This window comes from Grus americana, chromosome 16 (genome assembly GCF_028858705.1).
Source record: "Grus americana isolate bGruAme1 chromosome 16, bGruAme1.mat, whole genome shotgun sequence".
Lineage (NCBI taxonomy): Eukaryota > Metazoa > Chordata > Aves > Gruiformes > Gruidae > Grus > Grus americana.
Genome location: NC_072867.1, coordinates 15,223,704 through 15,780,888, shown reverse-complemented (window position 1 = coordinate 15,780,888; position 557,185 = coordinate 15,223,704). Strand labels below are relative to the sequence as shown.

General features: G+C 48.9%; 20 protein-coding genes across 86 annotated transcripts; 9 read left to right on the top strand and 11 right to left on the bottom strand.

Moving 5' to 3' along the window:
• Positions 1–16,729: 16,729 nt before the first annotated feature.
• Positions 16,730–52,163, bottom strand: RPH3A (rabphilin 3A). 4 transcript variants are annotated; one of them, XM_054844918.1, is made up of 21 exons: positions 51,929–52,163; positions 42,711–42,945; positions 42,130–42,144; positions 41,174–41,317; positions 32,853–32,982; positions 32,487–32,573; positions 31,825–31,990; positions 31,342–31,383; positions 28,845–28,976; positions 27,342–27,434; positions 27,112–27,171; positions 26,820–27,041; positions 25,655–25,734; positions 25,233–25,307; positions 24,167–24,276; positions 23,426–23,552; positions 22,842–22,898; positions 22,510–22,661; positions 20,666–20,747; positions 20,019–20,115; positions 16,730–19,649 (listed from the first exon to the last, which is right to left on the bottom strand). In XM_054844918.1, exons 2-21 carry the CDS (start codon positions 42,785–42,787, stop codon positions 19,519–19,521), a joined length of 2,079 nt encoding a protein of 692 aa, XP_054700893.1. In that variant the 5' UTR covers positions 42,788–42,945; positions 51,929–52,163; the 3' UTR covers positions 16,730–19,518. The 4 variants fall into 4 exon arrangements, with proteins under 4 accessions (XP_054700893.1, XP_054700894.1, XP_054700895.1 ...); XM_054844919.1 differs by lacking the exon at positions 51,929–52,163 and adding an exon at positions 48,737–48,875; XM_054844920.1 differs by lacking the exon at positions 31,342–31,383 and having other exon boundaries at positions 51,929–52,162.
• Positions 52,164–85,659: 33,496 nt separating this feature from the next.
• PTPN11 (protein tyrosine phosphatase non-receptor type 11) lies at positions 85,660–114,963 on the bottom strand. 10 transcript variants are annotated; one of them, XM_054844038.1, is made up of 19 exons: positions 114,752–114,957; positions 109,962–110,084; positions 108,578–108,772; positions 107,229–107,421; positions 105,860–105,976; positions 105,221–105,334; positions 100,793–100,889; positions 100,106–100,185; positions 99,821–99,979; positions 96,516–96,647; positions 95,481–95,635; positions 94,727–94,794; positions 93,934–94,085; positions 93,033–93,137; positions 92,805–92,911; positions 90,576–90,688; positions 90,292–90,393; positions 89,814–90,152; positions 85,660–89,255 (listed from the first exon to the last, which is right to left on the bottom strand). In XM_054844038.1, the coding sequence occupies exons 1-17, from the start codon at positions 114,763–114,765 to the stop codon at positions 90,389–90,391; spliced, it is 1,929 nt and encodes a 642-aa protein (XP_054700013.1). In that variant the 5' UTR covers positions 114,766–114,957; the 3' UTR covers positions 85,660–89,255; positions 89,814–90,152; positions 90,292–90,388. The 10 variants fall into 10 exon arrangements, with proteins under 10 accessions (XP_054700013.1, XP_054700012.1, XP_054700014.1 ...); XM_054844037.1 differs by lacking the exon at positions 89,814–90,152; XM_054844039.1 differs by lacking the exon at positions 89,814–90,152 and having other exon boundaries at positions 90,296–90,393.
• Positions 114,964–115,416: 453 nt separating this feature from the next.
• On the top strand, positions 115,417–119,242 carry RPL6 (ribosomal protein L6). The gene is made up of 7 exons (XM_054844048.1): positions 115,417–115,440; positions 116,133–116,384; positions 116,475–116,573; positions 117,040–117,183; positions 117,980–118,028; positions 118,398–118,582; positions 119,029–119,242. Exons 2-7 carry the CDS (start codon positions 116,133–116,135, stop codon positions 119,179–119,181), a joined length of 882 nt encoding a protein of 293 aa, XP_054700023.1. The 5' UTR covers positions 115,417–115,440; the 3' UTR covers positions 119,182–119,242.
• A 17,630-nt stretch (positions 119,243–136,872) lies between these two features.
• Positions 136,873–213,274, top strand: HECTD4 (HECT domain E3 ubiquitin protein ligase 4). 5 transcript variants are annotated; one of them, XM_054844675.1, is made up of 76 exons: positions 136,873–137,318; positions 149,104–149,621; positions 152,204–152,293; positions 152,635–152,765; positions 155,012–155,120; positions 155,775–155,913; positions 156,877–157,047; positions 158,019–158,211; positions 159,552–159,713; positions 159,810–159,923; positions 160,674–160,814; positions 161,146–161,378; positions 161,541–161,686; positions 163,787–163,857; positions 164,529–164,634; positions 165,263–165,383; positions 166,267–166,389; positions 167,607–167,731; positions 168,787–168,940; positions 169,238–169,338; positions 170,401–170,599; positions 172,031–172,150; positions 173,342–173,446; positions 174,224–174,387; positions 174,744–174,977; positions 175,241–175,433; positions 175,600–175,704; positions 175,789–175,877; positions 176,476–176,651; positions 177,121–177,256; positions 177,416–177,557; positions 177,669–177,835; positions 178,411–178,557; positions 178,869–179,053; positions 179,641–179,794; positions 180,101–180,381; positions 180,690–180,879; positions 181,480–181,561; positions 182,220–182,422; positions 182,616–182,751; positions 183,428–183,610; positions 183,884–184,054; positions 184,446–184,615; positions 185,047–185,162; positions 185,693–185,796; positions 186,080–186,241; positions 186,378–186,526; positions 186,796–186,875; positions 186,998–187,161; positions 187,708–187,945; positions 188,383–188,519; positions 188,692–188,818; positions 189,425–189,562; positions 189,688–189,824; positions 189,994–190,154; positions 190,707–190,888; positions 192,312–192,517; positions 192,826–192,956; positions 193,182–193,387; positions 194,353–194,532; positions 194,845–196,148; positions 197,881–198,088; positions 198,918–199,141; positions 199,225–199,376; positions 199,582–199,688; positions 200,593–200,716; positions 201,517–201,707; positions 202,314–202,460; positions 203,609–203,728; positions 203,865–204,020; positions 205,904–206,007; positions 206,909–207,130; positions 207,582–207,748; positions 208,207–208,402; positions 209,143–209,365; positions 209,814–213,274. In XM_054844675.1, the coding sequence occupies exons 1-76, from the start codon at positions 137,148–137,150 to the stop codon at positions 209,948–209,950; spliced, it is 13,251 nt and encodes a 4,416-aa protein (XP_054700650.1). In that variant the 5' UTR covers positions 136,873–137,147; the 3' UTR covers positions 209,951–213,274. The 5 variants fall into 5 exon arrangements, with proteins under 5 accessions (XP_054700650.1, XP_054700648.1, XP_054700649.1 ...); XM_054844673.1 differs by having other exon boundaries at positions 172,004–172,150; XM_054844674.1 differs by having other exon boundaries at positions 166,267–166,395.
• A 177-nt stretch (positions 213,275–213,451) lies between these two features.
• TRAFD1 (TRAF-type zinc finger domain containing 1) lies at positions 213,452–223,222 on the bottom strand. Of its 2 annotated transcripts, none has more exons than XM_054844678.1 (11): positions 222,868–223,222; positions 221,341–221,476; positions 221,214–221,267; positions 219,808–220,075; positions 218,025–218,294; positions 217,227–217,300; positions 216,824–217,039; positions 215,350–215,467; positions 214,805–215,111; positions 214,182–214,248; positions 213,452–213,921 (listed from the first exon to the last, which is right to left on the bottom strand). In XM_054844678.1, exons 1-11 carry the CDS (start codon positions 222,915–222,917, stop codon positions 213,877–213,879), a joined length of 1,605 nt encoding a protein of 534 aa, XP_054700653.1. In that variant the 5' UTR covers positions 222,918–223,222; the 3' UTR covers positions 213,452–213,876. The 2 variants fall into 2 exon arrangements, with proteins under 2 accessions (XP_054700653.1, XP_054700654.1); XM_054844679.1 differs by having other exon boundaries at positions 216,824–216,913.
• A 7-nt stretch (positions 223,223–223,229) lies between these two features.
• On the top strand, positions 223,230–255,184 carry NAA25 (N-alpha-acetyltransferase 25, NatB auxiliary subunit). Its single transcript, XM_054844677.1, has 24 exons — positions 223,230–223,370; positions 226,807–226,892; positions 227,842–227,980; positions 229,612–229,730; positions 231,662–231,736; positions 232,589–232,696; positions 233,152–233,230; positions 233,742–233,853; positions 234,690–234,779; positions 235,139–235,308; positions 236,098–236,210; positions 238,849–239,056; positions 239,649–239,735; positions 240,789–240,969; positions 241,609–241,708; positions 246,084–246,235; positions 246,528–246,653; positions 246,965–247,208; positions 247,431–247,554; positions 247,914–247,979; positions 248,457–248,554; positions 248,773–248,883; positions 249,310–249,456; positions 251,830–255,184. Exons 1-24 carry the CDS (start codon positions 223,313–223,315, stop codon positions 251,950–251,952), a joined length of 2,916 nt encoding a protein of 971 aa, XP_054700652.1. The 5' UTR covers positions 223,230–223,312; the 3' UTR covers positions 251,953–255,184.
• An 804-nt stretch (positions 255,185–255,988) lies between these two features.
• Positions 255,989–261,201, top strand: ERP29 (endoplasmic reticulum protein 29). Its single transcript, XM_054844708.1, has 3 exons — positions 255,989–256,173; positions 258,046–258,184; positions 259,343–261,201. Exons 1-3 carry the CDS (start codon positions 256,054–256,056, stop codon positions 259,843–259,845), a joined length of 762 nt encoding a protein of 253 aa, XP_054700683.1. The 5' UTR covers positions 255,989–256,053; the 3' UTR covers positions 259,846–261,201.
• A 326-nt stretch (positions 261,202–261,527) lies between these two features.
• On the top strand, positions 261,528–275,231 carry TMEM116 (transmembrane protein 116). Of its 5 annotated transcripts, none has more exons than XM_054843932.1 (11): positions 261,528–261,658; positions 262,388–262,434; positions 262,578–262,641; positions 266,440–266,571; positions 270,525–270,629; positions 272,142–272,191; positions 272,627–272,710; positions 272,792–272,930; positions 273,423–273,567; positions 273,680–273,753; positions 274,284–275,231. In XM_054843932.1, exons 2-11 carry the CDS (start codon positions 262,421–262,423, stop codon positions 274,482–274,484), a joined length of 1,008 nt encoding a protein of 335 aa, XP_054699907.1. In that variant the 5' UTR covers positions 261,528–261,658; positions 262,388–262,420; the 3' UTR covers positions 274,485–275,231. The 5 variants fall into 5 exon arrangements, with proteins under 5 accessions (XP_054699907.1, XP_054699908.1, XP_054699909.1 ...); XM_054843933.1 differs by having other exon boundaries at positions 261,635–261,674; XM_054843934.1 differs by lacking the exon at positions 261,528–261,658 and adding an exon at positions 261,675–261,752.
• A 116-nt stretch (positions 275,232–275,347) lies between these two features.
• On the bottom strand, positions 275,348–278,239 carry LOC129213594 (disintegrin and metalloproteinase domain-containing protein 20-like). Its single transcript, XM_054843928.1, has one exon. It carries the CDS (start codon positions 278,189–278,191, stop codon positions 275,486–275,488), a length of 2,706 nt encoding a protein of 901 aa, XP_054699903.1. The 5' UTR covers positions 278,192–278,239; the 3' UTR covers positions 275,348–275,485.
• Positions 278,240–279,723: 1,484 nt separating this feature from the next.
• Positions 279,724–282,023, bottom strand: LOC129213595 (disintegrin and metalloproteinase domain-containing protein 9-like). Its single transcript, XM_054843929.1, has one exon. The coding sequence runs from the start codon at positions 282,011–282,013 to the stop codon at positions 279,728–279,730; it is 2,286 nt and encodes a 761-aa protein (XP_054699904.1). The 5' UTR covers positions 282,014–282,023; the 3' UTR covers positions 279,724–279,727.
• A 1,817-nt stretch (positions 282,024–283,840) lies between these two features.
• On the bottom strand, positions 283,841–310,254 carry MAPKAPK5 (MAPK activated protein kinase 5). 9 transcript variants are annotated; one of them, XM_054843920.1, is made up of 16 exons: positions 309,623–310,254; positions 305,156–305,229; positions 303,808–303,883; positions 302,520–302,617; positions 300,902–301,014; positions 298,165–298,250; positions 297,437–297,532; positions 296,078–296,158; positions 292,103–292,290; positions 289,686–289,806; positions 289,215–289,345; positions 288,443–288,564; positions 287,989–288,093; positions 287,291–287,342; positions 286,870–286,963; positions 283,841–286,374 (listed from the first exon to the last, which is right to left on the bottom strand). In XM_054843920.1, the coding sequence occupies exons 1-16, from the start codon at positions 309,656–309,658 to the stop codon at positions 286,177–286,179; spliced, it is 1,671 nt and encodes a 556-aa protein (XP_054699895.1). In that variant the 5' UTR covers positions 309,659–310,254; the 3' UTR covers positions 283,841–286,176. The 9 variants fall into 9 exon arrangements, 7 of the variants coding, with proteins under 7 accessions (XP_054699895.1, XP_054699899.1, XP_054699898.1 ...); XM_054843924.1 differs by having other exon boundaries at positions 283,841–285,214; XM_054843923.1 differs by having other exon boundaries at positions 283,841–284,967.
• Positions 310,255–310,859: 605 nt separating this feature from the next.
• Positions 310,860–320,786, bottom strand: ALDH2 (aldehyde dehydrogenase 2 family member). The gene is made up of 13 exons (XM_054844353.1): positions 320,602–320,786; positions 319,472–319,576; positions 318,223–318,363; positions 317,866–317,945; positions 317,214–317,325; positions 316,191–316,319; positions 315,579–315,692; positions 315,094–315,196; positions 314,213–314,397; positions 313,716–313,880; positions 313,255–313,412; positions 312,401–312,515; positions 310,860–311,413 (listed from the first exon to the last, which is right to left on the bottom strand). Exons 1-13 carry the CDS (start codon positions 320,728–320,730, stop codon positions 311,381–311,383), a joined length of 1,569 nt encoding a protein of 522 aa, XP_054700328.1. The 5' UTR covers positions 320,731–320,786; the 3' UTR covers positions 310,860–311,380.
• A 1,335-nt stretch (positions 320,787–322,121) lies between these two features.
• Positions 322,122–338,879, bottom strand: ACAD10 (acyl-CoA dehydrogenase family member 10). Of its 7 annotated transcripts, XR_008579501.1 has the most exons (16): positions 338,676–338,747; positions 337,030–337,260; positions 336,362–336,510; positions 335,349–335,543; positions 333,580–333,738; positions 332,654–332,813; positions 332,087–332,228; positions 331,251–331,319; positions 330,284–330,465; positions 329,563–329,713; positions 328,175–328,320; positions 327,208–327,381; positions 325,924–326,279; positions 323,740–323,808; positions 322,753–323,453; positions 322,122–322,145 (listed from the first exon to the last, which is right to left on the bottom strand). XR_008579501.1 is itself a non-coding variant. In XM_054844278.1 (15 exons), exons 2-15 carry the CDS (start codon positions 337,193–337,195, stop codon positions 323,376–323,378), a joined length of 2,196 nt encoding a protein of 731 aa, XP_054700253.1. In that variant the 5' UTR covers positions 337,196–337,260; positions 338,676–338,750; the 3' UTR covers positions 322,699–323,375. The 7 variants fall into 7 exon arrangements, 6 of the variants coding, with proteins under 6 accessions (XP_054700253.1, XP_054700249.1, XP_054700248.1 ...); XM_054844278.1 differs by lacking the exon at positions 322,122–322,145 and having other exon boundaries at positions 322,699–323,453; positions 338,676–338,750; XM_054844274.1 differs by lacking the exon at positions 322,122–322,145 and having other exon boundaries at positions 322,705–323,453; positions 328,217–328,320.
• On the top strand, positions 338,825–353,149 carry BRAP (BRCA1 associated protein). Of its 2 annotated transcripts, none has more exons than XM_054844280.1 (12): positions 338,825–338,959; positions 339,160–339,318; positions 340,083–340,284; positions 341,115–341,304; positions 342,792–342,905; positions 343,394–343,542; positions 345,743–345,818; positions 346,466–346,604; positions 347,101–347,210; positions 348,843–348,932; positions 350,830–350,933; positions 352,157–353,149. In XM_054844280.1, the coding sequence occupies exons 1-12, from the start codon at positions 338,878–338,880 to the stop codon at positions 352,515–352,517; spliced, it is 1,776 nt and encodes a 591-aa protein (XP_054700255.1). In that variant the 5' UTR covers positions 338,825–338,877; the 3' UTR covers positions 352,518–353,149. The 2 variants fall into 2 exon arrangements, with proteins under 2 accessions (XP_054700255.1, XP_054700254.1); XM_054844279.1 differs by having other exon boundaries at positions 339,160–339,333.
• An 11,442-nt stretch (positions 353,150–364,591) lies between these two features.
• On the top strand, positions 364,592–417,071 carry ATXN2 (ataxin 2). 15 transcript variants are annotated; one of them, XM_054843787.1, is made up of 25 exons: positions 364,593–364,874; positions 371,570–371,606; positions 373,266–373,325; positions 374,057–374,128; positions 374,361–374,511; positions 382,561–382,685; positions 383,975–384,066; positions 386,810–387,007; positions 387,534–387,712; positions 389,244–389,453; positions 391,546–391,728; positions 393,256–393,444; positions 394,111–394,218; positions 395,170–395,240; positions 395,954–396,261; positions 396,759–396,822; positions 396,938–397,090; positions 397,738–397,798; positions 399,652–399,836; positions 400,430–400,562; positions 404,846–404,899; positions 410,930–411,075; positions 411,967–412,194; positions 415,631–415,799; positions 416,720–417,071. In XM_054843787.1, the coding sequence occupies exons 1-25, from the start codon at positions 364,753–364,755 to the stop codon at positions 416,746–416,748; spliced, it is 3,327 nt and encodes a 1,108-aa protein (XP_054699762.1). In that variant the 5' UTR covers positions 364,593–364,752; the 3' UTR covers positions 416,749–417,071. The 15 variants fall into 15 exon arrangements, with proteins under 15 accessions (XP_054699771.1, XP_054699762.1, XP_054699760.1 ...); XM_054843785.1 differs by having other exon boundaries at positions 397,738–397,804; XM_054843794.1 differs by having other exon boundaries at positions 364,594–364,874; positions 391,546–391,605.
• A 1,667-nt stretch (positions 417,072–418,738) lies between these two features.
• SH2B3 (SH2B adaptor protein 3) lies at positions 418,739–448,376 on the bottom strand. Of its 10 annotated transcripts, none has more exons than XM_054844382.1 (9): positions 447,821–448,376; positions 445,945–447,002; positions 438,269–439,054; positions 425,722–425,823; positions 425,345–425,436; positions 425,136–425,227; positions 424,685–424,902; positions 424,166–424,337; positions 418,739–423,810 (listed from the first exon to the last, which is right to left on the bottom strand). In XM_054844382.1, exons 3-9 carry the CDS (start codon positions 439,025–439,027, stop codon positions 423,515–423,517), a joined length of 1,731 nt encoding a protein of 576 aa, XP_054700357.1. In that variant the 5' UTR covers positions 439,028–439,054; positions 445,945–447,002; positions 447,821–448,376; the 3' UTR covers positions 418,739–423,514. The 10 variants fall into 10 exon arrangements, with proteins under 10 accessions (XP_054700357.1, XP_054700360.1, XP_054700358.1 ...); XM_054844385.1 differs by having other exon boundaries at positions 424,685–424,899; positions 447,821–448,375; XM_054844383.1 differs by lacking the exon at positions 445,945–447,002.
• A 2,938-nt stretch (positions 448,377–451,314) lies between these two features.
• On the top strand, positions 451,315–454,404 carry PHETA1 (PH domain containing endocytic trafficking adaptor 1). The gene is made up of 3 exons (XM_054844957.1): positions 451,315–451,394; positions 451,754–451,941; positions 452,452–454,404. Exon 3 carries the CDS (start codon positions 452,463–452,465, stop codon positions 453,240–453,242), a length of 780 nt encoding a protein of 259 aa, XP_054700932.1. The 5' UTR covers positions 451,315–451,394; positions 451,754–451,941; positions 452,452–452,462; the 3' UTR covers positions 453,243–454,404.
• Positions 454,405–455,483: 1,079 nt separating this feature from the next.
• On the bottom strand, positions 455,484–523,478 carry CUX2 (cut like homeobox 2). 8 transcript variants are annotated; one of them, XM_054844459.1, is made up of 21 exons: positions 523,343–523,364; positions 474,142–474,220; positions 473,846–473,939; positions 469,115–469,252; positions 468,796–468,922; positions 467,893–467,969; positions 467,743–467,809; positions 467,451–467,499; positions 466,569–466,673; positions 465,837–466,028; positions 465,670–465,728; positions 465,493–465,541; positions 465,285–465,384; positions 464,401–465,036; positions 463,361–463,462; positions 461,700–462,475; positions 461,072–461,231; positions 460,255–460,524; positions 459,837–460,025; positions 459,454–459,727; positions 455,484–458,484 (listed from the first exon to the last, which is right to left on the bottom strand). In XM_054844459.1, exons 3-21 carry the CDS (start codon positions 473,925–473,927, stop codon positions 457,821–457,823), a joined length of 4,116 nt encoding a protein of 1,371 aa, XP_054700434.1. In that variant the 5' UTR covers positions 473,928–473,939; positions 474,142–474,220; positions 523,343–523,364; the 3' UTR covers positions 455,484–457,820. The 8 variants fall into 8 exon arrangements, with proteins under 8 accessions (XP_054700434.1, XP_054700433.1, XP_054700431.1 ...); XM_054844458.1 differs by lacking the exon at positions 523,343–523,364 and adding an exon at positions 522,474–522,894; XM_054844456.1 differs by lacking the exon at positions 473,846–473,939 and having other exon boundaries at positions 523,343–523,478.
• Positions 523,479–531,704: 8,226 nt separating this feature from the next.
• Positions 531,705–536,427, top strand: MYL2 (myosin light chain 2). The gene is made up of 7 exons (XM_054844452.1): positions 531,705–531,818; positions 532,776–532,865; positions 533,558–533,633; positions 534,534–534,638; positions 535,857–535,932; positions 536,015–536,063; positions 536,192–536,427. The coding sequence occupies exons 1-7, from the start codon at positions 531,705–531,707 to the stop codon at positions 536,288–536,290; spliced, it is 609 nt and encodes a 202-aa protein (XP_054700427.1). The 3' UTR covers positions 536,291–536,427.
• A 663-nt stretch (positions 536,428–537,090) lies between these two features.
• Positions 537,091–542,605, bottom strand: CCDC63 (coiled-coil domain containing 63). Its single transcript, XM_054844564.1, has 9 exons — positions 542,459–542,605; positions 541,237–541,356; positions 540,572–540,753; positions 539,862–540,043; positions 539,153–539,373; positions 538,613–538,687; positions 538,021–538,213; positions 537,406–537,603; positions 537,091–537,214 (listed from the first exon to the last, which is right to left on the bottom strand). The coding sequence occupies exons 1-9, from the start codon at positions 542,588–542,590 to the stop codon at positions 537,108–537,110; spliced, it is 1,410 nt and encodes a 469-aa protein (XP_054700539.1). The 5' UTR covers positions 542,591–542,605; the 3' UTR covers positions 537,091–537,107.
• Positions 542,606–557,185: the final 14,580 nt, after the last annotated feature.

The following is a 557,185-nucleotide window of genomic DNA, read 5'->3' as shown; positions in this document are numbered from 1 at the left end:
TGCCTGAGAGCCTTCTGCACATAATTCCCATCAATGTTAATGCACTGAAGGGAGAATAAAGCCCAGCAAGTCCAGGACTGTTTGTTCCTGTACAAAAGACAATGACTATTTCAGCCACTCCCCGGCATGACAAAGGCCAATGGTATATCACAAATTAACCGCCGGTAAAATGCCCGGTGCCGGTGGCTTTTGAGGGTGGTGGGTCTGGCAGCTCGGTGTGTGCTGGCGTTGAAGACCAGCACAGGGGCAGGACAGGGTGAGGGACAGCATGGGGTCCCCCCCATGTGTGCAGCACTGCTGCGGGGCCGCATCCTGCCCCGGGCCAGGCAGCCAGCCTGGCTCTGACGGAGCCACAATCTGCCCTCGATGGTGCTGTCCTGGCTCTGCTTCCATCCCCAAACCAGCGGTGCCCCAGCGCCGCTGCTGCAGAACCGGCACAGCCACAGCCCTGCTCCTGGTCCTGATCCCAGGCCTGGTCCTGGTCCTAGTCCCGTTCCTGGTCCCAATCCCGCAGGTCTCCCACCCCGGAGCCCACATGGGAAGTGGCCCTAGGCATTGCAGCTGGAAATTCCCATTGGAGATATGGAAAAAAAACCCCTCATCCCCATGGGAGCTGCAGCCCTGGGATGGGGACACGGCTAAAACGCTGCGGTTTGGGGGCTGGAAGGCTTTTCTCAGGCTGCTGCACGGCACAGCTCGGAGCTGCTCACCGCCCGGATTTTACACCAACCATCCTTCAGTGCCCATCACAGCCTGAGCTCCCCCCCCGCAGCATCCGCCCTTCTTATCCCTTTCTGGGCTTCACGTCTCCTCGTTGGTGTGTTGCACGCGAGCCGAGCGCACGCCATCGCCTGGGCGCGCTTCTCCCCTCCGGAAAGAGGGAATGAATTGCTGCTTTAAAAAAGAAAGGAAGAAGAAGAGAAAGGACTTCCCGGGCAAAGCAGCCCCCCCAGACTGGTGGGAACAGGGCTTGTAAGAGCGGGAAACACCTCGATGCAAGCACGTATCTATTCTATAGATACGTGTATATGGCGATGCGTGTGAGGGCCAGGAGCTCCGTGGTGATGGCACCCCAGCTCTACAAATGGGCCGAGGTCCGAGGGCCTCCCCGGGGGTGACCATCCCCTCCAGCCTCCCCTCGCCGTGGCGGAGCTGCCGGCGGTGCCGGATCCGGAGCCCGTGGGCACCCGGCGAATCCGCGCCCTCTGCTCCCTGGCCGGAGGGCTGCCGGCACGCAGCCTCCCCAGCCCCGGCTGATGGCAGGAGATTACTGTAGCTTTGGAGCAGACACGTGTAATAGCTGTGTCCTAGTTTTTGAGAGCAGAATCCAGCATAAAAAAAAAAAAGCCACAGTTATGGTGAGAGCAAATATAGTAACTTGCTCTCGCACCGGCTCTTCGGAGTGTTACTAGCTGTAAAGCCGCACCAGGGTCACATCCTCGCAGGCTGGCGTGTCCCCTAAGAAAATGGAAAATGGTTGCTTTGTCCCACACCTCCTCATCCTCCCCAGTGGAAAAGCATCTCCAGACACGTTTCTGGCTGTATCTGACACAGCCACACGGTTGTTTCACCTCTTTTGAGGTCAGCAGCCAAGTCATCTCCTTGGCAGCATCCCCGTCTCTGTCCCTGTGCCCCTTCCTGTCCTCATCCCTGTTCCTGTTCCTGTCCTTGTCCCTATTCCCATCCCCATTTGTTGTCCTGTCCTTGTCCCCATTCCATTCCAATTCCCCATCCCCATCCCATCGTATCCCATCCCATCCCACCATATCCCATTGTATCCCATCCCACCCCATCCCATCCCACCATATCCCATCCCATCATATTCCATCCCATCCCACCCCATCCCCACCCCACCCCATCCCATCCCATCCCCATCCCCATCCCACCACATCCCATCCCACCCCACACCACCCCATCCCATCCCACCCCATCCCCATCCCCATCCCATCCCCATCCCCATCCCATCCCACCCCATCCCCACCCCACCCCATCCCCATCCCACCCCATCCCATCCCGCCCCACACCACCCCATCCCATCCCATCCCACCCCATCCCCATCCCCATCCCATCCCCATCCCCATCCCATCCCACCCCATCCCCACCCCACCCCATCCCACCCCATCCCATCCCGCCCCACACCACCCCATCCCATCCCATCCCATCCCACCCCATCCCCATCCCCATCCCATCCCATCCCACCCCATCCCCATCCCCATCCCCATCCCATCCCACCCCATCCCATCCCGCCCCACACCACCCCATCCCATCCCATCCCATCCCACCCCATCCCCATCCCCATCCCCATCCCATCCCATCCCACCCCATCCCCATCCCCATCCCCATCCCCATCCCACCCCATCCCCACCCCACCCCATCCCATCCCACCCCATCCCATCCCGCCCCACACCACCCCATCCCATCCCATCCCACCCCATCCCATCCCATCCCACCCCATCCCATCCCACCCCATCCCATCCCACGCTATCCCCATCCCATCCCATCCCCATCCCCATCCCATCCCATCCCATCCCATCCCATCCCCATCCCCATCCCCACCCCATCCCATCCCATCCCCATCCCCATCCCCACCCCATCCCATCCCATCCCATCCCCATCCCCATCCCCACCCCACCCCATCCCATCCCATCCCCATCCCCATCCCCACCCCATCCCATCCCATCCCATCCCCATCCCCATCCCCACCCCATCCCACCCCATCCTACCCCATCCCACCCCATCCCACCCCATCCCTTCCTCATCCCATAAGGTTTCTGTTGAAAGGGAACTGTTAGTTCCACCACCCTCGCTAATTACTGATGACTAATGAAGAGTCCTGTCTGGAGCAGAGGCTCCCGGGAAGGCGCAGGCAGGCTGCGCTCCTGTTCTGGCACTTCTCACCTGAATCGCCCGCCCTGGCTGGAAGCATCAACCAAAAACGTACCGCAGCGGCTGAATCGAACGTCCTCATCTGCATACCCAAATTGAAAGATTCAATTAAAGCCACTTAATCACCAACCGGTGGCAAAAAGGAGCCGGAGCGGTGGGGAGCGGTGGGTGCTGTCGGGGTGCAGTCATCGTCCCCCCAGCATCACCCCCCCCGCCCCGGGATGCTGTAACTCAGCTGAATGTGGATTTACTGCCTCTGCTCCATTATCACCAATCAATACAACGGTTATTACTTAATGGGCTAAAATTGTCATTCTAATGTCCCAGATCTGCATGTTACAGCACGGCTAATTGGTACAGAACTGATTTGGGGGCTTAATGAAAATGTAAATTCAAGCACATTAATCAAACAATTATTTCGTAACCACGAGACAGACGGTGCTAAACCTAATTAAGAAATAAACAAAGTTAATCAGTGAGCTGAAAACATTTACTAATCATATAGATATGTTGCAAGAAAGAAATATTAGGCAATAATTTATTAAAGATTCCCAAACCTGCTCCTTTTCTTAATAACCCGGCGCTCCGGCTTCCAGGAAGCACCATCTCGATTTTATTAAAGCATTTGTTCTGCTTTAAGGTCTACTGGGCACCAGAGAACAAAAAATATATTACTCTGCAAGATGAATAATTGCATCAATTTAAAATAATAGGGCCGGGGACTGAACGGGGGTGTGTGGGTGACACCTAATGTTGAGACCGATGCATTTTGGGCTTAATTATCAGCAGTTAGTGCTTTTCCAGCTCAAAAGTTAATTCCGATTCAGACATAAAAACTGCAGAAAGACATAAAGATGAAAGCCGGTGGCATTTCTCTTTCCTCTGCCTGTTCATAGCTTCTCGTCAAAACCTGCGTGTCTGGCACAATTTCTGTACAGAAATGGGAATATTTCTGCCCAAACTCAGCCTGGTGCTGAGCCAGGGGAAGGAGCAGAGCCCCAGCGCCGGGTTTTGGGGCAATTCCGTCTTTCTGGGGCTGCCCCATCCCGGGCGCGCGCAAGCCTTGCTCTCAGGGCAAGGCGAAACCTGCCCAGGCAACCGCTCCGTTCTGCCACCACCACCTTCCACGTTGCCTTTGGCACAAAGTTTCCCCCAAACTCCAATATTTGCAGTCCCACCAAAGCTGCTTTTTAGTTTCCCTTTCAGCCTCGGAGCTGGCGGGGGGGCGATGGGATGTGGTCCCGGGGTTTTATCCATGAATCCCTCGGCCGGGCAGGATTGTGGTGCTCGTGCCCCATTCCTGCTCCTCCGGTCTCCGGGATGAAGGAGAGGGGCGGGAGGGGGCTGAGAGGCGCGGGGGGCGGGTAGCAGACCCCAGCACTGCCCTCGCTGCCTCCCCGAGCCCACCGCCGCTCCTTCCACTTTCTATTTTTGTGCCTCTCTCCAGAGCCATTATTAAGCCCGTTTTTCCCCACAGCCAGGCTAAGCTGTTTATCGCAAGCCTCCATCGTTAGGTTAATGATTCCCAGCAAATTATTTCGTACGCAGCCCGGTTCATCCAGAATATGGAGCAGTAATGTTGACAGCTCGACCAGCTGCAGATCTCCGTGCCGTGCAGGAGGGACGGCTGCCCGACCCGCGGGATGCTCGGCACCGTTACACCCCCGTTTGATACCCCACGACGTGCAACACACCCGGTGACGCTCAGGACCCCACTCCCAGCTCCATCAGCACGGCTCAGCCCCGCAGAAACAGACCCACAGAAGAGCAGGGATGGTTTCTGCCTCCCTCCACCCCAGCCTAGCACCGGCGCTTTACTCTGGCACGCGACTTATTCATCGGACTCGGAAGCATCCGGCTCTGTTTGACGCCGCAGGGATGGTGGGAGCTGACAGCAGGGGGTTTGTGAACCCCCCGCCCCTGCAGCTTCATAGAAGCATTGCAGCAGGGGGGGGGCACCCTGAAATGGGGGGCACGAAGCAGCTTTGCTTCAGCTGCAGCCTCTGTGCTCCTGCTTCCCAGGCTGGAGGCCAAGCCACCGGCTCTCCCACGGCCGCCGCCTCTCCGGAGGGATGTGACGCCTGCCTCTGCACCACGCGATGCCGGGAGCATCCTCCCAGCAGCGCCCCGGCACGGGAGGAGCCCTGGGAGAACGGGAGGGGGCAAAGGGCAGGGATGCTGCAAGGCTCTCCTCCGGCATCAGGAGCACCTCTTGGACCACAGTGACCAGGACCTGGGGACAAGGTCTATTTGCCCACCAGCCCCCTTGGTGCTCCATGTCCTGAAACCACCTCGTGTCATCGGTCACATCCCCCAGGACACGACAGGACTTGTATCTCACGGTAGGCAGCCAGGAGGAGATTTGCTGTGCTGGCACCACGTCCTGGACCATGCCACTTGGCTCCCAGGGCTCCCAAATGCAGTTTGGTTCTTCTGAGAAGGGGACATGCCATGGGACTCAGGGTGCCATTGGTTGTGGAGGTGGGGGGGGGATTCAGTTTTCAGCTTTCTGGGCCCAAATAGCGGCTGCTGTTGCTGCTCTGCAGCGCTGGCCTCGTTGGCATTCTCCGGCGGTGCTGTACGCCCGGCGGGACCGGCAGCCGCTGCAGAGCCTGAATTATTCAGCTCAAGCATGGCCCATTTGCTGATGGAGCAAGTGAGGACTCGGGAGCGGGACTCAGTGCTCGGCTGCGTTGGGAAGCTGTTCCCTGGGTGAGCTCCCGCGGCAGTGCCCTGCCTCCCTCCCCGTGCCGTGCCGTGCTGTGCCGTGCCGCGCGGGGCTGGCACACATCCCGGTCCCGGCCCCCGAGCTGGTCCATGGCACCGGCACCACATGGGAGAAAGCCCAGGTCCACTGGCTGGATGCTGCTGTCATGATCTCAGCAGCAACAGATCCAGGGCACCAGGCACACTTTGCCCTGATAAGTATCTGCCTAAAAATTGTAAATAAAAAACTGGGAGGAAAAAAAGATATAAATAAATTGCTATATTTAAAAATGCCCTTTTCCAAACTAGTGCTTAAAAAGTGCCCCCGGTGCAGATGTGTGCGTTCCTCCCTTTCACAAATCCATCAGCATTTAAGGAGGTGCAGATTTAGGTCACCACACTCCCAACCGGGCAAAGACTGACCTTCCCATGAGCTAAAGCAGAGCGATGGGTTTCCACCCCACCAAAGGTCCTGTCCCTCCAGGCAAGGAGCAGGGCTGTCACCAGTGATGTCAACAGCAGGAACCTCCTGGGAACAGCCCCATCACTGCCCTGCTCCGGGATTGCAGCATCCAGGGACTGCCCGGGTCCCCAGGAGATAGATGGAGCAGCAGCCACCACCAAACCCTACCCCAACCATCTTCACCCCAGCAGCCCAGACCTGCTGCTCCCCAGGGAAGAGGGACCGGCGCTGGCTCCCTGCCCCCACTGGGACATTTCAAGTGGCAACCATGAAGTTCAAGGTGGCCTTGGTGGCATCTTGGCACGTACCGGGCTGCCAAGCCCCAGCGCTGCTAGAAACGCTCTCAGCTCTTCCCTGGGGTTCATTGGGACGTGCCCATGATGGGTGGTACAAAAAGGCTGAAAATGGATCCGGGAGAGTATCTGCCTGAGCTGCTAATTCACCCAATTGCTTAAGTGCCGGGCGACCGTCACTGCGGCCCAATGGAGCTGGAAATGGTGCAGCTGGGAAGAGCGGCTTTAAAAACCATTTCTGTCAGCCTAATGCTATTAAATTGCCTGGGAAGGATGGCAGTGGCTGAGCCCAGCCCCGTCCACCTGCAGTCCCCATCAGGACACGTGTATCCCCAGCACCCTGGTTGGTCCTGAGTCCCTGGAGACAGTTGGTGAGCCCTGGCTTGCAGATGAAGACAGTTCCTCCGTGCTAGGACGTGTCCCCAAGCCTTTCCCGTTGTCCCCAGGAGAATCCCGTGGCAATGCTCCTGGCTCGCCTTCCTTTACTCTTTGGAATGTGGGTTGAACCCTCCCGGGTTTGCACTTGTGCAGGGTCCAGGGTTGTGGCTCAGCTGATGTCACCTTTGCTGTCACCCCGGGGATGCCACCCCCTGCCCTGGGGACAGTGCGCAGATGGGAACAACCGGCCAGGGCTGCTCCCCAAACCACAGGCGATGCCAGGGGAACTGCGCCTCCAAATAGCTGCCGAAAGCTGGGAGGCACCAAGTGCTCCCGGTGGTTTTAGTCCCCACCTTTGCTGTCCGGATGGGGCTGAGCAAGTGCAGGGAGGTCAGCGGGGAGCGGTAAAGGAACCGCTGGTTTCTGATTTATGCTGCAAGGCTTTTTCGAACAAGCATAATAAAACCACCGTGAATTGAACATCTCAGGGGCAAAAAAAAAAAAAAAAAAAAAAAGATGAAGTGGAGGGAGGGAGCGGCTTTTCAAGCACCAGTGGCAGCCAAGGTTAAAGAGAGCTGTCAGGTTGGGGGGTGTGAGTAGGGGTGATGGTGGGGTCCTACCTGCGCTGCTGGGGAAAAGCTGGAGGTGAGCAGTGGGGTAAGCAGAGATGGTGCAGGATGGACCGGCTCGGTTCGGTCAGGGGAAGGATGTGCGCCAGGCGGCCAAATGGCCAAGGTGACCCGCCGCGTCTCCTCTCCCCTGCCATTCGATGATTAAACCAACCTCCTGCCAGCAGCCTTCAAAGCCCCATCCTGCCGCGTGCCGAGAGGCGCTGGTCCTGGGCCAGCCCCGTGCTCCGGTGCGGGTGTGCAGCCGAGCCTGGCACACGTGCTGGCCCCCGGCACGCTCCGCCGAGGGGCCCCCCCCGCACTCCCAGGGCTGGAAACACGCGCAAGGCTTTTCATTAAGCTTTTGGCTTGGCCCGTACCACAACGCCTATGCCACCTCTCGCTCCCCCCATCCCCAGATGTCTTTCTGAAGGTAAGTCCTGGCCGGGGGTATCATAACCCCTGGGGTGAACGTCCCCCCCAAACCCCAGGGACAGACCAGCATCCCCCCACCCATGGCTCTCCCACGCTCTTGACTGCAGCTGGCTGGCTCCGGGGCAGTAATTTTTAACTCTATTTCAGCATAATTCCGTGTCTGAATTAAATGTCATTGCACTCCTCCTCCTCCTTCTGCACGCTGCCTTTCCCCGAGTTCCCCGTGTAGGATGTTGACAAGTGTTTCAAGCTGATTAGGAAAAAAAGACATGGGAGATAAACTGGGACGAATAAACATTGCGTCGCCATCACCGGCAGCTGTTCCTATGGATGGGTGGCCCCGACGGTGCCCCCACCTCCCTGCACCGTCCCCATCACGCTCTGCCCCAGGGACGGCAGCCAAAGCCCCATCTGCCAGCAGCCACTTCCACAAGCGCAGGAAACTTTGCAGCACCCTTGGTCGTCGCTGCAGGACCATGAGATGCTGGGCACTGGGAACGCACGGCATGGCCGACGCCGTCCCCCCCACGGCACACGGGCTCTGCGGTGCCGGCAGTGTCCCCCCCCCCCAGCACCGTGCAGGTCCCCAGCCTGTTGATCAGCATCTCCCCGGGCTGCTGGCAGCACCATCTGACAGGTATGCAGATTGCCAGGGCACAAACGCCTTCCCCGTGTCATTTTTCAAACGATTAAATATGAAAAGACCCAAGTGCAGCTCATATTTCAGTGTTAACGTTGCTGCCAAATATTATCACGTTGACGTTGCTTGTAAAACAAAAGCAATCGATAAGGTTCTATCTCCGGGAGAGCCGCTCCGGCACAAGATTAGCTTGATGCGCACTGAGACGTGTTACCTGCACCCGCTGGCTCAGCACCAGCGCTCCACTGTGCACCCCTGCACCGGGGACCACCTGCGTTTTGTTTTTGTTTTCCCTTTTGCTGGGTTTTTAACTCGGCAGACTGTTTACGCGCTTTGCTTCGCGCTTCTGCTTTCTAATGAGAGCAGCACCCAGCAGAGCTGCAGCCCAGAGCAGCCCATGGGTCAAGATGATTAATGATGGGTAGACCACTGGGTTTTTAGAAGTTTGCAGGTGTTTTTGTGGCCGGGGGGAAAGGTATTTCCCCAGGCACGGAGGAGGACCCGTCATTTGGGTGGTCCAGCCAACAGCAAGCAGAGGCGAGCCCACGCCGGGCGCTCGGGACCCGGGCAAGCCCCCGTCGCACCCTCTTGCTGCTTTGAGCAAACACAGCCATAAAAACCTGAACTGTTTGTCCGTTGCATACGAAAACTGAGCTCACGTCTCTGAATTATTCACGCTTGGCTCTGTTTTCACTAATATTAAAAAGCTGCTGTTGTGAGAAACGTTGTTCCTTTTATTACCAGACATTGTTCCAGATGGTTCTGCTCAAGCCCTTCACCGAAGAGCAAGCTGGGGCTCGGTATTTCTGTTCCCTGTGTCCAAGCAGCTCAGAGGGAGGGGAGAGGAAGAGGAGGTCTAAGGAAGGGGCCCAAGAGCATGGGGAGCTCTTTGTCCCTCTGCACGCAGGGCACGCACACGTGATGGACAGCACAGGTCGGCTGCATGGGAAGCGTGTCCTCTGCCACCATCGTCTCCATCACTGGTCTTTGTCCTGACCAGCACATCTTCTGTCCTGGTTGGCATGGGGGGAAGGTGAGGACCAGCCCAGGGTACACTGGAACCCCGTGGCACTGACCAACACAGCAGGTCCGGTGGGTAAGAGCATCGCCCTGCAAGCTCGGCTTTACAAAACCTGCCCTCCAGGCCAGCCTTAAAACGTGGGTGGGATCCACATCTTGTCATGCAAAATGGGGCAGGGGGCTGGAATGAGGCCCCCAAATCCTGGAATCATTTCAAGCCCATCTACAGGGGAAGTCTGGAGAGAAATCCTGGTCTTTGGGAAGACAGCAAGGCCAAGACTCCGGCTGCGGGGAGGTTTCCTGGCAAGGGAAAACACAATCTGGGGGTCCCAGCTTCTCCCCACCGTGAGAGCAGAGGACCTCTTCCTGAGACAAGCCGCTGCTCCCTCCACTGCCCACGCTTTGCTGAGCATCCCCCTGCATCACTCGGCACAGTATCTCCACCGAGGCGCGATGCGTTTGGGCAGCAGAGCCTCTGCAGCAGGGTGGCAGGATGTTCCCGAGCAGCTCGTGAGGACAGGATTACTTCGGGGTGATGCTGAGCCTCCTGCCCCGGGATGCAGCGGCTCGTACATGAAAACCACTGCGTGCATGCAAACAGGTGGAAAAAAGGCTGATGATTCCGGACTTGCTAGAAATTGCTGCGTGGAGCAGACTGGATTCGGGAGCCTCAGGTATCAATATATCTATATATTCAATATATACGGCATGTTTCGATCTACTCTTCTCTGGATTGTTGGAATAGCTGTCACTGAGGCAGGTTTTCCTGCCTAGCTGTCTCAGAAGGCTTGGTTCTCTGAAAACTTTCCAGCGGCTCGATCACAGCGAGTTTGCAAAGCCAGGCCATTAAACACACACAGAGAGCAGCAAACAGCTGGGGATGAAAGCGATGCCTGCGCACCGACTCCAGCAAGGTGAGCGCAGGGCTGGGGTTATTACCACCACCCCATCCTTGGGGACAGGCAGAGCTTTGGAGATAAGGCACATTGCTGGGGACGTGCTGAATTCGGCCCCTGGAGATCCCACTAGGAGTCATGCATATCTGAATAATTTGGATTTTCAAAGGAAAATACTCTTTGTTAGCGTGCTGAATAAAACCCTGATTTGCTGAGGCTCTTGAGATCTTGGCTGTGCCACTCAGGGTTTCCATGGCAGGGCTCTTATCAGGTAGATAACGATCAGCTATTCAGCTCTGCCTATCTGGCCCTTAATTAATAATGTTGACCCTCATCCTGGGAACAAAGAGGAGTGAGAGAGACACCCGTGAATTTCTTAGGCTCCTTCTCTCTCCAATTCAGCCCACCCTGTTTACAAATACCCTGAATGCTTCTCCTCAATGGCAATTCCCTTTGACCTAGCAGTAAATCTTTTTTTTTCTTTTTTTTTTTTTCCTTTTGCTTTTCATGTGCCAGCACTTCTATTTTCCAGTTTTGACCTGATCAAGATGACTCTTTTTTGCTTCGACAGTTTTTGGAAGGAGCTAGTTTGTTGAGATTTTTTTTTTTTCTTTTTTATTTCACAGCGCTGCCAGAAAACCTGAGAAGTCCGTTATCTCTGCAACCCTAATGGATTCAGAAAACCTGCTCAGCTCTCTAAAAGCAGATAACTGCAGTTTCCATCTTGACTCCAGCTACTTAATTCAGTTCCGAAGGCAGGCGTCGGGCTCCCGCTGCCTGATCTGCCCAGGGCAGCACCGCAGGCAGCCGGCTCTGCCCGTGACCTTAGGCGAGGGGCTTCGATTCATTGCCTGGCGTCATCCCCGAATCGTACCCGAGAGGTGCCCTCTGCGTGCTGCCTATATCGTGGGGTGAGGATGCAAAAACGGGTTTGCATCGCCCTCCTGGCAAAGCCTCCGCAACGTCCCGCTGCTTCCCAGCTCCCATCGCCTCTCCTGCCAGGCCCACGTTCTGCAATAAACTGTTCCCAGCTAATATTAACTCCACCTGGATTACAGTAAAATACAATTTTCCACTTGTGACTCAGTGCAGCAGCACGATGCAAGGGGCTGTATCAGCATGGCAGGGACCGGCGGGTGGGGGCGAGCCCCTTCCCACCCCCGTGGGGGCTGTGGGCCGCTCTGGTGCCACAGCATCAATTTTAATCTTGGAAAGGGTGCTCAGTCAGAATTTTCCCTTGTTTGCTTGCTTTCTGCCAAGCCAGGCCCACTTGCGACCATACGTTTTAATCCAAATCTGGTCCCAGTTTTGAGAGTCTTTTAAGATGAGCTGCAATATAATTTATTCCAGACTGATTAAACTAATGGTGGTGTCAGTGAGGCAAAGACCAAGTAAGGACAGACAGACACTTTTAGGAAAGATGAAGTGAAAGCAGTGGCTTCATTCCAAGCATCACCGCAGGGGCTGTCCCAGTCCAGTACTGGTACCCAGTACCCTACCTCCAACACCCAGCCGTCCCACTGGGCTGCATCCCGCCCGGAGCGCATCCATCCCAAACACCCCTGTGAGCGCACAGAAAATGCCGCTCGTTGGAAACACGGTCCCCAGGGAAAAGCTGTGGCTCCCAGTAGCTGAGATGAGCTCAGTGGGACAACCAAGCTTCGATCGAATGGTGTTGGTTGGAAACCAGCAAAGCCATGGAACTGAAGCCACGGGATAGCGGGAGCACAGCGAAGAAGGTCAGAACTACGTGTTTCTAATTAAACGCCGCTTCTCCCTCCCAGCTGGGTGACATTGGCCAGCGTGGGCAGGCGGGCTGAGCGTGCAATTAGCAGGTACACAGTTTTATTACGGTCGAGCCTGGCATCGATCCCGTTCCCACGTGCCGGGCTCCCCCATCCCAGACCAGCAGCAACACCGCAACTTCTAGTGCATTCGTTATTCCGACGCTGTCAGCCGGGGACAGATACACCTTCTGGGGCCTCTGCCTATACAAGAAAATCAGCATTATGCCCAGTTAACATTCAAGCTGTGATTAATCAAAATACTCCACTGCCTGTTCCAATTATGCTCGCTGTTTGCCCGTACATCCTTTACTTTTGTTTAAGTGCAAGCAGAGTCCATTGGAATTGGGGATTTACGGCAGCTGCCAACCACTCCGCTCTCCGACGGCAATAAGTTACGTTCCTATTATGCACCATGCAATAAAAAAGGCTGATATTTATTCTTTGGATTTTTCTTTCTCAAGAAAGTCGCCAAAACTCACACAACCACTAAAACGTGGCTCCGTATTTCACAGGCGATGTCACCACAGTCACCGGGGCGGCGGGGAAGTGGAGGTGGCTCCGTAAGGTGGTCGGGAGGAGGGGAGCATCACCCCGGCATCTTTGCTGGCCTCTTCTGCTCAGGACCTTGCAGAACCAAGACAACCTAAAACCTCAGCTTCCCCCAGGGCAAGGCTTTGTGGATGCTCCAGACCCCACCACAGACTTATCTCCAGCCCCAGGGCCACTTGTAAATGTTTCTGCACTGGGCCAGCAGCCCAGAGGAGATGCTAGCCCCAGCTCTGTGCATCTGAGTGAAAGAATAACAGTTTATTTTTAGGCTGAGCACTGTCAGGATGAAAGCCATTGATCTGAGCTCATAATTACATCGTTATCTGTGCCCTACGAGATAAAGAGATTTCTAGCTGCAGGCTTTTTGAAAAGCTGGGCTTGAAAGCGGATAGAAGAGGGATTTATTTAGTTGAGCTTCTCTATTTTTTAAGTGAAATGTTAAATAGTAAAGTTTGCTTTTATTTATTTTCTTTTTTTTCTGCAGAAGGTGGAAAGCTGTGGAAGGTTTCTCTCCTGCTCAGTGCAGCAAGAGAGCCTCAGTGCCCTCCTGACGCCCTGGGATCACGCAGAACATGTTATGAGAGCTCCATAACATGTTCTTTTTATGACTTACACCCCACGGAGAGAGGTTAGAAGAGAGAACTATAGGGTGCTGGCATGGGTTGGGTCACTGGGTGCTGCAGTGACCTTCTGAAGCAATGTGCATCTTGGAAAGCAGAGACGGAGGCAGTCCCTGCAGATCACCACCAGCTTTGTCGCTTCCCTTCTAGGGAAGGTCACCGGCTCCTCTCCAAAAAGCACCATGGCTCTAGCAAACCAACTGAGCCTTCTTCCCTGAGCATTGCAGGCTGCCGCTTGGCCATACGCTGTATTTCACATCTCCTGCTCCAGGAGAGGAGCAAGAGTCCAACACTTTGTCAACGTCTTCAGCCCTGTGCTCGTTCAGCAGGAGAGGTCTGCTCCGCTCGCCGGTCCTGTAGCTTTTCCTCTCTAATCGTACTGGCCGCTCTCCAAGACCAGCAAGGGACCTGCTTCCATGTCAACTGCTTAGCATGCCTGATGTCACCCGTGTTTTACAGCCCTCTCAATGAAGAGCAAATCTGTATTGATTTCGGAACAACTAGAGCTGTAAATTACTGGTCACGACTGGCTTGGCCAGTACCGAGATGAGAATCTATTGATTGCACCAAAGGTCTAAATCTAATTAGCACGCAAGGAAACTGGTTGGAACAGCAGAACGATTCAGATGTTCTGAGATGTAATTAAAACTGTAAAGCTACCTACAAAAGCAGAACATGCAAATAACGGTCCTGATCAAGCGCAATTTGCAATCCAAGGGCTTCCTTTTCAGAGAGGCTGAGAAGAAAATAGGAGCAGAAATATCAATCAGGGGGAACAAAGGACCCTCTCTTATCCCCATGGGTTCGCTCAAAATGCCTCTTTCTCTCTTTTGAAGCACTTTCCATTCAGGACTTCACAGCTGACCACAGCTGGCACTGCCTCACCCACAATTAATCAAGGCAGCATCTTAATTGCAGGGGATACAGGGGATGCTCGCTCTGGTGCTCGGCCGGAGCTGGGTGGCCGATCTGCTGGGACCTCTCGGCTGGGACCTCTGTGCTGGCAACTCGCCGCACCAATGCTGGGCAGCAGCAGAGAGGAAAAAAAAATCTATGGGAAGCTCTCATGCTGAAAACCACTAATAAGAGGAAGTTAAAGCTCAATTTTAAGGCTGCTAGACGTCTCTGGGAACTATTTTTTCAGAGGACAAAGACCCAACTATTTTTCTGCTACTAAAGGTTTGGAAGAGAACAAGCTTTAGCAGCAGAAACAGGGGGTTGCAATTGGCCCCGCTGTTTTCAGCGCACCCGGTAATTACGGGGATGGTGGTTTGCTCTTGCTTCCACCCACCCCACCTAAACTACCACCACTGGCAGTCACCGGGAGCGAGCACGCAAGCAGCTTCACCGTTTCTGGAAAATGACCCATTTTTCTCTTCTCAAGCCTCTTAGCATCCAGCATGACATAACCAAAGAGCTTTCTGCTCATTGTCCTCACAAACCACCCCTCTCCATTGTCCTCCGACGACAAGACAACGCATCCTGCAGCTCACTGGGAGCTAGCGTCATTTTCCCCCTTTTCCTTGGAGTTTGCCCCAAAGAGGCAATCACCTCAGACAGTTCAGTCACTGCATGTTAAACCTCTGGTTATTTTCCTGCCAGCACGTGTGAGAAAATGAAGCCTTCTCCTAACCGGTGGGAGGGTTCAAGGTCTTCATTAAGAGCAGTACATGCAGTTAGCACCATACGACAAGTTTAAGTATCTATCATCTCAGTGATTTTCCATACCAGTCGTTGCTACTGCTCTTATACGCATGACCTAATTACCACAAAATGGTATCCAACTTGCTGGTTTGACCTTTTTTCCTCCAAGATGAGTCCAGCTGACCAGCAGTGGCTCAGGGGAAGAAGGTGGACCCTGGCCTGCAGGGCTCTCCCTGGCAATTATTTCCAAGCCAACTGCAATGTGCTGTGGTGGCACCTCATCAGCATAGACGGCTCAGGAAGCTTTAACTGCCCACAGACCTCCCTTGAAGAACCACCACTGGCCTGGCCTTGGGGAAACTCTTCCAGAGTTAGGAAGAAGAATCTGGCTCAGTGACAGGACAAGGGCACAAACTGGAACACAGGAAGTTCCATCTCAATATGAGGAAAAACTTCTTCACTCTGAGGGTAACCGAGCACTGGGACAGGCTGCCCAGAGAGGTTGTGGAGTCTCCTTCTCTGGAGAGATTCAAAACCTGCCTGGACACGATCCTGTGCAACCTGATCGAGGTGGTCCTGCTTTAGCAGGGGGTTTGGAGTAGATGATGTCCAGAGGGCCCTTCCAACCCTGACCATCCTGTGATTCTGTGAAACCATGGGTTAAACCTGCAGTGTGTGGGAGCAGCCATGGGGATGGGGCAGCTCCACCAGCCCCCAAGGCTGTCATCCATCAAGACTCAGAAAGGTTGCATGGAGACTTCATTTGCAGGGGACCACCACCATAATGGGTGCTAGTGAAGGTGTGGGGGCTTCCACCACCAAGACGGGTGATACTGAGGGGGTCCCACTACCAGGATGGAGGGTGCTGAGGGGACACCAACCCTGGTCGTGGGCATCCTTCCAGCACCTCCTGCCTGTCCTTCCCGTGCCATACCTGGAGCATCACTGACATCTGCTGCTGCGTCTGAGCATCGGCACCGAACTCACCACGCAGCCACCCTGCACAGCTCGGATCCATCCCCACGGGCCCTCTCTGGGTACACAGAGGGTGTGGGTGTCCCCGGAGAGGTGAGGCCACCGCTCACATCCCCCTACCCAGGGCTGGGGCATGGCCCTGGTGGAACCACTTTCCCAGGAGGTCCTGTCATCTCAGCGTGCCCTTCCCCGCGGCCAGCACCTCAGGATCTGCTGGAGATTGAGCCTAAGAAAGCCAAAATAAAGATTTTACTTGGGTGGTGCAGTAGACAGGGAGGTGTGTTTTCCTGCAGCGGTGCAACAGGAGCTGCATCTACACGGGGGACGGGTTCCTTCTCCCCCAACTTGGGGAGAAGGGCTGGGGCCTGAAGAGGGCCACCAGGAGATTCATTTCTCATGGGGTGGGTTTGCTTTTCAAGTGGACACATAGAAACGCCAGAGCAAAGCAACCACCACCTCTGGACGCGCCGTGGTCTTCCCCAGTAGCACGTGCCCATCACGTTTGCGCTCGACGAGGCACGAAGCAAGCGGGAACCCACAGATGTCTTGTCTGAGCATGAAGGATTTTAACCCAGACTGTTCCCCAACACTCACGTCATCCCCGTTACCCCCCAGGGGTGCAGGACAGCCAAGCTGAGCTCTGCAGAGCTGGGAACCTCTCCCCACAGAGAAGGGGCTGCACCCCACCATTCCCAACGCCTTGCACCCAACGTAACTTTCCAGCGTTCCCATGAATTCCCACAAACAGGACATCTGCCCACCCCTACCAGCCCATCCCAGGGTTTGTATCGCCACAGAGAATGAAAGAAGCCAAAAAAAACCCACAAGATTTTTTTTTTTTCCTTTTCCAATAGTCTCACTTTATTAGATACCACATCAAGAGAGGATGTTGTGCTGCATGCAGCGGAAGACTGAAGTGTTTCTAGTTCCTGTGTAACATTTTCTTTTTCTCTTAACAGTTGTAAACTGATATTTTGCTGTAAAATCACTGCATGCAAGTTTGAATGCAAACAGAAGAGGCTTTTTTCTTTTTTTTTTCTTTTTTTTTTTTTTTGCACCATTCCCAATCCATATGTGCATGCTTTATTTACAACAAAAAGAAATCATTCAGGGCAGAAATTACTATCAGAAAAACTGAGAAGAGGGCGGCAGAGACAAGGACTGTGATTTGCACAATACCGAGAGGGGGATTGGCAAGTTGCACTTCATTTTTATGGGTGCAAAGAGACGATTTGAGTATCATTTGACTGAAGGGAAAGCAGGCTGGGCAGAGAATGTCAATACAGGACATGGGTAAAGGCAACCTTTAATTTAATCGTTTTGCACGCACAGAGGAGGCCAGGCTGCTGCAGGTTGGGATAAATTAAAGGTATCTGAGCAATTCTTTAAAGAAAAAAGGAAAAAAAAAAAAAGAACCACAGTAATTTCATCCTCCGCACAGCCCATGCCGAGGGCAGCGCAGCTCAGGCTCTCTGGGACGTTGCATTTACTGGCACAGAGTTGAGAACTGCACAAAAGGATGGGGAAAACTTTCAAAGCGTCCTCTCCCACTTACACTCTTCTGTGCATCGCGCCCCGAGCAGCTCCCATCGCGGTGGCCATGCCACAGGACAGACTCTGGGGTGATGGGTGAGCTGCCCCAGCTCAGCCCGAATGGAGCAGAGGATGCAGGTGCTGGTTTAAGGTTTGTGTTCCCCATCCGTGGTCCAAGGGTGGCTCCTGGTGGAGAGCTGGCTACCACGGGCAGGCAGCACCCACCCGGGGCTGGGGGGGGGGGAAGCAAAACCTCCGTGGGCGTGGGAGCCTGGAGCTGGGCTGGGGAAGGGCTGCTCTGCAGCAGCAGCATCGCTAGGCGGGCAGAGAGGTTAGCATCACACAGAGACACAGCCCCCGCCAGCTGCGGAAATCACAGCCCTGCAGAGATCTGGGTGCCAGTCAGCACTCAGAGCTAATTCTGCTGGGGGAAGGGTGGGGGGAAAAAATTTAAAAAAAAAAAAAAAAAAATCGAGACTAGGAAAATAAGTCATCCGATTAAAAAAACAAACCATAACACAGCTCTGCGGTACAGCTGAGTTGAGAACACACCACAGACTACAGCAGCAGGTTGCAAGGGAAGTCATGGGACGACAGCGTGAACCGAAGGGGCTGGGGGTCCGGTTTCGTACAACATGCACCGTGCATCGCTGACCGACAACATATCCCAGCAGCGCTGCTTGTGCTGCTGTCGGCATTGCTTGAGGCTGTCCAGAGACAGCGAGTGGTACCAAACCCGACCAGAATCAGTCTGAGAGCATCTTGACTCTCCTGCTATCCAGAACAAATCAAACGCCTCCAGACAATCATTAAAGCGCAGGTTGAAGACGATGGTTCTCACACAGATTTGGAAGAAAAAAAAAAACCCCAAAACCAAACACACAACCAAAAAACCCAACAACCCAACCAAAAAAAAAACCAAAACCAAACCCCAAAGTTTGGAAGACCTCTAACTGTTCCAGGTAATTTCAGTATTTGTGGTATTTTAAAGCAATAACCCTTGCACACATCAGCTAGTTGGTGGGAAGTATCTTCTCCCTCGGCTTCCCTTCTGCACGTGGTACAGCGAACGGTTGGCAGCAGCAGGGATGGTCTGCGGGGGGGGGGGGGCCCAGGGACTGCCCTCGGGGTTCGGCTACTCACTACTACGCAGCTGGGACGGGAAGAGGAGGTAGTCACAAGCTTGGAACACGGGTGGGCTCCTACAGCAACGGAGCGTGCGAGTTCCTCGGGTGAAAGGAACCACACGTGGTGGCTGGGAACGAGCACGAACCAACCCAAACCTCTGTGTCCCCGCGAGCACAGAGTGCCTCCTCCCTGTTTCTCATGATTGTTATTGTATTATTGGTGGATTTTGTCAGCAAAAGGATGTACCACGATATTGCTCAAGTGTACCAAATCAGAACTAAAGCTCAAGCAGGACTCGCAGGATTACATCGGTGACACAGGCTTTAGCCTAATCACGACAACACAGATACCAGGCTACGGTTATGACCCACACCAAAGCCAAACAGCTTTTTCATTATTGCAACTGAGGTATCGATATCACACAAGCGGAACAGGCCGATGCTCCGACACCGGTGCTCAACATCCCCTACGCCGGATGAGAGCACGGCCAGGCCGGTGGCCGCGCATCCCGCTGGGAGACGGAGGAGCCACGAGCCCGCGGTGATGGGACGAGCCACACGAGCGGAGGCTGGAGGAACACAGAGCATCACACACACACACACACACACCAGGAATGCTATCACGGCGTGCGTGAGACTAGTGAGAAAGAGGAACAGTCAGAGGGTAACTATTGCTTGACAAAATTGGACACCAGAATAATTCAATGACACACTCCCCCCCCCCCAAAAAAAAAAACCAACAAACCCAAAAGGAATTGAATACAAAAGATCTGGGTTAGTTTTCAGGAGGAGGTGAGGACAGGGCACAGAGGATGCTTGGAGGAGGCAGAAGAGCGTTGCTGCCCTGGGACCAGAGGCGTGTAGCACGGCATGACTGTGCTGGAAGACGGACATCAGAGATCTAAAGGGGCTGGGCAGAGGATGGGCCAATTTGGGGAGGTTCGGGCAGCAGCTCCCTTTAATCACTGGCAACGTGGTTTTCATTTTGGAGGGTGTGCCAGCGTTCAATCTTCTTGTCCTTGTTCTTCAAGCATTCATACCAGTGTTTCAAGCGCTCCCCCTTAGCCGTAATGCCGAGCTGACAGCCGCCTGGAAGGAAGGGAGAAGAGGAGACATCACGCTCAGATACGATGCTGATGTTCCAGTAAACCATTCCCATGGGGACAGACCCCACGTTTGGGACATTTCCCTCCACCTCCTGGATTTAAAATGTAGTGGAAACAACCAGAGCTGCTCTGCCCACACAGAAGCCCCCATGGGACGCTGGAGACGGGGCAGTAAAGTCAGTGTACTGTATTTGATGCCCTGATAGAAGTGCCCAACCAACCTGCACAGTCCCACCTCAAAACTCAGCCTGGGGTTCCTCACAGGGCAGGGGACCTACGCATCCCTCCCGTACAGCGAGCACGGTATCGGGCGTCAAAGCTGCACCCCAGAGCACAGAGACTTGCATCTCACCAATGTAATCATTCGATTTTCCAATGTCGTAATCCCAGACAGAAATGTCCAGCGACTTCTTAGCCAGATCGCTGTGTTTTATATCATAGAAGAACTCCTGCAGAAGAAGAACACCCACATCACCCCAAGCACCCCAGGAAAATACACCCAGAAAACTGTGGTTAAGGAATTGCAAATGATCTCTCTGTACAGCCCGAATTCAAAATCCAGCGAGAGGATATTTAAAATACACCAACGAAGAGCAAATGTCCCTTCCCTGCGGCACCTCTCCTCCCAGGGTCACAGCACGCTGCACAAACCCGTAAGCCGGGATCACCCCTTGTATCTAAACGAGCACTTTGCGGGCGTCCCACCAAGGCTGCACCGGCCGTGGGACCCCCCGGGGATGCTCGTCCCACCCGCACCCCTGGCCGGGGTGACACAGAGTCGGCAGCACGGAGGCTTCAGGGTGCAGTCAGCGCTGCCCGGCACTGACCTGGTGAGATCTCCCATGGCAAAGTCTTTCCTAAAATATTCCTGGGTGCAGAAGGGGGGAACAAGGAATCTGAGCAAGGAACCGAACCTCAGGGAGTTTGTCTTCCTCCTCCTCCACACAACAGTAATTGGCTAAGTTGATTTAATAATATAAAAATTACATCCGTCCTTACCTCGTTAAACTCAGGATTCAACGTTTTCTTCTTAATCTGTGTCTTGTGCTTGGCCTTTTTTCCCATGTCGGGTTTCAGCCAGCTGCAGGGAGAGGGGGGGATAGAAAACAGCTCAACACTCAAGTGCAAGAACAGTGTGAGTTTAAGCTAAAAAAAAAAAAAAGTGAGTTTTTGGGCTAGAAAAAAGCAATTGAAGATATTTAAGGCAAAGAAATGGATTAGCCTGTCTCCCTTCTCACCTTCTAAAATTATCTAAAATAACTATAAAGTGAGTTAAATCCTGAATACTCTTTTTTTTTTTTTTTTTAATTCCCCTGGATTACCAGACGAGACACAGGAAACCATAAAGACCTGCTCTGTGCAGAGCTCGGCAGAAGCCGTTCTGGGGGAGCATCTCTTGCTCAGAGCAGCCAGGTAACGTTCAGACCCCAGAAAGCAGCGAGCCTGCACGCGCACTCTTGATGTTCTTCCAAACCATACGTTGGTCCAAGGCTTTTTACCCCAAGCCACGCTAAAAGAAACAGTTGTAGGTGTTTTATGGAGCAAAAGCGGGTGAACTCTGCGTTTCGTTGGGGAGGAACCTGCTGAGGCCGACAGCGAGGAGCCGCTGAAATGGTCAGGGAATTTGGGAAACGAGCAGCCGTGCTGGTTGCCAGTAGATGAGGGCAATTGCATGGCCGGTCAACGAGCCTGGCCGCTGGAAAACCCAGCCAAGAACGCGCAAACGCATACAGAGATGGGGAGAAATATGAAGAAAAAAAGATAAAAGTAGCCCATTAGTGTTTAATACCACACAGACTAGTATACTCAGCCAAAGTGGGTTCATCTAGAGAAGGTGGGAAAAATTAGGGGCTCAGGCTTTGCAGCTTGGCTGTGGACCCAGAACTAAATTGTAGAGTTGGTATTAATTAGATCTCTGTTGGAACTTGATTTAAAAATGGAGAGCCACCATCTTCTGCGTGTGGGAATGGAAAATATAAAAAAATAAGAGAGGCTGAGAAGGAAAACTACTCAGTTCCACGCAGCTACAAAAAGATGTGCAAAATGTTCAACACGAGAGTTATTGAATGAGTTTTAGGCAGAACAGAGGTTTTTTCCTGAAGGCAAAGAGAAAACAGTGACAAAAAAAACGCAACCAGGAATGACTGCAGGGTCCTCTCCATGTTGCAGTTTATGAGGTTCGAGTTAAAATTATCTTATTCCCCCATGCTCGCAGGAGCCACTCGACAAGCGCTGCTCCCCCATCACCTGCCTCCACAGCTGAGAGCACCGACGGGTGCGCTGCTGCTCGAGGAGACCCGTTGCCAGCACGAACCACAGCAAACGCCGCTGTCTGGGTTAATTAAGCCGATTTGTTTGCAGCAGATGTGGCACGGGACAGGGACACGCATGGCAGGGTGATCCCTGGGCTCCCAGATACAACCAGCACGTGGGCTTATGGGACAGCAAGTGGGGCAATGCTCCTCGTCGTGCACGGAGGGACATCAGGACATCCCTGCCCTGCAGCCGTGGTGGGTCAGAGCCCGGGAGAAAGAAGTCTTGTCCTCCAGCTCTGCAGCTATGAGGTGGCTGTTGGGTCTGTGCAGTTGGGAACCTACGGGGAGCAGATGGACCTATGGTCTGGGTCAGTGTCACCCAGCTTCAGCCACGGGACGTTACCACCTTGCACAGGCATTGCCGGTGAGCAGCTCAGTGCTGCATGAGGTCTCAAGGTGCTTGGGAAACGCTCTCCTCTCTCCGGTGGTTTTGGAAGGAGCTCTCAGCCCACCAGCTCCTGCCCAAGGACAGCGGGTGGCTCCATGACCACGCTTGACCGCACTACGCCAGCCCCAGCTCTCACTTACAGTTTAACAAAAGGGTCTGAGTATCCGTTGGCATCCATAGCTGCTAAATGCACGCAGCGTACGATGCCGACAATCAAGCCGCCCTGCTGGGTGCTGTACATGAGGGACACGAGGATCTTCCCACGCTCTTCCACATCCCCACCACGATCTACCTGCAAGAAGAAGCGACCAGAGATGGGGACACGGGGACTAAGTTGAAGACGACTGTCAACTGCAGAGCAGATGAGACAAGATGGATACAAGGTTCCCTTGAGGGGGGGAAAAAGAGGCTTGTACATGAGAGATGATGGGTGAAACGTGCATGGAGCACATCATCCTCCAAGGACTCTTACCTCCTCTTCGTACAGTGCCATGCCACGGGATGAGCCGGTCGTTCCAGCACGCTTCATCTTGGATAAGGAAGGGAAAAAGAAAGACTGCCATGAGTGACCGCAGCTGGGAGAGGCATTGTCCTATGGCACAAACACCCCCAGGAGCCCAGCCCAGCTCTTCTGCTGGACTCGGGAGTGGAAAGGGGGGGTTAGGTGCATTCATCTGCTCCATCAGCCTCCACCTCAGCAGCCTCAACACCTCGTCTGTAGCACCGGGGAGCAGAGCTCAGGGACGGAACCACCTGTCCTCTCCTCCACAGCGGGACACATCAGCATAGGCTGGCACCACCAGCAGATCTGCAGCCACCGTGGAGGTTCCTCGACTAACTTCCCCTGGATTCCCATCACACTCTTATCTCCCAGCCTTGACGTGTCACGTCAGCCCAGACATGGGTGGGAATCCAACTCCTAAAGATGCCAATGAAGTCAGGCACCTACAGCTCTCAGCTGGTTCCAGCTCCAAGCTCACCACTAACTCCCTCACATGCCATTTGTTAGCAACCTCAACATTAATGGTAGCAGAACGAAATTTCACAGAAACTCACTGGTATTACTCTCTCCAAGCAGATGTTGAAGTTCTTTTTCTGATTGGCTTTGAGTTTTTTCAAGGAAACTCTAGTTTCTCCAATAAACTCATTGTGGCCAAATTTGTCTTCATCACACACTGAGATCCTGAAAGGAATGGGAAAGGTGAATATCAACCAGGCTGGAGCAGTTCCCGACTCCAGAGCACAAAACCACTTTTGCAGGGGCAATGCTCAGGAGGTGGACAAAGCAAAGCACCACCAAAGCCTCCATCCGTCTGGCTCTCCTCTGACCAAAAGCAGTCAGAAAACCAAACTTGAGTTTTGCCGGAAAAAATCAACATTTTTAATATACGCTCTGTGATGGGGCAAGAAATCGAAAGGTGAAAATTTCCCGTAGGAAGGAAACGCCAAAAATTTTTTAGAGACATCTAAATGTTTTGCTGGGACACTGTCAAATCATGCACAGATGTGCAACATATGAGTCTCTGTGCTGATAAGAATAGCAGCGATGCCAGTAATTTAGTATTAAATGACAGGGTCAAAATGCCTTTCTTTCTCTTTTTAAAAGCACCATCAAAATCAGCACGTTCACGTGAAGGATGTTGATTTTGACCAAAACCTCTGCATTTCAAGGTGCTGCATCAACACCTGCCCTTTGCTGCTGGTGCCCCCTCCTGAGGAAGGCTGGCTTGCGACACCGCGTGCGAGGAGACCCATGGTCCCCACCCCACCCCGGGATACCGCAGGTGCTCTGCTTGCCTGAGGGTTTTCCTCTGCATGTCCTCATCTGTGATGCCGTGGTACACCAGGGTCTCATTCCACACGGGGTTACGGGTGTTGCGCAGCGTCTTCGTCCTCAGCTTATTTGACTACGGCATCAAACCGAAACACGGCATCGTTACACTCCTGAACTCCTCCCCACCTAAATTTAGGCTCCTGGCAGAGCAGTGTAAATTAGACGCTCCATCACCAGTTTGACTGGGGTATGGAGGACTCTGCAGGACAGCATTGCTGCCTGCTGAGGCTGTTGCGCCAGCGAGCCATCAACTCCAGGTGGCCATCACCAATCCGACAAGATGGACCTTCATGCACGCACCGGGGACTCTGTTGCCGGCCAGGGCAGCCTTCTCCCCCCGGCTTTTTTCACTGTCTGGGGTCTACTGGGTCAAGGACACTTGTAGAAGAAAAGGTTGCCCAGGGGGCAACTGCTGTGTGGGGCTTGGGTAACGGCCGTCGTGGGCTAAAGGAGATGACAGCTTGGGAAACGAGGAGCTCTGTCGCTTGTTCACGTGTCTTTCACACACACACACACACGTGCAAAATAAAAAAATTAAAAGATAGATCCGCAAACAAGAGAGCAATAGAAATCCCCTTCCCCAAAGGTTTCTCCACCGAGATCAGCTTGGCTGGGAGTGAGATTTCCAGGGATTTTTTTGATGGAGAGAGGTCAGAGTTTACTCTTCACAGATTTAATGAGAACATGCTGTAGCTACAAAGCAAATGGATCGTTCAAACTCTGGTAACAATTAGATTTTGTGTCAGATGTTTTGCGATGCATTAACAGCGTCACCTCCTCCGGAGCTCCCCTCCATCCCTAAGCAGATCCCTGTCTGCAGGATGAGCTGTTCCTTGGGTGTGGGAGAGCATCTGCAAGCATCATCACTTTTCAGAGATACCTCCCGGGTAAAACAGCAGCAGTGAGCGACTGCACGGAGAAATCAAGGGGAGAAAGTCTGGCGCAAGGTAGGGAGGGACCTCAGGGGGCTTTGAGAAACCTCTGCTCCGTCCCCAGCCCAAAACACACCCAAACCAGGCAAAGCCTCACCTTGCTGGCTCCAGGCAAGAGGTGCAGTTTTACGTAGGGATCCGCCAAGCCGTTTGAGTCCATTGGTTTTAAGCCCTAAAAGACAATAAAGAAAACGTGGTGCACGAATCCTCCTTAAGCAGAACCAGGGAAGAGAAAAAGCTACCCATGAAGAACTCAATAAAGAGAAAACGTGTTCAGCAAGCTGAGAGTCTCGTTCTCTGCCCAAGCAGGCGTGGGTACCACGATGTGCTGAAAAATCAGACCCACTCGAGGAAAAGCCCCACAGACCTCTCCTCCCCAGCCAGGAGCATCAGCAGGGCTGGGCTGGGTCTCCCCAGGGAGCAGCAAGTGGCCACGCTGCTTCCATCCCATCATACCAGGGCAGCTGGGAGCCGGGCAGACTGAAAGCGGTGAAAGGAGGAGAAGAGAGGACCGCTTACTTTGGCCTTGATGAGGGTGCAGTGCAGGGAGCTGTTCTCCTGGTCGTAGAGCAAGCTGAACTCCAGCGCTCCCAGCGTAGCTGATGGAGGAGGAGACGGAAATAGGACCTCGTTAAAACCCCAGCCAATAACTATGTTTAATCAGCCCTGATTATCGCTAATTAGAAAGATCTGCGGTTCAAACGTAAAAGCCATTTAATGAACGCGAGACTGCGCTGGCACCGGCCAAACTGCCACGCTCAAATCCAGCCAGATCCATGAGCTCTGGTCAAAGCTTTACAAAGGTTGAACCAGGGAGGGCAGCTTGGGGCTTTTGAGCTGACTTTAATATTCGCCAGGCAAGGGAGGATGTAACGCTACAAACCCTTCTGCGGGCACAGCTCAGGGAGGCAATGCCACCCCAAGACCACTCCGAGAAGGTGCTTCAGCTCAGGTGGCCACCATCTCCTCCCAAGGCTTGGGGCTGAGCAGTTGGCCCCCAGTTTGACCTGTTTGGAAACCAGCTCGTGCTTGTCTTCACATGCTCACCAGGAAAAGATCACAGGGATGAAGAGTTAGCAGAGAACCTCAGCCAGGTCCATCTGCCCCTGCACAAGCATGATTTCTGCACCCGCTCCTGGCCCGGAGCAGCTCTTCCCATCCTGGGTGGGAACAGGCTGGACAGGTGAAACACAGCACTGCCCTGCCATGGACACTCGTCCTCACACAGCAAAATTCCCTTTTGGGGGAGTAAGTGACTGAACACTGAGATTTCACAGCATAAAGGTACTGAAACCACCAAGCCTTTCCTACAGACAGGTCCAGGTGCTTCTCACAGCGAAGGATGCTCCGATGGAAATGGGCAGCCGCCTCCAGGACTCGAACGTGGAAGCGGGAAGGTTGTGTGAGCAGAGCCTAAACCATCACGCGTCTGAGCTCAGTAATTTGGTGCAAAACAGAATGAAGATCCCACAAGCTGTGCTGAAATGACTGAGCAGGGACAGCCTACGAGACCCTGCCGTGGCTCTGAGCCCTGGGGGAAGCAGCATCCCCCAAAGACCCTCCCTGCCAGAGACCCACGACCTCACGGCACGAGTCATAGTCCTGCAGCTATCACCTCCTCAAAATCCCGGGTTTTCCAAAGAAACTGCTCCTTCTCCTCTGGCCAGGTGCCCCGGATACGTACTGCCTTCATCAGAGTCGTAGCTGTTGGCGTCCTCCTCCTCCTCCTCCTGCGGTGGCTGCCGCAGTGGGGCAACGGGCGCCGGTGGGATAGCGGGGGGCTGCGGGAAGGCGGGGGGCTGCCGGGCTGGCCTCTCCTCTCTGGTGGGGGGCACAGCGTAGCCCCCTCCTCGCTCCTCCCTGGCAGCGGCGCGGGCTGGCTCCGGGGGTCCCAGCGGAGGGCTCGCTGCAGGAGGGACCCCGTTAGCCCCTGGTGCACTCTGCCCCCCAGCCCCTCGCAGGGGGATGAATTTTACCTTGTCTCTCTGGGAACCGTCCAGCCACCCCAGGACCTGGTCTTCCCGCTGCCAGCGGCGCTGGGGACAGATGCAGCATTACTGGGGTGTTCACCTGGGCGATGCCCTTCACCCCTCTCCCACCCCAGCACCGGCACTGCCCCAAATGGGGGGGTCTGTGCCCATGGCAGGGCATCAGGGTGTCCCCGCCGGGCACCCAGCACCCTGGCTGCATCCCCATCGCATCCTACCTGGGGGTGCTGCTGGACCAGGACCAGGAGCGGGGCCGGCAGCAGCTGGCGGGGGCGGCCGTGGGGCTTGCAAGGAGTTGGTCCGCTTCACGCCTGCAAGGAGAGGGGAGGATCAGAAACGGCGTTTCGGGCTGCCAGGACTCTGCCTGCGTCACAGGGTTACAGCCGGAATCGGCTGGGGAAGGGCAGCGGAGAGGAGAGAGGTTTGGCCGATGGATGGAGGCGGCCAAGATAAGGGCTCAGTCCTGGGTGTTTTTGGGGAGCGGGTGCAGCCTGGGCTGGAGCAGGGAGCGTTTCACTAGGGGGACCCCGTGCTGCGCCGATCTGCCTGCAAAAGATGGAGACGCAGAAGAGGTGGAACAAGGAGGACGGATGCGGTTGCAGCCAGGCACTGGTCTGAGCTGAAAGGTGAACGAACCCGTGAGCATCGCTGCGATGCCCGTCACGTCCACGTCCCCCTGCACGCCCGACCGATGGCACGGCCCCAGGACCACCGCTGCGCAGCGTCCCCACGGGGTGCACGCGCATCCAGAGGCAGCGATGGGGCACGGGTGCGCCCTCAGGGGTTATCTGCCCAAACGCGAATTAAACCACCGGCTCCCCACGGCAGAAGCCCGGGCAGCCCCGAATGCCTCTCTCCAGCTATTACCCGACTATCCTGCCATTTCATGCCTTTATTTCCCAAGGAATTAGAGAGGACTTGGACATTTTCCAGCCTTTTTTAGCTTCACCTATTAAATTTGCAAGCTCAGCTCCTCGATGAAAAGTGGTCTCTGCAAGTGCCTTTCCCCTTCTGGAGCCTCCTGGGAAGGATTCATGCCCTGCCGAACGCTGTTGGCCACCCGTTTGTATCACAGCCGTTTACGATAGTTTAGAGCACATCAAATTTTCATGAAACAAGAAATGACATCCCCAGCCAGGCCCCCGCCAGCACAGCGCGGGCTCCTGCAAGCAGGGCTGGCCCACGCCTGCTCCTTCAGCAGCACCTTGCTGGGCACGTGCCCACCCCAGCAGCGATGGGGGGGGGGCATAGCAGCGGGAAAGATGCTTCTACCTAGGGTCCTGACTCAGTTGCGTTTCATCCCTGCTTAAAAATTAACCTGGGAAGCACTGAGCCTGCTCCTCTCTTCGCTTCCAGCTCTTGCATCGTGCAGGGGGCTCCTCAAATTCAGGTCCTGCCATGGGCCATAAGATGCCCCTTTGCAGGGAAAAGCAGGGCAGGATCCTGCCTCTCCTCCCTGCGCACAGGGGAAGGGGTGAGGACCCCCCTCCACATCTCCCCCCCAATCCCACCAACACCCTGGACCTCCCCGTCAGCAAACCCCACGGAGCCACCGCTCACGGCTCACATAAGGCACCAGGCGAGCGGCGCCTTACGTGAAATCCCTGAGCATCGCCGAGCGCTGCACGTCAAGCAGAGACAACCCTCGTACGGCTGCTGGCTTCACGCCCCCAGCCCTCTCCTTCCAAGCACGTACGAGCCCGCAGAAGCGCAGCTCTCACCAGGGCTCCTGCCGACCCCGCTCTCGGCGGCACGGTCGCGGCTGTCGGCGTCCCCACTGGCGTCACCACCTTCGGCCGGTTTGCGGCTGGGCGCTGCGTAGCTCCCCTGGGCAGCCGCTATCGCGTTGCTGCCTGCGGGGAGAGGGATAATGGCAGCAGTGAGGCTCGCACCCCGAGCACCCATCCGTCCCCAAAGGCGGCCCGGAGAGGAGCCGCTTGGGCGATGCCCAGCCTGGGTGCCAGCAGGAGGAGGAAGAGGATGGGTACGGCTGCTGCGGTATCTCCCCCAGAGCACTGGGGACCGCGAGCCATCCGGCACCTGCGGCACAGCAAGGAGGGCTCCGCACCATCAAACCCACGGTCGGGAAAGCCCAAAGGACACGGCAAGCCATGGGGACACCGGGACACACGAGAGCCTCGTGGGAAAGCAAGGCCAGAGGCGCCCGTCAGCCCGTCCTCAGCACCCATCAACCCCTAATGCCATGACAGCTCCACAGTCCCCAGGACGGGGGGGGGGGGTCATATTTTCTTTTTGCTGATCATCTGCTATTTATTAGCGAGACAATAGCGACAGCTGCCTTTGTCTCTCACTTCCATCCACCCAGCAGCATCCATCCCAGCGGATAAATCCCAGCCACACGCGCCAGGGTGACGAGACTGCTTCGTGGTGATAAATTGCAACCCACGGACGTGATGGAAAAGGTCTCGGCGCTCACCTGGCTTGTGCTGGAGACACCAGGTATAAATCTTTGCTGTGACATAAATGGGATGTTTATCCTTGGCTGGGCTCTCAGGGTCACCAGGCGCAAGGAGAAAGCAAAACGCAACAGATTGCAGGTGGGGGAAAGAGGGGGGCAAAAATGCTGCGATGCTGGGGAGGAGGGGAAATGAGCACCCACAAACCAGGAGCCCCGTGGTGCAGAAATAGCAATGCAATAAATTTTCCGAGGGAGCTTTAGGAAAATCGTGGGTGCATCGCAAGCATGCTGATCACCGGGAAGGACCTGCGGAGCTGGACAAACCCTCCCTGACTCACAGGCAAGCCAGAAGCTTAATAAAAGCAGCCTCTTGTCAGCCAGGAAGCTTAAACGGCACCAGCTACCATCGCGATTAAATAGTCTTAATTAAGTGGTTTCCCCAACTGCTGCTGCGTGGGAAGATGAAGTCCATCACTCGGCACGACCGGGCTGGGCACAGCCTGGCTCAGCCGGAGCCTCCCACTGGCACGGGGAGCTGAAGCAGGGGCTGCGGCTGAGCCTGGGTACCCCCCCCATGGGTACCCGCACCTGGGACCCGTCCTGGCACCACCACCCAGACACGCAGGATGCATCCCCCCAGCGAGCCGTGCCGCCACGGCAGCCATAGAGGGAGCACGGCTCAGCACGAGGCTGTGCCACCCACCCTGCCTGCTGAGATGCTGCCTGCCCGCAGCCCTGCCTGCAGCCCACCCAACACAGAGCCAAGCCCCAGGCGACTCGGAAATCAAACGCAGCCCCGGGAACCAGCTGTTAAATCCCGCGCACCGACGGCGTCTGCCAGCTGGGTGGTAGCTGTCACAACGGATCCGGGGCAAAAGGAAGGGTGGGACAGAGGGGACTGCTCCGGGGGGGCGGTTGTGTCCTCAGCCCCCCACTGCCACCTCCACGCAGCTGAGGAAGGGGAGAGGAAGAGGAGGGTTTGCAGCCATTGGGCTGCCCCCAGCCTAATCATTGCCTGGGGGGGGGGGTCAGGTCATCTCGTCACCCGGCGCTCCGATGCCGAACTGAAAACGGGGGCTATATTCACAATGAACTCCCGGTGGCACAGCCGGTCCAGGAGCAGCCCCAACCCCAGCTCCCGCCGGTGCCAGCACCCAGGGGATGCGGGTCCAGAGCAGCGCAGGGCGTACACCAGCTTAGAGAGATGAACCCCGGCGAGGAGCACGGCTTCACCCCTGGACATGGGGGGCACCGATTGCTGCCGCTCGGCCGACATCGCTATTAACACAGCTGTGAGTACTGGGGGGGGGCAAGATATAACCATAAAGACAGACTGCTGCATCCTCGCCTTGCTCTGGTACCCGAGCACGGGGCACCGGCACCCATGGGAGAAACCCAGTGCGGCCAGAGCAGAGCCTCTCGGCTGCTCCATCCCTCGCCAACACGCACGAGTCCCCCACGAGCCTCCCAAAGTTTCCACAGGAGGTTTCCTAAGGACTGCCATTAAATAACCAGAAAAACACCTGCCAATCAGCAGCAGGAAACACCACCCACAGAGGCAATTCTGCTCAGCGCTCAAATTGCGGCGTTTCAGCCCAGGCGCGGTGCAGTAGGTGGGGAAGCCCCAGAATAACTCTGTGCCCGCGCAAGGGGTGGCAGCGGCAAGGAGAGGTCCTGCCGCCGCCGCTGCAGCATCCCACGGGAAAACACCCCAGGGAAAGGCATCGGAAGGGGGGGGGGGGTCAGCACAGGCGGCACAGAGGCAGCGGCACAGGGGAGGGTGGAACGCCAGCGCTTACCATCAGAGTCCTGCTCGGCCAGGGGCCCCGCGTCCGCCTGGCCTTGGGGCACAAACAGAGTGAGAAGCGGTGAAGCTGCAGCCCACCTGCCCGCCCCCCCCAACGCCAACCCGGGCTGTGCTGCCACTCCTTCCCCAGGTTTCCTTTGTTATTCTTATATTTTCTAGGCTTCTCGCATCACCGTGTTCATACCCGGGCAGTGCTGGAACCCCCAGCCAGGCATCCCAGATCCCCACCCAGGGCTGCTTTGCTTGAGGACGCCCCTGCAAACCTGGCCACCCTGACGTGGACGGCCCCCGGCAGGCAGGGAGGGCAGCGGGGCCATTTCTGCGCCCTTTGGAAAAGGGGCAGCAGCTACACGGCGGCCCTGGATGCTATTTGCCAGGGCTTGTCCTCGCAAACGATGGGGAGGAGACCCAACGCCTCGCTAGCAGGACCCCTGCCCCTTGCAGAGGGAGGGGGTCAGCACCCGCTGTCACCTACCTCGGGTGGGCGTGCGGGAGGGGAGTTTCGGGTCCTGGGTGGGCGGCTCCAATGGGCTGGGCTCGCTCGGGGCTTGGGGTCCCTTATTCTTGCTGACGGGCATCGGCTGGGGCAGCACTTGCTTGGGCAAACCCTTGAAGAACCAGGCGCCGGAGCGCTTCCAAACCTGGGGGTGCAGGCAGCAGGGTGGCACCCGTGTCTCAGGGGATGCTGGGTGCAGCCTTCGTGCCCTGCATCACCGGGGTCTGCCTCCGGCAGGCAACACTGAGGGCGTGCACCCCCGTACCCCCCTGCCCCGCAGCAACCCACAGCCTGTCCTGCTAATTAATTAACTTCTCAGCTTTTGCACACTGTAGGCGGCAGGGAGTCGATCTCTGGCCACGGCAGCCTCTTCAACCCCAAGACTTTGTTTTAAAGGGGGGTTAAAAAAAAAAAAAGGCATTTTATATAGAAAACAAAGATCATCCTGTAAGAACCAGGCTCAAGTAGCTGGGCAAGGTTTAATGGTGCTGGGGGACAGGCTGAAGGTCCCTGGAGCCTCCCCCAGTCTGGAGCCGGTCCTGTCTCAGAGGTCTGGGGTGGGGACAGTGCGCAGGGCGAAACCAAGGGCAGGGACCGCGTCCCCGCTCCGGCGCGAGGAATGCCCGGGGCACCACGCTCACCTCCCGCTGCTCGCTGCAGATCTTGCAGAGCCAGATGGCGTGGGGCCGGCTGTTGGTGGTCTCCACCCCGCACTTGGTGCAGACGTTCTGCAGAGAAAGCAAAGAGCCGGGTGGCAGCGGGGACGCCGCGACCGCCAAAAAGTGCCACCGTACCAGCATCGGCCCCTTGGGAGCGTGAGGTTAATGAGAGACGGTTAACGAGAGCCCTCCCAGCATGAACATCGGTGATTGCAGAAACCCCCAGGGACGTCCCCTTGTGCCACGTGCGGGGGGATGCTGGGCAATCGAAACGCGCACCGAAAGACCAAGGTGCCCATTTTCGCACCGGGGGGATGCGCGGGAACGGGGTGCAGGGAGACGCCTCACCTTCTTGCAGTCCTCGCAGACGACGCAGGCGGATCCCCGCGGTCCCAGCTGTTCCCCGCAGAGGATGCAGCGGTTCACCCCGTCCCCCAGCACGCTCCGACGCATGTCCTCCAGCCGGGTCATGAGTCGCCTGGCAGGAGGAGGACAGGGGCTGTCAGGAAAGGCACGGCACGGCCGGGATGCGGGGGTCCCGCTCCCGAGGGGCGGCGGCTGCTGCCTTTGGTCCAGCTGCGGTTTCCAGCAGAGCTTCTCCTCTTCCAGCTATGGGAATGCAACCAGGGCCCAAGACACATCCCAGGGGACGTGTTACGGCGTTATATTCCCCTACAGCTTTCTATCGCGTGACTATTAACCTCTGCGGTCCCAGCTCCTGCATGCACCCACGGGCATGAATTCCATCCAAGTCAGCACCTTTGCCCAAAGCACAGTTTGACACCAGTGAAGCAGCTTTTCCCCCCGCAAATGGAAAACTTTCCGCCCAGTCCCAGTGACCGCCCACTGAAAAGCTGCAGGAGGAGATCTTGGAAGGGCTCTGGCAGGAGGACTGAATGGATTAGTTAGTTTTCTCAATTTCTAAGGAAAAAAATTGCATATAATTTACTTTATGGAAATTCTTAGCCCTTTGAGTGAAATGCAAAAAGCCCACCGGAGAACAGGCTAGAAAAACACATCTGTTTACTACAAAGGTAAAAAACCCAGTTAAGCAACTTCTGGGGAAAAAAAAACCACAAACAAAAAAAAACAAAACCAAAAAAACCACTGGCAAAAGCGGTTTGCAAAGCAGGAGCGGGAGAGCGCTGCCTGCCGAGCACCCAGGAGCTGGCGGCAAGTTGTACACTCAGTTAACCCAGAATCCTGGCCCTAAAAATAGCACCAGAAGGGAAAAAGGATGCATTATTTATGCCATTCAGCAAGGAAAGAGAAGGAACGAAGAAAGGGAGGAGGAGACCTAAGCCCACCGGAGACAGCAGCATCCCCCTCGCCCGCGGGGCTGCCATCCGCTCCCATGGCAGCCTGACCCAAATCTGACAAAGCCGCTAACGCGGCGTGCCGTAAAAAACACCCGACGTTTAAAAGACATTTTCCCACATGTCTGATGACAGCTTCAGATTTATGGCGGCTCGGCTGCCAGCACCTCTCGAATCGCTCGTGAACGGTACGGGAGCTCCCGTCTGCACAGGGTACCTCCGCGGTTGGTCTCCAGCCGCTCGCGGGACGGCCGGCAGCACGCGGGAGTGCAACGGCATTATTGCACGGGGGCGCTGGATAAAGGAATAGCAGCAAGAAAGGAAAAAAAAAATAAAGCATCGTGGAACACGCAGCCTATCACGGTTCGTAAAACGCCCCACTGGAAACTCGCTGCAGTGGACGGGAGCATCTCGAAGCATTTCATCAGGCACTGAGTCAAGCCCAAAGCAGGGATGCGGCTCCGCGACTCAGCGTACGTTCTCCGACCGAAGCCACGTTATTACAACATCTGGTTTAGGTGGAAGATACCGGCCGCGTTAAAACCCACCGGAGAATTTCCCTGCTTGCCCCACGCGGGGTCTGATCTCCCCGGGCTCGAGCGTGCTGCGGGCCAGGGCGGCTGCTGCTGTGGAGGTGCCTCCTGACGATTATTAACGAACCCGCAGCCCATCCCATCCCCAGCACAGAGACAGGGAAGCTGGGAAGCCGGGCTGGGGCCGGGCAGCCGGCGGAGCCAACGGTCGGGGGAAACGGCTGCGTGTGTTCACGGCTACGGTGTCACCAGACGGGCGAGCTCGCGCAGTCCCTTCGGTCTCCATCGCCTGAAGTTTCGGCGGCGACACGACCACGCTCTCTAAATACAGCAATTCTGGTCCTCAGCCTGAGATAGTTTGTTTCCTGAACAGAACAGTTTTTATTGAAAAAAATAACATCCTCGGACCGCAGCATCCTCTAACGCCTTTCCACTTTGCTCGTAACGGGGAAGCTACGTGCCAGCCTAACTCCCTGCTCTGGCTTTATTCCCGAGAGATACGTCTGTCTGTCCCTGCCCTTCGGCATCCGCTTACTGCTTGGCAGATGATCCGTAGGTGATTTCTTCCTACGGAATAAGGCAGCTGCTAGAGCCATCATCCCTCCTCGGTGCCTTCCCAAGCTCCGTGGCCGATACGCCCCGCTGCAAATGCAGAGGAGGTCCCAGTGATTTCGAGAGAGCTGCACCATCCCATAAACACCCGGCCAGCCGCGAGCATTATTCCAATTAAAACGCGGAAACTACCTGTTCCTAAACCACTTCTTATTTAAAATAAATGAACCCCAGCACGGTTGTTGCCAGCCCATGCCTCACCACGTGCAACGCAGAGCCCCCCCAAAGAGCCCCCAACAGCGAATAACCAACAACCTCCAGCTTCTGTCGCAGCACATCGCTCCCACCTCGACAGGGCAAACGTTTCTGGGGCAAAATCTTTCTTTTCCTAGCAGCAAAGCACATGCACAAGCCCGTATCTTCTGCAATTCCCCCGCCCCGCAACGCTGCAAGAGCTCTGCTCCAAAAGAAGCAGCTTCCAGTTGGAAATCTGCAAGCCCAAACAAACTTATTATAGAAACTAGAACAAATGGCACAATCAAAGCAGGGGGGGAAAAAAAAAAAAAGAAAAAAAAAAAAGAAAAAGCCTTTGCATTTCAAGAGATTCATTATTTAGCTACAAAAATCTCTCCCAGTCTCATTTACCAGAAGCGGCTCCTTGAGAGGTTGGTTTTAAGCAGTGGAAGAGCTTCAGCAGTCAGTACACACACACCTGTGGCACCGGTTTCAAATGGAGCACATTTGCCTAATTAAAACATCCATTCAAGCCAGAGAAATTGGGGAAATTGGGCTTCCCCCCCACCCTAACCCCGACTCAAACGCTGCCATGAGAGGACTGCGTAAAAATTGAAATTTTAAGTCCTGGCATGAACCTGGCAGAAAGAGGGCAGGACCTGGGAAAGGGGGTATTGCCCCGAGCCCCATGGGCTGCAAAGCTCCCGAGGAGGGCGATAACCGGGAGCAAAAAGCCCGGGTTTCCCCTCGACTCCATCCAGCACCACCCCACGCGCGTGCTGTTCCCCCGCCGCTGACCAGAGGGACGCCCTGCTCTTGCCCAGGTAGCAGCCAGGAACAAACCTTCTGCCTTTCCAAAAGCTTTTCTCTCCTTCTCCCCTAGATATCATTTGTTTCTCGTTTTTATTGCGCATAAACCAGCCGTCCGACTCATCACGCTCCCTTGCACAGCTCTACGACTACAGCAACATCTTCCTTATCGTTATACGCACTTCAAAGCGCCCGTCCCTCTAACCTCTGTAAGGCTAACTTCAAAGAGCAGGAAATACGCTTCAAATTGTTAAAATTTGGGGGGGAATAAAAAACCCCAAACCCTAAGAGAGGGATAATTGAAGCCAGTGGCAAGGAGCTGGCTAAGCCTGGCACCCAGAAGCATCGCCGCTCCCGGAGACAGCCCCGCGGAGATGGAGAGCATCCGTCATCCGCCAGAGAAATACGTATTAGTCACCGATGGGAGCGAGATAGAAGAACCGGGCAATATCCTATATCCGAAACGCTTAACGTGCACCTGAGATGATAACAGCAATAAACCAGTCCCCTGATAATATAATATCCGCCTGGGCACATCGATATGGTTTGGAAGAGAAAGGCGAGCAGCCCCCGGGGCAGCGAGGGCTGGTGGGAGACCTCCCCTGCCACCTCCTGCCCGCACCCAGGACCCCCGCGCAGGCAGGGGAAGGGCTCGCCATGGCGGGGAGACCTGCAAAAACATCTCCCGCGATTTCAGGCAGGCGGAGGGCCCAACCTTAGGCTGGGCTGCATCCTAGATAAGACAGAAACTCGGTATTTTGTCTTGCGCTAGGAGCGGAGCAATCCGGAGCGGGCCAGAGAGTCGCTGGCGTCAAGCGCTGATGATCTCGGGAAACAAGACGTAACGGCAGGCCAGGCACGCAAGAGTTTGTTGTGTTTAAATATTCATTGCCACTCTGCAGAAACGCACGGCTAAAGACGTGCTTAATGGGGTTTAAATCACGTCCGGGAGGATGCTGAACGCAGCAGACGATGAAGTGCTGCACGGGGGCAGGAGAAGGACCCGACCTGGGAGGAGGGACCTGGTGCTTGGGGCACCGTGATCTGGGTGGTCCCCAGCCCCACGCAGGGACAGGCTCAGCCACCACTTAGGTGGCAAAAAGAAATTCCAGTAAAACACAAAGGAGGTCACAAAGTGCCTCCAGAATTAAGCGCTGACTCGCCTCCGTGGGGAAATCATGTGCCTTAAAGGGCTGAATATTAAATTAAGGCTAATTTTAATGGGATAAAAGAGACAAGAAAAGAAGCCAAGCTACAGATTAAAGAAACCATAATTAAAATCAGGTTGAAAAATTAGAAGCAATTTTCTTCCCTTACAAGCGCACAGGTAACTAAAGGTAAAGCATCGTTTGGGCTTTTGCAGGTGAACTTTCACAGCTCCTCCTCTGCTGAGAGCCCTCGCCACGCAGGGCAGCTGCCCAAGGAGGCCGGGGGGATTCGTGCACTTCAGAGCGTCCTCTCTCATGCTAATGCATTGCTCCAGTGCTTGCTGCCTCCTGCCACGTGTTACAGGAGGGTTATTTTGCAGGTTCATCCCAGTCTCAGAAATAAGAGAAGAGGGTTTTGGTTTTTTGGGTTTTTTTTTTTTTTTAGGAAAAAAACAAACCCAAAACCCCACAAAAAATTCAAGCAGCACATGAGCTGTCTTTTGGCCATGAATTAACCTCATCTCCTCTAGAAACTGGCATCTCAGGAGACATTGCTGTCTGCCTCAACAAATACCCTGCCCTTCCCGGCCCCTATTTTTATTTTTGTGTTGTCTGAACATGAGGAAGAAAATATGAGACCGCGGTCCCCAGAGAGCATCTCTGCTGCTGGCCACTGAGGTTAATGACTTAATCCCCTGTGACTTCAGCCATCTGCTCCGGCGTTATGCATGTGTCATCCCAGCAATAAGCAGCCAAATTAAAATGCAATCCTGCTCGATAGCTGGTCCTCTCAGAGGAAAGGTGAGAGTCTGTGACCCACGAGGAGACAGTCAAACCATCGCGGTTTTGGGGGGGGGGACGGACCGGAGGGAAGGGAATAGCTGCACCCAGGCAGGGGCACGGCCAGATCCAGGAGCGATGCGTCACATCGTCCCTGGGAGAACCGGCTCTGTTGCCGCAAGGCGCTCTTCAGAAACAGGAGTTTCTAACTTTGGATGGTTCGAGATATTTTCTTCGATGCCAAGAGCACGATGGAGCTCATTAGGCAGCAGAGCAGACTCGGTAGGTTATTGATGGCACCCAATTATAGGTGCATAATGGAGCCAATTAGTGCCTGCAGGTGCTCCCACGTCAGCTGGGAGGAACGGGCTCCTCACCGACCGCAGCTGGAGCATCACCACCACAGCACGAGACAGCTCAGAGCCGCTGCAGGGACCCCCTGAGCACCAGCCCAAGCCAAGCAGAGAGGGAGAAGGGACAAGAACGGATCCATCCCGCCGCAGGTCCGCTTCGCCCCCCGAGCCCTTTCCCCGCCAGCTCTCAGCCCCCGAACTGGCCCAAAGGATTATCCTAATCCCGGGCAACCGTAAAGTCCTTCACCAACTCACACCCAACACAGCTGTATCGCTGTTCAAGACGACTGCAGCTCCTATTATCCTTCTCTGAGCTGCGAGACAATGACCCAGCCAAAAAAAAAACCCACTACGCACCAAAGTGTCCCTGTCCTACAATCCTCACCAGCATCCAGATCACGTATCCCGCGGGCCTCCAGCCACCCCCGTGCTAAAAATACTCTTCCTCTAGATTAATTTGAGCTGGGTTTGACATGAAGTCTGATTCCACAAACATCTTCTCAACAAACAGCATCGATTTGTTCCCACCCTGGCCGGCTGCGGGAAGGGGCTGGTGGGACAGGGGATGTGAGAGGGCAGGAGAAGATGGATGGACGCTAAATCAGAAGGGACTTCAAGGCACTGGGAGGTCCCTTTGCATCCAGCACCCAGCTGTAGCCTCCATGATTGCTCAGGTATTATCTGCGAAACTCAAATCCACCCCCTCAAACACATCCACTTATAAAGAAAACTCCGAGTATTTACCGCACGTTCCCCCTTTGGAAGGCGCACTCGCTTCACGTAAGCGATTCCTTATATTAACCCAAACCAGGTTTTTTATGGATCTTCCTTCCCCGTCCCTTACAGGAACAGAAAAATCCCCAAAACCTGCAGAAAAATCAGGTTTTCCAGGCACGCCTCCCTAGAGCAGCCTGTCCGACCGAGGGACACGGTCACAACCGCCGCATCCCTGCCAGAGGCCAGCCTGGCAAACCCGGATTATTTTGTAACATAAGGAGCTATTCTGGATAACGTCCGAGCAGCTCCCGAACGGGTGATGCTGTACGAGACCGATACAGACGCTGTCCCGTATTTCCGTAGCTGCACATCCTACAGCTCTTGTTGTGCAAGCCAACAAACACAAAGGAGTTGGCAAGGCTCCTGCTACGCCTACGCGCAGGAGGCAAATCAGCTGCGACTGCACATCCGCCAGCCTCCCCTTGCTCTACTCCCAGTACGGCACCAAGTCCTCCGCCCGGCTTTTTCATGAATGAGGATGAGAAAACCTCCTCTGACTCGGCTAACGGAGGTAAAAGGGAGAGTTTCTGCAGGTTTGCAAACAGCTGCAGCGATGCACAATGCAAAAAAAAAAAATTAAAAAAATCTCTCTCCCCCACTGCTAAAGTTGATTTAAGCAGAATCCAAAGAGCATCACATTGGAGAGTAATTCTTACCGGGCTGCAGACATGCAAAGCTGGGGAAACGCTGCTTGTAAGCACTTTTCCAGGATGAATCACCACCATTCATAGCTACTTTCACCTGGTTTCTACCGGAAAGCGTTGCACGTTGTAACGCGAGGCAACGCCAGGCGGGGAGCCACCCCGAGCCGGGGGGAGCAGCACATCCACGGGGCACGCGCCGAACCCCAGGCAGCGCAAGCAGCCGCTGTCGAGGCGATACCTGCCCAAGCTCTTCACAGACCCGCTCCTAACAAAGCGGTTCTAAAAACCAGTAAATAAATCCACCGCTTAGGAGGCAACGGGCTACGGCCACCGAGGAAGACTACGTGCTGCAGCGCCCTGTGCCTGCATAGCAAACGCACGCGATATTTACGGGTTATTTATTAAGTAGCCGGGGCAATGGATTAAAGCTCCGGCTGCGGCGCGAGGCTTTGCGAGCGCGGGCAGGTCCTCTCCGTGTTTCACTAAGCGGCTGCCCTGCGCCCGTTTGCTGAGCAAAGCTGACCCTTAGCTACGAGAGGGGCTTTGATGTTTCTCCCAGGCAGTGGAGAGCACGGTTCCTGCCTCGGCTTGAGTTATTTTCCCTGCAAGGAAGGGGAAAAAAAAAAAAAAGAAAAAAAAAGCAGTTGATGCTTAGGCTCAGCGAGAATAAAATGCTCCTCTGTAATGAAAAAAGGCATGACACCTGACAAATGGGATTATGGAGATCCCCTCCGGAAAACCAGCCCCAGCACAGCAAGTCGATACCTAATTATTAGCATTTTTCCGCCTGGCACCTTTGCCCAGGCAGGGCAGAGCTGCAGGAAAAGCAAACACGGGCACTTCTTGCCCTCCGCTCCACGCCAGGCGCATCGGGGATGCCCACAGCACCCACCAGTGACCGTGGGTACCCCACCACGGACATGCTGGGGCAGCGCCAGCACCCCCAGCCCCCCAGGAGCTGGTCCCAACACGTGGCGAGCCCCGAGGCTGGGCATCACTCAGACCTCCTCAGCTTCACAGACAGCTCATTTCTGGGTGACAGGAAGGATTAACTGCCAGGACACGTGGCTGGAGGGGGGTGATGGATCCAGACGCGTTCCCAAAACAAAACGCTTTCTGGTGAGCCGTGCCTTTACCCGCGCTCACGGGTGCTCGGGCTCAGCACTGGGCAAGCAGCAGCAGCTTCACTCCCCAAAATAAGATGTTATTAATGATCCCTTCTGGACCAAAAAAATAAAATTTTAAAAAAAAAAATCAATGCAACTATAAATTCTCGGTCCAGAGCACAGCTGAGCAGCTCCCTCCCTTGCTTCTCACAGGTTGCTCCTGGCCAAGGACCAACGCCGGCTCAAAGCGATCCCCGCAGGCTCCCTTTCAGGAGAAGCACTGCACTGCAGTAGCTGCCGGCCAGGAAAGCAGCCAAGCGAGCGCCTTCCCCACGGGCACCTGCACGGCTCGGGGTCCCTCCCGTCCCACCAGCGCGGTGCCGGTGCCACCGCCACCACCACCACCACCACCTTACCCGATGCGCTCCTGCTCCATCTCCTCCATCTTCTCGGCCCGGGCGATGACGCGGTTGATGATCTCCTTCTCCTCATCCGTCAGCTCCTCGCCCTTGCGCTGCCGGTCGGGCTGCCCGCCCCGTGCTGCCCAGCCGCTGGGGAGCCTGCGGGGACAGGGAAGGGGCAGCGGTGGGACAGGGCTTCATCCACAGATCACGTGTGTGCGTGCAATCACACGCACGTGTGGGCAACAGCCAGGCAGCGGTTCCCAAGCCCAGGGAGGAAGGGGTACGACACCACCCAATCCTCCAAGCTCTCTTCCAACGGGAAGCCGGCAAACAGCCCCCACCCACCAGGTGGAAGCTCTTAGTTCCATTTTGGCGGGGTTTCGTACGGAGACACTCGTTTCGTATGGAGAAAACCGATCTCCTCAAAAACACTCTCACGATTTCCACGTTAAGCATCAGCCGACACGGTTCGTTCCGCACCCCGCTCTGACGCGTAACGTCAGGTTCGCCCGCGAGCTGCGGCGCTGGGGCAACGGCTGCAGGAGCGGGTGGGTTTTTGGGTACGTTTCATCAAATATGGGAGTTTTTCCTCTCCTAACGTCGTTTCCAAAGCCCCTTCCGCACAGTGAGCGCAGCCTGGGCGTCAGGCAGGTGACACGGTGGCGTCTGCCACTCAGCCCTGCAAATTAGCAGGCAGCAGCTAACGAAGGAAGCGAAAAGGCAAATGCCCCTCCTCCCCTCACCCTTCTGCTCATCCAAAGACCTTTCCTGGGTCTTATCCCCCTGGGCTGAGCAAACCCACACCGTCTTAAACCTTAAAATTCATTAAAGCCCCACGCAACACTTCCCAAAATGAATTGGTTTTTTTCTCGCATCCAGGGCAAGGTTTTTGCTGTTCTCTCGAGATTATTAGAGTAGCAGGTAAAGAGCAATACGCCCCCCCCAAAAAAAAAAGGCAAGTTACTTACTGCTCCTTCTCGCTGCTGGGAGGCACAGGGAAAGAGAGGGAACAAGGATTTGGTGAGAGGGGGGACGAGGCCAGCTCAGCCAGCGCCGTGCCTGCTGCGGGGGTGACAGCCCCCGACAGCACGTCCCTCCCCACGGACCCCCGCTGCTCCCCCAAAGCAGCGCAGAGCGGCGAGCTCCAAACACAAGCTTCGCCCAGCCCCTACATCATCCGGGCACCCAAAACCAGCACCCACCCATGGGTGCTGCCACCACCCAGCCAGCCAGGACAGAGACCTGCCACGCGGCGGGACGCAGCATCACCCTGCACGGCGGCCGCGTTGGAGGGCGTCAGGACAGACGGACGGGGCTCCCCGTCGGCACAGGGGTGCGAGCGTGCCCGTGGGTCCCTCCCCACCACCTTTCTCGGGGGGTTTAGGAGGCAACATGGCAAAGTGTCCCCACCTAACCGGTGCAAACCCAATCCCCGATGTCCCCAGAGGAGGACCCGGGGCGGCTGCCCCCCCCATCACCTCCCACCCCCGGGGACTCTCCTCCCTCCCGCCCCAGCGGCACCCCCGTGACCCCGGCCCCCTCCTCTCACCTGGCCCGGAGAGACATGGTCCTGTCGCTGGGGCACATCCACCGGTCAGAGCTGCCGCCCACCACCGCGTCGGTCATCGCTGGCTGCCGAGGGGACACGGGGACACACGGGGACACCGGTGCTCCGCCAACGAGCGCCGACCCGGCACCCTGGGGAAGTCAATCACTTTGCTCGTCTGCCCGGGCTCTCCGATAGCAGCGATGCCGATGAAGGTAACCTGGTGCTCTCAGCCAGGCTGGAGAGAAAGAAAAAACAACCAAAAACCACAAAATCACGGTAGGCAGGGCTTTATTTTTGGCATTAAGGGGAGTGGGAGCAGGGAGAGGAACAGGAACGGCGCTTTAGTCACTGTCTCGATATCACACACGAGATGCGGGAGCCTACAACCGCCACCCTCCCAGGAGGGCAACGCAGCTGTGCTCAGTGCAGATATAATTAATGAGATACCCGACCTCACATTAATTATGAGGCTTCAGAGCTGGGAGGAAAGAGCATGTTTCCATTTCAGAGAAAAATCTACAAACTAGGAATCTTTCCCCCCAAAACCCAGCACATCTTCCCATCCTCCTCCAAACCACATTCCCTCTGGAACAAAACTCCTCCTTTTTCATTTTGGTTCAGTAAAGTTTCTGCAAAAAGAAACCTGGAGAGGCACTGGAGGAGGATGTGGCAGCAGGACCCGAACACGATAGTCTGTCTAATCATCTCCAAAAGATTCATCAGGAGAGGGACCTCTTCAAACCCTTCTTCTTTCAGCAAAACCAACAGCTTTCATTAAAAAACAAATTGATGTAAACCTCAGAGCCCGAGTGCTAATTTATTCCCATTTTCTGGGGGTGTTTCACCCCTCCACCCACCTCCCCTACTCAGTGCAAGGAAGACGGGGACCGGCTGGCAAAGCCCGAGCGGATGCCAACCAGCATCGCCCCCCGGCACGGGGATGAACCGATCCATCCCATCATCTCTTCTGGAGGAAAACCAGTGCTGTTACACAGGGTGAACACCGCGGGCAGAGGAGGGCAGGGCAGGATCCGCTCTCTGCCGTGGGGGTGCTGGGGGATGCTGCGAGGACACTGAGTCACCGTCACGTCTGGACCGCTCTCAGGATGGGCCCCAAGAGCAGAGGGTGCAGCTCACGGGTCCACGGACGGCATCGCCCGTGGGATATCGCCTGCAAAGGGAGAACCTCGGGTCGAGCCTCATTAAGGTGGAGGCGAAAGAGGAGAGGCAATCCATCCACGAAGGGGTTGGCTTTGCTGCAGCACCGATGAGAGCACAAGGCACCAAGGAGGACACGTATCACCCCTTCTTCAGGGCCCCCCACCAGCCGGGGAAGTTTTGGTGACCTCAACTATTTCCCACCCGTAGGTTTTTCCCCCCATCCACCTCCTCTGCGAAGCGCTGAAGCGGAGCCAGGGTGGGGTACCTGCCGGGATCCCCCCGCCGCCGCAGCCGCCTCACACCTGCACTGCTGGCAGCACCTGCCTCTGAATTGCTTTCTCCTGGCTGCAGCAGAACTAAACCAACCCCACCTAACCCCGAACCCCTCTGCAGAGCCCGGCCCACGGGCCATTCCCCCTCCCAAACCTGCTGCCCCGGGAAGATGCCACCCCCCCCCCAGCCTCCTCCCCGGCTGGACGGGGCCGCTCAGCCACCCACGTCCCCCCAGGTCCCCAAGCTGCCAGCGGGTCGCAGCAGGACCAGACCTCAGCCCAAACCCAGCAAATGCACCTTTCCAGGGCACAAAGCGACTCCAGCTCTCAGCAAAACTCCCCCAGAGGCACCGGGGAGGCTGTCCGAGGAAAGGCTGGAAGACAGGAGATTGCAAAACCGCCCCACTGAAATCACAAACTCCGAGCCACAGAAAAGATGCGCAACTTTCCCAGAAAGGGGGAAAAATAAAATCCCTATCCTCCACTTTCTGCTCTGCAATATTGCAGGGGTTTCTCCATCACTCCTTGAAGAGTCAGCAGAGATTTGAGGATCACCTTTGCTTCACTGATAACTTCCAAAAATACAGAGAGAGATATATATTTTTTAAAAAAAAAAAAAAAAAGAATGAAAGAAGTGAAGCACATGGGATAATTAGTGCTCCGCTGGTTTCATACAGTGACTGTTCCGGTGCCAAACCAGAAGGCTCTGATTGACAAGGTCAGTTAAATAAGCAAATTGTTCATTTACATCCCCACCGCCACGATCTGCACTGCAGCAGCAAACTCCTGCTCAGGACTCAGGGTCCCGCTGCGGTCGGGAGCAGGGGGGGGTCTCCCCGGGCTGGACACAGATTTAATGGGGCACGCCGGGAGGAGGGGCAGCGCCGTGTCATCGGCACCCATTTTTGGGGAAGCAGACAAGGAACTTGCCCAAGGTCATGCAGAGCAGGAGCGGCCACCCCGGCCCCACAAAGAACAGGGGAAAATCCCTGGGTTTCCCTAACCGCGAGGGTCGGACGATCAGCAGCACTCCAGCCAACGGGGAGGCAAACTCCTTCCCCCAGCTCGAACTTTCTGCTAATAACAGAGAGGCCACGGGTGTTTCGCTTTGCTGCAGATGGAGAAGAGCCCGGGGACGGCTCCTGAAGGAACACACGAGCCTTTCCCTCCGCCTATAAATAATAGATTTTGAAGATCTCCTTTGCATTACTTCCAGCAACTACTCTCGCTTGTCCTAATGCTTGGTTCTGCATTTTTAGCACACAGCAAAGAACAAAATAACAGCTTACGGTGGCTTTTTGCTCCCCACCAAATCCTTCCTCGCAAGCAAAAGGACGTGGCAATCCGAGTCGCGATCGATGGGATGCGGCAGCATTTAGTTAACGAAATGGAAATATCCCACCCTAGGAGGATGCCAAGACCTTCCAGGGTTTCGCTGTCCCCAAAGGGTCCCGGCACCCGCTCCCCCCCAGGTCTGCCGTCGGCGGGGAGCCGAGGAGCCCTCTCGTCCCCGCACAGCGCCGGCTGCTCGAGGTTCCCCGACTGCAAACGGAGGTCGGGAGGAGCGAGGCGGCAGCTCCCACCGGCACGAACGCGACACGTCCCGGGCAGAGCCAGGAATAGAAGCGAGGTCTTGATTTCTGGCCTTAAGGAAGAGCCACATGACTCTAATCACACCGCTCCATTACTTCTGTATGACGGAGCCCATGAATTTGATCGTGCCTTAATAAAAAGGGATTGAACGTCTTCCGTGAATCACTCTGCCTCTCCCCGAGCCTCCGGCGCTGTCGTCCCGCGCACAGACGCCGCTCGCTCCGAGCCAAGAGGTGCCGATTCCTGGGCCTGTCGCCAGCACCCGAAATCCAGCGGATGCAGCACCAGCACCCAGCCCTGTCCCGGCAGGTCCCCCCCTCGCCCTCCGGTAGCCCTGGGCGGGCAGGGAAAGGCAGCAGGAGCCCATCCTGCCCCAGGGGCACACGGGGCGGTGGGTACCCCGGGCAGGACCCGAAGCCACCGGAGACACTGCCACCACCGACTGGGCGTCTGCACCGAGAGCCCGTCACAGGGGCTCGAACACACTGGTGTAGCCATCTGGAAATAACGTACTGGGGTAGAAAACAGAAAATTCAGTATTTTAATGGCTCCCGGTGCAATAATCAGGTTTTTACGGTGAGCTCAACATTTCACACTTGGCGGTGCCTGCAGAGATCATCTCCACCAGCAAAGACACTGACACAGGCAACCTATTTCTCCAGCCTCCTCAGCTCTGCAATGCAGCTTTCTTAAATATTGAATAAGTCTGCTGCTCTACACCACCTGCCAGTGCCAATGATGAGGTAATTTTTGCATTGACAAAGCCTAATGCGATTAATCTGGTTTGAAAGAGCAGGTTTTAGAGCCCGTCCATTCACTCGGCGAAACACGCTCACAGACAGAGCGGCAGCAGCAGCTCGTTATTCACAGCCAGACCCCAAACGAATAACCCAAACTGCTGCTCGGATGGCAAGTGAGAGATTATTTCTGCGTGTCATCACCAAACAGGAGGTTTTTGAACTCGAACGGATCCAACCATTGTCGTCCGCCAGGCTGACGGGGATTTCGCAGCAGCCCCAAGGCCAGCCCGGGCGCAGGAGCTGGTTTGTGCTGCCCAGCTGGCTGGCGGGGCTGGGGACGGGGAGGGAAAACACAGGCTACGAGCGTGCCATTGCCTGAGGGGAGTCCCCAGCCCCATGCCCAGGGAGAAGGGGTGTGTGTTTTGGGGTGACAAGGACCCAGTAGGACCCCCCCCCCCCCCCAGGCTGAGCAGCGAGAAGAGCAAAGGCAGAAGCTGGGGTGCACCGGCAGCCCCGGGATGGGAACCGTGCCTCCCTGCCTCTCCGCAGGCACACGCGGCCCCAAACACCATTTTTAGCTGGAATTCGAAATCCGCCACCATCTCATGAGTCCGGATGCCGCCCTCCCCTCCAGGCCCCAGCACCGGGGCGGGTGCCCAGCACCCAGCAGAGCTGTGCAAGCCGCAGGGTGCCCAGGTCCCAACCAGAGACCTGGCACAGACGCTGCGCACCCCATGTATCTCGCAACACCCGGGCTCTTCCTTTCCTGGAAAAAAAAAAAGAGTCTGCCCAGTGCAGGAGTCCCACACATCCCACAGCATCCCCTACGGCATACGTGCGTGGCTACAGGGGCCAGAGAGCTGCCCAAGCAGACAGCGGGGTGCTCGTTCCCCTCCAGGGTCAGGCAGGTTTTGGTACTACTGGATTTACCTGCGGGGGGGGAAGGTGTAAATAGCCCCAAAACAGCTGCTGAAGCAGCTGTGAAGTGCTGCAAAGTGATCAGCAGAGCAGCTGGAAGGGCAGGAGGGCAGCCCAGCCCTGCAGGGTCCGGCATGCCGAAACTCCCTCGAATCCCAACATCCCCGGACAGGCAGCATCTGCACTTTGTCTCCTCTTGGATGCAAATCATTTCAGAAAGTCCGGGCAAAATTGGGCAAGCTGCTTTATGGATGGCATTTCAGGAAACAGCCCACGTTCAAGACTTTCCTTTAAAAAAAAAAAAAAAGGACAGAGGCAGACCTCAGCTGGCAGAAACGCGTGGAAGCAGCAAACTGAAGCCACTTGTCCTGGAGCCACCACGGACACCCGGACAGGTCCGGCATCAGGGCACGGGACAGCAGGACATCACCCTGTGACTCCAGGAAAAGCACCAAGCGACCCACAGCCGTGGGTCCCACAGGGACCCGTGCACCCCAACCGCCCGGCAACGCTGCTCCGGCGCGAGAGGGCACGAGGTGGGATCAGCCCGTGGGGCGCAGAGCCCTCCAACCGCACTGCGGCAGAGCGAGGGCCAGAGGTCCTGGAAATTCAGCTTTTGGGAAAGACCCAGAACCAGCGAGTCTTAAACTAAGGTCATTTCATCCTTTGTCCCCACGCCAGACCCTTACGGGGAGCCCAGGCCCTGCAACTTTCCAGGCCAGCTTGGCACTAGCTGGTTAATTAAGGTAAATGTGGCCCCGCAGGTAACTGGTGCCAATGGCCATGGTCCACAGGTGACAGCGATCCACGGGTTAGAGGCACTGAAAGCCTCGGCCCCCCCAGTGCCCCAGTCGCAGGGCTGCCCCCACGAGCCCAGCCTGCCTGCAGCACCCGTTCAGCCCGCTCCGGCCCCGCAGCACGCCGGCACAGGACCACCACAACCCGGCACGCTGCTGGACAGCACGGGGGTCTCACCCACGCGGGAGCCCACAGGGCTGCTCCTGCCTCCGCTGCCCTCCAGCTAAATCCACACCACAGCCCGGGTTTGGCCAATGCCTCTGCTGCCTTTAAAGTCATTTAAGGTGCTCAGAGATGCCTTTTTTTTCCCCTCCTCCTCAATTCCCAGCTCCCTGTCATCCTCCAGCCAAAGATCCATCCAAAGGCAGCTGAGCAGCAGCACACAGTCAATTTTATTTAAGCAGCACATTGACATTTCCTCCAGCAGCTCCTTTGCAAACCAAACACTGTTATGATGAGGATTTACTCCTGTTGATTAATTGCAGGAAAGACAGTGGCCAAAAAAAAATTAAAAAAAAATCACTTCTGGGTTTGTACGACTTACCTGTGGCTGCTGGAGCTGGGGGTCTCCGGCCAGGCGATGCTCGAGCTCACCCCGAGCCCACCCGGTGCTATTAAACACAGCGGCGGTGCTGCCATCGCTCCTCTCGCCGCGGCAGAGCTGCTCTGGAGGCTGCTTAGCAACAGATCGCTGCACCGCTCCGGCACACCGATCTGGTACGCTGCCCTTGATTCGGGCACCGCTGGGGACGAGGCGCGTGGCCACCAGGATGAACCGGCCCCATCGGGGATGCTGGTAACCACGGCAGCTGATGGAATTTTAGGGATGTGAAAAGGGTGGGAAGTACCCGTGAGGCCAGCTGGAGGTGGCAGGTCCTGCTCGCTGCCGGTTTCCCAAAGGCAGTGGCAGTCCCCACAAGATGCCCCAGCAGCACTCGAGGACCTCGGTGTCACGCTGTGCCAGAAGAGCGATAGCTGGGGGCGGGCGTGTGCCCCAGCCCCGGACCACAACCCTGGGCAGAGGATGCTCGGGGCTGTGAACCTGCCCTCCTTGGGGCGGCAGGGATGCCCAGCCAGGGCCAGGCTATGGCAGAGGAGCCACACAGAGCCAGGCGCCCCACAACAAACCTGTGCAGAGGGGGTGTCCCCCCAGCACCGCATCCCAACCCTCCCCAAGAGCCATGAGGAGCCCAGCCACTGGCAGAGAGGAGACGCAGCCACCCAGCTCAGCACCTGCACCACCCTGGGAGACGCTGGGCTCCCAACTTCCCCAGTCGCTAAATCCAGCTCCTTTCTCTCCCCACACCCCCTTGTTAAGCACCAGTTTCACCCAGCCAGACCTGCCCCCCATCACAGAGTTGCTGGACCCAAACGGAAGAGTCTGTACTCACCTCCCAGGGCTGGAGGAGAGAGATGCTGCTCAGACCTGGGCAGGCGCTGACAAGGACAGAGCCAGGGCATCCTCCAGCACATCAACCTTATAAACCATCACGGTCGTTAGCCCCAGCCACTCCCCAGTCTCCACCTTAATGAGGATAGGGGTATTAATCAGGCTGGCCCTGGGGGCACTGCCTTGGGGAGCAGAGCTCTCCTCCCTGCCCAGATTGTGAATGCTTGTCTAGGACCACCTGGAGTGATTCATTACCTATTATCACTAATTGGCAATGACTGCAGCGACGTGTTCTACAAGAGGAATACCTGTCTGTGGGCCGGAGGAGGGCCTCAGGCTGGGGACACCAGCAGCCCTGGTGAGCAGGCAGAGGATCTCTGCTGCCAGCACAGTCCCTGGGACTGGTGGAGGATCATCTTGTTTTCAGGTTCCAGAGAAAGTCCCTCAAAACTTAAGCACAAAAAAGAGACTCCGGAGCTGTGAGTCCCCTCGCCCTTCCTCACCAGTTTTCCTCCCCTTGCCCTTTCCGATACCGGGGAGGGACTGGAGCAGCGTTTAACGCCAGCACGCGCGTACCCACACAGCCACAAAAGCGCAGCAGAGTCCTGCAACGGGCTCCCGGGTTGTATCCTCACTGCAAAGGGTGCTTCCACAAAAAAACCCCCGTGCTTTTTCCACGTTCAGCATGCTTCTCGGCTTTTCTCGGGAGCCGGGGCAGTGCAGAAGCAAGACTGCGAAGGAGGGGAAGCAGAAGAGCAGGCTGGAGCCGGTGCCAAGCAGGGGATGGTACTTGCACCCCGGCGGGTTGCTCCTAATGGGGTTGGTGGGTTTGATGCAGGGGGGCTTTGCTGGAAGCCCACCCCACAGACCACGCACGCAGGTGATGGCAAACAGCTCCCACCGCACGGAGCCGGCACAGCTCTGCCGGAGGCGGCTGGCGCTCGCCCGGCTGCGGGGCTGCTGCGGACAAGCGTCACCCACCCAGCACTACTCTCCTGGGGGATGCCCAGCAAAGCGCCCACGGGATGCCACAGCAATCCCCAGCTCAACATGTGGGGCTCAGACCCACGGCCCCACGCACCCCAGGCTGATCCCCACGGAAGGGCTGAACGCAGATCTCCTGAGTCAGCCCCTACAGCAAAAGCGAGCAGCTCGCTAAATCCCTACCAGATGAATGATGCATCATCAAATAAAGCCCAGTATCACAACATTAACAATATTTATTTTCAGGCTAAGCTGCAGCCTGGGCTTTTGATACCAGTAATTAAAGCAAATGGTTCATCTGTTATCATCTCTGCATCCCTGGAGCCAACTGTCCACGTTTTGAAGCTCCATATTATCTTTTTTTTTTTTTTATTGCAGCCTCCTGAGAAGGGGGGGGGGGGGAAATCAGGCTGATCCACACACACTTTTTAGATCCCAGGAGCAGCGTAGCATGGACCAAGCCCAAAGCAGAGCCACGTTCAGGGCAGCCACCTTACTCAGAGCTTTTTAGCAGTGAAATGAAGAAGTATTAATTGCTCAAAGACAAACTGCTGCTCCAGTTTATACCTGAGATTAGAATTAATAGAAAGAAGGAAGATAAGGAGGTCCCCTCTCCGAAACAACCTGTCCCCGGGAACAGCAGCCTCAGCCTATTTTCCGGGGTGGCTGGTTTTGCCCCCAGGAGGTTTCAGGCTACGACTCCAAAGAGCTGGTAACGCCATTTGGCAACGCTTTTATCTGCCCTGGGAAAGCAGCAGAGAAGGCACCTTGGTAAAGCCACCCGGGAGCAGGGGACCCGAGGCGCCCCGGCAGCCCGCTTCCCGCTCCGGGGCGGGGGGGTCCTCGCATCCCCCGGTGCCAGACCCCCAGGGACGGGGCTCGGCTCCCGCTGCCATCGCGCTCCGGGAAAAGGGTCAAGAGACAATTTCAGGGGTTTAAACCCCACCCCCACCCCCCAAACGCCCAACGTGCTCAAAAGTTACCCGCACACGGCAAAGTCCAAAAGCAACGACCAGAGCAGCCCCCACCCGCGCCGAAGGGCCGGTGCCAGCTCCGCACGCGAACCGGGTGCCAGCTCCGGCCGCCGCCACCGGCCTCCCACGGAAGACGCGGCCGTGGGGAAGTCACCCACCGCCCGCACAGCTCCGGGACGCCGCAACTTTTCCCGGCCGGCTGCTCCCTGCAGGGGGGCGAGCAGGGTGCGAGGGGATTTGCCTTTGGCCGAGCATCCCCGGTCCTGCATCCCGACCCCTGCCCCTCCGGAGCGGGGACTCCCAGCGCCTCCCGGGGCTCCAGCCGCTGCCGCTCTCCCCGCTCCCACACCCGGCTCCGGCTCCGTGGGGGGCCCCGACCCCCCCTTACCTGCGCCGGGGTCCCGCCGGGCCGGGGGCCGCGGCACCGCCGCCCTCTCCCCCCGCGCAGGGCTGGGCACGGCTCGGCTCGGCTCGGCTCGGCTCGGCACGGCGCAGCGCGGCTCCACCGGCAGCACTGCGGAGCGGCTCGGGGGCGGCGCGGGGAGGGGACACGGCCGGGACCGGCCCCGCTCCGCTGCCCGCCCCGGGGAGCCGCCCCCGCCCAGGGGCGCAGCCCCTTTGCAAAGCGGGGCGGGTCCCCCCCGGCTCCCGCAGCGAGATGCGGGGGAGGGCTAGAGGCAGCGGCACCCCTCTCTGCTCATCCCTTCCCTGTCTCATCCCTCCTCCGCTCCCATTCTTCCTCCTCTCCCATCCCCTCTGCCATTCCATCCCTCCCCATCCTTGGAGGACACAGCAGTTTTTTGCGCACCCACCCCACCTGAGAGAGACTGGGTTTTGGGCATCTCCCCCCGCCCTGCCCGCAGCCCCCCCAGCTGCCTGCACCAGCATCTCCCCACCCGCCCGTGGGGACCCGAAGTGGGGCAGGCGCTTCCCCCACGCACTCCCTGCAGCATCAGCCAAAAGCTGCCTGGGCTGCTGCCCGTCCGGGTTCCCCATCGCTGGGGTTTCGGCCCTTGCACTCGGGTTTAAGCAGCACGGGGGATCCCACGACCTGGTAGTCCTTGCTCAGATTAACCCTAAAGACCAGCCTGGGCCCCATGCACAAGAAGGGAACGCGCTGCTTCTGTGATTTTAGCACTGCTCGGACCTTGAGGAGAGCACCGATCCTGCCTGCAGGGACAGTTACCGCAGGGAACTGGGAAAGCAGGTGATTTGGGGCACAGAGGGAACCCCGTTCCCAAGCTGAAGCACCCATGGCTTCATAAACTGAAAGGGGCAGCAGCCTGAACCCACCCCCAGGCACCACCTTGCACCCCCCGGCCAGAGATCTCTGACCGACCTCCCCCTGCAGCAGGGACCACACAGAGGGTGGGGGACAGCTGGGATGGAGCCCAGCTCACCAACATCCTTTCCTGCCAAAGTTCATCAGGTCCAGCAGCCCCGTTTTACCCGACCTCAATTTTTCAGCAGGGAAGCGTAACACCCTCGGGCTGTCATGACTTTCCAGAAGATCCCCTGCCAGTTGCTCCTGCCTCATCTCTCATCAGGTGAAGCAAGGTGGATGGATCATGTGCCGGCAGGAGGGGATGGAAATCAGAGCTGGCCTGACACCTCAGCACGAGCAGCCAAGGAGGGAAAGTTAATAAAAAAGTTTGCTTCAAAGTTAATAAAAAAGATGCTCCAAGATGAAGCCGAGGGGGTGAGACACGGCTCTGGGCTGCCTCTGTGAGCAGGAGGAGACCAACAGGCTTTGAGCAATGCTCAGCCACGGCCAAGGATGCGATGCCTGAGTCGGGGGGGGAAAGAAGGTTTCCCGTTCCTATAGCTGGGTTTCATCATTTCTATATAAAAGATTTTTAACTAGTTAAAAGTAAGCCTTTCAAGAAAATCCTACTTTTGGAGGGGATTTAAAAATAAATCCTTGAAGAGACAGAAATCCTTGAAGGATGGAGCATGTTCCTGCCTTCAGCAAGGAAAGTATTCCACCACTCAAGGTTGAATCTTGATTGGCATTCATCTAGATGCTTGATGGACATCTTCTTCTCTTCCAGACTCAACTATGTATTTTTATTTAGTGAAAGAATGCCTTGCTTATGCAAAGTAGTTGGAGAGATGAGCACAGTACTTTCAAGCTGATATGTCTTGACACCTTCCTTGGAGATTCACAAAAAGCAGCAGCATGTGCAGAAATTGGAAAATCAGATCTAAAACCCGCTTTCCAGAAAGGAAAAAAGCAACACCTGCAATTCTCTGTTCTGAATACCTGGCACTTTCGCTCCCCTTTTTTAACCTATCTTCTAAAAATAAAAGAGCCGTTTTGATTTTTGTTGAATTATAAATACATTTTGGCAGTCTGGCATCTCCTGCAGCGGATCAAAGCATGGGAGTTTTATTTATTTATTTCCTCTCAGGTTTATTTTTACGTCCGCAAGCCCTCTAATTCTCAAGAATTTGTTATATTTCCCCTTGTGATCAGGCTCAGCACGTAGCAAAACGCTCAGTTCAACCTCAGAGCCATCCTGCCCGGAGGCTTGCATGGAGCCCGTGGCACCACGCACCAGCAGCTCCTGCCCGCACGCTCAAGTTCAAGTTCAGAGGCAAAATTCCCAGAGGTTATTAGGGCAGCACAGTGTTTCCCTGCTCAAGGTCAGAGAAGTTCAGGCTGGATGCACCAGGGGCACGGCTGCATCGAGCGAGCCTCTATCCTGCATTACCTACGGTCTTGGCTTTATTACCATCGGCAACCCCGCTGATTTCTACGGGAACAACCGAGGAATAAAATCAAGTTCATGGCTACAGACAGCCCCAGGCATCAAATCAGCACCAGACCCGGATGGAGGGAGCGGGGCCGGGTGCTGCTTCACCTCCAGCCGTCTCGGGTCCTCGGCTGCAGGCAGTGCCGGGGATGGAGCCGGGGATGGCACCGGGGATGGAGCCGGGGATGGCACCGGGGATGGAGCACCTTCCCCCGGGGCCAGCACGGCCGCACAAGCACAGCCTGATGGCAGGGCACTGCAAACACGGCCGCACCAGCAAATTAAAGCATCCAAAGCACGGCACGTGCCATACCGCTGACTCAGCAATTGCCACCCTTGCGCTGCTGCTCAGATGCTCCAGGAAGAAATCTCTCCCCTTGTTTTACAGCCCAATTAGTTGCATCTAATTGAAGTGCTGGACAGGAGATAGGGAGCGGTGAGCTAGCGCCAAGCCGGGGTTATCACTCCGCTGTCTGCAGAGTCGGGTATTCCTGTCGAAAAAGGAATACGAGCTTTATAAAACATTATTTCTTCAATGTTTTTAATTAGGATTAAAAGCGTTCCAGTGGAAATCTATAAATTCTCAGAGCTTGAGTACACGAAAGCTCAGGGCTGAATAACAGCTGCCATCGCTGACTCCAATACCGGGAAAAATAAACCAGGAGCACGCCAAGCCCTCCCCTCGCAGCAGCAGCTCCAAGCACGGTTGCATGAGTTAAATTAAAATGATTGATGGCAGCTCGGTCACCCAAGAGAGCATTTTCCGCTTCTGTAAATCACTAAAAGCCGAGCTGCCCCCCGCCCTGCAAAGCCCGCCTGGCCACAGATCCCGACAGATGCCCCCAGGAGCTCCCCAGGATGCGACAGCAAGAAACACGTGCCACCCACATCGTAACTCACCGCCGACCGCCTTAGCTCGGGCTCTCCTCCACGCTCAGCCCAAGTGCTTTAGTGCTGACTTCATTATTTGACGTGCAAGAGAGATGGGAAAGGACCCACCTCCCGACACCCAAAATCCACAATCGGCTGCCCAGCGCGGCTGCTCACCGTTAAAATGTGCTTTGGGGAAAGAGGCGGAGGAGAAAAGAGGGAGAGGAGGATGGAGAAGGGGGTGATGGGCACCGGCCCGAGCTCTCTGAGCAGCAGGATGGACCCTGGCAGCTCAAACCGGGGAGGTTGTGCCCGGTGCTTTGGGGACCAGTGAATTTGCACCGATTTTTTTCAAGAGGACAAAACGCCACGCTAAGATTTGGGCCAGAACGGGAGAAAACCATCCCCCGGACTCTCCCCCGGGACCTGCGTGGGACGCAGCCGGATCCACGCTATTTAATTAATACCTTGTCCCCCACCAGCCCGAGCTACTGCCAGCTCAGAAAACCATGAGCAAAGCACAAGCCAGAGGAGACACCTACGATTAATCCCCTTGATTAAAGCGCCAGAATAAAAAAAAAAAAAAAAAAAGGAATGAAAAGCAAATTTTCCCCCTTGTCACTTGATTTGGGGGCTGGGGTGTCACAGCTCCAAGAGCTGGTGACGGGGGATTTTCTCTGCTGCAGAAGGATGTATTTAAGCATCCCCTGTGCCTCTCCGCAGCGTGTCAGCCCTCACCAGCCCCAGCCTGGCCCCATCCCTGCCAGAGACGCAGGAAAGAGTTTGCAGCGAGGGCGCTTCAGCATCCCCCCCTACTCCCACCCATCCCAGGTGCCGGCAACCCCAGGAGAAAATCCCCCTCCCCGAACCAGTTACCGCCTCACCCCAGAGCCATCGCGTCCCGAGGAAACCCCCGGGGACCCCAAATCCCTCACCAGCACCCTCGTCTCCCCTTCCCGCAGCCCCCACGGTGGCACGGGCAGGACCCGGACCCCCAGCCCAGCCCGGGACTCAGCCCGCGGTCCCAGCAGCGACGCACAGCCCCGAGCTCAGCAGGCCCAGCTCGATCATGTAGGCAGCTCATTACACTCTTCTAATAAGATATGTGCTAGTTTTACATTCATTTTTCATTTCTGATAACGTTCTGTCCTATATAACTGCGCTATTATCCTTGCTGAGGTGAGGGGAAGAATATATTTCCTAAAAGACTGCCTGCATTAATTTTTCAGTAAGTGCCATAAAAGATTTAATCTCCAGCTCCTCTTTTGTTAATGGGATTAGTATAACTTATTTACTGATTTAATTAATTGGTGTGCCTTCCGCTCAGCTGAATACAGCGTTTCAGAAACTTACTGGTTCGGGCTGAGAGTAACTAGGCTTCATTGCATTTTAGAGGCTGCAAAGAGCACGTGCCTGCAAACTTTATTTAAATTATTTCCGATAGGGCGCATTAAAAAGAGGGGAGGAAGGAGCTTTACCTCCCCTTCCACCCATGACCGCAGAGCATCGGCTGTATTACACCATTCCCAATATATATTCGATAACAACCATTGTCGCTGCTGGAAACACCCTCCAGCGCCGGGACGGACCCGCTCCATCCTGCAGGGACCTGCCTGCATCCCACCCGCTGCATCCCTGCACGCCTGGCTACGCCGCGCCCTCGCCAGCCGAGGCGTTTAATTCATTTACCCGTCTCCCGTCCCCTCTGCAGCCCAGGGCAGTGGCGCTCAGGGGCACGGGGTGCCCGCGGAAGGGTGCCAAACCGCAACCCCGGGGCTGGGGGACCGGCACCCCCCGACGCCTCTTCCATCACTTTATATAGGTCACCCTGTGCTCGGCAGCACGGCAGCCACACTTGTAGCGGGGGAGGTTGGACTTCACACTCTTGCTCTCCGAGCTGCTTTTCTAGGTCACCAACCCACAGCGGTGTATTAAAATAGAGTCTCTCCACTTCCCATTTCCCACAGCCGTAGGCTGAGATGCCTGGGCTGTCGCAGCTGCCAGCCGAAGGGGAAGGGGTGCGAGAGCGCGGCTGCAAACCGGGGCTCTGCGCGCGCCCCGTCCTCGCTCCTCCGAGCACCCGCAGCAACGCACGGAGCACGCTGGGGGATGCAACGCTGCACCCCCAAAATAAGCAACTCCAAGGGCATTGGGATGGGTGCAGCAAGATGTGCCCGTGCATGGGGACACCAGTAAGGGGGGGTTTGGGGAGCCTGAACAGGGACCGACAGGGACCTGGTGCTCAGCCCATCCCCGTGGCGCTGGGTCTCACCTCCGTGCCCCAGCTGGTGGCTGAGGACAACCGTCCCACGCCAGAATTTATATACAGACCTGACGGACACCAACCCCCAGCTCAGCCTGGGAGGTGCGGCCTCCAGCAGCGATTTCTGTTCGATCTGCAATAATTAACTCACGGCAAATAGCGATGTCCGGGCGGGCAGCCACATTCCCAGCCAGGCACGGAAACCTGGAAACACTCTCCCGCGGAGAGGTGGGCTGCTCCGCTTTGAAGCAGCAAAGCATCGCCCCGCTCTTATCTCACTCCCCAGCAGCTTCCAAATGGAAATTTTACACCGGGAAAGAAAAGCCCAGCTCGGCAGCAAGCAGCAGCCTGCAGGTGTACGCTCGCTCCCCAGCCCGACTCCAAGAATATCTTCCCGTTCTGACACAAAACGCCGGCAGAGCTCAGCTGGCGGCTCCCCCGTCCCTCCCCAGCCGGGGAATCGCACACAGACCCGCAGCGGGGAAGCAGAAAGGCTGCTCGGGCGGCAGGGATGGCCAGCACCCGGTCACCGCGGCACTTCTCACCGAGACACCGGAGACGCCACGGCTGTCCCTGACCCAGACCAATGGCATAAATAATTCCTTGGTCTTTTCAAGCAGTGGTGACCATGACCGCCGGTTGTTTCCCCTTCAAGGACTCCCTGGCAGGGTACCCTCTTGGGCTCATTTGTTATTATTTCTCTCCCCTTTGATGCGTGGAGCGCTCCTTTTCCTGCACCCTGGGTACGCTGCTCAGCCCCTTGCTTCAAGATGTCAACCCAGGCAGAAGGTTCCCTCTTTCAAGAAAGAAAAACTATAATATTAAAACCCCCAGGGAGCCTCGCGGAGGCATTTCCATAGTGCTCTAGGACGGAGCATCGTCCCCTGCACCCAGCCGTGCCCGGGGGGCTGAGGTCCCTTCCCAGCGCTGGCACGGGGGACGTGGCCGTGCGGGGCTGTAGGACAGCAGATTTTGTGGGGACCCATCTCCATGCCGTGCGTGTTCCCTTTTCCACACGAATGCACAGCAAAAGTCTTGACAAGTTTGCATGCCCCGCGATCTCTATTCTTCAGGTGGCAGCTAAGAGATTAAATCAGCACGCGTTGTACTCGCGCCGGGACGGAGCGGGAGGGGACCTTTTCCAGCAAGTGCAGCTTGTTTAACAAGCTTAGAAATCAATACCGTTGTCAAGCCCTAGCCAAACGACAGCACGAGCGACCTACGGCTGTGATGGGGTTTGGCTGTCAAGTCTTCCCGACCCGGAGCGATTTGCTAGGGCCAATCCCAGGAGCAAATCCCAGCCCGGACGGGGAGCTCCGGGGGAGGTGGAGGGTGCAGAGGCTGCGATTTGGGTCCCCGGGGGAACACCCGCTCAGCATCCCCTCGCACCCACGGGGCACGCTCAGCCCAAAGCCACCGGCAACCATCCTATGGAAGGGCTGGTTTCCAGCTTGTTTTATTTCCCAGCAAAGCCTGCAGGTATCGATCGCTGCTCAGGCTGCTGCCTCGAGGGTGATGCTTTGCTTTGAAAAATTAAAGCAGCAGCAGCAGCCGAGTTTCTCATGCGACACCGAGACGGGGCTGCAAACGGAAAGGTTGCTCGGCCGAAAACTGGCTGGTTGGAGCTCCCAGGACGTGCCGACGGTGTATTTACTGCTGCCCTCGCTACCCGCGTGCCCCGCTCTGGGAAGAAACCCAGCAGACATCCCTCATCCCGTGCACGAGCCAGGCAGCAAACTGTGCTAAGAGCAGCCTGCCGAGATGCTCCGCTTGCCCAGCGAGGACAAACAGCTCCTGGTAGCCGGCCTCCGAGCGAGCCGGAGCCTCTGCAAATCTCCCAGCGCCTGGGAAGGGTTAAACCTGGAGTATCGCTGCATGAATATTCTCGCCAACACCTGCATCTCATCCGCAGGGAAGGGAGAGGAGAGGTTTTGAGATATGCCAGAACTAGTCGCTTTGATCTTCGGTGCTGTGGCATCTTATTGCTGCTGCTTAAAGGGAAAACAACCTCCGAGGACTTTGATATTCTTGAACACACAAACACAGAGAAAACGGCAGGCTGAGAAACGCCCCCGACGTGTATGCGCTCTCGATTCTGTTAACCTGGATAAAGAGGGCCCTGGTGGAAAACCCCAGGTTCAACCTGAGCATCCTCCCAGGAGGGTGCTGGTACGGTTCTTCTTCCAGGAGAAATGTGCAGAAGGGCAGAGAAAGTCACCCAGATCAGACCAATAAATACAAGTTACCCATCGCTGGGCAAACTGCAGTCGCTTAGTTGAGATCTATAGCTCTGAGGTTTCCTACTGAAGATAAAACGCTGTATTGGACTCGTGACCCAAGAAAGGGGCGCAGCGTGGAAGCCGCATACTAAAACGTATTGCTGGGCCTTTGCCGGACGGACAGACCCACACGGCCAACGTCACACAACAGCTAGAGATTCGTTTCCGTGTTGCTGCCCAAGAACCAGCTCCCGTGTGGGGATTTCCAGCCTTCGCCCCGACTCCGGGCAGCTTCTCCTCAGCCGAGCGGCTGCTCCTGCTATAACGCTGCAAACGTGGATTTTCCTGGCTCCCCGGCAGCAGGGGCGATTGCAGGCCAGAGGTTTAAAGCTGGATGCAGATGGCTTGAGCGCAGCGCTTGGTTTGACAGATCTCATTCAATCCCACTCCCCAAAGGACGCTCCAGTATGATGCCACCGGCGCTGGGCTGTCCATCAGGCGCAGGGTTGTGCACAGCACCTTCCCCCCCCCAGGTTCCAACGGGACCACCGATGCACCTGCAAACCCCGACCTGAATTTCCATGCAAAACCTGATCACGATTTGCAATTCTTTCCCAGAGGATCAGATCTGGGTGTTTTAGTGAATTCGATCTTTGCTTCAGCAGGCGCAGCCAAGGTCAGAGATGGATGCTCCCCTCCGACTGTTGCACTGGGAAATTATAAGACATAATAAACACAAGACTGAGAGATAACTAAGGAAAAGCAAGTGACTTGGAAATAGCTACAGCCCACACCCAGCCACGGAGATTTGGCCGGAGGCAGCACAAGGTGCCGGGAGAAGGCACCCCGGTAGTGCCAGCGCCGCGCCGGCTGACGGATTAGCAGCGACGGCCCAGAGCCCCGCGGCTGTAAATCCCCGCACGGCCACAGAGACCAGCGGAGATTCGCGACCCAGTGCTTCCAGGTGAGAAGCCGGCCCCGTCTCTGCATCCCTGCTCGGGAAGCGGGAGATACGGCAGGAAGGAGGAAATTCAGCCGCGAGGAGTAGCTGCCTGGGGTTTAGCACGCAGCGCTTCCAGCGAGCACCAAAGGTTGGCACCACGGACAGGATGGCATGGATTGGCCTCGTTGCGCGAAAACCCAGCTGCCTCCACCCCGATTGTTTTCTCCCTACAGAAAGTTACTGCTGAGCACGGCCAGGTGCTGCCCAGGCTCGCGCGGAGCGGGATGGGGAAGGAACCTGCCGGCTGGGCACACCGGCACTGCCAAGAGCTCAGGAACCGGCGCAGGGGAGCTGGATGCAGCTGTGGGGCAGCCCCCAGGCCACCCCCCACGCCCCACCACCCCGGCAGCATCGCCACGGCCAGGAGGGATTGCCGAGGTGCCTCCCCGCTGGGGAAGGGGCAGTCAGGACCAGCCTCTCACTAAATCGGCCACGGCAAACGTGCACATTGCAACGTGCTCCATCAGCCGTCCCGTCCTCCCGCAAAGCACACCCAAAATACAGCCCATCAACATCTGGAGCTGCAGCTGCCTCTGGCGGTGGCCAGGAGCTGCCTCTGACTGCTCCGGACACCCCAACAGCTACTGATCCCAGAAACATCGGTTGAAGCTATTTTTCATCCAGGAACAGATTAAAGTGACCCAATTTCCAAAACTCCTCAGATGCACCTGCACAGGCGAAGTCGTCCATTGAAGGGACTTTGCTCGTTAATTATTTCCCGAGCTCCTCGTCCACACGGCTGCGGCCTGCACGGCCGCTGCTGGCCCCGTCCCCCTGCCCTGCAGCCCCCTCCTGTCCTCTGCTGGTCCCCACAGCCGCTCTGAAAGCCTTTGCAGAAGGAAGAGCGGGGTTCCTGGGTACGGCTGGGTGCGGCGATCACCAGAGCGAGAGCTGAGCAGCCTCTTCCCCACTTAGGAAGCAAAGGGAGTTACATGTCCTCCTCTTCAGCCAAAAGCCATAAATCTGTGGCCGTGCTGCAGCCCCGGCGTCCCAATGTCATCCCACGGACACCTCAGCCACAGCTCCGACACGCGGCGGACGGTGCATCCTGACGGGTGCCCTAAATCTCTCCCCATGTCCCCCTCCGGCTCCGGCACATCCCCGGCTGCGTGTGGGAGGTGACCCAGTTGGGGACACACGTGTCCCCCAGACCCTCAGGGCTTTGGCAAAAGCATCCCCGGTGCCAGGTCCTGCGCCCGTGCCTGGCTGCCCCCAGCTCCGGGTCAGGGTAAGGAGGGCGACCGTGACCGCACCGGCACATGCCACCGCACCGCCGGGCTCGCAGCTCTGGCACGGCACCGCGTCCGCATCCAGCCAGCGTCCCTCAGGCAGAGACCACGCACGAACAGAACCAGCCTGTCCCAGAGCCACCTCCGCTTAAGACAGCAGGAAAAAAAAAATACCTTAAAATAACCCCCGGACACCCCTCACCGCAGCCTGAGTCCGCAGGACTCTGCCCACAAATGCACCTGCTAAACCTGACCTGAATTTCCATGCAAAACCTGACCGTGATTTGCAATTCAGAGGATCGGATCTGGGTGTTTTGGCAAATTCCACCTTTGCTTTGACGGCATCGCTTCTATTCGTCCTCTCCTGCGGGCTCTGCAGGGCTGCACACCCTCACAGCATCCCGCGCCACCTCCCATCACCGTGTCCCAGCACCCCGGGGTGGCACCGGGGCCAGGCAGGACCGAGCGGTGCGACTGTGCTCGGCAGCTGCTGCCAGCGCCACCAGATCAATAACTTTTATCTGCATCATTATGTGCCTTTGCAGTGAAATAAAGTACACGTGCGGGACACCGATGGGCCGGTGTCGTCTTGTGCCGCGGGACAAACCACCTCCTCGTGCATCCCAACAGGTCGAGGTGCGACTCTAGAAGATGACACGTGCCCAGAACTGGGAGTCAACCCCGGTCCTGCACGGTCCTCTGCTTTTTTCTGGATTTCTTCACGTCCTTTGGTTTCTCTGACTTCTGGACCCACGTACGAAACGGGCCAGGGGACCTTTCCCCAGGGGGCAGATGGAGAAATCCCGTCCTGCTGCCGGCCGGGGGAAGGTTCTCCCCAGCCCGTCCTCGGACAGAGACTGAGGCACGAGAAAGCCACGGGGTGACCCGAGCTGTCGGAGATGGATGGGAAGCACCGGGCAGGTCCCCGCTCCGACCTGACAGCAGCCGCTCAAGGAGTCTAAAACCTACCCGCTGGAAAAAACCTGAAGGGAAGAGAAAGAAAAGAAGAGGAGGGAACAAAGAAGGAAAAAAAAAAATAAAAAGGGGAAGTAAGAAGGAAAAAAGAAAAGCGAATAAAGAAGGAACAAAGAAGGGAAAAGTGCACGACCGTGGGCAAAGAGCGGCTGCGGTGGCAGCAGTACCGTGTTTCTGTGCTTGCCCGGCTGCGAGCAGGGAGGTTTGCCCCGAGCAGCAGTGATATTTCGCGATACGTGGCATTAATTAAACAGGAGGTCGTTTTCCCGTTTCTGCGGAAGCGGGAGGAAAGGCAGGGGCTGGCGCTGAGGACTCGCTGCCTGCTTGCAACGACCTGCAAGGCGAGAGCTCGCCTTCCTCTTCACCCGTACTCTCGGAAAGAGCTCTATGGTTTCAGCCTCGATATTTTTGGCAAAAAGGTGCTCAACAGCTGAAAACCGAGGTCCTATCCCAGGAAACGCCAGGCAGCTCAAGCAACGAGCAGCACAACCGGCCCCGACCGCGAGAAAAATCGGACTCTGGGTGCGCTTCAAGGGCTGCTGAAGTCGGGCAGAAGCGGCGGCGATGCCTGAGCGGGATGCCCACAGCCGGCCGGGCAGCAGCGATGCTCCGGCCAGGATGTGAATCACCAAACCTGCAACCACAAACAGATTTTTTTTTTTTTTTTTTTTAACACATTCTTGCACCCATCCACTTTCCCAAACGTGGCTTTTTCTGAGCGTACAGCATCACAGAGCCCTGAGAAACACCCAGATCCCTTTCCAGGAGCCCCTGGTGCTGCAGGTAACCTGCAAACAGCTTCTCCTTCTCCCAAGATCTGCCCCGGGAGGGGAGCGGGGGGCCGGGCCAGCCCCTTCCCAGCCCCCCCGAGCAGGCTGCTGTAGCCTTTTCTTTTCTAGGGCTGTAAATCCCGACACAGAGCTTTTCGTCCTGCTTTTTACCGTTTGGCAGCTGTTCAGGTTGTATTTGTGTTTTGGCTGCCAGCAATGCAGCATTTACAAACCTGCCCTGGATTTATCTGCTGCAGCATCGGCCGCTCAATTAACAAATACAAAAGTTTGAGGCATTTTGGAAACAGCAATTTTATAACACCCGAGATGCGTGCCTCTCCCGCCCACGCCCCGCTTCTCCGTTCATTTCTCCTCACAGCATCGGCCGGCTTTAGTTTGCCCCAAAAATAGATTAAATAATACACTTTTTTTTTTTCCTTCCTCCCTCCCAGCTGGGTTTGCCCCATGCAACAGCTCCAGGAGCGCTTCCCTGCGGGTCAGGGCCCCCCAGCCCTCCTAACCTTGGGGTTCCCCCAAAGACCAGGTGGCACCGCAGGCTTCCCCCCCTCCATAGGTGATTTCTGTGGGTCCCAAGTAGATTCTCTAGTGTCTAATAAAGACTGAGCGCCTGCCCCAACATCTCTCCGGCAGACGCGGTTTTTTCCTCTGCCTCGCTGTTCAAGCACACCAACTGGTAGGAACTGAATTACCTCTGAAACCTGCAGTGCTTTATCAAGCGGTCTGACAGTTCATATCGTGCTGGAAGATGGGGACAAGGCGGCAGAGCCGTCAGGCGAGCCGGCGTTTTTGGGAAAAGCAGACTCAAGAAAGATGCTCCGTGGATGCCCAGGGCTGACACTCGAGAGGGTTAAGCATCCCGTAGCAATGCCACCCCAGGGCTGCCGACACCGATGGTTCAATTAACCAACCCCAGCCCTGCCAGACCACAGCGAATCCCAGACGGACACGCTTTGTTTTCAGGTATCAGCTCATCCCTGCTCGGTTTGGCTTGCAGGAGTGAAGCTGGAGACTGTTTGCAGCCAGCGAGGCCATGGCAAGCGGCGCTGGTTCCCCCCACGCCCCACCGTCCCGGGAGCATCCACCGTGATCCAGCTCTTTCCCTGGAGCCCAGTCCATTGCCCGCACATTTTGTCCATCCTTCCCCAAGAGCGCTCCCAACCCGCACGCCGAGGAGCGGACGGCGGCGATGCAAAGTTACCACCCACCCAATGCCAATAAGCAGCGGGTTTCAACCAAAAAAAAGAGGATTTTCTGGGCTTCTCAGAGTCTCATCACAAAGTCAAAACCCAGCCCTGCGCTTGTCAAATTGGGCACCCCAGGAAGACCCTTGCACACTTTGAGAGCGAAGGAAGAAGGCTCACACGAAGATCAAAGCTCCCCTCTTCTCCCTGCGTGCAGCGCGTTCCTCTATACCACGGACGCACATCGTGTTCCAGCCTCGGGATTCATGCTGGTTATTTAGACCTTCTGCTTTCCTCCCGGGTTTTTTTCCGTGGGATTTGATCTCTCTGCTCATTTCCCGGTGCTCTCCCCGGCCGATGCACGCACCGCGTGTCTCTTCCTCGCAGCATTTGGATTTTCGGAGAAACTTCACGGCAGACGGGGCGAGACGCAGCCCACGTCGCAGCAGGCTCCACGGTGAGCCAGGGTGCAGCAAGGCCCCGGGGATAAAGGCTTTATGGTGCTGGCACTTGCAGTCCCCGTCCGTGGGAGTCCACTGGAGAGGGTGGAAGGACCACACCAGGACATCTCCCCAGAGGACAGCTCTGAAGGGTGCTCGACCAGTCCACTTAGCAAACGGAAAGCCAAAAGCGTGATGCCACCCAGGGCAGGTGCTGCTGTGAAGTGCCAGAGCTGCTCCCAGGGGCTCTTCCCATGACGGAGACACTCAGCTCCATAAATCAAACCAGCAGAAAGCAGGGACAGTTTTGGAGATGTCACTCCTTCCCCTGGACACAGAAGGTTTGCATCAGCATCGTGCCCAGGTGATAACTCCTGCTCCACGCCTGCGCGCACGGAACAGATCCAAGAGGGATCCAGCGCTGAAGAAGGACCGAGAAACACAGCTGAACCAGGGGTGATCTTTGCATCATCCCATGATGGTCAGCAGCCCCAGGCTGCTGCCGGACCCACCACCAAGGCTGGGACCCTCCCCGCTGCCGGCTGAGCCGAGCCAAGAGGTGAAACGCAAACTCATCAGATTCAATCTCTCCCAGTGATTTAGTTCCGCATTATCAAAGCTGGCTTGTAAAATAAAGAGGTTTCCTTTCAAGAACTGTCAAAAATTTGTTATAAAGGTGACTGGCAACCCCCAAACCAGAGGTCTGCCGCGGTGCCGGGGGCAGAGCCTGCAAATGCTGGAGCCAACAGCGCTGGGCGTAGCTTTTGGCCAACCTGCACCTACATCGGCGTTTAGGGGGTTTAATTGCTGCATGAAAGAAAACAGCAAACGCCGGTAAACTTAACGGAGGGAAAATCAAGCTCAAATGAAAACAACGTGGAGGAGATAGGCCAGGACAAATATAGCATTAATAACGTCCATCGAGTTGGCAAGACGCAGGGTTCTTGCAAGGAAAATTGGTGGCTCCTCTTTTTTTAATCAGAGTTGATGGGGACGAGCCAGAGGAGACGGGGACTTTGCAGGGAAGATGAGGATTTGGTGCATCAGCCTGCAGGACGGAGACCCGGCCAGATCCGCTCCTCTTAGCTAGAGAGACTGGCGCAGCCTGAGGCGTCTGAAGACGAAGCAGCAAGACAAGCTGGAGAGCCCGAAGGTGCCAGCAAGGTCTGAGCAACGAAGGTCTGAGCAGACGACGGCTCTGCCCGTGCCCCAGAGCAGGATGATGCTGAGCATGCGACATCCTCGGCTTCCCCAGCCCAGGAGACCAGAGACCTCTTGCATCTCCAGCTCGTCTAGTTTTTAAATTCTCCTCTGAACTGCCAGCTCCTCGCTCTCCTCGCCTCCAGGGTTTAACTGTTCAGGGTCCCTCTGCGCAGCCATGACCCCGATGGTCAGAAGAAGAAGAAAACGGGTTTAAATCTTCCCCCACTGCTCAGCTGGGTCGTGATCTCTCGACATCGGCGTCAACCCAAGGCCACCGTTTACTTCCCTGGAGCTACTCCTCATTTACATCAGCATAATTGATATTCTGGCTCGTTAGGTTTTAATGCACAGCTTCGAGAACTTATTTAAAATTCATTGAAGCTTCCTCACTCAAAAGGATTTAAGACCCAAAAAAAAAAAAAAAAAAAAAAGGTGTTTGTGGAATTCTGCAAAGCCCCGAAGACAGAAGGACCAAACATCTCCATCTGCTCCGCAGTGCAGCGGGAGCAAGGCTGTAGTAAATCAAGACGGGGTGACGCAGCGATCCCTCCCGCAGACGGCTTCGGCAGCCACCGGTGCTCTTCTGCCAGCGCAGACGTTGTCCCGGGGTGGGAGAAACCCCGCCATGAGCTGAAAGAAACCCCTCGCGCTTCTTCCCGGTGTTCCACAAAGAAGGAGAGCCGCAGGTCCGGGCTGGCAGGGGTGGACGCTGCCCCGGTTAAAGGCAGGGAGATGGAGAGGACGGGTGGCCACTGGTCTGCTCGAGCATCCCTTGGGCAGAGCTAGGCTTCGAAGCGAAGCCGTGGGAGCGGCGACGACTCTGCGGGGCGGGATGGACCTTCCCCATCAGCCGGCCAAGCCGCTGCGCACGGAGCTGAGCTCAACGGGGGTGCTGCACCGCTGGGAGGGGGAGAGGGACACGGCAGCGAGGACACGCGCCTCGTCACAACGGGAACCGGCTGCCCCATGCCCTCGCCTGGCCGGGGCTGCTCGGAGGTGGGAGGGAGAGAGAAATAAATCCCGGTGCTTCGAGCGTTTATCCCTTCGCATTACCTCGTTGCGGTCAAACCCTTCCTGTCCCGCTCTCCGTCGGGGCTCATCGCAGGCGGGCGGTGAGGTGAGCAAAGTGCTCAGCTTTGACTCGCTGATCGAGAGCGAACGAGCACCTGCTGGAGCTGCACGTCGTCGGGTTAAAACACGTGGTGGGAGGAGAGATCCTGGGCATTTCTCCTCTTTTTTTCCCTAATTCCCACTGAGTCCAAAAACACGTTCCAGGAGACGCTGCTAAATATTCCAGAATTAAGAAAGACAAGACAACAAGCAAGAGGGGAAAGTGAAGTGGGTTCTAATGCCGTTTGATTTTTCTTTTTTTTTTTTTTATTAGCCTGCGCTACCACCCATCTTACCTCCCAGCACCCATCGACAAGCAGCACCCGCAAAGAAGCTGAACCCAGCTTCTTATTTATTGCCTCATCAACCTAAGGACAAGGAAAAAATATTCCTTGACTCTTAATGCCGGATAGAGCCAGCTCCCTTTGAACGGGATGTCACGGGGGACGGCTCGCCTTTGCCACCGAGCCGTGTCGGTGTTATTTTGGGGACACGCGTCGGGCACCGGCGCTTTGCAAACTAACGGGGCAGCTCGTCCCCAGGCACGGGGAGCAGAGGTCGCATCTCCCAGCGAGCCAGGACACCTCTCGTGCCGTACGGCCACCAAACAGGGACGTAAAGGTTGGAGCAGAGTTGGGGGAGAGAAAGGAAAAAGAAATTAAAAGGATGTTAAAAACCTAAAGGACTCTCACGGACTCTGCACTGTTCCCCTAGCTAAACCTCCCTGCGAGGCTGAAGCATTTCTTCCTCCTTTCTTCTTCCACCCAAAAAGGGAAGAAAAAACAAAAAAAAAAAAAAAAGAGGGGAACAAACCAAGCGCGGTATTTCAGAGTAAATCACTTTAAAAGCGCACTTTAAAACTCTCCCGGTGCCGTTTAAGAAACATAACGCATCCTCTCCAAGGGGATGGGTTTTTTCCCCTCCTAAAATGATCCACTAACGGCTTTCCAACCGCACCGCTGGAGAATTCTCTAAAGGCATAAAACCACTGCCGGAGGCAGATTCCGTAGGATCTGTTTGGCAACAGCTCCCTGCTGCGCCCGCACCCCCTGCACGGGGCGGGGTTCAGGGGTGGGGACGCGGCTGCGCCCCAAAACCTCCGGACATGAGGTTGGGTTCTTGTGCTGTTCTCCTTCCCAAAATCTGGAAAGCCATCAGCTTTCCAAGAGAGTCCAAAAGGGACCACGATGTCCGGCACCGCGAACCCCAGGTGCTTCCCCCGGGGCTGCTCCTGGCACAACCCCTAAATACCAAAAAAGATCCAAAAAAAAAAAAAAAGTTTTAAAAAAGCAGATGTAAAGCAAAGAGAGAATCAAGGAGCAGCAGAGAGGCGTCGTTTACTTTTTAAGACCAAGTTAAGCTAAGATTGCTCAGCAAATAAAGCAGCAGACAGGTACTCGGAGCCTTTCCGCAGCTCTCTGAAAGGATGCTGGTTTGTGCATCGGCTTTTCGAGTCGTACTTGGGCGTACAAAGTCTCCCCCACACACGCACCCCGCTTTAAAAGGGCTAATAACACCAAAGCTGGAGATGCTGGTGAGCCCAGTCAGCTAAGAGAAAGAATGTAGGGGGGGGGGGAGAAAAAAAAAGAAAAAAAAAAAAAAAAGAGAGAACTGGACACTGCTTATGGACAGTTAATTATTTAAAAAGTTGCAAAGAAAAAATTCATAAAAGCCTTGCTCAGAAGGCAAGCATAATCAGGCTTTAAAAGGATTTTGGGTTGTTTTGTTGGGTTTGTTTTTAATATAATGTATAGAACTAGATAGCAGCTAAATTAGAGAGCGAGCAAAAGCCAGGAGAGCATGCAGCGCTCGGCAGAAACCCACGGTCCGCCCTGTCGAGCCCGATCAGGTCAGGCACGGAGAAACCCAAGCAGAGGTGTCAGCCCCGTAATCAACAGATGGGGTGGAAGCGCTGAGGATAATGCAGAGAAATTGAGTTTCTTTAATATGGAAGAGATGATGAATTAGATGATGTATTCATGCCACAGTACGATGAGACATTTTGTATTGCAACACAAATTAAAATAAACTGATAAATAGAGATTATTAATGCCGAACTTTTCAAAAATCAGCACAATCTGGAGCAATTGAATCAAAGAGGTTTTAAAGAGCTGGCCAAGGAGTTATTTCTAGATTTTTTTTGCTTTGCTTTTTATGTCCTTTTTAAAAGGATACTTTAAATTACAGCAGTGTTATTTATTTCCTTGTACATTAAAACAATCCATGTCATCTTCCAAATCGTTGGTCTGACATTGAAGCCGGGCAAAACAAAGGAAGAGTTGAAATAGGACTCACTTAATGAAGACGTGAAATTTAATTAGTGCCAATCAGCATGCATTTATGAAAGGCAGATTTCATTAAACCAACCTGAGCTTTTTTTTATGACATTCCAAAATGAGTTTACCAACATGACAGGGCGTTTGAGTCGGCTGCGGGTGACATTTTGATGAAGAAGCCGGAACAATATAAAAATCAACACCAGAACCTGTTAAATCTCTGAACAGCTGGTTAAGACACAGCTGCCCAAATGTCAGGCGAAGGAAGGAATCGCCGCTGACAGGGATGCTCTGCCGGCTGACGAGTCACTAAGTAACGAGGGCTAATAACGGATGCAGAGAAAGCAGTTTTATAGCCGGGGTAATACCGGAGCTCAGGCTAAAAGATTCCTTCTGGCCTTAAAAGCCATTAATAGCGAGGGCTGGGGAAAGGGGAAACATCTGGTGAAAATAGCGTAGGGGTTTCTCTCTCCTCCCACCCAGCTGGATGCACACGCACGTCGCCGTGCTGCTGCGGCTTCAAGCAGGGCTCCATCCTCAGCGCAGCGAATATCCCCGCTGACGGTTATTTTCCATGCTGTATTTATGCTCCAGCTTTTATTCCTCTCCCGGGAAATCAGCAGCAAGCTCTGCAACAGGCAACAAAAAAAAAAAATCACTTACTAGGACAATCAGAATAGGAAAATGCTGGAATTCAGGCTGCCCACGTCATCTGAAAGCCAAACGCACGTGAGGCTTTGAGCGAGGGCAGCACAGACATGGGGCAGCAGCAGAGACGCTGCCAATGCCACCCGCCGTGGGAAACGCAGGTTAAACTGCGGCAAAGCAAGAGGCCGTCCACAGACCGGGGCTTTGGGGGGGGTTTTTTTTGGTAGTTGCCACGTGCTGGTTGGAAAACATGCGGGTTACCCCCCAACCCCGCGCTGGGAACGGGGCATTTCTCGCCCCGCGGCAGCAGGGCGGGACGTGGCAGAGCCGCGCCGCCCGCGTCTGGGCACCGCTGGGTTTGGCCCCGGATATTTTGGTCCTGCCACGTTTCCCCTCCCGCACAGGACACGGGGCTCGCCAAGCCCCACCGCCGCACCGGGGCCAGCTCGCCCTTCTTTTTTACCTAAACTACAGGTGTCAGGAAGTCTCGTCCCCAGGGCCACCAGACCCCGGGGGGCTTGGGGACATCACCCCCTGGAGATGCAATGGCCACGGTCCCGCCCGAGCTACGGACCCACCACAGCCCGAAGCGGTCGCTGCCATGCGTAGGAGACACCCTGGCTCAGGTCGCTCCTCATCGTTGCTAATTACCGCAAGGAGCCCGTTGCACGCGCGCACGCACGCTCCCCCTCCAACAGCATCGCCAAGGGAAGGACGTGCCGAAGCCCAGAGCCACCGCGCTGGCCGGCTGCCACCCCCATCTCCTTGCAAAGTCTCTTTGATGCTTTACAACCTTCACCGGGCGGGGAGAAAGCCACCGCTCTGCTCAGCACAGTCCATGCATGAAAAGCTCCGGCTGCCGCCCTCAGCCGCGGAGGGGGGAGGAGAGCGGCGGCTCTAGGGCTGGCTTGAGGACGGCTTTGGGGTGAAAACCAGCAGAATAGGGACAAAAGCACAGCCAGAGCCCCGAGAGCTGGGGGGGAGAAGCAGGAGGATTTGGCATCAGCCCCAGGGTAACAGCCACACAAGCCACGTGCGGGGGCTGCCAGGAGGACCGGGGTGGCGGTGGGGAGGGACACACAAAAAGGCCACTGTCCTGCCCGGCCTCACGGCGGCTGAAGGTGACAGGGAGGTTTGGGGGCAGCGGGAGGAAGGACGGGAGCAGGGAGCTGCGGGGAGCAGCCAGGCAGCGGCTGGGTATTAGTCCCGGAGTCCGTTTAAAATCTGGTGCCTTTGTACCAGGTTTTCTCCCAAAGGCACCGGCGTACTCGGGCAAACCAGCTCCTGCTCTGCGTTCGCCCCTGCAAACCTGCGAGCAGCATCGCAGGGAGCAAAAAACCAGGTTTGTGCTTCTGGGCATGCGGAGGCACCTTCCTCCCCAGGCTCAGCTCCTCTGCAAAACCTTCACGTCTCCGAGCAGGCGCAGGCGGAGAAGCAAACGTTCCTCCCGATGCTGATGAGCCCTTTTGTACCCAGCCCGCGCGCTCCTTTACCTTTGGGCAGGGATAATAGGACAGCCGGCTGCTGCAAATGTCACCTCTTCGGAGAGGAGGACAGGGGGTGGCCGCCGTGCTGCGGCTCATCAGCACTCTTGTCTGGAAGGAGAATGAGGGAAGAGGAATTAATCCTGGAAGCTCAGCTGGTACCTTTGATTTTGGGGCCCTGGAGCATCCACCACCCCCTGCGCTGTGCGAGGTCCTGGGAGCAGCGGGGACCCACCAGCACCCCCACGGCAATGCACCACCACCCCCCCCTCCGCGGGTCTGCCCAGACACCGATTCCTGTGCCAGAGACCTGTCACAAACTGGGATTGATTTCTGCACGTCAACAAGCCGGTTAGTGACAACCTGAGGCCGGTACCTCCTGATGGCTCAGGAGCACATCTCCTCCCCACTGTGCCCCAAAGCACCACGGCCACAGCCAGCCTGTTTGCAAAGCTCAAACGCTCTCATCCCTCCTCCTTGGAGAGTTTTTAAAACACGATCCTCGGGTTCATCTCCAGGCTGTGGCCATCAGTGGTCCTCCCCAGCTTCCCTGTCCTCCGGGCAAAAACAGGAGAGAGGAACACGAAGGACACGTGTCACATCAGCACCTGGTCCGATGCTCAGAGACACCGAGGCTCCAGAGCGAGGGTGCGAGAAGAACCGGGTCAGATGAGGCCTCCAGAGATGACTCCAACCCGAGGCAGGATGCTGAAGGACACACGTTACGGGTCTCCATCCAAGCGCTCTCGCTGCAACGACCCATAAATACGCTGTCCGCTCTGCCTCGAGCTCACTGCTGCATCTCCGTGCTCTGCTTTCACCGGAGGGATGCTCCTGAGGAGAAGTTGACCTGAACGCTGCAATACGGCCAGTCCAAGCAGAGGATGTGGCACTGGAGCAGGAAGCCACGTGAGACTGGCCAAAAACCAGCTCCTCCAGGGAACGGAGAGGCAGCACGCGGGATGAGCCCAGTGCCAGACACCCCCCCCAGAAGCGGAGGGATTCCCAACAGCAGGAGCATCCTTCCCGTTAGCCCTCATCCCTCTGGGTTTGGACCCAGCGGGACACAAAGCAGAGACCAGATGAGCCACATCTCCAGCCACTGATCCCTCCTGGGACCTTCCAGTGCTTCCCAGTGACCTCCCCTCTCTCCTGCTCGAGACGTATCACAGAACCCGAGCAACACACCCCCACCAGCAGCCCCCTCCAATGTAAATCACTCCAAGTCGTCTTCTATACATAAAGCCTCCTCCAGGACACTGTATTAATCTGTGCAATTAATTAGGCATTTGCCAATTAAATTTCAAACATCGTTTTAGTTTAGTTGGGGGGGGGAGAAGATTTCCTGTTAAAAAAAAAAAAAAAAAAAAAAGTGGAGAAGTGAAGCCCTAACGATGGGAATGATGAAAGGCAGGCTGGCAAACGGGCCCTTAGAAGACCGGGATCCGCAGTCAGCTCAGATCACACCTCTCTCATCTCTAACTAAAAAAATAATCATCGTCACAGCATCATTGCAAAGTCAATAACTCTAAGGCAGCCAAGAATTACTTTCATTTGCTTCATCATCACTTACCCCCACGGAAAGCAAGCTGAGAGTATTCTCTGGGTAAAGAAAAAGCATTTTGTCCTCATCTTTCCTTCGGGGGAGGAACCCGACGTGGCAGCGGGAGACCATAGCTATTCGGATGGATGGAGAGCAATTGTTTTCCCAACCAGATGAGTTCACGGGTAACCGTAACCGGTGAGACCTTTATTGCTGGGTGAAGCGCATTTTGCTCAGCACAAACCTTCTGGCTCTTCACGGACAAGCCCTGGCCGCGAGAGCCCCGTGGGAGCACAGAAATTGTCCCGTTTCCCCATCGCCAGCGGGACGCGAGGATGCAGGGTGCCAGGATGGGGCCGCCTTCCCTTTTCTGCTCCTCACGAGCTGCTAAATCCATGCAAAGAAGCAATTTTCATAAATACCGCGGGGATGGGCCACTGCCATGGTGGAACACTGAACCCGCTACGGAGGATAAAGCCGAGTATCTAAAGACGAGCCAGCGGCAGCCACGGATCAAACCCACGTCCCTTGTATTCACACTTCATCTCTCATCAAAAGCTCTCCAGGCCCTGCTGAAGGCAAATTAGATTCACCTTCCCAGAGAAGATCGGCACCTTTTGTTACTTTCCAAGAGCAGGGAAGGTAAAATAATCACAAAGCAGCATTGCTTTCACCCAAATTATTTTAAAAGGCGATTATGAAGGATAATCCTCCGGATTTCCATTAAACCTGTTCTTCATTCACCTGTTTGAGGGCCCGATGCTGCGGGGGAGGCGTGCGTCCCCGCAGCCAGCCAGGTCGGTGGGGTGCTGCTCTCCCCTCCCCGCGTGCCCAGCCCACGCCGTCGCAGCTGCTCCTTAGATTTTTCACTTTTCCTCCAATTTAAATTAGAAAATGGAGAAAGCACCAATTCAAAATCATAAAGCAAGCTGCGGTTTGTCTTGGCTTAGGCTGGCGTTTTCAAAGAACGTTACCCCGGTCTGTCGGAAATGAAGAGCAATGAAGCTCTGCAGCGGTCTCTATTCGACGCCTTTGAAAATCCCAGCCTTTCATCCAGGTTTGAGCTGGAAGCACGAGGAACACCAAGGGATGGTGTCATCCCCCGCTGTCAGGCTGCCGGCTCAAACAGGGCCACACACGCTGCCAGGGCAGCGTCCTGGCTTGTCCATCCCCTGCCATGGTTACAGCTCCCAGTTTGTGCCCAGGGGGAGAAAATTTATTAAAATGCAAACACCCACGGACAGGATGAAATATCACCCAGGTAGACCTGCTGGCCAGAGAGTCGGCTCTCCAGCCTGTGCTGCTCGGAGACGTCCCTCAGGCTTGGGAGAGGGAGCGGGTTTAGAGATACGGTCTAGAGTTGGGGTTAGAAAGCAGGTATTTCTGGAGAGAAAAAAAAAAGTTATTGATTCGTTACACTAAATACTTTGGATGTCTCGCTGCCAAATCCTGCTGCCAGCGATGGTTCTCCGTGAAAGCCCTCCAGATGTGCCACCATGCACACGCTCAGCCCTAGGCAACAATCCACAGCATGGTGCTCGACAGCATCTTTCCATCGTTCTCAGTAAAGACCATTCTCAACAGGGGAGCTCATAGAGACAATACTCCAGAAGCCATCAAGTTTCGGATGAGTTTGACCCACCCTGTGCATGAGAAGAACCCTCGCTCTTCCCTCCAGGGCAGTTATCCCAACAACCATGCGTGTGATGGAGGAGCGTTGGCTTGACGGGCTGCTCGGGGCAGGTACACACCCTGCACCTCGACCAGGAGAGCTGTTGCCCTAAAGTAAAACCTCATCGAGGGTCATTTCCAGAAGCAGACGATTTCTTTGCTCTGCGATGCAACTCCAGCAGCTTCGCAGAGATGGACTGGAGCAGCACACAGCTCTTGACAAACACAACTGGGGAACCTGCCCTACTCCCAGCTAGTCCTAACTTGGAGCCTGCCCTGCCTACGAGCTGCTGTTTGAGACAGATTTCGGAAGAGCCAAGCATTTTGCTGTATGGCCGATGGGCAAAGCTCAACGCTGCTCTCAGCAGCGTCTCCACACCGTGAGCTGGAGGCGAGCAAGATGAGACATGACCCAACACGGCTCCACTTACCCGGAGCTCCATGGCCAGCAGGGAAAAGTCAGCAACTAAATCTAAAACCTGGCCCCAGCCCTACAAGAGTTCAACCAGCATCACTGGAGAACATCACCCACCCAGAAAGGCTCAGGCAGCATGTTGGAAAGAGCAAACCTGCCTTTACGGATCCCATCATAAGGCAGACAGCAAGCCGTGCTGGAATGCCACGCTGACCTTTACAAACCTGATATTTTGCCCCCATCTCCTGCTCTCCGGTCCCGGCCGCAGCGGGACATTCATCAGGAAGGGAAATGGAAGGGCAGCGTGATTAGGCAGCTGTGTTTGGCACTCGTAGTCCCATCGCCACTGCCCATTTGTCATGGCAGAAATAATAAGAAAGCGAAGCCGGCTGTAACGATCCAGCCTCTTCCTAAAAATATACATCATCGGCAGCAGGTTTATTGCTGCCGGTTCAAAGGCAAGCCAGCGTGGCCTCTGCCTTCCTGAAGATACGTCAGATAAATGCATGGAGGGGATGCACTGCAGTGAGCCTCTACCCTAAAGCGTAGGGCCCGCGTCGGCACCCGCGGAGAGGGATCCCACCAGGATGCTCGCCACGGGCTGCTGAAGAGCGCAGCGATGAATATCTGCTCCTCCGAACGGGGGAGGTTAATTACTGTGATCAAAAATATCCAGAGGGAAAAATGTTACACCAGATATTAGCAATTAACCCAGAAATCTAAACATCACGATTGCTGCAATTAATAGGATCCTACACTTGCGCTAATTACCAGTCTGCGCAAGGGGCGGATGCGGCAGGAGGGAGGGAGTGCGCGGAGCCGTCGGAGCGGCAGATCCCAGCCCCAACTGGGGATGCTACGGGAGGGTCCCGTCTAGAGTCGTGCCAAAACGGAAGCGGCAAGGGCGACCGGAGGGCTCGAGGGGGGCTCCTGCCTTCAAAGCCATGCCAGGGTGCTCATTGCACAAAGTTCGTTAGACCTCCAGCAAGGCAAACCCGCTCGCGGTGCCATCGCTGCGTGTCCCCGGACCGGTGGGGAACGTGCTGTTCTGCAGCGCTGCAATTGCACAGGATTTAAAGCGGGAAAGGAGCCGATCCTGTCCCCAGGCTCACCCCCAGCACCGTCCTTCCCGGTTACGGGGGCGGGGGGTGCAGAGCACACCACAGCCGTGCCGAGGGTGTCACCGTGTGCCAGGAGCATCCCGGGGACAGCACAGTGCGTGGAGGACACCGCATCGGCTCCGCGTCTCCAGCGGCCAGCGGAGGAGAAGTGACCCCGTCTCCTTGCTTTAGGAGCGTGGAAAGCACAGAAATACTGAGTAAAGCTGGGACAATCAAACCCCCAACGCCTCTTCCTTCCTGCCCTATGAGCCCAGCTCAGACACAGCCCCGTCAGAGAGCAGGTTTAAGCAGGAGGGAGGATCCTGTTGCCTCACCGGCACTTTTGTACCGTTTTAGCTCGTTTAGGAAGGGGCTCCTCCGCACAGAGCAACGTTCCCACTAACAGCCGCTTTGCTCTGTAAGTAACCTGTTGGTCCTTACTCCCAGCATGCAAATTCAGCTATCGAGGGCAAGGCGATGCAATATAATGGATGTGATGTCAAAAAAAATTAAATCAAACGTCAGGATAAAATTCCAGGGGGGAACATACTTTTATGATTCATAATGCCAACCAATTATCCCCGTGACAGGCCGAATGGCAGTATTTTATCATGCCTAGCAGCCTGGAAAGGGAGTTGTGCAAATCGGCTCATAAAAAGATCCTTTAACAAACTCAGCGGACGCTGTAATGATCGCTAGCCCACACTTCATTTTTCAGCCCCAAGTGACAAAAAAAAAAAAAAAAAAAAGAACCCCCGGCACTCGGCGTGTGCCAGAGCTGATGTATTCCCAGGAAAAAGCAGCTCTGCCGGGGCAACGCTCCGGGTGCCCCATCTGCTCCAGTGCTCGAGATCTCTCCTTCCTCCCACCAGCACGGGCAGGGCTCAGCCACCCATCCTAAAACACTACGGATGTTTCCATTTTCAACAGCTGACATGCTTCAGCGCTACTTGCTTTGGGCACCGAGACGTAAAACCGAGGTTACATTTCCATCAGAAATACAAAGTCATTTAATATCTCACCCAGGTACGAAACACTGCCCTTGGTGATGACCGCCCCCAAAATTACATCAGCTGATGTGATACAGCGGGGGATCAGCCAGGCACTGCGGCCAGACGCAGCAGCAGATGAAGCGGCGCTAATACAGTCTATCGAGGGCGAATGTATTTTTGTTTATACACAATGTTTACTCCCGGTGTCTCGTCAGCCGGCGGAGCGGAGCGCGCTGGAAGGGCGGTTGGCTGTAGCTGTCAGCCCGACGGGAAGCCACCGTGCCGAGACCAACCCAGGAGATCGCAGCAGAAAGCCCACGCAGCCTCCAGGTCAGGCTGCAACGCAGGACACCTTCAAAAAAAACCCCTCTAAATACCACGGTTTGATGTACAAAACACAGCATTCAGCGCAAACCAGCGGGCAGGGCTAACGGGAGCCGAGCCATCAAAACCCAACAAAAATATCAGCATTATTTTTAATCCCTGGCACAACCACACCGTAAAGCAAAGGAAAACCTTCGGAATGAAAAAGCTTCCCGCACTGGAAGTATTTGTCTTGCGTGGAAATGTTTGAAAGATCACGGCTTGAAGTGTAATCACGTGAATTTGTGATTTTGTAGGACCTACAGAAAAGCACTTCATGCTTCAGTGTCCTAAAGTGCAGGGAGGAGGCAGTTGCATCTCTGCCAGCAAAGGTGGAGGCATTTGCGTGAGCAATTGCTACACAAACCAAGGCGAATTAGCAAACACCCAGCCCTGCATCCCAGCGCTGCTGCTGTCCAACAAAAGGAAAAGCCTGGGGTGAAAAACAGCAGAAATTTTCTGGCTCAGAAAAAGGGTATTTGGATCAGGACAGGGAAAGACAAATTCCACCTATTAAACCAAACCAGCTGCTAAGACTCAGACACTCTCACCAGCTGCTCTTCCCAAAATGGCTTTTTATTTTTTTTAATTCCCCCCCCCCAAAAAAAATAAAAAACCCAAAGGTGTGCTCGGGACCTCCCTCTGCACCGGGGCAGGGGGCCAGCGACCGGCCGGGGGCTCAGGACTCTGCCCGTGCCCAGGAGCCCTGCCCGGCCGGGGGAGACACGCCGGCAGACGGAGCCAGGGGGGGCCTTCGCCCAGCCCTTGTCTGCATTACATGGACCTTTTCCAAGCGAGCAGGTTAAATATTTGCATCCTGGAGGTAAAAAGGAAAAACCAAACCACCACCCGCCGGGTCCCCGAGGATGTTTCTGACGCTTTCCATCCCTGCTAATAAAATAGAATTCCTGGCTGGTCTGGGATCATTCTGGAGAGGTGTTTAATTGGCTTTTATTGCGGTAGCGCTCCAGCCCCCTGCCAGGACGGGACAGTTAATGAAACGGGCAGCAGCTGCTCCTGCTCCACTTGCAATAACAACGGGGTCGTAGGAGGCAGCGCCAAGCCACCGGCTCGTCGGCCATCGCCGCCTGCACACGCAGACGCCTACCCAGCTCCCCCACCGCTCCTCCACAGTCGCAGGGCTAATGGCGAAGGGATTTTTCCGCCTGTTTGTTCCCAGGCTGTGCCGAAGCACAGCAGTGCTTCCCTCGCTGAGCCTGCGGAGGATGGCAAAGCCGCGTCCCCGGGAGCCCACACTGTCTGCTCCCAGCCCGGAGCCTGCCGGAGCAGAAGCGGAGCCCAGATGGCAACAGGCTGCCCTTCCCGGCGCTGCTCCGCGTGACGGAGCCAGGAGCATCCCTGCCGCCTCGCAGGGTGACTTCCACCCAGACTGATCCTCTACGAGGAGCAAAAGCAAAGTCGCCGCAGCAAAGTACGGAGAGGACAGAGAGAGTTAACACGTCTCCGACAAACAGGGGAAGAGCGGTGGTGCTTACGGAGCCCTGCTCTGCAAGGACGGGCACCCCAATGGCGTAAGCCAGTTTGCTCAGCAGGTTTCAGCACTGTAGCCCAGCCTCTCAGCCACCCACAGACCTCCAGAGGTGCTCCCATCATCGCAACCCCAGAGGGATGGACCTGGGTATCCTTCGCACCCTCCCAAACACGCATCATCCCCCTTCCAGGGGCTGGCTGGGCTCGAGGGCCACCCGCAGCCCCCGCACCGTAGCCCCCGCGTTCCCCATCCGCGGCACGGCCGGGCGGCAAAGGAGCCCCGAGGACCCTGCGCAGGCAGGTTTGAAGGGGGCCGTCGTCACTGCCCCGCTGCCACATGACACAGCAGCCAAATGGCCTTAAAATAAACTTCCCCTCCTTTCTTATGCATGATTAAGCTTCCTCCCGAAAGCGCGTGTGCCTGTGCACGCACGTGTGCGTACACACACGCGCACTCCCCACCGCGCCGGCACCGTAGGCAGCAGCGCACTCATTATGTTTTAAATAAAGCATTTTTAAAATCTCTCAGAATTTAGCAACAATTGCCATGGATACCAATCACTGAAATCCCTCTGTTACTATGGCAACACCCTTCCCATCCTGCCTATTTATCCTGGAACTGACACACCATTTATCGTGAGTGATAGGAAGAGAATTTGAAAGCAACCTTCCCTAAGTGCACGGAAGCATAAAAATCCTCAGTGAGGAAATAACTATTAATAGAGATAAAACAGCTACAGTGCATATTAGCCCCAGACTGATGGTACAGGGGGAGCGTTTTGTGCCTGCGCGTCACGGCTAAACGCCGAGGACAACAGGCAAAACACAGCCTCCAGGAAAAGGGAAGGCAGGCAGGGTCAGTAAGGCTGAGTAATGGAAGACACAAATGCACACCATTTTTTTTTTTTTTTGCACGTTTAACATGCAAATAATTAACACGAGAGCCCGTTAGAGCGAGACGTTGTGCTGCAAAGAGTCTGGGGGCTGCTGCGGTTTAGCAAACGCCGCTGGCAGCCTCCTGGAAAGCCTGCGGGCGATGCTCAGGGCTCGCAACAAGCCGTGGCCGGGTCTGATGGCACCGGAGTGGGAAATTACCTCCCCGCTCCAGCAAAGGGGAGCGGAGTTGGCAATCCAGCCAGGTAAACCATACGTAAATGTCTCGTGCCAGGTACTTATGGTGCCTGCCGGGGTAATATTCGAGAGGCTCAAGATCTCCACGGTGTTTATTTTCGCAATACACCTGACAAGTCAGCAGAGTCTATTATTCCCCACATCTCCGAGGGTCTAACTCAGCAGAGCCAGAGCCTGGTGGTGAATTGTTTAACTCGACCCATTGCCCCAAAGCACAGAGGAGCTGAACGAGTAAAGCACAAAGAGAGTCCCGCAGTCGAGCTACAAGCACTCACATGCAAGAGCCTCCGGGCTCCTACGCACCCTTGCAATCAGCCCGTTTGCAGCACAGACTGGAACAAAACCTCTTTGATCCCGTGCCAGAGCCCCGAGCGCGCTGCGTGTCAGAAACGCTCGGCGACCAGCCAAAGAAAGGGGAACAAGCCTTGCAGAAGGAAGCCCACCACTGCCACGGCCCTTCTTCCTACACTCTTCATGAAAAAAGGGAGAAAAAGGCTCCAAGCCCCTGGGAAGGGGATCCTTGTACCCTCCAAACAACGGTTGTCCTGTCACCCTCCTATCCTACAGCTTAAGACACAGTGATGCTGACCGGGAGGAAGGACAGCAAACACGAGGCAAGCCCAGGTAGTGGCCAAGACAAGGGCTCCATCCCCAATTTCATTTCCCAAGCTGCATTACCATTAAGACTCTGTAATTCATCCTGAAGAGCTTCATTCTCAAAGGGCAAGATGTAGCTACAGGGAGTGGGACCCCAAGTGTTCCTCCGGGAAGGATGGAGCGCAGACTCACAGCTGACCACCCTGAGGACACACTTACTTGTTCTGTGGGGTGACAGCAACATCCTTTGGTTTTCATCAACGTTAGGCACCGAGTATTTGGGAGAGCACCTTCGTATTTTTCTCATGCCTCTGATAAAAGCATCGTGATCCAGACCGAGTCCATCCACTGACCCGTGCCTGGGAAGAACAACTGGAGTAACAGAGTCTACCGCTTTTCGACATTAAGCAGAAATGCATCTCTGCGACGGAAGTCACCACTCAAAGCCTTTTGATTGATTCAGCTGAATTTTAGGAGCAGATTGTCCAGACACTGATATTACTATGCAGATCTAGGCCTGGGAAATGGACCAAAGCTAATAGAAATTCAGTACAGTCACTGATGATTTGCACAATTATGAGCTGCGATGAATCAAAAGGTTAACTTTCAGACAGATCTTTCTGGGAGAACCCTTAGAGATTGATTTCAAATTTCATACAGTATTTAGTCAAATCTCTTTATTAGGGGAGAACAGCAGTCTGCGAATCACAGAAATGAGAGGGCTGAAGGCTACGCAGAGGTTAGCGCAGGACACCTGCGGGGACAGCAGCGTGAAGCAATCCAGCGTAGTGCTGCATCTCCCTGAGCTCACGAGCCACGAGGAATGTGAATTGACTGCAACGTGCAGAAAGGCCGTTAATTACAATAACGCGAGCCACTGCAAACATCTGTGATTAACAAGAGGACTCCAGGACACCGAAGGAAGGGGAGCAGATCGCACACCGACACAACACACCAACTGCCGCAGTTGAGATGGGCGAGCAGCGAAACTCGGGTCTCGACACTGTCGGGGGAAAGATGTGCAAAGCATGGAGCTTGCGTGGCCGAAAAGTCCCGGGGAGGTTTGCTGTTTGCACAAAAGCCTACACAAATCCCCCAATTAAAGCAGCTTTCTGCTACGCTAAATTAGGACAGTGCCACAAGTACGATCGGTGCTGTCAAAGGATGCCAGAAGCATCAGGAAAGCGGCAGGAGGATGCGTCCACGTGCAGGTCCGTATCCAACGGCTCCCAAGAGACGCCGTTTCCCACGGGAAGGTGGCCAAATCCATACAGACCGAGCCAGGATTGCTGCAGTCAGGCAGGAGCTGAGGTCAGACTTACCCGAAACAGTGAGCGCAATCAATTTTGACCAGCCAGCCTTTGACCTCTGCATACCCGCAGCCCAGCCACCAGGAAGGACAGAGCTGTCCCCTTCCTTCAGAAGGACGCTCACCCACTCTACAAACACGAAACCTTAAACACACAAGATAAAGTGAGATCAGGCAGTTTGAAAAAGCCACCACTTACATATTACTTCTCTCTCCTGTTTCTTACACAGCGCTTTATATCCCTTTAGCTATCATTCATAGTTGTAAATATACATGGGACTTTCACAGATCTATAAAGACTGCGGCCAGAAAAAACAACCATAAACTAAGCGCAGACACAGGACTATTAAATAAAGAGACCAGAAGGAATCACAGCATCTTCCAGCCTGATTTCCAGCACAAGAGAGACTAAGGAGTTCCTCCCCCTCCCATTTCACATCCAATGACACAAATAAGGAAATGAAGAAAAGCACCGGCACAAGAATCCAAAGATCTTCCCTCTATTAGGGGCAAACATGCACACAGTCAAGAAAAACAGCGAGGTGTCAGGATGGTGCACACTGAAAACGTGGCAGCCCCTCCAACACTCGGAGGCATTCGCTGCGAGACATGGGGTTTGTTTTTTTCCAAATCAAGTGTTTTGATCTATGAATTGTTATGCTGTCTTACTCCGTGGGGAAAACAACAAGCAATCAGCATATTAAGAATCCTTTGAAGGTATCTTTCCCCACCATTACAAAAGAAAAAGAGGGAAAAAAATATATAAAGTTTGAGCCTCAGGCCCCGGCTACAAGGCAAAGGAAGATCTCAGACAAGCACAAGCGCCATGCGACGGGCCAAGAGTGATCCCAAGCGAAGGGACTACACCACCTGAAGGCTTCCAAATCACAACCAGGCGCAACACAGAGGGACACGACATCAGAATTGCTACCCTGAAAACGGAATCTGATTTGTACCAGCTCTTTCAAGAGAGATGCGCTGAAAAAATATTTTCTTTGGAAACGGCAAGTAGGTTGGTTGAAGGACACCTTCCTTGTTCCTGACCTGTTCAGCTCGTTGCAGGAGCAGAAGAGCGGTACGATGCACACGTCCTGCCGTACAACGGGAGGCATGTTCCCAAATTCACCCAACCTAAACGCTAACCGCACTGGAGTTCGTCCTGAAGAAAAGTCAGCCAAAGTTTCAAGGTTTTATGGAGATAACAAACTTGTCCTTGGGTAATATCCAATCATCTAGGTTTGTGTAAACACCAAGAGTGCTGCGAGAATAAATTCTATTCAGACTTACCTACATGGGGCAAGCAAAAATGCAGCACAGCCACCTGGGAGAAAGCAGGAGGTGCTTTCAATCCTTGTCAAAGTTCTCAGACTGGACCAGTCCCCCTCCCTCCCCAACCCTGAGACAGATTATAAAACCATTGCTATACACGGAGATTGATGCAAACTGTTAGACGCATTCATTAAAAAAAAAAAAAAAAAAATCTTACTCCGCAGGATAATCGCCTTAAAACCAAGCTGCTCTACATAGCTACTGTCCTCATTTGAATTCAGCCTGAACGTGAATCTGCAGAGGCCACAACCACAGGGCTTTGCCTCCTTCCTGGCATTTCAGTAGATTATCTCTCCGCTTCGCCATCGCCTTGAGATTAAGCTTGTTTTACTACAAATACAGCCGGTATTTGCTCTGCGTTCTACGGGCGCTGCTCATGTTGTCCGTGTTACAACATACAGCATTTATTTCCTAAAAAGTTCCAGGATGGGTCAGCTGCATTTTTATCACTCAGCCCTGACAGCGGGATCGAGGAGGGAGCTAATGCCTTGTGGAAGCTCTCCTTGAATTCAAAACCCTTCCTATGTTAGCGAAGCCGCTCAGGCTGTCTGGTTTCTGGGAATCAGTAACAGCAATGACATGCCTGGTGGGAACATTCCCAACAGCTTTAAGAAAGAAAAAGCAGCATTAGTGAACCTAAAATTAGACAGATATGCAATACTTAGGGGCACATGTATGCTCTTCTGCTCCAGCCTAGAGAACAGGTAGGACATTACATTTTTGGAAGTGTCTAGCTCCAAGTGCTACAGAGAGTCAGAAATTTTAATAGCTTTTGAAGTATGGTAGCAGCAGCTGGCAGAAAGGAGCCCGGGGTGTAACACAGCTCCTTTTCAAAGCACCAGTCTCTCTTTTGAGTCACTGCATGGTGCTGGCATAAAATGATCTCAGGAAACAGCAGAGTCCCAAAGACAAATGGTGCAAGAGATGAAAGATCTGGAAGGAAGGAACAGCAGGAGCAACAGCAACAGCTTCTTTCTCCCTCACCCCAGAAGAGCTGCTTGCAGCTAAGTGTGATGGGGACAGAGAAAGAACAGGATTGTCCTTCCTTTCCCCAATTAAAAACAATTGATTGCACACTAATACTCAGGGGGAAAAAAAAAAAAAAAAAAGAAAAGAAAAGGCTAATCCTCATCTCAGTTTTGAGGAAGTTCCACACCAAGTTCAAAAAGCAGGAAAGAAACAGCAAGGGTCAGTTAGCTGAGGGTGCAAGCAGCAGGGACAGGACTCCCAGGACAGGGGCTGACCGGAGAGGCAGTACCTGGACAGCACGGAGAACCTCCCACGGGGCAGCCAGCTGGCAGCGGACACTCGGAACAAAGGTAAAAGCTCGTATTCATCATATTTAATAAGAGTTTTGCTCCACTGGCTCTCAGGAAGGACAGCTGCTCTCAGCAACAGCATCTCATCCCGCGGGGGCTCAGCAGTAGAACTCGGAAATGCTATGATCTAGACTTGAAGATTAGTGCCCGTACAACACCATCTCTTCTGACGGCAAGCTGAAGAACAGAGGAACTGACAAACCATCTTAAGAAAATGATTTTTATTTCCTTTTTTTTTTAAATTTCTTTTTTTTTTCATTTTTTTAAGTTCTGATGTTTACAGATATGCTTTTCTTTCTGATAGTATAGCTTCGCAGCAATTGAAAAAAAAATAATCACAATGCAGCTAGCAGAGCAGCTGAACTAAGACCCATAAATACCAGCACAGAAAACAATGGACAACCACCAATATTTCTATACATGAACTATTATTTTAATGTCACATTTTGACAATTGTAAATGGTCTACAGAATGTATGTGGGCAAAAGGCAATAAGTGAGTCTCTTGAAACACTAGATGTATAATAAACAGCGCATTATCAACATTTACATGGTTCACATCAAATTGATGACATCCTAAATGTATTCCTTTTAAAGGATAGAGATTTTTCAATAAAATATTACATTTCATTTAATACTCTGGTACAATACTTCATACATTGCAGGAAAAAAAAAAAATGCAAGGTCTACTCCACCTAATAAGAGGATCCTTTTTCATTAGTCTTTAGTACTGTAATAAAAAAAAAAAATCACAATAATGTCATAAATAAACAAACAGGCTTGAAATTATTAATTAGGTTTCACTATTTAAAAGGGAGAAATTAAAAATTAATTTGAAATAATGAAGTTATGGGTAGAAACTCAAAACCTGACAACACATCCTAGTACCAGCTGTGATTTTTCCCGTCCCTACAACAAAAAAGGAAACAGGTTTTAAAACTTCGTTAGCCATATCCTAGTTAATCGTGTTTCCAACACATATCTGAAGAGGAAATAGTAAAGTCTGGTCAGGATTAATAGGAGAACCAATCAGTCCTAACAACAGTTAGCTGAAATTAAAGTGTATGCTATAAAACATTCAGATGAAATCTGCAGCAAATTCATGCTGGCATAAATTATTGTGCCTTAGGAGTTGGGTTAAAGTTTCCCTTGTGGTATAAAGTCTTCTACAACAGAACAGAACTGCATCCCTTTTCCATTCCAATGATACAGCGAAAGCTTGGAAATCAATGCTTAAAATCTATTCTCTAAAAACTCACTAGAAATACATAAAACCAACATTCACTTATCTCCCCTGAACCAAAGGACATTTCTCTTTCTTGCTTCATCTGTCATAAACCCCAGCCATTGTTCAAAATAATTTAAAAAAAATCTGTTAAGAATCATCCCGCTCTTGCCGGTGCATGAAAGGCAGACAGATTTTATTTTGCAAGGTCTCCCCTTTGGTATTCAGCAGGGCCTAACACTCCAGTTGAGAGGAGTATTTATTCACAATCTTTCAGATTCTGTTCCCCCCTCATTGACATTCTTCCACCATAAGCTCCCTGGGATTAATACACATTCTGCAGTAAGGATTCCCTGGTTCCAAGAAAAAAAAAAAAAAATCCTACAGCGGCAGGTTCTAAACAGCTAAAATGAGGTCATAAGAGGCAACTTTACATTGGCCATGTAACTGATTGCTGCTTACACAGGTCAATCTTTTAAGACACATCATATTATTAACTGAGTTCCTAACAGTTCGGATTCATTCAGGATCCTTCTCTCATTTCTATTTACTTTTCCCCTGACTTTTCAGTTTGGTGCAGAACAGCTCCAAACCTGAGCATGCGTCCCACCTTGCTATAACGTATGAAGCGTAGAATTTGTCTAACTCCACACAAAGTTTTAGACAAATATTTAATTGCTGTCAATTGCTCTATACAAATACCAACACTTACAACCGATCCCCGTTCAGCAGGACGAAGCTGTGAATAGGGACAGGAGAGGAAGCAGGCGATGTAGAATACGTATCTCACTACCAAATGAATAGATTTCTCTCTCATCATTACTAGAAATTTTAGATCTAAAAAGGGCACAAGTATTTACGACTAGAGTATAAGGCTATGACATTAAAACACCTAATCTGGTATGCTGGTGACAGGAGTTCAAAAAAAAAAAAAACCAAAAACCCAACACAACCAAAACCCAACCAAACAAAAAAACCCCCCAAAAACCCCACCCCAAACCAAAAAACAAACCCCAAAACCTCAAAAGACAAAAAGGACAATAGGCAAAGTAACAAAATTCTGCTTAACATTAAAGAAGCACCTTCATTCAGTTCAAACAAAGTGTTCAAATATTTGATTTTGCAAAGCACTCTCAGGAAAAGGTAATGTAATCTCCCACTTAACCTTTCACAAAGCTGCATTAATTACATTCCAGGCTTTAGCATAATTTCATGAGTAAGACCAATAACACAATTCCACTGGCCCTGCACCCTTGCGTACAGCAATTTAATGCAGCATTCACCATCTGCACCTGCTGAAAACGGCAATAACTCCTCACCACCACTTAAGTCAGAGAACTTCCCTGGCAGCGTGGGGAAAGCCCTTGGTAAGACCCCACCGGTACCCCTGCCAGGAACGCGTGCGCAGCTGCTAATGGCTTCAAGGGGAGCTTCCGGTCCAGATAACTGGACAGAGCAAAGTGAAGAAACCCAATTAACCGGCAGCTTAACCACAGTTCTTCGTTCTACAGCCTCTAGAAGAGGACTTTGTCTCATTGACAACAATCAGAAGTGGTTTCAGATGGACGTGATTTTTTTTTTTTTTTTTTTTTATTAATCGAATAGGGACAGCAAATTCAATGCAGCTCTGAAAGGCACTTCAGGTAGAACGGTAACAAACTCCTGCCTGATGAAATGAAGCAGAACCAGCCTGCTGGCCTTGCTGCCTGTGCTGCCCCTTCCAGCTAAGGCAATTTCAGTGGATAGCTAGCTTCCATGCGTTGCTTTCCCCACACAACTTTAATTTAGCCACTTACGCTAGCATAAGGCCTTACTACAAAACCAGAAGGCTCAACAGCTTCCACCTCCCCAGCAGAAGGGGAAGAGGGTTACCTTACACCAAGGTAACAGCCTGCACGGTGGGTTACTTTTTTCCACTGCTTTTAGTATGCTGACTAGGTGTCGTCATGCAACTTTTTAAAATACCTTAACTCTACAAGTTCAGTCTCTTGCTTAATAGACGAACACAGACAAATTAACATAGACAGCGTCCTCACAAACCCCATGGCCACTGTGTCTTTTGAGAGATACAATAAATTTCTATTTTGGGTAGAGATCACGTAAAAGAAATTGTTTGATGTAAAGGCTACCTTGCATAATTACTCAAAAATAGCCCGCCCAGCCACTCAGCTAAGTCGTAATCAAAGCCATCAGTTATCACAAAAAGCACCTTCATATCAATAACCGCTCACTCCTATGAAACTCGGTCCGAGTTTGAAATGTATTAGGACTAATTTTATCATGTAGCTGATTCTATTCACGCTGGTGATCCACTGTTTTCAAACAATCAAGTATTGTTCCCATCAGTATTTTACATTAGTGTAACGGATTTATCTGCATCATTGCTCTCCCACCCCCCTACCCCACCCACTCCCCCCCAAAAAAAGATAAAATCCCACAACTGCTCAAATAAGAAAAAAACCCCAACTAATAGCCATACTGTGAAACAAAAACACTATTTAAAAAACAAATGGATGACAGTCCAACAGTTTGCAGGATTCAAAACTGACTCTACAATGTAGTTGTCTACATTGTAGAAAGGATTTCCTTTTATTTGGAAAATGAGCAATTGTAAATCAGGTATCGGAGAGAAGAGATATAAACAATCTTTAGATGGTCTTAAGTTTTGCCTACTGTTGAAGGATTAAAACCGTAAATAAAAAGGTACCAAGCCCTCAGAGTTCACCGTTCATGTGAAGCTTCTTCCACCTCTTTCTTGACCTTTTTAAAAACCATATTCATTTCTGGGAAAGGAAGGGAGAAGAAAATTAAAAATTATTTAGGAAAAAAACAGCAGTTATTTCTTATTCTGCCATTGTACAGAAATGCTTAATTTTGACTCAAGAAAGCCTTAAACTCAACCAAAAGTCTCAAACCTTGCTTATAAACTGTGTGGTACATTGGCAGTAGAAGATGAGATTGTGTATAAACTTGGAGAAGGTCCCTGGACTAAATGGATGAAATGCACTTACAGTTACCAAATGGAAAAGGGAAAATAGGATTTTGGAGGTCTCTGAAAACACAGGGGAAAGGTGATGAAAGGCTTTAGATTAGAATCCAAAAGAAGTTAATGACTAAAGACACCTAAAGGTATTCCTTTGCTGTATTCACAGCCCATTAACCTAAGTAGCAGATAAACTTATTAGCTAATAACCTATATATATATTCAGTTGTCTGAATATAAGAACCAAATTATAACAGCTATTTAAAACATAATGAAGAGAATCTACAGATTTTTCTCCCAGCAAAAGCAAGGATTTAATTTTTACTAGTACAACAACAATACTACACCAACTACTCACACCACACAGGCACAGCAGTAACTTTGCTCATCGCATCTTTTATGAAGCCGAGCATGAACTGAAGTGTTCTTTGAATCTCTGTAGATGCACACAAGTCCTTATCATCAACCAGGAGCAAAAATCACTTTTAAAAGACATGGAAAGCTCAGACTGTAGCTGCCACTCATCTGTCACTAGCACGCAGAATTTCAGTCTCCTGAATAAAGACTTCCAACTTCTGTCACCGGTGAGTCAGGGCATGAGAACAAAGGCCAAACTGCCACGCTAATATTCCACGTTGGTTTGAAAGGGTAGCCATAGATGCAACTCAACCAAAATTAGCTTCTGGAATTTAAATGCCTTAAGGGGAAGAGATTACATGCATTTGGGGCATTAAGAAGTCCTTCCCAGTTCTTCTCATAGTTTGGTTTCATGTACATTTTCTCCAAACCCCACAACTCCAGGCTGGATATGCACACTCACTCCTGACCACACATACCTGCCTCTGCATGGAAGTCTCTGTACATCTTCTCATCTGAAACTTTTCTGCTGTTGCATCAGCCCCACATTTTCATATACTCTAGCACTATCTTCTCTCATTCTGAAATGAAACAAATACTTACAGTCCAAAGAATCTAGTTTGAGAAAGTCACATTTGTACACACTATAATTCAGTGAAAATTTATTTTGCTCAAAAGCACAGGGCAACATCCTCATTCGAAGTCCCTGAAGATTAGTTAGTACAATTCAAAACTTACACACTGACAACACAAGTGAACTTACTCTGGACATGTTGGGGTTGGGGTACAGGGTGGAAGAGGGCTCTGATCCCCACTTGTCTGGTCCGATAAAGAATATTTAATGTTTGTGTATTCGTGACCTTTTCTCTTACTCTTCTGCGAAGCAAAACACAACAAAAAGCCAGGTTTTAAATTACTAACAGGAAGCAATTGTTGAAGTAGTGCAGAAATTACATGTAGAACTGACCACGTATGATTTTCCAAGAAAGGTTTGTCCATGAACAGAAGAGAGCTCAAATCTGTAGATAACACACACAACGTGAATAGGACCTAAAGGCTTGCATTAGCTATTTGTTACAAGACCTGAAAAGCCTCACTTTTCAATATTCCTCTTTCCACCACCATCCCCAGCAGAACCTACCAACCTCATGAACCAGCACTCATACACAATCTTCATCTTACTTGGCAGAAGAAACCACACTTCATTCTTTTATAGACAGCACCAGCCAGTGGGCTTCCCACTGACCTTATTTCCAGCTTGGAGATGTGGCCAAATGAGTAACAATGTTGTTTGCAAGATCTCTAATAAAATAACATCTTAGCCCATTAGGTTTGATATAAAAAGAACCCAAGCTGTTATTTGTATTCCGCAGCATATGTTACAAGCTGCAGCCAATTGTGCTGGCATTCATCTAAAGATACTGAAGGCTCCAGCAAGCAAAGCTACACTAGGAAAGAAAGGGGATATGGCTTGCTTCATTCTCAAGACAAACTACTTACTCCTGACAAAGCACTTTCAAATAGACAACCACCAGTCCACATCAATTACCTGGAAGGTTAACGCTAAAAAAGATTTAAATAAAATGCAAAGCTTCAAATTCTGCAGCATGCTACAGTGTTACAGGTACAAACCCCTCACCTGCCAATAATATTCTCAAGTCCAAAACTAGAGCTTAATTTCCACCCCCACCCTCAAAACTACATGATGAATGGCAGTTCAACTTACAGATGTACTGTACAGTAAAAGCAATTTAAAAAGAATTGTTAACTATTACTTAAGCTGACTGAAACAGATAAAGCAAGACAAGAAAAAGTAGATATCTGCCTTCTCCTCCTTCTGCTTAATTCACTGTAATTATCCTTTCAAATTCAGAATAACTTAAGTGTGGTAAGAACTACTTGTTTCCTAGATGTAAGAGAATATACACATTTGCACAGGGAAAAAAAAAGCAAAACAAAACCCCAAAATCCCCCCAAACAAACACAAACCCTAATCCAAACTCACTTTGCTTTTCTTCTACACTTGTAAGAAGACAGGCAATATTTAACACAACCCTTAACTCTACCTTGAGGGTCTCAGCATTGCAATGCCAGACGGAATGCTAGCAGAGCAGGGAAGTATTTTCCTCAATACAAACAAAAAGCAGGCACGTCTACATGAATGGATCCAGCTATACACATATTCACTTCTCCAGTCCAGCTGGTTGTAAGCCCTGCACGACAACAGGCTCGCAAACGTGACTGCCTAATTTCTCATCAGAGCTGGCTTGCGTTTACCCAGATTGGAAAGCAGACAGGGAGCGTGACCTCATATTGTTTCTGAGGAAGGTGCCCTAATTGACTTCACCATGTTTTTTCCAACTTTCACTGTTTGTAACTGCAATTAAAGCCAGCGTAGAGAAGAAGGTTCTGGAAGTTAAAATTTCTCAAGACACAGCGTTTCATTCCCAAACTATCTCACTGGGGTGAAACTCAAGCATTCTGCATAGTATTCTACTACTCCGCCAATTTTTTTTTCCTGCTCTATCGAAACACGCTTTGGAGCATTCCCGATTCACCGTGTTTTTTTCAGGACGTGAGTTCCCGTAGTCACCACAAAGCTTTGCTTTTGTCTGAGAAGTTCTATATTGTTTTATTCCTATAGCTGCCACTAGCCCTAGTTACAGGTCAAGACCTCCTGAGGTAAAGCAATGTTCTATTTTCAGTTTCTTAAACTTTTATACCTCTGCCTTCTGAGCTAGTAATGGAGCAGAGGATGCAACGCAACTAACCAAGCCTCATCAGTATAGGATGCTCCACTCAGTATCAAAATCCTATTCAAAACCCATTACAACAATCAAGAGAGAGTTACAGATCTACTTTGTAAACGGCAGCAGCAGAAAGAGACCATATTCAAAAAGCCGAGCATAGAAAGCTTGCATAATTACACACACAGAGATATGAGGCAGCTCTAAGGCGAAGTGAGACAACAAAGCCAGGAAAAAAAGTACACCTGAGGGATTTCTTGTTCTTCAGTTTGTGTGTAATCACCATCAGAGCACAGAACAGCTGTCCTGGGAAGAGGAATAAAGTCTCTATCCTCTCTGCTGAACAGTGCATCTACATCATGTAGGCAAACATAAAATAAGCTCCTCCACACTCCAAAGCAGCCAGAAGCCAGACAAGAGTGCCAAGCCCGGGCTGGCACACTCCATCTCTAACCAGGGATTAGAGCTCACACCTGGCACTGCGCTAACCATGCAGCTCCCACATCTGCCTCAGCTGTTGTCTGGGTTTGTCTCCTTCCGAGCTGGAAGCCAGCTGCAGAAGGAGAGATACTGAAATCCTGAAATAAAAAGATAAAAATCCCAGATGACCAGAGGTTAGGGTAGAGAAGGAAAGCAATAGTGAGTAAAATGTCTGTTCTTTTTTACAAAATGAGGCAACTTCTGTAAAAACTGTAGAATTTGAGTGCAATGAAGTACTTAAACAGGAAGAGTGAGGTGAAGGTATTGTGGTTGTCACCACATATTTCAAAACTTTTCTCATCACACCAAATCACTCCTCTAACTGCTTTTTGACAGACACTGTACATATCAGAGCTACTAGCATTTGAATTTGATTATCATACTTCAGAAATAGTTAACAGATTGGAAATCTCTTTAAAGCTCAATAGAGCACGAGGTTCTGTATTAATTAACAGAGCCTTGTCATTTATTCTTCTTGCACAGAAAACCAGATAATATGAAGGGAATTTGAGATCTGGGGCGCAGGGACTCGGGGACAGGATCCCATACATACAAGCATTTTTACGGAAGGTAAAGCAGCACTAGCTGCAGTCATAGGGAGAAGCCTCTCAGCCTGCTGATTTTCTTCCTCTGCCAGTGGCCAAACACAGTCTTTATTTTAGTTTTCTAATTCCACCTAATAGCTGAAGTAATTCTTAAGCACAACAAATTGAAATATATGCTAACTTCTCTGAACAGGGTTAACAGGTTACAGACCCAGCCTTTTCACGATGCATTGGTTATGCAGTCAGCAGTCATGCCCCCAAAAGTCACGGGCAGCAAACAAGCAACTCTGCTCCCTGTTCAAATGATACCGTGTTCCTATGTAACATTTTATACTTAGGATAAACATACCTGCTCTTCTTCAATTCTGCGCTGAAGCGTTTCAATGTAGTGCTGTACTGCCATGTAAATAAATCTGTACTGTGCTTCTGTCTGAACCATTCCTGACCGTTGTGATCTCACCATCTGAATGGTCTTTGGAACATCAATATCACAGTCCACACCTAGGAAGAATCATCATAAAGTTAAGAACAGTAAAATAAACTCTGTCTGAGATTGGTCTCATCTTCCAGCAGAACACAGCATAGCTGAATGATCTTGCAATAAGCAAGGTCGCGAACATTTAACACAGATGATTTGTCCTTGACTACCAATACACAGATCTGTAGAACTGTGGCATAATGTGAAAAGTTGTCCTGGGAGAGAAAACTTTCACGCTGTTCCAAGATGACTTTAAATGCAACTGCCGAGCCACTGTTTAAGGCAGTTTATACATAAATACAACACTGTTGTCTGAAAACAAGTGACTCAAATTCGGCATGCATGAGTACATTGACAGCCACACACTCACGAATGATTTTAGAAGAAAAACAGAACAATAAATAATAAAAATAATAAGAAGAAAAACATAATCAGACTCCTGGCTAATCCTCAGCTGAGAGTTTTCATTATGCTGAGCTGGAGCAGCGTTTCAGCACTTTGATTCCAGCTGTGTCAAGAGGAATGAGCGAGTCCCTTCTAAGCCAAACACACACACCTACTTTGTAGCATCACTAGAATCCCTCTATTCTATCACCACTCCTGTTATTTTACTGTGATGTATCTGTCAAAGTCCCACAGGAAACTGAAAGTGGGGGGAACCTACCTTTTTCTCTGATTATGTCAATAAGAATATCAATCACAATGAAAGTTCCTGTTCGTCCAATCCCAGCACTGTAAAAAGAAAAGGGGGAAGAAAGAGTTAATTGTTTTGCTCTTTCTGAACAGACACCAAAACACTAGTCCAAGTAAAAGTCTCACATTAAGAGACATCAGACTTCTGAATTATAGCCAGTCAAACCAAGCCACACAGCCAAACGTAACTAGAGACCTAATCAACTTCACATGGAAGAGACAGAAGTCATAACAGCACTTTCTGTACCTCAGCATTTATTAACATCCTTGAATCAGAGAAAACCTACAAGGTCAGATCTAACGTTTCCTTGCCTTATAAGAGTTATCTCATTTATAAGCCAACACTGAGTAGGGAGAACTCACAAGAGTTGGGATGGGATACTAGACTTTCCATGATCCTGCACCTGACACGTATCTAGCCAAGACTGGTACCACCTTCACATACATCAGAAATAATTATTCATACAGACACACACACTCTGAAAGACGGCCTGCTTTCAAAGGTGACACCTATCTAGAATATATCATTTTGCAAAACAGAATGCACATACACCTTGACAGATGAAAGTCTGAGTAGCTCTCAGGGAAAGATGTCTTCTTTTAAAGTTTTCAGCTCCTCCCACCAAAAAAAAAAAAAAAAGAGAGAAAGGGAAAAAAAGGATCCAATAGAACTCCACAGGCGTAGAGAGTAGTAGCAGCAGGACAGGCAGAGTACATCACCATACCTGCAGTGGACCACGACCGGTCCTGCATCAGAAATGCTCTCCTGCTTATGGTGCACCTCCTCAAGAAAGTCTAGAACACCACCAGGGTCACTTGGGACTCCATGATCAGGCCAAGTTCTGAAGTGATATTGCCAGACTGTTCTCTCTGTGTTCCCCTGGAAGCAAGATGCCAACACGTGAAAATAAAATCCTTCAGATCAAAATCTAGCTAAAAGCATTTAAGTGGCAAAGTTGAGTCAGATTGGAAAGCAGCATATCCAACCCTCTGCTCAGTATCCACGGCACCACAACTCTCAAAGGAGGGAACAAGCCAGAGTTCTTCCTGGCCTGACAAGTCAATCGCACCACCGGCTTCCTCAGCTCCCTCTTTCTCATGCAGTTGTTCCCAGGAACATTTCCATCTTCACCTTTAGAAGCCATGGCAAAGTTCTCTCTGAGGGTGACCACGAGTATGATTCATCATCATACTCATCATTCCTACCTAGTGGCATTTACCTCACGCATTTCTTCCCACTCAGTTCCATCCCATGGACATGCCAATCTAATACATCCTGCTTATTTGCTTCTTACACAACTAGTTTTACACCCTGATCCAAAATGCTCCTGAACAAGGAAGTGCTATTTCCACACTAGATCACTGTTTCCTTCCTTGTTCCTTTCCTTAAGCGTTCTTTCTACACACTGGACCCTCACAAAACTATTTTCTTCTAGCACAACCACCTCCATGAAAGGGAGCAAATGCCTAGCTAGACTTAAGTGCGATGACTTAAAAGCATCATCCCTCTTTCCAGATACCCTCAAAGCTCTGCAGCCATGCATCTTCTGCCAAGAAGTGCTTAGGCATAAGAACCTTCAAATATCCCAAGGACAATGAGAAAGATGTATGGAACTAAACCTGGAGCTTCAAAGAAGGAGACAGGGTTCAATTTATTAATCTCTTAGTGCTTTTATTGATTCCAAAGAAACAGTTTATTTCTGCTTTTTTTTTGTGATCTGCAATCTAAATTAAAAGGACAGAGTTACTAACGTACTTACTTGCCCAACTTTAGAAAGCTTAAGTTCTCTTAGTGTGTAATCATGTGCTGCACTCTCCTTAACGTTCCTAACGCGCATAACACCGTACTCCTTTAGGGAATACTCATCAGGCCAGTACTTGACACACTTACTCTGCAAGATTCAGAAAAAATAAAAATAAAAAAGAGTAATCAGCAAGAAGAAAGGCTGGTTCATAAACCGGTTAACAAACACATTTCTGAAGCTTTCATTTCTGAATACACAGAGGATGGTTACTAGCACCAACTGGAGAGCCAGCTGACAAGGCAAAGTACATTTTAGGGGGAAGTTTCTCTTCCCCATAACAAACACCGGCTGATTTCAGACAAACAGGTACAGGCAATCTCTCCTTTTAGCAGCTTTCATGATCATATTCATACCTGCTTGGCCTCGATAGTTTCAAAACCCAGACATTAAAATACTGTTACTTGTATTTCCACCCAACTATGGGTTTCCAAACACTGAGAATTTTCAGAGGAATGCTGTAGCCTTACAGGCTACTCTACAATCAAAACCAACAGGCTGCAAAATAAATACAAGTCAAAGGTAGACACCATATTTAGCAGAAATGAGACTTGGATGCTTGCTTTTTCATCACTTAAGAGCATAAAGGACTAATGTAGCTCTCCAATGCAATCACCAAAGGAACAAAGAATTGTTCCCTGTGGCAAGGGACTGAAGTCTCACGTGTCTGTAACTTTTGAAATTTAGAGCTTTTGGTTTGCTGCTTTTCTCTCATCTTTGGCCAGGGATATATTCCACCCACTGAAGAATGAGTTCTCCTATTGCTACTTCAATTTGGTTCCTGTGACAGTTCAGGAAGGAGCAACTCCTGTTAGCCTGTGAATGCAATATAATTCCAATTTGATACTGTGCGGACTTGTAGTGGATATATAGATGCAGCTTCCAGCAACAGAAAACACAGACCAAACACGAGTACTATGAAGAAAAATTTCCTATTTGCAGTTACTACTGCATATTTATGAGAAAACATGGCAACAAGTAAGTTCCTTCTGCCAACACAAGACGCAGTAAGAGATGACTGAACACATGCTTTCCAGCCTACTTAGGCAACAAGACGCTTTTTTGTTACTTTTGCCCTTCTTTCCCTACCTTCTCCAAAAGGGCACAAGCTAAATAAAGATGTTGATCTTAGCGTATGCCAACGTAACTTGTAGTTTCAATACAGAACTCTGAACACAAGAGCCGTTGGTATACCAAGTCTGAACAGTAACACCCAATGTTAAAATAAGCTTTAGTCTGGTAGAGGCGATGCATGTATTATCGGCTCAATGGACTGCCTCCAAAACACTGCTATTTTAATTTGTATTAGCTGCTCCTACAGTGCATTCTAAAGCATATTCAGAACTCTGTGCAGATCTGAGATGTTTCATAGTTCCTCACTTCCTTAGGCAACGTGCTCTTGAAGTCATCTCTGATGCAGAGGTTTCTCTCTTTTCTGCATATCTAAACGCATCTTGGCCTGAGATAAAAAAGCTTTTATATCAGGGCTGTTGTTTGCAATTCTTGAAGAAGTGAAATAGGCATCAAGGGAGGGGGGGGAAATTAAAAAATCAATGCATGCAGCACTGATTAAGTAATTGGACATTAGAATGTTTTATACGACCAGAGCACAGAAAAGAGTCTTAGCAAAATTTGGAAAGAATCATGGAGAAACTGCAGCGGAGCGCACAGGCCATTCAGTAGGTTATCAAAAAAAGTAGTGCGTGCCAGTCACCTCTTCCAAAGCAACCCCATAATTTATTTCTCTTCTTCCAAGAGAAAGATACAAGAGGAAGGTCACTGGAAGGGATTAGCTTCTCTCTCTTTCAATGCATTTTCAGGAAGGACATAAATCATGCCCCTTTATAAGGGTGATGAATGGACAGAAGTTTACAAAGCCCCTACAAAATTTCACAGAACAGAGTCTAATGGTTTCTACAGACACCACTAATGGCAGCTTTGATACCTAGATTAGGAAGAGAAGCCCATAAAGTCTACTGCTATTTGTCTTCAGTATATACACACAAAGGGTCTTGTTTTGTGGCAGTGGTAAGGAACCCCTGCAATTATTTGTCACCCACAGAAAAACATTAGCTACGCATTTACCTCAATTTTTTTTCAGAAGTGACGCTCATCTAACTATATAACAGCTTTCCATGCAGAAACAGACCATCAGGTTAGTGAAAAAGGTGGACAATCGTACGTGGAAAAAGCAGAGAAACTTTGAAACAAAGCAAAAAACCCAAGAGAAACTGTTTACCAAACAGAAAAAAAGATCAGAAGCAGCACATTCCAAAGATAAAACTATACTATACACAGGAAGCGGGATGTGACTGTTTCCAGAATATCCGTATTCAACTATTTCCTATTCTTTCCTGCCATATGCCATTAGAAGCCAGAAACAAAGTAATAGCCTCAGATTTGCCAGAAGACTGTGAATAAGATAAGATCTCTGTACTTTAAAGGTAAAATGGAAGTTCTTGGGATACACCATTGCAGGAAAATTTCCTCTTTCAGAGCATCTGAAATACTGCTCTGGCAGTATTTAAAGGGGCTGACCAGGCAGCTGTGCTCATGCAGAACAGGGCAGTGAAAGGCAAAGGACCTGTCTTTAGGAATAAAAGTGCTAAATCACGCCTGGCCGAGGGATTCCTAACCAGGTACAGTCTCATTCGTAATCACTAGCTCAGCACGTAATAAGAATGTTATCAAATTCAAGCATAGAAAGTAAAGCCAGAAGAGAGAACAGCATTCTAGTAAATGTGACTTGAACGAGGTGAATTCGGGGCAATAACTTTCACATTATATTGTAGCTTTTAGGTAAGAAGCAATATCATTGAAATTCCTTCTTCTGAAGTCCCACAATTCTGCTTTTCCAGTAAAGCCTATACAAGCTTAGTAAGCTAAAATAAATGACAATACTTTTGTTACAGGAACAGGGACTTTGCCTCTTCAAGTACACAGAATGCCTGTTTGGCTACATCTCGCATTCCAGTGCCTCATTCCCTGAATAATTTTAAAATACATAGATTTACATCCAGGAGCCAAAATTTAATCAGTCACCCCTTAAAAAAGGGAGGTCTGATGATGATAGGATAGGAGTGTACCCTCAATTCCCACAGGCATCAATAAAAAAAGGACACTCAGCACCTTCCAGGTCTCCAAAGACAGTGGTGGCACACCAGATTTCAGCACATAAATTGATATAAGCAAGTCAGTTTAGTCCTTACTTGCATTCAAACATCATGACCTTTCCCAAGGCCAGTTTGAGAGTCTGTTTTTACCTTTCCTCTTTCAACTTCTTTTGTTGTCATAACAATAACTCGAGAATTCTCCTGGAACACCATCCTCCAAAAATCATTCACTGTATTCTGGAGGCAACCTTGAGTAGCAATGTAGCTTTTTTTTGGCTTCGAGTTGTTGCACTTGGTTTCAAACTCAGGCTAGAGGAAAAAAAAACAATTTAACAAACAGTGACAAATGGTTACAAGACTAAGTTGGATTTAGGTATGTTAAAGAGTAGACAGGGGCTGTGCCAACAAGACTCCCATAGGTAGGAGTATACTTACCATAATAATATTAGCATTGATATAGTCTGAAACAGGTTCATTTGGATCACCGTCATGTAGAACAACTCTGGTATGATCAACTGGAAGAAGGTATAGGTATGTTAAGCGCTCGCATCCTACAGTTGTGAACACACAGCTATTTTTAAATATCCCACAGACAGGCACATTTCTTACTGCTACCAGAAGCTATTAAGTCATAAAACTCAGTAAATTAGTGGCTAGAATATTCAACCTTTCCTCTTTTGTCATTTCTTAAAACAAGTGGCCGATTCATAACAAGCTAGATCAAAACAAGCATTCATGCCCCCTAGTAACTCATGGGTACATGGACAGTCAAGGCAAACAGCCCCTGGATTTGCACCATGCAGTTTTGTACCACAAAATAATCCTCTTAAATTTAAGCATTCCAGTTTGCTGAATAACAGTTTAGGGATGTGACGCTTTGAAATGAAAGCTGAAGATAAAAAACAGTATTTGGGAATCGAATTATCAGTATCTACAAAGTGCAAACATTTGAACACAAATTGGAAATTGCATGGGCTAATACTGACAACATAAGAGGGAAAATTATCACTAAAGGGAAGAGAACACACAGCGGTGCTTAGTTAACCCTGTGCTTATGAGCTAAGAAAATAAAGCATAGAAAAGTAGCAGGCTTACACTATAATGTAATAAATCAATACTTACAGGGTAAAATGTTTTTGTATCTATTTTTGTTTTTGTTTTCTTGACGCTGACCTTCTTTACGACTATAGAGAAGTTTGCATTCTTGCTGCTGTAAAGTCTAAATGAAAACAGCACAAATAACTGGTGTTAACAAGAGCAGTATGGGCTGTTTCACCATTGTTATAGCGATCCTTTCTCACAAAAATGATGACATTGAATTATAATGCCAGCTAGAGAGAGAGATATACTGGATTTCTCCATTTAGACTCAGTAGAGTATTGCATCCAAGGTGTATAAGAAACACAGGAGCACGAGTGACAAGGCAAGCTATTTTCCACCTGATAAACACCTATGAATTCGAAGCTGCTTTAAACCACAAACTATAACCAGCAAGTCCTCATGATACTGTTCTCACCAAGCAGACACAAGTTGGTCCCTTAAAGCTTTTAGCTGTAAAACACTGTGCAAGGAAAACAGAAACCATAACTGGTTACAAGGGACCACAACAAAATTTTGTCTGTGGAAATCTGGGCATCTTAAAAGATAATAAACTAAACAACACTAAACACTAAATAAACCAAACAAGCAGCATTCTACAGAGCAGGTTCAAATAAACACATTTATCGCTAGGTCTTTCTCATCAAGCATAAAAGTTAGGAGTACTATCACATTTCTCCTTTTTGCTGAATCAGGCAGGAAAGGAGTTAAAAAATTTCCACTGAACTGGCATTAGCTTTAGTACCAATAAAGATCAGTAACTAATGCATTCAAAACATCGCCAGCCTGCAAAGGAGTAAGGCACTTTGTGATCCGGTGCTTCTCTACCTAAGCTGTACGGGACTCCTCTAGGTCCTACCAGCCGCCTTCTGCTCCTTGAGCTACAGCCAGTCTGTAGTAAAACTGCTGGAAAACCCCCAAACAAGTCCTGGAGTATACGAAGGCTGTGTTACATCAACACCCCAAGAGCAGATCCTTGCAAGCTGCAGCCAGACCAACTCTAGACAGCCAAAGAGGAGGAAGGAGCACACAGAAAACCCAGAGCAACGCATCAACACAAGCAACTGTATTCAAATATCAAGCACAGTGAAAAGTCCTTCAGCAGTTAGAAGCAGAATATTAGGATAGTGTTCTTGTCTCTTCCCCCCAAACAAAAGTCCACATGGGAATGCTACAGTATTTTCAAAGGTAAGGATGAGACAGGTAAAATGCTGTTGTACGACCCATCACCACAGCCACGTAACACTTTTTAAGTGCTCTAATTACTCTCTCCTACCAACACAAGGCCATTTCACTAAACCAGCACAAAATTTTGCACAGACTTTCTCACATTACCCTGTCGGGGGTACAGGATGGTAACTACAAGCAGGGTTATCCATAAATCATCCCAGTACAGAAATAATAAATCTGCATGGGGATTTCTCCTGTTGGCAAGGAGCTAATTTCTCAGTGCCCAGTTCATAATTAATATGACAAGGACAACAGCAATTCCACACTTCACAGCCATACTGCTTAGTAGCAAACCTCCCTACTTGCAATGAAGCTGGAAGGACCAGAATCTCCATGTCTTTGTTCCAAGTTTTAATCCCAAAAGCAGCACTGGCCTGACTAAAAGGAACACTCAGGCTTTGGAAGCCGCTCCCCTTGTTATTACCACCCTTAATATTCTTGCAGAGATTGCTTTTACTTTAAAGCTCAGGCACGTCAAGCACATTTGCTCACTTCTATTTCAGTCTCTGTTATTGTTAGTGCCTCACTTAGTGACCTTGAACAATTAGGCTCATCCTAAAGACAGGGAAACCAAAGAACAAAAGCAATACAAGAGAGCTGTGAGGTCTCATGGTTTTGAGGCAAAGACAGAAAACATATCCCCATAAAGCATTGCTTGCTAGTACTAGCGATGGGTGAAACCGCACTTTGCAGTAAGCTCACCTCTTGCCACACTGCAAGAGGCTTTGAGTGTCACTATCACAGAGCACCTTTATATAATATTAACACTTTTGAATCTCTGCCAAGTGAGACGCCAAGAAAAAGAACCAAAAGCTAAACTTTGCTAGCAGTTAAAAAATGGAAGCAATTAAGCGTGTGGAAACCATAGCTTCAAACACATCTTCACTTCATACAGTTAATTATTATTGCTTTGCACATCCCTGAGGAGAGATCCACAAGCAGCAGCGACTTCTAACAAGCCCATTAAGAGATGTACACAACGCAACAATAAATCTGAAACATAGTCCTCAATTTCACTACAACATCCAAGCATTAAGCTCACCAAACAGCCATTTTTCAGAAGCAGAAACATTACAAGGACTGTCAACATTTCTGTCTAGCGGTTCACGGGACAAGAGGTACATTCTTAAATATGCCTGAAGACAAGTAATTTATAACTACCATCTGGACTGCCAAATCATAAACAGAGATCCATGGGCAACCTGGAGTTTGCCCCCCCACCTCCTGCCACCAAAGCTGACAGCTATAGCCTACCTGAGGTGAATGAAAAAGCGTGACACAAACTGCTATGAGATTGCTTCAGTCCCAAAAACACAGTAGAAAAAAATAAGGTTGAGCGTTGACCTCACTAACAGCAGTGAAGGGGAAAGAGAAGTGGAATGTCTCACAGGTAAAATCTTTCATTTCTCACATTTACTTTTTCTGCAAGACTTCTGGCTTGCTAGCAAATACTCTTCTTCAGGAAAGTCACAAGACAGAAAAACACCTTGCTTTGAAGGACCAACTGATAAATCCATTACAAGACAATTTTATTCAACAAAGACTAGAAGTCAGAGAAGAAGTCGTGTCAGGTAATAGGTCAGCCATACTTTGACAAATCCACAATCCATTCCTAAATGCACTGCACAAGAGCGCTTCTATCAAGAAAACAAACAAACATTAATTCACATAGCACCAATTACAAGAAGGGCAAGCCAAGAGGGCACACTTTTGCCTTTTTATTCTGTCTGAATCAGAGTTATGGCGTGCTTAGAGTCTCCAGGGAAGCCAACAGACACCCTCTGCTTGGCTAACATGCAAATGTATGTTCAGGCTAAACCAGCAGTGATCACAGGCACAACCTACAGGACTCTCTCATGATGAGATAAAGCACGCCACTAATCAGGCTTTGGGAAAAGCAGTTAATTCCCACATGCAAGTTTTAGCCATTAGAGCAGGTGTGGCTAATTGTCCTGATCCTTCAGGCCCCATATCAAAGTTCACATGTTGAACTCTGCAAGAGCAGCAATTCACAGGTTGAGGCCAGTTTACCTCCAGGCAAGGTTCACAAACAATAGATGAGAACTGCTCCCCAGGGGATCCACCACTCTACTATCAGGGGAACATTAATTAATCCTCATTTTATGATTTCCCCACTGCCATGACCTCACCTTCTTATATTCCATCCACATTCATAGTGAAACGTGTTGCCTCTTTGGTAAGAGCCTTTTGCTTCTCATGGATTTATTTTTCTCCTCCTGACAATAATCTCAGAGCAGACTGGACAGTACGTTCAACTACTTAATATGTCTGATCAAAAAAGAGGTTCTTCAAGAATGGTTGCTTTGCAAATCCATCACTATTCAAGTTTCTCAAAATAGCATTACACAGCCCAGACCAGCCTCTTTCAGAGATGAGGACTTTCCAGTTTCCTGTTGCCATCTGCTGGTGGAGTTCCAGACTCCACTGTGGTTTTCTTAACGTGTGTGTGGCATAAACCAGTCCATTATATTTAAGACACTTCTAAGCTTTTGGCAGCTGTTAAGTGACTCCAATTGTCAGAAAAGGGTTAGGACCCAGGCTAGACTCAAGTAGTTTGGAATGCGCTACTTAACGCTCAAACTTAATTTGCTTTACTTCAGAAATTAACAGTTTCAGCTGTATTTTCTTTCAAAGTAGCCCCCTTTCCATTAGGACTTTAAAGAAGGGGAGAGCTGGGCCAGCACAGCTACATTACCCACACACCTCTTGTGTGTGTAAGACAGAAGGAAAAGGCAATGCTACTTTCTGGGAGGGAAATGGAATTTTGGCTGCAGGCAGAAATGAAACACCAAAACAAAACAAAAATACATCTCCAGGAGTCCAAGGAATACATATAATCAATGCTTCTTCATCTCAGAGCTTGCTACCACTACCGCTTTACAATAGTTTTACGATTCTCCCAAAAATGGCTATCAAAAAGCCACAAACTCAAGGGCATATTGACTGAGAAATCCCACTGAAGTTTCCGTAAAGCACTGGTACCCAACCTCCCAACCAGAGCAGCAGAGCGCACACCGAAACATCCTCTACACCGAGACAGGCAACAGAAAGCACAGTGTATGGGAGCAGGAGATGGGAGCAAAAACAGGGATCTGAAGTGGCAGAGGAGGAGATGAGAAAACGTCAGGAAGGCAGTAACAAACCTAACTTTTTAATAGTGTAAAGATTTAATACCATAACAATTGGAATGTAATGAAGTACCTCAAATTCCTCCCAGAAGCCCTGCTTGACTTTATCTGTGGTCTCTGCTAGCTTGCTTAGCTCTCGCACTCTGCTTTCAATCTCTGCAGCATTAATACGGGTAGTATTCAGTGGCTAAGAAAGATACAAATGTTAAACAAAGGTATAACAAATGACAACTGTAAGAAGACAGTTAAAACACAAATCCCCTACACTAAGTATATTTTATATAGGCAATTCCAGGATCCAGGTATCTATTTGGACTTCAAAACTTTACAATTCGTACAATGAAGGGCAGTGAGGGTAGAGAGGAAGGAGGCAGGGAACAATTGCTTTTAGATAAAGTCTCACGGTTGTTCTTCAATACATTCAGTTGCCTCATTTCTGGACTAGTCCTGCAATCCCGATGGACCATGATGAAACCGAGAGAAGATCTGTATGCATCAGAGACACAGGAGTCTATCCCTTCACAGGCATATAAAAAATTGCTCCCATTTAAATGACTGCCTGTGTCATTCAGTTGCATGAAGTTTAATTCTTCGATTTTTGCATTAGAGAAGAAAAAAAAATGATGTCTCGGAGAACATATGGAAAAGCCTGCGCTTCAACAGAGTACGCTGAAGGTAACAAAGCTTAGTGGTGCCTTCTCCATTCACTCACCTGCTTGAGTTGCAATACTGTGCCCAAAGTTTCTACCATAGGGTTCTTCTTGTAATGTTCCACTAGATCTGTCAGAGAGTCAAATTTCTCCCCTCCACCAACATCGTATTTTAGATCCTTGAAAGACAGATGCTCATCAAAATAAACGCACTCTGTACAATGAAGTCTACACTAATATCATCTTTAGGCTAAGCAACATGAGAGAAATTCTCTTTAAAACTGTATGTAGAAGAATCCAGAAAAATCCTTTTGCTAAGGGACGGTAGAACCTTAATAAAAAGAAACACACACTATGCAGGACATTATCCTTTTTGTCATCTAATTGAAAATCATTTTATTTGCCTTTTCAGGAAAGCCAATTCCTTCGGAAATGAGGTTCAGTCAGCTCAAGAAGGCTACCTGAGCTACACCATTAGAATCCAGGAGACAGCTTTGGAAATCAATTCAAACTCCTAAAAGAGGATCATTGGGTCCTGAAAGGCTGGTATTGACTGGTACCATCCCTATTTTAAGGAAGCAGTGCTAAGTTATTTTCCTCAATGTCGTAAATGCTACTAGTAGTTAACTGCAAATCAAAGAGGTTTTCTTGAAAAAAAAAAAAAAATTAAAAAAAAATCTGGTAATTTAGCTTTTACACTCTTGGTAGGCCATTTCTATCTCCAAACTATTTCTGTCATTGCATTTTAGGTTTTTTTAAAGAATTAAGTTGTTGCACTGTCTTCTAGGATAACAGAAGAAGAAGAAAAATTTAAAAATCTGTGGGTTTTTGGTTTAATTTTAATAGCAACCCATGGGCATATATGAAAATGTCAAAAGACTATAACTTAATAATACTTCAGTGAAGAACTACCCTATATTAGATTCGAGCTTTAGATTTGAAAGTGTTACTTGGATTCAATACTCAAAATTTTCAGAATGTTGATCATCTATCAGGTGCAACTTTATAAACTGACAGGAGAAACAGATATGCTCAGATGGATCTCTATTTGTCCAATCACTCATATTTTTATATAATTTATCCAGGAGACTGCAACTCGCTTAGGAAGATTCATGAACATGAAAGACTCAGCAGCAGATTTGAGACAGACTTCTGATGCAATCAAAAGCAAATCTATTAGAAGGTGCTTGACAGCATAGTATAGTATGACATGAGTCAGTCACACGAGCAGTCAAAAAAAAGCCTAATAAAATTCTGATGCTATCAAATTAGGCAATTTGATCAAATAGATGATATATAGCACATACAGTACCACAGGGAAAGGGGAAATGTATTCAGCGCTCTGTACTGAAGTGAGGATGGCCCTCCCGTTAGAATAAACCCACGGCCCATGGAAGCAGCCCTGTTAAAGCAGCTCGTGCTTCATCATACCTGGCAGTGAATCATGACATGTGTCACTTTAGATTTCCCATCATTACTCTCTCCTTTATCATCTCCTGTCCGGACAGAAAGAACAAAGTCCCCAGGGTGGCTTTGACTCTCACGCACAAGAAAGCTTCCATGTTTTCCTTTTTCTGTTAATAGTTTTTCTGCTTCTCTTCCAGAGAGATGCCCATGAAACCACCTTTAAATAAAGTAAGATATAGACAGGTACCCTACTTGTCATTCGAGCCATGGCTGAATCCACTTGTTCTGAATATATTATTATAAAGTAAAATGCTTATGTACACTGAACAACAATGTCCAGGTCCACAGAAAGCCTCACAGCATACAAAAATAAAAACCAAAATAAGCCTTGGAAGTGTACGTGTACATACACACGAGTGATTACAGGTACGCTTCAAAGCAAGCGCTTCCATAAGCACCAAAATTTGTGTTTCATGCAAGCTTCAAATGAAGCTTTGATTTGGAATCTTTACAACAACCCAAACGCATTCCCTGGTGTGCAATAAACACGAGCTTACATTGCAACCTTTTACACAGTTGAGGCATTTATACTTCTTTTATTTCCTTCATCAGGATGCCCGTTCTTGATAAACCTGTGGGAACTTAGCATCTTTGAGACCTTACCCTTCCATCACATTAGGAACTGGACAGGATCATCACATCAATCTCATTTCTTCAAGAAATATGGCCAAAAAGGCAATAATCCTCCCCACTACTGTTAAAAACAGGCCATTCTGAGGAGTGAGAGAACTTGTTTTAATATTTTTCCTTGTTTTTTCACTTCTGAGAATAAACCATTATCTACTGGCCACAGAGGTTTATTTCCAACATACATATACTGAGGAAGTATATGTCAGGTCTAAAGTCTCAGATTCTCCTTCTTAGCCATGCTCCTAAAAACACGAGTTTGAGCAATTTGAGGATTTGCACGTCATTCACTTTCTTACACATATGCCCACTGCTGGAAAAATTGTATAAAGTTATGCCCAGAAACATACCTGGGAGTTCTTTGCAGTAGTAGCAGCTTCAGGAAGCTTTAGACGAACTTCTACAATACAACATTCTCCCAAAGGGAACTATGCCCTCTTTTTTAGTATTGTATCACAGCAGAAAAATGCTGAAGAAAATAGGTTCTGGGGCTTAGATTGGTTTACCTTTAATCATGTCTATTAGTCTACTTTGGAAGTAATCTCACTGAAATCAGTGAGGCCACTTTTACTACAAGATGGTGGCTACCCTTTCATCAATGGAAGCTGGCTGTACTGTTAATAGGGATAAAACGTGTTTATTAAGAAACTCATGGACATCGAGGTTTTCACCACTATTTCTCTGACCTTTCAGACGTAGGATCAGCACAGTTCAGTGGATATTTCAACTCTATAACATCTCCATTCTTTTCCTTGAGCTGTCCATGATGTTCCATGTAATACTGGACTAACTCAGCCAAGGTAGCAAACTTCTCTCCTCCATAGAGGTCATAGTAGTCTCCTGTGTTCTGGATCTTGATGTGGGTGACAGCTCCAGTTCGTCTAATATTTGAAACAAAGGGGAAAAAACCAAAACCACACAAGTCAGCTGATTTCCAATCAGTTTTATATTTAGTGTTCTATTGTCCAAGTTAGAGAAATCCATACTTACGTTTGCATCACTTTCCAACTGAAATATTGCAGAATAGCTAAGCTAGTGCACCTCTCAAGTGTGCTTCAGCCACATTTCAGTGGCTTGCAAGAAGGGGAAGTGGCTGTCCAACAGTCAGGAAGAATAGGGAAAAAAAAATAAACTTAATTCTATAATGAAGGGAGCATTGAAGCCAGTGTAAGCTGGCCTCATGATCTCCAGCAGAAATCCCTCAGACCCCCAAGAATTGCACTCACAAGTCAAAGGGGTGGAGGGGTGAAGAGAGAATTCAGCATTCTCAAGACACGCGTCAGAGCTTGTTTGCTCCTTTCCCTAGAATTTCACACTAAGTGCTAAGATCTGTCCTTCAGTAAACAGTTGCCTTTGCCTGCTGTAAGTCACTTGCTCCCACAGTCTCTAAGGTGAACGAAGAACAGCTCTCTGTCTGACAGACTCCCCTTCTGTTCCACAGGGCCTGTTATCTCAAAGGTATCCAAGCAGCATTATTCTTATCACCAATCCCACTTTTCCCTCTTCCTTTATCTACTTCCTCTTGCCGTCCTTTCCCCACTCCTACCACTACAAGCACAGCGTCAGTGGACAAGTGTTACAAAAGGCCTATTTTGGAAGCCAAAAGAGCACCGCAGCTGCCCTTAAAAACTTGCTGACTTTTCCTGTAAGAAGACAGTCTGGAGAGCACTTCCTTGCATGTGCTTGATCAGTAATTTGTATCATCTCTGCTACTTTCAGATGGTTATCAAATAGATTTTTAAAGGGCTAAAAGGAATGCTAACGTTAACCTACTTCTTCTTACCCTTAACTGTTTCTCTCTGCAGAATCAGAATTCACCACCCCTTCAACCTACAGTGTCCCCAAGTTAAGTAAAAGTATTTGAGAACCTCTTCATGGAAAACGGGAGTAAAAAAAGAAAAAGAAAGAGAAAAAAGAGGGAAAAAAAGTGATCAACAGACCAAAAAGTGATCCATGCATTCTTTCATCTCTTACAAGTAGTTCATTTACAACTCTTTCCCCACAGGACAGCACCAAACACAGACTCTTAACAATTCGGGGAGAAGGATTAAAAAAAACATTTAAACTTACCTAACGGAGAGTGTGAAGTCTCCTGGGTTACTTTTGCTGGGTCGTGCCAAAAAACTGCCATCAACTCCTCTTGTTAACAGTAGGTTTTCTGCCTCCACCCCAGTAATATTTGGATGAAACCATCTATAAAAGGTTATTAAAGTGTTAATAAATAAATAGAAGATCTTATGGTTTTCAGAGTCAACTGACATGACAAGATTAAACAGAACCATTCAACAGTTTCAAAACCAGAAAGTACTGAATTTTGTTCCTAAATTAGTAAGAATATCTATCTCAGCAGAAAGTATAAATTGTTCATTTCATATTACATTGCAATTTTACATATTGGTAAGACATGCTTTGTATGTATATACCTATACATATTCAGACTGCTTGGATTGAAATTATATCAAAGAAAGGTCTATAATATAAACAGAGACCACAAGTCATGCAGTTTCCTTACTCCTGGAAGACAGACACACACAGAGACTGAAATACAACCAGAAAAAATACGTAAAAATAAACAAAAAAAAAAATCCAAAGTGACACTTGACAACACTTTACAGGTTAAAAATTGAACAAAACCTCATGCTTTAGGGCACAGGCTGACCACCAGCTGATAGGGGTCAGGAAGGAACTTCACTTATGGACAACCTATTCAGTTGCCCGGTCTTCTTCCACACTCCTCAAGAGACCGTGGTGCTGACCGCTGCCAGACACAAGAGCGCCGCTCTGCCTTCTACCACGGCTATTTCTCTGGTCTGAATATATCCCGCTTAAATACAAACACCGAGGAATCTCATATTGATGTTCACCACCCACAAACAGCCTTCTGAGTGACTAATGGAGTGCCCTGCCAAAGGAGAGCTGTATATGGTCTATATCGAAGAAGCTCAGTGCCCCACCTATGGCATTAACTTTTGAGAGACTTATTCTTAGCCATTCAGTTAACACATCTGCGTTTTCTCTTATCTGTAACTGAGGATTTTTATTGCACTCTTGCAGTGCTAAACTGTATCTGTGTGTTCTGGATGAAAAGACTTTTTAATGAGGCACAGGTTTAGAAGACAAACTTAAAAAACAAACCCCAAACCACCACACAGCCCAGGGATAGAGATGTGAACACAGCAACTACAAACTGTTTTAGTGGCTTTGTCAGACTTGTATTTGGCAATTAAAAGATCGCCTTTATTTTTCAGAGTTGCCATAAATCAGATGCTACGCAGGGCACAAGTGAAAATGCGCATCCGTATGTGCAGAAAGAACACAGGCTACTCCTCTTTGTACATGAGGTTCTTAGTTTCTCCAACGTAAAGCAAAACATTGAGGCAAAAGACTCTGCAATCAATCTCATTACAGATAGAAGAGTGCTATATCTAAGAAAAATTGCATAGCATTTCTGATCATTCCTCATACAGTCAGCATTTCACACTAAATTGTTAAAACAGCAAAATCTAGGAGTGCATGTCTAAATTTAGGGTTATTACTTCAATTGTTTCAGCAATTCCTTCTATACTGAAAAACTGACAATATTCCTACCAAGGCCTTATCCAGCCTATTCTCTTCAGGCACAGACTTGCATGGAAACATTCTGGAGAGTTTTAGAGAGTCTAGAATATCCAAATCTCTAGCAAGCCATCCAAATGGGAATTAGGATTACTTATGTACCAATTCCATTTCAGAAGTAAATGATTCTTCTTGTTACTCTTGCTTTTCTTCTAGTTAAGGATATTCTGCTTGCACCAAGAAAATCTAGTGACTACTACCCTATCTTTAAATGAACAACAAACGAAAAAATTCAAACTTATGCAGCACAGGTCATGAAAAGATATATTAAAAAATACTTCCAAGTTACTACAGCAAATGGGAATGAATTAATAAATAATACTACATTTATCTAATGACTACTCAAAGGTCAAGAGAAGTTCTGTTTTAATGCAGTCTCACAAAAGAAACTCCCCAAGCATCAGTACCTGGGATGAACTGAACATGAAATACTGTATTTCAGAATATGACAGGTTGGTCTGCAGAAGCTGATAATATATTTACCACACTCTCACCTCCAGAATTTTAGTTCCATTAGGAGGAAGCAAAAAACCAACCAACCAACCAAAAGTGCAGCAACATTTTGAACATTTTATAAGTTTTAAATACACACCGGATTCAAGAGATATCTTTGCAAGTTTTTGAGTTTACATCCAAAAAATGTGTAAACATACAAAGGAGAAATTATTTGAATCAGCCCCACAGATGTATTACATGGTGACATGCCATAAACTTTAATACAGTATCTTACCCTAAACCCTAATGCATCTGGAAGTAACCATACACGAGTTGTTACAATGATGTAAAATAACAGAAAAACAACAATTTAATGAACAGAAGGGAGTACAAATAGCTTGCACTTAAAAGAGAGGTGAAAAAGATGACAGATTGTTTAAAAACAAAAATCTCACCCCCACATATACACATACTCCTACTGAAGATGGCAAAAAGTAAGTAAATGTAGCAAAAGGCAAGCTGCATCTGGGAGACCGATGGAGTTTACTGCACTTTATGTAACTTTTGTTCTAATGGTAACTTGTACTCCTGCTCTCTCGTCTCTGTATTTTTGGCTTTGAGTAGGAAGATGCATTTGTCAGTCACCTCAAATAGAAAAATGGGGGTGTTAGTGATCTCTGTTAAATGGTTCCGGACCGGTGATCAAGATCGCTTCATTTGAAGTACTGCCATCGCATATGTGCTTTTGAACCTTGGCGGCTACATCCCTTCCAAAACGGGAGGAGAGAGCAAAGGGGACTGCAGACACAGGCACTGGTAACATAAGCCCTATAGAGGACTTTCTCTTACGCTTCCTTTTATAGGGATGGAATGCATTTTAGAGGGGTTTTTTTCTACTTTCCTTCTATTATGAGCAGGTGCAGAGGCTATCCCAAGCAAAGGACATCACAGCCACTAAGTACAATCAAGAAAGTAACACACGCACACATAAACCCACACTCTAATTAAACTAGCTGTCCTCACTATGCGTGGAATACTCCTTACAGCAATTCTGATTTGGGGGGGTTCAGCAGCATACCATTCCAAATCCCTTATTACTTTACAGTAAGATGAAGACATTGGCAGAAAAGTAACCGGTGAAATAGCGGGGGTCTCATTTATAAAATTAAGGGGATATCAGCTAAGCAGGAAACCTTCTGTTGAAAGCTAATACATGGTAGGAAGTACAGCCTTGCTACAATTCTTTTTTTTCCCTTTTGTTAGCAGGATCTGTGTTTTTTAAGTCATATGCTGCTAGCACATTTCTCTCTTATCAAACTGAAGAGAGAAAATAAAAAAATCAATACATTTTTCCATGCCATGATTAGGCTTTTCTGATCACCTTTTCAAGAGCAGGAGAGATTAAATGAGTTCTGAGTCTCAGCTGTCACAACCGTAGCATGCAGGGATGCAGCAACCGGTAGTTTAATTACTCCTATTTATAGGCTCATCAGTTTATATTTCTCATCTTTTTTTCAATCTTCCTCACAAGTTACGATTTAAACTTCCAAGCAGAAAAAGAGGATTACTCCTGTCAACGAGGAAGCTTGCAAGTGTTTTGAAAGGGTAACTTGTACACTTGTTGTGGTGTGTGAGTAGGGACACTCAGAACACTCAACGCACGGTAGATTCCTCCACACATTTCAGAAGACCCCAAATCCAAATTCAGCCAAAAATGGTCACAGACTGAAAACCAACCCAGCTAGTTTCACCTTCTTAAGCAGAACAAGAAAGAGGACAAGCCAATGTTCAAGAAGCTATACTTTAATAGATATTAGAGATGTATCAAATTTTAGAATAGGTACGTTAGATAAGAATATAAACATCTTTTTCCTTTTTATGACAGTAATTCCTCTCAAGCCTAACATTTACCTTAGCCTCGCAGCCCAAAAAGGTCTGCTAGAACAAGACAAACATCAAAGTACATTAAGGACAGCGAGAAGCTACAACAAAGAAAACAGATTCAACTGTTTATCATCCTGATTTTGCAACACCAGAAGGTTTTGAAATTAGACCAAATGCTGCTAATAAACTGGGAGCACAGACCAGGTCAGCTTACAAATGCTCATTTTAAAGTTGGCTCGTGTTTTAATTTCAGGAACGTCCCCAGTGCAGGACTACTGATAGCAGCAACACGACCCTCCCTGGCCTGGGAACGGAGTGGGTGGCCCCACGAATGAAATTCAACTCTCAGCTCCGGTTCAAACGCACCTGCGGGCGCGGGGAGACTCGCCTGAAACCCCCCACGAAGCCGATGTTACCGAGGCAGCTCTGGTCTCTGCATGGGGGTCGGCGGATCCCGAAGCCGGCCGGTCCCCTCGCCCCACCGGGTCCCCAGCCCCCCCCCCGGGCAGGGCGTCCCCCCGCGCCGGGCCGGGCCGGGCCGGGCCGGCCGGGTGAGGGTCCGCTCGCCGGGGAAAGCGAAGCGAGGCGCGGGGCGCAGAGCGAGCCAGGCCCCGACTCGAGCCGAGGCGGCGGCCGCAGCCCCACAACAGCGGGACCGGGGCCATCCCGCCCCAGAAACGGGCGGGGAGCAGGGCCGGGACGCGGCTGCAGGCAGCGGGGTGGGGGCTGCCCCTGTGCCGCAGCCACGGGGCCCGGGAGGCCCTACCCGGCCAGGCCGGCCGCGGGAAGGAGGTCCGGCCCTGCTGCTTCCCCCCCTCCCGGGATCGGGCGCTGAGGGGCCCCTGGCCCTGCGCACCCCGGGGGCAGGCGGCCCCCAGCCCGCCCCCCTCCCCGGCCGGGCTCGGCGCCGCTCGCTCCCGCCTCACCTCCGCGATGTCATTTTCTCCCGTGGCACTGGCGGGTCGCGGTGCGCCCGGCCGCCCCCCTCGACGGCCGCCTCTCACATGGGGCCCCCCCCGGCGCGGGCCGCGGCCTACGAGCGCCCCGAGGGGAACGTGAACAACGGCCGCCTCAGGCCCCGGAGGCGCACGGAGCGCGGCGCTGCCCGCCCTGCGTCACCCGCCCGCTGCGTCATCGGTCTGCGACACCGCCCCGCCCCCCGCCCCAAAAGGGAGCGCAGGGGCGGCTCGCGGGGGCAGCGGCCTGTCAGGGCGGGCACGGCGGGGCTGCCGGGTGTACGGGCTCGGTCCGCTCGAGCGGGTCCCGGTGGCAGCTGCCATGGGAGTAGCGGAGCCTCGTCCCGCGAAGCCGGGCGGGACCGGGGTCTGTGCGGAGCCTTACCTCGGCCGTGCCCCGAGCTGCAGGGAGGGTCAGGCAGCGGCAGGACCGCGAGCCCCGCTCCCAGAGCCGCTGGTCACCCCAGAGCCCCCCCCTCCGGGCGGCATGCCGGTGCCCGGTGTGCCCTCCGCGGGTGACCCGGGACTGCCCCGGAACGCGCCGGACCCGCCCGGACTACAAATCCCAGCGTGCTCCGCGGCCGGCGCGGTGACGTCAGACGCCGCGCTCTCTTTAGGCCACTCGTACCCGGATGTAGGTCCCTTTCCCTCCCCGGAAGGTAAGAATGGCGGAGCGGCGGCGGGCAGGGCCGACACCCGGCGGGCTTCATCCATCGCCATCTGCCCTCGGGTTGCGGCGCTGGGCTCACGGGCCCGGCCCGGTGCCCTCGGGGAGATGGCGATGAGGCCTGGGGAGCCGTATGGGAGCGGGCTGGGAGCGGGAGGCTAAGCCGTCTCCGGCCAGGCCAGGCCGCGGCTGACTGTGGGGGCTGGGCCGCGCTCTGACCCGCCGTGCCGGAGCCTCCCGGTTCGCTCCGACGCCCAGCTGAGAAGCGGGAGCTGGACTCGGCTGGGCCCGGAGCGGGAGGCCTCTGCGGGGCTGAGCGGTAGCCCGGGGAGGGCCGGCGTAGCCCTGCGGTGTGGCAGGGCCCAGCAGCTCCAGCGGGACCGGGGGCGGCTGCGGCCTCGGCGTCTGTTCGCGTTTGCTTGGGCTTCCCGGTGAGGAGGGCTGGGATGCGTTCGGTGAACTTGTTCTAACTAGCGTGGAGGAGCGTTTTGTGCGGTGGCCGAGCGTGCAGCACACAGAATGGCTTTTGGCTGCAGCACCTTCGCTTGCCACGGCTGTAAGAGGTGGCTCACGACTACTAGAATGATGTAAAGATCGACTTCCAATTCTTCTGTTTCTGCAATTTAGACACTTATTTGCACACTTTGTAATAAGATATAATTCCTGGTTTATGTGGATCCACAGATGGCGGGTGAGAAGGCGGCCGGCGAGAAAAAGCCAGGCGAGAAGAAGCCAGGCAAGAAAAAGCCGAGCGAGAAGAAGCCGGCTGAGCAGAAGACAAGCCAGAAGGAAGTAGGTGAGAAGAAAAAGAAGGTTAAGAAGCATCATGCCAGCCGTAACCCTGTCCTGGCCCGGGGCATCGGGAGGTATTCCCGGTCAGCCATGTATGCCAGAAAAGCACTGTACAAGCGCAAGTACACTGCTCCAGAAACAAAGGTAGGACAGGAACTCCTGTGCTTAAGTAATCGTGCTTTTTGCGGTGACTTGGTTTTGAAATGTCATGTTTTCGCTTTTCTTTGCCTACAGATAGAAAAGAAAAAGAAGGAAAAGCCACGTGCAACCATCACCAAGCCAGTTGGTGGAGATAAGAATGGAGGCAGCCGTGTGGTTAAAATCCGCAAAATGGTACGAAAAAGAACTCTGGCACCGGCAGTTTAAGGCTGTTATGCGTAACTTGTGTCTAGATTATGTGTCTCTTGGCTGGGGCGACGTAGCAGCTGGGCCCGTGCCGTGCTTTACTGAACCCTTGTCTCCTTGAGGTGCGGGCCCAGCGATTGTCATTCTCGGGGAGGTGCTCGTAATTTAGAGAACAGTTAGGGGGCAAAAGTGGGTTCTCCTCTGCTCTTTGTGTTGCTGGGCTGAACTGGAAGTGTCCGCAGAAATACAGAGCAGTCTCAACTTTTGCTGTTGCATAATCGTACAGAAAGTAGTCTGTGTTCCTGAAGTGCCAGTTGCAGCAGAAGAAAAGTGTTTTGGAAAGGCCTTCTTCAGGGAAATGGTGTCTCTTATGAAAGGAGGAATCTAAACTGTAGTGAAAGCTTTCTGTCTCCTGGAATACAGGGTGGTAAACATTTTTCTCCCCTTTTCCTAGCCCAGATACTATCCCACTGAAGATGTTCCTCGCAAGCTTTTGAGTCACGGCAAAAAGCCCTTTTGCCAGCACAAGAGGCGGCTGCGGGCCTCCATTACCCCGGGCACTGTTCTGATCCTTCTGACCGGTCGTCACAGAGGCAAGGTAATCGGGGACGACTTCTCTTGCCTCTTGCAGCGGCTCTGCAGCATTTCTGCGCTGAAGCCCTTTTGAGTGAGCAGGGGTACCCTGAACCGAGGCAGCCGAGCCACGAGATGTGAATCTGCAAATTCGCTTTTCTGCGAATTCTGTCTGGGTGCTTTCTCTTGTCCTGCCTTTAGGGGAAATGGTCTTTAAACTGATGCTCTTTTACACAGAGCTGGAAGTAAACTGGGCTAGTCTAGTCGCTTAGACAAAATAGCACTTGATTGTTATATTAAGCTGTGTTCTTTGTCTTAATGATGTTTACTAACAGGTATTAACTGACATCCTTTATTTTCTTGAATTCTTTTTAAAGAATTCTGTTCAGGGAAGGAAAACTTCACCAGAAGGAATAAAATGCACCTGGGCGACAGCTCTGACCACGTGATGTGTGATGGTGCCCTCCTGGGGTTTATCTAGTTCTTGCCTTTAACTTGCACAAAAAATTGGGGTGACAGGGCGGCTGTCTTGCCAGAATAGGCAAAGATTAAAACACACGCTAATTGGCTTGGCTCTGCCTGGAATGATGAAGCACGTGGAGAGTCACGGTCTCTAGTAGATGTGGTACCTCTGGCAAAGCCACACTCAGGACCATTGGTAGCTTGGCTCGGGTGGTGGTTACTTCTCGAGTCGCACAGTCGTGCCCGGATGCTTTGCCGATGCTCGTACCATAGTACAGGCCGAGTGCACTCCCTGTTTGGTTGCAGTAGGTCAGAATGCTGGGACCTGAGGACTAACGTCACATCTTGTCTCTTTTTAGCGCGTTGTCTTCTTGAAGCAGCTTGCGACTGGTCTTTTGCTTGTTACAGGTAAAAAACTTACTTAAGTGATGATTTTTGTTTTGTGGGTTTGGAGGGGGTTCAAGTTCAGGCTTGTCACTGGGGTCACTAGTGTTACAGATCTGCGTGCAGATAGTTTGGCGCATCACATGTTCGTGTAACTATGTGGAATCATGTTTCATGGTGTTCTGGGGAGGTGGAGGGGAGGTGATAAAGCTTCAGGACCTGACTACCTGGAAGAGATCAGGAAACGCTTTTGTAGAGGCTGCGGGGAAGGGCTGCTTGCTTTGTTCAGATTTTAGCTGTAGGCATCTACACTATAAAAATTCAACTTAAAAGCAGTGGTTGTTGCCAGGAAAGCTAACCTTGTTCTCTCTTCTGTCTTTCCTCTTCCTTTAGGACCCTTGGTTATCAATCGTGTCCCTCTGCGTAGGGCCCATCAGAAATTTGTTATTGCTACATCTACAAAGGTTGATATCTCTGGAGTGAAAATCCCCAAGCATCTCACTGATGCGTACTTTAAGAAGAAGAGGCTGCGTAAGCCCAAGCACCAGGAAGGCGAGATCTTTGACACTGAAAAAGAAGTAAGGAACACGATTGTTCACTCTTTCTGAATGCCCTTGTTACTTTTTAAGTGGTCCTCAATGAAGCAAGCTAATACCATTAAAATAAATCAATGCAGCAGCATTGAGATAGACCCCGTTTAAATTTGGGGATTCTTTTCTGCTTCTACCTTAGCAGAACAGCTGCAATGATTATTCCAATTAAATGTCTTTTTTGACCGAGAAACACCTTTACTGTTTGATACTGCCAAGAGCATGCTGCTGGCTCTGTATCTGCAACGTAAGCCAAACGGTGCTGCAGTTCTCTCTGCCACCTCCGGTCTCCTACCGTTCCCATATTTAGAACAAATGGAGAAAAGATTTCCTGAAAATGCCAGAACTCGGGGTTTGCCCTGAATTTTCTCAGCTCCGTAGAAGAGTCTGAAGTCACTCTGCAGGATTTTAACGTTATTCTTTGTACTTTTTAGAAATACGAGATAACGGAGCAACGCAAGTCAGACCAGAAGGCAGTGGATTCACAGATTCTTGCACGAATCAAGAAGGTGCCTCAGCTCCGTGGGTACCTGCGTTCTACGTTCTGTCTCTCAAATGGAGTCTATCCTCACAAATTGGTGTTCTAACTGTTCTGAAAGCACCACATTAAATTTGAAGGGAAAAAAATTAAGGATTTCTGGTGTCTTCATTGCAATCCATAATAGAACGTGTTGCACAAATCTTGCAATGCATGTTAGTTAAAGGATAGGGAAACTGCTTGTGGCATGAAAGTTGGAGGGACTGTACGTAGATTAGTAGAATTTTGAGTATGTCAGGGTTTGGGGGTTTGTTTAGTTGGGGATTTTTGAGTTTGGGTTTGTTTGGGGTTTTTTCCTATTTAGTATAACCAGAAAGGTATTAGCAATTGAATTTCAGCTTTCTTAGTTATGAATGAGTTGGGGGGAGGGGGGGAACCCAAACCGATTTCCTTTCGGGAGAAAGGATATACATACTGGATTGACTACCCATCAGGACACATTCCAGAATAAACGTCCAGCCCAGTGTCTGCACTGTTGTATTGCTTTGCACCCTTACTGCTGAAACCAATGCTTTGGGTTTCTTTTGTGAAGAACCAGGTTTTAGCAATGAACCATGCTAGGTAACTCATTAGCATTTTAAAGCTTATGTACGGCTTTCTTGAGATGGTATTTCTGACTAACAGCTTTGATCCATCAATCACCACATAAACCTCAGCAAATATAGCAACTTTTTAGAGGCATTTCAGGAGCTATGCCTTGCATTTTGAAGTGGAAACACTGGGAATCCTTGAGTTTTGCAGGGTATCATCATCCTGGGACCCATAACAAAATTTGGAATGTGTGTCCCTTCCCAAATCTTCCCCCCCGCCTCCTGTTCTTTGTTTATCCATGTGGGCTGTATGGCTTTTAGTTGGGAGGAAGAATACCTGCTTACATCAAAAAGCAAAAGCATGATTCTTAATTCTGTAGGCTCAGAAATAAGTTAAAAAGCAGAAACTGTTTCTGTGAAAGGCAAGTATTTTTCCATCCTGGGAGACTTCCAGAGTTTGAACAATTTTTCCTATCTCAAAAACTACCAGACAGTTTGTTGAAAAAGTTGGTCCTGTGTTTTCTTTCTCCGTTGAGGTCAGTTACCAGATATCTGGAAGAGGATGCTTGGGTAGTAATAGCTCTGCTCTTACAGAAACCGAGGATGTACGTATTAACAGATCTGGCACGCTTGAGCTCTTTCTTAGCCAGACACAGGCAGGAAATGAGGCTTATATAACTGCACCATCTGTCTTCCTATTAATTCTTCGCTGAAAGTAGCCAATGGGGTCAAACTTGACGGGGAGTAGAGATTTCATCAAATTCATACAAGCTTCATGAAACGGGAGTAATGCGACCCTCGCCGAGGCTGAAGCCTGCAATGTGTCCTTTAATGGAGAAATTGGGCTTTGAGTGCTCCAGAGCCAATGAAAAACACCTGCACAATACCTGGCTCAGTGGATTCTTGCACCAAGGGACTATGGTCGTCTTCACAGCTGATGTTGGCTGGTGTCAGAATATGGAAGCATATAGTGCTGGTTGCTCTTCCACCATCTTCCTCTTCATAATTAACATACTAAATATTAGTGTGGTTCAGCAGAGGGAGCCAGTGAGCAAGCTTTGTCCAAACGCTGAACTCCTGGCCTGCTGGCTATGTGCATGTCTCCTTGCTCCATGCTGTGTTCTGCCCTGTGGTGCTCTGGGAAGATGTTCTTTATTTTTCAGTGTCATTGGAACTTTGTGATGAATTACATCTTCTGTGGTATGTGGTTTGGTGGATAACGGGAATAGTCAGAGGTTTCTTAAGCTGATGTGAGATTTTTACTGCAGTGGTGGGACTGGCCTGTGTACATAAATCAGCTCTAAAAAGATACAGAAGCGTTGCACATGTCTTGCTGCTAGTACTAAGATAAGTTTACTGATATGACCAAAGAAAGATCTGAACCTAATATGCTTAGAAAGCTGAGTTAAAGGAAAAAAAATTATGTGGGATCACTTAAATGGGGAAAGTCCAAAACCAGCAAGTAGACTTCTTGACCAAAATGGTTTGTAGCAGCACATGGCATCGCAAAGTCTGCAAACCGAGATTCGGTCACACAGTTGCCATCTAAGAGAACACAAAAGAGGTACTAGTGCATCGGCCATTCCTTCTGCCTCTGGGATTGGGGAAGGCGTAGTAACAAAACAGCCCTATGGGCTAGTCTAAGACAAATAGGCATTTAGGTACAATGGTATTTTCTAGAATTGTTGATCTCCTGACGCATTCCTCATTTGTGTATCAGAAGACACGAAATGATACCTGGAACCATAACCTTGTGTACTGAATGGGGAGGCTTTGTCTCCGTGCGCTGTCAGGAAGTGATGTGGTCATACAGCGCAGGTGTCTCAATAGATCCTGGTGCAGAGACACGGTCTCACGTACTGCCGCTGCCTCCCTTGCCCCAGTCCTGTTGCGTGTCTGACTAGGTGGTGACCAACAACACAGCCCTGCAAGGTGGGGAGAGAGGGAGGAAAGAACATTTCCCTGCTGGTTTAGAGCCCTGAACTGAGTCACGCTGGGACCAGATGAGTGTTGGTGTTGGCACAAAGGGGCGTGGGAGCAGGCCTGCTTCTGGGGGCGCTAGCTGTTAAGTCAAATTTTAACATCAAATTGTGCCTTCACAGTACCAAGCAGCTCCTGCTCTGCTGCAGAAAATGGAGACAGCAAAAGCCTCATCTTTCATAAGGAAAGGCAGCTGGTGGACAGCTGTGATTTGTCTCTCTCTTAACCTCTAAAATATTTTCCTTGAGTTCTGTGAAAACTGGCTTGTTTCTGAAATGCTCTGGTGTGGGGGATGGAAAAGAGGAAAAACAAGGACTGTACAGATGACAAACACAGAAACAAAGTGAATATTCAGAAAGATTTTTCAATCTAGATAATACTGTCCACTACCTGAAAAATACTTCCACCACATAAAAGAGCTTTTGTGTGCGTTCTCGCTGTCCCGCAGCTTTTCTCATTCTGAGCATGTAAACAGTCCTGCAGTCCTGGCTAGCTGAGTCATTGCTTTGCACTGAGCATCCCCCACAGAAGAAGCTAGAGACATCCAAAGCCTCAGTCACCCAATCAAAAGTGCTGGAGATGTGCAGGTCCAAAAATAGTGACAGACTCAACCACAGCAGCACTTCATTAGCATCAAATGTGCTCTTTGCTTCAGCTGCCTAATAAAGTGATATGTAATTATAATAAAGCATCCTTTTGAGAGGAAAGATAGAGGGATGTTGGCTTTCTCAGGGAATTGGTAATAAGATGCAATACCTTATTATCTATGGGCACCTGTTTTTACCTATTAGCGGCCTCTGTGAAATGACCTGGTGGATTCAGCCCGGTCCAGAGAGGCTGTTTTCCAACTGCCGTGTTGGCCAGTGGTCTCAGGGAGGCAGACGCTAGCTTTGCTCTGGGACTAGGAGCCTTGGGAGAAACTGAGGTTTATTTGCAAGACAAAGTACTTTCCAGTGTCAGTTTTGAGGAGAATGTTACCTTTGGCATTTCAGGTGTGATGCACTTGGGTTTAACTTTAATTAAGAAAAGATGCTATGGCCAGAACATGAAAGTGCTTTTGCAGGACTGCCACACATACCATTTTGGCCAGGTGTTGAGGAAAATATGCCAGATGTACAGATGTCTGGACATCAGCTACTCAGTTTATCTATGCTATAGGATGCCTATAGGATGTGCCTTGTCACACAGGGGCAGCTGAACCTTTTTCCACCAGCATATTTCCACCTGATCCCTGTCCTTCTTCTCCTCATAGTTCACAGAACTGTTGCCACTGGTATACCCAGCCCCACTTCTGCAAAATGTCATTCTGGATTTCCCCACAAGCTCAATAAAGAACAAATAGAATTTGGGGACAGTTTCTTTGTCTTCACCACGTGGAAGAAGCTCTGCTTTAGCCTCACAGAAAATGTAGGCAAGATCAGCTGAGAAACCATTCATAGAGAAGAACTGGCCTAGGCAGCCTTCCTCTAGCCAGTGCAAGGTAACTCCTTCCACTCTTCTCCAAATGCTGATTCCCATCGCATTTTAAATGATTCAAGCATTAGAAACCCCATCCAAATGGATTTTCTTCTTTCAGTACATTGTTTCTTGTCCTTCAGTGAAGACGGTTTCCTGGTCTCTCCTTATTAAAATCAACTGGTTTTTAAGATCAGAACTATTTTTTACAGTTTTCCAACCAGCGCTTAAAACTCCAGGCAAGCAATTACCCTGCTCAGTTTGAAACTGGACAGCAGAGTTCTGCCCCAGCCCTGGCTCACTGTGAAGCCTGTGTTACTGAGGTCTCTTAAAGTTCCATCAGGATAAGAGATCACACCGTTTTCCTGTGCTGCCTAGGGGATTAAGCAGCATACCAATCTACAAATACCAGTGGCTCCTGCAATTTTATCAGCTATTACTCCATCACAAGATGGACACGTGGACAGCTTAGTCTAACAGATCTAGGACTACATAAGAGAGTCGTGTAAATTCAACCACACTTTCTTCTGTCATAATTGTCCTGAAGTAGCAGGTCACATAAATGACATGATCATATGGGTACAGGATTAAGAGTTCCTGCTCCTGTTCTGGTTTGGAGGCAGCATCTGAAGTTCCCAGTGGCTTGTGTGGGATGTGAGGATGCAGGAAAAGGGGAACTATTTACCTGTTAATTGGATGTCTCCAGTTCTTCTGCATTACAGTCTGCACTAGGCACTTGACAACTCATTATTTAAGCAATTAGAGCAATTAAATCCATATTTTTATAAGGATTTTATTCATAATAGTTCTTGCTGGTTTTTTTCCTCCTTGTTCAGGAAGCCACTAATTGAACAAAGCGAGCCAGTCCCACTGGCTGTAGTCAACATTCACACTGAGTCACGCGGGAGGGTTGGTCTGTGATGGCTGTATGTGGACTTGAACGTGCTTGCCAATAAGCAACCGTCACATTTCTCACTTACTTTAGTTGCTTTTTCACAGTTTGTTTGTTGCGTTTTTTTTAAGATCAGGCAAGTTTTTGACCCTCTCAGATATGAAGAGTCAAAAAACATTTTTGTCAGCCGACTGCCTTTTTTGGCTCATTTTATCCTGTTTTTTTCCCCATTATTTCAATGTTTATCTTTCTCAGTGGAAATGACTTTACATGATAGACTGTACACACAGCCAGCAACTTCCATGACCTAGCCATGGTTCACACTATATCAGACACAAATACTTAGTAGTAGTAATAATGGTAACGAGAGAGGAAGCATAGTAGTCAAAATATTACTTGAGATTAAAGAAATTCTTTTTTTTTTTCCCTCAGCTCTATTGATTTTCTGTGTGATCCTGAGCAAGTAACAATTTCAGTGAGGTCAGTGTTCACATACCTGCAGAACAGCAGTAATACTTCCTCATATCTGGTCTCAAGAAGTGTTTTAAACTTCTGCAGACATACAATTTATAACAATGCTCTAAGGTACATAAAAGAATAAAAAGTCTATGCTTGGATGATGCTGAGGAGCGAACCTGATCTGTTATTCTAATCTTCCCCTTCTGAGATCATACCAACATTTAATACTAAAAAATAAGAACATTGTGTGGTGTTGAAGACTGGCGCAGGTGGCATGAGGAATAAATGTTTTCATATTCCTATTTATCAGCTGTAATGTCATTTTTTGCAGAACTGAGTCCATTACATTTGTACAGGACAGTACAGCTAGAAGATTTGGTCTCTGGTGACATTCTGTGTTTCTGCATTTTGCCCAATTAGCAGTTCCTAGCACTTTGCCTGCAGAATTTTTTTAATGATCATAATAAACAACTTTCAGACTTTACATACACTGAGCACACGGGCCTTGCGATACCCAGCAGAGGTAAAAACTGCCATTATAACACCGAGAAACTGTACACAAAGGTAAAATTATTTATTCGGTCCATTGGAGCAAGTCAGCGGGATGTAGAGAACGACACCAAGTAGCACTAGGAAAGGCTTTAAACCTCATGAAGAAAATAGGAGACTAAACCAGAAGCAATTACATCTTCATCTATTTTGTCAGTCCAACTTGATCTAAGGGTTTTTCACTCGCTTGACAGATGCACTTAGAATGTAATTGTTTTTAAAATTAAGGCTTTCAGATACCACCATGTGCTATACATGGTATCCTATCATTCAAAATGCCCATTTTCACATGAGGAAATAAAATACAAAGATAAAATGTACAAAACTAGTCCTAGGCAGCAAGCTAATGTCCTTCATATATGAGGGAGGAAAGTTATTTTTCAGAACAAGGAAATATGAAGGCCCTAAAAAGAATGATGCACCCTCAAAATGTTTCACTGTCGATGTTCAGGTAAAATCAGTATTCAAATTACTGGTGTGAATGTCCTGCTAAGCTGAAATGAAGATCTGTTTCATGGAATTTCATAGAAATTGGTGAGTAACCATAACTGTTCCTTAAAATAAGCACAAAAAATAAACAAATGCCCCTCTAGAATCAGAGAACCGAAACAACAGCAACTATTACTCAAGTGACAGGCACATGGCAAAGCTTCTGTACATCACACAATTATCCGCATGGCTTCCCTCTGGACTGACACAGAAAGTACAAAAAGGGCATTTGAAATCTGGAGCTTTGTGTTTCTGTGAGAGGAAAAAACCAAACAAGCACATACTAGGGACACAGAGGGAGAAAAAGGAAAACTGCATTTTGAGACTGCTGATGCAAGAGAACTCTTTTTTTTTTCCCCTTTTTTTTCTTCAAAATACTGGTTTTGGTCAAAGCCCTGTGCACAAAAATCTGGGGTTTACTTAATCAAACACTCTAGGAAAGACTTTTTCATGGTCTATAAATAAAGAGGACTTTATCAAGGCAATGGGTAGCATCATCATGTAACTGTCTTCTAACACAGGCAACCCATTAATCTCCAAACTGGGTAACAGCTTGAATCAAAAAAAAATGAAAATAATACAAATAACATCACAAATTATGTGGCTTGGGCTTACTTGAAATAACAGCTGATTTCACAAGTACCTGAGAAGGATGTCCCAGCGTGAGCCAGTCAGTGCAGCTGTCTCCTGGGGATTTATAAGAATACTCATTAGAATTTCTATCATTCTTCCCACCCTGTCACCCCAAGCTGCAACTTTTCATGTTATTCAATTGCCATCGCACTGGGCCTGGGAAGACTGGATAATCAATCCTAAGAAATGGCTTTTTTATGTGTTTGTCATGCATAATCAACATCCATATGACAACAATCTGGAGGAACGGAGGAATGAGCACGATACACGTAATATAGTCACTGTATTGCATGTGAAAGGCTGGGCTGACGCTATTTGTGAAGCAATAACCTAATGAGGGCGGTGATGCTGGTAGAGTCCTCCAAATAGTCGGTTAGCTTTGGATGACTGACAGATAGTGCTGCTCTCAGTTCTTCCACTGATTGATTGCTCATGCAGTTATTTTAGCTGAATGGCAATTAACTGTACTTCATGGTTTATCTGTAGGCTACTTGTGATGTTGTTCCTTTTAAAGAAACACTGCTATATTGCTAAGCATAAAGCCAAGGGTTTATAAAACAATTCCAGAAAACACTGACTTTTACCTGTCAAGACCAGGATTTTATTAGCACTTGACATTTCACTGCAGCATTCACAAACTCAACTCTACAATATTACAAATGAAGAAACTGTCCTACCTGTAGCAGCATGAAAAGATTTCCAACATCCTGGCTTCATCTGGAGGCCAGTCCATCACAAGTCTGTGGAATGATGAATTACTTGGCCTTTACTGGTTTATGCCATCTGGCTGTAAGGAACAGAGGGACAAAACAGGTGAGTCATAGTGAGCACAGGAAGATTGCACCTCTCACAGCGACATCCCTTCAGTAACAAAACCACAGTAGACATCTATATCCTTTTTTGTTATGTCTCCCTCATATTTATATCACATAAAGTTGCTCACCCACTGTGACTTTATTGTATAATCATTCTTACTCTTCCTTTAAAAGTAGATTATTGGCTGGAAATTATAGGAAATAGATAGGAAAGAACAGGAGAAATGCTTCAGAAAAGAAAAGAAGGGGACATAGGCACTAAGGGAAGAGCACCTTTGGAGATGTGGGCACTCAGAGCTGCAAAACACCACCACACAGGGAGCAAAATTGTTCTGCCCAGAGGAAAAGGGATTCCAATTTGCGCTGCATGGCTTCAGTTCTCAATTAGTGGCTTTCAGTTTTAAGTTTGTTTTGAATGCCTGTCACCACTGAAGAGAAAATCAGTACAGACTATAGCATTTTCTCAGGCCAGGGATTCACTGACCTGGCTTCCTTTTCTTAGGAAAAAGGGTAGTTAGTGCTGCAATGCCTGTGAAAACCTGCTAATTAAGACTTCACAGGATCTTGGAACTGATTTGTGAATTTCAAGTAAAAGAAAAAGATAATAAAAGTTCAAAAGCCACCTCATTTAAAATTCTCATTTAAAACCCTGCTTTCACTCTTTTTGTTGGTGTCCTGTTGTTTCAGACTCTCTAGTTACTGTTGTCCCTTTCATAACACCTTTGCAGTTACCCTTGGAGATGTGCTTATGAAAAGCAAGTCATTTTTGGATGAATAATATGGAATGAGTTGTGGGATTTATTCCCAGTATTGCTAACTCAGCATGGGTGACTGAATAGATTTTTTTTTTGTCAGGATCAGCATACCTTGTTCTACAACTTCCATTTTTTGGAATGGGTAAAACTGGTCTTTACCCAGCTCTAGCCTTTTGTAGTAAACAGCTGCCTCAGGCCTTTCGTTCTGAATGACATCTACGTAACATGGCTGATGGAAGCAAGCTGGCAAAATTCTGCTTCTTGCCATCTTTGAGTAATTCCTCCATCATCCCCTCCATCACTACTTCTCTCTGTGGACAAGCTATTACATGACATTCCCAAAGCTGCTTTGGGTTTTTTTTTTTTTGTCTTTTTTCTTTCTGCAGGTCCTTCTGCTTTCTCCCTGCTGTAGGTATGGAAATTACTTTGAACAGAATACAGAAAATATCCAATGGCATACGAAAACCATCTAATTCTGCACCATGAGATCAGCTAAGTCCCCATCAGACCCAACAAATATTTGCCTCGTGCACTGCCAAAGCTTTCCATTAACAGAGACCCCACAACCTCAGAAGGCAATCCAGCCTCCCGCTGCATGTGCCATACCAATGGGCAATGTTTCCTGATGTCTGCCACGTATCTCCCCAGTGGCAGTTTAAGCCCATGACTTTGTGTCCTGTCAACAGCAGCTTACACCTTCTCTCTCTGCTTCAGCCTTTCACACATCCCTTACCATGTCTCCTCTCTGCCTTCTCTTCTCGAGACTGAACATACCAAATCCTTCAAGCTATCTTCACAGGCTGTGTTATCAAGACACCTGATTGCTCTCATCAAGACTTTCCCCAGCCCATCCACGGACTTCTTGAAACACGGTGATCAGTTCCAAATGCAGCTATTCAGGTGGTGCTTTGTGTTTAGATTTTAAGCAGTTCTGTTCTGTGTCTGTAAAACACATGTTTTTGAATGAAGCTTACGGCTGCTAAAGAATTATAGATAATAAGAAAAAAATAACTAGTATAGACAAATTCTTGCCAGTCATCCTGGCATCCCTGCTTTCCACCCACTTACCTATTCATACATTTCATTTTACTGTATTTATTATATGTATTTTAAACTCTCAATGTCAAAATACTCCTAACCTTACCACATGATGGATTTAGACTGAGATACATGAATGAAATTAAACTAGCCTAATATTTATAAATTTTCCTAGATAGTTTGACTTTCTGGTACTCTAAAAAACTTACGATTTATTTTACTCCTAAAGTGTTTCCTGTAACAAATCAAGACTTTTATCAACAAGAAATGAAACAGCCACAGTGCACTCATTTGAATTTGTTGATCAGTTCTGCTTTGTCACAGAGGAAAAGCATCCTTATTTGTAAAGAGTAGCTCCTGAATTGGAACAGTTTGAACTCTAGTTGGGGTAGGCTGATTATTACTGTAGCAGAAAAATCTGAAGCCTGATGAAAATATTTAGACATGAGACAGACATATTATGGGATATTCATGTAAGAAATATAAGTTACAGAATACCCATAGTAGTTACTTCCTGTGTTTCTTGACCTGACCTCTGCAGTTCATGGGAAATATATCTTTGTACTGGCATACAATAGATATGAGCACACTGGCCTACCTATCCCTTCTTCTGATTTTTCATTTACTTCCAGTTATCAGTTCAGTTCAGTGAGGCATTGTTGACAATGTTAAAGTTAAAAGAAAAAAAAAAAAAGACAGAACTGTCTATTGTTTGTCAGAATTAGGGAAATTCAGATTGGGTAGATACCTTCACAAGTCAACACAATCCTCCCCATATTCACGGCTTTGTGCCAGTGCAGACCATCCATCCCAAAGTGAGAATGAAAGAAAAATGCTGTACTGGGAAGCTTCTCCCAGCAATTTTTATTTATGGTTCTGATGGAATGACTGGGATGTAAAAAGGTACTAGAATACATGTAATATAATTAAAAAATCTCCTCTATTGCCATTAATTATATAAATAAGGATAAATAAATCATAAATAAAATATAAGCTCCTGTAGATGTTACAACGATATTTTTCTGCAACACTATACAGACTGTCCCTAAGCCAGTTTTAATGATATTTAAGATCTTAAGAAAATGTACAGCTGGCAGAAAATATGCACTAATTGAAATCAATTGATCCTGTAAATAAGTCATATTTAACAAAAATTCATTTAAAAAATGAAGTGCAATGTTAAAACAGATTTTTGGAGTTTTCATTTCAATATTCATTTTACTCAGCATAAAAATTACAAAGAAATTATGTGAAGTAAAAATAAACTAAACTGACATAACATATGGATCAAATAAAAATCTTACATAATATAAAGTAAAATTGAAATAAAACCCGAAATAAGTTAGTTGTTGTGAAATGTACTTTCTTCCCTGAAATATTACATTGCAAATGTCAAAACTTCAGCTTTTTATTCTGATTGGGATTAAACATTTTGATAAATATTCTGTTAAATTCTCCCCAGTTCTCAGACAAGTTTGATACAATGTCTGTGTAGGGCCATCCTGATGGGGAGAGAGAACTCATTTCTCCTAGGGATATAAGTTTTGTAAACTACAGATCTTGTTCATTACAGCTCTCGTTCAATATAAAGTAACAGGAACTTATCCTCCCCACCTGCAGCATGAAGTTTGCCAGCTAGTTAACCAGCTGGCTAGTTAACCAGGGGCAGATTTCCCACGGCAGAGTGTTGGTTGCTCTGCCACAAGGAGCTTTTTCCCTCCCCAGCACCTGCAAGTACAAGGTATGATGCTTCAGCTGCAATCCCCATGCTTCACATTTCCATCGGGCTTTGGTGATGTGAACATCCTTATCCTCCCCTGGGAAGTCTGATGGCAGGTTTGACAACATGCTTCAATCAGCACTGAATGAACATTTCAGGGAGTCTAATGAATCAGACATAAACCCCGGCAGATCACCGCACCCATCTCCTGGAGGAATTAACATCCTGTTTGCCTGTTCGTGCGCAGGGGCCCCGCGCTGGGACAGCAGCATGATCCAGAGGTTAATGTGTCTAATTTTCTGCACGATGTACTGAGGATGACTTTACATTGTAATTCCTCTTAAAAGACAAGCGTGAAGTGTTCATACTATTTAATGTAAAGGTGGAAAATATATTTAATTTAAAGATGAGAGGGCTTTAGCATGTTTAACTGATCCGTTCTCATTTTTTAACTATCAGAGATTTAAAATTATGATACAGGGCTATGACTTCAAGTGGAACTTAAACTAATTTTACTAAAATTAAGGCTGAGGTCTTTTAACACAAAATAACAAAAAAACCCAGACATTTAGATGTCTGCCTTGGAACAAAGGACATCTTTGAGTAACAAGGCGTTGCTCCTAGAAGAAAAAACAAAAGTCTATATGTTCTGTGTCAGTAACAGGAATTCTTTCTTGTTACCAATGAATAACAAACACAGAGATTGCAGGATTAGTATTTCAACCAATTTACTTGGGAAATTACAGAAAATTATTGAAATACAAATGTAGAAACAGAAACTCAAACTATTTTTTGATAGTCTAATAGAAAACCAGCTTATGATACTTTTTCTTTCCAAGAGTTTTAAATAAAACTTTATGTAAAATATGGGGTAAATAAGAAGCTATCGATAGTTCTGATGAAAGATATATTTTGTATTTGTGTCTAAGTATCAGCCCCACCTCTATGCTGACCACTTTCAACATCACAGTAGCATTGCCAAGCAGTCCTCCTCTCTTACAAGAGGATCTCACAGCACACATTGATCCAAAAAACTACCATTTTTGTAACTCATTCTCCAGAACTAATTTTAAAATCCTCAGGTCTCAGCCATGCTATTAGGGATTTTGTGAATTTAACATTACAAACATTGAGAAACACTTTATAAAGTGGACTTTGTAATAATTTGTAAGAATTATATAAATCCACCTTGTTACATTTCTATTTTTATAATATTGAGCAGAATATTGTAGCAGACTTTTTTTCATTTATTTTCTTCCTCATTTCACTGCACCAGTTTTCAGGGAGGTTGAATTTTAAAATAGTACCGAATAGCTGTATTTAAAACCTACCTATTTTTGGATATTAGTAATGAGTCTTCTGAGACATTAGAGATTCAGAAATTCAGGACAACTACTAAGGGATCTCTTCAGCTCCCAACCACTCTTCCTCACTGACGGGCAGCATTTAAATACTTCCCTCCATATAAGGCTACTTGCGTTAAATTCTTGAATAAGAAAATGAGAGATGAGATTACCAAGAGTAACGCTAAATGCCAGCTCTCTTTGTTTCTGTATGTGAAATACCACAAACAGAATTTAAGCGTAAGTTGTTATTTCATTTACAAGCCCAGTATGAGTCAACAATATGATACAGCTGCAGAGAAAGCCAAGACGATACTAAGACACTTAACAGGAGTATGGCATAGAAGACACAGGAATCTGTCCAAACCATTTCACACTGGTAAGGCTTCATCTAAAGTACCAGCAGGTCAAGAGAGATGTGGACAAGTTGGAGGAAATCCCAAAGAGCAGAAGAATGATCAGAATTCTACAGTACATGGCCTACAGTGAAAGTTTGAAAGGACAGGGATCATTTAGTGCAGAGACGGTGGAGAGGAATTGTGGTCACAGCCTTCACACATGAAAAAGACTGCACATAAGAGGAAGGAAATAAACTGTTCTCTGTGTCTACAGCAGCTGTTCTCTGTGCCTACAAAAGCTGAAAAAAATGAAAAGGCTTAAATTACAGTAACGCAAGTTCAATTAAGCATTAGGGAACTCCCTAACTGTAATGACAATTCAACAATGGAAGAGATTGCAGGTGGAGTCTCCATCACTCTAGATGAGACAAGTATGTGTCACAAGTAGTGTAGTTACAGCTCGGGTCACAACGCTGGATTAGATTGCCTCTAAGAAAACATTCCAGCATTTTTATTATGATTCTATAATTTACATTTGTTTTGTGTCCAATTTAACTAGGGCTATGTTTGCGAGGTAGGTGATTCATACTCATGTTTCCTATAATAAAATTGTCCTTATTAATTTTAATAAAAATCTCTTTTTATTTGTTCTTCCTCCCTCCAGCCTACCTTGCTATCAGTCAGAGCCTTCTTCAGACATTATTGCTAATATATTCAAAATGAGAAAAAAGTGAGTATTTTTCCTTTGCAATTAAAATACATTTCTGAAGTTTGAAATTATTTTCTTTCACTGTCTAGTCTGTTCTTTCTCCTCTGTCAAAATCCTGTTTTTTTCCACTTCAGTCCTTTCTAAGTTTTACTTGGAGAAAAATGAAGAAACTGTATTTTTTAATCATAGTGAGTGTGCCAGGAAATGCCAGTATTCTTTGCATAGTAATCTTATTAACGATGGCATTCGGGCTCTCTAAATAACATGTACTAGGCAGAGGAACCAGGATTCAGGGTATGGAAATCTGGTTATTGCAGACCACATAAAAATAGCAACTATTTCTTCTGTTTCACACATTTCTTAGTGCCACAATGGTCATTAAAACTGTAAGTGCCATTTCTAAATTAACAGAAAGATATACAGCAAGGCCTTAGGATGAAAAGAATTTCCACCATATGTTATAGCTGTTAATATAAAATTAAACTGGAAGGCGAGACAACGTTCCTTTACATTCCATTACATAATAGGCAAATGGTCAATTCGAAGCATGAATAGTGAATTTCCATTTTCAGCTCACAGGACTGAATTTTTGCCCACAGACCACGAGCATCTTCTGCTAAATCTCAGTAACCGTGACGCACAGAGAAGCACGGGGGCACATTCAGCTGCAGGACCGGGGACCAACGTACAAGGAAACTCGTTCCGGAATCCGGTCACCAGAGGCAGACGCCGCCAGAGCCACAGAGCAGACACCCAGCTGACCCATCTGCTCAAAAATAATTAAAGCAAAAGACTGGCTTTCTGTAAAAGCCCATTTACAGGTGAAGGGTTTTGTTTCTTTAGCTTGATGATTTGTGTCACAAAGTTATTCTAGGCTGTTTTTTAAGTCACACCATCTCCCATAATGTAGTACAAGACTTCTTTGTAGTTATTGCAGTACACCTCTGAATCCTATACTGAAGTTACAGTGACTGACATTTTCTGGTGACATGCAGAACAAAAATAATATTATTTCTTTTTCATTATATTATACAACATCTTCTGCAGCAGATGCCAGACAAACTGCATTATATTTGCTGAATTCATTACAGGGCCCTAATATTGAAATTTTCATGCAGAAAGCTATGTCAGCATTCCATGCTATGTAAGCTTACAGATTGTACAACAAACTCTTAATTCCCGAATGGCAGGCACCTAAAATAATTTATTAAATCTTACATTTACTAGTAATTATTTTATTTACCTGCACTGAGGCAGGACAGGACACACTTCTCAGTTTTATGGCTTTAGACTAATTCAATAACAGTTTTTTTACCTTTGAATTGTCAAATCAATACAATTCAGAAGAAATCCAAATAAGTAAATAAATAACTATAAAACGGTAAACATCCCCTCTGTTCAGCTTGGGGTGTCTTCACACAAATACAGCTAAAAGGGATTTCTAAAATGTCTGCACAATCTCCAGTTCACAGTTAAGTGGCCTGCATTTCACTCAGGGGCAGCTCAGGTTACTTACCACACGAAAACACATGTATCGGGATCCTCGCTGTGAGAAATTGTTCGTCAACCCCCAGTCAAATGACAAAGCACAGCCTCTGGCCAGTATACAATTTAGTTGTGCACCTCTTTCCATGCTTAGTCTGGTATGAATACATCCAGAGTTACACATACCTCTCTTCTAGCTCTGAGTCAGCTCCTTACTCAAAGACAAGGCCTTGGTTTGTATTTCAGAGCAATTAGTGGATTGAATCGACAGCTATATCCAACCCTGATTCTCCATCTGGGAGCTGCTGTGACAACCATATTCCTTTGGGATAAAGCAGTCCAGAAGGCCCTGGAAAGAGCACGTGAGAGCTGGAGACAAAGAATTTTCAGCCTGGGGTTACCCAGCATATGAAACAGTCCTTTGGAGAACAACAGATACATGCAAAACTCGGCCACCTCTAGAAAACACTGCAAATCTTTTCTGTTGACAAGCCTTCCTGGCATGAGTGTTGCTTGTGAAGTGAACATCCCATTTTACTCCTAGCTCTGCTATTTGTATCGATTTTGTGGAAGATATTCAACTAGTACCATGACAGTATTATGAAATCTAAAGACAGAATTTTTTTCAGTGTTACTCCCACTAAAATGTATACAGACTTTGCATTTCTCCTCCTCTATTCCTGTCTCATGTGAATGAACAAAAACAATGTAAAACTCCTACTCTGGTAACAAAACAATAAAACCAGTCACTATCTTGCAATGAAATATTGTGACTAATCTAACCTCAGCAGCCTTCCCACTGCTCCAAGGAGACCTTGTGAGCACAGCTTATCTCAACTGCCAGAACTCAGCTGCCACATCCCACCTGCCATAAAATCTTCAAATTTCAGCATTCTCTCTCGTATGAGTGCTAGCAGGGCTCCCGCGGGAGGATCAGGGTGGATTTCATATTTGTGGATATGTCCATCTGCAGCCGTTGTTCTCTGTGTCGTGTCTTGACCAAAAATAACAGATGCCCATGAATGGTCTCTCCCTTGCAAAAACCTCTGACAGCAACTCTCCCCTACTCTCCCTGTTCAAAAATGAGACTCTCTAGCACAGAGGAAAATAATATTTATTTCTATAATAAAACCAAGCCTGGAGACTCTTCTGCTCTCATGCATGAATGGCAGTGATATGCTACCAAATATAGTGTACTGATCTATCACACAGATCTGTAACCAACCACTTGTATGAACTTACCTGAACCCTACATTGTCTGAACTGGCCTCAAAGACAAACTACGCAATTGTGTGAATGCTTGTGCTGCTGAATCAGTGATACGAAGATGCTTCGTGTGGGTCGAAAGTTGAGTGGTCCTGTATTACATCGAAAAAAGTGCTACTTCCCAACCAGATTGAACAGGACATAAAGAATTGGCAGTAGATCTCATTTTACTACAGCTTTGAATACACTTTTCCTCCAATACCACAGCGCATTTGTTATAATGCACAAATATATTAATTAATTTAATCTGATCAAACAGGTAAATAATCTGTAGCGCTCCATCTCTCTTCAGTTGTGCACAGTCACTGTTTCATGAAAAGCAGCCACTTGCAATGGGAATCCCCACAGTAATTACACACTAAAAATATTTAAGTTATCATGTCTTTCTCATTAACATGATTTGTCTCACAAGCACATCATTTGCTGAACAGTCAGGTACAGCTGCCTGTGGCACTTTGTGCCTCTCTCCACAGACTCAGGTGGAGGTCTCGGGCAACCGAGTGTGAGATGAGACTGACGGAAAATGGGGAAGGTGACACGATGGTGCCCAAAAGAGAGGGACTGAGAGAGGGAAGGGTCAATTTTTCTTTGCATCTCCTTTCTTCTGCACATACTGCGGTGCCGCAAACCTTTTGCTTTGGACCCTCTGGCATCCTCATTACACAGATAAATCTGGAGGTGTGGATTTGAAGGGACATACCTGCTTGCTTGCAAGTCCTTTGGATAAAGGCTCCCTGAAAGGTGACAGGATTCCTTCGAGGAGGTGACAGGCAGACAAAAAAGGGGTGACCAGAGGTGCCAGGAGGGGAGAAACTACCCTGCGGGGAATGTGAGGCACCAAGAGGGATCAGTCCTAAAGGGAAATGGGTAGTTTCAGAGGGGCCCTGACTAGCCAAGAAGGTGAGGCTGACGAGGGAAACTGAGGGGAATGGCCTCACCCTCGGGGGAAGGCGCTGAGCGAGCATCTCTCAGGCGAGGGGCTGAGGAAAGCGGCCTTTTGGGTGAAGGCAGGTGAGGCGCTGAGGGGAGCGGCCATTGCGTGAGGGGGCCAGGCGCTGAGGGGGGCGGCGCTGAGGGGGGCGCCCACGGCGCGGGACGAAGCGCGGGAGGGCGGGAGCCGCCCTTGGGGGCGGAGCGTCAGGGGGGCGTGGTCCGACCCCGTGGGGCGGCACCGAGGGGCGCCGGGGGGCCGGGCCCGGCGGGGGAGGGGCGCGGCGGGGGGCGGGGCCCCGCGGGGCTGGGGGGGGGGAGGGTGTATTGTTCCTCGCGCGGTGCATGCCGGGCCCGCCTCAGCCCCCAACATGGCGTCGCGCTGTCACCTGTGTGTGTGAGGAGGGAGTGGGACGTGGTGGCCGCGGGCGGGCACGGCGGCTCCCGGAGGTCCCCGGTCCGCTGGCGCTGCGGTGGCAACGCGCCGGTCCTCGCTGCTGCTCACCGCGCTCCGGCTGTCCGGCACCCAGGCCGCTGGGGACCCCCCTGCCCCCGCCCTGCCCCCGCCATGGGGGGGTAGCGGGACCCGCCTCGCCTCAGCCCTGCGGAGCCCCCCCGCCGTCCGCACCATGGGGTCCCCGGCAGGCGCCTCGGCGGCGGCGGCCACCGACTCGGCCCAGTGGCTGTCGGTGAAGGAGGAGACCATCTTCCTGCACGACGGGCTGATCCGGGTCACCGACCTGGCCGAGCTGCCCAGCGAGATCATTGGGGTGGCCGAGCCCGGCGACACCGAGCTGGAGGTGAGCCGGGCCCGCGGCCCCCCGAGCTGAGGTCGAGGGGGTGGGGAGGAGGAGGAGGATGCTCTCGGGGGAGGAGGGACAGTGGCAGTGGGGGCCTGAGGAGAGGAGGAGGATGGTGTTATGGGGGGGGGGGGCGTTGGGAGAATGACTAGAGGAGGATGGGGGGGCCGGGATGGAGAATGGTGGATGCGGATGCAGGGGGACAGATTTGGGGTACGGAGCGAACGGGTATTGAGGCAGTCTACTTGTTTTAAGTCAATCTAATTTATTTCGAATAATGATGAGAGTGGAGCTGGGCAGGAGGGTGGTGAGGCACTGATGAAGATGGAGGGTGAAGGTGCTACCTCCTTGTTTTGAATCAGCAGGGTTAGGAAATCCAAACCATGCTCATGTATTTCAAGGTGGCCTTTGGCTCCTTTATTCTTATTTATGGTTTTGTATCTTTTGCTGTTACTTTTAGATGGTTTGCAATTAATCAGCCTTACAATAAGATGCTTAGGGTACTGGGGAGTCTGGGTGTTTTATTTAGGCTGTTGACAGTGATGATTATTAAAGAGCCAAGCAGGCAGCTGAGATTTTCATCCCAGCATTTTACTTCTCAAAACTGCTGGTGATTTTGGCTGCAGGCAGATGGTACAGCTGTTTTATCTTATGAGGAGACGGTGAAGGACTGAATGTCATGGATTGTAGGTTGCATCTATTTTGTAGACCGCATTTTTTTTTTTTCCCCTGTGTGCCTCCCTTCTCTTCTTTCACCCCGCCCTCTTCCCCAGCAATGTGGCTTGCAATGACACAGGGTCTTTGTCAGAGGAGCTGAGTGGTGTGAGCTGAGAGGGGATGGTTCAGCAGGAGCTTTATCTGTGTGCTGTGTTAGGTCACAAGCATTTAGGCCGCAAAACCCTTTCATGAAGCTTTGGCTACCAACTGGGGTGTCGCTAAGAAGAACCCATGAGCCAGGCTTGCAGTTCTGACAACATCATTGTTCGCCTTGTGACATGAAGTCTTTATGGTGTTTGTGAAAACTTTCCACAGCCTTATCTAAGGACGGATATTTTTTGCTGAATGTGCGTTTTCTTTTCTGTGTGATGTGACACTGGGGATTGGGATGGGAACGTTAGCTGCTCCCATGAAATGGATGTTGGCAAATATCGCATGAACAGGAAAGGAGAGACTTTTAAGGTGGATGACTTATCTCTGTGTATAAACATGGAATGATTCTCCCCTGTGATCAGAGTTCGTTCTGGCGTTCAATGCAGCTTGTATTCAAGAAAATATTTCAATTCCATTACATAGTTCTAGAAGCAGCATTGAGTTTAATAACTGTGTTAGAAAAATACATGCTCCCACAGCATTATTGGTATCGTATCATAATAAAGGAAGATATCCTTTAAAAACAAAACAAAAAACCCCAAACCAACACAAATCTTATTTTTCAGATCTTGTAAACTAGACCAGAAATATCTTCCAGCATGAAACTTGACACACAGCTTCACTTGAGAAACACTTTAGCTCTGGGGAATTTTTTGTTAGTCCTAGGAATGTCTATGAAACTATAATTGTTTGGGGGAGATAGGGATGGAATTAGTGTTACTGTGCCTTGTCCTTTTATCATGAGTGTTTCAGCAATCCAGTGCCACTGATTCACATAATTTTTCCTGTTCCAGAGAGATTTTTTTCTGTTGTGCATGTTTGCAGTGTCAAACTTTAAAATAAATAAATAAATAAGACTCTTTGCTATGGTACTTGTTTTGATCTGTAGTCTTAAGTTGCAGAATATTAAAGCATTTTATTTTCTTACACTGAAACAATTGATGACCAGAAGTCACTTATTTTTCAGATCTTATTTTTAAAATGGTTTATAGTTTTTGGTATTGAGGGCGGAGGTTAAAAAAAAAAGTGAAATTTCAAGTGGTGTAAATGTAAATTATTTAGCTCATAACTTTTCTCTATCTTTTTTTTTAAATGTTGTGTTAAATAAAGGGCTACCTTGGTAAACTGGAATGGCTTTGAGGAGCCATTTTGTGGAGATAGGTGCATGCATCTTATTGAAGTGTGGCCATGCCGTGGACTAATACACTGAATAGCTCATTTGCACTGTTTCTACTCCTACTTGCAATGTCATAAATATATTTGAAAATGGTCCAAATAGAGATCTCTTGAGATATGTTATAGGACAAGGGTAGGAGATGCTGCAGCTGCTGCTTTGATTAGTAAACTTCTTTAACACACTTCTTGTGCTTCATCAATGGTGGTCAGAACCCTGACTGAATTTCTGGTATGATGTGCTTAATTACAAAATGTACTATACTTAAAAGGAATTTTTTTGGGGGGGAGGGAGAAGTATCATTCTGGTCTGTTTTGTTTAAATATACCTTTAAAGAGCTTATTGGTGAATAATGTCAAAGTATTTGAATGTGTTACCTTTGTCCTTCTGTTCAAAGGTTTTGTCTATTTATAAAAAGAAAAGCAGAGGGAAAAATGTTATGGTACTGGTTTTGTGCCAAGAAAGGCTTATGAAAAATTATTATTTTGTTATTTTGACTCCCATACAACTTTTTAATATATTTTTTTTAATATAGTTGTGTGTATTTTTTTTTGCCTTAATGGTAGGTTATGAAAATGTTCCCATTCTCTTTCATGTGAAGGTAACTTGTTCTAGGAGTATCTCTAGGTTTAAAGAACATGTGGGGTTTTATTTTGGTCTTATTTTTATCTTTTTTGTGATATAAATGCTGTATGCTAACTTCATGGACTGTCTGTCAGCATATTTACAAAGAATATGTATTGCCAAAAAGAAAGGGGGTACTTTTTTTTTGGGGTGGGGTGGTAGAATTTTGTGATCATGTGCATATAAAAGCTGCTTCTGCTATGGGTTTCCCAATGAAATCTTCTAGTCAAAAGACAGCTAGATTAGTTAGCAATTACACAAGCCTTTGCACCCTTATTTTAAAGCCTTTCATGCAGCAAAATGACTTTCAAAGTGCAAAGTCTTCTGCTTCTTGGAGACAACTTTGTGGCTAACAACTGCAGATGTTGCTGTGACATTTTGTCCGGTCTCTGCCCTGGATGTCAGTGCCTGCACAGGAGGGACAGCTTAATGGAAGATGAGCTGGTCTTTAATGTGCCACAAGTGGAAACTGCAGCGCTTCCAGAATCCTCCCAATCAAACATCTTTCATAGAGCCAGTAACCCCTGGGAGCGGGGCAAGAGGTACATCTGAAGGTAGAGGTCCTGTAAACCATCTAGTTTTAATCTGCCGGTACGCAAGAGTCAATGCGCTGAGACTTACGAGACTGCCAGCAGTACAAATTGATGTGTTGACCTGTGGTACCTTAATGAGGAGAACACTACTGAACAGTGGTTGCTCACATAGACTGGGATGTAGCCATCTGGTGGCAAAAAAGCATTCACTTGTTTCTAGACAGTTTAGGTTGGTTGACATACATTACTGTTGTAATCCTTCCATTTGAGGAGGCCTTCTTTCTGATCTTCAAACTTGTGTCAGTGTTTTCATTAGTTTTAAATGTGCAGCGTCGACAATTTTTCAGCTAACTGGTGATAGGCTCAGTTATTTTTTTTTCCACAAGGAAGTAAGTGGGAAGAAAGGCAAATTTTCAGTATATAGTCACAGTATAAAGTAGAACAACCTTATGTGTCACTCCACTTAACTTGTAAGCACTCTATGTTTTACATAACAGCCTAACAGAGATAATAGTCATTTGGATATCTGTTCTTGCTGCTTCCCTGCATATCCTGGAAAAGTTAAAAATATCTGATTTTTTTTTTCTTTAATATATTTTTAATGTGAAGCTAGAAGTGTAGCTCCTACCGCAGTAGCTGTCTGGATCGTGCATATACCTGTCCTCATCTGATGTTTCAACTGTTGTCAAACTCTGTTATTGTAGGACAGAGTATGAGATGCCACTGGGCAGCTGTTGCTCTGCACTGCAGATATGTATTTTTAATCAAATATAAGTGTAAAAAATAAATTAAACCAAATTAAATTTAAAAAAAAAAGGTGGTGTCCTTTCCTCTTCCCCTCCAGTATGGTCTGGGCTAGCCCTCTAGGGAGAAGTTGAACGACTGAAGTCCAGTGCTATTTAACAGCACATGCCAATCCCGTGACTAACTTGTGTTTTCTGTCAAAATTATTTGGACCTGAAGGTATCTGCTAAACTTGAAACTTTCACCCATTTTCCTCACAGACTAGCAGAAACGTTTTGTCACTTTTCCCTGATTGCTGAAGGAGAGAGTAGTTCTCTGTAATTATCTAGGTCAGTGCTTCCCAAATCTTTCTGGTTGTGACCTTACTTCCATCTACAAGCATCACCTCTGTCAAGAGAAAAATCCCTAATGCCAGCATAAACAATTGACGTTTTCCTAAGTGGATGACCCCTTTTGGGGTTATGACCTTTAGCTTGGGAACTGCTGATCAAGGCATGTATGTCAGCCTGTGCATCTCCTTCCACTTCAGATACTCCAGTATTTGTCTTGGAGCTTTCAGAGTAACACCAAATGAAGCTCATTCTTCAAGTTAATTCTGCACAGAAAGATAACCTTATAAACGCATGAGCCCTGGCTGTTCCTTTTGCACAGGAGCTGATGGCGTTCTTTCAGGCATCGTTAATAAGTTTCTCCCTTGCCTTTCGAGAGGACTCTGAAATCTTGATTGCTTTCCTTTTAAGCTTACTTTCGTTAGGTAATTGTGTAAACCACCAATATTGTGTGATTTAATCTCCAGCAGAGTTGCTGCTGTTATCATCGATTGTCATAAAATGACCGGTTTGAATTTATTAAACTTCTGTAATATGGACTACCATGGCTCTTGGCTTTTTATTTTTAAAGTCATGTTTTCATTATCCTAGTAGAGGAATACTAGGAAGTTTCTTCTGAAGGATGATTTTGCGGATAGGTTTCCCAAATATAGTTCTTATTACCAATTGCAGCTGATTAGTTCAGTGATCTGCACTCTCAGATGTTTAAATGACAAAGAATTTTCATTACCTTTTGCAGACATTTTCATCTACTACTTAAGAGCCAAAGAAATACTTTAATAAATGAACAAATAAAGAAACAACACTTTCTTTTATGGCATTTTGTGTGTGTGTTTACAGCTTGCCTGTTCTCTGTAATTAATCTCAGATATCGAGGTTATTTGGTAAACTTGTACAGTTAAAAAAAATTGTTTGGTACAGTATTCCGTATGCAGTAAAAGATACGGGTTTCTTAGTGCTTATTCCTGAGCAAGTAATTAGGTTTCTAATGGTTTCACAAGGGAAAATAGTTCATGCTTTTAGCTGAGTTGTTAAAAAGCTGTGCTGCTATATACAGGATTATGAATCAGTAGAGGCTTTGAACAAGGTGATACGGTTAAAATTTCTTGGAGCAGAAAAAATCAGAACAATCTTGAAACTTGTAGTGTTCAACTGCCACACTAAAAGCATAATGTAAAGTATGTGGCAGCTGCTAAGAACCTATAAAATTTCAATATCTAAAACATCAGGATGAAAATGTTTGCACATATTTATATATTTTACAAACACTCAGGCGTATCAAACAAAGCCTTATTTTTTTTAGAAAAATGTTTTTAAAGAAATCAAGGCAGTGTTTGCACTAAGATAGCTTCCTACTGCGTGTCTTCAGAAATTGCCGTAAGCAGAAACGCTATTACCCAGCAACAGAAAGTGTAAGACTAGGAGTATGTATACAGTGTTGTTTATGGAAGCAGTTTAAATTTTGATGTGTATTCCAATTTTCAGAGTACCTTTAAGACTGTCAATTCTGGTATTTCTCTTAAAGAATAATCTATAAATCTTGTAATTCAGTCTTTTTTTACATGGTTTTATTTGTATTTCTAGAGACAAAAGAACCAAGTAAACAAGTGGTGCTCCTTGTACGTTAACTCTGTGGTACAAGAGGAATGACCGTATAGCTGTAACGTGGTGTTGAAAATAATGTAGTTAAATTTTTTCATGCCGCTGCTCAAGATACCTTATGATTTTGAGGTTGTTACTGTTTTTCCGTATGGTTTGTTCCTCCTGTGAGATAAGAATAATACTTATTTAATACTCAGGGGAGTATTAAGGATCTAGTTGATAATGGTAAATGTACCACCATCTTCCAGAAATTGTTCTCTTTACGTGTGAAGTTCAGCCGATTTAATTATGTAGAGAAAGAATTAAATGCTATTTTGGAGATTTAAAGGCTTTCACTTGCAATATGTAACTTCAGGGAAAAAATACACCTTTGAACAGCTTCATTGCTCATCAATTCCCTATGTAGTAGAATTAAAACTAACTGATGAAACCAGCGTATTCAGCCCAAGACTGTCATTTAAGCTAGTATGCTGGGAGAGCTGTTGCAAAAAGTCCTTGTTCACATCTGGTGTTGGCCATGTGTTGCTGTTCCACACCAGGGAACTGGTCTAAACCAAAAATCTAGCTTACAAACAAAAAAAAACCCCCAACCGTTCCCCCCAGGCACTACTGCCAGCACCAGGGAGAGGACAGGGGGCAGGAATTTTAGCCAGAGGAGAAAGCTGCCTTTTAGTGGCAGCTCACTTTTAAATTTACTTAATGTGGTCATAAAACCTCAGGCTAAAACTGTTCATGTAGATTAGTGTGTCTTAATTGTGGTACATGTGGTATTTACTATCAGCAGAGAAACACTTTATCCTAATAATAGTGAATGCCAGTGGCTACTTTCTGGAGCAATATTGGTAAAAAATACTGTTCGATGGGAAGAAGTATCTGGTTACGGTGGTGTAGTAGGATGAAACAGGACAAGAATTGGACACAGCGGGAAAGATTACACCCTCCCTATAGCTGATGATCTAAAATTAAATATCTTTCGTGCTCTCAGTGTAGAGGAAGATGTCAATGACCCATTAGAGTGATTAAACTTTGGATCAACCGTTTTCCAATGAAAATATTTATTAAAATGGTTTTAAAATATTAAGGAAATAATATTTAAGGACAAGATACAGCAAAATTAAAATAGTGACAATTCAACTCTTTACTAACACAGGTTTTAATTATCCGTAACTTCAGGCTGTTAAGCGTGAGACTTTAAAATCAAAACTTTTCAAAGGTAGTCTTTGCTCACTAGAAGCAAAGTTGGAAAATAGGTCATGATCACAGTCACAGTGTATGGACAGTAATTTCAGAGTGAGTGAAGAGTAGGCTTCTCATTTGCAAAAAGAGTCAATGTGATGTTTACCTTACTTAGAAAATCAGATATAGAAAAAGATCTTCTTAAAAAGTGTTGTTCGATTTCTTCTCCTAATTCTAGTGTCTTGGTTGCACTAGAATTTATACCAAAATTACTTGGTTACATTAGAATTACACTTTTTGTACTGACACTGCGTATTTGTTTTGTTCATTACAAGTTATTCTTTTAAACTCTACATTTGTATTATAAAGTGGGGTTTTTTGTTAATATTATTGATTGTTCCTAAGGGAAATGATGTTAACATGTCTTATCTAAAAGCAGAAAACGGACCGTTTTAACACTACCAGTATACGTAAGGTAGACGGACTTTAAATTTTCTCTAATTCTCTTTAAATATAATCTTTATAAAATGACTTATTTTAACTGCTACTGAGCATCTTAACTTTTTCACGTCTGTGTTTTTGTAGTATGTTCATCTGCATTATTTTTGCAGCTTGGCTAGTTATCTTTTCCTAATTCTGAATATAATCTATACATTCAGATTTCATTTAGTATTCTTCCTTTAAGCATATGTTTGTGTGTTTAGCTTGGTGGTGTTACTCTTTAGCTGGTATTTCTGTTAGAGATTGTCTTTTGAGTTGTACGTAGATACTTGGGTAACTTGTTTTATTGCAAAGCGATGTGATTGTTACATCCTTTTCATACTCTTCGATTCTGTTGAAGCCTTCTTAGTCAAAAATGATTGGTGTTGTGAAGTGATTGATTATTTACCATAACCATTGATTATGGTTCTGGCGACTGCTTGTGATGTGCTTAGCTTTTGTCTGCTGCTGAGATCTCCCCAGGAGTCCTACAGGTAAAACCTGAGGCAAGGTGCCCAAATACCACTTACCAAAAGGATGCCGGAAATCAGTCCTAAACTGGAGCTCAAACTCAAGTGTAAAGACTGAGGCATCAAGGAGGCAGAGGAAAAGGAATTTTACTTCTTGCTGAATGATGTGTAGTTGTTGGTTCCATGAACCATGGAGAGGACAGCTTGAGTAACCGACATGCGCATCTGCAGGGAAATGAATCTCTGCTTGTTTTAACAAAGAGAATGGGCAGGTCTTCTGGCTAGGAAGAGAAGAAACTAATTTGGGGCGAAGGATTAAATTTTGTTGGGGGACTTAAAAAGGGAGATTTGGCAGAGTACACCGGCTTTTATAGCCTGAAGAAACCCTGTTTGGTGGGTGCAGCCTCAGGCAAAAGGTGTTCAGTGTGGCAGCCTCCGACAGCCATGTGCCAGGGAGGGCTGCAGTGAATCAGCTGGGTAAAGGATGGGGAAGACCTTTCTGATTCAATCTTACTACAAGTCATTTTAGCATAGATTTTCTATTTCCTTTCTTCACCTGTGTCTTTTATAAACACTGGTAGTTGTCTATTTCAGAATTTGTGAATAAATGCGGTGGGGTTTTTTTCTTGGATTTTATTTTAACCTGCTTTGACTTCACATAGCTTCAAGATAACAAGCTTTGCCTGAAGATATGAGAAAACTGTAGTCAGCGTGCTGAGGAAACCTTGGCAAGGGCAGCGATTCCTTTGCGAAGCCTTTAGACTATCCAAAGGGAAGCAGTATATATAGCATGGACCAAGCGAAGCTCTGTTGTTAAAGAGGTGTTTAAATCAGAATGGTTCCCCGGGGTGTGGCGGGATCTTAGGAGCGTGTCTGAACCCTGAAAGCTCCGAAGTTGGTTGTCACAGCCAATCACTACAAAAATTTGGTCTTGAAGGTCCTTTTTGGAGGTAGCTCTGAGGCCTTACCTCTAGTCAGTAAAATGTCTTTTGAGGAAAACAGACTTTAACAAAATTTTCTAAAGACTTGTATAGTAGATGACCTTACACCTTTCTCCTAATATCCTGTTATTTTCTGGAAGTGCAAATACCTACTTAGACCCTCAGATGACATTGAATGGTTAAGTTGTTCAGTGGTTTCATAATCTGTGTATGAAAACTAGATGTTGTAAATTGCTTTATTTTCAAAAATCTGTAAGTCCCATTTTGGAACAGACTTCTAAATCTGTTGAATCTACTATACTTAGTATATTGTTGATGCAAATTAGTGCATGTTTCCTTTGTGAAAGACCAAAGCAAAACACTCTTTAACAGTTCCAGACAGACCATACTAAACTTACAAAGCAAATTATAAACTGTGAGATCAGAAAATAGGAAAAGGCTTTTCATCAGCATATCTGCAAATAGTTGACACTGACTTCTTGTCTTGATTTATACAAGACAGACTCAGAGATGTAGAACAATATCAGAGACAAACAATCCACCTTCCTGCTATACTGTGGGACCTGAGGAACAAGAGCGTGTAATGCAGCAGGACAAGTTTTTGTAAGCGTACCTGGGGTTGAACCCTAATGAGTGACAAAATTTGCAAGGTCAAATTATATCCAAAACGTATACCTCTCTGCGACCAGTTGATTACAGTGTTGTTGCTGAGAACCCACCCACTGTAGCACTGGTAACTTGAAGGAAACTGGAAAACACTCATCATTCACAACTGAACTTGGTCTTTGGTCGCGTTTGCGATTTGGCTGAAATAAAACACTTCTCATGTGTTGGAATATTTGAGTATTTAAACCTTCTCCTTGCTATTACATACTGGGTACAGATTTGATTCAAAGTCCACATGAGGTTGTCCAGAGTTTGTAAATTAACACAGTGGTGTAATTTAGGTGGGCGCAACTTTCTGAAATACTATCTGGCATGTATTGCAGGGTTCCTCTATGTTTGTGGGAAGGGGAGAAGATTCTAGGCAGCTCACCCCCCCATGGAAGTATAATCTAAAAGTGAAAACCAACTACGTATACCACAACTTGTCTTTTGTGGTGTCTTTGTTATTAGCATAGCCAAAGACCGCAGACATTTTCTTCAGCATTTAACTCTCAAGATGATAACATTTATTCTCGTTTTCCTCCATTTCTGCGGCTTGTTATCGCTTAGTTGAGGATTTGTCACGGATTTAGTTTAGTTCAGAAAAAGTCAAAAGCAAACTGTTTTAGACAGTGATTGCATCTATAATACGAAACAATTAAACTTACTTCTGAGACAATAGAACACACAAATTAACATGAGGTAGTTATTTTAAATGTATAATGTGTGGTTTGGGGATTAATATTCTTAATCTCTTTGAAGAAATTAATTAAAAGAGGTTCATAAGTTTTAATAAGCTCAATACTAACATCTATTCAAGTGTAATTATTATGTGAATTACTTTAGAGTCATGAAAAGTTCACTTTAATGATAAGTGTTCTACTGAAAAGCTGTTTCATTGTCTTTAGTAAGGGTGTTTGTAGAACTGGCAGATGTGATTTGTCCTGAAGTGTTCTGTCAAGCTGTTCAAAATTCTACAGTTAGACATAAACATCTATTTCATATTCTGGATGACTACTGCCTACAATTAAAAAAAACCCAAACCACCAACCACCAAAACAACATAAAACCCGAAGAAAAAACAAAAACCCAACCCCAAACCAACCCTGTATGAAACTGCCCACTGCATCTTTTAATCTCTCATATTCCCCGGCCCTTTTTTGTTTTGTTCTGTTTTTGTTAATTAAATGAGGGAAGGACAGCTTTACAGCATAAAGATGGGCCAGAGAGAGCGTGGTTGGGGGTGGATGAGACAAGGCAGTGTGGTATGCAGGCACTGGATCCAGTCTCAGAAAATGCTTGGCTCGCTGCTTTCCCTGAGATTGCTGTAGCTTAAGTGACTTTATGCTGTAGGGAGAAAAGTTGTCTGTAAATTACTTACAATTTTAAGTTCTTTCAAGTACTAGGCTGGCTACTAACCCATAAATATGTTTCTTTCTGTCAAGATTTACTTGTTTTCTGTTGTTCCAGCTTTGTCTCCAATTTTACTTAGAAGTGCCAAAGAGGCCTCTTTCTTCTGTCTGAAATGATGATGAGACTTTCAGGTTTTTAAACTATGGCAGCAACTGGCAGTATTTTGAGAAAGGTGTCACTAAGTGCAGTATGATAAAATTGAGGAGGGAAAAACCTGGGAGGGAGAGCATGTAACAAAACTCTTGGTTCATTTTAGAGCACTGGTTGGTTTGTTTGTTTGAAAAGCTGTAAAGCTGGAACGTGCACATTCTTATTGCAAAATATTGTTGACCTGAAAGGGCTCTAAACTCAGCCCCTGAGACCTTCTTCTCCCCCAGTCCTTTTGAAGTTCTTAGCAAAATTGCCTCGATTACAGAAAAAGTGCTGCAGGGGAGGCGAATCTTTATTTTCAAAGATACTATTTTGTATGTTATTTTTCTTTACAGTATTGTTGTTTTAGCATCATGATTGAAAGTTTAAAATTCTCTGTCAGCAGCCCCCAAGCCCAAGCTTCCGTGACAATGCTGACTCAACAATAACCAACTCCATACCACACGCATGCTCTTCGGCCTCTGATTTAACTTTATACATACTCAGAAATAAAAAAAAAAAAAAAATTAAAAAAAAGTCCCGCAATCTGTTGTAGAGGACAGCTGATCTAGAAATCATACTACAGGCATATGTTACTTTTTTTTTTCCCCTTAAGAAAACCTGTATAAATACCACCTTTTTTCCTTCCTTGCAGATCCTAACATTTGAGACCAAGAATCCGACGGAGCTGGCTGAACGCTTACGATCTGTGTGTGGAAACCAGAGCAATGCTTACGCTCGACTGCTGGAGTACCGACTAAATGCTTTGCGTGGACTCTGGAATGCACAGCGCCAGCTAGCCTTGGAGGAGCAGCATGACCGGGAGAGCTCGGGGGATGAGGAAGCGCTGGCCTTGCTCAAGCGTCAAGGCTTGTTACAGCAGCCTGAACAGGCACCGTTTACTTCACGAATGGGGCTTCTATTGGTCTTTCCCCTCATTCAGTCTCAAAGTAGAACAGACCCTTCTCTCTGTAACATAACTGCTGAGGTGCTATTGAATTGCCTTCGAGACTGCCAGCCTTTGAGTTTGACTAAGGAACCAGCTGACTGTCTCAATGGGATAGAGTCTTTACTCTGCTCCTGGCTGGAAGACACTTCTGCTTCAGGCCAACAGATTCCATATAAGCAAAAAGAAAATGCTGCTGCTGCCCTAGTTGCCTTGGCTTGCGCAAGGTAAGGAAACTGTACTGAAATGACATGTTGTGGTTCATATCAGTAGTAAGGGTTTATATTTAAACATAATCAAAAATTAGGTGACCACACTGTTGCTACTGATTTTTGGTTTACATTAGTCTTTTTCTTTCTTATATTTAAGTATTGGTTTGGAAAGGGTGAAACTGATAAGCTAAGCATTTATTTTTTGCATGTGTTTAGCATATGTAAAACCAGAAGGATCTAGGTTAGAAATGCCTCTTGTGCATATTGCTGCTTCTACTGCAGTGATCTGTTCTAGGAATGGTTCCAAATGATTTTATCATGGCCGAAAGTTGTCTCATTTTTCCATTTGTGCTGCCCCTTTAATCCTGTAGCTTATGCATCTTCATTTGGCTGTAGAAGGCATTACTGCCAAGTTTCAGGGCAATTTATTTCAGATTTCGGTGTTGCCTGTGAAACATCTGGAGGCATTTTTTCATTTTATTGCCAGTGAAGAGGTCAACCAGTATAGGCTGAACTATCCCGTGCCCTGCATGGGTTTAGCACAGCATCAGGTGATTGAGGATGAAACGGCCATAATAGCTTTTAATAAAAACTTACTCTTTTTAGGGAATGGGGCTTGGAGAGGGGAGGAGGAAGGAGTATACAAAACTCAGCTTCTGCAAAGCCATATGAACGTGGGTCTAAAGTCACTAGTTGCCTTTTGAAAATCTTGGCTTTAATGTTTCTCAGATTGCAGTCTTGTCTGTCAAGTTTAACTATGATTTAAGATGTTGAAGTTCTCGGGAGGTGTCATGATTTGCTTTAGAAAAAGCCTTATTCAAATGAAAAACACTTAATTTCTAGTGTACTTGTTCTAATGAAGTCAATGACAAACCTACTGTATGTAGCAAACTCTTTTGCACTGACAACTGCCTTATCTAAAAGGCAATGTACTTGAGCATAGCTTAGATAAATTGGATTTGATAAACACAATCTCATTTATTTTTTTTCCAGATGTCAATTTTCAGGAAGTATGGGATGTTCTTTTGCGGCTGAATTTGTAAAAGAGCTAAATTTCAAATACAGCTTTTGAAATGAAGGTTGATCTTATATTTTCTTTGCAAATCTGTCTTGCATTGCTTAGAGTTGCAATATCCTGACATGCTTTGTTCACCTATGAAAGCCATGCATTTTTCCTTTAAATATGTAAGTCAAGCGTTGGGTACCATTATGAAGAAAAAGCCTTCAAAATGAGACTATTATTGAGATTCCTAGTTGCAATCTTGGGTGCTTCATATTACTAAGAATAAAACAACAGGGTGAATATTGCTTTAAATAATTAATCGAGGTGCTTTCAAGTATTCAGTGTCGATTTTTCTCCAAGCTGAGGTTTATCGGTGAAAGCATACAGCTGAAAATGATGGAGAAAACCAGGGTTTGGGGTGTGGAGGAGGAATGCTGTTAGAAAGTTAAGAAGCTAAGCCTGGCCATGTGTGACAAAAGGCTATATTCAGTAGAGTGCATGGAAAGGATCTCTTCAATTGATCAGTCATGCTTCTGAAGAAATCAATTCATAACTAACTATTATCATGTCTAAGATGCAGTCAGGATCCTCGTATTTAACTAGGCTATTATGCCTGGAAACAAAGCCACCATGTCTTTCAGAAAATGATTTCTTCCTAATACCCTGACCTTTAAAACAGAAACTGTAAAATACATTGGGTTTTTTGTTTTTTTTTTTTTTAGACCTCTAGATCTCTTTATTTCTACAACAGGTGGTTTCCACTATGTTAGCATAGAGATTTCATAGATTCTCCAAAAAAGTATTCAACTTATGAATGAGCAAGTATTATAATTAGAGTTACAAACTCCATATGTTTGTAAATACCACAATAAAATTTTAAAGCAATTTTAAACACTTTCAGGCAAGATTAGAAACGACTTCTACTTCGGTTTAATTTTGTTTTCAGAAGTATCTAGTCCTTATATACATTTAAATGCATCCCTTCAGAAAGGGAAAAGCTTCCAAATTTGTGTTTGGAAGCAAAAGTAATCAGACTCTTGATAATAAATTAATTAGTTTGGTCTTTTCTATTTTAGTCAAGAAAGCCATCTCTAGCTATGTCTGCAGCAGCTCTTACTAATACTTTGGCTCAGCCCCAGGAAGACCTGCAGATTGTGTTTGAAGATCTGAATATAATTAATCAGCTACAAGGAATATTGAAAGTAGCTATCTGTAATAGATGTGAGCTTGAGGTATCTTATCATGTGTCTAGATTGCCTTTACTGTACGTGTTATTTATGACACAGCCCACGGTTGCTGATCTCCCTACCTGCACAGTGCTTCATCCTCTTCCAAAAAGGTAGCGTGATTCAGACCGGCAGTTCGCCAGCATTCTTCCTTTATGTTACCCTCTCTTCCTCTTTTCACTTCCTCCACAAAAGAATGAAAATCATCCAGAAAAGAAATGCAAATTAGAAAAGAAGCTTGATGACATATCTTGGATAGTCTCTCTTTATGGTACTGGATATTATATTCTACATAGCTGCTGTTTTCTGTGTGCATTCAGTCTTGGTTCAATAGACATCTTTAATTCATGTTTTTCTTATCCTTTTAGAGGGTCGCTGAAAACCTTTGTTCATACAGTGCATCTATTACAGAAACAGACTGATCTAGGATCCTTGCCTGTGGCTGATGTATTATACAGGTTTGTAGAGACTTTTCTTGTTGTAGCACTTTTACATAAGCTCTGAAAATACGTAAGTGCACGTGCAGATAAATGTCTTTAAATGTGATTAAAAGGTTGTAAGGTTATTGAAAGTTATTGAAAGCTCTGGAAAGATCGAAATTTCGTCAATTGCAGAAGGAAGAGATTAGAAAGTTAAATCCAAAAGGATCTACTAATTGTTTTTTGGGTGTTAAGTTTTTATTTTTTTTTAATATTGATGATTCCTTTAAGTGGCTTATGAACTCTGACAGAATAATTACTTAAAATATATATTCATCTTAACTTTTGATTTAGCATCTTATTTTATTTTCTTTTCAAAGGTTGTTGCTTTTGGAGGGAGGACCTGGATCACCCTCTTGTTTGCTCGGAGGAAAGCACATAGTGTCTTGGGGCTTTGAAGACATGTTACCTGCACCTGATGCCAACAGCAGTTCCAGCAGTGAAAATAAAGGTGAATTATTTCATGACTGTTATGCTAGCAGGGGAGGAGAAGATGCTTTTTGTGGTGGTAATTGTTTAAAAAATAATGTAAAGCTTTAGAGTTGGAAAAGATTTCTCCTTTTCTGTTGGAAGTAATGTAAAAGCAAGTTCAGTACATATCAAATAACTGAAAGGGTTTAGAAGGACCATCTGGAAACAGAGCTGGGCATCACAGGAGCATCTTGAAGCCTGATATCTAATGAGAGGCAGAGGGCAGCAACAGTCTGGGCACTTTGTTGTCTTACTCTGTACATTCAAAGCTGAAGTTTTGAAACCACAGACCTAATTTACAGGGGTACTATGATGTTTTAATTGTTTGGCTTGTTATACCTATTCTCATTAAGCTAATCTGACGAGATATGTACATGATTTGTTTGCTTTTTTGAAGTTGGTTTGGGGATCAGATAAAAAAAAGTATCCTGTTTTACATTAAAACTAAGAAGGTAAATCTGAAGTCTGGTGTGCTAATGATAGTATGGGATATCATTTTTTTAAAAAATGCAAGATAATGGAGTTCAGAGAAGTGTTATTTTTTGCTTGTTGAAGACCAGATGATAATTTAAATCATCTAGTAATCAGGCTGGAGGAAATCATCAAAAGCAGTAGATACAGGGACCCTCCCTGACTTCAGTGGGGAATTTTGCAGAGAGGTCAAACTAAGTTTGGATATTATCCACTCGTTAGTCTTTTCGTAAGCGTAATGGTTTTTTGTCCTGTGCAGTATCACAGTATTCAGTAACTATCACTGGCGGAGCATGTTTATTTTTAGAAGTACAAGTTCATTGTTGGGTTTTTTTGCTTTTTTTTCCCTTTTCCTATTGTGCTTTTGTTTCTGTCCAGTCTGGTTTGTATGGGGGGTTTTTTATGCGCTCTCTCGTATTTTTTTCCCCCTGAATTAATTGTCAGTGTTTATTGCTTTTGTTTGCTTACTATTTTTGCACTAAATGAGTTCACATTGCTTTAGAAATATTAGTTCAAGCTTTGACATCTCATTAAGTTTAATGCAAGCCATAGGAATTTACAAATCTGAGTTGTCATTTTAGGCTATCTGCAAGCTCAATGAAGACATCTATATTTTGAAGAGGCTTTCTTGCTATGAGAGTGACTAGATCCTTTTCCTTTCCCCAGCTGACTGTTCAGATTCTGTGAACTTAAATAGGTTGGCTGGACTGATTTATTGACATCCCTGTTACAAGGCTTTGCCTTGTGTGTCCCATCTTGATTGTTAATAATTACTATTTTGTGAGTGCCAAAGGTATGTTTGAAATACGTTTTGTCTTCATTTAACAGTGTTCAGAGGTAGAAGGGTCTGCTTTACTAGCTTTAGGAGAAGCACAGAGTTGTGCCAGAAATTAGATCAAGGCTCAATATTAGATTATTCCTTCCTCACAAACACTCTGTTATACCAACAGTCCTGAGCAGAAAGGCTTGCATAGTCATAAGCCTGGCTTGTTTTTTATCTTGCTGCCAGTTCTGAACAACATTACCTGTTGCAAAAGCGAAGAGAACGGTCTTCTGCTCCTTTGCGTCATTCTGAAGGCATTTAATAGCAAATACTCAAGTTGTTTTATATTGAAGTAAAGGAATTTTCCACTTGAAATGAGTTTGGTTGAATAGTACTGTGTTCCTAAGCATGGTTAGGTATGCTAGTCTAGTTCCTACTGTATTTATAGTTTTGAATAGTGTGCAGGAAAAAGCCAGTTCAAACTTACTGAGGTTTTTACAGCAGCTTGGGCTCTAATACCCAAAGACAGGTCTTTAGCACTGAAATGAGAACTATTAAAAAATGGATGATGTATATTTGAATCGTGAAAAAAAAAAAAGCACTAATGTCATTTATTGTCTCAAAAGAGAAGCTGAGTGACTGGTACCTAATTGCTGTTAAGTTTATTTGGCAACCGCAGGAGATTTAAATAGCCCAAGTATTTGTGTGAGTGAGGCGTAATCTGGGCACCTCTGTAAGGCTTGAAAGAAATGTAAAGAAACTACTGTAAAAAGAATGGACTCTGGCTATGTTACAGTAGCTCTTCGAACACTAAATAGGAAATTCAGTATTAAAAAAAAAAATGGTTCTGACCCATCGGTAATGACCTGTCATGAGCATCTGTTGGTTTTCAGTTGCTGTGGTAGCTACACAGCAGTGTAACGACCATGGAGAATCTCCAGTTTTGTATGTTACAGAGGAGGTCCCTGCTCTTTTCTTTCTTCCCGATTCAGATGCAGACTTAGGGCGCTGTCTTGCAGCAGATGGGCTCTATCTTTATACAACTAATTCAGTGGGCAGAGGAATAAGCAAATTAGGATCTGGATTGCATGGTACTTTGCGGTAAGTGACAGTTCAATATTTGCTATTTTGCAGATCTGTTTAAAAAAAAAAGAAAGTTATTGTTTTGGTGAACCTCTCTTAGATGTTAGGTGTAACAAGACTAGAGTATATTATGCATTTTCATTAAATGCTATTTTAATGTTTTGATTTGCTTATCTGAAATTCTTCTTGAGTATGTTTTCTCTAGAATTGTAAAATAATTTTGGTTGAAAGGGACCTCTGCAGGTCACCTAGTCCAACCTCCTGCAAAGACGTATACTAGCAGAACGGCTACTATTTCAGATTTTTTTTTTTAAAGTATAATAAGTTGTTTTATTCTTTGCTGAGAGACATATACTATAGACTAGTTTTGTGACCTTTTTATTTATAGTTGTACAAGTGCTGAATTTATAAGTATTTTTATTCTAATTATGTAGTCATTATATAAATAATTACTGCAGATATGACTTGCTGTACCTTGTTGCTTCTTTGTTGCTTGGAAGCCATGAGGCTCCTTATGCTTTAAGTCTTTTATAACAGAAATTGCTGCCTTATGCTGACTTGAAGTTAAGTTCAGTCAAAGTTCAAGAATGTGGTTGTGAGCTGTTCTTAGAAAAACAAAAAAAAAGTAGCACAGAGTTTTAAAGAGTTTTAATATACTGCTTTTTTTGGCAGAGGTTTTGTGTACTGCCGTAATGAGGAGCTGGAGGCTGGGTGGGTTGCTTTTGGCAACGGCAAACTTCTTCATCGGCCCGTCTCTTTTGATAATAAGCCTCACTCCCTTTTCCAGGTTGTGGATCAGCATACCCTTCAGGTAAGAGGAACAGCTAGGATGCTCACTGCAGAGTTATAGTAGAGTAAGAAAACGTTCTTAATTAATCACAATCATTTCTAGCTTTAATTAGTTTTGTCCTTGAAGTTTCTTCTTTGTGAAACTGCCTTTTTATAAACCCCTATTGAAAACATCGCATGATAGAACTTGTAAGTTATGGAAACAGAGTAGTATCTGTAACATCTGTTAGTGTGTGTGTGTATATTTATATGGGTGTATATGTATGTGTGTATATACACATATCTGTATATGCATATATAGACTTACCTGGTACTATGTTATGATAGTATTGTAAGAGCTAGACTATAGTATGGACACATTATAAAACAATCAAACAATAGCAAAATGGACTTTAACTTAAACTGAAAACATAATCTTCCTGAACAGCTCATTATTCTTTTACTGGAAGAAAATTCAGGTATTGTTTCTGATCTAATTGTGTTTTGTAGATAAACAACTGTCATCCTTTGTAAAAATGGATAGTTTGTTTACTTTGGGTTTTTTCCTGCCATCATTTTAAGGATGGATGTACACATTTATGTCCAGTGTGTTTCCTGAAACTGAGAATATCTGGATTGCCCTTTTCTTCTAAAGTTTCAAGTAATGTTTCAGAGAAGATACAGAAAGTAGATAACTGTTCAGCGTGTATATTTTCCTTATGGTACTGTGGGTATGCTATCAATCATTAGAGAGGAGATGATCCTTTTATTTTTAGATATGTTAACTGTTTAGATGTATAAGCTGTTTTGTATGCATTAGATCCATTTGGCAAACATAGAATAGCTCTTTGTAACAGATAAATGTAATAGTACTATTATGTCCAATAATAAGCCTCTTACGGACTAACTGCACTTAATCTTTATTTATTTATTTTTAAAGTACATGGTAATACTCATAAGAACAGACTTTAAAATAAGAACTGTTAAGATGCTCTCCTTCTCGTAGGTATGTCAAATAATCCCAATGCCAGTAAATCACTTCCCAGTCGGCAGTACTATGACTACCGTGCATCTTTCTTCAGACGGTACATATTTCTACTGGATTTGGTCTCCTGCAAGCCTCAATGAAAAAACACCAAAAGGCCACTCTGTCTTTATGGATATTTTTGAACTTATAGTAAGCAAATTATGTCTTCTGTGACTCTGGAATTGGTAGCATGACAACTGTTTAATTAAAAATCAGCATTTTCAGATCAACGTATTTGGTTTGAATATTGATAGGTGTAATCTGAATAGCTGTTTGTAATGTGCTTACGAAATAACTTGTAACAGAACAGAAGATGTATTGTTCAATTCTATCTTCAGAGGACCTATGACTATCATAGTCTAGCAGTATGAATTGTCTTATAGCATAAAATGTATTTTATTATAACTAGCAATTAAGTTTTATGCTGTGACAGTAATTCAGGGTATTAGGATTTAAAGCATTGTTTACTGTGGATGTGCTTCATTGTGTTAAAAGCCAATCAAGTCCCACAAGTTACAAGTACAATTGTTTTATCTATGCTGCGTTTTACAACCTAATATGTTTTTATGTTGCATGACAACCATTGTTTTTAATGTAAAACCAAATGCATTTCAAAATATTAACTCTAGAGAAATGTATCAGCAGCTTGAACTCTCTTTTCTCTCAGTATGTGAGATACATATGTATGTTTACATATGTATATGTATATATATGTGCATGCATATATTTTAATTTGACAATGAAGCATCTCAGTCTAAACATTTATTCATTTATATAGCAGAGCTTACAGCAATTCATAGACCTCTAGTATTGATAATTGAAATCGTACAAGGATTTAGCTTTGATGGAGTACTTTGGGCACGATGTCTGTATATCTGCTCAACGATTGCTGTACTTAGTGGGATAATGGGGCTAGAATTGGTAGGCGATAGTAGTATAACTTATGGAAAATACCTAATGAAGATAGGATCTGATTTACAGTATTAAGAGATGCATTCTTTAATAAAATGTCCCCTGAAGTTTGTATCCCTACCTGATATATTGTGTTGTTCAATTAGGGTAATCTGTCTCCTATGGATTTCAGTATCTAAAAGTATTTTTTTTTTCCTCTGTTTTAATAGATAGAAAATGGCGTATGTATAGCAAATCCTCTACAGGAACGAATTATATTAATGAGAAAAGAGGGTGAATCTGCCAAGAGTATAAATGAGATGCTTCTGAGTAGGCTGTCTAGGTATAGAGCCTCCCCATCAGCAACATTGGCTGCTCTCACTGGCTCTACCATCTCCAATACACTGAAAGAGGACCAAGCAGGTCAGAAGAGGTTTTACTGACTCTCAGTAATTTTTTTATGGTTCTCGTAACTACTAACCTCTTAGGACATGTAAAAAAAGTATGTGGGGTTTGTATTTTTTCTTTTATCCCCAAGATAAGTGTCTGAAATATATAAGCAATATTTGCTTAATGCTTGAATTACAAGTTTCTTTGCTAAATAAGGCATTGATTGTGAGAAAAGTTTAAGAATGAAACCCAGGAAGAATACCTGTGGCACCCTTTTTTCCCCATTTATTCAATTATAGGACTGGTTTATGCCACATTTGATCAAACTGATAATTGCATTTCTCTACTGGCAGTCCAACTGGGCTCCTAATCGTTATGTAAAAATAGTCTGCAGTTTAGAAAATGAAACTCTTTTTAGAAGCAAGTTGAATATTATAAATTGGAGGTAATCTTGCTTTTTTGAGGTAATTTGCAAAATGTTTGGATATTCTTTTATGAGCTTGCTGAAACTACCTGAGTTAATTAGGGAATCCTGAATGAACAGCATTGATGGCTTTCAGGGTGATCTGGAGCTTTGTGAGATTGGTCTTAAGATTTTATTCAGTTTATCCTGAATTACTTCTTGTCTTCCTTCACACATACGTGAGTTTTCTTTCTGCAAGTTTAAACAATTGAAGGTATTTCCATAAAAATAAATTATACAGGAAATAGATATGTTTACAGGGAAATTGACAGTTAGCTTGAAGAGCTATTTTAAAGACTGTGTTTTGCCAGTTAACAACTAGAGTGCTACAGAAGCAGAAGAAGTGGTTATTCTTGGATAATTCTTTAGTCAGTGCTCAGAAAAGTGTTGATCAGCAGTGGCAGGAGCTAGATCATGATGACTGTATACGTTTCATGTTGAGCAGGAGAACTTAAAATAGTAAATGCGTAGTGAATCTCAAATGATTTCTCTATGTTAAAAGATTATTTGACTCTAAGATACAGCTTTCAATATGTTTATCACCATACAATTGTTAAACCAGCTTTGTTTATACTTACATTTTAGGCTCCAAATTTCCCTGGTTTGGAAATTAAGAGATTGCTGTATTTATTTATTTATTTTTAAGTTGTTCTCTTTAGTTAAATAACCTGTGAAGCTGTTTGTATCCTTCTGGGGATTGATGCTGGATGTGTGGGATTATGAGGCCACCCCTATACATAACTTCTTAAAGCAACTTCTAAATGCTGTAAGATGTAGCTTAAATGAATTCCCATAGTGATTTATTTGAAGCCCTAAATAGAAACTGCCTTACTTGCTGTCTGTTATTATGAGGTTTTAATGTTATGAAGAAACACGTGTTTGTGTTACATTTTTCGGTTTAATATTTTAGCTGCAAACACTAGCTGTGGGCTGCCACTGAAGATGTTAAGGAAGACTCCAATATACACATGTGGAACGTACTTGGTGATGTTGGTCCCACCCCCGGGTGGATCAGGCAGTTCTGCAACACGCTCGCTCTTTGGAGGAACAAGTGCTTTGTCATCTTTAAAAAGTAAGTCGGATAGATTTGCGGCAGATTTTAAATCCTTGGTTTTCTGAAATACAATAAACGTCTCAGAAATTTATTGGAGACTTTTTTTCTATGTAGTCCTTGCTTCGAGCTTGGTGTTCAATATTTCGGATGGGCAGTTCACAAGCCGAGCAGATCTCATTGATGCTGCAGGAAGTTCACTTGGACGTGGTGCTCTAGTTCCAGGACTTGGTAAGAAGTAGATTTGTTTTCTGGGAATATTTCAGAGCTAGACATATCCAACCCTTCAATTCTAAATCTGTCTGGATTTCAATTTGCAGTTGGTGGGGTTTCATGTCTATGGTGAAATTTTGTAAATTTAACATTTTTAGGAAGTTCAGAAAGCAAGAAAAGTATCTTGCTTTTGCAGTTTCAGCTGCACATAAGCTCAAGAAAAGTCTTTTCTGTAGCAGAAAACAATCTTGAAAGAAGTCTGATTTTTTTTTTTATACCCTGCTTATGCTGTAAGGTGTGACAAAGTTCTTAGTATCTGATTTCTATATTTGAAAATACATAAATGCATCTTAGCTGGAAAGACGTTGTAGTATTTCTGATTTCCCTGTTGCTTTATGACTGAAACTTCATGAGTGTTTTCTTCAGGATGCTTGCAGCTTTTTTTTTTTTTTTTTTTTTAAACTGCTTGGTATAATAAAATAGTCTTTTGAACAGTGTACTATTTTCAAATGGAGTATTTGCCTGAAATGGATGCTGTTGTACATTTACTTAAAACATCAAAAGGGATGTATGTTCTCTTCATTCCTTTGTTAAGAAATCTCCTTTTAATGTTTTTCATTCCAATGCATTGTTATTAAATTGCTGTTACACGACAGAGAACTCTTAAAGCAAATAATTTGGCTTTATATGTGCTATAAAAATACTTTAGTCTGGTTTTCTAACAAATGTTCTAAAATTTTGACATGCAGAATGTTTTTTCTTTCTTAGGTGCCTGTTATGATACCATGAATAACATGATATGGACATGCTCTAATGATTATATTGATCAGTGGTGTAATCCCGGGAACCAGGCATTCCATTGTGTCTGTCAGAGACTGGGAGTGAGTCATGTCATTACAGAGCCCAAAGGTGAGGTAAACCACAGGGCAGCATTTTATACAAAATGGAAGTGAACTGTGTGATTTTCATAGAATAAATGTACAGAAACTACCTTCTGAAAGTTTCTGTTAAAAGCAGAGTTCACTTTTGATTTGAGGAAGGAAAAAGCAAAAAGCAAGACGTGTTTGGAGGTTTCCAGATTCTTGCTACCTTTAGCATGTTAAAAAAGTCTTGTTTTGTTTATCATGTGTGCGAGTGTCCTGAAGTTAGAGATGATGATGATATATTGCATCTTAGAAGCAAATGCTAATGCAATAATCTGTGTTTGCAGACACCATCTGAACTGCTTTTCTTCTTCTAGGGGATGCAACAACCACAAATGAGGTTATTAACCAGTTACTGCACCATGTTGGTGCCATGTGCATCCACCAACTCAACCTGCTTGCAGCCAGCAACAATCTTCCCATAACAAATTTTTTAGGCAAGCAACATCCAATCGAAGCACATCATCTCAGCAGTATTTGTGACATTATGGAGAAGGCGATGGTGAATGGAGATACGTGTATAATACGCTGCATCCTTGTTGTCTTTCAGGTACAAGAGCATCTTAAATGTACTTCACAATGAACGCTAAAAAAAACCCTCTAACTCTGAGATTTCTAGTGACCTAGACAAATAGTTTGAGAAACTGACTGCAGGAAATGAGTTAATGTGAACAATGTTTAAGTTTTTAATATTGTGTTTAATTTTTCTTAGGTGGTTTTTAAATTTTTCTTCAGCCCACAAACCGAAAGAAACAGAGAGATTGTTAGAAGGTCTGGCCTATTACTTTGGCAGTTACTGATGGCACCGAGGGACCAGATTTGCTCTGAAATTCAGAAGGAGGTTTGCCTAGCTATTAGGTAAATACCTATTTTGTCCAATTAAACTTAACTTAGATTATTTGGAAGTGTTGTAACAGATGAACATTCAAACAGTGTTCAGCTGTTTAATTTTAAATTAATATGATAAAATTTAGGTCAATATAGTATGATAAAATTATTATGATTTATATCTGTGGATGAAGGGAAATACAGTGTGTTTGTCTTGATGACAGTGAAGTAACAGATAGCAATTACTTTCCGTGCTTCTTTTCATTTGTTGCTTTTTATTGGCTCTCTTTAGAGGTTTTTTAATGCTTAATATAATACAGCTGCTAAATTGAAGCAGTTTTCCGCATTTCATTGATGGCTAGAATGACTTCCTCAGTTTATATAGTTTATCGGTGTTCTGGAATAGGCCAAGCTGATGTTCTCCGCTGTTATACCAGTGTTTCAAGCAACAAGGTTGAATTTCTGCTGAACAAAAGGAATGTAAAAGGAAGTAGAATGAATAATACTTGAGGAATTCTGGAAGATTTAAGGCCCAGGAAAAAACGCTGGCAGGGTAGTAAGACTGTGGGGAAAATGAGGTTTATGTTTAGAAAACAGAAATCTATTTTGGTAGAAGGGTGGGCATCATGTCTCTGGGCTGGGGCACCAGGTCAAACAGAACGGTTGCTTTAGCTCTACATCATATTAGCTACTGCATCTCTTGAACCTGATGCTGTGTAATTTCCTTTCTCCGGCTTGTCAAAATAGCAGAATGACTAAGTACAAAGCAGCGAGCAAAAAGTGCGATTGTGTATCACGAAAACGAGATAATGTAAATCTCAAGGACAAGGAATGCTGTCTCAAACATCCTAAGTACAAATATAATCTGCTTTCAAGTGGGAAGTGCTCCAAAGGTTGAGAACAAAATCTTCTGAAGATCAACCTGCATTTTTTTGGTGTGAATCACGACATTCCAAATTTCAGTGGCTTTATGCAACTCTGTAAGTGAGCTGAAGAAGAATAGCGTATCTTTAGTACGATTATCTAGCATTTTCAGGGTTTTGCTTTGACAGGGAAAAGTGTATCCTGTCAGCTGTATGGACAGCTGCTGCATTTTTCCCTTGTTTAACCCTGTATTCTCCAATGACTTGTAAAAAAAAAAAAAAAAAAAATCAGAAGTGGGGATTAGGTAATATCTCCTTCTTCCTGTTTTTTCACTGGGGGATTCTGATCCCAGTGGAAACCTCAAACTTAGCTTGCAATGTATGATAACTTTTCCTGATGTTTATATCGCAAGTTGGTCAGCGTGAGCCAGAGGGAGGGAAGCTGCAATAATCTCTGCTCTCAGTGTGAAGCTGAAAAACATACCAGTTTTGTTTTCTATGAGAGTGTTATTTAAAAAGAAAAGGGAAAAAGAAAAGAAGAAAAAGTCTGCATAATAGTTCCAACACTTCAGACAGTCACGAGGTACTCCTTTTAAGTTATTGTGATCCTCTATCTTGCTGTGGTAATTCATGTAGAAAGGACAAAGTTCATCACAAGTGAGAGGGGAAAAATATCTCCATGAGGAGTATTTATGCATAGCTGTGTTCTTTCTGAAATGCTAGTTCTAGAATCTTCTGCTTAGCTTAAACTAAGCCTTCTATAAGGAGCCAGTCTTTATAAAACTGTAACAGTCGTGACTTCTTGATTACTATCTCTTGCATTTTCCATTGCTCTTGTCACAGATAAGCTACAGCTCTTACCCCATCGCCACAGTTATTTGAGTTGTTCTCTAAGCCTTCATCTGTTTTCTCTAACATCTGTCTGTGTCTTGAAAAAATGATTGTGCTGTCATATATACAAGTGATTAATGTGGAGTTTCTCAGGGGGGAAGCAAATAGCACTTGAAGGAGCTTTGGGACCTAAACAATAAAATATAGTTGATTACAAGAGATTTGTGGAGAAAGCAGCTGTTTATTTTACGACTAATACAAATGTTAAAATATGGGGGATGGCTTTCTAAGTTGGAAGAAGCTATTACATAGTCATTCTAACTGTTACGTTGGATACTAAGCTGAGATTCTGTGATGCCATTTTTCACATGTCCATTGAAATTGTTTTGTTCGCTTTTAAATACGTTAAGTAATACATGATTTTTTTTTTCTTTAGCTCTGGTTTAAATATCCTGTATCCTGGAGAAGCAGAAATCAATAATTTATTGAAATTGGTCTTAACTGAAGGTGAGAATGTCTTATTGACATGTGAGAGAGTGTTTTTTCTAGTTGAAGGCAAAAAGTGAAAATACTTCTAAACCCCTGGAGGGAGAACAGTTCAGAATTCTGCTTTAAACCCATCCTATTCTAGGAAATTATGGAATGCTTTGAATTGTGAAGCTGCCTTCTGAGTGACTACATGGTCAAGCGTACGTTAGGTGTAGAAAAGGAAAATTTGTCTGAATCGGGCAACTGTTTGAAATCCAAAAGGATTAAAGTTCTCTTTTTGTCACAATTAGTAATGTTTCTTGACCAGGTTGTGTTTTAGAACACCTAGTTAGCAGTTAGTGTTACCCATGGCGATTACACAGTAACCAGAGGTAATTTTAGTCCTTAGTGAAAGAGTATTAATCTACTTGCGTTCACCATGAAATGGGAGTCTGGACTTAGAAGCAGCTGATGCACGGTAATTTGTTACTTCATAGGAACATGTTCGTGCGTCAAAGTCTTTGGAATTTAAAACAGCGCTGTGTGCAGAGTAAGTTTTAACGGTCTATAATATCAACAGGGAATCGGGTTACGCTGTTAATACAGTAATTTCTGAGAAGTAGCATATATTAAGCAAGATATCTGAGGAAATAAAACTATATTAATGCTGTAAAATGCTGCTTTGCTAAAGTTTTTGCATTTCATTTTAGGAGAGAGAAATAGTGGTCTCTCTCAACTTCGCGACGTTATCCTGACTAATTTAGCTGAGCAGCTTCAGAGCAACAGATTTGGAAGTGAAGATGATGATCATTATAGGTAAAATGCAACAATATGCTCCCCTTCTCCCCCAATTTGTAATGTATCTTTATGTTATTTGCTTTAGGTTAACTTGCATAAAATTCTGCTGAAATTGCTTGGTAACTTACTAGCGTCGTGACCTGAAATACTGTCTTTGTGTCTGTAGTGGGTAGGATTTTATTAGGACAAGGGGGAGAGAGAGATCTGACATTTTAGGGAAAACATTAGAGTCTTCTGTACACAGACTTAGTTTTGGATTCCCTGCTACCTACTGTGTATCTGGTAAATGTGGATGATAAGTCATTAACTACGATATTACGACATTGCTCTCCGTATCACTGTGTTAAGTGGCTTTTCAGCAGTAAAACTGTCAGTCTCGAGTTCAAGTTGGGAGGAGTCTTTTTAGGAGTCATTCAAAGTCATGGATTTATATCAGCACAGTTCAGGAAACCCCTGGTAATCCGTTGCACTGATGTTAAACGTTTCAGGCTTGGTTTCCTTTGTGTCTGGATCTCTGAAGTTGAACAGACATTTGTTTTGGTTTCACATAATTTGTGATATCATTTGGAGACTTTTGAGATGAGCAATACAAAATACACCATAATTAGACTATTAACACTTTACATCTTTCTTGCATTTTTTGAAGGCTGAATGATGAGCTGTTGCACTACATTCTCAAGATTGTTGTCCGAGAATCTTGTGTCTTAATCACCAAGTGCCAAACTGTATCTAAAGATGATTTTCAAAGACTTCTTTCAACTGTGCCTGTAAGTAAAACGTATTTTGATAAAAGTATTTTTGCCTTTGGCTTCTTTTCCTCCTTACACATATCATCTTCACTGTATATATAGAGGTGAAACTTTAATAGTTGTGTACCTTAACAAATACAGAAAAAGAATGTCTTTTGTTTATGCTGTGCAGGGAAGGAAGAAACAATTTCTTACAGCAAAGTAAATCGTACAGTAATGCTAAAACAAGTTTATATGTGGATATATTTTCCAATTGCTCTGGTAGCTGTTTCGATTTAATGGAAGTTTGTGTAGCTCAATCTTCAAAGGATTATAACAATTTAAAAAACAAACTCTTTCTAGAGTTGTGTGTAATGATTCAGGCAAACAGAAAGGTTTATCATTTACAGACAAAAATGAGTGAAGGTTGACAGTATTTAATGATAGAAGTCCGTATGCGTAGATGTTTTCAGCAGGGTCAGCTCCCTGATCTGGCTGATGGCAAAGGCAGGGGGGCTTGCATGCGAATACTGGGGAAGGGACGGGAAGTCATGGCCTGTGCTGCAGGAGGATGGGAAAGGAGAAGTAGCATGGAACCATCACCTTCAGGAATGTGAATTAAATTTAGCTCTATGGTGGTATTATCTTTTCAGAATTAATTAATGTTACGGTACTTGAATATTACTATAATGTTACATACTTGAATAAAATGGTACTGCTTCTATATGTTTCTTCTCTTAGATATGAATTAACAAGCTTGCACTAAATCAGCAAAAACCCCTTCTGTTCAAGGGAAATTATTTTTTGCTTATGTTCATCCTCTCCCTCTACTTTTTTCCTCTGTTTCAAAGTACAAGGATTGCCTGAATCAAGCTTGCTTAAAGGGTTTAGATAATGTAAAGTGTACTTATTTATGTTAAAGGCTGCATCTTCGTGTTTGCGGTATCTGATGGCTGTACAGAACCACCTCCTCAGTAACACTATTTTGATTAAACCTGATGAAAATGATGACAGTGACAGCTCCTTGCAGGGAGAGACATTGAAGGTACAGGTAAACACCAAGTTTTATTCCAGTATGGCTCTCTACAGTCAGTGTTCCTGTGACACCTCTTGTTTCTGCAATGCATTCTACTTTCGCTGCTTTGTTGGTTCTTTTCCTCTTGATATAGTTAAATTACTGTAGACAGTTTTTTTTCCTGTTCTCCAGCTAAAGTCTGCAATTGTTCTGTGTTCTGTATTCCAGCTTGGGTCCTATATTGTCAGTGAGAGCAGACGCTTCCCTTCCTAAACATATGTATAATGAAGTTTTAAATGTATTTTAATTAGTATGTGCTAGTAAGAAAATTCATGTGCCGGGAATCCTTTCTGGACACGTTACTCCCCCCACTTTCTCTTCTCCAAACCACTTAGATGGTCTTTGAAAAAATACTTTTTTCAGATTTAAATTGGAAGGGGTTTTCTCATTTGCCTTATCTGGCTTCTGCTTTTTTGCAGTTTTAACTTACAAAGCTTATGTAGAACCACCTACATCTGTTGTCTGAAATAGCGTGAATAATGTTTGTGGCAAGGAAACTGTTAGAGGACAAGGTTCACGGACAGCGGTTGTTTTGTTGGTATAAGGTTTATTAAAATGGTGTCATTTCATATTACTGCTGGAATAGTCTCGAATGAACCCGTAGCAGCCAGGTTTGTCCTAGCATGCAGGCTGTCTTGTCGTGGTAGTTCTTGTAACAGCAACAATTCTTCTATAGTGGTATTGATTTCTGAATTTCTGGTATTGTTTGTTAAGCTGGTTTTGTCTGCTGCTCTTTGAGACTTTGTGTGCTTGTAATCTGCTGCTGTTGAAAGTTATTTGTTCAGGCTCATTGAGTAAATGCTAAATATCATAGTACTTTTCTTGTCTCACTATTCACCCATGTTTTCATTGTTCAGTTTCTCTCTCTACAGTGGTCCTCATACCTGCTAGGACATTCTGTCACCAGTGCTGTACCTTGGCTGGCTAACAGCTCTCTCTCCTGTGCTGGACTTGGGGATTCCTTCCCTTTAGAAACTGGATGTGCATCCTGTAAAATATGCACCTAGTTTCTCCCAGCACTTTGGGGCTTAGCATTAATCAAATTTAAGTCTTGGATGAATCTACTGCTGCAGGCCTGCCAGGTCACATTATCATTATTTTAATTTGGAAATCCATCATTTTGTTCTGTTGTCCTTTTTTTGTATTCTCTGAGAATTTATGTATCCTATAACTCCTTTTGTACCCAGGAGCTAAAGACCAGCATTTTGTCTCTTGCCACGCAAATTCTGACAGGATGCGATGAAGTCTTAGAAATGCTGCAACAAGTCACTACAGCACTAATAAACAGTGACATTTCTGATAGAGAGCAAAGGTAAGACAAGGATGAGTCTGCTGACTTGAAAACAGTAAACTTGCTTTTTGTGGCTTATTGCACAAGCACAGTTAGCATTACTTATTCTTTATAACTCCATACTGGAGCTTTGAGTGTATAGGAACTGTTCCTTACTACAGCATTTGCTTAGCACTTATTTTTGAAGAATTTAGAATCAGACTCTCCATGTCAGTACTACTAGCTTGACAATCTATAGAAACTTCAAACTGATAAGGTCAGTTACGGTGGGATTTATGAGCAGGGTGACTGAAAACAAACTGTAGTTACTCATTTGGGAATATTCCTGTAAGCTAGGGCAATTTTTTTTGTTTTTAAATTCCTGACTATTACAACTCTAGTATCTGGACTAGATATTTTATCCATGACAAGTCTTGAATGTTGTTATGATATCCTGCATGTTTCATCAGATAGTGTCACCCCGCCCTTCCTTGTCTCCCCTCCACTTAAAAATATATGTTGGGAATGGGATGTAAACAAAAGCTATGAACCTTTTCTCTCATTGAACAAACACCTCCCTCTCCCTGTTGCATTTCAGGTTTCAGTTTCTGTGCTTTTCTGTGCCTGCAACATTAGTTCTGTTTATTGACAATACACAATTCCTTTGAGATATCTTCAGATGGGTTTCATGCTCAAATATATTTTTGTAGATACAGATTCTTTTAAAGTACTTTGAGCTATATGTGCTAGGAACCTGATATACATACTGAACAAATACATTTGTGTTTGATGTGAAATTTTTTCCCATGCCCATGGAAGCTTATTGTTTTCTAAGTAATTATTAATTTCTTGATTTACTGTCTGTCATTGTTTATTAAGAATTGACAGCAAAGACTAAGACGCTAACACTTTGGAGAAATTGTGATGTTTTCAAGATACTAACTTTTGGGTTTTTTTTTTAAATATAATGCCAATGTTCTCTGAATTTTAAATTGCCTACTTAGGCAGTCTGTTACAGGATTAAACAGATGACGAAAAATAGTAGTGATACCCTATGAAAATAGTTGTTACTATGTAAACGTTGACTCTCCTTACAGATTAAAAGGCCTGGAGCAAATTACGAAGGCTACTATGCTTGGTCATCTGCTTCCCGTCCTACTGACATCCCTGATGCATCCAAATTTGCAAACTCTAACTATGGCTGATGCCTTGATGCCTCAGCTGGTGCAGCTGGTTCTTTACACAAGTCAGGTATGGCCTTTGTGTCAGCAGTTGTCTACAAAGGGAAAAAGATGTGGCATGCATGTTCTAAAATGCTGTAGATCTAGGCCAACTTTCTGCAGTAAGTGATCCACAGATCATAGTTTAAGAATTGCTCGACAGCTACAAAAGCTGATAATACTAACTTCGACTTGGTGCAACAGCCACTAAATAATGGTTTATTGTCAATAACAGCATACAGTGTGATCGTTAATATTATTTCAGTGATGAGATCTTAAAATTATTTACTGTTTGCATGTGTCTAACACTATATATTTTGTGCCACAGACTGCACTGCTGCTTAAAACTCAGTCTCCAGTTTTCTCAGAACTGAACAGTTCCCCCAGTGGTGCATCAGAACAGAAAGGGAAGCTGTTACCTGATGAGAGGTGATTTTCTTTACATTTGGGTCTTTTCATGGGATAAAATATCTTAGCAGCAATATTCATTTGACCGTTGCTGTGGGATAAATCTTAAAGCAGCAATTTTTTTTTACTTTTTTTTTTTTTTAAAAGGCAAAGCTGTAATGGTTTGTAAGTCTGTCTTTGAGATAAATAAGCCGTTACAAAAGGCAATTCGTTCTAAATTTCTTTTGCATATTGACTTAAGTGTTTAATATCTTCAGGTTGTTTGCACAGGGTATGGTTTGGTTTGTGTTTTCCCTCACTTTGAGCATTAGGAATTAATTCAAAATGTTCCTCTTACAATAAATTTGTCTAAGGAAGACCATCACGAGAAAAGGTAAACTGCTCTGGCAGCATAAGATACAGTATTAAAACCATTGGAAAGATATTAAATGGTTTCATTTACATAGAGAAATATAACAATTTGAAGTCCTGCATTTAAATCCTGTGTCTCAGCTCAAAGTTATACAGCTTCTGCTTAGAAAGAGAAACACGCAGCTAAATTAAAGAAAAATGCTTATCATAGCTATTTGCAGTGTTGCAGAATTTGTAGTGTTAAACACCTTGTGATAAAGTGTAATGTACTGTGCGAAAACTCTGAAGACTTTCTTTTCAGTCCTCCTCCAAATTACAAGCTTCAGTGAAATATTAGGCATATTGTTTTATGATGGTATAACCAATTTTGGGTGCTGTCCCAGGAGGGAAGGTTTTTTTACGCTACCAGTCCGTGTGTTAGAAACCATATATAGTACCATTTACTTTTTTATGGTGCTGCTTAGCTTGTTTACCATACCTTGGAAATTGGAAAGCATAGAGGAAAGTTCAGATTTTACAGGTTAGAGATTGGCATAGTTATTCTAATGTACGGATTTCGTGCTATTTAAGTTCTGCATGTTCCCTCAATACAGTTATACCTAAAATGAGGAGTCAATACATACCAATACTGAGGGGTGATTTTAATTACTTTATCGTTTGATATAAAGTCCAAATATATAGTAGAAATCTGTGGTTTTGAATTTTAGGACTAATTTTTCATTCTAATTTCAGAATGCTGGAAGAGAAAGAAGAACCAGGTTTTCTTACGGGTTTGAAGATCCCTGCTCCTTGGGCTGCTGGGAAGACTGTAGAAACAGTTCATCCCGTCAGGGATAACTATAAATTTAAAGAAACTGTCCATATTCCAGGAGCCCGCTGTTTATATCTTAGATTTGACAACAGATGTTCTTCACAATATGATTACGATAAGGTAAGCAAGGGCCAATTCAGAAATTCTTTCTTTTGTATATATTTCCATCAGTAGCACTTCCCACTTTTATCTTTTCTGCCCGTCTTTCATGGCACCTTATATCAGGATAACGCAGGAGGTTTTTATTGATAGGAGCTTATTTGTGTACGCTGTAAAGTCACAGCCTACTTAATTCAAGGCTGTAAAGTACAGGGATGCAGAGAGGTTCTGTCTTGTGTGGCACAAGTGTAGAAGGACTTTTCAAAAGAATTCTTGAGTTTCATCTTAAAGCTAGACTTAGCTAAATGATAGAAAATGTACAAAGAGTTGTAGACATGAAAAGGCAGGGAGATAAAGATAAATGTTCATGTTTAATTTCTATTATTCTTGAAGAAACAATACAAAACAAATATATGCTTAATTCTTCTTATTGTTTCAGAACATAATATCCCATGATTGTTTCAACGTATAAACTCATTAGTTATGAGGATCTTTTGTTAAGAGTTAGGCTCTGTAATTAGGAAGTTTCCTCAAAAGATGTCAGAAGTAGTGGTAGTTATGAAATAGAAATATATTAGGCTGCAGAGATAGGGGGTTTAATTTGGGGTTTTTTTCCCCCCTCAGAAATTCATACCAGCTCTTCCATTTTTTTAAGTTCATTTCACGATGGCTAAGATTGTCAAAGTTTGACTTCCTTCTCACTTTTGCTGTTATTCAGTTACCTGACTTCTCAAATTTTAATCTAGCTGCCTACTTTGTAGATCAGCACAGTTTGTGTAAACTGGGCAGTACTGGAAAGATTACTTTTTCCTCCCTGCCGATGATAAATGGCGTGTTTACATGGATTAATATGAACAAGTATTTCCAATTTCAAGAACACAACTAATAGCACTTATTTGTATAATCAGAGAGCTACTTGTGCTGCTTACTAATTGTTCCCGTGTATTCTTCGACATAGGGGAAGTCCTGTGATACTCACTCCCATTAGTTATTTATAAGCATCTTTAATATTAATGTCACCCATTACTGGTGAAACTCCTCCAGAGAACTTTGGGCCTCATCATGTTCCCACTGAGGTCACTGACAAGATATTAACTTTGATGGGAGCAGGATCAATCCCTTTATTAGTAGAGAGGCAGTATGTTCTAGTTAGCTCGGCACGAGGACTGGAAGTTAGAATTTCTCCTGATTTCTGCTCCCAGTTCCGCTGCTGACTTGCTGTGTGACCTCGGGGGCAAGTCACTCAATTTCCTCTCTGCCTCAGTTTCCCCATCTGTAAAATGGGGATAATAATACTTGCCTACGCACCTCACAGGGCTGTTGTGAGGATTTGTTAATGTTGATAAAGCGCTTTGAAAATATAAAGCGCGGTGTAAGTGCTAAGTATTATTATTATTATTAGATTTTCTTGTTTTTCTCTTACAGTCTAACAGTGTATTTTATGTTTTGAAGTTGGTGATCTATGCTGGTCCTAACACAAACAGTAGGAAGGTTGCTGAGTATGGAGGCAATACACTGGGATATGGCAGCCGTAGTGTCTTAGGAACTGGTTGGCCGAAAGACTTAGTAAAGGTACAGTATTATAATCCAACAATATTTCATATAGAGAAATCCCCTTTGGAAACTGTGTCGAGTCCATTTTAACCCTTATAGCAATGAAGTCCAAGCTCTTAAGTGTACAGTTATCCATGATGAGATCACTGCTTAAGTGGGCTGTTACGTCCTTGGGGAATAACTTTAAACTCAACCAAATGTTATGTGTGATGCTTTTCTTTGAGCTTATCTTGTTTTGTTATGTCTGTCTGGAATTCATTATCAGTATGTATCAGTCCTGGAATCTCTAATGGTACTACTCAGAAGTGTTTCTTCCCGAGAGAAAGTCCTGCACAGTCTGAGGCTGTGCGTATTTTCTTAAGGGCCATGGGCATGACTGCTTTTTTCTAACAAGTAACCCACAAATCTAACAAGTACTAAATGTGGCAACTTTACAACCGTTTATGTTGGGTTTTAAAATTACATTGGAGGCTTGTGGCAATAAAGCTAAGACAGAAAAATCTCTCAAACTTCTTGAAATTTCAGTATTTCAAGAATTTTGCAGTATGTTCTCTCAGATTGTAAGCAGTACGAACTTTTTTTCTTGTGTTTGTGCTGCTACATTGTCCCACACTAAAACTGGGCTTATATACATAACAAATCATTTCAAAAAAAAAAAGAAAAACAAGAAATAATAAACTGGAAAGCAATTTCAGACAAGTACTCCATTGTTCACAATTAATGGAATTTCATTTATTTTTCAGACATAGATTTTTATACTGTCCTTTTAGCAAACTCTTCTATTAATGTGTTGACATTCTTCTTGAAGATCTTGTCTGTCTTCCTTCAGGAAGAGAACTGTTGATTATTGTATGGTTTCTTGCAGACCAATAATGCAAGCATTTTTGATTAAAATCAAGGCCAAGTAACACAGACTGATAAATTCTACTTTTGATTCTGCAACTACAATGTTGGGTTTTGTTTTGCTGTAGTTAGCCAGCAGCAAAATTAAAATCAAATTTTCCACAAAAAAATATCCTTACAAAAAGGGAAGAATATTGAATCAGAGTATGTAATTTGAGATAAAAATAATATTTAAATAACTGTCATTAAAAACATTAATCCATAAAATAAGCCACTTTTATGAAAAGCCTGTTTGCTTGCCTCAATTCTTAAATGTATCTTCTTTTTTCCCCCCCCCTCCCCCTTCCTCCCCATCAAAATGTTAAGGTGGAAGGAGATACAGTCACCTTCTCCTTTGAAATGCGGAGTGGTCGTGAGCACAACACTCCAGACAAAGCTATGTGGGGCTTTGCTTGCACTGTTCGAGCACAGGTACTCAAACATGATGGATTCCATGGGATAGGTTCAGCTTCAGTTTATCTTCTGTCTGTTACACACTTCAGATGAAATAGAATAGTTGGAAATGAACGTTTGAGATTTAAAACAGTAATAGCTTGCTTATTTTGGTGGTAAAAGAGATCAGCTTTTTACAATGTGAAGGACCTAAGTTTTAGGCGTTTGGCTTCCTTACCTAGAGGTACCCTGTGACATGGTCTAATGGGGATAGTTACTACCAAACGTGTCTTACCTATCTCTTGTCATTGGCACCCGACTTGGATGAAGTCACTTTAGTATCTCTTGCTGCTTGTAGATCAGGATTTCTTTGGAGAGATAGGTATCTTGTAACAACCTGGAAATCAGAGAGTTAATGAAGGAATAAGGATTCCAGCCTGTAAAGAAGAGAGGGGAGGGATGCTGGGATCAAACAAAAGGAAACTTGAAGCACACGACCGGGAAGCTAGGACTAGGCCTGGGAGATGACAGATTTGCAGGCCAAAGAATGACTGAACCAAAAATAGCTTTACCTTTTCTTTTCTTTCTTGGTTCAGGAAAATAACATTGAAATCCTTTGTTTCTTGTCTTGAGTTGTTCTTATATATTGCTTATTAAGCATTGTTTCAGTATACCTCTGTGTAAGAGACATATGCTTGATAGATATATATATCTTATATAGAAAGATTATATATTAAATTATAAAATCTGTCTTGAAATATTTTGGGGTAGGACTTTAAGGTTGATTAGTGCAACTTGTGACTCTTCCTACTACAGGAGTCTTCAGAGGATGTGTCGGGAGGCTTGCCATTCTTAGTTGACCTGGCACTTGGCCTTTCTGTGTTAGCTTGTTCTATGCTGCGAATATTATACAATGGACCAGAAATTACCAAAGATGAAGAAACCTGTCAAGAGCTCTTAAGATCTAAACTATTACAGAGGTAAAAAAATATTTTTGCTCAGAGTTCCCATGTGGGGTTTTTTTGGAGGGAAGGTGACTTTTGTAGTTGTGCTTAAGTTTTGTGTTTTAAGGTGATATTTTGATAATTTTTCCTGCAGAATTTGTTTGGCAGTTCAGCGTTGCCTAAAACTGAGGGAATATTGTCTAGAATAGAGGTTTTCTTTAGAGTAAGAAGTAGGAGGATTGGACTATGCTTGGTACAAGCTGCACTTGATGTCTTGATGTATAGTCTGTCTTTGTAATGTGTTGTTGACTAATGTGCCTTTCTGAATGAGGGAGAGAGTTAGGGGAGGAAAAAATAAAGTCCTTTTCATCTGTTTTTATTTCTTTTTCCAGGTGCCAGTGGCAGGTGGAAGCTAATGGTGTTATATCTCCAGCCCTTACACCAAGTCCTTCTCCGTTGCCTCTTACTATAGATGAAGACAGAGAATTTACATATCCTTCTGATGTTCTAGTGCCTCCCGTTGGACACTATTTCGATCTACCAAGGATTAGGCTGCCTCCAGGAATCATGATAAAGCTCAGGGAAATTTCTGGACGTGCTCGGCCTCAATTTAGACCTAGTATAAAGTAAGTAGTCATTCTTTTGCTTTTTTTTTTTTTTTTTTTTTCAAACTTGACTTTTATTGTTTGAAATGTTTAGTGCCAAAGTGCCAAAGTGAGCTAAAAAAGCAACAGTGAGGATGTGGTGTGCCTGTCATGTATGATGGTGTGCATTTAATATTCTGTAAATACTTGTTTTTGAATGCAGCATCTAGTGAACTGTAAATACAAATTGTCAAAGTTTGTCCGCAATTCTTGCTTAATCAGTTTGGCTTTACTTATAACCCTAGGGAAGTGATTCAGCCAGAAGTAATGGAGGAGATGGTAGTTTCATGTGTGATTAAACACTTGAATTTGGTTGATGCACTCCAGTCCCTGATAAATTTCCAGTATCAGGAAGAACATGCTGAAGAATATGATTTACTTTGTAAAATTATGGGAGAGACCTTTAAGAAGCTAAATGCCATGGAGAGACAATTGCAGGTAAAATTAAAATTACATAAAAAACCAGAAGACTTTTTTTGAGATTAAAGGTGTATTAACAGCATTTTAGAAACATAGAAAATGTACTCAGATTTCTTCTTCTAAGATCTCTTCTATTCCTTAAGACGAACAACTGCAATAAGTGTTATTTTTGTCTCTTTATTAGAGTGTGGCTGAGCTGGAGCAGAAATGGCAGAATGAGGTAGATGACGCCATGCATGGGAAGCTGGAGAACAATGTCCCGTTCTTTTATGATTATCACTTCAATGAGGTGAGCATAGTGGCTGCTGTGTGTGCTCATGCTTCGTGCTGCTCTCTCAATACATGTTCATCCTTTTTCCTTCACTTTGTTTAGAGCAAGATGAAAGAACTAGAGCTTCTGTGTTCAATGAAAGAAGTTTCTTTTGATGGAAGTGATCTTGAGAATGTGGTCCTGGCATTAAGGTTAGTAGCGGGCTGTGGAGCGTACCTTTTAGGCCAGGTACTTAAAAGATAGGCAGCTTTAAGCAGCCGTGGAATTTCAGTAAGTTCCCAAAGTAGTTCTGCAGGGTTAAAGTTGCACACATACATGAACGCTTATTGAAGTAGGTACTTGAATCTCGTTGTACCCTGTGACATTTAATGATGTGAAATAGAAGCTGGCACTAAATGTTTTGAAAACATTTTATGTCTAATTCCCTTAAAGGCTGGGAGGCCTATAGAAAGAAAACAATCTTTGGGAGCAGGAATATTCAGGTGAACTTCTAACCAGGGATGCAAATACTTTATAACTTAATTTTCCTGTATGCCTAGCAGTATCTGATTAAATTGTTAGAAACATTTGTGCTAAATAATATTAATATCAGTCCCTACAGCTACTCGTACTTAATGACAAATCACTTGTTTATTTCTTTAATTTTTTCTGCTTTCTACTTTGTTGCCATAAAATAAATCGATGCTATATGTCTTCTTTGAAATAACCTTTCTCACAGCAACATTTTATTTTGGAAGGCATTAAAACATAATTGAGTTGGCTGCTTTTATTTTTCTTTCATAATCTTAGGGAGAAGTTTTTTCAAGAGGTGAATTCACTGATACAGAAGACCTCTCATCCCCTAGCAAAAACAAAAACATTAGTTAAGAGCTTGATGAACAGAGCAGAGCTGTTATTACATGTCACTATTGCAGCACAGTCTGGTATCACAAGAAGTATATCTGGTACCCCTGCAGAGACTCCAGGTATATATCTCATTACCAGCATTGTATTTTCTTTTTTTCTTTTTCCTTTTTATTCCTTTTTCTCTTATTTTCCTTCTTTCACTTAAAATTAAACCTTTTTTTTTTTTTTTTACTTTTTCAAATTAAATAAATTCTTTTACAGTAAATGAAGTTGAGTCTTTGTTTTCTGATTGCCATAATGATGGTAAATTAAGGTCTGAGTAATAATATATGGAATTTAAATTTTAGTCTCCTGAATTATTGGGAAAAAAATGCTTAGCCTAATGAAAAAAAAAACAAACCAAAAACTTGAAACAATACCTGCAAACAGGAAAGTCCTCAGAACCGAGTTGCAAGTTCTTGCTTGGACTGTGTTTTCCCCACCCTATGTTATAGCTTTCACTAGAATGTCTGCAGTGATTGTAAAAACAGTTTGTAAATAACCTCCTACACCAGGAGTGACATTCTTTCATATTGTATAATATTTCAGCCTGCAAATCAGCATCTGAAACGAAAGTGATATCTCACGCAGTCCGCCAGCCCGTCTTCCTTCGCAGTATGTCGGCACCGTCTGACTTAGAAATGATTGGTAACGAAGATATCGAGTTTGCCAGATCAAGTCAAAGGTATACAAGGGTTTATTCCACTAAGCTGCTTTACAATGATGTGGTCTGTGTTGTTAAAATCATCATAAACTTTGCAAGCATAGCACATTGGGTTGTTGTTTTTTTTTTTTGTTGGATCAGCTTACTGCTGCCGGGGGTAATTCTCTGATATTCTCACAGGCGCCGGCATGTAACCAGCCACAGAAGTAGCTCTTTCACCCTTCTCCAGTCACTGACCATTGAGGATAGCAGAGATAAACCCACGTACAGTGTCTTACTGGGGCAACTGTTCGCTTTCATCGGAACAAATCCTGACCAAGCGGTATGCCATTTTAAATGTGCTAAATCATTATATTTTCAAATTCAAACTTTCACAAAGAAAGAGAGGTGTCTTGCTTGTGTCTCATTAACAAACCTGAACGATATCCCGTAGGTATCTAGCAGCAGTTTTCTGCTAGCTGCTCAGACAAGGTGGCGTCGCGGGAATACAAGGAAGCAAGCCCTAGTGCACATGAGAGAGTTGCTGACGGCAGCTGTTCGAGTTGGCGGTGTGACGCATCTTGTAGGCCCGGTGACCATGGTACTTCAGGGAGGACCGAGGTTTGTATATTTCTCTGAAAAGAATTAAATGTTTTCCTCTGTAGAAGATAGTAAATTGCTTTGCACTAAGAAAAATCATGAGAAGTGACTAGCTCTGAGGGCTCAAGTTTGCAGAACAAAGCTTGCAACAGCCACTGTGACCCTTATGGGGTAAAAAGGCAGAAACTTCTAAGAAAAGCTTTTATTTGGCAGTAGACGAATTTTCCTTTCGTACTGGGATGACATGTCCACAGATAGGTATATATAGGGTATCTTAGTCTCCTGACTCAATTCTAAATTCATCTTAATTAGGCATTAGTGGTAGATTTAGCTGGTACTAATGCCGTCATCAAGATTTGATAAATATTTTGAATTTTATTTGTAGTCAAATTTCAATCATGTCTGAGGTAAAACTACCATACTATCTTGTTTACATGTTTCATATTAAAACATTAAGTGACTTGCACTTTTGCTTCTCAATCTTGAGTAATTCTTAATATGTACTAATTTATTTTTTTTAAAAAGCTATATTTGGAAGTTTGTTCATTTCATTTAACCTAGAAAGCCTACCATTTTAAATATCTAACTATCAACAGAATTGAAGAGCTCACGTGTGGCGGGATGGTGGAACAAGTCCAGGAAGCTTTTGGAGAGACTATGACGTCTGTGGTCTCACTGTGTGCTCGCTACCCCATTGCTTGTGCAAATAGCATTGGCCTCTTATGCACTATACCTTACACAAGGTATGAAAGTATTTCCTTCAGAAAGGGAAGGAGGGCATCTACAGCTGTTCTTATTAGGTTTTGCCTTAAGGAGAAGCATTATATAGTACAAATATACTCCCTTTTTTCATAATGTTGAGTATCTGAGAATATCCTGTTAAATTTTCTCAGAATACAGAATTTCATCTGGGGAGGACAAGGGAGAGACAGAGCCATCTTTCTGCAAAGTGAAATAATTAATTGCTGAGTTAATGAAAATCCAGAACTTGCTGTTGTGTCTGTTGTGACTGAAAAGTTACTTAAGTAAAATCTGAATTTCTCTTCTCATACAGGAGCGAAGAGAAGTGTTTGGTACGTAGCGGCCTGGTACAGCTTATGGACCGGCTTTGCAGTTTAAGCAGTCAGACAGAATCCAGTTCAAATGAAAAACAGACTAAGAAACAGAAGGTGGCCACCATGGCTTGGGCCGCCTTCCAGGTGCTAGCCAATCGGTGTGTTGAATGGGAGAAAGAAGAAGGTAGGAACACGGCCAAATTAATTTCTACTGCGTGCTTTAGAATTACCCAAGTGCCTGAGAAGTGATGTATATGTATTTAAAATAGGGCATTCGCTCACTGTGACTTCAGTACTGCGTGAGTTCTTTAGAACACACAAGTGGATACAAAAATAAGTTTATTTTCTTGTTGTGGTGGGGTTGGTTTTTGGGTGGTTTTTTGTTGTTTTTTTTTTTTTCAATTTTAGCTTTTTTCCTCCTCAAGGGAGTGGTTATTTTGCAGATAATCTCAAGTCTGCCACTCAGGTCTGTCTAGACATAACCAGAGAAGCCGGAGACCCTGAGTGACCACTTACGCATTTATCCTGTGATAGGATTCACCAATAACATACATAAACTTAGAGACATGCGGCTGTTCACTAATGGCACATAGATGTTGTATCAGGTTGTTTTTTTTTTTTAAATTAAAAAGACGTTTTTATATAATAAAAGTTTTTTGCTATAGCAAAACAAAAATTTTTTACTGTTTTCAGTTTATGGGTAAGGAATTTGTAGCTGTGTACATCCATTTTTGTTAATTACAATTGTGAATTCTCAAATTACTTTTAAAGGTGGTTCAACAGAAGCTGTTCATTCTGGTCTGGCTCGTCAGGTCTCCAGCCTTCTTACCAACCACCTCGCACGAGCTACGGAGTGTTGCGGTAACCAAGCTGCAGGAAATGACGCGCTTCAAGATGTTCTCAGTCTTCTTAATGACCTGTCAAGGTACTAGCCCTTTGTCTCTGGAGTATTTTTTTTCTATGTATGCAAGCAGGTGGAGGTTCTTTTGGGGATTTCTTTACGGTAGTGAAGGTAAGATAACTTTCAAAACCATTCTAAAACTTGATTGTAGACTGACACTTACTCAATCTTAGTGTTTAATCAGTGCTATCAGGTTATGTAAGAATTGTTGCAGATAAGGTTTTGTCTGACATCTTGTAAATAATTCATTTGTTTTTAATTCCAAGAGCATCATCAAACAATTTTTTTTTTTTTCCAAACAGCAGTTACTGGTTTTTTTCCCCCTTTCAGGAGTCACATAGGTAAAGCAATCCTGAGCCAGCCAGCCTGTGTGTCCAAGCTTCTGTCACTTCTCTTGGATCAACGTCCTTCTCCAAAATTGGTCCTTATAATCCTCCAGTTGTGTCGTGCCGCACTGCCTCTCATGAGTGTTGAGGACTGTGGAAATGTAGAATTGCCTCCCTGGAGTTACTCGGTACCCTCTCTGAACAGTGAACAGGATGATCCCAGTGACCCAGCCTCCAAGATTGCCTCTCTGCTGTTGGCGAAGCTGGCGGATTATGTAGTACCAGGTACCAGCATCTTTTTGGTGTTGTGCTAAGTTGAGAAATTGCCAAGCAAGCCATGTTTCTGCAAGGAGCTTTTGTATTGACAGAAAGCTCAAGTAGGAAAAGATATACGATGTGTCAGTGTTGAATGATTTCTGTGAGTTTCCGTCTGCCTGTTAATTTAACTGTTCTCAGACTGAAGTGTGTTTTGCAGAGATGTTTTAGATGCATCTCAGCTATGTTAGCATTAGTTTCAAGGGCAGGAAAGTTTGTTGATGGAGCTCATGCCTGTGTGTTTTTCTTTGTTTTGGTTTTTCCCTTTCTAATTCAAGGATGCCAAACAGTTCTTTCTCCAACTGCCTCTGAGCCGGATACTACTTTGGCAAAAGCCAGCCCTAAAAATTCCATAAAAGGTGATAAAGATCCCGGAGAGGAAAGCGAGGCAGTGGATGGTAAACTTTCTATTTTTATTCATAAACGGGAAGACCAATCATCCCATGAAGTCCTTCAGCCATTACTAAGGTAATCTTAACTCGCTGGATTGGAATTAGCAACAATTTCACCAATTCCATTTGTCTTCTATTTTTAGTGCTACAGCTGTAGAAAAATGCATCCTAGACACAATAGTAAATGGGAAAGCAAAACAGCTTCCCAATTTGTTGTGTTTACTGGCCAGATAAGATGATAATACAAAAATGGTTTATAGGGCTGATGCTTAGCATACTGTTCCTTGGATAAAAACACATACCACTACACTGAATTTGTGATGAGGCAGCAGCAGAAAGAATCTAAATCCCAACATTTCATGGACTTGTCTGCTTTGTAGAAGACTATTGAGCAATGATGAGAGCAGCAGAGCTGGAACAGAGCACAGTATACAGATATAGAAAAGGAGGAGGGGGATATGAAATGTGGTGTTTTGCTTTTGGCTTGCTTATAAGCCATGTAAGCCACTGGCAAAGGAACATAAAGACATCAGCCTTAACTATCAAGTATTTCCATTACTGTTGAGCAATTCAGTCTCAAGGGTTGCTTTCAAATAATTTAAAAACATGCATAATATAGTAATTTTTTTTCCACCAATGAAAACAAAGCTAATGTGTTTTGGTTTCACTTTAATAGTAGCTCAGAAGGTCGTCCGTTCCGACTAGGAACTGGAGCCAATATGGAGAAAGTGGTGAAAATGGATCGAGACATGACAAAAGTAAGAAAAGGAATAACTAAAGAATTGCTCAATATTGTAAAAATCGGTGGCCAGTCAGAATTCTTTGTTTTTACTGATGTTAAATCCCCTTTGTTAAATGCTGTTTAATTTACAGAACTGTTCAGAAAGGTAACTTTACATTCAAAGTTAGAATTATATAGTTATTGATGTAAATACAGGGGTAAATGATGAAAAAGAATTTCAGCTAATGCTTCCTCCAACCGCTGTAAGTCATGTTTAAGCCCCTTTTGATATTGAAGTGTTTAATGAAATGTTCTTGAAGTGTTTAATGCACATCGATAGTACGAATTTTAAACCACATACTTAAATTTTCATGTATGTTTTTAGACATGTTCTTGACTATTTGCACCAGAAATACTCATGTGTGGCTTTTTGATCAGAGAAGAGATACTATCCTGTTAAGCTAAGAATGGAATATTAAAGGCAACGAATCCGCATTGATCTCTGATCTCTTTGTAGATGAGAAAAAGCAACAGAAAGAATCTGTTTTATGACTCTGACTAATACATACTCAGGAGGATGTTTTGATGCATTCTCAGTGCCTTTACATATGCAGAGGGAGGAGGGTTAAATGCATCATATAGTGTGGCCAAATAGAGCTATTAGTATTTGTCTTATATGGCAATTTTATTTTCAGAGTGGCTGCTGTGAAGTTATTACAGAAGAAGCTGCTGCAGCTCTTCGAAAGGCAACTAAGTGGGCACAGTCTGGTCTAATAGTTAGTGTTGGGCCACCCATAGAAACTGTCAATCCAGAAACTACTAGTGGATTGTCCACAGGGGACAAAAAGAAGACTGCACAAACGTCAATTTGCAGAGAGAGGAATTCTGAGCTTGCCAGGTAGGTCACTTCGATTCTATGCTTAAAGTCTAGATTCTGTTTTTCTGTATCCCAGTATTTGTAGTGCTCCAGAAAATAATCTGAGTGTTCATAAACTTTCCTTTTTTAATGTTGTATATTGTTCTTGATAACTGGAGCTTCTTTTCCTTCTCTTGTTTTGAAATTAATGGGCAAATTGCTTTCTCCTGTATAGGACGGATCCTGTGAGGCCATTCATTAGTGGTCATGTTGCAAACAGCATGGCAGCAGAGGTGATCGCTTTGCTACACAGCTTGTTGATGGCACCAGAATCAAATGCAGCTCAGATATGGACAACAACTGCTGAAAAAGTAAGCAAACGGAAGATTAATTATTAAACTCTACACCAAGCATGTATTATTTAAGAGAACTTAATTATTTGCAATTTCCTAAGCTACTCCTTTCCGGTTTACTACTTCTAACACTTCAAACCAGGATGTGTAACTGCACAGAAGCAGCCCTTTCTAGTAGATGGTATTTGCCTGATGTCTTAGGGTGGAATAAATAATCAAAAATTATCCAGTATTAGAGAATCTGTTTTTATTCTGTAATTCGCCTGTCATTCTTTTCAGTAATTAATAATGCCGTTTGTTTAGGGAGTTATCTTGCCTTTGCCAGGTAGTTGTTATACCTTTGCTGTTCAGTCCTCTTTGCCATGACCTCTGAAGGTCTGAAGTGTTGGCTGGAAAGGATAGCACACTGCTTTTATGTTCCTCTGAGTCCTGTAGCACCTAGTCTGTTGCTTAGGCTAAATCCTTGAGCTAAGATTATATATGTAACTGTGATTCTAAAAGTTACTACGGAATGGAACTGGCTTTGATAGTGTTGCACTTCAGAGAACTTAGAATATTCTGAGTTGCATAATTCCCTTCAAGAACAGAAATAATCCTTCTGAGATTTGTGTGTGAGCTGGAGGCTTGGGGCATTGGGGTTTGTTTGAATTGTGCTTTGAAGTCACTCTCTGGTATTTTTTGGTTCTGTCTTCAGGTTCTGTCTCGGGCTCTGATGTACATTCCACAACTTGGGAAATACGCAGAGAGTATTTTGGAGAACGGGAGTAGCAGTGGAAGGAAACTTGCTAAACTTCAAAGAATTGCTCGGCAGGCAGTAGCTGCCCTTTGTGCTCTGGGTGGCTTTAAGGAGACAATTAAAATAGGTTCTGAAGTTCAGGTAATTTGGCGCCGTTCATGTTTTATATCTTAAATGAGAATTGGTGCTTTTGCTGATGTTTTGCCTGCATTGGCATACTTGTGAAGCAGCGTGCAGATTGCCTGTGATCGTGAAGCAGTTGCAGTAACACTTGTGGAGACTGCTGTTGTGTGTTATTCCTGTTTCCTAAAATACCCAGCTCTACTCGTGTGTTGAGTTGGTGTGTGGTGTTAAACACTCAGTGTTTCTTGTTTGTAAAGCCCTAAATCTTATGCAGGCCTTCTTTGGTTGTAGGTTTTAGGTAAAGGAATAGCAGGAAGCATTGGAGTTGTGGCATCTATTAATGAACAAGAAGGTATAGCAACGGTCAAATTTCCACCTACCAGTATAGACAGTAGAAAGACCTCACAAGCATCAGACACACTAACTATTCCATTATCTAGGCTCTGTGTTCCAAGATCTGAGGTACGGTAGTTTTAAGAATCCAATATTAAGTGTAATATCAATTATCTTTTTTTTTTTTTTTTTTTTTGTGTCACAGCATACTGGCAATTAATCTACAGCATGTAAAAAGTGTGTTTCATCTTTGAGTAAAGATTATTTGTAAAGTTTGCCTCATTATTGTAAACATATCTTAACAATATCTATATTTAAGTTCTCATTCAAGTAACGTGGATATATTCATCTTTTGGTGCTTAAAGATGTTCCATTGCATATGTGTTTGGATTTTTGGTTTTGTTTGGTGCTGCTTTTGTGATAGTACAAAATGAGAATTAACTCCAGGTGATAAAACGCCCTCATTTCTTAGAAACTAACTACTTGAATTTAACTTTTTACCGTGCCCCCCCACCATCAGGCATTGCCTCTTCATAAACTGTCCATTACTGAGAAGGTAGTACAGGCAGTCCAGTCCATGTTGCTTCCTCAGGAGGGAAGTCTATCTATTCACACCTCACTTCCTGCAACAGGAGATGGCTCAACTCCAGTAATGGCAGTGGTCCGGCTTCTTGCTGAAATAAGAACCAGGTGAGTCTTTGGTTTTCGTGCAGCACCTCAGTTCATTTTGATACCGTACACAAATGTGCAAGAAAATTGCAGTTTCTTGTTTTCTTTGTCTGTGGGTATTGAGATGTGACAGTGGGGGACAATGCAAAAATTCTTGTTTGCTTCCTGAAGTACTTTAGTGTCTGGATGTTGTTAAAATAGGCATGAAAAGTAAAATACTCCCTGTAACACTGATCAGGCATTGAAGCAAGTGCTTCATATAAGTAAACGTTATGAAGCAGGGGAAAGCTGCCATTGTGGAAGTTCCAATGGATAGCTAAGCAACCAGACAAAGGAATAGATCAGTCGGCGTGCTGTCTTTTAAAATAGTCTTGAATTCAATACCTGTAAAGACAACTTTGAATTCAGCGTACGCTTTTGTAATGCTTTAAACATATGATTTTTCCATTAAGAGCATGCCTGGTGATGGCTCAGCTGTTAGAAGACAGCTCATTCTGTGAAGAATTCATTCAACAGTGTCCAGCTGCTGTAGAAGTTCTTAATTTGGTAGCGCAGGAGTGCAGCCCTGGTAGGTATTCAGCATGTTCTTGCAGCTTCATTGTCATATTCAGTTCAGAGACATACCGGCTTTTAAAATCATTTCAGTGTTTTGTCCTCCAGCTACTTAGAGTTTGATAGCTAGCACGGTACAGCATGTCTTGTCGTAGCTGCAGAGCTCTTACTTAAGAGTAGCTAATAATCAGACTAAACCATTTTAAAGATCAGGCATAAAGTTTAAGCCAGAACATGATTGTCCTGTGCATCACAGAAGATGCAAGTCCTGGGACTAGCTCTCTACTACTACACTTCTGAACCCTCTCCAGTTTTCTTGCTTCCAGTGTAACCTACTCTGTATTCCTATCATTTGTATGTTTTCTTTTGATGACCTTTTAGCTGTTTTTTTTCCAATGCTTTCTTATATTCCTTGTCATTGAACTCTTGATTTCCTTCCCTCTTATTTAAGCAGCAGTGGGCCCACTGTTATCAAGATTGCATTGTTGGACTCAAGTAACTAGATTTGCTTGGAACCTCATGACTTGGTTTGGTTTGTTGTTACAGGGGAGAGGCTCCTTGTTGTAGAAATGCAGTGTGAAAGGTTACGAATGTTGTATCGTGACTGTGCTCGACCACCTCCTCCTCCACTGCAAGCAGACAGAAGACAGGTGAGCACAGAAACGGTGCCAACTCTGCTGCCCCTTGCAAATGAAGCCAGCCACTGAGTGCAGGGGGCCCGTGTGTGGTGCTGGAGCCAAACTGGTTGGATTCTTATTTAAACATTTCATTTAATGTGAATTTCTGTACTGGGATGTGATTTGTTGTGATTGCAGTTGTGATAGTTCCATGTGTTGTATTAAATGTGCACATCGTAAAAGAGTGTGTCATTGAATTTCAGTAGATGACTTCAACTGTAACTGGTAGAATAAAATGCTCTTTTCATGTTTGTAGCCCAAAGAAATCACTTGGAGCCCATCAAGAGTGTTTCCCCCTGTGCGAGCATGCATGTTTTCATCGCATCTCACAGCTGTGACCTTTCTGGCTGATCCGAGTGCAGGTGGGGGACTGCCTCGGGGCACATTTATCTATGCCACTTCACCAGTTCCAGTACAGGTAGGAACTTACAACTGTACAACAGTTTGTGTCACTGAATATTCAATAGTGCATGAAAAGAACAAGAAAGAAGATTTTCTATTTTACCTATGTTTTGTAAATTTTTTTTTTAAATTATTATTATTTTTATTTCCAGGCACCATCATTCTACTGGGAAATTGAAATAGTTTCCTATGGAGATACAGATGATGACACGGGACCAATAGTTTCATTTGGATTTGCTACAGAAGCGGAAAAACGGGATGGTGCTTGGACAAACCCAGTGGGCACCTGTCTCTTTCACAAGTACGTTGGAGATGTGCATCAAAAATCATGGTCTTGTTCAGTACCATTTGTAAGCTCCTTAGGGAGCAGTATTGTGAGTGCATTGTAGTAGGCAACATGTACGTTTGAATTGAAATGTTAAAATGATGAACTAGACTATCACCTTATGAAAATAAGGGGAGTTGAGTTGCCTTCTGTCAGTATCACAGCTACCTAGACTTCAGCTGGTAGTGAGTTGTCATCCTTACTTGTTTCAGTGCTGTTCTTAATCTTCTTGTGTTCCTTCTCAGCAATGGGCGAGCAGTGCATTACAATGGCTCCAGCTTGCTACAGTGGAAGAGTGTTAGATTGGATGTGACTCTTTCTCCTGGTATGTAAGAGTACGGCTACCTTATCTGCTAAATCAGAAAATCCTCTAAATGGAAGGCAAACAGTAGATGAGAAAACAGATTAAATCCATGTTCTTCTTGTGATGATTATATTTTTCTACAGGTGATGTAGCAGGAATTGGATGGGAAAGAACAGAAGGAACTCCACCCCCTCCAGGGCAGCCAGCTAAAGGCAGAGTTTATTTTACCTATTGTGGGCAGCGACTCGGGCCATATCTAGAAGATGTCTCTGGTGGAATGTGGCCAGTTGTCCACATTCAGAAAAAGGCAAGTTTTCAAGGGAAATATGTTACTTGATATATATTCTTTCAGAAATATTAAAAAACCCCATTATATATAAAATATTGAGCCTGCTTACCTATCTACAAAAAAGTAGAGTGATAGTTTTTACCTTTACTGAGTTAGGTTGAGCTATTCCATTACCCTTCCCAGGTGCATGTATGTTTTATCATTATTCTGAACTTTCTCTGTCCATTAGGACACTAGTGTGCAGCTGGCTTGATGAAATGGTGTTATTCTGGGCTAGTAGCCCTTCTATTTAGTATTCCTTCCCAGCAGTGACCTTGCTTCAAAGTGTACTAGCTAAATATGCTGTATCTTGAAGCTAGAAAAAAGGCAAGTTCAAAGTTTGTGTTTAAAAGCTTAATACTTTCCCTGCTGCATCCAGTTTTATAGCTAGGGATGCTGGGAAAACCGTATGGCATGGAGATGTGATCGGCTTATCCCTTTGGCAGAGTTTTTTAAAAAGAGCAAAGAGAAGGATCAAAACAATCCACAGCTCATCTTAATGCTTTTATGTGCATCTTCTTTCAGAACACGAAAGTCCGTGCTAACTTTGGATCTCGCCAATTTGCCTATGCTGAAGGGCAGGCTCACAGGAATGCTGCTGATCTGTGTATTGACCTAGCCGAAGAAATAAGCGCCAACTTTGAAGCGTTGCCTTTTGCCATGGCTTCTGACAGCGATAACGATGCTGGCACCAGCATAGCTTCTGATCCTGGGACCCATGGACCTCCTTGTAGAATTGCCGCTGTTGCTACGGCTCAACAACGTAAAGTGATGATTAACATTTCTTTTAAACCTTTTTCAGCAGAAGTTGCAGTCAATTAAATTGGATTTAAGCACATCCTGGCTGCAGTCCTTAGGTACTGCCTGTTTAGGTAAAGCAGTACAACAAGCATCATCAAATACATGCTTATTTGATTTTAGACAAGGCAATTAAAAAAGTCTGGTCTTCTTTTATATGGATGTACAAATTATTCTCAGTTAATGCAACTACAATGAGAAATTATCTTATTAGGGTTTTGAATACAATAAGATGTTACAGTTGATTGAATCAAGCAATTGGTTATGCTGTGTCAAAATGCATTACATTTCCACAGGGTGATTGGAGACTGTGGAACGCAATATATCTCAAAAACTTCATGGAATATTTTTGCATGCTTTCTAGTGCGTTATGATCTTATTATTTCCATATGTGTTTTGCAGAATATGACAGTGACACGTCTTGCCACTATAAAATGGAACTAAGCTATGAGAACTTTATCACATCAGGCCCCGATCCTCATCCCCCTCCTATTGCAGATGATGAAAGTGACGATGACGACGACGATGATATTCCCCGGGTGAGGAATGTGGCAAGCTCTGCCTGCTGTAACTTGTAGTCTAAATACAGATCTCGTAATTCAGATTTTTAAGTTTTGCCATACAAGGGTTTTCCCTGCTTCCTTAAGGAAAGTATAGCTGCTGTTAACTTTTCTTTCTTCTTGGTGTTCTAAATAACTTTTGTCTTTGTAGGAGGATCACTATGCCCTGTTGGTTAAAGCCTGGGAAACTAAAGTTTTCCCTACAATTAGAAGAAGATTCCGTAATGAGGCTGAGAGGAAGTCTGGGTTGGATCAGATTAAAGGAGCTTTACAGTTAGGTATGCTGTGTTTATTTCCATGCTTGTTGTTTTAGATCATGTGCAATAAGTGATAACACCTGTGTTTCTTTTATGTTTTACCATATTCAGGGCTGGAAAATTTAAACTAAAGAAAAAAAACATTCACTTGCTGTTTTCATCAGTTTGGTTTGGGGGCATGATTTTTCTTTAACGCTTTTACTTAAGTTGTACTATTTAAATAGGGAAAATGGCTTTAGACATAGCGGCAGAGTGCGTTGTACTGTTGTGATGTGGATACATAAATACTTCAGAATAATAGTTTGGGAAGGAATTATATACGTGCATTTTCTGTCTATCAAGGCAAAACCTTTGAGGAACGCTTTAATAAGGGGGGATTTGTAAATGAATGCAGTTCTGGTGAGGCGACCTGTTTGTGGGAAAGTCAGAGTAAATGCAAAGAAAGAATTCTGAGCCCTAATAAGCAGCATACAATGTTTCTCTGGAAAGCTCCACTCCCTGTCTATCAGCCTGGCTGAAACAATATTTGAGTAATTAGACAGCTCATCTGCTTATGATGCTAATGAGAACAAGAACTTATTTCAAGTGGCTGGGGAAAATAACTAAGCACTCCCTTCTGTCTACCAGGAATGGTTGATATAGCACGACAAACTGTAGAATTCCTCTATGAGGAAAATGGTGGCATCCCAAGAGACCTCTACCTTCCTACTATCGAGGATATCAAAGATGAAGCAAACAAATTTACAATTGATAAAGTACGAAAAGGTAAGGTCAGCAAAAAGTATCTTGAGGGGAAAATATAAGCTAAGGTACTTGGGATCTACTGCATGAATTGTCAACCTGAGGAAAATGCTGTACCTTTAAAAATTGCGTTGTCCCTTTCTGACTAGGTCTCACAGTGGTGACTCGCTCTCCTGACAGTAACAACGTTACCAGTAGTGCTGTTGGAACAGCTTTACCCAAGTTTGCTATTCGTGGGATGCTGAAGACATTCGGTCTTCATGGGGTTGTTCTGGATGTTGATTCTGTGAGTAGAGATACATTGGGAGGACTTTTAATGCATCAGCATCACATGTCTGTGAGCAAATACGAATAAGTGTACTAAACTACTTAGAATGCTGATTTGGTGCCCTTTTTGAAGGGAAAAACTATTGTTATTACTGTGTTTATTGACAGCGTTGGTTTTGGTGTTCCAGGTAAATGAATTAGTACAAGTAGAGACGTATCTCAGAAGCGAAGGAGTTCTGGTAAGATACTGGTATCCCATTGACATGTTAGAAAGGCCGCCTGCTGGTTATAGGAGGACTGCAACAAATGGATTGGTTACCCTGGATAACACCAATATCCAAATTCACAGGTAAAAAAAGAAATGTAGTTAGAACTACATCCTATAGTACAATTACCTACTGCAGCCTTATTTTGAGCAGTAGGAAGCTTCTGAATCTTATTGTAGTTGTTGGATTAAAGCTGACAAAGATTCGTGAAATCTTTATGGTTTAATGGGTAGTGGGGTTTTGATTTTTTTTTTTTCGTAATAAAGGAAATTTATTCTAATTGTCTTGTTGGAAGGATTTCACTTAGTCACATGAAAGCGGTTTTGTACATGCTGGTCTAACCAGTACTTTCCCTGAAGCTTAGGTTTCCTGTACCATCAACCAGTTGTTATCTAAAAGCCCAAGAACTCCTGACTGACTTTGTGCAGAGTTGGCTTCAAATTCAGGTGCCTTAATTTGGTACCAGAATTAGATGGGCTGAGTGCTACCTGAAGTGAATAAGAAAGAGTTGGGTCTACCTGAACCTTTTAAATAAGAATAAATTAGGCATTTATGTTTGGATTCAGGGGCAGGTTGCTGGATATGGCTTTAAGTATGGTGAAGCAATTTTATGTTTTGATGTTTGTGTTTTCTAGAGAGCTTTTGCGAAGTGAAGCTTCTCTGGCCAAGCTGTACTGCCGCATGGCTCTCCTCAATATTTTTGCCCCTAAATCTCCGCATATGTTTACTCGCCTGTTTCACATTCCCGCTATCCGTGATATCACTCTGGAGCACCTGCAGTTGCTCTCCAACCAACTTCTTGCACCACCTCTTCCTGGTAAACACTAATTTTTATCACAGCTGTCTTTCATTTGGTACAATTGTTTTCTGGGGACAAAAAAAAAGAAATCTAATTAATTTGGCTCTTATTGAGTAATTAGTTATAATAATGGAATTGAAAAAATGTCTCAATGGACTCCTGACCTTAGTGATAGGGTACTAAACCAAAATTCTTTTGCTGATGATCTTATTAAAAGTGTTCAAGAGAGTTCAGGTGTCCTCCTAAGTCTCCATTCAGTGTGCTTCTGTCCCTTTGTCATCGATCATCTTCTGTTTGGGTGGGGGAAGTGTCCACATGGGATTCTTGTAAGGAATTGAGAAAGGTTTATAGTTTGAATCCAGGGTAGTAAAACTAAATGCCAGTTGGGGGTCTCAGTTTTCAAAATTCAACTCTTCTTCATTTCACAAAGTGGTTTGTCCTTTTCCTACTGGAATCACAGATCTGATTAGAGAATATATGTGCTGAATCATGGAAAAGAATCTTTGGCTAATTCAAGTGAGTGTTAACAAAGACAATTATCGTTGACAAAGCTATTCTGCATGCAAAGAAATGTGTGTAATGTGGCTGGAACATAAGGAGGAAGTAGGAAGTGCTAAATATAGGCTATTAATAACTGAAAGTAATTATTTAGCATTGGCAAAAGTCCTGTTCCCTCCTCCAGTTACTTAGAAACTTGGCTACCTCTAACAGATGCCGCATTGTAAAAGATCCTCTTGCAGAGTACAGCACTACTTTGCATGGCTTTAAGATAATTTTACAAGCTTTTATTTAGTTTTTCTTCGTTAAAATTTGTCTAATATAAGCCCTGCTAATACATAGTTTCCAATCTGACGTTCTGGTGAATTGTCCACTCCTTTGTGCACTGCACTTGGTCTTTCTTTGACTTCTCGCATTAGCTCCAGAATGACAGCCACAAAGATGTTGGGGCTTGTGACCCACTCGGGGCCACCCAAAAGCTATCTTGCCCATTCATGTATGGGGAAAGCTTGAGAACAGATAAAGCCGCTTTCACCTTGTCTAGAATGAGTGGGGAAGAGAGTGCTTCTGGTCACTCGTGCAGTAAATTGAAATATGCCTGCCTTCGTACATGGAACAAAATGAGGTGGCCGTGAACCCACAGCTCTGTGTCCATACGGCAGGGTTCCTTGAGGGTTGTTGGCTCAGGCAGGTGAAGAATACAGCTGGCATTTAGAGAGCCATCCCATCTGCAAGCAACCACATCAGTGGTGCAGGTCTGGTCTTGGGTGGATCATTTCTACTGCTGACCTTTGAGAGGAGGTGTGCGCTTGCTCAGGAGTGGAAGTAGAGGCTTGTAATCTTCTGAGTGTTTTAAAACTTCTCTTTCCACTGTCTGTTTCACAGGCTACATAAACATGTTGAAGCGATCTCCACATTTGTCTTATCTTACTTGTTATTACAGATGGAACAATCAGTTCAAGTTCTATTCTTTTGGCCCAGTCCCTGCAACACTGCATCCATTCCCAGAACTGTGCTGCCACAGACCTCTTCTACCAGGGCAATTCACAAGCCATCAGAGAGTGGCTTACTGTTGCCATTACTCGGACACTGCATCAAGGAGAGGAGAGTCTGTTAGACCTCGCTAAACAGATCTGCTCCTTTTTGCAGGTAAAATATTTAGTAATGTTTTATGAGCAGTGTTGTTTTTCTTTCTAAGGAGCCCTTGCTTTGTGTGTGATTCTAACTTCCATAATACCATCCCTCACACTGAATTGTTTCTCTGGATAGATTGTATTCCTATTCTGATCGTAGTGGGCACGCTGAAAACACAAGCAGTAGCAATACTCTGGATCATATTAAAATGAAATGGCCTCACACTGTGTCATTATTTACAATGCTATATTTTATTTGAAAAAAGAAGAGGGAGGTAGTTTGCTGCTGCTTGGGGGCTTTCAATATGAAATGTTGTGTTACAGACGGCACCAGAACAGTTTCCTGCTGAAGAATTCCCAATTTCAGAATCCAAAGTCAATATGGATGTTAATTTTCCTGGGGCTGCATTTGTAATTGTGTCCTGTAAGGAAAGTCAGTCTGGATTCCGCAAAGAGTAAGTAATTGAGGGGCTGAGAGTGGCAAAGATCAAAGATGTGCCGTGGAGGCCCTGTGAACCCTAAGTATGTAGGTGCTCATTTTTTTAGATTTTTCTCTTCTCAGAGACTCATCTTCTGGGTGGTGGGATAAATACTGCAGAGTGTTTAATTTTTCTGCGATTGGGTTGGGATTTTTAGTAGCTAGTTACAGTCTTACTGAACTGTCCTTGCTCTTTTCTTAGTTCATCCCTCTATAAAGCACCTTGGGCTAGAGTGCTTGTCTATGGGCTCGGGCATAAAGTTAAACGGAATGGTCAGTTAAACCTAATCGAAGCAGTGTGCTATCCTCGAGATGCCTCTCCAACCAACACAGGCCTAACACCTCCCCCAACAACCAACCAGTACCCTTCGGTGATCACCCCTACGGACAAGGTCCACATCAAACTAGGTAAAAAAAAAAAAAGTAAAAAAAACCCTTTTAAACTGTATTCTCAAAAGTGAGAGAAGCATCATCATTGCCTCCATCTTGAGCTTCCTACATTGTCACCAGTCCTACCATTGGTAGTGACAGTATTCTTATACAAGGTATTAAGAAATGTGTCCTGGCAGAAATCTGCAATTGTTCTTAACCAAGAAAACATGGTTTTATAAACGTTGGAAGCCATCTGACTCTGATTTTGTTAGTTCTGTTAAACCTGTCAGGATCTGCGGGGGTTTTTTTCTGATTTTTGTCTTCCATGAGTTCACAAAGAATGTTTTTTAATATTTCTGCAATGTTCACGTTGGTGCTATTGCTGTTTGAGTTGCTGCCTTTCAGATGGAGATTAACTTTTTTTTTTTGCTTTTGTAGGCGATTGTAGGGTCCTTTAATATGCAGAGTAATATATGTTCAGTATAGTAATACCTAGGTCTTCCCAGCTTCTCTGGCAAGAGCAGTCATTAATATTCTTTTTACCCTTCCAGCCTAAGGGAGAGACAGTGTGATTTATATTAGAGCAGTGAAGGTGACTGAGCTGCAGTAAGCTCTGAAAACTTTTGACTGGAGGTCCTTAAGTTCTTTTGCTGAACTGCCGTGTCGCTGATGTTTTTATTAATACTGATCACACGCGTCGCACTACAAAGGACTTTTACAAAACCATTTCTATATGTATTTAGATATGAAATTGAACTATTTTTAGCCTGTACGTATGTCATGTAAACAAAATGTTATTCTGTACTTTTACAATTATAGATTATATCAACATATCATTATAGATAAAAATTCCTGTTTGTTTATTACAAGGAACTTAATGGAGAAAATTCTCACTTAGTATAAATCAAGCCTCAAAAAAAATCCTGAAAAATATGATACTACTTTTACTTTACCATTGCCTAGAGTCATGATAAGTATTTTCTTTTGACCTTTTTGCTTAGGAGTGTCTCCTCCTCCCGGAGCTGTGTTGGTCTTGCATTCTCTTCCTCTTGAATTCCCCCTGGCAATGGCATTCACAGAACAGCTGTTAACTTGGAAATTGGAAGATGGGGATGGAAAATCAGAAGATGAACTGGATACTATTCCTGCTTCAGTTCTCTTGCAAGTAGTGGAATTTTTAGGTGAGAATGTAGTATTTACTTAATAATAAAAACCAACAATGTGCTGGCTCAGATGGAGAGTTTAGGAAAAAAAGAAAAATTACAGTCACAAAGTATTTCTGAGCTCTTGCATTATATCAAAATTTTCTTCAAACTCCAGAAATTTTCTGTCGATAGGTACTTCTTGGAATAGCCTTCCTGTCTCTCTTAACTAACAGCCATTGAAATGACCTTTTTTGTGCTTTTTTAAATGTTACTGTTGCAACTCATGTAATAATAAAGCTACTATGAGTGAAACGCTGCTGACTCCCATGTCTTGCCTTCCACACACAGGGAACTTTCTCTGGACAACTGACATGGCAGCGTGTGTGAAGGAATTAATATTTCATCTCCTGGCTGAGTTGCTTCGCAAAATTCACAACCTGGAGCAGAAAAAAAATCCAGCAGGATTGTCGTCTTCTATTGCCCTTCAGCTAAATCCCTGTCTAGCTATGCTTATGGCCCTACAGTCAGAACTTCACAAGTTGTACGATGAAGAAACACAAAACTGGGTGTCTGGAAATGCGTGCGGTGGTTCTGGTGTTGGAGGGGCTGACCAAGGAAGATTTTCAACATACTTTCATGCTCTGATGGAAGTCTGCCTTGCTGTAGCAGAAGTAACCTTACCTATAAATATGAGTGTAACAGCTAATGTGATGTCTTCAACTAGTGCCCCAAATCTTAGTGACTCTTCGTCCTCGTCTTCATCTTCTCCAGGACAGACACCACAGAGTCCAAGCTTGCTGTCAAAGAGGAAAAAAGTGAAAATGAAGCGGGAAAAGACATCATCCTCAGGCAAACGGTCTTCATCCAGAGCAGCTGAAACGGATGCTACAATCCTCAGTATAGGAGGAAGCAAGCCTGAGGATATGTTATGGTTTCATAGAGCACTGACTCTGCTTATAATTCTGAGACACCTGACTAGAAAGGATCCACAAGGGCTGGGTGTGACAAATGATGCTGTAGCAGACGCGTGCCAAGCACTAGTAGGTCCCACAGCTCATAGCCGCTTGCTTGTCATTTCTGGAATCCCAACTCACTTGGAGGAGAGTACTGTCAGAAGTGCCATCAGAAAGGCATGTAATGCACATGGTGGAGTCTTCAAAGATGAGATCTACATCCCTTTGCAGGAAGAGGATCCCAAAAAAATCAAGGACAAAGCAGAAGGAGGAGAATGCAGAACTGAACTGGAAAAGCCAACTGTTTCAAGTAGCGCAGACAGTCTGGATATCAGCAGCTCTAGCAGTGTCACACCTGCCATGAGCGTTAGTGCTTCAGCATCTACAAGCCAGGCTTCCCTGTGCAGCTCACAGGGTATATCTCGGACCGTTAGCGATATCTCGGTTGACCAGTTTCAAGCTGGACTGGAACTGGCCATCCCACCGGGATTACTAGAACCACATGTTGTTTCCAGCCAGGAGAGTTTGGATCTCTCACACTGCAGTACTGGAAGCCTCGGCAGCCTTGGCAGCCTCGGGGAACCACTTGACAATGTAGAAACAGCATCTGCGTCTGATGTCGGATCGATGTACACAGTCACATCTCTGGACAACCAGCCGCTTCTGTCACGGCCAATCAAAGGTTTTGCTGTAGTGGAGGTAATAGCCTTCAATCAGGAGAGGGTGCCTTTGGGGTCAGTTTTTTTTCTGAGAAAATGAGATCTGATTCTGATTTTTTTTAACCTCTGGCTTTGAGAAATACTGTACTCTTTGTGGTTTGTGTGTGACACCGTGATCTGACTGTTAAGGAAAAAGCGTGCTGTGTATTTTCTTCTGTAAAGATTCTTCTGCTTGACTGAGGCCGCAACTTGAATGATGGAGAGTGAAAAGTACTGTTAGCAAAGAGTAGCTCAGTATAGGTCATGAGTGCAGAATAAATGTATGTTGATGTGCATGCAGGACTAAAGAGACTAGGAGTTCTCAGCTTGGGCAGGATGGCTGAGGAACACAGAACTCTACTCTGCATTGGCTTTCTCTGTATCATTCACAATCTTAGGAGCATTCACTGTCTCTCAAAGGATAGAGGAGACCTAGTAGTGGAGTTATCGAGTAGCAATTTTACACCAGAAGGAAGCGCTCTCGCATGTTCCAAGTTGGAAAGCTTATTGCTGTGAGCTGTTGTAGAAGCCAAGAGTATAAATGAATTCATAAGGGATTAAGTCCATGGAGGATGTGCAAAGTGGTAACTCTTAAGCACAGCACTCAATGCAGCCTTCAACTTAAGAAATCTTTAAACCGTTGATTTCTGGAGGCTGAGAGAATATGTAAAGGAAAATAAATATCTGTTCATTACCTCTTTCATGTAACTTTCTTCAAAGACTTGCTACTGGCCACTGCTGGAGATTACTTTAGAGATAGGTGGCCCTTTGGTTTGACCCACAAGGCAATTATTTCATGTTTAATAACTACATTTTCACATATTTTAAACCATCTACAGATTCCTCTATAAAGTTACTTTAGAAGAGATGATAAATTTTGTCGATTTCTGGTTCCAAATTAATTTTTAAAAGCATTGTGAGTGGTCGTCACTGATCCCAGATCACTCCAGGTTTTCAGCCATGCACAAGAACCCTTCCTCTCTGTTGTTACACTGTGTGCTGCAGATATATCAGGAGCTTGCAAAAGCATAGCCATTTCTGGTGGCCTGTGAACGTAGAGAGATGTTTTTGCATAGTCTGGGATTGTATCAGTTTCCCTTTTTGAAGAAAATCGGCTTATTCAGATAGAGAATCTTCAGTTGCTGTTCTTAAGCAATTAATTGATGTGAAGACACCAGAGTTGAAATAAACCATAAAGTGTGTACAGAAAGCTGTCAGCATATTCACATTGAAACCTACTCCAAGTCTGTGGCTGCTCTCATAATGATGCATGGTGGTTATTCTCGGAATCAAAGGAAGTTATTGTTCCTGTTCCTGATTTGCGTAGCTCAGACTTCAAGGCCTGTGTTAATTTAGATATATTTTTCTAAACGGAGAATTGAAGCAAAGACAGCAGAGTTGCAAATAATGACAGGTTACCTATCTGAAACTTTCACTTTCTTACCTGATATTTCTAAGGGCTGTCTCCAGGCTAAGAAATGGAATAGCTGGTTCAGAGCTGTGCCTGATTAATTTGCAGCGTGGTGATTTCAGTGGCCAGATGTTCTTAGAAAGAATGTTTTGTAGGCTGAACCTGAATCCTGGTATCAAATTATTGACGTAGAAGAATGTTAGAAGAGATGCAATAGTGATTATTTACATGGGGAGGGGAAAAAACTTAAGACCCAAATTCATATAAATGGAAGTGAATGTTTTGTCAGAATTCCTGTTAACTAATTTCGTTATTTGTACAGATAAGGTCAAGAGCTAAAATAGAGAAAATCCGAGCCAGTCTATTTAATAGCAGTGATCTCATTGGTTTGTCAAGTCTGGATGGTGAAGATGAACTGATGGAAATGTCAACTGAAGAGATTTTAACTGTTTCTACTGTAAATCAGAGTTTATTTGACACACAAGGGAGCCCAGCACTAGAAGATTATTTCAATGATAAGTCAATAAAAGGTATGTGGGTTTCATATTGGCAAATATCTCACTTGTACGTCCCAAAAAAAAGCACAATACAAGGGTGAGACTCTTCTGTATGACTCGCTAATTGTTGAGTCACAACAAGGGGGATCCAGGGAGTAATTTCAAAGCAAATTTCTTCTGTCTCATCAGTTAGCAAGCAGCTATTTGCAATCTGAACATTGCTCAACTGTCCTCACAGCTAATCAAACAGTAAAAACACAAAACAAACCAACATCTAACAAACCAAACAAAAAAACCCCACAAAAAAACTCCCCAACAACCCAAAAAACTACTGAGTTTAGTGACTTTTTTTGAGAAAATAGCCACTGTAATAATTTACCACTGTTAGACACAGCATAATTTGAGTAGAAACCGTTCAAGTAGTACAGCTATTAATTTATATTCTCTAACAACGTGAAAGCTATACAGACCCTAATACACCTGGAACGGGCATCAGAGGACAGGGGAGGTTAATACTAGTTCAGTTGACTACTAGTTCGATTGATAGGTGTCGGTGTGTGCCTACACGATATAATTTTTATACTGGCATCATAAATAATCTACTTTTTTCCTTACCGCTACAGTCACTCAAATAATAATTACAGTATATGGCCAAAACGGGAGAAGGCATTCAATTCTCTGTCATAAATGGGGCATTAGAGTGCAGAAAGGTCAGGTCTGCTAGTAGAATTTTTTTGAAAGTAATTTTCTCTCTCAGAGCAAGTGGCAGGTGATACAATATTTTAGCTGAATGCAAAATGTTTTTTCACGTTTCAAATTCTAAACAGTTGTCATAGTATTTTGCACTCCTTTTTTTAATTAGGTGAGAAATTGGTCCCAGGTGCTCGGGAAGTCCTCACAGAAATATTTAAAAGCTGCATCCATTCTGAGCAAATGCTCAGCCTAACTCCAGCGAAACCCATTAAGGTTGCTGATATCTATCTTAGTAAAGAGCAGATAAATTCTCAGACTCCTGGAAACCTTCTTCATGTGTTCTTCACAAACGTCCGCCCTCCAAAGAAAGTGCTAGAGGACCAGCTTACTCAGGTAGTGCTTTGAAAACTATTTTCAGCATCTTTTTTTGTGTAACTTGAAAGCATTGGGTAATTATTCACTTTCTGTGTTGGAAGATTTTAAGGAAATACGGTGTGCCCAAGCCAAAATTTGACAAGAGCAAGTACAACAAGGCGGGCAAAGAGCAGCATCCAGTGAAAGTTGTGAGCACCAAGCGCCCAGTCACTAAACCACCTACAAAGGAAAAGTCAGTGCTCAATAGTGTCAGGTTGGTGTCTTCAGCCTTTTGGCAGCTGTGAAACATTTGATTTTTCTTTAGGAATCCAAAGTTTTATTCCCCCTCCCTCTGTATTTCCATGTACGGGTTGGAAGAGGGAAATGGAACTTTTGAGATTATAAAAGACCTTCAAGGAATGTTTTGGTTTGAACAGATGAAAGAAAACTTTCATCCTAACATTCGCTTTGTCCCTTAGCCGAACAGCCTTAAGTGAGAAGAAACCTACTGTAAAGCCAAAATCTCCTGAGAAGAGCAAACCTGAAGAGAAGGACCCTGAAAAGTCTCCCACAAAGAAACAGGAAGGTAGTAGCAGTACAGAATTTTTCTATCGTAGAAAAGAAATATGTTTTTTGTGTTGGCATGCTTATATGATGCCATGATAGATTTGGTTTGTCTTTGTTTTTAATGAGGCTAACTTAATTTTTTTTTTAAATAATGATTTAAAATGCTGCTTTTATGTGTATATCTGTAAATCTGGACTCATCTATGTAAGTGAGAGCAAACCATGCTCATGCAATTCATGTAACAGTGTGCGTAGGCCACGTGAATACGTTGGGTAGAGAACTGATCCCCTAAGAGGTATAGTTTCAAGGCTTTTTCTTACTTTTTTGAGGGGGGATTAGGAGATCATGGGGTTGAACTAGGGGGTTTTAAATTGTGGTTCTCAACTTACATAGCCAAATTATTAACTTACAAGAGGAAAATTGGATGAAAGAGAAGCTTCAGATGCCTCATAATTAGTCTATCCATGGAGGAGACAGCATAGCCATGCCATGACAAGGGTTAGTTCCAGGATCTTGCTTGACATTTCTTTCTCTGGTCAGGTGGAAGAGTGCATAGACATGAGCTTGGTCTCTGCTCTTCACTGTAGGAAATGCCAGGTTAGCTCAGAAGAAGGGAATTTCAGCATTCAGCCAAGTACGGATCCTTGATACCTGATTAGATACATCGGTGGAGCTATTCCAGAGGGCAGCTGGGGAATTTGTGTCCTTGAGAGGAAAGAATGAGCGCCGTTTATTGAAGGCCAGATTGACCTGGATAGCATGGTGCTTAGAACTACTCGAGAAATGAGCCATGGTGGGATGGGTAGAACCAGAGAAAGAGAAAGCTGGCAGGTAGCCACTTCATACACCAGCTGTTTTCCTGTGTGGTTTGTAGGCTTTATAATAAGTCATTAACCATTTCATGATCGTATCTTTGCTGTCAGTTCCTGAGGAGAAGTATTTGACACTGGATGGATTTCACAGATTTGTGGTTGACCGATCTAAACAGGATATCCGTAGTGTGTGGAGAGCTATTCTGTCCTGCGGATATGATCTACATTTTGAAAGGTAAATTTTGCAAATAGTTTTGTAAAGGTGATGCTGATTAATTTTGCTCACTTTTTAAAAAAAAAAAAAAAACACAAAAAACCCCCCAAAAAAGCCCCAACAAACTTGATCCCAAGTGTTCCTACTCCAAGTAGCTTTAACCAGTGTGTTAGTAACACGCAAACTTCTATCCACAGCTGCAAGACCCGTAGAGAAAACTGTTGGTTATTTTCTTAAAACATATTTTCAAAGAGTCACTATGCTGTCAAAATGCAGGTTCCTGACTTTCTTGTACACAACAGCTAACAGAATCATATGCCATACTGTCCTTTATAGCTTCCAAACTGTATAATAAATTGGCCTGATGAGAACTGTCGATCCATCTGGCTGTCTCTGGTTTCCTTCCACAACAGCTTTCTACTCTGGGCACTGGGTAGTTGTTTAAACTGTCAGTGTTGTTACTGGGTCAGTAGTAGCATGGAAGAGAGAACGGTTACTTTCTTGTTAATATTGCACAGGAAGAAAGTCCCTTAAATGAATCTCTCTTATCTCCCTGTGTCAAGCCACGAGCTAATTGCCACATCCCCTTCCCCTGTATCCGCTTCAGTAAGTAAGCGTAATAGGTAGTTCCTTTTTTTCTTATTATTAAGTAACAGTGAGGCATGGTGATAAATCTCAAACTGGAATTTTTGTAATGAAACAGCTCTGCTTAAGAAAAATGGAGAGAAGTAGAACAAGCTACTTGGTGTTGTGCTCGAGAGGCTCTTAGTAAGCAGTATTGCACTTAAGTTTCAACAGGTCTTATGTCTTTTACGTTTCAGGTGTGCCTGCATTGATGCAAGACATGCTCAAAAAGCGTCTCGGAAATGGACACTGGAAATGGATGTAGCCCTTGTCCAGTATATTAACAGGCTTTGTCGTCACCTTGCAATTACACCAGCACGGCTCCATCCCCATGAAGTTTATTTGGATCCAGCTGATGCAGCAGATCCTAGAATTTCTTGTCTGTTGAGTATGTATAGATTGTTTGCATAGAGGCTTTCTTCAATGGAAGAGCCAGGTAGTGCTCCTGAACAACCTGGCTGTCGCTCAGGTAGTTGGGACGTTCCTTTGGAGGTTGTGGGCCGAGGGGAACGCTGGGTCTAGGTCTTTTGTCTCCTTGGGCACCGCGGTGCCTTTGGTAGCATCGTTAGACATGCACTGCAACTCTTTGCTCTCTGAGCGTACCTCCTGGGTCAGGCTGGAGCAGGAAGGTATCTGGTGAGTTTAGCTTGCAGGGGGAAGGAAGGTTGGATTTCAGTTGTGGACCTAGGCAGATTTTAGTCACCTAAATCCTGTTCTAAGCACTAAGTTCCTTTAAGATGGTCTCCGGATAATGCAAATTCAGTGATGATGAAAGATACTGGTCTTGGACACCCAGAGACTCGAGATCCAGGAAGGATCATCACCGATCATGGCTGTTCTTGCATCATCAGCCCTCTTGTTGATGTGCAGGGATCAGGAGGGGCTGCTTTAGAAGGGAGCTTGTGTGGCTCCTGGACTGAATCTGCTGGGAAGATGGACTTTGCAGAAGGTGGGGAATCTCTTTATCTGTCTGACTGGATGTTTCCCACCTCAGATGTTCCTGTTGAAAGTCTACGCCTACGGTTTGCGCTGCTTCAGTCTCTCAATACAACGTTGGAGACATTCTTCTTGCCGCTGGTGGAGCTTCGGCAGACCGAGATGTACGCTAATAGTATTGCTGCGTTACTGCAAGAGGCCAAAGGTCTGTTTCTCAGGGAACGTGGTTGTTGCCTGAAAGAGTGCGCTATGCACCACATCGAATTTCTTAGTATACTTTGCAGAAGATTTTAATGGGTGTATACATGTGACAGAAAGGAGAGCATGGAGGGGAGAGGGAAAGCGAGATAGTGAGTGGTTTCAGCATGCTAACAAAGGCTTATTGGCTTCGTTCTCAACCCGATAAGCTGGCACGAGTCTGAGGTGAAAGCCAAAAACCGGCATTAACCCGAGGGCACTTCTCAATGTGGGAGTTTTTTCTTGGTTTTGTTTTTTTTTTTTTTTAAAGGCGAGGGGAATTGTTATTGCAAGTAGTTAATAGGCACTGTGCACCTTTTTTCACCATGGAGGGAGCTGGCCCATCTCTTGTCTGTTGGTGGCCTTCAAACATGCCTTTATCTTCTTGGGGGTATCTAGAAATTAAAACTCTTTGTTCATCAACAAGCAGCAGATCAGGTGACAGTCCCAGGACACATTGGCATCCTCGTTGTTATCGAAGTTGTAGAATTAGAGAGATCAAGAATATACTTACCATGCATCAGCATTTAAGGTAGTTTTTACAGGTTTTCATTAGACGACAAACAAAAACAAGATTTAGGTCCATTACATTTCCCAAACTTGTTTTCTTCTGAAGAAGGCGACGACGACACAGAATTCACCAAAGATGCCAGTGTGCATGAGTAGGCTTTTATGTGGCTCAGCTAGAAAAAACCCTTGTAAACCCAGTATGGGGAAGTGAGGGATGTTCAGAGATTGTCATCGTAGAGCCCGTATTTTTGGTGCAATGTGACAGCCCTATTTTTTATCGTGTTTTCTTGCCTCTATCATTACTGTCAAAACATGTCCTATTTCTGAAAGCTATTTGGCAAAGTGTTTCTGATTTACAGAGATTCTGGTGGAGTTGCTGGGATCTATTTATATACCATTAGAATTGTGTTCATCAGTGTTCTAACCCAATGCACTTCCAGTAAACAGTAACAAATACTTTGGCGGGGCGGGGGGGGAATAAAAATATGTGGATTAGCCATATCTTACCTACCTAATGGAGGTGAAATTATTATTCTAGTCCATTAGAGAATTTCAGAAAAAGATTGTAGAAGGATAGATTAACTGTACTGAAATGTGTTTATTTAGGTTTAATCTTTTATGACACAAAAGTGACTGTAATGAACAGAGTGCTGAATGCCACTGTCCAAAGAACTGCTGATCATGCAGCCCCAGAAATCACCCTGGATCCCTTGGAAATCGTTGGAGGTATGGGAAATGTTTATCCTTTTCAAAATCCATTTAAATCCATTGTAACAAGATCTGTTTTAACCAAGCTCAGATGCTTATTAATGCAAAATACTCTGAGTATGGGGATTTTATTTTTTCTTTTGTTTTTAAATAGGGGAGATCCGTTCTTCAGAAAATTCCTATTTCTGTCAGGCAGCAAGGCAGCTGGCCTGCGTGCCGTCCTCACAGCTCTGTGTTAAACTTGCCAGTGGTGGAGACCCTACGTACGCTTTCAACATTCGCTTCACAGGGGAGGAGGTTCATGGAACAAGTAAGTGAGGATCGCGGAGTTACCAGCGTGGGTGACGTCAGCACAGTCGTGAGAACTTACTCCAGGTGGAATCCGAGTTCTCACCAGAATGTGGCTCATGTTGACTTTAAGGAGCAGCGTTACCTTTGTGATGTTTGTAGTCCTGCAGATGGGAAAGAATGAAGCTTCCAAGAATTAAGTGAGCCAGATGGTAATTCTCGTATTTTTAGCTGATACAGCAGGCAGTGCCTGGGTGTGCGACTTTGCGAACTACAGCAAGTAAATAAAGTAATAATCAGTTGTTTGAAGCACGGGGAGAGCATTTGGTAAGAATGTCTCTTCAGGTTGTTTTGATGCGCAGCCATGGTAAACCCTGACTGTGCTGATAACAAAGATTTTTTTTTTTTTTTAAAGTACTTTCTTGTTAGCAATGAGCTGGGTATGCTACTGTGGGTTTTACTGTTAAAGTGACGTGAGATTGTATAGCCGATAGACTAAGATACCATTTGATAATGTATTCTATACTAGTATTTAACGTAGCTGTCAAGGAATATGCAAGCATTAACAATTAAAAACGGTCATGCCCAAGTGAGGTGGTTTTGAGAATTGTTTTCAACTTGATGCCAGAAATATGAACTTCAGCTTGTCCCCGCCAAGCTGAAGAGACGGTGAGTACGGTAAAGGGTTTGTTGCTTTAAAAACTGTCCTTAATTTTTGCAGTAAATAGTATTAAAACTGCATCTTCCTCATTTTTGTGAGGAGACGTACAGTATTTCTTGTAATCATTTTAATCATTTTCATGTGCCTGGTTAACAGAATGGACCTCATAAAGGAATGGACAATTAACTGCCCTAATTTCACCTAACCAGTACAGAGACTCCTCGTGACGTAGGAGTGCCGCTTTTTAACAGAAAGCGTGAGCAGTAACCTTCGTTAAACAAGATTATTATGCCTTCTCTTCTCTTGACGCTATATTTGAATCTGTGAGGATTGGGTTTGTAAGATCTCCTTTATGTAACTGCAGTCCAGCCCTCTTGGTCATCGACTTTCCCTTGGGTGCTACCTGGGCTGCACGTACTCCAGGAAGAGACTTGATTTAAACAAGAGCCGGGAGAATCTTGCTCTGCAGATCTGTTGAATAATTCATGGGGTATCGAGGCAAATATCAACTGTGTGTCAAAGAAGAAAATTGATGGTTGCCGTCTAAATTAATGTGGTTTCTGTGTACTGATTGTAATAGGCCCTTTTTGGTGGTTTGGGGGGGGTACATGGAGAAAAGCCCCAAACGCACTTCTCGCACTATCAACTAGTGTCATCTATCAAATTGTGTAAAGGAAAATTCCTGTAAGCCCGCGCCTATTAACTGAACAAGGGCTCCTTGATTCCTTCTCTCAAGGGGAATCCTTTTCTTCTCAAGGTCTGTGGTGTTACGGTATCTATAAAGAGATAAATTTTATGTCCACAGCTCAGCGTCTGTAATGATTTCTGGTGCGTTGCCTCACTGCTTTTAGCTGTGGAAATGCTCCATTGTTATGAAGACAGCACCGTTCATCTAATCAAGTAACAAATTCCATTTGCAGGCCAACTGGTGTAAGAAATGTTTGTGCTAGTCTTACACGTGGAGTGCTGGAAGACAAAGCAGCACTTAGGGATTCAGCAGGAAGCAATTCAATGAATATTTCTTTGCATGTAATTAGACTGTTTAAATGTGGACTTGTGAATAGAAAGCTGGCATGGCTGGCATCTACCCCTCCCTTGTTTAAGCCACGTGTCTGTGCAGTCGGAGAGGTTAAGTGTGTAATCTAAGACTCGAAACATGATTTCAAGGAGACCAGCAAATTCAGGATTACCAGTGGTGACAAGCCTCAGAGGGCATTTCGTTATTTTGCCCCTCTCTTTTTCAGGTGGATCTTTCCGTCACTTCCTTTGGCAAGTTTGTAAAGAGTTACAGAGCTCCTCGCTCTCCCTTCTCCTGTTGTGCCCAAGCTCTGCAGTCAATAAGAATAAGGTGTGATATTTCAATGCAAGAAATGAAGTTGCTTTTCTCTTTTTGAATGCATGTGTTTGAACAGGAGTAGAACACATTCAGTTAGCGACACAGAGAGAAGCTTCAGGCCGACAGCCCCTGTTAGCACATCTAACCAGATAGGTCTCACAGGCCCGATAGAACTGGAAATGGCTGTTGATGAATTCCCTGTTGTACTTCACGTGGAACTGCAGGTACTCAAAGAAGCAGCCAAGCAGTCAAAACTGCAAAATGTAGCAGAAATAAGACTCCTGGCTCAGAGTTCCTGTAGAGTGAATCTGGTTCAGTTGTCTGATTTGGAGGTTGTCAGTCCCAAACTAGTGAAGTCATTTTCTGCTGGCATTACTCCAGGAGCGTCACCCAGAAAGTCAGTCGCAGTGCTGTAGAATAAGATGCTTCATCCATGCCATTAATGCGTAGTTAGCGTCCTCCTGTTTTGTGCAGTAGATATATTCTAGAAACAAGACAAAGCTTATGGCCCACAGATTTTACAGCAGTTGAGGCAGACTTCCTTCCTAGGAGTATTCGCAAGGCAGGAAAACAGCTCATTTATTTCCCACAAGACCAACTACGCAGTGATCCTGGCTTTGCCTATCCAGACTGTATTTCAGAACCATCCCACAACTAAAAGACTTAGATATCGAACTGATAACAAATACAGAAAAGTCTTGTAAATGCTGATTAACAGAGCTTGTGAAAGCGGGGCTCTCAAGGAAACTATCTTAATGGTATTGCTTTTGATCCTTTTGTAGCCAACTAAACAGTATTCATCATGTTCCAATCAGTATTTTCACAAGCCTGTTACCTTGTGGACCTGCAGGGTCTGCATCAATCAATAATTACTGCTTTGTGTGCTCTGTTCTGCTTTGGTTTTTTTCCAAAGGGGAAGTACATTTTGACGCCTAGCCCGATAACCTACGCGGAGGAGCAGTTATTCCATTTCTTTGGGCAGCTCTTGGGTATTGCAATTCGAGCAGATGTTCCTCTGCCGCTTGACCTCCTGCCCTCCTTCTGGAAGACCCTGGTAGGAGAGCCACTGGATCCTGACATAGATCTCCAGGAAGCTGACATCCTCACCTACAACTATGTCAAAAAATTTGAAAACGTATGTCTTTTTTTTTTTTTTTTTCTTTTTCCCTCCTTTTTTCCAGAGTTCCCCCCCACAAGCACGTTGTTCTAGTCGCAGCTAACTTCCCTGCCTGCCCTAACTGGTAGTGGTTGGCTTCACAGCCAGCGGGTGGTTTTCATGTGAGCAGGGTCATGAAGTGTTTTGACTCATCTGGGGTGTAGGGTTTTACATCCTGATGGCTTGGAAAAGCTGCTCGGTCTCCTCTGCTGCCAGGCACAGTGGAATTAAGGCTTCTGCAATGTTTGTTGGAACTTGGCAGTGCCAAACCAGCAGAGAACCCACCAAAGCAATTATTGGCCTTTGCTGTCCATGATGTCCCCAGAGAACAAGTGTGCTTTGTACGCTGTGGTGATACCTTGAACAGGTCACAAGAATAACACCGTACGACGTGCTGGTCATCAGGTACTGTTCTTGTGTTTCGTGACAGATAAACGACGAGACCGAACTGGAAGCTCTGTGTGCAGAAATTGCCTCTCAGCATCTAGCAACAGAAAGCCCTGACTGCCCTAACAAGCCATGCTGCAAATTCACCTACCTGACCATGACAGGGGAGGAAGTGGAGCTTTGTCCCAGAGGCAGGCACATTCCGGTGGGGTGAGTAACAGCTTCCTTGGCAGGATGTTGCACTGGGTTACATGGGAAGAAGCATCTCTGGAATAATTTTCCAAGCACCAGGTTCTCCAGAGGTGCTTTTGTAACAAGCTGAAGGCTGGAACAATCTGGGAAAGCTTTAGGTTTGCTGGCAGGAACTTGGGATGTCCAGCGCTGCCTCTTGTTCTGTAAGAGACAGCTGAGGAGCACTGCTCATCCGCGCTCTGCTGGCTTCAGGCTACACCCACCTTTGCGAGAAATGGGCGAGCGTGAGAGAAGAGGAGGAAGCTGAGGAAAGTGGAATTAAATTGGGAAGCATCAGAACGCAAATAGCTTAATGCTCACTCTCAATTATTCAAAAGCGGAATCTTCCCATAAAACCCTTCTGTATGGAACGGTCTGGGGCAGGGCACGGGTTCTTACACACTCTCCTTTCTTGCCCTGAATCTCTGCCCTTGCAGGTGGGAGAACAAGGACGTGTATGCGACGGCGATCCGGAGCTTGAGGATGCGCGAGCTGCAGACTCCGGAGTGCATGACTGCAGTGCGTGCTGGTCTTGGGTCTATCATTCCCCTGCAGCTTCTGACTACGCTGACCCCTCTAGAGATGGAGCTGAGGACGTGTGGGCTTCCATACATCAACCTCGAGTTTCTCAAGGTGTGAAAAACTGCAGCTGCTTTGGCAAAGCTTACCTGACTGACAGGTAGAGGAGAGAACCCTCCCACATGGAGGGTGTCAGGGGAGAACCTCCTGCTTGTGATACAGCCAGCACGGTCCTTGTGCAGCACTGGCCTGTACTTGGGCACCCCCCTTTGCCCCCAAGGAAGTTTTTTAAGATTTCATTGGGTTCGGGAAATAAAAAGAGTGGGGCTTCTTCCAGAGAGGAATAAAGACTTTCCTTTTTAACATCAAATTTTAAATCTGTCTCCATCTTCTTGAGCTTTATTCAATATTTGCCCCTTATGCTGAGGGCTGAAAAAGCCATTGCCTTTATTTTGAATTGTGAATAGTTTCTGAAAATCTAAAATTAATCTGTAACACCCAACTTCTGGTCCTAAATACTTTCATTTCATTATCATAAGAATTACGCCATAAAAAAGAACCCTTCTCTTGTGTGAGAAGTTGTAGAATACGCTCAACCATGGGTGTTAGCACTGTTTTGTGTCTGCAGCAACACTGAACTGCCCCAGTCCTGCATGTTAAACAAAAGGCAGCGTGCGCTACCGGGGAGACAGACCACTCGGGCGCGGCTGGATTTCCTACTGCTTCTGAAAAGGCAGGAGAACTTTAGGGAGAGGTGTAGCTGCCCTCCCCTTCTGGCCTTTGACATGTACGTGGGGAAGATCGAGGAAGGGAGAAGCAGGCAGCAGTGGACATCTTGTTTTCTTTTCTCGTAGGCACACACCATGTACCAGGTGGGCTTGATGGAAACGGATCAGCACATCGAGTTTTTCTGGAGCGCGTTGGAGATGTTCACTCAGGAGGAGCTCTGCAAGTTCATCAAGTTTGCCTGTAACCAGGAACGAATCCCCTTCACCTGCCCGTGCAAAGACGGAGGCCCCGATACTGCCCACGTCCCGCCGTACCCCATGAAAATAGCCCCCCCGGACGGAGCTGCGGGTACGTGTCCCCTCTGTCTGCTAAGGCAAAGGAAATCGGTTACGCTCGCATCATGGTTCTGGCTTTCGTTTCCCCTTACTTGAATTTCAATGCACATTTAATGCGGAAAGAATGAGAAAAGAGAGGCAGGTAGTTATGGCTGTACATAAGAGAGAGAACTTGTTTTTACGCCATGTAAATATAAAATTTAAAATTAACTACTTAAAGCATTGCCCTCTAGAGACAGGAAGAGATTTTGTTTTGTGTGCTTTTAGAACAATTGGACTGTCAGAAAAATATCGGCCTCGGAACTGACTGAGAAGTGCAGAGGTATTTTGAGTCCGAGACACGCACTGTGGGCAGGAACTATATTATTTTGATAAGGGGCGTGGGCGGGGGGAGCGCTTTTGGAGATAGGTGGGAACCGGAGGGCGTGTTCAAACCCCTTCTGGCCCTTCTTCCCCCGCAGGTTCCCCGGACTCTCGGTACATCCGTGTGGAAACGTGCATGTTCATGATCAAACTTCCTCAGTACTCCTCGCTGGACATCATGCTGGAAAAGCTGCGATACGCCATCCACTACCGGGAGGATCCGCTCAGCGGCTGAGCGGGAGGTGGGGGTGCCTGGAGGTGACTGGGTTGTGTCATGACTCTGCTGACGTGGGGAAACCCTTCGGTTCGCATCAAAATACCTCCTGTGACACTGTGTGACGAGCTGGAGGTTAATTTATTTTCTGAACTTTTTTTGTTCCCGTTACAATAATTACTGGAAGACTTACATTTTGTATTTGTAGACTTTGTGGTGGACTGGTTATTTTGCTGCCTTGTTTGTGGAATATTTGTAGGATAGTTTAGTAAAGACCGGTTTGTGTATAATTTAATTTTGAAAAACCTTTAAACATGTACATTTCTAATTTTGTAATTTAGAATGATACGACCCATGCAAACACAACAAAAGTTGAGGGCGTTCTGAGTTCAGGAGCACTCGCAGGTGAAGGCTCGTGGATCGCTCTCCCCTGGAACGTTTCTGAGTACAAAAATGGAAAGAATCGGGTGCGGGGAGGGAATCGCTGCAGGGCGCCTGCAGGAACAGAGCACGGTACCTCTTCCATGGCAGGCAGAGAACGTGCAGAATTTCTAGCACTTGGTTGAGTTCTAGAGCAGAAAATATGCTGCCAAGCTGCATGTTTACGTTTCCACCATTTTCTCGTAACTTTTTAAACTGTAAGCAAGCACACGGGGAGCTGCCACGGTTAATTTGGGGGTTCAGCCAGACACTTTCGATTAGGGAGATTTATAATTGAAAGAACAGTGAAAGGGCTGTAATTCAGTCGGGTTCTTGCCCTCGATGTTCTTGAATGTCCGCTTTGCTTAGTGACAAAGTAATTTATTGTAATTAAAATGTTAGCAGAAACACAATGGCTTCTCTCTGTACGGTGTGAGATGCCACACTGATCATCTGTGACTTTATCCTATTTCCGAACAAGCTGTCAGAATAATGGGGGTGTGGTTAAACACCTGTAACTCATTTTTGTACTCAAAAACAACCTTTGAGCTAAGAGCAAATTACCTGAGAAACGTGATGGGGTGGGGGGAAGGCACAAAGTCCCCTGTTTGCAGAGAAAGCTTTTGTTTTCTGTGGAAAGGTAACAGCAGACTACGGAGAGAGAATGAGTCTGGAAGTGTGAAAGATGTTCTGGGGGGTTCCCCGCACCCCGTCGCCTCGTGTATCTTCCTTCGCTCCTCTCAGAGCGGCCGCCCTGCACTGGGTGTATTTACGAGTTCGGCGTCGCTTTGTCACCCCGTAGAGCCCAACACGGGTGAGAATTTCCTGCGTGCTGAAGAAGCCGAGGGAACACACTGAAATAAATCACTGCTGTGCTACTCGGCTCGGTACTACGTGTGAGTTAAGTGCCAGTACTGAGCTACAAGTTCGTTATTTTCTTGCCGATGCGCACGTCAGCCAGGCGAAAGGTCTACTGCGATGGTGTGTGTGTGTAACTGTACGTTAAGGTCGGTATTATATGTCTCTTTAGAAGACGGCGTACACTAATTTGGCTTGTCAGTGGTAATGGGAATTGAAAAAGCTGTATTTATTGTATATTATTGTGAATATTGGGAATTATGGGTGTGTGGTACTTGGAAGATAAAGTGTGAGTAAGAGAGAAAAGCCTGACCCAGTGTGTATATTCTTGTTCTTCTGTGAGTGAATGGGAAACGTGTGTGCACCAAACGGTCGTAGCAGTGGTTGTCGGCGTCTGGAGTCCCCCAGTCCTGCAGCTGGGAGAGCTGTTACCCTTCTGCTGCACGTTGCCCTCGCGATGGAACAGCCACGTGCAGGAGGAATAGTTACTCCAGGCTCGTCCGTTTCCTGGTAGAAGCGTTTATGTACCTGCGAAGCCACTCGGGGTAAGCGCAAACACATCTGGACTTGACAGAGACGCAGGGGAGAGCTACGCAGAAGGAATGGCCGGGGCTGGTTCGTTCCCATCGACGTCTGTCCCTCACGGGTGCCGCAGGGAAACGTCGGTTGAATCTCACGGCAGAGCTGTTGCTGCCGACAATGGTGCGTTTGGGGTTTCTTCCTGGTGACCGGATTCAGGGGTTTGTCTCGGGTTTAAATTGCCCGTTTCCAGCCCTTAACGCTCGGGCTGGACTCACCGCGCAAACCCCTCGGCGCGCCGGTGTTTTCCGGGGCTGTGAGTAAGGAACTGCTGCTCGTGTCTGTCCGCTCCATCCAGTGAGCGCATCTGAGTGGAACGTAGCTGTGCCTCGGCCCCGAGAAGTGTGCTGTAAAGTTACTTGATGCGTATTTATTACAATTAATTATTTATGGTTACAAATAACAAACTTTATTCGATGCTGTTTACACCTTGCTGTGTAAATGAAGCTTCTTATACAGGAAAAACGTCACCCCGATAAATAACCTTCATCGAGTTGTTTTTTTTTTTCCTGAAGAAGGGAATGAGCCCTGCAAGAGAGCACATGGTGGTGGGCTTTCTTTTGGCTTTTTTTTGGCTTTTTTTATGTTACTAGGAAGGAAGCGCTGCAGCGGTTTGACTGTAGCTCAAATGGCCTTTAATTAAAGCTTTTCTAATCATCATTACTTCCTTGTGCTTTAAATGAACTTGACATTGTCTGTAATAGGCTTGTTTGTCAAAAATTGGGTTGTGATTTATTTTTTAATATATATTCCTTCAGAATGTAAAATTATACTAACCACTGGGAAACTCTGGACCTGGGTATTAGTTCTAGCTTGGTGTGTGTCCATCTCGGTTCCGTGCACAGCATTAACCTGTTAAGTGCTCTTGGCCATACCGTGTACACTCGCATAAAGGAGATTCTTAACATCCCTCGAGATGTTCTGTGTCCTTATTTGGGGCTGGAAAGAATTAAAAGCCAAATCCCTCCACTGCGGAAGCTGCACTGAGGCAGAGGGTTAGAGCTGCTACACGTGAGGTTGCAGGTTAATCTGCTTTTAAATCCCGCTTTTATGGGCTCGCGCACTGTAATTTGTATTTACTGGGAACAGAAATGTAAATATTTTGTACAAAAGGGACAGGAAGCACAATGATTGCCAGTATTTCTCTTAACAGAGAAAAGTGCCGCGTTTCTCGTGTGTGGGGAGTAACGTGGACAAAGCCTCGCTGTCAGGGGGGCAGCCGGGTATTTTCCATACTCGCAGTTTCCGAACAAGGCACCACGTCCCCCTTTGCCCGGCAGAGCAAGCGTAGCCGCCCTTAGCTCACCGTAGCAGCTTTCCCCAGAAATGCCAGCGCAGGGGGGGGCCACCTCTTGTTAAATGCCTTTATTCTGCTTTTCTTGTATAAATAAACGCTTACAGTTGGTGGAAGCGTCCATAAAATGTCTTTATTCGACCCAAGATCACTTCAGGGGTGATTGTCTTCTGTGCTACAGGCTGTGGGACAGCACTGGCAGGGTAACACCCTCGTTAGCCTAATGAACTGGCATTAGCCGGGCTGATGCCCACCACTACCCCTTCCCAAAGCAGAAGGGATGCTACCAGCGCTCATCCAGCAAATTAACAAAAACTTAATGCAGGTAATAACAGTGGAGCAGGAAATAATGAAGCCTGCTGCCCATGATGTTTTGGGACATCATTAGATAACATTTATTAAGAGAAATTTAAAAAGCGAGGACTAATACAGCATTAAAAAGCGTTTTATGCAGCCTCCTCCATCGCTGCCAGGAGCCGGCGCTGAGCTGCGTGTCAGAGTGTCTCCTTCACCCGGTGACACAGAGGGTGACACAACCAGGTCGTTCCAGGGGGTAGAAGTGTATTTGCTGCCTTGGGATGTTGGTAGTAGAGATCACAGAGTAAAAATCTGTAGTATACTCTCACAAATTAAAAATACATGTATATATATAAAAAAAAAAGGATCACTGCCTATAAAATTTTAAATTCATAGCCTTCAGTGACAATATAGGAATTTACTTGCATTCGGATGAGTAAGTACTAGTGTGCACAGTAATAGTGCGTAGCGTGCTAAACATGGTTTCCTAAGTGGTGGCTCACTTTTCCTCTGGCTCCTCAGATGCTGGGCTCTGGGCTTTTGCCTAAAGGGAAGGGGAGGAAAACATAAAAATGCTGTTTTCAAAGAGTCCTGATAACAAGCAGTCGCTGAACCCCTCGCTGAAGCAGGAAGGGCTGTGAAATAAGCTCATAGACAAAATGGTCACAAGAGGAGGCAGCTGGGTGGTCACCGAGGCACCACCCTGCGGGGTGACAGCCAGGCGCTGTCCTCGCTGCAGTGTCTAGTCCGTGCCCACCGAGGCAGCGGAGCCCCGCTCCCCCCCTGCTGCACTGCCTGCCTTACCTTCGTGCTCCTGCGCCTGAAGCTGGCGGGACCGTCCGACAGCCCGAGGCTCCTTCCTCCTCCAGTGCTGTAGAAAAGAAGAGGGACGCTTTCAGAAGAAGCAAGCCTACTGATTTCAGGGCGGCTGCTGAAGAAACAGGGGTCCTTCACACCAGGGAGCCTTTGAAGGTGCAGGAAGAAGCCCTTCGCTCTTTGAAGCCTGACCCAGTTGTTTTTGTAGCAGACCCAAATCCTATCCAACTGCCTCTGGGCATTTCGATAATGCGGCATTATCCTACTTTGCCTCCCAGTGACCGTTTTGTCCATTCTGATATAAAAAGCTGCAGTTTGCTGTTTGAAACTCAGGTAAGCAGCAGCCAAATTAAGCAGAGCGGAACCCTTTGAGCCACAGGCAAATATGAGGAAATCCAGATTTGCGCCATAAGGAACCGAGGCAGAGGACTGGACTGATTCGTCGTCGCTGCTGCGGGTGGGCTGCTGCCATCTGAAGGTCAGAACGCGCCAGGCCAAAGGCTGCGCCCCCACTTTCAGCAAAGCAAAACCTGCTCCTGCAGCGCTGCTGAGCCCTCACCCGCTGGGACAGGCCCCAGGTGGCTGCTCGGAAGGGAAGAGAAAGGCATTACCTTTGTTGGGCGGGAGAAGTTCTCGAGAAGCTGGACATGAAGGCTTCCGAATCAAAGTTCTGAGTAGGTCTCGCACGTGGCGTTGTCCCACCTGCAGATTCACTTGCACCTTTGTTCTTTGATCTTCCCTCGCTGCCGGCCGTCCTCCTGGGCTTCCCCTTGGAGTCTGGAGCGTCACCAGCTCTCGACAAGGAGCACAATGGCATGTTCCTGACACTTGCCAAATTACTCAGTGACTTGGTCCCTCCTGCAGGATAGCTGAGCCTCTGCTGCTCAAAGCCGCCTGCGCGCCAAGGAGAAACATCTCCTGAGAGGACGAGAATACAGCACTTAATAGGAAGAGTAAACGCAACCAAGATCTTTGGGGATAAAAGGTTTCAGTGATTTAATCTTTCTTGTGTAAAACTAGACCAATGGTAGGGGAGTGACGCTTTTTAAATTTTGGAGCCCAAACAGGGTAACAACATTATTCAGCTTGGAACACACACTGCGTTCCTGCAAATGCAAAGGCTGAGAGCGCGCATGAGGCTGTGTTCTGCCCACACCTTGATGCCTGACACGTCTCCGAGCCAGCTCTGGCGATTCTCTCCTCTCCCTGGTGGCTTGAGGCGGCGGCACCTGCTGGCGTGGAAAGCTGGCGGCTGGGCGCAGGTCGCAACGGTGCTAAAGCAAAACACAGATGTGAGTGTTTAAATGACAGCTCATATGAACCAACTGCTGTAAAAACACTGCAGAGCATCACCCCTCAGAAAGATTCAGGGTAGTAGGGAATTGAGTTCAGGAAGAGGCAGCTATTGCTTGTCGACAGCCACGTTTTTCTCTTACAGAGCTCAGGAATAATCATGAGCTCTTGCAGGACCCAAGGGAAAAAAAATGAATCTGGCAGCGTGAGCCAGTCCTGCTGAACAGACCCGGCCTGTACCCAGGGCCTCACTGCCAGGCAGCCAGCAGCCATAAGGCCTCTTGTTCAGCCTTCTGCCTCCCGCGCCTAAAAACGACCCTGAAAGCCAGGCCAAGGGGAAAGCAGCCCTGAAGTACCATCACTGTACTTCTGATCCAGGTCCCAATATCAACCTGGTATTAGTGCCATCAAAAAAAGCAAATCCAAGGACAAAAAAAAAATCAAGTTAAAAGTGATTTCCAAGGCATGCTGCCCCCAGAAATGCCCCCGTTGGCTATCTATCCTTGTTATAAGGTCATGTTTTTCTGCAGTTTAATCACATCAAGGAACACCAAGACAGAAACCCACAGGACACAAAACAAAAACAAGAACTAGAAAGGAAAATGTTTGTTACCTTTGTTAGATAGCAGGAATGCTATGTGGAACACAAAACTTTAAATACAGGTTGTCCTTTCCATGGCTTGCAAACAAACTATATTGTTGCAACTCAGCTCCCGTCGCTAATCCTTAACAAGTCCTGATTCTTGCACACAAACTTCACCAAAAATATTAGAAGCTGGCAGATAAAACAGTCTTTGCATAGAAGTACAGAAGTCTCTGCATCATAGTGTAGAAGACTCGGAATCCCCTCATAAGCACTCTGCAGCACCCATCGCTTCTTCCACACACCGCTTCTCTCTTAGGGTGAGCTTCCAATCTATTCACACTCTTACCCTTTCTCTCTCTCTTTACACCCACCCTCTGAGACATTCCTCCTTCTCCTAGATTTGTAGTCCGAGTCGTCTACTCCCTCTCTTACCTACACAGGTCATTGATTTGTGTCCTTCTCCTACCTTAGCTGTGATTGCAACGTAACTTTTACATGTAAGTGAAACATTTGTGTCGTGCAATTTCAGGGCCTTTTGTTTAGCTTTTGTTATAAGGGCTTTCAAAAATAATTGTTATTTTTCAGTAAGAGCTTCAATGTACCACAACATTTTATATGGGACCCAAGAGGATTTGTTTAGGAAGACCTGACAGAGGGGACAGTTACTTGACTTCCTGAAAAGAGGCCGCAGGGCTTGGCATAGCTCTTGAACAACTAGATGTGATACAACAGATCAAGTTCTGTTTAGTACCTGATGATGAAAGAGCATCTCCTCTTCTAGTTGGATGCCACAAAATTCACAGGGAATGATGATGTTTCCTTCTGCCTGGACAGCTTGAGGCTGGGACAAAGAGAGAGATCTGCAGCTTTTGGACCCAATAGTACGCGGACCATCGTATTCTTGCGGATTTGGAGAAGAACTTCTTTTACTGAATGAAGCAAAGGCACTTGCTGGGTTACAACCTGTCTGTTACACAAGCAACATGGAAAAATTAGCTCTCCTGTTGAGCAGAGATGGACTTTAAAAACCATGCTTTGCAAAGACAAAATTGCTAGAGTTCTCACTGAGTGAAGACTGCGCCCTTGTTCAGTCAGGGTAGCAAAAAACCCTCTTTACTGCAAATCCCTAGATAGAATACAAGAAAATACTAAACCTGGTGAAGAATCAGATCTTCGGCAGGGTAGAGCTCCTCACAAAATTCACATGGCAACATGATGATCTCGTCATCTGCAAAGTAAGTAATGGTTATATCCTCTACCACAGAGGAGTCTGCTGCAGTTGGATCGACTTATCTTCAGAGCAACAGGCTCCTGCTCTGTGCCGCAGGACAGCAACCGGAGCAACCGCTGAGGAAATAGCTACTCCAGTCACACTTGCTGAGTTTCACATAAGCAAAATCACATCACCCGGAGTGAGAACAATGTTTTGGGGTCAAAGATATATTGAACGGTCTGGTAAAAAAGCCTATTACTGCCTTTAATAAATCCTTTAGTACCATTTTTCCTTTCAAAATAAGCTGGCACGTGTGGTATCCCCCAGATCCTCCCTTCCTATCATGTTTACTTCAACAAGAAAGTTGTCCCCTACACAGTTGCTATGAATCTCTTACTACATATCAAGGTCAGCTACAGCTTTTATTTCTTCTTCCCTTGCTGTCTTTGCTTTAGTAAATCCTCTTTGAAAGAAACTATTTTAAACACTAATATTGCCAAGTTTTGAGGGAGCAGAAGATAAAATTTAAGAAAGGAAGGAGGACTGGTACTCATGGAGAGTCTAATCTCCTGTGTACTATCTAAAAATGATTTAAAAGGAGTCTCAAAGAGACTCATTTTGACATTTTAAAATACCTAGATAATCTTTGACATTCCCAATCCAAGAACCCTCTTTTCCCTTGTCCCTTCCCTCAAACTTTAAGGAAAAAAACCACCACCAAAACAGCATTTATACTTACTTTTTATGTGGTTTGACGTGCTGAAAGACACTGAAGAGTCACAGGAAAAGATATCTGACTTGTCTGTTTCATTAAGACAGGCCGATGGTGCAGACTCTTTGGTGTAGTAGTCTTCCCAGAAGTCACTGGGAATTTCAGCTGCAGCATTGTTGTGAGGATTATTCTCATTTTGCAGGCTAAGAGCCAACACGTAGTCTAAATTGGTGTTCCACTCTTCATAAAGTGAAGAATGAGTGTTTTCATTTCTCTCCAACTGCTCCAGTTCATCCTCTTCAAAAGATAAACATCATAAATTTCAGAGAACGTTAAATCTGCAAGAAGCAGTTCACTTCTGTGCATCAGACTAGCTCAACCATGAGGGTTTCACACGTGCACGTGCGGACACTCATGGAGGTCAGTGTTTCCAAGCCCAGAAGGACACCTGTATCAAATTCAGAAGGAAGAAGGACAACAGTCATCCTATTTTTGTTTGTAACAAGTAAAAAAGGAGAAAAAGAAGAAAGTCATTCCTTTTACTCCAAAAGCTTGAACTTAAGCTTCTTGAGAGCTTCACGAAGTCACTGAGGAACCTTCCGTAACCTACACTATGAACAAGGTCCAATTAATATACTGTAGTCTCATCCCTTTGACGAGGCTGAAACACTTCTGCTTTGTTTTGTCAGTACATCGATGGGAAAACAAATTCCTTTTAATGATATTGCATTTGACAACAGTGGGAACTGTTCATGTACGGAAGAAAACATGAAATCTTTTCTGGTAGGAAAGCTACACTGAAAAGAATACCAGGGTTCCAGAACAGGGCCCAAGACTCCACTGATGATGCCTCAAGAAATGCTAAGTCCTCCGCCCCCGTGTTGGCCTGTTTCAAATCTCTCTGGTATTTCATTTGTAGTGATCACATGAGAATTTTAAACAAAGCTTACATGTGCATAAAAATACTACTTGTGAACACTCTTTGGAATTTAGTGTAAAAGTGGCCTACAAGTTACAGCTCTCCAGATTATTGAGTTTTATTAATTAAGCCTAGAAGTTATTTCTAGAAGCTGGGCAATCATCTACAGCAAAGACTGTCATTTAGTACTCTGCAGTGTTAAACCCTCTGAGTGTCCCACAGCATTAAGTAGAGCGTAGAATCAGCCAAGAGCTCATGGAAAGGGTATGTCTTAAGTGTGACATCACCCTCTGTACATGGAGGTAAGAGGTTAGAGGCTTAGGAAAGAGCAGAGGCATTGGTAACAGTCTCAGCTATGTCCAGACAGGATGTTACTGCAGAAATGCGCAGCGCTACATAGGTGAACCCACATCCAGATCTTACCTACACTTCTACTTAACTGAAGTAAAGAGGAGTGCAGCTGCTGAACAAAAATGGACAGAATTTGCAGTGAGCAAACAACTCCAATGTCATTTTTAAGCTAGATACTTCAAGACAAAAGAACAGGCAGTAGACTGGGCTTTCACACCGGGTACCTCAGCAGTCCGCTATTTAGTTGGCTTAGACACTTGCAGTTCTATTCCAGGGTAAAACAGTCCCATTTACAGTGCCTCTGGAGCTTTCATTACTCAGTATTTTCACAGAAAGCAATTGCAAAACCTTACACTTGGATCAGCTGCCAAATGTCAAATTAGAAGCCAATTATTACTCTTCTCTATACCTTACCTCACTTTTGCTTTCTTTGTGCTGCTGAAACATTCCTTCTGCTAATGTCCTTAAGGGTTTTGTCTCCTAAGCAGCTGCTATAAATCTGCTTTTCTAGGATTCCCCACAAAGGCCCAGCACAGTTACCTGATCTTAGCCAGTTTCCGATGTCTCGCATGGCACGCAAATCTGCATCCTCATAGCGAGGCACTGTTCTGCTTCCTCTGACTTGCTTCACCTCTTGCCCACAGACTCGAGGATGCTCTTTTAGATCTTGCACCATGATGTTACGACCGCACGCCCCACATGTCTCAGTCCTCGCGCCGCAGTAAATTTCATGGTCCTGGAGCTTGTTGAAAGTGAGCTGTATGTCGCAGTACTGGCAGACAGCAGGGCGCAGAGGGCACGCTGACGCCTGGAAAAAGAAAGAGGGATTATTCTTCACATATGGAAGACTGAGGCAAAGGTGCAGGGAGGTTCTCAGTTTCCTTAACAGTTGGGCACTCTGTTGTTTCTTTCAGATCCAACGCTACACTAAAGAATAGTCTGGAATAAGATACTATGTGAGAAACGTAAGAACAATGTGTTGTATAACCTGTGTAGTCATAACCATGCCAGCTGAAGCACCTCGAATACTCAGAACATTCTTTTTTAATCTGTAACACTTGGACAGCAGATGCATATGGTGCTTTTTGACAGCTTTTACATACAGTCTTGACATCCGATACTAATCACATTTCATTGAGTACTGCTAAAAAACACGTTAGTGTGTGCTATATTAGGGAACAGATTAACAGCACATTTACTACTCAACAAGAAATACTTGCATATGTTCTTTACCCTACACTGAATAACAGGTAAGTTGCCCTTCAAAAGGGGTTAAACATAGATGAAATACACGTTATAACTGCAGGTGCTGCAAAAGGTGCAGGATAAACTACTTCCAGTGGTTTGAACTGGACATTTCTTCAAAGCAAATCCTTTTTTCATCACCGATAAGCAGTGGCACTTCCAGAGCTGTCTTTAAATGAGCCCATAGGAAGGGAAGGTACTGACATTTGTCACAAGATTGCCTGAGACAGCAGCCAACTGGATTCAGAAATTCAGAAAATCCCACTGTGTCCTATTTTAGCTTATTTTACAAGCTAATTTTAAAGCCTGTTTGGACACAATGAGTTATTACAACTCACATAATGACTGCAGCAGAGTCAGAAACTTGCAATGTTAATGCAATGAAAAAAGTACAGTTAATCATATTCTGTACATTTGAATAAGTGTACCATTTTTCATCTTAATCACTAGTAAGGACAACATCACCGATAATCACAGATACCCCTTTAATATGAAGACTTAGGCAGGCTCCACCACTTTAAGGTAGTTTCCAACCACCTTCTCTCAGAGAATTTAGAGTGTGAATTTAGAAAGCATGGCTCAACAAAAAGGATAAATCACAGGTTGGAATCCAGGTCTTGGCTGAGAAAAGGCTCCAGAATCAGTGCTTGGAAATACCATAGTGCATCTTCCAAGCATCTAATAATATAACATCCACTAACCTCATGATCCTTCAAGAGACTTTTTTCTATCTTCATCTGACACTTGCAGGTAACCTACAATAAACAGACCTCGTTAGATGAATTGCCATAGAAGTCAGCAATTTTAGAGGAGAAACATGTTTCTCACCTGCACGTGTTCAGACTCAATATGGTTCTTCATTTCAGACTTTGGGACTGATTCACTGCAGAAGCAACATAGTTCGATATTTCTGCGACAGTGGATTTCATGCACGATGAAATTAGCAAGAGGAATATCCCTTTTGCTATGAGAAAGTCACAGAGGTTACTTTTTAGAAAATACACTGACAACAATTTCAAGTAGTTTTTCATAAAATAAAAAATCCTAAGACAGTTTTCTATGAATTCATAATTTAGAGAACTGAGTAACTAAAGAGAAAGGCAAGCCCAACCAGGCTTCCATGTTCCCTTATACTTGGGATATTCACATATATAGCATGCAAAGATCGCAGCTTTCATGCTGCATTAAGATAAAATCAAGGTGGATTTATTTCCTTATGTGAAAGACAAATTTTGCAGCATAAACAAGTTATCACCAGATTCAAGTTAATAAATTAACCTGCGAAGTTTTTTTCCTAACAATAACTTGGCTATGAGAGGTCAAACAGTGCTCTGCTTGGTAAAAATAAGTAACAGATCCTGTTAGGCCAGATCTGTTCAGGGAATGATAGCAATAATCATATTACTCTGTAGCCAAAATTCCCCAGCTCACCTCATTTCTAAGACACTTGCTTTCCTATCTTGAGGAGGATGCAAAAGGCTTGCAAACACAAAAGGTCCAAAAAGAACTGAGGCACGAGGAACTTAGCCCTTACTCCTGCCTCAAGCAGGTAGCATCATCTCTAGATGGAGGTATCATTTCCCCCCCTGCACACAAGAAGCCACCCTTCAAAACACCAAAATTAACTTTATAACCTATTGCTTAGTGCCTTCCCTGTCACAAAGGGAAATCTCTACAGATGTTCCGTTTTCTCCCCTGCCAGATCCCAAGCAGCCAACAGCCTGCCAAAGCAAAGTCCAACAGCAGTGTCTACACTGCCCACACTCACTGCTTGCAAACTAACTGCACCGATGTTGCAAGAAACTGTTTGGATTTCAATGTCTCTTTGAGGGAAAAAAAGTTAATTTCTTTAGTTGATTGTATTTAAGATCAAGCGTCTGAGATGACATCATTATCAGTAAATGTATTACCAACTCTGGAGCTTGTAAAGAAAGAGAACTGAAAAAGAAACCAATGCCAAAACAGTATGTGCCTATTGATTCTATTTTTACATCGCTGCTTCCAAGCCACACAGCTGCTGAAGAAAAACTTGGAATCATGTACTTCACATCTGCCTCACAGAAAACCAAGCTTTCGTTTTTATTTGAATACTTTCGTTTCTCTCTAGTTGCCTGTTAAGACAGAAACTGGAGTAATGGTTGGGAAAACTGCTTTATAAGACATTAAGGCAAACCCAAATCCTAAACATTTCTAAAAAAAAATAGCATGTTGGTTATTAACTTGCACCTTTTAGTACTGCATAGCATTTCAAAGGGAATATATGCTGCGTGCTCGTTTGATCGCTGAGCTTGCCGGCCCAAAGGCCAGGCACCGACACAGAGACTGCCCCGCCAAGGTTTCGGTTCCATCGCTTACCAGTTGCCACACAGCCGGGTTTCCGCCTCGGGAACTGCAGCTATGGCCATGGTTCTGTCCGGGGTGGAGAGAGAGGCCCCCCCCCTTTCCCTCAGCGGCTGGGGACACCCGCACCTCACCGGAGGGGAAGACAGCCCCGCTCCCTCAGCGCGGGGGCCCCGGGCACCGCCGGCGGGCGGCTGCTCCCTTCCCTCAGCGAGGGGAGAAGGCTGGGGGCGCCCGTACCTCAGGCGGACGGGAAGAGACACCCTCGGCCGCGCCGGGGAGTGGTTGCGGAGGGAATCGACCCAGCCCCGAGAAGGGGAAAACCACCGGAGCCGCTCCCCCGGCTCCTCGGGAACCCAACACCGGCCCGGCCCCGCCCCGCGCTTCCTACCGGCCCCTTCACCCCCGCCCCCAGGCCGGCCCGGCCGGCGGCTGCGCACTGCGGTTCTGCGCTCTCATCATGGCGGCGCGGGGCCATGTGCAGGACCCCAACGACCGGCGCCTGCGGCCCATCTACGGTACGGACCCCGCGGCTCCCTGACCCCGGTCCCTCGGCTCGGCGGGCCGCTCCGCCGCCGCGGCCTCGCTGGGTTGCCCCGACCCGCCCGGTGGCGCCCGGGGACGGCGCGGAGGGGCCCGCCGGGCGGCCCGGCCCGGCAAGCGCTGGCTGGCTCCTCTGGCGGGGCCCGCCGCCCGCCCGCCTCTCCCGCCCCATCCCCGGTGGCGGGGGAGTCCCCCGCTCCGCTCAGCGGACAGGCGCCGGGGCAGCCCGCTCCTGGGGCCAGGGGGAGCGTGGCCCCGGCCGCCGCGCTGGGGGAGGCTCTCGGCCTCCCGCCGTCCTGTCCTTCCTCCCGCGGGCGCCTCTTCTCCGGGCGCCGTTACGCGGTGAGCCCGCGGTGGCTCTGCGTGTGTGTGTGCGGGGAGCTGCCGCGGAGGCCGGCTCAGCCCGGCCCCGGCTCCCCCCTCCCGGGGCTGGAAACGGGAGTTTGGCCGGGCCGGGGGGGACACCCGGGCTCCGTCTCCGCCGCGCCTTTTCTTGCGGGCAGCGGCGCTTTCCCCTGGGCTCCCCCCGCCCGGGGGGGGCTCCCGTCTCGGAAACCCCCCACTCGCGTCCGGGAGGAGGGGTGGAGGGGCCGGCACAGGCGGCATCGCTCTCCAGCGGGCGGGGGGGGGGTGGTGGTGGTTCGTGTGCCTCCTCCTCTCGGTCGGGGTAACTTCGGTCGGCGTGTGTTTTCTGCTGCGGAGAAGTTAGGAATGGACTCATTCATAAAAGGAACGAGCAGTCCGGGAAACCTTGAGCTTGTGCTTTGAGGTGCTGTGGTGCAGACTAATTACGGTGTTAAGAAAATTAATTGGGAGACAAGAGTGAAGTAGTTAGGAGGCAGTCTTGTTAAGAAACCTTTTGCATTAAGCTGTCCCCAAATATTTCCAAGGGTATTACATCCAATGTGGATTGCTTAAGAAACTGTAGACAAGCTTGTCTATGCAAATACTGAGAGAAAAGAAAAACACTTCCCCAGGCTACGGTATCATTTCTTCCCTAAAACTAAAGAATGGACAGAGATTTTGGAAAATGTTCTCAACTTTTTCAACACCAGAAAAAAAAAAATCTCTCCCTACAAATATGTGGAGATGTGCCCTCATTTTGGGATGAACGTGCTTTGGGAATGTTCTCTGCTGCTCGAGCAGTGAGGGCGGTGCGGTGTAGACTTGTATCCATGATGGGTTCCAGTGAAATGGAGGGAGATAGTTCCATTTGACTAAAAGTGCAAACACACGTCTGTCTTAAAGCTCATTGTGTGATTGTGAGCGTAGCTGTGCAGTTTGTCTTTATGTAACGATTTTAAGGTTTTTTTCCTTAGTTTTCTGTACATGCTGTGATTGCCATTTTTATTAATGTGCAATTATTTGTGTTATAACCTCTGTAACATCTTAAATGTTCTTAAAAGCTTGGCAAATTCAACTGATATTAAAAGCAGATGATGGTGAGATGTATTTCACTGTATTAATTTCAGAGAGTATAGCTATTAGGGAGAGAGCTTTAAAATAGCTTTCTGCTAGTTCTAGAAAGGATCATCTGCAGCATAAGATTTGAATTCAGGCTTTGGTGCTGCAGAACCCAAAACAAAGTGTATGTCCTTAAAGAGGTAAATACACGACTTCACAAAAGTCGTAAACTGGAGACTGCATGAGGTCGGAGGTCTGGTTCTTTTACAGCACTGCTTTCCAGTTTGCGCCGTGTGCCTTGGTTACTCGAGGTTCCTTGACAGCTATGTTTATCTTTCATCTTGATTTGTTCTCCCTTCACCTGGAGGTTCATGCGTTGCATTTCCAGCCACTGAACATCTCCACCTACGGACTTGCAACTAACGTAGGCTTAAGTTTATTTCCCTTTAGCTTGAATTCCTTTGGAAGTTGCCAGCTACTTTGGCTTCCAACAAACTTACTTGTTGTTAGCAAAATACAATCTTTTTATTCTGCTGCAGTTTAGAGAGGTTTGTGGTTTATTTGATTTACTTTAGGAGACCTAAAGCAGAGATCTTATCGGCACAGTTGTTAAACAATCCAAGGCAGGCAGTGCAGCGTGGCAGATAATTTGTGTTTAAGTGAGCCATGCAACACAGATCTTACACCAGCAGAGACTTCTTGATTTATGAAGAGATCACCAGAGTGTTCTGTTCCACAGTTTTGAAACATCTTCACTGAGAAATGCCTCTTTAAGTTTTAATGTTAAAGATGATGCACAAGTTTTCATAAGTTAAAATAGCCATCTAACCCATGTAAAGACAACGTATTATAGTTTCAAACTATACTTTATACAGCAATGTTTTGGTTAGTGCGGGCAGGCTGCCTCGTTTGAGGTTTTGTCTGTATGGTCTCAGGAGTCCAATTAGCTCTCCTTTAAATCTGTAGCACTTGGTGATGGAATCAACAGCAGTTAAAGCTGCCAAATATAAATCTCATTAGTATAGATGCACACTTTGTACCATATACCAAGGAATTACTAAAGGTCACCTCCCTACTCAGTAAAAGAGTTCTCTCTCATAATGAGGACTAGAGTCTTGAGGAGAAAAAGACGTGTAATGTAATTTCAATTAACTGGCATTAGTTCTGTTCGCAGTTTGGTAGGGGAGAGGCTAGAACAGTGTGAGCGGACCCTTCCCTGTTGGCATGTCAGGTGCAGCTAAGCTTTTCTGCTAGGTTTTAGTAAGTATTAATTTTTGAGGGAGGGGAAGCATGTAGGGGTCATGTTCTAATCTAAAATTGCTTGTTTGTAATTGCTAATGACATGATGATGCATTGTAGGTGAAGCTGAAAATCTTAACACTGAGCTGAAAAAAGGAGAAAATGGTCTCGAGACAGGGGTTTTCTACAGCTGAAGTTTTACTAGATAGTGGGATATCCCCCTAGGAAATAGTGAAGCTCCCAGGGGGAGATTTGCTTTATTGTCTTTAAAAACCAGTCTGGTGAAAGCATAGTGAGACTCTGTTAGGGGACAGACTTGCTGTGCCTGAAGTATGGATCACATATTTAATGCTTTGATAGATTTTGAGTGCTTAGTTTCTAACCTACTGCCTGTTAAAAGTCATTGAAAGTCTCCCAAAGGCATACCAAATTAACTTCTACTGAAGCAAAGAGCCTAAGCTCCATTGCTAGCAAAGAGCTGTTGCTGCAGAACCCACTCTATTATATGTCTCTCTTGTTGCTGTAATGATCTGTGTGGAGTGATTACAAAAGCTTGTTTGTTTGAATGACTAAAACTAGTACAGCGAGATGAATACTTCATCTACAAATTGACACGTTTCGTGAATGTTTGGCTTAGTAGTGATTGTACAAGGAAAATGCGTGTTGCACTACTGGCCTAAGAGCACATACTCCACAGTAAAATTAGAGGTAGCTTTCCAGAATGGTCTTGTGTTCTGTTATAATACTATATATATTATTCTTATGCAGATTATCTCGATAATGGCAATAATAAAATGGCAATCCAGCAAGCGGATAAACTGCTCAAAAAACACAAGGATCTTCATTGTGCAAAGGTAAGTGTGACTGCAGTGCACTGACCTCGTTTGGTGAGCGTAGCTCTGAGACGTGGAGTGGTTCACTGCACCTTTTTGAGCAGTGTCCGTGGTCTTCCAGAGACCACGGTGTTTTCTGAACCCTCTGGAACATCTCAGGCTGTTCTAATTCACACAATACTGTGTTTGCCTGAAAACTCGTACGGATCCTCTTGGTGAGGTGGCTCTAACGACTAGAGTGTAATTGGTTACACCTTAGCTAATTGTCTAGCTCCCTGTCAGAGCCACTGCAAGCAACCTCGGCACGTGGGCTGTGCCTTAAAAATGCCACTTCTAGACCTTAGGTTGAGATACCTATCTGTAGTAGTTTGGACCAAAACATTTACTTGGGTGGTGTAGTCCTTAGTAAAACATAACAAAGTGATTTTGGAGGCGTTTGCTCTTCTGCCTCTTGTTCGCTGCCCTCCTTGCTGTGCCCCAGGTTGAAGGGAAAGGAGTTGTGTTCCTCAGTTTTCTGAACATATGACTATCTTTCTACTTTTCTCTTTTTCCCTGTGGGTTTTCCTCTACAGCTCATACCGCTTCTACATTTTGAAAGCTTCCCAAGCTGAAGTGCGTGTCATTGACCTGAATCTCATTTATGTCACTTCTCTCTGGCCAGTTACTGAAAGAAATAATGAAAATTGGCAGGACTGGTCAGTTTTCAGTCTGCAGGTAGGGAAAACCGAGTGGCAGCTGATGCCTTAGTGGCCTTCGTATTTGTTAAGAAATGCAGAGCCGCGCTGTTTGATGCAGCTTGTGTTTGGAAGAATTCCTGTACAGTCGTATGGATTAGAAGCTTAATAAAACCTGAAGTCCTGTAGAAGTAATGAGGTGGTTGGGCAAAGCCTCCCCTCATCAGGAATGAGAGGATTTTCACTGGTAACTGCCGACTGTGTTTCTAACAGCTGCCTCTGTGTTGTGTCAATAGGTTCTGAAGGCAATTGGCTTGCAGAGGACTGGCAAGCAAGATGAAGCGTATGCTCTGGCACAAGAAGTAGCAGCGCTTGAACCCACAGATGATAATTCCTTGCAAGCACTAACCATTCTCTACCGGGAAATGCATAGACGTAAGCTTTTTCCTTTGCCTCTTTTAAAAATCTTTATAATTCTTTTATGTTCTTCTGGAAGTATACGTGACCCACAGTTTCATGGGAACCGTGCGAAGTCCAGGGTTCATGTGTAGGTGTGTTATTACAAGACTTAGAGAATGTAAATGACACCTGTCACAAATGCCTCTAAGGCTTTAGCGATCATTGTAAAGCAAAGAAATTTGCTTAGGCTTCTGTTATTAACATTGTGTACACAGTTCCTAAATGAGTGGCATGCTAATATTCATCCATCATGATCAGGTTTTTTAATGAAAGCTACTGGGATTTGTTGTCAGTATTTGTGCTAGAGATGACAGATCACATGGTCCATGTTTTGGGGTGTGTTTAATGCTGTGAGACTGTAGTCGAGGGGTTCAGGCCTCAAGAATCTGTGTGACACACAGAAGGGAAATCCTGGCCATTAGCTCTTTCAGTACAGTTCCTTGTAGTGATACAGTATTTTAAAAATACTAAATCATGAATATTTGAGTGACAGAGTAGAACTGCGTGTGCTTTTCTGAAAGAAGCCAGACCTTACATACTGCTTATCTATGGCTGTAAACAGTTGTTTCTGTCAGCTTCTTGTGGTTCTTGCTGGTTGGAGCAACGTTTATTGTTGAATTGCTGGAGCAGTGACAATGGGGTGCAATAACTTTTGCAGAAATGGCTATTTGGCATCAGTCTGCAATATAGCAATTGCTTATGCTCTCCTAGTTTATTTCTTTCTATATGTGCATGTGTATGTGGAGTTAAAGCATCATTTCTTGAATAGCACAAAATTTTTGGGTGTATGTGTGACTTCAACATAAAAAAAAACTCGTGAAAATGTCAAAAGCCTCTGTGATTGTAAACAACTTGCATAAGCATTAAGCTCAGGTTTGTAACTTCTAGGTTTATAACTCAGAAAGGAAATAGTGGGTGTTAGGCACTTCCACTTTTGGTACTGAATTGTAATTAGATGTTTACATATCCTCGACGCATATACATAAAACTATGTGAAAGACAAATTACATTTAGTTTTCTAATACTACACTGAGATACGATTGTAAGGAAAAAAATCTGGAAAGGTGAAAATGTAAGAAAGTTTTGCATATTATATTATAAATATTTAGTTAGGCCTATTATTAAAAAGTATGGTGAGTTATCTTACTTTTTAAGAGTACTAAAAAGGCAATTGGGAAATAACAGGATATGACTAACATAAGTAAACCTGCGATAAGAGTAATTAATGTGATATTAGGCTCTGAAAATGTTCTGCGTTTTGATACATAATTCATGTGGAGCAGTCATTCTGCAAGGAGTAGAAATCTTCATTCAGCTTAATGCTCCAAAAGAGGTAAACTTTCTTAAGAGAAAAGGACTTAAGTGCTTCTGAGCAGTTCAGTTGTTGCTGTTAACTCTATTTTGAGGTTTGCTTGTTTTCTTTAAGCACTTTCCTCCTTTGCCTGATGTTTATAGTGCTTGGGGTCTTGGGGGAGAGAATACCATTTCTGTGGTTGATGAGTGCAGTTAGCTGCTTGTTCAGAGTATTACTGATGCTATCTTTAGGTAGTTGTGCTTTAAAATTATTCCCAAATTTGTCTTAACTCAAGCATCTGGTTTTGGTTTAGCGGAACTGGTAACTAAACTTTATGAGGCAGCTGTAAAGAAGGTTCCCAACAGTGAAGAGTATCACTCTCATCTCTTCATGGCCTATGCCAGGGTTGGAGAATACAAGAAGATGCAACAGGTACAATCAACAATTCCTGTTCCGGTCAGGTGTCTTTTTCTGTGTGTGTTAATGCCTTTTTGTATTATGTGTAGTCTTCTGGAAAGCTAAACTGGGTTAATGCAGAAGTTGCACTCTATGTTAGTTTTTACAGAAAGGTTTAAGAGCATTACTTAGAGGGTGGGTTATCTGAAGAGAAATGCTTTCTTTTCCTTACATGGGATAGGACAACTGTGTCTTTCCTGTGTGATCTGATCTGGTAGAATACATTTGTTATTTTGGGAGGTTTTTATCAGTCTATCTTGAACAGTACAGTGGTTATATATGAGGCAGTGTATTATAAAAGAATTCTGGAATAAATACAAGAAGATCTTGCAAGATCTCCCAATCCATGTTTTCAGACTTGATTTACTCCTTAGTTTGATGTTATCTTTAGGAAGAAAAGAGTAATCCTGCCCATGCTCTTGCCTCTGAAATCTAACATATAACTAGGTTTGTATTGGTTGTCATTCAGTGAAGAAAAACTAAAAAGCACTTCCTTTAAGTACATGTTACTTCCCAGTTGGCAGAACAGTGTCATGCTGGTTAGTTTTGTTTTCATCCCTTCCAAATTAGGTGCCTGGAGAATGCCTATAAATGGAAGATTCTTTTCAAAGCATGCGCCCTCACTCTTCAGTGTAAAAAAGCACGGAGAGCCATGTAAATGAGTCCTAAACTACCTCTTGTTCCCCTTGTGTTAAGGTGACTTGAATTTTTGTACAAGTTTGGTTTAAATAACTAAAATAACATATTGAGCAGAAGTGTTATCCTCCATTGTAGCTCAACTTGTATGCTGTTTTAAGTTTAAGCTGCAGATGGGCTAAGTTATTAATGTACATGAAATTACAAGCCTCATATGACAATCTAAACTTCAGAGACGTGACTGTATGTTAATTGTACTCCTGTCTACAAGCACAAGTGGAAAAATGCTGATCTTACACAGATAACGATATTTAATGTTTATCTGACCTTTTGTACGTTTTAAATGTCATACAAACATGTATCTAGTTAAGTTATCCAGACATTGTCAGAGAGTAGAGTGTTCCAGATTGGCCTGTGTGTTCAACCCAAGGACTTAGAGAAGCAAAGAGTACGTGGGTGCTAACTGATCGGAAAGCAAAAATAAACCTCAGTGTCCTGCGGTATTTCAGCTGAAATTACTAGAAAACGCAAACTGAGACAGCAATCAGGAAATCGGCACAAAAGTCCATCTGTGGTAGTAGGCTGTATTATATGTAGTTTTCTTAATTACAGACTTTGTATGGGTAAAAGTGTTGTCCTTCATTCTATACAAGCACTGGAAATATGGGAGAGAAATGTGTGAATAACTGATTCTGTGTTAGGCTAGAGAATCTTGAATACTTTGGCTCTGCTTTGATACAGCCAAACTTTCAACTTGACCTTTGCTCAACCACTGCTTTTCATGTATAGATGACCTCATGTTTCAGGTGTCCAAGTGTGTATGTATGAAATCAGTGTTTGAAGGGCACTTGCTTACATGAGGGAGGCACGTGCTTTGGTGTGTCTTTTAGCACTGACTGAGCATACTAGTGAAAAATAGCTCTGGAATTATCCCCCTCGCTCCTAGAGAATAAGTCTTCTGCTTCCTGATGTAGTCACCACTTCTAATTAAAGCTGTCATCTGTTTAGGCAATCATACATACACTTGCTAATTGCCGTTGCTTGTCAGACCTACCCAAAGTACTTGATCTTTGAAACATTTTCTCCCTCTGTTTTCTTCTTTAGCAATGTGTGTTAGGATGGAAGGGCTCATGGGCTGATAACAATCCTCCCATGTAGTTGCTAATTCTGTGTCGTCTGCTGCCGTCACTGCCGCTTAGCTTGCGTCTGTCATGAGAGCTTATAAACAGATATGTTTCAGGAATGATGAAATTTTGTCTTATATTTTTCAGGCTGGAATGGCACTTTATAAGATCGTACCCAAAAATCCTTACTATTTTTGGTCTGTGATGAGCCTGATTATGCAGGTGTGTACAGTGTTGAGCTTGACTTTTGCTACAGGTGTAGTGCAAATACAGACATGTTTTGAGTGAAAATATTATAGATGATTTCAAGTAAAATGTGCATTTGAACTGTTCCTGTGTGATGCTGGGAGAAGGACCGAGCCTTCCTTAAGCAGCATTAGTGATGTGATTCAAAACAAATGCTGTAGTGTTTTTATAATGCAGCTTAACTTTGTCTGCCCTACTACATCTATGCAACTTGAATTATTCTCTTATCTGGACTAGTACCCTACTGTCTGTCTAGTTAGAGTGCTAACGAATAAATCCTCAGATATCTGCAGCTCCTTAGGCAGAACTGTTCTCTGTAAGTAGGCTATAAAGGCTCTAGGAGGAAATAAGAGAGCTCTGGACTTAGCATGTCTTTAAGGCTGCAGAAAGCCTGCAGAAATAGCTCTGCTGCTGTTAGTTGAGATAGCAGATTCGGGCACTAATCAACCAACCTGACAGAGTGTTAGCCAAGCAAGAAAATAAGCATGGAGGCATTAATCATGTTCTCTAAAATACTGTGCCATGGAAAACACAAACGTGTTCTTGCTACATGTTGTTTGCCATGGGTATGGTGTGCCTAGATGCATGAGTCTCTGGATAATGTAATCAAGAGTGAGATTTTTAGTATATCACTGCTTTTATTGCTGCCTGTCTAACAGAGCAGTCGCTCCCTGCACGTGACAGGTGGCAGCTCTGAATGCGTGGTTTTGGGGGGATTGAAGCACCTGGGTTTTCTGGGTTTTTTTCCCCTCTTCTAATTAAAAAAAGCAGTGGATGGGACAACACAAAAAGCTGATGAGCTGTTACAATAATTCTTCTCTTCCTTAGTCTATTTCAGCACAGGATGAAAACCTCTCAAAGACGATGTTTTTGCCACTAGCTGAGAGAATGGTGGAAAAAATGGTGAAAGAGGATAAGATTGAAGCTGAGGCTGAAGTAAGGCTTGCAGATACTTTCAACTTGGTCTGAACATTATTCAGAGCAGGAATGCACTGCTAAAGGAAGTTGATTATTTTAACAATTCTCCAAGATAATAATTGGTAGTGTCTGGAAGTAAATGTGAAGGTAGTGGGACAGAAGGAAAACCAAGAGCAGAGGCTTGGGACGGATTTGGAATCGTGTGGCCAAGGAAATTTTTGGCATTTGATTTGACTGATGAAGTACTTGGGTTTGCTCCCTGGGAGGCCCCAAGAGAAGCTTCAGGACTGAGAATGGAAAAAAGACCTAAATTCTTGAATGCTCTACCCTCTGGGATGCTAAAGATAGCTTTGCAGTCCTGGCTATCTCCTATTTCTAATGACAGTTAACACAAGCTATGCTACTTTATTTCTTGTCACACCTGTATATTGTTTTCCTAGCAAATTTCATTGCAGTCTAATCTTTCTTTTAAGGTTGAACTGTACTACATGATTCTGGAACGTTTAGAGAAGTATAAGGAAGCCTTAGATGTCGTGAGAGGAAAACTAGGAGGTAACTTATTCTGTCAATTAATAATCACAGTAGGACACACAGTTCTCCTTTGCCTCAGACTTGTCCACTGATTCAAAAAAAAAAAAAAGGCTGTAAGAAGCCTGACTCTTAGCACCTGTTTCAAACATTGATGCAAACTCTGGAGATGCTCTCATGCAAGCTGGTTTTACCCACCTGTGTATGGTATTTAAGTGTTATTCAGTGATGAACTTTGCAGCAGTAGTATGTTGGTAGCATGTTAGTTTGTTGTAGCTGCCATCTTAAAAAAAAAAGTTCCTAATATCCTACATTTTTGAGGAGTCTTTCTGGCAATTAAAATGCACTTGCAGTTTTAAGGGCTTGGGATATGAAGGTTTCCATAGGAAATTTGTCCTTTCTATCCTTCAGGGGCCTCTCTCCTGTTCTCTTACACTTACATTTTACATTCTGGGCTATAATAAGAAGCTTTGTGCAGAATGTAGAGAAGGAAATGCATTGATTAAATAAACTTGCCCTTCTGTTTTTAATTTAGAGAAGCTGACAAGTGAGCTCCAAAGCCGTGAGAACAAGTGTATGGCGATGTACAAGAAGCTGTGTAGGTGGCCAGAGTGCAATGCGCTGTCAAGAAGGCTGCTGCTGAAAAAGTGAGATGATATTCCTGGCTGGTGGTGAATTGCCTTGGTTAGGGGCTTTTGTAAATGGTGGTTAAAATAGAAGAACATCAGAGGATCTCAGAGCGTTTCCAAACACTCCAAAGTCTGAGCAAAAGGGCAGCCTAATGGAGTGTTAAAGGGACATGGTAAAGGTCACAGGGAGAGTCGGTGTCAGGACTGTAGTGGCTTCGTTTTGAAGGCTGACTTTAGCGACACATTAATGCAATAAAATGTTGTTTATCTCCTTATTTCTAAAGGCTGTGCTGGTTGTCCAGCTCTAACTTCCATGGTGGGAGAGGAGGAGAACTGCATTTACATTTAATTTTTTGGAACTTCATTTTTCTCACTTGGCCAGGCTTCATACTGGAAACGCATGTAATGCTTTGAACAGATGCATCAGGAGAGAGTATGATCGAATCTGTCTCTTGGAACTGTCAAGAGAGATTTGTTGCTTGCTTTTTGTATTTAGCTGTGCCCTAATCTTAAATAGAAGTTAAACACAGAGGACAAACTTCTGCCTTAGTGTTTTGTGAGGATATTCTTGAGCTCTTGATTGGAATGTAAGTGTCAACAGGAGAGTTTGTAGCTTGCTTCAATTATCTATTGAAATTGTTTTCTTTAATATGTTTCAAGAAATTCAGGATGGTGGCATTCTTTTAAGATGTGAGACTTTTTCAAGGAGAAATTATTCTTATTACAGTTGTCTTTCTGTAATACGAACATGTGCTATTCTTTAAATTCAGCTTTTGCAAGGAATGCAGTTTTAGAAGTGAGTTACTGTTTTGGCAATTCCCTAAACTTTGTTCTGTGCCTGAATTTTGTTTCAGCTCAGATGATTGGCAGTTTTATATAACTTACTTTGATTCAGTGTTTCAACTCATCGATGAGTCCTGGACACCTCCACCAGAAGAAGAGCAGTAAGTTAACAGTTTTGCTGTGAATTTGTTTTTCCTTTGTGCTACAGCATATTGTTTGCATTCATATTTTCAGTATAGTGTTGTCTGTGTCTTTGGGTGACTTCTTGACTTCAGACCCCAAATTATGTGCTCTCCCTGCTTTGTTTTGGAGGCTGGCTATAGTTTCTTTGAAACAGCTGAGTAAATAGTGGTTTTTACACTACAGAACTCTTCCAGTTCATATTTTTCATGGTGATTGAGTTAGAGAATCCATCATGCCAGATTTCCTTAAGAGTATCCTGGGAGCATGCTGAGCATGTGTTATCAATGCCCTAGCAATGGGAAAAATCAAAGAACCTTTTGTCTCTTTAATTGCACAGCTCTTTGGAAGGAGAGGTACACTATTCTATAGAGCAAGCTGTGAAATTTATAGAAGAGAGGATAACAGAAGAATCTAAGAGCTCTCGGCCACTTCGGGGACCATATTTAGCTAAACTGGAGCTGATTAGACGTTTGCGATACAGAGGTTGTAATGATGAATATAAACTAGGTAAGAACCACTAACTGGATGATAAATTAATCTTTTGGAGAGAGAACACAAACTTGGAACCAGCTCTTTGCTAAGTCACCGAGTTAAATACGATGTCTGTTATGAAAATGTACGTGCTGTTGTCTGTATGTAAAGAATTTTGAAAGCATTAGGAGATGAGCCTGGAAGAAAGGCAGGTTGTTCCAGCCTACTCCAGGGCTTGTAAAGGCAAGCGGGGAGACTTTGGAAAGGACCTGTGGGATCTAGGAGCATACAGTCACTGACATCGTAATGAAAAGTGCATTCCCGATGCACTGCATTTCTAGAAAGTCTTGCTGTTAGGCTGTACACTCTGGGTGGTTTTTCATTTAAGTTTTTTTGGCAGTAGTACCAGGTTTTGCTTTTTAAAAACTTGCATTTAAAAATCGCATTTAGGGAATCAGTAAAGGAGAGAATGTGATTAGAGCAACATCTGTGCTACCTACTAGTTCCTTTTGTATTTCCATCCAAAAATAAGTTACTGTTAGATAAGCAGAGGCTGGGTATGCGTGCCTGTTACGCTGAGCTCTTATCTGCCAAAGAAGCTTGAATGAAGCTTTTAGGTTTTGGGGTTTTTTATGTGTCCTTGGTTACCAAAGACATTGAGCCTCTGTTAAAATCTGCAGTAGTGCTGCTATCCATTTTCTAAATTGCTATGGAATCTCAAAGGGGGGAAGAAAAAAAAAAGCATTACCAAAGATTTCTCATAGTGATTTTACAGATTCAGTTTTGATGGAGCATATTAAAAAGATGAACTGGCCTTTTCCCTAGGTGATCCAGAAGAATTAATGTTCCAATACTTCAAAAAATTTGGGGACAAACCCTGCTGTTTTACTGATCTCAAAGTATTTGTGGATCTTCTCCCATCCAGCCAATACACAAAGGTAAGGAAAGATAAAGCAGTGGTGACAAGAACTGCAGTTCTTGTTTGCACTCTGGTCCCTTGCTCTTAAAATACCTGTGGGTCATATTAAAAGACTGGAAACATCAAGTTTTTACCTTCTGTTTGAAATCCAGAAAACTGTTTGCACTGCAGAAAATACAATGAACATCTGAATACAATGAGCAATTGCATTCAGAGCATTTTTACCAGAGACAGTAAGAACTTAAGTTTGATCCTGCAGAGTCTCAGACCCAGACGCAGTATTCATTTGGCTTTTATTACCATTTCAAGGTGTCCGAGTGGTTTGAGATGGACTTGGTTGAATTTTCGTATTGAAAATTAAAGACTCGTAATGCTGATGAAAATTACAAGATATAAGCTTTTATCTTGTAATGAAAAGCTCCCTAGGAATTGTGGTTCAATTGATAAGCTACCCGATTAGCTCATTTTTAAATGAGTAATTTCTCATCACTTTTGTTTATAGATCACAGCTTACAAGATGGAGTAATGTGAAAACAGGAAAAAGAAAGACCACCCTGTTCATTCATTTGCGGTTCTCATTCCTGTGTACTGTAACTTTTGTTTTAAGACAAAAAGATGTCTTTAAGGCATCCTCCTCTTTCCCTTCCCACTCACCACTTTGTTTTTCCCATTAAAGTTACATGTTTAATGGAAAAAACCTGCTCCCTCATCTGATGTGGGTAGGGTGTCACATGGATATTTTTTGTTTGGCTCTGCTGCAGCACTAGAGAATGGACACGTTGATACTCATCAAGGGGTGACCGAGACACCTATGGCAACTTTTCCAGAATCTCTTTCTGAAACAAGCTCTCTTTAACTGAACAGACTCTTTGTGCAGAGTCATGAGCAGTTCGCAGAATGACTTCAGCAGCTGGGAATCCTGTCACTTACCCCATTGGTTTTTATGAGCCATTGTGTAAAATTATCAGAGCTGGGGAGGGCTAGACAGACAATCCTGCATCAGCCAGAGGCTGTTGATAAAATGTTTGTAAACAAAGCGTAGATAGTGATGATGTTTTATTACTTTATTAAAATATTTTTTGATTGCTAATGCAAGCTCTTCCCACAGCCTGACTACTAATGAGAATCGTGGCCCTGGCATGTATGGGCTGCTGCTGTTTTGTGTTAAAAGGTGGGGTTTTATCCCACTGACAAGAGATATGGTCAGAAGGATATTTAACTCGTAGTTCTGGAAATGGTGATACCATTGCAAGGGAGCCCTGAAGTACTGAACAGGTTTAATCCTAATTTTCCAGGAAACAAATTCTAAAGCCAGAGCAGAGGGTATGATATTTAATAGTAATAGTTTGGGCTACAGTTTTGTTGCAGTGTTTGTAAAACTGTGACTTTGAATAAATTCTCTAAAATATTTTGATTTGCCTTAAAACTGCTGCTGATTTAGTGAATATATATTGTATTGTGTCATACTGACATATTAGAAGGTCTTCCCGGTGTACAGCTGTCTTCTGGCTGTTGTCTCTGAAGCATGCATCTGCAGCAGTTTAACTCGGTCAAGGAGACATGTAGCTCAGGAGGGTTAGTGGTGCTGAAGTGCTGCTGAGTTTTTGAAATCTGAAAGTTTAAGTTACTTAAAATATTTATAGGTTTTCTTAGATTTATTCTTGTTTCACAGCAAAAGATGCTGAAGGTTGTTGTATCCTAGGTGAAGTAGCAGGATCACACTGAGGCTGTACGCACGAGAGATTCCAGAAATAATCCTCGCGACATCAATCTGTACTTCCTAGAGGCGTAAATTGGAGTGTGCAGCCTGGTGATTTGGTTGACCTTGCTCAGCTTGGCAAAATCAAACAGAAATGATTTGTCTCTTCATCAAAGTCTATGGGAAAACCGGAATTGGTGTGCCTGGTGCTCTTGGTTCCTCCCATCTAGCTGTCATGCTTTTTTCATCAGGCATGCATTTGATGCAGTTCTTGTCTTTCAAGACCAAATGCAGTAAAGCTGAATTAATTGGCTCTAACTCACTTTTAAGTTTGTGAACACTGTTGGATTTTAGGGGCAAGGAAGAACCACTGTCCAGCCCCGAGTGTGTGTTGGGAGAAGTCTGCTGTCTCCTATTAAAATTGTAAACAATGAGAGGCTGCTTTTCTTACAGCTTAATTCAAAAAATAAGTCATTAATCAAAGGTGATGACTTCACTGAGTACAGTGCATTACATCAGAGTCGAGTGAAAATCTAATAGCTAGTATAAAAACCAGTATTTCCTGGAAATGTACTGTGAAGCCTTTCAGTAACTCATTATTTTAATTGCATATGTTACTACTATGAGTCCTAACAGGTGCTTGAACTGCCTTGTGTGTCGATGTATTGGAAACTTGCCTGTGATTGATTTTTTTTTTTTTTTTTTGTCCTCCATCTGTTTGATGAAACTTACTAGAGCCATTGAGTGCAGAACTGTGTGCTCACCACCTTTCAAAAAAATAAAATAATAAAAAACCCAAACATTGAAGCCCCCCGTCTAACCACTGATTTCAGTGTGATGTCAGGGTTGATGCTGACATTTTCACCTTTTTTTGCTTGATTTGAGGGAGGAAATGATGTCTTCCATTCATGCAGTCCCAGATGCCCCACAGAATTTAACAACAGTGTTTCTCTTTCAGTTCATCAATCAATTGCTGGAAGTAATACCTCTGTCGGCAACGGTGGAGAGTGAAATCGCACTGCCAGCTGATATCAAAGCCCTGCAACAACACTTGTGTGTGGTGCAGCTCTCGAGATTGCTCGGTATCTACCACACCATGGATAAGAAGCAAAAGTTGACTGTGGTCCGGGAGTTAATGTTAAGATACCGCCATGGATTGGAGTTTGGTGAGAGAAATTTTGAAACTAATATTGCAGTTCACTCGCAGCTTTCATGAGCAAAATTTCAGAGCTTTTTCAGTGGGATGGAACAGCACAAACACTGATGGCACCCATCATGCTGCTAGATAATAATTTACTTTCTCCTCGATGATTATATCCTTGGGCGTGCCTGAATTACCTGTTTCCTTGTAAAGTTTTTCCTTTTCAGTTGTGTATCTCAGATGAGACACTCCCAGGTAATTCAGGTGGTACCTTTGTATGTTTGCAAAATTGCATGTGCCTTTAAGCAAAGCCAGGCTTTATCACTGGCGTACACCGGATAAATGCATGGGAAGGAATATTAATTGGTAAATCTTGCAGTTGTAGGAGAGGCTTTTCTTCTTCCAGCAGATGTCAACGTATGAAGGGGCCCAAAGTCCACTTGCATGATGAACAAATGCAGCATGTATACAGTTGTGTCAGTTTTTAAGACAACTCAGTTTTATAAATTAAGCTGTGGTTATCGTGTGCCAGATAGCTGTGTGTTTGATAATGCTGACAATGTGAGAAGCAGCTGACAGCACTGCAGTAATTCAAGGGTCATTTTTTTTCATTTTAGGGAAATCTTGTTTGAAAACTGAATTGCAGTTTTCAGATTATTACTGCCTGCTTGCAGTTCACCTGCTGCTCGATCTGTGGCTAGAAGGTATGTTCCTAAAATACTGTCTTGTTTAATACCACCCTGGATGGTTGTGGTAGGGAGACTATGTCCCTGTGGCCAGTGTGTACCTGGCATGGTTTGTTAGGCCTGTAGCTTTCTGGGGCGTTTTTCTCAATATGAGGCATTTCAGGAGTCCCCCAATTCAGTTGGTGTTTGATATGAACCTCACTGACCTCTGAAGGGATTTAATTTTTCTGATTAATTCCTGTAAGCCCTGGCAGAGCTTTGCTGGTAACTCTTGCAGCTCAATGCTGGCTGCCTTCAGAAGCTTGTTCTGAGTTTCCCATGTAGGTAATGCTTTTCTCTGTCTTTGCATGAGTTCTGCTGACAATTCCCTTTTGATATGAAAGATGTTTTGAGAGTATTTCTTTCCCTCCCTGGCATACTTTCTTTTGGACCCCCTGCTTCTAGACCTTATGCTGAGACCTCTTGTCTTGTTTTGTGTTCCTGTACTCCACATCTGCTCTTCCTCTTAGCCTCCTAATCCCACAGAGTCAGTCTGCCATGGTGGCTGTGGTGGGCACTGTTTATATTCCTGCCCTTTGGTGTAGTTGCCAGTTACACCTTTGTCTTTCCTGAGGAAGATTTAGTCTTTAAACTGAGTAAATCCATCGTCAGGTTCCTGGCAGGTCACTGGTGGAGCACGGGCTCTTGAATTCCTGGCTCTGTGCTGCTCTCTTGCATAACGTTTGGGAGTGCTCTATGTGTGTAAGCAAGAAATCCTGAACAGGCCAGGACTCATCAGGGAAGGTCACATCTGCAGTGAGCTGTGAGTGCGGAGCTCTGTACAAATGTCAGCCAGATATTCCCTGTGAAGAATTATTCCTCCGCTTTTCCCTCGGAGAGCAGCTATAGTGCTGGACTGGGCATTAGGTTTTCAGGGCAGCAACGTGGCTGTTGAATGCCATCTGCACATTTAAATGCATGGGACTGTTTTGAGAGGTGTGTGACGTAAGAAAGCTTCAGTGCCAAAGTGACCTGTGCTGTCAGTGCCTCTCTCTGATCACACCTGTCTGTGTGTTTTGGTTTTGTCACCAGGTGAAGAGACGGCTGTGTGGCAGTGCCTAACTCTCTTAGAAGAAGGGTTATCTCATAGTCCTTCTAATGCTCAGTTTAAATTGCTGCTCATTCGAATCTACTGCAGGCTTGGTGCATTCGAACCTGTTACAGAGCTCTATTCCAGCCTTGATGCGAAACACATACAACACGACACCATCGGGTGGGTAGTATATACTGAGAATAATTGGTGATGATGACCCTCCGGTAACCAGTCCTGGGATCTTCAGTGTCCTTTGCTACTGAAAGTTAGCAGATTATCAGATGTTCATACAGCGTTATGTAAAAGTGTTTTGGAATTACATGAGATACATCTACTGAAGTATACTCCCCTTCTCGTGGAATATCTTTCCTGTGTGATTTTGATTGGGTTGGGATTTTTGGAGTATTAGCTAAAGGGGATCTGAAAGAAAGTTGTGAAATGTCTATCTTGATACCAGTCATAGCTTGGTGTTCTGGCTTGTGTCGTTGCTCGGCAAAGCTTGGGAGCACTAGTTAAACATACCAAACAGCCGTGCCTTGATGAGACTGTTTGTGAGTGTATAAGTGAAGCTCTTGCACACTTAACAAGGTGGATGGAGGAACTCCAAGCCCCCACATACTGTTTTTTATAAAATTAGGAATTCCTTCCATTACTGTTAAAAGGTTAAATTTTAGATGAATGTTGTGATTGCTGTCTGTTAAATCTCCAGAGTTTTCATTAAAGCTGGACTGTGCTGCAGGTCCCTTAGAGCTGTGTTTGAACTTCAGGATTCCCCAGGGTTGTGTGCTGATATTTGACTTGTGCTGTGTTGCGTTGCAGCTATCTTCTGACGCGCTATGCAGAGTCACTGGGCCATTATGCTGCTGCATCCCAATCCTGCAATTTTGCACTCAGGTTTTTCCACTCCAACCAGAAAGATGTAAGTTGAAAGAGACCTCTGTGTCCTTGTAACAGAGCAGTTATGTCAAGATGCCTTACAGAACTCTGTGTTGTATGTAAGAGCTTACGGAAACGTAGCGGTTGATAACAGAGGAATAATACGTGCTCCTTGGTTTGTAGTAAAGGTTGCCTCAACCTGTGTTTCTCATTACAAGAACTTGTAATTTACTGTTACATGAGATTTTGCTTTAGTGTTCTATTTATAGAAGTTTTAATGGTCCTATAAAATGCTAGGTATGATTACTTTTAAATGAATGGATTGTGATTTTATGCAGTAATTTAAGTGAAATGTCATGTGGCAAATAAGTCCTGGTGTCGTGTAACTTCTAGCATTTTGGAAAGTCATGCAGCAGCCAGGGATGGTGGGTGAAGATGGTGATGGCATACTTACAAATCCTTTATATTACACTCACTGAGACAGCATATTTTAGTGATGGCTGTCCTGGGCACACGGGGATGGTGGGGAGGAAGAGCAGAAGGAACAAGGTGGGAGGATTTCAGAAGGGAAAAACTGACTTTTGAAGTCTCAGCTCCATTGAAGGCAGAGCAGAGCCCATGACTAACCCTATTATTTTGAAGTGATAGGATGAAATTGCAAAACCTGGTCTTTTTCTAATGGCAGCTACCTGGTTTATTTGGTTCACCCCTGAAAGTGATGTGAATGAAAAGAAAGTTGACTTGAATGAGAGTCTTGGGACTAGACTGGAGGAGATACGAGGGGAGAGTAGCTGAATTCAGAGATCAGATGCTTCCTGAAACGCACACCATGCCCTAGGCATCTAGCATGCTTGTAGCTTGCTAATTAGTAAGCGTACTTGGCAATAATCTTACTTGGAAAGTACACTCTGATGTATGTTCCGATACGTTCATAAGGAAAATACCAATTGTGTTTCAGAATTCCTATGGAATCATGAAAAAATGGGTAGGTAGGAGAGCAGTGGAATAACACATTTTTGAAGTGTTAGTGGAAATATATTGGGCAAATAGGAACAGAAATAGTCCAGAATTGTTGTAGGGAAGTATATGCATGTCAGTCCATCTCCCTAGAACTTGCAAGGCAGTTCCATTCTGAGGAGTGGCAATATCTCCTGTGTATTTATATTTTACAGTTTGATCACTGTTGAGAGGTAGGTGAAGAAATTTTACTTTACTTCGTAAGAAACAAAGGTGCGATCCAGTTGTAACTCTTTCAGTCAGCCACTGGCTAAGTTGGCTCCAAAGGCTCTGCAGTCACATAATTTGCTTTCTCCCTATCCCAGCAATAGATGAAAACACAGGGCTTGTCTGTACTGAATAGTAAAGATACTAAAGGTGCTCACACTGTCATCCCTCAGAAAAAGTACCCATGCTCCACTGGCAGCCCAGGCTATCCCTGTGTACAAGATACCTGTTGCCATTTATCTGTACCTGGAAGGTAGATGTTGCCGTGACCTGTGTCTGAGACAGAAATTTCACTGTAGGGAGCAGGATGCCCAGAGGTGTGTGTGGATCGTGTGATGGGAGCTCGCTCTCCTCTGCTTCCCTCATCTGCTCATTGTTTAAGCACTGATTCTACTTACTAAGTCTTTGAGTTCCTGGGTGCAATGTTTTGTGTTGGAGTGAAGCCATGGATCCAGGCATCTTTTTCCTACGTGTCTGTTGTTGGTAGTGGAGTAATTTGTTTAAAGTCTTGTTTAAAAGTCACTCGGTGGATGCTAATGAAAAGCATACCTGGAACCAACTGTCTGAATAAAATGTTTGACTGCTGGGTGCCAGGTGAAAAAAATGAACCAAAAAAACCCTATCAGATGTGATTTGTTTGCTTGGGAACACTGCATTGTAAAGCATCAAGAAATCATCTTTCCCTGAAAAACAATCTGAAGGAACTTCAGGTGTGGTTACCTCGGAAGAAGGTTATTCTCTTTGGCATGAATGATTAAAGTGCTTGCAGCAGAGAAGAGCTGATTGTCTCCAGTAGCTTAACATCTGTATGCAGATGAAGACAGCCACGTTCCAAGTACTGTTGCCAGGAAAATGCTACTCAACTCGTGTTCCAGAAATCCTGAAAAGGCAGTGCCTGAATGGTTCGACCTGCCTCACTACCGTGCCTTCAAAGGTTGAAGTTGTAAGAGGGGTGAAAGTCATGTGATCAACATTACATGATTCTTCATACTACAAGACAAGGATGTGACTATGGAACCCACTCGCACCATGTCTCATCTTGGAGACAGAGTATTGCGACCAAAGGACCATGAGCCCTTGTTGATCTTGGGTAGCCACATCTCTCATGTTCTGGAGACTTCCAGTGGTTATCACCTTAAGATTCTCTTAGTTGGGAAATGCATCAAAAGCTATACTAATTTGCAAATAGCAAGTGTCCTGTAAACCACCTGCAAGGTGCAAATTGCAGGAGGTGAAGGCTCAATTCAGGGTACTGTTTGCCTAGGATGATGGCGTGACAAGAGTGGAGATGAAAAAAGGGATTGCTTTACCATAAGACATGTCCCAGATATCACAAGGTCAGAATCTACCAGTTTCTGTGGTTCTGCTGGGCTTGCCCCTCATCCTCAGGGTCCTGCTACCAGCTTCCTATTCAAGTCCCGTAACAGCATCTAACTGCAATGTTAAAGGAGGACTATCCTTTAAAAGTTACCTTTTTACATGATTTCAGATACTGCCAGCTCCTCTCGAGGTTGATGTTTAAGATGGCTAGAATGTCTGCTACAGCACAGAGAATGTGTCCTGCAGCACACTGTGCGTGGGACTCTGCCTAGAACAGGAAGTGTGGGATATAAACGAAGTGGTCTGGCATAAAAATATAGCTACTGATTCAGCCTGATTACTTTGGATAAATGCATTTTCCTCCTGACTTGCCGAACTTAACAGCCTGAAGTGAATCCTGTTTAAGAGCAGGCCCCATGAGTAACAGCCATCTAGGATGCTGTGCAGTCCTGACATAATATTTCTGCTCTGGGAGAGGATGCCAAGGACAGGGAGGAGAGAGAAGGCAGTATTGCTATATTTGGCCAAAACTAAAAAGGCAACTTTATCCTTCTCAAGATAGTCCTCCTTTAAATATGCAGAATCACAAGTAATCTCTCTAATTTTCTTGTGTCCGTCCGTCTTTAATTTCTCCAGATACTGCAGGCAAACTGAACACCAACGTGTCCTATGGGGATTTAAAAACCACGTCGATGCAGTTGAATTAGCGCCCATAGCGCAATCCCGTAGCCTGACAATGAACTCTGCAAGGCTGTTTATCAGAGGGTATGTTGTTGAATATTTGGCATATTTTTTCATGCAGTGCAAATAACCAAATTTCTTAGGAAAAAAAGAGACAGAGGTACCTAGAGGACATTTCTTATTTTGAAAGGAAAAAAAAAAAAGGTGGCTTTCATCTGTGAGCACTGGCTTGTAGTCTCTCAGAGCCTTCTGGACAGGTTGAGTCTGTTAATACCGTATAAAGTTCATTTAACCAGGGGCCTTTTTGGTGCCTCTCATCTTTGGCGCATTTCATAATCTTGTTCAGAAGAAAATATTTGATTTGCCAGAATTTCTCACTTAGGGAGTGATTCTGATGTAAAAAAAAAATACAGCCATCTGTCTTGACTGGGAACATAAATTGCTCACTCTGTCTCTATAGTTAGAAATTTTCATTAAAATACAGTGCTTGTTTGGGGCTCCTTCGTCATATACATCTCCTTCTAGAGATTACTTGGACTGATGTGAAATATTAGTTGCGTGCCTTGTATTGCTGCATTTCATCAGAGGGGAAGCACACTATCCCACGGACCCTGCCAGTTTCCTTTGGTGTTTAGATTGTATTGTAATGTGTATACACTGCGTGATACTATCTTGTGATACTGTATTCAAAAAATCTAATAAAAAAGAGGAAAAAAAAAATGTGTGAGTAATTTTTTTAATACTTGTTGTGGTAATGTGATGCACATCCAAGTCAGTTCCAGAAAATCTGGTATATATTTATTTTGCCTGAAAGTACTTCATTGAAACAGTGACTTAATGATTTGAATAATGCATCTCAAAAAAAGCGTTCCAAAATCATCTCTCCCCTCTGAGTATTTTGTAGTCTCAGTGGCAACAGCAATGTGATGTTTCTTAGTGTTGGTTCAGTTACTAAATTGCACTGCCCATTGGAGCATCTGGGCGTTGTGAAATTAAAGTAGCAAAACTGCTGGGGTGGCTTGGACAAGCCAAAGTGCAAGCTTCTCCCAGGGATTGAGTATCTGCCAGATTCTGTACCTCTGGGTTAATGAAAACCACAGAAATGCAATTTCTTGGCAGTGACCTCGTTAAATTCTGGTTATTCTGAATTTATGGAAGTGATTAATACAGAGACGGTATGTATTTTCTTCCAGACCTCAGAATATATCATTCAAGCCTACAAGTACGGTGCATTTGAGAAGATCCCAGAATTCATTGCATTTAGAAATAGGCTGAATTCGTCCCTTCACTTTGCGCAAGTTCGCACGGAACGGATGTTGTTAGACCTCTTACTTGAAGCAAATATGTGAGTACAGCAGCAAAGTGCAGCACCTTGCACGAGAAAAAATTGGAGATTTTTGTGTAGGCAGAACAAGTGAGACCTTGGTGAGTTGCAGTTGCAGCTCTGGCAGAAACTTGTGAGCTATGTCGCTCTCATCTGCTGTCCCATTCAGCATCCTTGTCAGTACTGTGTATATGTAACACTTCTGACATCAGAAGGGTTGAACAGTGGGGAGAACGTGGTCTGTTAGTGAGCTGTGTTTTCTGTTTCCAGTGATCAAATGTTTGATTTAATGTTGCTTGTTCTTAATGTACAGATCAACCAGTTTAGAAGAAAGTATAAAATCCATGAGTCTGAGCCCAGAGGAAGATGACATTCCGTGGAAAGATTTGCGTGACAACAGAGACCTGACAGTCTTGTTTAACTGGGATCCAAAAGACAGGTGAGTAGAAATATCCTGAATGGTAGAGTCACACCTTTTACTTACAGCACACATGGCGAAGGAAATCCTTTCAGGGCAACTGCCACATTTAAATGTTCTCTAGGCTGGCTAACTGCAAACTTAACAAGCGTCATTCATCACTTCTAGCAGTGCTGCCTTTTTACATATTAATACAGTTTTCTGAATTTCTGACCACTTCTTCCTCTTCATATAGTATTCGATAACTTTGAGTAGGCTTTTGTACCTGAGTGAAGCTTGCTACTTTGCAAAATTGAAGCATTTGCCTGAAAACATTTGGTGCCTTTCTCTAGGGACATTTCTGAAGAACATAGGAAACTCTCACTGGAGGAAGAAACCATGTGGTTGCGAATCCGGTCTTTAACTTTAAGGCTAGTAAGCGGACTCCCAACTCTTAGTCACACTATTCAACCAAAGAACTCTGAAAAGACTGCAGAGAACGGCGTCTCATCCAAGATTGATACAATTCGTTCCCTGCTTCAGCAGCTGGAAGCGGCAGTGGATTCAGGGAAGAAGTTTCTAGAACAAAAAATTCAGGTACCCGTTAAGGAAAAAGCTATCCCCAAATAGTAAATGAACGTGAATGCAAGCAGAGAAACTGAATGCATCTTGTAACATCCAGCAGGCTGCAGAATGCACTTAACTGACCCTGAGTTTGTAGTGTATGAATCTGACTGAGAGATGTGCCAGAGACAAACACTGTGTTCTGGATAAGGAAAAGCTGCAACACCTTTATCTTTTTCTTTGCTTCTTGCCTAGTATCCTGTCCTTGGCCCTCCTCCTACCCGAATGGCTGGCTTCTTCAGTAATGGCAGCTGTCAATGCCAGACTAGCTTGTTTTATCTTGTTAGTGATATTTATGAACTAGATACCAATGGCTTAGGTAAGTGTTTGAGGGGCAGGGGCTTCACCAGATTGTCATGGTGCATGGGGGGAGGGAGCGAGATTTGTCTCCGTTTAGTTTGAAAACTACTAGGAATTGGATGATGCGGACCCAAACTGTTAGTTGTGTGTTAATTTTTTGAATGACACCAAGTTAGCTGGGAGACTATGCCTTTAACTTAATGTTTTATGCAAGTCTTTGGTTTTGTACAGTGTATGTTGATGTAATACCTCTCTGAAAGCAGTTGCATTTGCTTTTGACTGCTAATGCTAAATTACATTTAAATGCCTCTTGGTTTTCTGGAAGCAGAAAATACACAAACTTGATAACTGCTTCTTTTTTTTTTTTTTTTCTTTCAGAAGATTCAGCAGAAATCCAGGAGAGGATAGGGAATAGTTTCAAGTCTTTAGTAGAACGACTGACAGGTAAATGGTAACTCAAGAGCAAACACTGGTAGCTAAGGTGCTTCATGGTGCTCTGGCTGAGTGTGCCACAGCTATGGGGAAGTGTGTTAATGCATCTGCAGACCCCTTTGAAAGATTCTTGAGAACAGGCTGAAATTCCCCTTGGCTTGTCTGATCAGGAAGCTCTTGCATGCCACACAATGTCGTTATGTCCTATCATTTCGCTACCTTGCACCCTAATCTTAGCAACTGTTGTCTCCCTGGTACTCGGTCCAGGTGTGCTAATAAATGCTGTGGGGATACTCTTTGTAATGAAATACAATTAAGAGGAAACAAGAACTGGATTTTCTTGAGAGGCTTTGGCCAAATTTATCATGAACTGCTTAGTGGTCAGTCGCCCAACAGCTTTGCACTCTACACTCAGAAACGTACTGTACAGACAATACTCATTTAAGTTGATCTGGGTGTCCTGAATAAGGTTTTTCTTTTTCTTTTCAGACTTGTTCAATAAATGTAAAGGTGATTTGATTGAAGTCAGAGACGGCACCTTGAAAACTCATCCAAACCTGTTAGAAAACCTAGTCTTCTTTGTTGAGGTATTTTTGTCTTTGGCAACTAGAAATTTTGGAGTATTTTAAGGTGGAAACGTTGGAACTAAAACACAGTGAAAGTTCTTTGATCTTAGTCATGCATGAAATCAGAGGGTTTTGTTGCATATTCTAACTACTTTGAGTCTTTATCAGTAGGAGCACTAAAACGAGTTTAGAAGCCTCCTGTAAATGCAACTTGTAACATATTTGTACCTTTTTTCCAGACGATCTCCATTGCCTTGTGGGTATCGAGTTACTGTGACGGTGTCCTCCGACCTTTTAAATCCAACCTGCAAAAAAAGAAGAAGAAAAAAAAAGAAAGCAGTGTAGCTATGGTAGAGACTACACTCCTTTTTTCCCCCACCCCAATCCATATTTATAGTGAAAGAAAAATCAGGATAGATGACATGTTAATAAACTGTTTTTCATAAACTTTGCCTTGTAGAAGCTGATGTAGGTTAGAGATTACTCAGTACTAATTTTTAAAACTCATTTAAAATCAAATGGTGACATGCCACATCTCTGACATCATGTGACAGCTTTTTAATAGGAAACGGTTTAGAGTATCACAGGCCTTTCTGCCTTAAATGTACTACAGGAAACTAGTTAACTGGTAGTGTTCGTCTGGGTAGGTAGAGTATAGCTTAGCACTGGGGGGAAGGAATAGCATGATGGATGTAACAAAGTGAGTTGTCATATAGAACGGTCATTTGAATAGGCATTAATGTGTTTATAAATTAAAAATATGTCTTTTTTTATAGCCACCTGTATTTACACATTTTCTGGATTATGTCACTGAACTACAGACTTTAACTTCCAACGTAATAGATCACATCAAAGGGCTTGAAATAATTCTGACTGCACTAAAACTTGAAGAGCTGTCCCTCAAGGACACTCTGCTTTTACAGGTAAGAACTTGCATCATTATTTGCATACTCTATACATTTGTGTGTGACCGATAACAACCTGTATGTACATGCCTAGGGGATAACTTTTGTTGAAAGTTTCTTTTCCCCAAAACGTTTTACTGAAAGAGAAAAACAACCAACCAAACCAAAAACCTCACCTGTTATGATTGACTTCCTTGCCCTTAACCACAGGTGAGGGACCAGTCTACTAGAAAGCTTCATTTTAGAGTGGTCAGTTAGGGGTTTTTTTGATAGTGACAGTGACTTTGCCTCATCTGATCAGCTCTAACTCATGGCACAAAATAATCTCCAAAAAGAGATCTAAATATAGGAATTTGAAAATACTTGCATTTTGTATGGTATGTTAATGAAGGAAAAACTTACGGTTTTAATGTTATTTTGTTGTCTGTGCTATGACTTACTCTATTACCTGTACTTTAGCATGCCCATACTGGATGCAAAATGGTTATTCCAGGAAACATTTGAGGTTCACCTACTGCTGATTAGTCACTTCCTTGGAAACAATTACTTGATCTTTAAAGAAAGACAAGTGGCAACTCCTCCCCCCCAGCTATATAGGGAAAGCCAAAGGCAGGAGTAAGGACACTACACATGCCAAACCTCACGCGAAATTTAATCATGTGAAGCGTGGACCAAATGAGGAAGCTTGGCTTTTTAAGCCATGGCAATCAGATAAGAGTTAAACTTTGTGATAGAGAAGTTAATGTTACTGTTGTAAGAGATCTTCTAACAGTTCACTGCTTACTGTGAATATTTGTTTAAAACAGTGGTTGAGATCCTGAAAATAGTGTCAAGAGTCTAGCTAAAAAGCCTGGAGGTGACTGAAAGCATAGAACTGCAATTTCCTTTATGGTGCTCTTGAAACGCAGGTGGAGATAAAAGGTGCAACATAGCAAAGTGGTGGAATAGGTATCATCTTCTGATGCACAGGGGAGAGGGGCTGGGGGAGTGCTGAGCATTGGCATTCATGTTTGTCTAGGTGGGAGATCTGAAGGCTTTTGAATTGGGGAGGATTTAAGAGCTGCACCCATTTATTTTGGAATTGTACTTCTCCACCTAAGCTGCTGTTAGCCAGCTTGTATTTTTTTCAATTAGAAAATTTCCCTTTTGTTGCTGGATGAGGATAATGTAGGAGTATCTCAAATACATACTAAAACAAACAACAAACTGCAAAACCTGATAGAAAGCAAGGAAACCCCATAAACTGTATTTGATGCAAATTTGAATAAAAAAGTACATTTTCTTAATATCATCAAAGAATCTTTGCTTTAAAGGGATAAACCATTTTCTGATAATTGTTGATATTTGTAATTTCTCTGGTTCCTCACTGAGTCAGCAAATCCCTCCATCTTCCTTTTGATGCAAGGCATCAAATTACTACCCAAGGCAGATCTGCAAAACCCAACCGTTAGATTCACGTGGATTTGAGCATAAGCATCTGTGGGAGTCTGCAGCCTTTCCTCTGTGTGTTCACGACATTTGCTGTCCTGTTTGTTGTTTGACATTGTTGCACTAAATCCTGTGTAGCTGTACTGAGACCAGGAGCTGCAGTTGCAGCTCTCTGTGTTTAGAGCTAAAAGGTGCTTTTGAAAAAGTCCTGGTGTTCAGGTATTAGTGAAAATTCTGGTGCGAATGGAGTAATTTCTGCTGTTATCTGTATGACAGTCTGCAAAAGGCATCCTGATAGCAAGTCCCCTCTTGACAGAACAGTGGTTAGGGCTGCTGCTTTGGGCACCAGGATTTACTCTTTCTGCATACAGAAATACAGCATCATTCATGACAGGTCAGCACTAACCTCGCTGTACCTGCAGGAGCAATGCCAACAATGTTGCGTGATGGTGGTCCTTGTAAAAGTCTTTTAGCGTGGGCCTTTTAGAAAACTGCATGTGAAAGGGAAATCGAATCCCTTTGGGAAATCTAGGTACCAGTGTGCTGAATTAGTGACATCTGAACCTGTGCTAGGCACTGTGTTTTGCAATTTGGTGTAAGAGTCTCTTAGCCGGTTCATTTGCTATTTGACTTCACATTTCTCTAAGAAATTCTCTAATAAATGCTGACTACAATAAAATGCTACATGCGCTCTGTTTCAGCCACAAATATTTTGCACAAGGGTGTTTCCAGAAGTTTTGAAGAAATGTTAATATGTTACCAGCCCTGTCTGGGCAATATCGGTATCTGCAGGAATTACTGCTGCTGAGCAGGTGCTTATTCTGTGCTGATGACATTCCCTTTGTAAACTTACACTGTGGTGCTCATGAATTTCTTAGCAGTGTTTGAGGTGGTGGGGGAGTTTTAACGGGAGGATGTAAACAGTTGCTGTGGAGTGAATGATTTCTCTTTTGCATTTCACAGGAAGAAAAAAAGTTTACAAAGACTGTGCAAGGGAAGGTGCAGAGCAGTTACCATCACTCAGTTCAGGAAATTGGAGAGCTGCTGAAAAAGAGACTCGATACCATTAAAAAGCTAAAGATTTGAGAAATGCATCTTTGACAGACTCCACAGGGGAGTGACACCAGAGTCCCAGACAGAAGCAACATCCAACATACCATCACTTTAATCCAGAACTTCCTCATAATGCATGAAGGACTTAAAATCATAAACCAATTTTTTAGGTATTACAGATGTATTGAGCTGATTTAAATTATTGTACATAAATGAGAAGCAGGGACCCTTATCGGGGTTTGACCACTTTTTATACATGTTCATAAGCATATTGCAACAGGAGAAAACTACCTTTCTTCCCTTTTGATCTCTAGAAGCAACTGGAGATGGTCTTTAGAAGCAGCAATAGAAATCCAGTGTAAAGCATATATCTCAAAGGAGTTGTATTTTCATCACCATACAGTGTTTATAATTTTTGTATGGTCCTTGCCTTAGAAACACAGAACTTGTAGATGCCCACATTCAGCCGCCTCCAATGAAATAAGCCCGTTTTGGAGCTGCCTATTTTGTCTGCAGGCCACCTGGTCTGACTGAATGAATTTGGTGTGTGGGTCCAGCAGGGAGAGGCGAGGCTGCACTGGAGGAACGAACACCCTCTGCGTACAGCCTTCCAGTACAGCACAGCCCTCTGGTGCAGGGTGGGAGTGAGCCCTGCTTGGTGCCCAGGCGGGCTCCCTTAAGGAGAGAACTGCTGGAGGGAAGAGGTGGTGTCAGCATAACCACAGGTTGTTTTAATGTTCAGAAAAAAATGCAGACCTGATGAGGAGCAAACTTGGCCGTTAAGCTTGAGAAAGAGATGGGAATCAGTGTTTCAGCAAAAAAGACAAAACCAGAGACCTTGTACATAATAGCTGCAGTGAAGTCTGACGCTGCGGTCTGGTTTCATGTCAGTTAATGTAAAACAGCAATCATCATGACTTTTAAAAAGCGTATTTAGATTACTGAAACTTTAAGACAAATATTTTAATAGAAATTAAATCCTATTGGCTTTGGTTTTACATTGGCAGAGGTAACTTTTGCTTCCGCTGTGGTATGAGGCTGAGAATACTTTTTGTAACTGTATGCTTGCTCTTTGCCGTTGATCTTTGATTATTCAAGTACTGGCTCATTAGGCATTCTGTTAGAAAGTACAGTTGCATCATCTGCTCCCACTGAATCTGCATTTCTGCTGGGTTTTTTCATTTTAAAGGAGTAATGCAGCCTAAAATTGGTAGGGGGAAAAAAAAAATTACCTGTACTTGCAATACAAGGGACAGGTCAGACTTTACAGATTCCTCATCTTCTGATTTAAAGCAGCTAGTGTCTGAAGTCTATTTAAAGTTTTTAGAGAGCTGACAATCCTACCTTTTGTCATCTCTTCTGAATATGTTTTGTTAGTAATGCTAGAATGTTGATGAGAGTATTTTTTTAAAATAAATCCCCTGTATAAAAAAAAAAATTCACATTGCTGCTCTTACTGGATTTAGTTTTGCTTTGCCCCATCCTGAAAGGGAAAGAAGAATGTCTGCAGGTTGTCTAAATTGTAACGGATGTCCTGATGGTTTAATTGCAATGTCTGGTAAGTGCTCTGGGCTGGAGGAATACCAAAATGTGTTAAGTCTGTTTTATAGTAATACTTTTCCTGGAAAAAAGAAAAAAAAAAAAAAACCAAAAAACAAACCAAGAGAACTGTTAAATGTTGTATAGAAATACTTTTTTGAAAGAAGGGTGTGCTCCTTAAATTAAAGCAAAACTGATGACTGAAGTTGATGCTTTGATATGTGTAGGGTAAGTGAAAACAGTCCCATTGCTGAGATGATGCAGTTCATACAGAAGCACTGAGCCAGAAATCTGCACTGCCCCTTTTCATTCAAGGAGGCGAAGTGCCATTACTGAATTTCTGTCCCCTCTCTCCCCTATGGCAGTGCAAATGAGAGAGGGCTTTGCACAAACACCAGCATGGAATGCAAAGTTGACGCAGCACCCTCATCCAGAGGGGACAGTCCAGGGGCCGGTTTATACTGGAGTTTCCTTCCACTGCTGCTACAGCAGGTAGAATTCAACCAGTCGTATCAATAAGCAATGGCAAAAATGTAAGTGAAGTGTAAGATTGATATAACCAAGCTTTTAAAATCCTCCCATGTGCCTGAAAGCAGAACTTGCTTTTTAAAAAAAAAAAAAAAAAAGTTTTTCTGCATCAGCTCTCTTAAAAGCAGAATTGAAACTGCTGGGGGGGCGGGGGGGGGGCACGGAACCTGTGTCATCTGAAGCAAAGTGAGAAGAGATGGAACCATGGCTTGCTCTCGCTTCCCCTCACGGCATTTGGCGTGGCACAGGCCCAGTGTTGGCTGGTCACTCAAACCACCGCTGTGCCAGCACAGGGGGAATACTGACTGCTGCTTGGTGTTAGCTGCTGTCCTGTTTCCAGTTCCAGCCACTGGTGAATGATAAGCTTGTCAAATACATTTTTTTTGCTTACTCAGTGTTTTATAAAACCAGATGCCATCTCCTAACAAGCTGTAGTTTATCAGAGGAGACAGTGTACAAAAATGATTATGTACTGACTGTTTGGGGGCTTGGTTGAGGGAGAGGGAGAATTTCTCTCCCCCTATAAATTGTGTACAGTTAAATATATTATATATTTCTTACAAAAGAGCATTTCCCCTCCAGAATATGTCCCACAGGGACCTGATAAGAAATTCAAGCTATAACCCATTGCTGCTGTTTCCCCTTTCCCACTCTTAGGATTTGGTTTTGTTTGTTTTGGATTTTATTTTTTTTGGTGATGAATTGAAAAACATACCTAGAAGAAGCTACCAAGACTACTGTTTACAGACTGAAAAAATACTGCTTTTATACTACTGGGATCATGAGCCACGATCCTTTTACAGATTTCCTCGACTCTTTGCTTAAAATCGGTGTCTCCTGTAGATAAAGGCTCGAAGTCCTACCCTGCTTTGTCTACATACAGGAAAAAAATGTACAATGCCTGTTCGTGTTGCCCATCATTTTTGTACTTTTTAACTGTTCAAAAATTGCATTTCTATTTTGCAATCATTGATAATCATGACTTTATTTTAACCGCTAGTAATCTTGGAGGGTATTTTTTGTTGTATCTGCAGCCTTATCTGAACTTTCTCTTCCTTGGTTATTTGTTGTTAATTTATGACTGTAGAAGATATGTATGCCTCAGCCTTCTACGGACTTAAGTGACACAACTGCAAATGATCTGCTTTAAACTGGATGGGTTTATAATTTATATAAAAGTCAGTTTCGTTACAAATCAGTATTGCTGCCTCTTTCATTTTTCTGTCTGGATGGTCTGGAAGTGACTGAAGTGCTCGCCTACGCTGTCTAGCTTTGTCAGCCCCTTGGTGAAGCCAGAGTATCCTGGTGCAAGGCAAACAGAAAATCAAGTTACCTGCAAAGAGGGAGGATGGAAAGAGGGGGGAGCTGCTCATTGCTTTCCAGCTGCAGGCTGGGTTCAGAATGATGTCTGCTGGGGAGTGAAGGAGCTTGGATGTGTCTCTTCTTTGACATGATCATCTGTCAATCTGCTGTTAAGGCTTTCTGCATTGCTTGCCTGTACTTCATCCTGGCTTTCGGTGATAAGGAAAGTTAAGTGCTGGCAGTGCATGAGATATCTCTGGTAGCACAAAAAAAATCTAAAGTGCTTGAGAGGGCTGTGGCAATGCTACGGCAGCGGCCACCCTGCCTGGCTTGCTGCTGTATATTAATCTATTCTACACCACCGGCTGCTATCTCCTCTCCCTGCTAATCTCTGCGTGGCCGTAGCGCTGCAGGCTGTCCTGCCAGGCCAGATCCTGCACTCTGCCCTTTCGCCTGCCTTCATCGTCTGTGCATTTGCTGCTGGAAGCTGCCCGCTCGCATTTATTTTTCTGGCAGCAGCACCACGGCGTGCTGCCCCCCGAGGGAAGGGGCTGCCTGTGCACCCTACCCGTTCCACGCGTGGCGTGGAATCGGGACCGCGTTAGATCGGTGCTCGTGGTCCGAGGGTGCTGGGTCCAGCCCTGGAGCGCTGCCCCGGTCCCCCGGTTGGCCGCGAGGCGGGCGGGGCGGGGCGAGTCCCCGGCGGCGGCGGGCGCTCCGCGCGGTCACGTGGCCCCGGCAACCCCGCTCCCTCCGCGCTCCGCCATGGCTGCGGCGGCCGCCGCCGGCTCCCTGCTCCTCTGCCTGCTCGGCCTGGCGCTGCCCGGCAGCAGCGCGCTGCACACCAAGGGCTCCGTGCCCCTCGACGCCATCACCTTCTACAAGGTACGGCCCGCCCGGCGGGCGCTGCCGGGTCTGGCAGTGCGTTCGGGGCGGAGGTGGGGGGGGCGGACGGCCGCTCCGGGAGCGCGGCGGCCACGTGCACCGTCGCGAATGCCATAGCAACAGGCGGACAGCCGCGGAGGGCCGGGGAAGCGGTGTGGAGAACCGGGGGTGCGGAGCTGGCTGGGAGCGCGGGGCCGCCCCCCCCACCACCACCTCCACCGGCGCGGGGGAGCGCTCGGGGCTGGCGGAATGGCCGAGGCGGCGGGCCCGCCGCGGAACAGCCAATAGGAGCGCGGCAGGCGCGGCGGACAGCCAATCGGCGCGGTCCAAGTGGAGCCGGGCCGCCGGGGCAGCGCTGCGGCCGGGGGGGGGCCGGGCCGGTTCAGCCTGGCCCGGTTCGGCCGGCGGCACCGGCGGGGCGAGGTCCGGCTGCCCCCGCGGCTCCTCGGCCCAGCGCCGCGCCGGCTCCCTGCGTCCCCCCGGTCCGGGAGCAGAAGAGCCGCTGTCGGCTGGCTCCTGCTCTGCCCGTGCCGGTGACCCAGGGCAGGACCGCGCAGGGGAGCGAGTCGGGGCCGTGAGCGCTGTCTGCTTGGGTCAATTCTGTTTTGTCCGTGAAGGAAAAAGCAACAGGCTTCAGGCAGACTGAGGTCTTGCACAGGGTTTTTTCTCCATTAAATCACCTAGAGCATGGCAGGATTTTGATTTCAGTAGCAACTAGTGCTGTGACAGGTGTTGCAGGCCAGGCTCCAGGCAGATGGCGAGACGCCGATCGAAAGGGAATCATCGTATGGCAGGATTAAAGCGTCTGCTGTAGCGGTATGAGCTGCAGAGACAACAATCAGCTGAGCTGTTTGAAAAGTATCTGCCCTAAACAAACTGCTCAGGCACGAGCAAATACTTCTTGCCACATGCCAGCCCCCCGCTTGAATTTTCTGCTGTGACAAACCATTTAACAGTGCGGCACTCTACAACCCTTAGGAGCTTCCAGCTCTTCTGCAACAATAAGAATTGGAAGTAATTGGCAGAACGCTGCAAGAGGGACTTTAAAAGACCAGCAGAAATATCAAAGCGGTAACACGTGCTGTGCTCGCTTCTTGCCAGGACAGGAAATAAAGTCACCAGCAGCCCGGGCCTGCAGGCTGTTGTTACCTGTTGCAGCCAGCTGTCGTGTCAGTGCCTGACCAGTGCTTGCACTGCATGTTGTAGGTGGGGACCCGTGTTGCAATCTGACCCTGTTTGCTAGAAAAACGATTTTGCAAGGTCTTCTCCTGGAGGGAGGAAAAAAAAAAATCCCAAACCAGGCAGCAGATGCATTTCCAAGCTCATTTGAAAGGGCATCATCCGAGCAGAGCAAAATTCAAAAGCAATGGCACAAGAGAAGAGGAATCAATGAAAACATGAATTCTCCGTTTACTGAACCAGCACAACATACCTCCAGCATTTCCGCTCCCTCCCCGCACCTCCTCTAAGAGCTGCGGTTCTCATGCTGGGACACTTCAGAATGACATTAGATTTGGCCTCTATCCTCTTAATGTCCCACTGGAAATTGTTTAGCTGACTTCCTTCCAAGATGCTAATCAGCTTTACAATAAGCAAATCATGTATAATTAAAGACATGATCAAATCCCCCAAACCTACCACATACCATCTTTATCATCTGGTGTAGGACTATGTACACCCAAAGCTCAGTCTTTCCTCCACACTGCAGTGAGTCATTTTTGAAAGGCCATAATTATAAAATTTCCATTCTCCCTCTGCATCTCCTCATTGCACAGGAAAAGAAGAACAAGCTAAAGCAACCGTATAGATTACTCAAACCTGAAATGCTAAAGTTATGTCTTTTTTTTTTTTTTTCTCCCCTTCTTGTTTTAGGTAGTTCCAAAGCATAAGTTTGTCCTTGTGAAATTCGACACACAATATCCTTATGGTGAGAAACAGGATGAGTTTAAAAAGCTGGCAGAGAGCTCAGGCTCCAGCGAGGATCTTCTGGTGGCTGAAGTGGGGATATCAGGTGAGGAACTCTGGACAGATTAGTACCGTATGGGTTGGTGCGGAGGAAATAAAATTCCCTGCAATTTCTGATGAAAACAGGCTCTCAGGTAATTCTGATAGTGAGAAATGAGATGGGCCCGGCCCTGTCAGACTGAAGCACTTGCGCTGGCTGGGCGCTGAGCTCTGCCGTTGTGCCTTCCGCCGTGAGCGTAGGAGTGCTGCTTATCTCCTTTCGGCTGGCTAATGAAGCAAGTCAGTGCATGCTGCTAAACTGGATGCCACCCTCCGCATTCATAGCACTTTTTGTCTTTTTATTTTGTTTGGTTTCTTTTCCAAGAGAAACCTTTTCATCCATTTCCAGGGAACAGGCCTTACAAGAACTGTGCTTTAGCCACAAGCTTGGTCAAACAAAGCAAACGTGATGTGATTAATTCATTGTAGCAAACTCTCAATTTATTGCTGGTAAAGCACAGAAAGCGGTCATTGCAACGTGGCTGGTGTAACTTGATGTTCTTGTAATTGACTTTAAGAGAAAAGCAGTGAAGAATGGATCACTGTCACCTTACTTGCTCTGGCTTTGTAGGTAGAATTGACAATTCCTGTAAGCTTAAATTCTTAAACTGGGAAGTTTCACCCACACTGACAGCTCTAAACACACATGGATTTAGCTAAGTGGCATAGTTGAAATCTCTTTATGTTTTCTGTCCTCGGAAATAAATGCAATTTATGTAAGATGAGAAAACATCTTGCAGCTTGGCATGCTGTCAGAACTAAAATGTGTAATGTACACCTCAGGAAAAAAGTCTGTTAAACTGTAAAATCAAATAAAATCAATGCATAGAGCAAAACAAAGAAAAAATGGCTATTTATTTCCCATAAGGAGGACGGGGTTTGGATCTAGAGGTCCTGCCAATGCCTTACGCTATCACAGTCACAGCAACGCACCGTTAGAATCTTGTATTTTCCTTTGGAAAACCTAACAGTGGCTTGCCTTGCAGAAATTATTTTCTGGGGTGGTTTTATTTCAGGGTATGGCATTTCCTGGCAAAGAGCTTATTAGGATGTGTTGAAACTCTGGAGACAAATAGTTATCAGTTTGTGTAGGAGACAATCCTAAATTAATTTTGTCTTTTGATTAACATACTGTCCTTTTCTGTGTTTCATTTTCTCTTGACAGATTATGGTGATAAACTGAACACTGAGCTGGGAGACAAGTACAAGCTGGATAAGGAAAAGTTCCCTGTTTTTTACTTGTTCCAGGATGGTGACTTTGACAATCCCTTACCTTACAGCGGCCACATCAAGGCCGGGGCTATTCAGCGCTGGCTGAAGAGTAATGGCATCTACCTGGGGATGCCAGGCTGCCTGAAAGAGTACGACATGCTGGCCAGCAAGTTTGTGAGCACCACTGAGAAATCAGAACGCCAGTCCCTCCTGAAAAAGGGGCAAGAGAGTTTAGAAAAAACAAAAGAAACCGAGAAGAAGTCAGCTGAGCAATACTTGAAAATTATGAGCAAGATACTGGAGCAGGGAGAAGAGTTTGCTGCTAATGAAGTTGTCCGAATCACAAAACTGATCGAGAAGAACAAAATGAGTGATGGAAAAAAGGAGGAGCTCCAGAAAAGCCTCAATATCCTTGCTTCTTTCCTGAAGAAGAATAATGAAAAAGATGAGCTCTAATATGTTGGAGAACTTTGTACAAGCTGTGAAACACTGTCAAGAGTCCTAACCAGTTCTCCTTACGCAAGCAAACTTCCCGCTGACTTCAAGAGAGCAGCAGATTTCCTTCTGGTATTCTCAGTTTAGAAGATCAAGAGGAAGACATTCCTTAAAAACACAGTATTCTAAATGTTGGAAAAATCACCTTAAAGCAAGACGCCAGTATTGTGTAACACTATTCAATAACAGTGTTAAAGTAGACAAAAAAAAAAGCACTAGATTGGCCTGAAGCACATTCCTGGTGTTTTTTACAGCTGTTCCCTGGCAAACAAATTACAAAATTCAGTCTGACATTCCATCTTACATGTTGTAAATGGTACAAATCGGGTGCCCCTCGCATCCCCACCTTTCCCTCGTCTTAGTGTCCTTAGGTTTTATGGTCTCTAATCTACCCCTCCTCCTACCTTTTGTTTTCTCAATAGGGCTCCTTCTCCGAGTCTTGTTCTCCTTACCTGTTGTTGACTAAGAGACCCAGAGTTTCCTTTTTCTGCCTTCTCCTTCAGCGGCTCCTGTCTCTGTTTGGCTTGGGTATCAGCCAAATGCTGGCAGGCGTAGTGAAGACAGGTCCTCCACGTATCAGAACTTGCTCCTTGTCTTTTCGCTGGAGCAGCTGTTTCAGCAAACGTTCTCCCAAAATCTGTTGTGATACCCTGACAGAGCGAGTGATTTGAGCTCTGAGCAAGGGCAGAGTCTCCTTGAGGTGCTATTACACTTAGACTTGCCAGTTTCTGCAAAAACATTTTTTTTCAGAGGTGAATTTAAGTGAGTTTTCTTATGGCTGAAGAACAGGTGTGATGCCTGTGTGTTTTGCCTGTCCTTCCTGTCCAAGCTTCATTTCCCAGGTTCAAAATAAGGGGGTGTGAGACCAATAGGACATCTGAAAGTCTCAAGCCATGGTTAACATGAACACAGTATTTTCTCCAGCCTCATCTTCAGAAGGGATCGGACAGTCAAACTAAAGCTTCATCAGCATTTGGTAGTTTTTAAGTATTTGGAAATGAGGTCTTGCAACAAGAAGCGGGAGTGTTTGTGCCCCAGAAGCCCTGTCTATACAATTTCAACAGAGATGCCTGGCCCAGGGATCAGGTCAGTCCTCAAGATGTGATATGGCATGTGCTATTCATGCTGTGTGGAATTCAGATGGCCACTGGAAGATGCCGTACTCCTCATCAGGGTTAGAGTTGAGAAACACCTGTGCATCATACCTTCAGACTACACTTTAAGCAAAACTGATTTCTGTGGGAGCTCTGCTGCCTCTTGAATCCTGGGGTGGGTACAAGGAGCAGATATTGCTGCAAGATAAAATGTATTAATGATGCTATAATTAAAAAAAAAAGTTCCAATTAATCACTGCTTCTTAAACTGCTTTCTAGAGAAACTGCTGCTGATTTTGTGGTTAGAGGGGAAGGCAAAGGCTGATCAGGCAGATGATGCCACCTAGATGCGAAAGGAATGTCCCGGAGATGAAGGTTTACACGAAGCGATGGGAGGGTGCCCCTCGGGCCCGGCACCCTCTCTTCCAGAGGGGGGGGAGGAGGAGGAGGAGGAAGGACCCCCGGGCAGGGCGGGTCGAGGGGATGGTCCTTACGAGGCGCTTCCCGCCCGGTTCCTGAGGAGATGGCCGCTGTCCCGAGGAGCCCCGCGCGCCCCCTCACAGACAGCACCGCCCACCGCCCGCGCGCTCCTTAAAGTAGCTCCCCGCCCCCGGCCGCTCGTGACGCCATCGAGGGGCGGTGCCTTGGAGGAGCGATGGGGAGTCCGGTGCCAACTTACTGTGTGTGGGAAGCTAAGCAGGGTCGTGCCGGGTCGACTCCTGGAGGGGTGGCTGTGGGTGCAGTACGCCTGGGGTGTTTTGTGCGGGGTCCCCGGTGAGCCCTCCCGCCTGGGCTGGGTCGGGTTCCGCATCCCGGTGGGGATGCGCGGGTACCCGGTTCCCGAGACGCCAGCCTCGCTCTTTCCCCGGGTCTCCAAGCCCCACTCCCCGCCTCAACCCCTCTGTACGACCGGGCGCTGCCCGCAGCCGGTCCCGACGGCGGGGGCCGGTCCCGGGGCGCGGGGCGGGCCGGGCGCGGGGTGGCCCCGGGGCGGAGCGCAGGCGGTGCCCGCAGCCCCGGGAGCGCTGCGGTGGCGGCGGCGCGTACCCATGGCCCTCCCGGCGGAGGCGGCCCGGCTGGACGCGGGCTGGCAGGAGGTGAGCGAGCCCCGCCGGTACCGGCACCCCCCGGGCACACCGGCTGTCCCCTCACCCGGGGCCCTGCCCGTTCGCCCCCATCCCCTCCCCGCCTGCCCCGGCCGGCCCTTCCCCAGCCCTGCGGCGGCAGCAGCAGCCCTGCCCGCTCCTCTCCGGGGGCTGCGGGCTGAGACCTGCCCCCGGCACCCCCCCTCCCCGGGCCGCGGCTCTCCGGTCTGTGCCTGCCCGCGGGGCGGCTGGCGCGTCCGTGGGGCGCTCCCCGCCGTGCGTGGGGCCGTGCCGTGCTCAGCTCCCCCCCGTCCTTCCCCCCAGGTCTACTCGGCTCTCCAGTGGATACAGTTCACCATGGCCATGCTCAGGTACGACGCGCTGCTAAACCCGCGTCCCCGGGATGCCGGGCTGGAGTTACTATTGCAACGACGATTTTCTCCAGAAAAAGAGAAATCGCTTATCCCAGAGAGGCAGATGTGCTCCTGTTCCAACCCGTGCTTTGTTTTCTCAGCGTTATAGGTTCCAGTTCGATTATTGCTTACGCCGTCTTTCAAAATGCAGTGCGGTCCCCCGAGGTAAGGACTGCGCCTCCTTTCCCCCCCCTAAATCGAGGTGTTGGTACCTTGCAGATGGGTTGCAAAGACCCGGGTGGGTCAGGCGCTCTGCTAGGAGCAACAGCAGATCTCGGGTTTATGCGGTTAAACCTTGTTTAACAGCTGGGAGGGAAAGGCTTGCCAAGAGTTTGGCCTTTTGCCTGTGATACGAGTTGAAGGGAGTAACCTTGAGCTGTCCCCACGCAGGGAGAAGCAGGTTCCTTAGCCCCCCGCTTTCTGCCGCTCTGGGAACATCCTCCGGTTGTTCAGACACAGCCTGGGAACAGGGATTTGTTAGCGTGTTCTCCTCTGTGGGGCAAAATGCCCGGAGGGCTGAGGAGCTGTGTACAAAGCTGCTGAAGTGCAAATTGGAGATGCCCCTGTAGGAAATGGATTTACAGGTGTCTGTCTTCAGGCATTTCTGAGGAGTGTTTCCAGGCGTTTCCAGGCAGGTGCGCTACTAAAACTGATACAATTCAAAGATGCTGCAAAGTTCAGACAAAAAGAGACCAGGCTGAAAAGGAGTTTGTTGTGCTGGGCTCTGCAGTGAGGCTTTGGAAGACTCACCCCGGTCACGCACAGGAGCCACGAACATCTCCAATGCTGGAGCAGCGGGGCTCGGGTGCAGGCTTCGCTCGGGGGGGGGGGGGACACTGTCCGCACGTGCACTGCAGATCTGACATGGACGCAGTGCCGGGCGCATCCCGAGTGCATCACACGTACAGGTCATGTGCAGGGAACCCCGCGTGTCTGGGATGTATGGGGAGCCAGGCTTTTGCTGTGCACACGCGGTCCCTCTGTCCAGGCTTTACCCGAGGCAGCTCACAGAGCCCATCTGTGTGAAGCTGGGCTTCGTTGTCCAGGGTTTGCAGATGTGTGGCAGCCCGGTCTGTGGACCACATAGATAACAGGTTACTGCTGGGAGCCGTAGGGCAGTGTTGCTGGCAGCTATGTTGTAACAACACTGTATTTGTACCTCCCTTGTCTTCAGTGTTCTTTGTGCATGGTGGGTTTGATCTGCAGCCCAGAGAACAGGACTTCCAGGGAATGCAGTGAGCTATCCCCAGAGAAGGCAGGCATACAGTCAAGCTAACAACTGGCACGTCGTTGGATAAAGCAAGGTGGAGAGGAGAACATGAGAGCAGGTTCACAGGGCAAATTTGCACTGCTTACAGCACGCGGGGCAGTCTTGCTCCCAGGCAGCCAGCCTCCTGGAAATGCTCTGCCCAGCACATCGAGAATGAGCTGTGGAGATCTTCGTGCATTCCCGAGGAGGAAGGAAGGCTAGGACCTCACCTTAGCGCAGGGATGGAAAACCTGCCTGAGGTTGTGCTGCACAAGGCGCACATCAAAGGTCCCCTCTGTCACATCTGCTGCATCTGGAGACCTCCAGACATGGTTCTCCACTCTGGTATGATACGGAGCTGGGTTTGGCAGGTGTCCTGCTGTGACTCAGCAGCCTCAGCCCGTTTACTTCCACGGCTAGAAGTCTGCATTACTCAGGAGCCCTTGTGCCATTAGTCATATGATGTGGCTGTGGCTTGAGAGCTGCGCTCTAGCTGCTTGGGAGCCACACGTGGCTCCAGGTCACAGATGGACCGTTCCTGCTCGAGGGAGTCCAGATGTTTCTGCTCAGATTATTACTACAAATCCGGATAGGAGGGATGGATACCAACTGGAGTGACTTGTCTGCATCAGGCTTCCAGGCTCTTTTTCTGCTGCCAAAGGAGATCCGTTGTTGGTGTTTCAAAAGCGGCAAAATCTTCAGTAACTTCCCCATCGCCTTGTCCCCATGTTTCTGGTCTTAAGGGGAAATTTGTAAACAAAGGGGCTGGAAGAGATCCATATCAAAGCTTGCCACAAACAGCTTATTCCCTGAGTCATGAGGCTCCAGAGTAAAATGTTTAAAAATAAACAGCTCTGGAGGCTGGGAGGAGAATGATGTTATAAACACTTCCCCTCCTGCCCCCAGCCTAGGAAATCAAATATTGCATTCTTGAAGCTTGCTTTCTGTCTCTACGGGGTCAATAAAACTCTTCAGCCAGAGCTAAATCATTCAGATGATGGAAAGCAAGGAAGAAAGAATTTCCTCTGTCATGTCAACAGGTTCTGTGCAGGCAGATGTCCCTGGGCAATGGCTGGACAGAGCTAAATCAACATGGATGCTCCAGCCCAGCAGCTCATCTGAATCATTACGTCTTTACATTCCCTTCCTCTATTTTATAAATACCATTTTTTTTTTTCTTTTCCCTTCTGCAAGTAAGAGCCATGCTGCGTTTTACTTACCACTATGTCACCTACTTCTTTCTTTAGGTCTGTGCCAAAATAGCTCCTCAACCAAACAGCGGTGCCTTGCTCCGAGGACACTTCTTGCTAGAGAAAGGGGTCACCTGCTCGATTGCAAAAGTTGCTGCTTTGATTATTTCAGAGCTGCTTGGTTTTAACCTCCCGTGCTTGCAAACTGGACGGTGTCCCCAGCCTGTCGTGCCTATGACTGCCTGCCAGGGCTTCAGTTCTGCACCAACAAGGAAAAGCCTGGTTAAAAAAGACATTCGTAAATGCAATGACGTACAAATTAGCTCTGGATATGTAGTTAGCAACAGCAGTTTGATTTACTGTGTTGCTGGGTTGGAGGGTGCAAATACGGAGCTGGAGAGACAAGGATGTTTAGGAGCGACATCCTGCAGAAGGCAGAGGACCGGCCGTGCTGGTGCATGGCGGTGGGGAGCCCGGGAAGACACCAGGCAGATGTCCCTAAACCGATGTCATAAGGACAGATCTGGTTTGATCGGATCTAATTTACTGCTTATTGGTCTTACTAAGCTCTTTCTCGTTGCTCACGGGAACTAGACAAGTATAACACAACGCGATGGGTGGCAAACATTTACTTAAAGGACAATATTGAGGCAAATCTCACCAAAACCTCAGTTCCATTGAAAAAAAATCTTCTTAAAATCAAGGCCTTCTGAAATGTTTCCGTGCAGTGTTTAGCATTATAATTTCCTGCAGGGGGAAAAAAAAAAATACCATCATTTTCTCTCCAGGATGCTGAAAATTAGGTACCGAAGACTACAATTAAGAATCTAGATAATTAGGCTGCTTTTCCAGAGTGTCTGCTCTCCCACTAAAAATGAAAATGTTGGCCAGAATTTTGCACAAATGTTTTCCGACAGTGTTTACAGTCCTTTTGGCCAGTGCCTGCAAACTGGAAATGGGCTGGAAACTGCCATTAGAGGAGACGCGACTCTGTTCCAGCAAGATGCAGTGTGCAGCAGAAAGACAAGTGGCTCGCGGAGTGAAAATTAATCTGGCATGTAAAACAGATTCAGCCTTAGTCACCACCTGAAATGCCATGAAACACATAGGAAAAATGTCCGTTTCAAGTTATTTCAGACCTGAAGAAGGGTTAGTGTTTACCAAAAGTTTGATTTCTCTATCAGTTGATTTAAGAAATAACATTGCTTCTCCCTGCCATCCTGTCCCATTCTGCAGACTTGTAACATTCTGGACCTTTGAGATGTTTTCTGTAAGAGTTGATGCTGCTCTTGGATCCTGGGGCATCATTAGTGGCAGAAAGGGTGATTAGAGCAGGGCACCTGCATTGAAACAGCTCCTGAGAGCAAGGATCAGCGTGGGTTTTGTGTGCAAGGACAGCTGCCCTACCAGCAGAGCTGGGGGACGGAAGCCTATTTAGATGATGCGATAAAACTGCTGCTGTAGGTGGTCACGGGAGTGTTGACACCATCGCTCGGACCTGCTGACCAATTTCACTCTTCCCAGGTTCGTCCACTTTTCTACCTGAGCCTCTCCGACCTTTTTCTGGGCATGTGCTGGCTCGCCGGGGCGCTTCTCTATAGCACACCAACCTCCAAGCAGGATCTCATCTGCTATAACCTGCAAGCGACAGGACAAGTGAGTAGCCTCGGCATCACCGTTCGGGCTGTTACTTTGCGCCCGTTGCTTTAATTAGCCTCGCTGATGATCAGAGCGTGGCTGTGGGGGACTATTTCTCGACAGGCTTTGGCAGAGACTCCCTGCGTGAACTTGACTTAGCAGATCTCTTCGCCTTGTGTGTAAAACGGAGATAACGATGCTTGGGTTTAGGTACATCTGGTTTGTGAGAAGCAATGAGGAAGGCAAAGAGAGCATGGGATTTTGTGGTTGCCACATTTGGGTTGCTTGTGTAAAGTGAGTAGATGGATCTTAATCTATTTCCTGTTGGACCCGTGCCGACGATGATCTCTGTGCCTCTCGCACGGCAGCTTTTCTATTCCTCTTCGTGTTTCCTCCATCCTGGGCAGGAACAGACACATTCTGCGATTTGCTTCAGCTCGGACTTACAACATTACTCATATAAACAGCCCTGCTTTTGCTGACCTGGCCCTACGCTCTCCCAAACAATCCCAAGGATGCTCAGGGGCTGCTCTGCCGGCGCAAGCTCAGCCCCGCGCCCCAGCGATTCGGCTGCTTTCCAGCTGATTTCGTGTGCTGGAGACTAATTGGAGTGGAGAGAGTGAAATACCATTTTTCTGACAGTTTGCTTTTGTCTCACCGAGTTCCCATTTCAGCATTAGGCTTTGCAAATCACTGCTCTCAAAAAAACCTGCAGGATACGGCCAAGCTTGGGCCAGAGCGGTGGTTCACAGGCGGTGATTTCTGGGCTTAACAGTGTCCTTTTAAAGGACCCACAGAAACGTGGCTGGGAAGAGCAAGCGGCTGTCGGGAGCGTTGATGTGGTCTGGAGCAGCTCCCTGGGAACGTGATGGTACCCACGGATGGGAACAGAAACGTCCTGGCTGAAGCTGGAGAGGCTCTCCATCTACCTCGCAGAGGGCAGGGGAGTAGCTGCAGTATGGAAGTGTTCGCGCTGTTGGGTGTCTGGGGATGGGTGCCTGCAGCCCAGGGTTGTTTCAACAGCTGTTCTTGCGGGTAAAACCGTAATACTCATGATGGCGAGAGCAGCTGTTCCACTCCTGGCTTATCTCTGATTTCTCTAGCTCCCCCGTGCCGCTGCGGAAGCAGCGCAGTATGTTCACGTCGAGAGAGGAGGCAGTGGGGTGTTTGTAACTTGGCCACTTGGGAGTGATGCAGAATGAGATCAAAGATGGTTTTTCAGATGATGGTACAGGGAAAAAATGAGAAGAGCTTGGGAGAGGCTTTTCAGAGCTGGAAGGTGGAAGGAGCGCGTGGGGCTGAGGGTGTTTCTGAGCTGTTTCCCTTACAGCTTTGCCTGGGGGACAGTTCTTAATGCTGGTGTGATCTTTTTATGGCCTGGAGAAGACAGGTTGCATTGCTAGAGGAGAAGTAGGTTGGATATAGACAATACGCCATTATTTCTCAGCGGAGCCACTGAGGGCATGCTATGCTCCCATGCATTTCTGGCTCTTTTCTGCCCTTGCTTTTCCAGCCTGTGGCCGTGCTTCTCAGGGACACCGGCAAGGGGTGAGGAGCTTTACTTTCACACTGGGAAAGACAGCACGGGTAGGCAGAGCTGGCCTTGGGCGAGTCCTTGCAGGAGTTGCCTTTGCCTCAGCCCCATGGGGGCAGGCAGGGTGCTGTGGTGGGGCATGCAGGGTGCCTTGGCCACAGAATCGCTGGGCTCCTCTCCTGTGGGCCACCAGCAGATCACCCCCGGCGGGAGGACTGCCAGGGTGGCAGAGCCGGCTTGCGTCTGGCAAGAGCTGTCGCTGCTGTTTGCTCTGGAAGAAATTAAAACAAACGGAGCACTTGCCATAGCAACCGTGCCCGCATGGTGCACGTGACGCAGTGCAGGACACCTCCCTGCTAAACACCCCAGCAGTGCCCTTGGTGGTGGGAACACCTCGTGCGTAAGTAGGAGCCAGTAACAGGTTTAACCAGCAGCTTCTGCAGAGCATAAGTGATCTGTAACCGAATGAAATGAGTACGCGTCTCTTGGCCCTGTTCTGCCCGTACCGAGCAGCAAAGTCTTGCAAGGGGTGCGTTCCTGGGTGTCTCGTAAACACCCGCGCCTTCTTTGCACACAAACACCAAAAAGATGTACAGTGCATTGAACGACAAGGGTGGGGACAGGCTCAAGACTGCTCAGCACTGGTGTTGGCAGATGGCAGCCCTTGGAGAGACTCACGCTACAGTCCATGTGATGTGGTTCTCTCAAGGGATTGCCTTGGGAGCAGTACGATATTTTGGCTTATTCAGACTGTTTACCATTGCTTTATCACCAAGGGCTGCCGTTATGGCAGATGGAACTCCCCTAACATCCATACCGTGTCGTAAAGGAGGAGATTGCTTTGTTTCACTTTGTTTCTTGGACTTTCTGTTTTAGCCCCAGACTCTTGGTTGATGTTAAATGTAAATACTGCTCCATTTTGCTGTCCCTTGACTTTGTTCTCTCCTCCTCCCTGCCTTGCCTTTGCATTACAATAATAAAGTCCAGAACAGAGATGGTGGTTATAATTGCACAATTCCCCCACATTCTTCCAGTTCATTTCCAGTGGCCTAATAATGTCCTGGCAGGCTCCGCTCACGCTGGGGAGCACAATGGGGAGCCACAGAAGTGTTATAATGAGGGACTCTCACGTCCCCCAGCCCCTGCTGTATCTCCTCGTGGTGAGTGCTGCAGGGCTGTCCACAGCCCCAAAGCTGGGGCTCAGGAGAGCAGAAATCCCTTCGCTTTCTGCCAGCAACTTCACAAGTGGCTTTTGGGTTCCCTCTTCCAGAAAAGAAGGCAGTGCTGACATTTTATGAGTGTCTCCGAGGCATTTTGACGTGCGAGAAAATGACCTTTGTGGACTGTTTTGGTGACCTTCCCTGGAAGGAACTGAAGGGCAACAAACCCTCATTAAATCTTGTCTAATGAGCTGGAAAGTCACTCTAATGTTCCTGCTGCACTGTAGCAGCCCCTTGGACTCAGCCTCTTGAGTCAGCCAAGAGCATTTGCAACCTTGGAGAAGATGCCCGAGTTTGACTACTTTCCCAGACATAGATGACACTGGGGCAGCAAACCTGTGCTCCTTGCCCCTTTGGCAAAGGATAGCAAATCCATAGAAAAAAATCACTTGTCCAGCCCTTCCTCTTTGCCTTTGCCACCGAAGCACGTGTTTCCTGCAATAAACACAGCACACGCGTATATGTAGTGTGATTAGGCGGCGCTGTGTATACTTGACTGCCTGGAGCAACCATGGATTCAGGAACACAGGCAAGAAAGATTTGAGGTTTTTTACAGGAAATTTTAGATATTTGATCTCATCTCAAGGTGGAATCAAGGGCTGTGAAACTCTATGTGGGAAACAGTGTTCTGTATCTTTTCTTTCCTCCTTTTTTTTTTTTTTTTTACCATGGAGAGAAAAGGGCTCAGGCTTAGCGCAGATATCCTCCGCCTCGCTTTCCTCTTTAAATATACTATTGTTTTCCGTTTCCGCGAATTCACTGTGTAATGAGCTCATTATGTGCGAAGCAAATTTTAAGTGCCGTATCTGTGTTGTGTTTCCTAATGGAGGTAGGATAGAGAGGGTCCAACTACTTTTGAACGCTTTACTGCCAGGATTTGGGCTAAAAAATGAGCCAAGTCACAAAGATTTGTATTTTTAAGTCAGTGCTGCTGTCATTAGTTCTCCTGTCCCTGGTTTGAGGCCACAGTGAAGCTGCCTTTGTGCAGTCTAAGGTGGGAGCCCCTCCTCTCCCTGGTTCTTCCCAGTTGGGTGTCCCACTGCACCCCAGTAGACATGAGCGCAGGGGCTGTGCAGGGACCCTCACCTTTGGCGGGCCACTACGCCGTTTAGCATCCCGCCTCTGGCCCATGGGCTTCGGGTTCACCAGCGATGAACTAAAAGTGCTACAGGAACTATTGTTACAGGACTGAAATACTGTCTGTTTGTATTTCTCAGATATTCTACGTGGCCTCTTTTCTATACACTGTCAACTACACCTGGCATCTGTACATGGACCTAAAGATGAAATACAATCAGAACCTTTTCAGGATGCCCCCCCAGGTAAGTAGGACTGACGTGCAATGACTGTTGGGCACCAAGGTCTCACTGTGGGGTTGTGGTGGGGTTTCGGAGGTGCCTACATAACCGTGTATCTCACCACAAGGACTTTGAAGGCCCTTCTGCCCCAGGGCCATATGAACTGATGTATCTTGCCCACTGAGGTCAGCAGAGTTACTGCGGGGTCTGCTGTAGCATCTCGGTGGAAGATGAGGCTCGCAAGACTAAAGCAGACAAAGGCCAATGGCAGTGTACATCTCCGAGCAGAGAAAGCTCAGAGTGGCTATTGGTGAAGTTCTGCAGTTAGAATTAGCACCGGCTGAGTGGTTTGTTGCTGTCACTGCCTTCTGCCAGTGCACGGCAGAGGGGACAGGAAAGCCGGGGGTGCCAGGACAGCCTGGAACTGAGAACTGACAACTTCTGTCCTCCCCAGGTGTCATACAGCCTTCAAGAATGTCAGTCAGGTATTGTAAGAGTTTGAGATAAGGAGGTATGATGGAAGTGAGCTAGTGATAAAAGGACCAGTTGGCTCTGTGCACAGTGGCCAGTCCTCACTTCATCATCGCTGGCCTTTACAAAAGCCCTTTGGGAAGCCGGTGTAATCGCTGGGAACCGAGGAACAAGGACATAGTACTCAAAAAAAAAAAAAAAAAAAACCAAAACCTCTCTGCGTTGCAGGCTAAACAAACACTTCACGTACCGCGTGACCAAAATCTCTCCTTGCGGTTGTTTCATTCCTCACACCTGGCTAAACAGTGAGGCACTGTCATCACTGCAGCCGGTGTGTGGCTCCCGATGTATTGCTGCAAGACAACAGATTCCTTACGCAGCTCTTTCCATCGCACCCATCGGCCCCATTTCCTTTCTGTTCCCCAGAGATTTGCCGTGCACAGCAAACTTTGTATCCCAGATATTCCATGCGGTGGTTCGGGCAGATCAGTCTATATTTCAGTTGTTCTTGTCCGTAGGGTTTGGATCCACTTGTAGGGCTGGTTTCCTTCTTGCTGGAGCCCCGTTCATGTCACGGCACCTACCAGAAGTTCCCCACCACTACAGCTATGCCCACGTAGTATGATCATAGCTGATGTGGGGATGCCAGCTGCCAAAGTACAAGTCCTGGTGAGCGTAGAGCAGGACGCGCCTGCATTTCTTCATCAGAACATGAAGTTTCTGAGGAACAGGGCCAGGTTAAGTGAATGAGCAGTACGAAAAATGAGTAAGTTACGCCAGAGAGCTCATCAAGTGTCTGTCTCTTGTCCAGTTCCAAGTTCCCTTCTCAAATCCTGTAGGAGAACAAGCCAGTAAGCAGGTGGAAGCATCGGTTGTCTCTGTTGCAGATCAGCACAGACTGAACTGGGCCGTGTTGATTCAGTACAAAGTGGAAACAAACATTTGTTCTCGGTCTGGGGATTAATCAGCATCTGAAGAACCCTCAGCTGCTGAAGTGCTGGGAGCTGGTTCCTGTGAACGGCTGTACGGAAACGATCATTTAATTAAGCTCTTTGGACTTTGCAGGTTGTAGATTACGCGAGTTGCATTGGCCGAATAGCAACGATCTCGTCCAGGTAAGATTTAATTCTGGCAGAATTATGTGGTTTTGGTAAACTGCAGAGTGCTCGTCTCTGCTTCCTACTTATTCTGAAACAAGTTTTACTAAAACCTGTGTTTGCTAGGCAGCTCATCAGGAACAGCAGAGTGACCCAACAGACTCAGAGCAAGAGGCTCTGGATGCAAGGGCCTTTCTCCAACCAAGTTAATTATAACTCTATTAACTATGTGTAGCTTTTCAGAAAGCGCTCCCTTGGCCAATGTATTGCCCGCATGAATGAAAGTGCAGAAGTGAGTAAAGCTGGTAAAATACTCTTCCAGTGCAGTGTCGAGAAAAACAATTTTTAAGTCCTCTATAGTGACAGGAGAAAAACCAAGTAGCGTTTGGTTGGGGGGTGTGAGCAATGCAGTGCAATGACTAATAATTGTGCTGTTGTCCTTTCTCCTCTTAGCCTGATCCCTTTCCTTCTCATGGTGCCTGTGTTTTGCCTGGGCAACAGCAGTAATTGCTACCAGAACTTCAGCCAGAAGCACGGGTAAGCTTCGTGCAGCTCTGAAACAGCCCCGCTGCTGCTGAGTCACGGCGGGAGTTCAGGCTGTTCCCTTTCTCCCCACAGATGTCTCTTGATGCACACGGAAATAGCCGTGCCCACCAACGAGCCGCAAACCCTGAGCGGCTCTGTTTGCCGTGCGATGCATTTCTATGGCATCGGGGTCTTCCTCATTTCCTTTCTGATCAGCTTCGTAGCCATTCTGGTAAGAAACGTAGTCCTTGCAAACTAGCTGTTGCACCCAGATGATCAGCGTGAGAAGATTTTCCCCTTTTCATCTTTACATCTTTGCTTGGACGGTACCAGAGGCCAGGCAATGTCAGGGGAAGAACGGCGTGGTGCCCCTTCCCTTTTGGAAGGGGTGGTAGGGCAGAGAAAATATCATTGTGCCACTGTCTAAATCCATCTGGAGTCCTGCACTCTCTCAACCCATCCCGAAAAGGGTTTAGCAGGTAGAGAAGGCTCAGGGCATGGCAGCAGAGATCGCCTCCTGCATGGGTCAACAACAGCCCGAATCGTTTCAGAGTCTTCAGTTCAGAAAAGGTCACGTACAAAGCAACGGCTCTCCCCCGGGGAGCACACTGTTGCCTGAAAAGGTTTGAGAGATTGAAAGGGGATACTCTGTCCTAGATGAACAAGCCAGACCAGAGCACGTGCACAAAGTACAAACAACGATGTATGCTTGTTCTTTTTTTAGGTTATACTCAGTCAAGCCCGAGGTTTGTACAAAAGGTTTGTGAACTCCACGGGATTCCTGGGGGATCAGCAGTGGGCCATGATTAAGATGGTAGAACAACGAGTGGTTTTTTACCCCGTCGCATTCTTCTGCTGCTGGGCCCCAGGTTAGCAGAGAACTGGGTTATTCGCAATATTCCCCTAGGCCATAGTGCCTGGCAATGAAACGCAGAAGAGGTGGCGTTAAAGCGATACCCTCTTGTCCATCCCTTTTCACAGCTGTCCTCCTTGGAATACTGAAGCTGACAGTGTCAACAAACAGCAAAATCTACATGGCTCTTCTAATTCTACAGGTAAATGTCTTCCTCTGCAACCTCTGATGGTTTGCCTCCCCTGCTTGAACAGGAAAATGAGTGTTTGCTGCTTTTTAATCTCTGCTAGACAAAGCATGTTTGTAGCCACAAAGATCCTAAGTCTGACTGCTTTTGGTTGGCAAAGGTCTTTCTTAGTTGTTTTATGTTTTTCACAGGCTTGAAAAGGTCTCAGTAACCAAAATCACAGCACCATGGAAATTGTAGAAAATAGGACTAGAAGGGATCCCCAGAAATCAGTTAGTTTATTCCCTTTCCATGAAAGTCTGCAAATGCAATTCCTCCATGACACTTGTCCAGCTGCTTGACATGCCTGGAGGCAGCATTTAGCAAAGATTACGAAAATAACCGCGAGATCCCTACATCACGTGGCGATGCAGATAGATAAAATCATGCTGGGAGTGGGAGGCTTGGCGTAACACGCCAGGTTTGACAGCCTGGTAGGGAGCCGCGGAGTGCCGTGCGGTGCCGGCTGCCAGGCGAGCCCCGATCTCCCCTCTGGTCTCTCCCAGGCTCTGACAGCAGCTTCCCAGGGGCTTCTGAACTGCATCGTGTACGGCTGGACGCAGCACGTCTTCCTCTCCCTCAAACGCAACGCCTGCCGGGACGTTGACACTCAGACTCCTCTCTTGCGCTCGCAGAAGAAGTTCTACGCCAGCACGCTCCCCGCCAGCCCGCTGGACGCAGAGGGGTCCACGTCCACCCTGCTCTGATGAATCCCTGCATCCGAGGAGAACCAGCAGCATCCTAACGAGACCTCGTCGTGTTTTAGCAACGTCAGCCAGACCCGGTATCGGGCTGTCCGGGGCGAGCTGTCCTGCCAGCAGCAAAGTTAGCTGTAGTGCTGGAGGAGCCTGAGCAGAGCTATCGGAAACAGACACTTTCAGTGAAGATAGTTATTTATTTTACAGGTTTATATGGACTGTAAATGGATTCTTTAAACATGGTAAGTCTTTAGTACAGACTTTTTCCTTATGGAAATATCTCTAGAAATGCAGCAAATTCTGTGTAATAGCTCAGAGATCTGGTACAGCTCCTTTGAGGGTAGGTGGTCAAAGGATGTTTTACTTCTCCAAGTATTTGCCATTACAAGTTAACAGTAAAGCAAAGGTGAATATTTTTCAACCTCTGACTTTTAATTCACTATAAACATAAGAACATGTACCATACTAACAGCCAACTGCAAGGAATGAAAAATTACAAAGTAGTATTAAAAAAAAAAATCGATGCTCACATCCGTGCCCCGACTTTTTGCACGTTTCCCTTCTTTTCTTCATGCCAACTCCTGCTCAGCTACAGCATTCAGAAAAAATAAGCTGCTTCGACCCGGTGGAGCATTTCTCATGAACCAGGTGAGCAGGACTTGGCATGAATCTGTCTATATTCTTCCCAAGTGAATTATTTACTAAGGTCCCACCGTTCTATAGAAAATAAAACATTTTTAGCTGAATTGAAAACAACTAAGTTTTACACTCTTTATTTTCTAACAACTTTACTTTTTGGATCCAACCCAAATTTATTTACATAGTAGGTAATACAAGAAGAGGAAATACTCGAGTTTTGTGTAATTAACTTTCATAGAGTTTACACAGTTACGTTGTGTAAATCGCTTTGTGCAAAATCTCTTGCATCCAGCCTCAGGGGCGTTCTCACAGGGCCCACAGTCCTTTCCAAACCTCAGCTGGTGGGTTTCCCACTGCTTTTGTGGTTTTTTTTAAACATCATCTTCTTCTTCCATACTCTGCTCCTCATCTGCAGGAGTCTCGCTTCTCTCTCTGGCTAACCTTGTACTGAAAAACGCAGCTATTGCCTTTCTGTGTTTGGTTACAGCAGTGAGGAGAGCAATCAGAACAAGGGCAATGGGAACCGTGATCCCCATTACCATCCCAAACACTTTATTTTGGACAACCTCCGCCATGGACATCCTGAGCGGCGGTGGAGGGCCGCTGTCCACGCTCCCCCCCAGGCCATGGAAGCGGCAGTCAGGAGGGGCCCAGCCAGCTTCGCAGTGGCAGTGTTTGAGGTTATTGCAAATCCCTTTCCCCCCGCACAAAACCTTCCCATCGCACTTCATCCTGACCATGGCATCTGTGCACGTCTTGTTAATACAGATCTTTTTTGGCCCGCATCTGGTGCCATCGAGCCCTCCTCCAATATCAGGTGTATCAATGCTGGCGTGGTAGGCTGTGCCCCAGCACCAATCCTCGGGTCCTGGCATCTGAATGATGGTTTCAGAGCCCTCCAGAACGGGTATCCTCTTCACATTGACACACTGCAGCCTTCCACACAGAGTGTTTTGGGGTTCACATCTCACAAAAGCAACTCTGGTCCCATCGCCGCCACAGTTGCCAAATCGATCCCCTTTCACGTTCTGCTTTTTGAAACAACTTTCTGGAGCACCCCGAGCTTCCTTCCCAAAGACTTTTCTGCACAGGTTGTCGTAGGTCGCGCACTTCCCGTGGTAGCAGTAGCTGTTGTCGCTGCACGGCGTCCCATCGTGCACGTGCAAATCCTGCGGGCACCACTCGGAAGTCCCGTTGCAATATTCCGGCAAATCGCACTCGTCCGCCTCTGACCTGCACTTGTGTCCTGCGGCACGAAAGCGGCATTTCTGACAGCATTGCCCAACGGAGCAGACGGCCCCCGGCTTCAGCCTGCAGTTTTGGTGACAGCAGGGATTGCCTCGGCAGTCCTGCGGCCCCCCGCAGTCACACTGCTCTCCCTCATCGATCATCTTGTTGCCACAGTGTTTGAAACGGAAGAGTCTGTGGGGCTCTGGGATGTTGTACAAGCAGTCGCCATCCCCTCTGTTGATCAGGTCGATGTAGCTCTGCCTGCTGCAGTTGCTGAAAGCCTTGGCGCCGTCGAGCAAGTCTTCTGTCATGTAGCACTTGGTGGCTTCTCCGCACACACATTCCTTTTTATCGTGCTCCATCCCCAGGTTGTGACCCAGCTCATGAGTAAAAATAATTGAAAAGGTTATTAAATCTCTCCGTATATATGAGACGACACTCGATTGATAACCAGGGTGGCAGATGCTGCCTACATATGCCAGCCCAACAATTAGTCTGAAGTCCATGTAAGTAAATAAATGTGCAATGTCGTATTCCATCCTCTGAGAAAGATCTCTATTTCCCCAGTCGTTAAAATTTTTAAGAACAGCTTCTATATCCTGGCTGTACCTGATGAAGTTGCTGTGCGTCCAGATCTCCAGCCCGATCAGGCAGATGCGAATCTTCAGAGGATAGTAGTATGTTTCAGCTAAACTGATTGTATCTGTAACCAGAAGCATCACGGCGGTCTCATTGCTCCCTTGGAAAGAAAACAGATAGTGGTCCACCACGACAAATAGCTCCACGTACATGGTGTGCTTCAGTCTCTGAGACAAGTCATGCTTTCCTGAGGCTGTTGTAGCTCCCATCCCACCCAGTTGGTTTTGGATCATCTCATCCGTCAATCCACACAGCAAGGGCTTGTGCTGGGTCTTCTCTCGCCGATAGAGAAGGTGCTGGAAGGTGAGAGACCCCGGCACAGGTTCGATGCCATAGCTCAGATTCCCGATTTCCAGCTGCCCCCTCAGACCCGAGCAGATGCTCAGCATGACAAGGGAGCCGGGGCTGCCCTCCACGTAGCCCAGATAGTAGCACTCCTCGGGGACATGGGGCTGCTCCACCACCCTTGTGCCCCTGGGGCTATATGTGATCACCGGCAGGTTTTTCAACAGAAGTCCTCTCTTCTGTGTCAGGTGGATGACACGGTTCTTCCCTTCCACCGTGAGGGCATAGGACACTTCTCCCCCCACAGCTTTTCCCACCCTGGGGACCAGTTTCCTTGGCCGAACTAGCTCATGGACAGCATAGCCCGGCAGAGGACGATGGCTGCCCACCCTGGGGAGAAGAGTTGCCACCAACACTGCCCAGACCCCCAGCCTGAGGAGCAGGGCTTTCCCTCGACCGCCATGATGTGCCTGGCGCCATCTCATCGCCGACGCCTTCAAAATGGGGGTAAGATGTCTCGGGGAGGGTCCTGCCAACCCTTGCACAGACATCTTGGCCCTCTCTTCCTTGAGGCGCTCAGGCCGTGGCTGTGCTGGAGTTATCCCCTCAGGGCTGACACGGGACCCGACAAAGGTGCGTGCCGTCCTGCTGCCCCATGGGATGGCTGCCCCTTGAGAAGGTTCCGGAAGTGCCGTCGCCCCTCCCAGCCGCCATGCTGCCAGCCAGCTGTGACGCAAAGCCGGGGTGGAGCGAGGCTGTGGCACGGGGGCCATGGCTGCTCCTGTGAGGCAGCAGGGATGAAGGGCACCCATCCCCACTGTGCTTCCCTCACTGGGGCACCGTGGGGTGGCCACTGTGGCCAGGGAGCTGCGGTCGATCTTCAGAGCCACTCCTGGGCCGCCCAGAGCGATTTGGGAAGCCATGCGTCCTCTCCTCCTCCTCCTCCTCCCCAAGGTGGGGGTCCCTGCCCAAAGATTGCCTGTGGAGCTTGAATTCGAGAATTAACTGTAATAACACTCCTCACAGCAAATTAACTTTACAAATGTCGATGCCCCTTGACCATCGCCTCACCTCCTTTGGCAGTCTGTAAACCCATGGGCTCCAGACATTTTTCTTAATCACACGGCCCTATCAGTAAAAATTTTCTGAGCGTACACCCCCAATATATGTATCTTCGGTCATTTATGCATTATATGCCTGTACTACTGAAGTTTAGTATTTTCTTTGGAAACTGCTGCTGTAAACGCCACCCTCCAGGCATCCCTTGGTCGGCGGTTACCCCCGCACGCCTGGCCTGTGCCGGCTGGATGCCAGGCACCGCTTTTTATACGCAAACCCCCACATTTCGTAGCTGTATGTGAACACCGGCAGGCAGCAACGCCTGCAGCTCTGCATTTATCATTAGCCAGCTCTACCTGGAGGTGAACAATAGCTCATGCCAACGGGGTAAATTCCCTCTTCTAGCACGAAGCGTTCCTGCTCCCCAGCGTTCATCTGCTTCTTTGGGAAGTGCCGAAATGAATTTTTTTTTTTTTTTTTCACTGTCTCTGTTTTGCTTCAGTGCTGCTCCTGCGCCCGCTGCTCCCAGCTCGCACGGACGCCTCCGCAGCAGCCGGGCATTTTTTGTCAGCCCAGCCTGGCAGGGATCGGATGCTGCCGACAGTTTCTTTACCTGCTCAAAGCCTTCCTGCGAGCTCCTGTTCAAATGATCCCGCCAGCTTTGTACTTTTCACAGAGGCCACTGACGTGAGCACTGTGAATTCTTTTCCCCCTCTTCTTCTTTCCTTTCAGATACATTCCACATCTTTTTCTCCTGTAATCAAGCCTCAGAGCCCTTTCTTCCCTCCTCCTGTCTCCCGTTTAACACTGCCTGATGTTTTCAGCAGCTCGTGTTCGTTCCTGGGCTGCGGTGCCGCAGAGGAGGTGCTCAGGTATGCCCAGGGTGGGCTCGACAATGGACGCTCCGCCTGGGACCCCGGCTCCGGAGGAGGTGGCTATAGGGTGTGGAGACAGAGTCCTATGCAGCAACATGGAACCCTCTGAGCCGTAGTGGAGGGTCTGTGACCCAGAAGTTTCTTTGCTCAGAGGGAAGAGCGGGTCTCCTTTGGGGACTGCATGCTTAGGGGAGGGGGGGAACACCCCCATGCTCAGGGCTGCTGCCGTGCAAAAGGCTCTGCCTCAGCCTCCCCCGGGCTCCTCCTTGCTCAGCCTGTGTCTGTCGGTGTAAGCCAGCAGGCAGATTTTAAATTAACCGGAGTGCCCCTGTCATTTTTGTCAATGACTTTTTTTCTCCTACGGAGTGAGGTCAAGCGAAACAATTTCATTTTGCTATTCTACAGAATAAAAACTAGGTTCCCTAACTCTACGCTTACATCTAGAGCAATTTTAAAGGAGTCCACCGCAGCTGAAGTCTGAATCTGGTGACTGAGTCCAGCTTTCCACTGCTGCCACGTGAAGCCCTACACAGGGGAGTTTGGGCTCTCAGCTGGTTTTGAGCCATCTTCTTCCGCCTGGTCCTTCGCACCCCCCTCAGGAGCCCGTTCTCTAGCCCAAAAGCATCCGACGAGTCTGTTCAACACTTGGGTTACCCTGAGCTTTCTGACGTGCACAATGACAAGTGCTGCGAGCACCAGAACAGCAATAGTTATTACGGTAGTTCCGATGATGAACCTAAAAAGCCCCTCTTTAGTGACCGGTGCGGGCCCACTGTCAACGCTTCCTCCAAAGCCAATAAATTGGCAGTCGGGAGGTGCCCAGCCCTTGTCACAGTGGCAGTTTCCTCTAGTGTTGCAGACGCCTTTTCCTCTGCACGTTCTCTTGGCAGAACAGCTGGATGTCAAGTACTTCTCCTCAGGGACACACGTCTGATTAATGCAGATCTTCTTCTCACCACATTGCGTGCCATCCTTAATGACTCCAGCATCCAGAACGTCCACGCCCAAGTGGTAGTCTGTTCCCCAACACCAGGTATCGCCCACTGGGGTTTGGATGATGGTTGTGTGATCCTCCAGCCGAGGCAGGCGTCCAACGTTCGTACACTGCACCCTCCCGCACAGGACGTTTTCTAGCTTACACTTGTGAAAGTTGACATCTGCCCCATCTCCCCAGCAATTGCCAAACCGATCCCCTTTCACGTTCACCTCCTGGAAACACGGCAGTGGAGCAGACTTTGCTTCCTTGCCAAAGATGCTCATACACTGTAACGTGCGAGATCGGCATGTGCCTGAATAACAGTACCCATCCTCGGCGCACACAGTCCCATCTTGCTTGGCCACATCTTCTGGGCAATGCTCAGATGTCCCGTTGCAATACTCGGGCAAGTCACACGGACCAGCACTCTCCCTGCACACTTCTCCTTCTGGAAGAGGTTTGCAATTCTTACAGCAGCCTCCAGAAGTGCAAACGGCTCCTTCTTTTTTTGGACAGGTATTGTCACAACAAAGGTCCAATTTACACTGTGCTTCTGAGCCACAGTCGCACTCCTCCCCAACCTCCAGGACACCGTTCCCACAGCGCTGCACTGTAAATGTCATTACTGATTCTGGCGCGTTATTAAGGCAGAATCCTCGCCCTGATGCTATAAAATCAAAGTAGTGCTTTTTGCTGCAGTTGCTGAATTGATAGTTCACCGTGCCGTGTGCGCCCATGATGCATTTAGAGGCGTTGCCACACCTGCAGTATCTGCCATCGTGCTCCATGCCAAGGACATGCCCTAACGCATGAGCGACGTGGACAGCAGTGTCCATGTAAGGCCGTTTTGCAAACGACACAACAGCAGAGGCGCGTTTTCTATCACACGCACTGGCAAAGTTGGATTTGCTACCCACGTGCAATGCTCCCGCACCGTGATCGAAGTCCATTGAGGCAAAGAGACACCCCACGTCGTGCACGGTGTACGTAAGGCTTTGCTGCTTCCGCCAAAGATTAAAACGATGAAGGACCTTGGTTATATTTCTGGTAACACTGATAGGGTTCTTCTCCACCCAAACCTCCAGCACAGTTATCAAAACACGAAGGTGGAAAGAATAAAACAGCCCATCCACCAGATTAATTATTTCAATAACTTCCAGTGTCACATTAGTTATACTTCCACCAAAGGCGTCAAACCCTTCCTTGTCCACCACAACAAGGAGCTCCAAATACCGCGTGTGCCCCCGGGGCTGGAACTGCCCTGTTGCTGTCCCGGGACCTGGAAATCGTCCGCCTTCGCTGGGCATTTTGTACGTCACTGTTCCAGGAACCACCTCCTCCCTCTGCAACAGGAGATGCTCAGCCATGGTGGAAGCTGCCAGGGGCTCGATGCTGTAGCTCACGTTTCCAACCTGCAGCAGTCCTCTGAGCCCGGAGCAGGTACTCAGAGTCACCGCGGAGTCCAGGATGCCTTCAACGTAGCCGCGGTAATAGCAATCTGCTGGCACGGGGGGCTGTTCGGCCACGGTTTCCCCTCGGGAGTCGCGAGTGATTACAAGGAAGTTTCTTATGATGAAGTCTTTTTGCCTGAGGTGAATCGTGTAATTTACCCCCTGAATGCTGATGATATAGGACACTTTGTCCTGGCTGGCTTTCCCTGCCTTGGGGCCAAGTTTCCTTGGAATGACTATCTCGTAGGCTGTGTAGCCCCAAGAGGGCTGGGGGCTGCAGTCCGTGCAGGGCAACAGGAGCCCCAGGAGCAGGAAGGAGAGGCCCAGACCGAGGAGGAGAACCCCTCCTTGGGTGCACCCTAGCTGTGTCCGGCTTGGAGCCATGGTCACTGTCTCCTAGGCTGGAGGAAAGAGAGGAAAACATGGACAATGAGACATCAGAAAAGCTGCCTTTAACTCAGCAGCAAAGATCCCTTCTCACCATCAGGAAATCTTCCCTCAGGGTCTGTCCTCTTCCCCAGGTTCAAACCACCCATTCCTTTCATCCAACACGCCTTTCCTGGGCTCTTCCTCAGCTACCTGCTCACCAGGGAGGTGGGACACGCCGGGGGCCAGCCTGCCGAGAGCAAAGCAGCGCAGGGAAAGCCCTGGCACGGGGCGGGAAGCCAGGGCAGAGCTGCTCTCGGGGCTGGAAGGGGAGACCCCGAGGGGCGACCGTTTCTCCAGCCCCACTTCAAACACAAACATTCCATGGGGAGGATGGGAACCGTGCCCCGGCACAGCCCGGACACCGGCACAGGCTGGAGCAAGCCACGCACTAAATACACCCTATCTCATTGCCAAGAGCCTGCTGCACCCTGCTTGGGCTGGCCCCGTTTGCTGAGAGCGTGATGAGCCACTGCTGTTACAGCAATTTGTTTAAAAGGGGATTAAGCGTTGATAAGTGGAAAGCAATAGAAGATTACCGGGGAAACAATGATTGGGTTGCTAATGGGACCTTCGGCTGCAGCGTGAGAGCCTTCAATGTCTGTTGACAGATACCCTTGCAGGGCTCCTCACTCAGCTGAGCGTGTCACCGGGTGTTTTAACTATTTGTGGGGAGTTTTCTTGCTGAAAAGGCAGAGGCATTCTTTCAGCCACGCTTCCTTGCATGAGTGGGGGGAGAGTCTTTTCTTGTGCCACTTCTATAGAGCACTTGCAGGTGGTTTGGCTGCATTAAATACTCCCAGGATGCTTGGAAAGTGTTGTCTCACTTCCCTTCCCGATGCTATGGATGCTCTGACAGTCACTCCCTATCCAACGCACTGTGAACTCCTCAAAGGTACCAAGCAGCTGGATGTTAACTCTTACAAAGGGGGCCCAGGACACACGGGCACCCACAGCTGTCCCGCTGCCTCTTTTCCCTGCCATTTTGTTCCGAAATGCTCATGTGACAAGGGTCTATCTGGATAACGTCAACGAGCCCATCAAACCACGCTCGAGGATAATGAAACTATTTCCAGAGCCAGGAAGCGTGCAAGTGCCGTGCTTGACGGCACCAGTCTGTGTTCAGGAGGGCTGACCGCCGCAGAGGCAAGGAGAAGCACTCCAACCTGAACAAAGGCTGACCCGTTTCTCATCCACCGGTGCCTCCCAGGTTGCCAGTCGTGCCACAAGTCCCTGCAGCGCTCCCGCTTCAGCCACCTTCAGCAAAGCGCAGCACCCTGCAAAGATCGGCATCCTAAAGAAACTGGTTCCCAGCTCCTGCCCCCAAGAACACGCTTGGAAACGGAGGAGCCGTTCTGCCAGGGGAAGTGGCACCAAACACAGAACAACGCGTCCCTCTCTTCCCTGACTGCCCAAAGTCGTGGCTACAAGAAAACTCCTACAGACCCTGGGGTTAACGGGTAGCCTGGGCATGTACTGCTGCCATCTAACGGAATTGCAATGCTTAAAAGAAATTATTTCAGGTGCCAGGCAGAGCACACCCTTTTCTAGGGCTTTATCCAGCCTATCCTGTCAGTCGTTCTTTCATCTCAAAGCCTCACGGCACTCCTGCAAAATCTAAAGCAAAGTGCTTATTCCCATTTGTAAGGCAGGCGGGACGGCCGGACAGGTCTGGGGGTGGCAGGAGAAGCGAAGCGGGGTGCTGTTCCCTCCAGCCACAGCTCTCCTTCCCTCCTCCCTTCTCCACTACGGGCACTTGGGAACCAAGCAAAAGCAGCCAGTAACTTTTAAGTTTAGTAAAATCATTTATATACACGGATGCATAATATTTACAATATAATACTGATCCAAAATAAACATATTACAGATAACACTGAAAAGGAGACATGAAAACATTTTAATACAGAGAAGTTAAACATGACATATGAGGACAGACTCAGATTTCCCAAAGAAAAACCTGAAGTAATGTCAGCAAAACTTTGACATGTTGCTATTTCCAATTGGAAACTCTTTCGCCTAGTCAAATTCTTCTACCTTTTTCATACATATATAGCTTAAAATAATCAAGTCACAGGAGAAGTCAGATATACATAAAATTTTGAAAAGGTCAAATGATTTCAGAGATTTTTCTCTTAAATAAAATTCTAAAAAAACCCCTACAGAGCTTTCTCATATCCTTTTAGTGTTTGTACAAAGAATGTCTTCTTTGATCCCACACAACCCTTCCATCTCAAGATATTTACAATATTCACAGTCTGCTATAAAGAATCAGTAGATTTATTACCAAGTAAAACCTTATATAATCAAGACAAGGTATCTTGCATTTACAACAACTGAAAAATAAAAAACACAGGAAGGAGAAAGTAAAAAACTACTTTAAAATATGGAAATGCATCCATTAAAGTGTATTTAATTTTGAAATCTAGAACATAACTTTTTAAAGAGTAAAATAATCAACCTTCTCATAGAAATAAAACCATTTGACCTTGAATCTTCAAATTGTGTTTTCTTAATCTGTCCCTCCCCACCTCTGTTTTAGATCAGGCCATTCTTATTTATCGCACACAATAAAATCTCTAGTAAATCCATAAAAAATCCTTAGTCACAAAAGCCCTTAAGAAATTTGACTTCCCTCCAGACACCCAAACACTTCACGGCCAGTCACCGATGTCCCCACCTCAGCAACAGCTTGAAACGACCACGACGAAAGGAGGGACCCTCTAACGCAGAGTCAGATCCCACCTCCTCTCCTTATTTCTGAGCTGCCTTGGGTGTTGCTCTCCCACCCCAAGGTGCTCCCCGCTACACCGAACGCGCACCGGTACTGCAGAAACAGGCTGGAGCCATTTCCTAGCGACCGTTACACAACGGCATACGAGCCTCGCTACTGTCACCTTCAACACCGGAGCAATCTGCCGGAGAAAAATAAAAATAGGTCCCAGCGCGTGACACCCCGCGTTACTCACAGGGTGCTCGGATCCGTCAGGCTGTGGCGCAGCAGTAGTCTCCGCGGACTGCACCGTGTGTTGACCATGAGAGTAGCTACAATCTGATCCGTTTTTTTCTGCTATCAAGTTCTGGCACCAAGAAACCGCCCGAGTATTTTCCTCCTTGGAGGCCAGAGTTGCAAAGCGCTTTTGTGGGGAATTTTTTGCATTCCTGTTCAAACAAAGATGATCTCCTTGTTTATGTCTCTATTTGCTACACTTAAAATTTTCATTACAATGAGATTTCTCAGAAAAAAACATGGGATTTCAAGTTAAAAAGGAAATAATCCATTAAAGACTGTGTGGATGCTGACATGACCTAGAATTTTGGGCAAGGACAGAAACGCATATAATAGGGCCTGCAAACTTGCCGATACTACCAAGAAATTACAAATACTCTTGTCTCTTGCTAAATCTCTACAGTTGTCATCGATAACGTGTCAGTGCACAAATATTCCATGTAGTGTCAGAGGTACAACTCCGGCTTACAGAAAAACCTCCCTGTTCCCATCAGAGAAAGTGATGGTTAAGTAGGGACTGCGGTTCTTACTCTGCAATAAATCAGGCATTGGAAAACCATCAACAGGATGAAAAGAAAGCTGACAAGGTGCTGACGAAGAACGTGAAATGAAGTTATCTCCATGTAGAAAAACTAAGTCACTGTTTACAAAATTTTATAGAAAGAGTCAGACACTGGTTTGCCATCCAAGCTAAAGGTTACAAGGAAGTCTGGTATAGAAAAAAGACAAGAAAGAACAAGGCTGGACTGCTGTAAGAGTAAATTGGAGATTCATGGCTCAGGTTTGTAAATGTAAACCCAAAATTAATGAGCTATGAAATATAACAATAATGTTCAAGAGTCATTACTAATAGCCCTGAATTGGCACTTCAGTCTGCAGACCAAACTCATTCAACGTCTGCACAGGTTTAGTACCAAAATATGTCTATAAAAAGCCTTCGACCAGTCTCAAAAGAAAGAAAAGCATCAGAAGGTAGAAAACTAGAAATATGTACAGATTCTTTTCATTTGTTTCTTTAATTAAAATTAAAAAAAAAAAAAAAAGCAGCTTTTGGAGCCAATGTTCCAGACTAGTGTAAGAATCTGCCCTGGGCAGCCTCATGGTCCAGGCAGCGTTAAGGACGTGTGTCAAGGAGCAGCCCTGCGTCTGTCCCCAGGAGGAGCTCGAAGGCATCAAAGCGATAGGGAGCTTGGACTCCAGAGGGTGACACAAGAGAAGGATCACCGGTGGATTCACACAGCAGCACTACGACCCTTGCCAGGATGAGCTCTTCCAAACAAGAGGACAAGTCTGAAACCAGGTGTTGGATTTTCTAGAAAGGAAAGAATGGAGTACCTGGGTGGAACACACACAGCTGCTGATCTGGGGCCGAAGCAAATGAACCCCACACTCACTGTTGTCCGTAGAAGATCCCACCATGAAAATAAAAATAATAATTAGAACATTGTTCGACAGCAGAATAGAAGAATATGATAAAAAGAGGAGCCTTATGCTGAATGGCCAATTCAGCCTTAAAAAAAAGTCTGAGGAAGATGGGGAAGAAGAAAGAGGGCTAAGCCTTAAAGAAGGTCCAAGGAAGAAGAAATTAAAAAAAAAAAAAAAAAAAAAAAAAAGGAGGGCTGCTGATGAGAACTGAAACATACAGCAAGGATACGGACTCAGGTGCCCTTGGCAAGGCCAAGCGTGGCTCTCGGGTCATCTAGCGAAACAGAAGGCTATTTAGTCGCCTCTACATAAAGCCTCAGAATTTAGGTGCAAAGGGTAGCTACGAAGTTTGTGTTTCACAGCACTTGCTTCAAGTACTTACTGAGCAGGGTGTTGAGAAACTGTGGCTGTCTTGTTCACATACATAGTCATTGCAGCTGGCTGTATGTATAGCAGATGGAAGGCAGCTTCTGCAACTGGTTATTAAGAAAAAGAATGGTCTTTAACAATATAATTTGCCCCATCTGGGGGACTCATGATTAACAGTACATAAGTGATCATATATACCTCAAGGAACTGAGTTTTAAAAAAATATTACAGTACCAATGATTTTTTTTTTTGTATCTACAACTATACAGCATTTTCAAGCAGTATGGAAATTTAATGAAATAATTATGATTTATTAATTTACATAAAAATACTTTTTACAGTTAAAGAATAAATCTTAAATGGTACAAAAAATAAGATTAAGAAGCTCCAGCTATTGAGAGTCATGGGAGTTTGTCTGCTCTTCGATAACTTGCTTTACTATTTCTGCCAGTTTTAGTCGATCCACTTTATCTGTGAATCCTCTGCCTGAAAAAAAAAAAAAAAAAAAAAAAGAGAGAAGAAGAGGTAGTTAGCTGGTGCTGGGCACAGGGAGGAAAGCAATCACGGCCGGAGTCATACACTAAGGAAAAGGCACGGCCAAGCCCTTGTGAACCTGGCTGATGTCCCCGGTCCCCTTATATTCATCAGCATCTGCTCCTGGGGGCCGCCACCTCTGCCACCCTGTTCTGTCAAGGAGCCAGCCAAACAGCCTCAAGGCAGCTGGCCTAGTTTAATTCTGTTCCCTAACAAACTCAGCAGAAGAGATGTTGTGCTGACATAGATGAGGGCAGCAGGCTCCGGCAGAAAGAGCGTAATAAACAGCTGGAAGGAAACCAGCTCAGAACAGCTAAAGCTGTTTCTGAAGTGCTGATCCATCTGTGCTGTTACGTTTCTACGTGACTTGGCACCTTTGAAAACTCTACCCTGAACCTCAAATAGAAATTTTAAAGCAGAACTTTCAACCTTGTTTCTAGAACATCCATGCTGGCAGATGGGCTAAACCAGTGTCAAAACCTAAATCAGTGTGACACAAAGTCAAGAAATTTGGTTTTATTCCCATATAAGAAGGTCACTGCTTCCCCTTTCACCCAGCATTAGCACCATTTTCCATGGAAGAGAATGAGTTCCTCACCATTCCAGCTGAAGCTCTGAAGAGTGTCTCGCAGCAGCTTACACTCTCGATTATACTTCCATGCCTCCTGCATCACTTCATTCAGCTTCTCATCTTCATTCTCTCCTATTTAGAACAAAGATAAACAGGAGGTTTGTCATTCTGCCTCGCAGCAACATTCACAGCTTCAGTAAACAGTACGTGCGGTTATTCCTCCTCTCCTCACACAAACGAGGAAATTGGTTTGAAAGCAGACACTCTTGTTTGAAAGGTTTTTTAACAGCTCCACACGTCGCTGTTGACACTAATTTTAGGCATGCACCAAAGTTACAGTCCACAGACAATGCTTTCCACTTGAGACTGACTAGGACAACAGGAGTTTTGTTTATCCATCCTCACTACTGACACAGACCGATGACAGTAAAAAGTCAGTGTCTTGCATGTTTAGGAATGTAACTTTCGTAAAAGTGGCAACCTTTACCAGCCTGTGGTAGAATGCACTGAGCAATCACATCTCTCAGCTTTTCCAGAGCCACGTTGGAGTCGTTACTTCCATTCTCAGGGTCGTGGATATAAACACCATCCTTTGGCTTAGTGCTGCAAAAGAACAAGGAGGAAACAATTAAAATTTGAATGCAACTCAAGTCCGTTACGCGTTGCATAACTGCACCAGTATAAGACGCTCTTTCACTCTCTGGAAAGCTGGGACTGGGAGCTACATTCAGCATTACTTATAACAATGTTCTGCATTATGAGACCACTTTAAAAATAAAAAAGCCAACAACAAAACAAAACTATTCCTTTAAATTAATTCCAGTAAGGGTAATCGTAAAATGCATTATCCTATTTTTCAGGTAGGTAACTCCGACAAAGAGAGAGAGATTACCTGACTTTTTCAGTAAATAAACACAAGGATCAGAAAAAAATATTGGAGTTTTCTCCCAGTTTGCCCTCCCTTGCTCAACACGTGACCCATCTTCCCATAACAGCCCTGTTCCCCTACCTATGTCATACAATAACACTACCCAATCTCCTTCCTGCCCTCACTGGCATATCCTGGAAGGCTCAACATATTATTCAAGTATTACTTGACTCCAACTACCCACTTCAGCGTGAAGAGTGTCAGCCGAATCAGAAATTCAGGAGCACGGTTACAATTGAATGAACCTGTGACATGCTTAAAGTCATTCTCCCGGCATCACGGCTGCCTACGCTTTTGTCTTTCAGAAACAGCTTTCGAGAGTTACCCCAGTAATTTCCTTTTGCGCAGGATTGGGTTGTTGACGGAGTGAAGGGGTTTGAGGCTGACTTTGAGGTCTTGGATTCTCATGTTCGCGAGTTGTTCTGCGTGAGCCTGTTGTATCCCTGCAACCATTGCCTGGAATGAAAAGAGTTGTGCTTGATGTTTTAATTAGCTTCTTTGTGAATTAAAGAACAATATATGGACAATGTTAGCCACAGACAAAAAAAAAAAAAAAAAGCACCAAAATCCTGTAATCCTGTTTATTTCAGAGATGCACAACTAAAAATCAGGTTTGCATTATGCAAGACACGATTAGAACTACAGTCATTGACTGTGGGACAATATATCCCAACCTCACAGAGGCTGAATAGGACAAAGGATCATCTCTACCATGTGAAAGAAAACACTCAAACCATCCAAGCGCTATCCAGCTCTCCTAAGCAACGTTCTTGATGAAATAAAATGTTGTTTAGACCTTGTCCATCATCAGCTGGGCAGAGGGTAGGATGTTATCAAGTGCCTCAGTGGAATTGAGCCAGGGATGGTCCAGCACACCTTCAATGGTCAGCCGTTCCTCAGGTTTGACCTTCAGCAGCCTGGAAGAGGAATCAATCAGTCCATAAAGGGGTCTTTGTTGGTTTAGAATGGGATCAGAGCTCTTAGCAATCCCTAAGCATTAGAGGGACCAAAAAAGACACTCCTAACAACTAAAACGCTAAGCTGACCCAAAAGCAGTCTGACTTTCTATCAGCCTCACCGACCCTTGCTGCGGTGATATTTTAACGCTATCACAGCTCATTCAGTTATATTCAGCAACACAGCACAAAGAAAGGTGCTGAAGGCCATTTTAGTAATACTTGTGTTCTGCCGAACTCTACGTTCACATCCTCCCAGCTGGGAAATTATCTTCCAGATGAACTGGAAACGATCCAGACCAACACTCTCTGGAAATGCACATCTAGACCTCATCCACATAATACTCTATACTCATACCAAGGACTCTGGGCATGGTGAAGTAAGACAAAGTCTCAAAGTTGGAAAGCTGTTTGCTGAATAAACTGCTTTCACCACGGCAGCATTTTAGCTCTTCTCCCCCTGCAAAAGCCTCAAGTGATGGATGCTTTGGCAGGCTACAGCACCTCAAAATAAGAGAGAACTTTATTCTGACATCTCTGAGAACTCCATGGAATTACATTTTACTAGAATGAAACCCTGGAAAGAGATTTTGCAGATAAACTCATATGCTCATGATAATCTCAACTGTTTAATAAGAAAAGTAAAATTTCAGAGTGTCGACAAGTTATCTCAAGAGTCAAAATTAGAAACAGAATGACTTGATGAGTCTGTCACACTTTCTCAGACAATAGTCTAAATCAGCTTCGTGGCTGCAAAGCAGAATTGTTTAATGGACCGAGAAAGTGGAAAGAACTTTTACAAAATGTCAGCAGGACCACAGGCTAACTCATGAATTTTACTTGCAAGGCCAAGCTGCCAAACTGGTCGTAAGTTCAGTTTTGATACAAGACCCAAGATGCATGCATTCCTTTTCCGTAGGTTTTCAAAGCCCTAACCTATTATCAAGCACGCCAGCTCGTAAAGCTTGAGGTCAGAAATCAGCTCAACGTGCTTGAAAGGAAGCAGCTGCTTGAATGCAAGCTCTGACCTCCAGAAGCCAGACTCCATGTGAATAGCAGTCTACATAAATAAAACGTAAACTTATCCAGAATTATATAAAGTCTAAATGTGTTCCTGCACCATAAACACAGGTTCAGGCTCACTGGCTGGAAAAGACAAGCAGGAAAGGGAGTCCTGATACCCTCAGTGAGAGAATTAAGTGAACTGAATTCAAGTAACAACATTCTGTCAGCTGAGTTTCATCGCTGTTTTAAAAGACAATGAAACCTTTTGACTGTGGAGCTTCTGAGTGAGGCTAAAGAGTTGACCTTGGTATAAACGGACATTTCACCGCAACATAATCTGCAGTTTATTTGGTGAAATGCTGTGGGCTCTTCTGCACTGCTATAAACAGGTCCCGGTACCCTTTCCAAACAGTATTAAGTCCTTGGAGATTTTACAGCATGTCAGAAGAGATAGTGACATTTTAAAATTGTTTAATGGATTGCTTTTTTCCTATGTTGCTTTTATTCTTCCAGTTTCTCTGGTGATACAAGCAAAGGCAGTAAGTCTTTCACACATTTTAAAAAACAGTGAGGTCAAGACCTAGTCAGTGCCACATTCTTGCTTTCAAACAGGACCATGGGAGCACAGTCTGAAACATCTGCAATTGAGAGACGGGCATTGCATGAAAAACACTTTCCATTAGCATTTAGAATAAAATATTAATCCAAAACATTATCTCATATCTCTGACACGTTCTGACAGATCTTAATCTCCATTTCCAAGCCCCTCTCTTGACTCCTTTCAAACTGTGTATTATGTGCACAGGGTTTCAAGGGACAGATCTACCAGATCCTACTACACCACCTAAATGCCCCCTGATTTTAACAGGGGTTTCAACATTATCATAGAAGATACGTGCCTAGAGAGCACTTGCAGATGTGGCAGCCAGTTGTCAATACTGCTCTGAAGCAAGACAGCGTACCCGTTCCCCTTAAAGGCTAAACGCACAATGCACTCTAGCAACTTCAGAGACAGGAGACATCAAAAATTGAACACAACAGTTGGGAGGGGGGGGGAAGAGAGAGGGAAAGAAAAATATTTACCAGACTTCATTTGTGTGGAATATAACAGAAAATTTTTTGCTGTATGTGCTGCAGACAATTCCCCCCACCTTTGGAAAAATAAGTCCTTTGTGATAACGCACTTTCAAGTGATTTTCCAATTTCTTAATATAAGCAAAGAGCAATACAACATTTTCCTCAACTGACTCACTTTCGCACAATGTCTTTCGCCATTTCTGAGATCTGGCTCCACTCTTCCTCTGGAAATTCAAAACTTCCTGTCATGATCTTTTTCCGCATGTCCTTTGGAATTGTCCGACTATGGTGTTTGGAGTAAAACGGAGGGTATCCACACAGCATCACGTAAATAATGACACCCAGGGACCACAAGTCACAGCTCTGAAAGCAAGGAAACGATCACTTTGGGGCGCAATTTGCAGCAAGCAGTGGTGTAGCTATGTTAAATTTCTATGTGATTCCTAAGAAAACAGAAATACAGCTCAGCTCCTTGTAAAGGTCCATCTGAGGACCTTCGTGGATAAATACATAAGCACAAGATAACTCCATGCTGCCAAGCTAAACTACTCCTAGTACCCAAAAGTATCTTGTTTACAGAAAGCGCTTCTGTAACTCTGTGCTACGCGATGGTAAATCATACGGAAACAGCCACTGCGTCAGAGGTGTGAGCAAGCTGTGCATTTATTACATCTCTCAGGATACTTGAATCCTAACCTCTCAATATCAGAACGTAAAACAGAATACAGCGGGATGTTTTTAGGATGTGAGACTAAATAAAGAAACACCATCAAACAAAAACAAGCTAGCAGAAATACTTAGTCAGAGATATCTAATGAAAAACACACGTCCTAAAAGTCAGGGAGATGAAGCAGCTTCAGAAAGCCAGGAGCGCTATTTCACAGCTGCTTATGCTGAGCTCCCTCCTGCCCTCCCCCCCAGCCTGCAGCTCCCTCCCTGCCCTTGCACTAGTCTTACTGCTGAAGTGATACAGAACAAGTTCATCCAGGGAGCGGATCCAGCCAAAAACCAGCTCGGTAAAGGAGCTGAAGGCCAGATCTATTCCCCATTTGGATCACCGTGTGTTCGCATAACATAGACACTACTCAGGAAGAAGGGAAGAGGATCATAACAGCCTAGACTTCAGTTTAAGCTTCTGTGGGACCATATCCTTAAGGATGCAGCTCCGTTATCACTTGGCTATGGCACGGTGTAGGCTAGGGCTGGTAGAACCTGCTCTGATCCTGGCCATCCATTCCCAATGCTTCTTTTGTGCCAACGCTAGCATTCGTAAAGCTAATCATTTATTTTCCCTGGCTTGGTTTCCAGCCGTATCAGTCCTCCAGGGGACTCCCAAAGGTTTATGCCAGCACAAGGATGGTCAGGAACACACAGCCAAGTGTGAGCAGAAGCCTGAACTCCAGCCAGGTTCAGGTGACTGTTGAAAGACATGCAAGGGCAGATTTGGGGAACCGGGGAGGTTCTGCCATCGGTTTAGACAGACAGAAGTCAGCACGGCTGCCAGCTGAAGCAACCTCAGCACCACCCTGTCTGCCCCAGGCTGTATATTCTACCACCTACTCTGGGACAGCACCGGCATTCATGATGCTGCATGGACAAACTCCAAGAGAGAATCCTCGACCCCAGTAACTGGTTTTTGACTGGATCAACACTGACCCAAGGAAGGGGCCCCGCAAGGGTGAGGCTGTTTCCTGCTGGAGGGAATACACTTAGATCAGCTCACACTGATCATTAAATCATACCCTTGGCTCTTGGCTTCTACAAAACATGTGGATGTTGGTAACAAAAGAAACGCCAAGGATTTACCCCACATATGTATGCTTTTCAGCAAGCTGTTTAAGCCAATCTCGGATTGTTCTACAAGTCTAAATTCCTATTTAGGTACCTAAATTCTCATCATTTTTCCAGTGACTGGAGATAATTTCTAATGAAATGAAGGGGATTTTAGGCATGTAAGTAGGAAACAGGTCTCTCAATTCTTTGTGGATATGGTTCCCAGATTCTGCTTCTCAAGAGTCAATCCCATGTCCAGCCATGACATACACACTTATAGTTGACCCAATACACATGCAGCTTAATAAAAATACTCAAGGAATCAAAAATGTGGTTTCTTCCTCCAATTTCAATCTGTGGGATAGAGCTGCTGATCACAAAGGTGAATCACAAGCATTTCCATTCAGGCTCCAAAGTGCTGTGGAAGGACAGTATACCTGGGAGTTTATCACAGTCTATTTTGGGGAACTAGGCATATGCCAGATGCTGCTTTTGGCAAGGTAAGGATGAGGCTGCTTCTTCCAGCAGCCTTTCCAGCTACTGTCACCATGACTGAAAGCAGTTCAGAGTGACCGATCAGTTTTTTAAATGAAACATGAAAACACAATCGCTGTATCACACTGTAAATCCCAGAAGATCAAGGCAGCTGAACCTTGTCAGTATATGACTTAACTCCAGTTGGTATCTGTTTTCAAGGTTCTTCTGTTCTGCACAAGGGCCATATTTTGTGTCAGTTGCCGTGGCCAGGGCTCTTTGCTTCATGAAAAGAACAAACCAGCTGTCAAACAGTTACCAGCATGAACAACCGCTGAGCATTAGCAACCACTTCTAGGTGTCTCTGGAACTCCATCTACCCTCTTACAACAAAAGAGAGGGAAGTCTCACGGAGAGGGCTGGTACTGGAGAGTAAATCTGCTTCAATCCACAGAAGTGGAGTTCTTGAGCCTTGTGAGACTTTCAAAATTTATAAGAAACAACTTTTCCTGTGACTGGGGTTCATTCAAGAGAAGGCAGAAGAAAGTCTGTATTAAAAAGACTATTGGCACCTGAAAACTCTTTTTATAAGTGTCTGGCTTCAATCATCAAGCTGTTTCTCCAGAGTGGAGAAAGAGATAATCACAACCCTGAAGAAGGCAGATTCATGATCACAAAACCCATGCAGACTAATTCAGCGAAAGCTCTCTCTGCTCGTCTTTGCTTTAGCTCTCTAAGGCTACTAAAATATAACACTACATATCAAACTACCCCCTCTAGCATGTGGTGGGTTAAACAACCATCCTTGAAGCTGGAATCAGTGTAGATACTTAGCATTGCAATCAGAAACCAGCTAACTTTAATTAAAATTGACACTCTGAAAGAAAAACACTCAGTGGTTCAAACACTGCTAAGCCAGCAGGAGACAGTGATGCTGACGTGGAAGAAAATGTTTTGGAATGACCAAAAAGGAGTATAACCTTTCAGCACACTTTGTGTTGACACCCTGCAAGACTCCAACAGCAGTTGTTATTGCCCATGGCCTATTGCTACAGAAAACACAATACACTGTCGGTCATTGCAGAAGATCCCCGATACAGCCAAGGTACCACCACAGCTGCTTGAACAAGCCTAAAAAGTGCTTCGCATGTCCGAAAACTCTGGGCGACAGCAGAAGAGAGGATTCCTTTGAACCAGCCTCTTGTGGAGGCGAAAGAATTTCCCACATGGTCACGCTCTCTACTCACTCCAAAATCTTTTATTTAGTGCTCTTTTAATAATGTTTGTACATTTTTCCTCTAATTAGAGGATCATTAATTAGGCTTGGGCCAAGCGTGCATTTCCTTATTCACTCCATCAGAAAGAATGCAGAGCCAGCAGCACCTTTTAGCGCATCACTTCTAAACTGAGAAAGACAGCTACCTGCACAGATCATGATCATCTGATTTGCCAGTTCGACTGAATGAAAACTGCTCTGAACATAGTACATTTAAGGGGAGAAATACCACTGTATACCTGGTCATGCTGTCACAGCTTTTAGAAAAGCTGAAAGAACCCCACTTTTAAGAAACACAGCCCCAAAGATACTACCCCCTTACAGCTGAAAATACACATGTACGCAAAGTAGCAAGCAACGTGACATTTCCCTACTGCTTCCTGTAGATCCTGCTTTTTACTTGGTGTGAGATATCTGACTACTGGTTAGATATATTCCTGTCACAGAGATCAGAATGACTTTATTGCTTCTCGTCATAAGTGTGTAATTTCAGGGCAATAAAGTTTATTTCCTTAGGTGATAAACCGTGTCTATAGACTACTTCCACAGCAGATATATCAGGGGGTGGGGAGGGGGGAAGACACTGTGCTTTGAAGATATTGACTTGTGGACTGTTTCGTAGCTTACCTTGTTATAAGTGTAAGGTGTTGGAGAGGTGGGGATAATACCAGATTTTTCTTTCTGATGCCGTCTTTGTGCCTCCAATACCTGTCACCATGAGAGGAGGGGGAAAAAAAAAAAGAAAAAAAAGAAAAAAAAAGAAAAATACATCTCACTTAGAGGCACCACAAACCGCAATGCCTATGCCAAAGAAGCCTGATGTTTTTCCATTAGGTTAACTTATTCCAGCTACTGAAGACTCTGCCAAACTCAAACCGTTCTTCCTAAGGAAGGCTGGAACTTTCTACATGGGAAAATTTCAGCTAAAAATATTTTGCTGCTTTGGATGAAAATTCCAGTTTTGCCTGAATTAAAGCGATTGCTCACACCTCTTTTGTTCAAAAACTCTAACACATCCGTGCTTTGGAACTAGAACTTAAAATGTGTTTGGAGGGTAACCCTAGCTCCAGAGATGTCCCTTTTTGCCTCTCCCATGAACAAATCAAATCAAATTTGTCCCTCACTGCTCAAATCCATGTTTCTGTATTTCTAAAAAAATTAAAAAAAAAAATCTCAGTTTAAATATGCTCAGGAAAAGCTTTTCACAGGTTTGGCAGTTCAATTCTTTTAAAACCCCTGCCTGTAGTGCACATTGCCCTTCGCCAGCAGGCTCCAGCTGAGGAGGCATTTTCAGGGCATTGGACTGTGACATGGTATGAGCTCTGCAATTGCTGTTCCTAGTCTTTGAAGGCTGCCGACATGCCCGGTACTGCAATTAAATATCTTTCTGCAGTTTTCATTTTCTTCAGGACTCCAACACAAAGCACAGAAGAGGAGCAGCGCTACAAAACCAGCCTGTCTGTAATTATAGATTATGTCCTAATGCATACTGACAAGGGGGGCAAGCCAAGGTGAACGGGTAACCCTCTGGCACTGCCCTCTTTTTGAGCAATTGCCTTTACAGAACCTTTTTGTTTCAGCATAGTTCTTTTTAATGTAATCTCACATGAGCCTGAGCTGGAAGAAGGATTGCAAAGCAGGGACTTTTCCAAAACAACCTCTTTAATACAGTTAAATGCCAATTGTCAAAATCCTGGAGCAGTCTCACCAGTGGGAGTTGGGCCTGGGAGAGTCAGGAGGCATCAGCAATCAGCCAGTGCTAAGAGCCCAGTCTGGGAAATTTGCCTCACCATCTCCTGCTGTAATCAATAGGTCCCTGTGGCACTCCATCTTGAAAGGTGGCTACTATACAATTACTCAAGATTCCTGCGCCCAGAAACCCTTAACAGGGCAGCAAAGGCTTTTTTTTCAAGTGACGTGGTTATGGAGGCACAGGCAATAAAGATCATTATTCCCCTTTAGCCTAGAACTGTAATCGTTTGTTACCTGAGGTGCTACATAATACGGAGTGAACTGTGGTGTCATCAAGTCACCTTGGTCTACTTTGGCAAATCCAAAGTCACACAATTTAACAGGTGCATCCTAAAACAAGGAGGAGAGGTTTCATTACAAAATCTCATTGTATCAGCTTTTCTAATACATCCTGCTCGCCTTGTACTCATCTTACCTTTGGCATACATACTCCTCTTTTATATTCATACCCTTACCATTCCACAAAGCAGCTAAAAGGTCATAATGTGATCTTTGAAACAATCTGGTTTTGTTTCCCTGGGTGCTCTGGGTCAAAAGCAGCCCCCCCTCTCAGCTTTGGAAAGCACTAAGCACATTGTAGGGGGGGTCACCACACATGTAGAGTGGTTATGAGCAGGAGAAGAAAGAAACAGGCAAGTGCCTGCATACATCAAAGCATCTATAATTCACGTTAGAACATCCTGATGACACTTAGGGAGAAAATGCGGCAGAGCTGATCTTCTCCTCAGCAAAGCAGGAGTCTACGTTGAGGTGGAGAACCTGACCCATATTTAACAGCACCAGCATGGACAGCCTGTACCCAACACAGATTAGAGTATGGAAAAAGCATGAAGCCAAAAAAAGTCATTAATTTTGCCACCAAAACATTGCCTTAATGTCATTTTACAACTATTCTGAAAATCACCATCGAGCCATTTTACAGAATTCGGCAGTAAACAAAGAGTACCAAGTCTTCGTCTTACCAGAGAGTTATCCTTGAAGAGGAGATTCTCAGGCTTGAGGTCTCTATGTGCAATGTTTAATGAGTGGCAATGCTGCAAAGCCAAAGCTATCTGAAAAAGGGCACAATAAATCAACTACAATTACAGAATTCCTCCTTTAGCCTGGACAGTTATATTAGCTTTAAAAAGGACATTGCCAACACAGCTTAGACCCCGAACATTTTCACTCCACTTGGGTACAATTCTGAGTTTAGAAAAGCCTGGCCATACTGCTCAGTAGCGCAGCAAAGCGATGATCAAGAAATGAAACCCACCAAGCTATTCAGTTTGCATTTCACTCAAAGCAAACAGAAAATAAAAGCTAAGTTGTACTGGGCTTCCCAACCATTTTAGTTTGACTAAATTGGGGCATTATTACCCACACCCCACACCCCCCCAGAAGTGAAACGGATCATGACAGTGTCCTTTTATATGCTGTGCCTACTGGGTCACTAAACTTGCTTGCACGCTCTCCAGCAGTTACACTCTGTTTAACAGTCAACAGCGAGGTCTTGCTTCAATATTTCAGTGAATATTTTATTGCATTTGTTACTGACTGAAGAGTGAACATTCAGGCAGTTTTATTCCATAATTCTTGATGTTGCTACCTGCAATTTACTCACTTCATCTGTTATTACACAGAAATGCATTACTCGATTCTTTCAAAGACAGCTTCTTACACCGCTGTGGTTTAGAAACCTGTAACCCAGTCATGAAAACTCTACAGACTGTACATTTGAAAGTGCAATTCATTTTAAGAAAACCAAAGCATAAATACGTAAACAGCATTACTGAAACAAAAGGCAATGCCACACAACCCTTATTTGGGAATATTCCTATTGGCTTCTGTAAGATCCTGCCCAAACGCAGTACCCTGGGTGAAGCGCTGAGTCCTTAGGAGACTGCAAATTACTGTGACAAGAGAACTTCAGTGTTAACTTAGCTCAGAAACAAATACAAACCCATTCCAAAATAAAATGAGGCAGCCTTGTGACAAGGTTTTAACTATTGCTGGGTACAAGGAACTAATAAGGCCCATAGTTCAAGACAGTGATGAAGAACTGCTAGGTGAAAGAATAAGACTTTAGCATTGCTTTCAAATTTCTTATGTATAAACACTAAAGGAAAGGGTGACTTGGGACATGAATAACCCAAGTGTACACACAGTCAGAATTCAATTCAAAGTCTTGTCTTTTGGTATAGTTTCAAAATACTTTCCCAACATGTTAATCCTAGAGACTGCCTGGCATTGTCAAAATCAAACGGCCCAAAGGACATGAAAACAAACTGTCAAGAGTAATTCTGTACTTCCACCTAATTTCTTTGTTGGGTGAAGCCAAAAAAGTAACAGCACCATCACCATTTCGTTGGAAACAAGTCAAAGTACAAGACAGAAAAGTAAGATGAAATTATTTGGCCCTCTTTTTTGTCTCAGTACCAAACATTATCTCCCCAGCTTAGGGGGAAGCAAGCGACAAGGATATGGATATATTCATAAACTCACGACGATTTACATCAAATGCTGTAATATCTCATGTCATGTTTTCCTTCCTTCATTCACCACAGTGATCGCTGGTGTGGGAGCAGGACGCTTACTGCTTAGCGTCTCCAGCATAGCCTCTCACCTACAGTTCATAAATCTTTTGTTTGGAATGCCAATATAACCTCTGCAAGAAGCAAACGAAGGCAACTCTGGCCCTCAGCTTTGTGCCCGGGTGCCAATTCCCACACAGAATTGCTCAGCCATTTCAACAGCAAGATCCTTCTGCCTTGTGGCTCCTTAACAGGAACCTGCTGGTCCCATGTTGTGGCTCCCTAGAAAGGCTATCACAACATACAGCCATATTCTCTTTCTGCAACCTCCCCGTTAATCCAAGCTTCCTGACTGGGCACCACAAGTCATCCAACAGCTTGGAACTGAAAGGGAACAAGCTCACCCCAGAACCGAGAGGAACTGACTCTGGGGATCCCATGGAGACCCTTCCGCTTCGTCATCCTGCCTACTCTAGCAGGATATAAGCTAGTCACACCAGATGCACTGCTAAGCAACAAAGAGCCTGATGGACACCAAAACCTCTAGTAATAAATACCAGGGAGACTATAAACCACAACATTCAAGAGAGAGCTGCCTAGAGAAATGGGGAAGGAAAAATTACATCAGAACAAACAGTACAGAAAACATGCACTATAGTGGTTATCTTCCACAAAATCAAATCCAGGACCCAGCTTGAAAACCACTGGCCTAGAACACACATAAAGTTATTGTCTGCTACCCCATGTGAGAGGTGAGAGAAATGCCAAGTCTGTGTCACGGCCAAGAGCGATTCTCAAACTGGAGCTGAGGAGCCACGCGTGGCCTGGTGAGAGCCTGCGGACAGCTGGACGGAACACTTCTAGAACAACAGCGAGGGATACAGCAGGAAGATTGTGCAAGAACAGAGCGCGCTCTGGTGAAGTGTTCTGTAGACCAGGTTAGGAAAACCATTGCTAAGCACAGCAGAGACACCAGGGTCCCAACCCAGAAGAACTAGCCCACACCTTCAAATTCTTTGCTTCTATTAAAACTTTGGCATTGTCAGGTTATAACAAAGCAGGCAATGATCATCGGATCAGAACTGAGGATTATTTTAGCTTCCTTTTTTCCCACCCCCCCATCCCAAGAAATTGTTAAATACTTTCGCCTTATCAGTCATGGATTTGCTTATACATGGGTGTTAACTTGCCTGCTTTGTTACTTGGCTTGCTTGCTTCTCAGTAAAGTGCCGGTGCTGGCTGATTCTGTGAAATAGCTCTCCCCCTTCCATCATCTCCATTACAATTAGGAGCCGAGCCCTGTTCAAAAGCATTTCATTTTGTTATATTAAGAATAATCAAAAAATAACAGAATTGCTAAGCTAATAATGCATACTTCATATCTACTGACGCAGGCCAAAAGAGAGACATATACTTGCTTCTTCTACAGTTGTTCTAGCTATTTTGGTTCCATAATTTTGCCTTTAAGTGCGTAAGCTGCAGGATTTTCTGGCTCCCAGCACAAATTGACTCACTGATTGTCAGCCAGGAATCTACAGTTTGCTCTTCATGTTGGGCTCCCACATCCAGCTGGAACAAATACCATGGACATGTCTACATGGATGCACGCAGACAGATACATGCAAACTCCACCCACGCTTTCCACCAGCAAGCCAGTTTGGACCTGGAAGCCATTTCAACACGTCGATGTATAACTCTGCCCTCAATGATTAATACAGCAGGTAGAATCTTGCATTAAACAGGCTAAACAGCTTCCAGGCTGGAGCTGGCTTGGAGCACAGCATACACCTGTCTGCACCCATCCCTGCAGACACACCGATCTGCCTAGGCGCTAAAGATGTTCATGGGAAACTTAGAAGCAGAAGGTTGAGGAATTATCTTTAATGCTTTTGAGTCTGGATACTCTATTGTACCTCATTATCTTAATTTATGGTTTTATTGACGTAATTGTGAAGGACAACGAATAGGAAGCGTGAAGATCAGGACTGCTAGATCCTCAAGAAACCTCAAGAAACTGCTAGATCCTTCCAGAACTTCCTAGTTCTTCTCGCCACACAGCAAAATCAGATATATCAGAGACTAAGACAGGTCTCAGCTCTTTAATTCTCCCAGCTCTGAATTTTTTTCCAACTAATACCCAATTAGAAGACAACATTTTTATCCAAGTGATATTAACATATGAAAAATAGTCAGTCTGCTTCATGTTTTGCTGTGTTCATTTATGTACAATGTATTGAGAGTTTACAGGGCAGAACCTAGTATTTTTAGAAACAATTATCTGTTCCTCTTTTTTTTTTTTTTTAAATGAAGACTGGCACTCAGTTTCCCAGTGGCTCACAGGCATCACCATCATCTAAAAGGATCTCACTTAGGATTCTAGGTAGCAACAAAAATCGCAGCTCCAATCCTGCTTTAACAGTGCTTTGAAAGCAGGAGGAGGCTCAAAGGTTACAAATGAATTCAAGCTACCAAAGCAGTATCAAAGCAGGACAGAAGCTAGAAGCTAATATACCCTCTCCGACAATGCAGGTATCGGACTGAATCAATGAAAAACCTAAGAAATGAAGATGTATTCAAAACCAGTAGTGAAGGATGCAAATTCATTTAAATATGCAAAGGTCTGGGCAGTGACAGGGGAAAAAACAAGCATTGCTTAGTCTGAAGAATAGATATCGTATCTGGAACACCCTATAAATATTCATTTTGGTCACACTGCGATTAAAAAAAAAAAAGCAAACTCCACTATACCTTGGCCTAAACATGGAAAGCAAGCTGTGGGAATGAATCACCCTATGTAATCTTACCTTGGGCTGGATTCATGTGGGAACTGCACACTGTTAGCATAAACTTCAATAATTTGAACAATATTTGGATGTGTTGCACACATCATGTGCAGACGTACCTTGAAGAGAAGGGAAGAAACGTTACTGTACACGGTGACACGTACTTGACCAGTTCTGCTCCTCCCTCTGCCCCCAAGACTACGGCAGACACAAGCCTGTGTGTTGCCAGGTGTGCTCAGCACCAGTCACACCCAATTTAAAATGATTCAAAAAATAAAAGTGCCTACAAGTGTTTATATGAGTGACCAACAGCCATTACACTACTTGGACCAACTAGGACAAGAAGATCATACATTGCCAACCTATTGTTACAGACCATGGAATCAAACCCAGCAGAGCTCCAGAAAAAGCCCCATATTTTATTTCTTTGGGTTTTTTAAATAAATTTAAAGCTTGAACTGGTTTTAAAGTAGCAATAGAGATATGATTGAAACTGAAAATTTGTGAATAAAATTTGAAATTCCATAATCCGGCCCCTTCTATGGCCTCAAGGTCTAGCACTCCCAACACGTAAAACCTCACCTCCTGTTCTGACTTTCCAAAACAGAAACCTAAGGAATTTTCCCCCATTTAAAGCTACCTGGACTGCTAAATCAAGTCAAGGGGCTTGATTCTCTTTGGAAACAGATTATTTTTCCTTGGGAATTTTAAATGAGAATTTCCTCAGTAACAAGAAGTGGAAGTTGCCTAAACCTTGAGGACAATTAACGCTTCTTTCACTTTCATGACAACCTGAAATCATTTTCAATAAACTGACAGTTTGATACCTTGGCACGCTCCTGCCAGCCACAGAAAGTCACAAACAGTATCAGCGAGATTATTTACTTTCTGGTACACAGATAAACCCATACCATTTAGAGTGGAACTTGAAGCATTCCTGGCAATTCTTAGAGTAGTGACATCCAAGAGCGAGATGGATTTTGGAAACAAAATCAGTTCTGAACTGTTCATGTTACGTTACATGGGACGTAGGGAGAACGCTAGCTCTAAAATGACACTTGCACATAGACAGCTAACACCTACAGCAAACTCAGAGTTAGAAAGACCTTGTTCCACCCACCACCTCATCCTCTACTGAGGGAACTGAGCACAGCAAGGCTAGAGGATCAAACCCAAGGAATCTTGCATAGCAAGAGCTGCAGAACACTCTTTTTTTTACTATTTCTTTTTTAAACCATTGCAACGATTCGCCAAAAGGGCAAGATTTTGCGGTGTTTCAGAAGGCAGACAGTATAAACAGGAACTATACCTCATTTCTAGCTTTTGGACGATCAAGAAGAATTTTCAGTGCAAAGCGTTCTTGAGAGGATTTTTTCACGCAGACTCTGGTATTACAGCAATAAAATTATTCAGTCAGCAAGAATATTAAAGAGACACTTCAAGCAATCGATCTGTAGTTACGAGTTTGCTCTCTGCATGGGAATTAACAGGAATGCCCACAATCTGGAATATACAGGGCACTAGTCATCACGTCCCAGCTTGAAAGCCTCAGTTTTCAGCCTTCCACGTCAAGCTAATATGTTATACAGAAGCGCCTAACGCAAAGTTACATTTGCAGCAACGCAGAAAAAGCACTTCAGAGCAAAGGGTAACTGCAGACAAGCAGAATGCACTTTAGGCATTCAGCCTGAAGAGATACTTTTGAAGAAAAAACCCAAACCACACAGTGGCAGCCTGACTATCTCCAACAGAGGGTGTAGTTTGCAATAAATAAAGTGTTTCTGAATGAAAATCCTCGTTTTAGCAAGGCCACTGACTGCGTCGCACACATTTTTTTCCCTCTCTTTCCCCCATTTAACAATTGATCTGCGTCAGAGGGAAGGGCCCACATATTAACAGGCAGCTAAACGAATAAAAACCAAAGGGATATTTTAATAAAGACCAGAGGCAACACAGCAACAGAAAATGAATGAGGAGAAACCAATTGCCTGGACAGGAAGATAAACGGTGGCAAAAGACAATTGCCCTGTCAAGCGCCCAGAAACAGAGAGGCGCCGACGTTTGTTTTCCAGCACTTGTGCAAACTCCCGCTCCCCAAAAGGGAGAGTTCTGGATGAAAAGAGAACGTATGTTTGCTTTTCAAAAAGCGTCCAGTTCCTGCAGGGGTTAGAAATTCACGATGGGCAAGCGTGGTATGAGATGCAGAGCTCGTGGCACTATCTGCTTTGGCCTCACATGATGATGTGAAAAAAAAAATAGCTGGTAAAAATAGCTATCGGGCACGCAGTGCTGATGCCCCAAGTGATGATACCATAGACGGGAGCAGCGACCTTTGCACCACACTGACACCAGTATCAAAAGGACAAAGGTGTTTCAGCAGAATTTTCTGCCGCCACCGTTTTACAATCGATTCTTCCAGAATCGGAAAATGGCAGCGAGACAAGACTTTTTACTTCAAACATACCCCATAAAAGACAATACTTGGCTTACACATCAGCTGCGACCCACATGGAGTAGAGACATTTATTTGTTTATGAAGAGAGTCTTCCACATATCACAGCGCTCTGCTGTTAGCACATTGAAAATACGTACTCACTTCTCCACAGCTAACGAAACAGGCTGAGATTACATACAAATCCGCAGGTGTATTGTCTTACCTAACAGGACCACTGATCCCAGCTCCCAGCTTCTGAGTCCAGTTAATGTTGTACTCCTCTAAAATGGAGGTTTCCTATTCAACAAGGAGCAGGGGGAGGGGAAAGAGAGTTAAAAAAAAAAAAAAAAGATAAAATAATAAATTACTACATCACTTCCAAAAAAAACAGCTCAGCAGACCTGATTTGCAAGATACCTGAGCAGAGAAAGAGCCTGCTTTGGAGTTTTGCTTCACCTAGGAAAATTAAACACAAATGCTCACCTAATAATATATCTCAGTTTAAAATTATTTCCGCGCAGCTGAGGCTGCTCACTCCGGCATTTTGAAACAGGATTACTGAGAACAGTAAGCGGGATCTTGCGCCTTTAATACAGAAAGCGTATCAAGGGCACTTTTCCCCCCCAACTCTTAAATCCTGCTTCCTACCTATAAATGATCAATCACAATGGAACACAAAGGCCCGATTTCAGCATTATTATGCATTTTTTGGTCATGCAGTACAATGGAAAAATATTTTGCTGCTTTCTTAGGGTTTTCAGACGTTTGGATTCATTATACTGTAAATTGAACTCTGCATGACTAGTTTTAGCTTGTCTGATAATGAACCAGGCTCATGTTTATAATCCTTTGTCCAAATCCATATAAAAAGGGTTTGGTTTTGTTAGGACACAGCTTGGGCGCTATCACGCTTAAACATGTCACAAGGCGGGATGCAAACGTAGCTTCAGCGCGCAGCATTTTGATCAACGCCGCTGCCACGTGCTCTTACACAGATGGGAATCTAACAACAGAGCAGGGCTGAACGGCAGAAACGTGGTGTGCAAACTCAAGTCACTAAGGAATATACACCATAAAATTCCGCCTTTGTTCTTTTATGGTTCAGGAACACCTTTCAAAAAGCCATGCTTTCCAATAAATTGCAAGAAAAGGAGCTGGTAACAATAGCTTAGTACCGGAGAAGCTTAAGCAAACAGGTAAAATACTTCCCAAATGCACTCAAAACAAATGGAAGAGTCCACTGCTCGCAAAGCAACTTAATTCTCATCAGCTTTGCTGCTTCTGTGAATTTCCATTCAAAGCCTGGAGCGTTTCAGGATTCACTCGTGCTACAAACTACGAGAAAACGGACAACACTCGTGCTCTCAACTGAGGTACTGAAAACAGCAGTCCCTAACGCGGGATCGTGGATGAACACTACTGCCAGGCTGGAGCCAGACCTCAAACCACACAGATCGAAAACAAACCAAGAGAAAGCTGATATTTAAGACAAGATTTGAAGGGATTAGAGAGGGAAAAAGACAGATGTGAAAGGAAAAATTGCCTTTTAACACAGTGTATAGCAGGTATCACGTACATCGTGAATGACTACCATGAAAGGTGTAAAGGAAAAAGTTAACTTTAACTTTTAACTAGAGATTTTATGAAGAGTTTTAAAAGAAAGGGGAAGAAGAGCATAGTGGATCACACATGGTTTGTGGCTTTCAAATAGAAGCACAAGAAACTGTCTTTACCAATTTAACATAAATTTCACTCATGAAAAGCCTGTTAGGGAAAAGCTAATTTAATTTGCCTGAATATTCAGATACAGAGAACTGAAGGCATCACAGGTGGAATGAAAACACAATTTTAGAAGAGCATTAATGAGCAGAGAAGGGGTTTCTCTGAACTGGGGAGCACCTCCTCAGCACAGGCCTTCAAGATCACGCTTAGTGTTCCAGTTGTGAAGTCAAGCCACTAAAATGGAGAAGCAAACACCAAAGTGCTCTGGAGCAACAGCGTAATTAAGTGGTAACAATTTTTCGCTATTTTTTGCAGCGCTTTGAAGTCTGCTGCTCCTGTTCCAAATCCGAAGAAGGACCTACCTGCCCCAAAACTTACCTAACCCTTTTATCTACATAGGTTGGTCTGAAAAGATTCAAATCTTGGATTTGGATTCAAATCTTCCTTCAAAAGCAGCTTTACAACTTAGAAGTAAAAATGAATAATCTAGGCATGAAGAAACACTATTCACTGTTTATTTCCTACTGATAGGAAATACCATATTTGAGAACTCTGACGTCCATCAATGTACAGAATTGCTTACATCTCCCAGTTCAGAAACAGGAGCTCCAAATCTAGCACCGAGAATATGCAGCTGCAAATCAACATGAGTTCCTAACATTCAAACAGCGCGAAATATTTAAAAGGTACAGATATAAAACTGCCCTCTGAAAACATCAAAATCTATTTCAACTGGTAAGCCTAAATGCCTCGCCTCTTCATTTAGCTTAAATTACTGTGGATGCAGGCAGCAGAGGGTACGGTATCCTGTTCGTAGCTCCACATCTGGAGAATAACGTGCCTTACAGTAGCACTGCTGCACAGCACTGAACTCGTAGACAGGCTGACAGGTCAGCTGGAACTAATCTGCTGCGGCTGGGAACAGAGGAGGCAGAAGAGCGTCGGAGAGCGCGCTTCCAAAAAAATCTGCAGCGGTGCAATTTCTTACAGTAAACTTTTGTGCTCCTACTGTTAAAGGAACTTTAAACTTCTGATCACTCCTTACATTAATTTCCAGTAGGCAAAGAGAATAAACTAATTTGAAGTGTATTCAATTACAAAAAAAGTTTCACACAAACTTTAAGAGTTGAGCTCTCTCCCATAGCATGATTCCCTTTCAGCAAGCTCAGGGTACCTAAAACAATGGTTCGAGCACCCTCCCATGCAGAGTCAGCAGTCTGGGACGCTAACAGCCTGCAAAGGCAGGATTCTGAGATTTCTCCGAGCTCGATCTCCAGCAAGCTGCTTTCAGACAGGGTTAGGCATGCATCAGGATTGCTCGGGAAAAGCTCAGGCACCTCTCTGTTTCCCTGAATACCGATGGGAAAAGGTTTGAAATAAGGTGCTTTAAGAATAATGCATATTCACTACAATTAAAAGTATGCAGACTGCTGCTTGGACAAACTCCACACATTCAACAAGTGAAATGCCAACAAGCAGCGTAACTCCACCTCTGCTGCTCCAACACGCGGCCGTTCAACTTTGGCTGGTTTGCCTTAAACAGCGATCGCTATCTTGAATCACAGACCTTAAACCTGCAGATGCAGGTGAAAACCAATCAAACTTGAACAATAACCAAGTGTTTGAGAAGCAGAGAAAGCAGCATAAAAGTACTAAATCATGTTTTAGATCCAGACAATGCCTCTAACCCAAAAGATTTGCCCAGAATCTGTTCTCGGTCAGAACCCCTCCAAACTGAGAGGGGCGGGAGGCAGATTCAGGACCGTCCCTATACTTACACAACTGCATCAGCCTTTTTGTTTTGTTTTTAACTCCCCAGAGCTCTGATGTAAATATTTATACCTTCACATGAAATACCACAGAAATACTTGAAAAACCTTTTTGAAAGCCTTCCAGACAGCTACTTCACCCGCACTGTGCCAAGACCGGTAACGAAGCAGGAAGAGACAACATACAATTTCGATACTTGATCTCATAGTTTAATTACAATCTGGTTGCCTGAACACGGTGCTTCGGCATCCTTCTACTTCGGGCTTTTTTAATTCAAAAGGCAAGACCCACATATTTTAAACCAACCCAGATTTCAACAACACAAAACAGTGTTGCTACTTCGCTTGCATTGATTTTTGCCCCCAATGATCTTTGTAAAGACAAATCCCATCGTGGCAGATAGCAGGGCTACAGAAAGGTGGCAAATGCCAATATACAAGGTCTTTACACCCAGATCCTTCTGGAATTCATTCATCTTATTAAAACAAGCATTTATGAAGGCATACAGAATCCATGACAGCAAATGTTTTGCACAAGGTAAAGAGCCTGCAGAGAGTCTTTAAAGCATTGTTTTATCTCAAAAGGGTTTCCCCAACTTCTTCAGGAAATCCGCTCAGCCAGGTCACAGAAGGATTCACCGGGAAGCGCTAAGCTCACACACTGATTTTTGCTGTAAAAAAAGAAATCCTGAATCTGTTCGGCTCCTCTACCACCACTCCAAACACAAACATCCCACACGCCAGATTTGTTTTCATGACAGCATCCGAACAGGAACTCGGAGACGGACTGAGGTGACGGCGTTGCCTCTGCAGCTGGGGACTGCTGTGAGGCAGGGACCCCAGCTCCCGGCCACCCCGAGCAGCCCCGGTTCTGCTCCCCACGGTCTCAGTGTCTCAACACCGATCCCCCAAGGCCGGATCCCGTGGAAGCTGCCTGCCTGCCGCTCCTATTTCCCTGCCCGGTGTCTGGCGCTCCACACCGGAGCGGGGCGGGTGATGAGCCCCAGGGCAGCCGGGTCCCGGCGGGGGAGCAGCGAGGAGCAGAGGCGCAGCCATAAGAGAAGGGGGGACCGGGACCCGCCGGGACCCGCCGGGCCCCAGCCCCCCCCCGCCCCGGGCTGCCCATCTCCTTTCGCAAGGCAGGGGACGAGCGGGGGCCGGTGGCGGGGAGACCCCGAGCGCCGCTGCCTCCTGCCTACCTTGATCATCTTGTCCATCTCGTGATCCTCCGACATCCTCCCGCGGGGCCACGGGCGGCTGGCGGGGGCAGGAGCCGCCGGCCCGGCCCCAGCGAGGGACAGCGGGGCTGCGGGGGCCGACGGCCGGCGCGGCACAACACAGGGAGGGAGGCGGCGAGAGGGACCGGGGGCGGCGGCGGGGTTAGGCCGGGGACGCTGGGCCGCACTAAGCAACGGGCAGCCCCGGAGGAGCCTTTGTGCCACCGCCGCACCGCTTCATCCCCGGCCGGGCGGGCCGGGGGGGGCCGGGACTCCGCGCGGATGCGGGGTAGCGCCGCGGGAAGGGCGCGGGCGGGCCCAGAGCCGCCGCTCAGCCCGGGAGACGCCGCCGCCGAGGCGCCGCCGCCGCCGCCCGCGCCGCCCGGGAGCCAGGCATTGCCGGCACCCTGAGCCGGGCACACCCGCCGGGCGGCGCGCCCCGCTGCGGCGCTACAACCCCCGCCGCGACCCGCGCGGGAGACCGACCCGCACCCCCCGCTTCCTCCCCGCTCCCACCGGGGAATTTTAGGAGCCTCCACCACTGCGGTGGCGCAGTTTACAGGCGGCCGCCTCCACCCCTAAATGCGCGACATCACCGTCAAAGCCCCCGCGGGGCCTTCCAGCTACCCGGCGCCTTCTAATGACGTAACGATGGGGAAAGAATGCTCATCAGAGGGGCGGAGCCGGAGCGCGCGGCTTCGCTCCGCCCCGCGGGCGGCAGGCCCCGCCCCCACCAGAGAGTCGCGAGAGGGGGCGGGGCGGGGCGAAACCTCGCGAGATCCCAAGGCGCGAGCGGCCGCCCGCCGCCCTGAGGGGTAACGGTCGCGTCCTGCCGCTGAGGGGCCGGGCAGGGCCGGGGGCCGCCCGCAGCCTTGTACCCGCCGCTCGGGAAGGGGAGCGGCTCTCCCTCACAGCACACCTGCCTTCCAGCGCAGGACTTACTCCCGTGAGCCCACGATAACGGTGTCTCCCACTGCAGCCCGCCCCCCCCCCCCCGAGGTACAGATCACCTTCATCCCGCTTGTCGCTCTGGTACGGTCAGCTTTTCTGCTCGATTTGCAGATTTAGGAGTTCCTTTAACGTCAAGGCAATACGAGGAAAGCGGGTAGTGCAGAAAGTCAGCAAAAACCTTAAAAACCGCCTCGAGGTAGGGGGTAATTATGTGTGGAAGAAAATTCTGCTTAGCTCACTGACACAAACCTCTCCGACAAAGGTAGGGTTACCTTCACTAAGAGAAGAATGTTTATTGTGAGAAGATACAATGAGAGCAGGTGGGAGCAGCTGAGAACAAACTTCGACCTCGCAGAATCTCTCCCGCTGGATTACACAACTTAGTCTCCGTTCACTTTGCTTACAGAAGAGGGATGGAGGTGGTTAGTGTAGAGGACAAGGAGTATAGAGCTGCCTGTGTAAGCCAACAAAGAATTATTATAAAACCTACTGCAGGCTAGACAACCATTTAAATGATTTACGGAAAAAAGCACATTCATCAGATGCAGATCCAACAAGAGTATACCCATCTAATTCATTAGTACACAATTGACTGTATTTGGTATTTTTAAAAGATAAAGCCAAGTAACACTTTTTAACAAAAGCTCCTTCAGGTGCCTTCTAAAGAAGCATTTCTTAATGCAGAGTTATGTATTTTCCACCTAAGTTTTGTGTGCGTTAAGAAGTTTCCTTGCTTTGCATCTCACAAAGCTGCATAGGTGTTTCCAAACGCAGAGAGGCTGCTGGCCTTTACGAGTTTTTCTGTGGAATTTTGATTGTCACCTAGAAAAAAAAAAAGTCACAAGTTATTTTTCCTGGAGACAGTGTTCAGTTATATTCACTTGAAGGCCAAGAAGCAGCAGCATCCTGCAGAAGAGAACCAGAACAAGTGGCCAGTATATCCCAGTCAGTGACTGGGATCACCTTGGTTTGGAGACCTATCTGGGAAGGCTCAAAGAGAGAGGGAAGCTCGAATGGTCACAGCATCTCTCCAGAGCTGCCACTGCTCTTTGAGAGGTGGGAGCGGGCACGCTTGTTTGTTGGAGCTCCTGTACCAAATCAGCCCCCTGCCCGTCACAAGCCGGAGGCCCTCAACCATTACGCACTTTGCTGTATTGCGACTCCAGGGCCACGGGCTAACCACCTCTGCCCATGAGCTCCGTCACCCTTTAGCAGCATGACAGCCCTTCTGCCTTGTCTTTCAGGAAGTTACTTGGCCTGCGGTGATGGGATTGCCTAACACCAGGAACCTTGGTCTTGCACATGGACCCAAGGGCGTATCGACTCAAGAGAGCGGCATTAAGTACTGCTGGTCGCTGCCCTTGAGTGATGAGTGCCCAGTGTTCATCTGCCAGTTCGTACACTGCAGAAGCTCCCACCCATCAGGCACGCACTCCCAGCACATGCTCTTCCTGTTCTCCACAAAATAAACTCGGGGAGAAGTCCAAAACTTAGATTCTTTACAGTGAGAAACAGCTAACCAGCGCCAAGTGGTGCAGGCAACCAGTCATCTGTTAGGTCATGCAACCAGTCATCTATTAGGTCACATATCCTTGTTTTCCTCAGCAGTATAAAGCAAGGCTCACTTTCTGTTTTAAATACAGTTATGTGGAGGTGCGTTTGCGGTTACTTCAGAAGTGCAGCTCCAATTTTGTTTCAAGCATTAGAAGGAAGAACTGCAGCTTTCAGGCCAGCCTATACCACCAGGCACAAATACAATTTGGAGCTATGGTAGAAGGTTGGGAAACCCTTGGGTACAGGGATACTCACATTTTTCACCTCTATGTAGGCCTCCAGACCATATTCTCCCAGCTCTCGCCCATTCCCAGAAGCTTTGTAGCCGCCAAACGGAGCTTGGGCACCAAACACGTCATAGCAGTTTATCCTGAAATGGAGACCGAATGTTAAGCACCTGCAGTTTCAGAACTGCTTCATGGAAGAGCCCTTTCACAGCAAATGGACATCTCAGCCGTTTACAACAGAGGGATGGCTGAATTTCTAGGCAGGATGTCTGTATTTGTCAGTTCTCAGCCAACAGAATTAATACTGGAACCTCACCAACCAGGAAACAGAACCTCATGAAATCGATTCACATCTCATTATCACAGAACCACCCACACCTCCTTCAGAGGACAGGTATCTAAAGCACCTACCTGTTCACTCAGTATCATTAAAAAAAAGAAAAAAGTGAGATATGGATCTCCAAAATCTGTTGTGCCAGAACAGTAATCTGGTGTTGAAGTACTGACTTTGGCATCGTCTTTGGCACAGCCTCAGAACACAGAGGAACTCTGGCAGCCAGGACCACAGAGACATGCTCGGTGACCTAATCACTACTGGCAGTCAGAGCCCTGCAGCACTTGCTGTCATTGCCAGCTGCAGTGCAGGACTTCTTTTCCCCCCTGTCTCCTTCATTAATCCACAGTGGGAGCACAGAAGCTTAATATACCTAAATTTTACCAACAGTTAGCGTTACAGTTGAAGGTCTGACATTACGTTCAGTGAAGTGCACGTAAAATTGGATCCAAAGTAGAGAAAGGCTGTCAAAGAGCAAACTTCATGAGAAATGGCAGCACGCAAGGAAGCTTCCTGCAGTTTAGGGAGAAGGAAGCGTTGAGGCTCACCAAACTGTTCCAGCTCGCAAGCTCTGCGACACGTAGTTTGCTTTGTCAAGATCCTTTGTAAAGACTGCTGCTGCTAGGCCGTACTTGGAGTCGTTTGCTCTCTCAATGACTTCCTCAATTGTTTTGAATTTCAGAATCTGCATGACCGGCCCAAATATCTGCAAAATCCAAACAGAGCATGTGAAAATCGGTGTAAATTGATCATGAGGGAGGCTGTGGTTGATGCTGGAATTATTTGTGTGTGCTGGAAGTCATACAGGACATCAAATTCAAAGTATCACTTCTGTATTACGAAGTGCCCATGATGTAACTCAGAGGGAAGTTTAATGTGGTAACTTTCTAAGAAGCACCGAGTTTCACAGTTCACGAGTGCCCAGTGCTTGTAGACCAGGTTTTTTTGCATTAGAGGGGGCAAAATGACAAGTGAGAAGCTGACAGACCGAAAGAGCTGCAGGTCTCACCTCCTCTCTGGCAATCGTCATGTTGTCCTGCACATCACCAAAGACAGTTGGCTGGATGAAGTAGCCTCTGTCTGCAGCGGGGTTCCCACCACATAACAGTTTGGCTCCCTCGCGCTTCCCAGTACTAATGTAACCCAGGATCTTCTTAAACTGCTCTTCATCGACCTAAGAGCCAGGGGGAAAAAAGGATTCAGCTACAACCTGCTGTGCATGCGACTGTGCTCTAGCAATCCCTCATTTCAGCAGACTGCCAAGCCGGCTTCAAAGGGAGATGGTAATTGCTAAATGCCAGCATCAAGTGGAGGTTTTGGAATAATCAGAACGGTTAATTAACTTTGCCCTCCTGCACAAGCAAGGAGGTAATGGGCACAGTTCAAAGGGGATTAATCAAAAGACTGGGGGATACCTTTCATTCCAATCTACTGATGCACAATGACTCAAGATTGGGACTATTTCATGAGATAACAGTTCATGAGAGGGCAGTTTCCTGCTCTTACCTGAGGCCCCTGTTCCGTTTTAGAGTCAAACGGGTTTCCAACCACCCTGGACTTGGCCTTCTCAACACTCCTCTCCACAAACTCATGATATATGTCTTCCTGGACATATGTTCGGGATCCAGCACAGCAGCACTGCCCTTGGTTGAAGAAGAGGGCAAAATGGGCTTGATCCACAGCCCAGTCCACTAAGATTGGGGAGAGGAGAGAAACAAATAAGCAAACAAAACCGACCACAGTCAGTAAGTGACTTTTTCTGAACAATTCTCATGGAGACTGCTGGAGTATCAGTGATACAAAGTCCCTTCAGCTGACAGGCATTTTCCATGGGCAGAAGTTACAACCAGATTTAATTAATATGAGGTTCTATTAAAGCACCCCATACTAGAGAAAAAAAAAAATCTAATCTGAGGCAGATTACAGTTCTCATTTGAAATTATCAGGCATTAAGGACAAGTTATTTCAGATCAAGAAGAATTCCTTCCTTACTGCCAGATAAAAACATGTGTCTTGGCTCATCAAGACCAAAAATGAGCCTATATGCAAGAGAGGAGGCAACCAGAACTTCATGAGACTAGAAGAGAGCAGTACGCACTAAGAGAAAGAAATAGAAACAAAAATGGAACTAAGACTGAAGGAAGATACTGAAACAATTCTCATTTGTTGATAACTGAACTTCTTCACAGCACAGAGAGAAGTGGGAGTGAAGAAGTGTTGATATACAAATATGGCAGCTACAGCAGGAGGCACAGAGACTTTTCTGGGTGAGAACAGCCGGGTGGTGTCAGAGCTGGAGGCTCATACAGCACAGGAGAGGTTTCCTTTCCCCTCCAGCTCTGCTTGCAGAAAGGTACAGATCAAACATTATGCTAGCAGGTGCTTACTGTCTGCATCGGACATGATTATATTTGGACTCTTTCCTCCGAGCTCCAGTGTCACCCTTTTTAGGTTACTCTCCGCTGCAGCCTTCTGGATCAGATGCCCAACCTGCATCATGAGAAGAACGGGTATTAGGAATTAACTCCCACCTACAGCAACACCTGGCAGGGCAGCTGGATTTAGATCTCAGTCAACAGTTTAATAAAGCCCTGACAACAAGGGGTTATTAAGAGAACAAGTGAAGTCTGCCCAGAGTTTCACCTCTAGTAAGCAGCAGCTTGAAGGGAAACAATAGGAAGTATTCTAAAGAAGGCACCTAAAAAGAGTCTTATGTAAAGTAAAAATAAATGTCACACCCTGAAAGCAGCTCCATTTTTTTAAAAAGAAGCGTAGAAGGCAAGGCACCTCCAGTATTTTACACAGAAAAGCTATCACAGCAATGAGATACTCTCTATATCCCAAGGGCTTAAAGGTTAAGATATTCCCCTACCTCTGTGGAGCCGGTGAAGGCCACTTTATCTACATCCATGTGGGAAGAGATGGCAGCTCCTGCAGTGGGCCCATAGCCGGGGATGATGTTCACCACACCTGGTGGGAATCCAGCCTGCCGTTCACCGCAGGAAAGAGTGATGTTATTCCTTTTACAAATCAAGGATTTCACCTACCCTTATCTGTTAGTAAGGCTTCAGCAGGCCTCCCACAAAGAATGGAGCCTTTGCTACTTCAGTTTAATTTCGCAGATATTTAGTTTTCATGTTCAGTTTGCAACAACCAGGACAACTCCTCTCCCCACCCCACATCCTAAGCATAGTTTGGAGCTATATACGTTAGCTTTCTGATCAGCCTGAAGCTTGTTATTTAACTGAACCTCAAAGAGTCCTTCCCTAATCATGATTTATGTCCTCTGCATACGCATTTATAAGGACAAGGGCGTGTGTTTGTTTGCTAAATCCAATGCTAAGATACCCAAGACAATCCAGCCTTTCTTTGCATCAGACAGCCCTTCTCTGTTCCTGTCTCATGCTCACCGGGTTGGCTGTATCACACCGCACTCCAGCAGCAATAGCGAGGCAGCAGATGGAAACCCAGCCTTTTCACTCACCTCTTTGATCAGATTAGCTACGTAGAGAGCACTCAGAGGGGTTTGCTCTGCCACTTTCATCACAACCACGTTCCCAGTAGCCAGGGCAGGCCCCAGTTTCCACGCCTGCATCAACAGCGGGAAGTTCCACTGAAAAACAAGGAGGTGTTTGCTGGTTTGAACTTGAAAGTTTCTGATTAATCAGTAAGTAACCGGTGAGCTTCATTCAAATCAGCTGCAGCACCTATGGAAGCAGTCTTTTGATTCTTCCCTAGCTGCTCTTCAACGTTTGGCTCCTTTTCAAGCACTGCCTTCAGCTTGTCCAGGAAAACCGTACTCTGAAGTGTGAGGTCTCTCAGTACCATTGCAAAAACCCAACTTTTTTGGAATGAATCTTTACTGTCAGTTTAACCGTTAAACGCTCCTTTGAGGCACTTTGAGAGAAAGCCTGTTCGCAATGACAGAGCAGTGTGCACAGACCAGCGAGGCATTTACATTCAGTTCTGCCGCAATGCAAATATAAAAAACATGCAAATACAGTAAGCAACAATCTGAATCGGGCTATTCCCATAAAGAGGTAACACTATCCCCAGGTGGCTGTATAAATATGGCTTTGTTGGTGGCAAACCACCTTGCTATGCTTGCCACCAGCGACAGAAATACGATCGGCTTTATGTAGATGAATTTTGCACGCTAGTTCTCTATTTCCTCATCACACAGAATTTTGGTTTTGATGTTGGGTAGTAGTTTAAACTTAATTGCGGCTCTGAGCCAGGTGACTCCTACGAAGGGGTTTAAATTATTTTTTTTTTTTTTCCTAGTGGATACAAAGGAAATCTTAACTCAGAGCCTGTGAAATCAACAGGTAGTTCTGCACTGCCAGAGCAAAGGAACAGCCCTCCCAGCTGGTGTGAGCATAACTTTCTTTACTGCTGGAAGGAAGCAGTGGTTAGCAACAGATAATAACTTGCATTTTAAAACAACTCTTCATGCTGACACTCAATCCTTGAAATGCTGCAGAAACTACTGATACATTTTACTTACCGGGATTATCTGTCCACAAACTCCCACTGGCTCATGTCTTGTGTAACAGAAGAAGTCTCCATCTAACGGGATGGTTTTGCCATGGAATTTATCCGACCAACCTGCAAAGTATCTAACAACAATAAAGTTTGGGTCACCAAATGTAAAATAACAAGTCTCCTGTCAACAGAAAATAAGAGACTCCCTCCAGCTATTTGCTTTCCTCCCTTCTTCAGTCACTTCATAGAAAACATACCAATACAGATATTTCCCAAACAAGTGATTTTAAGAATGGACAGTAAATACAAACATTTGTCTCTCTGCATTTGCCAGCACTGTGCATAACATACATTCTGTCATTGCTGGGCTGTAACACAGATTACCTGCATTAGGCTGAGTCCTCTGTATAGCATGACAGAAACATATAGTAAAAATCCTTTGGAATTACAGCCTCATTCTTAACACAAAATAGAGGAAAACAGGGTGTCCGACACCCTGCTGTGGGCTGAACAAAACCAACAGGTCAGATCCAAAGAGATCCCTGTCACCCGCAGCACTTGAATCGGAGCCGCCTGGTGTCTGCACACGCAGAGGTTCAGCTACCACGGGCCAGCTGAGCACAAGCATGGCACGTGAGGAGTTACTGTGCTGTCGCTGCAGCCTCCACGCCTACCTGAGACATTTCACTACCATGTCCAAATCCACCAGGTAGGCGATGGAGTACGGTTTGCCATTATCCAGAGTCTCCAGCGCCTACAAAAGACAATGAGATTGCCTGAAGAGCGAGGAGGGGAAAGTCACACACATAGATTTAGAGTCGATTCTCAGTTTGCAATTCGGATCAGTTCTGCATCTTGGCCTTTTGGCTTTCAGTTTCCCAAAACTACTTTCCCATCCTGTGTAGCGCTCTCTTTTAGCTGTGCCTAAAATCCCCATCGCACCCAACGGGCACAAACCACCTGTCTCGGCCTCTCCCTCCCAGCAGTTAGGGATCGCGGCAGACAGCTCAGCCACAGAGCGTGATACACACCGCCAGGTAAGCCCGGTCCCTCTCGATCAGGTCTGCCAGACGATTCAGCAGCTTCCCGCGATGAGAAGCGTCCATCCTCCTCCAAGGCGAGCCCAGCTGGAAGGCTGCCTTGGCTGCCTTAACGGCCTTGTCCACATCTGCCTGCAGGGGAGTCCGGGCAAGAGGGTGAGAAAGGAGTAACCAGCCCCACTCGCGCTCTCAAAATACATCTTTCACGCAGCTTTCTCGCCCCTTCTGCCTCAGCGGGGAAGAGGGAGCAGAAGTGGCAGCAAAACAGATGGGTGAAACAGATGGGTGCAACAGCTGCGCAGCCACCACCTCCGCCTGCTCTTACACTCTCTGTTACTCCAGCTATGAGGAGCGCAAATATTGTTATTTCCGCAGTGTCACCTGCTGAGTTAATATTTGCATCCTAGAACGAGGCATGGAAAAACCTCGGGAAGTGTGTTTTTGACACTCTCTCAGGATTTGATTTCACTAGCACAGCCTAAAGGAGGTTTTTTCCTTGACCAGGTATCTCTAATCCATCATTTTGCCCTGCCAGGGCGTTAACTGGTTCTAGCTGGTCTCTGTTCTGGCTGGCTGCAATGGTCTCGCCAGGACAAGCAAACAACAAAGGGTTTCCCTCACTCGCCTCTCCCTTGGGGAATACAGACAAGTTTCCAGACTGTAGGAAAAACCCCAAATTGCTGGGAAACACCACCTCAGCTCTGCCACAGACTCCTAGGAGGGCCTTGCACAAGGCATCCCATGGTTACACAACTCCATTCTCCACCATCGCTCGCTCTTTTTTTAAATTTCCTGAGGCTGGAGTTGGTCTCCCACTGCACGTGTACAGCACAAAGGGCTGTTCAGGGGAATCCTGACCGTTTGTCTCCTCTGCCAGCGTGACTCGGGGTCATACCGCCAGCACAGCACCCATGGGACCACAAAGGCATCTGCCTTCATCCCTGCCTGCAACAGCAACCTCCACCCGTGACTGCTCCCCAGCCTCCCAACTCAGGCCTCACTGCACACCACATCTATCCCTCTCTGCCCTTGCCAGTCCCGGCTTGCCACTGGTAAGAGGCAAAGCCAGAGGGGTTTTGTTGAACGCAGGAGTCGAGGAGGAACACAAGCAGCACTCGAGGTGGTATCTGTGTACACAGAGGAGCTGCCTCGGGGAGAGGTGAGTTCGTGTCTTCCTCTGCAATCCCTGTGGTACCTGCTCACGTGGAAAACAACCCGATCTCATCAAGAGAACCCTTACCTTATCGCCCTCAGCAACCTGGCAAATAACTTCTCCTGTTGCGGGATTGATAGAAGGGAAGGTTTTCTTACTGACTGCATCGTGCCATTCATTATTTATGAAAATCTGCAGTGAGAAAAGCAAAGCAGTATTAAGCCTCAGAGGCAGACCCTGGTGAAATTGGTAAGAGCTTTAGTTGTTGATGACATCTTAGCAGGCTGTTTAATTAAGAGACTTAACTTGTGCAGGCTCCAAAACCACACCAATATGAAGGAGATATTTCAGCCTAAAAGTACACAACAACAGACACAGCCTCATGTTAACAAAAAGAAGCAGCTTTTGCAGCATTTCCCTGATTAGCTGATTTTAGGTTCCCCATATATCGTTCTGAAACCAAGCCAGGCACCACCACCAGCCGTTCACCAACTCTTCCATTCTCAGTAAGGCTGAATTAGTTTTTTCAGGTCCATGGCAAGAAAGCGCAAGGATCGTGGTGCTCGCCAAGAACTTGCCGAACACTCGGCCAAGCGCCAACAGCCTCGCCACGGCCGCTGGGAAGGTGTCGGGGGCTTGGGAGAGGAATGCTAGCCCTCCACCCGCACCGCCACGGGTGTTTTCCCCAGGGCTGCTGAACAAGGAGCAGGGGGTCTAATCTCTGCAGATAACCAGGATCAAGGCAGGCACCTTGCCCTCCCTTCGCAGGCCCTCTCGCATAGTTTTCTCCCGAGATTGTTTGCACCGACGGCAGCGGTTAGCTGCAACACCCGCGGGGATCGGGCTAACGCCGGACCGCAGCGGACACACGCCTTGTGCCTCCCATCGGCCGCTGCACCCGCAGTTCCTTTTTTCTAACAAGATTTCCAGCAACGCAAAGCTTTGGGCCCAAATGTCTGACCGCTCCGGGACCAGCCCGGCTCAGCGCTAAAAACCGGGCTGTCCCCAGCCCCGCACCGGGTTCGCACCCCGCCGGCCCCACCACACCGCACGACCCCTCCGGACCGCGGCCGAGCCGAGCCCCAGGCCCCCCGTCCCAACCCAACTCCCTCCGGGGAAGCCACCGCCGCCGCCGCACGCCGGGGCTGCCCGCAGGCAGCGGCCCGGGACGCACCCACCCGCCGCGGGGACGCGCCGGTCTCCGACCCCGGCCCTACCTTGTTGCAGAAGATGTCGGGGCGCGGGTTGGGCGCCGGGATGGAGGAGGCGGCGGCGGCCGAGAACGGCGCACCGAGCCGGGCCGGGCCGCGGCAGAGCCGGGCCGTGAACACCGCCGCCCGCAACATGCTGCGCTGCGCTGGGCCGGGCCGGGCAGCGGCCCCCGCTCCTCCGGGGCGGCCCCGCTCCGCCCCCGCTCCGCCCCGCCTGCCCCGGCACGGCTCGGCTCGGGTGGGCCAAGCTAGGCTCGGTCCGGCACGGCTGAGCTCGGTTCTGCCCTCATCAGCACGGCCCGAGTCGAACTGGCTTGGCACGGCTCGGTTCGGCTCGGACTGGCTCGGTTCAGCTCGGTTCGGGCAGTGCAGTTTGGCTCAGCTCGGCTCAGCTAGGTCCCGTTTGGATCAGCTTGGCATGGCTCAGCTGGGCACAGCTCAGTTTGGATCATATTGGCACGGCCCGGTTTGGTGCACCGGGGATGCACTGACTGTCCCTGTCCCTATCCATGCCCAGGTAACTTTGTGCAGGCAAAAAGAAGGAGAAAGGCAGAGGAAAACAGCTCTGTTGCGCTGGTTAGTTTTGTGGGGAAGGTGGCGTGACGAGGTGAACGGTTGGGGACCCCTGGTTACCTGGGCATGCCGCCGTTAGCGGCCACGCAGGAATCAAAAAAAAAGAAACTGCTGTGCACGGGGGAGGTGGAACAAAGCCAGCCAACAGCCCGCACAACAGGAACCTTGCTCGGTGCATGCAAATGAGAGGCTTTGTAAAATTGCTCCCAAAACCGGCTAAAGGCTTTTTCTGCTTGTTTGCTTGAGATGCCTTGTGCAACTTCAGCGTGCCTAAGTGCAGATTCACACACAGGGAACAGAGATGTTCTCAAGTTATCATTGCCATCGCTAAGGAAGCCACAGACTAAAAATACAAAGAGCTTTTAACCTCTGAAATAAACCTGTGGTGATTACCCTGTGTCTTTGGCTCCTTTAGTGAGGGGTCTGTGAACTGGGGGTGGATGGCTCTGGTTTATTAAAGGGGCCAGAAAAATTGTAGAATATGTCAATTCAAAAATCATTTAACCCACTGTCCTGGAAGACCCAAGTCACTGAAAGTCTTGGTGGTCGCACGGTGGTAGCTCCTGCACCTGCAGGTCTCCAGGCATTCCACTCAGGAGGGGAACATCAGCCCCGTTCTGCAGGGAGGAACCACAAAGCCCAGAGAGGCAAAGCAACTGCCCAAGGTTATCCACAGGACTCAGATTAGGCTGCGTGTTTCCTAGATCAGCTGAAAAGAAATCCTCTTGTGCTGGATCTCAGCCTCTCTCGTCCTTGGGCACCCGTATCCCCTGAGGGGTCACTGATTCCCCTTTGTGCCCAGACAGTGGGTCCTGGGCAGCCCTTTCGGAGGCAGCACTCATGAGGACGGCTCATTCCAACATGTTCTCCCTCCTGTCACAGACCTGCACGCATTAAACCACTTTTGGGAGATGCCAGAAAGACCTGTTTTACCCGTAGAGATGTGCCTGCGTGCACTGTGCGTCTTCTGCTGATACCTGGATGGATGACCGATGGCGTTGAGCAGTAGCCCTGTGCTAATGCTTCTGCTCCTCTTGAGCAGGACCCTTCCCTTCCCTGGGGCTTAGCAGACAAACCCAGCAGCACCAAACCCACACGCAATGGAGGAAACACCTTCGTGGCAGACCCAGCTCTCAGCCTCAACCTCTCAGCCCTGCAATAGCTGCCTGGGATTGAGCCTGCCTGAAAGATGAGATGATGGGAGGTGCAAAAGCCTGGTGCCTGCTAGGAAATCATCCCAACTGTGTGGGCTGGGCAGATACAGGCTCAAATACACGCTCCCTCCTCTTTCCACAGCAGAGCCAAGCACCTGGGGGAGAGAGAGAATTTTATCCTGGAACCTGTGAGAAACCGAAGCTCAGGTTACGAGGCTTCCCTACAGCCCTATGGCCACCCCAGGGCTCCTCCACAAAACGCCTTGTGCCCCTGAGAGCAGGGACGTGGTGGCCGCTGCGGGCAGATGGATGTGGCCTTGTGAAAGTGGGTGAGGCTGCGCCCGCGCTGGAGAAGCTGGAGAATTCAACGAAGTGTGCCCATTACTTTAATATTGAATACTAGACCACACATAAAGAGACCAGGAATTACCATGATTGTTCCCACAGTTCTCCCCTTCCTGCTGGTCTCTGTGAAGCACTGAAAGTCCCCGTTGATCCACTCTACATCTTTCCTGCTCCCAGAGAAACCCAGAGAGATCCACTGCAGCCATGGGAGCATGGAGTCCTCCCAGTTCCCCCAGCTCTAGGGGCCAGGCACTGCTTCAGCTCCGGAGTCTCCCCTGAAGCCAGGAGTCCTGAAGGACCTGATTCAGTTCCCCACACACACTGACTGGAGCCCTTCTAGACTCCGCAGGTAGCTGGAGGTGTTGTGCTGAAGGAGGAGAGACACCCTGCTCCATTCTCTTTATTCCCAAAATGGAGTTTTACACCCCTACCTGGTCCTTCCTGACCAGCTCTCCCTCTGCAGAGCTGGTATCTACTGTCTCGTGATCCAGGGATGGATTTTGCTCCATGCCTGTTGAGCCTGGCTATAAAGACGCCGAGCCCAGACAGGAGATAACAGCAAACACCACTGCAATTCAGAAGGTCCCAGGCTGCTGTTAGCACGAGCTCTCCCATGCCAGAGCGGCTGGTTTAGTCTCACGTCTGAGGGTCCCCAGCGCTGTGGCTAGTGGCTCAGCTCTGGTTCAGAGAGTGCTGTTCTGTGAACCTTCAGCCAGACATGGAGCTCAGGTCCGAGTGAAGCACCAGGCTGGGGTCTGCACTGCTGAGATGCTCTGCTCCAGAGACCTGAGTGAGATCAAAGCCCACGCAGGGCGATTAAGGGGCTGCAGGACCAGGGAAGGATGGCAGCAAACGCCCCAGCCCCTTCCAAATGCCCTGGGAAATGCAGTGCTGGGGAAATGTCCTCACCTGGGGTCCCACAACTGACAGGACAAATCACTCCTGGTGCTCATGGGCCCCAGACCACAATGCCTCGTCCCTGGTGTGGAGGAGGCCCCAGAAGGGAGGTGTCCCTGTGCTGCTTTATTTGGGCCAGAGAAGGGTCAAATGTTAGGTGCATGTCTGTCCTCACCTGGCTATCCTGATCCATGGCCTGGACAGCCATCGTCAGAGCCGTTGCTTTGGTCCTGGCACGCTCTGCCTGATGGAAGAGGATGAGAGACATTATATCCTCCTACATCCCCCTCCCCTGGTGCTGCCCCCCTCCGCTAGCCAGTCCTGGCTCCCTCCCAGGCTGGGAGCGCAGCTCGGTGCCCGTGCTTTGGCCAGACGCACTTATGCTCGCTCTGAGAGAGAAACTGAGCTTTTGCTCCGTAACCCTGGAGAGGATCCCTGGGGGAGCTGCGGGGACAGGCAGCCTTCGGGACCAGCGTGCAAAGTCTCCTGGCTCCCCGTGCGGGACGTGGCAGGATCAGCTGAAATGCTGCCCTGTTCAGCCTCAGCCAAGGGCGTCTTGCTGCCAAGCTCGCTGGGACGAACCTCCACCCCCGCAGCGCCAGCTGGCACAAGGCAGGTTTGCCCTTTCCCTTGGCCCGTGCTCAGCTTATGAGCGCCGTGACAGTCCCGGGCCAGGACTACTTGGCTGTTTAATGCTCCACTGCGTTATCTTTCTGCTGCGGGCAGCAAACTCCTCCCCTGGCTTTCACAACACACTTTCACAGCAAAGGCTGACAGTGCAGGGACGATGCAAATGGAAAGAACAGTGGGATGGACAGGGAGATGGCAGGGACGAAGGGGCGGTCTGCTCTGCTCTCCCAGACAAGCAGCAGCGTCTCTACCACAAGCCCAAGGCATGGAGTAGAGAGATCGTGGCAGTCCTGATGTGTGGAGTCTTGGTGACTCTCTCCCAGCTCTGAAGATGAGCATTTGGAAGAAGGGTGAGGAGATCTGCTCATCTCAGCACCTCCAAATTTCCCAGAGCTGCTGCTTCCCTTCCTTTTCCAGCTTCTCAGGGGACCAGCTGCTAAGCACCCTGAAATGCTGGGGTTTGGCGGTTTCTGCCAGAGCACAAGGAAATGCTTCTGAAGGGCTGAACAACACATGGGATTTATTTTTTTGGCAGCTAAAAGGCGGTTAAGTAACCCAGTAGAATTTGATAATGTCACTAGAATACATTAAGAATATAATCTCAGTAGCAACTCAAGGATAGGGATGTTTGCTTTCATGACACACTCTGTGAATGATTACTTACGACACCACTCCCAGCAAATCTGTTTGCAACACCAGCCAGCCCAGAGCCACGAGCACACTGAGCCGTGCCGTGGCCACCAGCAGCGCTGGGAAGTGGAAGCACAGAGACATCAGACAATTTGCAGAGCCCAGGCGGGGGACCCAGGTGTCCTGATACCTGTGCATTGGCCTGACCTGCCTTGCACCGGCAGAAGGAAGAGACGTGTAATTAAAACTCTGCAGTTTGAGACCTGATGCTACTCTCATCTCTGCCCCTGGCCCACCACATGACCATGGGCAAGTTGCTTTGGTAGCTGGTTTCTGCTTCCTCCCCGCCGTACCAGGAATGACCAACGTCTCTCCATTTTGAGGGTTCAGGGCTGCAGCAGCACCTGCTCTGTACAGGAGAGCCCAGGACGGTGGCAGGGCCAAAGTCCAAGCGGCACCCCAGAGCCTCCACTGCCGAGGGCCTGATCGCACTCCGCTTATCACTGGGCCGGCGGCTGTTTGCTGACGGGGACGTCCGCAGGGACAGTCCCTGCCAGGGAGAGCAGGGTGAGAGAACACAAGGAAGAAATGATGCTGTGGAGCTTGCAAGCCGCTCCCTGCCCTACCTGAGGGACCTCCCAAAAAGGCACCGAGAGGGACTTACAAAGAGAATTAACTTAGCCTTTCCCACACAGAGGCAGCAGCGAGGCTTCCCCCTGCCAGGGGGAGGGAATGAGCAAGTGCTGAACTGGCAGGTGTCGAAAAGCCCAAGCCCAGCCAAGCTCTGGGGACTCCATCAGCATTGGTGGCAGGACTTTGGTGGATTAGCATCAATGATTAGACCTGGGCTGGCGTTAATCTGCTCATCTTGGAAGGGAGTGCCGGCTTCTGAAATTGCTGTTTCCCAGAATTTGAACTCTGTTACTCGAATGTAGCCAGCAATGGGAATCTGGCCCCCTTTCTCCAAGCCATTGGACTCTAGGAGAGCCAAGCGTCTGACGCAATAAGAAAAGCAAGGGTGCTCAGAGACATGCTGTGATCCCCCACCCTGCTGTAGGTGCAGCGAGGCAAAGCTGCTTTAGAGAGGAAGATGCCTCACCTTCAGCTCTAGAAGAGGACGTGGACTCCATCTGAGCTGGGAAATCAGAAAACTCCATTGGACACCCATGATCTTTCCCAGCTTGCAGCAAAGACTGTGGGCTATCCCCAGCAGGTTGATGGGGGGAGTGACCAGGGGGACTTTGGGCACAGGAGCTGTCCCAGGACGTGGCCAGGTACCATACCCCCTGCTGAGGATCGGCCCTCGCCCGGCCCACGTGCTGTAACGTCGTGCAAGGGGCTTTGTGGCGGGGAGGCTGTCAAACACTCGGAATCCTTCTTTTATGGCAAAGTCCCAAGCCAGGTTGGCCACAAACTCTGCATCCTCTGGGCTGCTTTCACCTGGGGCTGGCCTCCCTGGGGACAAGAGAAGAACAGGACACCTTTATTTGAAAGACCCCCATGTTACATAGTCATGTCCCAAACAGCACGAGGTGACCTTGTCTGGGCCAGCCCAGCAGGACTCGAGGAGGAGACTCTTCTCTATGGAATACAAAAATAACATCTTGTTTTTCTCTGATAAAGACTCCCAGGCCAGAGCTGATGTCTGCAGATAAACAGAAGGGAAAGTTCACACCACCTCCCTGCTTTGAGTTTCTCGTCGAAGGTGGTGCTTAGTTTGAAAGTCTGAGAGCTCCACCTGTAGGACACGGTTCTGAGCTCTGAACTCTGGCCTCTGCTCAGTTCTCCCATGAAAGAAAAGTGATCACACAGCAACTTCCGATCAGCACAAACAGAACAGACCAGACCTTGCATCTAGCAAAACGCAGCCGCTGGGGAAATGCCCTGTGTGTGCTCCCCTTTGGCCCTTTTTTTTGTTTGCAGGACACATCCTGACTACACAACACAGCCTGCCTCAGGGGTTAGAGCAGCCTCGCACCCTCCAGCGCCTGTGCTGGAGCAGGGAGGGAGCTCTGTGCTTTCCAGGACACTCTATTCACATCCTCCTTGTCCTCATGCAGCAATAACTCGCTGCACAATTACTCCCAGGTCACTCGTCTCCAAACCCAGAGGTGAAACAAGACCAATCCTTTTGAGCCCTTATTTCCCACACGAACTCTATGCTGAAAGCACAAGACTGCCAGAAATGCCACGCTTTGCTTTGCCACCTGGAATTTCGGAGGTCTCAGGGTGCACAGCCAGAAGCGCCCAAACCCCGCAGCATGTGCTGCTGGTCCGACCTCCCCCGGTTCAGAGTGAGAGCTCTCCCCACGCCGATGCTCATGTGTCTGTGCTCTGGCTGGAGACCTGTGCCGAGCAGGGCTGGCGTGGTTGGGTTCCTCACCTGCCAGAGAGCATCTGTGGAGTCCCTGCAGCATTGCAGCCAGCCGGAAAAAGGCAAAGGCCATGTAGAAATTCCAGTTCTCGGGGCGCTCCACTCCCATGCGGTCACAGTACATCTGGGAGTACTCCTCTGCCGTGGGGACTCCCAGGTGCCCCAAATCACACTTCCTCAAGCCTGGAAGACATGAAGAGGCAACAGTGAAGCAGCAGACAGTGAGGAGCTCAGAGCTTTCTAGGGATGCCATGAGCCATGCAGCAGGAGACACCCACACCCATCCAACACCTGCACCGCTGCCATGCTGTTCCTGTACGTAACAATGGGGGTTTGGCACCAACCCACGTAGGTGAAATGCATACAAGGTGGTTTTCTTCATTGGGGTGAGACTGTGAAAGCAGTGACTGATGGATCTTCCTCCTAAATGCTCTTGTTTATCCCTATATTGTTCTTTTTAACAAGTGTATAACTTTGTGGACAAGCCCCTTCTGGGCTGACCTGGTTCACAGCTTTCCACCCAAAGAAGTTCCCCAGCTTTACAACTGAGGCGAGAGGGAAAATAATACAAACTAACTTTTCAATGCGGTTTTGCAAGCTGTGAAGCAGAGCCCTCCTCTCTGGGGCCATTCCTGACATGACCGCTAACAAAGATCCATGTGACAGTACCAACCAGGGCACGGAGCGCATCGCACAGCATCTGCCAAATGGGTGGCAGATACCAGACAAACTGGGGATGGGGCGGCTGTGGCACAGAGATCACTGCATCTGCAGAAAGATGTTTCCATCCTGGAGGGATGGAGGGCTCTTAAGGGAGAGGAGAAATGGCAAAGCGGGGAATATGGTGCGAGACCCACAGCCCTTTCCAGCTGCAATGAGCCCAACTGTCAGCTCAGCTCTCTGGGCAGGAGCTATTCTGCTTCTGAACTCTGGTTCCTCTCTCCACGTGTCAACGTGACTTTGCCCCTCTTTGTACCTCTCAGTGCATTAAAGTGAGGTGGCAGGAAGTAGACCATACAGTTATTCGCCAAATCAGAGATGGGATCTCCTAGAGTTGAAAACTTCCAGCCAAGGACAGCAAGGACTTCTGGCCTGTCTGGATGGAAGACCAGGTTGTCCATCCTGTATTGGAGGGAAAAAGAGATCAGGAAAGTCTCAAAAGGGGGGAAAAAAATCCCTGTGCTCAGCAGCAGTAGGTGCTTTCTGGTGCTCTTCACTCTGTACAAAAATTGCTGAGTCCGTTGGGAGGCTGCACAGGTGAAAGATTAATTTCTGCAAGCATAGGTCAGGGAGGCTGGAGATTACTCAATAGTGAACGCCCTGGTTAATGATGAACTGAACTGTGCTTTGAAGAATGAAACCAAGTTATTCAGGGCCTCAGATGATGAACAGATGTACAGGACAGGCTTGCCAAATGGTGAAGCAGCCAAGTCACTGTCCAGGGGGATCTTCTGGTCATTCCAAAGGCACACAATAACTCCAGGCCCTGCATTGTCCTGTGCTGTAGATGATGCATAGCACAGCCTTCAGCAGTTTGAGCCCCAGGAGAGGGCAGCAGCCTACTGAGGAGGAAACAGGGCAGCCATCCTGCCAGGGTGCACAGAGCTGAGCAGCTTCCAGTCACGCAGGAACTGTCTGCGCTAAACCTTGCGGGAAGGAGCCTTGGCCCAGAATTGGCACGCACCTGCGCTGCAGCCTCACGTCCCTGGCAGCAGGGTCTGACACCGCAGAAGAAGCGTTCGTTCAGCATCCCTCACCTCTGTCCCCGACCACCACGCTCCTGCACGACTTCACCTGTATCACTGGCAGGTTTCGCCATACACCCTGCAGCATCTCACCAGCCACCCAAACTCGTTAAGCACCAAATATCATTAGCAAGATGCACCAGGACTGATTTCTGAGTATTGCAGAAACAGCTGATGATCCTCCAGTGTTAGACCAGTGTTTGCAGTGGTTGTTGCAGGAAGAAACTCTGACACACCAATGAGGCAGCAAGGTTGGAATCGGACATCAGGAGTCCAGGCTTTTGGTTCTGCCTCCAGTTTCCCTGCTCTCGAATGGGCACTGCTTTTAAACTGCCACAGAGCAGTAGGCAGATAAACACTGGGGAAAAGATGAGAGCTCTGGGTGCAAGACAGCACCCATCAGAGCTCTTGGAATACGTTTCTCATGACAGATGTGAAGGGTTTGTGGCCCTCTAGGTCTCGTTACCTGGGGGATGCTGAGCATGACCCTGAGCCCTGCTTTCAGACTGCTCTGAAGCTGCTGCGCCAGCCCAACTCAGCACCTCCTTGGAGTCTGCATGTTCCTTTACGCTCTCTCTCCCTCTCTGCTGCCTGGGATGTGCTGTCAGCCGAGCAGTACCTGAAATCACCGTGCACGACTGTCGTCTTTTGAGATTCCGGAAAATGCAGAGGCAGCCACTCGATGAGTCTCTCCATGGCTGGGATAACATGAGTTTCCATAGCTCGATACTGCTTTGTCCAGGTCTCAACTTGCCGCTGAATGTAATTACCTGTACAGAGGGAAGGAAGGCTCTCAGGGAAAGGGACAGGCACAAAGAGGCTTCAAAAAAGATGCATAGAAGGTGCATGCAGAAAAAGTCAAACAGCCAAGCAGATCTCAGGCCAGCACCCTGAGATAAGCTCCAAGAGTTTAACCGTGATTTCCAGGGGTCTCAGGCACTGGATTTAATATTCTGGTGGAAATAATCCCGGACAAAAGATCAGATCCTGGACTTCTCCACCAAGTCTGAGAAGCTGAGATAGCCCTGCAGAGAGACTGGAGGGGCTGAGGAAGTTTGGTCAGAGGTGGCAGCAAACAAGTTACTCCTGCACCCACGCGTGCGGCTCCTGCTTGTGGCAGGAAGCTCTAGGGACTACTAACAGTAAACACAGACCTGGAGGATCTGAAGCAGCTCCCCACACCCTCCCACCACACCTGGGGATTCAGACACCCTGCTGCTCAGCTTCACTTTCCCAACTGCCCCCAAGTTTGGCCCAAGTCCTGTAACCAAGCCTGTCCCTTGAGATGCTGATACACAGGAGAAGAAACCAGCGATGGAGGATACATAGCCTTCTCTCACCATGCTCCCCAAGGTCCTCCAGCTTGGCTGCTCTGAGGTCTACGCTGTGGATCTTGGAGAGGACTTGATTCATGGCAGCATAAATAGCCCTGCGCTGGCTAGGCTGCAGCTCGGGGAGGGAGACGTCGCTGTAGACATGGCCAGCACGGTGCTCCATCAGGTAGAAAGGTGTGCCAAAGGTGCTGGGGAAGCAAGATGGAACCGGTGGGTCTGAGGTTAATCCTGCTACCTACCACCCCTCAGATCTCACCTGCACCTTGAACGCACGTTCACCTGCACAAGGTGAAGAGCAGCCTCAGCAGCACTGCTCTGTGAGTGCTCGTGCCCAGCTGTGGCCCGCGCTCAAGCCCAACTCAGGCTGCCGTGGCTGTGGCATGGTCAGTCCCGTTCCCTGCAGCCCCAGGAAGCTGAGCTTTGGGCCAGGCTAACAGCACCAACCGTCTCCCTGCGGTGAGCTCTGGAGCTGGGCTGTCAGGCTGCATGCAAACCCCATCAACGGTGGACACACATTTAACTGCAGTGCAGCCAGCAGAGATCGGAGCGTCGCTGTGCTGACTGCAGGCTAGACAGGGTGTCTTGGTCTCAGACTTGCAGCTATCGCGGCTGTAGATCTTGGGGCAAGTCTGAGGTCTGGCAGTTGGAAAAATCACCTCCTTATTGGAAACCTGAGCGTACTGAGTCAGCGGGAAGCCCTGCAACGTTGTTTTACAGTTGCTTTTCAAGGCAAGACAGCGTTTTGATTAATTGCTAAAATAGGACACACCTAAACCAAGCCAAATAAACGTGTTACTGTCCTTTGAACTTCTAGGGGCTCCTCTAGCCTGAGACTGGGCAAACACTAGAGCAGTGCACTTTGTGAGGTCTGGCTCCTTCTCCTTCTTCTTCTCCTCCTTCTCCGCTCCTCATCTTTGGGGGAATCTGGCTGAAGTTGTCAAGCACAGAGTGAAAGCTTGAGGGACAAGATTACCTTCTGTCCTCGCAGAGAGCAAGTACAGTAGGAACAGGAACACCCGCCTCAGAGAGTGCCTTCAGCAGCCTGCCAGGGCGAGTCAGAGAGCCGTGTCAGCACAGAAAGGCATTAGGGAATCTATACCAGAACTGCACTGTTGCTAGGCAGACACACAATATTAAAGAGAGTCCTGTGCTCAGTTTTAAACACACTAAAATAACGTGGCTGGGGGTAGGAGAAAGCAGCACGCCAAAACCTTTGTATGGCCCAGAGCGCCGAGACTAGCCCACTCTGAAAAACCAAGGGGAGATCACAGCAACTCGCCCCAAGCGTCCTGCCACTGCTTGCTGAGGCAGAGACCTCTGGCACAGCAAACTGGTTTGCAGCATGACCGCTCCGGCATGGGGGTAGCCCTTAGCTAGGCTCCTCGTTGCTCAGTTGCAGCGTTGTGCTGCAACCTCTCTCCCAGCCAAGGTGCCAGAGGCGACAGCGAGATCCTGCGTCTCCGACGTGCTGGGGGAACCGGCGTGCTCCCTGGATTGGAAGGATCGCCGTGCAGGAGCGGGGAGGGTGCTTTTCACAGGCACGGGGTCCCAACTGCACGCTCACCGCCAGCTGCAGGGCAGCAGCACGGCCTTGTCTCTCGATCCAGGACTGCCCACGCTAGCTGTAGCGAATGGACAGATCCCAGATTGGGATACGGAGCTGTGCAAAGCGCAGGGGAGGACAATGTGGGCGGCAGGTGTGTGACCTGTGCGTGTGATGGGGAGAGACAAGCCAAGGCTGGAGCGGAACACTGTCCCTGCAAGAGCCTTCCCCGGTCAGCTGGCAGCGGAGCAGAGCTGCCTTCTCACCTGTATTCCCCTCTGAGAGCAGGGCCTGAGGGATGCAGGCTGTCAGAGCGCTCCTTCTTCAGCACTAGCAAACGATCTCCAAACCTGACGAAATAGGTCTGGGTAGACTGTCCGCTGCCAAACTGCCGTAACACTAGCGGGCCTGAAGAGTTGAGAGCAGAGGGTCAGCAGGAGTTGGGATTATTTCTCACCACTTCTCCAGGTTTTACTTTCCCTTCCTGCACCTGGGTCTGAGATCTTCTTGCAGCAATCAGGAACCTACACTTTGCTCCTGACCCCCAAATCCCTGGGGAGCATGGCAATTGCTCACAGATGGCTCACAGATGCCAGGAATATTCCTGGCATCTCTTTGGCAACTTGTGCTCAACCCCTCCCAAATGAGGAAGCCCTAAAATGTTGTTTCCCATTTCTGGGAAACAGTGAAACCTGAGTGGCTGCAACATTTGCTTGGAGATTAGGAGCCTCTCATTAAGATGATTTTTCAATCCATATGTCATATGATGGAAAGAGCCAATGGCTCCAGAATATGCGGGCTTTCAGGCTGAAGAGCAAAAAGCACTGCGATACCTGTTGCCTGGTCACCGAGAATATTTTCAAGGTACTTTTGCAGATGATCTTTTGGGATTTCCACGCTTGGTCTCACTGAACGAGTATATGGAACAAACCCTTGCAAAGGAAAACCCAGATAGGTTTCCAGCTCTTTGAGTGCTACTTCTGGATCATCGACCTGAAAGCAGGAGGGAGGGAGAAACACTGGGTGATAGAAGATAAAATCGCCTGGGAAAGAAAGAGCTCTGCACAATTGTGATGCATTTATCTGCGAGTCCAACAACACCGATCCACTAAGACACCCAGGAATTCACTGCGCGGTCCCTGCCAGCACAGAGTGCCATTACCCATATTCGCTGAGCCTCCTGCCTTGGTCTCTGTCCTGGAGACGTACCAGTTACGGTGGGATAGGCACTGTGAGCTGGGCTAGGAGCTGGAATTCCCTGTGTGCAGCGTCCCGGGGAGCAGAGTTGACTCTTCCCACCAGTCCCACACTTGTCCTTCCCCCTCACCAAAGTAAAACCCCGGTGCTCACTATCTCCAAAGCCTGGGGGTTAACCAGTCAGTCCCCAGCTAACGGATCCATGAAGCCTCAGAGCTTCTAGAAATTTATTAAATATGTCTTATTTTCTCACATGGGATGGATGTGGTTGTCTCAACCGTATGGTTAGGGCTGTTTCTCTAATAGGGAACTGAGGTCCATAAAGGAGAGGTGACTTCTCCGAGGTTACACTGGCTGTGAATGAAACAGGCCAGTGCAGACCTTGCCAGCAATCCTCCCCTTTAACCCTGCCACATCCTTAGGAATAAGGACAGGCTGAAACAAAAGGCTTGGCAACACGAGTCTGCCACTGTGAGTGAAAATCCTGAGCCATTCAAGTCAAACACAGCTTCTGGGCTTAGAAACCATACCCACAGCTTGCCCTGGCCGCATCGCTTTGTACCTTCACCGTTTTAATGCCAAGCTGGGCTGCTGCTTTTAGGTTCTGGCTGTTGTTGTCGAGGAAGATGGATTCCTGGGGCTGAACGCCCAAACGCTCCAAGCACAGCTTGTAGATACGAGGATCTGGCTTGCGCATTCCGTCCCGATAAGATTCAACCGTCTACAGCAACGACAAACAGATTATGCATGAGCCTGCTGTGACCACAAACATCTGTGCAGTGTTGGAAATGGAGGACGGGAGGGTGGGAAAGAGCCTGACAGTCTAAGTAACATGTGAAATAAAGGACACGGGGAATGGAGGGCTGACAGAGCTGGATAGGATGTGATTCAAGTGACTGCGTGGGTGCCAATTGCCTTGGCTGTGGCTCTGTCAGCTCAAATAAGCTAAACAGGATCAGCCAGTCCTCGGATGGAAGATATCCAACGAGATGTCACGATGTGGGAGACTCACTGGATGTCCCAGACCATGCTGAACTGATTGCTCAATGCTGTCCAAGAAAGTCTTGGATTGCATCGCCTTCCAAATGACCTGGCAAAGAGGTATCCTGACCATCGCACCTATCAACCACCCCAAAGCAATCTTCACAGCAGCAGAGGTGTTGACCATAATCATCTGCCCAAATTTGGATCAAAAAAGTCTTGAATCAGTCTCTGAATACTCACATTACCCTCAAAACCATGAAAAATGCAAGTAGTACTTCACCCCTGCACTGACAGACACTCTAGGAATAGAAATGAATCTATTAGGTAGACATAAAAGCCAATCCTAATGGAAATCCACATTCAATTCAATTTTTTTCCCCCACTAATTACTGTGCAGTGCTGTTGCCTGCTGTTACAGAAGAGCCACACCACGAGTGATGATACCAGCGAGGCCATGGTTATTAAAGTGCTTTGAAACAGTCTGGGATGAAAGGTACCACAGAGCATCACAACAGAGCAGCACGCCACTAAGAGAGCTGTGGTGTCACTAGTATAACGCACAGAAAGCTGAGTCCATAATGACATAGTGTTGTCAAGATGACTTTAAACAGTCTTGGGTTTTAAATGTATCGATAAGACTCTTCTTTGCATATTTTGTTGCCTTAATCAAGACTATAGAGCAAACTTACATCATGGATAAACTCCTGGAATTCAAAGATGTGAGTTGGGACACACAAAAAAGCAAATTTTCTGTCATGCTGAGGCAAGTCCTCATAGCTGCCTGTTAAGGTGAAGCCACTCGAACCAGCCTCGAGGCTCACGGCTAATCTTCTGCTTCATCTTTGCAAAAGCGACGTGCGCTGGGAGAGGGGCCTCTGCCTGCTCATCAGCCCAGACAGATTGGCAGGTTGGGGTAGTGGCATTTTTTGCAGTATAGGGGATGCTTTGTAATTCTCTGGGATGAAACGAGCTTTAAACCAGTAAGGACTACATATAAAGCAGGCAGGGGCACTGGGTAATAACATTTATTTCTTGTATAGTGTGCCAGCTTCTGAGCCCTCTATCGACATCGCTACCTATGCCCGTTACGTGTATACTGGTGGTTGCATGGGCATTTTGCAATGAATTTTCAAATGCACCAGTACCCGCCACTCACTCAGACCATCTTCAAGGCCCAGTCACTGCAACAAATTATGCCAGGGAACATTTTCACAGACTGTTAGATTTATGTCTACTAACACGTGCTGCTGGTTGCAGTTCATTTGGTACCTGCATGTCAAGAATTTTAGTTGCTGCTTTCTACAGACCCAGCTACAGAACTGCATTTTGGAATCCATCCGGGCTTACCACATCAAAGTGCTTTCGGTCTAGGGGCAGAAAGCTCTCTCCGTTCAGCAGACAGAAGTTGTTGCTCAGAAGAGCTGTCTTAAGACCTTCTGCACGGATACACTGTACTGCTTCTGCCATTATGGGGAGCTGTTTTATCATCTCATTTCTGATTAAGTCCGAGAGAAAAGAGTCCACTGGAACACAGACATTTGCCTAAGAAACCAGAGAAACCCCAAGAATGATAATTAGCCATAAATGGGTTTTAAGCAGGGAGAAAAATAAGAGTGGTTGGGTAGGTATGTTGCCTGATCATCTTATCTTGCTGTCCTACTTCCTTTGGCAGCAGAAGGCAGTCTGTGACTCTCCCAGCTAAATTGCTTAGACCAAATAAACAAGAGTTCTCACATTACTAATTCGACAGAAGCAGCAGCAGAGATAAAGGGCTGATTTGGGGAAAAAGAAATGCACCAGACTGTGCCTGCTGTGGAATCAAGGCAGGATAGAGATAAATACTGCTTTATCATTCAGCAGGGAGGAATCTGCATTTTAGACTGAGCTGTTTCAAAAAGACTTTACTCAAATGAGGATTCTTGCACTGTGTTCCTGGAGCTGTGGTGGAGGGGCTTCTCCTGATCCTAAGGACCCTCCCTGGAGACCATGGTCTCCATCCATCGAGTGTGCCCATGTACAAACTAACAGCAAAAGCCTTTCACCTGGTCTCTGACTCTCTGCCTTCTCATCTCAGCTGATCCTAGAGGTGTCTTGAAATAAAAGAGTTACGAAATAGGCAGGAAGAGGCTGGTGGAAGCGAAGGCAAATTCAGCTGACCATCCTGCCTGGGTACCAGAATGATGATGGCAGTGCAAAATCTGCCCTGATCAGACAGCAATGCTTCCTAGATGGTAAATCCAGACCCTTCCATCAAAGGACTTCTTTTAAAAGCTCCTCTTTCCTCACGGAACCACCACATTGCCGGATCCCGTTTCCCTGCAGTCAGGAAGCACAAAGCGAGGAGGGGGGAGGTGGCTTACAATCTCAAAGCACTGCTGTCCCAACTCCTGCAAAAACTCCACAGCCGTCAGCTCTCCTCTTGTGTACTTCAGAGAAGGACTATTTTCCCCTCCGGAGAGTATAGCTTGCTGGATGGTGCCGGCTGGAATACAATTCCGGGCCTCCCAGTCTATATAGAGAAAAGTAAGAAAGCCAGGAGAGAGCACAAATGGCATCATCAGAACTGGGAAACTAGCTTGAAATCCCTCTGAGGTCTGATACATCGACGAGCACTAACGAGAACTGACATGCTGGACTGGTGTAATTTCCCCAGACATGGAGAGAAGAAGTTTTGGCATTCCCCCCACCGAAGCATCTCACCTCTGTTTTTGGTGTGGTACCCTTGGGGTGAAAACACTGAGTTCTTAAAGTGTCTTGAGGACAGTACCAGAGTTGGGTGGTATCAGCCGGTGTCACTAAAGGGCAGTTTCACTACCAGATGGGTTCAGACCCTGACCTGGAGCTGTCAACATGGTTGCCGGTTGCTGTCAGTTCTAGTACTTCTGATGGCACAACGGGGTACCATCATCGTCATCACAGGTTCTTGAATATCTTACCAGAATCCAGGGTGGCTGACAGGGACACCTGAAATTTATGTTCCCTCCATGCATAGAAACAACAGGAGCAAATGAGAAATGGGAATACACACCCGCCGCTGTCTTGTAAGGGGACCGGAGGAGCACTCCGCTCTCATCAAAGATCACGGCTTTGTAATGGCGCCATCCAGATTGCCTCCGCCAGATTAACCCCCGCGGGTGCTGCCGGATCCCGGCACAGAGCAGGTAAGGGGCGCGGGCAACGCTCCTCAGGTACATGCTGCGAACTGCGCGGGGGCTGTTAGGAACATCCACAACTGGCCCGTGCCGACCGAGAAGAGAGGCTAGGACATAAAGTATAGAATTACAAGGGTAACTATTTATTCATGTGCATGAAGCATCCTGGGCTGCATCCCCAGCAGCGTGACCAGCAGGTCGAGGGAGCGGATTCTACCCTTCTACTCTGCTCTGGTGAGACCCCCCTGCAGTGCTGCGTCCAGCTTGGGGGTCCCCAGCACAAGAAGGACATGGAGCTGTTGGAGCGAGTCCAGAGGAGGCCACGGAGATGATCAGAGGGTTGGAGCACCTCTGCTATGGAGACCTCAGGCTGAGAGAGTTGGGCTGGTTCAGCCTGGAGAAGAGAAGGCTCTGGGGAGACCTTAGAGCCCCTTCCAGTCCCTGAAGGGGCTCCAGGAAAGCTGGAGAGGGGCTGGTGACAAGGGCAGGGAGTGACAGGACAAGGGGGAATGGCCTCAGGCTGAAGGAGGACGGATTTAATGATCTGTGATCTAATGATCTGAAGAAGAAATTCTTCCCTGTGAGGCCCTGGCCCAGGTTGCCCAGAGAAGCTGTGGCTGCCCCTGGCTCCCTGGCAGTGTTCAAGGCCAGGTTGGATGGGGCTTTGGGCAACCTGGGCTAGTGGAGGGTGAGAATGGAGAACTGGATGGGCTATGAGGTCCCTTCCAACCCAGACCAGTCTGGGATTCCCTGGAGTGTCCCAGCCAAATTGGGGCTGAACGTGGTTTTACACAGGGTCCTTACACCCTTCAGACATTCAGGTACAACACGATTTGACTAATCACCAACACCCACACTACTGATTACTAATCATAGCAAAACTTCACAAAGTGACTACATTTTTGCGATGTTCTTGTTGCTTGTTTATTGATCCAGATTTCCATGAAGTCAGTCTTGCTCGAGTTACTTATCCATGATGCCAGATGATGCTGGGAAGGTTTTAAAGATGTGTTAGAGCGGCTATAGGATGCTGGTGTTATCTTGATTGTGCAGGAATATCCTTTATCTTTCACAGATAGCCCTAAGCCATGAAGCAAAGTCCTTTTTTCCAGGGCCAGGCTGTCCTTTAGTTTCTTTTACTTAAGCAGGAACAGTAACAAAGCCTGGCACAACCTTGAGCAGTAAAATACCAGCATGGTGGGTGTGAGGAGAAAGGAAGAAAAGGGATTTTTACTATTTCTCTTTTTTTTTGGGGGGGTGTGCTTCGGCCTAAGGAGATGGAGCCTGATCCCTCCAGCTTGCGTTGCCATGGTAACGGGGCCTGAGGCTCTAGTGCAGGCCTGCCCAGGCTGGACTGTGACACACACCCCCCCCAGCTTCCAGCTTCCACGAAGTCCCTTCCCGGCACCCCCCCTCCGTCCCCCGGCCCCCCCTAGGCCTAGTCTAGGCCAGGCCTTGCCAGGAAGAGGGCAAGCTTCACCTCGCCATTTGACCCCAGCCCCCAAGTCTCGCGAGAACACACCTGGAAATCTCGCGAGGAGCAACCGGGCGTCTCTCGTAGCCCCCCGCACCGTCCTCCGCCGTCGCTGCCGCGTCGTCGTCTTACGTCATCGCGTCGCCGACGTGACCCCGGCGGGGTCAGAGGGGAAAGGTGGAGGAGGCGGAAGCGGTGCTTTATCTCCGTTGGCCTCCTCAGAGCGCGGTGGCCCGCGGTGTCCGGGCTCATGAGCGTGTCTCTGGTGGTGATCCGGCTGGAGCTGGCCGAGCACTCGCCGCTACCCGCGGGCTTCGCTTATAGCGCGGCTGGTGAGTTTCTCCGGGCCGGTTCCCTCTCACCGGGGGGACTGGGCCCGGGTCGGCCTTGTCCGTCGTGGCGGGGGAGGGAGCTGGGCCCTGTCTGCGGCCCTCAGGTACCCGGGGACGGGGTCGGGGTCGCTGTCCCAGTGCTGTCGGCGGCTCCCGGTACCGAGACCACCTCGTCCCAGCGCCTCCTTTTTCCTGCGCAGCTCCGGAGATGGCTGCGGAGGGCACCGGGGGGGGCCCGGCTGCTGTGCCGTCCTGTTTGGAGGGGAAAGGCCCCGGGGAACGGGCCGCCATCCTCCACCAGCACCTTGGCCGCAGGGAGATGACCGACGTGATCATCGAGACCATCCAGCCGCGGCCAGGTACCGGCCTCGGGGGTGGGTAACGCTAATTTTGGGGTCTGCGGTTGTCGCCGACCCCACTTGCGCAGAGGCCCCTTCTCGTGGAAGGAAGCGCGGTGCGTCCCGGGCGTTGGCCCCACGGGTGACAAGGGTCTGTCGGTGTGGGGATGGTGGAGGTGCCCCTGGGTTTGCGGGTCTTGAGTCAGTCGTGGTTTAGAAAATGAGCAGAGAAATAAGGACTGTGTGTTGGGGTCCAGATAGGAGAGCTGGCTATTGCTGGCAGGCATCTCCTGTTCTGTGAAGGGTTAGTTGACTTTGGGCTGTGTCGCGAGCTGGTCTGTGTTTTGCTTGCCAGTGTTGCTGGCCAGGAGGAATGGGACGGTTCAGCTCTGCAGACATTTAAATTCCCTGATAGAGGGAAACTCCAAGTCACATGGAATGTCCGAGCTGCGATCCGAGCAGAGCAGCACGGGAGGAGCAGCTCGCTGCCGTGGGGCTCTCCTCACCCACATTTGGCAACCCAGCCTGGTTGCCTTTGCATTGATACCAGTGCCTGTTGGGATTTCACTGGGCACAGCACCGGGTCCTGCCGGGGGCTTGCACCGGGTATCTGGCAGCTCCGGAGTTTCCCCTGGAACAGCAAAGATGAGGGGTGTCTCGTTCTGCTTTCCAGGGTTGTAATTTGACTTCTCGGAGTGTCGTTGTGTACATGTGGGCTGTGCTTAGGGAACAGCAGGCATTTCTGATGCACCGTTAGTAATGTGGAAACTTTTGATTTGTAAAAGATGAAACAAAAGCTGGTGTGGAAGGAAGAAAATCTTCAGAGGCTTCATCTGCCGAGGACAAAAATAAACATGACGATCAAAGTAAAGAGCGTGAGGCTGCTCCAGACTCGCCTTCAAAACAGCTCCCTGACCAGATTTCCTTCTTCAGCGGGAATCCCTCAGTTGAAATCGTTCATGGCATTATGCATCTGTACAAAACAAAGTAAGAATGCTTGACTCGTAGTGGGAACAGTGCTCCTGAATAATGCTGCCACCCGGAAGGGTGAGTCAGTCACCCCAGGGCTGGGGCTCCTGAGCTGGGACAAACAGGAAGGGTGACTCGTCCCCAGGGAGGACGGAGGTGCCTTGTGTTAGTGCTGGAGCCTGAGGCCGGCCCCCATCTCCCGGCTGTGGGTGGTGCTGCTTCGGGTGGAGAGGGCCTGTGCCCTTACAGGGGCTGTGAGAACATCAGGCGAACGCTGGTTCCTAAAAAATGATGTTTGAAAGCAGCTTCTGGAGGGATCCCACAATTATATTGTGATCTCTGGGGCCTTGGCAGCAGGCCTGAGGAGCTGTCAGAAGCGGGAGGTTTCACCCCATGTTTCAGGGATTGCAATTCCACACCATTCCCCTATAATTGGGTGACAACTTCCATTTCAGGCCTTCCCAAAGGCTATCGGGAGACACAAAATGGGCATTTGAAATAGTAACAAACATTGCTGACTCGTTCTAGGAATAGTTCTGAGCATCTGTGGCTTGCCAACTTCAACTGTTTTTATAGAAAAACAGATGTCAAATTACTCCTGACAAAACCATTGTTTATTGGTGCTGCCCAGTTTAATCCTTTGCTAAAGAGTAATAGTTTCACGTGGGTATGTTGGACGCTTACCACAACCCCTCGCTTCTTTCTTAATATCTACAAATGTGCAAGAGAGGATTAAGATTGGCAACAAAGCTATTGTAGTAACTGTGGCTGTTGGAAGTCTGATGTATCCAGCTCTGCCTTTGTCCTCTCTGCAATGACACGAGGTTGTGTCGCTGTTGTCTTGTCAGCAAGATGACCTCTTTAAAAGAAGACGTAAGGCGCAGCGCCATGCTGTGTATCCTCACGGTCCCTGCTACGATGACCAGTCATGACCTGATGAAGTTTGTGGCTTCCTTCTATGAAGTAATTGAGCACATGAAAATCATCCGAGATTCCACTCCAAACCAGTACATGGTGCTGATAAAGTTTAGCTCGCAGGTAAGAGCTGGAAATCTCTTTGCCATAGAAATGCCTGCACTATCATATACAGGTGTTGTTTAGGAGCGCTGTCTGGCTTCACTGGCCAGCTGTCAGCCTTTACTGTCGGAGAAACAGAGAATTCCCAGGGCTGCTGACTGAGGTTAGTCCCACACCTTGACCTGGAGGCGAGTGTCTGCCATCTTCTAGCTATCCTATTTCTTGTTGACAGGACATTTTTTAAAAATAGTAAGGATATGTAGTTCTCTGCTATCTCAGAGCATATTCAAGAAGAGAGCAGTGCGTTGTACTATGCTGAACAGAAGGGACCCAGCCAGTGGGGCTGCGTTTGCGTTTTGGCAAAGATTTGTTCTGCTTTTCTGAGGAGCTGGGTGTTCTCCTAGTCGCTGCCAGTGCAGTGTGAAAAGGGCGGTCACCTCCAAAACTGAGAGCCTAGGCCATGAGTTGATAGCCAGGTAGCACAGTTTGCTGCTCACAGGTCTCCTTGAACTATGTAGCTTTAAGCATTCCCCCTGCCAATTCCTATTCCTCTCTCACTTGTGCCTTCTCTTCTCCCAACTGCAAATGGCTTATTTTGGAGCCGGGGGAGAGGTTTCCCCCAGCTGTGAACGCTGTGCGAGGTATATCCCGTGCCTGTTGTACAGATGCAGTATTTGGATGCATTTTCTGCTATTTGCAGTGGTTGCAAAGATGTGTTTTGTATATCGCCATGTCAAATTACATGGGCAAATACCTAGTGCTAAACAGCCTTACGCCAAATCCATAAACTTGTGCTCAATTCACCCTGAAATTCCTGTTTCTTAGGAAATTCCCTGAAGCCCTGTTCCCCAGTGACCCCTAACGGCTGCGTCTGCAGGTAGCAAAAGCAGATCTCACAAGTGACCAGGAGTACGAAAATATGGCATTCAGCTAATTTGCCTCAATCTGGTGTGATTGTTTGTGAGAGGAAGGCTTTGGGGAGGTTACCAAGTGAAACAGATGATGTATTTGACAGGTTTTATTTTGGTTCTGCCTCTTTGCCAGTGACTGTCGGGCACGGTTCAGAGCATGCTTGAATTGCGACCGGTGAAACGGATCCTTTCCCACAGTTAAATTTTTGTTCCTTTCCTTGACACAAGTATCAATGTCCTGCAATATGGCCCTCAAATTTTTGCAGAGATCAAATTTGCTTTGCAAATGCACTGAAATTGCTGACAAAGGGCAAAACAGATGCTGAAGGGAAATCCGTTACTCCTGCTGAATGCTCAAATATCAGAGTAGCTGTCACTGCTGTGAACTTCATTTCTGGTCTTCTAGTGGTAAAGCTAAACCCAGTGCCAAGATGCAACGCCTGCTGGCAGGAGCTGACTGTCTGATACATCCCCTCTGGTATTATACAGCTCGGTGGAGGGGAGAAGAGAGGATACAGCAGATTTCTCCTCCTCTTCCTCAGTTGTATCTGCTGCAAGTTTTCTCTTTTTAACTGGCTTCCTTTGTTTTGCGCATAGGCTGACGCAGATAGCTTTTATATGGCATGCAATGGCCGGCAGTTCAACTCTATAGAGGAGGATGTTTGCCAGCTGGTGTACGTGGAAAGGGCTGAAGTCTTCAAATCAGAAGATGTAAGTTTGTTTTGTTTTGTTTTTCCCTGCACTTCAGAGAATTTTAACAGGATTATTTGGACTGGGCAGAACACTGTAAGAGCTGCTTAACTGCATCAACCCAAACCCCATTTCCCCTTCTAGTGATACTTGGGAGAGTTTGTTTGGTGACTTCGTGGGCTTCGTGCCTTGCCATTGCAGCGTCTCTGCCCTAAACCTGCCGTGGGTGGTAGATCTAGTGAGTCTAGAACACAGAACGGGGCTGGCTGCAGCTGCACTGAGCCCATGCTGCGATGAGGATCCTGGCTGTGGTCTATTGAATGTTGTGCGTTGCTTTCTTTTTCAATAAATTTCTAACCACCACGTAGGCTCACAAGATTACTTGGTAGTGGCTTTGTACCCTACTGCCAGGAGTAACAAGAGAGAAGTTTGACTTTTTTGTATGCGGGTGCTTAACGTATGGTGATTGGAGGGTGCTGAGCAATTTGGCTCTGCTTGTTCTTTTGAAGGGGGCCAGCCTGCCTGTGATGGATCTGACAGAGCTCCCGAAGTGCACAGTGTGCCTGGAGAGGATGGATGAGTCCGTGAACGGGATCCTCACCACGCTGTGTAACCACAGCTTTCATAGCCAGTGTCTGCAGCGGTGGGAGGACACCACGTAAGAGGCTTTTCTTTATTTCCACATCTAAAACCCTGTTTTGAGTGTGGTGGTTACCTGCTGACGAGACTGGTTCTGCTCATCGTAGTGTGGGGGCAGGAATTACTGCAAGCTCTAATGCTCTTTTTTCCCATTAAGAGACTCCCAGAGAGAAATCTCCCCGCCAAAAGTAATTGAACAATGTTTCCCGTGGGCCTCACTGCTAAGGCAGGAAGGGAGTTGCAGAGTAATGCAGATTCTTTTAAGATATTGTAGGATAAAAATACTGAGGTAAACAGGGTTGCATGTACACGGAGCCCTGTTTCACTCAGTCTTCTGTCTCTGTTGGGTCATGCGTTTCTTCGGCGTAGCTGAGGCTGTGCTGTGGACAGAGCTGCACGGCTGGCTGGGGCTCAGGAGTCCTTTTGGGAGCCCTGCAGTCTTGCTGTCTTAGATACTGGGCGAGGATGAAGAAGAGCTGGGAAGAGCAGGTGTGCAGGGGGACAGGACTGGAAAGTGAGACAGAAGGGACAGGGACAAGATCACTCGGTAAATGGGGAAGGGGAGGCAGCTGCTCTGGACAGGCTGTATGATTCAAGGTGGGCATGGGCCAAGTGATGGCAGGTCATTTTCCTGGCATAACTCACCTGTGGCTGCCTCAGGGAGACCCTCCATGGCGCCGGGCAGTGCTGCGTCTGTCCTTAAAGCAGCTTTTCTTTTCGCTACTGCTGACCCTTGCCTGTTCTTGCTCTTGCCATCCTTCACAGCCCTGTAGATGGGGATTTCCCTGCGTCTGAGCTCCTGACTGCAGACCCCTGACTGGCACCCAGGGGCTGCTCTCAGCTGTGCACGTTTTGCATTCTTCTGGACACCGTTTGCTGCATGTCAGGCAGTCGTAGATACTGCAGCAGAAGGCTGCCAATCTTCCCTGTGTTTTCTTTGTCACTGGTACCACTGATTGCCTAGTTCTCTGATGGAGCGTGAGGAAAACTTTAGCCCTCTGAATATCATTTGTAAGCCAAAGTATCAGATCCTCGGTAAGATTAATCAGTTTTGTAGCTCTTCAAGTTTATGGGCTGCTTTGCTCCATAAATCAAAACCAGTTTAAATTTGAAGCAGTGGAGCTTGGCCAGTGTAGGATCAAGATCCAAAATAGCACTTAAATATCTAATATAGAATTTGAGCAGAACTTATGTTCCCAGTCTAGAACGATAAAAGAAAATCCCTGTCTGCTTTGCTTAGGCACCACGGAGGCTGTAAGTGCCTGAGTTTCTATAGAAAGCTGACTGTAATCCAACTGTCTCCTCCCTTGAATATTTCTGTAGCTTATCCAGCAGCTAATGAAAAATACATAAACAGTCCTGGCACAGGATGCACAGCCTCAGTTACCCCACTCCTTACCTGAGCTTCTAGTGCTTAGGGTCTGGCCAAAGGTTCCTTCTGGTCTCCGGTCTTCTGGCTTTCTGGCAGCACAGTGGTATAGTTTCAAAATAAATGATAGCGGGGTGCTTGCTCCTGATTGTTTTAGGGTACAGTTATGGGATGTTCTTCCTGGGAAAGGCTGAGACTGAATCCATTGGGTTGGGGGGAAAATGAGGTATCTCCTCATCTCCATAAGGTTGCTTTAGGTACTAAGGTGTGTTTGCAAAGCGTAGTTACCTCCCTCTGTTACTCAGCTGTCCTCAGTGGTGTGTAGTTAGAGCATCCTTCCACAACAGTGTGTAGCTGCTGCATAAAACCCTGCAGGTAATGAAGAACTGAAGATGTCACCTGGCAGCAGTCCGAGGAGCAACGTTTAGAGATGTGTAACACATCTATACAAGTGCTTCTTGCAATGTTTATGGCTGAGGCAGGGAAGTGTTTCTAGAGCTTGATCCTGGCTTTTTAGCTTACTGGCAGAGCCTGAGGTTGCTGACAGCCCCCACCGAGGCTTTTGGTTGCAGATGTTCTCTACACCTGGACTGCAGCAAAACCAGATCAAGCTGAGACTGTGAAATGGCTTCGGAAGAACCGTTCTTTGTTCTTCTGTCACCTACTGACTTTAAAAACAGCAGCCTTGTGTGGAATGGAGGCAAATTGCAGTGGGGTAGATGAAGGCTGCGACATAAGGAGTGTCTCACTGCATAAGACATTTACTTTGAGCTCTCTGGCTCTCTTTTTAATTACTGTAATATTAAGATGGAGCTCCTTGTGTCTAATCATGTTGCTTATTGCCCTCTAGGTGTCCTGTCTGCAGATACTGCCAGACGCCTGAGCCAGTGGAAGAGAATAAGTGTTTTGAGTGTGGAGTTCAAGAAGTAAGTAGGTGGGTGGATGGTGAGTGAGATCTAGACTAGATCTGACTGCACAGCTGCTCTAGTTGCTTTTGGGGTTAATTCTGTGGCTGCTCTTGGGCTGATTTTACCAGTCAGCGGTGTATCTGCTTTCCTTTTGAGTTGGAATTGGCACTGGGACTGCGAAGGCATCTTACCTCCCAGGTTTCCAGTTCTGACAAATCTTTCTGATTCTTAGAAAGAAGTATTAGCACATAAGCTGATCAGAGTGTACGTGATGAGTACGATAGCTAAACTAACACTGCACTTGGTGGTCCCTTCTAGTCTGTGTGCTTCAGAGCTTGCTTTTGTGCTCCTGCTGAGGTGCCTTGTTTGTTTGTTCATTAGTTGAGGCCATTCTTCCATCCATGCATGTGGCAGCCTGTCAACGTACCCAGTACCTGCAGGTTGTAATGGGTTGGAATGAGCAGGTACCTCCTTCTCTTTGGCCTTTCTGCTGAGCAAAGCTTCAAAGAAGGAGCAGTGAAAAGCAAATGCTCTTTGCTCCCCAAGGAAGTGACTGGATGTATGCAGCATCAGCAGGCTGTCCGTGTCAGATCACGCTTTCTCAAAGCACCGATGCCACCGCTTGACGGTGTTGTATGTACAGAGCTTTCTCATTCTGTTGACAGAACCTTTGGATCTGCTTAATATGTGGGCACATAGGCTGTGGCCGGTATGTGAGTCGACACGCTTACAAACACTTTGAGGAGACCCAGCACACCTACGCAATGCAGTTGACCAACCACAGAGTCTGGGACTATGCTGGAGGTAAGCGCTCTGTCTTCCCCTCTTGTAGGATGACCTTGTTTGTAAAACGGCTTTCAGGACCCCTTGGTAAGAGCATTTGTGATAAAGTTTGCTTGGAGATTAAGGGGTTTGCATCTGTACTAATACCTTGTCTTTTGGGAACATCCATCTCCTCTCTAATAGTAGTTTGTGGGCCCTGTAGCAGATGGAGGAGGGAGAACACAATTCTGTAATGAACCAGGGCAGTCCTGTAGTCTCTGCAGGATGTGTTTGTTCCTCCCTTTCCATCAGTTTGCCCTGAGGTATGGGAATGGGCTGTTGTAATAAATATTCTGTAAGGTGTCTGCGTGAAGTCTGCTAAATAACAAATACATCTGTTGTTGGCTTTCTGCCTTGCTAATATGCTGTTGCAGCAGTCTGCATGGTTAATTGTGCTGCATAAAGTATTTCCACCGGTGTCAACCTGGGTGTTCTTAAGTTAAAACCCCCCCCCATGGTTGAATTTTTCTCTCTTCAGATAACTACGTCCATCGACTGGTTGCAAGTAAAACCGATGGGAAAATAGTTCAGTATGAGTGCGAGGGAGATATGTGTCAGGAAGAGAAAATTGATGCCTTACAATTAGAGGTAAATATTTTGGCTTGTTGGACTCTGCATTGTGCTGCTGCGTGGAAGTGTTTCAAATCCAGATACAACTATAGGAAAATTACATCAGCTTATGCAGCAGACCTGCTCCCTGCATGTAGGCAATCATCTTCAGGCAGAAACAGGATGTTTTTACTGCTTTTTTTTTTTTTTTTTTTTTTTCCCCTCTCATCTTGGCTCTGCAGAGCCAATGCAGCTAAGTGTAAGCTGGCTGCAGTTTCATCCTGTGTTCACCGGGAGGTTGAAGATTAGCTGGTTACGCTGCTGCAAACACTCAGGTCATAGGAGAGAGAAATGGGTCCCAAAGCCCAAACTCACTCACCAGACCCTTCCTAGTGGATCCATGACTTGGCTTAAGAGCCAGGATATGTACGGAACTGTCAATTTGAGTAGTTTAGCTTGTAAACTGAACAAGAATGGAGGAATCCATAGCTGTGTGCTTACCTTGGCTATCAAATAAAGCCGACAGCCCTGTTCTGCTCCCTTCTCTTGAACAGATAATGGGTTTTTTTTTAAAAAATTTTTTTTTTGTACCTGTTGGCCAGCTTCTCCTATCCCAGCTAGAAGGGTAAAGGAGAGAAACTCAAAATTGCTGCTCCACTGAGCAGATATACTGCAGTGTGATTTCAGCTGCATTAGACACAAGGCTATCTGAGGAGGAACAGCCCATAGACACCAGACTTTGTAAGCTTATTGCTCACATAAATATTTGGTTGCTTTTCCGTGAATTTTCTGAGTAAGGCTTAGATGCTAAACCAGCTATTTTTAACCCTTTATTCTGGGAGGTTGTGCTTAAAGTATGAGACCTCTCTAGCTTACGAGATCTAAATATTTCTGGAGAGAATGAACTTGGCAGTGTATTTTGGTGCTCAGATATTACTGAGAGTGTTCAAGGCTCTTTGCACATGTTTAATTTTGTAGTGAATGCCTAATTTGGTGCTTATTAGCCTGATGATAAGAAACAATCACATTTTCCAACCTCCTCATAACTCATTTGCAGAACCAGAAGACAAAAGATGGGGTGTAAGGCATACATCCGTGTTCAGATGCCAAAGTAACATTGGAATGGGCCCTACATGTTGGAGAACAATAATTGTGAATAGTTGTACGCAGCTGAGGATGCTTTCCCAGAGATGTTCTTGTAGTGAAGCTAGATGTGTGCATTTGCCCTTCTGCCTTGGGGTTTGGGCTGTGAATTTGGGAACACAGCAACTCAGCTTCTCGTGACAGGGATGGCTGATGCTTCATTTTCCTGTGGAATGTAAAACTTGTAGGGATTTATTGCTACTACAATGAGAAATCTGTCTCCCCTTTAAAAAGTTCTTGGTGTGATACTGGGTACAGCTTGGCAGAACTTCTACTTCATCCTTGCTGTTGTGCTCTAAAGGCTTTTCTTGATTTCAGAAAAATAAACCCCACAAAATCAAGTGATTTGATTTTGAAATCAAACTGGTGAAACACATCTGCAGTTTGCACGTATGTTCAGAATGTCCTGTATGCTCAATTTCATCTGATTAAATTGATCTGCGTATTGGAGCCCTCTGGGCTTCTTAATCAGCATAGCCACCCTTACGGAAAAGCTGACTGTTCTGCGTGTATCTCTTGTGTTTATAGTACTCATATTTGCTAACAAGCCAGCTGGAATCGCAGCGAATCTATTGGGAAAACAAGATTGTCCGAATAGAAAAGGATACAGCTGAAGAGGTGAGCTCTGCTCTGGGCACGTGGGAAACTGCCGAAACAGGCCCCTGGACACTGTTAAGTTAAATGGGAGACAGAGCCGTTCAGTCTCTTGTACAGCCTGAATGTTGCGTGACGTGGCCTCGCATAGCCTGTTTCACTACCAGCTGAGAAAATTGGCTCCAAGACGTATCCCTTATCTCAAGGCTCAGATCTAGCAATTTGCTGCTCAGTGGTGCAGAAGTAGGTAGATTGCCACCTAGATTGAAGGTTGATTTAAATGTGCTGCTCAGGAAACTGCAGCAGTGGTGAAAACAAGTCCATGCTGCTGCAGGATCCCTGCTTGCTGATGCCATCCGTCTCACACTGACGTATATCTCTAGGGAAGGTTAGTGGAGCATAGACAATATGACTTTAATTTGCTCGGCTGCAGAAAGTGGTAGCAGTCTTTCTGCTCCAAATGCATATTGATTTGCCCTTTCTTTTTGATCCCCTATCTCTCCTCGTCACCCTTTGGGAAAAGTTCAGAGTCTCCTCCTATAAAGCATTCTGTAGGCAGGACTGCTTCAAAATGTCATGAGCAAAAATCCAGGGAGAATATTTTAATGCTTTTCACTCCACATAGATCCTTTCAACTAGGTTTGAAGTGAGTCAGGATTTAGGGTTGAGTCCTTAAATGAACTTTCTGCATGACTTCTAGTTAACCATTTCGTATCTGCAGGTACGTAGCATCAGAGGTGTAGACATTATGACTGTTGAAATAGTGGTCATTGACCTTGGTCTAAAGAACGGTCCCAGAAATCTTACGGAGGGCCCTATAAAAGGAAAAGATATAGTGAAAGTAGTCTTGCACGTGACCAGGAAACACGATCTGCAAAGCAACTGTAAAGTGAAACAAGTATGATATATGCCCCAAATGTGGTTTCATGTTTAAAGATCCTTACAATTTTATTCATGGCACTCGCTCTATGTAACTTGTCTGGATCGGTGCCACCATGCAGTGTATTGCATTATCGGTGCTCAGGCTACTTCCCCAAATTAACCATCAGCTGCATAAACATTCAGTGATTAAGGCCGGAAGGCTTAAAACCTGCTCTGCATTGACTCTGGCATCAGCGAAGGCACCGTGTGTGCCGACACTGACATTTATCCAGATTGCTCCTCCAGGAAAGCATTTTTCCTTTAAATTCCTGTCTCCACTACATGCAAGCATGTTTTTGACACTAATACAGGGGTAACAAGTTTTTTCTGTCTATAAGTCTCCTGCAAGTCTTGCTCTGTGCAGTGCCTGGAGAACGAGAGCTTGGTTTTCTTCAGCAGTAGCAGCCTCAAGTTGTGAAGTACAGGGGAAGAGGAAGCCAATGTACGTGTGTTTCTGTTTGCGTTTTGTATGAGTAAGATATTCGTGTCAGTAGGTCACTGCCTTATGACAGCAAGCTGCTGAGTCAGTGCTGAGCAAAGTAGCATGTTAATTCTCAGACTTTCACCATACTTATTTGAGGTTTAATTTAAAATGAGCAAAAGCCTGACACCGTAAAGCCTTAAGATGGAAATTTAAATTTGCTGACAGATACAAAAAAAGTCTGAGAGAATGGCTAAATGAATGCTTAACTGCAGTCAAAAAGAAGTTAAGGGTCTGATGCAGCTTTTGTTTGAACGGGGTCCCTGGCACAGATTTGCAGCCTGAGTTGCTGCTCTGTGTGAGCAGCTTCCACGGCAACGTGGTTCCTCGTTGGGGTACTGCACACCCTAAACACAGAGGGTCTTCATCAAAATTCAGCCTTTTCTTGACTCAAAGTTTTTGCTTACCTGTATGTAGTAATTGGTCAAAGTCTAGAAACCACTCTGGAAAAATGAATGTCATAATGAAAGTGTGCAGGACTTTGATCTCTTTGAAATGCCTGTGTGTTTGTTTTTACAGATTAACAACATGAAGACCAAATTTAAAGAGACCATTGAGAAGTGTGACAGTCTGGAACAGAGGCTGAATGACTTGCTCAAAGAAAAGCAGTCTGTCGAAAGGAAGTGGGTACCGCTGCCAGGTTTAGTTCCATGCAGCCATTAAAACTCCGCACACTGACATCCAAAAAGAAAAAAAAAAAAATCTTGCTATTCCTAGGCAATTTTGAGCTATTTAAACCGGTATACTGAGAACGCAGCTTATTTTATAAAAAGCTCTCATTTCTGTAGGTGTTCACAAATTGAAAGTGCCTGTTGAGTGGAACCCAGCTTTTGGGCTCTTGGCTCTCTTTACGTGGTCTGCGTATTTAGCATTCAGGAATCCTTCCTCTGCCTGCTCAGAAGTAGACGCCAGTCTGTTTCACAATTGGCGGATACATCCAGGGAGAAGAAAGGCAGCTCGGCAGAGGCATCTCGCCCAGCACAGAGGAAAATGTAGATTTTAGGAGGTGCTTAGATGAAGGATGTCGAGCACGGGGGCTGTACAGATCGGTGTGTTCCAGCTCCCTAGGCGGGACTGCGCGCTCGGTTCCTCCTAGCCCCTGGCGCTGCCGCCTCTCCAGCATCCCTGCTCGGAGCAGGGAACCGCGGCTCACCTTGATGAGTGGAAAGGAGTCTTTATGATGCCAGCAAACTTCCCAGGCAAAAGCACGGAGTTGTTAGTAGCGGGGAAGTGCTGTCAGTGAAACACGAGGCTACCGATATCCTTGTGGGAGCATCTTGCTTCCAAGTGAGGTGCTATCTTCAGGGTCTCGTGCTCCGAGTGTGGCGGGAGCCAGCGTCTGGGAGCCCCTGATTGTCCTTGGCTTGCTAAGGTCCCCATGTAATCTCTGCGCCCTTTTTGGCACCTGTTCCTTAAGTTGCAGATGCATGTCCAAGGTTACAGTCCCGTGCTCCCGCACACCCCCTGCCTGTTGCCCCTCTTGGCCTTTGGTGCAAGATGGAATTACCTAACTTGCCAGGGAAAGGATTCTCCTGGGTTATGCAGTTGGAGGGACAAAAGGAAGGGATTCTGCTTCACAGCATCCTATTCCATACGCAGGTAACCCCACACAGACAAGCAGGTGCTAGGGACCCTCAAGGTGGGTAGAAAATCCTGGGGAGATTTCAGAGTCCTCTCGTGTTGCTGCCCCTTGCCCATTTTTTGCCAGAAAAACAACCCCCAGGTGGTCTCAGTGGGGCTGGGGACAGCTGGGGTCAGTCGCCCTAAGGGACTGGAAATAAGGACACAGCGGTGTTTGATCTTGGTATAATGTGCTGCCTTCTTGACTTGTGCTTCTGTTTGTAAGGTGCTCTCAGCTGAATAACAAAGTTGCTAAGCTCTCCACCGAGCTGAAGGAGGAGCAAGAACTGAATAAGTGTTTGCGAGCGAATCAAGCCTTGCTTCAGAACAAACTAAAGGAGGAGGAGAGAGTGTTAAAGGAAACCTGCGAACAGAAGGACCTGCAGATCTCTGAGATCCAGGAGCAGTTGCGGGATGTCATGTTCTACTTAGAGACGCAACAGAAAATCAATCACCTCCCAGCTGAGACGCGACAGGAGATCCAGGAGGGACAGATCAACATTGCGGTGGCGTCTTCTGCCAGCTCCTCCACGGGTGGCACGGGCAAGCCCTCTTCCAGGAGAGGCCGTGGCAAGAGGGGCAAATGAAGATCAGAGCGCCCCGCTGCCATCCTGAAGCTGGCTGTGCTGGTGCTCGGCCAGGCTCGTCTCTCGGGACTCCAGCTGGGAACGCCCAGTTCACTAAAGCTCAGCTAGAAATTGTCTTCGGAGCTGCTCATAAAACTGGCTGCCAGTCAATGGAGCTGTCTGTGGTATTTAAAAGCATTTCACTGCACTATTTAGCTATTTTTAGGCAGATCTTAATGACCATTTTGCCTTCCTACCTTTTCCGAGCCCCCTCCTATCATGCATTTGACTTTCTTCTTGGAGAGTGTTCTGTTTTGGGGTGGGTGGGTGTGTACGTGTTAAACATCGCATTCCCTACGGGGGTGCTGTAGAGTAGGCTAGGCCCAGTGTGTAAGGCTTCTCCAGTTCTTCTTCTGGATTAAAAGTATTCTCCTTTACGAAGTGATTTTATTTAATAAACAGTGTAAATTAGATTATATACATCTCCTTTTAGTATGTGCAGTCCTAACATTGCAGAGCTGCTAGTGCAGGAGTAGAAGTGTAGTTTGGAAATAAAAAGGAGTGAGGTGTGGAAAATAAACCCTCTTAGCGGTGTAAGAAACGGAATGAGTCCTAAAGGTTTGTAATCTGAGATATTAAAGGCTTTAAGGGACTTTTGCTACTATCTGTTTCTTCATTTTAAAGATGGCCTTTGAAAGGCCAGTGCTTGCTGCCTTTGAGGCAGAAAGCATGAAAGCTTTTATATTCTGGAAACTACTTAATGTGGTTATTTTGCAGGCGCTTCTACAAATTAAATAGAGCGATCTTTGCGAAGGCAGGTACATGTTACGTATTAACACCCGCCGCAGCGTTCCCACCCTCCCAGCGCGGGGTGCGTACGCATTCCCTCTGAGAGCGGCACTTAGGGCTGCGTTGGCATAAGCTCCAGTGCTGCTGTCCTCAAGGCGAGGGGAGGAGAATGACCAACGCAGCGTTTTAAATGCTCTTCCTACCTGCCCGTTCCTATTCCTACCTGCCCGTTCCTAGCCCTTGCTGTGGCCACCAGCCCTGGGGCTGCTGTGCTGGGGGCTGAGCCCTGCGCCCGGACCCTCGCCACCCAGAGGCAGCTGCTGTATCGACGTAGCGCTGCCTGTTCTGCTCTGAAACCTGGCTCTGTCCAAAATCTGGGCTGGCAGAAAACTTCTGTGGTGTTTGCCCTGAAGGTATGTAGGTCCCATAAAGGAAATTTGAGGACAAACCTGGGGTTTTCTTGGTTGGTACCAGACTTGATGCTCTGGGGTGGGAAGAGTGTTACCCTGGCTGGAGAGGCGACTCCTCGTTGCTGTGTTGTGCTCAGCAATCCGAGTGTTTAAACACTAATCCTTTATTAAAAATGGCTGGGGGGGTCCCGCAGTTTTTGGACCATAGTATGAGCCTTTTCCTTGTTTGAACTGGAGGAACAGCGTTGATCTCAGCCTGTGACGCTGCAAATGCAGCTCTGACTTACCAGCTCCAAACTGGAACAAAGAAATAAGAGTCCTTTACTGCTAGAAGTTGTTCTTTTTGGCCAATTGAAAGGAACGAGTTACAATAAGTAGAATGACCCTTGGAAGGTGAGTCGTTACAATCTGCTTCCCGACTTCGTGGACTGGAAGTGTTGAACTTCCTCACTTTGAAATCCAGGGCGCTTGTTCATGCACTCATTGCACCCGCTGCTGGGTTCCATCTGGAACTTCCACCTTTTCTAACTTTGTAGCATGAATGTACACTAACGAACTCTTGCCTAGCGTGTGGATTGTACAACCAGGCCTCTGCCTTCTGTAAATTATTCTAAGGACCTAGAGATGTACAACACAGCTTGGTCTCCTACAGAAACTATTTTATTTAAGATATATTTTTACACCAGCTAAGATCCTCTGACCTTTTGCTGAAAGCTTGCTTTGTGTAGAACACTCAGATGCTGTACTGTACCTTGGAATTCATTTTCAAAAAACGTGATTGCAAATTAAACCAGCGTGCGGTACTTTTGCTTGTGTATTCAACTGGCAGGGAGAAGGACAAAACATGCAACTTATTCTTTTTTTGAAGTCTTCTGCTTTCTAACTTGAAGGCCAAGCTGTCCAAACAAGCTCTTTGTGGTGTTTGGGTTGGGGGGAAGTTCGGTCCAGCTGAGCTGATAGGAGCGGGTAAGGCAGGGTAATTATCTCTGGCTCTGAAGTGAGCAGCTCCTGCAGAAAAAGCAAGGTGTGATGAGTACGACATGTTAAACCCAGTTACCCCCAGCCCTTGACGTCCCCCCAGCTTCTCCTACAACCACCCTGGGTGGCAGGGCGCCCTGTGGCACCCGTCTGGCTGTTCGTTCGCTGCTGTAGATCAACCGGGCGGCCAAGGGCACCCTCCCTCGCCAGCCTTCCCTGCGGTGGGACCACGCTCTGCCCGGCTGCAGGGCAGAAGCAGCGCCGATGTGGCTGGAGCCCAGGCATGGCTTGTGGTGAAGGGAAAAGTCCCAGCGGAGGTCGGTCCGTGACTTCCTTACCCATCATCTGGACACCCGTGTGCCTGGAAAAAGCGGTGACGCTCAGACCTCTCCCGCCTGCAGTCAAGTTTTGACATCTGTAACTCGAACAACAGGTCAGCTTTGTGGCTGATGACTCAGTATCACCACACAGAAGGTTGCAACAGCAGCAAACTTCCCCCAAGCACTGGACAGCTGAGATTGGCCGAGTTCCTGCTCTGATTAAAAACCTTAAAATAGATATTTTCTTTTATTTTTTTTTATTTTAAAACCATGAAGGAAATCTCCCCCCTGCTGAACAGCAGAGGTCCCTGAACAGCAAGAGGTCCCTGATTCACAGGCTGGCAGAGAGGGAACGGGACAGCAAAACCACTCGTGATTCTGCATACGTGAGCTGGATGGTAACAGCAAGAACACCCAAGGGAGCCCAAGAGCCTCCGACGTCAGCTCTGCACCTCTGCGGGGAGAGCACCCACCTGCTCCTGCGAGGAGGTCAGTGGGGGCTGCAGGAATGGCTGCGGGATTTAACATGGCCATGGAGAAACACAGATGGAGCGGAGTGACAGCCAGAAGTCGCACAAAGCTTGGCAGAGTCCTCCGTGCTTTGAGGATGCTGAAATGATTCACTCCAGCAGCTGTTCCCGAGCGAGCGGAGGGGAGAGGCAGTTAGACGGGGTGACGGGTTGGCACAGCTTCTTGTCGGCTGGGAGAAGCAGCGCCCGCAGCAGAGGGAGGGCAGGGACAAAAAGGGCCATGTCCCCCTGCTTGGAAGGGAAATGCAGGGTGGCGCAGGGCGAGCTGGGGCCCAGGGCTCAGCTGGCACTGCTCCGCACCAGGGATGCTCCCCATGAGCAAACAGCAAAGTCCAGATTAGCAGGAGGCAAAAGCAGCGCTGCTCAGTGGGACCCAACTCGATGGCAGGGTGGATGTGCCACACACCACCTCCAGCACCCCCAGGGTATGTGCCCGAGCTCCAAGCAGGGTCTGCTGGGGTGGGAGAGGAATGCACCCCCGCTCTCCCTGCTGCTGGGGTTCCGTGAGCCCCTTCAGGGCCAGCGCGGCGGCAGCCCCCCTCCGTGCACTCCAGCTGGCCATGGGTACCGCAGTTTGAGGTGAGACATCTGGCTGACATCGCTCTGTTTCGCATGGTTCCAGGGGCTTATTAATTTTTCGGTGGGCTAATTTGCCCCTTGGAAGGATCCTATCCCTTAACACCAATTAATCCCCTCGGTGACACTGGTTCTGCTCTTTTAGGAGCTGAGGTCCCAGGTGAGGTGATGTCTCTGGTTTGTGCCCTAGAAAAACCTCACACGGTGCCACTAGCAGAGCGGACATGGAGTGACCCCGCAGGCGAAGGTCCACGTCCGTCTGTCCAAGCAGCGGGAGCGCCCTGTAGACACACCGTGCTCCCTGTGCTCACGCCGCAGCCAGCCTGGGCCCCTCCGAGGGGGCACGCTGCTGTCCCACCACCCGCTCTCTGCTCCATTTACCTCTTCGCTGGAGCCTGATTCCCTAAAGCCCCGCGGAAAATTCCTGCCTTGATCCGCACCAACCAACTTGTCCGTTCTCGTTTGAGCTCTGAGAAATTCACATCAATTCCTCCCAGGCCTTTTTCTCTCCCCCCGCCCCCCCAGGTCCTTTTACATAAATGGGCATTTTGCTCTAATAATTGTATTTTAAAGGCAGACACATCCAGCCAGTCCAGCTCTCCACAGCAGGTCCTACACCAGGACAGTCAGCAGTGTTTGGAGAGGAGTTTTGCAGCACGGGAGGGACATTTGCGTATCCATTCTCCAGCCCGAATTCCCGCGCACGTTTCCCAAGGCCAGAGCCAGCTCTGTGCGCCGGTTCACTTCAGCCGCCGAGGGGCAACAGCAAAATAGCGACAGGTTTGCTTGAAGCAGGAAGCAATTTGTGATATTTGCCTTCATTTCAAGGCCAAGTTAAAACCCCACACCTAACGCTTCCTGCTCCCACACCACCCTTGAGCAAACATTATTTATAGCAGCAAGCAGCATTTATAGCTTTGCCCCTTCTTGACCTGGAAGTAATTGGTTAATTGAGTTAGACAACAAACCTCAAGACACTCACATGGTTTCCTTCCACCTTCTCACCGGGAGCTGGAGAGTCAAAACTCCTTCTATCCCAAGCTGGTCAAAAACACCAAACACCTCCGTGAGAACAATGTTTACTTCCCCACCGGGAAATTGGTCCCTGCTGAACCTTTTTCGGGGCCAACAGCTCCCACATAGCTGCTGCCCTCGGGGGGTTGCTGCCTTGCTGGAGCTGGCTCTGGGATACATGGGGGCTCTTTGTGGAGGGTTTCCTGGGCTGCATGAGACTGGGAAGCGGTGGACAGCTTTGCTGCTCGCTGGTGGGAGCTGTGCTCTGAGCAGACATGCCTGAGCTCACGCAGAGACCGAGATTTGGGGCTTTTGTGCAGGTTTAATGCCACGATTTTGTGGTTGTACAGGTCATCTGGGTTTGTGGGCTTGAGGGCAGGGGGGTGAGGATGAGCTATCATCTTGCTTGTGCCGTGTTAAAGCGTGTGCCTTATTCCCAACCTGAGATCCCTGGGGCCGTGCTGGTCTCTGGTGCTGGGCCTGGCATGTTCCTCATTATCTGCAGGTGGCACTTCCGTGGTGACGCTTCTCTTCTGCACACTGCTGAAGTGGTTATGCTTTCAAAAGTACTCAAATTGAGCTGTGCAGCCCCTGTGTCTGCGCTCGGGGGTGTGCAGGGAGCTACAGGTGCTGGTGCAGGTTGCAAAAAATTCACCAAACCCACCTGGCTGCCCCAGACCAAGCAGTCAGGCTGCATTCACGCATTTAACCTAAAATAAAACCAGAGTAAATCTGTTTAGCATGTAAAACGTGACTAGATCTCCTAGAACAATTCCTCTACACTACTGGTAATCTTAGTCCAAGCAGAATTAATGTAGGTTGGAGAAGCTCCTAGTGCTGTTGGCTTGAATCCATGGTCTGTGTGGAGTCCCAGTTGGAAAACCTTCTGTGAGGGCTGGAGGAGCTGAGCAGGAGATGCAGCTGAGCGAGATGGGTGAGCTGGTGTTGTCCACAGGAGACGGGGATGCTGCTGCAGCCAGTGGCCCCGTGCCGATGGAGGGGGAGCCGGCCGGTCTCGTCCAAGCACGGCCGTGCCAAGAGTTTCCCTCTGCAACTGCAGAGGTTGCGTGAGAAGTAAAGAGGGCTTTTCCCAAGCAATTCTCCTTGGCAGCTTTCAAATGTGCTCCGGCTTCCCTGGAGCGAAGAAGAAATCCCAACAGGATCCTGCCTGCTGGGTGAAGGAACACCAAAAGCTGAGCTCAGCCCTGGGACCTGGGAGCTCCTGGCCTCCACCCCTTGCTAACATACCCCTGCAGCTTCTTCGCAAGGAGCCAAACACCTACTCCTCCTTCCAAGAAATCAACGGGGAGGAATGAACAATGGTGTAAAAGCCGGGGTTTAGAGGCAGCTGGGTGGGAATGCCGGCAGCGCGCTGATATCACGGCTTTTTCCTCTGCGGTGATCAGAGTCAAACTGCAGCAGCAGTTAAGAGGATTAGATATTTTTGATCATATTTGCAGCTGCGCTGGCTGTAACTGAGAGGAGAAATCCAAATGCTTCGTCTTGGGAAGTGACTCCGAGCCTGGGAGGGAGCGCTCCCTCGGGACCCCCATCTGGGTATGTGCTCAGGCCCGGCTGTTTTACAGAGCTGCGAGGAGCCGTCGTTCCTACAGCTGAAGTAGTGGCGCTTGGCTCTCTTGAAGACCCAGGCTTCTGTGGAAAACTCGCTGCGAGCCAGCCCGGATGCAGGGCTCTGAGCTGCAATAATGTCTCCAAAACGTCAACTCCCACGCAGAAGGTCTACGTCTCCCGAGTGCCACAGCCTAACCGAAGAACACGTTAGAAGCCCTGCCAGGTTTAGACCCAGATGTGAGAGGGGAGATCCCTCCCTGGACATCACTAAGAGGATTTCTTTCTTTAATAGTTGTCTTAGCGCTGCAGTGCTTTAGCAAGGAAAACTAATTTCACTCTATAGTTAAATTTCAGAGTCTAGTTCTCAAGCATTTAGTGCTGTTATTGTCCAAATAAAAATACCTGACCGTTCCCTCTGAAGCTCAGTCCTGTGGAGATGCTGGCGACGCGCTCCCCTGCTTTTCCCTAGGGACACAGCGGACCGGCCCTTGGCCCCCACCGCAGGCAGGATGGGCTGAGGGGGAGTATGGAATCCATTATGCTCTTTTTCCAACCTTAAATAAAAACGTGGCCTTGTAACTAAGGAAGAAGACATCACTCCTTGACACACATGGGTTTGCCGGAAGCGCTCGGCCCTGCTCGCAGAGGCTGCCGGGGGTTCCCGCGCGCAGGGGTGGCAGTTCTTTCTCCCTGGATGGACCCTCAGATGATGCTCCTGGCTGGGGCAGGCAGGTTCCTCCTGAAGCCAAAATCCCAGATCTGAGCCCCAGGTGTAACGTGTCAGAGAGGGGGAAAAAGCTCCACATCTCACTTCCAATTTGCCTGATGATTTTAGCACAGAGTCTTAGCGAACAGGAGAAAGAGTGCCAGAGGTAACAAATTCGGCCCTTTCCAAATGTGGTCATGTGGCAGTCATCTGCCAAAAACGTAAAACAAGATCATAATCCTAAATTTATCCTTTGAATGTACCTGTGCCTGTTCTGTAGTAGTTTCCTTCTAATCCCTGGGGATTAATACTGAAGTGCATTGAAACATCCGAGGTGAAGGGGCACAGTGGAAATTCCTTGCGGGCTGGTAATAATAACTGAAAGCTGCTCTGTGAAGCAAACCTGAGGCTGACTTGGTTTTTAATGGACATCTGTCTGTAGGGGGAAAAAAATGCCATGGCAACTGGCTTTCTTGTTGGCATGCCTGTCTCAGCGAAGGGATGGAGAGAGGATGGGTATTGGCAGGTCTGTGGAGCTGCGCTTGGGAAACGTGGAGGTACAGCTCGACGAGGCTGTGAAGCAAAGGTTGTTTATGCTCTGTGAGCACCAGATCTTGAGGGATTTAAGAGCTAAATCTTGGCATAACGATTGCTTTGTGTGCTGCTGCTGCTTAGCAGGAGCAAAGCTGTGTTCCCCCCCCCCCCCCTTTTGTAAAAATGTGAAATCTAAAAGCGTAAAGTGCTTGGTTGAAGATTGGCTGGCAGTCTGCTGGGCAGAGTTGGTGTCTCCCAGTTTGCAGCTCTGTCCTGAAACAATTGCTACAGAGCTACGGCATCGCTGTACAGGTCCTGGAGCTTTGCCGTCTGAGGAAGGAAATGCCCTTGTTTAGCATCTGTGGCCACTGGAAACGGAGAGCAAAGTTCACTAAAATGTTGGTTGTGGGTAAAACAAGCTCAGGCACTTCTGTACCTCTCTCCTGAGCTCCGTGGACATCAGCATTTCCCTTCATCTCCTGTTGGCTGCAGAAGCAGCTGGCAGGCACGGCTCGGCAGGCACGTCCGTCCTCCGCACCCTGTCTGAACTGAGCTGGAGGGGGATGCTGGTGGGCTGAGAGAAATTGGGAAGTAAGAGTTACAACAGTGCAAGTGCGGAGCAAAAACCGTATCTGATGGGAGCTGGTCTCTGCCTGGAACTGAGCTGTGAATTCGAGGGGGTGCAGGCAATGTGAAGACACTACGCAGGGTGGGAGGAAAGGCAGAGGTAGGCAGCAGTTGTCCTGCATGTTCGATTTGGAGCTTGGGCTTTGGTTTTGCTCATTGGGGTGTAGGTACCTCTTTCTGGTTCGGCCAGTAGTGTTCATCAGTTAAACTGATGGCAGCTTTGCTGACGAGCTAATATCGTACCTCTCTGGGAAGTGCTTCTCGTGTTAGAGTACCTGTTTTGTTTTCCTAATGTCTTCTGAAGTGTTTGGAGATCCCTGTGCCCATAGCACCCTTCACAAAGCTTTAGCCTCCAAGAACAGGGTTAGGGATAGTGGGAGTAAATAACAGAAGTCTTCAGGGAAGAGAAAAGGCATGTGTAGAAACGGTTGGTTCTGTGAGCTCCTCTAACAGCTGATTTTGCTTAAAATAAATGCTGAGTGCTCGTGTCGGTTGTCCCTCTGTAGGCACGCGTGTTTCGTCTTGTTGAATGCTGTTGAGGATCACCCTGGGTAGCTCAAGGAAGAGAAGACGACACCTAACAGCAGGTTAGATCAAGGAAATGTTACATCACGCAGCACTTCCTGGTAAGTAATGATATTATCAGACTCATTCATCTTCGTACGCAAATACAGCCTGCACACGTCGTCACCAACCTGAATGAAAAAGAGCAGCTCTAACCTGGAACGTGGATATAAAAGGCAAACCAGAATGTGATTCTCCATTAGGAATCACTGCTTTTCTTTCTTGACCATGGAGGAGGTAACTCTGAATCCTGAACATTTCTACAGCATCCACTGTGGTCTGGCCTTTGTCACAACCTCATTGGCAACCAAACTAATAGCTATAATGGTAGGGAATAGCCAAAAAAAGGGAGAAATTGATAGAGCCAAACCAGATGGTAATAAGTACAGACTATTGGGAATGGTGGGCTGTCAAAGAAGAGTATATGCAGGTAGAAGCAAAGGGAACGATGTGCCGTAATGGCAGTATCATCCCATTACGCTACAGGTTTGGGTAGTCTGCTGTAGGCGCGTGCTCACAGCAGAAAGGTGAGCAGCAGTGTCTGCGCCGGCGGTCACCGAAGAAGCTGGCTGCCGCTGGATTCAGAAACCGGCCTGCAGGTTCTCTGGTGGTGATTACTGACAGAGGTATTTTAAATTTGGTGCCTTCTATATTTACTTTTAATGTTTTTTTTTACAAAGATGCTCGACAGACAAAAAAAAGGAGGGCACAATGAAAGCCAAACAGAGCTTCACAAAACAAAGAATACATTGAAGGAGAAAACAAGTCGAACTGCAACTGCACTTGAGTCACTACTGCAGACGTGAACACGAGTCTTATTCATACGCTGCTTTCCAAGCACGTAGCGTTACCCTGAAATGTAGTTTAGTATGGTCATATCATGTCTTAGAAACCATCTCTGCCCATGGAACTTATTTCTGTATTTTTGACATCCTTGAATATCAAGGGCTTCATCTCCGCCAGCGGGACCCCACAGCATGGTTGCCACTTCAAAACGCTGCAGGCTCTTTAACAGTTCTTAACCTTTAGCCACATAAACAGTGACTAATTGCTGTGCACTGTAAACATTCTTAGCTGAAAAAGCATCGAAGCAATGTCAATTAAAACAAAAACCCCAACTATTAAGTGACCTGGATATGTTATACTCAGTCTCTTCTCAGACTTCCTTGTGCTTTTTCTTGGTAGCTTTCTCCTCAAATGGAAAGCACGCTGAGGAAACGCACCATCGAGTAAGTAATCCTTGTTAGCTGTAGCTTGCTCGAGTTGGTTTCAAGGTGTATTTTGGCTCTTCAAGTTCCTTTCCTGCAGCATTTCCCCTGTTGTGGTACCACTTGGAGGCCCTTTGCTTGAGGTCCAGTAGGACCATAAAATATAGAAGACCTTATAAACAGTACCCTAAAGAGTTTGGTTAAATGCATCAGTTTGTATGCTGGTGGATTTTACACATATATGTGTGTGTGTATGTATTGCATGTGTATATATATATATATATAAAATAAAAGGTCTTTCCTTAGCTTGTCTTAGATAGTGTTAGTTATCCTATCCTGTTCACTGAAACAGACTTCTGCTTTTACAGTAAATGGTCCTAAAGTTTGTGCCAGTGGTAGTTTGTCTTCAGCTCTGCAGGTGCTCGTGTTTCCTACAGAAACCCTTGGTTTGCAGAGATCCTCAATCTCCTCCTCTCTTGGTTCCATGGCTGTGAAATAGCAAAGTGTCTGGTGAGTTCGCTGAAGTGATTGAAAAATGTAGTTTCCTTAAAACCGCCGGCTCTGTTTAGGGTGAGTGTTTTCAAAGGAAAAATTCTTTGTGCTGAGCCCATTTTGGGTAATATCTGTCATCTAGCCAATGATGTGTTAACCACAAGGTTATTTGGGCCTGTAAGGTAAAACAAAACAAGCAGTTTTTTACAGTCAAAAGTGTAGTGAAAAACGCTAATTTAAGCAAGCTGTTAAATATTTGTTATCTTTTCACCATTGTGTGTTGCCACCCACAACTCTTCCAACCGCATGGGAAAGCTGTTGCTTTACCAGCAAGGTGTATAAATAATGCCTGCCTAGGAGCACAGCTCCTTTTTATTACATTTGAATCCTGTGGGATTTCTAGAGCATTTCTATGAATAGATTAAACTCTGAGCATTTTGAGTAACCATGGCTATAAATCAATTTAGCTCTTGGTTTTCAAGTTACATCTGCTCTTACTAATCCTGTACGTACATAGATTTTTAACAGGATGGACCAGGCTTTATTTTTATGTATTGGTACGAGTTGGCGAAACAACCGCTCTGCGTAAAGCTGGTACCACGATTTCTGCAGGAAGCCTGGCGATGGCAGCTAGGTAACCACGGAACGATGGGAAAACTGGCATCTTGGGCTCAAATATTCTGTTTCCAACAGTGCAATGCAAATTTTAATTGCTTTGGACTGCAGCAATTTTGGGGGGCGGGGGGGGGGGCACCCAAAGAGAAATCTGTAATACTGAGGGGTTGTCAGCATGGAATGCCGCGATCCCTTCAGCCCCATCTTGCTTTCCTGGAGCTGGCCCCAGGAGTAGGAGCCACGGGATGTGTTTCCTGGCGATACTTCGGTATCTCTGTGGTTAAAGGTAGGAACCGGTCTGCAGCTTTGCTAGCGAGCGCAGGGGGGCTGGGGTTCTCCATTTCGCCTTTCACAGCTAGTCGGCGGCTCGGCCATTTTTTTACTGAATTTTGGTGTCTCTCCACGTCCGGTTTCTTTTGAACGATGCGCTGCCGGGCCGAGCCCGCTGCCCTCCCGAGGCCGCCTTCACACTCCCGCCTGCCGGCGGCCCCGAGGGGGCGAGCGGGGCCGGGCGGGCAGAGGCGAAGCCGGGCGGGGCCAGCCCCGTCAGCCTCTGCCTCGGCCTGCGGGCCGGCCCGGAGAGGAGGCCGCAACCCAGCGCCCTGCGCCGCCGGGAAAGGGGGAACGCTCCCCTCGGGGGCCAGGGCCTGCGGGCCGCCCGCCCTCCCCGCCCGCAGCGGCCGCGCCGGGGGCGTTCGCCCGGCTGGCACCGGCTCGGGTTTGCCCTTGCGGCTACCGCGGGTGAGGGGTGAAGGCGCGGGCAGGCTGTGAAGGCGAGGGGACTGCGCCCGCGGGGTCCCACACGGCACCACCGGACCGAGCCGGGCCGGTCCCGTCCCCCCTCAGCGGGGCCGGGGCTGCGGCGGGAGCTGCCGCCGTCCCGCGCCGCCGCCTCACGTGTCCCCCTCCCCTCCCCGCCTCCCGCCTCCGCCCCTTCACCCGCCGAAGCACCGCCGCGGCGCCCTCCGACTTCCCGTAAAGAGTCCGCGTCCGCCGCCCGCTCCGACCCCGCCGCTTCGCTGCCCCTCACCCCGCCGCCACCCCGCTGCCACCGCGGGGGTGCCTGACAGGCGGCGGGGGCGACCGCCGCGCCCCTCTGCCCCGCCGTTCCCTTCTCCCGCCAGCCCGGTCCGGTCTTTCCCCCCCCCCCCCTCCCTCCGCGGATTCCTCCGCGCCGCGCTCCGCTCCCTCCGCCCCGCTCGCACTGTTTGGGAGCAACCGGCCGAGCCAGCGGCGCCCCGGCCCCGCCAGCGCAGCGAGGCCCCGCGGACCGGCCCTCGCCCAGCCCCGGCGCGCACCCCCGGCCCTCTCCCCTCTCGTCATGTCCCTCAAGCAAGCGGCGGCGGCGGCGCAGGCCGCCGGCAACAACCGCAAGCCCCCCGGCGGCGGCGGCGGCCCCGGCCTCCCGTCAGCCGCGGGCGGCGGGAGGCAGAACATGGGCAGGTAGGTGCGCGGCGGGCCCGGCCCCGGCCTTGGTCCCGCCGCGGAGAGCCCGGCGCGGGCGTCGCTCCCCCTCCCCCGCCGCCACCCTCCCCCCCCCCCGCACCGGCCTCCATGGGCGGCGGCGGCGCGGCCGGGAGGGGGAGCGGGGCCTGCTGCATGGCGGGGGACGCGGCCCGGCCCGGCGCGGGGGGCTCCGCCCGGCGGGGCGGGAGCCGGCATGGCGGCGGGCGGGGCGCACGCAGGCCCGCCGAGGGGCCCGCCGGTTCCGCAGTGCCGCCGGGGCGAGGCCGCGAGGCCAGGCCGCGGCCGGTGCCCTTCAGACGGCAGGGGACGGCGGAGGGCACGGCGGGACCTCCATTTTCCGCGACGGGGCGGCGGGCGAAGCCCCCCGCGGCCTGGCGGGGCCTGCGGCAGGGGCGAGGGGCGCCGCTTCCCCCGGGCCAACGTGACCCGCCTGCTGAGGAGGAGGAGGAGGAGGCGGCGGCGGGGGGGAGGCGGGGGCGAGGCGCCGTAGCCGGCGGCCGCACGTGCGCGGGGGGACGGCGGCGGTGGCGGGAAGGTGCCGGCCGCGATGGCGGCGGCCGGGGGGGCGGCGGGGCTGTCCCAGGCGGGGGAGGGGGGCAGCGTTCCTGCCTTGTGGAAGTCGGCGGAGGCCCGCCTGCGGTGGAGCGCCTTCAGCTTACTGGGGTTTATTTTTATTTGTTTTAATATATATATGCATATTATTTTTTTTTTAAATTTAAATCGCAATAAAATTCTCGCGGGAAGGGAGGCCGCAGGAGCGCTCCTTGGCCTCGCCTGTGGATGGTGGTTCCAAGCACGGCTTCACTTTTGCACAGATTTGGGGGGCGATGAATCGGGGCTTTGCAGCGGGCTCGGGTTCCCCTGCTCATCTCCCCCTCCCCGGCACGCTGCGGAGGCCCTGCTGTCTCATACTGCCTCTGGAAGATTGATCCCGCTCCTTATCTGAGAGCGTTAGCTATACAAATTCACACATATTTGAGGGAGAGGAAGGAAAAAAAAAATAAACTTTCTTGTGTTGTGAATTTTTCCAGTGCTGTGGGGGTCATAACAAACAATCAAAGCAGGATGAAACAGTTTTGAAGGTCATAGTCACTCAGAGCAGTTTCATTTCAAGTTTTATTCATCTTGCTCTTTAACTTGACTTTTATTCTTACTCAGTTTTGTGCATTGACAATAAACAGAATTTACAGTGGTCCCGTTGTTGGACATTACTGGAAATAGGGGTTTACTTTGTTACCAGTCTGTGCAACTGGAAGCAGAAGAGCTTTGGTAGGGTTGAAAAGGACAAAATAAATAATAACAATAATACCTCAGCACTTCATTGCAGTGAATTAATAGTTTTTATGTATGTTTGTCTAGATTGAACATGCTGTTTACTGTGCTTTGCTAAACAGTTATCCCTGCCAACACACAGTGGCACTGTAGAGGTTAATGTGAAGGGCAACAAAACATACAGCTTTTTTTTTTTTTTTTGCTTTTTTAAAAAAAAATTCAGTATGATGGTGAGCACTTGTCTCCATAGATTAGGGTTGCAAGCTTCAATTTCCCTCACAAGTTTTAAGATTAAAGCCACTGGGTTTCTCCCACCAGTGTTGCCTTTCTAGTTTTGGTGGAAAAATTTCACTTCAGAACTCCTTAGGAAGTTTCAGTGGGGCTGTTAAACAACTGACATGTTCCCTCAGAGGTGTTCACACTCTCTTTGTTAATCAATTTTTCAAGTTATTTCTAGAGTGGAGGGTCTGTAAGATCACAGTCCTTAGGCTGTGGGAGCCCTGTGGAACACCTTCAGAGAACTTCTATTGCTGTCCTAAAGAAAAGTCTTGTCTTTTTGGGAGGACAGATTCAAAGATGGTTCATGTTGCAAATCTGTTCATCTAAATGTAAAGCTAAGTGGCTTTTCTGTTTGAAAAATCAAATTGTTTTTTTAGCTGGCCTACATCTTGGTTTCAATTTGAAGCATTACATTATTTAATAGAAACTTAAACATCTCCAGTTTACGCCAAGCTTTCTTCCTAGCAGTTTTGCAGCTCATTTCCCTTCAGCACTAGCATTCTCTTTCTTATCTTCTTGAGATGCAAAAGGATGTTACTTTTCATGGCTGAGTTGCTCTTAAAAGCTTAGAGGGTAGAAAGCTCATTGATAGTTAACTGTCCTGGACCTAATTTTCTGCTGTGTGTTTATTACTGTAAGACTTAATTGGGCTGAGCACCTGGTCCTTCTACATCTGATAGCAAGTGGAGGGTCAGCTTTGCTCACTACGTTTGTTTCCATGGTTTCATAATGATGGATATATCTATTTCAGATTAGAAAAGGTAAAATATTGTGTGAACAAATAAGACATCCCGGTATTTGTTTTCATGATATTATTAATTTCTTTTACATAAGGGGAAAAAAATCACAAATGAAGGTATCTTTAAAGGTGTTCAAGAAAAGCAAATGAGAAGGATTAATACCTTTTCCATAAAGAGGCACTAAGTGAAATGCTACGTTTGTTTAACAGCAATTGCATGTGCAATATGGCAGATGGGAAATCAGGCTGTAGGGGGATGCCAATAGCACGTTGAACTGTAATTGGAGAAAACGTAGACCTCACACACAAACTGCTCTAGTCAAAACATTAATATCTACTTTTTGTGGTTTAGTTCAGTTTTGCCCTTATGCAAACACAGGAAGGTTAGCTGTCCTGTGATTGAAAGTTGCATCTGTCCCAGCAGTCCTTCAAGCACTGCATCCTTTTTTATTGTCAATTTTTCCCCATTGTTATTTTGTCTGAAGGCAAAACACCTCAGACTTGGTTTTGGATGGTTACGTGTCTAGTTACAATTGTGGCAGAAGGCCTTTTTTCTTTTTTTTTTTTTTTGTAACTTTCTTGCTTAACTCCACCTGGGAGTCCTTTAAGAAGACTCTATAGTTACTGCCTGTTATAAATGGATTTGCCTGTTAAAAAGTTAAAACTGAAATTATCCCATGTTGCGTAGCAGCTTTTGAGACTTAATGCTTCTTGCCTACTTTTATTTTCTTTTTCCTTGACATCCTTTTTTATTTTTGCCTAACAAAAGGGCAGAAGAGAGGTGTCTGTTCTGTTCAGACAGAAGTAATCAGGAATATTGAGTGGTGAGGCGCTCTGATATAATGGAAGTGACTGTTCTGGAGGTTCGATCACACGTGCCATTCAAAGTTTTTCTAGTTTGTTCTAACGTCTTTGTGTGTGTTGGTTTTAATGCAACCGTGCTAAACTGCTGAGCGAAACGAATGGGTAACCTGCAGGTCTCTTTCCTTATCCCTCTTCATGCACTTTAGTATGATATTATATACCCACTTTTGAGTAAGTTTTAATTTAGCAACTGATTTGTGGCAATGTATATGAAGAAGGTTCTTCAATGACAAAGTCCATGAACAGGCTATAGATGTGCATTGGGTCAGACTTGAGTCAGGTTATTTAGATATTCAGACACTACAGAAGTTGTCATCTTGTAAGACAGGAGTTGACTTCAGTCAGTATTGGGGGAAAACCTGCAGTAAACAGTGCTGCAGAACTTCTTGTGTAATCTTAATTTGACAGCTTTGATTCATTTGACTTATATAGAAAAATACTGCACTTAAATAAAACTTTGTACATCTGATTTCTCCCTTAGAAGAAAGCTTTACTAGCTTTCTGCACTTGTCATGAAAGTTCTTTCACATCCTGGCAAGATTTGTGTCCTTTGCATTAGTTTTCACTTGAGAAATATAAATGTGTGACCTTGTTTTGCTTATACAAACGCTCTACTCAGCATGTAAACATTAGGGTGGGAAGGGAGCAATGCTGAGGAATAGAATAGTAAATGCTCATAAAAATAGAAAAAAATTTGCAAGTTGCTGCTGGGGAAGAATGTTTATTGTGCAGCATTTGGGATTAAGCCCTTACGGAGACTTTCACTCTTATGGTGTAACTGCTGGCCTGCAATGAGTTGTCTTCTAAATTTAATTGCTTGGTCATTACTTTGGTGCACATTTTTCTGACTTTGTGACCTTGCCACCCCAAAGAAAAGGCTTTACAAATTGGATTTGCCAAGCTGCTATGCCTTCTCCCAGGCTTACCTTTAACCACAGTTCTGCAATACAAAATGTATTTTTATCTATTTATTTACCATACTTATTGTAGTCAAGATGTGGTTTTAGGTAGCAGTGCCAAATTGCTGCTGACCCTTACAGTTTCCCTCACCCTCGTTTCTTAGTGTTACTTTCATGTTTTAAATTGTGGTAAACTCCTGGCAAAGACCATCTACTTTCTGCTTTTGTAAAGCTCCTAATTTTTTTCATATGATGCATCAAAGGTGTGTCAAAGGGTAGTTGGAACTTGAGTCTTCGCCGGTTAGAATATAAACCTCAAGTTGATGGCCTTGGTTTTAGCAGAAGATACACGCAGTTTTGATTGAATTGTAGCATTGGAGAATTGGTGAATGTCTGTCTTTTTTCTAAGGGTTTGTGTTTAACAGTTGTAGCTGGAAGACAAGTGGTCAGGTGTGTAAAGAGATCTGTTAGGTCAGAATAGTATGTAGAACTTCTGCAATTAGCTTTACTCTTGCTCTGATCTAAAAGTTAGGACCTCTTGCCAATGTGGATACACACAATGAGATTGTTTCTTAAAGAAATGTGGGTAGGAACAGTAATTTTGGAAATGTGGTAGAGATGGAAAATCTAGCACACTTAGGCTGATGCTTGAAGGGAATACTCCAAACTTTCTGACCAGTCTCACAACCCAGTTATTTAAGTTCTAAGAATACTTGTCACTAAAAATGGGAGTGCTTTATATTTCAAAGACACTGAAATCTTGCTTTTGACCATTTCTATAGCTGATGTGAGAAGGAGTATCTTCTAAAATCTTTGAGACCAGCAGAAGGAACTGGTGAAATTGTTTGACTTTGGCCATGTTCTTTGAAAGACCACGGTGCTGACACTTTGATTGTAATAAAAGGAGAAATCAGAACTGGACTGAACCTCTCTCTTATTTGGGTGTTTCACATCTGGCGAAATGACTTTCAGAAAGAAGAGGATAGCTCATGTGAATATTATGCAAAAATTATGTTCCAGGTTCACGAAGAGCTCACTTCAGTACGGTGCTCTAGGTAGCCGTTTGACAAATGGCAGACCTAGTGAATGGTGAGACTTGCTTGTCTCCAGAGCAAGCCTGAAGTTGTGATGCTGCCTTATGGAAAGTTAAGGCTGATAGGTAATTAAATAAAGACTATTTGCATTAGGGTTTTTTCATGAGATCAGTCCTCTGCAAGTATTCTGAAAATGTCAGCTAGACGTCTGAAATCTGCAGTTATTACCAGTCAGCAAATGTCATCAGTGTGCGTGAGGCTGTATAAGACTACATTGCTGTTTCAGAAGCCCGTTTTCTTAAAACGGGTCAGGTGATGGTTTAGTGGGTTTTTTAATTTTTTTCTCATTAAGGCCTTTCATGGTTGTCTGATGGGCTTGCTTATTTCTGCAGAATTTATTGGAGGGATGCTTATGTTCACCGGGAGAAGTTCCTTATAATTTCTTGACTAACTTATGACCCCTATTTATAAGGGCATATTGTTTTGAGAGCAAGGTTGTATTCAACCACAGCATAGTGTTTTCAAAAGCAGTTGGATGCAGTTGACATTCAGTTGGATTTAGTTTCAATGTTTGGATATTTTGAAATGTAGACATGAATCTTTGGGTCTCTCTAATTAAATGGTTGTGCATCTGTAACCTGGATCTGTTTAAAAATTTATATTTTTTAATAGAACAGAAGACATCATTTTTGCCTCACGTTTCAGTGTGCGCTCCTGAAGTTGTCGTGATACAAATCTAAATTGCTATGAGAAATATTTGAAACTAGGACTTCTCAGTACAAGGAAGTAACTTTGAAATAAGGCACACCAGTGAAGTTGAAGAATTGTAGCTGTTGCGGACTTGCTAGCTGCAGGGATGCTGTTGGGCCTCAAACGTCTGAGGTGGAGGGCACAGACTGTTACAATTCAGTTTGCCAGATAAAGAGAGCATACAGGTTAATTTAAAGCTTTTTGAAGCGTCCCGAGTGCTACACATTGACAGATTTGCATTAAAAGTAGTTAGTGTTATTGAGGGGATGGGCAGACTTAATGAGTTTCATTTGCTGGGTTGTGATGGCAGTGATAAGCAAGCTCGGAAGGTAGGGCCTTCCAGTCAGGGCTCCTCTGTGGCTTGCAGCATGGGTCAGTTATTTGGGTGGCCCTTAGTCAGACAGTGACGATGTCCCAAGCCTCTAGTCTTAAAGAAGGGACTCTGTGCTGAGAGGGACTGAGTCCAAGAGTGGGTTTTGGTTTTCTGTGCCAGTAAGGTTTGGAATTTGTTTTAGTTTTTAGTTACAGGATTCTGCTTAAGAGAATTTTGGGATTTTTATAATGTCGTAGGCTTAGTATTTTCTTCATTTTGTCCTCTAATTTATTGTAGGTAACCCTCTTGCCTACTAACCAGTGTTACTTGCTTGTAGGTCAGTAGTTTGGAGAATAAATGCCGTGGGCCCTGTAGCTGTCAGATTCTGTTCTAGGGGAATGCTGGTTTTCTCTGATCCCATTCTCAACACTAAATTAAGATGGGGTTTTGAATTCTTGTTAAGAAATTAACCAGTTTTGGCAATTCTTTTAATCATATCCCATGTATGTATTTAATTTCAGAGGTCGCAGCAGTGGCAAAGGACCGCCTCAGCCTACAGTAAGTATATGTTTTTTCCTCATTGTACCACTTCTGGGTATGAGGAAACAACTTGGGTACAGTGAACCCAAGTATCAACGGAAGAATAGCGGATACTGGAATATTCTCAATTTTTTCCTTTGGATACCTTGAAGAATATTTTAGGCTGAGATATGCTTCTCTAAAGCTGTAGCACCTTGCATTCATTTAGGTCTCCTGGGAGGGCGAAGGGGGGAAGGGTCACTTAAGCTTTTGACTACACTAATATAAATCATTGCATTTTTTTGCAATTATAGTTGTAGATACGGATAACAGTTAACTTAAGGCAATGCTTTTGAGTTAGTTTCTCTCTGAAGGCTCTGACATTGGCTTCTCCCTTAAAGAGATGACAGGAAGATGGCATTTAGTTAAATAAAAATAGCAATTTTGTTTAGCTTTACTATGAAAAATAGCTAATCCAGTGTTATCAGTAACCCGAATGTGTAGCTTTAGTTATTGTTGAGGCTATATATTGTTGAAGTATGGGTGTGGCTTGACTTGTAGAACATAATTTTATCAAAGCTGAAGATGTGGATCTCAATTTAAAGAGTGGATCTTTGAACTGCACTCATCAAATATTTGCTAATTTGTTATTGGCCTGGTTTTCAAGGATGACTGATTTTGGGGAATGGGGCAGAAGTAGGAAGGTTTGAAAGGACTGCAGTTTACTTACATAAATGTTTATTGAAAATATGAAGACTCTTCAGTAAAAATAAAGAAGCTTTGAGGAAGAGCAGTGGAAAAGGTCATATGCAAACACCAGACATCATAAAAGTGTTAGTCTTTACGTCCTCCGTACCGAGTGTTGAGCATAGGACCGTCCTTAAACATGTCTTTTCAAACCAGAAAGGTGACTAACATGCAGGAGTAAGTGGATTGAGTAGCTGACAGTTTAAAAGATATGTTGTCAGTTAAAAAGCTCAGAATATGGTGAGGTCCTTGCATGCTTCAGCATCTCTTGTTTCACAAGCATGAAGTTGACAGGGAGGGATACCAGATGTTGCAGCAAAACACAGACGTCCTCACTGCTTCATGTATGCTTATGCGAGCGTGTCATCCAGCAACCTGGGCGATACTTGGTCAGCTCTCCTAGTGCAGGATCTCAGATTCTGATACCGCAGTGAATTCCTTTTGACTAATTTTATGATAGGTTTTGTAGCTCCTTGGCGCTCCACGATTTGATGACTTTAGCTTCTGCTAGTGCATGTAATCAGGTCTGTTGGATGAAAAGATGTAGTTCAGCAGGCCCTGAAAGCACCTTTTTGACAGCAGTTGAAGTACCTTACCCTGTTCTTAAACCAGAGAGGGATGTTAGCAGGGCTTTTTCAGTTGGGAGTGTACGAGCTTCACCCAACAAGCGAAGGAATTTCCTTATTGAGTGACATTAGGGGCGCTTTGTAATGTTTTATCTTGTTTGGAAGGGTGTTCAGATCTTTAATTGATCAGGGAAAAGGGGTAAGGGTCCTCTGGAAATCTCATGTGACTTAAGTTCTATGTATAATGACTGAGTAAGGTTTTGGACCTATGTTCCTAGGAACTAGTATGTACTGATGGAAGCTTGCATTATTTTTGGCGCACTGGGTTTTTGAGTTGTTACAAGTGTTCCTCATATATTCGTGACCTCTTCTTTTTATTTTTCAGATTTCTTTCGATGGCATCTATGCAAACATGAGAATGGTTCACATACTCACATCAGTTGTTGTAAGTCTTCATATTTGGAAGGAGGGTAAAGAGTTTCTGTAGTGACATAGAATTGTTAACTAGTCCACTAATTGTAATATAATGGAGTGAACATTAAACTTTAGCAGTAGGCATCTTTTGCCAAGATTGAACTTTAAAGAATCACAGTAATAGCTATTCTGTATTTTTGGCTTGGAAAGGCTCAAATACAATTTGCAGAGATATAGCAAATTTCTGAGGTGCACTGGTCATATTTTGAATTTTCTGTCTTTAGAGAGGTTACAGATAAATAAAATGAGTCTGTGTGCCAGGGGATGGAAGCCTTTCTCCCCGAATTTTAAGGGAAGTCTTGACATGCCAACATTAAGTAAGGCAGACTGTCCCACATCTGCTAGAGTCCAGGATAAGCCTTCATCCTTATTGGTACCCACACGTATGCACAGATTTTGGGTTTGCACAAAAACTTGTTTGTGTGCAGAACAGGTCAAGAGTCTTGTGAGTACCAAATACGCTTCTGTGAGTATCTTTAAATCCCTTTACAACAAATTTTGGTACGCACCCAGCTGTTTGCATCTGCAGAACACAGTGGCATATTTATAAATGGGCAAATGTTGAATGAGTAGATTTGACTAAAAGCAGAGCTGTATTTTTACACATTGTACTAATGTAAAAAATACATCTTCAAGAAAATCACCTAAATGTCATTTGTCAGGCTGATAGAAAGCTGTATTTTCATTTTTCTTGCATTCTAGGGATCCAAATGTGAAGTACAGGTGAAAAATGGTGGTATATATGAAGGAGTTTTTAAAACATACAGTCCTAAGGTAATTTTTTTTCATTTTGACTCTTCCCTACTTTAAAAGATCCTAATACTGAATAATCAATGTTTGGTTAAAATTTGAATATTTATTATGGATTATTTTGACTATGTCTAGGTTTACACAAGCGGATTAATTTTTGCAAACTATTGTAAATGTCTGGTTTTTGCAAGTATGTGAAGCTATCGAGTAGCTTATCGTGCATTAAGTTAGTGTATTCTTTTTATATCTCTAATAGTGTGATTTAGTGCTTGATGCTGCTCATCGGAAAACTGCAGAATCCAGTTTGGGGCCAAAACGTGAAGACATACTAGAGAGTATCTTGTTCAAGCCTTCGGATTTTGTTATGGTGCATTTTAAGGATATGGATACCAATTATGCGAGAAGAGGTATACTTGTTTTTAAAGTTGTCTATATCTTAGATCATAAGTCAAGATTTTCAAAGTAGATGCTCGAGGATCCAAAAACTAAAGTTCACATTTAGACTCTTAATGAGTGCAGAACATCCAACTATCCCATTAAAGTCAGTGGAAAGAGCGGATGCTCAGCACCTCCTGAAATCAGAAATTCATCAAAATGTAAAAAATAGATTGCAGAACCTTTGTGAGGGCGCACTGCTTTGAGCAGCTGTTTTAGGTGTCTGGAAAGCAAATGCTTAGTGGTGTTACAAAACATCATACCTATTTTGTGGGAGGTTGGGGATTCTTTTTGTAAATGTCTTTCTAAATTAGTCTATTAAATGTTACGTGAGAATCTGTGAATATACAAATTCTTTATAAAAAGATTATTGCTCAGAGTTGGTATATATATAAAGTCTATATTTAGTGAAGTAACTTTTGTCTCTAAACATGCATTCATATAAATATTCTAAAAATACTACTGGAAACGGAGCTAAAAATTCTTAGAAAATCCGCTATCCACTCTTTGTGTTTTTAATTTCTGCTTTACTACTTGTAGATCTGTAGGTAAGGCTCTCCAAAATAGAGAAGAACCTAGTGAGGTGGCAGGCAAGCGGTCTTAAAATCTTGAAGACATGGCGTGAAACTGTCAGAATTAAACAATTTTACAGGCAGTCAGGCAGTCTTCATGTTTTTTCTTTTAATGTCTGACCTCCAAGACCCTAATTATTTTTCTGGAACCTGAAGGGCTCATAAGTCAGACAACTCTAGTTCCTTTGCAGGTTTTTTTTAGGGGGATGGTAGCAAATCCCAAGGGGTTTTATGCTTTCGTTCCTGGTTTGCTGCGCTAAGGAATAAAAGCAAATACATAGCTTTCTGTGCCATGGAGTGAAATTGCACATGTGTACATTTTCAAGTTGATCAGCAAGTGTCACTGGGAGCTAAGTGGTTATTGTAACGCATGTGCTTTATTCCCATGTAGCGGTGACTTAGAGTATGTGTAGGGACTGGTGGACATTTAATGAGATCTTTCTCTTTTCACCTTGTGTTTGTACGTGCTTATGTTCTTGCCTGATTGGCAACGGTTGGACTTGATGATCTTAAAGGTCTTTTCCAACCTAAATGATTCTATGATTCTATAATTTAAAGCTGAAGAATGAGAGGCTTGTTGTTTCAAGGAATTTGCTTTTCCCAGAAGAAGATGCATAATGTTAGAGCAAATGTAGCATTGAAATGTAGATAAGTTCCAGGTTCTGGTTGGGACTTTGAATTTAAATTACGTGAGAGCTGTTTTATAATGGGTCTGCTATGAACATCACTTTAATGTAAATGCAAACTTGGCTCTCCATTACCCAGTCGTTACAGATTTGGAGCAGACAGAATGAAGAATATACTACTACTTCTAGAAATAATTACCCAATGGAGGTTTTCTAGAAGAAAATGACTGCTTCAGGTTTAACAGTTGCTCAGTTCACTTTATTAGGTGGAATGTCTTTGAATCTAAATCTCTTAAGTAGCTGGAGAGGAGAGCTGAAATAAAGCTGTAGAGACTTGGAGCAAGATAAACTAGAAGGCTGCAAAACTTGATAACTCGTAGTGGGTAAATTAATCTGCTTTCCATTTTGTCTCAAAAATGTATTATCTTGAAATGACACTTGAAAGTGTAAGTCAGTCTCTGATCACACCTGCAAATTAGACCAATGAAGGGCTTTCTGCTTCTTGGGAAATGAAATAAGCAAGGATTCAAAAGAATGGAAATGTATGAACATGCAGGCAGGAACTGCTGGCCTTTTGTTCTTATAAATAAACCCAAATCTTCATGGTACCGAGTCAGATGAGCCTGTATGATTCACAGTAAAAACTGAGTCTGAACTCCTAGGTGAGGAGATGGTGCTCCTTGCTGCGTTTGTGTTGGGAATGGTTACTATCTGGTGCCCAGAGAAGTTTGACAGTGTTGCACTTATCCAGGAGCAAATATTTTTAAACTGCCTAGCCCTTAATGTTTTTTTAGCTTTCACAGAGAAGTCAGTAGACAGTTTGGAGATACTTGGTTGGAAAGGCAGCTTGATCTTGCTTCTTTAAAAATGTAGTCAAACAAAAGGGCACTTGACAAGCACTCTGTTGCCATAGGAGAGGCTTACCTAGAGTAGGGTTTGTGGGCATCTGTGTATGTAGTTTCTCCTACCCCTTAGGAGACTACTAGACTTTTGAGGAGGCCTTGAAGTAAACTTAATTTCTGCAAAAGATACTGTCTTGGAAGTTTTAGTGCATCCTAGTTTCCTGCTTCAGTATAAGTATCAGGAGTTCTCTGGATTTTTATTCTGGTATTTGCTTCTCTGCTGAGCTTGGAGGAGTGTGGACAAACGGTGTTCCTCACTCTGTGGGTCTCGATCTTCTCACTTAATAACAGAGATAGAGTCCTCAGACTTGAATAGCAGAGATGTTAGCTGTGTTGTCTGCCTGTCTGACAAAGTCAAAAGAGCAGCAGGTGGGGAGAAAGGGAACGGGATGGATTCTCCTTTCAGAAGAGTGGAAAATACAGTTGTGTCTGAAAGAACCATCTGAAATAGTCTGCCACGCACCTTTCATTGCTATCGTACTTGTGCAGCTTTGGAGCAGCGAGCTGATAATTCACCCTGCAGCTACATCAGTAGTGCGAGTGCAGGGGAGGTAACGACAGTATAGGCTTGGGTGGGTGAAACCACCCCGTTTGGAAGCAGCAGTCTTAGATTTGCTTCTGCCAAGCATGACATTGCACCTTCAGACACACCAGTGGAGAAAGTGTGGTGTGGTGCCTGCCCAGATTGTAGAAATCGGAAGGGTTGGGAGAAAAAATAGCAGGTCTCCGTGGATAGGGGCGTTCTAACAGTTTCTGTTTAAAAACTAAATCTGTCTCTACTTCCTGGGCCCTTATTTGTAACTCTGTCAGTCTGCATAGACCTTCCTGCTGGTGGAGATTCCTGTTAGGCTTCAGAAGGAATGGAAAGGAGTCACCCGAGGGTCTCTCACTGTGGAATTAGGGCTTCCTGCAGTACAGGCAGGCTGATGAATGAAACATGCATTGGAAAACTCGGGTGAAATTGCATTATATCCATCATCCCCCTTTCAAACTATTCTATCTGCATTTAAAGAGGCACAGGCACTGTCTTCTGCATGTGGCGGTGGAAATGGACTGCTAAACCTGCTCTAATGTGCAAGTTAAAATCCTTGGCATGTATCATCTTTCTGCTTCACCTTCTGAGGGAAAGGTGCAGTGCCTAGGTCTCATAGTTGCTAGATTGCTTGGGGTGCATGATTGAAACAGGAGGGTATGTGTCTCCTGTGTTCTACAGAACGAGCTTCTAGCAGCGTTTCCTGTAGTCCTAAACACTTATCAGTCAACACTGCTGGCTTGCGTATGATTCAAATTCGAGTAAGGCTTCAGAATTGCCTTCTTGGTTTCTCTTTAAAGACAGGACAATTCAAAATTCAACATCATAACTACTGTTAAAGCAAAAGGCTTCTACAGTGTTTTCATTGGGTTTTTGGCACCGTTACCGCACTCTGAGAAAATATTGCAAATCCAATGAAAAGAGGCAGAAGAGAATTGGCTATTTAAGGTTTTCCTTGAATTAGCACTGAAAGTGGCATCCTTCCAGAGAAAGTGTCGCAAGGGGAATAGCAGTAGGCATATTATGAACAAAGGAAGGAAATGTTGGCTCTGCAAAGCTGGTGGTAACTGGTTTTAATGTTTCAAATCAGTAGTAAGTAGTAACAAAACAAAGGGGAGTTTACTGTTGAAACCTTTAAGATGAAACCTCAGTTTACTTTGGACCATGCTAAACTTGATCAAAGCTTGCAGTGTGCAGCATTGAACACCTTTGGCACATGATGCTGATTGGTTTAATAGCGTTTGAACTGCAGAGTTGCACTTAATCGCATATTTGTGCTCTTCACCGTTAGTAGCTCAAAACATGTTTGCGAAAACAAGCATGTTAAACACTGAATTTAATTAAACCTGCACTCTTAATTGCTCTATTCTGGCAATTTTTTCTTTAACTCATTTAATAGCACATAGTTGAAGAAGTTGTCCAAGCTGAGTTCTTCTCAGAATGTGTATATTTAATTTGCCTTTGCTTAATGTGAATTTCTGTTGCATAGAATTGTCCTTGGGATTTTTTTTCTGCTTAGCAGGCTTTAAAACAAGAAGCGAGGTCTTTGATATCAAACTGCTTTGCTTAGGAGATGTCACATTAAGCAGGTACAGAGGCAGTGGCGGCTAATTGAGTGTTACAGCTCAAGCTCTTTGTTTGACCAGTTTTCATTTGATCTTTAACTTGAGTTTTACCATGTAGAAAAGGAATTGATTAAAAATTTGGCCATGCCAAGGTGTCATGTGAATTGCTCATTCAACAGCTCGGAGATATAAGGCACCAGATAAGGGGGAGGCTGAGCCTGTGCAGTCAGTATCTTGTCTGTTATTACTCTGCCAGTCTGCACTTGTAGCAGCAGTTCAGGTTTTAGCTTCTACTTTACTAACAGTTTTAAGAGCAGTAGTTTTGTTTTGGAAACGATTAGTTGTAGACTTTATTTTTTACATACATTCTCAATGTTGTTGCTCGTTCAGTTTGGTAAAGTCTTGTTTGACTTGGCGCATTTTTAATCTTGGTGTCCCATGTGCCTGCCTAGCTGTTTGTTCCAGGAAAATAGCGATCCGTGCCGTGAAGTACCGTTCTGCTACGTTTAAACTTTACCTGGATGCTCATGAGACCGTATTGTCTAACTAGAAGTCTGCCTTTGTAGCTGGAATTTCTCCTAACACTGGATTCTCTTTGAGTTGTAGAAGTTAAACTGATGTTGAGGCCTCGCTTGTGACTTTCATTCTAAAGTGAGAGAGAGAGAAACGAAGAGCAGCAAAGCTTCCTGTGCCCCACAATATACTGGATTCTACTAGGAAACTCAGCATTGACTGTACACATCTTACTCAGATCTGTAGCATTCGTTAGATTGTGGAGTTTTTGTTTTGACTTGGGTTTTTTCCTCTGCCAGTTCCTCTGCATCGTTACAATTTTTAACAGCACTGTGCTGAATGTTTATGGGACTTCTTAAATAAGAAAATTAGTGGGTTGAGTAGATAACTCTTGTTAAGCTATTATTTTGTTCACAGTATCCAAAATGGCACAGTTGTGTATGGAGTTTGTCTGAAGTAATTTAATAGAAATTAAGGAAACACCCTTCTAAAATACAGAAAATTACCTCCATCGGGTGCTGTCATCAGTCCTCCTAACTCACATTTATCTAATCTCAGTGGAGAAGAGTTCCCTCTACTCCCAGTGAAGTAGCATAGAAGCAAGTTTCACAGTTTCCTAAGTGATGTAAGCAGCCTCCAACTTGCCTTTGATGTAAAATGTCCAATCTGAGAGATCAAACATGAAACATTGAGTTAATGATGTTCAGCACAGGAGCAACACCACTGTGGCTGGGTTATGGCAGCATTAGCTACGGGGTATTGATAAGGTAAACGTAGAGTTTCCAAATACAAGTAACTTACTTTTGCCTTCCTGTTAAATGTGCTCTTTAGTTACTACTTAACTGTGGATTGAGGTCGCACTGTGTTACTATGTTGTTTCAGATGACATTTAAACATATCTTCCGTTATAGTATATTTTAGAAGCTGTTTGTGTGAAGGGAAACTGAGCCACATTTTCCTTCAAGTTGGTATACCTTAGAAATCTGTAGGCTATTTGGAGAGGGGGTTTTGTGAAGCAAAATGGGGAAGTGCACAGGGCTGTTAATAGGTGGGAACACTGCTGAGGTTTTACTATGGAAATGATCTTTGCAAGGTGGGAGATGTATAACCAGTTTGAATATGTCTGTGACGGGGACTGAAAAAGTTTAGCTTTGCCTGAATTCAGCCGTATAATGTGAAAAAATCCACCTGTATTTATATCTGATGTCTTCCAATTTTTTCTCTCTCCGTATCTGTTGTAGTTCCTTCAGAAACAGGTAACTTTTTTAGCAGTCACTCTATGTCTCTGCATCTTGCCTTTCATAATGCTTTCGTTACCATAATATATAACGGAAACTTAGTATTTTTGCTCGCACATTTATGGCACTGTAAAACATGCATGCGTAACTTCACAGAATCATTTAGAGTATCTTGCAGTTAGTTGGTGACTTCTATTCTCACCCTTGATTTTTACCTATTCCGAACAGTTGAAAATGCAACAATTGAAATTTTGCATCAGCACATAGGTACTACAATGATACAATGACTCTGTTTCGGAACAGTTTACAAGCAATCCCAGAGCGTGCCTGCTAAAGGCATCGCATTTAGTGACGAGCTAAAATAAAATCTCACTTGAAAGTGTTAAACCTCCAGCTGCGTAGGTACCGTCACAGCTTTGGTTGGGTGACATCTCGCAAGGTGATTGATGCAGGTTTTTGCAATTTCACGTGAGCCCTAACAGCGGTGTGCCTGGTTAGGTGTCTTTCTTTCATTTGGCTTTCTTTTCTTCTTTTACTGATTCTTTTGTATTTGAAATGGATGTTTAGCTAATAAGCTCTTATTTTTTCATACATCTTCTATAACATTTTGTTTCATATGAGCTTATTAACAGTGCTTAATTGCTTACCCATAGTTCCTTTGATCTTTGTGTATGAGTTAAGCAAGCATTTCATGAGATAGTGCTGAATGTTGTTAAACAGACTGAGCACAGTTAACTTTTATGACAGATCATACCAATGTATGTGCATAACTTTACCGTGAAGTTGGGTAAAAACAGGAATAATAAGCTATGTCAGTAGTCTCTCTTTAAAAAAATCTTCAGCAATTGTTTAAAAACTGTGACATCAGTGACCAGCTTCATATATTGTGAATTCTTTTCGTGATGGCTTTAAAGTTCATTTTTCTTAGTAAAATTTCAGATCTTGCCAAAATTTAATTTAAACCACGTTCCTCCATATCTGGCACTGCCTGGTGGTTTGATCTCATCTTTTCTAAAGGTCTGAAATGTTTTCTCCTTATTTTATTAGTAGAATGATAATAGGAAATTCTGGATTGAAGGCTTATTATTTATTTATAAGCTTATAACTATCTTATTTTTTAAAGTTTATTCTGTTTAAGTAACTTACGAATTTGCAGGCAGCTCTCAGATTTAGTTGCTTACAAGTAAAAAAGGTTGGCTTCCTTGATGAATGGCTTTGTACGGTTTTTTTTATATAGCACTTTAATATTCTAGTATTATTTCTTCTTAAGTCCAACTTGAATGAAACATGAACAAGTGAAAATAAAAGCTCATGATCTTTATTTTTGTACATATGTTTTTATAATTTATGTAAACAACAGCAGACCCTTACTGCTTAGTGCACCTAATGGTATATTTATTTTCATATGTTGTTGAGAACAAGAGGTAGAGAATTTCTGAATCTTCCTGTGTGATTTGAGTGAGCTGCTTCTTGCAAAAGCTCTTGCAGGAAAGAGGATGTCTCTGTTCATGTCACAGTGAACAGGTGCACCCAGCTAATAGATAATTGAGTTACACTGCAAAGGGATAAAAGCGTGTGCGTGCATGCTGGTGTGTTGAGGAGTTGTGGAAACAGAGGAAACTCCGATATTTGAAGGGAAACTTGTATTTTGCCCATTTAGGGAGTGGGATTGGGTTGCATTTATGCTTTTTTGATGTTTGCATAATAGTCTGTGGTTGTGTGGGCTTTTTGGAAAAGCATATTATACATATTCTAGAGGAGCGGGGATTTTTTTTATTTTTTTATTTTTTTTTAGCAAAACTGTACATGTAGTTTGTGTAAAGTATTTTGAAATAACTGAAAGTGATTACTGCTATTCTTCGATATATTAGAAGTTAGTCTGTACAAGTATGGAGTAGGCACCTTTGTAATGTAATCGTATTGAATAGAGCAACTACAAGAGAAGGTGAACGATGTTTACCGTGCCTGTGATTCAGCTGTATTTGGTTGTTCCTCAGATAAACTTGTATGTGCAATGTCTTCCTGTACTGAACCAAATTGATTTCACCCCCATCCCTCCCCACTCCGTTGTAGATGCTTTTACTGATTCAGCCATCAGTGCTAAAGTAAATGGTGAACACAAGGAAAAGGATCTTGAACCGTGGGATGGAGGAGAGACCACCGCTACCGAGGAGCTTGAGGCATTAGAGACAGACGTTGTAAGTAATGCTTTTTTATCATCTATGACAGTCAGTAGAAAATAAGCTGTTTTTCTGGGCATGCCTTGCAACAATTCCGTAATTCCAATCTAGTAATGAATTCTTGACTAAAATTGCTGGCCTACATTGTATGGGTGTATGTTCAGTCTTTGCTAGCAGCTGCCACAGTACCTTTTTACAATTTGAATAAGAATAGCTGGATTTCAAATGCCACTTTTGGCAAATATTGACAAATGGCAGCTGCTGTGGTAAGGGCCATGTTTGACTCATGGACTGGCTGAAAGAGGAGCTTTTATTAAGGACTCCAAATTCAGCAATACACTGAAGTGATTTATGTTTAATCAGAGCATTCCTGTCTGACTATCATTGCATTTGGAAATTATGGCGAAATTGTGCTTAGCTAACTGTCTCTGAGCTAAGATGAGGGAAATTGATGGAAGTCTGACCCATGACTTAATAAGCACAGATACAATCTCAGTAGATTATGAATCGTTAGATGAAGAGTATGGTCTCAAATGACGTTTCTTTATATATCCTAGCAGTCAGCTTTTCATCAACCATGCATTCTTTTTAGTAAGGTATTCAAACTGTAATATGTTAAAGAAAGAAGATAATGTTACTGATTAGAGGAGAATCTAGTCACAATACTGTGGAGCATATTAACTTTGTCTGGGTAGAACAGTTATCCTGTCAATTTTAGTGTACATATTGTACAGCTGAGATTTATTAGAATACTTAATACTGTCAGAGCTTTTATAAAACATTCAAAACATTTATCGTTGTGCTTGAGTGCTGTAATAGCAATTTTGCTAAAGTGGGGAAGTTGTGCAGATCAACAGGGGTCTTCTGCCTGTGGTGTGTGTGTCTCAGGTAATTGCATTAGTAGTGCATTTGAAAAGGTTTGGCACTTGCCACAGCAAGGGATGCTTCTGATGTTCACAAGTGTCAATTTGCACTTTCTGGGAAAGGCATTCATGTATTTATTTCTTGCTAGCCAGTAATCTTCTAGTACAGGGTGGGTGTGGTACTTAAAAACACAAAACAAAAAAACCCCCCAACAACAAACCACCACAACAAACAAGCAAAAAAGGCTTTTGAAGGTAAAATCTGTGCATCTGATGAATAAAGTTCCCTGAAATAAGTTGTGGCTTTAGTAACTTTGTTATCTGGACAGTGAATTCATAGGCCCAGGAAAAAGGGCAAAAGGTTTAACTTCTGCCATCAGCCCTTAATTTTAAGGGAATGTGTTTCCAGTGTCATTTTGAAAAATGAGCATCGTTTTCTTCTAGTCTAATGGATGGGATCCCAATGACATGTTTCGTTACAATGAAGAAAATTATGGTGTAGTATCAACTTATGACAGCAGTTTATCTTCTTATACGTAAGTTCCAAAATATTTTGTTATTAGATTTGTATTTAATGTTCTCCCTGGTTTGACAAATTTTATATTCTGAAGATAATTTTACACACTTTCTAAAGTTGTGAAATCAAATAACTGAAAAAGCAATGAATGAATAGTGCTTAAGAAACCTTGCCAGTGTTCTGTGAATAGTTAGATGTAGTAGTTGTTATATATTCCCTTAAATGGGCACAGTTCATCCCATTGCAACATTTTCTGAATTTAGGCATGCAATAATGCTTATTTCTTACAAAAACTTTTGTGAATAGGATGGAAAATACCAAATAGTGAAACTATAATCTGTCTTTACGTAGCTGCTATACCTGTAGTTTGTGTTTAACCTAGCAGAACAGTTTGACTAAACCCTAATTTTATTGAGACAATAGATCTGGTTGATATTGGAATGTTGAAATGTTGCTGATATATAAGGGGGGCTCGTGTGCTGGGCATAACTTGTTTAGCAGACTTGTCCAGATCTAAACTAAATTTTCAGTTTACAATATAATAGTAACTTGAACGTAGTAGTATAAAGCCTGCTCTGGCTATTTTGGCAATATGGACCTGTTCCCAATAGTCTGCAGCTATAATGTTAACTGCAACTGCAAAACAAATCGATTGCAGATGTTCAACAGCCATTGTGAAATGTCTTTAATGTTTTCCCACTCTTTTAGCCCCCAAAGTGTAACCTTATTTTTGAATGTCCAGGAATCGCAGTGAATATTTTGATTTTTATGTAGCTTGTCTACAGGTCTCTGGTTCAACAATTTTATTTTTACTATTTTGTTAAAGTAGACCTGTAACACAGTGATAATCAAAGCATCTTAATCGGCTTACATTTGAATCCTGGGGAAGCTGTTCTTTCATATCCTTCACTGCTCTAAGTACTTTTTGTACTTTTGAACTTTAGTCTTCCATCTTTCTGCTTTATGGATATTAATGGAAACAGATTAACAACATGAAGGTGGCTTTAAATTGCCAGAGACAAATTCCACTGTTTCCTAGTCAAGCAACTTGCTTTGCATATCAGTCTGCTAAACTGGGAAACTTTTTCCTGATCCTCCAAGTATGGGATGAGCAGCAGCGGAGCTAAACACTTATATGTGCAACTGAAGGATTGTGAAAGATTTACTGTTTGATTGTTTTCCCTTCCTAGAGCTAAGCCTTAGCAGGTATAGTTTGTCAAACTGCATAAAGGTAGAAGTTTGTGTTCTAGCAAGTGTACTGCAGTAGTACGTTGATCAGCTGCTGTACGTGCTTCCCTCATCACCGGGTTTCTGAACAACATCATCTTGCCCATCCCCTTTGTTTCGTCTCTAATGGCCTTTTCCCTGTTAGAAAAAGTAAAATCATTCTTTTGCTTGTCTAGCATACACATCCCTTCTTTTTTTTTTTTTGTCACTTTAAATAAATGAGGATGTATTGGGTGTTCTCCTTTCTTGTCTGTATGCTTAATACAGGGTGAGCGAGGCCCGTGACTTCAGGTTTGTATGCATTGCGTTCATGCGTATATTATTTGAGCCAAAGCTTTACGCTGAAGGGTAAGGTTTTTATTTAATATTCTTGCAGTTACCATTGATAAGGCCAGTAGATGTCCTGACTGGCCAAAAATATGTGTGTGGGGAAAAACTTGTGATGCAGTAGCTGAATGCTGGCTTGGAATTTGGCAAAGCCACTTGTTTTCCTAGTTCTGCGACCAACACTTGAGTAATCTTGCATATATTATTTCATACTTGGCTTGTATCTCCACCTACTTTCTTTGTTCTTTTTTATATTATTTGAAATATGTGCAGTAGTGATTATATAATGCCCAGTGCAGCATGGTCCAAGCCTCAACTGTGTTCTGCATTTTTATGTAGCTTATTCTCAAGTAAAGTTGGATGAAACAACTTTCAGAACTCAAAATTAGAATCAGAGACGAAGCACAAAGTTGTTTTATAAAACCTGATACTTAAAAAAAATTAGGACAGGTGAAAAACAAACCCATGGGTGGACAGAAGGAAGTGCCAGGTATGATGTCCATCTCTAGTTATCTCTTTCAGTATTTCAGTGCTTGTGTATTGAGTGCTTGGTAGCTTTCCTAAGGGAGCTATGTACGCTTTTTGTAATATGCTATTACCTAATAAAGATACATGGGGTGAATGGTTTTGAGGTCCTAGGACATGGCAAATGAGTTGTGGGTTTCTGTTCCCGTGCTCTAATGTATTGCATTCATCTTTTCTGCAGTTGTTCGTAACAGGAAGAACTGAAATTCTATGGCTGGAATTATCAAAGGATTAAGCATGTAACTGTTTAATTTCAGTAGGATTGGGGACTCTTGTGTCTGTTGGGCATGTGTAAATAGCTAAAGAAATTCAAATTTGGTCCCCTCTGGTGGCTTCGTATCTAAACAACAGACTAAGGCTTTGTATTACTAATGTACTCAACCATGTTAAAAGTTGGAGGCTTTGCGTAGCTTTAGGGACTGGGGATTTTGCAAGTCATATGGAAAAGCTCTGCACCCTGACCTCAGCTCTCTGGGCAGGTAAATGACACTGAATTTGCACATAATGTCAAAGCAGTCCAGGAATATTGACATACTGAAAAAGACAGCAAGTCTACTGGCTTAAAAGCAAGGGGTTTTTTTTTTCACTCAGACTTGGTTAGAATTAACGCTATGTAATGTTTGTAGCTCCTTTGTGCTTTTGAATGCATTTCAGAGATTCTTTTCCTTTCCATTGTCTTTTAGGGTGCCATTAGAAAGAGATAATTCAGAAGAGTTTTTAAAACGGGAAGCCAGAGCAACTCAATTAGCAGAGGAAATTGAATCAAGTGCCCAATACAAAGCTCGGGTTGCCTTGGAAAATGATGAAAGGACAGAAGAAGAAAAATATACTGCTGTTCAGAGAAATGCTAATGAACGAGAAGGACATGGTGTGAACACTAGGTACTTGCATACACTGTGAATAGTATTTTTATTTAAATGATGTACGTATTTTGGTACAGTAGCAATTTACTCATTGAAACTGTGCTTTTTCAGCAGGGCTGATTAGGTTAGGAACCTTGGGTAAACAATCGTGTGCTGTTTTTGGCACTCCTGCTAACTTGTACACCTCTGCCTGGCCCTGTATTATCTCTGTAGTGGAACAGACTTCCCCATTCTGATATGTCACTGTGGTGAATTCATACCAAATTACAGGAAAGGGCAGTGGTTTCGGTATGTCATGGAGAATTTCAGGCATTAGTACTAAATCATTCAGTGTCTGTGGGCTCACAGAAAGTGGACTGTGTGGTCAGTATCAAAAGCCAATTCATGAGGTGAATGTTAGGTCAACATCTGTTAGTATTTTGAATTTTCCTTTAGCTTGATTTGAAAAAGATAGAAAGCATCAGCAGAGCACTTGAACAGGTACGGTACTTTTCATTGTCTTTCGGTCCTGTCTTAACACTTACAGAAATTTGCTGTGTTTCAGAGAAAATAAATACATTCCACCTGGACAGAGGAATAGAGATGTCCTGTCCTGGGGAAGTGGAAGACAAAACGCACCAAGGATGGGCCAGTCTGGATCAGGCCCACCAATTTCAAGGTCTGGATCCCACGCTTCAGAATTCAGTCCTAACTCTGGAGCAGATCAGAGAGTAGTTAACGGAGGCAAGTATCTGAAGTCTAAAATGAATGTGCCTTATAAAATTGAAGTCAATTATCTAATTATGTTGAAACTCCATATGGTGTGGTCTTAGGATAGGTGTTTCATAAGCTAGGTTAGCATTCATCATTTAACACAGAGGTTGTGACTTGGTTGTGATTTGGGTTTAACTTCCTCAAAATGGAATATCCATTTGACTGTGCTGTATGTAGCTTTGCGAAACAGAAATGTCACTTGTTTTCCTTCTCAAACACCTTTGTCTTAGATGATGGTGCAGTATGTGATTATGGAGATTAAAAATTGCTTTATGTATTACTCCAGCTAAGCTCTGTGTGGAGGAGTAGCAATGCTGACACCTAGTGAAAGGGAGGTGGTAGCCGAGGAAGCATCACTCTTCCTTTTTGGTGCAGGGATCAATTCTGTTTCCCATGAAAGAGAATAAAGGAACTCGCTGACTTTATGATGATGTGAGGGGAAAAAAAATCATTGTTGGGAAAGTAAAATATGTGTTAGGGGAAAAGGAATCAAAAGTCTTCTCTCCAAATAGCTATTTGAGTATTTTTTCCTATACACATGGGTAATATTTATAAACAGACATCACTAGGCACTGCATAGCAGGAATCAGTGTTTCATAAACCAAACACCATTTTTTGAGATGGATTACAGCAGTAGCCTATCCTTGAGGCATTATTTTTATAAGTTAAAAATGCTATTATGTGAGATTGCTGTGAATAAATGAAAAATGTATAATACTCAAGTGCCTCTATCTGGAGAGGAGGTCTGGGAACCATTGAAAGGTAAGTGAGACTTCCTTTTCAAATACAGAGTCAGCTGTATAAAGGATGTACACAACTGAGTCTTGCCCAAACAATGCTAACCTTGAAATTTGTTTGTAGTATTTGTGGTTTCTGTCATCTTGTTACTCTGCTGAATGAACATCACATACCTAAAACATTCAGAATGGCTTGTGAATTCAATTTCTTTGTTTTGGAAACAACGAACCCTATATCCTAGATTAAAATACGACATTAATACTTCAGACAAGTGATAAAGGCATAAATGTCAGGATTCAGACACTGAACAACGCTGTTTTTTGTAAAGATACAGTTCCTAGAATTGATATTGCTCGTCATTTGGTTTGAAAGTAGCAGTTTGTATAGTCAATACGGTATGTGAACCACTGTTTGAGAACCTCTGGTAGCTATTTAAGGACCTTGTCAAGAGTGATGCATACTGTAGAACATATATATGATAGGCTAACAGATCAAACTTTACTGTCTATTCCTTAGTAGTATTTGTAGATCCTAATTAACCCTTTGGGGAGTTTGTGACATTCAGATGTTAAATTTGACCTGAAGTGGAGGAAATAACCTTGCAGACACTATTTTATTGGTTGCAGAAATAAACTAATCTATCCCCAAAGGGTTAAACATGAAAAATCATTTTGTCATATTTTACTTTTTTTTTCTGTTGACCTTTTTCCCCATAATTTTTCTTTAGTTTTTATACTTTCCTTCATATCATTTGTTCTGTCAGGTGTTCCCTGGCCATCGCCTTGCCCATCTCCTTCCTCTCGCCCACCTTCTCGCTACCAGTCAGGTCCCAACTCTCTTCCACCTCGGGCAGCCACCCCTACACGGCCGCCCTCCAGGCCCCCCTCGCGGCCCTCCAGGCCCCCGTCTCACCCCTCTGCTCATGGTTCTCCAGCTCCTGTCTCTACTATGCCTAAACGCATGTCTTCAGAAGGTACAATACCACGATTTGTTCATGTTTTTGTTTGTCTTTGTTTAACTCCTTTGTGAGTTTAATTACAAAATTGTTTTTCCTCTTCATTACTTAACCTATAATTTGTGTTTAACTTTAGTTTATCAGACTATTTCTATTAACCTTTTTATTTGAAGAACTTTACAAAAACAAAATAAAGCTGTGAAATTTCCCAAGTTGGTATGAAATAAACTCAGCTTTGTAAACGCTGCTCAGTGTCTTAACTTAACCAACAGTAACATGCAGGACCTGATAACTTTGGAGGACATTTTTAGGAATAGAAATTTATATAAAATATCAAACATTTTAATACAGTTGTTCCACAAAAAGCAGATTCAAATTTAACTAAATCATTTAATTACCTTTTGTAAAAAAACCCATAATAATAATAACAATAATAATAATAATTTTTAAAATGCAGTATTCAGAGAAGTGCACTGTGGAATGGGATAGGATAGCTGCTTCAAAGGCAAATCTGTAGAAAACTTTAGATCTATTTGCGTTGAGGCAGAACAGTAAGTCAGCTCCATGGCAGTCAATAATATGCAGAGAAAGGCTAACCCGTGATTCTTTGGTAACTGTAAATTTATTTGTCCTCTAAGGGTACAGTAAGGAACACATTTTAAAATTTTTATTTTATTTAAGTGCACTTAAAAACTAGCCTGCACAACACAGTCTAGCAAGCCTGGAAAAATGCAAACCGGTTGTACTAAACTCCCTGGATATTTGCAGTCTCTGCTGTAGCTGGCTCCACTGGAGCCACAGGAGAGAGAACAGTCGTCCCACTAATTGAATCAGTAACACTGTTCTGCAGCTTGCCTGATAAATGCTCAAGATGGGCCATAACCAGAAAGTGGATGGTAGTAGGCATGTCTGTACAGCGCGCTACTGTCAGTTTCTCAATGTGAGCTTTTTTTATGTAGTAAGATACTGAGAATCCACATGCAAATTCAGTTATTTTTTAGCACTTGCGATTGATATGTCAGGCAGGCAGTGAACTGCTGCTTACTGCTCCGTTTAATTTCTGCTACTAGAAGAGGATTGCTGGAAAGTGTGTATTCTTTAAAATACTTGCCTGCATATAATTTGGATTGAAGTGTACTTTAGATTCGTGGTTAAAATAGAGGCTGACATTTAAAGATTTATGTAACCAGAAGAGGTACTTGATATTTTGGAACCTTATCTGAAACCAGAAAGCCATTATCTGAACTTCTCTCTATTATTGACCTACATTACCAATGAACTGTAACCAGCCAGATTGTCTTCTGTTCATACACAGTTTTTTCCTTTTGAAGTCTCAACATTTGAGTCTGATCTTGTAAAGAAAATGTTTGTTAGGATGTAGAAACTGTATTGCTGCTTAGACTTGAGCGTAACTGTTCTGTGGCAGCTGTATAAGCTGTTCAGAATTACTGTGTTCACTTATGACGTTAGCTTCTGGCGTTAAACATGCATGACTTGAACCTTGGGATAACAATAACTTGTTTAGTTGCAATTTTGCTGACTTGTAAATGTATTGTGACCTGCTGCAGGCAATTCAGCCTCAGTGCAGAATGCTCTGCTGAAATTCCCAAGAGCATTGGTCAGCCAGTGGTGACTACTCTGTAAATAAACATTTGGTATCACTGACCACCTGACAAAAACAATGGAAATTTTTTTCCTTTTCTGGAAAATGTTTGATAGCCTGGAACTGTGTTTATCCAGAGGGAGATGGGCCACTAACCTTTTTGGCTTGTCTTGCAGTAAGCAATGTTGGATACTTGGATTCAAATGTTTTAAATCCAGGACTTGCATACCTGTTTTGATTCTGATAAAGCTTCTAAATATCGAAGAACGTGAGCTGTCATAGCAAGGCGATGAGTGTGTTGGTAGTCTGGCTGGACCAATGGCTTGGCCTTTTTAGTCTTGTGGATCCCCGGTTCTAGTCAATGTCAGTGTAAATTACTTGACTGTATTACTGCATTATTGAGAGTTATTAGATTAAATCCATTTTTAAAAACAGATAGTGTGTTTGGATACTCTTAGTGATGGACGTTATGTTACTTATTGTGTGGGGTTGTCTTCTTTTTCTCAGGGCCTCCACGGATGTCTCCTAAGGCACAACGGCACCCTCGAGGTCACAGAGTCTCTACTGGTAGGGGTACAATTTCAAGTGGCTTAGAATTTGTATCTCATAATGCACCAGGGGAAGCATCTACTACTGCAGTGGCACGAGGCAGCCCTTCAGGTGGGACGTGGTCATCAGTTGTCAGTGGGGGTAGGTAAAGCTTGGCTTATTGCAGATGGCTTCCCAGGGGTACTTTAGAGTGTGAATGCTAAGCAGAACACTGCATTTCTAGGCAATTCAGGCTCTGAATAAACACTGGTCTGCTAACTTAGCTTGCTTAGATGAAGGGGGAGAAGGATGTTCCCAGGTAGCTTAGTAAAATAGTTGGTGAGTCAGTCCTTCAATATTGTCTTAACTGCAGAGAGGTTAAGTGAGATGCTGTATGAAGAAAAAGGAAAGAAAAATGTGGGAATTAGTTGTTGAAAGAAGTCATTTTCAGGAAAGTTATTGAAGGAGACAAGAAAAGTTACATACGTTCCATTGCATCGCTGAGTTTGGGTAATGGTAGTGTAACTGGGTTGTGGTTTACAAATGAAGGAGGTGTTTGAATAGAGGAAGGTTGGTGTTAAAAGAGAAGATGAAATGATATTCAAGTTAAGCTGGATGTATTTTTCCTTTAAAAATGATGCAGTTTTTAAGTGGTCATTTTGTGTTTGTCTAAGTACTGTAGTAGCAGATACAGTCAGTGTCTTGTCTTTTTTGAATCAGTTAACATCTTTTTTTAATATTTGACTTCAAATTTAAAGCTCAGTCTTGTGACACAGGCTCTAGTCTTGAGCTTTTGTAGTTGGGACCATGTTGTAGGGAGTTGTTGGCAGCTGTGCGCTTTCTTGAATCGAAGGGCAAGTGAGCAACGGTTTGGAGTCTGGTACTTTTTAGCAGTGCTAGAATTCTAGAGGAGTGCAGTGGGAATGCATTTTTCAGAAAGAAGGTATGAATTAGACCCCCATAGACCTGTTGCCTTGTGGAAAAGATTGAAACTCTTCTGTTCTGCCATTATCTCTGATTCATCTTCCCTCCTCACCTCCCACTTTTTTATATATTATTAACATGCAAGTTAAACAACTTAGCTCTCTTTCTCCTCACTCGGTTTATATATGACGTAAAGCAACTAACTAGCCACAGCGGGCTGAGCAGGAAGCAGGAGGTACAACTTATCGTTTAAAGAATACGCAACTTTCCTTGCTGCTTTAACACAGGGGCAAAAATATACATCAAATAATCTTCTTTCAATAGGATATGTTGTTTTTTTTCCAGCTGGCAAACCTCCAAAAGAGGACGCTGTAAATGGATGTGTTTTTTCAGCCCTTTTAAAAATGTTTTGCATCTGTTTGTATGGAGACCTGACCACCTTTTCTGTTCTGCCTGAAACTGTGTTAATGTGAGCTGTTGTAGTTGGACTGCTGGGGGGCTGGGGAGCATATTGCAGTTTGATGGTGGGACTCCAGGGCAGTGACATGTATTAGGGGACAATCTGCAGAAAAATCACTCCACTTATCTGAAATGCTGCATTGTAAAGAACTAGGAGATGTACCTGAAAGGTAAACAGGTTTTCAATTACTATATAATGTTCCACTAAGTATTTTAAAGCATGTTTTTAGTCATTTTAAAAATAAGCAAACTGCTGAGCATTTGAGGAAACTTATCCTATAACTATTTTTTCCTGTTTGTTTCTAGTTCCGAGATTATCCCCTAAAACACACAGGCCTAGGTCTCCAAGGCAGAGCAGCACTCCCACGGGACCAGCTCTGCCTTCTCCGCAGCCTGGTACTATTCCCACTGAATCTGTTGCCATGCCTGTTCCAGCTGCCTCTCCTACTCCTGCCAGCCCTGCATCCAACAGAGCAGTTACCCCTTCCAGCGAAGGTAAGTTACCCTCGCTAGCTTGCAAATGCTTCCTTTCACTAGTCCCTGACAAGGAATATGCCTATAGAAGAGCAAAGCTGCTTTCTAAATGATGGGAAAACTTTCGATGCATTTAATTTTACTGTGCAGCGAATTCCTCTTTTCTCATGATGGCAGCTTTAAACTAAGGTTGGAGAGAGGCTTTTTGATAAGTCTGCTTGCTTAATTTTTCTGTTATTGCACTGTTTTCTAATTGAAAGAAACATAGGCCACTGGTTTCAAAGGATATTTTTAGTGTAGTGAAAGGAAGGGGAAAAAAACCCCACATTCAAGAGCTCAGTCAAATGTCTAAGACCTCTCAAATCTTCGTAGCATTCTGTATGAAGAGCTTGGACTACTGAAAATAATTTGCTCTCAGTTTATAGTTTTTTCAGCCGAGTTATGGTTCTGTGTATGATGAGAGAGGTGTGTATGACTGGGACTGCTTCATTTGGCTTAAAGACAGTAAGTAGGGTAGGGAAGGGGGGAGGGTAACCCTCCAGGCCCTAACTTGTCAGCAGAAAATGTGTAACTTAGGGTTTTTCTTTTGTAAGCTAAACATGATTAAATCTCCTGTTTCTGTCTTGCCATCTCTGTCTGGTCAGTTTGAGTTCTGTATAAGAATAACTTTGGCAATTTCTTTTGTAGCTAAAGATACTAGGCTTCAGGACCAGAGGCAAAATTCTGCAACTGGAAACAAGGAGAATATAAAGCCAAGTGAGACTTCTCCTAGTTTTCCTAAACCTGAAAACAAAGGTTTGTATCAAAAGCTTTCACATATGCTTGAGTAATGTAGGAATTCCAAGCACTAAACCTGCTATATTGACTACTCTCGTTAGCATTTTAAGGAAGACTTGGAGGCAGGCTGGCTTGGGTGTTCTACAGTGAAAATTTGGTCATGCAGTTGTGAAGTGGCGGGCCTACAGTTTTAAATGTTATTCTTGACTCATTTCACCAACACAAAGTGTAGAGATGCTCATGTGGATGGTGTGATTTCTTTTCACTTTTTTTTTTTTGCTTTTTTCTTCTCTTTTTCTTCCCCTTTCTTTTTCCTCCCCCTTTCTTTTTCCTCCTCACAAAGCTGTGTTAGCTGTCTTAGGACTGAATGAGTGTTTCTACTTAGAGCTGTGCTCACAATACTTCTGAACATCATGGTCAGCATAGGTTTTTGTAACTGTACTTCTTCCTATTATGGCATAAATTTGGCTTTCTCTGCAGCATTGTTTGTTCATTCTGTTCTCAAAAAAAAAAAAAATTTCATGTTGTTGAGATTAGAATCATAGAATCATTTAGGTTGGAAAAGACCTTTAAGATCATCGAGTCCAACCATAAACCTAACCTTGATCGGTGTTTCACCTTTACTTGCTACGTCTTGAAGTGCTGGCGTGTTCCATTTTGAGGGTTTTGTTGCATGCTGCTTTGTGTTCAGCTGAGTTCTGCAGTCCCTGCACCTCGGGGCTTCTGTCTTGGTGTGGTGCATTAGAACTATAGATGTATCAGTTATGTAATGCCATGGTTCACAGAGTATTTTTGTGTGCTCATACATGTAGTTCATGGAATTATACCAAATTACAGATTAAATGATATCACTGTATTTCACTAGTAGATATGCAAACATTGCCTTTTTGCAAACTTAGTAATGTGTAGGGGTTGTCTATAAAACTTGTATTAGAAATGCTTGGACAATGTTGGTCTTATATTTGGCAGGTGTATCTCCAATTGTTTCAGAACATAGAAAACAGATTGATGATTTAAAGAAATTTAAGAATGACTTTAGGGTAAGTTTCTCTGTATGTTAACGTCACGGTATCGTAGTTCTCATGTGCATCCAGATTATGTTAATGAATTGAATGCATTGCATGTGTTAACAGGAAAACAGGTCCTTTCTCCTTGTGCTTAATTTATGAAAATATCTATAAGAATTCATGCTAGATATTATAAAATCAATGCTGACTCTTGCTAGTACAATTGCCTAATGCGTGTAAATGTGCATATTGACTGTGTACTGAAAATAGTACTTGAAACCTGTTTGATCATTAGGTACAAATAATTATCACAGTTCCACTCCATGTGGAAGAGTTGTTTCAAAATTAAATAAAGGATTTTGCTGAGGAAAATTGAAGATGAATTCATATTACTTATTTCCTGGTTATAATGGTTTATTAAATCAGGTTAGCTTTTCAAGTGTTACTGTTAAATCACACAGGGGGATGAGTCCAGAGGGTTGTCTTAAGCTTTCCTGTCACTTTCTAATCAACGTATAGGTCAGTTGAGTCGCTGCACGGCTTCTTTCACGGTGTAGGCTTAAAACATTGTCAATGTTCATAGATTTCTTCTCTAGTAGAAATGGAAATGTGTGTTTTAATAGGTCATTTCCAGATGATTGAGGCCTATGGGACTGTATTTTGCTCTGTGTCTGTGATAGCATTAGATTGCCTCTCCCGAGTTCTGTATATCAATTTACTGAATATATTCCTTGGGTTTTTTTCAGTTACAGTCAAGTTCCTCTTCAGATGCAGTGGATCAGCTGCTAAACAAAACCCGAGAAGGTGAAAAATCAAGAGATGTAGTTAAAGAAAAGACAGAATCAACCCCTAAAGAATCTATCATAGAAACTGGCAGTAATACTAACTCTAATGGTGGCAGTAGCAAACCTAATAGTCCAAGTATTTCTCCTTCAATAAGTAATAGTTCTGAGCAAAAGCGAGGGCCTGAGGTAACTTCACAAGGTGTACAGACATCTGGGCCTGGAAGTAAACAAGATAAAGAGGATAAAGAGGAGAAGAAAGATACTTCCGAGTGAGTAATTATGCCTTTTAGAATAAGCACATCTGTTACTAGCATTTAGCCATTTGTAGAAAAAGCTATTGTGAATGTGTAATACCTTACTGTTTATATGGCCGATGGAAGTTCTCTCTGTTATATAGAGAAGACAACAGGTGAAATGACTGTGCTGAAAGTCATCTCATGAGTCAGTGGCAGAGCTGCATATAGAGCTCTGGTGCTGTTGATGCCTAATCCATACCTAATGCTTATTTAAATGTTTTCCTGGCTCATGTGAGCTGTTGTATCAACAGCAGGAAAACTTTTTTATGGACAAGTATAGTAAGAGTACTGTCAGTAAGAGTGGCTTTGTGCATGTCATGTGTTGTTTGAGTGCTCAAAAATCTGACTCGCAGATGGAAATGAGCTGGTTTATCTCTTTAAATTTTGAATTGTTAGGGAGCTCTGCAGATAGGCTTGTAAAAGAATCACGCTGAACGTCTTTTTTTTTTTGTTTGTTTCTTTGTGTTTAGGCAAGTTAGAAAATCAACACTTAATCCTAACGCAAAGGAGTTCAACCCTCGTTCTTTTGCTCAAGTAAGTTACTTGATACTGTTTAACATTGGTTTTGAGTAGATCTTTATAAGCAAAGCTTTAACTTGGAGGATGATCAAGCTAATCTTGCATATGCGTTGCTGAACTCTCTTTGTAGCCGAAACCTTCTACTACACCAACCTCCCCTCGTCCGCAAGCTCAGCCTAGCCCCTCCATGGTGGGTCATCAGCAGCCAACCCCAGTGTACACTCAGCCTGTTTGTTTTGCACCAAATATGATGTACCCAGTTCCAGTGAGTCCAGGCGTGCAGGTAAAGTGCAGCATATGCTGCAAACTCATTAACACTTTTCAGATGTTTGTCAGCAAGTTGAGGAGATCGAAGTTAAAACAGTGAAATGATACAGCTTGTATTACTGTTGTAAATATGGGCACAATTACATTGTTGTTAAGTTTTAGCTATGTAAATACTAACTTTTCCCAGTGTTCCCTCAACTAGATGTTCTAATAGTCTCAAACGCTTGTAAATTCCAGCCACTCTTACTCACATTTATTGTTAATCTGTGCAGACTTCTTCCCCAGTCCTCCAAGTACAGTCTGACCCTCTTAAGTTTTAAGCAACTGTTTCTTCATCCTTAGCTTCCAGCTGTGTCCCACTAGTTTCTGGTCATTGTAGGGATTACTAGGAGTTGCAATCGGTTACGAAGCTGTCTGATTTAGTACATTGCTAGAAGTAGCAGTAGTTTCATTACTTGACTGGTTGTTGCAAACCATATGGTCTTAGTTGTTTGTACATGCAGACTTAATCACAGTCATCCAAGAAAATACCATAGGTTAGACAGAGTTCACTAAACCGTATAACGTAATAGAGTAAAACACATCAAAACTGAGTGGGGCCCCCACCCAGACACATACTCACTTTTTAAAGGAATATCATAGCTTCAACTCCTTCTGTTTCAGCCTTTGTATCCTATTCCCATGACGCCCATGCCAGTGAACCAAGCCAAGACATATAGAGCAGGTAAAGGTGAGAATAATACTGCCTGTTTGGTTCTTAGTCTGCATGCAGCATGAATAAATTACAAATGTTTGTGTATTTTCTAATCCATGTTAATTTGTTTTCGATTGATATTTTAAATGCTATTTTTAATAAAGAGAAGTGGAAATACTAATGCATTTCTAGAGAAACTAATTCAGCCAAAACATGATAAGTTTGAGTAATAGGGAGTTGCTCGGTTTGGAATCTGATTTGACAGATGCGAAAATGTCTCTGTTACTCCGAACTTTAGTGTAAGCTGATCGTCTCCTATATTTCATAAATGTTACGAGATTGTTTAAAGGGAACTTTCTGTATTGGTTTACAGCCGAGCCCTGAATGGTGCTTTAATAGAGGGGGGGTTTTGTCAACAAGCGAAATTGCTATTTCTTCAGAAAGAGTATGCTATGCTGCTCTTCTGGGAAGAACTTACTGCTGGTTCCAGTTTGTTCTTTTGCATTCCTTCTGCAGCAGTAATTGAACAGCTGGACTAACAATACCATGTTTTTAACAAGTGACACCTGTGGCTATGGAGACGAGAACATGTGTGGTGAGATGCACTCTTCTGGGGAGTGCGGCAAAGGAGCAGAAAAATGATGGTCTTGTTTTTATAGTCACGTTTCAGATAGTGCTCTAATTCTACACAGTGCATGCTTTCTTGCAATTTTATACAGTGGTTCACGATGATAGGTTCCAGTGCTGCAGCTCCAGTCACTGGAGGAGGAAATTGTTTAAAAGAGCAGTTCTGCTGTTTAGAAATAAACAAGTAGCATTTATGAATGTAGTGAAGACAAAAACCTGCAATGTATTTCTGTTTTAAAACACACTAACTTTACTGTGGCCTGACCCATACAATCTTTTGGTTGGTAACACTGATTGTTTTAATCAGAAATATATTGCTGTCTGAGGCCGTTCTCCTGTTCTGAATTACTTTTTAAAGTTTCATTATTTTCTGCATATCCATTCTGTGTGCAGCATAGTCCTGAAGGAGCTGCATGGCTTAACATTCGGTGCCTTTACGCTGTTCAAAGTTGCGTCCTGTAGCGTAGTTTTTAGTTGTAGTCTCACTGCAGCAAGCTGGAGCTCACCTTCAACTCTCATGCCCTGTTGCTTAGTAGGCTGAATTAGTTTGTTCCGAGTGCCTTGCTGCTGTGATTCGGTTGGTCGTCTTACCAGGATAGCTCAGGTAGTCCCACACTACAGCGTTCTGCTCTCTTAATCTTTCTTCCCTCTAATTATTCCTACTCCTCTTCGTCTTATAAGTTGACTTGTCCCCTTCAGTGTTGACTGTGACCTAAAAGTTGCTTTCTGCTATCCTGAGGGATAGCACAGAGCTTAAAATATATGAATAACTCAAATTGCAGCTGCGTGGAGACCTTTATTCTGCTCTCCTCAGCCATAAGCACAAGTAATTTTAATAGACTTCACTTTCCACTTGATGGAACAGTTGCTGAGTAGTTCCCACAGAGGGTGAATTAAGCCTTTTGAAGGGGACAGGATCAAATTTGATTAATGTAGGTATCCTGAGATAACCTTTCTCTTCCGTTACTGATTCTCATCAGTCTTTCTCTCCCTCCACCTTCCTTCCTTCCTTCACAAAAAAAGCAGGCCTGGGTCTGTGGCCATATACATGGCTCAAAGGCAGTGATGAAAATCAGGTGTTTCTTGGAGGAACTCCTTTTCATGCTGTTCCTTTTTGACAGAGCTCTAGTGTGTGGTTAAAGGTGAGGGGTGAGGATATTCCACTTGGTCACAGTGACATTGTAATGTAAAACCTTTCAGGAAGATTGTTATTCTTTGTCCTGTGTTTCTAACGTGAGGCACTCTTTGCTTTGTAGTACCAAATATGCCACAGCAACGGCAAGACCAACATCATCAGAGCACCATGATGCACCCTGCCTCAGCAGCAGGCCCTCCAATTGTAGCTACACCACCTGCTTATTCAACACAATATGTTGCGTATAGTCCCCAACAGTTTCCTAATCAGCCTCTTGTGCAGCATGTGCCACACTACCAGTCTCAGGTAAGGGTCCTTTTAGTGTATGTGGTAAGTCAAGATGGAAATAATTTAAAAAAAACCCATTGTCTCCAGTCGCTCTGAACAGTTTTGGTGTTCTGGAGCGTACTTGGTGGTGGTGTAATGTGCTTCAAAGCCCGTAACAAATGTTAAGGTCAGTTTAGAAGTTGGCATTTATTATTGATACTACTTTTTTAGCTCTTCGAAGAATTCCTTTCAGGTTATGGCCAGGACATCTCCTAGTTACGTGTTCTAAAAGTAAACTATTTGGTGTACTCTTCTTACTTCAAAGGCTTTTAAATATACATATGTAATTGGATAAATATATAATTACATACATAAGCTTACTACATCATCAGAGTGGCAAAAACATGATACGCCAATGGTTTGTGTCAGTTTCTAGCCCACTGCAGAAAGTGTCCTTATATTTTTTTAAAACCATTTTCATAATTGTTTTATGAAATCTTTCATTTGCTCTGCATTTTAGTAAGGCCAAGCTATTACTGTTTCTAAGTACCTAATTATTGTTTAGATGACACTAGTTTCTTTGTAATAGTCCTCCAATTAACTGTCTGTTTTCTTATTTCTGTTGAATGCAGCATCCTCATGTTTATAGCCCTGTAATACAGGGCAACGCTAGAATGATGGCACCACCAACACACGCACAGCCTGGTTTAGTATCTTCTTCTGCAACACAGTATGGTGCGCATGAACAGACGCATGCTATGTATGGTAGGAAACGTTTTGTGTTATATGTAACTTTTTAAGTTCTTATGTTGTGCAGGGATGTATTTAATCTCAAGCTTCAAACGTGGGTATCATTCAGATTACACCAGTAGATGTGGTTTATATTTCATAAGATGATGAGCAGAGCATTGAAAACTGAGCCACCTGGTTCAAATGAAAACTCAAGTATGCTGATTTCAGTAGGATGCCAGTGACCAAGATGAAATTTCAACCTGGGAGCTGCTAAAGAATATCTGCTGAAAGAAGTTTGTTCAAGTTCTCTTGATGCTCTTGACACAACATCCCTTGATTGTTTCTTGATTATAATTAGGACTTGTTTTATTGGAAGGCTGTGACCTCAGTTTCAAAACTTGACTTCAGTTCTGACAACTAGTGAAATGCTGTCTTTATGATACTACTAGCATTATTAACAGTATGAACACTGCTGTTTAAGCAAAATAAAACATGTGTTGCTTACCTTTCTTTTTTTGGTAAGTCAAGAATAAGTATATGAAACAGCTCATGTATTGCTCTGACTTTGACAATTAGTCTCCAGCACTCTCAGATGGGCATATTTCACTTACAGTGAAGTGCTGAAAATGTGGGTTACCTTGTTACAAAGTGAAATGTGAAAGAACTTCTGAAGCGTTATAAATGTATGATAAATCAATGCCCAGTTCAGAGGAGAAAAACTCACTGCAAAACATGCTATTGAAAGAGGTAGAATCAAGGTTACTAGAAGGCTTGGAAATTGTCGTAAAATGTCAAAACAGCAGATGGTCTCTTGAAAACATGGCATTTCAATACTTGTTATAGCATCTGAGGAAGACTTTTATTGGGTCACGTATATTATTGACTTAGATTCTAATAAAAGATTTTCTGTACCTTTAGACATCTTTGTATGTTTTCCGGTGCTTAGTTTTACACTGCTATTTAATGGAAGTCCATGATTGTGTCATGAAAACTTACAAGGCTAAGAATCTGAAGTTTAGTGTGATATTAATTCTGATTTTAAGAAGTCTGTGTCTTACCCATCTGAAAACATCCTGTCAGATCTCCGCAGTGGTGTGGTAACATAGCTAAGAAACAAAAATAATAAGAGAGAAACCTTTTTTGACACTTGGAGGAAGAACATTTTGGCTCATTTGTGCTGAAGCTGAAATGGAAGTTACTTGTAGAGATTAAGTCTTTCTCACAGGTCCTTGCTAATTGTATTACTTTGATCTTTTCAACTCTTGTGCTTGAGGTGTCCATGTAAACAGATCTTCTGTTTGCTTTTTCATTAGATTAAATAGAATTCCGATAAAGTGAATGATCAAAGGCTTTCAGACCTTTATTGGTGAAAACTCTCCTCTCAAATCCTAATTAAAATAAAACTAAACATGAGATAATCTGAGATTTGATTCAGAATGGTTGCATGTGACTTCCTAGTAATTGCCCATTGTGCACCATCCTTATCTTCTCTAACCAGTGGGTTCTACAGCATTGAAGTACAAGCCCGTTCCCGTGGTTGGCTTTGATCAGATGTCTGTATAGTTTTTTCACTGATATTCTAACTTACAACTGTTAGATCTCATTTTGTGTTGGTTTTGCAGCTTGTCTGTTGTAGGTATGTGACTACCTACCAATGCAAACAACTAAGTTGGGTCAAACCTGAGAATTCTGTGGTATTTCCCACCATATAATTAAATACTACTTTTCCAAGAGCACCTAATTTAACAGAAATTGCATGTCCTCCTGTGTTCTTTCAAGTAGCTACTTGGTGACTCTTCTAAATATTCTCCCACCTTCCCAGTAAATGATCAAGTGCTTGAAATTCTTGTTATTGAAACCATTCAACCCAGCTGGATCATGCACTCCATATGAGACACTTTTTCTTAAGGGTATGTTCTTGCCGCGTGCAGATCTGTTTATTGCCTAGTGAACATGAATTGGCTCAAACGTACCCTTAACCTACAAGGTTTATGGTTAGCTACACATGAAATGACTTCTGATGTAGTGCAGCACGGTCTCAGTTCAGATTTTTGCAAGTCTTCCATGTTCTGAGTACTTGAAGACCTTGCCTGGACGGATTGTTTTTCCTCGAAATGTGTCCATCTGTAACGTATTCACTTCAGCTTCCATTTATCGATATGTGAACGCTTGGCAAAAATGTAGAAACACCTAAGGTGATAAATATAAGCTGCTTATGGAGAACAACGTGCTGGAATCATTCACATCTGATTGAGTGACTATAAGAAAGTATCCGTAACTTATGTTCTGTATTTTGGGAATCTTAAGTTTACCCACAGTATCTTTGAACTAAATATACCGATGCACTTTGATTCTGGTCCTCTCTTAAAACTAATTTGAAAGTACAGAATAACAACTTCCTGAGAAACAGCCACCACTGCTGTTTTTGATTTCTGGAACACTTGCTCAAACAAGTTCTCAGATTTTGTCTCTTTAAAATTGCTATCTGGTTTTTGAAAAAAATACGTTATTATTTAGTTTTAAATCAATTTTTCCCCCCATTGATATCAGGATTCAGTGGGCTGTACTGCCCTTTTATCCTTCAAGGTACTAGTGCTTTCTTTGAGATAATTCTTGCAAAATTCACTCAATATTTTTCCTGCGTATGTGGTAGAGCAAAGATGTCTGCAAGGACAACCGCACCAAGACGTGGGGGTTGGGGGGGCACTGCTTATGAAGTATTCTCAAGGTGTGAAATGTTTTCTGGTGAGATCTGAAACTCCGTCTTCACTAATGGTTTGGGACAAGTTGAAAGTCTGTGGCAAGTAGTAACTGCCTGCCGGCGAAGAGAAATGCCTGTCGATCCATTAAGAGAACTGCCCTCACTGCCACAAGTTTGGTTTTTGTTTTCCTTCCTGTCTCGCGAAGAGATAGCTGAATCCAAAATACATACTGTGACCTACACTTGTTGATAAGCACTCTTCCATTTTAAAGAAAAGTATTTTTGTCTAATGCTGTTTAATGGGATGTTTCTGCGCTTCTGGGATTTCCTTGCCAGTCCTTACGGTGTCCTGCTTCTGTTTCCCAACACGCTGTTGCCGAGAGCTCAAGAGCAGCAGAGCAGCTGAGCTGTGTGGTCACCAGTAGACCCATCTAAACGTATGACGGAGGAGTGTTTAAATCATTGGTTTTTTCCCCTCAAAACACATTTGGGAAGGACAATGTTCAAGCAACTATCTTTCTTCCTGTCTACCAGCCAGACGATAAAAACGTCTATTACACACCTCAGCTCGTAACTTCTGGAGACGTGAGCCACTTAGATGTCCTTCTCAAGGAAAGTTTGAAATGCAGGCACTGCTGCAGCAGAGCAATACATGCACCTTTAACTGCCACACGCACGGCCCTGAACGCAGAGTTGTCGCTCTTACCCTGCTGAACCGCACCTTGGTTTCAGAACACGCCATCAGTCCTGGAAGTGTTGGCTCTGTGTGATCTCCCTCACACCAGTATCACGGGGCTGGTAGAGTTTGCTGGCCATGGTTTGCAGTGTGACCGCTTGGTCTGTGGTGCACAAAGACCTAAACTCGTCTTGTGCTGTTAGTAGACAATGAACCTGTGTTAGTTTTGCCATGTAGCTGAATTGTCTGTGTTTTCAGATAACTGGAGTCCTCTGAAAAACTTTACTTTTGTGTTTAAAAATGAACTTGTGTAAAACCAGACCTTGGTTTTATACAGATGCATTTCCTGTTTTTTGTGCTCTCATTCCTGTCCCCATTCTCCCTTCCCTTTTCCCCTTCTGCATATGTTTTACTGGTCTGGTGTTGTCTCTAACTTTATCTGGTTTCTGTCTCAGCAGTAGAGTAAATTCTATTACCCTGATAGTACAATGGTGGATATAATATAAACTTCAGAGGATTCTCCAGGGACTAAGAGGGAACCAGTCACCAAAGGTGTCTTGGAACTGTTAAGAATGACAGTGATATAGCTGAAAAAGCAAGGGGGCAATTTCTGTTTTAATGTAATTACGTTTTAACCTTCTTATTACAGTGGACTGTAATAGACCATTAATTGACATGAAGTTTATTTTTATGTTAATTAAGAACTGAAGACCTCAGTGTCACAGTTTAGAAGGAAGGCTTACCTGAGACTTGTGTTGTTTCATCTCCACTCATTTGTAAAACTAAATATCCAGCTCTAATAGCACCTAAGTAAATAAAAATATCTGCATGGTTCTACAATCTTAAAAAAAAACCAAACAAATGATGCTGACCTTTCCAGAAGACGGGAAGTATGCACGTGGCAAGAGGCTAATTTACCTTTCTATTTCCCAAATTCAGCATGTCCCAAAATACCATACAGCAAGGAGACAGGCCCTTCTTTCTACTTTGCCAGTGAGTTGGGTTTTTTGTACTAATTTTGATTGTACAGAAAAGCACTTTCTAAAGAACAGATGTTAAAGGAATGGGACGTGTTGAGGGAACAAGTTTCCTTGCACCAAACCAGTATGTGGAAAACGCAGGAAGGTTCCTTTCCATGGATAGGGGAGTGAAGCTGTTGAACAGATTTATATGATCACAGGAAGCTGATTTGTCACTTTTAAAATGTATTTTGCATGCCGAATGATCTCTTAACTTTACTACCCAGTCTTTTCTTCTGCAGCCAGGAGTGAGTGCTGCATGTGGATAGCCTCTGCTCAAAACCTAGGTGAAGTGCCTCACTCCGTTTCTTTCGTGGCCCAAATGAGATTTTAAAACTTGGCAAGTTATTCTGCTTCCTAAGAGAAGTATCTTGTGCCTCATCTCTTTAAAAAGCTGTGGCTCAAGTCCTGAGCCCCTGGGAGGAAATAACTTGAGTTGCAGCTGAGGTAAAGGAAGCTTTCTGTAGTTACTTCGGCGTCACTGAAGGATTGCTGTTGTCATTATTATAGGGTGACTAGACGAGGGCTCTTTGCTGGTGTGTAGCATCGTGTGCTTCCTCCTTGGCAGATGAACATTATCAGTTCTGTTACCTGGCTCTGGTGCTCCTGTGTGGTGTTGCCTGAGCTGGTGACCTACATCAGTGTAGGGGATGGGAGAGGGACTGATGTTCTCCCTACTCTCAGTATGCAACAGTTAACACAGCCTTTTGTTGAGTGTGTGTACAGAGAAAGGCGGTATTGTGGTTTAACCTGTCAGGCAGCTAAAACAACCCCACAGCCGTTCGCTCACTCCCCTCCTACAGTGGGATTCGGAAGCAGAGAATTGGCAGAAAAAAAGTAAAAGTCATGGGTTTAGAAAAAGTTTAATGTGACAGAAAAGGAAGAGAATAATAATAATAACGATTATAAAAGAGTATATAAAACAAGTGATGCACAGCATACTTGCTCACCACCCACAGACCACCGATGCCCAGCTAGTTCCCAAGCCATGGTCCAGCCTGCAGCCAGCTTCCACCGGTTACATACTGAGCATGACGTCATACAGTGTGGAACATCCCTTGGCCAGTCTGGGTCAGCTGTCCTGGCCGTGTGTCCCCCCCGCCAGCCCCTCGCTGACAGGCAGGGTGCGAAGCTGAAAAGTCCTTGGCTTGGTGTAAACGTTGCTGAGCAACAACCAAAACAGCAGTGTGTTATCAACGGTATTCTCATCCTAAGTCCACATCAAAGCACTATACCAGCTACCAGAAAGAAAATTAACTCTATCCTAGCCGAAAGCAGGACAGGCGGATAACTAAAAAATACTGCCTTGTGTGGTAGTGTTCATTGCACTTTGAGGAAGCCGTTTTGGGGGAGAGGTGGAGTGTTTGCAGGATGAACTGTAGTTGTCACCCAAGACATGGGAAAGGAGGATTGCAGTTTCAGGGTATTTTTGAACATGTTCCTGTCCTGCAGTGAGACTTGCTGTGTCTGTCTGTAAGGCCATGCAGCCTATGCCAGGCTCTTCCAGGGATTTTTGAGTTACTTATTGCTAGAGGGCTGTGAGAAATACCACTTGTTCTCCAAAAATCTCTTCAGGAGCAGACTTCCTGTGTTTCTTGTACAGAAATGGTTCTGTGTGAACTAATGTTGTAGGATGCTGACCTGTCCTGTTTTCATGCATCTTGGTTTGGTGCACTGAAATAACTTTAATAAGCTCGTTCCTTTCGTGGATAATCTTTTAAGTGAAGTCCACTCTACCTGTGTAAAATAACTTCTTTAAATGTTTGTATTACGAAAGAAACATTTGCTATTTCTTTGCTTCCTACCATTCAGGTCTTTTAAATGTAGTTATCCTCACCATCTTACTGGGTCTGGCAATAGTTTTGAAGTTTGTTCACTGGTCAGTTCTTGAAAATAGGCTCTTCAGTGCATCTTTGGACGGTGACCAACGATGACCACCATTGGCAGCATTGAAATTCCTACCAGGGAAAATCTGAAATTACATTACGTGGTTTTTGCATATACCCTTGTAGCTGGGAGTTCTGCTTTATTTCTGCTACTCTCACCTCTTTTGATTCCAGCTCCTTGTGTGGGTTTGGTGGCTGACCACTACTTGTTTGCCTCTCAGAAAAACGGGTTGCACCTTTGTAGAGTTGAATTCAGTAATTCAATCCATCTGATATTTTTGCTCGCTTCATTACTTATCTTCACTTTGTATCCCTGCAAGGTTAGTGCGGTTAAATATTCCACATAAGGGAACAACCTGATGAAAAAGATGCTGAAGTGAAGCAGGTTAGCCCAGGGAGTATTTCTCGGGGAGAGGAACGTAAGGCACAAAGCGTGAGGAAAAACTGTATTTCTGCTGGAATGAGCTGAAGTTACTTGCAGCCAGGAGATAGGCAGAGCTGTTTTGTCCTTTCCTAGAGCTTTCTCGGATACTTATCCACTTTCTTGAGTACTAGATGGCCATTTGGAAAATCTCCAAAGTACTGACAATGGGGGTAAATGTTGGATAATTGGCTATTTTAATCCCCCCCCCCGCCTCCTGTCTTGTCTTGTTTGCTATTTGATCCGTGTAGTGAGGTAGTGAGCTGTTTTGATGAAGAGGCAAAAAGTCTTGAAAAAAGTCCCAGTGAAAGTGCTTTAGTTATGGCTAAGCAGGTGAATTTCTCATGACTGTTTTGCAAGACTTCTTTCACGGGCTTGCTGGTCTCTGAGATTTCATTGGTTTGTCAGGAACTATTAATTGCACTAGCTAAACATGGAAAACCTTTTATGTTTCTAGAGTTGAAGTTTGAACTCTGGGTTTGAACTAACAAAGAGCTGTGCACGTATTTCAGGCTTGCTGCCACTTGTCCTGAACTGTTCTTGATTTGTATGCAGTATCTGTACGGGATTTAGATAAGTGTCCACATTTTTGTAAAGACACTTTTAATATTACTATTAAAACATAATTTGCAGCAGCATCTGAAGTCGTTTTAACCAAACGTGTAGAGCTTATTAGGGTAATTTGTTAAAGGGAAAATGGGGGAGAGGAGAAGCTAAGCAAATAAAAATTCTTCAATATAAAAAATTTGGTACTTTAAATGCAAAGCTATGGATGAAAGATGTTAGAAGGTTATGGAAGAGCTGTTACTATGACAAAAACTTGATCCTTCCTCCCCCCCCCCATATGGTTTCTTTAGGGTACTATTCCTCTGTTTAACTGCTTTCTTAAGAGAGAAATTCTTCATAGTGAAGTTTTATTGTATAATGTATCTGCTTCAGAATAACTTAGTTTATTATTCTCTCAGCTATAAAGAAATGAAAGATGAATTGCACAAATGGTTTAAGGGAGTACCACATTATTTTGGGGGCTCTTAACAAGTGATGTGGCAGGATGTGGGAAGCCTTGAATATCTTACAACTTGGAATTAATTTTCATATAGATTTTAAAACCTCTTGAATGGAGTTGAAGTTCATTTGTAGTTGGGCGTGCCAGCTCTGTGGCTGAGGCAGTGGGATGAAAGCTGAGGAAGATTTCTGGTAGCATGCCCTTTGGCAAACAAGTCGATCCCTCTATGCATTTATTTCTGTTTCTTTGACAGAGGTAGTAATTCTGGCCTTCTTCAGAGTGTTGTATAATAACGAGGTTGAGAAATTTTCCTACTGTAGGAAATGGTAAACTTCATACTATAAAAACGATCGGTGTTTCCATTGATAATTTTCACGTAGTCCTCGTGAGAAGGAGCGGCAGTTGAAAGTCAAATAGAAGCATGGTTGAGATGCTGCTGCAAAATAAATTTTAGTAGTGATATGCAAAATTTAAAAAATGCTTTTCTTGCATTTGAAAGCGTAGCAAAGCACTATGGCAGAAGATACTGGTAGTTTTGCCAGTGTGCATAGAAAATATTGAGGTGTTTTCAAAACCCCTCTCAACTGGTAATGCTTATAGTGTATGAGTATGCTTGTACACTTGTGCTTAAGTACACGTATGTGCTTGTGCATAAGTATGTTAGGATCAACTCAAATGGCAAGAATTCAGGGTTGCAAATCTATATGAAGTTCATCTGCATTAATAGCCTGAAACTGTAGTGCACATCACTGTTGGACCATTTGCTCAGTGAAGATTTAATAGAACTTTCAAGAAAGCAGGACAGGATTACATTAAATGTGGTAGGCGGTTATTTTATAAAGGAGACACCTTCACAGTGGCCTGTGCAGGGGAGAAAAATCTCAATTAGGCAAGAAGATACTGTTTATATGTATTCTAGTGAGTTTGAGTATTTTAGAACTAGCATTTGCAAGCTTTGTAGCAAAACAACTGGAGAAGAACAAGTACTCGCACAGGGTAGTAGAGTGTCAGGGCTGGTTAATGGAGCACAGTGGGGTTGCTGTTCTTTTGAGATTTGTTTTTGCTGAATAGTATTGTGCTTTTTTCAGATGCGGCTACATTTTTGTCCGTTTTCTCCACCCATCTTGTCTTTCATCCTTTATATCCACTCAAGCAGTTGTGTGTGTTCATGAGCTTAGAGCCCAGCACAGTGAAACTCTTCAGAAGCTGCAGCAGACAGTGAGATAACGCACCTCACTAGCCATGAATGCACGGGGCAGGTGGTTGTAGCCTAACAGATGCACTCCAAGTTTCTCCCTGTGCCCTGCTTTCCAGGTTTGTTTGCTAGGTCAGGAAACCACGACCACAAAACCCATCACTTCTAAAGGTATGCCACAGACAGGCGCTTTATTGGCCATCAAGTTCTCATGTAATACAAACCCCATTAAAAAAAAAGCTGTAACCTGATAGATAGTAAGCAGCAATTAACTTTGTTCAGAACAAAAAGGTACCAGAACAAATAAGGAACAGTTGCAGAGAAGAGTCAGGAGCAGGTTGATAGTTTGCTTGGACTGTTTGTCTTTTAGCGCTATTGTCAGCAAAACTAGCCTCGGTTTTGGCAAGCTGTGATATTGGAGATGGTAGTGCACGTTGTCGCATCCGGAAGTGTTGTTGCAAACTTTGGACTGGTTGTTGCACAAGATCTAAAAGCAGTAGAGGGGAACAGGCAAAGCATCTTCATTTTCTTAGGGTCTTGCTTTCCAGTTGCATGCCTTGTGTTTAAAGGAAGACTTGCTATCATTATGGCTTTTCATACCCTCAGAAGTAAAAAAAAAAAATAAAAAATTGCGTGGCCTGTTTTGAAGCAGAACAGAGTAGGGCTTCCCAAGAAGGGACTTGGTCTTTGTTTGTTTGTTGACTGGTATGGCTGTAGCAACAGATGTGGTTTCACTGGTGTGAAAGTTTTATGTTGTTTTTTCCTCTTTTGGAATTTTTTACCTTATTTGCTACTGTTTCAAGGAATTAAGAATTTCATGGCAATGTTGAGAAGGTCACAGAATAGTGGTGATCCAGAACAGATTCCTTAATTGGCCTTGAGGGGAGAGGGAAGATATGTTATTTTAGTACAAGATACTGGCTTCAGCAAAAATTTGGTGCTCAAGCAGCCTCAGTTTCCTCAGCTGTTACATATATACTGTGTGTCCCTATAGCTCTTAAGCATACATGCCGTGTGTATACTTTACACTGACTGTACTGTGAGCAATTTCCAGAAGAGTAGCATGGTGAGGTTAGCCAGGTATAAGGCCAAAGAATTTTTTTGGATGGTGGAAATAAAAATGGCTTGTAACACCTTTGAAAAGTATATTTCAGGAAAAACTAAATTGTGTGAAAATTATAAATTTGATATTTTAAACTGGTCTGTCTGACAAAACAAAAGAAATACTGCTTTTTTCTATGTAGTATCTGTTACGTTGTCAAACTAGGGAAGATGAACTGTCTAATTATGGTTATTTATAGACTTTCCTGCAAAACCAAACTACACAAAAGCAAGGTAAGATATTCAGCTATTTGCAAGATAAATAATTTTTTAGAAGGGGGAGGGAATATGTTTACGGTATGTTTGAGATATAGCGAAATCTTCAAGTGCACATGGTGACTTGATGAGATGCATATTCTGTATCTTTTATTAAATATTCTTCTTTTTCATCCTAGTTTCCACTGGCTCACTTGCTCAGCAGTATGCCCACCCTAATGCTACCCTGCATCCGCATCCTCCGCATCCTCAGCCTTCTGCCACACCAACTGGCCAGCAGCAAAGCCAACATGCTGGAAGCCACCCTGCTCCTAGCCCCGTGCAGGTAACAGAACTCAAGGCAGTGAATGTCTTTAAATTCTATTTAAGATGCTCTGCTGGAAGATATTGCATCTATCTGATGCTTGATGTCGATAGATTAGTTTCTTTGAGAGGAAAAATGGTAGGATGGAGCAGTTGCCCAAAGGAACTGCATGTGACAGATCTCATGCAGGAGTTGTCTAGATTCCCCTCTGTTTTGTGGAAGGAAGTAAATAGAGCTATATAATTTAATTTTTCTCTGCTTGCAATGGCTAGGACTCAAAGGTAGCAGGCTCATGACGTAGTTTGTTAGATAAGGTATCAGGGAAACTTGCGGCAGTCCCTTTTCTTTATTGGTCCTGTGACCAATATCAGAGTCCAACCACTCATTTCTCTCTCTTCACAGGGGATGAGGTATAGCTTGTTTCCATGTTACGGTTAAGGAAGAATCATAATTTTGTCAGAGCTTTAACATGAGTGGAGTTACAGCTGGAAATAGCAGATAAATGCTGAGAAGCATTTGATTGTATTTTGTTAAAGACAAGGAGCTGAAAACAAAATAGGCCTTGTGATAGTGCTGCATGCCTTAGTTACCTCCTGGTAGTAATTTTGGGCTGTTAAGTGTATGTCAAGCCCCATGGTTGCAGGTTCTCCTTGGTTTTACCTGGCAGTCTAGGTTCTATTTTCCATGCTCCTACTCGCATGACTTTCTAGTGCAAGGAGAAAATGAGCCTGGTGGAATTGAAATGTTTCCTCATGACCATAGGTGTCATGATCCTTAGATTTACCACTGAAAAGATTCACAATCAAGAGCAGTTTTGCAAACCTTTCTTACACTAGTTTATAAAATAAACATGTCTCGCTTCTAGACCATAACCTAAATATTACTGATCTTCTACCTTTTGGTTTTTTGCAGCATCATCAGCACCAGGCTGCTCAGGCACTCCACCTGGCAAACCCACAACAGCAGTCGGCAATTTACCACGCAGGTCTAGCTCCAACCCCACCTTCCATGACGCCAGGCTCCAATACGCAGTCTCCACAAAATAGTTTTCCTACAGCACAACAAACAGTCTTCACCATTCATCCCTCCCATGTTCAACCTGCATATACCAATCCGCCACACATGGCCCATGTCCCCCAGGTAAACACAGTTTAACAACCTTCAAGACTAAATGTCTTAATGCCACAAAGTTAGGACAGTCGGGCCTGCTGAAGTGATTTCCATTCTGTCACCTCTCAGCACAGACTACCTGTTTTGTTATTTAGGTTTCTGTCTGTACATTGCCTTTATTTAGAATTTTACAAGATTTTTGGACCTCAGCTTCCAACACCCAGTGCATCTGCAACTATAGTTTAATGAAGACATCTTAAGCTGGCACTGCTACTGAAAGAAATTGAGCTCTCTTCCCAGTTCCCGGCTCCCATTCTTGTCGTGCCCCACCATTCTGCTCACAGAACTGTTTGGCCATGCAGCAAACCAGACTGGGGACGTGATTCAGCTGAAGTGTGCCTCCCCTACCCCTGTTTTAGGCTATGTCTCAGTCAAATCAGTTCACTGCTCGGGTTCACTGCATGATCACAGGGAGAGCTGGCATACAGAAAGGTTGGAGGTGAGAGCTGTGTGGAGGAAGGCTGAATTGCTGCTTTTGGTGGCAGTTTTAGGGTCTGCATTGTAGTCAAATTTATACAAGTACATCCAGTAAAGGATATTACACAGGGTTACTAGGGACTAGCAAGGCACTGCAGTGGGAGATAGGTGAGATTCAGTTCAGATGACTGCAAGACAATCCTGGCTGAAAGAGAAAGCTCCATGTGTGTGTATGTGTCTGTGTATGGTTCTAAACGAACTGCTTATGCAGAAGATCCCCGGTGATTGTTGGGCAACTTAACAACAGTCCTTCCCTCAGGATCAGAAACCCACTTCTCTTAACTGCTCTTTTGTGGTCAGCTCACTGAAAAAAAGGATTTGGGGAAGGGAAGCACATGATTGATTAATCAAGAGCTCTGCGTAAAGCAGTGTTAGAAATGTTTACTAAATCTCACGGATTTAGTGTGCTTTGTGAAGGAACAGACAATCGGTAATTTCCCTGCACAATTTCTTCTTCAAACCAAGGACTTCGTGTCTGGCTTATGCCATCTCATCCAGGTTAACAATAGTTTGGGATATCATGACTAACTGTAATTAGGGAGGTTAGTCTAATAGGTGTCCACTCCCTTGCAGAGTTCTGATAAAATCTTTGCTTTGGTCCCTGGGACAGTCAGTTAAGCCACTGAATTAATAGTTATTTAGGAATTGTTTTACTGATGTTGAGTTTTTGGCTTTTTAATTCCGTTAGGCTTGTAATTTCTCTGCTTTTGTACTGTGGGAGGATAAGGAGAGGATGTCCAAACTTGACGACTGCTGTGGCGTCTTGCCATGTCCTCCCCAAGCTCTGGTTTCTGCCAGAATCGAGATCCTTGCTCCGCTCTGGTGTGATGGCACTGGTGTGAATGCCTAGTTTGTAGAGCTTCTTGGGGTTCCTCGCAGACAGCCCTTCAGAAGGGTCTTGCTTGGAAGCTCCTGGGTTAGCGGCATGTTCGGTGCCGTGCCTTGAAACACGAAACGTGTTTGTCTCAAGGTCAGTTTAAAGGTAAAACCATACGTGAACTGTGCTGTGCACGTCATGGCCAGGCCCGTGCCTGAGCTGTAGGATGCGACCATTGCCTTCCTTTCTGTGTGCCAAGCACTTCGTAAGCAAACCTCGCTAAAGCAAATCAGATGCAACTTTGAGTCAGAACTGACTGCTCAGTCAGGATTTTTTAGCAATTGCAGGCAAAGTCTGCCTTACCCTTGATTTTTGACTTACGCAGTGTCTTCTGCTGTAATTATTTTAGGATGAAAACTACAATCCATAATCCATGGTATTTATACCAAACTAACTGACTTTTCAAAATGAAGTAGTTCCCTCAAAAATCTCTAATGAAGGAATAACTACAGTTCTGTAAGAAAAATTAAATGCATGTAATTATTCCATTGTGGGGAAACTAATCACTAGATTTAATAGTTTCTTAGCAGCCTCATTTCCAACTTCTGAACGCAGTTCTGAAATACCGTGTAGTAGGAATTTCAGTTAGGCTAACACAGCGGATCAGTTGAATTTCCCTTTAGGTTATCAGATGAATCTCGAGCTTTTAGATATCTCACTTGAGAAACAGTACTTGAAAATTCATTACAGAGTACTGTCAGCTGCCAATTTGCAAAGCATTTGAGCCACAGCAGAAATTTTTATCCAATGTGTGTATGGAGTACAGCTGCTATATGAATAGCTGCTTTATAATTATGGCTGCTATAATAGCATGTTTGTCAAAGTAAAAATGGTGCTGATCCTGAAAGGTATTTCTGTTTCACAGCCTTATCTTCTAAGCCTTTTTTAGAGCAAGAGTGAGATTTGAATTGCAGTTCCTGCCTTTAAAGGCTTCTTGAGTGCTACTAATACAGTGCAAGTCTGATAAAGACTTTGAGGAATGTCTGTGATGAGTCGAGTAACCCTTTTTTGTCTTTAAGAAATAAAATTGGAGCCACTATCTGCTATTTGTCTTTACTGGCATGTGAAACTTGTGGGGCTGCAATTATTGCACCGTAGTGCTCTGTTAATGGGATATGGTAGAAGGACAAAACAAATCTTAGATACAAATGCCTTTTTTTTTTTTTTTCCAAGAGAAACCCACCGAGAGCTCTGAGAGTTCCTTAATGTTTTGTGTTTTTAAGAAACTAGTGTTTACTAGCTTTTTAAACCAAAAAATTGATGACCTCTGGAGTCATGAACCGCTCTGAGCTGAAGAAACCAACTGACAAGTTACTGAACTTGTTTGCCAGAAGGTGATCAGCCATCGTAAAGATTAATCTCCTTTTTCCGCTGAGACTTAACTATAATTACTTAGATCACACAAGGACCTTAACTGTGATGAGCTTAACTGAAAACAGAACAAAGCTGACCTAACAGAATAAAGGGATGAAATCACTCATCTTAGAATGACTGTGTAGATGAAGGATAATGTGGGCACAGGTCACCGGAGAGAGTGGTTTCTAGGGCAGGGAGCCACGAAAGAATGTGGAGTTGTGTAATGAGCAGCCGAAGATGGGAAAGGGATGCCAGGCTCTCGGCACGCCTGGAGTTCCTATCTGTACGCAGTGCATTCTCCGCATAGGAAGTGCTTTGATCTAGGTTACTAACAGTCGTGTTTTGAAGATTTGTTGCTGAGGTGGTGTTTTTTTGGTTGGTGTTGGTTTTTTTTTTTTTTTTTAAATATCCCACTGTTTAATGCTGGCAGTTTCTCCCAGCGCTCACTGTCCAAATGGCTAAAATTGAGAATGTGACTCAGAGCCAGCAGTAAGGATTTGAGCCCTTTTTTTCTTTATTTTTTCTTTTTGTGTTATTATTTTTGTGTTGAGATCTCTGACTTAATCCCTATAGCTAATCTAGTTAAAAGGGAGTAAATCTCTGGATTTACTGGTACAGCTGGAGAAAACTTGCCAGTCATGTGGCCAGGAGTGATGCCTCCTTGTGACCATTATACTAAAGAGCTCTTTGTTTCAGGCTCATGTACAGTCAGGAATGGTTCCTTCTCACCCAACTGCCCATGCTCCAATGATGCTAATGACGACACAGCCACCTGGTGGTCCCCAAGCCGCCATCGCTCAAAGTGCACTACAGCCCATTCCAGTCTCGACAACAACACATTTCCCCTATATGACGCACCCTTCAGGTGAGGAGTGTGTGCCCGGGAGACCTGCACCTTAACTGAGCCAGGTCGTAGTAGTGAGGAGAACTGTTATGAACCAGATTTGGGGAAAAAGAATTAAAAAACAAAACAAAACAAAAAACCGAAAACAAACCTTAAGATGTCCTCGTAGAGTGGCAGGCTGCTGAAGGCAGACTGTTTCTGCGTTTCGCATTTATGCTTTGCCAGCCCGAATGCGAGCCTAGATAAGTGTAGGAGATGTAGCTAATTTAGCAAAGACTTTGCTTCTCTAGCTCAAGTAGAGAAACGGATAACCGTGCAGGCACTGGCACTGTGGGACTCTGTTCTTCCAGGTTTTGCCGTGGTTTTGCCGTGGGGGATGGACTGTGTAGCCTGTTTATAATGATCTGGGGGTTTATTAAATTTAAAGCGATCGGTCTTGAGGATAGGAGTGAAAATGTTGCTTGGGGGGTAGGGCTGTTAGACTTCTAATGACTGAAGTAAAGTGACAGCTGAAGTCTAATCTTTAATTCAGAGTAACATTCTGCAGCTTTACTTTTGGGGAAAAGTAGGTGCTGTATGACTTCTTTCTGCTTTAAATTTAACCTTATCTAGGTTTCTTTGTTATTCGTTTCCAAACAGCCTCTAAACTTTCGTAGCGAACTAGATACCTGATTTTGTTTCTTGGGGAATGTGTGAGCAGAACAAGGCTGCTTGCTGAGGGTTTAGGTAGGGAAAAAAACATCCAAAGGACATCTTGATATGCAGGGTTTTGTTTTGTTCATTAAAAAAAAAAAGAAAAAAAAAAAAAAGGAAAGAAAGAGAAAAAGAAAAAAAAAAAAAAAGAAAAAGTTCAGCTCGGTAGTTGTCCTGTGACCACTTTACTAGCAAACTGTTGTGTGGCTTGCCAATTTATTATTTACATTTGAACTTTTTTTTTACAGTACAAGCCCACCACCAACAGCAGTTGTAAGGCTCATCTGGAATAACTGAAAGGCTGGATACCTTTTGTAGGCCAAATACCCTCCTTCTACTGCTTCTGCCAACTGGAAGCACAGAAAACTAGAATTTCATTTTATTTTGTTTAAAAAAAAAAAATTGATTTCTTGTAACATCCACTAGGAATGCTAACAGTTCATCTTGCAGTGGGAGAGATTCGGACTGAGTAGAGGCATTTAGGAACTTGTGGGCTATTCCATAATTCCATGCACTGTATCTGAGTCCTGCAAGTGCCCCAACTCTGCTTGCTGAAAACTGGAAGTTATTTATTTTTTAATGACCCTTCAAAGTTATGAACTCATCAGCTAGCAAAAGAAGTAACAAGAGTGATTCTTGCTGCTATTATCACTAAAAATCAAGACTTGGAGATCCCTTTTACTTCTAACTAAACTTGAAACAGGTTCAGTAAAAAAAAAAAATTCTAATCGTCAAACTGATGAATTATTATTTATAAATCACGTTTGATGAGATAATCACTATCGTGAGACAGTGATGTAACTTTTAAGTTAAGAAAACTTTTACTTTGTAGATAATATAAAATAAAAACTTAAAAAAAAATTAAAAAATAAAAAAAGTTTTAAAAACTGACCTACTTAGTGTTTGTGTCTTGTGTTACCAGTATCTTACTTTAAGGTCTTCTCCAGCTTTCCATCCAAACTGGAGTGAACATTTTCTCTCACACCACGTAAGCTGTGCGGTGCGTCTCTTGTCTGCTGCTGCTGTGCTGTGTGTGTGTGCCCCCCGCCGCGAAACCAAATCGATCCTGTTTGACTTGCAAAAGTAAGTGAAAGGTTTCAAGATAACAGAAGTTCGATACAGGTTTTAAACAATTTCTTGTGTTCAGATCTATTCCCTAACGCCAGCCTTACGCTGTTCTGGCTGGCGTCACAGGTGTCGCCTCTGGGCCTTGAGGCTTAAGATGATAAAACTACACAAGTCCGCGACCAGCAGCGTGCCCTCGTGGCCAAGGCGGCCAGTGGTACCTGGGGGGCATGAAGAAGAGCGTGGCCAGCAGGTCGAGGGAGGTTCTCCCGCTCTGCTCTGCTCTGCCCTGGTGAGGCCACATCTGGAGTGCCGTGTCCAGGTCTGGGCTCCCCAGTTCAAGACAGACGGGGAACTACTGGAGAGAGTCCAGCCGAGGATGATGAGGGGACTGGGCTTATAAATATCTAAAGGGTGGTGTCTAGAGGATGAGGCCAGACTTTTTTCAGTTGTGCCCAGTGACAGGACAAGGGGCAATGGGCACAAACTGGAACATAGGAAGTTCCATCTGAATATGAGGAAAAACTTCACTCTGAGGGTGACCGAGCACTGGGACAGGCTGCCCAGAGACGTTGTGGAGTCTCCTTCTCTGGAGATACTCAAAACCCGCCTGGACGCGATCCTGCGCAACCTGCTCTGGGTGGTCCTGCTTTGGCAGGGGGGTTGGACTAGATGATCTCTAGAGGTCCCTTCCAACCCCGACCAGCCTGGGATTCTGTGAAGTTGGCAGTGCTGGAGGAGGGAAGGAGGAGATCAGGGTGAGCATTCCCTAGCAAAATGACCGCTAAAAAGATGAGAAAAGGACAGGAGAACCCTGCACTTGAGTATCGCCTCCTTCAGTGTGTGGAAGTTGTGTGCACAAGCTTTCACGGACAGCAGTGACGTCGGATTGCGGCTTGGTGAAAACCATTCGGGGGAATACGCTGCAGTAGGTTCTGACATCATCCTTCCAGGTCAGCGGTGCAGGAACACGCAATGAGCTCACGCTGGGGTGGGCAGCAGGGGGCACGAGGCCGTCGCTTGGGGCAGGACTCCCTGGAGGAGCGTGCTGAGAAGGGGCAGCTTGTCACGGGACCTCGGCGTGGCTTTTCATTTCTAAGGGAGGGTTTCTGTCGTTTTAGCAGCTGTAAATTCAGGATCTGTTAAAACAGTATCCAGGCACCTAGAGGGAATCGGACTAAAGACTAAAAGTGAGAAACGAGTTCTAAAAACAGTTTATTAAGAGCAGATTTTTTTATATTATGGTAAAATTGCATTATTCGAGAATAAGTTACTTGTACAGTACATACAGAAACAATATATAGAAAAACCTACTATACAAGAATAACTTCTGTGCAGGTGAAAAGTAGAATTTTCAGATCAATACGCTTTTCATCCAACAAACTGTTGGCTTTAATCATCCTGCTAAAGGCTGAGTTAGAGAGTGCACGGTCGCCTCCCCACCTCTGGTAGTTGCTGGCGAAGGTTAGGCTCTGTTCAGATCGAACAAGCTTAAATTAAAATTTGGAATATTGTACTCGAACCTGTTAGTCAAGATTTTAAGGCTTTATATGCTTGTTAGACTAAAACTGCATTGTTTGGATGAGAGCAGTGTTCTGTGGGCTGGAGACTAAGAAATAAGCTTTGGCCTCACCCCGGACCTGGACCTCTTCCTAGAAGATTTGCTCCAAAATAGTTTTGCTGCAACTCCCCCCGCTCCCCGCCACGGGTGAGGCCAGGGGGGTGTCAGTGTTGGGTAACCTGCTCTGGATCCCCGGTGCCGTTCCTCAGGGCTGGGGTGCAGGAGGAGGGGGTGGATGAAGAGGTTCAATAATGCTTCGCTTCATGATCTTCTTCAGAACCTGTCACCCACGAGGATGCGCAAAAGCCACCGGTAGGGTCTGCCGGCAAAGAGCAAGTGGTTTCCTAAGCGGGAGGTGGAGATGAGGGGGAGAAGTTCTGGCCGGACCGGGGTCCCAGCTGTCAAAGCAAGCGAAGGCACTGACTGGTTTGCATCTTTATTGCCAAACCCGCCTGTCCCCAGCAGCTGGTTGGAACCGGGATCCCCTCCCTGCCAGCCCTCTCCTGGCGGCGGGCAAAGGCTCCGGCCTTTCACGGAGAAGTCGCTGCCGCTCGCGTCGTGGCTTTGGCGCGACGGATCTGAACTCGTGTTGCACGCGCCCGGCCCCCCAGGCCAAGGGACAAGCCGAGACCTGCGTGATCACGTCTGACGCTGCTTCGGCTCCAGGAAACGCTCTTTCTGCTCCGCGGGAGCCCGGGAGGCGGCTGTACCTGCAGCACGCGGCCGTGGGGGCTCTTCCCTTGGCTTCCCCTCTCCCCAAACCTCAGACTACCTCATCAACACCAACGTGGGCCGGGGAACTAAACCTGCTGAGTCCTGGGGGGCCCTTTTCCCAAATTTAGAAGAATATAGAAAGTCCTTCAAATTGCTTCTATTCCGTATAATGGAATGGCTTAATGCTCTTCGCCCGCTGCCGTAATAAAGAGGAGTACCTTACGGGCTGGATTAACGTGTGCTGGCAGGGCCGCGCGTCAGGCTCTGACCTGTGTCGCAAGCCAGATGCTTTCTAGGAGAAACGGGATTTCAAACTCAGCCCTTCAGGAACTGGGGAAATAGCCTCCCCCCCCCCCCAAAAAAAAAAAAAGCCCCAACCCCCCTCCTTGCGTCCCGGTGCAGCTGGAGTCGGGACCGCAGCGGGTGCGAGCTGTGGCAGAGCAGAGCACTGAGGTGGGGAGATGGTGGGCGGCCCCTGGCCACCTTGGTGAGGTTTGAGATGGAAATAACCCGAGCGACTTTCCCACCGCTCGCTAGCGGGGAGAACGGGAGTTCGCACCCACCGGAGTTTGTTTGGCCGACGGGGCGATAATGAACTCAACGTATATTTTGCTAACCAAGCACAATGATTTCCATTTAAACTATGGAGAAACCCCTTGCAATTAAACTGCAGGTTAAAAATACCACATGCGCGTGCATGTTTAGTCGTTGGCGCTCGAACAATACACCCCGGCGTGCCAAAATAACCCATCCCAGCAGCAGCAGCATCTGATTTATCTGGCAAGGGCTGCGTGGGCTGTGAATAGCGATCCCTTTTTCCCAGCCCGTTCTTTGCTGCAGATGCTCTGAGCGCAGGGTGATTCGGGTGAGACCACCTCGTCTTTTTTTTGGGGAAAGACTCCTTTGAACGCGGCTGCGGGCAGCTCGGCGGGACTTAAAAAAAAAAAAAAAAAAAAAAAAAAAAAAATCAGCTCTTTGAACCTTAGCAAGATTTTGCACGTGCAAGTGTTTTCCAAGGTGTGCGTGCTCCAGGAACCATGCACCAAGCAAGGAAAGGAGCTGACAAGTTTGCGCTATGCTTCCTCCCCTTCCCTTCTCCATCCCTCTAAAAGCAAGACCGTGGGGAATTATTTATCAGCGATGAAGGGAGCCGACTTGCCCGGCACAAACCAGCCCCGGCTATACACGCTCCTGCCATTCGCTGCAGCCTTCGTGCTGATCCGGGGAGAAAAACGGGATGCGGATACGGCCGAGAAGCTCCAGCCGAGGACAGGGCTGGCTTTGTTTTTCCAGCAGCCTCGCGGGGTCTGGCAGCACTGGAGGTGCGACCGGCCAGCGCGATTTGCTCTTAATGCTCCGCTTTCAAGAGGGAATGTGCAACGGCATGCGCTGAGCGCCGGGAAACGCTGGTCCCCACCGAAATACGGGCTTCCTCCCCGTGCACCCATTTTTCAAGTCGTTTTAAACAGAAAAGCGGGGGGGGGAACTTTGCCTGCTCTGAATGCAAAAAGACAGCCTGGGAGAGAGCTGGGCCAAGAGATGGGGGGGCACAAAAACGCAAATCCTAAACGGTTTCTCGCGTCGATGGTATCCCGTTTCTCCCAGTCCTCCTCTTTCGACTACTACTTAAGTAAAAATACTTATAAAAGCAGATTTGCTCTCACGGCCGCTCCCTGGGCTGCGTTTGGCCCCAGATATTATGGCTCTGCCCGGTCCCGGTTCCTGCCTTTGCTACCTCTGCCCTTCCTGGCTCAGCCCAGCACAACGCTGCCGTCATCTCGCCCTTCGGTTCCTGACCTTGAGCAGAGCTTGGCTCCGTGGGCTTTGCCTGCCAACCGGGCTCACCACGCGCTGGCTGAATGGCAAAGCCCTGCCTAGAAGCTGGATTTTTTTTTTTTTTTTTTTTTGCAAAACTCCCTAACTGGGCCCCAGGAGGCCTTTTTTGCTTGCTCGATTTCATATTAATTCCTAAATGGTAATGCTCCTGAGGGCTCCCACCTGGGGGGGGGGGAATTTAAGGTAAAAAAGTTTTCCTGTAAGGCAATTTCAAGGCAAGTTTTGCATCCGAAATCCCGGGGAGCGCCGTGCGGGCTGCGCTGAGAAATCTGGAAGTTGAACGCTGCGAACATCCCCTCCTGCATGTCGCAACAGCTCTGGCCCCTTCCTTATTCTTAAAATAACGTCAGCTTCTAAGAAACGGTTCCTCTCTTGGCACGGCCGCGCCGGCTGCCCCAGGTAAAGCGACACCCCGGGCTTGGCGGCACCGACGGCCGCGGAGCCAGAAAATGGCAGCGGAGGTTGTGGCACGGCCGCGCTCCCGGGCTCCGGCATCTTGCACGGGTGCCTTCACCGGGGACGGGGACACGGAACCCCGGGGATCCGCAGGACGCGCGGTGCTTCCCACGGGAGCTCCGTCTTGCTCGGCACACGCCTCGCCGTGCACGCAAGCGGCGCTCCTGGGGCGAGACGCGGGCAGGCGAAGGGGTGAAAGTGCCTGCGGGACGTGTAATTGCAGCCCTGGAGATGCCACCGGGCTCCTCCACCTAAGGCACGTCGGGGGGTGCAGCCCCTCTGTGGGTTTGGGGGGGGGGGGGGGGGGCTGGGAGAGGCTTTTCCTGCAGGCGGGGAGGCGTACGCCGATGGCACACACCCCACGCACACCCCTGCGAGAGGCCGCTGCATAGCTTGAAATACCACCAACCTCTTGGTTACACAGTGTTTGGGGGGGGGGGGAGAAAAAGAAAAAAAAGAAAAAGAAGAAAAAAGAAAAAAAAAAGAAAAGAAAAAAAAGGCAAGTGAGAACGGGCTGGGCAGCTGCCTGCGCTGGCGAGGTAAAAAAGTGTTTTAGGGAAAAAAAAAAAAACCCTCACTTTAGATTTGTGCCTAAAATGCTTCAATTACCAGGAAAAAGCGCTTCCATCACCGGGAAGAGTTATTGACTGTCAGTCTCTGCGCTAGTTCTCAACTAGTGCCATTATTAACGATGGGGCAGTTAGTGTTCACGTCTTCATTCGCAAGGCTGACGGCGTAAGTATGGCTGGTGCAGGGAGTGACTGCAACTGTGTTTAAAAAGAAGAGCAAGAAAAGCCAGTTTTTGCCTTAGCTAAAAAAATAAAGCCCAAATTTTGATCGTGATCGTCATCTGCGCCCGCTGCGGGAGCTCAGCTCCGGCAGGTCGGGGTTTGCTGGAGGGTTTGGCAGCGGCAGCACGTGCTGGGGCGGGAGGATGGGGCTGCACACAGCCCGGAGCAGCAACTGTTCGATGACTTTATAATTCACTTTTTTCTTTTTTCTGTTTTTTTTCTTTTCTTTTTTTTTTTTTTTTTCCCCTTTCTCCAATCATACGGGTATAACGCAAGACCCCGGTTCCTTCACTGGGCGCTGTCGTGTCAGGGACAGGCGGGAGACCAAGCCCGATGCCGTGATGCTCGGCACGCATGGACGCAGGCAGGAGCGGCGTGTGTAAACAGTAACGAGAAAGCTTTGATAATAACAACTAAAAATAATAAAAGGCCCTTTAACAGGCCGAAGAGAGGGAGCACACCCGTACTGGAGTGAAAAATTACCCCCTTCCTTGCAAAAATATAATAATCATCCCTAACCAGAAGGAAGAAACTAGGTACATTCTTTCTCTTGATGGGATACTCAAAGTCTCTAGGGTTTCTCCACCCGAAAGTGCATCCCGGTGCCGGTGCGGTGCCTGTCAGAGCGGCGTGTACTGGTTGTCGATGGCGCGGCCGTGGCCCCGGCCCGGCGCCTCCGCCTCGTAGTCCGAATCGCGGTGCCGGGGGCCAGGGGCCACGGCCGCCCCGCTCGGGCGCAGGCTCTGTGCCAGCTCGGCCGGCGGCGGCACCAGGTGGAAGATCTGCTCCGGTGGGGGACCCGGGGGGGTCTCGTCAGGGCCGCGGGGGCAGGAGGAGCCGGCGGGGGCGAGGCTGAATTCGGGGCTCCAGCTGGGAACGGGCATGGGAAGATGGACCGTGCTGCCAGAGCCGGGAGCTGCGGGCAGAGGGAGAGACGGCCGGTCGGGGGGATGCTCCTGCCCCAGCACCCCTGCTGTGGGTATCGGGGTCGGGGTGCGGGGCGCATCCCGTGCCCTCCCTGGCTGCAGCAGGGAGCGGCCGGCGGTTTGGGGCAGCTTCTCCTTTCTCAAAAGAGGAAGCTGGGAGCTCGGGAGTCACCTTTTGTGCTGCTGCCTGGACGCTTCCGCTTCCCCCCACCCCACGTGCGGCCAGAGGGCCCAGCTCTGCCCGGCCCCGGGGCACCCGCGTCTGCCCCCAGACCCTCCTGCCGGGACGGGAACCCCCATCTCCGCACCCCATGGGAACATCCCCATCCCTCCGTGCCCCTGTACCTTGCGGCTGGGGCAGGACGACAACGTAGCTGGACAGACGGACGTCGCAGGCTGTCCCGCACTCCAGCGGGATGGGGTAGCGATGGAAGTGGTGCAGCATCTCCACGATGGAGGAGAAGCGGAGGTGTTGGACGCGGCACTGGCCCCGCTCCGTCAGCGCCAGCCGCAGGTGCTGCGGGGAGGAGCACAGACCTGTTACCCTTCCACCGGCTCCCTTGCTGGAGGAGATGATGGGGGGGCATGGGGATATTTGGGAGGGGACACAAACGGCCTTAGCACGACGTGCTGCAGCCCCAGCCCGCGGTGCACTGCTCGCTGCAGGGGGTTTCGCCTCCCCCCCCCAGGAGCAGGGACGGGGCTGCCAGCCCGCTGCAAGCACTGGGGCAGAGACCAGGCAGGGAGAGCATCTCCCTGGGGCGGGATGCGATGGGACGGGGACCGCGCCACGGCGGGGGGGCTGCCCGAGGGGCTCCTGTGAGCTTTCCCCCACCACCACCCCAGCCCCTCTCCCGCCTGTACCTTTGCTCTGCCCTGGAAGTTGAAGGTGAGCACGTACTCGCCGCGGCGCGTCTCGCTCTGCCGCACCAGGAAGACGCCGTGGCCCTCCAGCCCCCCCAGCTGCACCAGCTGAGCCGCCTTCACGCGGGAGATGGGCCCGTGGAACCAGGGGCAGGAGGAGAGGAACTGCTCCATCTTCGGCCCCGCTGCCTCCCCCGGGCCCCCCGGCGTCGCCCCTGCTAGGGCACAGGGATGAGTGCCCCGGGATGCGGGGACCCCTGCCCGTCACCCCTGTTCCCCTCCCCTCTGGCTCTGCTCCCCGGCCATGCCATTTGGGGATGCCCGATCAGCCTGGCCACCCATGGCGGGGACCGCACCCCCCCCCCCCCCCCCCCCCCCCCCCCCCCAGCGAGGGATGCCCCCAGCATCTCTGCCCTGTCCCCAGGGTCCCCCGGGCATCCCCATCGCTCACCTTGGCTGACGGTGTCGGTGCTGTCGGTGGGGCTGGCGGCCATGGGGTCGGGGTGCCGGCACGCCAGGAGCTCGGGGTCGCCCACGTCAGACCTGCCGGGGACGGGAGACGCCAGGCTGAGTGCCGGTGGCGGGGGACGGGAACGGTGCAGGGGGACATGGAGTGGCTGTCCCCATCCCCAGGCTCGGGGATGCTCGCCGGGCGCTTACCCTCTGCGCACGCACTCCCGGATCTCAGCCGTCCAGGAGCTGAGCTGCTGCTCGTCCCCCGCCTCAAACAGGACATCGGTGGCGTTGGTGACCTGGGGGACATCGGAGAGGGACGAGGGGGCTTCAGAGAGAGAGAGAGAGAGAGAGGTGCATCCCCCTCCCACCCACCCGCACTTGGGGACTGACCCTGACCCCAGCTGGGGCAGAGCATCCCCCGCCCTGAATGCCGCATTCCCCCCCCCTCCTCCCCGTGCACCCCCCTCCCCAGCTAGGAAGAGGAACCGAAATTTGGCACGGGAGCTTTTGGCAGCCACGTGCACCCTGGAGGGTGGGAAAGGCCTCGGGGCTGGCAGCGGACCCCCTCGGGCGGGCCCTACCTTGAGGACGAAGGTGTGGAGGTTGTCGGGCATCTCGAGGCGCGTGCACCTCCGCACCTCCTGGACGGCAGAGCAGGCGGCGTGCAGCTTCGGCTTGGAGCCCTGCGGAAGGGAGTGCAGCGGCTGAGCTGAGCCCCTACAGCCCCACACACACCCACCCCCCCCCCCCCCCCGAAACATCGCCCCCACATCCCGCTGCTCTGCTGGGACGGGGTCAAGTCTGCCGGGAGCCACCCGAGGCACGGCAGCCGGCAAGGAAATACCCTGCTCTGCAGGGAAATACCCCACCGGCACGGAAATACCCCATGTGGCAAGGAAATACCCCGCATGGCACTGCCGGGGCGCACTGGGGGGGCCGAGCAGCGCCTGGAGTGGGGACCCATCTCGGTGGCCCCCAAGGACCCGGCGGGAGAGGGACGGGTGGAGGAGAGGAGGGCGAAGGGCGTTCCCAGCATGGCAGCATGTGCCGGGGAGACCGTGTGCACTGATGGGGAAATCGGGGTGCAGGCAGGGAGCGCCCCGGTTATGGAGGGGTGGGGGGGTCGGCAGCGCGCTTGGTGGTAGCGTGCCAAGAGCTCCCGCGGCCGCCCGGCCGGTTTGGTGCTGACGCAGGCACATGACAAAATGCTGAGCAAACACTTCCAGAAAGGCTAATAATACCCCTCCCGGCAGCTTTTGGTTCCTCTGCCGCCCAGCACGCCCCGTGCACCGGCAAGCGAGCCGCTGACTGCCGTGAGGCTGCGGCACGTGGTGCCCACCCAGCCACCCCCTGGGACCGGGCTGCATCACGGGTGCTGGGGACCCTTCTGGGTGCAAAACACCCCAGGGACCCCACTGCTCCGGTGCTGGGCAATGGAGCAGCCCCCTCCCTCCGTGCTCACCGCCGTGGCCGGATCTGAGCGAGCGAGCTGCACCGTGCAACCCGGCAACACCCAACCAGCACCGGTGTGTGCCGGGCACGCTCGTCGCCCTGCACCGGGCTTGGTGCCAGCACAGCGTGACAAAATTTTGGCTGGCATATCCCCAACCACCTGCACAACCCCAAGAGGGTCCCCACAAGGTGATGGGGGACATGGCACGCTCACTAAACCACATTTAGTTGGGTTTTTGGGGTTTGGTTTTTTTTTTTTTGTTGTTGTTTTTCCATCCCCCCCCGCCCCCTTCCTCCCTCCCTCGACACTCTCGACCGAAGACTCGGTGTACTTTGGGGCCGGAAACGCAGCATGAGAGGGATCAGCCCTTATCAGCGCCGAGCTGTGCCGAAAAGAAAGTTCTTAGAAGTCGCTCGCCGAAAGGCATCGTGCAACGGGGTTGGTGCTACCGCGGCGGCTCGCGGCACCACCCCCCCGGCCCCGTCGGCGACAGTGATTGCAGCTGCAGCTGCAATCACTGTCGCCGACGGAGGCGGGGTGCCACGAGCCGCCGCGGTGGCACCGGTGCTTTATCCCGAAGGAGATTTATTTTTTAACCACCCTTGGAAGATAACCGCGTCCTGTGCAAAGTCCTGCAGGGATAAAGCAAATGGGTTGCCCGGCCTGGCTGTTTTCCCGCATGTGGGTTGTGACGCCCGGCACGTCCCTGAATTTGTCGGCGCGGCGGGCGTTATCGGCATGCATCCCGATCATGGCGTTGGGGGTCGGCCTCCCGCCTTCCTAGAAAGCGGGAAATTCCAGGAAAAGGGAGTTCGGCGAAGCCCCGGGGAGAGCATAGACGGGGGAGCACAAAGGGACAAGGAAATGATGCAGCAGAGAGATACGGCGCCCGAAAAACCAGTCGGGCTTCGCAGAAGTGCCTACCACAGGGACGGTGCCCCCACCCCCCCGAACCGCCACACCTGACCGCAAGATGCCCTACTCGATGGCGGCTGGTACCGAGAAAGGGATTTCTTGGTAACCAAAACTGCACACTCAACACGCCGCGTGGTCGCCCAGCACCCACGGGCTCCTTCTCGGCAAGAGAAATGCCACGGCAGCATCGTGGGGCTGGGTACCCCCCGCTGCCGCCTGGGCTTGGGATGCTCAGGATGCTCAGGATGCTCAGGATGGGATGGGATGCTCAGGATGCTCAGGATGTTGCCCCAGCTCAGCCCCCCCAGCCCAACCGGCATCAGCTCCCTCCCTGGACACTTCACCCCACCGCTCCCCAAAGGATCCTGTGCGTATAGAGGAAATCCCAGCACAAGATTGAGCACCCCAAAAAATCACCCAGGGCCACGATGCCGTGTAAAGGTGCACACCCAAGCGCCCAGGACACAGCTGGCACCGTGCCGCCGCTGCGGCACCCCCAGTCCTGACACCCGACACACAAAATTGGCCGTCCTGGGGTGTGACATGGGGGAGGTCCGGCTGCTGACGGCAGCAGGATCCAGCCCGGCTCCCCCAAATTCCCACTCCCTGTCAGGGGCTGAGGGTGGCCGGGCACTGCTGGGGACGTCAGGACACCGATGGGGACGACGGTCCTGTCAGCTGGGGACGGAGGAGCCACGCCGGCTCTCGGCAACCTACTTAAATTTAGTGCTTGAGAGCGGCGTCCTCCCACCTGTGATCTGCTGACCCCCAGCATTTGCAGGTTTTTCTTTGCAGGAGATTTTTCTAGAGTTTAAAAATATGAAGCTTTAGCCAGGCCAGAGCTGTCCCCAGTGTCAGGGGACACGGGACAAACCAGAAGACGGAGGAAAATGCCCCCCCAGGATGAAACTCCCTCCTGCTCCCTGCCCAGAGCATCCCACTGGAGCCCAAGGCTCAACCCATGGCGGGGGAACACCCCACGGCACCCCCCGCCCCGTCCTGTGTCCCTGGCATCCCCAGCCCCGGGGGGGGTCCCTGTGGGGTGTCACCGCGAGCACCGGTGCGGCACGAGGAGATGCAGCACGGCCCGGGGAGCTGCCGGCACGGCCCCCCCACACCCAGCGCGCACCTGGGGAGCGCAGGGCGGCCGGGAGAAAGTGGGGTTTGCCGGTATCTGTCACATATAGGAAGGAGACTGACGCCAGCTCGGCGCTGTGGTCATGCCGGGAGTGCGAGCTGAAGGTCAGGCCAAGGTCACAGCTGCGCTTGGGCGTTGCACACGTGGAGAGGAGCTGCTACGTTTCCGCCTTGCAAAGCCCCGGTAACAGCTCTCACCGCTGCTCCTTCGCCCACCGCTTCGCTTTCTTTACTACCTGCGTATACGCAAGGCCAGGGCGCGGGTGGCCGCGGTGCCGGTGGGCTGCCCGTGCCAACGAGCGCCGCCGGCTCCCTTCGCGGTGATTCTCTCTCCGGCAGCCTTCACAGCACACCTTGCCGCTTGCCTTTCGTGCGTTCACGTGCAAGCAAGCGGTGGGGAAATCACCGCCGGGGAGAGCTGGCTCGGCACGGCAGGTCCCCCCACACCTCTCCAACAAGGATATTTTGGATTTAGATTTTTTTCGCGGGGGGGGGGGGGAAGGGAAGCAAAACTCCTCCCAGCCCACCCACACGTGCCGGGAAAGCTCTGGCTGTGATGCTCTGAGCCGCTGCTGTAAGGAGCGCGACCTGCGTGGATGCGCAGGGGACACTGCAGACGCCGGGAGAGCTTTTTTCCGAGGAAGGCAGCCAGCTTTCCAAGAACGAGAGCAGGAGAGCCGCGGGTGCCTCCAGGCTTCACCGGCACCGCCCATGCATCGGCAGGGTGCTGGCACCCACCACGCACCCAGACACCCCCCTCCCCGCCCCAGGCTCAGCTGATTTCCCAAAACCGCCCCCACCCAGACCGCTGGTTTGCACAGGAGGGAGCCGGAGCCGCCACCCCCCCGCTTCCCAGCGGATTTGGCCAGTGGTCAGCTCCCTGCCGGCAAAGGTGGCAGTGGCAAGGGGATGACAGCAGTGGCACGGCAATGGCAGCGGTGGTGAGGGGATGACGGCGGTGGCACGGCAATGGCGGCAGTGGTGAGGGGATGACGGCGGTGGCACGGCAATGACGGCGGTGACACGGCGATGACGGAGGTGGCACGGCTGTGGCAGCGGGGCCGGCAGGCTGAGGCTGCACGGAGCAAAGAATAAATCCTTCGAGAGCGGCGGGTGCTGCCGCCGGCCCCTCCACGCGCCGGGGATTCCCCCACGCCGGTTCTTTCGCTTCCACTCTGAGTCACGCCGCGGGAGGCGGGGAAGTGCCACGAGCCCTTGTGCAAGGACCCTGACGGGTACGGGCGAGATTCGTCACTTCTTGTAAATCATGGTGTACCCCTTACACAAGGAACAAACCTCCGCCGGTGCTGCAGCGTGCCCGGGCACGACTCAGCCCCGCCGGGCTGCCAGCGGATGGACAGACGGACGGACAGCCACCGAGAGCTGCAGCGATGCGAGCGCCCGGTTACGCCGGCGTAAAACCACATCCCGCGCCCACGGCCCTGGGGAGTTTTGTGAAATTTCCCAGGAGCACGGAGGCACGCAGGCCCATGCCAGGGGGGGGATGCCGGGCAAACTGGAGGGGAAACACGTCCCATTGCCCCGGCGCAGGGCGGCGGGGCGGCAACGGAGGTCCCGCGGGGATGGGGGGGGGTCGTGCCGGAGGGTGCAAGGTGTCTGCTGCACCGGCACTCATCCTTGGGGGTTTGCAGCACGGGGAATCCCAGCGTTCATCCTTGGGGATTTTTGCATCACAGATAATCCCAGTGTTTGTCCTTGGGAGTTTTCACCGTGGTTAAACCCCACGGTCATCCTCAAGGACTCTGTACCAGTGATAAGCCCAGCACGGGTCCTGGGGTGTTTGCACCACAGCTAATCCCGGCATTCATCCTCAGGGATTTGCACCACGGCTAATCCCAGCGCTCAGCCTCGCAGGTTCGCAGCACGGCTAATCCAGAAGTTCCTCCTTGGGCGTTTGCACCATGGCTGATCCCCAGGGGACAGGTCCACCCCGGGCAGCCCCAACGCGGGTGCTGGTGACAGGGTCTGGGATCCCACTGACTCGGGTCATTTCCCTGCGCACCCCCGGCCTCTCACGTGCCTCCTGCTGCAGGACCCCCCCCCAGCCCAGCTCAGCCCCTCACGGGTTGCTCAGGAGGACCCTAGGGTGGCACACTCTGGCCTCTCTGCCTGCACGCAGAGGCTGTTCACTCTGAAACCTACTGAGAGCAGCAGTGAGTGCCATCATGGGGTTCTCTGTTCCAGGCTTGGGGCACTGGGCGTAGGAGGTTTCCTGCCTCTCTTAAGCAGAGAAATGGGAGAGGTGATCCCCACCGTGGGCTGCTGTGTGAGCTCAAGCCCCCCAGACCCTGGCCGTCACCTCCCCAAAAACCCCTCTCTGCCCTCCCCAAACCCCAGCCAGCATCCTCAACCCACCAACACCAGCGGGACAAAAGAGTTTCCAAGACGCCCCGTCTCTGAGCATCCCCGAAGCTTGTGGCAGGGGACAGAGCCATCCCTGAGGGAACCAGGCTCAGCGGTGACAAGAGGCACTGTTGTGCCGGCCTGAAGCGCTGGCTCGGGGGTGGCCGGGGCACAAAGCTCCTTCTGTTCCCATCCCGAGCGGCTGCCGAGTGCCGGCGAACGGCGACGCGAGAAAACACAGCCTGGGCCCCCATTTCTTATTAAACTAAACCCGAGGTGCGGCGAAACGCAACCCCAAGAGCCGCCAGGTAAATCCATACCCACGGGGAGGGGTTTGGGGGGGGTCTGGCTAGAAACCCCCACCCCGTCCTCAGGGCTGACTGCCCCTCTTTGTGCATCGATAAATCTCAGCCGCCACCAAATCCACGTGAATGAGTTGATGCTCCCTCCCCAAAACCCTGCAAATCACCCCAAAACCAGGGAGCCCAGTGGCTCACGTTCACAGGGGGGTTTGGGAAGACGGGGGCTATAAACAGGATCTGTAAACAGGCGGTGTTCGCCAGCCTCTTTTTTTTTTTTTCTTTTTTCATTTTAAGCCAAATTCGTTTCCAGCGTGGGCTGCTTTAATAATTTCCTGGAATAAATAACAAGCACGGAAAGTAAACAAGGTGGCTGCGTGCGAGGGGGAGCCGGCTGCAGCCGGGAACTGAGTCACCCCAAAGGCTGGTCCCCGAGGCTGGGGGGATGCGGGGTGTCCAGCACAGACCCCGTAGGGTCCCCAGGATGTCCCGGGGTTTTGCATCACCCAGGACGATGCAAGAGCTTCAAGAGCCCAAGCAGGAGCATTCCCCCCTGCCGCCCCGGGTGGGTATTTCAGTCCCAAAGCAGGACCTGCCCCTTGCCCGGTGCTGCGCCCTGCCTGGCTGAAGGAAGCAGATCTTGCCCAAAATGCTTCATTTTTAACATCATCTCAAGACGACGTTGAAGATCGCGATGCCCGTCACAGGCATCGGTCAGAGCTGGGAAGGGCTGCCGGGCAGGGAGGAGCGGGGTCTGCCCCGGCCGAGCCCCCGCCGCCGGGATGAATCCTTCCAGACCCTGCGCTGCCTGTACAGGCTCATAAATATTTACCTTTGAGAGAAGCAGCGCTCAGCCTCGAAACAACCACATCCTGGGCCGTAAAAAAAAGAAAAAAAAAAAGAAAGAGAGACAGCCACCCAAAAAACAGCACCGGGCATCTCACACTGGCTGCTGGGGCTGAGCGGGACCCAGCACCCTTCCGCACCCACTGGCACCCCGCAGCCCCTCGCACCCCCAGCTGCGGGAGGCTCGAGGGGAAGCGGCGCAGTCCTTGAGTGCTTTCCCAGTCCCTTTTCCTGTGATTCTCTTAACATCTCCATTTTTCGCTCACTTCGCAGCTCGCACGCGGTGCTTTCCTACCCGAGCAGCTCTGCAGCATCCGTGCGAGGGACACGGCCCCAGCCGCGATGAGCCACGTGCCAGCAGGCAGCGAAGCATCGCCGCCGTGAGCAGAGGGGTCACGGCGATGGGGCAACCCCCCCGCCAACACCGGCAGGGTGGATTTTAAAGGATGGGGTTAAAAAGAAAGGAAACCCTCCGAGCCCTTCTGCAAACCCCAACGAGCCCAGCAGCCGGGGAAGCGGCACGTCGGGGCTCCGTCCCGCACCCTTCCCCTCGCAACCCAAATCGAGACCTCGCGAGCTCCATCCCAGCAACACAGTTTCCAAAATAAGAAACTCTGCTCTTCAGCAATTAACGCCGGGGCTGTGGTTACTCTGCTAAAAGTGTTTTTTCCGTGCATGACCAAGGATGGAAAAAGTTGTGGTTAATAAATGACAAATAACCTTTTGTCTCGTTGCCCTCCCCCCCCGTGCACCCTCCCCCTACGATACCAAAAAAAAAAAATGTGGGGAAAAAAAAATATAGAAAAAGTCACCACCAAAATCTCAAAAAGCCGAAAGGACGCCCAGCCCCGTGCGCCTTCGAAGAACAGCGAGCAGCGCAGCGCCGAAAGCAAAGCGGCAAGGGGACGCGCTGCCCCCCCCCCGCTCGGCGGTGAAAGTCTGTGGGCAGGATTTGGGCACCTTTGGGTGTAGTTTCACCTCTTCCAAGGGAATGACGGTACATCCAAACCCCTTCGGCTCTTACCCCGCGGCAGGTTTCCCAGCTCCTGGCCTGGGGAGGCCACGAGAAGGATGCGGTCCCTGGGGGTGCTGGGAGAGGGATGCCAGGAGAAGGGTGCCAGGAGAAGGATGCGGTCCCTGGGGGTGCTGAGAGAGGGATGTGGTCCCTGGGGATGCCAGGAGAAGGATGCCAGGAGAGGGATCGGTCCCTGGGGATACAGGGAGAGGGATGTAGCCCCAGGTGGTGCCAGGAGAGGGATGCAGCTCTCCGGCCACATGCTGTCCAGCCACCAAGGGACGATGCAACAGGGTCACTCTTGGCTGGAGGATCAAGGCAGCAACCCCCACCAGCCCAGGATTGTTTAACATTCTTATTGCAAAAAAAAAGAAAGGAAAAAAAAAAAAAAATGCGGCGCGAGCCATGGGGACCAGGGCCGGAGCGCACGTGGTCCAGCCTGCTCCGGCTCGCAGGATGGAGGACACCAAATGGGATCCAGATTGACACAAACGTGCCTTTCCCCGGGCCAGGGCGATGACGGGACATTGAGATACTTCCCATCATCGGCAAACCCCTTCTTGTGGGGCAACCCCTGCCCGCGGGCTCCGGCAAACCCCAGGGGTTTGCCGGAGCCCGCGAGCAGAGGGTGCCCTGCTCATGGCGGCCCTGGGAGGAAAAGGCCATTTTGCAGCTTTTTTTTGGGTTTTTCTTTTTTTGGCAGGACTAGAGGAACAAAGGAGCTCACGGGGCTGCAGCGGTGAGAAGGGCATTCATGCATCCAACCTGGCGCGTGCAGTTTTAAGCATACTTACAGGTCACTGAGAAGAGGAACCGCGCTTTGGATTTGAAGCAAAGCATCGTGCTGCAAAAAGAGGGGGGGTGCTCAAGTCCCGGCCTGGGATAGGGATGCAAACACAGCTGCTGCTGGGGTCAAGGCTTCCCAAAACGTGGCCTCTCCATCCCTGCAGGCAGGAACCAGCAGCAGCTCACCCTTTGCCACTCCACATATCCTCGGCTGAGTCACCCAAGGCCACGTTTGAGCAGCCCCAATTGCTCCTGGAAGTACAAAGCTGCTCCAGGAGGAGCCGGGATGGGGACGGGGACCACAACGCCAGGATGTGCCCCCAACCCCATGCCTGGCTGGCTGCCGTGCAGAGCCCCGGGTGCTGACGATCGGAGGGCAGTGCCGTAGGACCTGCTGGCTCAGGAGGTGGCAGTTCTCAGAAACCAGCTTCAGGTGAAAGGAAGGGGAAAAAGAAAGAAGAAAAAAAAAAAAAAAGAAAAAAAAAGGAAGTCAAAGCAGTCTCACGCTGAGCAGAGATAAAAATACTGCTCCTCCTGTGGCCACAGCTGAAGACGTACGAGCCACGACAGAGGCACCATGGGTTTTCACCGGAAGGAATCTTCCCGGCTTGTCTCGGCATGCCATCAATTTACGGGATGCACTGGATTTCATTAAAACGCTATAAAGAAACCAGCGCAAATGCAAATCCCATTTCCCTTCCCCTTCCTGGAAAAACATCTGGTCAGCAGAAATGGCTCAGGACATTTCCGTTGCAAATCAGAGTTTTCATGGAGCTTAGGACTTGGCCATACAAAAGGCGTTTGGGGCTGGGGCTCAGCTGACGGACAGGGCAGCCCCAAAACCCCACAGGACTGCCCTAAAACATGCAAACCTATTTTGTCAGCTTTAGCTTAAATTTATGAAAGGAGAGAGGCCCCAGAGCTACTCGATCCTACAAGTTCCATGAGCATAAATGGCGTGGCAGAAGAGAAAGCCCTCAGTGCCTCCACAGAAAGCAGGGAGGACTGGCGAGCACTGCCCTCGTACTAGACATCAGAGAATCCACGTGGGCTGCACCCCTAGAACCATACCCAGGGTTTCACTGGTTCTCCTGTGCCCATCCATTTATACACCCATACGTACAAGCGTTATAGATATCCCGATATCCCCCTGCTCCGGGCGCTCAGAATGGAGCCACAGAGCATCATCACCTCACCCTGACAGCGCTCAGCGGCACGGCATCCTCGCACCCCTCCTCTCCCCGGCACACCGGCACCCTCCGGCGTGTCCCCAGGGTGGGGGTCCGGGTGCCCCCCGCCCCGTACCAGGTGCCCTGTGCCCACCCGGTGCCCTGCAGCCAGGCTGCGACCCGTTCCCGGTAGAGCTCCGGATCCCATCGCCTCCAAATCCCTCCTCGGCACCATCGTTTTCCCGGGGCTGGCGGGAGGAAGGAGCAACGCCAAAACCAACCCAGCAGCAGCTGCGAGCGCGGGAAACCCCATCTCACCCGCCTGAAGCTCCCACAAGACCGGCACATCCCCGGGGAACGGGATGCCCACGCCGGGCAGCGCCGCAGGGACCGCCGGCAGCTCCGGCACGACTCACCGGCACTCATCCCTCGGACCAGCGCAGCGCTGGCCGCAGCCGCCCAAGCGGTAAATGGGATTAGGGCTTTTCAAAGCGCCCTGCTCCCTTTGATGCCGGGCACGTTACGGGATTAGGCTGAGAGGCGGGGGGGGGAATAAGATAAAAGCTGCCAAAAGCAGAGTGAGGGAGCAGCGGGCGAGCCGTGGTGGGGCACGTGTGGGGCCACCCCCCCCCCCTTTCCCCACGGACCCCACACTTCCAAGGTCACTGCAAGGTGTTGAGTATCTGGGAACTTGGCTCGATGCTGTAAAGCTGGGGGGCTGAGCTGAAGTTGGATTGACATCGTATTATTGAAAGGGTAGAAAGGGAGAAGAGGAGGGCGCTTCTGAGAAGACCTTGAGGATGACCCAAGTGTCCAGAGACCGGATGAGGATGAAAGCCCGCAAGGACCATTTTTTTACAGTGACTTGTTTAAAAACATTAATTTTTCATGATGATCAACGGCATCTTTAAATCAGGAACAGATCCACGACACGGGGGGAAAAGGCAGCGGCAAAACCCTGTGAGCGTCCCAGAGCCGGATGATGGAGGGGAGGGAGCTCCCCACAGCCCTCCCCGGGGACTTACTGGTTATTATTTAGTTATTTTAAAGAAAAAACAAACCACCAACAAGCTGTTCTGTTCCCACTGCTCTGAGGTTTGCTCCCTTGCTGGGTTTGGGGAGTGGGACCCACCAACTCTATGAGGGACTTTCCACCACCCCCAGAATTCAACCGCAGTTACTGGGAAAGGGGCTGGATTGATTCTGCTGTAAAGGAGACAGGATCTGGCCCCGGCCCAGTTAATTAGAAAGGAAGGACCCGCCCTGAGTACATTTGCACAGGAAGCAATTTACTCCGGAGACTCACAAAATCCAGCGAGGAACATCCCCCCTCCTTCCGCAGACCTGGCCGAGAAACCCCCCAGCCCGAGGCCCCGGGGGACCGCAGGGTCCCCAGCCCCGCCGTGACGGGGACTCACCGGGAAATCTCCGTGGGACGGAGATTTATTGCAAACCGCAGGGAATAATGGGGCAGAGCGCTGGGTGAACTTGCTGAATGTCTTGTTTGAAATGCCTCCCCCCTCCCCGCCGTGGGTCAAAGCCGGTCAGGGGCTGCGGGGAGAGGAAGAACGTGCCCACGCCCGGGAGGGCATCCCTTCACTTCGCCTTTATTTTTGGCTTTTGCAAAGCCCCGAGGGCAGGTCTGGGCAACAGCCACCGAGGATGCAGAGGAGCAAAGCCAGCAGCCGATTTGGCAGCGACGCCCAAAATAGCACCAGCCCGATGCCTCCTCCTCCCCACCGGCCGGGCCGTTCCCTGGCGAGGGGTCCGACATGCCCAGTGCCGTCCGAGCGAGCCGGGGCTGGACCATGCCAGCACCCAGCAGTGCTGCCCGGCTGCTGGGAGCACCCTCCGAGAGCCCCAGAGGGGTGCTGTGCAGAGCCAGACCTCCCCGTGCCCCGGGATGGGGACACATGCTCCCACAGGGACGAATAACCGCAATCCCCTTTTTTTTTTTTTTTTTTTTTTTGGACCAATGGAGCAAAACTGGCTTTTACTTTCAGATTTCACAATTTTGGTGTTCTTTTTTCTTTCTTTTTTTTTTTTTTAAACTATGTAATATTGGAGTCGGTTGACAGAAATAGCAGGAATTCAGCTGGCTGCTCCCTGGCCCCACTGCAGCAGTGAGCAGCAACCACAGCCCAAACGCAGGGACAAGGCTCCGGCTCTACCAGAGTCCTCCTCCTTCCAAAGCACAAGTTAATCATCAAAGTCAAACAAACACACCAAAAAAAAAAAAAAAAAAAAAAAAAAAAAAAGGAAAAAGAGAAAACCCAGCCCATCACGCCTGCGTAAGATCTGCCATGTGGAGGAACTGTCTTTTTAAAGATTAAACACCACGGCTCCCCCCGCATCGCTCCCCGTTCACTCACATCCTGCATCATCTCCGCTCCAGCCAGCGTCTAAGCACCAGGGGAGCTCCCCGGGGTAGTCGGGATCTGAATTTCTAGCCACAAAAGTACTTACAAACATAAAATTAAACTCCCTTGCAGGTCCCACAGGGAGCAGAGGAAGGCACAGAGCCTAATTTCTATTTCCCTTTTCCTTTCCCAATTTGCCCAGGCAAGCAGCTGCCCTGGCTGCTGAAGCCACGGCACCGCGGGGACAGGGTGAATTTGGGGGTCGCCAGACCCAGTGACCCCCTGCCTTGCTGGGACGGGTCCACGGGGCTGGGAACAAGCGGTGCGGAGGCCACCGGCCCTTAACCTCAGCTCTGCATCCGAGGGCAGAGCAGGCGCTCTGCTTCTAGCCAGAAAAGCCGGGCTTGGGGTCCCAGCGGGGAGAAATGCAATTGCGTCTTGGGCGACTGCAACAGTCGGCGTTTGCGTCACCCCTGGCACGTGGTCACAGCATCTCTCGCCCCCGAAACGTGAGCCCACGGCGGTGGCTGGGCTCTCCTTCCCAGAGGTCTCAAACAAACAGGGTGCAGCCTCCGCGGCCAGAGCAGATGGAAAGCAGCGGCAGCGCCGGATCCCGGGCTCGTGCCCAGACATTGCCCACGGGGAGAGACCCTTGCGACCAGGGACGCACCACGGCCCCGTTCCTCCCCCTGGGACGTGCCAGCACCCCGGCATCGTCCCCAACCCGCCGCCAATACCCACAGCGTCGCCCGGCCGAAACGGGCAAAAGCCGGCAGGTCCTTACCTTGGGCGGGTCGAAGAGCTCCAACACGTACTCCTCGCCGTCGGGCGTCCCGGCTCGCCGCAGCACCAGGCGGCAGCGCTGCCACCGCGTCCCGCTGTCCAGGGAGGTCTCGTCCAGCAGCCCGTACTTGAGGAGCCCCTCCTTGCGCACCTCGGGGGGCTGCTCCCGCGACAGCCCCCACGGCAGGATGCGCTTGCCCAGTCCCGGCTTGAGAGCCGCCTCCGCCGCCGCCTCCCCGTCCCCATCCCCGGGGAGGGCGTCTGAGGAACGGCGTCGGAAGAGGCTGCGCCAGCTCCTGCGCAGCTGGCTGAGCGAGAAGGGCCGCCGTGCCGGCCCCGCCAGCTCCTCCGAGCTCCGGGACTTGCGCAGTCCCGTCGGGGTGGCCTCGGGGGCTCGGACGGGCTGCTCGGGCCGGGCGCCCAGCTCCACCTCAGCTTTGGTGGCCACCGTGCCCAGGGAGGCGTCTGTGTGCCGCCGGTGCGTCTCCCGGTAATCCCGCGCCGGGCCGGCGGGCAGGATGCGGAGCTGGTTCATAGCAAAGCCCTCCTTCACCTCATGGTAGAAGTACTGCTGGAAGAGGTCGGTGAAATGCACCGAGAAGTTCTCAGCGGCCAGGAGGTCATGGTGCGGGTGCTCGGTGGCGAAGCGCAGGTAGTGCCGCGCCAGCTCCTTGGCGGTGCTGATGGCGTGCAGCTCGCAGAACTCATGCCAGCCCCGGGGATGTGCTGGCGTGCCGGCCGGCAGAGCGTGCCCATTCATTGCCGTGGCTCCAGCGAGGCGGCCGCGCTGCAAGACAGAGCACACCGGCGGCGTTAGAGCAGCCCCCACGCCCTGACATCTCCTCCCTGCCCCGGCAGCCCCCGGTTGGCACAGCCGCGCGCCGCTCTGGATGCATACCCGCGGGGCGAGCGGCCCAGGGTGCGCTGTGGTTAGCTTGGCCCCCGTCAAAGCCGCTTCGTTAACCGGGGCAGAGCGTGGGGACACGCGTCGCAGCCGGCCCAGGGGCAGCCGGCTCCCCGGTGAGCGGCACGGCCGCGTGAGCAACCGCTACGGCTCGTGACCCGCCGTCTGGCACGGGCAGCGGCAATGCAAGACGCCGAGCGCTCAGCCCCACCGCAGCGCCTCACATCCCCATCCCTACCTCGCAGGGCCGTGCCTCAGTTTCCCCACCTGCAAGGTGGGGTGCAGGCAGGTCCCGGCGCAGGGCGTCTGCGTGGCTTCCTGCCGACACAGCTGCCTGCAGCTGCCCGCCGTCCCACGGGGACGCCCGGCCGGGCCGCATCCGCTCGCCTCCTGCCAAGGCTTCGCAGCGCCAATGGGTTTCCCTCCAGGGACCTGATTCAACGGAGCTGATAAAGCTGGAGTGGGGGCACGAGGGGGAGGAAACAACATGAAAAGCTGCAGCCATCCAGGGTCGGAGCTGCCTCGCCTGCCAGATCCGCCCAGCCCCACCGGCCAGGGATGAGCACATCTCCCGGGGGGATGCTCCGAAGCCTGCGGGACACAGGGGCCGTTGGGCTCCGGCACCCCACGCCGTATCTCTGCCCCGAGCAGATTTTGCTGCGAGGCCAATCTGATGGCGCCCGTGGCCGGCGTGCAATCGCCCCAGCGTGCCCGGCTGAGCCCGGCAGCGGCGTTGCCTACGGCTGGCCTGGCTGCGCCGCGCTGCTTACCGCCGAACCTCGTGCTCGCCCACGGCACTTATCGGGGCCGTGCACTCTGCTCAGGCAGGAAACATTGGCCAACCCACCCGGATCCTGCTGCACCAGCACGGGCACCGCCGCCTCCTCCTCAAAACTCCGGCCGCTCGGCAGCAGCGCCCCGGCTGCTGGGAGGGGAGGAAAAGTGATTGCATTTGTCAGGGGGGGGGAGGAAAAATTTAACAAAAAACAAAAAAAAAAAAGGGGGGTGGCAAAAAATGAGGGGCTGGGAGGAAGCAAGCAGGGCGATGCGGCACAGCGGATCTTGTTTGCAGCCGGGGAGGCGATAACGCCGGGAAGTGGACCTCTATCTCTGCCCACCCGTCACCCTTCCTAGTACCTCCTACCAAGTTTCTAGGCGAGGGGAGATGTTATCTGCCCCCCACCAGCCTCGCCGGGGCCCAGCTTCTCAGAAGAGCCGCCCGAGGCTCGGGGCCGGCCGGCGTTGCGGCGGTGCCGGGCGTGCTCCCGCCTGTGGCCCGGCCGAACCCCCCGGCGGGGCCCCCGCGCGCGGCCGTCTATCAGCTCCGCCAGCCTGCAGATGACTCAGCATCCTCCCGCTGTGCTCCCACTTCCTCCCGGCACCCGGGAATCACCACCGCAGCCGGCGGCACTGCCGGCACGCTCGGCGGGATGCTCCCCGAAAATGCAGAGGGAAGTGGGGCACCGGTGCGGATGGCTCCTGAGGTGGGCGGGAGATTCCTAGAACTGGGAATGCGCTTTCCAAGTTTCCAAGCTCGCTCCATGCCGGCTTCAGGAGAGGTTTGCAGCGCGGGAAAAGCTGAGCTTCGACTGTACCACGCGACGGGAAGCAGCCGAAGGCCGTCTCCGGTAGCAACGTGCTTTTTTCAACCAGCGTAACGATGGGAAATACATCCCCAGCGCTTCCTCCTGCCGGCACCGGCACACACCACGATGCCGTCCTCCCTGCTCCTGCCTGGCACGCTTCTCACGTGGAAATGGCTAACCCGGCTGAATCCACGCTTGAGCTACCGCAGCAGCATCCCGCTCCTCCGCCTGGCGCCAGGTTTCGGCAGGGACACGCCGCAGGGATGCGAGTGCCCGCTGCCGGGTGGGCTTCTCCCTGCTCCAGCCCGTCGTGCTCCATGATGCCGGAATTCAGCAGCCGGTGGCTTCAAGGCGGGCTTTACATCCGCATCCCTTATACCCCACACGTTCCTAAAGGGGCTCCCAGCTGTCCTGCAGGTCACCACGGAGCCGAAGAACTCGTTGCAACTGCTCACAGCTTTAATTTGCGCTGACTGGCGAATGCAGCCCGTGGGCTGGTTGGGATGGGGGGCTAACGTGCCCCCCCGGCCGCTGGAAGAGCTGTACGTCGCCCAGCCCGCCCCACCGCGGGGCTGGTTTTGGGTGCCGCGGTTGTTTTGGGGTGCTGGGCCAGGACCTCGAGGAAGAGCGAGATGGGATGGACCGGCCGTGGGCTGGCTTTGATGCAGGCTGGGGCTGCGAGCCCTGGCTTGCGCAGGATCCAGCCCCACAGCCGAGCCGCCCCCGGGAGATCTCATTAAACTCTTGCCCAACCTGGCAAGCGTTGCTGCGGCAGCGGGTGCCAGCACCGGCCAGGACGGTAACCCCGAGGCCACGGCTTGGATCCGGCAATGGGTTATTTGTGCCTTTGTGGTGGCAAAAATCCCAGTAAATGCATTTGCTGTTTAATTGCACCCAGAGGAGCCGGCAGCACCGAGCAGCGCTGGGGCGATGCTGGGAGCCAACGCCGCAGCTCTGCCACCCGCTCCCGGAGGATGAGTGGATCGGAGCCAGCTGGCCAGCCGTGCCACGGAGGGGCTGCAGGATCTGGCCCGCTGCCTTCCCACCACAGAACAGCCACGCAGGGGGCTGCGGCTGCACGGGAAGGGCACCCTCCAGCACCCAGCGCTGCAAATCTGGCCTCAAAGGAAAAGGTTACGGAGCAGAGACTGCGTTGCCTTGCCGTGCCCCGCGCTGAGCGAGCCGTGCTCGCACACGCGCGTGCACAGGCAGACCCGGAGCATGTGCAGCGCAGCCAGCGCACCGCGATCCGAAAATGAAACTGGCCACGACTCCTCACCGGTACTCTCCACGCCAGGAAAATGCACGCCAGCAATGTAAATAGGAAATTTGATTTATGTGCTGTCTCTCCCAGAAACAACTGTTCCCCAACTGGATGAAAAGTGGCCGGCGGCGTTTCCAGCTCCCTTTTATAGGCTATTCAAAATTCACCCTAAGGACTATTTTCAGAAGGGAGCGAAGCGAGGGGCTGGGAGACGCCCTCATCGGCCCCGCAGCTCCCAGAGTGGCAGAAATACAAAGTTCCCACAATCCCAAGAGCAGGAACATTGTTCCTTCCCAGGATGTCCTCCATGAAAAGAGCTATTCTGAGCCGGCAGCAGCCTTTCTTGGCACGGCCCCGCAGCCCTCTCGCGAGGCGGCTATAAAAGGCTGGGTTACAATGAACAGCACTTTTCAATGGGAGAGCATCCGGTGCGGGAGGCTCGGGGGGATGCGGGTCCCGGGGGGGGTCAGGGGGATGCGGGTCCCCGGGGGGGGCCAGCCGGACAGGGATAGGCTCACAAGGGTTGGGTTTTGGGGAGCATTCCCCTGAGATGGTGCCGGTGCAGCCCCTCTCTGCATCCCGATCCCCCGGGTGGTGGATGCTGGAGGACCAGCTGGATGCGACCCTGGGTTGAGAGTGTGGGGTGGTGCGGCCGTTTGGGGATGGTCACGGAGACGCCGCTGCTCAGTGAGGCAGGAGAGGGGCTGGTGCGGGGGGGAGAGGTGGGAAAAGGGGGTGGCTGCAGCCTCCTGATGTGGGTAAAGAGGGGGGTGGGGGGGAGCACCCCAATTTCAGTCTCCTCCAAGCTGGGTCACAACACGACGTGTTTACGGCACAGCCCCTGGCCTGGGCACGCTCGCTGCAGCGCGAGCACGGCCATGGAAAGCAGCCCCCACTCCGTGCTCCCAGAAAGTCCCATGAAGTTCTATTGCTGCCCTTCAGCTGAGCCTCTTCTCCCTTCCAGCAGCCCACTTTCACCAGTGGGGTAAACATTGCTGATTTACCCCAAGCAGAACAGAAAGCCCCAGCCCACGCACCCAGGGCAGCAGAGGGACTCCATGGGAGGGAAGGAGGGCGACGGGGCCCCTATGACCCCCCACGAAAGAGCACCCACATATGGACAGCATTGCTAGAGAACAGCTGAGGTTATTTGTGTGTCAGGCCGGCACACAACCCGCAGCAGAAACTGCTCAGCACCATCCTGCTCTTCTCTCTGGGAGCAGCCCACCGCGGTGGTGTGGATTCTCTGGGGTCTCGTAAGGGTGATGGCACAGCACCATCGCTCCCTGCGACCCACCGGCTGTTTCCACACAAGCTGGAGGGCCCCAGGGTGTCTCAGGACCTTCCCTCTCTCTCCTCTGGCTGAACTGAACCAAAAAATTAAAAAGCAACAGAGAAGCAGGTTGGAGAGATCCTCCACACCGCACGCCCACACAGGCTGTGTTTTCTTAGGAAATCGGGTTAAAAGCCGGGAGGTTTGGGGAGGCTGATTTTGCTCCCCTGTCCCCACTTTCTCACAGTGACACCCCCCCCCCCATCTGACCGCCTAGCACTACACAACTCGCTAAATTAAAGGGCAAAGCTGGCCTTAATCTGCAGCTCTGCGTGGGCTGAGCAGCGCTGCAGACCTCTGGGGATGTGACTGATGTTACGGCACTTTAAATCCAGGGGAAATCCACCCGTTTGGCTTCCCCTGATCGCTCCACCGGGAGAGACGGATGGAGACAGCCCACCCCAAACCCACCTCGGGCCAAATGCAAGCTCCAGGCTTACCTGACCCATAGGAGCTCACCAGGATGAGCCGCTGTGACCAGCCCAGCTTCCCAGACACCCTCTGCCTGCTTCCGTTCACCCGAGCGCCCATCACTGTGGCATCTGGCACCCTGCAGCCTGTTTTACACCATCACGCTCTCCTACACACATTGCCTGTGGGGAAAAGCCCGGCAGCGGGGTGGCCTCTTTTGACAGCGTTTGTTTTGTTGCATGAAATGAATCGCTGCGGTGTAGGCGTGGGAGAAACCGGGCGCAGGGAGCGCTCCCAGGGGAGCGGCCGGATGGGGGACCCCGGCTTCACCCACGGGGACAGGGGAGCGGCCGGCAGCTCAGTCCCCTGCCAACCTAGCTCTCCCTCCCCGCCGCAGCGGTCCCCCGCTGCATTTGGCCCTTCCACCTCGCCGAGCAACAGCAGCGCTGGCTGTACCACAAACCTCACCAGCGCCAAGCTCTTCCACTTTCACTTCGTCTTACCCACTGGGATTTGTCCCGACGCCTTCGCAGTGCCAGGGTCAGCCCCAGCAGCCCCACGCATGCCTGGGTGGGTGGGGAGGGTTTGCTCTGGGTGAGGAGGAGGTAAGACCCCTCAAAAGCCACCGGCACTTGCACCCAAATCTCTCCGGTGTGACACACAGCGCTGGCAGAGCCGCTGCCCCGCGGGCTCTGGTGAAACCAAAACAATCTTCTCAGAGGCAATAAATGCATAAAGGCAAAGGAGAAAATAAAAGCAGTATCGGGGTCAGGGGGAATGTACAGGGACAAGGCGCTCCTGCACCTAAAGCAAGTTAAAAAGAAATCTGAGGCGAGTCAAAGTGAAACCTGCCAGTAATTTCACGGGCCTTTAAACTCCAGTCCCGTAACCTGCCAGCAAAGCCCGATGGCAGACAGGGATGCACGAGAGCAGGGAGCGCCAGGTCGCTGCACCGGCCGCCTCTTTCTCTGGCTGCTTTTCCTACCTAAGCACAGCAACCCAAAAAGTCCCTGGGACATCAGCCCACAACTCCAGCACATCTTGAATCCATTTGCAACAACAATATCGAAATCGCAGCTCGACAACTCATCCCGGTTTCCTTGACAGTAAATCCCAGCCCGGGCAGCAATGACCGTGTTATTGCCGCTTTCGGAGCCAGCGGGTCCAGGCTCTCTGCGGGTGAACCCGCTGGGGCTTGGCACAAACAGCACTGGGCATGCCAGCAGGGCATGGGGAGGCCACCGAGATGCTGTGTGCCGGTGCATCGGCCTCGTGCTCCGAGCACCAGTGCCTGCCAAGGCAGGCAGTGCCTGCGAGCCAACGAAGTCCGCAGGGAGCAGAAAGCCAGAGGAGTCTGGCTCCAGCTGGCACCTCCGCTTGACACTCGCAGCAGGCACGGGGGCAGAGGACAAGGGGGCAGCAGGGCAGGCAGGCAGGGCACAGCCCCCATGGGCAGGGCAGCACCCTACAACAGTGGCTGGGACAGGTGGGCATCACCCCATGGGGTCCTGCACCCTCCGAGAGGGGCCACCCCCATGCCAGGGGCTGCAGGGGGCAGGCGAAGGAGAGGGGCAGGGCTGGCTCCATGCCTGCTGCACCCCCGGATCAGGGGTCTCCAGGACAGGGGTGCTGGGAAATGCAGGACCTTGAGGGGGACAGGGATCACAGAAGAAGGGGTGCTCTGGGGTAAAGGGGTGCTGGAAAGATGAGGGTCCCCAGGATTGGGGGGCACCCACAGGAGAACAGCGCCACTGGGATAAGGACTGCCAACAGGGGAAATGGGTGCTGGGAGGATGGGGGTCCCCGAGGGTGACCATGGCCCCTGGACGGAGGGAACCGGAGGAAGAGGCCCGGGATAAGAGCGTCCCCCCGCAGAAAAGGCGTGCGGGGGTGTGGGGAGCAGTCCGAGGGCTGGGGGCTGGCAGAGGAGGGGGATCACGCTCCCGGAGCGGGGGTGCTGGGGCTCCGCGGGGGCAGAGGGTCCGCGCCCGCAGCTGCCGGGGAAGCTCCCGGGGCTGCGGCAGGAGAAGCGGGCGCCGCGCTGCCTCCCCCCGCCCGGCCGGACCCCGCCGCCGCCACTTTCGCTTTACAGCGGCCGCTTCCCGGGGCCGCCTGTCCCGGCACAGCCCGGCTCGGCACAGCCCGGCTCGGTTCGGTCCCGCTGCGCGCCCGCGGTTACCTGCAGGAGAAGGCGTCCGGCTGCTGCTCGCCCATGGTGGAGCGCGGCGGAGCGCCCGGGGACGGGACGGGGCGGACGGGACAGGACGGGACGGGACGGGACGGGGCGCACGGCTCGGTACGGCTCGGTACGGCTCAGGCAGGAAACCGGAGCAGGCGACTCCGCATTTCCGCCGAGCCGAGCCGCGGCAGCGCGGGGCGCGGACCCCGGCCCCGGGCGGGTTATGTAAAGCGGAGCGGCGCGGCCGAGGGCGGAGGCTGCGCGGGGGCGGAGCGGATCGGTGCGGTGCGGAGGGGCCGCGCCGTCTGTCCGTCCGTCCGTCCGTCGGTCGGTCGTTCCGTTCAGGCCCCGCCGGCAGCTCCGCGGGTGCGCAACGCTCCGCGCCGCCCCTCCCCTCCGGTGTCTTTATCTTATCGCATCCGCGCCCGCGGAGGCAGCGGCAAAAACAGCCCGGCTGCGCTCGTGGGGGTTGGCTTTATTTTTTAAAAAGTTTTTATGACTTGTACAATTTTTTTCTCTGTGGGTTTGGGGGTGTTCGGGCACTGCACACGCACACACCCCCGGCCCCAGCCTGGTCCCTACCCCCTGGACGTCGGGAGGGAGCCCGAGCGTGGGGTCGTTTGGGGGCTCGGGAGGGGTGTGTGCAGGAAAACACCCCGCTTTCCTGTTCCTGCCTGACCGCGTCCTCCCACGGCTCCGCGGGCTGGGACCCAAGGGACCTCTGCGGTGGCAGCAGTGGGCGAGATGCCGTCTCAAACCCCGTTTCTCATCATGTTCCTCTGCCTTTTGGTCGAGGAAATTGTCTTGCTGCAAAAGGCACCACGGGGCACTGCCCACGCCCGACGGGAGCAAATCAGGCCACAGGGCCCGCAGTTGTCTCGCACAGTGGGTGAGGGATTCAGCCGTGACAGAGCAGTTGCAAGTGTCCCTCTGGTCCCAAGCAAGGCTGGGGACGGGGGTGGGTGCATACAGGGCAGGCTCGGCCATCCTGGTGTCATCCTGGTGCCATCCTGTCCCAGGGGAACAGGAGTGGCGTGGCAGAGCTGCAGCTGCCCACCCTGCGAGCCATGGGAAAAGGGAGGACAATAAACCTTTCACTGCACTTTTTTCCAGGAAAGGGCTGGTTTGTGGTCTGTACCATCACGTCTGGCCCATCAACATCTCCCACCCGTGTCACCGGCTGTCCCAAGAGCTCCTCGGGGGCCTTGTCCTCCCTGAGCAGCAGCAGTGCTGGGGACGGAGGGGCTCTCCTTGCCCCACAGACCCCCACGCAGGCACCACTCACACCAAGTGTGCAAGAGCCGCGGTGGAGCAGCCCTTCCCCAGGGGCTGGCGCTCACCCAGCATGCCAAGCCAGGGAAACCCAGGGAAGTGGCAGCTGGGATTTTACAGACAGCGTGCAATCAATTTGTGGGTGTTGGGAAGGTGGAAGCTGTGGGATTTTGCCCTTGGAGAGTGGGCTGAGGCATGCTGAGCTGGTTGCAGACAAGCATCTGTGTGCCACCACCAGCGGGCTCCATCCTCAGCGATGCTTTAAAATACACCCCAGTCACTCGCCCCCTCCATTCCCAATCGATCCCCATCCGACAGAGAAAAGATGGAAATGGGACCCCCCCCGCCGCTGGTGCTGTGCCCTGGGGCTGGCCAGCCCCAGACCATGGCCCTGGGCTGCTGCTGGTGCGGACGCAGCCCCACTGCCCCCCTCCAGCCCCACCGACCCCCCCAGACAAGAGAAGAGCTTTCCCGCAGGGCTCTAACCCCACGCTCCCCTTGGGCATCGCCTGCTCCAGGGGTCCAGGTGACTCTGCAATCAACCAGCCCTCCCCAAACCCAACAGGGAAGTGGCTGGGATCAGCTGACGTGATAAAAATCTTACCTTAAAAGCTGCTTTTTAATTCCTCCCGCCGTTGCTTCATGCATAATTGCACCTTCTGGCTTTTTTTTCTGAGCATGGACAAGAGGTCGGCGGAGCCCAGTGCCGGCCCTCCTTCCCACGGGCGCCTGTCCCAGCTCGCAGCTATTGCACACTTTTCTTCACGAGCTTCATCTATTTCAAAAGCGCCCTCTCAGCGTCCTCAGCCCCCGTGGCCTGAGATTTCTCTTTTGTTTTGCTTCCTGTATGGATTTTCTACAGTCCCTAACTGCTAATTCACTACCACCGACTTCTGCTTTTTCTGTTTGTTTATGCAGAGCTGCGCAGATGCCCTTGTACACGAACACACACACACACACACGCTGCCGCTTCCCTTCCGCTCTGCATCGGGTTCAGCTTTTAACCATTGCTGTTTGCTTCTCCTCTAAAAGCCTTAACCAGTTTCCAACGGTCCTTCCCACTTCTCTCTTTAACTCCCGTGCTCCGGCCTGCTTCGTGTTCAGGATGCGTGGGGTGGTTTGGAAGTGGCACGTCGGCCTTTCCCGGAGTGGGATGTGATCGGCTGCGGGTGAGATGGGAGTCCCCCCTCTCTGCCCGGAGAGGGTCTAGGGGTGACATCTGGAAATGTTTGGCTATGGGGGTCTGCGCTGAGCTGGCAATGCCCCCCCGCCCCCCCCAAAACCTCAGCCTGGCTTTTATGCGCTCCTTCAGAGGGCAGGGTGGTGATGGGCAGGGTGGCGATGGAGGGGGTGCCCCCGGGCTGGCTGCCTCCCCCCAGCCCCGCCGAGCCCGGAGCGCCCCGCAGCCGTGGCTGGGCTCCAGCCGCCCTCTCCCGGGCAGCCGCCGCAGTGCACGCCGCCTCCAGCCCTTCCCAGCCCGGCTTCGCCTGCCCCGACGGCGGCGGGGTGGCGGGCGCGGGAGGCCGATGGCAGCGCGGCACCCGCCCGGTAGCCGACCCCCGGGCTGCCAGGCTGGAGACCTGCGTGGAACGGTGAAACTCGCGTGGGCCAGGAGCGGGGCAGGGGTGCCCGCACCCCAAAAACGCACCATGGAGAGTTATACCAGCCCCACACTGGGGATTCTGTGGTGGTCACAACTCGTTCGCCTTGAACTCCAGGGCAGAACTTCTGCATCCATTTGGGATCCCTGGGGACCATGCGCTGCTGGTCACGACAGAGACCCGCACCCCTTCTCCTCCATGTGCCGGCTGGGGACATGCACAGCACCGGGCATCAAGCAGCCCCTCGGTAACCCCCAACGCCCCCAGATTTCCAGGAGCAGCCCCCACTGAGCTGGTGCTGGCAGTGATTCAGAGCTCACCTCCCTGAGCTGTTGAGCACCCGCCGCTGCGTAACCGTGCCACTAAGTCACCAGTCATGGGAGCAGCAGGAAGCAAAGGCCAAGGGCAGCCCACGTCCTGAGCAGTGCTCAGCAGCCCCTCACCTCCTTTCAGACCCTTTTCCTCTCCCTTTTCTCTGCTGTCAGGCAAGCTCAGCATAGGAATTTATTTTCTCATCTTTCCCAGCAAGACCTGGCAAGGGAAACTGAGGCACGGGCACTGGGGTCCTCGCCGGGGGGGGGGGGCACTGGGAGAAACAGCAAGGAAAATACCTTCGGGCCGCTCAGAAGGGGAAGTGCTGGAGCCTGTGCAGCAACATGTGACCATCCCAAGGGAGATCCAACGGGAAGCAAAAACCCCTGGGGGAATTTTGCTGGTGTTTTTTGAGGAATTGGGGTAATTCTCCAAAGCAGCTTCTGATGGTCTCCCCAGGAAGCAGCCGCAGTGGAGGAACAATCCCTGCTAAAGGAGCCGATGGGGCTGCAAGGAGCAGCCGGAGTTTTGGAGGCCCAGCAAAGGAAGGCAGAGCCAGGAGCACGGCCACCTTTTTTCAATTACCCCAGCTGGTCTAATAAAGACACTGCTTCTCCCCACGGTCCTTCCCTCTCCTAATCTGGCTGTGTGAAAGGGCACCTCTCAGCAAGGCAGGGAGATAAGCAGCGCAGAGAAACCCGAGACTTCCCACCAGCGGCCTTGAACAGAGCCACTCCGCTCAGGAGGGAAGATAAAGCCCGGATGGTTTTAGTGCTGGTTTAAATCCCTTTTTAGAGTCTGAAAGAGAAAGTCTGCAGGTGATGGGAAAACCCTTGGTGAAATGAAAAGCACTGCCATGAGCAGAAGATTGCAAAGTCCCAAGCAGCCATGTAGGGCGGTGGGGGCATCTACAGGAGGGAGCGGTGAAGACCACAACCTGTGGGCAGTGGCGGTTGTGGCAGAGGTCACCGATGGCAGGATTTCTTATTTGGGGGCCTGCAAAATGAGAGCCAACGCCTCGTTTGCTAAAATATACACAGTGCCATGCAGCCAAGCAGGGGAACGAAGAAACTGGAGGAAAGGGACAGCGATAAGGAGAGCAAATCCTTGACGCTGGTATTTACTGGGACACGATGAGGACAGCAGGGCTGCTGAGGTAGTCCTCGGGCTGGTGACACTTTCAGCGTGGAGGGCCAACCAGGAGCAGAAGTCAGCCTGGAAGCTTCTCCCAGCCAAAGGTTTATGGTTGCCCTGGGACGTGGATACCGGCAGTGCGAAATCCAGTCCCAGCCCCTGTGCTCAGCACCGCTGGGCCCGCTCACCCCTGGCCTGGATGGGGCAAGTGCTGGCCACTCAGCCAAGAGCGCATCAGTGGCTCGAGTGCCATGCGTCTTCCGCGGTCAGGAAGCAGTGAGGTGGCCACGCTTTCTGCCCAGACGGTTGCACAATGCCCGTCAGCTCCAGCGCCTGGCTAATGGCTCGTCACCCCCTGCTTTCTAGCTCCTTGTACCAGTCGTCACCTTCCCCCGGATGCCCATCCAGGCCACTCGGCTCCTGCCTCAGCTCCTTCTTTCCCTCTGCACTAAGGCAGAGACGTCCCTCTCCAGCCGCTTTGGCCCAGCCTCTCCCAAGGATGTGGCCGAAAGCTCGGGAGAGCAGCCAGGACTTGCAGCCTGGTCCCTTGCAGCATCTCCCACCCATGCAGGACCAACCTCTGCCATGCCACCTTCATCTCCAGCCCTCCCTGCTGGGCTTGTATCGTCCACGCCATCCACCGACCTCTGCCCGTTCCCTGCCAGACGCTCTTGGGCACCCGCCCTCTGCCCCAAAAACCTGACTCAAAAATTCAATGTCGCGCAACCACTTTCAGCGCTACGCTCCCAGGTTTCCCACCCACGCGTGCATCCACATGTACGTCCACACGTACATCCCTGTGTACATCCCTATGGACATCCATGGACGTGCATATCCCTTCGCACCCCTCGGATCCGTGCTCCCCGGTGCTGCGTGGAGCTCAGCCCCGGCCCCCAGAGGTTTGACCTGCCCAGGGCTTGGGCCGAGCCAGGACTCCCAGCACGGGGCCGAGCTCCGGAGCAGTTTCTCAGCCGGGCAAAGACACCCCCCCCCGCCCCCGCTCCGCCCGCCGGGCCGCCCCGAGCCGCGGTGAGGGGCGGTGGCGGCGGAGGAGGAGCCGGGCGGGAGCAGCGCTCCGCCTGCCGGGGCCGTGCCGAGCCGAGCCGGGGCGGCGGGGAGCCGAGGACAAAGGTGGCCATGCGGGACCCGGAGCGGGGCCGGGAGCGGGGCCGGGAGCGGGGGTCGGGACCCGGAGCGGGGGGGGGGGGGGGGGGGCCGGGGCAGGATCGGAGCGGAGTGGGGCTGAGCGGGCGAGAGCCGACCCGGAGCGGGGCTGCCCGGTGCCCGGGGAGGGCGACTCGCCCTCCCCCCAGAACGTCCGCAAGAATTTGGGGACCCCAAATTGGTCCCCGAGTTGCCTGGGGGGAAAGGGGTCCCCGCTGCCGCCCCGACGCTGGGCACCCCCAGAGCCCCCGACTCATCTTGAACCCTGCGATGTGGCTTAATAGGAAAATAATAATCCTGGCGCACGACCGCCTTGTGCTCCGCAGGCTGGGGTGACGTGCAAAACCCGCAGGCGTTTCGGTGCCGGAGACAGCAGCCGGAGCGGCGACAGCGGGGTGCTGGCCCCCACGGCCCCCTTACACCAGCCGACCCCGCGCTCCCACGGCTGCCACGGCCGCCCGCACGTCGCTGATGCTGGTGGCTGCCGGAGACCGGAGCTAGAGGCAGAGTCCAGGTAGGCACAAAGCCTGGCACGGTGAGGACACCAGTGGTTAGGGGACAAGGGGAGAGGTGGCTTTGCCCGGGTGACACGGTCCGTGGCCACAGCTCTCCAGAGCAGTGGCCGAATCTGCGGCGTGGGCCGTAAACCCTCCTTGCGTGTCGCGGGGAGGAGCACCGTGACGCAGGGCAAACACGGCGCCGGTGGTAAGGTCACCTGCGCCGGGTGATGTGGGGCACCGGGACGAGCCCTGTTCGGGGCTCCTCAGTGGGAAAATGTTCATGTGGGGGGAAACCCCCTCCCCGGGGAGCGTTGACCCAGCCGGCACCTGCCAGACGCAGCGCTTTGGCTGGGAATGGGTTATGGCAGCTGCGATCACGGGGCTGTTTATTCACTGGCTCCATTTCCTGGATGCCAGGGCCAATGCCACTGGGAAGAAAAAGCTGACGGGCTTATTACCGTGCAATTAAGGCTCATCCATCCTCCACGTGCCAGCGGGCAGCTGAGTACCCTCTGTCCCTGCAGGGCGCGGAGCCATGAAGCTGAACGAGCGGAGCCTGGCCTTTTATGCCACCTGCGACTCCCCAGCCGACAACGCCGGCTTCCTTTACAAGCGCGGTGAGCGGCATACGGCATACCATCGTCGCTGGTTCGTGCTGAAGGGCAACATGCTCTTCTACTTCGAGGAACGGGAGAGCCGGGAGCCAGTGGGCGTCATCGTGCTGGAGGGTTGCACCGTGGAGCTCTGCGATTCGGCCGAGGAATTCGCCTTCGCCATCCGCTTCGGCGGTGCCAAGTCTCGCACCTACATGCTGGCGGCCGAGAGCCAGGCTGCCATGGAGTCGTGGGTGAAGTCGCTCTCGCGGGCCAGCTTCGACTACATGCGCCTGGTGGTGCGGGAGCTGGAGAAGCAGCTGGAGGAGATGCGCTGGGGGCCGGCCGGTGGATGCGGGGGCTGCCGGGGGTCACCCAGCTCCTGGAAGCTGAAGCCCTCAGGGCTGGAGCGGTCCCCAGAGCGGCTACCGGCTCTGCCCGCCGTCCTGCCAAAGGAGAATGGCTGCGCGGTGTGGAATAACGTGCCGGGAGCGGACCAGCCGGCCGACACCTCCGGCTGCGGTGGGCACGATAGCGAGGGGAACCCGCGGCCGCCGCCGCTGCCACCGCGCAGACGGGCGTCAAGCAGTGAGGCAGGCAGCGCTGGTGTGGCTGCGGCAGAGAGCCCGTCTACCTTCAACCGGCTCCACGAGCAGTACGGCCGGGAGGTGGCCCGGCTGCGGCAGGACTGGCTGGAGAGGCAGCGTGGCCCCCGGCCCTGAGAAGCAGCCGAGCCCTGGGGACCCGCCAGGACTCGTGGCAGGGAGGAGGGGCTCATCCTTGGTGCCACCTCGGTCCCCTCCTCACCTGGGATGTGCAGGCCTGTCCGTGGCGGTGATGGACACCTGCTGACGGTGCCACCGAGGGCCCAGCACCAAGGGACGCCAGTGCTGCTCCGTGATGGTGCAACGCCAGCCCGGCACCGATGGCAGCTGGGCTTAGCGTGCCACCAGCCAGGCATGAGACCTCCAGGCTCTCAGTGCTGCCAAGCTCTCGGGCATCTCCTGCCAGGCAGCGGGTGCTCCCCGCAGGGGTGCACCCCTTCAGCTGCGCCTTGGCATGGGTGCAGGGTGGTCCGCCCGGCGCAAGCAAGCTATGAACCACTTGTTGGCTGATGCCTCCCGGGAATCGACCGCTGCACTGGGTGTGATGCTCTTGCAGCGGGGTCGTGCACCGACAATGCTTTTCTGGAGGAGGATTTTGATGGGCTCTCACCCGCCTGAGCCCCTGTGGGGGTGTTTCACAGCCAGGGAGCCGGCTACTGCCTTCCCCTCCCTGCCCGCCACAAACGACTGGCTGAGGTCGGCTGAGCTCCGCCATATCCCTCTGCTCCAGCAGGATGTGGTTTGAAAATGAAAATATCAGTGAGCGCAGCCCTTCCTTAATGGCAGCAGCACCGCACTCCCCGGCTGTCCAGGAAGCTGGTGACACTCGGTCACGGGCGTTTCGCGTGGGGCGAGTGCTGCTTGCAGCCCACCCGGTGAACCCACGGTGGGGAGGGAAGCAGACCTGAGTGGAACATGACAGCTGTGGGCACCATCCTGCCGGGTGGATGTTTCAGGGCAGGGCATCACCCCTGGGCCAGCTCGCTAAGGGGAAGCATCGCTTGCGGTGGCGAATGGGAACGTGTGTGTCAGCAGCGGAGGGTGGCGAATGATTCATGTGCCAAACCAGAGCAAAGCTGGTGTTCCGTGCCGGTGTTTCTCTTATTTCCCCAACGGTTTGTATCGACACTAAAGCTGTTGGCACGGAGGTGGGGTGACCCACCCTGGGTCTGGGGGGAGCAGTCAGGGTGCCTCAGGTTTGGGCTGGGTGGCTCTGGCTCCCTTTGCCCCCTTGGGACAGACACAAGATTTTGCTACAATAAAAGTTGTTTCAGAAATTCCCTCCTGGCCCCGTTTCTCCTTTGTGCCTTTCAGCCCCTGCAGGGGAGGGCCCAGGTGGGAATCAAGCCTCCACTTTAATCCCTCTCCTGTCCCCACCGTGTCCGTGGGACCAGGCAGGGACTGCGTTGCCCAAGTGGGACATGGACCACCCCAGGGTCTCGCAGTGCCCTGGAGCCCAATGTGCCTGCAGGGATGGGGTGGGATGGGGTGGGGTGGTGGCACCTTGGGGACACGCAGCGCCAGGGTGGTCCCACGGCAGGGACAGCATGGTTCAGCTTGGACAGCCAGGCACAGGTGACTGACAAGGGGGTTTGGGCATTGGAAAAGAGCTGGGAGACTGATTGGGAGCACAACGCTCCCCCGGTTTCACCGGTGGAAACGGCACTGGGTGCCCCAGCATGACTTGCCAGTGCGTGACAGGCCTGATGGGGTGTTTCAACCATCCCTCCAAACCTCAGGTTACAAGCAGCACTGCATGATGCCATCCTCCTTGGGGTGTCCCTAGTTGGGTGGCCCTGCGCCCTCGGTGGGACATCCCCAGCTCTCTGCCAAGAGGTCTTAGCCAGGGACAAAATCTCGGTCCCCTTGCAGGGGCCGGTGTCAGAGCTAAGCAGGGCCCAGGGATGCTGCCCTTGAACATGACCCCATGTCCCTTCCTGTGACATCCCACCTGCTTGAACCTCTCCAACTTCTTGCTAACACGGGGTCTTGCAGCAGGTTGGGAGGGGGATGCCTCTTGGGGAAACTGAGGCACGAAGCCAGACAGGGTCACTGACTCGCCGAGAGCACTGCAGAGCGTGGAGCCCTGCTCCTGGCCGGGCACGGCACCCCGCTACGTGTTTCGGCGTTTGGAGAAGTGCCGCCGAGGGCAGCCGGGGCACAGCTACCCCCGCAGCATCCAGACGGTTAACGTGGCCCCATCAGTCGGCTGCAGAGGAAGATTCTGGTTTCCATGGCAGCGGGCCCAGCTTCTCCAGACATTCAGATATTCATTAAAAATAAATCCTTCCCAACATGTTAGCCGACAAACAAGCTTAAACAGATACGCAACATATGGATTTATTAATTCATCAAACGCAAACACCCCCGCCTCATGTCGGAAGCCGCAAACCCGCCCGGCGATGGCCGGCTCTGAAGAAGAGCCGTGCCGGGGTGCAGCACCATCGGGCAACGCCGAGCCGAACCTCACACCGGAGGATGCCGAGTTACCCCGGGGGCAGGAGCACACCCCCACCGGGGATGAGCGCAGGACTTTCACGCGGCAGGATCGCACCCTGCGCTAGACTAACCCCATTTGACACCCTCTTTTTTCCCCCCGATCACCGGGAGATGTCTCCGGCAGTGAGAGCTCTTGCCACAAACCCAGCGCAAGGCTGTGACTTCCAAGGGAGCCAACATCCACCCAGGCACTGGGCGAAGGCGAGAGGAGCTCCCATCCCGGCCGGCTCCGGACAAAACACACCCCAAGGCCAGAGTCGTATCCAACTTCTGTATTTAGTGGCTCTTTACAGAACTTGTTCCTTCCAAAACTGTTAAACAAAGTTCATCGATCCCATAGAAACTTTTGAAGTACAGTACATGAGCCTAACAAAAACGTGACCGGTATGTCCCGCTAGCTTTAATACAACAGGATTGCCATGTTCAAGACTATCCTAAGTGCTTCCTCGAATCCCGTTCCACTAAAGCTCCCGCTAGCACACGACGGAGAAGAGCAGTCAATGGTCGCGCCTCAACCTTCTGCAGCACGGTGGCAGGGAAAAGAGCAGCCGTGGGCAAGCTGGGGCTCGCTGGGGCAAGGAGAGCCGTGCCTTCGCAGAGCCGCTTTTAGCATGGCTCATCGACTACCACCCAAATATAAAAATACCTTCTATTCTGAATAAAAATGTATACAGTGGAAAATGAGTCAATGCATAGCCTCGGAGCCTGACGGGGAGCCCTCCCGACGGCAGCGGCCTCGGTGGGTGATGGCTGGTGCCGTGTGGGCAGGGGACAGGGCAGAGCAGCCCAGCACGGGCCACCCCGCGTCGTTTAAAGGCATTTTGTTAGCAGAGGCCGGCTGGTGGCGGTGGGTCGGGGGGGTGGCGGGGAGCACGCCGGGATGGTGCCACGGCCGAGCTCCTGCGCCTTTGCACGGCGTCAGCCCCGGCAAGCCAAAGCCTGATGGTGCTTTGCCCAGTTCAGGTTTGAGTTTGCCCAGTTCAGGCAGGAGCCTGGCGCGACACCCCGGGGCTCATCCCAGCTCCACCGGCAGCCACCGCCTGGAGACGTGGCTGAGGCGAGGGGACGCTCCTCCTGCCCGGGGTGCTCTCCCTAAAAAAAAAAGTGCTTCAGCCGCAGGAGCTGGCTGTGATGCCGGGAGCAGCCCCGAGCAGGGCTCGCGATTTGTGGGTGCTCACCCCCAAGCACTGCTGCCCCAGGGGCAAAGCTCGGAGGCTCCATCTCTTTTTCCTTCCCAAACGGATGATGGCAGAGCACGGGGAACCGGGATCCCGTGGACGCCCATCCCCAAGCAAACCAGAGCCGTCCCCGAGCATCACACCCGGCTACCTCTTCCCGCTCGCTCCCGCAGCGGCAGCCGCAGGTTGCTTCCTTTGCCTTTGCATTCCTTTCTCTCTCCCTTCGGGAGCTGGCAGGAGCCACGCCGCGCCGTATCGGGGCTGCCACCGGTTGCCGGCTGGAGGAAGCGCGAGGGACGGCGTTTGGACCATGCTACATCTTGTTCCAGAAGGCTATTGCAGACATTTCTACAACATATACAACCGCACGGGACATTCTGTGTTACAAAGGTTTCAAAAAACATAAACCACCAGAACTAAATACATACTCGATGGCATCAAGGTTTTCACTTTAGAGTCTTCAGGGACTATGACGCAGTCTCTGGCTGGGGCAGAAGCGATGCAGTGTCTTACAGACAGAGGTGGAAACCGCTCGGCAAAAGTTTATTAAATTTGGTCAGTCTCATAGTGCTTCTTGATGGCTTTCTCAATAAGTCTTTTCTGTGGGGGGGTTTTTTTTGTTTGTTTGTTTGTTTTAATCTCATCCAGTGGCAAACTACAAGACTTCAGTGTACATTTAATGACACGACTGCTACATCATCTTGATTTTATAGCTATCTTTAATATCAAAGCAGCTTAAGCTGTTAATAAATTCCAAAGTATCCTTTTATTAAAATATCTAAAAGAGGTCTATAAATATTTTTTTTTTCTTTTCTTTTCTAAAATTGTTCCCAGTTTTTCACATTTTAAAACAAAGCCAGGGGCGGGGGGGCGGCTTCGTAGAGGGGCCCCCCCTTTCCACAGGCGCTCCCCTCCGTCGCGCCGGCCGCCTGTCGCCTCTCGGTGCGTGCTGCATTTAACAAAATATATATATATATATGTGGGTGCGTATATATATATTTAGGGCGGCGGGGGGTGCTCAGAACTCCCACTCGAGGGCCTCCTCGCGGTTGGCAGCCCGCTCCAGGCGGTGGATGATGTTGTTGAGGTTGGCCATCTTCTCGTGGCGCCGCTGGACGCTGGTGCTGAGCCGGGGGCCGGGAGCCGGCGGCAGCGCCGGTGAGACCGGCCCAGCGGAGGACGGCCCCGGTGAGGCCGAGCCGGCGAGGCCGGGCGAGGAGGCTGCCGAGGGCGACGTCGGGGAGACCTCCAAGCTGCAACGGGACGACCCCGTGGAGGACTGGGAGCTGTCGGGGTGCGGCGGCGGCGGCGGCGGGGGTCCCCCGGCGGTGGCACCGGCGCGGCCCCCCCGCCGCGGGAGGCTGCCGGCGCTGGGGGCGGCGGCGTGGGGGGCTGCCCCCCGCTCCTCCTGGGGAGGTCCGGTCCCCTCGGCCGCCCCGGCCGGGCTGCGCGAGTCCCGCCGGCGGCCCCAGCCGCCCGCCTCCCCTTGCTCCTCCTTCACCTTCACAGGCACTGCGGCGCAGGGATGCTCGCCCTTCCCCAACACGGGTTTACGGTCCTCGGCATCCGAATCAGGGCTGTGGGGGGCCCGGCGCCCGGGGACGGCCACCCCGCCGCTCTGCTCCGGGTCCGTGTCGTTGTCCTGCGTGCCTTCCACCAGCATCTCCCGGCGCATCCGCGACCTGCCGGGACACAACCGCGGAGGGTCGGCGACCACCACCCATCGCCCCGTGTGGTGGGCACCGGGTGTCTGGAAAAAGCATCTCCAGCCAGAACAATGCAATGACATCGCTCGAGATGTAAAATCCCACCTCGTCGGCTTTTAAAACATTCTTTTGGGGGAAGGTGACTACCGCTTGAACGTGAGGAACGGATTTTGCAACGCTTGAGGCTGTTTCCAACCAAACTGACCCAGTTTTCTAAGTGTTTTCCACTACATTTATTTTGGTTTGGTTTGGTTTTTAACACGTAACACTGTTTTCAAAGGTTTATTTTAGGGCAGTGGTGTTTACTGAGAGCAGGAGGGGCTTTCCTGGAACCACGCGAGGGGAAAGGTCGCGAGTTTAGTCAATGTTTCACCAAAAAGCCTGATTCTCCAAGTTCTCCCCCGCGCTCCCCAGGTGACGGAGTGTGAGAAACCTCAGGTGGCTCCCCTAAATATTGCCCATCTACTTTGGGCGCAGGGGAGGGGGCACAGCCCATCACCTAGGCCGCTGACACAGGGCGTGGGTCTGGGGAGGATTCAGGAGCCACGTGTCCACCTGCAATACTGGCCAAGGATGAAGCCCGTGCTGCTCCCCAGGGCCAGGATGCTGTGGGGACGGGACGGATCCTGTGCTCCAGGAGCTTCCATAAGGCTTTCCCTCACCCATCGTGGAGCTCCTGCCCGGTGGCATGTGGTGTGAGCACGGTAACCTCTTTAGATGATCAACGTGACTTGGTCAAGGTGGTTGACACCTCTTGACCACCCACCAGCCAGGGCACACACAGCGTTTCAGCTGCAATCCTGCACCTGGGGACCTCCAGCGACCACACGTGGGTCTGCACCTCCCCGTCTAGGCAAGAGGGACTGGGAGGGCTGGAAAAGGAACAGGGACATCACCTTGGTGGCACAGCACCATCAGACGTCCGAAGCCCAGGAGCACCCATACCTGTAGTTGTGGAACCAGTTGATGACGGTGTTGGTCTTGAGGTTGAGCTGGAAGGAGAGCAGCTCGATGGTCTGCTGGGAGGGGTAGGGCTCCAGCTGGTAGGCTTTCTTCAGGGCTTCCTTCTCCTCCGGGGCCAGCACCACCCGTGGCTTCTTGATCTGGAGGAGGCTGAGGTCCTGGGACTGCAGGCTGGGGCTGGCGCACTCGGAGCGGGCGCTGGGGGACTCGCTGTCTGAGCCGGCGCTCATCAGCCCATACCGACGTTTCAGGTACGCTGCAGGAGAGGAGACCCAGCTGCGTGCCGCTCACCCCCCAGCCCGGGGAGCCCCCCGTTCGGCCAGCACCCCGGACCCGTGAGGGGGCTGCATCACCCCAACCCTCACCTTTCTTCTCCAGCTTCTTCATGTCACGCAGCTTCTCCACGTTGTGGGGGTCGTTGAGCCAGAGCTGCATGCGGACGAAGGGCTCCCTCCCCTTCAGGCTCAGCTTGTGCCACGGCTTGGGCCTGGAGAGGAGATCGGACACCGAGCCCTGCGTCAGGCCCAGGATGCTCTCCCCAAACAGCCGCTGGCCTGGCGGAGGAGAAGCAGAGGTGGTTAGAGTGGGGCAGAGCAGCGGGGTGGGCGCTACAGTCCCCCCACAGAGCGGGTGCACCCCGTTTCCCGGCCAGCATCCTCCCCTGGGATCCCCCCGAGCACCCGCAGTGAGCGGGGTGGATCTGCGGCTATGGGAATTGGGGCGATGCCTCCATGCAGCCTCACCAGCAGCTCCCGAAAACCCGGGCGGGGAGAGGATCCGCACCTAAATTGTTGTCCGTCAAGACCTCCTTGACCTTCTTGGTGATGGAGTAGGTGTCCAGCTCGGGGGACATGGCGACGATCTCCTGGATGCCCACAGGTCCCTGGCTGTTGGGGTACGTCTTCCCACCCAGTGCAGGCGTCGACCGGCTCTCAGGCTGCTGGTTTTCTTTGCTGCTCTCCAAGGCCAGGGTGAGGGGCTCCTGGCAGCCCTTCTCGTGCTCGGCGGGGCTGGGGGGCGGCGAGGGGGACGGCTGGGGCTCCGCCGGGCTGGCTGCGTGACACCGGGGGACAGGGGTCAGCGGGGATGGCGGGGGGGGAGAGCGGCGCGGACCTGGTGGGAGTGGGAAGGTTATTTTGGGGGTGCCCGTGGCTCTGCCCTCCGGAGAGGGGGGATGCCAGCCGAGTTTTTCCGGCAGTTACGGCAAAGTGGGAGGAGGCGGTGGAATAGTCAGAGAGAAACCACCGCTAGTATAAAAAACCCCAGTTACTTCTTCATGCCAGGCACACAGCCAAGGATTTTTATTGTGGTTCTCCTTTTTTTTACCTAGATGACTTTCGACCCCCCTTTCTGGCAAAATAACATTTGAGGATCTGTAGAACAGCCTTCAATTGTCTACGTGACTAATTAAGGGCGTTCAAATGAGTTGGACGCATCAGAAGAGAGGGCGATGAAAGGGGCTTCCCAGGGTGCGGGTGGGGGTGCTGGGGGCAGCTCTCCCCAGCGCTGGGACGGGAGTAGGATGCGTGGGGCAGATGCAGAAGTGCCGGGGACACCGGTGGCACGTGGGGACCACGGGGACGACGGCGGCGGCACTTACCCTGGGAGGGGGTCGGCTGCTGGCTGATGCCTTGGCCCAGCTGGTCGGTCAGCCAGAGCTGCATGCGGATGAAGGGCTCCCGACCCTTCTGCGTCAGCTTGCTCCACGGCTTGGGCCGCGACAGCATGTCACTCACGCTGCCCTGGGACAGCCCCAGCACCTAGGCACCACGCAGGCGTCACCCGCCGGGGCCGGGGCGCGCTCACCCCGACGCCGGGCTCCCGCCTGCCCTCTGTCCCCACGTCGAGGGAGGGGAAGCAGGCTGCCGCCCCACGGCTGCTGCGCTCACGGCCCCACGGCGCATCCGGACCCCTTGGCCCCAGCCGCGGGTGCTGGGACCGCGGTGGGTCCCCCCGGGGTACCCAGCAGGCTGGGAGGATGGTCCCTGCAGGGCTCTGCGCGGGGGACAGGGCATTGCTGGTGGGAAGTGCCACCAACCAGTTGGTGGTGGCCACTGGGAGACCGCTTGGGGCTGGGTCAGACCCTGAGGACTCAGCATCCTCCAAGGGGAAACCCACCGGGGAGAGCGGGGACCCTGGAGGGAGCTGGCAGAGGCCACCGATGAACCCTGGGGCTCTGGGTCGCGGAGCAGAGGGGACACCGGACCCCCCCTTTTCCAGGCTGGTACCTTCTCCCCGAAGATCCGCTGGCAGATGCCGTTCTTGGCCAACTTCTCCTTGACCTGCCGGGTCAGCTCCAGCGTGTCCACCTCCCGGTACATGTACATCTCGTACTGCTCCGGCGTCAGCGGCGGCACGGTGGGCTTCAGGGTCCGCGGCACGTAGGCGGGGTAGTAGGAGAGACGACCGCTGGCCGCTGATTCCGCGCCGGCTCCCTCCGCCTTCATCTCCGTCAGCCGGTGGGGCTCGTCGTCCGCCGGCAGCAGCTCGTCCTCGTTGGTGCCGCCCTCGCTGGGCTCGCCCCGCGGCCAGCCCCGGCCGTTGGCCATGCTGGAGTAGCTCGAGGAGGAGGAGGAGAGCGAAGGCGAGACGGAGGTGTAGGGCCGGCTGAGCAGGCTCCGCTCCGATGCCCAGTGCTGGTCGAAGTAGGAGCCGGCGTCGCCGATCTCCGACTTCACCTTCCGGATGATGCTCTGGACGAAGGCGGCGGGCGAGAGGACGGCCAGGGGCGTCTGCGGGGGGCCGGGGCTGGCCCTGCTCCCCTCCTCCTGCTTAACGTAGGTCGGGACGATGTTCTGGTTGACGGCGGCCAGCGTGGAGCGCTCGGCGGGCGGTGTGTCCCCGGGGCGCCCGCTGCCCCCCGCCTCCATCTCCAGCAGCGCCTGCTGCTGCGCCTGCATCTCCCGCCGCGCCTGCTCCAGGATGCTCTTGATGGCGTCCTCCGAGCTGCTGCCGCCCGCCCCGTTGGCCACTGCCTGCGACGCCAACGGCGTTTTGGGCTCGCCTGCAAAAAAAAAGGGGTGAGGGGAGCCCCGAGGCACAGCACGCATCGTTTTACCACGTGGCTATAATTCAAAAAAAAGGGATTTTGGCCCAATCTGGTTCAGAGCTCTCCGTCAAGCGGATGCCCCACGCGAGCGCAGATCAGAAGAAGGACCGGCAGCGCCCGCAAAGCAAAAGCTGCGACACCCCAGCTCTAAACAAGCTTTTCTTTTTGACGACTGCAAAATAAATTCCATTACCAACGACAGCAATAGACAAACATGTTTGTTTTCCCTGTCTGTTTTTCCACCGTTCCTGTCTAATTTAATTCTCTGGGATTCTGCTTTCTCAGCAGACTACCTGTTTTAATGTATTTCATTTCTTGTAATTGACTGCGAGCGCAGCTGCTTTAATGATTCCTCGTGCCAGATGGATCGTGCATCCTCATTTAATCATCTGCTTTGGGGCAGGGAGGGGAGGCAAGGGTAGATCCAAAGTTTCTGAAAGCCCAGGTACAAACATCGCCGCATGGACAGTCTTCCATCCCTAACAGGACTTACCAGCATTTCCTCCCACCGTGCCCCAAATCCCTACGGATGTCAGCAGGAGAAATGCCAAATAAAGCCTGTTTTGGCCCTGCCAGGGCTGGTCCGTCCCCGGCCAGGCGCAGGGTTAGCCCAGGACCACCCTGCCCAGCACCGTGCCGCGAGCGCCGGGCTTGGCAGGGGCCAGCTAACGTTTCCCAGGGGGGGCAGAGACCCCTGCACCGGACGCCGTGGGTTTTGGGGGTGCCATGGGACCCGCAGCCACATGGCACCCAGCCACTGGCACCCCTATGGGTGCTGCTCCCACGGGGGCAGAGCAGGGGCTCGGCCACCCCCGAGGCCACCCATGTGCCGGCACCCACCTCCCTTCTGTGACTCGATCTCCTTCTTCGCCTGCTCCAGGATGCTTTTGATGGCGTCGTCAGAGCCAGTCTCCGGCGTCCTGATCCTCGGCGTGATGCTACCTGATCAAAGAGGCAGGGTAACAGCTTTGTCACCGGCGCTGGTTTTACAAGCTCCGCTTGTACGTCAGGAAGCGTTTACTGCTCCTCGTGTTCAGTTATTTTTAGGGACGCTGGTTTTAAGACAAATGTCGCTCCCTATTAGTCGCTAGCCGGAGCGCAGGGAGCCCCGGTAGAGCCCCGGGGAGCTCTCGCCTCCAGCACGGCATCTCCCGAGCACCTTGCTCGCCCAAGGGGACCCGCTCCCCACCGGCAGGCAGGGTGCTGAGCGGAGACACGGGGACCGCGACTCCCATCCCTGGCGCCGTGCCCTCCCGCAGGCAACGGGTTACTGCTGGATCGGATCCAGGGGATAAATCAGAGCCCTCTGGGTTGAAACGCCAGCAGATGCACGGACCAGCGTCACCCCGTCCCCGTGCCACCGCGGGGACCCGAGTGACCAGCCGCCACTGCTGCCACCGCTGAGACGGGGCCAGGAGCCGCTGTCCCTGGAGCCGGGTGCACAGGCGGCGGGGCGTTACCACCGAGGTCCCACAGCACTAAGACTTCATTATTTTAACGAAATATTCCCAGGCACATTGATTCATACGCCACGAAACAGCCTAATGAATAATTAAATGGCATTTGTCAGAATAAATGAATAAAGCACGTCCGGGGATGCAGCGTCCACGATGGGTTGTTGCTAATTGCTACCATTTGCTGGGGCTCCATCCCACCCCGCGGCGAGTCGGGGGACCGCCGGGGACAATCCCCGAATGCCACCGGTGACTCCGTGCGGCATCGCTGCCCATCTTGCCGGCGCATCGCGGGCCGGCGGGCATCCCCGCCGTGGCTCAGGGCACCCCGAGGTGCTGCCGGGATGCTTTGGGAGGGGATCCCACGGCACCGCTTGCAGCATCCCGGGGCAGGACCCGTCGGCCGGGGCCACCCCAACCACTCACCTCTCTGGCGCACCTGGATAGTCCTCAGGGCCAGCACGTTCTGCTCGTCGGAGAGGAACTGCTTCATCTTGATGAACGGCTCCTTGCCCTTCACCGTCAGCTTGCGCCAGGGCTTGGGCCGGGCCAGGATCTCGCTGACGGAGCCCTGCGACAGCCCCAGCACGTAGTGCCCGAAGACCCTCTGCCCGATGTTGTGCTTCAGCAGCTGCTCCTTCACCTGGAAGGCGATTTCGGCCGTGTCCAGCTGCTCCTCCTCGGCAGAGCTGCCGGCGCTGCCCTCGGGCGGCTCGCCGGGCGGGCTGGCGGCGCTGGTGGCTGGCACGGTGCCGGGGGCCACGCTGCTGCTTTTGGCCCCGAAGAAGGCGGAGGGGAAGGGCGGCCCCCCGCTGGTGCTCTCGCTCTTGTAGGCAGGCGGCGGGAGGTGGGTGGTCTTGGGGTCCCCCGAAAGCCGCTCGCTCCCCGGGAAGGGGGACAGCGAGAACGTCCGGGAGCCGTCGGGAGCCAGGCCGGGGCCGGGCAGAGGCGGGAGGGGAGTGGGGGAGGCGGGTTCGTCCGCTGGGGCGTGCGGGGGGGACGGGTACGGCTGCTCCATGCCCAGCGAATCCTTCCCCGACTCGTCTTCGGAGTGATCCTCCTCTAGAGATGAATGAGACAGAGGGAGACGCACTAGAGTCCCCCCGGCCGGCGGCCCCAGCGTGGTCTCGCAGCGAAGCATCTCCTGCCTCAGTTTCCCCAGGTAGCATCCCACCCCTTGTCCATCCCCCTGCCCCGCTGCTGGCTCCGGGCTCCTTCCCACAGCCGGGGCAGGATCCGGCCCTGCCGCCCACATTCCCAGGGATGCTCCCAGCGGGACCGGGGATTGCCGCGGGACCCGGGGACCCTACCAGTGCTGGCCAGCAGGCTGGGCTTCTCCAGCAGGTACTTCTGTGAGGGGTAGAAAGCCTCCTTCCCCAGCAGCAGGGCCTCCTCTGCCTTCGATATGCTCTGCAAGGAGCCAAGCCGAGATGGGAAAGGGCGGCGGAGCCGGCGGCGGCAGGGCTGGCACGCGCACCCCAGCCCGGCGAGCGTGTCGGCACGCGCCGCGGCACTTGCCTGGGGAAGGCTGCAGCTGGCGGAGGCCACCTTCATCGCCTTCAGGATGCTGGGAGGGAGACAAGGGGGGGTGACTCGGTGGGCACGGCTTTTCGCTGCCGTCAAGCCGCCGAGCGTTACAGCTGCTCGGCAGTGTGCCGCGGGTGCCGGTGGCCACGCATGCCAGTCGAGCCGTACCTCAGCTCTGTTTTGATCTCCTCGTAGTCCGCCTGTGCCTGCAGCTTCTCCTCCAGCTTCTGCGGAGCAGAGGAGGGGAGTCCTCGCAGCCGGCTCCTGGCACACCCCCGGCATGGCCGAACCCGCGCACCCCCTCCCTGGCAAGCCCCCAGCCCCCATGGGCGCACCTCGATGGCTTCGTTCTTGGCGGCCAGCTGCCCCTCCAGCTCGGCGATCTGGTTGGCGGAGGACTCCTCCAGCTCCTGCAGCGAGCTCTGGAGGTGCTGGACGTCCTTCAGGAGCCGCAGGATCTCCCGGTCCTTGGCAGCCAGCGCCGCCTCCAGCCTCGACCCTGAGCACATGGAATAGCTCACTTTGTCCTGCCGGGAGAGGGGACACTTGTCAGCTCCTGGCTGCCCAACGCGGGGACAAGGGCCACCCTCCCTGTCAGACGCGTCCCCAGGGAGAGCAGGCGAGCCCAGGACTCAGCCCTGCGTGACGGGGACCCGGGGTGATGGAGCCGTGGGCCGTGACAGACCTTTCCTCCGCCCTTACAGCTCTCCCAGGTACGTCTGCTCGGTGCTATGGGGGTGCCTGTCCCCCCTCCCCGTAGGAGGCTGGGGCTGCAGGTAGGGCACGGCCAACGTGACCACCCCATGGTGGAAAAACGCCTCGGTCACGGGCATTTCAGGCTTGCTCCTAAACGTGGTGGGCGCTCCCAAACGCAAAAGGGCGCTCCCAAAAACGATGGGATGCTCCTGAGCGCAACGGGATGCTCCTGAACGTGCTAGGGTGCTCCTGGCTGCCCTGGGGTGCTTCTAGCTATGACGGGGTGCTCCCAAGTGCAACGGGATGCTCCTGGCTCTGACAGATGCTCCTGGCCATAACGGGGTGCTGCTGTCCCCCAGGGGTGCCCTCACCCCAGCAGCGCCCGGCGGGGAGCAGCAGGCCAGGCGGAGGGAGGTGTTCACGGCTGCCAGTTGCTCCCGCAGGCTCTCCACCTCCCTCTGCGCCGCCTCCGCTCGCTGCAAGAGAGCAGAAAGCGCGTCAGGCCGGGCACCCGCGGCTCGTCCCACCCCACACGGGGCAGAGCAAGGCTCCAGGATCGGCACCCACCCGCGCCTCTCCTGAGCATCCCGCTCCCACCACCGACACCGCCAGCCCCCGCCGTGTATTTCGGCTCCCCGCATCCCAGCGCGGTTCCCAGTCCCCATCCCTGGGCACCAGCAGCCCACCTCCAGGACACTGCCTTTTTCCACCCAAAAGGCCGTATTTACATGCAAATTGCTCGTTAAATCTCTTCTATTATCTATGGACATTCATTTGTACCTACATTTTCAGAATTAAATAAAACTATTGAATAGGAATAGATAAGACCAGGAGCAATTACACCAGGAACCAACACCAGGCTGGTGTGGGTCATATCCTGAAACACCTGGGAGAGGCTGGAGGTGACAAACACCGGCTCCAGCAGCCAAAGCGGAGCCCGGTGGGAGCCCAAACACACCAGTGACCCCCGCCATAGGACAGGGGGTCCCACCGGGCTGGTTCGGAGGAGCTGCCATGCGAAGGAAACCAGAGCTCCCCTTTACAGGGCTTCCCAGTCCCGGAGCCTGGCCACCCCATACCGTTTTCAGGGACAGACATCCAGGCCACGCAGGTGCTTGGGGTGCCGCGGTGGGTGCAGCACCCAGGCTCTGTGGGGTGAAGCCCATCAGCCCCGGGGGGCTGCGGCTGAGTGTGGCGCAGGGGGAAGCGGGGTACGTGCCCTGCCTTGGCTGGCAAGTCACCTCCCAGCTCACCTGGTTGGCTTTTTCGAGGTTCGTCATGATCATGGCTACTTCGTCTGCCCTGCGACGAGAAAGCAAGAGGCGTCAGCCGGCGCGGAAGGAAGGGACACAGCCCTCTGCAGCCGGCGAGAGCTCCTGCCTTAGGTTTTGGGAGCCCCTGGGACTTGGGACGCTGCTGCGGTCGCTTAAAGCATCTCAGCTCCTCAAGTCATTGAGCAGCACCGCGGAGACGTCCCGGCGCTGCTCGGCTCAGCCTCGGGCACGCCAGCCCTCCGGGCAGGACTGGGCATCACCGGCGACTTACTTGGACGCAGCTTCCTCGTCGTATTTACACCGCAGCTCCAACAGCTCTGTCTGCGTGGCCTTCAGCGCTGGGAAGAGGAAGAGGAGGGTGAGCCGCGGGGTGGGGGCTCGGCCCCCCACGGCCGACAACCCCTGCCCCGGCCCCCCCTACCTGCGTGGAGCACTTTGATCTTCTCCTCTGCCTCCCCCAGCCGAGCGGCCAAAGTGACCTGTGCTTCCTGCAGTCCCCTGCGAGACACGGACATCAGCCACGTGCCGACCCCGCGGTCCCCCCCGGGGCACACGGAGACCCCCTCGCTGCGTCCCCATCGCTCAGCGACGCCGGGGCAGAGACCCGCCGGTGGGTGCCGGGATGCGTTCAAGCCGTGTTACCCCCCCTGACATTAAGGGGTTTATTGCCCCCCCCGGGTGTAAAAAATTCACTTTGGGCTGAAAATAATCCTGATCGCTGTGGGTGAAACCCCTCCGACGGGGGGGATGGCAGCCCACCCCCGCCTGCAGTTAATTGGAGGGGGGGAAGCAATCAGGGAAAAGTTATTCTGCATTATTTATAGCCTGCACTTGCCAGGAACTTACTCGCAGAGATCTGCAATTTAGGGTTTAAAGATTCCTCATTTGTTTCCCGGTGCAGCGTGCTAAGGAATAACAATGAAGGCACCGGGAAAGCCGGGAGCCTCCAAATTAAAAGGCCTTTTAATGAGGTTCATCCGCTGACCTGGACTTAACCCATTTGTCCGAGCAAAGCCACGTGCCAGGGAGATGGCGCGAGGGGCAGGAGGGATCTGCCCCGGCTCTGCCTGCACCCGTCGCTGCCCAAAAACCGCCTGGGAGAGGGGACGGATGGACAGACGGATGCTCGGAGTGCCCGAGACTCTGCAGCAGGTTTCCAGGCTGGATGCAGCCATTCTCAAACCCAGACAGCAAAGGGAAGGAGGAGAGGGACGGACCGACAGACACCCCCGTGCAGGAGCAGGGACGGGGCCACATGTCCCTCGAGCACCCCAAAACAACCCCGGCTGCAGAGCGCGCAGCCCTGTCCCCGGTACTCACGTACTTTTGCTTTTCTGCCTCATTTCTCTGCTGCAAGGTTTCTGCGCACAGTGCTTTGCCGTCGACGCCCGAGAGCGGGGGCTCGGCCGCTGCCGTGAGCCCGGCCGCCGGCGACGTCCCCTCTCTGCGCTCTGCGGGGGGACACGTTTCACACAGCCGCGCTGGGTACGGCACCGGTGGCCGCTGGGGACCACGGGCCAGGGGACAGGATCTGGCCCCGAGACCCCTCGCGCCCCGGGGATGCTCAGAGGCACGTGGGGGGACCCAGCCGGGGACCGCTGCTGCCGCCCTCGTCCGCCGGGGCGGCCGGCGCCGGGGGGTACCTTTGGTGCTGCCAAGCTCCGGGTGCTTCTTCCAGGGGCGGCTGAGGTCCTTCAGGGGGGTGGTTTCAGGCTCGAGGCGCTGGAGCTGCTGCAGCCGGTCCTCCAGGCTCCGGGCAGCCTCCAGCACAGGAGCGGGGTCTGCGGGACACGGGATGCGGCGGTGAGCGGCCGGGATGCCCAGCGCTGGCCCTCTCCCACCTCCCTGGGGACCCACCGCTCGCCCTCCTCACCACCCACCCCGGGACGGCCGCCTTCCGCACCCTGCTTAAAACCAGAGCGGGTGCCCTCCCAGCCCCGGGCCACCCCATGGGGTGCTGGGAGCCGTGGGGACACCCCTCGGTCCCGCGCTTTCCATCGCCAGCCCCGAGGGATCGGCGGGGCTGCATGGGGACATCGCCTCCCCGAGCGAGCCGGTGGCTCCCGCAGCACCGGTGGCCCCGGTGCCGCCAGCGCCGGCCCGTTTGGGCGCAGACAATGGCGGTTTGTGCCGAGGTAAGCAGGTGCATTCAGCGCCGTCCGTCTTCCCTCTGTCAGCATTACACCATCATTAGCTAGTGTCTGCTCAGCAGGGTGTGCCATTATGTCTCCCAGGGCTGATGTAATTATACATTGACATAATTAACCCAGCAAGCCCATTAAGCAGGCCAGCTAAAAATTCATCTATAATTATTTGTTGTGTGCATGCTAATGAGTCCATCTGCACTGCCATTGTACAACATGAACAAATTAATTTACAAGTCTGGATTTTTTAATAAGTTCAAGAAAATGCCTCCTATTGAGCCAGGTTAATATAGGTTTGGTTGGTTGTTTTTTTTTTTTAAGAAAAGAAGAGGAAAGAAAATAGATTTAAATTCTCCAGGGGCAGAAAGTTAGACAAACAAGGAAGTGGGATGGAGCTGGGCGAGCTACTGTACGGCATGGATGCGTGGCACGCATCTGAGGGTAGAAAATAATAATGGTGATGGAAAAAAATCAAACAACTGGCTGCCTCTGCTCCAAACGGGACGCAGAGCAGGTCTTCTGCTCAGCAATTCCCCGGCTGAGATGGCAGCGGGGCAGGATGAAGGGGGCCTGGCACTACCGTGACCGTGCCGCGGGATTCGGGGTGGTCTGGGGCTGCGCCGGCACAGCCCGACTGTGGCACCGGGCATCTTTGGGGTGAATCTGCCCCAAAGACGCAGGATTTGGCCTGTGATCCTCGCTGCAAATGTCCAGCATGGATGCTCCTCGCAAATGAGCGAAGCTAAGACACATGCCCCCCCCCAGGATGGGGTTTGGGGGTCCCCCCGACCCGCCGCTGTCCTTCCATCCCCCAGCATCGCTGCCGTGGGGTGCAGAGCCCCACTGCAGCACCCGCCACACGGCTCCCCGGCAGCACCAGCGACTGCCGGACCCCGCGTGCTAACGCAGAAAGCCCCCGGAGCATCCTTCTCCGCAGGGAACGACCCCCCTGCTTTCCGCTGGACATCAGCAGACCCCGCGCCCGGGCTGGGAGAAAAGGTTTGTGCCCAGAGCTCGGCCAGGGGGTCCCAGCCAGAGGCGGGTGCTGAGCCCCGCTGGCACGCTGCCGGCTTTGGCACTGAATCGATGACTCTGCTCTGGCCGGAACCCTCCCGGGCCGTTCCCTTCGGCTCGGCATCATTCGGCTCACGGCACGCCAGGGCTCAGCACCCTTCGGGCTGGTTCCCCGCCCAGGGATGCGGGAGCGCGCCATTGAAGGGGGTCGCAGCAACGCGGCGTGATCCCGAACCGGACTGGATGCTCTCACAGCCATTAATAACACCCGTAAGTACACCAGCTGAGATAACGATACGGCTAATTAAACCCCGCGCTCCAGGGCTCCGGCTCACAGGCTGCGGGGGCCGGGCATCCCCCCCACGCTCCCCCGGCCCTGGGGGCATTGGCGGGATGCTCCGTGCCAGCCTGCGAGCCGCCTCCGCAGGGATAAACGCCGGGACAGGCCCCGTCCGATCCACGCCAGCAACTCCTCTGACCTCCGTGATGAGAAATAATACGGGAGGAATTCTCCTGAGCAACAGAGCTCCGGGGATTTTCCTCAAGCCAGCGTTTCCCCTCTTGTGAGCTGCAGCCCCGCTGCTGAAATACAGCCAGGGCGATTCCTCAGCGCCTTGCTCTCCATTTGGAGCCGACATCCCGGGATGAAGTGGTCGGGAGCGGAGCTTTTAGAAGGGAAAAGAGCGACCGGCGCTCCGACTCCGCTTCCTACGTCAGCCGGGGCAGTGCTGATGCAAAACGCCCGGCTGGACTAATTACACGGTGTTAATACCACGCTGTCCAGTCACCGGGATAGTGCCGTCGTCGGCTGCGGGGCCGGCTCCGCCACCGCGCGCGAGGTGTTCGGATGCACCAAGGGGTTGCCGGGACCGGGCCCCAAGCTCACGCCGTGCTCGTGCCGTGCTCGTGCCGCTGGTGAACAAACCCTCCCGCTGCAAGGCTGGCGAGAGGACACACCCAAAACCGAGCACATCGCCTGCTCGCACCAAGGCACCACGGGTGCCACGTGCAGTCGCACCCCGAGCCGCACGGGAGGGTTCAGGATACGGCCCACGGCACGGGGGACGGTGCCCCCCCGCGTGGGTCGTGGCCCCCATCGGGACAGGTTAGAGGAGACGGTGCTGACGCTGCAGCCGAGCGGCAGAGCAGCTGCGGGCCCCGCCGTGGCGGTGACTCACCGGCGGCACAGCTGGGTGACGGGTGATGCGAGAGAGGCGCGTGCCAAAATAAGACCTCGGGGTGCCACACGCTCCGGCGCCGTGGCCGCCCGCGGCAGCTCTCACACGCCCCAGGGGCCGCGGCGCGGCATCGCCCACCAACGGCACAGCCGGCTCACGCTGACCCCTGTGCCGGCAAGTCCCTGCCGCAAAGCACAACCTGCTGCCCAGGCGCGCTTATCCATCGCTCCATGCGCTCGCCCACCATCGATACACAGATATTTTTTTATACATATATATATTTTCTATATATAATAAGTGCTGCCACTAGCTGGCGTTATTGGCTGTCCTTTAGTGGCAGCGGCAGTGCTGCGGCAGGGACGGGGCAGCGGGCAGGGTCCCTCCTGGTGTCCCCAGCCCCGGCACGGGGGAGCGGGGCCGGGGGCCCTTTCCCGTGCCGGAAGGGGTCCGGGCCGTCGGCAGCCCCGCTCCCGGACACCCCCACCGCAGCACTGCGCAGCTGCTGCACGGCCACCGGAGCAGCTCGAGGCACCCGCGCGATGGCAGGATGGGGCAGGATGTGTCCCGGGTGCTCATCACCTTCTCCTGAGCGTGCACGGCTCCAGGGAGCACCCGTGTCCCTGGGGACCAGCAGCTCATCCCTGGGCCGGCGCCCGGCCGCTTGACCCAGCCTTCGGCGAAGGTCTCCGTGCCGGGGGCTGAAGGGTGACGTCTGCTCCGTGCTGCTGCCTGGCTCCGAGAGGAGCACGGGGCACCCACGGTACACCCAGGGTACACCCAGGGTACACCCAGGGTACACCCACAGCACATCCGTGGTGCGTCCACGTGCACACACGGTGCATCCACGGCCCCTCCATGGCACATCCGCGGTGCCGTCGCCTCTCCCACCGGGGCGGCATCTCCTCCGCCACCCCATCCCAACCTGCTCAAACATCTCCACCAGCGCCCTACAAATCCCTCCGCGAGTCAAAGTCAGCCTTAAATCAAATCATCCCCAACAACAATGACATTAATTATGCTTTTACCACATTTTACTGCTTCCCCCCCTTCCCTTCACGCCACATCTGTGTGAACAATATCCAAAAGATTTACGGTTTTCTCCCGTAATTACAGACACACAGCCAGCTCACTTATCAAAATACTTGCTGAGCAATCAGGCTCCGTTACAGTCTCTGCCAGAGATTTGTGTTGACAGCAGCCATTCAAAGCAAAAAATGTCGAATCAGGACTTATGTGGCGCTTGTAAAGTATTCCACAAAGAGTTCGCCTGTCGAGAGACACACGGACACGTAACAGACGGGGAGAAAACGACGGGCGGGAGGATTTGGGGAGCAGGAGGGGAGAGGGGAGCGAGGGATGGACGCTGGCAGAGGGCAGAGAGAGGGGAGGAGGAGAAGGGACGCGGAGAGCACAGGGGAGCGGTTTTGGGGCGCGCACACGCGTGTATCCGTGCGCACGCATGTGCACGAGCGTGCAAGCAGGAGAAGCACAGTGGGTGAGCGCGGGGAGGGGGGGGCAGAAAGATAACTGGGTTCTGGAAACCGAGCTGACATTTGGTTCTTGTAGCACAGGAGAAAATTTAATGAGGACAAAAATACGTCTCCCTAATTCCCCTAAGAAATCATTAAAACATTTTGTTATTCCTAAATGTCTGGAAAATGAATTAGCGGCCCTGCAGGAGCCCTTCTGCGCATCTTCAGCCATTTGCAGCTCTCCGTCCTCGCCGTGCCGGGGGATGCTCCGTGTCACTGCGCGCAGCCGACACCCCCGGCGCAGAGCGTGGCAGAGCCGGCGGCGGGGAGCGGAGAGCGGCGGGGAGGGGGGTCCCAGCCCCTCACCCGGCCCTAGCACCGACTCTGCCAACACAAGCCTCGGGGCTGCCCCGTGCCTCAGTTTCCCCCTCCCAAGACTTCAAGCGGCGCCCCGGACTGGGGGTACACCCCGGCACGGCGGTGAAACAGGGCAAGCTGTCCCTGAGCCGTGGCCGGTGCCGGGAGCTGCGCTGCGAGCCGGCGCTCGGTCGTTTCGGTTAACTTACCGTCAAAAAGACAACTGGGGATAGCCGCAGTGTTATTACAAGGGCTGAGCAAATGTATTCCTTTCCTAATGTCAAGATGCATTTGGCTCAGGGGCTGAAACACAGCGATGGCAAAAGCTGTTTCCACTCCTCTCTTCGGCTGGTATTTCCAGAGCACCATGCGCGAGCGGAGGTCGGCGATGCCAGCCGTGCCGGGGACGGGGCCGGCAGCGCTGCCGCGGTCCTCGCTGGCTCCTCTCGGCACCGGCGCCGGCACGCAACTCGTTAGGCAGCCAGGTCGCCACCGCGTTGCTTACCTGGAGCTTCAATTAATTGCTTGTAAATGCTCAGGAAAGCCGTCTCAGCCTCCTTGCTTCTCTTACTAAGTGCAATCACCTGCGGGGAGATGGAAAAAGGGGGTGAGAGATGGGCTTTTGGGGGAGGGATCCGGCTCTGCGGGGCAGGAGCGAGCGCTGCCGGACCGCCGGCACCGGTGCCACCCATGACCGGCACATGGGTGGCCCCCCACCCCGGCACGGCTCTGTGCCCGCTCCGTGCCCCGCGCAGCCGCTCGCTGCCTTTGGCTAAACTCCTCGTGCCGCTGCCGCGTCACGTCGCCCTAAATCATTGATGCGCTCTGAGTAAATGAAAATTATAATTTAATGTCAGCGCTTAAATAAGAAATAAAGAAGCCTGCCTGTTGTTGTGCTTGCCGGGCTGGATCCGGCACACGGCCCTCCCCAGCACGGCACGGCTGGGGCGATGCCGCGGGCGGGAGCGATGCTCGTGCCGGCCCCGTGCACCAGGACCAGGACCCCACGCCCCCGTCCCCCTCGGCTGCCGGGGTGGCAGGGTGCCGGTGACACTCATGGCGGCCGGGCAGCGGGGAGACGGCACGCTGCATCGCTAGCAACCCAACAACGTATTCATCTGCCGCGCGCTCCCATCCAACATTTATGAGCGCGAATCATTTACTTCCCTTAATTTTTCAAGGAGCCGCAGCGCCTCGGGGCGGGGGAGGCTGCTGCCCGCCGGGCTCCGGTCCACTGTGGTTGCCGAGGGTCCCCTTCCCACCCAGCCCCACCTGCAGCGGATGGGATGGGGTTGCCGGTGGGACACACGGACCTCTGTGTCCCTGCTGCCCCGGGCGCAGGAGCCAGGGATGGAGGTGACCCATTCCCAGCTGGAAAATACCCAGTTTGATCCAAACTGGGTGACCTGTGCCAACTGCTGCTGGGGGAAGTCGCCCACCCAGCACTCGGTGCCGGCACAAACACTATTACCAACAGCGGACTAGTCAATTAAACCACCTCCAAGCCACCGACGGGCTACTTAGCAAACAAAGCCTGAACTTCGCACCCACGACGGAGCATCTTTTCCCTCCGTGCCGGCGGAGCTCCCGGCTCACCCCGCCAGCCTGGATTGCGATCGCTTGTCATTCAAACCCAAAGCAAACCGCTCATTTGTAATCCAGCAGCCACCTGAGCAAACCGCCTTCTCCTTCCAAGCTCGCAGGCACTGGAGCACAAAGATCATTTTTCTATTGTTAAAATTGTATAAGCCGGGCTTTTTATAGCGTCTCGTACACAAACCTACTTTCTCGGTGCCGCGTTTCCAGCAGAGGAGGAATTTGGGGGCTTTTCGTCAGCGTTCTGCAAAAATGCTTGGCTTCAGGGTGCTTTAAAATAATAATAATAAAGCGGGGAGGAGAGGGGGGAGGCAGCGAGCAGACGGTGAGCAGCACCGCCCGCGTATCGCAGCAGGACAGCATCGCGCCTGCCGAATTTCCCGGCGGGGTGGCACGGGGAGCCCTGCCAGGGAGGTCCGAAGGGATGCAGAGACGCGGTGGTGCTGGGGTGCTCCACGGTGTCAGCCCTGCGTGACCGCCCCCCACACACACCCCCACACCCCCCCCACTTCCCACATCCTCCGGACTTTGAGCAGGGGAGGAGCGGGCGCGGACGCGGCCCATCGGCACGGCTCTGCCGCGGGGCGACGGGGACGCCTGGACCCGCTCGAGCTGCTCTGAAGAGCTTCAGCTCCCCTGGGATAAGGGTGTGGAGCAACGAGCCAGCCCAAACGCGTTCTCCACCACCTCTCCGTCCCCTGTGCTCGCCCCCCGCGCATCCCCAACCTGCGCTAGTGGGAAAGAGCCGCTGAATCGGGCTGTTTCTGCTGAATTTTATTCCTGAAGTCACATCATAGAGACAAAATGCTTTCTAAGGGGAAACTTTGACGCCTTTCCCTCTCCTCATCCATCCCGACGGTGATCCGAGCATCCCCGCACCGGGAACGTTGTGGCTCCGGGGCGGACGGGAGCCTGCAGCATCCTCACGCTGTGGTCCCGTGGACCTCACCTCTCTGCAGCCGGCGGCTCACCGGGGACGGATCCGGGTTTCCTCCTGGTTCGTGCCGGGGTGGACCCGCCACTCAGCCCACCTCCAGCCCCATCCCAGGAGACGGAGCCGCAGGACCCGCAGTTTGCATTTGGGGGTCATTTCATCAAATGAGGAATTTGGGGGTCCTTTCACCAGCCCCGGCTCGGGGCCAGCACATTTCAGCCCGTGTGGGTGTCGGGGCAGGACGGTGAGCCAGGCACGCGCTCTGCTCTTTCCGAGTCCCACTAAACTTCAAGGAAACGTCAGTGAAAAAAAGAGATTTAACATTTTTAGCGACCTTTTGCGGACGGGGAGAATTCACCAAAATGCCAAGGGAGATTCCTGCCGGAGCAGCTCTGCGTCTCGCACGGGGACAGCTCATCCCAACCCTGAAACCGCTGTTACTCCCCACAGAGAGCTGAATAAACACCTGGAAAAAGCCCATATCAGCCCTAAAATCAAGGTTTTGTAGAAAAAAACCCCCCTAAATGTCTGCTCCCTCAGGGCAGAAGCTGAGCCAAACCCTTTGTCCCCATCTGAGAGGGTGATGTCACCCGCGTGGCGAGGAGAAAATTGCTAAAAACGGGGGAACTGAACGTCCCCCCAAGCAGCCCCAGCTCGACGGGGTCGGGACGGCGTCATCCCCGCTCCCCTCATGGCGACGATGCCCGCTGGCGACCGCTCTCCCTCCGCCTGCAAAGCCCTCGGCAGCGAGCTCTGCCTCTGCGTTATACATCGACGGGCCATTAATTTCGATTTCCACCCCCCCTCCCCATGCCCCCCCCCCCCCGTCTCCCTCCGCAGCATCCCCGGGCTCAAGGTGAGGCACGGCAGCAGCGCGGGATCGCCGCCGCGTGATGAATTACATTTACGCGCCGAGTCCTTTTCATGGCTGGTGACTTTCCAGCAAAGCAATTATCACTGTAGAATGCGTAATAGCCTAATTAATTACTATTGTCAGGCTGGCCTCTGTGCCATGATTATACCTTCCGAAGCCAACTTTTTAAACATTTGGAAGCAGAAATATTATTATAATTGACTGACAAAATGGTAAAACTCCCCCGGCGCAGCCGGTCCTCCTCCCGGCATGGCGGCAAGGACCGACTGTCTGAGCATCCCCTCTCCACCGGCGCGGGATTTGCATCGCACCGGCGGTGAGTTTATTCTTATATCCATGAGATCAAGTGCAGGATAAGTAGCGGGTTATTTCCATCTAAATACTGGTGGCAGTAAACCACAAATGAGCTCTTTTTCAGCGGAAAGGAACAGCTGTCAGGGGAGAAAGCGGCAGCAGAGACCCCAAATGTTGAAGAAAACTGATGAAAAAATTCATTCAAGCCTTCGCTATTTTCCTCGCTTTTTTTGCTGATGTGTAAAGAAGTCGGGGAGGGCTGCGGGTGGGGGGGGTGAGGGCGGGGGGGAGCCTGGGAGGGAGCCGCTGTCCCAGGGGAGAGCTCTGGGTGATGGGGGGGACCCCCCACGTGTGCCGGGGAGCCCCTGCCTCGTGCCGGGGTCCTTTGCTGCCTTCCCGGTGACCGACTCCTGAAACCCAGCACACTTGTGCACAAATCCACCGCGCCTCCACAGCCCCATCGCACACGCACGGCCCCATTGCACGTGGACAAGCCTGTTGCACACGCACAGATCCATCGCGCACGTGCGCAGCCCCATTGCAGATGCCCACAAAGCCGTTGCACGCACACACAGCCCCATTGCACGCACAGCCCCATTGCACACACGCACAGCCCCACTGCACACACACACAGCCCCATTGCATGCACCCACAGCCCGATTGCACACATCCACAGCCCCATTGCACACACAGCCCCATTGCACACACAGCCCCATTGCACACACGCACAGCCCCATTACACACACACAGAGCCCCATTGCACACACACAGCCCCACTGCACGCACGCACAGACCCCTTGTGTACCCCCAAACCCACCGCGCGTGCACACGGACCCATCACACACCCCTGCAAACCCATCGTGCATACACCCACAGACCCATCGCACACCCGCGAACCCACTGTGTGCACACACAGACCCATCGCACGCGCACAAACGCAGCGCGCACACTCACAGACGCATCGTACGCACCCACAAACCCATCGTACCCCCCCTCAAATCCATGGTGCGCACCCCCGAACCCGCCGCGCGCGCACAGACCAATCACACGCAGACCCGTCGCACACGTGCACAGCCCCATCGCACACCCGCAAACCCATCGCACGCCCACGTAAACCTATTGCACCCCCGAACCCATCGCGGACACCCACAAACCCGTCGCACGCAGGCACAGCCCCATTGCACGCCCGCAGCCCCATCGCACGCCCGCACCCCCCTTCGCACTCCTTCCACACCCCCCAGCCCGTTCCTCCGAAGGCAGAAGCGGCTCGCAACGTTTTCACGAGGCCAAAAAGCAATTCATGTCAAAAAGATCAATAATATAAAAATAAAGCCTGAGAATTCTAGTTAAAGGGAACGTCATAGAAATATGTTGTTCACGTTCATGATTTGGAGATTAAAAAAAAAAAAAGAAAAGAAAAAAAAAGAATCAATATAAGTTCTTCAGATGATGTTATTTCTAATGAGAAATATACCGAGACTGCTGCAAATAACTGCTTAATGGAGAAAAAAACCACACCACATTAATAATTTACTTTATAAAGCATAGGATCCCGAACGCAAGAAAATTGCTGCTGGTTCTTAATTTTGTTGTAATACTTCCTGACAAGTTCAGTGACGCTTTGGCAAAGTTCCTGAGAGCAGAGTCAGAGGACGTTCGGCTCATTAGGTTATTTTTTCCCCCCCTCCCACCTTTTCCCGCAGCATCCCAGCCCGGCCGGCTCAGGGAGAAGGATCCCGAGCTCTTCCCTTCCTCCGCGCCGCAGGATTTATTGGGTTGAGCCCCCGAATCGGCGCCGGCCCTGCCAGCCCCTGCCTGCTGCCGGGCAGGAGCATCCTCCTGCCTCCTCCGGACGCCCGTCCCCAGGTGAGCCGCAGCCTCCAGCCACGCCACAGCAAGCGGGGAAAATATCGCAAGCTTATTTCACCATCCCCACCAACATAATTTAATACACTTTCTGTTCACTGGCTGGTTTAGTTGTTTTGGGGTTTTTTTTTTTCCTTAATTTTTTTTTCCCCTTTTTTTTTTTTCCTTAATTTATTTTTTTAGTGCATTTGCTGACAGTTGGCAACTCCAAACCATCTGCTACCGACATGCGCCGAAACGAAAGGCTTCAGCGTCGAACCCAACGCGGCTCAAAGGAGCAGGCTGATTTCCGACCGTCGACGTGAGAAGGTGCCGCTTGGACAAGTTAATTCCCAGCCGGGCCGGATTTCTTGGGAACCCACAAAATTATTTTCCTGCAAAATTATCTTCCTGCAAAATTATCTTCCTGCAAAATTATTTTCCGGCAAAAATATTTTCTGGCAAAAAAATTTTCTTCCTGCAAAAATATTTTCCTGCAAAATTCTTTTCCTGCAAAAATATGCCAAATTCCCCGGGGGCAGCTGGCAGCAGCGGTCCAGGTCGGCGGAGGAGACGGGCAGGGATGCACAGGGCTCTGCATCCCTGGCACAGATTCAGCGGGGTGATGAGGAGGTTCCCACTGGTTCCCGGGTTGGGGACGGAGCCGGGACGGAGCCGGGACGGAGCCGGGACGGAGCCGGGATGGAGCCGGGCTGGCCCCAGCACACAGGCGCACCCCAAGCATCGTAAAGTTTCACCTCCCATTTAGCAGAACAAAACTTTTAATTTAGATGTTTTCATCTATCTATCAGAGTAAAAAAAAATAAGTTTAAAATAATGACTGTAATAAATGAAGGTAATTAATTGTAGTTTGTTCCTTTACTGTCTAGTCAGCTTAATTTTACCTTTTCATCTAATAATGAGAAAATAATTTTTGTGCTCTGAGGGTTAATGATATGTAACTGCAAGAGCTGCTAATTGCATGTTGCAAACTATTCATCAAAATCCCCATCTGCGCTACTTGATTATGTTTGCTAAATTATTGCTTTGAATTATCTTTCATAAAGCAACTTTTGTAATTAGCAGGGCTTTCGCTTTGCTCTTTTCTCCGTCGCAAGGATATTCAAACTTTGTCCGTCTCAAGCTGTTGCCATTAAACCGCCGTCGCGGGCAGCTTTTGGTGAGAGAAAGAAACTGCCCTTTCGCTAATCAAGGAGAAAAAATAAAAGCCGGGTTTATTCTCCACGGGTACAATTTATTCTCCCAGCCCCGCTCCTCCTTCCTCGAGGAAAAAATGATATAGGAAGGATATAGGAGCCTAAATGTATATGAAAGGTATTTAGGAACGGCAGAGAGAAACAGCCCCAAAAGCCCATCCGCCCCCACCCCGGTTAATATTTCAAAATGATTTTTTTTTTTTTTAAATTTTTTTCCCTTCCCATTTACAAGGAGGAGCGGAGGGGGAAGGCTCGCCATTCATCACCGCGCTTTTATGGGCTCCTTCCCGTGACGCAGATGATGTAGCGCTCTGCTCTCCCTGGTTAATATTCATGGGGAGCGGGCTGAAAAGTGTGCGTTGGGAAGGTGATATTAAAGAAGTATTTTAAGAATTTTAAAAAGAGGGGAAAAAAAAAAAAGAGGGAAAAAGAGGGGGGGGAAGAGGGGAGGGAAAAGGGAGGAAAAAAGAGGGGGGATGGGGGGAAAAAAGAGTAAAAAAAGGATAAAAGAGGAAAAAAGGAAAAAAGAGGAAAAGGAAAAAAGGGAAAAAAGAAAAAAGATTTTAAAAGAGGAAAAAAGAGGAGAAAAAAGAAGGTGAAAAAAGAGGGAAAAGAGTGTCCCAAGCCCCCAGGAGCTTCACCCCAGGAGAAGCAGCGGCGCTCTGGTCCATCCCGCACCGCCTGGTGCAGAAGCAGCCAAGAAACCTCAGGGGAACAGAATCCACCTTTTGGGATAAAATCCCCCAAAACCTCCTGGGGAAAAAACCCACCCTGGGGGGAGGAAAGCGGCAGAGCCGGGGAAGCAGCTGCTGCCGAGCCGGGGATCGCATCCTGCTCTCCCTTACACCCCCATAAATCCAGAGCCACTTGGGCGGAGGGACCGGCCGGGGCTCCCCAAAGGACATAGCTCATATTCTCGTAGCGGATCTAATGAAGACTATCGGAAAAAAATGCAGTATTTAAAAGACTGAAAATGTATTCCTATTGTTATCACTCTCTTTTATGTGTTTATGCATAGTGCATCGGAATGAATCAATACCGGATTGCCCTATAAATAAATGAGCATATCAGTAAACCCAGTAATAAAATGAAGTGATGAAAAATATGGAAATCAGTCGCATTTGTGTAAATCCACTTATTGTTTACTTTAATATTTTCTTATGCAGTTCCGTAGCTCCAAAGAGACAGATTTAAAATCAGGTAATGCTCAGCAGATGACAGATCCTAATGTGTCGCTGCTGGCAAGCTCAGAGTACCGGCGGCTCTCCAGGGGTTTCCATCGCAGCACATTAGAGGAGCAGAGAAAGCGGCCCCCGAAGAGAAAGCATTAAAAAGCCGGGGAGAAGAAGAGGTATCCTGAAGTGCAACGCATCTCTCGATGGCATCAGGGACCAACGCCAAGGCATCCACGGAGGCTCTGGGGACGGGGCAGGGGCACGGGGCTGGGGAGCACCTGGGTCAGGCTGGAGGATGAAGTGAGATGCTTTCTGCGGCAATGCGGTGGGCTGGGACCACGTCGTCCCACCGCCGGCGCTTGGCGAGTCCTCAGATCGCCCACTGCAACCTCACCTGGTGCATCCCGGCCGGACCACGGCATCTCCCGGCCACGTCACGGCATCTCCCGGCCACGTCACGGCATCTCCTGGCCACATCACGGCATCTCCCGGCCACGTCACGGCATCTCCCGGCCACGTCGCAGCATCTCCTGGCCACATCATGGCATCTCCTGGCCACGTCACGGCATCTCCTGGCCACGTCACGGCATCTCCCGGCCACGTCACAGCATCTCCTGGCCACGTCACAGCATCTCCCGGCCACGTCACGGCATCTCCTGGCCACGTCATGGCATCTCCCGGCCACGTTGCAGCATCTCCTGGCCACGTCACGGCATCTCCCGGCCATGTCATGGCATCTCCCAGCCATGCCACGGCACCTCCTGGCCACATCATGGCATGTCCGGCCATGCCACGGCACCTCCCATCCGTGATGGCTCCTTCCCCGCCTGGAAGCTCTCCAGGACAGGGCCACCACCCCTGCAGGGGACATCGGGGAGCTCGCCAGCAGCAGGGCCCTGCCCGCCCTGCCCGTACCCCTGCCCACACGTGGCACAAGGACCATCCAGCACCGGCCAGGGAGGCAAAGCAGAAGGACGCTATCGGCTGCAGAAACCCCGCAGAGGTCACAGATGGTGACCTCATGCCTTGGCCACACCAAGCCGGGTCCGGTCCGTCCCTCCTGGGGCTCTCCCCTCCCCGTTTCAACCCCCCCGACAGGGTGGGGAGGGGCTGGGATCATGGCTGGGACCACGGGGGGTGAGGGCAGGTCCTGCCCGCTCCCCTGCCCACCTCTCCTCTCAGCATCTCCCTGTAACGCTGCCAGCTTTTCCTCCCACCCAGGCAGGCAGAAAACACCCCTCCCCACACGGCCTCCGAGGAAAGCTATTTTAGAGTTGCTCTTTTTTTTTTTTTTTTAAATCCCCCTTCTCGTCTTTTTTTTTTTTTTCTTTTTTTAAAAAACAACACGTCTCCCCCCATCTGGGCTGCGAGCTGGGTGCCAGCATCTCGGCACCGAATACTCGACGCTTGCTTTTTATAAACGCCTCGAAACCCAAAGTTGCCTCCCGCGCTGCCGGGATGCATCCAAGGAGGATGCCGCATCCCCCCTCGAAGCCCCCGTCGTCCCCCCAGGATCCAGCTCTGCCCATCCAAAGGAGCTACCGGAGGCAGCGAGGGCAAAAAATCCCCGTACCCCAATGTCAGGGGCTATAATTTGTCTTTGCGGTTAATTAGCTTCCCTTCTTGTTAGTCACTTACATCTACAGTCCTCAAAAATCTAGTTGTCGGGGAGGGAAATCCGCCGTCCTGCCGAGTTAATTCTCTAACAGCAAATCTCCTGTACCTCAGGTACATTTCTCTTAAATTCCCGGCTGAGTTCAATTAAATGTTTATGAGACTGCGCGCTTTCCCCCCGCTGCGCCGCCAGCGCCGAAGCAACAGAATTGAGCTCCTTCTGGAACAAAACAAAAACAAAAGGGGCGGGGGAAGAAAAAAAAAAAAAAACCAGAGGAAAAAAATAAAATAAAGGTGGTTTAGGAGCGTTGAGTTTTAAGACTGCAGGAATATGATTCCCCCGGACTGATTTTGTTCTGCGTTACGCAGCCACGGTGCGATGGCAATATCGACAAGGGGGTTTATATGAATAATTGAAGAAATTCTGTATTCCCCGCAAAAGAAAAGGCAAGCCGAGAGGGTTGTTGAGATAATCAGGAGCTCGCTAATCAATATTCTCAGCCCCAGCCTCCTCCTCGCTTCTCCAAAAGGAGCAGTGCCATAAGCTCATCAGTAACTGTAAAAAAAACATCGCACTCCGAGTGTCAAAATAGTCAAGCACAGCATATTGTATTGCCAGATTTCCCTCCCGGTCCACCCCGGTGCCAGATTACATCCATCAGCAGGGAGGGAAGCCGTCCAACGATGACTTACTTACGCTTAAGTGTTCATAAATAAGGCTTTTAAGATATATATGGCTTTTTAATTTTGGGCAAATGTGGAAAAAAAACCCCCACCACCAGACCCAAAAGCGATGGGGTTGAAGTGATGCGAAGCGACCTCTCGGGTGCTCCCCGGTAAATCCTGCAGTCCGGCCGTGCCGAGGGACGTCCCGCTCCCTATGCGACTCGCGCTGCGGTGAAACCAGCCACAAAAAATTTACGTCGGCACCATAAACCGTGGCAAAGCCTTTGTCTGACGGGGAGATACGGCGAGAGACCATATCCCTGCCATGAAAACCTCATTAGACAGACTCTAATTACTGCCCTGCAGTCGGCGGGAAGAGACAGAAACTGTAAAACCTGAGCGGGGAGGGGGGAGGCTATTAATTGCTTTTTGATGAATTGGGGCGCTGGTGGCGGAGGTCGGGAGGTGCCTGCGTGGGGCTCCGCTGCGCCCCGAGCTCCGGGTGCCGGCGGTGCACGTCCCATCCCCAACTCGCCTGCCTCCAGCACCCCTGCCCGGCCGATGGGTACCCAAAATCGGCACTTTTGGGGCAAATTGGATTTGCAACGGAAAGAGCCGCCACCGCCACGACCAGCAGCTGGTCCCAGCCGCAGGACCTGCAGTTTGCTCCATCACCTGCAGTTTGCTCCGTCCCCACGTCCCACCAAAACCGTGACCACCACGCTCAGCGTGGAGCCAGCCTCGCACCCTGGCGCTGCAGAGATTTAAGCCACGACTGCCCAATTGTGGGAGACTGAGCCCTTCCTCCCTGGCGTCACCAAAAACCCGCCCGGCCGTGCTGCGGCGGGACAGGAGAAGACACGTCGCGGGGCGGTCGCCGCCATCCCCTGCTAGATGGGCCGTGGGGCAGGCGGGGTGACCCCGGCCATCGATCACCCCCCTACGCCTTATGTAAATCCGCAGCGCTAAAGATGTATGGAGCCAATTACCAGGGGTCACCGCTGGGTGCAAAATTCAGACAACGAAGCTGCCGGTCTCAAATGAATTTGCACGAGATTGCAAGCTTACTGCCTTTTATTGGACAATATAAATATTTCACTGTTATATAAAAAAATATTGGCGAGAAAGCAGATAAACCCGAGTCCTGTGTGTATACAGAGAAGCAGGGAGTGAAAAACAGCCGTCAGCATCTTTTTAACGGCCTTTGGTGCGGTACGGGAACACGGTTTGTAAAAGGGGGTTTGACGACGGCGGCGGCACGGCGAGACTGGGGGACCCCGGGGACCCCCAGCCCGGCCCCACCGGGGCTACGCTGGGAACGGGGGCGATGCCGTCGGCGCAGCCCAGACACGCGGACGGCAGCCTGGTCCAAGGGGTTGCGTCTCGATCCGGCTGCAGCGAAGAGCAATACGTGGGGGACAGAAGCGGACGTGGAAACCTCGGAGGTTCGGCACCGTTCCCAAGAAGCGGGTGCTGCCCCCGAACACGGGGCAGAGCCTGCACCCACCGCAGAGGATGCCCGGGAGGGGAGGGCTGGGAACGGCCTCGCCGTACGGATCTACCCCAAATGCATTTGCCAAACGGTTTTCCTCACCGCGTCCCTCTGGGATCGTACCTGTCCTCATCTGCAGACCCCCATGCCAGCACGGGGCATCCTTATTTCACGCTCACCAACATATCAACCCTTCCCCGCGACAATAAAAGCGGGAGAAAAGAAAAAATAAAAAGCCTATAGGAATCAATACCTCTTTCTCTCTCTCTCCCCCTATATTTTATTAAAAACTTTAGCATCAATATTAATGTTTAAATCCTCACCAAGCTGAGTTTAATTACCTGTAAACTGCATCCACAGCTACGTGGACTTTGCTCCTTGCCACAGTAAATACAAGCGAGGAGGAGCAGTGCCAACACCTCTGAGCATCGCCTTCCCGTCCCCGCAGGAGCGGCCGTACCCAGCCCCCCCGTCCCCCAGCAGCATCGCCGGCCACGCGGGGAGGGGACGGCAGGAGATGGAGACGGAGCCTTGGCGTGACCAGACCAGGGATGGAGCCGAAAGGAGAAGGGGGAGACGAGAGAAGGGGAAAATTGGTATCCTGGGGAGAAAATGATGCGTGAATATAAAATATCTGGGGCTCTTGCTGCCAAAAGGAATCCGCTTTCAGCGATGTGAATCATAACGTTGGGGAGGGAGAACGAGGGAGAAGTATTTGAATGGCGTCCATTAGTGGCTGAGGACACTGAATAACTCACAGGCGGCAGGAACCGCTCCTGAGCCGCTGGCGAGGTCACGGACGGCTGCCACGACGCGCCGGGAGCTGCCGCAGAAACCAACCGGGGCCGGGACCGGACCTTAACCCACCCAGCAGCCGGCTCCTCCCTTTGCCCGCTGTGACGGGAAGGAGAAATACCAGCTTGGCGTGCTTTCCCGGCCGCTTTGGCCGTGCCACGCTTGCACGCGCGCGGCCGCATCCTTTAACCGCCGGCGCAGGTGGGTGCAGAGCAAGCGGGCACGGTGGCCAGGAGGGAGCGGGGATCGGCCCGCCACTCGCACTGGTCGCCCCAGTGGTCCGCGGTCCCGCAGCACAGATGCTGAGCCGCGAGGTCTCGGCATCTAAAATGGAATCGGGGTTTACAGCGCGTTATCGAGAGCGCCGTAATGGGATCTCGCAGAGGGCAGAGATTTGAGACGCGCGTCACATTTCCGTTCCTGGGGAGACGGGAAAAGGCCGTGTGCTTTAAAACCCCCGTACATCAAGGGACGCTATCTCACGCGTTGCAGCGGCGGCTGCTCGCGGGCAGCTCCGCTGCCTCGGGGTTTTGCCGTCCTGCTCCTTACCGGAGGCCAAAGAGGGGCCGATGGAGGGGGCCAGCCTGGTCCTGCCCCCCTGCATCCCTGCAACCCCCCCGCCGCGCTTCTCCTGCGTCCCGCAGCCTCAGCTCCTCCCGGCCGGCTTCGTTAAGGCCCCTTCCTTATTACACCTATTACAGCCGCTTCCCGAGGCCAGGGCTGGGACAGCGCCGGTAGCATTCGAGGGCTACACTTCCAGAATAATATTCATTACCATATTCATTCAGTGTTTATCTCGCAGATGTACGGATCCGTTACAATGGAGAAAAAAGAGAACTCAGAATTTGTTCTCAAAAGATATTCAAATTAGTTAATCAAGAGTCCTTTTATTACGTGTCTCATGTACCAGCAGCAACTATCCATCGAGATAAATGATCAGCTGCTAATAACTGATTACATTGCAGCAAGTGTTTTCTTATCCTTATTACCACCATGTTTAAAGACATTTTATAAATTTCTAATTATTGTAAATTGTTTCTGCTTTTGAAAACATCTTCCCATAGTCATCAGCTGTCAATTTTCCCTGAAAATCTCTCTCTGAAATGAGCTCATAGCAAGATGCTCGGGAAGCAGAGAAAACCCTTCCAGGCTCCCAGCCGGCGGGATGCAGCCTGGGGCGGTGGGGGACCAGGATGCTCCTCCGGCCCTTTTCTAAGTAGACTGGAGTTGAAAGAAAAATAAAAGCATCCGTAAGTTGGATCAATCCTGGACGGCGCTGTCCTCACCCGCCGCACGATGCCAAGGTGCCGTACGGTGGAACGGACCATGCCCCCGGCTGGATTCGCTCTCCAGCGAACCACGAATTGATAAATAAGCCAGCAGTATATAACAGAGCTCCCGACAAGCGCAAGGCACCCGCTCCCACCGACACTGGCATCCGAGGGCAGATCTGGGCTCGGGAGAGCCCTAAATAAGATCCCATTTGCTTTCTACGTATTTTACAGATGAAAGCTGAAATAGTTGAGAGGGTTTGAAGCCAACCAGGACTTTAAATCCAGCGGCCGGCCTCGAGCCGCCGCTCCAGCCAATTTCTGGGCTCCATTCATTATGGCAATCAATCAGCTTAAAAAAAAAAAAAAAACAAACCCAACAGCAAACCCAACAATAAAGCACCCTCTAAACTCTCTCAGACACTTTAATGGCAAAGGTATCTCTTTCCATCTTCCCCGGCCATGACCGCAGGGCTGGAGCAGCAATCCACGCACCATGGGCCAGGCTGCAGCCGGGAGGGTCCGTACCACGCCGGGGACCGCGACGGCACAGGCAGAGCATCCATGCGCTCCCGGAAGGGACCTAGGATCCAAGCAGGGGGGCAACGAGCCCCCCTTCCTGGCACGGTGCCAGTCTGTCACCACTGGTGTCACCGCCTCTGGTGATGGTGGCTCTGCTGGTGACGTTCACTGCCCAGGAATGGGGGTGACCAGGACATGCCCCACGGCGTAGCTGGACACTGGAGATATCTGCCAGGGTTTGGGCAAGTGTCTCCACGCTGGAGCCAAAGCCACCGGTGGCAGCTGTACCGTGGAGGCACGGGATGGGAGGAGGAGGAGAAGGAAGAGGAGGAGGAGGAGGAAGGCTGCCCAGGACAACCCCCCTGCAGAGGACCAGGGTGTCTGGCCAAGCACATTCGCCGGGCAGAGCAGGGCTCGTGGCTGCCAGGAAAGGGAGGAGCAGCCGGCGGGACGCAGAGCCTGGCACAGAGCAGCCGAGGTCCTTCCCGGCTCCAGGGGGGCTCAGACCAGGGGAGGAGACGCCGCAGGCACCAGCCATGCCATTATACGCTTTATTGATGCTGTTCTGAAGAAAGCTAATCAATACATTAGATTTCCCAAAGAAAGAAAACACCAGCTGCCAGCAGCACATAACTCCTCCGCCGCGGTGCATTTTTCCATCAAGCCCCGGAGCCGCGCGTGTCTGCGCAAGATGAGGTCACGTTCAAGAGGTGACCTCCCGCTTCCCCCAGCGGCCAGGTCAGGGCCAGGGCCACGGCCACTGCTTCGCCGTGCCGCAAAGCCCACGTGTCCCCCGCCCCTGCCTTGGGTCGAAATAAAAACTTGAATTTCCCCAAATATCTCGCACCAGCATCACCGTGGGCTGCAAAAGAACCAGCCCAGCCGGGTCCAATGGGGCTCCCAAGGGACCCCCCCCCCAGTCCCGATGCCTCTGCATCCCTGCATGGACCCACAGTCGCCAGCGTGGGTTTAAGCTTCGAGGAGGGTTCCCAAAGAGCTCTTCCCCCTTGGGAAAAACCAACTCAGAAGGTGCCCTTTGCCAGCCGCGTTCCCCTGGCAGAGCTATTCCCGCGGCACCCACCAGTCCCAAAGGCGGCCGCTCGGCCGCGCACCGGCACTGGAGAGAAAGGCGAAAGCGTCGAACCGACGGATGCACTTGGCAATAGAGGGAGCCCGGCACACGGAACCCCGGCAAACCAAACCACGGCACCCAGCGTGCCGTGCTCCCCGCTGTTGCTCCAGGTTATTCGTGCCTTAAACCGTTAAAGCCGATGCAACGGCAGCTCCAAAAGCCGTTTAAAAAGGACGGGATAAATCCACGTCGGACCTAACGCTCGGCACCGGCAGGAAAGCAGGCTGACGTCACGGGGAATTGATTAGTGTTTTAATAGAATTAGATCATTGGGAGGGTTGCAGCCCTGTTTCAGAAACCCAAATGTTATGCAGATTCGCGTTCAAAACCCTAAAGCAGGGCGCATTTAACCAAGGCAGAGTAAATGTCCCACATTTCCCCAGGATTATCTGAACCATATCAGATATAATCCAATGATCTGTAAAGTGATTATACCCAACTGAATATAAGAGATCTCTTCTGGTAATGCAATATTTCATCCAGCTGCAGACATTAGGAGGAGGCAAACAAAGGAGGAGATTTAATAAGTGGAAATAAAACTATAGGCAGAGATAGTTTTAAATTTTTTTTTTTTTGTATCGCATCTAATTGCAATCAACAACAGACATCTGACACAGTGACAGCATCAGCAAAATTGCTGCTGAGAGCACAGAATCTTTGTCTAAAAATAATCAGACATTCAGCGCGCCACTGTTTGTTATAATGGTAATCGATGCTGGAGGCTTTGAATTCCATCAATTTATAGATCTGCTCTGTTCTGCCTGGTGATTGTGTTCTGCACACATCCACTCCCGCTCGGCGCAGGCAGCGCCGGGGCACTGTGTGATTAAGATAAGCTCAGATTCCTTTCATACATTCCTTATCAGCTCTAATTCTCCACCAGGCAGAGATGTTCACAGCAGTTAAAGATTAGTTCAGCTTCTCAGACGCCAAATTTGAGGGTATTGATCAATAAATCAAATCACGGGCAATCAATCGCCCGATCCGAAGAGTCTAGCCAATGCATTATTACTGGCGCCTTCGAAGCTGAGGCTTTTTCATGGGTTTCATCAAAACGCGGCTTCCCTGGCTCCCCGCCAGCTCCCGGGCTGCCTAATAGACTCCGCAGCAGAGGAGCTCCAGCCCAGCAGAAGAGCAATAAATTTCTCATCAAACAGCCGATAGAGAAACAAGATGAACATCTGTTTTGCTGCAATGAAACTCCTGTGTTCTTCAGAAGCTGCAAACCAGGTCTGACAGACCACCCCAAAGGCAGCTTTTGCCTTCAACAAAGCAGCAAAGCAGAATATTTGCCGGTTATTTCAATCAGGTAATTTAAGAAGACTTTGCATTCTCCTCTCTGCAGCTGCCGGAGCTTTACAGACAGGATTCCTGCTCAGTCGATAATAAAAGCCATCCTGGGACCCTGTACTATGAAGGCAATTTTATGATACCCATTATGTGGCAATGTAACTTCATTAAAAGCTGTTTATTCCCTCTAAGCATTTTAAGCACTTTCCCTCACCCATAAAGAAGAGCCTCTCGGTGCACCGGAAAGGTTATTTGTGCCGGGAGCCGCTTTCGGGTATTTCTTGCTGGGGACGAGGGTCGTGCCGGTAGCGGGGTCCCCGGCAAAGGGGCTTCTGCTCCCGGCCGGCAGCGAGACGGGAGCTGCTGAGAGGCAGCCGTATATTATTTTTATTATACGCTCAAGATGAGCTACGTTTACTGGAGCTCTGTTTAGGTGACGTTTATTATGCCAGCTTCTTTTATAAATTAATACGGACAAGTGCCCCGAAGATTCGCCTCTGCTGCAGAGAGGGGTTGGCTCCTCTGCACGCCCATTTTGCTCTTCCATTCGGGAGAATTTGGGGTGTCTCAGCTCTGCGAGTTTAATTTTCCGACCCCGTGTTACAATTCAGCATCCAGAGATGGAGCCGCAATCACGGCAAAGCGGGAGCCAGACCCCATCCTGCAGCCAGCTGCATCCCTGCAGCAGGCACGAGTCGCCTTGCTCCAAAGGAGGGACAAAATTAAATCCTTAAAAACAACCAACCAACCGCTAAATCTCAAATTTCATGCTCCTTACTCCTGCTGGTGACTTCCCACATTAGCAAAAAAAAAAAAAAAAAAAAAAATCAAGCCCCTGATAGTTCGGTCCCATCCCGGTGCTCAGCAAAATATTAATTTAACGAGTTCATTCTTCGTAAGCGCGGCCGACGGGCCGGGGGGGGTCGGGGACGTTTCTCCCACACAAAGTCACTCCCGTGGGTCACTCTGCTGCCAAAACAAATCCCGTGCGGATCTAAAGAGTTAACCCACCGCGGGGAGGACGTTTGCCTCCGTACGGGATTCGGTAGCCCATTCACCTCTCCGGGCTGCCAGAGCAGGTAGGTCTTTATTTGAGATATCCATCGTTAAATGGCTATTCCTGCTCTGCTGATACTCAAGAGCCCGTGAAACCACCAAGCAGCCACCTCCCCGTCTAACGACGCGTCCTCGATTAGCCAGGGGACTGGGAGAAATTATCCATAAGGCAGGGCGAACCGGCCCACGTTTCTAAATTCTCCTTAAAATAACGAGAATTCAAGAAGAGAAAAGGTGGAGAATGAGAAGAGATAGGGGATGGCTCACAGCAAGGGTCTGAATCCCCAATTTTTTGCTTCTGGTAAATTTTCTCCTCTGGCCACCGAGGTTTTTCTCGCTGCGGAGAAGCCGCGATGTCTTTAGGGAATGGACCTAAAGGTCCGTTTACTGCTGGACCAGGGCACGCTCGGACATCACTCTCGCATCCTCTCAATCCAACGCTACCCAAACCCTACCTCCGGGAAGGCACTCAAAGGACGCAGCTACATCTTTAGCGATTAATAATCAGGACAACCATCGGAACGAATATCCACGTTTCCAGGAGAAGGAGATTCCCTCCTTATTACCTTCAAAAAAATCCGCGTCTTTCTCCAAAGGCTTGCGGGAAGCGAGCGGGGCACGGCATGCTCCCGCGCTCCTCACCGAGCACCAAACTCGACGGCAACGGTTCGATGTTCTCCCGTAAACGCACACGCAAACATACACAAAATACCGTTAATGGCTCAGTATTTCTTTAAACAGAGTCGCCAAGGAAAAATAGAATTACTAGAATACATTTTAATTGATTTACAACAGCACTTAGTAACAGTGATAAAAGAAAAACTTGTTTTATTGGACCTCCTGCTAATTAGCTCGACTGACTCCGGGTTAGAAAAGTGTATCCCTCGCAACCCAGCACAACCCCGACCGGCACCCGACACGAAACAGCTTTTATATATGGAAAATCCTCTATAATAATCAGAGGAAAACCGCTGCCAAACAGTTATTGCCAAGAGACGGCGGAGGAAAGGGCTGCTCCGAGGAAGGAGCCGCCGAATGGGATAAACCAGCCTCTCCGGCGGATTCGAGCATCCCCCTTCCATCCGCGTACGCGCCTTTATCGTGACTTTGATATATCCTTCCCTTAACGACTTTTAAGGGCAGCGGATAAAGTCGAAAGAAGCGCCCAAGCAACCAGCAAATGTTTAATATTCAATAAATGTGTCGATTTTACATACGGAGGCAAATGGGGCTTTATTGAAGAATTGGTAAACTTCCTCAGAGGAAAGTAAGTGCGTTTTAGCCTTCAAGGGGTCCCTGATGAATAGAAATGGAATGTGATTTGTGATAAAACTCAGCTGCTCTATAAAAGACGTTAAATAAATGTTGCTGTTTCACTAGGGATATACAGAATTGATTGCATTATAGACCGATTTGAAGATGCACGCTCCCCGCAAGCTATCCGCCCGCTCTGGCGCGCTGCGCAGCCCGTTCCCATCGTTTCTACGTCGGCCTCTTAATACCTGCGCAGAATTTTCTGGAAATGCTTTAAAACCACCCTTCCCCGTGGTTTTGCCTGCCACCGTATCCCGAGCAGCGGCTGCAGCGGCGCAGGGCTGGATCCGTCCCAACTTCGGGAAAACGCCGGACCCTCCGGCGCAGGGCGAGTGTCACCCCGGGCAGCTCGATTCCTCCCAAAACACAATATTCCCCCTATTATTTATATCGCTGCGGTTGATAGCGTGGAATCTGAAATCACCATGAAATGCAAAAACAACGGGGCGGGGGGGGGCGAGAAGCAATTAGAAACATTTTCACCACCGAGACCAAGCCGAGTCCCCGTCCGCCCCGAGCATCCTCCGCCTGCGCCGGGGGACCCGACCCATCGGAGCGGCGAGCGGCACCCAGGAAGGGCAAAGCAAACAAACCAATCTCCGACAGACAAATGAGAGGCCAACGGTACCACCGCGGCGAGCGCAAACTGTGATATAATTGCGCTGCCGCTACATCATCTTTAATCAATAACATCCAGGGCTGCCACCGCGCGTACAGCCCAAATCCCAGCCTCCGCCAAGAAACAGCGTGTTGTTAAAAAGCCCAATAGCTTTTTCCCCGCTAATAGGTGGCTCGTTCCCTCAAACCCTGCTGATTTTTTAAATAAACCTAAATTCCAATAATTGTTTAATGTTTATTTTTATTTAGCTCTGGTTCACCTACCCTGGCTCTCTATGTCAGAAATTGATATTTTGCTCCGGTGGCTGGGGAAAAAAAAAAAATAAAATAAAATTAGGAAACCGTTGGTTACGTCTCGTCGGAGTTAGACCGTGCCATAACCACAGCTCAGGGCGGCCTCCAGCCCGCCGGAGGAACAGCTCTACCCCCCCCTAAATCCAGATTTGCTCCAGTTTTCCAGGGATCAGTTTGTCCCAGGACCCTCAGGATGGGCTCCCGGAACACAAGGGCTTTCCAATAAACATGGGATTTTTTTTTTTTTCCCCCTCCCCCTGCCCAACGAAAGCCTGGATTTAAGCCCAAAAGAGATGCTCTCGCTTTCCAGGTGGATTCATCCCTTTAAAACCCACCAGCGCCGCGCGTCACTGCCACTGCCTTCCCGGCTGCCCCCGAGAAGGTTGTAGGTGGTTCTGGAAAAGTACAGGAAAGCTGCGACCAATTCCTTTAGGAGATCCATCACGTCGGATTAGCAACTTAGTTTCTTATTAGCTATTTTCCATCCTATCATATTAATATTTGTTTTCACTAATACAATGCAGGAGTCTTATCATATTAGCAACTTTCACATCACATTAGTGAAAACAAATACTAATACAATACAATACTAATATGACATGATCTGATGGGAAATTGCTAATACAATAAGACTCTCCTACCACATTAGTACAGAAACATCGTGTCCCCCAGCTACGGCTCTCTTTGAATGGGGTAAAAACCCAGCATTTCCAAAACCGGCCATGTCCATCGTGTCCGAACGTGCACGCCTGGGACAGGGGGACGTGCGGGCTCGGGCACTGAGGACCCCACTCTGCCCCCCGCGGTGCAGGTGACCCGCAGCAGATGCACTCAATTGCAATGAAAATTCCTTGTTCAGAAGTAAACGAGTGAAATTTGGGATCCCCACCGCCCCGTACTGTGCAATCGGTTCACTGGGACCCAGTGGGTGGAGAGCCAAACCAGCCACCACCACCCAGGGTCACCACCCGGCTCCGGGAAACATCACGGCCTGAAATAATAACAATAATCATTTGAAAGAGAAAGCCAATTAAAGCAAAGAGCCTGTCGCATAGTTTCGGCATTAGCAGCTGCCCCTCGCCAAGCCCCCGACGCTCCCCGAGCAGCCGCAGCGTCCCGAGGAGCGGGAGGCCGCTTCGCAGCAGCAGCGGGTGCGGGGAGCAGGTCCGAGATGCCGCGGAGATGGGGGGGGAACATCCCCAGGCAGAAATGCCACGAGGAGGAGGAGGAGGAGGAAACCCAGAGCTCATGCTGAGGAGGAAGGAGGGAAGCCCCAGTCAGTGTCATGGTCCCCAAGACAGGGATGCTCCCCTGCACCTCGGGGAGTTCAAGTTCAGCACCAGGAATGAGACACGATGCGTGCATTAGAAAAAACACCTTAAACCACCGGCTCCCCCAGGCAGCCCCCTCCGGCTGGGGCAGCGGCTCACCCTCCCGCACCAGCTTCCTTTCCCCCTCGCCTCCAGCACCCGGAGCCATTTTCCTGCTCTTCCGCTTCGGTTCTCCCGCAGGTCCCACCTAACGTCTCCCGACCCCCGGCTGCCAGCTTCGGGCTCACAAGCAAAGGGGGGGTTGTTTCTCGCCCCAGCTCCTCGGCAAAGCCGTCTCCGGAGCCGCTCCCCGGTTCGGCATCGGCACGCGCCCAGGGATGCTCCGCGCTGCCCTGGCCAACCGTGCCACCAACCGCTGCAGAAAATAGCTCCCGCACGGCGAGAGGCAGCCAGCACAGCTCCTTCGAGCAATGCCCAGCTTCGGCACGCTCAGCAATTTTCTATTCTCTCAGCAATTTTCTGTTCTACTGAATTAGTAGTTTGTATTGAATTAGTATTCATTTTCCCTAATATGATATATAAGCATAATCACGTTAGTGACTTTGATATCGCATTAGGCTCTACTGCCGGCATGCATCCCGGCCCCAGCAGCGCCGGGCGGGGAGCACCGCGGCCAAGGAGGAGCCTTCAGCGGGAATACTCCAAATGTGGGGTCGGATCCTGCTCTCACCGACCTCCCCCAGAACTTCCCCGGCCCCACGGTGCTGAGCCGAGATCCTCGCCAAGGGCACGGGAATCTCACGACGGCGAGGCGCAAACCAAAATCAAGGGCGCTGCATCCCGAACGAGTAACTTGTTCACCTAAAATTAAAGATTTCCAAAAGGCAAAAGCTGCAGCCGCACAGCAGCACCCGCCACCCCCCTGGGGGCCGTGTGCCCGGCGGCACGGGGTGCTCCTCTCCTCGCACAGCCACGGCAATTTGGGGTCCTTAATTAGCTGATGAAGTTGCACCGAGCACAAGCGGCGAGAGGGAGGAAAGGGCACGAGGGCAAGCACGGGGCCACCGGCGGGCACAGACCGGGGGCTCCGGAGCCGATCCTGCACGGCTCAGCGCGCTTGGCAGCGGGACAGGAATGGGCTTTATGTCAGGATGAGCGGCTCCGGAGCTGCATCGCCAGCGCACATCTCCCCACTGCTGGCATAGAGCGGCCGGGTAACAGCTAGCGATCTGCCGCATCCCTAATTAGCTCTTTTATGGACTCAAATAAATTGTCTTCACGTTAACATGAAAGCATGTTTCTTTTAATCCGCTGCCCACGAGGCTCCGATAGCACCAGCCCTGCGCCTCCGACCGAGATGCCATTGCCCGCTGCGGGCGTGAGCGGCACCGGGGCCGGAGCAGAGCTGCCCCTCGCACGTCGGGCAAGACCAGAGCAGGTACGTTGTGAGATCGGCACGTTATATACGTATTTATTTGTATTTTGACATATGCGCGTGTACAGAAACCCCGACCTGCTGGTGCCCACGCAGACGTCCCAGGAGAGCCGGCAGCTCTCGCCGCCGAGCGCCCAACCCGGAGCCCAGCGGTTACCCCAAGCAAAGAGCTCCCGGCCACGCACAGATGCGTACACACGCGTGCAAACGCACACAGAGACGCATATTTTAAAATCCTAAGAAAATCCTGAGTCTTCACTGTCAGTGCTGTATATCACTTTGAGATATATACCATATTAGCAAAAAGAACTGAATTATATTGCATTCATGATGCAATTAAACACTTCACTAGGAATCAATGTAAAACTGATGAGGCCTGAAAGTAGTGCATATGGCTTAGAACATTATAAAACATTACCTTCACTCAAATCCTTTTCAGTAGCAATTTAAATCTTCTTACAGTTACTGCTGCCAATGGTAAACCATCTACTGATTCATAACAGTGCATGGGAACGAATGAATTTTTTTAAAAATTTATTCAACTACTAAATTACCCATGAAACCGGAATAGCTGACAGGAGTAATCTGAATTATTATTAGCTCTGCAAGTATTCTGCATTAGCCAATTTAAAACCACGGCTCACAGGCAGAAACCAGTTAGTACAGGCAGGGTGTTAAATGACTGCCATAGTTCTTCATTTTACTGCTGCTTACGTTTAAAGGTCAAGAGATAAAAATTACATATGACTGCAAACACAGAAAGGGTGTTTATCTTTTTTCCCCCTACGAATCAGGTCAACCAGAAACTTTAAAAACATTTGGAGATATGAGCGTATAAACCAAGATGCCTCTGAACTACCCCAGGATTTGAGGAGGGGGGGTTCTTCCTCCTCCTCCTCCTCCTCCCTGTTGCTTTTTGTGCCAGCAAGATGGGAGAAGACAGGGATGAGATGGTCCCGTTGGGGTCCCGCTCTGGCCACCTCCTCCGAAACACCGGCGCAGCATCACGACCCAACGCCCGGCCGAGCCGCGGGGATGACGCACCGGGTCACCCCGCAGTGATGGAGGGTCCCGCCGGCGAGGTCCGGCGGCAGCTGGAGGAGCTCTCCGACCCCTCTCCATCACGGCCTCAGCGCCGGGACCCGCTGCTCGCAGGAGGATGAACGATAAAGCCCCCCTCAAGGTGAGAGCAGCCCCCTCGGATGCCAAACGCGCGGCAGCCCTCGTTTACCTCTCACGAGGCAATTAAAGTCTGTGCAAGGCGGGGGGGAGGGACGGGCTCGACCCCTTGGCACCGACACCCTTGGGGTCCCCAGCTCCCCACCCGCCCGTTTCGGGGGCAAGGATGGTGTCCGGCCCCCCCCCCGCCCCCCAACAAAGGCAGATCCAGCACCACAGCGACGGGCAAAGCGATGCCAAGAGCCGCCGCGGCCGCGCAGGCGTCCCGTGAAGCTCTCGCCGCTCGCTTCGCCCGCTTCCCGTGGCTGCAGAGGGCAGGACGGGGCAGGGTTCCAGGCAGAAGCCCCCGGTGCCGGCGCGGAGGCGGTGTCTCTTTAACCGACCATAACACTGCATCATCCTTTCTCTTCCTATTTTCAGTTTTATTAGCAAAGCAGCACAATGTTTATACTAGTGGGTATTACATTTGCCAGAACAATTACGGTATGACAAATGGCACATCAATGTAATCCATCAACTCAGCCCAGACAGGAATCCTTTATCCCGGGCTGCCATTAATTCCCAGCCGGGTCTCTGGGGTCCCATGCATCAGTAACCATGACAACCCAAGGGACGCCAGGTGACGATGGCATCTCGCCGGGAGAGACGGGCACCCCAGTGGGGCGCTGGGATTTCACCTTTGGCGCCAGCACGTCAGCCTTGGGATGGAACACGGGGGGCGTTCGCATGGCCAGATCCCTCCGTTGCAGCATCTGGATCGCGCGGGAACCCAAAGCCTGCGTGGGGACACCGGGAGAAGCTGTGGAGGGTGGTGGCACTGGAGGACGGTGGCATGGGAGGATGGTGGCACAGCCCAGGCTACGGCAGACAGCACCCATGTGGATTCTCCAGCGTCTCATACGATGACTGTGCTCGCACCCCCACTCTCCATGGACGACAATCGTTGAAGGTGTTTTTCTCCCGCAGCCTAACAGCCCATTTTCATGAAAGTTATGGGAGTATCTCTTAAAACGCTTGCATTTCCAGTAATCAGGTTAAAATCAATGGAAGGAAGCCAACGTTACTGAGGCGGATGGACACTGAGGACAAGCCTCAGCCCTGCAGGAAGCCAGGCACGGGGGGAGTGGGCTCCCTGCCTGACAGCACGTGGCGTGGGCTGGTGAGGCTGAAGGTCACGGAGCTTGCCGGTGGTGCTCTGACAGCCGGGGGGTTGGCAGCACATCCCGCTCCGCACAAGCGCCAGTCAGGAGGGATGGCTGGAGGGCTCCTGCCCAACCAACTGCTTGGGGCCACCTCCCAGTCAGCTCTAAAGACCACCAAGGGCGGAGGTCCCAGCATCTCTCTGCTCCAAGGCTGCACCTCTCCTTCTGGATGAGCTTTTTCCTTCCATCTGCATCCTCCAGGATAGAGGCCGCGGCCCAGCACCGTGACCTGTGGGAGCGTACATCTTCAGCGTGAGGACTCGTGCGTTTAGAGAAGTGCACGCTTGGCACGAGCCGAGGGATTTGGGGCCTGAACAGCCAATACAGAGCCCTCCTCTGCTTCCCTCTGACTGTCTCTGGGAGGGGACTGCAGCTCCCCTGAGTTTCCACAGCCCGTGGTGGCTTTGAAGCCATCGGTGGCATCTGCTGCGCGAGCCAGGATCACGTCCGCTCCCTGAGTGCCGAGTTTGGAAGCGACCGCGCGTCTCAGGTCCCACCAGGGCGAAACCCCGCCTGCCCCAAAGTTAGTTCTGAGGCGAGATATGGCTGCGCTGCCCCCCCTGCCCCCCCCCGGCAGACACAGCCCACCGCCGGGCTCCCCAAACCCCACGCTGGGAGACGTCCCCAGACGCTCCCTTCCCACCCATGAACGCACAGCTTGGCCGCTTCTTTCCCCAAAAATGAAGAGAAATTAGACAAATTCCAGCAGGCAAGAATTCCCAGGGGCCGGCACACACACCCCCACCCCCAGATAACAAAAGGAGCCAACTGCTGCTATTCGGAAGCCAAAACCAAGAGGAAAAAATCAAACCCTCCCCATGGCCACGCTCTCCAGAGCGCCGAGGGGTTTCCTCCTCCTCTGCCAAATCAATCTGGCCCCGACCCAAAGACGTACACAGACAGCCTCAACGACCTCCCCTGTTTTATTAAGCCATTACCAGAATCATCTTATCCCCATTTATAACGTTCAATACGTGGTCTGAAGACTTCTCTAATCCAGTAATTACAGGCAACACTTGGATGAAATCGGGAGGGTATTTTACACAATTACACTGCATTTTCTAAGGGTCTGCCCCAATTTTTAACCGCCCCTTCCCCGAGCGGTTGGCTGTCACCTGCATCCCGTGCCCAGAAAGGGCTTGGCTCGCTTTTCTGGCTAGCGGATGGGTTTGTGGGGTAACACCGCTGCCCCAAACCCCCTTTGCCTCCATTGGGGTTCCCCCTCATCCCAGCACAGAGACAGACAGAGCACGAACACCCAGGAATATCCCCGGAGCATCCCCACCCAGCCCAGACCCCATCGTTCTTCCCCTCCATCCCCAGGCAGCGCTGAGCCGGGAGGAAAATTAAGACTTTTCCCATCTTTCCATAGGTAACGGCACCGGCCGCTGCGGCTGCCGCAATAAAACCATTTTCTCTCCAGCCTCTCCCACGTGCGGGGCCAGGAGACCGCTTTATCCCCCTGAATCCTGTAAATCATCTCAAAGCCATCCTCACAATTTATAGGTAGGACATTAAACATTATAGCCACTGACGGCATCAAATTACACTTGAAAAATTGAGTTCTGCTGGAAAATGAATTTAAAAACTAAATTAAATTAAAACCTAACTAAATTAAAATTAGGTTTCTAAACTAAAATGACTTTTTAATATTTTCAGGAGAAGAAAAAAAAAAAAACCCTTCTGTCAACTAATAAAATTTGCCAATGTCTTTTATAGCTGACAAGTCCTGTCTGAGAGCAATTCTGGTTATGCTGCATAATAAATAACTGGAATAGAAAAGGCAGCGGAGGATGGGACGATCAGCTGTGCCGTCTCGGCTCCTCCGAAGGGGGCTGGGAAAGGACAGAAATACCCCCAAAGCGATTAAAAAAGAATCATAATTAACACAATTTTGAGCAAACAGCCGGACGGGGCAAATCCAGCCACGAGTGCTCTGCTGTAACGATGCCGGTGCGGCCCCGGTGCTGGGACGTTTGGGGACCGTCACAGCCCATCGGCCACGGGTCGTCCCGCGGGGATGTTCGGCCAGGGGTGTTGGAAGGAGGTTTGCTGACACGGGACCCAAGGGATTGGGGAAAAGATACACCTAGCAGGGGCTAGGAACGAGGGCGCTTCCGTATATCTTTTCCCCAGGTCCGTTCCTTGTCAGACCTGCAGGGACTCATCGCACCCGACAAATTTCAGGGGGTCTCACAACCCCCAGCTGAACGGATGCGGATGGGGACCGTGGACCACAGCGTCCCGGGTGTCAGCTGAAACATCAGCGACGAAGCACCGTAAGATACCACCTACTCGCTTTGTCTCATGCTCGAGGCTCCAAACCATCAGCTGAAGCTTCCTAAAGTCTCTCCCCAGTCATTAATGGCGGTAATTAATTCATCCCGCTTTTTAAATAGCATTCGATGTATGAGCCTGCCTGCTCGCATCTTGATCTCGTGTTGTCAGGGCTTTGATAGAAGAGATACATAAACAGCCTGGGTGACCATACGTCTATTGATTATTAGCGCAGGCAGATTTAACACGAACACCGTAATAGGACACATCCAAACGAGCTTTAGGAGATGAGAGAGATCAAGCACGCAGCAAGTGGGTCTACGCAGCCTCCTCCAATAATTCCCCGTAGCCAGGAGGAGTTTGCGAGCATTCAGCCCTGCAAAAGCATCCGGGGGAGCGACGGCGGGTGGATGCTGCCGGATCCCAAACCGGCACGGTCCTCAGAGCATCGGGTACGGGTGCTTGAGCTGGGGAACAGAGGCTCGACCAGCAACAGCAGCACCGCAACCCTTTTAAAATGCTCTTTTTATCTCTCGGTATTATTTATTGCTCCGTTAAATTGGCAGGAACTTCTCCCCCCCCCGCTCCCCGCCAACCCCGACTTGCTGCTGCTTCACAAGATGCCAGACTCGGGGGCTAGCCTGCTAGACGCCAACCCAACGGTCCTCTTTCAACAACATTAATTATCTCGAGTTTGCCATAACAACAACAACAACAACAAAAAAATCTTGACCCCACTGGCTGCCAATAGTGGAGACGCTCGCGGAGGAAAAGGCTTTTATCTTCGCATCTCAGAGAAGAGCCTCGTGTTTGATCAGTCGGGGTTTTTCTTTCTTCCCTCTTTGGACGTTTTGAACTTTATAGACTGATTAATTCCTCCTATCGCGGTAAACTGCTGCATACACTCTCGAGTGTTGACTTGATTTGCTTTCTATTAAAAAAATAAATATCTTCTTAAGAAATTAAAAAAAGCTTAGCAGATCTTTGCTCCGTAAGCAAGTTGGAAAGAACCTCAGCCTGGAATAGTGGGATGGAGGAGGGGAAAGAGGCGAGTTGAAAAGATTTCTTTATTTTAAATTAAAGTTCAGGATTAAAGGCATCAGGCTTTCAAGAGTTATTGTGAAAGCCTTTTTAAAAGTCCCAAGTGGATAGTCCATAATCTTCTTTTAAATGGCTAAATTTAGAACAAGAAACCCTCCAGCCCTCCGCACTCCAGCCCTCCGCGTCTGGCACGCGGCACCAGCGAGGGCTCAGGAATTGGGTTTGAGGTTTTTTTAGTGGTTTTTTTTTTTTTAATACAATCACTGTTTCACAAATAATGAACAAGATTCAAACTATTTTTGTAAGCCCTGGGTCCACAAAGCCCAGCTTTCCCGAGCTCGGTATCAAAAGGATAACAAATAAGCATCCGTCCCTGCTGCCCATCAGCACGAAGGATGAAAGTCAGGAGAAAAAGATCGGAGCTGTTAAGTTCAAAAGTTAATTTCTCCGGCTAGGCAGGGAAGGCAGAGGCAGGCACCATCCCCAATATCGACAGGCCAGATCAAAGATCCCATTTATTGTAATTTATTCCCTACTTTTTCATTTCACCAAATTATCTTAACCCTTACCTCTTATCACAGATCAATAGGCTGGCTGGCAGAAACTCTGAGCCGGTCACAAAAAATACAGTTTACATTTTACTCTCTACCTTGCAGTTTAAGCTCCTTAATCGTGTCTAACAAATAAAGGATTTGACTGAGTTTGCAGCTATTTCAGATGATAAATGCTGCCAGATTTATGGTAGTTATTCATGCAAGGACTACATTACATGTCGATCAATACCATAAAGAACAATTTGCTAAAAATATAAATACCATGTTTAGGCTGTAACGATATTAGCAAAGTGGGATTCTTTGTGGCTGTACGTAAAATAACTGCACCTGTTCGAGTGCCCGAGCTGAGATCAGAATAGCGCTTGACGCTAGTCCACCCTAAAAGTAAGAAATAACAGTAGCGCCCGCTCTCCCAGAACAGCTCCCGAAGCCCCGAGGGTCTGGGGGACTTTGCTTTCCACCCACACGGATGCTTGGTTACAGAAATCACAAATAATTGGCAAATAAATGCAAAAGCTGCTGCAAACCCACTTGCAAGGAGACGGCAGCCTTCTGCAGAGACCTCCCCCGCTCCTGCCCGTCCACGTCCCACCGCAAACCGGAGCTGGGTGCCGCTGGCCGTTCCACCTCGAGATGGACACCCAAGCCTGACCATCGCCAGCGGTCTCTTCCTTTGGCCGATTACAGGGGCACGTAGCAGAGACTTGGGGTTTATTTTTGCTGTGGTTTTTGGTTTTCCTGCTCCGGCCGGTGCCGGGCATCGCCGTCCCACGGCCAGCAGCGACGCAGGACGTGCAACCCACGCCCAGGTGGGAGAGGCGCGGGGAGAAGGAGCCTTTCCCCCCCCCCCGGGACCGAGGGCTGTGCCGAAGAGAGACATCTCTCCCTGTAACTACATAACTCAGAATAAAAAAGCCAAAGCTCGAACACAGCGCAATTAATGCAGGAAGCATCGATTTCTGTACGGCACCAAGCTGGCTCATTAATTCCAGGTGCTCCTACAAGCCAATTCCAGCACCGACCTCCTTGCAACAGGAGACAAACGGGAGAATATCGAAGGCTGAAAATCCCTTCGTGCACTGACCTTTTATCGCCACACAGCTTCAAAAAAACACGCGCCCTCCACCACTCCCCTCCCAAAATCCACATTTCGGCTACCGGCGTTTTAAAGCCACGTGAGCACCTGTGCTGGGAATGCCACCGTGGGGCCAGGATTTCAAGGGCAGCGCTGCCTGCAGCCTCCTGCCTGCATCTGCCAGGGACCGGGGCAATGCTCGGCTGCGAGGGACGTCTTTTCGGCTGCGAGGGACAAGCCACCTCCACGTGCCTCGTCTCAGCCCCTGCCACCGCATCCTCGTAAAACCCCCTTAATCATCCCCCGGTCCGCCCAGAGACACCTTCTTACACCCAGGCAGCGGGGCACGGGGATCCCTCGAGCTTTTGGGGAAGCCACTGGAAGTCACTTAACTTCCCGCAAACCAGCAGAGACCGACGCTGCCGCCCCGGTGCCACCTGGCCAGGAGAGCATCTCCCCACGCTGGGAGCTGCTGCTGCTGCTTCAAACAGCCCCGGGAGCAAAAACCCGGCTGCAGGAACATGGGTCAGGCAGCCAAAAAAGGGGTAAAGAGGCAGCTTTACTCCTCTCTTTACCCCAGCACCAGGGGCTGTGCAGCTGGAGGAGCAGATGAGGCTGTAACCCGGCTGGTACGGGGATGGGAGACAGGGGACCAAACCAACCCCCCGCACCGCACGGGACCACGTCCCTACACGGGGGTCGGCTGCAGCAGACGGCAGGGAAGGCGGCAGCATCCTCCCCGCCGGAACGACCGCCAAATCTGGTTTGCACTTGATAGAGCCTGACAAGAGCAACAATCACAGATTAGGAAGAAAACTTCTTGCTTTTCAACAAAGGTTAATAAATAGTGACAGCATTAAGTCTCTTCTGATTAACTATGCTGAAAGATATTATTGCCGTTTGTAACACGGAATCATTATTGGATTAAGCACAGTGTATAAAAATGAAATGTGAGTTTTAATCTCAAATGCAGGCTCTCCACGCTCCAATGCAGACCGGGCAACTCGCAAAAGCTTCTTGTATTATTAAATTCTGTAACTCCGACTGCAAAAAGATACCCTCTGAACCACGTCACCTTTCTAGTTTTTGGGGGATTCTTTTCTTTCCTCGACTATAACAAAGCCACCACGACTTGACTTGAGGAGCATCTAAAAACGAGCCACATGTTCTGGCTAAAATTAAGCCCCAAATCCCCTGTCATTTCCGAAAACGGCATCTCCTAGGGAGGATTTCGCTGCTCTCCAGCTCCCAGCGTGGAGCGGGCAGGGACGAGGCCAAGGAACAGGAATTGCTGCTCCAATTAAGGAGCCACGAAATTAAGCGCTTCTGCCTGTGCGCGAGCACCTCCATGCCTCCTCACCCCACGGCTCTGGGCAGAGACATCTCGGGGGGGGGGCAACGTCCAAGGGCAGAGCAGGGTGAGGGACAAACTGGGGACACCAGCGCCGGGCATCACCGCGGGGGTCAGCTCACGGTGGGACCCCCGCAGAGTCAGCGAACTGGGCTGGACGGTGACGGGCTGGGATGGAGAGGAAGGCCACCGACCCCGGCATGAGCTGCCCGGAGGGTACAGTGACTCTTTAGGAGAGGGGACACCGTCCTGTGGTGTCGCAGCTCCTAAGGGACATCCCGCTCCCAGTGCCAGCCTGTGCTTGGAGAGGAAAGGTGGGACACGGGATAGTTCGGTTGGAGGAGACCTACAGCGATCATCCGGTCCCAGGCGTTCAAAGGGAAAAGATTTTCTAAGAAAACAGTTAAAAACAAAACTCCCGAAGCAAGAAGACGGAAGGCGGTGCCCGGGCTGACACCGTGCAGCAGAGAGGGAAGAGAAAACCTTGACGTAAACCTCAGGGTTTGCTGTAACCTAAAGATTTCCATACGTCGTGTAAATTCTCTTCAGCTGCTCACAGGGTATTTGCGCACAAACCTGACGCTCAAAATAGAAAAAAAGGCGCTGCTGGGTTTAATTGGACGTACGCGGGCCAAATCCAGGCAGAGCCTAACGCCACCATAGTTACACCAGGGAGGAGTTTTCCCCGTTTCTACTCAGAATGGTCTATTGAGAAATAAAAGCTCACGATCGAGCGGAATCTTGTCAGTTTGGGGGTATGTTCAGAATTCCTCCCTCCAGCCCTCCCACCAGGACTTAAAATATCTTCAGGCTTGGCCAGGAGTAAATCGGGGGGGGGGGGAGATTAAGAAGAAAGCTAATAGTAGAAGTGGTTCTTTTTCAAGGAAAATGCCATTTTTATGAAACACAAGATGCATTTTTTCCAGAAAAAGCATTTCTGAAGATGCTCTCACTTGAAATACTGGGAAAAACAAATCTGAGCATCTCCCAGAAGAGAAGATTTCTGTCGGTTTATTTTAGGAGGATTCTCTCCTGTTTACGGTTCATACTGTGGGTATTACACCTACCTGATTTCACTCCACTGCACTGGGGCTAGTTTAAAACACGACATAACAGCTTAACTATTCTATTATTATAATTTTTCTTATTTTTATTTTTAAAATCATTAAGAGCAGCTGCTAGTTAGCACCAATTGGAACCCCTTACCTTCTTTTCTGGATGAAAGGGGGGGGGTCTGTCTGTTGTAATGAAACCCGTTTTGCACCTAGATCAAAGTCTCCGCTGTTCGCTTCGTCGGAAAAGTGTTTGACACTTGTGTCAAAGTGTCAAACTATTTCATTACCACGCAAAGCGGAGACACTTTGACTAGAGGAGATAAGATGTTTCCATCAATCAGCATCCAGAAACAGCCTCCCCACTATGATTAAAAAAAATGAAATAATAAGGTGGTTTCAGCCAGAGCGCTCGAACTGGGGATGCGTTAACGAAGCGCCGTAGTAATAAACAACGGCACAAAAGCAAAGCCCAACAGCAACGCGTGAGCAGCCCGTGATGCTCCTGCTGGGGTCACCGGCCACGGGGAATTCCCACTTGATAAACGGGAAAACAGGGAAAATAAAGAATCGCTGCCCGAGGGAAGGGGGATGCCGCTGCCGGCTCATCCCACCATCAGCCCCGGTGCCCCGGCTTTGAGGCGGGAGTTTGGGGGATAACGCTGGCTTCGCAGGCGGGAAAAGATGAGTCAAGCCTGAGAAATGTCGGAGAGGCTAAAAACAACCCACCTCTCTGCCCACGGCAAAAATACCCCACGTCGGTGGGAAAGCCCACACCGTTGTCACCTCGCAGCCCAGGCGCGGCGGCGATGAGGATGCACAAGGGATGGGGTGAACCAGAGGAACGTTACAACGCCCTCGAATAAATCACCGGCCCGAGGAACTGCAGCCCGGGCCAACTTCTTCTGCAGGGTGCTACCAAACCCCCCCCAACCAGGCAGCTCCGAGGAGCGGGCAGGGCTCAGGGACAAAGACAAGGAGCCACCTACGGAACCAGGACCAGGTCAGCAAAGCCCCAGGAGGCAGCTGGGACCCCTTGGGTACAGCAAAGGAGACGGCAGCAAGTTGGATCGTGTCTTAAGGGACTCGTCACACGCGCAGAGTGCTTTTGCATTCGGAACGGACAGAAATTAGTTGCAAAACGTAGGTAGAAAGGAAGGTGTTAGGTGCCAGCAGCTTCGTTTCCTCTAAAAAGACCACGTAGTAGCTGCTGGTGGTCAAAACTGCTCTGGTGAAACATCCCCAAGATGTGCTGCTCCCCATCTCTGCCCGTTCCTCCCAAATCCACCTCTCGCAGCAACACGTGGTCGGGGGCCGCGTGGTGACACGAGACCGGGGGACGCTTGCGCTCGATGCCAGGAGGCAGCACGGCGTTCCTGCGCGGCACCGTCCTCCCGGCTCTGCCAAAAGCAGGGATCACACCGCTGACGGGCTGCGGGATCTTCTCAGCATGTTTGTTCAAGGGGAAATAGAGTTGGAAGCAGCAGCCAGCCATGGTGGAGATTAGAGAAAAGCCTGCTTAGACCTGGCTGCGCTGGAGGAGCCGTACGGGAACACTTCATCCCTGGGTAAATACCGCCACCGTAACGCCGGCAGAGCCGCTGGCTCCGAGACCGGCTAGAAGTTATCAGCTGAGCAAATTCTGCTTGTTTAATTTTATATCGTCTTCAGGCACATTCACCTCTCTGATTTTCCCCAAACACTCTCACTGAAAGAAGGAGACTTAGTCCTCGGGCTCAGCCTCCCATAGGATCCAATGGATTTCCAGAGGCGGAGGAAGAGCGGCCACGACCCGCACTGAGGATGCTTCCCGGGTTAATTCAGGTCAGAGGCGAGCTGCTGGCCGGAGCAAGCCATTTGGGGCAGGGATGCAGATCCTCTCCGCTAACCTCTTTGCAAACTCCTCTTGCAAAATTGGTTTTTAGCAAAGCCACTTATCACCTTAACCATCTATCGATTCCCTGACTCCTGGCCAGAGCTCCCAGGGTCCAATACAGCACGGGCAGGAAAAGCAGAAAAACACAACTGCAAACGAGGGCACTAAAGCGGTGGCTGAGATCGCCCCCGACCGCGAGCGAAGACGGCGGTCAGAGGCTCACCGGGGGCTCCGATGCCCTCGTCTTGGGGCAAACCCTGCCGGCCAGAAAACTTCTGCTATTTTTTTGTTTTGTTTTGTTTTGCTACGCCCAACAGAGGAGAGATGCTCCATCCCACCAGGGCCAAATCCTGCCATCTGATGCGGTTGCATCGCTGAGCTGGGACCTCCAGCGTGATGCCGGGACCTCCGGCTCCCACGTGGCGATTGCAAAAGCGAATAAATAAATACCACGCAACCCCCGAGCATCCTCCTCCAGGCATCGCACGTCGTCTAAAGCCGAGCTCCGCAGCCAGGACTGCCCGGGAGCGGCCGACGCCAGGACGCGGGCTGTGAGCAGGAGCTCGCCGGCTGCAAGCGGCAGCTCGCGGCCCCACGCGCTTCCCGGCAGTATCGATCTCCCAGCAGTAACAGCCGGTATAATTTTGCTTAGCTTCAAATACCTGGCGATCATGGATTCTTTGGCCACAAGGTTATAAAGCATTCTCTAAAACATGAGAAAAAGATTAAGCCTGCTTATAGTTAATAATATACTGTATTCTGTCTATCAAGCTGGCTGTTTGCTATTGAGAGCCTACTATTAGACACTTATTTAAAAGGCCTCTCAAGGCTTCCCAAGAAAGTGCAGTTATGCATTTTTTTTTTTTTTTCTGGTGAGAACTACTATAGATAAACATCAATTCGTTCCTGCAGATCACAGTCGCAGTAAATAAATTTTTCAGGAAGCTAAGTTCCATACAAAGCCTCCTCAAAGCTCCCATTTCACACAACATCAATGTTTGGCCTCTGAGAAATAAAAAGCTCTAAGGTTGCTTTATCCAGAGCTAAATTATCAATTGTAGCTGCTTAAGAAAAAAATAAAAATAGGGCATTTCAATGAGAAATCAGCGTGGGAGGTAAACAACACGGTTGCTAGATGGTGATGCCGGTTAGAGACAAAATGGGGAAAGTCAGGGATTTTGTCGGTGATTGATCCGGACCCTCTGCGACGGCATCCGCATCCTCAAAAGCATCGCTGCGGCTCTGCATCGGCGACGGTAAGGAGGGAGCGACCAGCTTCGGGCGAGCTGAGCAGCCAGCGCTTGCGCTATTTTCTTTTATAGCTGTTTAAAGTACCAGACTGGGATTATCCATTATAAAGTATTTGTCACCAAAAAAACCCCACGCCGGTTATAACCATAAAAGCTGCAGCTCCTCGGATCGCTCGCGAGCTGCTCGCAGAGGCGGGATGGAGAACCGCCCGGCACCCGGCCGAGCCCGCGGCAGCCACGGCGTGCCGGATTTTTGCCGACTCAGACGGCGGGAAGGAGTTACGACACACCGGGGCCCAAAAGCGCTTTTCCAAGCAGCTCGCCGGGATTCAGCCACGGGGCAGGAAGGGAGGGCAGGAAAAGCGTCTCGGCTCACCTTTACCTAACGATGCCCTCGTAATTTTGAGCGGCGGAGCCGGCGCCGCCACCGCCGAGCGGCATCCCACGGGGCCGCTGCCTGCCCAATAACGCGGTCCTTGGGGGGCACGGCCAAACCCCGAGCTCCGGGACCTGCTGGCGCTGTCAGAGCCAGGACCGTGCTAATATGCAGGATGCTCCATCTGCTCTTTAAATAAAGAGATGCTGGGCTCTGTTATTGTTTAATTATTAGCCTAAAAAAAAAAAAAAAAAAAAGACGAAACACAGAAAGCCTTGCAGGCTCAGGTTGTGCATCCTGGTAGGAAGGGGGGTTCCTCAGTACGAGAGCAAGGGATGGGTAAGGAGAAGAGGATTGGTGCCAAAAGGCAATCCGCACGCCCCCCGTGGCAAGACCTAACAAACCCAAATACCCCGCGGTGCCCAAAATTGTTGGAGCTTCCTACCTAGCTAAACGGCTAAAAAAAATCGAGGCGGAAAAAGGACGGGGCTATGTGCTGCTCTCGGTAATTCCCGATCAAATCAGCACAGCTTTTGGGCAACACACGGGGCTGTACGCACCGGCCTTGGGACTGCCGTGAGTACGAATTCACGGACCCAAAACGAACCCTGAGCTGCAGAGGAGCAACCCCCTCGCACACCCTCAGATCCCGAATGAAGCGGCAAAGCACCGTCTCCGACCCCGCCAGCGCGGTTTGCTCCCACCCAGCTGCACCCACGGGGGCGGCGGAACCGGCCCCAGCCTGGTTTTGGGTTAATCCTGTCCGGAGCAATGACATTAAAACCCAAGGACCCATCAGCGATTCATTTACTCGGTTGCTTAACACAAGAGCAATTCTGAGAGTTAATAAGTTACGAGAGGAGCCGCTGCCTTTCTCAAGCGCAAGAACTGGGCAACTCCATCGCCCGACAACGGACGCTAAAGACCGATCATCTCCATCGACGCTTTCTAAGCGCCCGTTATTAAAGAAAAAACAGGTCAGCTGCCCCTCTACTCTTTGCAAAAATGTTTTTCTTTCATCTCATCTCAGAAAATAACCAGCGGATGCTCAACAGAAAAGCACGCTTTCCATCACTAAAATAAACTTAATTTTGAAGTCATGAACTTGTGACACCCATTGCTCTCCTGAAAATAAAACCGCCAGGGATGATATAATATGCATATTTAACCTTCTGACGTTGCTCATGTTTTTAGCAGAAGCTGATATATCGCCCGTGCCCGCTGACAGGCGCGAGAGCCCCTAAGCTACTGCCGCGGCTATCGGCAAACACCTATTACCTGCAGCGTATTTCCAGGTTCTAGAAATGAGCCCTTGGGCTTACGGTACTGTAATAACACCCGGCATCGCGAAGCCCCGAAGGAAACCTCGGAGCGTGGCTGGTTGTGGCCAAAAGTCAACAAACACGGGGGACGTGGGTGCCCGCGCGGGGCTGGAATAGGCTACGGCACCCGGCGGGACCAGGGAGCTCGTCCCCACGCTCACGTCCCATCACCGGCGTCGCCAGCGTCGGCCAGAGGCTTCAGCACACTTTTCCTGGTGCTTAAATCACTACCTCATCAACTCAACAAAACCCCAATACGTACAAATTCATAGGTGCACCCAATTTTAAATAAGAGGCAACTCTTTCAAGAAAAAAAATGGAGAAATAAACCTGCCAGGAGCAAGCCCCCACATTAAGCCATGATCTTAATTGATCCGTGGCGAGAGGGAAAACATTTATTTAAGGTTAAGGAGACTGCCAGAAGGCACAAGTTTTTAAAGTAAAATCCCAAAGCACCCAGGGCAAAACCATGCAAATTAGCGTCAGGACCGAGTTCTTTTCTACATCAATATCTGCCAGCAACAGACCGTCCCCAGCCAGCAGCCCCAGAGTCACCTGTACTCCGGTGACACTCTTCCCAAAGTTGTATGCACCAGGCTTTTACCTTTTCTGTTATTAAAAAAAAAAAAAAAAAAAAAAGAAGAGTTCTATTTTCAGGGAGTCTTGTTACAGAGATTGTTAACACTTCCTTCAAGCCAAAATTTGGACCCAGAGGATTCCATTTAGGAAACAAAAAATATTTTATGCATGTCTTTACAAAAAGAAACGCATGCAGTTATCAAGATGCGATGTAATTATGTCACGTTTGGGATGCTTTTTGTGCCCCAAGTCATAAAAATTAAAAAAAAAAAAAAAAAAGAAAAAAAAGAAAAAGCATCTGCCCAGGTCCCCACCCAGTTTTTAACTTTCAATGGGAATCCAGCTCTTTTAATATTAATGAGGAAATCAAAGTTAATCCCCCTGAAACTTTGCTCGCACCCAGGAATTTGGCCAGGACCTCTCTGCATCCCACCGGGGCTCTCCCAGCACCCCCAAGCTCATCTCGAAGGTGCTTCTTGGTGGCCCTCGGGGAAGGGACTCCCCGCAGGGATGCTCGGGAAGGGGTGAGCCAACCCCCCCACCCCAAGATTTTTTCTATATAAGATTGGGTGATTGGTAGGTAAACGTTTTTCCATCGATAACAACAGCTAGCTAAATCAAAGCTTCAGCGTGCCCTCAGATCTCTTAAACGGCATCGTGGATTTCCTACCGAATCAGTAGATGAATCAAAATACCTGGTGCGAGGCTGCGGATAATCCCGACGATTTATTTTGGGGGAGCTGGGGCGAGGGAAGGCCGGGGGCAGGCTCCAGCCCCGGCGAGGATTTGCGTATTAGTAAAAACAAACAATCCTGTAAATAACGAGACCCTCGTCCTGTCTCCACCGCGCTACTCTTATTGAGTGAGTCAGATGTTCTGCTGATTAAAAATTGATCCATTTCAAAATCTAATCAACGGAATAGGATTCTTTCATATGTTATCAAGGCAGCTGCTGACAACAAAAACCAAACCTGTTATTAACCCATGAACCCCAATGACCCGAACCTGGCTGGGCTCTGCAACTGTAAATTATTCAGTAGTCCAAGAGCAATACCCGTAAGCCTGATGAATTTACGCCCCGACCGGAGCCGGTGGGGGTTAAAGCCAATATCACAGACCCGGGGGTCCCCAGGGACGCGGTTCACGACACGCTGCCACTCCGTGTCATGCCTGGGAATACATTACCAGCGTCTGCTTGGCTTCGCCTTGCAAACCTCTACTCCTTTTTTTGTTGCAGGTTTTTTTGGTTCGGTTTTGGGGATTTTTTTTTTTTTTTTTAATGACTTTCCGGATTCAGCACGGCACTGTAGGGAGCAGCCCCACGCCAGCGGCGCAACGGAGCCCAGGCAGCCCCCCAGGCACAGCCAGCCTCTGCTCAACCCCCGGGTCACCGCTGCTGAGCAAAATTCATAGAGCAAACGGTTTGCATCCTTATTTAACCGTAGCCCAGCATTGCTGGATCAGCCACGGAGGAACAGGGACACTAGGAGAGCAATTAGGATTGTTTTAATTTGAATCGTTATTTCTAAGCCCCGCTCGCACACCTCACTCACGATGGAGACATCACAAAGGGGGGACGCTGCTGCTGGGTATCGCTCTGCCTCTTGGATCTTGCTTTATGGGCCGGTGATGTTTCTCCATCGTCACCTCGTGCTCAGGGGACACCCAGCTGGCACGGACCAGACTTGTACCTCCCCCAAAAAAACCCCACCCCAACGTAAGTGTCTTGAACCAGAACGGGGAAAAATTGGCGCCACATAAACCAAGCTCTCAGATAACAACTGCTTTTCTCTTAAGTCATAATTTATTTATAAGTTTAATGACTCTCTGACCTCTCCTTAAAGCCCAAATAACCCCTGGGGAGCCCCCCCGGTCTGGCCACGATCGATCCCGGCTGGGCTGCCATCTCCCAGGGATGCTCCACGCATCGGGTGGGAGGCAAAACCCCTCCTGCCCCCCCCCCAAAAAAACCCACCGGGCGCCAGCGCCACGCTGGGGCTTTTCAGCTCTTTAATAGCGAGCCCATCGCCATCCTTCACCCCACAACCTACGGGGACCCCAACTGGCACGGTATGGCTAAAAATAGCAGATATGGACTATTTTTTTCCCCCTATAGTAAGTCCAGAAGTGCTTTAAAAAGAACCCAGAGCACCGTTGGCAGCGCCCGCAGGGATGCTCCCCGGCCGCCCTGGATGCGAAGCCCAGGCTCCTCCCCAGCAGGGATTTCGGAGAGCCGCACTCCCCCCGGCACGCCGGAGCTGCAGCCCGTCCCTGCACAGACGTCACCTCCATCGATTTTGGATCCAAATCTCAGATGAAGGCGTCGGGGCAGGGGTGAAGGCAGGGCACAGCCTCCTCTTACACAGGGCGGGGAGAAATAAAGCATCAGCAACCGGGCAGCGGGTACCGTCCCCACCAGCGAAAAAACACAAGCAGAGCATTTTTGTGTTGGTTTTCCCTTTTTTAAAGCCTCCCCCGTTAAAGGCTTCTGGCTGGACATCCCCAGGCTCCACAGCTGGAGCAGGCTGATCGCCCGCAGAACTCCTGGACTGGGGAATCTATGACCCACCCCCCCCCCCCGGCTGTGGGGTACCTGGATTAAACCCCGGCAGGCTGCAGCCCCGCATCCCTCCTCGGGCACGGTCCTGCCCGCCCGGCTCCCGGGCTGCACGGATGCGCCCAGCGAGACGTCGCCATGCGCTGTGCTATCCTTACGGGGATGCCGCCCGGTGGGATAGCGGAGTGACTGAGACAGAGAGAACACAGCAGGGTTTTGCCTCTCGGTAAATCAGATATTCTGTATAATTTCATTATATGATAAGGCAGATATTGGGGAACGAGTCTTGGAAGAGACACTGAGCACAGGATCCAGCCCCATCCCGGCATAGCCAGCGTGATCTGCAGGGACGTACGTAAACAACCGCTGGGTTGTCTCTCCATCATCATCATCATCGCCGCCGCCGCTGCTCCAGGGGCTGCGGTGGCTCCCTGGGTGCTGCCGGGGCAGGCAGGCTCACCCGGCGCCGGCCATCTACCCCTCCGCTCCCTCCTCACTATCTAATAATCACACTTGTGCGAAGCTGTTGCCATACATAAGGAAAAGAGAAAACATCCTCGGAGAGCCTAACAATCAGAGAATTTTTAAGATCATGGAGCATTAAACCATTCCCAATAGGGTTTACTAATCAAACAGCCAAATCCTTCATAACCAACCAATCCCTACAGAGCAATTAAATCCTTCCCCTTTAAAACACTTGGCACGCCGTCTGGGGAGAAAAAGAAAAATTTGCAAAATTCATTTGATAAATTAACCAGGGAAAAGAAAGAAGTGAATCAAGCTTTGTTCTTTTCATTTTTTTTAATTATGGAATTCACAATGCCTGAATAATGTTTAATAAGAACTATGAAAATTCCTAACAGTATTACAACACAACACAAAAGAATTAACCTGGTTACCGTGAAAAATTGCATATTTAATTAAGAACAGAGAGTTCAAAACTATCCAGAGATTTCAAAAGTACCGTTGCCTAAGGGGCTAAATTACACGCTCGCAGTGCTGCTAACAGGGCTGGAGCGCGCAATCATTACCCAAGTGTCCCCATTAAGTGACAATGGGCAGATGACATCAAATTCATTTCAAAAGCAACAGGAATTGAAGCATTCGCTTGGGTAGTAGAAGGGAAAGCGACTATCCTGCTGGTATAAACCAGACCCCTTGTTGATAAAGGCAATAATTAAAGAATAATGTTAATTAGCTGCTTTTATTCGAAAGAAAAGTGCAGTGGCAGGAGACAGCACCTCTGCGGCGTGCGCTGAGCCGAGAACGGAGAGGACGAAGCTGCTGCCCTGGATGGCAGCCACCGTCCTGGACGCAGGGACACGTGCCTGAGCTGTGCCCCGGGCTGGGTGCCACCAGCCAGCCCTCGCCCCTGCCAGGGCTGGGTTTGGGGGGGTGTTAGGAGGAGGTTGGGATCAGCAGAGCACAGCCCATCACCAGTGCCGGAGGAAGGGAACCGGAGCAGCACGGCCAGGGCATCCCGCTCCGGCTCTCGTGTGACAAATGTGGCACCAGCAAATGGTCACGGGGGAGAGACCCCACGGGGGAGAGACCCCACCGGCAACTCGGGTGCTGAATCTGGGGCCCAAGGGTGCTGCTGAGGGGGGCTTGGGGTGCTGCTCTGCCCTGCCAGGGAGGGCGGCCAGCTGCCATCCTGGGGGGCACGGGCAGCCATAGCATGAGGGGGCCCCCCCGAGAGCCTTCCTCCTGGAGGGCACCATCCTCCCCCTCACCTCGTCCCAGCCGCCACACGCTGCTGCATCACACGTGGGCGTCACGGGGGGCTTTTAGCAACACCGATCCCCCAAACCCCGCAGGGGGAGAGCTCACCGCTCCCTGGCTGCGCTGGCGGACCCCGTCGCTCCCCCCTCGGCCGAGAAACCAGGGGGACGAGAGGGGTAATAATTACCCAGCTCCCGGGGATGAAGCAATGTTTGCAAACCGCTGCGAGAGCCGCAGACGAAGGCAGCTCTCCCCGTCGGCGTGATTAATAAAGAATAAATGTCCTCTGCAGCCAGGCTAAGCAATAACACACCGGCTCCGGCGCCGATGAGCGGCCGTGCTTACACCGCACATTACAAGACCTGCTGCCAGCGCCAGGTAATACTTTATTATGTTATCCCGATGGAAGAAAACAAAGGATGCCCAAGGTCCTGACTTCGGTGTAAAACTGCAGGAGCGTTACCAAAGGCAACGGCGGTGTGCTCAGAGCGGCTGACGCACGGCACAGCTCCCACCAGAGGAATATTTACACGGGGTTCAAATTGGTTATTTACTTTTTTAGAAATCCATGTTGCAGAAGAACTAGCTAGCACGCACACGCCAAGCAATTAATATTAAAACGGCCACGCGTTAGCAGCGAGTCACTTAAACTGCAGCTAAATCAATACTCTGGGGTCCTGTTGCAGCTTTGGGGAAATCATTAAGTGCTACACCAAAGTAGTCAAAAAAATAATTACACAGCAAGGCCGTATTAAAAAAAAAAAAAAAAAAAGCACTGAATCCATTTTGGAAGGAGTCGTCAGCGTGTTCAGCTGCGTGAAATCACGAAGCTCAACTTAAAAGAAAGCCCACTGACGGTGGGGATACTGCAAAGCAGCTCTTTGGCAGACGAGGCCAAAATAAATCCTATTAAATAAAGAGATGAAGTTGAAGGAGCCCATCGCTGCACACCCCCCTCCTGGGGGGGGTTCCTGCCCGCGAGCCCAGGGCAAGCGGCTATCGCCCCCCTCGGCCGGGGCTCCCCCTCTGCCCCGAACCCAAGCCAGGATCTGCCAGGGCCGAATGCTGCTGGGCCCCTGCTCGTTACCGAGCACTGCGGTAACGAACGCTCCAGCTTTCCAGGCTATCTAAGCCTTTTGGTTAGATTTTGCTGATGACCCCCTGTGGCTGGCGGCTTTGAGAGCCAGATCCTCGCTGCGCTGATACAGCCCGGAGCTCTGCGCAGAGACCCCCCCCCCCCCACCCCCCGCCCGAGAGCCTCTGCACGGGCAACCGAAACAGCACACGCAACCCTTCCGAGGGTCCTTCGCTGCGGAAGACCACGGACAAGGGCACAGCCACGCACCCAGGGCACGGGCACAACCGCCACGATGCTGCCAGGCCCCTTTTTGGGGCAATTTGCCCCGAGATGCTGGTTGGTAAGAATACTCCATCCCTCGTGCCCCGAGAGCAGGGAAACTGAGGCACAAAGCCATTGCCCAAGGCTGCCAGCAGGTGATGGGCCAGAGCCCGAGCCAGCGCAGGGCGTCACAGCCGTTTCGCTCTGCCCCAAATCGCCGATTTCTGAGCCTGGACACAATCCCGTTATTTTATGATGGGCTGGGAACAGGAATCCCAAATTTTAAACTCTCCTGCAGAAAAACCCAACGCCCCACATTCAGCCCCATCCGCCCAGACCCGAGATGCTGGGGTGAGGCACCCACAGACCCTGGTCCCCCCCCCATCCCATCGCCAAAGCCAAGACAGGAGAGGGGGACCTTGGCAAGGCAGGCATCCCAAGCGAGCTGGACGCGGCACGGAGCTGAATCCTCCTTCCCGGGTTCTGCTGCCTCGGCAAGACGCACCAAAAGCTGCAGGAAAGCGTGCACCGCAGAAAAGGTAATTAAAGAAAACTCAGTCACAGATCCTAATGCTACACGCACAAGAAAGTGTTACGAAAGGGGAAAACTTTTTAATAAAGTCTGCAAGTATATATTCCTCCTTTATCAACCTCAAGATTTATTGACCCGAGAAGCCATATTGACTGAATAAATCTTGATAATGACCCCAGCAGAAGTCAATACCTGCTTATTATCTCCCAAGTTGGGGAATTACATCTTTCGGTAATAGGAGCAGGATGGTACAAAATGTTCTGAGAAACTTCACCCGGCCTTTTTTTTGGGGGGGGAATGGATGCCGCTAGCGTGCCTTTTCCCGTCCGAGGGGGATATCTGCTACGCCATTAATACAGCGAGCGAGCTGCGGTGCGGTGTCCGTCAAGGTCTGGCGATGGACAGGGGGGGGGCCCACATGCTGTCGCTTTTGAACCCCAAATTAATTCCGTTTCGAGGCAGGCTGTTGAGGAGCAGGATGCTGCAGCTCGCCATCACCCTCCCTTCCCTGCAAACAATGGCCTGGCATTTTCAATTTACCACGTCGCGTTGGCAGTTCCCGGGATAATTCCCTGAAATTCAAGACGTGGGAATTCCCGCAGCCGGGGACGTACAGCACCGTGATTGCATCGGCGCCCAAAGGAGGCAGGGAGCAGCATCGCCGCTGCCACACGGGACACGCAGCCGCCCCTGGGAACCCAAACCCATTGCTCTTCTCCAACCAGCAAAAATAGGAAGGGAAAATGGGGGAGCAGACGAGCTACTCCAGCCCCCAAATCCATAGGTAAGCAAAGCCTTCCGCATTTAAAGATGGTGCTGCTCTTGCCAACAGTTAACTTTCCGTTCAGCAGAGAAAACAGTAGCTATGGGACCGGAGCACACAACAATTATGCCTGCATTTTTATTTGAAGTCTCTGCAGACAGCAAGAAAAATTAACTGAAGGGAGCAGCTCCTGTGCCAACATATGGAGGGAGATGAATAGCGAGTTCTGCATGCTCCACTGAGGTTATCTAGTTAAGCAAGTACCTCCTAAAGGACTCGCAGGCTGGGAGTGTACTGTTTGCTTAATCTGGTCATAAATAATAATTCGGATCACCAAACATTTTAACATTCAGCTCCACCTGCAGCACAAAAGCCCCGCTGAGCCCTGCCAAACTCGCTGCCTGCGAGGCGGCGGGAGATGATGACGCAGCCCGGGGACCCCAACGACACGGAGCCCCTCTTGTACAGGGTACAAAAATTTCCTCTCGCCATCAAGCCCCGCAGGGCATCGATGCAAGAGGCTCCTCCACCGCCCGGGCTGGCCTGAGTTGGGGGCAGCAGGCAGCTGCCTCGGCCCCATGAACCCCCCCCTTCCACGCTCTCCCCCATTTCGGTGGGCACAGCAACCCCAAATGCTCTGCTGCTCGCTGTCCCCATGCCCATCTCCAAGCTGGAGAACCCACCAGGAGGTGGCAGGGCTGAAACCCTTCCCTCCGGTCCCACAAAAATCAAATTATATTTCCATCCCTGTCCCCTATTTGCCTCTTGGTCACAATCCCCTTCCACCCCCCCTCCAAGGCCACAGAGACAATCCACTAAACTGGATCAGGAGGCCAGCGCGTACATCTCTAATGGGCTGCAGCACGCACACAATTAATTAATGGATTTATTAATTAGGGAAGAAGTCACTCTTCGGGCTGGAATTGGGGTCACCAGTTTCTAAAGTGAGAGCTGCGGAGCTAAAGATAAACTCTCATTTTCTGCAGCTCCCTTCTTGTCTGGCAGCATCTCAATTATTCAGCCACAGGAAAAAAAAAAAAAGAAAAAAGAAAAAAAAAAGAACACATTTCACTTCAGGAACTTCACGGTCCGACTTTCTGCCAACGCACAAAACAGCAGGTAGGACCCGGAACGTGGCCCATCTTGTTATCCCTTTCACATATAAATTGGAAATATTAGAAGCAAATACTTGTTATTTCTAACGGTGGGAATGGCGGGATGCAGGATGGATGCTGCACCTCAGCTGGTCCCAAGGAGGGAGCTGTGGTGGAGGTACGGAGAAAGGAGGCACCACAAAGTGGTCAATGACGGTGACATCCAGAGACGTAGGGGTCCCCCAGCCCCCGAGGTTTTAATGGGCCATGCTGGAGCATCAGCTGTGCTTCGGTGGTCGGTTCAGCTGAACCTCCTTGGTGGCACATGGAAGGGACAGGCATTTCTGGCTGCCACAGCCCCAGATTTCTAAGGAAAAAGGGCTCCTGGGTGAAGGAAAAAAAATGCCACTTGCATCCCTGCCACAAAATGGGCTACAGAGCACAGCCGCAATAGGAGACAGCAGAGAATCCACATGGAGAGCACCCTCACAAATGCCCTGGTCACTGGGAATGCCCCAAGAGGAACGCGCACCTATTAGACACCAGATAACCCTAACATGAGACAGACATCTGCAGAGAACCAGGCTTCGTTAGGGCCACTGCTCCTAAATTTATATTAATTATTTAAACGGGACAACTCTGCAGCCCCCGCCCCGACTCACGGGCAGCAGCCAGAGCCACTGGAAAGCACAAACCACGTTCACAACCCCACAACGCTCCTCAGCCAGCCCCGGGCAGGGGCTGCACTTGCCTAAATGTTGAGATTTCAGCTTGGAAAGCCAAACACACACCCCACCCCCCAAGATGGGGGCACCCAGAGCCCTCTCCAGGCTTCCCCCCACCTCCCCTCCGGCACAGCGACCACGGGCACCATCCCACCCTCCACCTCTGCAAAGCAGGGGTGGGAATGGATAGCGTTGGCTGCTAGAGGAGACTGGAAGAACCCACCAGTCTCTTCCTAAGAGCTCTAAAAAAAACCCAAAACCATGTGGGAGCCCTAAAAAAGGGGATTTGCAAAGGTGAAGCCCCCCACACACACACTCCAGCTCACAGCCCCAAAAGCGCCTTGGCCTCCCCCCGAGGTTATCCTGCCCAGGGGCTGCTCCACAAGAGTGCAGTTAGTTCATTAGTCCAAGCTCCAGGAATTAAGCTTCAGCCAAGAGGACTGATAGCTTATTTACTGCTGTCGTCTATATAAAGAAGAATTTTGACACATTGTTAAATGATAGCACATTTAGATAAGTCAAGCTGTCATATCATTTAATGGATGTCTAAACTCCCTCTGTAGCTGATATGTAAAATTTATGCACTTCAGAATATCATAAGGTTATAATATTTTAATCACATCCACTTTTTTTTTTCCCCTCCCCTAAACTTTGAACAGCAAAAACATTCCATCAACCACACCGCGCTCCGAGGCTCCCGGCACATCGCCATCCGGCGGAGCCGCCGATGAAGTTTCTGCCCAACTCTGCTCCGGCATGCGGAGAACATTTGCATTACGGGAAATAAAATGAAGTGCATTTTATTTGACGAACCAAACACTGGAGCCGTATAGCCAGAGCTCATCTGCATAATGAGATGTGAAGACATTTATAAAAGATGGCTATAATCGATCTCTCTCCCCTCACTCGCGGTTGTATTTATTATCGCAAATCAGCAGCTCACAACTCTTCCCATTTTTTGCCATTTTAACACAGAACGGGTTAGATTAAAACGGCATCCAGCACGCGGAGCGTGTAATCCGTACAATGCTAACAGGAACATAATAAACCGAGAGCAAATTAAAACACAAAAAACCCATAAAGGTATGAATCCCGCTATGACTATTATACACAAGAAAGCTGTAAAAAAATACTGCATTAGTAATGTACACAATAAAACAATCTCATAACCCAGTGAAATATGTCTGGTATTATCTTTGATAGAATTTTATCTCTTCTCATTTCCGAGACTATTTGCTGTAAAAAGGCTCAACGCTGTTTCGATCAAAGTGCTGCCGAGTAGCACATTATCTACATGTTTTACATATGCCCACCATTCATCAGGGTTGCTCAAACTCTGCCATTCCTGGCCAGCCCCAGGCCAGAGCTGCTCAGACACATACATTAAAAAGAAGAAAAAAAAAAAGAAAAAGCTCTTGGAAGAATAATAAATGGATTGTTTCCTTTTTTTTCCTTTTTGGGTTTGGGTTTTTTTTTTCTTTTTTTTTTTTTTTTAAATAGAGGGCATTAGGCCAAGCTGGCACAAGGTCACCTTTCCCACCGTGATCCCGGCGAGGCGGCAGAACCGCTGCCTGGACAGAAGTCAATCCCCACTACTCCCTCTCCGGCTCCGCACCCAGCCACAGCCACCCGGTCAAGCAGAACGTGGGGAAGCAGAGCTGCCCACCTCCCAGCCCACCTCTCCCTCCGGCAAAGTCCCCCCCGCTCCCGACAAACCCACGGAAAAGTAGCTGCCGATATTTGTCTTTAAATAAAGGTCTGCGCGCACCCAGGAAAAGTCATTAGCACGATGTAGCGAGGAACGCTTTTGTATCCGAGGCGCTTAGACCCGTAATCCCTTTCCGACCACAATGCCATAAATGAGCAGTCACGGCAAGCCGACCGGCCGTGGTACCTGCGTTACTTTTAGGGTCACGTATCGCAGATGTAGCACGTAATTTGCTTAAAAGCCAAAACGTATTAAATGCTGGAACTGTTGATACAGTAGCGAAGCCCCATAAATCGCATTTCAATTTGTTTACTCCCCTATGAAGCATGCTGCATTTTAAACTCCGTAATATCCTACAGGGATAAACCCATTTAATATCCATGTAAATGAGCGTTTCGGCTTTTGTAGTCGATCCAGGTTGGGTTTCATCCCATTATGTTGGGAGAGCTATTGTGTTAATTATCCGCCTCCCCGCTACATAGGTGCTTATTTAAGGTCACAAACTGTCAGCATCCCTTGACGAACCTTCCCCCTCGTACACGTTAACAAAGGACTTACCGTTAATTTCACAGACCGAGGGCACTACGGCGGGATACGGCATCCGTGACCTGCCCAGAGCCACAAAGGATCTCTCTCCCGCCGCATCCATCACAAGTCCCGAACGCCGGCAGCCAGCCCTTACCGAGCCGCCTCGCAGGACCGACACCGATCGCCTTCCCCGGCATTCAGGGCTGACCGAGCCACGGCACCGCAAACCCCCGGCCCTGAATAACAATGGGAGCGCGGCGGGGCTCCGGGCAGCCCCGCTCCGCCATCCCTCGGGCTACCGCGCATCCATCATCTCAATAAAGAGGCTCTGCTCCCCCCCCCTCCCCAGCGCCCGGCTCCAAACACGAGCCGGGGGATGCAATTACAGAGCCCTTCCCGCTACCGGCGCGGGGGGGGGTCGGACGACACCGGGGACACTTTGCAGCCCCCCCGGGGCACCTGCGGCTCCGCTCCGCGGGCGGGGACCGCAAGAAACTTGGCGGAGCGGCGCGGGGGGCCGCGCTCCCCGCAACTTCATCCCGCGCAACTTCCCTCCCTCCCTCCCGCCTTCCCCTCCCGCCGGGGCGGAGCGGCGGCCGCCCCCCCCCCCCCGGCCCCGCTGTCACCTCGGGGGCGGCGGGGCGGGGGCCGGGGCGGCGCGGCTCCATTGCCGCTAGCGCTGCTCCATGCTCCCGGGCGGCGCCGAACAAAGAGCGGCGGCGGCGGCGGGGATCAATTTCTGATACCTATCGATGGGGAAGGGCGGGCGGAGGAAGGGCGGGGGGGGGGGAGAGGGAGGGTTGGGGGCGGCCGCCCGGATCTCCCCCCCCCACACACACACACACCCCCCCCGCCGCGCTCCGCCCGCCGCCAGCCCTGCGGCCGCCGCCGCCACCAACCTGGAGCCGGCGGACATCAAACCGCGTCCGATATCGAAACATCGATCCCACGTCGGCGGCCATCTTGGGGGAGACCGGTGGCGCGGAGCGGCGCGGAGCGGCGCGGAAGGGAGCGGGGCAGACCGCCCGCCTCCACCGCCGGGGGCGGCCCCGCCGCCGCCTCGCCCCGCCCGCGCTCGGCGGGGAGGGAAGGGAAGGGAAGGGGGCGGCCCCCCCCCCCCACACACACACCCCGGGTCCACCCGCGGGCATCGCCCCCACGCGGGTCGTGGGACACCACCCCCACCCCCCCTCCCCGCAGGCCTCCGCCGGGGAAGGGGCGCAGAGCCTGGGTGCAATTGATTTTTTGAAACAAATCGGTGTTTTACCAACACCCGGCCGCCGCGGGAAGGTGGAAAATCGCCATCCGGAAGCTGCCGGTTAAACTTTTTCAGCTTTGGTTGTTTGGTTTTGGGTTCCCCCCCCCCCCCCCCGACCTGACACATCCAGCACCTTTGATCCTGGTGGGAACTGGCACAGCAAACACCCTCGCAGCACACCTCGGCCAGAAAAATCCCCAAACTTAGACAGGTTTAGGACTGATTTTTAAACGACTTAATGCAGCTGGTCTCCAAAGAATTCAAACAACTTCCACAGCAGAATGGGGCACAGCCGGCAGCACTTGGGCAGTAAGAAAACCTGTCCAGAAATACCCACTTTGCTTTCTTACAAAAAAAAAATAAAGAGCTTTATGGTTTCTGCCCCAAGTTGCCCCATATCCTGCTGTACTGAGCACACCCGCAGCATCCAAAGGGTTTCAAGCATTAATCTCCTTACCTGGGGGAAAGCAATAACCCCCAGCAGAGCCGTGCCACATTTGCACGGGAGGGACCCCAGCACTGCTGGCCGTGACTCGCCTTTGAGCAGAGAAGGGCTGAGCTGCCCCTTTGGGTACGTTTTGCAGGCAGGTATTTGCAGACCAAGCAAGTGCAGCATTTTAATATTCCTGCTAAGGAACAGGTAACACCCCAAGCTGTTGTACAGACACGTGCACATCAAAGACCCCAGGGCTCCTGCCAGGCTGTGACACAAACCCACGTGCCGACTCCCCTCCCTGGGACACAGTGTGGGGTGAGCTGGGACCCCCCCACACACCCGATGGAGGGGGATACGGTCTCAAACCACAGAGGGGATGAGGGCAGCATGCTGGTCACCCCGTCTTACCTGTCGCCATTTGCTGCTGTGGAGATCCTCGTGCTCAGAGGGGCTGAGGGGAGATGGTCAGCCGTCCCGGCAACCTCCGCTACCCGTGTGCACGGACACCGGCAAACCCAGGACAAATGCTCCAAAAGCTGTCACTCATAGTCCTTCACCATCCCAGCCCCAAAGCTCTCAGCTTCTCCTCCTGCAGCAGATCTTGCAGCACTGGAGCCTCTCTCTGCACATGGGTGGGGGGAAAGCGGCCCCTCGGCCATCCTGGGACTTGGCTCACAGGTACCGTCCTGCTGCCACTACCTGCATTTTACAGGACTCCTGAGATTCCACTAAAAAGCAACAATTTGAGTTCAGAAGACACCAAAGGAATATCCTTCAAACTGCACCCTGCTCTCTAAGTCCTTCCAGGTGTCACAGGGACAAGTCTGCTCCTTCCCTTCTTGCTGTCCGAAGTTCATCTGAGCCAGGAAAACTGTCCAAAAGGATAAGGCAGATACCCAAAGTGACCTTGGCACCATGCTGTAGCATAAACAGCTAGGAAATGATCGCGTCCTTCTCATCTCTTCCAGTCAGAGAAACTCAGCGCTGCTTGCAATCCCACAATTGCAAAACGCCTCAGGCAGAAGAACAAGTGAACAGAAAAATCAAAATTCAAAGACAGGATTTGTAAGAGCCAAGGCGGTTTGTGTTAGGGAGAGCCTGGACACTCTTGCAAGCCCTACTCCAGCCTCTTCCCCACCTCCAGAGCTGGCTGGAGAAGAGGGCTCCCACAACAGATCTTCCTCATGGTGCTGCAGCAAGAGCATCCACCTGGAACCACTGAACCCCAGGTGCAACTGCCAACCTGAAATCTTAACCCCATTGGCATCAACAGCAAACTCCATGGATGCTCTGAGACCCCAACCATTGGGTGCATGTGAGTTTGCTCTGGTAACCCAAGCGCTATAAATAGATCCTCTCTTAACCCCACAACCACAAAAATCAGAGACCCCAAACCACTGGGAGGCAACAAGATTTGTAGTGAGATTGGGTCTGCTGGTGGTGCCAGGCAGCTGCTTCTCTTTTGGTTTAATGAGGCTGTAATTAGCCAGGGGTGAGAGCACAGGCTGTGCAAGGGGGGTTTCCCCCGTGGGAATTCATTTCCCTCCCTGTCTCAGGGCCATGCACAGGGGGAGGTTTGTTTACAGGATGGGGTAAAAAACCCAGGTGGGATGGATGGTTTTTGCTGGGGTCAGAGTTGGGTTTTGCTGTTTGATACCAAGGTGTCCTCTCTGTGCCAGCAATGAGGATGGCTCAGTCTGTTCATGACCAAGATGCTCCAGGCATCTGCTGTTGGACACCATCAGAGACAGGTCCGAGCAAGGGGACCTTCTGCCTGTGCCCACAAAGCTGATCTCATGCCCATAAATCACTGCCCCGCTCTGCCGCCGAGGGAACAGAAAAGCCTGCTCATAAATCAGAAATAAAACTAACTTGGCATCTTTGGTGAGCAAATTAAATTGTGGGCTTTGGAGGAATGTTTCTGTTTGGCCAAATCATTAATAAATCAATGGGAGCCGTAAGGAAGAGGAGAGGGGCTGCGCCCGGTGCTGCACAGAGAGATGAAGAGCTGCAGGGAGACACGCTCCATCCCTGCTCCCCCTGTGTCCCCTCAGGCACTGCTCCGCTGGCCCCGGGGCACCCTGGGGAGAGCAGGGGGAGCCGGTCCTGCCGCTCCCCCCCGGGCTCACCCGCCCCGGGGAGCACTGCCAGGCGCAGGTTAATAAATCAGTTTGTCTCCAGAACAGTTTGCTTTGTGTGCTTGACAATAGCCTGTTGTAAATGGCAGCCCCTTGCCTCCTCTTCTGAAAGGCTTTTAATTAAAATATGGAAGGGGCTTTTCTGTGTACTTAAAAAAAAAAAAAAGTTAGATTTCAGCACACTCCCATTTCAGGCGTTAATTTATTCTTGCCTTCCTGTCGTTTGTGATCCACATGATAAGTCCTCTGCGGTGGCGGATCAGGCCGAGGGGCAATGTTGGCAGCCACGTGCCAGCGGTGATGGTGAGCTCACTCGGCCGCCTTGTCCCAAGGACGGGCAGGGGGACACCAAAAGCCGAACCAATGGACAGCATTGCCATCAGGGCAAGCGGGGACGAGTCAGGCCGTGGGGCTGGCCAGGAGCTCAGGCCCAGCTTCAGCCCTGGACACAGAGCAGAAAAACCCTCGTGGAGACCCGGACGGCCGCTCCTGGAGCTGTGTCCCCATCCTGCACAAGGGAAGGCAGCATGGCTCCTGGAAGCTGTCACCAAGCGGAGCTGGGTCCTGGGGTGCGGAGAAACCCCGGCAGGGGTCCCGCCGCCTCCCCCATGCCCCCCCGTCCAGCGGGAGAGGCCAGGGCTGGCCCAGCAAGGCCCGGCTCTGCCTGGCCTCCCCCAGCCCAGGGAAGCGGGAGCCACCCCCGCTGCGGGGTACGGGGCCGTGCCGGGCTCTTTCCCATATTCTCACAAACGATTTGAAGTGTTTGATAGCGTGGAAGCCCCTTACCGCAGGAGATGTACCTTCACGGCCATCTCCCCTTTCTCTCCTGCCCCCTTCCCTGCCCTCTCCCCGCCGTGTGTGTCCCCCCCCCCGCCCCTCTCCCCGCTCCCCCCTCCCCGCCGGGGACCAGCAGCGCCCGCACCGCGCCCGCTACAACGGCGCCACCTGGCGGCCGCGAGGGTCTCTGCAGCGCGTCCCGCCGGGCCGGGCCGGGGGCGCACGGGGGGCGCTGGGGGGGGGGGGCTGGGGGGGAGGGGCACGAGTGGTCACCGCGGGGGGGACTCCCCGAGGAGGGACACTAAGGGACACGGGGGGGGGGGTACATGGGAGACACTGGAGTGCAGGTTGAGACACCGCGGGGGGCGCAGCACCCCTTCACCTCCCCGCGGTGTCCAGCGCAGCTCCCGCAGGGCATGTGCTGAGCTGTGCCCGGCCTCAGCCCTCGGTGCCCCCCGGGTGCCCCAGGATGTGCGGGGAGGGTGCCTAGGCCCCTCCACTGGCCGCGTTTCTGCCACAGCTACTTATTTCCAGGCACATTCCCCCTACAATTAGCACATGCTCTTTAATTAATTTTCCTCTTTTATTGCTTCACCCAAATTATCTCAACTATGGCGCCATTCGGCTTGCGCACGGCGGATAATGCTGCTATTTATGGCTTTCCCCCGTCAATGCCGCGGCTCGGGAGGCCAGGACAGCCGCCTCCTCCTGGGGCCACATCCTGTGCACAGCGCAGAGCACATCCCTGAGATGGGCCAGCAGCTCAGGAATGGGGGTATCATCCCTCCTCATCCCCATCACCTGCCCCATGTTCACGCCAGCCAGCTCCCGGCTCTGTTTTGTGGGCAGCAGCTCTTCCCCAGACCCCTGAGCTGGGTAAATCCTCCTGAACTTTACAGCGGTGATATATCCTTCCAAGTGAAAATGGAGCTGAATCAGGCAAAGCTGCTAAATTAAGTCTGTCTGGAATAAGCTGTTAAACATTGAAACATTCTGAACACCACGGGGAGATGGATAAAACCCTCTGAAAGCTCCTGAGGATGCTGCCAGCAGAAAGGGGCTGTGCGGGGGGGAGCCCGATGAGCAAGAGCAAGCCCAGGGAAAGGGAAAGATGCCCCCAAACTCCCACGCAATGGAACTGAGGCACAGGGATGTGGCCAAGGGCGCAGAGGCCATCTGTGGCAGAGGAGATGGGCTTCAGCCACCAGCCAGCACTGGGGGACACATGGGCCACCCCCACGGCCCCCCTCAGCCTGAGCTCCGGGGATGGGGTGGCCACTGCTGCCGGCTTCAAACTGCAGCCCTGAGCTGCACAGCAATCCATCTTTCTACCTTTAATAAGCTTTCTCCCTTTAAAAATAATCATTACCAATAAACAAATATACCAGCCAGTGTATATAAGCATCAAATTAAGTAGCTACATGCATTTGTTATACTTGATATAGCCTTGTTAACTGGAAATTCCTAGGTTTGGAATATGTATTGATTTCAGCAAACATATATTATTTTACTGTAAGTACCAACAGCCATTGTAGTTAATATACAACAGTTTAATTTAAAATGCATTAGTTTAATAAAAATGCATAAAATAGAAGAGAATTGCATTAGCTTCAATAAAAAAATTCAATTTCATAAATATTATCCAGTGTTAAAATGCATTGATTTCCTGGGAAAATGTATTGGTCAAAGGTAATTTACATTGGTTTGAATGGGAACGTACCGGCGTGTATACATATGTATTAGTTTAGTCAAATGTATCTGATTGCAGAAAAAAATATCGGTTGGAGCAAAATATATTCATAAAGAAACCACAACAGCGTGGAGCGAATGGCTGCACGGGCTGGCTCTGGAGCATCCCAGCACGTCGGCGCAGCCGCGCTCGGCCAGCCCTGGGGCCCGGGCACCCCCAAATCGGCTCTGTCAATGTCCAGACTTGGGGCTACCCACGGGCACGGTGCTGCTGGGCTCCCTGGGACGAAGGCAGCCCGTTATCGGCCGCGGGCAGGACTCGGCTCCGGCACAGGCACGCATCTCGCTCAGGCAGAGCACGCGCCTTGAAAAGAGCGAGGGTTAATCAAATCCTTTTGACTCCATTTTTTATCGAGCTCAAGAGGGGCTGTCCTATTAATTAGAAAGGCTTTTTCATGTAAAACACAGGCTCTTTCGCAGATAAGAAAGGACGATGCTTGATTTTGCCATGGCACGGATACGTGTGTTATTCCCTGACATCCATTCACAGGCTGCAGCCGCTTCCCAACAGCTCTTTTGTTCGCTACAGAGCTCTATAGATGCATATATGTACTTACATATATATTTAAAGCATTCAGTTTTTCCTGCATTCCCGTAAGTCCCCCAATATCCACAGGAGGGCAAGGAAAAGATGTGACTGGAGCCACCTTCATCCCCAGGCTGGACCAGGGTCCTCAGCGGGGGTGGGCAGGATCCGGCCCGTGCAGCACAGAGGATTACGTCTGACAGCGAGAAGTGAGCAGCGGAGCAGATGCACCGTCTTACAAATTACAGCAGAAGCACGGGCAGCCATCTGCACCCCATCCCCGGCCAGGATTTCTGCGCCACGCTCGGCCCCTGTGCACGCAGCCGTGCCCTCGAAGCCCCCAGCCACCATCTCACCCCCAACCACAACGTGGGCAACACCGGGGAGAGACCGAGGTCTGACCTCTTCCAGGCTGGGCAGGTGGAAATGGTGCTTCCCACCCCAAAAAAAAAAAAAATTCTGGGAAATCACCATGGCTCCAAGGCTGTCTCCCATGCCGCCAGCCATGCCCCGGCACGGACACGGAGCCAGGGACAAGCAGTGCCCAGGCGGCGCCGGCGGCTCCACGGCCAACCGGTCCCGTTAAACCGCTACACATCACTTCCCTGATGCTTATGGATTTTTCCTTAATGCCACAAATTAAGGTAATTGGGCTCGGCTGGCCGATGAATCCAGCTGAACTTGGCAGGAGGAGGGAGCGTCCGTGCCGAGATTGATCCCCCTCATCCCCGGCTGCGCCTGCGTGCCTGGGGCTGGTCCTTGCCCCAGCTCTGCCGCCCAGCTCTCTCGCCTGCCCTTTTGCTCAGGCAGACCCCAAAACTCATCCTGAAATCCCTTCCCCCAGCTGCAGCTCCATCCAGAGGAGGCAGTCATCCCTGGATCAGGGCTCTTCTCCTTTCCAGGCACTTATCCCTACGCATTTCCCCGCTGCCTACTCAAATCCTCCGTGCAATGCCATCCTCGCTGGCTCGGCCGCAGCAGCTGGGCGTCGAGGTGTGACCGAGCGGCGAGTGCCAGGGATTAAACACGATATTTGTGTCCTCTGGGGCAACGAGGGCAGCGTCTGGGCAAAGCCCAGAGCTCCGGGGATCCTGTTTCACGCTGCCTTTGTTCCCAGCCCTGTCCCAGCCCTCTCCGCTCACCCACTGGCCTCCTCGGCACACAGAGGGGACGACGCCAGGCAGCGGTGCAGGCAGCGAGGCCAGCAGCCCCCCGTGCCCCCGCCACCGGGTTGCAGCCGTGCAGGGCATGGCAGAGCTTGGGGGGGGCTGCGGCGGCAGCGGCCGACGGGCATCGTTGGGCCCCGTGCGCCATTCCCACCCCGGCACATCCACGCCGCCAGGTCAAGGCAAGAGGGAAGGGAGATAAAATTAACGGGCTAAAAATACCGAAGACAAAACAGAACCACCCCGATCGCCAGCAGTTCTGCTCTGCGAGAGTGCCGGGGACGGGTCCCAGACAGCAGCAGAGGTTTGGCAGGATTGCTGCTTGCCTGTCTGCGGATTCAGTGGCTCCCTCCGGCCAGGGCAGCCACGCCGTACCTCGGCTGGGGAGCCACGGCGGCCGGCAGCGTGAGTGCCACCGCTCCTGGGTGCTGCAGGATGTGGCCCCGCACTGGCCGCCAGCACCCGGGATGGGGAGAGTTAATTGCGTGCGTCTCACCAGGACCAGGGCGAGCAAGTGTTTGGCTTAACGGGGTGACAGGTGCCTCGGTGGGGGGTGACACATGAGAGAGGAGCCCTGCGTGCCTGCCCGACTTTGCGGGAGCTCAGCATCTGCCTCCAGCATCATCCCAGTGCTCTGGGATGGGGTGCTGCGTCTGAGCTGGTGCTGCGGCAGGATGGTCCCCTTGATCCAGAGACGGGGTGGCCGGCAGCCTCTTCTGCTCCTCGAGTGTTACAAGCGGTGGGACCCCGTTGCACGTAGGACAGCGGGGCTCCTCCACCTCCAGCAGCTGGGCAGCACCCGGCTTTGCCACGCGCACGCTGCGATGGGGCATGAAGGCTCCCAGAGATGCCTGGCAGGACCGTGGTGAAACATCCATGTCCCAAAGCTTGGGCGACTGTATCTGGGGGTCCCCCCGGGGCCAAGACCTCCTTGCATGTCCCGGCAGAGGGGAAAAGCCCGGCCACAGCCCGAGTGACAAACACAGGTGGGATTGCTCCTGTGCAGTCCCCGCCACGGGTCAGCATCTCCAGTGTGGGAGCTGCGGGGCCGCCTGGCACTTCATTAACCTTGAAACCCTCTCTGGCTCACATGTCATGTCAGTCGTTGACAACAACAAGCTGCTATTCCAGATTAGCGAGAGAGGGACAGGGAAAATCAGAGACAACAGGGTTGGGGGCGGCTAACTTACCTATTACAGCCAAAAGTGGGCATGGGGTTATTTTTAACCTGGAGTGGGATGTATTTATTGTTTCAGCCCAGGGGAAGCGAGGGACTGCCTCCGAGACGCCTCTCGCAGCAACACCGTCAGCTGTGTGAAGCCATGGTGAGTACTGAGAGCCCAAAGCTCCGATGGGAAAGGGAAAAATCTGTTAGCTTTTTCACCAGGATAGCTTTAACGGGCAGGGAGCGATGGAGGCGACAGGGATGTAACAGCCAAGGATCCCTTGTGCCCCAAAAAGGGGGGGGAGTAAGGCAGGGAGCTTCTGGCTGCATCAAAAGCATCCCACGGGGAACAGAGAGGTGTCTCCCACGCTAGCGGAACTTTCTAACTGGGGTAGATCGCTTTCGGGTCCAAATGCCATCTTTCTGCTTTCCCTTCCTCCATGCATGGAGAGGAAGGGCCCTTGTCCCCCCCCAAACCCTCCCGCTCTGCCTCCTCCTGGCAGACGACCCCCCCCAGTTAGAGGGAAAGGCTGCCGGAGCACGCGGCTGGAACGAGGGAGGACGGGCAGGGTGGGAGGATGAGTGGCTCTGTCCTCCGCTCCTGTTCGAAAGACATCAAGCCATCTCTGGTTGTTTCAAGCCTCAGTACAGGAGGAGGCAGATTTTTTTAATAAGCATTTTAGTAAGTGCTGTGTTCTTAGCGAGAGGCACAGAAAGGTAAGGAAGCACCTAACAACTACAGCCCTTGCGTGCAACCTCAGCAGCACTCCCAGACCCGGGTTTCCACCAGGGAAGATCTTACCTGCTGTAGCCTTTGGTGGGGAATTGATTTCCCAACTCATCTTTCCTTGCGCCTGTTTGCCTAAATTCATCGGGAAAGCAAAGATGGAGCTGTAAGTTAAGCAGAAATCTTAAAGTCCCTCAGTATCTTGGAGGGTTGCCTGCGCCCAGAGCTCCCGAGCAACGCACGGGAAAACCACTGAGCACCCAAGTGCAGTAGCAGCACCAGCCCAGAGCTACTGTGAAGGACTCAGGACTAAGAATAGGGTAGATTCGTGCTTTTATTCCACACCATAAAAAGCCAGTGAGTTAGTGATACATACTTGAACCCCTGCAGGCACCCAAGAAAGCCAAGAAGAGGATTGAAGGTGCTAATTCCAACGTCTTCTCCATGTTCGAGCAGGCCCAGATCCAGGAATTCAAAGAGGTAGGTGGGTTTGGTAGAAATGACCGAGGGTCCTTGATGCGATGTGACCTTCAGCTCTTTCCTCAGTGCTTTCAGAGCGGTGACAGCTGGTTTGCAACAAGAGGCAGCACGCCCGCTTTTGAGTCGTTTCATTTTAAAAGTGCAAATAACAACTCAGCGACAATTGTTAAATACAGCATCGCCTCAAAGCTTCCTAGGAGCCCGCACCCCGCAGAGGAGCCGGCAGCATCCAGGAGAGCAGGAGCACATCCTCCCAAACAGCTCCCTCCTGCCATGCCAGGAGCTCCTCACGATTTACCTCCTGCGCGGCCGGCACACGGTCCTGTAGATCCCAGTTACGGGGATAACTGGCCCCAGCTGGGTTTGCTGGTGGCTCAGGCTGTCCTCCCCAGTTGGTCTCATCCTGGGGCGAGGGGGCTTTGTCCCCAAGGCAGAGGGTCTGCAGGGCATTAGGGTTTGGGCTGCCGTAGGAAGCTGTCAGCCCGCACTGCCCAAGGGCACGGGAGCCAGGATTGCTGCTGGATTAAGTCGTTGCTCCCTCGCCGGGTGAGGACCCCCAAAGCCCCACCTCGGGCAAGGCTCAGAGTGACCCTGTCCCATGCAAGTCGAAGGGCGGGGGGAGCAGGGTACCAAAGCCTTTGCAAAGGCTGACAGCTCTCCCTGTGCTCCCTGCCCTCCTCCTGTGCTTCCAGGCATTCACCATCATGGATCAGAACCGAGACGGCTTCATTGACAAGGCAGATCTGAGGGACACGTTTGCTGCACTGGGTGAGCCCCCTTTTAGGACCCTCCCCAACAGCTTCAACAACATTAGACCTATTAAGTAAGAAACTAGCTGTGAGCCCCCATTGAACCAAGCCCCAGCGGTTAACGGGATCTCCTGCTTTGCTGAAAACCTCCTGACCTGAAACCACTTCTGTTAGCGGGTGAGATCCACGCGGGGTGGCTCAGAGCAGCTCCCACAGCAGCGGGTGTTTAAACCCGCAGGTACTAGAGAGACCCAGCTCCTGGATTATCCACGGGCGAGTGCTCCCTGCCTTCTTGCGTGCTACGAAGCACCTGGCTGTGCCCATCCCACGGCATCCCTGGGTGTACGGGCATTGGGGGGATTTATGGGATTCGTGGGAAGCTGTGAAGTTGTGAGCTTGGTGGTCTCATCACGGAGGCTAGCGCAAACCAGCGATGGGGCCGGGGAGTCCCAAAGACAACCTAAGCTCAGGTAAAGGACGTAGGCATTCAGACCTGTTCGCTTCTGCCATCAGAGGCCAGGGGAACCACAGAGCTGGTGGTTCTGACCCAAAATGTCTTCCAAAGAGGGCTGAAGCCAGCTGATGCATGGGGCAGTGAGGGAAGGAAACTGAACAGCTCGGTCCTTTGCAGCCCTCTTTTCTGTGATCCTGGAGCCCAAGAAACCAGAGCTGGAGATGTTTATCCCACTCATCCTCTGCCAGCACATGATTCTTCCCTCCCCACTTCTGTTACTGCCATTCCCTGACAGAGGTGGCTCCCCAGGGCTGTGCTGCTTCCCTCGGGTGGGGGAAAAACCTCCAGGGCAAGGCTCCCGTGGTGTGTCCTTTAGCCCCCAGCACATAGAGCAGAGCCCGGAGATCTGCACACGTCTGCAGCCAGACATGGACACATGATTCACCCAACGCTGCTCTCTCCTAGGGCGCCTGAATGTGAAAAACGAGGAGATCGAGGAGATGATAAAGGAGGCACCTGGCCCAATCAACTTCACTGTGTTCCTCACCATGTTTGGGGAGAAACTCAAGGGTGAGAGGGCACCTGGGGAGCTGGGGGGGGATGGGGTGGGGGTGGGCACCCACACCATCACCAATATCCCATCCCACCTGGGGAAGCCACCCAGCTCCTGGGTCCTCCATCACCCTTCCAGGTGAGACCCGTGAGAGGCTCCTTGGAGGCCTCAGATGGGAGCTGCTAAAGAAAGGCGGGTGGCACCAACGCCAGACTGCGGCATGCGAAGCCCGGGAAGTGGGTCAGAGCAAAGATGCCTCCCACACCATGGCCAAGAGGTGACACCTGGGGACAACCATGGCATGCCTGTGAAATGGTCTCCCTCACCTATCCCTCCCACATCCCTTAGTGCCACCTTCTCCCACTGGCTCCCCATAAAGACAGAGGCTTTGGTGGGACCATCACTTGCAACAGCCTCTCTCTCCAAGAGCTGCAGTCCTCATCCTCCAAATCCTGGACTGGCCAACCCAGGGTCTGACCGGGCTTGGGTGCTCTCCCTGCCTCCCCGCAGATAGGACAAACTCAGCATCATGTACCTGGAGTAACTGTCCCCAGGGAGGTCCCCGTGCCCCAGAACTCATGCTGACTTGCAATACCAACAGTCCCAAAGGCAGGGTTGGGGCTGCCAATCCAGACATCTGGATCTCATCCTGTGTCTCCCCAACCTGCTGGGGGGTATGAGCAGGTCTCTGTGCCTCAGTTTCATCATCCATTAAAAAACCCAGCAGACTGTGATTCTGCTGTCCACGTAGAAATGGGGGACAGGAGATCTTGCAGCAACTCTGAGCCCGCCGTGCTGGCTCCGACGGCACTGATGGCCACTGGCTACAGTGTGACTTTGACCCAACAGCACCGTCCGACTGCACGCTGTATCCCTTATGCAACTCAAGGCATGCAGTCTCCCTGCAGATCTCCAGGAGGCTACACGGCCCCAGGGGCCTCTGCCTTGAGCTCTATAAATACACCCAAAAGATTAGATAGATGCCGGATGCCAGGGTGGTGGCGACACAGCCTGCTTTGTGTGCACACCACGATCCTACGTCTGCTCCTCTAAGTGACACCACCTGCACTTGAGGCCCCGGCCAGCGTGGGAGAGCTGCGGGATCGGCGTTCTCACAGGGCCCCCTGCTTCCCAGCGCACCCCCCCATCTTCCCCCTAAAGGCTGGGGGAAGCAGGAGGCTGCAGCTGGGTTCTTCCTCCACCACCTCCAATGGCTGTGGCCATGTCACCCACAGGTGCTGACCCGGAGGAGACGATCCTGAATGCGTTCAAGGTGTTCGATCCAGAGGGTAAAGGCCTGAAATCCGCCTAGTGAGTGCAGGGGTGTCTGGGGGGCAGAGCGAGCATCCCCACCGAGGTCTCCTTGGTGCTCACCGTGCTCTCTTGTTTGCAGCATCAAAGAAATGCTGATGACACAGGGTGAGAGGTTTTCCCAGGAAGAGGTACGAGCTCCTTCCCACCCCCTGCCAGCCTCTTGCACCCTCCATCCCGACAATCCCCCAGTCCTCCTCCCAGCCCCAGCCACAAACCCCTTCTGTGCCGCCTTTTCACCCCAGCTCTTTCCCGGCAGATCGATCAGATGTTCGCAGCCTTCCCTCCAGACGTATCTGGCAACCTGGATTACAAAAACCTCGTCCACGTCATTACGCATGGTGAAGAGAAGGACTAGTCCTCACTTGGTGCTGGGGCTGGCACCGCGAGATTGTCTCTCTCTAGGTGGCACAGGGGGGTCCCTTTGCCTCTCCCCCCCCGGGGAACACATGAATAGAGTCCACATTAAACTGCCTTTTGGCAAGAGGAAATCCAGCCACTGCTGTGAGCGGTGCTTGGGCTTGCGTGGTGTGTCTGTGCAGTGCATCCGTGCCCAGCGGGAGCCCCCAGACCTGTCCCAGACCCTGCTGCCCCCAGCCTCCCAGCCCCACGGCACATCACACCCGCCTGCCCTCGAGTCCCTCTGCCCGCTGTTTCCTAGCCCGGCCCAGCTCCCATCCCCAAACCACCCATTTCGCACTGGGCTGTGGCTAGCAGCCATCTGGTCCCACCAGCCCAGGACCAGCACTGAGCCTGGCTTTACTTTAGGCAGCAGAGAGCTCCCAGCTTCTCCCAACTTAGCAGGGAACACCCAGCAAGCACACTCATCTCGCCTGCATCCCCCCAGGCCCTCCTTGGGCAGGCATGGTGCAGGACCGAGACCGTGGTCCCCATCTCCTCCCTAGCAGCCACGCGATGCCCGGGTGCGGGAAGCGTGTTGGGTTGCGTGATGGGGACGGCACCCCACCGAAGAGCAGCTGTTCCCGCCCCCAGCTGTGGCTGCTGTCAGCAGTGGGCGAAACCAGGCCGAAATATCACCCGGCAAGCTTTTGAAGGCTGCAGAAGACGTTGGGCTCCTTCCAGAGGGGAAGGGAGCTGGAACAACAGCCAGGGCGAAAAAGCAGAGGGAGAGCTCAGGAGTGAAACTGTTTATTTAACTTGCTCCCGCCGGGTTCTCACACCTTGACGCCCTTCTTGCCCGTGCCAGCGGCGTTGCCCCGCTTCTTCTCCTGGTTCTGGAGAATCAGCTGGCGCAGCTGGCCGTGGTCCAGCGGCACCTCCACTGTGTGAGAAAATGGCCACCCCGTCACACACCCCACCACAGGCCTTATATACCCGGTGGGGCGGGGCAGGCTGGTTGGGATTGGCTGGGGAGGATAGCTGACAGCCGGGGATTGGCCGGGCAGCCAGAGGGGAATTGTGGATTGGCTGGCTGTGTGGCCACAGCCCCTCGCTCCCACCTCACACACTCACAGGCATTGACGGCGTTGGCGGTGCTGTCCAGGACGGGGGGCGGCGGGCAGAGCCGGGCCCGATCCATTGTCCGGAGGAGCTCAGTGCTGCCCAGCAGCGGATTGGCGAAGGGCTGGGCCCGACGCGAGCCTTTGGTCAACGTGTAGCGCAGGATGGACTCCTTCAGCAGGAGCTCGGTGGTCGTCTTCTCCAGGATACCTGGGCAGGAGGGAGCGCTGTCCTGCAGGGCCCAAGCACCGGGCCCCTGCCCAAACCACCCCCGGCTGTTTGCCGAGCGCGGGGCGGTACGGAACCATGCCAGCAAGCGATGGGACTCCATTGATCGCCCCGAGGCAGTGCCATCAGGCAGCCTGTCTCCCCAGGGGCGAGGGTCCCTAGGCTGGGTCCCATATCCAGAGCCAAAAAGGGGGCTTGGGAGTCCACTGGGGTGTTTATACAGCCGGGTGAGCTCCTGAATTTCCTGGGAATTTGGCACCCTAAATTCACACTAAGGACACCCACACATGACAGGGTAAGGGGAAAAAACCCAGCTCAAGTTAAAACACAGTGCAATGGGGTCGTGGGCATACAAGGTCCACGCCACATGGCAGGAAAAGACAGGCAGCCCTGACCCACCCAAAAACTGCATCAGGTTCAGATCCGTGATGTGCCCATTTTCTCCAAGCTGCTTCATTGTCTTCGTAGCGTCACAGTTGATTCCTTTGAACAGGGCCTCCATGTTGGCTTCGAGCTGGCCCAGGACTTTGTTGCTCTCATTGCATCTGTTTTTTTCCCGGTTGGCTTGTTCAGTAGTTTCCATTAGTCTTTCCTATCAGCAAAGGTTTTGCTGGGTGTCACGCCAGCCCCCTGTCCTCCCCACCCCCATCCCAGTGTTGGCCAGTTCCAGTCAGGACACTGGAGACATCCCAGAAGAAGCTGTGGGATGCTCTCATCCCTGCAGGGAAAAGGTTCTGTGAAGGAGATCCCAAGCTCCCCATGCTGCAGCCCCAGGACCAGGGCTGGCAGGAGCCCTGCAGTCACCCTCTCACCAAGCACTGGGATCTCTCAGGAGACACAAGGCTGCCACAAGCCGATGCAGAGCCTTTTCCTGCCCACGTCTCTCCAGTTGTTGGCCAGAGCAGCGTTGACAGGACCAGACTCCCTAGGACACGTGCCAGGACGGTCAGGGGTCTGCTGCCCTTACGGAGGGAAATCCTGTCCACCATACCTCCAGCTCCTTCAGGACATGAAGGCTGTTGCTCTCTGCATACTTCTGGTCCGCAATGAGGGTTGTAATTTCATTCTGTGTAAACACAAGCACATGGAGGGGGTACTGGCTGAATGCCCACCAGAGGTGCCTAACAGAGGCTGGGGACCATCCCTCCACCCTGGGAGCAGGGACACCCCACCTAACCCCTCTGGAGACCACTGTCCCCAGACTAGGAGGGCAGGTGATGACCCCACAGCAGGCAGCACTTCTCACTCCAGCCAGCCCCACACGTGGCCAGGGTGGCTCTTGGCCTCTCCTGGATATTGCAATATTTTTGCTGGGTACACGGTGGCAGCATTGAGACAGTTTTAGCTCTGAGAACGCAGCATTCTGCCTATTGGAGTTATATTTTTGGCTACCCCTTTGCATTCCCCTAATCCCACCCGTGAGCTGGGCTCTGGTGTGGGTGGTGATGCTGGACACATGGGAGAGTAAAAACCCACCCCAGTCCAAAAGCACCAGCTGAGGAAGGGGAGACATGAAGAGCCTGGGACAGACCTGGAGGTCCTTGATTTTCCACTGCATCTTCTCCATCTCGTTGTTCAGCTCAGTGATGTAGTTGAAGCAGGCAAAGTTCTTCTCCTCCTTTTCGATGAAGCCATTCAGCAGACGATCAATGTTCCCATCCTCCGTCAGTTCCAGCAGGCGCTTATAAGCCACCACCCGGCTCCCGAAGCTCTCTCCTTGGCTCCGCTTCGCTTGCTGGGCTGCCTTCAGGGCTGAGGGCGAGATGGAGAGCCTGGACTGTGCATGTCCCTGCGGGCTGCCCTTTGCCGAGCCTTCCCCTGTGGGTGCTCTGGGGTTGGGCAGGGTGCTCAGGGCAGGGGAAGCAGCACTGGAGGGGCCAAGGGTGTCTTTCTTTCACCCAGAAACTAAGCAGGGAGCTCACAGTCTGCATGGGAATGGGGCAAACACAGTGGGATCCCTCCCCGGGAGGATAAAAGGAGCCATGGTTGCACACACGGGTAGCTCCCTGCCTCCCCATCCCTCCCTCTCCCCCAAGCACACCCCAAGACACATGGCTTTGGGTGGCCTCACTCGGTTATCACTGTTCATCCTTTTCTTCTGTAGGGCAAAGGGTGGGTGAAGGAGCCTGTGGGCAGGGAGAGGTCCTGCCTTTAGGGTGCAGTGCTATAAGCAGCCCCCTAGCCAACCCTGGGCTCCTGGTTTGCAGTCCCAGTTGCACGTGGTTTCTGTCATCTGGTACCTTTTTTCTTTTGGGCCTGTTCCTCCAATTCAGAGCGATCTGTAAATTTGGCGATTGCGAAGGCTTTCAGTTTGTCCTCCTGGTGAAGGACACGCTCCCGCTCCTGCAGCTCGACATTGTACTGGACAATGTCTTTGCTGTGCCTTTCTTTCATGGCTGAAATCCTTGCCAGAACCTCCACCCTGCACACAGAGAGCAGTAGGTTACACCATGTATAAGGACTTGTATTCCTGGCCATTCCCATGCGTGTCCGTGCCTGTCCTAGGAAAGCCCCCGTGATATTGCCCGGCTCTCATCCAGACGTAGCCCAAGGCCAGGAGCAAACTAAGACAGCTCTTGGTGGGGTTTTGGACTCAAACACAGCACCCAGCTGTGGCAGCCAGGCTCACTGTGTCTGGAGCCGGCTGGCCTCTGCTCCAGGTCTGCTGCATCCCCCTATACGGGCTCAGGTGGGACTCAGAGGAAAGAGACTGCTCCATGGGGTGATTCACCCCATCCCAAAAAACATCTGGGATAGGTGGAGTAAATCGCACCCTGGAGGTACCAGCCTCCCTGCACTGACCAGGCACCTAGCCCTTAGCACCCAGCTCTAGACAAGAGCGGTGAATCCTCTCTCTGAAGTTGCAGTCGGTCTCTCTTTACATCGATACTCATCACTGGCATTGCTGTCGGTGCCAAGTTTGTCACAGAGGGTTCGCAAGGCCACGTACCGCTGCTTGTAGGCTTGTGCGGATCGCTTAACGGCAGTGTTCATCCTTCTCCTCTGCTGATCCAGCTTCTTATGGAGCTTCAAGTAGGAGTTGTCCAAAACGGCTTTCTGGATTCGCAGGCTTTCAATCTCTTCTCGGAGCTTGTTATTTCTGGTCAGGATGGCATTGAAATGGACAGTGGCCTGGGGAGAGGGAAGCAAAAGGTTTGAGGCTGGTGCCAGACTGGGGGACTCAGGTGTCTGCCTGAAGACCTTGACCAGGGCTGGGACAAACACAGCCCAAGAGATTTTAAGCTGGCCCTGCACCATCCTCCTCCCAAAGACAGGGGAAGCAGCAGTAGGCCAGGCCGATCATGGCAGAGACCTGGAGCTGGTGTTGTCCAAGGCAAGGTGGCTTCAGGCAGCTCAGTTTTATCACTAAACAGGTGCAGACCTTCAGGCTTCTTGGCATGGCACAAGCGCTGCATTTGGGTCACCAAGCTTGAAGGAGCCTTTGAGATATTCTGGGAGCAATCAGGCCAGGGGAACAAGCCAGGTCCTTTATGCAGCTTGTGTCAACCAAATGCCTTTGCACCATCACCCTTCGTCCTGACCAAAAAGCGTTCTGCACAGGCCCCAGTGTGGCCCCGCACGTGGTCTCCAAAGGTCTGATAAATGTTTACTTACATTGTTTAGACGCATCTCCAGTGTCTCAATCTGCTTTTGCAGCCGTTTGCTACTGTTTGCTTGCCTCACCTTCGCTGCTATCTGGTTTTGCCTCACAAGCTTTTTTTCCAACTCTAGTATCTGCACACACAGAGGGAAAAAAAAAAAGAAAAAATATAATTATCTCCACCCCTACATTCTGGACTCTTGTCAGGACAATTAGCCAAAGAAAATACCCTCTGTTGACCTAACTACAGCAACCATGTCATTAATGAGCTCAGAGTTATAGAAGCAGCTTTAATCCCAAAGGATCCCATCCTGCACATGCAGAAACATAAACTGTAACTAGGAATGGGTTTATTTTCGTGTCGCAAAGGAAATGCAGCTGCCTCTGCAGGGAAATTCAGCAGGTGTTGAGCAAGGCACAGCAGCGGTCTGCGTGGAGTGGAAGTGATGAGGATGGTTTTTTTGGTAGTGGTATTGTGCCGACCAGGCAGGGGTCTGTGCAGTCCTCCCTGGGAATGAGTGGAGGAAAACTTTTGCCAGAAATGGGGAATAAATCCACAAGAAGAATGAAGTAGTTGGAGAACAACGAAGCCGGGGGCAGGTGGGAGAGGTATGACTCAGCCAAGAGATCCCTGGTTGAAAGCTAACCCTCTTGTGGAAAGCTCTGCAGCACCTCTAGCAACCGAAAACTACCCGAGCACGTTCCCTGACTTCTGTCATGGGCGGCTTGTTCAGAGCAGAAAGCTGCAGGGACATGTCACTGCTGTAGCACTGGGCTTCCCACCCCAGAGCTGATCAAACCCAACCAGGCTGTTCTCAGGAGAAGTGCTGGGACATCCCTCAGATGTTGCTGCTCCTCTCTTTGTCGTGTCTCAGGCAGCACAACTAAATGTTTCATTTTTGCCTCTTAATCAGGAGAAAAAAAAAGTCAAGGGAAAAGCAGAGGGATGCTGCGTGACCCCAGGTAGGTGTGTGCCATCACGGCGGAGCTGCAGAGACCGGTGGGACAAAAAGGCTGGGAGTCAGACCTTACTTTTCTAGCCAGTGCTGCTGACTTGAAGGGGAGCCTGGCTCTATCTGTTTGGCATTGTCATGTGTCTTTTGCCAGGAGGCAGCGTTGTATCCCAAGGCCTGAATTAAACGCGTTTTACACCGAGGAGTTTCAGCCACAGGGCTCACTCTGTGACTCTGCTCTGCTCTACCATGCTCAGCCAGGGAACGGTCCAGATGCTCTTACCTCGTTGTCCAGCTCAGCTAACAGGGCTTTTCTGTCTCTTATCAGAGAATCATACCGATATTTGTTCTCCAAACAGCATTGGAGCTCCATACAATTTTTGTCATCCAGCATCACATTTCTCAGGGACATCATCTGGCTCAGCGTTAATGACACCTCTTTGTGTTCTTGAGTCAGCGACTCTATTTCTTTTCTGTAAAAACGGAACGACAAAGGACATTTAGCACATCCCACCTGCAATGCCAGAGCAGGTCCTTACCCCTCCCCATCTCAGCAGCGGGGTCCCCAGATCTTGGCGTGGAGGAACTTTCCAAGCATAACGCAGCCGAGCAAAGCTGCACTCACTCCTGAGCCTGCATTTGCTGCCTCACGTTGGCACCATAAGATTTCCTCTTCTCTGCTGCTATCCGAAACTGTTGCTGCAGTCTCCTGATCTCAGCTTCAGCCAGCTTTTCTTTGTCCTTCACAGAGAAGTCTGGATGCTTCTGCCTCAAAGAGGGCCCTCCCTGCTGCCACAGAGAGGGAGAATTTGGTCACTTCAGCAAACACGACCAGCAGTGGTGGACAGCAGGAGCTGGACACAGGGGAGCGGGTTAATGGCATCACCACCTCCAGCTGTCTGTCACCACCTCCAGCTCTTCGCTGCCACCTAAGATGTTCCCTATCACCCAAAAACCAAGCCCCACAAAGCAACTCCATGACCACAGCAGCTGAGCCACAGCCAGCACCTCGATTCCAGGACGGGGTGCAGACCTGCAGCAGCGGGGAGGGCAGGTGACAGCGGGTTGTCACCTCTTTTATCACCCAGCATGACTGCGAGGACCATGTGAGTCAGGACCAAAGCCACTCATGCTGGGGACATGACTGATCCCAGCTGACCTTGCCCAGGAGCGGAGCAGGAGTGCTCACATCCCTGGCTGTGGGAAGGTGACTTGTAGCTGAGAAACTGCCTGACGGGTAAGCACTGAAGCTGCGGCAGAAGATCCACCACTACCTGTGTCCTCAGCTGATCCATATTCCCCAACCCTGCCTCCCCCAACACCCAAATCTCGGGCCACAGCCTCACGCCCAGCACAGGAGGGCAGGCAGAATCAGCCCCACCACAACCCAACACCTTGCTGGCAATGAAAGCCTGGTTTCCCCACCGCCTGTCCGGCTCACCGCACCGCGGCATTTATTTCTCCCCACGGCAGATCCTCTGTAGTGCCTGTGGAGAAGTTCAGCTTTGGTTCGTGCTTCAGTTTTTACCTTTGAGCCCCTCATCTCTTCCAGCTAACTCCGCTGATTGCTCTGCGGACGCCTTGGGAAGGGGACGAGGGAGCCTCTGCGGGGCCAGGTCTGCTTTCCAAGGGGAGAAACAAAACCCGGGTAAGGGGGTGGTTACATCCCTCTGCCCATCCCTCAGCACCCGCTCGCGTGTTTGGCACATGAGGAAACCATCACAGATGGCTGCGCGATGAATAAAAGGAGAGCATTTGTAGTGATGTCATCGTGAAACACGCTCCTCTTATCGAGTTTATAAGTAGGGGAAGAACAGATGGTTTGAGCTATTCCACCCCGTTCGGTACCTGGGTTTCCATAGAAATCCCAGCGAGGCTAGGCCCCCCCCGTGCCAGCGGGCAGAGCCCCCGGGGAGTGCAAGTGGGGAATATCGCTTGGATTCACCCCCAGCCCGCTGCAGCCAGGGAGGGCACGGGGCTGACCCCACAGCCCTCACCCCCAAAGCAGATCCCCCCCCCAGCCCCGCTGCATCCCCCCGGGCTGCCCTGTTCCCCCCGCCCAATGCTGCTCACCCCGCCACAGGGTGCTGCGGTTCCTCTCCAGCCAGGGGACGTGACTGCGGCAGCAGTCGGGAATTCCCAAGGAACAGCCTCTGTTTCCAGCAGGAAGCGCAGGAGAGGTGAGATCCAGGCAGGGAGCTGGTCCTGGTCCCGGTCCTGTGCCCTGCACTGCCCCAGGTGCCGTGGAACAGGCACTGGCCTGGTTGCCACGACAGTGTCCCGACAGCAGAGTGTGGACGGGTTCTCCATGGGGACTGTCACCAAGGAGGATGGAGCAAGGGGGTGGCCGGGGCCCGTGGGGAGCGCTGGGAGCCCACACTGCACCGACCAAAGGGGTTTCCGTGCCCCAAAACCAGCCCTGAAGCGCGTGCTCTGATGTCTCCCTGGCTGCAGGGCCACAGCAAGCAGAAATCCTCATTTTATCGGATCTTGCTTCCCTCTGCAGTGCTTGAATCATCCCATAACCTGGGACTTTAAAGCCTCTCGCTCTGAGCGGAGAGCAGCACCGGGTGCCTGACCGTCCCCAGCAGTGCTCCGGGGCCACGGAGCTGCCCTTCCCTCCCTCTCCTCTCGGCCCCGCAGCCAGCCCCCCGGGCTTCCCACCCGGTTTCGATCAGTTTTGCTCGTGGAGAGGCAGCAATCACCACATCACTGCCACAGCCCTTGGCATCCAGACACCCTCATGGTGCCCACCGTCAGGAGAGCAGCAACGGTTGGCACTGCCAACCTGGGGAAGGTCCCTGGGGACAGAGACCGTTTAGGTGGGCGATAGAGGGGACAAATTGAGGATTCATGCCTGCTTCTTTCCTTTCCATGCAGGGAAGAACACGGGAGCCGTGGGCTGAGTCACAAGAGCCGTGATAATCCTTTCCCCATAAGCTGGAGCACGTGGCCGGCTCCTTCCCAGGGACTCAGCAAACCCTGAGATCCCTGGAGGGCAGAAGCACGAGACAGCGCTGGAGGCTGCAGCGGGGCTGTGTTTTGTAGCCCTGGTGTTGCTTACTCAGCTCTGGGATGAAGGGGAGTAGAAAAGCGCTGAAGGTGAGCAAAGGGCACCCGCGTCCCAGTTTGCAGGGCTGCGGCAAGTTGAAGGCGATGAGCAAAATCCCCAAACAGCGCATCGCTCTTGAGGCTGCGCCTCCCCGTTATCCCAGAGACTTTGATGAGCTAACGAGCCAGCCATCAAGTTCCAGGCTAATTCACAGCCAGATAGGCTCTGAGGATGAATTTAATTGGAAATGATTTTCATGGCAGAAAGCAGAATGTGGCGTTAGATAAGAAAAATCACAACCAAGGGCAGAGCGATGCTGGGAAGACACGGGAGCCTGAGGGTCCCACCGGGGCCGGGGGAAGCTCCCGGAGCTTTTCATGCTGTTCCTGCATGATCGACAGCTCCGTGGGATAATAACGACAGCCTCTCCAGGGATGAGGATGTCACTCTGTCTCGGTGGCCCTGGCTGTGTCATACTGCAGATCCCTTCTCTCCGGTTTGCTTCTCCTCACCCTCAGCAGAAATAGGGCCAAACCTCCATTTCAGAATAAAGGTAAAGCTGCCGGGCTGGACGTTATTTTTCCAGAAACAATGATGCTGGGCGGCTCAAAAGCCTGGTTTCCCTTGTCTTGGACTAGTCCAGCCTCAAAATACAGCTCATATTGTCTGTCCTTTTTTGTGTTCTTTCTCCATGGACCAATTCTCAATTGTTCAGCAGTGAAGAAGTCAGTAAATTAAACCATTGAGGAAGGATTTGATTTGGTAGAGTCTGTGTCTGTCGCACTCATTGCAGAAGCACTTATTTTACTGAAGGGGACTGTTTTCACCCAAACAATGCTTGACTGTCAGACTTGCTCTGGGTGAGGGTGACTTCATTGTCTGGATGGACCTTTAAGCTGTGGCTCAGCAGAGCCGCAATCAGAGCAGGATGCGATCGTCTGTAACATCTGAATCCAGCGAATCTCCATCTTCTGGGAGAAACAGAAGAAAAGTGACTTTTTATGCAATTTTAATCTTAACCCATCTTCCCTGCTTTAATAGGTACATTTAGCACTGATTGACACAGAGAAATTATTCCTTCAGCTGCAGATTTGGGGTGTAATTAAAACTGCTTGTACTATTTTAAGAGCCAAATTCTGATCTGTGCAACCAGTGTAAACCCTTCCCGATTTCAGCAATGTTTCTTCATATTTCCCCGTTTTCACCTGGTCCAGTTAAATGGTGGCTGCAGGGGACGGTCAGAGCTGGGCTGGCTCTGATCTGAGCTCACCTACCCGGGAGCGTCCCATCGACCTCAAAGAAAATCTCTGGGGTGAGCTAGAGAATCAGGCCCGTATTTTCATGCAAATTATTTCATGTTACTTAATGCCTATTTATAACAAATCCAGAACTTAATTCTACTTAACCCATCTTCGGTGCTTGACACATGAAATCTGTGAGTCAGAGGACTATATATGGAACTGTCAAAACTTTCTTTTTTCCCTCCTCTAAAAGCCTGGATTAAATCATAATCAAACTCCCGTCAGCTCCAGCAGCAGCGCTGGGAGGAGCAGGAAGATGCTGACAACTGCTGAGGCAGCTGGTGATGGAGAAAGATCTTCTCAGCCAGCAGTCCGATGGCAAAACCTTACAGAAGAGGTCCTGAATTCAGACACGCGCTAGGTCCGTCTTTGCTGAAATGTCATCCCGCGGACCTGGAGTGATACCTTGGTCTTGTGGTGTCACCTTACCAAGACTTTGCTTGGGAATAGCGTCCCATGAGCACATTCTCTACCCAAGCTTTTATTTCTTTCGTCCGATGAATGGTTATCTTCATATGTGCATGAACCACAGCAGCCTTCAATGGGCAGGAACCAGTTTTGGTCCTAAAAGCATTGCAAACACATTGAGAGTTGTAGACCCGCAGCCTTTTGCAACTGGCCTGAGTTTTGCTCCATGTCTCTCTTACAGAAAAGGTTTATTTCAAAATATACACCACCTAGTCTTCCAAAGCTGAACCATTCTACCCCTGCACGATACCACTTCTTCTTGCCTGCCCCTCCTCGGCACGCACCCTTCCAGGAGAAAAGGTGCTTGTGCCCAGCATCTGAAACGCCACTGCAAACTTCTCATGCTATTTTCCTTATTTGACACTGAAAGTCTCAACAAAATGAGAGGCAAACATGCCAGACACTCTACAAACATGCAGCAAGACATCCTTCTCACACTGAAAATTTACAGTGTAAAAATAACAAGTGCGTATCCACCATTAGAGACAACAAAATAGCACAAAAGTAGCTGGTTTTCACCTCTGGGTAGGTTTTTCCCAACAGCCTGTAAGTGCAGCAGCACTCTAGGTAGCAGGATGGGATGGAGACGTCTCCGTAAGGGCACATGGCTCCAAGTTTTAAGAGCAATTGGTATTAAGTACGGGGAGAGGAGGCTGTTTGCTGCCTCCTCGATTACAGCGAAGAGGAATTACAGCTGTAATTCCTCTTCACTCAAAGAGGAAATTGTCATCGTAATTTCCTGCAGATGGGTCTCTTCTGAATTGCTGACACCAAGCGAAATGTGATTTCCAGCAGTGAACTCACTCCTTCGTGGCATTACTTGGTATTTTTTAAAGGGTCATTTTAGGAGCAAGTTCCCCGGGCCTTGACTTTGGGAAAGCAAAACTCTTTTCCACTGCAGGCTCAGCCCCTCCAGCAGAGCCTAACGACATGGATTTCCTTCATCCCTGTGTGTTAACTTACGGACGCCTTTGACTGCAGCAGGTACGCCGTGCTGAATTACTGCTCAAAGGCTGCCACCGCGGGTGGGAAAACGCAGAAGCAAAATAACTGAGGACGCGCTGCCGGCTGAAAGCAAGAAAAGACCTCCGAAAATTTCACTGGCCTGAGGTCAAACCTGGCTCGTAGCAAGCACTCATACGCTGCGGGAAGATTTTAGCTGAAGCAAGAGAAGAGAGCAGAGGACTCAAGGACAGAGGCGTCACAGAAGCTGCTGTTACACGGGGTCTTGCCTGACCGGGAACGGGGTTCTCTGTGCGGAGATTTTATTTTGCCTGCGATTTAGGCAAAGCTGCGCAGAGTAACGCTTTTAGCTGATCCCTGAGCAGTTTTGGAGGGACAGAGCCATTTTACAGCCTAAAACCTGAACAGGAGGCAGTGTTGCTCAGGGGTGGGATATGCAATGCAATAGCTCTGAAGGTCCCATGGAATGCTTGGCTATGGCTAAGCCGAGCTACTAAATTCCTCCTGTGACCTCCCAGATCCCGTTGTCCCCCAGGGAAGTCTGCTGGCAGATCTAGATGCCGTGCTGGGAACCATCCGTGTCAGATCTAGCTGGACAGCACTGGGAAGAGGGGTGAGAAGGTGGTTTGTGGCTGAGAAAGCTGCACGTCACGGCGGGGGAGTCCCTTCCCTGTGCCCCCCAACAGCTCCCCATCAGCTCTGGGCAGAGCTGGGCAGCACGGGAGAATGCAGCTGGTACAGCCTGGTTTAGAAGAGCTATTTCCAATTAATCATTCCTGATTACCACCCTGTGCAATGCTCTTGAGCAGGACTAAGAATACCCTATTAGTTGAACACGCTCTGGAAGTGGCTTAAGGCAACCGAGGATTTGCCTGTATAAGATCACTCAGGGAAACTATTTTGAATTAACATTTAAAGGCAATTAATTAAACTGTTGTACGGGTGTTCTGCACCATCTGCATTCAGTTTATCTTCTTTTACTTTTCCAAATCAAATGAAGGCCACTTGATCCCTGGGTTGGGCACAGGAGGAAAGGATCCTGGGGGAGCCCACAAGCCCCGAGGAAAGCGGGACAACTGAAATAAATCTGCCTGGAGGAGTTGCACCCCAGGTCCAGCCTGGCGTGGTATTGATATGGGCAGTCCCAGATCTTTCCATCTCCCCGGTTTTGGCTTTATAGGAGGGGTTTGGGCACTCTGGGGTATTCCCTTCCAACAACAATCACAGCACTGGGCAAGAAACTGGGTGCACCAACCGCTCTCCTTCTGGCTCAGTGACAATAATGCCTGATTAAGTAGATGATGAGGTGAGACAGTAAAGTGCACGGACAAATGCAGGCCAACGACCCGAGGTGGATCAGCAGGGTTTCCCTGCCCGAGCATCAGTGTGGCGGCTGTGCTGCCGGAGCAGAAAGCCGTGGACGCGGCAGCGAGCAGGTCCGTGGGACCAGGCAGAGCAAGGCTCCCTCAGCACAAACCTCCCGGGAGAAGAGTCAGCCCCGCAAAGCCACTTGCAGCCTTTTTATTTGATGTAGGACATGTCTCCTAGTAATTACCCTGTCTTGGCCCTGCCATTTTTCTGAAGCAGAATTTTAGACCAGCTTCACGCCAAGAATAGCCGCTTTCCCAGCCTACCGCCAGCACCGCAGCCCTTTTCTGGAGAAGGAACAGATTGTTCTGAACAGTCTGGTCCATTTGCCATTTCTACGAGCTGGCTGGATTTGTTGTTTATTGCCACTCACTCAGCAACTGATCTTTTGCAAGATCGCAGTTATCAGCGGCCTCCCCTCCCGCCAGCCGTTGCTTCATGCCCCTCGCTGCAGGTCCAAGGCTTTACGAGGGACATCAGCTGATTTTTGTAACAGGCGGTTGTTACTCAAGAGTTGATTTAAATTGAAGCTTTAAAAAAAGAAAATCCCAAGGGTTCGGGCAGCATATTTCTCTTGGTGTAAATCTGAAGCAACTCCCGAGGAAACGCAGAGGTGACACCGATCAGAGTTGGGTTATAATGAGCCCTCCTGGGTGTTTTGCTCGATGTGTTAGCACGCATTTCTGGGACTAGTTCAAAAGGAAGCTGCACAGCTCAGAGATGGGTTGGAAGAGAGACCTTGTTTCTAACCCTGCTGCTGCTGGTGATTTGCCATGGGTCGGGCGTGCAGGAGATGTCATCCCCACTGGCCAGGAGCATTCTGTCCCACCAGCAGCGAGTGGTGATACCTCCCCAGGCAGGCAGAAGCAGGGTGGTACAGCCGAGGAGCGCTGGGCTGGCCAGGGCAGAGGGATGCAGGGATGCAGGGATGCAGGGATGCAGCCATCCCCTGCCTGCTGACTGCTCAGAGGGAGGAGAGGAGCAGGAGGCGGCAGAGCTGTACCAGTTGCTTGGCAACTCCCCTGCAAATCTCCATCCTGTCAGAAAACATTTTTTCCAGCGATTCAGATGGGTTTCACAGGCACAGGATCAGGCCTGGATGATCAGGTGGTTTTAAGAAACCACACGCCATACCTGGAGGGGCTGCACATCCGCTTTCGCCAGGTCCCGGCCATGCAGCCAGGCACGGGCTGCAAAACACGGCTCCTGATGGGCACTGCACAGCAGGGAGGGGTGCAAGGGGAGTGACGAGGCTTCCCAGGGCTTCTACATCCCCATTTCATCCTCTGCTCAGGGACCACGATGCTCTGCATCATCCGCATCTTAGTGAAAGACAGGGGATGCAGCGATCTCCCTATCTCCCATCCGCAGGCAACCCATGAATGGGGCATGAGCCATCTCCAGGGGGGAAATGAGCAGCTGATGTGAGCCCAGGCGAGCTGCTCCCTGGTCCCACTGGCCAGAACAGCCCCTCCGTTAGCTGCCCCGTGCTCTCTCTAGGCTGAGAGAGAAGCCGAACTATGCTGATCCTGGTTCAATCTTTGCATCCCTCCATCACTGCGGGGGCAAGGCTGCGGCAGCACCATCCCCTGCTCATCCCAGCCAGGCTTTCCTCTGATGTCCCACGCTTCAGCCATCCTTCAGTCTGTACCTGGCTTCCCTGAGCCCCCAAATCGAGCGGTCAAACCCGAACTGAAAATCCACCCAGCTCCTCTGTGACTGCCCAGCCTTTGCAGTCTTCACTCTGCGTGCAGAGAGGAAGGAGAAGGAAGACAGACCGGAGTGGTTCCCAGCATTTCACGGAGAACAGGGGCAGGAGGGAGCATCCTCTGAGCAGAGCAGGATGCTGAGGGCCACGCTGGGCTTGGTGGTGGAAATACAGTTGAAGAGAAAAAGGGCAGGAGCCCAGGGAGTGCAAAACAGCCCCAAATCATTGCCACGCAGGCTGGATCCCGGCACATACAACATCTCTCTGCATTTCTACTTTGTTCCACTCCCGCTTGCGTTTCCCACGGGAGATGCTCCCGGCTTTAGCTGCAGGTCCTGCAGGAGCACAGCATCACCGATACCACCCGGAGGGGAAGGATGAGCCATCCAAAATTCCCATTAACCCCCTCCGCACATCGGCATGAGCCGATTTGCGTGGGAGCTGATCCTTCTGCTCGGAGCTAATGAAGGAGGGAATTTCCTCAAGGAAAACAGAATGGTCTCAACCCAAAAAGGCTTTTCTCTTCTGGATTTTTTGGTTAAGAACGGTGGCTGGAATTTTCCTCTTGGCTACGCTGACACAACCCCTTCTCCTCCAGTGTGGGAGGGGAATTTTGCCCACTGATATTATTTGCCAAGTTTAGATCAGGATAATGATATACTGTTCGGGTTTCTATAGATTCTCAGGTCACTTTGCAAACATAAATTAATCTTGACAACGCAGCTGCAAGGAAATGGAGGTTTTATTGTTCCTGATTTAAAGAGAGGGAAACTGAGACCTGGGGAGTAAATGCTTTTCACAAGGTTGCAGAGAAAACAAGTGATGGAGGCTGGGAGCGAACCCAGGGTCCCGAAAGCTTTTCCGTTTCTCGCAGCGCTGCAGAGCGCTCCTTCCCACACAAACCCATTCTGGAGCATCATTTTACACCAGCCCAAAATGTAACTCTCTCTTTTATATTTAGCTCCTAGGTTCTGTAAAGGGACGTTATATAACAGACCTCAAGCGTGGCATTTTATAATTTACCAGCTCAACTTGTGCTGCTTCTAGAAACCCGCCTGTGCAGTGTGTTCCCCGGTTCAGCTCTCTCCCATCTCCTTCTGAGCTGGCAAAATATCCCACCGGGCACTCATCTGCGGTTTTAAAACCCTGCGGCACGCCATCCCACTGGCTCCAGGCTGCCATGCCATCTCCTAAGCAATTAGCGCTGTCGTTAGCTTCATTTTCATTGTCGAATTTTTTGCTCCTGCAAGAGGAGGAAAGGAGGTAGCTGGATGTGCTGCTCTGAGAGGGCAGCTGCAGCCCTTGCCGGTGGAAAATCTTCTTTCGGGTTGCAAAATGGTCCAACGGGCTCTGAAATCTCTAGGTGGAGGTGGGGAGGGAGGGGACCCAGGCACCCCTGCCCAGCTGGGCTCGGCAGGGAGTCCCACCCATCCCTCCGGCAAAAATTGGTGTCCCCAAAGCTGGGGGTGAGCGAGGCGATGCAGCCGGCAGTCAGCGCTGTATGGTCCCACCCCTGTGCACACCAGGAGGGCTCTGGAGCCCTGTGCATCAGAAATGGGGGCTTTACACCCTGGGATGCACCCCCAGGGAGAAGAAACCCAACTCTGAAGCTCCAGAGGCCACACGGTGTCTTTAATGCTCAGTGCTCCCAACAGCCTGCCCGGTCCTCTCCAGATCTGCTGCCCCAGCCCAACGCAAGAGCTCGATGCCTTGGGAAGGCCCCGCGTTGCCGAAGACGCTCGTCCCCACACGTGTCCTCTTCCTCTCACTGACAGCAAGTTAAGCACGGGCTCACCGGAGCGGGAAGAGCACATTGCCTAACGGCAAAAGCTCAGCCTGCTCCCTCCGCCTGCAGCAAACTGCTGCTGCTGGGCTTGGGAGAGAGATTTTCCAGCAGCTCCTCTGCTCCGGCAGCGAGCACCCTCTGCGGACACAGCAAGTCCTGCCGGGGCACCCTAGCCTGCCCCGGCACAGAGCAGAGCAGGCAAACACCAGACCTCAACCGGCATTGCTCCCTTCCGGCACTGCAGCACAAGCCTGGCATGCTGGCAGCCCGCAGACCCCTGCCCCATGCGCGTGTTGAAGTTTCTCCGTGCTCTGAACGTCTATTGAGACTGCTGGAGACCTTGGAAATCTGGGGTGTGAGGGCAAGGAGAGAAACACCAGGGTACCAGCTTTTAGGATCCAGCCCTGATCGGTGCTGGCATCCAGCTGGGAAGGCTGCAGAGATGCAGAGATGCAGCGCAGGTTAAGCACCGTTGCAGGGCTCACACCTCCAAGGTGAGCTGAGGCTGGCAGGACAAACCCGACTGACAGCGTTTCTGGCTTAAATCCCTGCTTGCAGGCAGAGGCGAGAAGCCACATTAAGGAATATTTGCTGAAGCGGCGGTAGAGGAGGGCACCCAGGCTCACCCACCCAGCGCTGCAGCCCCCCAGCTCCTCCTGTACCACAATCCTGCTGCTTCTGGGGCCCGGGAGCAGCCGGCAGGAGCCCTGGGCGGACAGACGGCCAGCCAGCCAGCCCTGCTGCGCTCATCTCCAGGCCGGGGCAGCGGGGCTGATCCCTTGCCTCTTTCAGCTGAGCCGAGCAATCACGTGGAGTGGCCTTAAATCCTGCCATGTGCCTTTTCCAATACATTATTTTTATAATAATATATATACACTGGGGCTCCCTGGAAATTTTGCCATAAGCTCTCGTGCCTGGTTGCCGATGAGCAGCGAGAGCTCATCCTGCTCCTTGCTTCCTTCTCCCTCCAAAAGCCAAGCACTTAACTCCCAGATTATTGTAACCTTCAACATTTGCAATAAACAACAGAAAGGACTTGGCGTGTGACTCAGAGAGGGACGAGGAAATGACCAGAAACTTCAAATCCAGAGCTGAAAATACTGTTTTATTAAAAATACATGTCCAGCCTGTTTCAGTGCGTGAGACTGTCTCCGCCCTGGGAGGTGAGTTGCAGTCAAATCACTGAATATCATCATCAAACAAGTGAAACAGAAGAGTATTAATTAATCAAGCAGTTGATGGCACAGCATTTAAAGGCTGTGCTTGGGAGAACCTGGGAGGAGCGAGCAGAGGACTTAAAGCATCGCTTCGTGCTCCTGCTGCAACCCAGGGGAGCTGGGGACACCCCGCAGCCCGAAAGGCATTTCCAGGACAAGGACCAGTAAAAGCACGGGAATGTGTGGTCACCCAGCATGGGCATATATGACAATTTCCATATTAATGAGAGCACAATAAAAACACAAAACAGAAACGAGCTCATTGGCGTGGCCGAGCTCCCGGCACACGAGGATCGAGCGTGTTCTCATCATCCTGGCAGCTTGCACCCCTGGGATTGCCAATCCCTCCTTGCGCCCTGGTTTTAAGCCCTGGGGAATTCAGCAGCCGTACCACAGTTTCACCAAATGACTCACAACTCTTCACCTTTGGACTTTATTTCCTCACCGCTCCCCGGTTTCTCATGCAAATGTTACGCTGGGCCGAGGCACTGCGGCTCCTGGGAGCGTTTCTGGCATCGCCTGCCGCTGCTGGAAGGAGCAAGTCTGGATGAGACGGGGCAGGTCGCTTTACTAGCTGCAGTGGGGAAGAGACTGCAATATGCACCCTTGATAAGTAAATGCATAATAAAAATAAGTGCAACCTTGATAAAAAATAATTAAATAAATTAATTAAAATGCATCTGCAGCTGAGCAATGTAACACCGCAGTGAAGAGCTGCTGGCTTGTTTCACCTCCCCCTCTGCAGTCGGCAGCAGGGACCAAAGCATCCGGCCACGGCGCAGGGGACAGCAGGCAGCACGGCTCACGAGGGAGGAGGACACCCAGCTCTGGAAAAGGTCATCTGAGCTACTGAAATTTGAAAGGGTGCAAGAAGAAAGAAAACAGAGGAAACGGTTGCTGCTTGCTTGTGTTAACCTGTTGCCCGTGCTCGCACTGAGGTTAAAATAGAGAGCGAGCTAGTGTTAACCTGGATTGAAAGAGCAGCAAAGACAAAGCAAATAAAGGCTGGAAGAAGCAGCACGTGCTCTGCCATGACCATCCCCATGGGTCCTCCCCAGAGGTCACAGATGTGAAGGCATCTCATCGGCAGGGCAGGCTCCGCAGGGGCCGGGACGCGCATCCCCCAGGGTCTCTGGTCCACCCCAGGGCTCCTGCACAGACCCCAACAGCGAGAAGGTTTTGGAGGTCAGCCCATGGCTCGCTCCCCCCCGCCAGGGCTTGTCCTCAGCAGCTGCCCCCATATCACCGGCTCCAGCACGTGCCGCGGCTTTCCTTCCTCGGCTGGGGAAGGGCAGCGACCTTGCCGCTGCTTACACCTCGTGCGTGCCAAATCACAGCTATAAAAGGGAGAAAAGTTCAGCCGAAAAATACGGCTCACCTTTTTATAGAAGAATATGGGATCTGTTACGTTCCAGCTGAAACCCTTCCAAAAAGCCAGGTGCGACATTTTCTATATATATCTAAATAAAACCATTTCTTTTATATAAAAAAAAAAGAGCTCTGGCAACTATCCCACGCCAAGAAAGACATTTAATTGAAGCCACACAAAAGGCAGTCAGTCTCACCAGCAACTGCACATCTATCGCTTCCAGAAAGCTTGACGCATGGATTCAAAATCAAGGATGAATGTCAGCTGTCAGGTCCCTAAGGCTCTCCAGTGACCTACATGCTACCGAGAAAAAAAATACGCAACGCTTGTTTGAGGTTGCGTTGGGAGAAGTGGCAAAGGTAGGACGGCTCAGCTGGTCCCTTCCTCACCCCACGTTAGAAAAGTTAAATTCACAGCAAGCTCTGCACAGAGGGAACTCTTTGCAGAGAAGTTGAACGATATTGGAAAAGGAGTGAAAGTCGAGGCCAAGGGCTGGAGGCCACCAAGGCTTTCGCCTTGGGTAGAGGCTGCAGAGAAGCAGGCTGTGTGGGTGCATGGGGCTTCTCTGACCCCCGGCAGGGTTTCTCCTGGAGATGTTCCCGGCCTCCTTCATCTCTGGATGCTCGTGTTTCAGGCTGAGCTACCTGGGCAGAAGCGGTTGCGTTGGGAAGAGGATCCCATGAGGAGGTACACAAGAGATACTATGATGGTTCAAGTCATCATCAGATAAAACCTTCAGGCACGCACAAACTTTCACAAAGTACTTTCCTTCTAAACTATTGCCTCTTGGCCTCAAAATATGCTCTTCTTCTCCGTGTGCAAAGGGAGGGGACCTGTCCCTGCGGCAGGTTTGGGCAAGATGCATGTGCTGAATCCATGACAGTGTCGGGACCTGCGGTGAGAAGGTTTGGTCTGACCCTTAGCAGGAATGTAGAACCTCGTGTGGGGTGTCTCTTCCCTGCTCCAGCTTTGATGTGACGGCTACTTTCACCGGGCGCATCCTGGCTTGTGCTGGCTCGGCGGTGATGGGCCAAGCTGGAGCGGCTCTCAGCGGCTGGCCGTGAGCCCTGCCTGACGTGGGTCTGCATGGAAACGTGAGGCCCGTCCGTCTGTTGCAGCTGGATCGGACACGACAGTGCTGAGTACTCGAGCTGAAAGAACCGGAACAGTCCTCTCTGCTTCACAGCGCTTGTTCCCTTTTCCTATGTGATTGTCCAAGGCAACATCCACTCCGGTTTCACTCTCTGCCCATAGTTTGCCTTTGTACTCCTCTCCCTTCCCCACAAAGCACATTAATTTCTGCAAAGCCCCTTTATAATAAACCCAAACCCACCAAACGGTGACGAGCATCCCCCGGAAAGAAATGGGAGGGTGGGACGGGACTTTGGTAACAAGATGTAACGATACATTTGAACCCTAAATGCATCCTTGAATAATCAAAGCTGTTCTGGCTGCAGGGTGAATGCTTCCTCTAATCTTTTTTTTTTTTTTTTTTTTTAAATGGAAGAAACAGACTGTCCGTGCCCACAGCCATTCGCTCTGAGGCAGAAGTTTAACGTCACCCCTGTGTCCTGCTGGCCGACCCAGAGCCGATGCGATGCCGAAGTCTCACCCGATCCCAGTCTTGCGCTGGGCTGAATCTCACCCGCTGTGCAAACACGCTCAGGGTGTTCTTACTGCAAACAAGGCATCTATTTTTAAAAGGCAAAAAATCATGTGAAGTAAAACATGGAGGCAAAGAAGGGGAAAATCGAGTTGCCAGAGAGCAGATACTGGAA

Bases quoted from the DNA above. Each gene is read 5' to 3' on its own strand.
- PTPN11 (XM_054844038.1), bottom strand. The intron at 105,335-105,859 runs GTGAGTGAATGG...TATCTTTCTTAG, and splicing joins CAGTATTGCAACTCAAGCAG to CCACTGAATACTACCCGTAT. The intron at 94,795-95,480 runs GTATGGTGATGT...TTCTTTTTACAG, and splicing joins CCGGTCGTGGTCCACTGCAG to TGCTGGGATTGGACGAACAG.
- HECTD4 (XM_054844672.1), top strand. From the start codon at position 137,148: ATGGGGTCCCCGGCAGGCGCCTCGGCGGCGGCGGCCACCGACTCGGCC. The intron at 158,212-159,551 runs GTCAGAAGAGGT...TTAATATTTTAG, and splicing joins ACTGAAAGAGGACCAAGCAG to CTGCAAACACTAGCTGTGGG. The intron at 183,611-183,883 runs GTAATTTGGCGC...CTTTGGTTGTAG, and splicing joins AAATAGGTTCTGAAGTTCAG to GTTTTAGGTAAAGGAATAGC.
- ACAD10 (XM_054844278.1), bottom strand. From the start codon at position 337,195: ATGTACCTGAGGAGCGTTGCCCGCGCCCCTTACCTGCTCTGTGCCGGG. The intron at 335,544-336,361 runs GTAAGCCACCTC...CTGGTTTCTTAG, and splicing joins GACAGCAGTGCTTTGAGATT to GCAAATGTCTGTGTTCCAGT. The intron at 323,454-323,739 runs GTGAGGACAGAC...GATCTCACTCAG, and splicing joins CCATGGATCAGGATAGCCAG to GTCTCTGGAGCAGAGCATCT.
- RPL6 (XM_054844048.1), top strand. From the start codon at position 116,133: ATGGCGGGTGAGAAGGCGGCCGGCGAGAAAAAGCCAGGCGAGAAGAAG. The intron at 116,574-117,039 runs GTACGAAAAAGA...CCCTTTTCCTAG, and splicing joins TGGTTAAAATCCGCAAAATG to CCCAGATACTATCCCACTGA. The intron at 117,184-117,979 runs GTAATCGGGGAC...GTCTCTTTTTAG, and splicing joins CCGGTCGTCACAGAGGCAAG to CGCGTTGTCTTCTTGAAGCA.
- LOC129213594 (XM_054843928.1), bottom strand. From the start codon at position 278,191: ATGGCTTCCCAAATCGCTCTGGGCGGCCCAGGAGTGGCTCTGAAGATC.
- MYL2 (XM_054844452.1), top strand. From the start codon at position 531,705: ATGGGGTTATTTTTAACCTGGAGTGGGATGTATTTATTGTTTCAGCCC. The intron at 532,866-533,557 runs GTAGGTGGGTTT...CTGTGCTTCCAG, and splicing joins AGATCCAGGAATTCAAAGAG to GCATTCACCATCATGGATCA. The intron at 535,933-536,014 runs GTGAGTGCAGGG...TCTTGTTTGCAG, and splicing joins AAAGGCCTGAAATCCGCCTA to CATCAAAGAAATGCTGATGA.
- ATXN2 (XM_054843784.1), top strand. From the start codon at position 364,753: ATGTCCCTCAAGCAAGCGGCGGCGGCGGCGCAGGCCGCCGGCAACAAC. The intron at 389,454-391,545 runs GTACAATACCAC...TCTTTTTCTCAG, and splicing joins TAAACGCATGTCTTCAGAAG to GGCCTCCACGGATGTCTCCT. The intron at 394,219-395,169 runs GTTTGTATCAAA...TATATTTGGCAG, and splicing joins TCCTAAACCTGAAAACAAAG to GTGTATCTCCAATTGTTTCA.
- SH2B3 (XM_054844376.1), bottom strand. From the start codon at position 439,660: ATGTTGTTTCCTCCCCCTCGTGCCCCCACTCCAGCTTTATCAGCTCCG. The intron at 439,055-439,438 runs GTGGGGAAACTG...TCTGTCTTGCAG, and splicing joins GCCTGCACCCCACCTTGCAG to CGCGGCCGCCTCGCTGGAGC. The intron at 424,338-424,684 runs GTACAGGCGGGA...TCCTCCCCGCAG, and splicing joins ACTTCCAGGGCAGAGCAAAG to CACCTGCGGCTGGCGCTGAC.
- ERP29 (XM_054844708.1), top strand. From the start codon at position 256,054: ATGGCTGCGGCGGCCGCCGCCGGCTCCCTGCTCCTCTGCCTGCTCGGC. The intron at 256,174-258,045 runs GTACGGCCCGCC...TTCTTGTTTTAG, and splicing joins ACGCCATCACCTTCTACAAG to GTAGTTCCAAAGCATAAGTT. The intron at 258,185-259,342 runs GTGAGGAACTCT...TTCTCTTGACAG, and splicing joins GGCTGAAGTGGGGATATCAG to ATTATGGTGATAAACTGAAC.
- CCDC63 (XM_054844564.1), bottom strand. From the start codon at position 542,590: ATGATGTCCCTGAGAAATGTGATGCTGGATGACAAAAATTGTATGGAG. The intron at 540,754-541,236 runs GTAAGTAAACAT...CCCTCTCCCCAG, and splicing joins TGGAGATGCGTCTAAACAAT to GCCACTGTCCATTTCAATGC. The intron at 539,374-539,861 runs GTACCAGATGAC...TCTCGCCCTCAG, and splicing joins ACAGGCCCAAAAGAAAAAAG to CCCTGAAGGCAGCCCAGCAA.
- RPH3A (XM_054844918.1), bottom strand. From the start codon at position 42,787: ATGACCGACGCGGTGGTGGGCGGCAGCTCTGACCGGTGGATGTGCCCC. The intron at 28,977-31,341 runs GTAAGCGCTGGC...CTCTCCCCGCAG, and splicing joins GGCCGAGCAGGACTCTGATG to GCAGCAACGCGATAGCGGCT. The intron at 20,748-22,509 runs GTAAGTGAGAGC...CTCTCCCTGCAG, and splicing joins TCAGACCCTTTTGTTAAACT to CTGGCTGAAACCCGACATGG.
- LOC129213595 (XM_054843929.1), bottom strand. From the start codon at position 282,013: ATGGCTCCAAGCCGGACACAGCTAGGGTGCACCCAAGGAGGGGTTCTC.
- NAA25 (XM_054844677.1), top strand. From the start codon at position 223,313: ATGGCGGCGCGGGGCCATGTGCAGGACCCCAACGACCGGCGCCTGCGG. The intron at 233,231-233,741 runs GTAACTTATTCT...TTTTTAATTTAG, and splicing joins CGTGAGAGGAAAACTAGGAG to AGAAGCTGACAAGTGAGCTC. The intron at 246,654-246,964 runs GTGAGTAGAAAT...GCCTTTCTCTAG, and splicing joins AACTGGGATCCAAAAGACAG to GGACATTTCTGAAGAACATA.
- MAPKAPK5 (XM_054843920.1), bottom strand. From the start codon at position 309,658: ATGTCGGAGGATCACGAGATGGACAAGATGATCAAG. The intron at 305,230-309,622 runs GTAGGCAGGAGG...CTTGTTGAATAG, and splicing joins AGATGGACAAGATGATCAAG to GAAACCTCCATTTTAGAGGA. The intron at 287,343-287,988 runs GTGAGGAACTCA...TTTTTTTTTCAG, and splicing joins TCAGAGCTTCAGCTGGAATG to GCAGAGGATTCACAGATAAA.
- PHETA1 (XM_054844957.1), top strand. From the start codon at position 452,463: ATGAAGCTGAACGAGCGGAGCCTGGCCTTTTATGCCACCTGCGACTCC.
- ALDH2 (XM_054844353.1), bottom strand. From the start codon at position 320,730: ATGTTGCGGGCGGCGGTGTTCACGGCCCGGCTCTGCCGCGGCCCGGCC. The intron at 313,881-314,212 runs GTAAGAGCAGGA...CCTGGCTCTTAG, and splicing joins AAACGGAACAGGGGCCTCAG to GTCGATGAAGAGCAGTTTAA. The intron at 313,413-313,715 runs GTGAGACCTGCA...TGGATTTTGCAG, and splicing joins TGACGATTGCCAGAGAGGAG to ATATTTGGGCCGGTCATGCA.
- BRAP (XM_054844279.1), top strand. From the start codon at position 338,878: ATGAGCGTGTCTCTGGTGGTGATCCGGCTGGAGCTGGCCGAGCACTCG. The intron at 348,933-350,829 runs GTGAGCTCTGCT...TTGTTTTTACAG, and splicing joins AAAAGGATACAGCTGAAGAG to ATTAACAACATGAAGACCAA. The intron at 350,934-352,156 runs GTGGGTACCGCT...TCTGTTTGTAAG, and splicing joins AAGCAGTCTGTCGAAAGGAA to GTGCTCTCAGCTGAATAACA.
- TRAFD1 (XM_054844678.1), bottom strand. From the start codon at position 222,917: ATGGCCATAGCTGCAGTTCCCGAGGCGGAAACCCGGCTGTGTGGCAAC. The intron at 221,268-221,340 runs GTGAGAAACATG...TGTTTATTGTAG, and splicing joins TTGAGTCTGAACACGTGCAG to GTTACCTGCAAGTGTCAGAT. The intron at 217,301-218,024 runs GTAAGTATAAAT...CTTACTTTGCAG, and splicing joins CACGTCAAACCACATAAAAA to ATGACGAGATCATCATGTTG.
- CUX2 (XM_054844453.1), bottom strand. From the start codon at position 523,405: ATGGCCGCCGACGTGGGATCGATGTTTCGATATCGGACGCGGTTTGAT. The intron at 474,221-523,342 runs GTTGGTGGCGGC...ATCTCCCCGCAG, and splicing joins TTGATGTCCGCCGGCTCCAG to GTGATTGCACTTAGTAAGAG. The intron at 467,810-467,892 runs GTAGGGGGGGCC...TCCTCTTCCCAG, and splicing joins GATCAAAGTGCTCCACGCAG to CGCTGAAGGCCACGCAGACA.
- TMEM116 (XM_054843930.1), top strand. From the start codon at position 261,800: ATGCGCGGGTACCCGGTTCCCGAGACGCCAGCCTCGCTCTTTCCCCGG. The intron at 262,076-262,387 runs GTGAGCGAGCCC...CCTTCCCCCCAG, and splicing joins TGGACGCGGGCTGGCAGGAG to GTCTACTCGGCTCTCCAGTG. The intron at 270,630-272,141 runs GTAAGTAGGACT...TGGACTTTGCAG, and splicing joins TTTTCAGGATGCCCCCCCAG to GTTGTAGATTACGCGAGTTG.